Source organism: Homo sapiens, chromosome 11 (genome assembly GCF_000001405.40).
Source record: "Homo sapiens chromosome 11, GRCh38.p14 Primary Assembly".
Lineage (NCBI taxonomy): Eukaryota > Metazoa > Chordata > Mammalia > Primates > Hominidae > Homo > Homo sapiens.
In genome coordinates, this window is record NC_000011.10 from 61,610,378 (window position 1) to 62,149,429 (window position 539,052).

General features: G+C 51.4%; 11 protein-coding genes, 7 long non-coding RNA genes, 3 other non-coding genes and 3 pseudogenes across 93 annotated transcripts in view, besides 122 other annotated features; 11 read left to right on the plus strand and 13 right to left on the minus strand.

Moving 5' to 3' along the window:
- Positions 1-4,658: 4,658 nt before the first annotated feature.
- On the plus strand, positions 4,659-29,072 carry RPLP0P2 (ribosomal protein lateral stalk subunit P0 pseudogene 2; annotated as a pseudogene). Its single transcript, NR_002775.2, has 5 exons — positions 4,659-4,751; positions 14,608-14,750; positions 18,465-18,662; positions 25,752-25,977; positions 26,208-29,072. The product of NR_002775.2 is annotated as a ribosomal protein lateral stalk subunit P0 pseudogene 2 (transcript).
- Positions 15,787-16,349: an enhancer, noted in NCBI's record as "H3K27ac-H3K4me1 hESC enhancer chr11:61393636-61394198 (GRCh37/hg19 assembly coordinates)". NCBI's record gives its function as "activates a minimal SCP1, AML or CMV promoter by ChIP-STARR-seq in naive and primed H9 embryonic stem cells {active_cell/tissue: H9 hESC(naive and primed)}" and the evidence as "EXISTENCE:reporter gene assay evidence [ECO:0000049][PMID:30033119]".
- Positions 16,350-16,910: an enhancer, noted in NCBI's record as "H3K27ac-H3K4me1 hESC enhancer chr11:61394199-61394759 (GRCh37/hg19 assembly coordinates)". NCBI's record gives its function as "activates a minimal SCP1, AML or CMV promoter by ChIP-STARR-seq in naive and primed H9 embryonic stem cells {active_cell/tissue: H9 hESC(naive and primed)}" and the evidence as "EXISTENCE:reporter gene assay evidence [ECO:0000049][PMID:30033119]".
- Positions 17,780-18,074: a silencer, noted in NCBI's record as "tiled region #3465; K562 Repressive non-DNase unmatched - State 12:CtcfO". NCBI's record gives its function as "represses a minimal TATA promoter and a strong SV40 promoter by Sharpr-MPRA in K562 cells {active_cell/tissue: K562}" and the evidence as "EXISTENCE:reporter gene assay evidence [ECO:0000049][PMID:27701403]".
- Positions 18,266-19,247: an enhancer, noted in NCBI's record as "H3K27ac-H3K4me1 hESC enhancer chr11:61396115-61397096 (GRCh37/hg19 assembly coordinates)". NCBI's record gives its function as "activates a minimal SCP1, AML or CMV promoter by ChIP-STARR-seq in primed H9 embryonic stem cells {active_cell/tissue: H9 hESC(primed)}" and the evidence as "EXISTENCE:reporter gene assay evidence [ECO:0000049][PMID:30033119]".
- Positions 28,218-28,718: an enhancer, noted in NCBI's record as "H3K4me1 hESC enhancer chr11:61406067-61406567 (GRCh37/hg19 assembly coordinates)". NCBI's record gives its function as "activates a minimal SCP1, AML or CMV promoter by ChIP-STARR-seq in primed H9 embryonic stem cells {active_cell/tissue: H9 hESC(primed)}" and the evidence as "EXISTENCE:reporter gene assay evidence [ECO:0000049][PMID:30033119]".
- Positions 28,758-29,285: an enhancer, noted in NCBI's record as "H3K27ac hESC enhancer chr11:61406607-61407134 (GRCh37/hg19 assembly coordinates)". NCBI's record gives its function as "activates a minimal SCP1, AML or CMV promoter by ChIP-STARR-seq in primed H9 embryonic stem cells {active_cell/tissue: H9 hESC(primed)}" and the evidence as "EXISTENCE:reporter gene assay evidence [ECO:0000049][PMID:30033119]".
- Positions 30,339-30,864: an enhancer, noted in NCBI's record as "H3K27ac hESC enhancer chr11:61408188-61408713 (GRCh37/hg19 assembly coordinates)". NCBI's record gives its function as "activates a minimal SCP1, AML or CMV promoter by ChIP-STARR-seq in naive H9 embryonic stem cells {active_cell/tissue: H9 hESC(naive)}" and the evidence as "EXISTENCE:reporter gene assay evidence [ECO:0000049][PMID:30033119]".
- Positions 52,712-53,404: an enhancer, noted in NCBI's record as "OCT4-NANOG-H3K27ac hESC enhancer chr11:61430561-61431253 (GRCh37/hg19 assembly coordinates)". NCBI's record gives its function as "activates a minimal SCP1, AML or CMV promoter by ChIP-STARR-seq in naive H9 embryonic stem cells {active_cell/tissue: H9 hESC(naive)}" and the evidence as "EXISTENCE:reporter gene assay evidence [ECO:0000049][PMID:30033119]".
- DAGLA (diacylglycerol lipase alpha) lies at positions 70,014-136,624 on the plus strand. Of its 7 annotated transcripts, none has more exons than NM_006133.3 (20): positions 70,014-70,127; positions 109,735-109,873; positions 110,302-110,513; positions 112,482-112,583; positions 113,057-113,195; positions 115,618-115,705; positions 117,776-117,910; positions 118,554-118,631; positions 120,940-121,064; positions 124,472-124,625; positions 125,184-125,267; positions 125,362-125,439; positions 125,893-125,973; positions 126,805-126,947; positions 127,310-127,378; positions 127,758-127,830; positions 129,088-129,284; positions 130,086-130,215; positions 130,785-130,972; positions 133,155-136,624. In NM_006133.3, exons 2-20 carry the CDS (start codon positions 109,779-109,781, stop codon positions 134,110-134,112), a joined length of 3,129 nt encoding a protein of 1,042 aa, NP_006124.1. In that variant the 5' UTR covers positions 70,014-70,127; positions 109,735-109,778; the 3' UTR covers positions 134,113-136,624. The 7 variants fall into 7 exon arrangements, with proteins under 7 accessions (NP_006124.1, XP_047283500.1, XP_047283499.1 ...); XM_047427543.1 differs by lacking the exon at positions 70,014-70,127 and adding an exon at positions 70,435-70,455; XM_047427541.1 differs by lacking the exon at positions 70,014-70,127 and adding an exon at positions 72,126-72,223.
- Positions 72,211-72,885: an enhancer, noted in NCBI's record as "H3K4me1 hESC enhancer chr11:61450060-61450734 (GRCh37/hg19 assembly coordinates)". NCBI's record gives its function as "activates a minimal SCP1, AML or CMV promoter by ChIP-STARR-seq in naive H9 embryonic stem cells {active_cell/tissue: H9 hESC(naive)}" and the evidence as "EXISTENCE:reporter gene assay evidence [ECO:0000049][PMID:30033119]".
- Positions 72,886-73,559: an enhancer, noted in NCBI's record as "H3K4me1 hESC enhancer chr11:61450735-61451408 (GRCh37/hg19 assembly coordinates)". NCBI's record gives its function as "activates a minimal SCP1, AML or CMV promoter by ChIP-STARR-seq in naive H9 embryonic stem cells {active_cell/tissue: H9 hESC(naive)}" and the evidence as "EXISTENCE:reporter gene assay evidence [ECO:0000049][PMID:30033119]".
- Positions 79,932-80,463: an enhancer, noted in NCBI's record as "H3K27ac-H3K4me1 hESC enhancer chr11:61457781-61458312 (GRCh37/hg19 assembly coordinates)". NCBI's record gives its function as "activates a minimal SCP1, AML or CMV promoter by ChIP-STARR-seq in naive H9 embryonic stem cells {active_cell/tissue: H9 hESC(naive)}" and the evidence as "EXISTENCE:reporter gene assay evidence [ECO:0000049][PMID:30033119]".
- Positions 80,464-80,995: an enhancer, noted in NCBI's record as "H3K4me1 hESC enhancer chr11:61458313-61458844 (GRCh37/hg19 assembly coordinates)". NCBI's record gives its function as "activates a minimal SCP1, AML or CMV promoter by ChIP-STARR-seq in naive H9 embryonic stem cells {active_cell/tissue: H9 hESC(naive)}" and the evidence as "EXISTENCE:reporter gene assay evidence [ECO:0000049][PMID:30033119]".
- Positions 84,401-84,926: an enhancer, noted in NCBI's record as "H3K4me1 hESC enhancer chr11:61462250-61462775 (GRCh37/hg19 assembly coordinates)". NCBI's record gives its function as "activates a minimal SCP1, AML or CMV promoter by ChIP-STARR-seq in primed H9 embryonic stem cells {active_cell/tissue: H9 hESC(primed)}" and the evidence as "EXISTENCE:reporter gene assay evidence [ECO:0000049][PMID:30033119]".
- Positions 84,927-85,453: an enhancer, noted in NCBI's record as "H3K4me1 hESC enhancer chr11:61462776-61463302 (GRCh37/hg19 assembly coordinates)". NCBI's record gives its function as "activates a minimal SCP1, AML or CMV promoter by ChIP-STARR-seq in primed H9 embryonic stem cells {active_cell/tissue: H9 hESC(primed)}" and the evidence as "EXISTENCE:reporter gene assay evidence [ECO:0000049][PMID:30033119]".
- Positions 85,454-85,980: an enhancer, noted in NCBI's record as "H3K4me1 hESC enhancer chr11:61463303-61463829 (GRCh37/hg19 assembly coordinates)". NCBI's record gives its function as "activates a minimal SCP1, AML or CMV promoter by ChIP-STARR-seq in primed H9 embryonic stem cells {active_cell/tissue: H9 hESC(primed)}" and the evidence as "EXISTENCE:reporter gene assay evidence [ECO:0000049][PMID:30033119]".
- Positions 85,620-85,914: an enhancer, noted in NCBI's record as "tiled region #11353; K562 Activating non-DNase unmatched - State 20:ReprD, and HepG2 Activating DNase matched - State 12:CtcfO". NCBI's record gives its function as "activates a minimal TATA promoter and a strong SV40 promoter by Sharpr-MPRA in K562 cells, with weaker activation in HepG2 cells {active_cell/tissue: HepG2 | K562}" and the evidence as "EXISTENCE:reporter gene assay evidence [ECO:0000049][PMID:27701403]".
- Positions 87,562-88,087: an enhancer, noted in NCBI's record as "H3K4me1 hESC enhancer chr11:61465411-61465936 (GRCh37/hg19 assembly coordinates)". NCBI's record gives its function as "activates a minimal SCP1, AML or CMV promoter by ChIP-STARR-seq in primed H9 embryonic stem cells {active_cell/tissue: H9 hESC(primed)}" and the evidence as "EXISTENCE:reporter gene assay evidence [ECO:0000049][PMID:30033119]".
- Positions 88,088-88,614: an enhancer, noted in NCBI's record as "H3K4me1 hESC enhancer chr11:61465937-61466463 (GRCh37/hg19 assembly coordinates)". NCBI's record gives its function as "activates a minimal SCP1, AML or CMV promoter by ChIP-STARR-seq in primed H9 embryonic stem cells {active_cell/tissue: H9 hESC(primed)}" and the evidence as "EXISTENCE:reporter gene assay evidence [ECO:0000049][PMID:30033119]".
- Positions 89,141-89,667: an enhancer, noted in NCBI's record as "H3K4me1 hESC enhancer chr11:61466990-61467516 (GRCh37/hg19 assembly coordinates)". NCBI's record gives its function as "activates a minimal SCP1, AML or CMV promoter by ChIP-STARR-seq in primed H9 embryonic stem cells {active_cell/tissue: H9 hESC(primed)}" and the evidence as "EXISTENCE:reporter gene assay evidence [ECO:0000049][PMID:30033119]".
- Positions 89,668-90,193: an enhancer, noted in NCBI's record as "H3K4me1 hESC enhancer chr11:61467517-61468042 (GRCh37/hg19 assembly coordinates)". NCBI's record gives its function as "activates a minimal SCP1, AML or CMV promoter by ChIP-STARR-seq in primed H9 embryonic stem cells {active_cell/tissue: H9 hESC(primed)}" and the evidence as "EXISTENCE:reporter gene assay evidence [ECO:0000049][PMID:30033119]".
- Positions 90,721-91,246: an enhancer, noted in NCBI's record as "H3K4me1 hESC enhancer chr11:61468570-61469095 (GRCh37/hg19 assembly coordinates)". NCBI's record gives its function as "activates a minimal SCP1, AML or CMV promoter by ChIP-STARR-seq in primed H9 embryonic stem cells {active_cell/tissue: H9 hESC(primed)}" and the evidence as "EXISTENCE:reporter gene assay evidence [ECO:0000049][PMID:30033119]".
- Positions 104,637-105,423: an enhancer, noted in NCBI's record as "H3K27ac-H3K4me1 hESC enhancer chr11:61482486-61483272 (GRCh37/hg19 assembly coordinates)". NCBI's record gives its function as "activates a minimal SCP1, AML or CMV promoter by ChIP-STARR-seq in primed H9 embryonic stem cells {active_cell/tissue: H9 hESC(primed)}" and the evidence as "EXISTENCE:reporter gene assay evidence [ECO:0000049][PMID:30033119]".
- Positions 105,424-106,209: an enhancer, noted in NCBI's record as "H3K27ac-H3K4me1 hESC enhancer chr11:61483273-61484058 (GRCh37/hg19 assembly coordinates)". NCBI's record gives its function as "activates a minimal SCP1, AML or CMV promoter by ChIP-STARR-seq in primed H9 embryonic stem cells {active_cell/tissue: H9 hESC(primed)}" and the evidence as "EXISTENCE:reporter gene assay evidence [ECO:0000049][PMID:30033119]".
- Positions 106,996-107,781: an enhancer, noted in NCBI's record as "H3K27ac-H3K4me1 hESC enhancer chr11:61484845-61485630 (GRCh37/hg19 assembly coordinates)". NCBI's record gives its function as "activates a minimal SCP1, AML or CMV promoter by ChIP-STARR-seq in naive H9 embryonic stem cells {active_cell/tissue: H9 hESC(naive)}" and the evidence as "EXISTENCE:reporter gene assay evidence [ECO:0000049][PMID:30033119]".
- Positions 107,782-108,568: an enhancer, noted in NCBI's record as "H3K27ac-H3K4me1 hESC enhancer chr11:61485631-61486417 (GRCh37/hg19 assembly coordinates)". NCBI's record gives its function as "activates a minimal SCP1, AML or CMV promoter by ChIP-STARR-seq in primed H9 embryonic stem cells {active_cell/tissue: H9 hESC(primed)}" and the evidence as "EXISTENCE:reporter gene assay evidence [ECO:0000049][PMID:30033119]".
- Positions 108,569-109,354: an enhancer, noted in NCBI's record as "H3K27ac-H3K4me1 hESC enhancer chr11:61486418-61487203 (GRCh37/hg19 assembly coordinates)". NCBI's record gives its function as "activates a minimal SCP1, AML or CMV promoter by ChIP-STARR-seq in primed H9 embryonic stem cells {active_cell/tissue: H9 hESC(primed)}" and the evidence as "EXISTENCE:reporter gene assay evidence [ECO:0000049][PMID:30033119]".
- Positions 110,142-110,926: an enhancer, noted in NCBI's record as "H3K4me1 hESC enhancer chr11:61487991-61488775 (GRCh37/hg19 assembly coordinates)". NCBI's record gives its function as "activates a minimal SCP1, AML or CMV promoter by ChIP-STARR-seq in naive and primed H9 embryonic stem cells {active_cell/tissue: H9 hESC(naive and primed)}" and the evidence as "EXISTENCE:reporter gene assay evidence [ECO:0000049][PMID:30033119]".
- Positions 130,058-130,631: an enhancer, noted in NCBI's record as "H3K4me1 hESC enhancer chr11:61507907-61508480 (GRCh37/hg19 assembly coordinates)". NCBI's record gives its function as "activates a minimal SCP1, AML or CMV promoter by ChIP-STARR-seq in primed H9 embryonic stem cells {active_cell/tissue: H9 hESC(primed)}" and the evidence as "EXISTENCE:reporter gene assay evidence [ECO:0000049][PMID:30033119]".
- Positions 136,788-137,649: an enhancer, noted in NCBI's record as "H3K4me1 hESC enhancer chr11:61514637-61515498 (GRCh37/hg19 assembly coordinates)". NCBI's record gives its function as "activates a minimal SCP1, AML or CMV promoter by ChIP-STARR-seq in naive H9 embryonic stem cells {active_cell/tissue: H9 hESC(naive)}" and the evidence as "EXISTENCE:reporter gene assay evidence [ECO:0000049][PMID:30033119]".
- Positions 138,510-139,371: an enhancer, noted in NCBI's record as "H3K27ac-H3K4me1 hESC enhancer chr11:61516359-61517220 (GRCh37/hg19 assembly coordinates)". NCBI's record gives its function as "activates a minimal SCP1, AML or CMV promoter by ChIP-STARR-seq in naive H9 embryonic stem cells {active_cell/tissue: H9 hESC(naive)}" and the evidence as "EXISTENCE:reporter gene assay evidence [ECO:0000049][PMID:30033119]".
- Positions 142,049-142,188: a silencer, noted in NCBI's record as "silent region_3397". NCBI's record gives its function as "represses an Ori minimal core promoter by ATAC-STARR-seq in GM12878 lymphoblastoid cells {active_cell/tissue: GM12878}" and the evidence as "EXISTENCE:reporter gene assay evidence [ECO:0000049][PMID:35858748]".
- Positions 142,259-178,141, plus strand: MYRF (myelin regulatory factor). 24 transcript variants are annotated; one of them, XM_005274222.2, is made up of 27 exons: positions 142,259-142,413; positions 155,248-155,335; positions 155,581-155,844; positions 158,883-158,944; positions 159,869-160,148; positions 161,123-161,373; positions 161,452-161,575; positions 163,590-163,785; positions 165,679-165,755; positions 165,945-166,055; positions 166,410-166,500; positions 166,887-167,087; positions 167,357-167,468; positions 168,003-168,112; positions 168,886-169,046; positions 169,121-169,193; positions 169,465-169,553; positions 169,845-169,913; positions 170,335-170,415; positions 170,580-170,668; positions 170,761-170,952; positions 171,196-171,447; positions 173,121-173,223; positions 173,474-173,548; positions 173,903-174,008; positions 175,423-175,497; positions 175,686-178,141. In XM_005274222.2, the coding sequence occupies exons 1-27, from the start codon at positions 142,368-142,370 to the stop codon at positions 175,764-175,766; spliced, it is 3,459 nt and encodes a 1,152-aa protein (XP_005274279.1). In that variant the 5' UTR covers positions 142,259-142,367; the 3' UTR covers positions 175,767-178,141. The 24 variants fall into 24 exon arrangements, with proteins under 24 accessions (XP_005274279.1, XP_005274280.1, NP_001120864.1 ...); XM_005274223.2 differs by having other exon boundaries at positions 173,136-173,223; NM_001127392.3 differs by having other exon boundaries at positions 170,583-170,668.
- Positions 142,309-142,408: a silencer, noted in NCBI's record as "silent region_3398". NCBI's record gives its function as "represses an Ori minimal core promoter by ATAC-STARR-seq in GM12878 lymphoblastoid cells {active_cell/tissue: GM12878}" and the evidence as "EXISTENCE:reporter gene assay evidence [ECO:0000049][PMID:35858748]".
- MYRF-AS1 (MYRF antisense RNA 1) lies at positions 143,652-147,287 on the minus strand. The gene is made up of 4 exons (NR_026882.1): positions 147,112-147,287; positions 146,706-146,986; positions 145,258-145,319; positions 143,652-144,068 (listed from the first exon to the last, which is right to left on the minus strand). It is a non-coding gene; the product is annotated as an MYRF antisense RNA 1 (long non-coding RNA).
- Positions 145,675-146,874: an enhancer, noted in NCBI's record as "P300/CBP strongly-dependent group 1 enhancer chr11:61523524-61524723 (GRCh37/hg19 assembly coordinates)". NCBI's record gives its function as "activates an origin of replication core promoter dependent on BRD2, BRD4, P300/CBP, MED14 and CDK7 cofactors, with strong dependence on P300/CBP, by STARR-seq in HCT116 cells {active_cell/tissue: HCT116}" and the evidence as "EXISTENCE:reporter gene assay evidence [ECO:0000049][PMID:35650434]".
- Positions 145,675-147,027: a biological region, named in NCBI's record as "P300/CBP strongly-dependent group 1 enhancer GRCh37_chr11:61523524-61524723".
- Positions 145,738-146,383: an enhancer, noted in NCBI's record as "H3K4me1 hESC enhancer chr11:61523587-61524232 (GRCh37/hg19 assembly coordinates)". NCBI's record gives its function as "activates a minimal SCP1, AML or CMV promoter by ChIP-STARR-seq in naive H9 embryonic stem cells {active_cell/tissue: H9 hESC(naive)}" and the evidence as "EXISTENCE:reporter gene assay evidence [ECO:0000049][PMID:30033119]".
- Positions 146,384-147,027: an enhancer, noted in NCBI's record as "H3K4me1 hESC enhancer chr11:61524233-61524876 (GRCh37/hg19 assembly coordinates)". NCBI's record gives its function as "activates a minimal SCP1, AML or CMV promoter by ChIP-STARR-seq in naive H9 embryonic stem cells {active_cell/tissue: H9 hESC(naive)}" and the evidence as "EXISTENCE:reporter gene assay evidence [ECO:0000049][PMID:30033119]".
- Positions 146,468-146,517: an enhancer, noted in NCBI's record as "active region_4799". NCBI's record gives its function as "activates an Ori minimal core promoter by ATAC-STARR-seq in GM12878 lymphoblastoid cells {active_cell/tissue: GM12878}" and the evidence as "EXISTENCE:reporter gene assay evidence [ECO:0000049][PMID:35858748]".
- Positions 147,028-147,671: an enhancer, noted in NCBI's record as "H3K4me1 hESC enhancer chr11:61524877-61525520 (GRCh37/hg19 assembly coordinates)". NCBI's record gives its function as "activates a minimal SCP1, AML or CMV promoter by ChIP-STARR-seq in naive H9 embryonic stem cells {active_cell/tissue: H9 hESC(naive)}" and the evidence as "EXISTENCE:reporter gene assay evidence [ECO:0000049][PMID:30033119]".
- Positions 150,662-151,418: an enhancer, noted in NCBI's record as "H3K4me1 hESC enhancer chr11:61528511-61529267 (GRCh37/hg19 assembly coordinates)". NCBI's record gives its function as "activates a minimal SCP1, AML or CMV promoter by ChIP-STARR-seq in naive H9 embryonic stem cells {active_cell/tissue: H9 hESC(naive)}" and the evidence as "EXISTENCE:reporter gene assay evidence [ECO:0000049][PMID:30033119]".
- Positions 157,725-158,301: an enhancer, noted in NCBI's record as "H3K4me1 hESC enhancer chr11:61535574-61536150 (GRCh37/hg19 assembly coordinates)". NCBI's record gives its function as "activates a minimal SCP1, AML or CMV promoter by ChIP-STARR-seq in naive H9 embryonic stem cells {active_cell/tissue: H9 hESC(naive)}" and the evidence as "EXISTENCE:reporter gene assay evidence [ECO:0000049][PMID:30033119]".
- Positions 158,302-158,877: an enhancer, noted in NCBI's record as "H3K27ac-H3K4me1 hESC enhancer chr11:61536151-61536726 (GRCh37/hg19 assembly coordinates)". NCBI's record gives its function as "activates a minimal SCP1, AML or CMV promoter by ChIP-STARR-seq in naive H9 embryonic stem cells {active_cell/tissue: H9 hESC(naive)}" and the evidence as "EXISTENCE:reporter gene assay evidence [ECO:0000049][PMID:30033119]".
- Positions 162,168-162,287: an enhancer, noted in NCBI's record as "active region_4800". NCBI's record gives its function as "activates an Ori minimal core promoter by ATAC-STARR-seq in GM12878 lymphoblastoid cells {active_cell/tissue: GM12878}" and the evidence as "EXISTENCE:reporter gene assay evidence [ECO:0000049][PMID:35858748]".
- Positions 168,969-169,637: an enhancer, noted in NCBI's record as "H3K4me1 hESC enhancer chr11:61546818-61547486 (GRCh37/hg19 assembly coordinates)". NCBI's record gives its function as "activates a minimal SCP1, AML or CMV promoter by ChIP-STARR-seq in naive H9 embryonic stem cells {active_cell/tissue: H9 hESC(naive)}" and the evidence as "EXISTENCE:reporter gene assay evidence [ECO:0000049][PMID:30033119]".
- Positions 170,308-170,976: an enhancer, noted in NCBI's record as "H3K4me1 hESC enhancer chr11:61548157-61548825 (GRCh37/hg19 assembly coordinates)". NCBI's record gives its function as "activates a minimal SCP1, AML or CMV promoter by ChIP-STARR-seq in primed H9 embryonic stem cells {active_cell/tissue: H9 hESC(primed)}" and the evidence as "EXISTENCE:reporter gene assay evidence [ECO:0000049][PMID:30033119]".
- Positions 174,709-175,453: an enhancer, noted in NCBI's record as "H3K4me1 hESC enhancer chr11:61552558-61553302 (GRCh37/hg19 assembly coordinates)". NCBI's record gives its function as "activates a minimal SCP1, AML or CMV promoter by ChIP-STARR-seq in naive H9 embryonic stem cells {active_cell/tissue: H9 hESC(naive)}" and the evidence as "EXISTENCE:reporter gene assay evidence [ECO:0000049][PMID:30033119]".
- Positions 175,454-176,198: an enhancer, noted in NCBI's record as "H3K4me1 hESC enhancer chr11:61553303-61554047 (GRCh37/hg19 assembly coordinates)". NCBI's record gives its function as "activates a minimal SCP1, AML or CMV promoter by ChIP-STARR-seq in naive H9 embryonic stem cells {active_cell/tissue: H9 hESC(naive)}" and the evidence as "EXISTENCE:reporter gene assay evidence [ECO:0000049][PMID:30033119]".
- TMEM258 (transmembrane protein 258) lies at positions 178,572-182,222 on the minus strand. Its single transcript, NM_014206.4, has 4 exons — positions 182,179-182,222; positions 180,116-180,225; positions 179,408-179,544; positions 178,572-178,858 (listed from the first exon to the last, which is right to left on the minus strand). Exons 1-3 carry the CDS (start codon positions 182,179-182,181, stop codon positions 179,418-179,420), a joined length of 240 nt encoding a protein of 79 aa, NP_055021.1. The 5' UTR covers positions 182,182-182,222; the 3' UTR covers positions 178,572-178,858; positions 179,408-179,417.
- Positions 181,470-182,447: an enhancer, noted in NCBI's record as "NANOG-H3K27ac-H3K4me1 hESC enhancer chr11:61559319-61560296 (GRCh37/hg19 assembly coordinates)". NCBI's record gives its function as "activates a minimal SCP1, AML or CMV promoter by ChIP-STARR-seq in naive and primed H9 embryonic stem cells {active_cell/tissue: H9 hESC(naive and primed)}" and the evidence as "EXISTENCE:reporter gene assay evidence [ECO:0000049][PMID:30033119]".
- Positions 181,470-183,423: a biological region, named in NCBI's record as "NANOG-H3K27ac-H3K4me1 hESC enhancers GRCh37_chr11:61559319-61560296 and GRCh37_chr11:61560297-61561272".
- Positions 182,118-182,184, minus strand: MIR611 (microRNA 611). Its single transcript, NR_030342.1, has one exon. It is a non-coding gene; the product is annotated as a microRNA 611 (primary transcript).
- Positions 182,240-182,534: an enhancer, noted in NCBI's record as "tiled region #5973; HepG2 Activating DNase unmatched - State 1:Tss, and K562 Activating non-DNase unmatched - State 1:Tss". NCBI's record gives its function as "activates a minimal TATA promoter and a strong SV40 promoter by Sharpr-MPRA in HepG2 and K562 cells {active_cell/tissue: HepG2 | K562}" and the evidence as "EXISTENCE:reporter gene assay evidence [ECO:0000049][PMID:27701403]".
- Positions 182,448-183,423: an enhancer, noted in NCBI's record as "NANOG-H3K27ac-H3K4me1 hESC enhancer chr11:61560297-61561272 (GRCh37/hg19 assembly coordinates)". NCBI's record gives its function as "activates a minimal SCP1, AML or CMV promoter by ChIP-STARR-seq in naive and primed H9 embryonic stem cells {active_cell/tissue: H9 hESC(naive and primed)}" and the evidence as "EXISTENCE:reporter gene assay evidence [ECO:0000049][PMID:30033119]".
- Positions 182,534-186,861, plus strand: FEN1 (flap structure-specific endonuclease 1). The gene is made up of 2 exons (NM_004111.6): positions 182,534-182,651; positions 184,964-186,861. Exon 2 carries the CDS (start codon positions 184,985-184,987, stop codon positions 186,125-186,127), a length of 1,143 nt encoding a protein of 380 aa, NP_004102.1. The 5' UTR covers positions 182,534-182,651; positions 184,964-184,984; the 3' UTR covers positions 186,128-186,861.
- Positions 184,969-185,469: an enhancer, noted in NCBI's record as "H3K4me1 hESC enhancer chr11:61562818-61563318 (GRCh37/hg19 assembly coordinates)". NCBI's record gives its function as "activates a minimal SCP1, AML or CMV promoter by ChIP-STARR-seq in primed H9 embryonic stem cells {active_cell/tissue: H9 hESC(primed)}" and the evidence as "EXISTENCE:reporter gene assay evidence [ECO:0000049][PMID:30033119]".
- Positions 186,862-189,249: 2,388 nt separating the features above from the next.
- Positions 189,250-206,626, minus strand: FADS1 (fatty acid desaturase 1). Of its 3 annotated transcripts, none has more exons than NM_013402.7 (12): positions 206,178-206,626; positions 202,866-202,976; positions 202,094-202,291; positions 200,597-200,698; positions 200,374-200,502; positions 196,287-196,347; positions 194,308-194,384; positions 193,293-193,390; positions 192,986-193,082; positions 192,655-192,734; positions 192,424-192,549; positions 189,250-192,085 (listed from the first exon to the last, which is right to left on the minus strand). In NM_013402.7, exons 1-12 carry the CDS (start codon positions 206,550-206,552, stop codon positions 192,034-192,036), a joined length of 1,506 nt encoding a protein of 501 aa, NP_037534.5. In that variant the 5' UTR covers positions 206,553-206,626; the 3' UTR covers positions 189,250-192,033. The 3 variants fall into 3 exon arrangements, with proteins under 3 accessions (NP_037534.5, XP_011543324.1, XP_047282891.1); XM_011545022.3 differs by lacking the exon at positions 206,178-206,626 and adding an exon at positions 204,697-204,873; XM_047426935.1 differs by lacking the exon at positions 206,178-206,626 and adding an exon at positions 204,480-204,774 and having other exon boundaries at positions 202,866-203,191.
- Positions 204,708-204,827: a silencer, noted in NCBI's record as "silent region_3399". NCBI's record gives its function as "represses an Ori minimal core promoter by ATAC-STARR-seq in GM12878 lymphoblastoid cells {active_cell/tissue: GM12878}" and the evidence as "EXISTENCE:reporter gene assay evidence [ECO:0000049][PMID:35858748]".
- MIR1908 (microRNA 1908) lies at positions 204,784-204,863 on the minus strand. Its single transcript, NR_031729.1, has one exon. It is a non-coding gene; the product is annotated as a microRNA 1908 (primary transcript).
- Positions 204,930-205,827: an enhancer, noted in NCBI's record as "NANOG-H3K27ac-H3K4me1 hESC enhancer chr11:61582779-61583676 (GRCh37/hg19 assembly coordinates)". NCBI's record gives its function as "activates a minimal SCP1, AML or CMV promoter by ChIP-STARR-seq in naive H9 embryonic stem cells {active_cell/tissue: H9 hESC(naive)}" and the evidence as "EXISTENCE:reporter gene assay evidence [ECO:0000049][PMID:30033119]".
- On the plus strand, positions 205,826-256,977 carry FADS2 (fatty acid desaturase 2). 4 transcript variants are annotated; one of them, XM_047427889.1, is made up of 13 exons: positions 205,826-206,049; positions 215,655-218,220; positions 227,401-227,511; positions 229,957-230,154; positions 230,247-230,348; positions 237,782-237,907; positions 246,634-246,694; positions 247,077-247,153; positions 252,595-252,692; positions 252,905-253,001; positions 253,330-253,409; positions 254,775-254,900; positions 255,261-256,977. In XM_047427889.1, the coding sequence occupies exons 2-13, from the start codon at positions 218,014-218,016 to the stop codon at positions 255,310-255,312; spliced, it is 1,335 nt and encodes a 444-aa protein (XP_047283845.1). In that variant the 5' UTR covers positions 205,826-206,049; positions 215,655-218,013; the 3' UTR covers positions 255,313-256,977. The 4 variants fall into 4 exon arrangements, with proteins under 4 accessions (XP_047283845.1, NP_001268430.1, NP_001268431.1 ...); NM_001281501.1 differs by lacking the exon at positions 215,655-218,220; NM_001281502.1 differs by lacking the exon at positions 215,655-218,220 and having other exon boundaries at positions 206,027-206,319.
- Positions 206,348-206,547: a silencer, noted in NCBI's record as "silent region_3400". NCBI's record gives its function as "represses an Ori minimal core promoter by ATAC-STARR-seq in GM12878 lymphoblastoid cells {active_cell/tissue: GM12878}" and the evidence as "EXISTENCE:reporter gene assay evidence [ECO:0000049][PMID:35858748]".
- Positions 206,888-206,987: a silencer, noted in NCBI's record as "silent region_3401". NCBI's record gives its function as "represses an Ori minimal core promoter by ATAC-STARR-seq in GM12878 lymphoblastoid cells {active_cell/tissue: GM12878}" and the evidence as "EXISTENCE:reporter gene assay evidence [ECO:0000049][PMID:35858748]".
- Positions 207,643-213,595, plus strand: LOC124902680 (uncharacterized). The gene is made up of 2 exons (XR_007062696.1): positions 207,643-211,091; positions 212,653-213,595. It is a non-coding gene; the product is annotated as an uncharacterized LOC124902680 (long non-coding RNA).
- Positions 216,262-216,939: an enhancer, noted in NCBI's record as "H3K27ac-H3K4me1 hESC enhancer chr11:61594111-61594788 (GRCh37/hg19 assembly coordinates)". NCBI's record gives its function as "activates a minimal SCP1, AML or CMV promoter by ChIP-STARR-seq in primed H9 embryonic stem cells {active_cell/tissue: H9 hESC(primed)}" and the evidence as "EXISTENCE:reporter gene assay evidence [ECO:0000049][PMID:30033119]".
- Positions 216,940-217,617: an enhancer, noted in NCBI's record as "H3K27ac-H3K4me1 hESC enhancer chr11:61594789-61595466 (GRCh37/hg19 assembly coordinates)". NCBI's record gives its function as "activates a minimal SCP1, AML or CMV promoter by ChIP-STARR-seq in naive H9 embryonic stem cells {active_cell/tissue: H9 hESC(naive)}" and the evidence as "EXISTENCE:reporter gene assay evidence [ECO:0000049][PMID:30033119]".
- Positions 216,940-217,648: a biological region, named in NCBI's record as "H3K27ac-H3K4me1 hESC enhancer GRCh37_chr11:61594789-61595466".
- Positions 217,209-217,648: a silencer, noted in NCBI's record as "silent region_3402". NCBI's record gives its function as "represses an Ori minimal core promoter by ATAC-STARR-seq in GM12878 lymphoblastoid cells {active_cell/tissue: GM12878}" and the evidence as "EXISTENCE:reporter gene assay evidence [ECO:0000049][PMID:35858748]".
- Positions 217,769-217,868: a silencer, noted in NCBI's record as "silent region_3403". NCBI's record gives its function as "represses an Ori minimal core promoter by ATAC-STARR-seq in GM12878 lymphoblastoid cells {active_cell/tissue: GM12878}" and the evidence as "EXISTENCE:reporter gene assay evidence [ECO:0000049][PMID:35858748]".
- Positions 217,889-217,988: a silencer, noted in NCBI's record as "silent region_3404". NCBI's record gives its function as "represses an Ori minimal core promoter by ATAC-STARR-seq in GM12878 lymphoblastoid cells {active_cell/tissue: GM12878}" and the evidence as "EXISTENCE:reporter gene assay evidence [ECO:0000049][PMID:35858748]".
- Positions 222,998-223,865: an enhancer, noted in NCBI's record as "H3K27ac-H3K4me1 hESC enhancer chr11:61600847-61601714 (GRCh37/hg19 assembly coordinates)". NCBI's record gives its function as "activates a minimal SCP1, AML or CMV promoter by ChIP-STARR-seq in primed H9 embryonic stem cells {active_cell/tissue: H9 hESC(primed)}" and the evidence as "EXISTENCE:reporter gene assay evidence [ECO:0000049][PMID:30033119]".
- Positions 223,866-224,733: an enhancer, noted in NCBI's record as "H3K27ac-H3K4me1 hESC enhancer chr11:61601715-61602582 (GRCh37/hg19 assembly coordinates)". NCBI's record gives its function as "activates a minimal SCP1, AML or CMV promoter by ChIP-STARR-seq in naive H9 embryonic stem cells {active_cell/tissue: H9 hESC(naive)}" and the evidence as "EXISTENCE:reporter gene assay evidence [ECO:0000049][PMID:30033119]".
- Positions 223,909-223,958: an enhancer, noted in NCBI's record as "active region_4801". NCBI's record gives its function as "activates an Ori minimal core promoter by ATAC-STARR-seq in GM12878 lymphoblastoid cells {active_cell/tissue: GM12878}" and the evidence as "EXISTENCE:reporter gene assay evidence [ECO:0000049][PMID:35858748]".
- Positions 224,069-224,428: an enhancer, noted in NCBI's record as "active region_4802". NCBI's record gives its function as "activates an Ori minimal core promoter by ATAC-STARR-seq in GM12878 lymphoblastoid cells {active_cell/tissue: GM12878}" and the evidence as "EXISTENCE:reporter gene assay evidence [ECO:0000049][PMID:35858748]".
- Positions 224,180-224,474: an enhancer, noted in NCBI's record as "tiled region #6587; HepG2 Activating non-DNase unmatched - State 18:Pol2, and K562 Activating non-DNase unmatched - State 5:Enh". NCBI's record gives its function as "activates a minimal TATA promoter and a strong SV40 promoter by Sharpr-MPRA in HepG2 and K562 cells {active_cell/tissue: HepG2 | K562}" and the evidence as "EXISTENCE:reporter gene assay evidence [ECO:0000049][PMID:27701403]".
- Positions 224,217-224,551: a transcriptional cis regulatory region, noted in NCBI's record as "TAD5.SE2.HS1 sgRNA1-sgRNA3 range targeted for Mosaic-seq CRISPR perturbation". NCBI's record gives its function as "positively regulates FADS1 gene expression in K562 erythroleukemia cells {active_cell/tissue: K562}" and the evidence as "EXISTENCE:mutant phenotype evidence [ECO:0000015][PMID:28416141]".
- Positions 224,609-224,668: a silencer, noted in NCBI's record as "silent region_3405". NCBI's record gives its function as "represses an Ori minimal core promoter by ATAC-STARR-seq in GM12878 lymphoblastoid cells {active_cell/tissue: GM12878}" and the evidence as "EXISTENCE:reporter gene assay evidence [ECO:0000049][PMID:35858748]".
- Positions 224,734-225,601: an enhancer, noted in NCBI's record as "H3K27ac-H3K4me1 hESC enhancer chr11:61602583-61603450 (GRCh37/hg19 assembly coordinates)". NCBI's record gives its function as "activates a minimal SCP1, AML or CMV promoter by ChIP-STARR-seq in primed H9 embryonic stem cells {active_cell/tissue: H9 hESC(primed)}" and the evidence as "EXISTENCE:reporter gene assay evidence [ECO:0000049][PMID:30033119]".
- Positions 228,356-228,913: an enhancer, noted in NCBI's record as "H3K27ac-H3K4me1 hESC enhancer chr11:61606205-61606762 (GRCh37/hg19 assembly coordinates)". NCBI's record gives its function as "activates a minimal SCP1, AML or CMV promoter by ChIP-STARR-seq in primed H9 embryonic stem cells {active_cell/tissue: H9 hESC(primed)}" and the evidence as "EXISTENCE:reporter gene assay evidence [ECO:0000049][PMID:30033119]".
- Positions 231,407-231,691: a transcriptional cis regulatory region, noted in NCBI's record as "TAD5.SE2.HS2 sgRNA1-sgRNA3 range targeted for Mosaic-seq CRISPR perturbation". NCBI's record gives its function as "positively regulates FADS1 gene expression in K562 erythroleukemia cells {active_cell/tissue: K562}" and the evidence as "EXISTENCE:mutant phenotype evidence [ECO:0000015][PMID:28416141]".
- Positions 237,199-237,699: an enhancer, noted in NCBI's record as "H3K27ac hESC enhancer chr11:61615048-61615548 (GRCh37/hg19 assembly coordinates)". NCBI's record gives its function as "activates a minimal SCP1, AML or CMV promoter by ChIP-STARR-seq in primed H9 embryonic stem cells {active_cell/tissue: H9 hESC(primed)}" and the evidence as "EXISTENCE:reporter gene assay evidence [ECO:0000049][PMID:30033119]".
- Positions 237,700-238,200: an enhancer, noted in NCBI's record as "H3K27ac hESC enhancer chr11:61615549-61616049 (GRCh37/hg19 assembly coordinates)". NCBI's record gives its function as "activates a minimal SCP1, AML or CMV promoter by ChIP-STARR-seq in primed H9 embryonic stem cells {active_cell/tissue: H9 hESC(primed)}" and the evidence as "EXISTENCE:reporter gene assay evidence [ECO:0000049][PMID:30033119]".
- Positions 237,914-239,682, plus strand: LOC124902679 (uncharacterized). The gene is made up of 2 exons (XR_007062695.1): positions 237,914-238,484; positions 239,372-239,682. It is a non-coding gene; the product is annotated as an uncharacterized LOC124902679 (long non-coding RNA).
- Positions 246,616-247,117: an enhancer, noted in NCBI's record as "H3K4me1 hESC enhancer chr11:61624465-61624966 (GRCh37/hg19 assembly coordinates)". NCBI's record gives its function as "activates a minimal SCP1, AML or CMV promoter by ChIP-STARR-seq in naive H9 embryonic stem cells {active_cell/tissue: H9 hESC(naive)}" and the evidence as "EXISTENCE:reporter gene assay evidence [ECO:0000049][PMID:30033119]".
- Positions 250,871-251,371: an enhancer, noted in NCBI's record as "H3K27ac hESC enhancer chr11:61628720-61629220 (GRCh37/hg19 assembly coordinates)". NCBI's record gives its function as "activates a minimal SCP1, AML or CMV promoter by ChIP-STARR-seq in naive H9 embryonic stem cells {active_cell/tissue: H9 hESC(naive)}" and the evidence as "EXISTENCE:reporter gene assay evidence [ECO:0000049][PMID:30033119]".
- Positions 251,372-251,872: an enhancer, noted in NCBI's record as "H3K27ac hESC enhancer chr11:61629221-61629721 (GRCh37/hg19 assembly coordinates)". NCBI's record gives its function as "activates a minimal SCP1, AML or CMV promoter by ChIP-STARR-seq in naive H9 embryonic stem cells {active_cell/tissue: H9 hESC(naive)}" and the evidence as "EXISTENCE:reporter gene assay evidence [ECO:0000049][PMID:30033119]".
- Positions 256,978-263,148: 6,171 nt separating the features above from the next.
- On the minus strand, positions 263,149-281,847 carry FADS3 (fatty acid desaturase 3). Of its 5 annotated transcripts, none has more exons than XM_017017724.1 (12): positions 281,482-281,847; positions 269,664-269,774; positions 268,935-269,132; positions 268,369-268,470; positions 268,135-268,257; positions 267,778-267,838; positions 267,134-267,210; positions 266,489-266,586; positions 265,982-266,078; positions 265,734-265,813; positions 265,474-265,599; positions 263,149-263,488 (listed from the first exon to the last, which is right to left on the minus strand). In XM_017017724.1, exons 1-12 carry the CDS (start codon positions 281,830-281,832, stop codon positions 263,437-263,439), a joined length of 1,476 nt encoding a protein of 491 aa, XP_016873213.1. In that variant the 5' UTR covers positions 281,833-281,847; the 3' UTR covers positions 263,149-263,436. The 5 variants fall into 5 exon arrangements, with proteins under 5 accessions (XP_016873213.1, XP_016873212.1, NP_068373.1 ...); XM_017017723.1 differs by having other exon boundaries at positions 265,474-265,626; NM_021727.5 differs by lacking the exon at positions 281,482-281,847 and adding an exon at positions 280,792-281,168.
- Positions 264,300-264,848: an enhancer, noted in NCBI's record as "NANOG-H3K4me1 hESC enhancer chr11:61642149-61642697 (GRCh37/hg19 assembly coordinates)". NCBI's record gives its function as "activates a minimal SCP1, AML or CMV promoter by ChIP-STARR-seq in primed H9 embryonic stem cells {active_cell/tissue: H9 hESC(primed)}" and the evidence as "EXISTENCE:reporter gene assay evidence [ECO:0000049][PMID:30033119]".
- On the minus strand, positions 267,839-267,901 carry MIR6746 (microRNA 6746). The gene has a single exon (NR_106804.1). It is a non-coding gene; the product is annotated as a microRNA 6746 (primary transcript).
- Positions 268,790-269,499: an enhancer, noted in NCBI's record as "H3K27ac-H3K4me1 hESC enhancer chr11:61646639-61647348 (GRCh37/hg19 assembly coordinates)". NCBI's record gives its function as "activates a minimal SCP1, AML or CMV promoter by ChIP-STARR-seq in naive H9 embryonic stem cells {active_cell/tissue: H9 hESC(naive)}" and the evidence as "EXISTENCE:reporter gene assay evidence [ECO:0000049][PMID:30033119]".
- Positions 277,396-277,897: an enhancer, noted in NCBI's record as "H3K4me1 hESC enhancer chr11:61655245-61655746 (GRCh37/hg19 assembly coordinates)". NCBI's record gives its function as "activates a minimal SCP1, AML or CMV promoter by ChIP-STARR-seq in naive H9 embryonic stem cells {active_cell/tissue: H9 hESC(naive)}" and the evidence as "EXISTENCE:reporter gene assay evidence [ECO:0000049][PMID:30033119]".
- Positions 279,499-280,188: an enhancer, noted in NCBI's record as "H3K4me1 hESC enhancer chr11:61657348-61658037 (GRCh37/hg19 assembly coordinates)". NCBI's record gives its function as "activates a minimal SCP1, AML or CMV promoter by ChIP-STARR-seq in primed H9 embryonic stem cells {active_cell/tissue: H9 hESC(primed)}" and the evidence as "EXISTENCE:reporter gene assay evidence [ECO:0000049][PMID:30033119]".
- Positions 280,189-280,877: an enhancer, noted in NCBI's record as "H3K27ac-H3K4me1 hESC enhancer chr11:61658038-61658726 (GRCh37/hg19 assembly coordinates)". NCBI's record gives its function as "activates a minimal SCP1, AML or CMV promoter by ChIP-STARR-seq in primed H9 embryonic stem cells {active_cell/tissue: H9 hESC(primed)}" and the evidence as "EXISTENCE:reporter gene assay evidence [ECO:0000049][PMID:30033119]".
- Positions 280,189-280,966: a biological region, named in NCBI's record as "H3K27ac-H3K4me1 hESC enhancer GRCh37_chr11:61658038-61658726".
- Positions 280,467-280,636: an enhancer, noted in NCBI's record as "active region_4803". NCBI's record gives its function as "activates an Ori minimal core promoter by ATAC-STARR-seq in GM12878 lymphoblastoid cells {active_cell/tissue: GM12878}" and the evidence as "EXISTENCE:reporter gene assay evidence [ECO:0000049][PMID:35858748]".
- Positions 280,837-280,966: a silencer, noted in NCBI's record as "silent region_3406". NCBI's record gives its function as "represses an Ori minimal core promoter by ATAC-STARR-seq in GM12878 lymphoblastoid cells {active_cell/tissue: GM12878}" and the evidence as "EXISTENCE:reporter gene assay evidence [ECO:0000049][PMID:35858748]".
- Positions 281,067-281,876: a silencer, noted in NCBI's record as "silent region_3407". NCBI's record gives its function as "represses an Ori minimal core promoter by ATAC-STARR-seq in GM12878 lymphoblastoid cells {active_cell/tissue: GM12878}" and the evidence as "EXISTENCE:reporter gene assay evidence [ECO:0000049][PMID:35858748]".
- Positions 286,924-335,946, minus strand: RAB3IL1 (RAB3A interacting protein like 1). Of its 11 annotated transcripts, none has more exons than XM_006718647.5 (10): positions 309,664-309,907; positions 297,677-297,929; positions 297,188-297,283; positions 297,016-297,093; positions 296,089-296,307; positions 294,377-294,505; positions 294,169-294,281; positions 292,065-292,164; positions 288,937-289,003; positions 286,924-287,980 (listed from the first exon to the last, which is right to left on the minus strand). In XM_006718647.5, the coding sequence occupies exons 1-10, from the start codon at positions 309,813-309,815 to the stop codon at positions 287,901-287,903; spliced, it is 1,287 nt and encodes a 428-aa protein (XP_006718710.1). In that variant the 5' UTR covers positions 309,816-309,907; the 3' UTR covers positions 286,924-287,900. The 11 variants fall into 11 exon arrangements, with proteins under 11 accessions (XP_006718710.1, XP_005274197.1, XP_047283336.1 ...); XM_005274140.6 differs by having other exon boundaries at positions 286,924-287,983; XM_047427380.1 differs by lacking the exon at positions 309,664-309,907 and adding an exon at positions 306,980-307,189.
- Positions 288,642-288,691: a silencer, noted in NCBI's record as "silent region_3408". NCBI's record gives its function as "represses an Ori minimal core promoter by ATAC-STARR-seq in GM12878 lymphoblastoid cells {active_cell/tissue: GM12878}" and the evidence as "EXISTENCE:reporter gene assay evidence [ECO:0000049][PMID:35858748]".
- Positions 289,042-289,091: an enhancer, noted in NCBI's record as "active region_4804". NCBI's record gives its function as "activates an Ori minimal core promoter by ATAC-STARR-seq in GM12878 lymphoblastoid cells {active_cell/tissue: GM12878}" and the evidence as "EXISTENCE:reporter gene assay evidence [ECO:0000049][PMID:35858748]".
- Positions 289,042-290,030: a biological region, named in NCBI's record as "H3K4me1 hESC enhancer GRCh37_chr11:61666908-61667879".
- Positions 289,059-290,030: an enhancer, noted in NCBI's record as "H3K4me1 hESC enhancer chr11:61666908-61667879 (GRCh37/hg19 assembly coordinates)". NCBI's record gives its function as "activates a minimal SCP1, AML or CMV promoter by ChIP-STARR-seq in naive H9 embryonic stem cells {active_cell/tissue: H9 hESC(naive)}" and the evidence as "EXISTENCE:reporter gene assay evidence [ECO:0000049][PMID:30033119]".
- Positions 289,142-289,211: an enhancer, noted in NCBI's record as "active region_4805". NCBI's record gives its function as "activates an Ori minimal core promoter by ATAC-STARR-seq in GM12878 lymphoblastoid cells {active_cell/tissue: GM12878}" and the evidence as "EXISTENCE:reporter gene assay evidence [ECO:0000049][PMID:35858748]".
- Positions 312,836-313,585: an enhancer, noted in NCBI's record as "H3K27ac-H3K4me1 hESC enhancer chr11:61690685-61691434 (GRCh37/hg19 assembly coordinates)". NCBI's record gives its function as "activates a minimal SCP1, AML or CMV promoter by ChIP-STARR-seq in primed H9 embryonic stem cells {active_cell/tissue: H9 hESC(primed)}" and the evidence as "EXISTENCE:reporter gene assay evidence [ECO:0000049][PMID:30033119]".
- Positions 312,836-313,634: a biological region, named in NCBI's record as "Sharpr-MPRA regulatory region 8487".
- Positions 313,340-313,634: an enhancer, noted in NCBI's record as "tiled region #8487; HepG2 Activating DNase unmatched - State 1:Tss". NCBI's record gives its function as "activates a minimal TATA promoter and a strong SV40 promoter by Sharpr-MPRA in HepG2 cells {active_cell/tissue: HepG2}" and the evidence as "EXISTENCE:reporter gene assay evidence [ECO:0000049][PMID:27701403]".
- Positions 327,517-327,623, plus strand: RNU6-1243P (RNA, U6 small nuclear 1243, pseudogene; annotated as a pseudogene).
- Positions 328,143-328,291: a silencer, noted in NCBI's record as "fragment chr11:61705992-61706140 (GRCh37/hg19 assembly coordinates)". NCBI's record gives its function as "represses an EF-1alpha promoter that drives an FKBP-Casp9 reporter gene in an ReSE screen in HepG2 liver carcinoma cells {active_cell/tissue: HepG2}" and the evidence as "EXISTENCE:reporter gene assay evidence [ECO:0000049][PMID:32094911]".
- Positions 331,476-332,130: an enhancer, noted in NCBI's record as "NANOG-H3K4me1 hESC enhancer chr11:61709325-61709979 (GRCh37/hg19 assembly coordinates)". NCBI's record gives its function as "activates a minimal SCP1, AML or CMV promoter by ChIP-STARR-seq in naive H9 embryonic stem cells {active_cell/tissue: H9 hESC(naive)}" and the evidence as "EXISTENCE:reporter gene assay evidence [ECO:0000049][PMID:30033119]".
- Positions 333,300-333,801: an enhancer, noted in NCBI's record as "H3K27ac hESC enhancer chr11:61711149-61711650 (GRCh37/hg19 assembly coordinates)". NCBI's record gives its function as "activates a minimal SCP1, AML or CMV promoter by ChIP-STARR-seq in primed H9 embryonic stem cells {active_cell/tissue: H9 hESC(primed)}" and the evidence as "EXISTENCE:reporter gene assay evidence [ECO:0000049][PMID:30033119]".
- Positions 335,672-335,835: a silencer, noted in NCBI's record as "fragment chr11:61713521-61713684 (GRCh37/hg19 assembly coordinates)". NCBI's record gives its function as "represses an EF-1alpha promoter that drives an FKBP-Casp9 reporter gene in an ReSE screen in phorbol 12-myristate 13-acetate-treated (for megakaryocytic differentiation) K562 erythroleukemia cells {active_cell/tissue: K562(+PMA)}" and the evidence as "EXISTENCE:reporter gene assay evidence [ECO:0000049][PMID:32094911]".
- Positions 339,444-355,138, plus strand: BEST1 (bestrophin 1). 16 transcript variants are annotated; one of them, NR_134580.2, is made up of 11 exons: positions 339,974-340,050; positions 341,394-341,581; positions 344,730-344,824; positions 345,341-345,574; positions 346,467-346,621; positions 347,010-347,087; positions 347,769-348,124; positions 349,121-349,201; positions 349,515-349,666; positions 351,878-352,516; positions 353,727-354,084. NR_134580.2 is itself a non-coding variant. In NM_004183.4 (11 exons), exons 2-11 carry the CDS (start codon positions 341,430-341,432, stop codon positions 353,743-353,745), a joined length of 1,758 nt encoding a protein of 585 aa, NP_004174.1. In that variant the 5' UTR covers positions 339,974-340,050; positions 341,394-341,429; the 3' UTR covers positions 353,746-354,084. The 16 variants fall into 16 exon arrangements, 15 of the variants coding, with proteins under 15 accessions (XP_005274278.1, NP_004174.1, NP_001350521.1 ...); NM_004183.4 differs by having other exon boundaries at positions 347,769-347,921; NM_001363592.2 differs by having other exon boundaries at positions 351,878-354,084.
- LOC107984334 (uncharacterized) lies at positions 343,542-349,515 on the minus strand. Its single transcript, XR_001748245.2, has 2 exons — positions 349,355-349,515; positions 343,542-348,155 (listed from the first exon to the last, which is right to left on the minus strand). It is a non-coding gene; the product is annotated as an uncharacterized LOC107984334 (long non-coding RNA).
- On the minus strand, positions 353,908-357,257 carry FTH1 (ferritin heavy chain 1). The gene is made up of 4 exons (NM_002032.3): positions 356,935-357,257; positions 354,992-355,138; positions 354,610-354,735; positions 353,908-354,514 (listed from the first exon to the last, which is right to left on the minus strand). Exons 1-4 carry the CDS (start codon positions 357,046-357,048, stop codon positions 354,350-354,352), a joined length of 552 nt encoding a protein of 183 aa, NP_002023.2. The 5' UTR covers positions 357,049-357,257; the 3' UTR covers positions 353,908-354,349.
- Positions 355,263-355,492: an enhancer, noted in NCBI's record as "active region_4806". NCBI's record gives its function as "activates an Ori minimal core promoter by ATAC-STARR-seq in GM12878 lymphoblastoid cells {active_cell/tissue: GM12878}" and the evidence as "EXISTENCE:reporter gene assay evidence [ECO:0000049][PMID:35858748]".
- Positions 356,784-356,983: a silencer, noted in NCBI's record as "silent region_3409". NCBI's record gives its function as "represses an Ori minimal core promoter by ATAC-STARR-seq in GM12878 lymphoblastoid cells {active_cell/tissue: GM12878}" and the evidence as "EXISTENCE:reporter gene assay evidence [ECO:0000049][PMID:35858748]".
- LOC399900 (uncharacterized) lies at positions 356,917-358,502 on the plus strand. The gene has a single exon (NR_187560.1). It is a non-coding gene; the product is annotated as an uncharacterized LOC399900 (long non-coding RNA).
- Positions 357,254-357,603: a silencer, noted in NCBI's record as "silent region_3410". NCBI's record gives its function as "represses an Ori minimal core promoter by ATAC-STARR-seq in GM12878 lymphoblastoid cells {active_cell/tissue: GM12878}" and the evidence as "EXISTENCE:reporter gene assay evidence [ECO:0000049][PMID:35858748]".
- Positions 358,124-358,193: an enhancer, noted in NCBI's record as "active region_4807". NCBI's record gives its function as "activates an Ori minimal core promoter by ATAC-STARR-seq in GM12878 lymphoblastoid cells {active_cell/tissue: GM12878}" and the evidence as "EXISTENCE:reporter gene assay evidence [ECO:0000049][PMID:35858748]".
- Positions 358,314-358,363: an enhancer, noted in NCBI's record as "active region_4808". NCBI's record gives its function as "activates an Ori minimal core promoter by ATAC-STARR-seq in GM12878 lymphoblastoid cells {active_cell/tissue: GM12878}" and the evidence as "EXISTENCE:reporter gene assay evidence [ECO:0000049][PMID:35858748]".
- Positions 361,229-361,988: a transcriptional cis regulatory region, noted in NCBI's record as "candidate enhancer chr11.2761 targeted for multiplex CRISPR interference". NCBI's record gives its function as "positively regulates FTH1 gene expression with high confidence in K562 cells {active_cell/tissue: K562}" and the evidence as "EXISTENCE:mutant phenotype evidence [ECO:0000015][PMID:30612741]".
- Positions 361,234-361,745: a transcriptional cis regulatory region, noted in NCBI's record as "TAD5.SE3.HS4 sgRNA1-sgRNA4 range targeted for Mosaic-seq CRISPR perturbation". NCBI's record gives its function as "positively regulates FTH1 gene expression in K562 erythroleukemia cells {active_cell/tissue: K562}" and the evidence as "EXISTENCE:mutant phenotype evidence [ECO:0000015][PMID:28416141]".
- Positions 361,500-361,794: an enhancer, noted in NCBI's record as "tiled region #1015; HepG2 Activating DNase unmatched - State 1:Tss, and K562 Activating DNase unmatched - State 5:Enh". NCBI's record gives its function as "activates a minimal TATA promoter and a strong SV40 promoter by Sharpr-MPRA in HepG2 and K562 cells {active_cell/tissue: HepG2 | K562}" and the evidence as "EXISTENCE:reporter gene assay evidence [ECO:0000049][PMID:27701403]".
- Positions 361,598-361,742: an enhancer, noted in NCBI's record as "145 bp enhancer 20 fragment used in the MPRA reporter construct; PK_construct_3500". NCBI's record gives its function as "activates an SV40 promoter by MPRA in HepG2 and K562 cells {active_cell/tissue: HepG2 | K562}" and the evidence as "EXISTENCE:reporter gene assay evidence [ECO:0000049][PMID:23512712]".
- Positions 361,665-361,675: a transcriptional cis regulatory region, noted in NCBI's record as "NFE2L2 motif; MPRA enhancer 20 activity is reduced when this motif is scrambled". NCBI's record gives its function as "necessary for full MPRA enhancer 20 activity {active_cell/tissue: HepG2 | K562}" and the evidence as "EXISTENCE:site-directed mutagenesis evidence [ECO:0005528][PMID:23512712]".
- Positions 362,406-362,585: an enhancer, noted in NCBI's record as "active region_4809". NCBI's record gives its function as "activates an Ori minimal core promoter by ATAC-STARR-seq in GM12878 lymphoblastoid cells {active_cell/tissue: GM12878}" and the evidence as "EXISTENCE:reporter gene assay evidence [ECO:0000049][PMID:35858748]".
- Positions 368,004-368,220: a silencer, noted in NCBI's record as "fragment chr11:61745853-61746069 (GRCh37/hg19 assembly coordinates)". NCBI's record gives its function as "represses an EF-1alpha promoter that drives an FKBP-Casp9 reporter gene in an ReSE screen in K562 erythroleukemia cells {active_cell/tissue: K562}" and the evidence as "EXISTENCE:reporter gene assay evidence [ECO:0000049][PMID:32094911]".
- Positions 390,360-391,112: an enhancer, noted in NCBI's record as "H3K27ac-H3K4me1 hESC enhancer chr11:61768209-61768961 (GRCh37/hg19 assembly coordinates)". NCBI's record gives its function as "activates a minimal SCP1, AML or CMV promoter by ChIP-STARR-seq in primed H9 embryonic stem cells {active_cell/tissue: H9 hESC(primed)}" and the evidence as "EXISTENCE:reporter gene assay evidence [ECO:0000049][PMID:30033119]".
- RPS2P37 (ribosomal protein S2 pseudogene 37) lies at positions 401,344-402,271 on the minus strand (annotated as a pseudogene).
- Positions 403,044-403,544: an enhancer, noted in NCBI's record as "H3K4me1 hESC enhancer chr11:61780893-61781393 (GRCh37/hg19 assembly coordinates)". NCBI's record gives its function as "activates a minimal SCP1, AML or CMV promoter by ChIP-STARR-seq in naive H9 embryonic stem cells {active_cell/tissue: H9 hESC(naive)}" and the evidence as "EXISTENCE:reporter gene assay evidence [ECO:0000049][PMID:30033119]".
- Positions 415,211-415,310: an enhancer, noted in NCBI's record as "active region_4810". NCBI's record gives its function as "activates an Ori minimal core promoter by ATAC-STARR-seq in GM12878 lymphoblastoid cells {active_cell/tissue: GM12878}" and the evidence as "EXISTENCE:reporter gene assay evidence [ECO:0000049][PMID:35858748]".
- Positions 420,014-420,557: an enhancer, noted in NCBI's record as "OCT4-NANOG-H3K4me1 hESC enhancer chr11:61797863-61798406 (GRCh37/hg19 assembly coordinates)". NCBI's record gives its function as "activates a minimal SCP1, AML or CMV promoter by ChIP-STARR-seq in naive H9 embryonic stem cells {active_cell/tissue: H9 hESC(naive)}" and the evidence as "EXISTENCE:reporter gene assay evidence [ECO:0000049][PMID:30033119]".
- Positions 420,558-421,101: an enhancer, noted in NCBI's record as "H3K4me1 hESC enhancer chr11:61798407-61798950 (GRCh37/hg19 assembly coordinates)". NCBI's record gives its function as "activates a minimal SCP1, AML or CMV promoter by ChIP-STARR-seq in primed H9 embryonic stem cells {active_cell/tissue: H9 hESC(primed)}" and the evidence as "EXISTENCE:reporter gene assay evidence [ECO:0000049][PMID:30033119]".
- Positions 433,874-435,073: an enhancer, noted in NCBI's record as "P300/CBP strongly-dependent group 1 enhancer chr11:61811723-61812922 (GRCh37/hg19 assembly coordinates)". NCBI's record gives its function as "activates an origin of replication core promoter dependent on BRD2, BRD4, P300/CBP, MED14 and CDK7 cofactors, with strong dependence on P300/CBP, by STARR-seq in HCT116 cells {active_cell/tissue: HCT116}" and the evidence as "EXISTENCE:reporter gene assay evidence [ECO:0000049][PMID:35650434]".
- LINC02733 (long intergenic non-protein coding RNA 2733) lies at positions 439,479-471,945 on the minus strand. 2 transcript variants are annotated; one of them, NR_183616.1, is made up of 3 exons: positions 471,237-471,945; positions 445,375-445,551; positions 439,479-441,891 (listed from the first exon to the last, which is right to left on the minus strand). It is a non-coding gene; the product is annotated as a long intergenic non-protein coding RNA 2733 (long non-coding RNA). The 2 variants fall into 2 exon arrangements; NR_183617.1 differs by lacking the exons at positions 439,479-441,891; positions 445,375-445,551 and adding an exon at positions 466,900-467,116.
- Positions 492,698-493,199: an enhancer, noted in NCBI's record as "NANOG hESC enhancer chr11:61870547-61871048 (GRCh37/hg19 assembly coordinates)". NCBI's record gives its function as "activates a minimal SCP1, AML or CMV promoter by ChIP-STARR-seq in primed H9 embryonic stem cells {active_cell/tissue: H9 hESC(primed)}" and the evidence as "EXISTENCE:reporter gene assay evidence [ECO:0000049][PMID:30033119]".
- LOC124902681 (uncharacterized) lies at positions 506,091-513,334 on the minus strand. The gene is made up of 2 exons (XR_007062697.1): positions 513,280-513,334; positions 506,091-506,366 (listed from the first exon to the last, which is right to left on the minus strand). It is a non-coding gene; the product is annotated as an uncharacterized LOC124902681 (long non-coding RNA).
- Positions 513,245-513,334: an enhancer, noted in NCBI's record as "active region_4811". NCBI's record gives its function as "activates an Ori minimal core promoter by ATAC-STARR-seq in GM12878 lymphoblastoid cells {active_cell/tissue: GM12878}" and the evidence as "EXISTENCE:reporter gene assay evidence [ECO:0000049][PMID:35858748]".
- INCENP (inner centromere protein) overlaps positions 513,634-539,052 on the plus strand; it is a 29,159-nt gene continuing 3,740 nt past the window's right edge. The window contains exons 1-17 of one of the 8 annotated variants that reach the window (XM_011544995.4): positions 513,634-513,786; positions 517,774-517,924; positions 518,393-518,506; positions 519,405-520,213; positions 527,455-527,506; positions 528,336-528,393; positions 528,511-528,628; positions 529,857-529,908; positions 530,327-530,444; positions 530,536-530,667; positions 531,123-531,134; positions 534,605-534,714; positions 534,792-534,912; positions 535,252-535,386; positions 536,281-536,525; positions 538,099-538,177; positions 538,362-538,502. In XM_011544995.4, the coding sequence (XP_011543297.1) occupies positions 517,785-517,924; positions 518,393-518,506; positions 519,405-520,213; positions 527,455-527,506; positions 528,336-528,393; positions 528,511-528,628; positions 529,857-529,908; positions 530,327-530,444; positions 530,536-530,667; positions 531,123-531,134; positions 534,605-534,714; positions 534,792-534,912; positions 535,252-535,386; positions 536,281-536,525; positions 538,099-538,177; positions 538,362-538,502 (2,436 nt within the window). In that variant the 5' untranslated portion in view covers positions 513,634-513,786; positions 517,774-517,784. The remainder of the gene's footprint in view (positions 513,787-517,773; positions 517,925-518,392; positions 518,507-519,404; positions 520,214-527,454; positions 527,507-528,335; positions 528,394-528,510; positions 528,629-529,856; positions 529,909-530,326; positions 530,445-530,535; positions 530,668-531,122; positions 531,135-534,604; positions 534,715-534,791; positions 534,913-535,251; positions 535,387-536,280; positions 536,526-538,098; positions 538,178-538,361; positions 538,503-539,052) is intronic. The other 7 variants (XM_006718533.4, XM_011544996.4, NM_001040694.2 and 4 more) reach the window with 7 other exon arrangements.
- Positions 513,865-513,934: an enhancer, noted in NCBI's record as "active region_4812". NCBI's record gives its function as "activates an Ori minimal core promoter by ATAC-STARR-seq in GM12878 lymphoblastoid cells {active_cell/tissue: GM12878}" and the evidence as "EXISTENCE:reporter gene assay evidence [ECO:0000049][PMID:35858748]".
- Positions 513,924-514,505: an enhancer, noted in NCBI's record as "H3K27ac hESC enhancer chr11:61891773-61892354 (GRCh37/hg19 assembly coordinates)". NCBI's record gives its function as "activates a minimal SCP1, AML or CMV promoter by ChIP-STARR-seq in primed H9 embryonic stem cells {active_cell/tissue: H9 hESC(primed)}" and the evidence as "EXISTENCE:reporter gene assay evidence [ECO:0000049][PMID:30033119]".
- Positions 517,988-518,487: an enhancer, noted in NCBI's record as "H3K4me1 hESC enhancer chr11:61895837-61896336 (GRCh37/hg19 assembly coordinates)". NCBI's record gives its function as "activates a minimal SCP1, AML or CMV promoter by ChIP-STARR-seq in naive H9 embryonic stem cells {active_cell/tissue: H9 hESC(naive)}" and the evidence as "EXISTENCE:reporter gene assay evidence [ECO:0000049][PMID:30033119]".
- Positions 519,514-520,015: an enhancer, noted in NCBI's record as "H3K4me1 hESC enhancer chr11:61897363-61897864 (GRCh37/hg19 assembly coordinates)". NCBI's record gives its function as "activates a minimal SCP1, AML or CMV promoter by ChIP-STARR-seq in naive H9 embryonic stem cells {active_cell/tissue: H9 hESC(naive)}" and the evidence as "EXISTENCE:reporter gene assay evidence [ECO:0000049][PMID:30033119]".
- Positions 535,106-535,267: a silencer, noted in NCBI's record as "fragment chr11:61912955-61913116 (GRCh37/hg19 assembly coordinates)". NCBI's record gives its function as "represses an EF-1alpha promoter that drives an FKBP-Casp9 reporter gene in an ReSE screen in HepG2 liver carcinoma cells {active_cell/tissue: HepG2}" and the evidence as "EXISTENCE:reporter gene assay evidence [ECO:0000049][PMID:32094911]".

Genomic DNA, 539,052 nt, shown 5'->3' on the forward strand with positions numbered 1-539,052 from the left:
ATACACAGACACACACACACAGCAAAGGCGTGTGACTCTCAGTGCCTGGTGTGAGGTTTGGAGGACATCGTTTCAGGTCTGCTAGGCTAAGCAGTTTGCAGAACGGTGGCCAGGAACGGTGGGTACTGAGTAAAGATTAGAGTCAGCTCCTTGAGCCATAGGAAGTGATGGAGACACAGATTTGAGTCCCGGCCCTGCCATTCTTTGGGTGTGTGATCTTGTCGGGAGGCTTTCTTCTCTGAACCTCAGTTTCCTCTCCTGGAATAGCAGGATGATAAGAGCAGGGCTGTTGGGAGGTTTAAAGGAAAGCCCCTGACACAGAGGAGCGCTCCATGGTCCTGCCTCTCCTTCCCCTCATCCCAAGTCCCTGTGACGGTCAGGAAAGTCATTGAATGGAACTGGTCTTGGAAAGAAGCTGGGTGGAGCAGGTTGAATGGGAAAGGGCACGGTTAGTGTCTAGTTGTTCTCCCCACGTCTGGCCCTTTCAGCCATGGAACCAGGAGAGTTGAGGTTGGAGATCCCAGGCAGACAGCCCGCAACCAGTAGGATGGGCTGCGCTCATCCAGCCGGAGCAGACCTGCCCAGTCCCACCGAGGCCCTCCCCCATGCACATCAGGGCTCTTCTGGGGAGGTGCCCAAAGCAGTGGGGAGTCCCAGAGCTGTCCGTTCCAGCCAGGGCCCAGAACATCTGCTGTGTCCTTGCTGCCCAGGCTGCGGCTGGCATAGAAACAGGCGGGAGGCTGGCCAACAGGCACTCCAGGAGTGTAAATTCCACATTTGCATCATGGATGTTCCCAGCCCCAAGGGCTGCTGACCTTTACGGCTGCTGCCTTGGTCCTTCCTCCCCTTCCAGCCTTCTGAGTGCAGCCAGGCTGGCCACCGGATACTGGAGCCTTGAAGGGGAAGAGGGGGCAGGTGGTGGTGGCCAGGGGCTGTTTGGCATGGGGGACGGGAAGGTAGGCCCTGCAGAGCCCAGCTTGCCCTCCCCTCCCCACCCCAGGCAGGAGGAGCCCACTCTTCCCTGATTCAGCATCCGCTGCCCCCTCGCAGCCAGGACCCCTTCTACCCCCACTGCAAGTCAGCCTGATGCACACACACAAGGGCAGCTTGGGCCCCGGATTAGCAGTGTCACTAAGACATCAGTCGCCCCCGGCTGCCTGTGACATCTCCCTAGGGATTGCACCGTCTGTGCTGAGTGGCAGCAGTACTGAGCAGGCTGTCAGTTTTTCTGGGCTCAGCAGTCAGGCCTGCACCTCTGAGGGGTGAAAACCCCTCCCTGGGCCACCCCCACCCCCAGCCAGAGGACTCTCGTCAGGGGTGGCTTGGTCAGCCAGCTGGCTGGGCAGATTCCCTGTGATATATCTAAATGAAAATCCATCTACCTGCCCTCAGGAGAGGAGGCTCTGACCTAAGCCCCAGGACACAGAGATGGGGTGCTGAGCCCTGCCCGTGGGGGCTCACAGTCAGAAGGATCTATTTATTTGTATTTGTTGTTCATCCCGCAGATATCTCTTACACCAGGTGCTGAGGATGCCTTGCGGATAGTTACAGGTTGAATTATATACCCCCAAAGGAAATGTTGAAGTCCTTACTCCCAGCACCACAGAATATGACCTTATTTGGAAATAGGGTCATTGCAGATGTAATCAAATTAAGGCAAGGTTCTGCTGAAGTAGGGTGGCCCTTAATCCAATATGACTGGTGTCCTTCTGAAAAGAAGGAAGACAGCCCTGTGAAGGCACAGACACACCAGGAGAATGCCAAGGGGTGACAGAGGCCGAGATGAGAGTGATGCACCCACAAGCCGAGGAACACCAAGCCAACTTCTAGAATGTAGGGAGAAGCAAAGGAGGGTTCTCCCCTGCAGGTTTTGGTGGAAGCACGGCCCTGCTGATGCCTGATTTCAGATGTGTGACCTCCAGGACTGGGAAACAATCAAGCTTTGTTGTTTCAAGGCACTCAGTTTGTGGTATGTTGTGATGGCAGCCCTGGGACACTGAGCTAGTGAGTGGCACTGCTCTAGACCTGCAGGGGCTTACAAGGGAGCAAGGGGGAGATGGAGACGTGCAAACAGGTTAACAAATGCTTATGGCCGGGCGCGGTGGCTCACACCTGTAATCCTAGCACTTTGGGAGGCTGAGGTGGGCGAATCACCTGAAGTCAGTAGTTCAAGACCAGCCTGACCAACATGGTGAAACCCTGTCTCTACTAAAAATACAAAAATTAGCCAGGTGAGGTGACATGTGCCTATAGTCCCAGCTACTCAGGAAGCTGAGTTTGCAGTGAGCTGAGATCACGCCACTGCACTCCAGCCTGGGTGACAGAGCAAGACTCCATCTCAAAATAATAATAATAATAATAATAATAATAATAATAATAATAATAATACCATCCAGGCACAGGTCCAAACATCCTAAAGTGGCCTAGAGCGATGGAGTCACCCTACAGACAGATTCCTTTGTTTCTTTTTTGAGACCATGTCTCACTCTGTTGCCCAGGCCGGAGTGCAATGGTGCGATCTTGGCTCACTGTAAGCACTATAACCTCCACCGCCTGGGTTCAAGCGATTCTCCTCCCTCAGCCTTCAGAGTAGCTGGGATTACAGGCGTGCATCACCACACCTGGCTAATTTTTGTACTTTAGTAGAGACCAGGTTTCCCCATGTTGGCCAGGCTGGTGGTCTTGAACTCCTGACCTCAAGTGATCCACCTTCCTCGGCCTCCCAAAGTGCTCGGATTACAGGCGTGAGCCACCGCACCCAGCACACCCCACAGACAGATTCTAATCTGTGTCTATGAGGAAGACATTTGGTCCCAAGACAAAGGAAACCCAAAAACTGTGGCTTAAACACTTCAGGGCTTTCTCTTCTCACATTACAAGGACTCTGGAGGTGAGCTGCCCAGAACCAGTGTGCTGACTTCAGGATGCCAGCTTCCTGCTCCCACAGCTTTAGATGTTGACTTTCAACCGTATGGTGCCACAATGGCTACCGTACCTCCAGATTTCACGTTCAGATTCCTGGCAAGAAAAATGGAAGTTAGGACCAAAAGAAACGCTACGAGCCCAGTCTGCCCCTTATTTTTAAAAGTGAAAACTCTCCTGAAACCCCACACAGTCAACTTCTGTTTATACAGATGTGAGGTGGGGGAATGTGGCAACCCTGTACAAAATTGGAATCTGGTCAGCAAGCAGGGAGGGAGGGAAAAGGAATTCGGTGGGCAGCCAACAGGGTCTGCACTGTTACACAATGGAGGGGGCTTGGAGCTGGTCATCCCCTAGCCAGGCCCATTTATATATCAGGGCACCAGAGTATAGAGAGGGGAAATGACTTGCCCAGGGTCACACAGCAACACAGGGGCAGGACTTTAACCCAGGCCTCCTAAGGCTGTAGCCAGAGCTCTTTCTACAGCCCTGCAACGTGATATGGCTGCTTGGTTGACAAGCCCCCTTTAGAGGACTAGGGGGCTGGGCATCTTCAAAGCTCCAGCACCCAGAAGCCTTCAGGAGGCGGGGAGGCATTGGCCATAACGGGAGGTGAAGGAAGCCTTCCCCTGTTGTTTTAACCTCTCGGGGCAGAGCCCGCTCCTCTGGGTGGCTAGCTGGTGGGTGGGTAATTAGCCTTGTCACCCCCTCTTCCGGGAGAGTCAGCTATATAATCTGCCCGTCAGCTGGGGAGAGGGGGCGGCCCCTCTCTACCCACTGCTGAGGCTGACGCTTGGCAGATGGGGGTGGCAGGACAGCCAGTGAGGAAGGGGTTGTTGGGGCCAGCTGGTAGGCAGGTGGATAAGCGAGAGAAGACAGTAGGGTCAGGGGCCCAAAGAGGCAATTCTCATGAGCATTCATCCATTGGGATGTGTGACGCATGGAAGGGCTGTACTTTCCTTCAGTCCCACTGGCAGACCAGGGGAAGAGGCACCCTTGCCCTCAGCTCAGCACTGGCCCCCCTGCAAGGACAGCCCTGAACACCCACTCCTGTGCCTGGCACCATCCAGGTCCCGGGGGACTGCTTCTCCTCTTCTCTTGCTCTAGGTCCTGGATACGAAAGGTGATCTAAGTCTGGAATGTATGAAGGTTTAGGGGTTGTGCAGCTGCTGACCTGAGAGACAGATTCTGCTTCTGAGGACAGGGCAGACTTGAGAGGCAGCAGTGCTTATGTGTGAGAAAAGCCTAAGATGAACTTGTTAAATTTTCACTCTCAGAGAGCACGAATGCAGTAGATTATTGCAAACCGAAGCCTTTTCTCGGCAGGGTCAACTGTCCATTTTCTTGCTTTTCTTCATGTACCAATTCTTGGTTCCAGAGGTTCTTGTGGATTAATGCAATATCCACAATGACGCCTATAGCAGCTGAGGAACTTTTGCAATGTTTAAACTGTTCATTTCCTCTGATATTTATATATATAAATTTAGATATAACATGCATGAAGTGTGATACTGATTATTTACAGTAGGAACTAGATGGGTGTTTGATGTGGTTTGGCTGTGTTCCTACCCAAATCTCATCTTGAATTGTATTCCCATAATTCCCACGTGTTGTGGGAAGAACCCGGTGGGAGAGAATTGAATCATGTGGATGGTTTCTCCCATACTGCTCTCGTGGTAATGAGTAAGTCTCACGAGATCTGATGGTTTCATAAGGGGAAACCCATTTCACTTGCTCTCATTCTCTCTCTCTTGTCTTGTCTACCGCCATGTAAGACGTGTCTTTCACCTTCTGCCATGATTGTGAGGCCTCCCCAGCCACATGGAACTGTAAGTCCAATAAACCTCTTTGTTTTGTAAATTGCCCAATCTTGGGTATGTCTTTATTAGCAGTGTGAAAACAAATCAGTATAGTGTTAAACACTGGAATTGCTAATATGTCATTTTTCTAAAAATGTTTAATAAAATGTTATTACAATTTCAAAAGATTAATAAAAATTCAGATTTAATATATTTTTAAAATTATTATTTTTTTTTAGAGATAAGGTCTCACTCTGTAGCCCAGGCTAGAGTGTAGTGGCACGATCATGGGTCGCTGCAGCCTTGAATTCTTGGGCTTAAGTGATTCTCCCACCTCAGCCTCCTGAGTAGCTGGGATCACAAGTGTGCGACACCATGTCTGCCTAATTTTTAAACTTTTTGTGGAGATAAGGTCTTGCTATGTGGCCCAAGCAGTCTAGAATGCCTGACCTCAAGCAAACCTCCCACCTTGGCCTCCCAAAGCACTGGGATTATAGGTGTGAGCCACCATGCCCAGCCCCAGATTTAATTTAAAATGTTACACTAGGCTGGGTGCAGTGGCTCACACTTGTAATCCCGCACTTTGGGAGGCCAAGGCGGGCAAATAACTTGAGGCCAGGAGTTCAAGACCAGCCTGGCTAACATGGTGAAACCCTGTCTTTGCAAAAACTACAAAAATTATCTGGGCACGGTGGCATGTGCCTGTAATCCTAGCTACTTGGGAGGCTGAGGCGTGAGAATTGCTTGAGCCTGGGAGGTGGAGGTTGCAGTGAGCAAAGATCACACCATTGCACTCCAGCCTCAGTGACAGAGCAAGACTCTCTCTCAAAAAACAGTTACACTCATTATAATTTGTATTTTACCTTTTAATTTCAATAAATAATTTTGGATATTTTAGAAAAAAATACCTTTTTAAAAAGCATTTAAAATTTTACCTTTACTATAATTTTCCTTTTGGACAAAAACTATATTTTATTTCTTTAATCTTTTTGGATGGGTATTGTCACTAAAACACAAATTAGCAATTTTGGTGAAATAAAGGCCTGAACATTTTTATGGATTAAAACGATAAGAATTTGTGAATTATGTATGTCTTTATTTGATCACTTGTCTAAACACAGCCGGCCCTTCAACAGAATACCCAAACACACCAGCTTTCAAGCATATAAAAACCAGAGCTTTACACATGCTTTTCAACTGTGCCACTATGAATGTATATTTGTCAAGGTAAGAGAAGAGAACATATTTTATTTAACAGCTTGTTCGCTTGATTTTGAAATATTTAGGCATATGGTATGTGGGTCTTCATTTGTGTTCTTGCAAATATTAGAGACAAGTCTGGGAGTTTTTTTAATAACAGCTTTATTGATATATATGTATATATAATTCACATGTAATTTATGGGAGCCTTAGCTCCCCCTTCTGAAGTATATGCTTCAGTGGTTTTTAACATATTCACAAAGTCATGCATTCATCACTAGTATCTATTTCAGAACATTTACATCACCCCCAAAAGAAACCCCGCACCCAATAGCAGTCACTCCCCATTCCCTCCCACACCCAAGCCCTGAAAATTACTCATTTCCTTTCTGTTCCTATGAATTTGTTGATTCTGGACATTTCATATCAATGGAATTATATCAAATGTGTCTGGCTTCTTTCACTTAGAATAAGGCTTTTAAGGTTCGTTCATCTTGTAGCATGTATCAGTACTTCATTCCTTTTTATTGCCAAGTAATATTGCACTGTATGGATATATCCATCAGTTGATGGACATTTAACTTGTTTCCATTTTGCCGGGGGCAGTGGTTCATGCCTGTAATCCCAGCACTTTGGGAGGCCAAGGCGGGTGGATCACCTGAGGTCAGGAGTTGGAGACCAGCCTGACCAACATGGTGAAACCCGTGTCTACTAAAAATACAAAAATTAGCCAGGTGTGGTGGCACATGCTTGTAGTCCCAGCTGCTCAGGAGGCTGAAGCAGGAGAATCTCTTGAACCCAGGAGGCAGAGGTTGCAGTGAGCCCAGATCCAGCCTATGAACATTCAGATTCATAGGAGCACTATTTTCTGTGGGCTTATGTTTTCAGATATCTTAGGTATATACCTAAGAGTGGAACTGCTGGATCATATGGTAATTCATGTTTAACTTTTTTTTTTTGAGATGGAGTCTCACTCTGTTGCCCAGGCTGGAGTGCAGTGGCGCTATCTCGGCTTACTGCAAGCTCCGCCTCCCAGGTTCATGCCATTCTCCTGCCTCAGCCTCCCAAGTAGCTGGGACTACAGGTGCCCGCCACCACGCCCGGCTAATTTTTTGTATTTTTAGTACAGACGGGGTTTCACTGTGTTAGCCAGATGGTCTCGATCTCCTGACCTCGTGATCCGCCCGCCTCGGCCTCCCAAAGTGCTGGGATTACAGGCGTGAGCCACCGCACCCAGCCCATGTTTAACTTTTTGAGGAACTGCCAGATTGTTTTCTACTGCACTGCTGTGCGTTCCCAGCACAGTGCACAAGGGTTCCAATTTCTTCGCATCCTTTCCAGCACTTGTTATTGTCTTTCTTTTTTATTGTAGCCCATCCTAGTGGTGGGAAGGGGTATCTCATTGTGATGTTGATTTGCATTTCCCCCATGACTAATGATGCTGAGCATCTCTTGTGTGCTTATGGGCCATTTGTATATCTGCTTTGGATAAATGCCTATTCAAATCCTTTGCCCATTTTTAATGGGGTGATTCAGGTCTGGGTGTTTTCTTTTTTTTTTTTTTTTTGAGACAGGGTATCTGTTGGCTAGGCTGGAATGCAGTGGCACAATCTTGGCTCACTGCAACCTCCACCTCCAGGGTTCAAGCGATTCTCCTACCTCAGCCTCCTGAGTAGCTAGTATCAGAGATGCCTGCCACCATGACCTGATGATTTTTGTTTTTTGTTTGTTTGTTTGTTTTTGGAGACGGAGTCTTGTTCTGTCACCCATGCTGGAGTGCAGTGGTGCCATCTCAACTCACTGCAACCTCCGCCTCTGGAATTCAAACGATTCTCCTGCCTCAGCCTCCCAAGTAGCTGGGACTACAGGTACACACCATCGTGCCCAGATAATTTTTGTATTTTTAGTAGAGATGAGGTTTCACCATGTTGGCCAGGCTGGTTTGGAACTCCTGACCTCGGTGATTCACCCACCTCAGCCTCCGAAAGTGTTGGGATTACAGGCGTGGCCCATGGCGCCTTGCCTTAATTTTTGTATTTTTAGTAGAGATGGGGTTTTACCATGTTGGCTGGTCTCAAACTCCTGACCTGAAGTGATCCACCCGCCCCAGCCTCCCAAAGTGCTGGGATTACAGGCATAAGCCACCATGCTCAGGCTTCAGGTCTCGTTTTGATAGAGGGATAAAGCAACAATTGTGAAGGCTCCAACACAGTAGCCTTGTGCTTGCTTTGACATCAGACTGTGCACTTTGAGGTGGGCAGAATTACCTTTTAGTCTTTACAGAAGCAGTGTCTGCCACCTACAATGACTTCTCTTCTCATCTCTTCAGCACAGCCTTCTTTAAACCTTCTTTATAATCCTTCTCTGATCGCAGAGTGATAGCCGACCATGTTGCAGTGGGCCAGAGTTAGCTGTACCCTGCAGCTAAGCACACGGGCTCCGGAGCCAGCCTGCCTGGTTCAGATCCTGGCTCCCCCAAGTCTCAGCTGTGCAACCTGGGAGGCTAACTCTTCAGTTTCCTCCTTTGTAAAATGGGAATGATAACACCTTCCTTATAGCGTTGTCGCAAGGGCTTGCTGAGAACATACGTGTAAATCCTGTTGCATCTTGTGCCTGATCGATGCTTGCTAGATTTCCTTTTGCGCAGAGCATTTCCAATGGCAGGGGTCACTACTTTCAGGGCAGACTTTCCATTTATGAATGGTGTTAATTGAAGGAAGCCCTTGGGGTGTTTGGCTGAAAATTGTCTCACTGTGATTCAGGCAGCCATCAGGTCTGTGGAGGAGCTGTAGGTTTCCCCCACCTCCGGCTCCAACTGTCCATCATTCCTCCCCTCTCCTCCCCTCTATCACCCACGCCTCCTTGCTCCTTTCCAAATGGCGTGTGACTTCTCAGGGGATGTGAGAGGCGGCTGGAAAGTGACACCACACCCCTTAATTACCCTTGTTCTTTCTATGCCCCAGCACCTAAATTTAGCCAGCAGACCTGGGCACTGGGGACCCAGCTCCTCCCTCCCCAAGGCCCCACCCTCTCAAAGGCAGGAAAAGAGCCCCCAGGCACGACTTCTCACCATCCTGGGGGTGGAGGCCTCAGGGAAGTTGCTGAAAGGCCGGGCGAGGGCACTGGGCTCCAGCAGGGACCCTTCCTGCTGCAGCAGGCAGCTGGGCTGTGAGCTGTGATGGAGCAGAATGTCACCTGCCCACCCCCTGCCCTTTTTAATGATGGTGAAGCCTGAGAGGGAGGGTCGGTCAAAGTGTCCAGAATGTTAGGGGCATGAGCTCGAGAATCTGACAGACACCCTCTCTGACACATGCCAACTGTGTGACCTTGGGGAAGTCACCAGACTTCTCTGGACATGCTTCCTCATCTGAGAAATGGAGACCTCTCAAGTAAGGTGACTGTGACATTTAAATGAGATAATACATGTAAAGCATGCAGCACCAAGCAAGCACCAATCAGCTCAGCCACATCCATTATCAAAGTTGCTTGACCTGTTAGTGCAGTGGGGACCCAAGCCTCTGGACTCAGTGCTCATGCCAGGAAGTCACACTCCTTCATCAATGACTTGATGCCTCTGTTCCAGATGGGGACATTGAGGCAAAGACAGGTTAATTACCAGGACCAAGGTTACCCAGCTAGGTGGCAGCAAGGCTGAGATCTGATCCCAGGTCTGCAGGCATTCGTTGCCTTTCATGAATTGTTTTGGCCAAAAGGCCCCACCTCTTCCAAACCCGTCTCAAGGTCCACCACCTCCAGGAAGCCCTCCTGGCTGTCTCCAGGGCAGATCTCTCCAACCTCCCGGGCTGCAGAATGTCTATTCCAGACCATAACCTCCTCCCCAGCTCCTGGACAAGTTCTAGAAGGGAGGGCTTGCTTTTTACCTCTGTGAGTCTCTGAGGTTCCATGACGGAGTCCATAGGCATGAAAAATCACTCACTGATCTTTTTTTTTTTTTTTGAGATGGAGTCTCGCTCTGTTGCCCAGGCTGGAGTACAGTGGCACGAGCTTGGCTCACTGCAACCTCCACCTCCCAGGTTCAAGCAATCCTCCCACCTCAGCCTCCCCAGAAGCTGGGATTACAGGCATGCCACCATGTCCAGCTAATTTTTGTATTTTCAGTAGAGACAGGGTTTTGCCATGTTGGCCAGGCTGGTCTTGAACTCCTGACCTCAAGTGATCTGCCCGCCTCGGCCTCCCAAAGTGCTGGGATTACAGGGGTGAGCTTTCAGATACATAGAGAAAGGGAGAGCCAGCAAGTGGGAACAGAAAAGTTAGCTGGGATGGAAAATTAGACCTGGAAGGAAGGAAAGTGTGCATGGCTGGCTCTGTACCTGAGATGGGAGACAGTGGCTTCATCCCAGAGTGGGGATGCCAGGGATGTCCTGGTGAGGAATGGGGCCGCTCCAGGATCAGTCAGGCCTGGAATTGATACCGCCATGTCTGGGTCTCTGGGCCTTAGTCCCTCGTCTGCAGAATGGGGCAGTAAATGCCAGCCTCCTGGAGGTAGGTAGAGGGAGGCTTGAATGAGATGACCGAATGGGGACCAGCGTGCCCCACCCTGTGCCCTGCACAGTCAGCAGCCTCCAGCTTGGAGGGAGCTGGACAGAGCCTGAACCTCTCTGGTCACCTGAGGCAGCCACTCGGGCCCCTCTGCTTCGAGGGCTCTTCGGAGAGAGGAGCCTACGAGGAAGTTATGATGTGGCTTTACCACCCTCCCCCTCTTGGTCACACTGGAGTTCCAGGGCACAACCCCTTAGGGACACCAGCGGGGGTGGCCTGTGGCAGCCCCAACCTTCCCGCACCCAGCCCCTAGTCCACAGTGCCACCAATGCCAGGCTGTCATCAGGGCTCACCAGGCACACATGATCTCACTTAAACCTCCCAGGCAGGTGCTTGCGTCTTCCCATGCCACAAGTGAGGAAACAAAGAAACAGAGGGTTAAGGAACCTTCCAACAGTGCAGAGCTCAGATTCAGACTCAGGCAGTCTGGCCCCAAAGTCTGCACTCAAAACCACTACACTCCTCCACCTCCCTAAACAGGATGAGACCCTCTTCCCGGTGGGCTGGAGTGATTAGACAACTTTACAGGGGTGCGGAGTAATACTTCAAGGTGTGTGCTAGAGAGAGCATGTCTGGGGTGGCATTTCAGAAGTTAATTCCTCACTAGTTCTCTTCCCTGAGGGGGCTCACTGAGTTTGAGTTTATCTCTTGAAATACTGTAACAATCCAGGCACAGTGGCTCATGCCTGTAATCCCTGCACTTTGGGAGGCCAAGACAGGCGGATCACCTGAGGTTAGGAGTTCAAGACCAGCCTAGCCAACATGATGAAACCCTATCTCTACTAAAAATACAAAAAAATTAGCCAGATGTGGTGGTGGGCACCTGTAATCCCAGCTACCCGGGAGGCAGAGGCTGTAGTAAGCTGAGATTGTGCCACTGCACTCCAGCCTGGGCGACAGAGCGAGACTCCATCTCAAAAAAAAAAAAAAAAAAGAAATACTTTAACAATAATACTAACACTGATACTAATACTAACAGCTATCTTCTCTGAGCAGGTTTTATGCGCCACTCACCATCCTGAACTTTGACATGTGTTAATTCGTTTAATACTCATAACAGCCCTAGGAGGAAGGTATTATGAATTTTCTTGTTATCCAGATGAGGAAACTGAGGCTCAGAGAGGTCAAGTCACTGGGCAGCTCCCAGAGCTGGTGGTGGAGTCAAGATCAAACCCAGGCGGTTCTGGGTCCAATCATTCATTTGTCCCATGCTCTCTTAACCTCAAACTTGCCGCCTTTTCCTGCCTTGCCCGTGTGAATGTCCCCTCCCCCCAGGGTGTTGGAAAGTGAGTCCCACCAGGTATGGGGCAGGACCAGGAGGGACCTTACCAGCAACCGGGGTAAGGAGGAATGACCAAGGCATTCCAGCCCCAGCATGGGGGGGTAGGGTGTGGGCTTGGCCTTTGCAGTGTCAGGGATCTGGGCGGCCCCTCCTAGCTCACCTGCAGATCTCCCTCCGCAGGCAGGACTCCCATACCCTGGGAACACCACAAGCCGCTCCTGAAGGCAAACAGAAGACTCAGAGACAGAACAGCAGAGCCTGAGCCATAAGGTAGAGGGGAACATTTCCCAGCCACCTCCTGTTTTCAACACTGCTGGCCCTGGATCCAGTAAGTGGCATGACCATGCAGAGTGGTGCTTGGGCCCCTAACAACTGCTCCCTCAGTTCTGCACAGAGAAGGCTGTTCCCAGAAAGGGCTCCATTAAATCCTTAGCCAAGAGCCACATCTCCTCTGTTTCTGTCTCAGCCAAGGGGAGAGGGCACATGTTCAGTCCACTCCTAGGGTGCTGATCTTGTGGGGGCAGATGGTAGTGTCTTCAGTGAATGGCAGCTTCTTGTTCTTGTGTAGTTATCGTGGCCAAGATAAGACCACACAACCATGTGTTTTGGGAAAGGAGACAAAGAAGCGACCCAGGAATGCCAAAGGGGTCAAATAAAGTTTCTGGGGCTTCCGTGAGCCCATGGCTCTTGGGGCCCTGAGTCATGGGGTCCAGAAAACCAGGCCTGTCTGGATGGGGGGCCTGGCATGGGAATCACGTTCTCATAGGATGTTGCTTGTGATCTGCAACAAACACAGTGCATTTTCAAGCATCTTCCCGTATTGGGGCTGAGATAATGATATTCCAAAGTATGGTGCTGTGGCATGCTGAGTACTTTGAGCTAAAGGAGACTGGAAGGTCTCAGAAGCAGCCTCAGAAGCAGTATCTCTCTCTCTCTCTGACCTGTCCCCACTTTTCTCCCCCAAGGCAGCCATAGAAATGAGAATTCCTCTTCCGTAAGGTAGGTCATAGAAAGTAGAAATATTGGGAGCCGGATGTGGTGGCTCATGCCTGTAATCCCGGTACTTTGGGAAGCCGAGGCGGGTGGATGACGTGAGGTCAGGAGTTTGAGACCAGCCTGGCCACAGTGAAATCTGTGTCTACTAAAAATACAAAACTTAGCCAGATGTGGTGGCGTGTGCCTGTAGTCCCAGCTACTCAGGAGGCTGAAGCAGGAGAATCTCTTGAACCCAGGAGGCAGAGGTTGCAGTGAGCTGAGATCCAGCCTGACGTGAGGTCAGGAGTTTGAGACCAGCCTGGCTAACATGGTGAAGCTCCGTCTCTACTAAAAATACAAAAATTAGCCAGGCATGGTGGCGCACGCCTGCAGTCCCAGCTACTTGGGAGGCTGAGGTAGGAGAATCGCTTGAACCCAGGAGGTGAAGTTTGCAGTGAGCTGATATTGTGCCATTTCACTCCAGACTGGGTGACAGAGATTCTGTTTCAAGAAAAAAAAAAAAAGAAGAAGAAAAGAAAATAGAACTATTACTCTTACCTTCCCCTGCTTTTCTGTGTAGCAGCTGGCCATAAGGAAATTCTCTGACTCCACTTGGTCTGATAGTAGGCCGTAAGACCCTCGCTCCAGCGGGGTCCTGCTCCATACCCAGAAATAAGGAATATGGCAGACAGGCCAAGAAGAATGTACACACACAGGCCTCGCTGGGTTCCTTCCCTTGGCCTATTACCTTTAGGTCATACTCTTTTGTTCCAATCACTTTTTTTTTTTTTTTGAGACGGAGTCTCGCTCTGTCACCCAGGCTGGAGTGCAGTGGCGCAATCTCGGCTCACTGCAAGCTCCGCCTCCCGGGTTCACGCCATTCTCCTGCCTCAGCCTCTCCGAGTAGCTGGGACTACAGGTGCTCACCACCGCACCTAGCTAATTTTTTGTATTTTTAGTAGAGGTGGGGTTGCACCGTGGTCTCGATCCCCTGACCTCGTGATCCGTCTGCCTCGGCCTCCCAAAGTGCTGGGATTACAAGTGTGAGCCACCGCGCCCGGCCTCCAATCACTTTTTTCTTTAGATGGAGTTTCACTCTGTTGCCCAGGCTGGAGTGCAGTGGTGAGATCTCGGCTCACTACAACCTCCAACTCCTGGGTTCAAGTGATTTTTGTGCCTCAGCCTCTCAAATAGCTAGGATTACAGGTGCCCACCACCAAGTACAGATAATTTTTATATTTTTAGTAGAGATGGGGTTTGACCATGTTGGCCAGGCTGGTCTCGAACTCCTGATCTCAAGTAATCCACCCACCTTGGCCTCCCAAAGTGCTGGGATTACAGGTGTGAGCCACTGTGCCCAGCTGGTCCAATCACATTCCTATATGACTGTCCATTCTTCATCGAACCTTTGCATAAAAAGGTACTGTACAGTCTGGGTATTCATTTCTTTTCCTTTTTCTTTTTTTTGGTTTGTTTGTTTTGAGACACAGTCTTGCTCTGTTGCCCAGGCTGAATGAAGTGCAGTGGCATGATCTCAGCTCACTGCAACCTCCACCTCCTGAGTTCAAGCAATTCTAATGTCTCAAGCCTCTCGAGTAGCTGGAACTACAGGTGTGCACCACCATGCCCAGGTAATTTTTTGTATTTTTAGTAGAGACAGAGTTTCACCATGTTGGCCAGGCTGATCTTGAACTCCTGACCTCAAGTGATCCACCCACCTCGGCCTCGTAAAGTGTTGGGGTTATAGGCATGAGCCACCACGCCTGGCCTGGGTCTTCATTTCCAAAGGCCCCCATGTCATGTAAAACTTTGATTAAATACATTTGTTATGCTCTTCTCTTGTTAACTTCTCTCTGTCTTTTGGTATAGGAGTGTCAGCCGTGACCCTTATGATGGATGAGAAGAGGTATCATGCCTTTTCCACCCCTACACCTGGAAGGAAGGTTCTGCAGCAAGTTCATGAGAGACGATATGTGGAATGTAATCAGAGCATACCTCTTAATACTTAAAAGGTAAGGCCAGGCGCAGTGGCTCACGCCTGTAATCCGAGCACTTTGGGAGGCCGAGGTGGGCGGATCACGAGGTCAGGAAATTGACACCAGCCTGGCTAACATGGTGAAACCCTGTCTCTACTAAAAATACAAAAAATTAGCCGGGCGTGGTGGTGGGTGCCTGTAGTCCCAGCTGCTCAGGAGGCTGAGGCAGGAGAATCAGTTGAACCCAGGAGGCAGAGGTTGGAGAGAGCTGAGATCGTGCCACTGTACTCCAGCCTGGGCGACAGAGCAAGACTCCATCTCAAAAAAAAAAAAAAAAAAAAAAAGACGTATAAAATTCTGAGGTTCTTCTTTCGAGGCTAATTCCTTTCCTGTATGTGCTTAGGTTATGTTCATCTGAAGGAAAACTTAAGAAACTGTGTGGTAAACTATAATATAGAAGTTTATTTTTCTCTCGAGTAAACAATATTTGGAGGTTCTGGTCCAGGGCTGGTGTGGCAGCTCCACAAACATCAGAAACCCAGATCACTTCCTTCTTGTGGCTTGGTCATCCTTAACATGGGGCTTCTACCTCATGATCCAAGATAGCTGCTCCTGCTCGAGCAATCACATGCATATTCCTTTCCAGCAGAAAGGGAGAAGAGGTAACAGGGTGCAACCTGCTGCCTCTGAGTGGCACTTCTTCTTACAACTTATACACATGGCCATACCTGGCTGTAAGGGAGGCTGGGAAATGTAGCTTGTATTTCAGGGGGTTGTTTGCCCAGCAAAAATCAGGGGTTCCGTGGCAAAGAAGACAGAACAGATGTTGGGGAATAGTTATAGTCTCTGGCACACCATGGTATTCCTCCATTCCACGGGGAAAGATGGCCATGTACTTTCTGGTACTCTGCTCCAGGTGACCTTGTTCTTGTATGTTACATGTTCTTGTGTGTTACTCTTTTTTTTTTTGAGATGGGATCTTGCTCTGTTGCCCAGGCTGGAGTTCAGTGGCACAATCTCAGCTCACTGCAACCTCCGCCTCCCAGGTTCAAGCGATTCTTTTGCCTCAGCCTCCCGAGTAGCTGGGATTAGAGGTGTGCACCACCACGCCCAGCTAATTTTTGTATTTTTAGTAAAGACAGGGTTTCACCATGTTAGCCAGGCTGGTCTCGAACCCCTGACCTCAAGTGACCACCTGCCTCAACCTCCCCAAGTGCTGGGATTATAAGGCGTGAGCCATTGCACCCGGCCTTGTGTGTTACTCTTTTTTTTTTTTATTATACTTTAAGTTTTAGGGTACATGTGCACATTGTGCAGGTTAGTTACATATGTATACATGTGCCATGCTGGTGCGCTGCACCCACTAACTCGTCATCTAGCATTAGGTATATCTCCCGATGCTATCCCTCCCCCCTCCCCCCATTGTGTGTTACTCTTAACTCCTCACCACAAAACCAGAACGGCCCTGAGACCAAGACTCAGGTCTCCAGAACAAAGCCCTTAGCCTGACATTCAGGGCCCTTGGCCACTGGGTCTCAGGAACTGCCGCAGTCCCTTGCAGCCTGTGTCCAGCCTCTCAGAGCCACCTGCCTGCTCCATTCCTTGCTTCCCCAGACTGTTCCTTCTGCCTGAATGGCCCTCCTGGACCTCCAATGCCAGGGGCACTCCTATCCAACCTCGAAGAGATTGCTCTGTCAGTGCAGCCTTGCAGGGCCTCGCTGGGGGAGAATCAGAATTCCTTTCTCCTGCCCTCCCTTGGGCTTCCGGAGCCTTCCGTCATCCTCTATTTATAGTTCAAGTCAGGTGCCCCTGGACATGTTGCTGGGAGGGAAGGGCCTCAGCTGGGAGAGCCGGTTCTGTGACCTGCTGGGGAAGGGCTGGGATTTTCCAGGATGCCTCCTCTAGCCCTATAGTCCCCTTGGCTACCTCTGTCTACGGGGAAATGGAGCCCCCTACCTGGACAGCCTTAATCCGGTGCACCTGGTGGCTGCTTGTCTCCTTGGCTTTGCTGTGAGCCCTGGGGCCTGGGGATGGGCTTCTCTCCAGCCCTGGGCCTGCTCCTGCCTCTGCTGTGGTGAGGTGACCTGAGTAACGGGTTGGGTTAGGTGGTCTCTATGTTGGTAGGGGTCTCAGTAGGGTCAGGCTTGCTCTAGGAGAGAGTCACAGTTGCTAGAGTTGAGTATAGAGGGCAGGAACCAGCTGTAACTTTGCAAAGCTCTGTCCTGGGATGCTCGGCTTCCCTCCTGTTGTCCTCCACCTTCCAGAAAGCCCAGCAGGGAGAGATGAGCACTGTGTCCCCAAACTCAATGTCACTGTCACCTCCCCTCACCCAGCCCAGCCACTCCCCGTCAGCTCCAGACCAACTCGGAATACTCGGGAAGGTTGATCCTTCGACTTCCTCAAGCCATTGCTCAACATCCCCCAATCACAGCCTCCCCAACTCCCATCTCCAAAGGCCTCCTTCCTCCCCAGATCCCCGGCTGTCACCATCCTCATTCTTCTAACAAGCTGACAAACTTGAATTCTGAGCGAGCATGACCTGGGGTCTTGGGCCTGAGCCGCAGCCCTCTGCCTCCACCCCATCCCCCACTTACATGCCCACTTTCAGATACAGACACGGACCCTGATGCCAAGGACATCCACTGGCTGAATGCCTCCTCCTGCCCTTTCACGAGCTCCCATGCCTGGCCCTGACTACCTGCACGCAGCCCTGGACCCTCAAGTGACTGTAGGAACCCCCTCTACGAGACTCAGCCCTTTTGCCACCAGTGGGACTTGCAGGCCCAGCTGACCAGCACCTTCTTGCCTGCTGTGGGCCATGTGACCGACGGAATCCCACCACATCTGCCGTGAGCCTCGCCTGAATCAGGACCAAGTTTAGGTTTTCAGAATCAGACGGACGTGACTATGTGACCTGGGGCAAGTGACTAACCCTCTCTGAGCCTCTGACATTTATAGCTGACTCCAATCTGATACATGGGCTCCCCAGGGGCCTGAGGAGGGAAGGTTTGAAACCTCACTCTTCCCTCCCTTGCCCTTGGAAGGTGAGAGCAGGAGGCTCCTTCATGGAGGTGGCTAGGATGGGGAGGGAGGACCAGGAAGCTTCCTGACCTTGCCCCAGGAGCTGGCAGCCCCCAGTCCCACCTTGTCCAGAGATCACTCAGGGGAAACCACTCTGGCTGAGGGATTCAGGTGCTGGTGCCAACTAGGAGAAGCAGTCTAGGGCGCCTCCCAGTGGACACCAAGGGAACGTCTATTCTGGCTGGCCCTTGGTCCAGCCCTGTGATTTTAGCCCTTGGCATGCAGTCAGGCTCCAGTACTGACCCCAGCACCAGCAGTGGCAAATTGCACCTCATTTGAGGAATCTCAGTTTCCTCTTCCACAAAACGGAAATAATGATAACATCACCACACAAGACCACAGTGAGGCTTCCTTCGGACGACCCAGGCGACCCGCCTTCCACACTAATGTTTTCCAGGTCTAGAGAGGCCAGGGCTTGCCTGGGGACCACAGTGAGATGTGGTGAGGAGCCAGGGGTTCAGGCTCTCAGGCTCCTGGTCCACTGCTCTTTCCACTGCTGGGAGGTGCCTCAATGTAACCTTGGACTCTCCAGGCCTATTAACTCCTCCGTGTAGCTCTGGAAGTTTTCAGATGTTTTAGTGCTATTAACATGCCTGTCCCAGGAACAAGCTTACAAATGCATCCAATTAACCTTCTGCCAACAATTCTGGGACGTGATTTCTTTTCCAGCCTTTGCAGGGAGATCTCTCTTCCCATCTCCTTCCTGGAAGACAGAAGCCTTGTGCGAGCCCCTTGTGTGATGTCACCCCAGCTAGGGCCACCGGACGTTGGTCCTCAGCAGGGAGACTTTGGGTCCTCCACCAGGACCCAGGGCTGACCTGCATGGCCAGGCCCCATGGCCTGGGTAGAACCTTGTTTCTGCTCCAGGTAAGGAATTGCAGGGGTGAGGGTGTGTGGAGGAAAGGGGCCTCCACAGTGGGGAAGGGGGCTACAGAGGGAATCCCAGCCCCAGCCCCAGCCCCAGAGGACCCATTTATTTGCTCTCTAACTGTGGTGAAGGGGCCCTTTCTGAAATGCAAGCAGCTCCCGAGTTCCTCTACGGCAGTGTCGGGCTGGTGCTGGGCATTGAGCGGGGCAGGAGAGGAATTCAGCCACGCCAGGTGCTGTGGCTGTGCCGCGGGCTATTTTCACGTAGGCCGTGTGTTCCTCCGGAGGTGGCTGGCCGTGGGGCTCCTGGAATTGTGGGCTGGAGCCCTCCTGCTCCCTCTGGCTGGGTCTCTATTGCTGTAGCCCCTAGAATCACCTCTTACAGCCTTGAAAGGCCCAGGGGGACTTGACTCTGAGGCTAGGAACCCTCGGGTGGGAGGGACGTGTTCATAAACACATGCACACTGTGCCATACTAGCTTTTAGACAGACAAAGACAGAGACTGGGTGACCACATGACCTTCAGGACTCACACAACAACACACACACACACACACAAGGGTGAGGGCAAAGGAGAAGCGCCCAGGCAGGCCCTGGGGGAGGGGGGCGGAGAGCCAAGGGTATGAACTGTGAACAATTAGTGGGAGCCATAGGGCCCCTGGGGGAGCAGAGAAGGAACATGTCCCCCTTCCCGACCGGATGGCCTTGCCCAAGGCCCCCACCAAGCAGTGGGGGGTGGGGCAGGGGGTGGGGAGTGAGGACAAGGGCCTGAAGCTGGTAACCTGCCCCTGGGCGAGATGGCTCTGGGAGGCGATGGAGACGCTCACCCCCTCCCTGCTTCCCAGCTGAACTGGACTTTCACAGTCTCTCTGCTCTTTCCTCACCGCCTCTTCCCACCCTCACCTTTCCCTCTTCTCCCAGCTCACCTAGCCCCTGCCCGCACTGAGGGGGACATAGCCCCCAACACCTCCTTGGCTTTGCAGATGCTATCCCCCTTGCCTGGAATCCCCCTGCTGCCACCGCCTTTTGCCTTCACCCCACTCTCCTGACAAACACCAGCTCACTTGCAAGGCCCAGCTCAACGCCTCTTTCTCTGAGAAGGCTTCCCACCACCTCTCTCCTCCTGGCAGAATTCATCTGTGTTCCCCAGTGCTCCCGGGGCCCTTGCACAGACCTCTGCGGCTCCAAAGGCTTCCTGCTGTAATACTCTGTGCACACAGCTGAATCCCTGACTCCACTCTGCTGAGAAGGTTGTGCTTTTTTCTATTTTGTACCGAGGGCAACGGGAGGCCATGGAACAGTTTCAAAGGAGCTATGCAACAGGATTAAATTTGTGCTTTGAAAGATCACCGGGGCAGCCGCGTGGCAGACGAAGGCAGGGAGAGGACAGAGGCAGGGAGAGGACGGAGGCAGGGAGAGGGTACAGGAGGCTTCTGTCATTGTCCAGAATGGAGTCTCAGCCGTGGAGACGGAGGTGGAGGTGGGAGAGGTGGAAGGATTCCAGAGATATTTGGAGGAAAGCTTCCCCCTGGCCAGTGGTCCCCAAGCCTGGCTGTGCACCCAAATTCCCCGGGCAGATTTTAAAAAAATAGGTTTCTGGGGTCTACTCAAGATGCCCTTAAACGGGATCTCAGGGGCTAGAGCCAGAATCTGTTTTTTTGTTTTGTTTTGTTTTGTTTTGTTTTGTTTAGATGGAGTCTCACTCTGTCCCCCAGCCTGGAGTGCAGTGACGTGATCTCGGCTCACTGCAACCTCCACCTCCTGGGTTCAAGTGATTCTCCTGCCTCAGCCTCCCGAGTAGCTGGGATTACAGTTATCTGCCACTACGCCCAGCTAACTTTTTGTATTTTTTGTAGAGATGGGATTTTGCCGTGTTGGCCAGGTTTTTCTTGAACTCCTGACCTGGTGATTCACTTGCCTCAGACTCCCAAAGTGCTGGGATCACAGGTGTGAGCCACCGTGCCTGGCCCAGGATCTTTTTTTTTTTTTTTGATTATCATTACGAGGCCGGGCATGGTGGCTCATGCCTGTAATCCAGCACTTTGGGAGACTGAGGCGGGTGGATCACCTGAGGCCCGGAGTTCAAGACCAGCCTGGCTAAAATGGTGAAACCCTGTCTCTACTAAAAATACAAAAATTAGCCGGGTGTGGTGGCACGCGCCTGTAATCCCAGCTACTCGGGAGGCTGAGGCTTGAACCTGGGAGACGGAGGCTGCAGTGAGTTGAGAGCCACTGGGTCACTGGACTCCAGCCTGGGTGACAGAGCAAGACTCTGTCTATCATTATGGTAAAGAAAAAACATATAACATAAAATTTATCATCTTAGCCATCTTTAAGTGGATAGTTCAGTATTGTTAAGTATATTCACGCCATTGTAAAGCAGACATCCAGAACTTTTTCATCTTGGAAATCTGAAACTCTATACCCATTAAACAACAATTTTCCATTCTCCCTCCCAGCCAGCCCCTGGCAACCAGCATTCTACTTCTGTTTCTATGGATTTGACTGCTTTAGATACTTCATATAAGGGAGTCTACAGGATCTGTCTTTTTGTGACTCAGAATCGGTAATTTTAAAAAATTCAGTCATCACAGTGGCTCCTGCCTGTAATCCCAGCACTTTGGGAGGCCGAGGCAGGCGGATCACTTGAGGTTAGGAGTTCAAGACCAGCCTGGCCAACATGGTTAAACCCCGTCTCTACTAAAAATACAAAAATTAGCAGGGCGCAGAGGTTCCAGTGAGCCAAGATTGTGCCACTGCACTCCAGCCTGGGTGACAGACTGAGACTCCATCTCAAAAAACAAACAAACAAACCAAAAAAAAAAAAAACCCAAAAAACGAATCCTCAAGTACTTCTGATGCAGCTGGTGTGTGGTCTGCAGTTTGGGAACCGCCATCCGTGTGGCTCAAGCTGAAAGGTACCCTCTGCCTGTCTCTTTGCTATTAGGAGCAAAATCAGATCCTAGCACCCCCAGAACGTGGGGTGGGGGTTCCTTTTGACCTCTGGGGAGAATTTTCTCCTAGACAGGCTCTCTCTCAAAGTCTGCTAGTCAGATCCGGTAGTAACTCCACACCCCACATTATTATTAATTTTCATGACCTACATTTATATCATGTTTTAGATGCTGCTACTCAAAGCGTGGTCTCGCATTCCTTGGAGCTGATTAGAAATGCAGGGTCTCGGGCCACCCCCACGGTTGAATCTGAATCAGCGCATTAAGAAATTCCTCGGGGAATTCATGTGCGCGGTGCAGTGCAGCGTGGGAGCACAGCTTCAGGGTTTACAGAGTGGCATCTGGCGGGAGTTGGGGGAGGGAAGCCTGACCCCAGAGCCCGGCAGGAGAGGTAGCTGAGAGGCTGGGAGGCAGCCCAGGCTGATGTGAGCCTGGTTTTGTCTCTCTCATCCCACTGCCACAGTTCCCATTAAATGAAGCTGTCCCCATGGACCTGTCAATGGCCTCTTGGTGGCTTAGTCCCTGGACCTCACTCAATAAGCAGCCCTCCCAGGCCTCAGCCACCAATTCCCAGGGCCACCTGGCTATTGTGCTTGGCTTTCTTATTCCATGGCTTGTCCTGACACAGACCCTTCTGGCAGGGCACTTGCTCTCATGACGTCCCAGCAATCCCATCCGTTTGCACTTGTTGTAACGGCTTATTGGGCACTTACTAAGTGCCAGGGACTGAGAAAAGGACTCCACAGGCACCAGGCCATTTGGTCCTCACAAAACCCCATGAGGATGCTGCAGGGATTATCTGCATTTGGCAGACAAGGAAACCAAGGCTCAGAAAAGTGAAATAACTTGTACAAGCTACCATAATTAATAAGTGCTCAAGGTGGGATTTGAACTCTTGTCGGTCTGCCGGGCCTGAGTTCTTAACTAGAATGCCTCCATTTTTGCTGTGTTTTTATGGAGAACACTGAAGTTCAGTTTTGCAACCTGCGCAAGGTCATATGGCTGTTAAGTGCTGGGCCTGGGACTTGAACTCAGGGTGTTGTATTCCCAAACCTCAAATTCTTAACTGCTGGACTGGTTTCTTTATCCCAGGGGTCCCCAGCTCCCAGGTTGCAGACTGGTACTGGTCTGTGGCCTGTAAGGAACTGAGCCACACGGCATGGGGTGAGCGGAGGGCAAGCGAGAGAAGCTTCATCTGTATTTACAGCCTCTCCCCATCACTCTCATTACTGCTTGAGTGCCGCCTCCTGTTAGATCAGCAGCAGCATTAGATTCTCATAGGGGCACGAACCCTACTGTGAACTGCGCATGTAAGGGATCTAGATTATGCACTTTTTTTTTTTTTTTTTTTTTGAGATGGAGTTTCGCTCCTGTTGCCCAGGCTGGAGTGCAATGGTGCGTTCTTGGCTCACCACAACCTCCGTTTCTTGGGTTCAAGTAATTCTCCTGCCTCAGCCTCCCGAGAAGCTGGGATTACAGGCACTCACCACCACGTCTGGCTAATTTTGTGTTTTTTTTAGTAGAGATGGTGTTTCTCTATGTTGGTCAGGCTGGTCTCAAACTCCTGACCTCAGGTGATCCACCCACCTCAGCCTCCCAAAGTGCTGAGATTACAGGCGTGAGCCATCGCTCCTGGCCTTATGCACTCCTTATACAGGTCCCTGATGCCAAAAAGTTTGGGGAACGCTGCTTTACCCCATGTTACAGATTTGGGAGCTGAGACAGAGATGCTGAGCAAGTCAGCCTGGGTGTGTGAGGGTCTCCTAGTGCTATTCTGTCCACTCCAATTCCAGCTGCCTGGGCTCACTCTGGCATCAACCATCTCTGTCTGGGCTACCTCAGCAATAACCAGCATTGGGGGCTGAGTACCCCCACCCTGTGGGAGGCTGAGGCAGGATGATCCTTTGAGTCTAGGAGTTCAAGATCAGTATGGGCAACGTAGCAAGACCTCGTCTCTACAAAAAATACAAAAATTAGCCAGGCGTAGTGATGCGTACCTGTGGTCCCAGCTACTTGGGAGGCTGAGGTGGGAGGACGGCCTGAGTCTGGGTGGTTGAGGCTGCAGTAAGCCGTGATGGTGCTACTGCACTGCGCGACAGAATGAGACCCTGTCTCAATAAATAAATAAATGAAACCAGCTTTGATGAACCAGAGTTCCTGGAGCCACACCTGTAGCATAGAATGCTCAGGAGCAGGCCAGGCACAGTGGCTCACGCCTGTAATCCCAACACTTTGGGAGGCTGAGGCAGGCAGATCATGAGGTTAGGAGTTCGAGACCTGCCTGGCCAATATAGTGAAACCCCATCTCTACTAAAAATACAAAAATTAGCCAGGCATGGTGGCATGTGCCTGTAGTCCCAGCTACTCGGGAGGCTGAGGCAGGAGAATCACTTGAACTCAGGAGGCAGAGGTGGCAGTGAGCCGAAGATTGTGCCACTACACTCCGGCCTGGGTGACAGAGCGAGAATCCACCTCAAAAAAAAAAAAAAAAAAAAAAAAAAAAAAAAAGAATGCTTGGGAGCTCAGCACAGTGGGGAGAAATGGAGACTGACACCTCTTGGCCCCACGGCTCCGTGCCCCATGTAGGAAGCCAATTGCACACCTGGGCACAGGAAGTGGTGAAGTGCAGCAACTGCTGGCAGATCAGGAGGTGGTGGAAATGGGAACTGACAGTGTGGGTGGAGCTTCTCACCCCCCTAGGCACTGCCAGGTGCCCACCACAGCTGGGATGGTGGCTAGGGCAGGATGAGGGCTGCAGAGCCCCTGGGGTGGCCCTTGGCCAGCTGGGCAGGGAGGGGAGGGTCTGTGGGCTCCTCACTAGCTCTGCAACTGCAGGGGAGTTAACCTCCCCAGACTTCATGCCTCATCTATAATGTGCCCCATCTATAATTTTTTTTTTGAGGCAGAGTCTTGCTCTGTTGCCCAGGCTATAGTGCAGTGGTACAATCTCGGCTCACTGCAACCTCCGCCTCCTGGGTTCAAGTGATTCTCCTGCCTCAGCCTCCCGAGTAGCTGGGATTACAGGTACCCGCCACCACGCCCAGCTAATTTTTGTATTTTTAATAGAGACAGGGTTTCCCCATGTTGGCCAGGGCTGGTCTTGAATTCCTGACCTCAGGTGATCCACCTGCCTCAGCCTCCCAAAGTGCTGTGATCACAGGCATGAGCCATGGTGCCTGGCTTACAATGGCTTCTGGTACTGCTGAAAGCCTCCAGAGAGTCACATATCTAAAGTGCCTAGCACCCAGTTCACATTATCACCTGGGCTGGCCAAATCTAAGAGAGGCAATTTACACCGGGCTTCTGTGAGGGACAGGTGAATTATACAGTATATAGGAAAAATATGCAGTGCTGGCTATACAGCAAGCTGTATGTCAGTAACAGGTATTATTATTATTAGGAACAGGGACAGCTACATACTTTGCAGAGCCCAGTGCAAAATGAACATGTGGGGCCCTTGCTCACACATCATGAAGAATTTCAAGGTGTTGACAGCAGAGCATTAAATCAAGCTCTAGCCCTTTGGAGTGTAGGGCCCTCTGCAGCTGCAAAGGCTGCACAACCATGAAGCTGGCTGGGACTGTGACACAGGACACCAGAATCTTTATAATGGGCTCAGCTCTCTGTCCTTGGGAGGGTTGCCTCTCTGTTCAATGCTGGCGATGAGTGAGGCTTTGGGTTCCATACCTCCCCTGGTCTCCAGATTATTCTAGGAGAACCCCTTGTTACCTAGGAACTCCTAATAGCTGCTGCTTGGCCCAGCCCCAGATTCATGTCTGGAATAAGAGAACAGGATCCTTGAGTGTGAGGGCAGAAGACCCTTTGAGATCATCCCCTTCCCACCCCAAAATGGTGAGGACCTGCCAAGGACATGTGGGACCCAGTGATGAGGCAGAACAAAGATCCAGCCTCTGACTCCCAGCCTGGGAGCCCCATCTGGAAGAAGCAGCTTAGGCCTGATGAGGACGCCGGGGCTCCATGGCAGGAGGAGGGTGTGCTGGGGAGGAGGGGTGTGGGGAGGACAGTGCCACACCTGTCAGCCTGGGCTGTCCCTGGAGGAGGGGAGGGAGGAGTTTTTGTTCTCTTGGCTTCTCTGTGCTTTTTTGCAGTGGCACAAATTGCTTTTGTAATAACAGGAAAAAACGATCAACGAACCTTCATTTAAGAAAAAGCACAGCGTTCTCATGGGAACCAAGAAGACAAGCCCTTAATGCAAAGTGTATTCAGAGAGAAGAAAACAAGAAAAGCAGAGACGATTGGATTACAGCAATTGCTCTTATAACTCCTCTCCGCCCACCCCCTCGATGAGAAGCTGGTTTGAAGGACTGAGTATCAAATCCCTACTGAGCTCTGAGGTTCCAGGTGTGGATGGAGTGTGGGGCCCATGTGTGTGTCAGTGTGTGTGGGTGTGATTGTGTGAGCAACTGGGTGTGTGAGGTTCAGGCCCAGTCGGCTTGTCCAGACGCCAGGCCTGAGATGCCCTGGGGGTGCTAAGAGGGGTAGAGAGAAGCCAAAGGAACACAGGCTTTGAAACGAGGCAGAATTGAGTTGGAGTCCCAACCCCACCAACCTCACCTCTCTTCACTCTTCAGGCAGCGTAGAAAACAATGCCTGCCTTTTGCCAGGCATCCTCATGGAAGTGACATCGTCTTTAAACCTGTGTGGCAATCCCTGACGCACCACCGTGATGCCCAGGGAAGACAGGGTGACCTGGAAACCCAACTACTTCCTTAAGATCATCCAGCTATTGGATGATTATCTGAAATGTTTCATCGTGGGAGCAGACAATGTGAACTCCAAGCAGATGCAGCAGATCCGCATGTCCCTCTGCGGCAAGGCCGTGGTGCTGATGGGCAAGAACGCCATGACGCGCAAGGCCATCCGAGGGCACCTGGAAAACAGCCCAGCTCTGGAGAAACTGCTGCCTCGCATCTGGGAGAATGTGGGCTTTGTGTTCACCAAGGAGGACCTCACTGAGATCAGGGACCTGCTGCTGGCCAATAAGGTGCCAGCTGCCACCCGTGCTGGTGCCATTACCCCATGTGAAGTCACTGTGCCAGCCCAGAATACTGGTCTGGACCCCGAGAAGACCTCCTTTTTCCAGGCTTTAGGTATCATCACTAAAATCTCCAGGGGCGCCATTGAAATCCTGAGTGATGCGCAGCTGATCAAGACGGGAGACAAAGTGGGAGCCAGTGAAGCCACGCTGCTGACCATGCTCAACATCTCCCCCTTCTCCTCTGGGCTGGTCATCCAGCAGGTGTTCGACAACGGCAGCATCTACAACCCTGAAGTGCTTGACATCACAGAGGAAACTCTGTATTCTCGCTTCCTGGAGGGTGTCCGCAATGTTGCCGGTGTCTGTCCGCAGATCCACTACCCAACTGTTGCATCAGTGCCCCATTCTATCATCGACGGGTACAAACGAGTCCTGGCCTTGTCTGTGGAGACTGATGACAACTTCCTGCTTGCTGAAAAGGTCAAGGCCTTCTTGGCTGATCCATCTGCCTTTGTGGCTGCAGCCCCTGTGGCTGCTGCCACCACAGCTGCTCCTGCTGCTGCTGCTGCAGCCCCAGCTAAGGATGAAGCCAAGGAAGAGTCGGAGGGAGGAGTCAGACGAGGATATGGGATTGGGTCTCTTTGACTAATCACCAAAAAGCAACCAACTTAGCCAGCTTTATTTGCAAAACAAGGAAATAAAGGCTTACTTCTTTAAAAAAAAAAAAAGAAAAGAAAAAAAGAAGAAAGAAAGAAACAAAGAAAGAAAGAAAGAGAAAGAAAGAAAAGAAAAAAAAAATAAAACAACACTTGCTCCCACGGTTGTGACAGTGGGGTTTAAAGAAAACCAGCAGGCGCCGGGCACGGTGGCTCACGCCTGTAATCCCAGCACTTTGGGAGGCTGAGGCGGGCGGACCACGAGGTCAGGAGATCGAGACCATCCTGGCTAGCACTGTGAAACCCCATCTGTACTAAAAATACAAAAAATTAGCCGGGCGTGGTGGCGGGCATCTGTAGTCCCAGCTGCTCGGGAGGCTCAGGCAGGAGAATGGCATGAACCCAGGAGGCAGAGCTTGTAGTGAGCCGAGATCGCGCCACTGCACTCCAGCCTGGGTGACTGAGCCAGACTCCGTCTCAAAAAAAAAAAAAAAAAAGAAAAAAGAAAAAGAAAAAGAAAAGGAGTAGGCAGAAAGAGCACACAGTAGGTGTTCAACCAGCGTGAAGCTCCCAGCCCCTGACAGTCCACGACAGCCTCAGAGCAGGCAGAAGGAGCACACAGTAGGTGTTCAGCCAGCGTGAAGCCCCCAGCCCCTGACAGGCTACGACAGCCTCAGAGCAGGCAGAAGGAGCACACAGTAGGCATCCAGCCCACATGAAGCAGGCCCCCAGCCCCTGACAGGCCATGACAGCCTGAGGCAGGACCACATGGTGATCTCTAACCTGACCCCAGGGGAGGACAGGAGGGAGGACGGATAGCACCCTGGGAGGCCAGGGCCTGGCGTCCCACCCTGTCACCCTCGTGCCCAGTGTCCAGGGGCTCCGAGTTAGCCATGGCCTGGCGCGTAGCCTTAGGAGAGACCCTCCAGCCATTCGGTGGAGCGTGGAGACCCCTCGTGGCCACACGGAGGACTGCAGCTCTCAGCGTGTGACCTCTCGCCAGCATCGGGGCTGCTCTGCATGTAGCCCTGGGAGAGCTCTGCAAACATTGCTTGAGCTCCTTTTTATTTTATTTTTATTTCTTGAGACAGGATCTCACTCTCACCCAGGCTGGAGTGCAGTGGCACAATCTCAGCTCACCGCAACCTCCGCCTCCAGAGTTCAAGCGATTCTCCTGCCTCAGCCTCCTGAGTAGCTGGGATTACAGATGTGCGCCGCCACGCCCGGCTAACTTTTGTATTTTTAGTAGAGACGGGTTTTTGCCATGTTGGCCAGGCTGGTCTCAAACTCCTGGCCTCAAGTGATCCACTCGCCTCGGCCTCCCAAAGTGCTGGGATTACAGGCGTGAGCCACCGCACCCGGCTGCTTGAGCTCCTTTAAAGGTGCCACGATTTATGCTTGGTGTTATGGACAAAGAAAGGAAGTGATTCCCATCCCAGAGAATCTACCACCGGGAGAGTTACAGAGGCTGGGCCGCCCTATATCTACCTCCCACCCCTGTATACATCCATATAGAAGAGAACTCAGGGTTCAATCAGGGGACCTAGAGCAAGACACCCATTTTCCCATGCCTTGCTCCCCATATTGGCCTTATGGGCGTGGTACCCTGTAAAGTACCTGGAATAGTCCAGAGCTCAAAAATTCTTATGATTATTAAAGGTATAAAAGGACAGGTAAATTGAGGCCAAGTGCAGTGGCTTATACCTGCAATCCCAGCACTTTGGGAGGCCAAGGTAGGAAGATGGATTGATCCCAGGAGTTCAAGACCAGCCTGGGCAACATAGTGAGACCCCCATCTCTATAAAAAATTAAAATTAAAAAATTAGCTGGGTGTGGTGGCACCCACCTATAGGAGGCTGAGGCGGGAGAATTGCCTGAGCCCAGGAGTTCTGAGGCTACAGTGAGCTAGGATCCCGTCACTGAACTCCAGCCTGCATGACAGAGTGAGGCCCTCTCTCAAAAAGGTGGTGGAGGCAGGTAAATTGGGTCAGAGTCATGCTCCCTTGCTCCCCTCCAAGCAGTAGAAATTGCTAATAAAATGCTTAAAACAAGGATCATGATGTGCCAGACACTAGGAGAAGCCCTTTGCATGTAGTACCTCATCTGATCCCTGAGGAGCAGGTACTATTAGCCTGTATGAGGAAGCTGATGCCCAGAGAGGTTTAGGCGATTAGGCTAAAGTGGTAGATTCGGAATTTGAACCCAGGCCCACATGGCTCCAGAGCCCAAGCTTTGGTGCACAAAGCAATGAGTCTGCCTAGCAGCGTCAGAGATGTTTGAACCAGAGCAACTCCATCTTGAATAGAGGCTGGGTAAAATGAGGCTGAGACCCACTGGGCTTCATTCCCAGGAGGTGAGGCATTCTTAGTCACAGGATGAGCTAGGTCGGCACACGGTACAGGTCACAAAGACCTTGCTGATAAAACAAGAGGCAGTACAGAAGCCAGCCAAATCCCACCAAAACCAAGATGGCGACGAAAGTGACCTCTGGTCAGCCTCACTGCTCACTATATGCTAATTATAATGCATTAGCATACTAAAAGACACTCCTACCAGCGCCATCACAATTTACAAATGCCATGGCAACATTAGGAATTTACCCTATATGGTCTAAAAGTGGGAGGAACCCTCAGTTCCAGGAATTGCCCACCCCTTTCTGGGAAAACTCATGAATAACTCACTGCTTGTTTAGCATATAAGCAAGAAATAACCAAAACACTAGCCAACCAGCAGCCCTCTGCCTATGGAGTAACCATTCTTTATTTGTTTACTTTCTTAATAAACTTGCCTTTACTTTACTGTATGGACTCACCCCGAGTCCTTTCTTGCATGAGGCCGAAAAAGCCTCTCTTGAGGTCTGGATCAGGACCCCTTTCCAGTAACAATGGGGCAGCCCATGACTTACTAAGCAAATGCACTCACCTCTCTGGGCCTTGGGGTCCTCCCCATTCAGGTCAGATATTTAGTTTAGTTTTATTTGTTTTATTGTTTTTGTTTTAAGACCATGTGGGGGCTAGTTCCCAGCTCTGGATGCCCATTGGATTCATTAAGTTTCCTTGGTCTGGGTGCATCCTGGACACTGGGATTTTTTTAAGCTTCCCAGGTGATTCTAATGAGCAGCAAGGTTTGCAAAGGGCCTCACAGGCTATGGTACAGAGATTAAACTTTATTCTGCTAGGTGACAAACCAGTGGTGGCTCCTCATGTCCCCCCAGCCCTAGGTCTACTCAGTTGCCTTTTGCTATTTATTAGATAAAATTGACCCCTTGGAAGTAAAAATTCAGTGGGGGATTAGCATATTCACAAGGTCGTACAACCATTACCATCAGATTCCAGAACATTCCATCCCCCCATAAAGCAACCCTGTAGTGGCCGGGCACGGTGGCTCACGCCTGTAATCCCAGCACTTTGGGAGACCGAGGCGGGTGGATCACGAGGTCAGGAGATTGAGACCATCCTGGCTAACATGGAGAAACCCCATCTCTACTAAAAATACAAAACAATTAGCGAGGCCTGGTGGCACGCACCTGTAATCCCAGCTACTCAGGAGGCTGAGGCAGGAGAATCTCTTGAACCCGGGAGGTGGAGGTTGCAGTGAGCCGAGATCGCACCACTGCACTCCAGCCTGGGTGACAGACTGAGATTCCGTCTCAAACAAAAAAAAAGAAGAAGAAGAAAAAAGAAAAATAAAAAAGCAACCCTGTAGTGATGAGCTTCCCATTTCCCCTCCCCCTAGCCCTTGGCAACCCTAACCTACTTTCTATCTCTACGGATTCACCTATTGCGGGCATTTCATATAAATGGAATCATACAATATCTGGCCTTTTTGTGTTTCATTTTTGCTCTTTTGTATTCTTCCCCTTGGCGTAATATTGTCAAACTTCATCCATGTCATAGTATGCATCAGGACTTCATTCCTGTTAACTGCTGAATAATATTCCATTGTATGGCTGGACCACATGTTTAAAATCTATTCATTGGTAGATAGATGGCTTTAAGGCTCTGGCATTCTCTTAGACAAGAGAAGCGACCGAGTTAACACAGGTGGTAGGGCTGAGAGAGGCATCAGAAAGCCCAGACCCTGCCTCTCGAGCCTGCAGGAAGGAAAATCCAGAGGAGAAGGGATGTGGAAACCAACTCCAGGGAGTTCCAAAGGAGCACAACAAGGTAGACCCTGAGCAGCCATGAGGGATGGGCCACACTTGTCCCCTCACCTCCCTCAGCAAAGGTAAACCAGGGATCTGGATAAAGCTATATCCACCAAGCTGCATCATCGAAGTAGTGCCGAAAACACAGAAATAACCTAAATGTCTAACGACAAGGAATTTATCCAAAAAACTATGGCGTGTCCATCCAAGGGACTACCAGGCAGTCAAAAATGATGCAGCATCGACTAACATTTATCGTGTGTGTGTGTGTGTGTGTGCGTGTGTGTGTGTGTGTATATATGGAGTTTTGCTCTTGTTGCCCAGGCTGGAGTGCAATGGCGCGATCTTGGCTCACTGCAACCTCCGCCTCCCGGGTTCAAGCAATTCTCCTGCCTCAGCCTCCAGAGTAGATGAGATTACAGGCGCCCACCACCACACCTGGCGAATTTTTGTATTTTTAGTAGAGATGGGGTTTCACCATGTTGGCCAGGCTGATCTCAAACTCCTGACTGCAGGTGATCCACCCGCCTGGGCCTCCCAAAGTGCTGGGATTATTTATAGTGTTTACTGTGCCAAGCCCTGTTTGCACATTTCACGTATTCTGATGCACTCAACTCTCACAATAATTCTACAGGTAAGTGCTTTTATGATCCTCATTTCACAAAGAGGAAATCGAAGCCGGGAATACTTATATAATTTGCCCAACATTGCACAGACAGACAGCAATAGAGCCGAGATTTGAACCAGGGTCCATTTGCTTAATTAATATCTCTGTTCCGTCCTGTCTCTGAAGGTATAATAAAAAAATATTTACTGACATGAGACAACACTGTTCACAAAATATTGGTGGAGTGAATAAATCGGGTTCTGGAACAGTATGCAGGGTATGAATCAAGACTTGAGGGAAATACGCCAGATTGCAAATCTGGGAGGTCTCCGCACATTCTGATTCTGAGTAATTTTTACTTCCTGCTCTGTGATTGTATTTCCCAGTCCTCCATGAAGACTATGTTTTTGTTTTCAATAAGAAAAGTATTTTATTTGATTCCCTTAAAAAAAATAAACCTTCGTATGTTGCCGGTGGGGATTCAGTGTGTTATATTCCCTATGGAGGGCAATTCTGCAATATTTATCAAAGTTGTAAATGTGTTTGCCCTCTGAGTCAGCAGTCCTGAGTCTACATTTTATTCTTATAGGTAGAGCCTAGCAAGGATGATGTACCAGGTTATTCACGGCAGCATGGCTTCTACTAACAAAAAATTGGAGGCTGGGCACGGTGGCTCACACCTGTAATCCCAGCACTTTGGGAGGTCAAGACGGGTGGATCACCTGAAGTGAGGAGTTCGAGAACAGCCTGGCCAACATGGCAAAACCCCGTCTCTACTAAATATACAAAAATTAGCTGGGCCTGGTGGTGTGCCCCTGTAATCCCAGCTACTCGGGAGGCTGAGGCAGGAGAATCACTTGAACCTGGGAGGCGGAGGTTGCAGTGAGCCGAGATCATGCCACTGCACTGCAGCCTGAGCAACAAGAGTGAAACTCCATCTCAAAAAAAAAAAAAAAGAAAAGAAAAGATTGGAGCCGGGTGCAGGCACTTTGGGAGGCTGAGGCAGAATGATTGCTTGAGCCCAGGAGTTCGAGACCAACCTGGGAAACATAGTGAGACCCCATCTCTATGAAAAACAAAAAGAAATTAGCCAGGCATGGTGGCGCATGCCTGTTGTCCCAGCTACTCGGGAGGCTGAGGTGGGAGGATTGCTTGAGCCTGGGAGGTCGAGGTTGCAACAAGCCATGGTTGTACCACTGCTCTAGACTGCGTGGGTGTCAGAGTGAGAACTTGTCTCAGAAAAAAAAAAGAAAAAAAAAGATTGGAAACAATATAAGTGTGCATTTTATCACGGTCTGATTAAACAAAGTATGGAAGGAATACTATTCAACAACAATAACAAAAAAGAACAAACAAGCTTCTTATACAGAGAGGGAAAGACCCCTGGGATAGTTTAATTAAAAAGGCCAGATACAGAACAGAGTGTTTATAATGTTACTACTTCTGTGTGAGAAAGAAGGGCATTATCTTAGTCAGTTTGAGATGTTATAACAGAATACTATCAACTGGGTGGCTTGGAAACTATAGAAATGTAGTTCTCAAAGTTCTGGAAGCTGGAAGTTCAAGACCAGGTGCCAGCATGGTTGGGTCTGGTGAGGGCCCCTTCTGGGTTGCAGACTGCCAACTTGCCACTGTGTCCTCACATGGCAGGAAGAGGACCAGAGAGCTCTCTGGGGTCCCTTTTATAAGGACACTGATCTCATTCATGAGGGCTACACGCTCATGACCCACTTACCTCCCAGAGTCCCCTCCTCCCAATACCATCACATTGAGGGTGGAGATTACACCATAGGAATTTGGGGGGTAGGAACGTAGGCATGTGGGGGACAGAGGAGACATAAACATCCAGCCCATGGCAGGAGGCAAGGAAAAAATCTATTTTTGCATCTCCTTGTTCTTTGTCTCAGAGACGCGGGAAGGCAGGGTGATAATCAAAATATTTAACAACCAGTGCAGAGCAGACCGCAGCAGCAGCAGCAGCTCTGAGAGAGGGACTTCCAAGGAACGGAAAAAGGGGTCATCTTAGAGACGGGAGACAAGCGAACAGGATGGGATGGAAACAAGACTTCTCAGTCCCTGCTTTTTTAAATTTTTATTTATTTATTTTTTTTGAGACGGAGTCTCACTCTGTCACCAGGCTGGAGCGTACTGGCGCAATCTCGGCCTCAGCTCACTGCAACCTCTGCCTCCTGGGTTCAAGCAATTCCCCTGCCTCAGCCTCCAGAGTAGCTGGGACTACAGGCATGTGCCACAAGGCCTTGCTAATTTTTTTTTTTTTTTGTATTTTAGTAGATACGGGGTTTCACCATGTTAGCCAGGATGGTCTTGATCTTCTGACCACGTGACCCACCCGCCTTGGCCTCCCAAAGTGCTGGGATTACAGGCATGAGACACCACGCCTGGCCCAGCCCCTGCTTTTTTATCCTGTTTTGATGTTTGGACCATGGGACTGTATTGCCTGGTGCAAAAATCATCATTCTTTTAAAAAGCACTGCACGTGGAAGAGTAGCTTTCCTTCCCTGTTCCCCACATCATGGAGGCATGGGGAGGCCTTGGAAGAGGAGAAGGTTTGGTGGACAGCAGTGAGCTCTGTGTGTTCCTGTAACACCTCGGCTACGTCTGTCAGTCTGTCTGTCCGGTGCTCCAGCTCAGGGGTGAAGCCTCGGACCTTCTCTGGGGGAGTTGCCCTCCATTATATTAGCTGAGGTATATAGAAGATGACACAGGGTAAGAGACAGGGTGCTTCTCCCCTCCTCAAAGACTCCTCAAGCTTTCTATTGGGGGCAAAGACCCTGGAGCTTCCTCAGCTGCCTTAGTGCAATGTCCAGCACGTAGTAGGCACTTAGTAAGCCTTCATTTAATTAACTGCTCCCCTGCCTGCCTGGTTGTTTCACCCTTTGGGTGGTAAGCCTCTTACTCACACAAATCTGCCCCTGTGGTTTAAGCCTCAGCTTTGCTGGTACAAGGGACCATATTATTATAATCAGATCATCAGATTACTTCCTCTTTGCATCTGGCAGAGATCAGTGCACTGAGCAAAGGGAAATGAAAGCACAAAGCATCCATCCCATTGGGCAGAAATTTATTAAGTACCCACTAAAAAATAAATGTATCAAGAACCTAAGCCTTGGGTCTAGGTTCTGCAACGCAGCATGCCTTGGACTACCTGTGCCAGGGCACTCCCTTTGCTCTGTGCACTCCCTCTGTGGGGGTGACAAGTGGCAGCTAACACTTACGGAGCACTCACAAGTGCCAGGCCCTGTGCCGAGCACTCCGTACACAATGTCTCACTCAATCCTCACAAGTGCTTTCGTGATTAGACATGTGCAGGAGCAAGCAACAGAAACAAGACCCAAACTGGCTTAAGCAAGAGGAGATTCTATTGGCTCACACAACCGCGGGTTAGTAAGCCTCGGTATGGTGGGATCAAAGCTCTGACTGTTTCTCTGACTTTCTTTTTCACACAAACTTCCCTCATGGCTGCGAGATGGCCACCAGGAGCAGCTGGACAGAATGCTTCCTATTCCTGTCCAGCAGGAGAGACTGAACTTCCCAGGGCTTGCTTTCCAGAATGAGGAAGATGCCTTCCCAAAAGTCCCAAGTAAGCCTCCCTTTACATCTCACCTCGTTAGCCCAAATTGGCTTAGACCTGCCCATCCCATAATCCAATAATTATTTTATTTTAGACGGAGTCTCACTCTGTCACCCAGGCTGGAGTGCAGTTGCGCGCTCTTGGCTCACTGCAACCTTTGCCTCCCGGGTTCAAGCGATTCTCCTGCCTCAGCCTCCCGAGTAGCTGGGACTACAGGCACATGCCACCACCCCTGGGTAATTTTTTGTGTTTTTAGCAGAGATGAGGTTTTACCGTGTTAGCCAGGATGCTCTCGATCTCCTGACCTTGTGATCCGCCTGCCTGGGCCTCCCAAAGTGCTGGGATTACAGGCGTGAGCCACCGCGCCCGGACTCCATTAATTCTTAACCCTGACTGCTCATCAGAATTCACAGGAAGTTTTTGAAAAAATATTGATGCCTAGGCACCACCGTGGCCCTATCAAATCAGAAACTTTGTGGGTGAAGCCCAGGCCTCAGCATTTTTAAAAACTTCCCAGGTATTTCTTTTTTCTTTTTTTTTTTTGCGACAGAATCTTGCTCTATTGCCAGGCTGGAGTGCAGTGGCCTGATCTCAGTCCACTGCAACCTCCACCTCCTTGGTTCAAGCGATTCTTGTGCCTCAGCCTCCCGAGTAGCTGGAATTACAGGCGCCTGCCACCACGCCCGGCTAATTTTTGTATTTTTAGTAGAGATGGGGTTTCACCATGTTAGTAGGGCTGGTCTCAAACTCCTGACCTCAGGTGATCTGCCCGTCTCGGCCCCCCAAAGTGCTGGGATTATGAGCCAAACCACCGCGCCTGGCCCTTCCCAGGTATTTCTAATGCGCAGTGAGTGCCCCAGGGTTAGACCTTGGGCATTGTCTCCAAAGGAGGTCACCTGCTCAGTGACAGGGAACCTGGCCCAACTGATGACAACTGATGACAACATTCATTGGGAAGCTTCACACCTGCGGCCCACTGCCCGAAGTGTACCAGCAATTAATAATTCTAATAAATCCTATAATTTTCTTGTGAATAGCATAATTATATTGCTTGGCAATTTGTGTGTGTGCTAAAAGCATTAATTTGTTAAATGTAAACATCTAAAACATGCCACAATCATCGTAAGCCGTATTAGCATGTCTTGATTTTTTTAAAAAACCAGGAGTGGCCGGGTGCGGTGGCTCACGCCTGTAATCCCAGCACTTTTGGAGGCCGAGGCGGGCGGATCACGACGTCTGGAGATCGAGACCATCCTGGCCAACATGGTGAAACCCCGTCTCTACTAAAAATACAAAAATTAGCCGGGTGTGGTGGTGCACGCCTGTAGTCCCAGCTACTCGGGAAGCTGAGGCAGGAGAATCCCTCGAACCTGGGAGGAGGAGGTTGCGGTGAGCAGAGGTTGCGCCATTGCACTCCAACCTGGGCAACAGAGTGAGACTCCAAAAAAAAACAAACAAACCAACAAAAAAAACAATAAAACCCAGGAGTTTCCAAAACTGGAAGGAGCTCGGGGCCACTCTTGGCTTCTAGAGAGTTCCCACCCTGATATCTGGCCACAGGCTGGGTTGCCCAGCCCTGGGCCCTTCCCTTCTGTGAAAGTTTGAGTTCTTGATCCCAATTCTTCATTACCCTGTAGTGGTGTTTAGCATTTTACCCATCAACCGTGGCCTCCTTGTGGATGGAGTGTACTCTCTTCTTCTAGACTTTCAGCTTGATCATGTGACTTGCCAGGACTTGCTGTTCAGACGTGAACAGAAGCTGAAACTAGCTTTCCTGGTTCCTTATGCTTTTGCTGTAGCCACTGGAAGAATAAATACCTCCCAGATGGCTGCTGCTGCCCCTTCAGTCCAGGCCTGTGATGGTTAATTTTATAGGCTTAACTGGGCTAAGGGTATCCAGATAGCTGGTATTATTTCTGGGCGTGTCTGTGAGAGTGTTTCTGGAAAAGAATAGCATTTTAATCAATGGACTGAGTAAAGAAGGTTGCTCTTAGGCCAGGCGTGGTGGCTCACATCTGTGATCCCAGCACTTTGGGAGGTTGAGGCAGGTGGATCACTTGAGGTCAGGAGTTGGAGACTAGCCTGGCCAATATGGCGAAACCCCATCTCTACTAAAAATACAGAAATTAGCAGGGCATGGTGGTGCATGCCTGTAATCCCAGCTACTCGGGGGGCTGATGCAGGAGAATCTCTTGAACCTGGGAGGCAAAGGTTGCAGTGAGCCAATATCGCGCCACTGCACTCCAGCCTAGGTGACAGAGCGAGACTCCATTTCAGAAAATAAATAAATAAATAAAAGAAGGTTGTTCTCGCCAAAAGGGGTGGGCAGCACCCAGTCCCATTAAGTGCCTGAATACAACAGAAAGGCAGAGGAAGGGAGAAGTCTCTGTCTCTTCTTGAGCTGGGACATCCACGTGCTCCTGGTTCTTGGGCCTTCAGATTCAGTCTGAATTACATATATGACTAGCTTTCCTGGTCCTCAGCTTGCAGACGGCAGATCGTGGGACTTCTTGGCCTCTATCATCACGCGAGCCAATTTTCATAATAAATCTCCTCATCTGTATACACATACACACTATCGGTTCCATTTCTCTGGAGATCCTTGACTATTATCGGGCCCCAGGGTGAGACATGCAGCTGGGCTGAGCTGGACCCACCATCTGCAGCAAAGCCACACAGCCAAGTCCGACCAAGTTGCAGGCCTGTGGGCCTGCGAATAGATGATTGCTGATTTAAGCCACTGAGCTTTGGGGTGACGTACAGCATTATCACAGCATTAGTTACCTAATATACCTTCTCAAACTGTGCTGTGCACAGACATATCAGCCCTTTGACCTCAGAGAACTTAAGGAGCCTAGCACAGTGGAGGAGAGTGAGTGGACAGGGAACATTTCCCTTCTGGAACCCGATGTTAGCATCTAGCCTTTACAAGGGTTATGGCCAGGCCATAGTCTAAGCACAGTGATTACAAGCATTTTTCTTTTTTCTTTTTTTTTTTTTTTGAGATAGAGTCTCACTCTGTCACCCAGGCTGGAGTGCAGTGGCACAATCTTGGCTCACTGCAACCTCCGCCTCCCGGGTTCAAGCGATTCTCCTGCCTCAGCCTCCCAAGTAGCTGGGATTACAGGCGCCTGCCACTACGCCTGGCTAATTTTTGAATTTTTAGTGGAGACAAAGTTTCACCATGTTGGCCAGGCTGGTCTTGAACTCCTGACCTCAGGTGATCCACCTGCCTTGACCTCCCAAAGTGCTAGAATTACAGGCGTGAGCCACCGCACACGGCCCTGGCTAATTTTTGTATTTTTAGTAGAGATGGAGTTTTGCCATGTTGGACAGGCTGGTCTCGAACTCCTGACTTCAAGTAATCCACCTGCCTCGGCCTCCCAAGGTGCTGGGATTACAGGCGTGAGCCTCCGTGCCTGGACGTACAAGCATTGTTCTTTTTTTTAAAAAAAAATTTTTCGAGACAGGGTCTCATCACTCTGTCTCCCAGGCTGGAGGGCAAGGGTGTGATCATAGCTCATTGCAGCCTTGGGCTCCTGGGCTCAAGGGATCCTCCCACCTCAGCCCCCTGATTAGCTGGGATTGCAGGTGTGTGCCACCGAGCCTAGCTAATCTTTAAATTTTTTGTAGAGACAAGGTGTTGCTGTGTTGCCCAGGCTGGTCTCAAATTTCAGCCCTCAAGTGATCCTCCTGCCTCAGCCTCCCAAAGCACTGGGATTACATGCATAAGCCACCATGCCTGGGCCCACAAACATTACTTTCTTTTGAAACCAGACTTCCTGCCGAATTTGAAGCCCAGCTGCACCACTTACATGTTGTGTGAACTTGGACAGGTTGCTTAACTTCTCCGGGTCTCAGGATCCTAATCTGTAAAATGAGAATGAAAATAATAGTACCTACCTCTGTTGTACAGATTGAATAAATCTTTGTGTAATGCATAGAACAGTGCCTGGCACATGGTAAGCATCATATAAGCAAGAGCTTCGGTTATTAAGTACTCTACGTGTATTTACCTCTCTCAACAAACCAACCAGCAAATTTTATCACTATTTTTGGATAATGGAACTGAGATTAAGAGAGGTCAAATGACTTGTCCAAGGTCACAAAATATGTGAGTCACTGAGCCAAGTATGAAAATAATTCTGTCTGATTCTAAATCTTTTTATTTTTTATTTTTTTGAGACAGAGTCTCACTCTGTTGCCCAGGCTGGAGTGCAGTGGCGTGATCTCAACTCACTGCAACCTCCGCCTGCCAGGTGCAGGCAATTCTCCTGCCTCAGACTCCCAAGTAGCTGGGATTACAGGTGCCCGCCACCACGCCCGGCTAATTTTTTGTATGTTTAGTAGAGACGGGGTTTCACCATGTTGGTCAGGTTGGTCTTGAACTCCTGACCTCGTGAATCCGCCCACCTCAGCCTCCCAAAGTCCTGGGATTAGACAGACATGAGCCACTGTGCCCGGCTGTATATCCCCCACATTTAGTGGGAGCTTGGCCCACATTGGGCAGCAATGAATGTCAATGAATGCCTGTGTGAACAGGCCTGGCTAGGTGGAAGGCAGGCTGGGTTGTGATTGGAGTTCACCCGGTGCCCTCTTTACTTCACCTGGCTTCTTTTTTATTTTTATTTTTATTTTTTGAGACCGAGTTTCGCTCTTGTTGCCCAGGCTGGAGTGCAATGGCGCGATCTTGGCTCACCACAACCTCCGCCTCCTGGATTCAAGCTATTCTCCTGCCTCAGCCTCCCGAGTAGCTGAGATTACAGGCTGCGCCACCATGCCCAGCTAATTTTTTTTTTTTTTTTTTGTATTTTTAGTAGAGACAGGGTTTCTCCATGTTGGTCAGGCTGGTCTCGAACTCCTGACCTTAGGTGATCCACCCGCCTCCACCTCCCAAAGCGCTGGGATTACAGGCGTGAGCCACTGCGCCTGGCCCTACTTCACCTGGCTTCTTAATGGGCTGGGGACTGGTTGGCCAGAGGGGACCTCCCCCAGGTTGGTTTGCCGGGCAGGGGCGCAATGGAAGCTGCCCTGGGTTGCGATGTGAAGTCAAGCCATATGGCTTGGGCACAACCAGCTCTGCTATATCTGGCTGTGTGTCCAGGGCCAGTTGCTTTCCAGGCTCTCTGAGACTCAGTTTACTCCTGAGTCAGGAAGCAGAACCAGGGAGCAGCAGGACAGACAAAGCCGGGGGCCACCTTCAGAGCCCCAGAGCCTCCCACTGTGTCCTCTGCTGCCTGCAAAAAGGCCACCTCCCTCTCACAGGGAAACCTGAGACCTGCTGAGTCAGCAGATTTGTGGGCCCAGACAGCTGTGTCCCCTCCCCGCCCCCAGCCCAGAGAGAAGGCCCGTCCCTCTGAAAGGCAAGGACAGGTGCTGGGCTTCCCTGGAGCCAGAGCACGCCCTGATAACCCAAGAGCCAGATACACGAGGCCTCTCCTGCTGCAGAAGGTCAGGCAGAACCCCGGGGCCTGGCACAGAGGAAACGGAGAGCATGTCCCAGCTGTGGTCACTTCACCCTTGGAGTGTCAGTTTCCTTAACACAGAAATCAAAACTCCGCCAGGCGCAGTGGCTCACGCCTATAATCCCAACACTTTAGGAAGCTGAGGTGGGCGGATCACCTGAGGTTGGGTGTTCGAGACCAGCCTGACCAACATGGAGAAAGCCTGTCTCTACTAAAAACACAAAATTAGCCGGGTGTGGTGGTGTATGCTTATAATCCCAGCTACTCGGGAGGCTGAGGCAGGAGAATCGCTTGAACCTGGGAGGCGGAGGTTGCGGTGAGCCGAGATTGTGCCATTGCACTCCAGCCTGGGCAACAAGAGCGAAACTCCATCTCAAAACAAAAAAAAGAAAGGAAAAAAGAAATCAAAACTGAATCTTGGGCCTGTGGAGAAGCCCCTGCAGGTTCAAGAAGACCCTCTATAAACTGCAAAGGCTTGTGCTCCAGGAGGCTGCTCTCAGGTCCTCCGTTTCCATGTCTGTAAAATAAGAGCAAGGAGCTTGCAAGGGCCTTCTAGCCAGGAAGGCCTCCAATCCAGTCCTTCAGGAAACCATCCCCCTAGCTCAGTATCACTCATGATGTGAAGGTGCTTCTGCTGTCATGCTGCGTGGCATACCACCATCACCCATGATGTCTTTTTGCCCAAAATGCCTAACTTGGGTCCAATAATTTCCAGTTTACCAGAAATACAGGAGACTAAGGAAGAAATGAAACAAGAGAAAAACAACACAATAAACCCTGAAGGTGGGGCATTTTGCAAACAACAAGTCCAGTTTTATGACATGTCATTGTCATAAAAAAGGACTTGCCAGACTAAAAGAGACTTAAGGGCATCCAACCACAGGCGTTGCAGGGTCCTTGACTGCACTCCCATTTTCAGGTGCCAGCATAAAGGACATTTTAGGAGCAATGAGAGAATTTGAATGTGGGCTGAGCATTAGATAAGATGGAGATGTATTGACAGGGAGAGGCTGAGATAACTGACAAGGACAGCATGATCTCATTTTGATTTTTAAAATTACATATGCCTAGGCACAGTGGCTCATGCCTGTAATCCCAGCACTCTGGGAGGCTGAGGCAAGTGGATCTCTTGAGGTCAGGAGTTCAAGACCATCCTGGCCAACACAGTAAAACCCCGTCTCTGCTAAAATACAAAAATTAGCCGGGCATGGTGGCAAGGGCCTGTAGTCCCAGCTACTAGGGAGGCTGAGGCAGGAGGATCACTGGAACCTGGGAAGTGGAGGTTTCAGTGAGCCAAGATCGCACCACTGTACTGTAGCCTGGGCAATAGAGCGAGACTCTGTCTCAGAAAAACAAACAAACAAAACACAAAAATATTACATATGCAGGGCTGGGCGCTGAGGCTCATGCCTGTAATCCCAACACTTTGGGAAGCTGAGGCAAGCAGCTCACTTGAGCCCAGGAGTTTGAGACCAGCCTGGGCAACATAGTGAGACCCTGCCTCTAAAAAAATAATAAAAAATTACATAGGCATAAAAAGAGATTCGGGGCCGGGTGCGGTGGCTCATGCCTGTAATCCCTGCACTTTGGGAGGCCGAGGCGGGCGGATCACTTGAGGTCAAGAGTTGGAGACCAGCCTGGCTAACATGGTGAAACCCCGTCTCTATTAAAAAAATACAAAAATTAGCTGGGTGTGGTGGCATGTGCCTGTAATCCCAGCTACTTGGGAGGCTGAGGCAGGAGAATCGCTTGAACCCGGGAGGTGGAGGTTTCAGTGAGCCAGGATCACACCACTGTACTCCAGCTGGGTGACAGAGAAGACTCTGTCTCACAAAAAAAAAAAAAAATTTATATATATATATATATATGGGAGGATAGACAATGAGGATACTCCCTAGATGGTAGGAATAGAGTGGTTTTGTTTTCTTATTTTTGCTCATCTGTAACTTCCAGCTTTCTCTAATGTACGTGCACAGCTGTTGGGGCTCAGAAACGGTACTCCAAAGTATGGCACTATGGCAGGCTGAGTACTTTGAACTAAAGAAACTGGAAGGTCTCAAAAGTCAACTCTCTCTCTGACGTTCTCCCATCCTCCTGTCTCCTGCCCCTCTTTCGCCCCCAGAGGAATCCATAGACACCAGAATTCTTTTTCCCCAGTCATAGAAACTAGAACCCCTCTCCCCTAAAGCAAGCCATAAAACCTAGAAAGGGTCACTCTCTCCCTTCTCCCCTGAAGACCCCTATTCCAGAAAGGGTCCTGCCCGATACCTGCTGGAAGGAGTGCCGTACAGAGAGGCCAAGAAGCATCTCAATAGACAGGACTTGCTGGGTATCCGCGCTCAGTCTATTCCCATGAATCATGCTCTTTTGTCCGATCACTTTCTACACGGCTGTCTGCTTTGCATAGAATCTAAGCATAAAAATAGATAGGTTTCCCTGGATCTTTGGGTCTTCATTCTGAAGGCTCCTGTGTCTTGTAAAACTTTGATTAAATAAATTTGTTTTGCTTTCCTCTTGTTAACCAGTCTTTTATTATAGGAGTGTCAGCCATGACCTTTATGATGAATGAGGAAAGTTAGCACACCTTTCTACCCCTACACAGCTTTGCTGATAATAAAAGTTATTTAATTTCACTATTTTTCGAGATGGAGTCTCGTTCTGTCACCCAGGCTGGAGTTCAGTGGCACAATCTTGGCTCACTGCAACCTCCACCTCCTGGGTTCAAGCCATTCTCCTGCCTCAGCCTCCCGAGTAGCTGGGACTACAGGTGCATGCCATCACGCCCAGCTAATTTTTGCATTTTTAGTAGAGACGGGGTTTCACCATGTCGGTCAGGCTGGTCTCGAACTCCTGACCTTAAGCAACCTACCTGCCTCAGCCTCCCAAAGTGTTGGGGTTACAGACATGAGCTATCACACCCAGCCAAAAGTTATTTTAAAGTAGAGAAGTTCTTGGCATAGTCCCGGGCTCTGACAGCTTCCTGTGGCCTCAGCTTCCTCTTTCAGCTCCTGCCCCATCCAGGACTTGCCAAGAACATTAACCAGGCAATGGCACCTCGGGTCACAGCTTTCCTCCCCTCTGAGCACCGCCCTTCCTTCCTCCCCTCCCTCCCCGACATCATGGTGCTTCCATGGGGAAGTGTCCATTGAATTACAGCAACGCCATGTGTTCACTCCCTCCTTCTCCCCTGCAGAGAAGTGACTTACCTGATGGCCAAGCGTGGGAGGAGCTCCTGGGCATGCCCAGCCCAGCGCACCATCTCTTTTGGAAGCCTTTATTGGTCTGTTGCTGCCTGGCAGTTAGCAGCCTCTGGTATCCCCACTGAGCCAGGGACTGGGCATTTTCAGTGGGTGAATGTCAAGTTCAAGGGTAGGATAGCAGGAAGCCAGCTTGGCCATTGCTCTTAAGTCACAGGAAAATATTTTGATCTCTCTCTGTCTGACTGTTGTGTGTCTCTCTCAGTCGCTTTCAAACTTGGATGGAGAAGAGTAGCATCCTTTACCGGATCCTCTAAAATCCAACATCTGTCTCTTCCCTGCCCCAGTGGCCCCTTCTGTAGGGGTGGGTTGCCCCTCCACACCTGTGGGTGTTTCTCATAAGGTGGAACGAGAGACTTGGAAAAGAAAAAGACACAGAGACAAAGTATAGAGAAAGAAATAAGGGGGCCCGGGGAACCAGCGTCCAGCATATGGAGGATCCCGCCAGCCTCTGAGTTCCCTTAGTATTGATCATTCGTGGGTGTTTCTCCGAGAGGGGGATGTGTCAGGGTCACAAGACAATTGTGGAGAGAGGGTCAGCAGAGAAACATGTGAACAAAGGTCTTTGCATCATAGACAAGGTAAAGGATTAAGTGCTGTGCTTTTAGGTATGCATTCACATAAACATCTCAATGCTTTACAAAGCAGTATTGCTGCCCGCATGTCCCACCTCCAGCCCTAAGGCGGTTTTTCCCTATCTCAGTAGATAGAACGTACAATCGGGTTTTATACCGAGACATTCCATTGCCCAGGGACAGGCAGGAGACAGATGCCTTCCTCTTGTCTCAACTGCAAGAGGTGTTCCTTCCTCTTATACTAATCCTCCTCAGCACAGACCCTTTACGGGTGTCGGGCTGGGGGACGGTCAGGTCTCTCCCTTCCCACGAGGCCATATTTCAGACTATCACATGGGGAGAAACCTTGGACAATACCTGGCTTTCCTAGGCAGAGGTCCCTGCGGCCTTCCGCAGTTTTTGTGTCCCTGGGTACTTGAGATTAGGGAGTGGTGATGACTCTTAAGGAACGTGCTGCCTTCAAGCATCTGTTTAACAAAGCACATCTTGCACCGCCCTTAATCCATTTAACTCTGAGTTGACACAGCACATGTTTCAGAGAGCACGGGGTTGGGGGTAAGGTTATAGATTAACAGAGTCTCAAGGCAGAAGAATTTTTCTTAGTACATAACAAAATGGAGTCTCCTATGTCTACTTCTTTCTACACAGACACAGTAACAATCTGATCTCTCTTGCTTTTCCCCACACCCTTCTCCCCTGCCCAACTCCACGCTCAGGTGGAAGCTGATTTTCTTTTCTTTCTATTTGAGACAGAGTCTCGCTCTGTTGCCTAGGCTGGAGTGCAGTGGCATGATCTTGGTCAGCTCACTGCAACCTCCGCCTCCCAGGTTCAAGCAATTCTTCCACTCAGCCTCCTGAGTAGCTGGGATTACAGGTGCACACTACCACGCCCGGCTAAGTTTTGTATTTTTGTAGAGATGGGGTTTCGCCATGTTGGCCAGGCTGGTCTTGAACTCCTGACTTCAGGTGATCTGCCCGCCTCGGCCTCCCAAAGTGCTGGAATTACAGGTGTGAGCCACTGCGCCTGGTCTAGAAGCTGATTTTCTAGAGGCATCTTCAAGACCCAGGAACTTCAGGACTGAGTTTCTAATGAAGAGAAGAATAGGAAGTCCTTGGGGACAGTCAGAAATGGAGGTGAAGGTACAGGGGGTGTGGGGTGGTGAGGGTGCAGGGGTGCGGGGTGGTGAGAGTGCAGGGGGTGCGGGGAGGTGAGGGTGCAGGGAGTGCGAGGTGGTGAGGGTGCAGGGGCGCGGGGTGGTGAGGGTGCAGGGAGTGAGGGATGGTGAGAATGCAGGGGGGTGCGGGGTGGTGAGGGTGCAGGGGGTGCAGGGTGGTGAGGGTACAGGGGGTGCAGGGAGGAGAGGGTGCAGGGGTGCAGGGTGGTGAGGCAGCATTCCAGACAGAGGGAACAGCATGGGCAAAGGAGAGGAGGCTGGATGCAAAATGAGAGGGGAGGAGTGAGCTGAACTGATGCTGTGCCCTGCACATAGCTCAAGGGACAAACGTAGATCATGGGGAACGTGGGGCCACATGAGTGTTTCAAGCTGAGAAGTATTGATATGCTGGGAGCATCTCCTGGGGCCACTCTGTGGAGGACAGGTCCAGGCCAGAGGCCTGGGAGCAAGAGATTAGCAATGGGGTCGTGAACCCAGAACACTTATAGGGAAGAGGAAAAAGCGATTCCAAAGACTAAAGGGCAGCAGCGGCCTGCACCTCTGGGCACTTCATCTCAGACGCAAATCACTCCAGGTTGCCGAGAGCTCAGAAATGGATTTCTTGAATTATGCAAAGGTAGAGAAGTCAGACCCAACCCCCGCCCCCCATTACAAATATTTTGTAATGTTCCCTTCACCAAGCTGAAATGAAATTCATAAATAAACTAACCTACCCTCACACATGCTTTAAAAAAAAAATCAATGATATCCTAACTATAATATGAAGGAGAAATAAAAGGAGGGTAATTTCTAATAAAATAATATAAATTTCAGGATGAAAATCTGCAGGCAGCCTGGGCGTGGTGGCTCATGCCTGTAATCCTAGCACTATGGAAGTCTGAGGTGGGCGGATCACCTGAGGTCAGGAGTTCGAGACCAGCCTGGCCAACATGGTGAAACCCTGTCTCTCCTAAAACTACAAAAATTAGCCAGGCGCGGTGGTGGGCGCCTGTAATTCCAGCTACCTGGGAAGCTGAGGCAGGAGAATCGCTGGAACCTGGGAGATGGAGGTTGCAGCGAGCCAAGATTGTGCCACTGCACTCCAGCCTGGGCAACAGAGTGAGACGCCATCTCAAAAAAAAAAAAAAAAAAAAGAAAAAAGAAAAAGAAAGAAAATCTGCAGGCTGACTACAGCCAGAGATGAGGTGGCCCCACACTTGCTCCTAGAGGTGGGGCCACGGAGACCATGGCGGCCACAAGGCAGATGGACACAGGTAGTTGTGATGGTGATTCAGACCCCACAGGCGGTGCTGTTGCCAGTGACATGAAATGGGCAACGAGTCTTGGCCAAATTCCAAGCAAAACAAAGGACAATCTTCTCTTGTATACACAATAGTCATGTTCCTAGAAAATTCTGTGTATGTTGAAAGCATGCAAAAGTTATTTATTTTGTGTTTATATAAAAACAGGTCTCTGTCTCCCATTTTGACAAAGAAAAATGCCCTTGCAGATTTCCCAGACTCCTCTGAGGGGCCGTCTTGGCCTCATTGGGTGTCATTGTCTTAGAGCCTTTTCTGTAATTACAGCAGCTGAGACCAGAATGCAGGTGCCCCGTAAAACCAATCTGCATATTCTTCTGGTGGCTGAGAGGCGGGCGGGAGGCTGTGGAACTTAGAGGACAGTTGGGAGAAGGGTCCAGAGAGGTGGGAAGTGAGCAGCCCCCAAGAAATGGCAACAGGCCAAGGCCAGAGGAGATGGCAGGCTGCTGAGACGCTTCCTGGGGTGGGGACAGACAAAAGGTGCTAAACTGTAAATCTGTAATCCCCCCTCTGCTGTTCCCAATTCGTCCATAAAAGTCAGTTACACAGGCTGGGTGCCTTGGCTAATGCCTGTAACCCCACCACTTTGAGAGGCCAACATGGGTGGATCACCTGAGGTCAGGAGTTCGAGACCAGCCTGACCAATATGGTGAAACCCTGTCTCTACTAAAAATACAAAAATTAGCCAAGCATGGTGGTGCACACCTGTAGTCCCAGCACTTGGGAGACTGAGACAGGGGAATTGCTTGAACCTGGGAGACAGAGGTTGCAGTGAGCAGAGATTGCACCACTGCACTACACTGGGTGACAGAGCCAGATTCGGTCTCAAAAAAAAAAAGGTCAGTTACACACTATAGTGCTTGGAGGGGGATCAATAAAAATGATGGCTCATATTCCCTAACTAACTTGCTGATGCTTTACTCACACTAACTCATGTGACCTGCAGCAAGGCCTAAGAGGTAGGGGCCACACTTACCCCCAGTTTATAATGAGAAAACCAAAGCCTAGAGAGATGGAGACCATTGCCCAAGGCCAATCAGCTCATCAGTTGCAGAGCAAGACTTTGAACCCAGGCAGTCTGGCTCCTGTGGCCCCTGTTTGATCACCCCACTAGCAAGGGCCAGACCTGTGCTCTAGTGAAGCATTGCGAAGGGAAATCGCAGCAGTATGGAGGGAGCTGGGGCGGGGTTGAAGAAATCTGGGCTAAGAGGTAACAGGAGATCATAGGCATTCACTGGAGATTCTCAAAAACATTGAGAAGGATGCTAGCCTTCCCTGGTATGAAGGACAGAGACAGCCATTTTCACTGGATCTTACAAGGAAGGGTGACTCCAGGGAGGTGGAAGATCAGAAGCATCCTGTCCCAATGGAAACTCCAAAATGGCCATGTTGGTTTACATCCAGGGCCCATCTGAACTCTGTTTGTTTCTGAACTCTTAAATTTCAACAGCTTCACCTATTTCCATCCCATTTGTTAATAGCTGTATTTTAATGTATTCATTGGCTGAGAAAATACAGCACAAAAGACTACTTTGAATTCAGAAATGCTTTCAGTGAATTTGAATGTTATTAATCACAGTGGCATCCACATTCATTTGAAAAACATTACATCTGTAGAAGCCAAATGCTTTCCAGCGACAGTGCTTGGGGCACTTATGGCCAATGCTGAGTAAAAGGCATAGGTGGAAACTAGGAAGAGGCAAGAAAGAAGTGACTGATGCACCAGCGCCAGAATCCCCCAGGACCCAGCTCAACCCCCTGGGGTGGCTCAGGGTCACTACCACAGTCCTGATCCATGTCACCTACTCCCTGCTGGTATATGTGCTGAGAAAAGGCTTTGATTGGGCCATCCTAGTGCCACTCATTATGGAGCAACTCCATGGGGCAGAGCTTAGGCCAGCCCCCACCAAGAGGCTAGCTGACCTCCTGTCCAGCCCAAATGGAGGCGCTGGACAATTGCAGGTCAGTCCAGGGCAATCACCTGTTCCCAGTGGGGCCGTTGCGAGGGATGGATGAAGTGTCAGAGGCGTTTGAACCAGAGCAACTCCATCTTGAATAGGGGCTGGGTAAAATAAGGCTGAGATCTACTGGGCTGCATTCCCAGATGGTTAGGCATTCTAAGTCATAGGATGAGATAGGTTGACACAAGATACAGGTCATAAAGACCTTGCTGATAACACGGTCTGCAGTAAAGAAGCCGGCTAAAACCCACTAAAACCAAGATGGCAATGAGGCTGACCTCTGGTGGCCCTCACTGGTACACAGTTTACAAATGCCATGGCAATGTCAGGAAGTTACCCTATATGGTCTAAAAAGGGGAGGCATGAATAATCCACCCCTTATTTAGCATATCCTCAAGAAATAACCAGTTGGGCATGGTGGCTCACTCCTCTAATCCCAGCACTTCGGGAGGCTGAGGTGGATGGATCACCTGAGGTCAGAAGTTCGAGACCAGCCTGGCCAACATGGTGAAACCCTGTCTCTCCTAAAAATACAAAAAATTAGCCTTGTGTGGTGGCGGGTGCCTGTTATCCCAGCTACTCGGGAGGCTGAGGCAGGAGAATCTCCTGCACCTGGGAGGCAGAGGTTACAGTGAGTGAGATCACAGCATTGCACTCCAGCCTGGGCAACAAGAGCGGAACTCCATCTCAAAAAAAATAAAGAGGCCGGGCATGGCGGCTCACGCCTGTAATCCCAGCACTTTGGGAGGCTGAGGTGGGAGGATCACGAGCTCAGGAGATAGAGACCATCCTGGCTAACACGGTGAAACCCCATGTCTACTAAAAAAATAAAAAACATCAGCCGGGCATGGTGGCGGGTGCCTGTAGTCCCAGCTACTCGGGAGGCTGAGGCAGGAGAATGGCGTGAACCCAGGAGGCGGAGCTTGCAGTGAACCGAGATCTCGCCACTGCACTCCAGCCTGAGCAACAGAGCAAGACTCTGTCTCAAAAAAAAAGAAAAAAAAAAAGAAAAAGAACCATAAAAATGATTAACCGGCAGCCCTTTTATTCTGTTATTTTTCTAATAAACTTGCCTTCACTTTACTCTATGGATTCGCCTCAAATTTTTTCTTGCACAAAATCCAAGAACCCTGCCTTGGGGTCTGGACCGGGGCCCCTTTCCGGTAACAAAAGGAGCAGGTTGGGGCTACAGTCTTCAAAAGGTGGCTGGAAAATTGGCAAAATTGAAAGGAATGACAATACCAACTGTTGGCAAGGATGTACGCAACTGAAACCCTCACACATGGTTGGGGAGTGTGTTAGGCCGTTATTGCATTGCTGTGAAGAAATACCTGATGCTGCATAGGTGATAAAGAAAAGGGGTTTAATTGGCTCATGGTTCTGCAGACTTTACAGGAAGCATGGTGCTGGCACCTGCTCAGCTTCTCATGAGGCTTCAGGGAGGTTTTCTCATGGTGGAAGGTGAAGTGGGAGCAGGCACATCACATGGCCAGAGGGGGAGCAAGGGGAAAGGAGTTGCCACACATTATGAAAGAACAGAGGCCGAGTGCAATGGCCCATGCCTATAATCCCAGCACTTTGGGAGGCCAAGGCAGGTAAATCACTTGAGGTCAGGAGTTCGAGACCAGCCTGGGCAACATAGTGAAACCCCGTCTCTACTAAAAAAAAAAAATACAAAAATTAGCCAGGCGTGGTGGCAGGTGCCTGTGGTTCCAGCTACTTGGGAGGCTGAGCTAGGAGACTCTCTTGAACCCAGGAGGTGGGGGTTGCAGTGAGCCGAGATCATGCCACTGCACTCCAGCCTGGGCAAGAGAGCAAGACTCTGTCCCCCTAAAAAAAAAAAAAAACAAGAAAACCCCCAAAAAACAGATTTTGGGGGAACTCACTCACTCACTATCAAGAGGACAGAAGCAAGCCATGAGGGATCCACCCAAGCACCTCCCACCAGACCCCACCTCCAACATTGGGGATTACATTCCTTTTTTTTTTTTTTTTTGAGATGGAGTCTGGCTCTGTTGCCCATGCTGGAGTGTAGTGGCCGTGATCTTGGCTCACTGCAACCTCTACCTCCTGGGTTCAAGCGATTCTCCTGCCTCAGTCTCTGGAGTAGCTTGGATTACAGGCATGTGCCACCACACCGGGCTAATTTTTGTATTTTTAGTAGAGATGGGGGTTTCACTATGTTGGCCAGGCTGGTCTCGAACTCATCTCATGACCTTGGGTGATCCACACGCCTTGGCCTCCCAGAGTGCTGGGATTACAGGCGTGAGCCACTCCACCTGGCCGCCTTTTCTCTTATTAATCAGCTTTTTGTCAGTTGATTTTTCAGCAAACCTTCAGTGGGTGAAGGGGAACTTTTCCCATGGCTCCTACAAAAGGCCAAAAGGACAGGATTTCGGACAGTTGAACACCTGGAGTTTCCTGTAGAGTGGCGCCTAGGGGAAAGCGTGGAAGCTCAGAGCCCATACCTCATCCAATGCATCCCTTTATCTGTGTCCTTTGTAATCCTCTATAATAAACTGGTTAACGTAAGTTTCCCTGAGTTCTGCGAGCCGCTGTAGCAAATTAATCGAGGAGGTCGGGGAACCCCAACTTGAAACCAGTCGGTCAGAAGTTCTGGAGGCTTGGACTTGCAGGTGTCTGAAGTGGGGACAGTCTGATGGGACTGAGTTCTAACCCTGTGGGATGTGATGCTATCTCCAGGTAAACAGCACCAGAATTGAACTGAATGAGAGGACACCCAGCCAGTGTCTGCTGCTTGGTGTGTGGGGGAAAAAAACCCACGCATTTGGTCACGGAAGTATTCTGTGGTGTTGATTGTGGTTGTGTTGAGAGGGCAGAAAAACACTTGTGTGTGTGTTTCCTGAGAAATACCTGGTGTGGCCGGGCACGGTGGCTCACGCCTGTAATCCCAGCACTTTTGGGAGGCCGAGGTGGGCAGATCACAAGGTCAGGAGTTTGAGATCAGCCTGGCCAACATGGTGAAACCCCATCTCTACTAAAAATACAAAAATTAGCTGGGCGTGGTGGTGGGCACCTGTAATCCCAGCTACTTGGGAGGCTGAGGCAGAAGAATCGGTTGAACCTGGGAGGCAAAGGTTGCAATGAGCCGAGATTGCACCACTGCACTCCAGTCTGGGTGACAGAGTGAGACTCCGTCTCAAAAAAAAAAAAAGAAAGAAAGGAAAGGAAAGAAAGAAAGAAAGAAAGAAAGAAAGAAAGAAAGAGAAGGAAGGAAGGAAGGAAAGATCTGAATATCTGGGTGTATACATATGTGAAATAAATTCATTGGCCAGGCGCGGTGGCTCACGCCTGTAATCCCAGCACTTTGGGAAGCCAAGGCAGACCAATCACGTGAGGTCAGGAGTTTGAGACCAGCCTGTCCAACATGGTGAAACCCCATCTCTACTAAAAATACAAAGAAAATTAGCTGGGTGTGGTGGCGCTCGCCTCTAGTTCTAGCTACTTGGGAGGCTGAGGCAGAAGAATCACTTGAACCTGGGAGGCGGAGGTTGCAGTGAGTCAAGATCGTGCCACTGCACTCCAGCCTGGGCAACAGAGCAAGACTCCATCTCAAAATAAATAAATAAATAAATAAAATAAAATAAATTAATCAAGCCCTTCACTTAGGATTAGTGTGTAACTTTAATAAAAAAGAAAAAATCTTTCTTAAAAATGGCCAGTAAGTACAAGAAAAGATGTTCAACATCATTAATCATTAGAGAAATGCAAATCAAAACCACAATGAGACACCACTTCATACCCATCAGGATGTCTATTAGAAAACAAAGCAGGCCATCGTGGTAGCTCACGCCTGTAATCCGAGCACTTTGGGTCGCCAAGGCGGGTGGATCGCCTGAGGACAGGAGTTCGAGACCAGCCTAAGCAACATGGTGAAACCCCATCTCTACTAAAACTAAGAAAATTAGCTGGCATGGTGGCGGGTGCCTGTAATCCCAGCTACTCAGGAGGCTGAGGCAGGGGAATCGCTTGAGCCTGGGAGGCAAAGGTTGCAGTGAGCTGAGACTGCACCACTGCACTGCAGCCTGGGTGACAGAGTGAGACTCCGTCTCAAAAAATAAATAAATAAATAAATAAAATTAAGGCCGGGCGCGGTGGCTCACGCCTGTAATCCCAGCACTTTGGGAGACCGAGGCGGGCAGATTGTGAGGTGAGGCGATCGAGACCATCCTGGCTAACACGGTGAAACCCTGTCTCTACTAAAAATACAAAAAAATTAGCTGGGCATGATGGTGGTCGCCTGTAGTCCCAACTACTCGGGAGGCTGAGGCAGGAGAATGGCATGAACCTGGGAGGTGGAGCTTGCACTCAGCCAAGATCGCGCCACTGCACTCCAGCCTGGGAGACAGAACAAGACTCTGTTTCAAATAAATAAATAAATAAATAAATAAATAAAATTAAAAAAAAAACAAAGCAAAGCAAAACAAAACAAAAAACAGGAAATAACAAATGTTGGCAAGGATATGGAGAAATTGGAAACTTTGTGCCCGTCAGTGGGAATATAAAATGACGTAGCCCTTGTGGAAAATGGTAGAGTTGTTCCTTAGAAAACTAAACATAGAATTATCATAAAATCCAGCAATTCCACTTCTGAGTATATGTCCAAAAGAATTGAAAGCAGGGACTTGAACAGGCATTTGTACACGTATGTTTATAGTAGCATTAATCACAATAGCCAAAGGGTGGAAACAACCCAAACGTCCATCAATGAATGAAATGTGGCTTTCAGACATGGATGAAAATACAATACATATGGCCAGGGGCAGTGGCTCACACCTATAATCCCAGCATTTTGGGAGGCCGAGGCAAGCAGATCACCTGAGGTCAGGAGTTCAAGACCAGCCTGGCTAACATGGTGAAACCCCATCTCTACAAAAATACAAAACTTAGCTAGGCATGATGGTGGGTGCTTGTAATCCCAGCTACTCAGGGAGGCGGAGGTGGGAGAATCACTTGAACCCAGAAGGCGGAGTTTATAGTGAGCTGAGATTGCACCATTGCACTCCAGCCTGGAAAACATAGCAAGACTCCATCTCAAAAGAAAAAAGAAAAAAGAAACAAAAAAGAAAATATGATACATACAATGGAATGTTATTCAGACTTAAAAAGGAATGAAATTCTGATACATGCTATTACATGGATGAATCTTGAAGACATTATGCTAAGTGAAATAAACCAACCAGTCACAAAGAACAAATATTATATGATTCCAGGCCAGGCGCGGTGGCTCATGCCTGTAATTCCAGCACTTCGGGAGGCCGAGGCGGGTGGATCACCTGAGGTCAGGAGTTCGAGACCAGCCTGGCCAACATGATGAAAACCCTGTCTCTACCAAAAATACAAAAATTAGCTATGCATGGTGGCGGGTGCCTGTAATCCCAGCTACTTGGGAGGCTGAGGCAGGAGAATTGCTTGAACCCAGGAGGTCGAGGTTGCAGTGAGCCAAGATCGCACCACTGCACTCCAGCCTGGGTGACAGAAAGAAACTCTGTCTCAAAAAAAAAAAAAAAAGAAAAAATATATATATATTTATAATATGATTCCACTTCTATGAAGTATCTAGAATAGTCAAATTCATGGACACAGAAAGTAGAATCCTAGTGACTGAGGCTGGGGGGAGAGAGGAACGGGAGTTACTGTTTAATGGGAACAGAGTTTCAGTTTGTGAAGTCAGAAAGTTCTGGAGTTGTGTGGTGGTAATGATAGCACAATAAAGTGTTTTTGAGACAGGGTCTTGCTCTGTCATTCAGGCTGGAGTGCAGTGGTGTGATCTTGGGTCACTGTAGCCTCAACCTCCTGGGATCAAGCTGTCTTCCCACCTCGGCCTCCCAAGTAGCTGGGACTACAGGTGTGCATCACCATGCCTGGACAATTTTTGTATTTTTTTTTTGTAGATACAGTGTCCCGCCATGTTGCCCAGGCTGGTATCAAACTCTTGGGCTCAAGGGATCCTCCCACCTCAGCTTCCTAAAATACTGGGATTACAGGCATGAACCACTGCACCCAGCCGGAACTCTACACTTAAAAATGTTTAAAAGGGCCAGGTGCGATGGCTCATGCCTGTAATCCCAGCACTTTGGGGGGCCAAGGCAGGAGAATCACTTGAGGCCAGGAGTTTGAGTCCAGCTTGGGGAACATGGTGAGACCATATCTTTACAAAAATAAAAATGTAGCCAAGGTATGGTGGCACACCGTGTAGTCCCAGCTACTCTGAAGGCTGAGGCAGGAGGATCCCTTGAGTCCAGGATTTCAAGGCTGCAGTGAGCTATGATGACATCACTACACTCCAGCCTGGGATACACAGGGATACCCTGTCAATTTTTTTTTAAAAAAAGGTTAAAATGGCAAATTTAATGTTATGTATATTTTAGCATGATCAATTTTTTTTTCTTTTCCTTCTTTTTTTTTTTTTTTTTTTTTTTTTTGAGACGGAGTCTCCTCCTGTTGCCCAGACTGGAGTGCAATGGTGAGATCTCAGCTCACTGCAACCTCTACCTCCTGGGTTCAAGCGATTCTCCTGCCTCAGCCTCATGAGTAGCTGGGATTACAGGCACCTGCCACCACGCCCGGCTAATTTTTTGTATTTTTAGTAGAGACAGGGTTTCACCATGTTGGCCAGGCTGGTCTCGAGCTCCTGACCTCAGGTGATCCACCCGCCTCGGCCTCCCAAAGTGCTGGGATTACAGGTGTGAGCCATCGTGCCCTGCGTCAATTTCTTTTTTAAAGCTACTAAGAAAAAAAAGGTTCTGAGAGCTCAGGCTTCCCTGAGATTTCCTGGATTTCCCCCTCCTCCTCTAGCCGGTCCTGTTCTTTGAGACCCCATCACAAACCTGCCTTCAGCACCCTGGAGTTCAAGGGCTTGCAGATCCTTCTTGACATCAGCTTCCCAAGGCAGAAAAGTATCTGAAAGGAGCTTTGGCTCCTTTGGGGGCCCATTAGGAAGCCATCATCATTCATGAATTTACCAAAAAGGCCACCTTCTGGCTGACACCTCAGCAGAGGATGGGATGACATCAGTTTGCCCAATCAAGGGATCAGCCTTGAGTTTCTGCTAGCTGCTCAAGCTCAGCTTTGAATGTCGCCAGTACCCCAGGGCAAAAGCTCAGGGAAAGCACCTCGACTGAGCACCTACCGTGCACCAAGCACCACACCTAGAATCCTTAACAGCACCCAAAGAGGACATTATTGAACACATTTCCCTGATTAGGAAACTGAGCCTCATAAAGAGTCCCACAACTAGAAAATGAGGGATTCACACTTCAGAGCCAGCTCTAAATCCCAGTTAGGGACCTTCCAGACTCATGGCTGGCCTTGGGGGGTGCAGCAGGCTCTCTGAGCTTAGAGGCAACAGCAGCCCTTTCTCAGAGATAAGAGGCAGGAGAGAGAGGGCAAAGTCCACTCTCAGCCCCCTCTGTGAGGCCTATCAAAATAGAAGCCCTGGCTCCCTGCATATCTGGCAGGGTCTCTTCACCCAGGAATCTTTCAGGTAGAGGAGGCTTCTGGCTAGAGGGACTTCTGTGTCTCCCACAGAATACAGTTCTCCTCCCCTTTTTGCCTACCTCCTTGCCAACAGCCAGGGTCACGCTGATCCTTTACAGACAGGGAAGCCTTGGGAAGAGAGAATGTACGTGTGTTGGGGTGGTGAGCTTATCTTTTTTATCTTTTTTTTTTTTTTAAGGTGAAGTCTCACTCTGTCATCCAGGCTGGAGTGCAGTGGTGTGATCTCAGCTCACTGCAACCTCTGCCTCTCTGGCTCAAGTGGTTCTCCTGCCTCAGCCTCTCTAGTAGCTGGGATTACAGGCGCCTACCATCACACCCGGCTAGTTTTTGTATTTTTAGTGGAGACGGGGTTTCACCATGTTGGCCAGGCTGGTCTCGAACTCCTGACTTCAAGCAATCTGCCGCCTTGACCTCCCAAAGTGCTGGGACTACAGGAGTGATCCACCGCGCCCGACCTCTGGGGAGCTATCTTGATTGGAGAAGTTGATGGCTCAGAACTGGGTGAGAGGGATGGGGAGGGTGGGCATAGGAGTCAGGGCGCTCCTAGTGCTCTTGAGTGGAAAGAGCCCTGGAGTGGGAATCAGAGCCGTGAGTTTTATTCCTAACTCAACCCCCACCATGCTGTGCAACCTGAGGCAGGTCCTGTCCCTTCTCAGTGTCTCTGTTTTCTTATCTGTACAACAGTAGGATTGGAGTTCATGGTTGCTAAGGGTTCATGTACTGGTTACACAAATATTGATTAAGCCCCTACTTCAGCCAGCAGCCAAGCTCTGGGGATACAGTTGGGAGCAAGACTGACCTGTCCCTTGTTCCAGAAGTTGATTCTAGTAGGGAAGACAGATACTGGCAAGTAATCACAAGGACACTGCACTCTGGAGAGCAGTCTAGGGCACTGCAGGGGCCCACAGCTGACAGATCCAACCCAGCCTTAGGCATTGGGCTTAGAACAAAGCAGCAGCTCAGAGAACAACTCAGCTTTTGCCTGGGCTTTGCCTTGGAGCCCCACGTAGCTCTTTGTTCCCCAATGCTCCAGATCCCCACTACCTGGGGTCAGTACATCAGGGGCTCAGATCCTGAGTGGGGTGCTCCCACCCCTGCTTTCCCGATGAGTCTGAAGGTAGACATAAACTGTCATCCTCAGAACTGGAAACTCCTTGAATCAACCAGAAAGGGATGAGAAGGTCAAAGGCAGAAGGGTCCATCCCAGGGAGGTTTGCAAATGGGAGAGCTGGGATAGACTGCGGAGCTTCCTGAGGCTCCTCCAACAGGCAAAGGCGGAGCCCATTCCACATTAACAGCGGAGAAGCAAGTCTTCTGTCAGAGGCGTTCGAACCAGAGCGACTCCATCTTGATTGAGGGCTAGGAAAATGAGGCTGGGATTTGCTGGGCTGCATTCCCAGAAAGTTAGCTATTCCTAGCCTCTAGATGTTACGGTTAAGGAAACAGATTGATAACGTTTACTAAACAGACCCAGACTTAGAGGAGTGTCCTGATATCCTGATGCCATGAGAACAGAAGCATTCTTAATTTTGCTTTGAAGATAATAATATCGATTCTTGCAAAACACAGTAATTAAGAAAAGTAATCCTTTATCACAAACCCTTGTAGCAGAGCACATCTCCCCATGATCTTTTTTAAATCCTATATATAAATGAGTATTGTACCGAGGGTGGACACGTTCCTCTTATTGCTTTCGAGAACTCCCTACTCTGTCAATAGAGTAGCTGTTCTTTCACCACTTTACTTTCTTTCTTTCTTTCTTTCTTTCTTTTTTTTTGAGATGGAGTCTCGCTCTGTAGCCCAGGCTAGAGTGCAGTGGCACGATCTCGGCTCACTGCAACCTCTGCCTCCCGGGTTAAAGCAAATTCTCCTACCTCAGCCTCCCGAATAGCTGGGATTACAGGTGCCCACCACCACGCCTGGCTGATTTTTGGATTTTTAGTAGAGATGGGGTTTCACCAAGTTGGCCAGGCTGGTCTTGAACTCCTGACCTCAGGCGATCCACCCGCCTTGGCCTCCCAAAGTGCTGGGATTACAGGCGTGAGCCACCACACCTGGCCTTTACTTTCTTAATAAAATTGATTCCACTTTTGCACTGTGGACTCGCTCTGAATTCTTTCTTGCATGAGATCCAAGAACCCTCTCTTGGGGTCTGGATTGGGACCACTTTCCGGTAACACTTCCAGCACAGTGGTTTTCAACCTCAGCTGTATGCTGGAATCAGGAGTTTTAAAACTCCTGATGTCTAACCCCCAGAGTTTCTGAGGTAATTGGCCTTGGGTGCAGCCAGGGCAGGGGATTCTAATGTGTTAAGTTGGGAACAGTGGCCTGCTGCCTGAAGGCTGGAGTATCCTCAGAGGCCAACAGGGAAGGAGGCCAAACAGGTCAGAGAGTGTCCAGCTCCGTCCAGGGAACAAACAGGCTGTGTTGTGGGTAGCATGGGCAGGGTCCCTAGAAAGGACTGCTTGGTAGTGTAGCAAGGATTATCCCCACCACCACCCTGAAGCCCTACCCCGACCCCAGATAAAATACAGAATGCCCAGGGAAACTTGAATATCGGATGGACAGGTAAATTTTTAGTATGAGTATGTCTCTTGCAATCTTTAGGGGTAGACTTATACTAAACAATTATTTGTTGTTTATCTGAAATTCAAATTTAATTGTGTGTCCTGTTTTTTGATTTGCTGAATCTGGCAACCCTACCTCACCCCATCCCTGAGCGGGGAGTCAAGAGTTCCAGTTGCGGGTCCCAGCCCTCTGATTCCAACATGTTGGTGACCTTGGGCAACTCACTGCCCCTCTCTGAATCTTGGTCACCTCACCTACTTATGATGTCCCTCCTGCCTGAGGGACAGGGTCAGCTGTTCCGAAGGGCAGTAAGCATGGATCACAAGATCCCTGGAAAGGCATCGAGTTGTCTATAAAGGAATACAGGGCCTTTCTCCCTAAGAAATCAGCATTTTCCTTCTGTGGTTTGATCCCATCTGTCCATCCATCCATCCATCCACCCACCCACTCAAGATTCTTGAATGGTTTTCAAGAATCTTCTTGTCCTGGAGATGCTGACCTGAGACTAAAGCTGAGGGCAGAGGTGATCTCCAGGGTGTAAGTTACTTTTTTTTTTTTTAAGACAATGTCTCGCTCTGTCGCCCAGATTGGAGTGCAGTGGTGCTATCTCGGCTCACTGCAAGCTCCACCTCCCGGGTTCACACCATTCTCCTGCCTCAGCCTCCCGAGTAGCTGGGACTACAGGTGCCCGCCACCACAACAGGCTAATTTTTTGTATTTTTAGTAGAGATGGGGTTTCACCGTGTTAGCCAGGATGGTCTCAATCTCATGACCTCGTGATATGCCCGCCTCGGCCTCCCAAAGTGCTGGGATTACAGGCATGAGCCACCGCACCTGGCCTCCAGGGTGTAAGTTTCTCTCGCTTTCTCCCTTCTCCTCTCTCCTTCCTTCCTTCTCTTCCCTCCTATTCTCATGCTCTCTGACATCCTCATGCATCCAGTTGACAACTCCCCCTCCCTACCAAACAGAAAGAGTTCACCTTACATTGAGCAAGTGGCTGTGGTGGGCCTACTATGTGCCAGGCACACAGCCTACTAAGTGCTGAGGATACCATGGTGGCTCAGTCCCTGCCCACATGAAGCTTCTAGTCTGAGGGTGGAGTGTGAAGGGACAAAGTTAAATAATCACTGAAGTGAAGATGGCATGGCAAACCTTGGCAAGTGCCCTGAAGGAAAAGAACAGAGCACTGAGAGAGTACAAAACAGAGAACCTGGCCTTGATCCCTTGAGGGAATATCCTTTGAACTGATAACTGAAGGGCAGGAAGGGGAAAAGGCACCTCAGCAGATGGCACTCACATGCAAAGGAGACCTTTGAGGAATGGCGAGAAGGCTGGCATGGTGGGAGTGCGGAGGGTGGGGCAGAGAGTGGCACGAGATAGGGTGGACGTGTTGGCAGGGCTGGCTGTGCTGGGTGGTGGAGACCATGCAAAGAATTAGGGTTTTGGCCAGATGCTGTGGCTCACGCCTGTAATCCCAGTACTTTGGGAGGCCGAGGCAGGCAGATCACGAGGTCAGGAGATCGAGACCATCCTGGCCAACATGGTGAAACCCCGTCTCTACTAAAAATACAAAAATTAGCCAGGCGTGGTGGCGCGTGCCTGTAGTCCCTGCTACTCAGGAAGCTGAGGCAAGAGAATTGCTTGAACCCAGGAGGCAGAGGTTGCAATAAGCTGAGATCATGCCATTGTACTCCAGGCTGGGCAACAGAGTGAGACTCCATCTCAAAAAAAAAAAAAAAGGAGTCTTTAGCCCATTCCAGGACCCAGCAATCCTACTCCTAGGCTTCTTCCTGTTTCAGTTTCCTATTGCCGTTGTAACAAATTGCCGCAAACTTGGTGGCTTAAAACAAATCTACTATCCTACGGTTTCAAAGGTCAGAAGTCAGAAACTGGGTGTCACTGGGCTGTCATCATGGTGGCTGCAGGACTGCTCCCTCTGGAGGCTCTAGGGGGAAGACCCGTTTCCTTGCCTCTGCCAGCTCCCTGAGGCTGCCTGTGCTCCCTGGCTTATCCTCAAAGCCAGCAATGGCCAGCTGAGTCTTTCTCACGCTGTCATCTCTCTGGTCCTCTCACTCTGCTGCCCTCTTCCACTTATAGAGATCCTATGATTACATGGGGCCCATCCAGATAATCCAGGATAATACATCATCTCGAGGTCAGCCTATTAGCAGCTTTAATTCCATCTGCAACCTTAATTTCCCTATGCCGACCGGGCGTGGCAGCTCATGCCTGCAATCCCAGCACTTTGGGAGGCTGAGGCAGGCAGATTACCAGAGGTCAAGAGTTTGAGACCAGCCTGGCCAACATGGTGAAACCCTGTCTCTACTAAAAATACAAAAATTAGCCAGGCGTGGTGGTGGGCACCTGTAATCCCAGCTACTCAGGAGGCTGAGTCAGGGAGAATCTTGAACCCGGAAGGTGGAGGTTGCAGTGAGCTGAGATTGTGCCATGGCACTCCGGCCTGGGCAACAGAGCGAGACTCCATCTCAATAACAAAAACAACAAAACAAACAAACACCCCCAAAATTAGCCAGGTGTAGTGGCACGCACCTTTAATGCCAGCTACTTGGGAGGCCGAGGCACGAGAATTGCTTGAAGCTGGGAGACAGAAGTTGCAGTGAGTTGAGATTGTGCCATTGCACTCCAGCCTGGGCAATAGAGTGAGACTCTGTCTAAGAAATTAATTAATTAATTAATTTTAAAAAATTCCCTATGCTATGTAACCTAACACATTCATGGCTTCTGGCAATTAGGACACAGTCATCTTTGGGGAACCATTATTCTGCCTACCACACTAACTCAAGAGAAATAAGCATAGTATCTACCAAAAGACATGTACAAGAATGTCCACAGCAGACTGTCTTAGTCTGTTCCTGCTGCTATAACTAAATACCTTAGACTGGGTAATTCACAAGTAACAGAAATTTATTTCTCACCATGCTGGAGCCTGGGAAGTCCAAGATCAAGGCACTGGTAGGACTGGTGTCTGGGGAAGGCTAGCTTGCTGTTTTCAAGATGGTGTCTCTTGTGTCCTCACATGGCAGAAGGGACAGAAGGGACAGAAGTTCCCTTGTACCCTTTTATAAGGGTACTAATGCCACCTGCCCTTATGGCCCAATTACCTCCCAAGGGCCTCATCTCTTAATACCATCACTTTGGGGGTTAAGTTCCAATGTATGAACTTTGGAGGGACACATACATTCAAACCATAGCAAAGCTTTATTCATAAGAGCCCCAAACTGGAAAAAGCTCCAAAATCCACCAACAGCAGAATAGATTATCAAATTATAGTATATTCATCTCATGAAATATTACACGGCAATAAAAAAGAATGTACTACTGATACATACAATAACATGGATGAATCTCACAGACATAATGTTGAGCTATAGAAGCTAGACACAAAAGACTGCATACTAGATGATGCCATTTATAAGAAGTTCAGGAACAGCAAAGCCAATGCATAGCACAGAAATCCAAATAGTGGTTACTACTTGGGGGTGGAAATTGACTCTGAAGGGCACAAAGGGCTGGAAATGATCTGCATTTTCATCTGGGTGTGGTCACAGGTATGCACATATATAGAAGTTTGTCATGCTGCATGCTTTACTGTCAGTGAGTTATAACTAAGAAAAATTGAAGTCTGTATTTCTTTTTTTAGTAGAGATGGGGTTTCACCATGTTGGCCAGGATAGTCTTGATCTCCTGACCTCATGATCCACCTGCCTCGGCCTCCCAAAGTGCTGGGATTATAGGTGTGAGCCACTGCGCCTGGTTGAAGTCTGTATTTCAAAACAATGGGAGATCACAGCAGGGTTTCAAGCAGTGACGTGACATAATCTGGTGTTCACTTATAAAAGGTCACTCTCTCTGTTGGGTAGAAAACAGATGAGAAGTGAGAGCAGCTGCTGTTGCCCTGAAGACAAAGGTGCCCTTGGCTTAGGAGGTACTGAGGGAAATGGACAGAAGTTGGTGGTTTCAAATATATTTAGGAGGAAGAATCAATAGGACGTGATTTAGGAGATACAGTAGTTGAATAGATGGATGGACGGGTTGAGAGGTGGGTGGATGGATGGATGGATGGATGGATGGATGGATAGGTGAATGGATGGATGGATGGGTGGATGGATGGATGGATGGATGGATGGATAGGTGAATGGATGGATTGAAGGATGGATGGATGGATGGATAGATGGATGGATGGATAGGTGGATGGATGGATGGATGGATGGATGGATGGATAGGTGGATGGATGGATGGATGAATGGATGCATGGATGGATGGATAAATGGATGGATGGATAAATGGATGGATGGATAAATGGATGGATAGATGGATAGGTGAGTGAATGGATGGATAGGCGGATGGATGGATGGATAGGTGGATGGATGGATGGATGGATGGATGAATGGATGGATGGATAAATGGATGGATGGATAGGTGAGTGGATGGATGCATAGGCGAGTGGATGGATGGATGGATGGATGAGTGCATGGATGGATAAGTGGATGGATGGATGGATGGATGGATGGATGGATGGATGGATGGATAGATGAATGAATAGATGGACAGATGGATGGATGGGTGAATGAGTGGATGGGTAGGTGCATGGGTGAATGAACAGACTGAGTGGATGAATAGGTGAGTGGATGGTTGGGTGGGCAGATGGGTAGGTGGGTGTGCAGGTGTGTAGATGGGTAGATGGGTGAAAAGGTAGGGGGAAGAATGAGTGTGTGGGTGAATGGGTGGATGGAACACCTTCAAGAGGACAGACTCTCTCCTCTGGTTGTTGGTGTCCAGAAAGTGCAGATGAATCACACTAGTCAGTAAATACCCGTTTTCCTTTGAGACATCTGTGTTTACTCTCCCATAGCTCCCCAGTGCCCCAAGGAGAAAAACTATTTGCTACCATACCCATCAGCGAGCAAACACAAATAGGCTGCTTAATGAGATGCAAGGATCTCCCAATCCGCTGGGCATTTCAGGGGAAGTGCTGGTGATACCCAAACTAATGGGGATTAGGCAGAGGTGGAAAAAACTCCCAGAGCTTCCCCTAGGAAGCTGTCAGTCCTTGTTCTCCTCCCTCTTGTCATGACCACCAAACTGCCATCACTGTCACCACCTCCAGCATCTCCTCTGTCACCACCCCCATTACAACCACTACCACACAGATTTTTGAGATTCTGACTGAAAATTGTGTTTACCAGGTAAAAGATAGGGGCTTGTAGGCGCCCCTCTGGCAAGAGAGAACAACTCGTCTCTTGGTGGTGGGTAACATTTTAACCCCTGGGTTACCAGCAAAGCCTTGTGGTCCAGCTCCCACTTCTAGCCTGTTTGGTCCTGTGATCCATTCATGTTACCTTATAGCAGGAGGGACAAGGAAGGCAGGGAGAGAAAAGTTCTGGCAGTGCAGGGAAAGTCGCTGTTTTCAGAAGCAAGAAGGTCTGAAATCCTACTAGGAGAAGCCCTGGTGATCCAGAGCTGACTCCAGGTGTCCTGAGGTCCATTTCACATGGATTTGCTAGACCTTGCAACTGGCTAATTTCTCCCTCTGTGACAGTCTGCAGCCTAGCCTCCAGAGCTTTTCTCTGGCCTCCCCAGACAGGCTGAGATTGTGCTATTTGGGTAAACAACATTCCCCGCGGTTGTCAGAGACAGACTTATTTACCTGGTAGCAGCAGTTCCTTCCTACCCACCTCGTCAGATGCATCAGGACTCAGGGTGGGAACCAGCACTCATCACATTCAAGGGTGGAAGACCCAGCATCGGAGGGGTGGGCAACAGACCTCACACATACTACGGGATCCAGGGCTGTGTATTGCAAAGTCACATTCACTGTTTAGCTCGGAGGCCTCTCTGGACTTTCTACGTCTGGGAATAAGCTAGGCTAAAGCTATCATGCCCCAGAGCTGTGATTTCATCCAGTTATCCTATACCCTGCAGCCAAGCTAAAATATAGTCACTATATCTCCCTCGGCCATGAGCAGATACTTTATACTTTAAAACCCTGCATGCTTTGAATTCCCCTGACTGCTTAGCCAAGGTGTCATATTGGCTCCCACTATCTCAGGCAGTGAGGAAAGGTGGTCACTCAATCCCTGCCTCCACAGGGCAATACAGTCAGGGGATGGTGCTCAGCTTAGGAATTCTGCAGTTGTCTTTCTGCAGGCAGCTCTACCCTACTGCAGTTACTGACCAAGCCATCCCATCCTGCAGCTGCTGGGAGCTGAGTTGGGGCAGGGTACAGCTGTGCCAGCTGTCGGAGATAGATTACACTATGAAGCTCGGCTGTGACTCACATTCCAGCACAGGGGAAATGCGCAAAAGTTCTATGCTGTCTTTGGGGTGCTAAAAATCATCCTGGCTTTGTCTTGCAAGATGTTCGGCTTGCGGAGCATGGGGCAGATGGAGGACCCTTCCATCTGGGTCCTCCATGGGGAGGAGGCAGGGGGCAGATCTGTCTCCAGCCAACTGCCTGTCACACAACTGCCACAGCTACTAATAACAACACTCAGCATTTAATCAGCCCCTTTGTGGATGCAGACGCTGTCACACTCATTAATTAGTTAATCTGCACAGCCCCGCAGGAGGAAGAGTCATGTTATTATCCCCACTGGGACTCAGAAGGAAACTGAGGCCAGAGTGGGAACTTGGCACAGAGCGGAGGGAGCACAGCCTGACAGCTGGACTGGGACCAGTCTACGACTTGTCTGTTCTGGTGCCCTCGCTCTTGTCCTCCTCCCCAGCTCCTGTCTGCTCACAGTGCTGGTGACTATCTCCAAAGACACCTGGCCAAATGCTGTCAGAACTGGGCCTGAAGGTGCTCAGAGAGAAGGCCAGGCATGGCTTTGGCGTGGAGAGGATGCACCTCTGGTAGCTGGACCAGGTCAGGTCTGTGGGGAGTGTGTGCTCTGGAACAGCCACCCTTTCTGATATGTTTCTTCCAAAGCGTCTTGGAACTAGAAATAGAAGTGATGAGGGTGCCCCTCTCTCTCATCAAAATGCCTGTTTCCTGTGCAGGCGGCTCTGGGTTTTGATTGTGTGTCTGGTGGTTTTAGAATGGAAGGGAGGAGCAAATCCATCAGGAGGCACCATTGTGGTTCCACTGGAAACTGGGACTGGCCATCTGGGGATCTTTGACACACGCAGACACACACACACACACCATGGGTAGAACCCACACCCCCGTGAAGGACCTCTTACATCATTGTACCCAGTGGTCGATGTTGCTGGAAGCCTGCTGAGATGCCTTACAGCCATGGCTCAGCCCTCAAGAAGAAGGCTTAGGTCAGTCTGTCAGGCAAAGAATCCTGACTGAATAAGAATCGGGCAGGAGACCTGCAGAACACAGAAATAAGGCGTTAGAGGATGGAATTCGCTAGTACCTTCTAGGAGTTTGTGACCAATTGCAAAAATAAAGACTGCAGTCCCTCCCTGTCTTTCCTTGCTTGTTACTAGAGTTGTTGAAGATTAAATAGTTGACCATTTCCCCCTTTAAGAAAATATGAATCACAATTTGAAAATGTTTTTGTTATCTTTCCTTTTCCTTTCACCTAACATTTATGTGTGTATGTATTTTTTTGAGAGGGAGTCTTGCTCTGTCGCTGGAGTGTAGTGGCGTGATCTCGGCTCACTGCAACCTCCGCATTCCAGGTTCAAGCGCTTCTCCTGCCTCAGCCTCCTGAGTAGCTTGGATTATAGGCGCGCGCCACCATACCCAGCTAATTTTTATATTTTTAGTAGAGACGGGGTTTCACCATGTTGGTCAGGCTGGCCTTGAACTCCTGACCTTGTGATCTGCTTGCCTCGGCCTCCCAAAGTGCTGGGATTACAGGCGTGAGCCACCACGCTGGGCCTATTTTTTTTTTTTTTTTTTTGAGACGGAGTCTCACTCTGTTGCCCAGGCTGGAGTGCAGTAGCGGGATCTCGGCTCACTGCAACCTCCACCTCCCGGGTTCAAGCAACTCTCCTGCCTCAGCCTCCCGAATAGCTGGGATTACAGGTGCCCATCACCATGCCCAGCTGATTTTTGTATTTTTAGTAGAGATGGGGTTTCACCATGTTGGTCAGGCTGGTCTTGAACTCCTGACCTCAGGTGATCCACCCGCCTCAGCCTCCCAAAGTGCTGGGATTACAGGTGTGAGCCACCGCACCCGGTCACCTAACATTTATAATAGTGGTGTTTCTCAGCCTTTCATGTGCATTCAAATCACCTGGGAATCTTGTTGCCAACCTGAGATTCTTGGGCCTGAGATTATGCATTCCCGTTAAGCTTCTGGGTGGTGCCAATGTCTCACTCTGAGTAGCAAGAGTTCAAAGGATTTGGTGATGGTAAAAGTAACCCTTTAATTCAGTTAAATGACCAGATGGGATCAATCACCTTGAAGATCTTGAAATAATAGTAGCCTCATGACATCAAGTGTGAAGGTGACTGTTGGTACTTGTCTGGTGAAGACAACTTTGGAGGAATGGGAAGAAGGACTGGCGTGTGTCGGGACACATGTGTGCACATGGACACATGTGAGTTTGTGTACATGGGACAGCTAAGGGATGGATCCGTAGTAGACAGCCTTTTTTTTTTTTTTTTTTTGAGATGGAGTCTGGCTCTCTTGCCCAGGCTAGAGTGCAATGGCACGATCTCGGCTCACTGCAACCTCTGCCTCCCACGTTCAAGTGATTCTTCCGCCTCAGCCTCCCGAGTAGCTGGGATTACAGGCACCTGCCATCATGCCAGGCTAATTTTTGTACTTTGGTAGAGATAGGGTTTCACCATGTTGGCCAGACTGGTCTCGAACTCCTGACCTCAGGTGATCCACCTGCCTCTGCCTCCCAAAGTGCTGGGATTACAGGCATGAGCCACCGCCCCTGGCCGACAGTCTTTGGACTGGCTGTTCAGGTCATGATTCTCCTCCTCTGGGAGTGTCTCTCAACGGGGAAAAGTGGACTGACATGTTTGTATCACAAAGCACTTTCTGCCCTGGCCATAGCTGATTGACCGTGGCCTGATCTGGACTAATAAGATTCTTTTTTTCTGGGAATCGGGAACTTTGAACCAAGAGACATCCAATCTGGCAGTTTTGATTCTGATTAATGGCAATGATCTAGAAAGAAGATCCCTAAACTGATACTGCTACAGTTGTCCCTTAAAGCCTCCCCTGATCTCTGCCCTTCCTGAGCCTTGAGGAATTCAACTCCTCCTTGAATCCCCTGAGGTGCCCCACTGGGTATATGCGCCCACTCCTCATTTTCCTTGTTACCTACGTGAGTTTGCTTTCTAAATAATCACAGGTAACACAGAACTCCTTCCAGAAGTGGCTCCATCTGCTTCAATAAAAGGCAGTCCTGGCCTCACAGTCTCATTTCCAACCCAAATGTCCACGTAATTTTCAGACCGAGGCTTCTGCTCAAGCCGGGCACCCCACTACCCACACCTCCTTGTTCACCTATGGCTCCCACTTCTACTGAACTGCGCGATCACTGTGATTTTGGGGGTGGCAACAGGGCCTAGGAAACATTTTAGAGGCACTTCTCTTGCCTGAAAGAAAACGTTCTTCCCCTTTTTGTCTCTGATGAATCTTTACTGGATCTTTGGGACCCAGCTGAGTCATCCCGACCTGCAGACTGGACTCCCATCCCCAGGCTTAAATTCCTTTCCAAGGGCTCTGTCTGTCCTCTCGGCTTAGCTTCTGTGTTAAAACCCCCTCCATCTGCGTCTCCTCCCCAGCAGAATGAGCTCCTTGAAGTCAGGGCCCGCCTTCTGCTCCTCTCTGTGCTCCACTCCCCCAGTTCAGCACAGTGCTCCCAGGGAGGTGTAAGCGACTTACGGTGAATGAAAGGGCGTGAAGGGGAACAGGAGGGGCGGTTTTCTTCATTTACCAGAAATTCAAAATTGACCAAGTAAACCCCTTTGGAGACCAGGCACGATGCTGGGCACTGGGAACGGGGGTAGGGGTGGGGGGTGGGGGGGTGGTAGGGAGGAGGGGGTACCCAGGGTACCCACGGGCTCTGTCGCCCGTGGGGAAGGATGGGCATTTACCCTTCCCATTCATCAGGATGGGAGGGCCACGGACTCCCCCCACGGCAGTGCCGGGTAGACCCCTGCACCACACCGTGCCAAGGCCCTTTCTCACAGTCACGCCAGGAACTCTAGCCATGCTCTGACTTCTCAAGCAGAGTTCAGTCACCCCGAGGAGGTGGGACCCGTCTCTCTCCTCCCCACAAATGAACCAGTTCTCCAGTGATCCTACTTCCTTTTTTCCCTCTCCCACGCTAAAACTGGTCACGAGGGACCTAAAGGAGGGGCAGGCACCCAGGCGGCTCCCTTCCCCGCACGCATCGCGGCCAGTCCAGCCCCTCCCGGCCGCCCACGGGACCCCAGCCGAGCCTGAGCCAGGCGCCCACCGCCCCCACGCGCAGGGCCGGCGCCCGCGGAAGACTCGGCTCTCCCTGGCCTCGACGCCGCTCCCCTCCCTGGCGCCAGGGGGCGCTGCCTCCCCACGACCGTCGCCATGGTCACCGCTGGCGGCGGAGAGGGGTTTACGTAAAGGACGCAGCGTCCCCCGGGGGGCGGAGGCGGCCTTCGCGCCGGCGCCGGCGCCCTGCGGAAGCGGCGTTAGTGAATCGGGGCCTTGGGGAGCCCAGGATGGAGGTGGCGGTCGCGGCGGCGGGCCGAGCCCTGCGGCGGGCGGGAGGTAAGGGGGGCCTCCGGCGCGGCGGGCCGGTCCTGGGCGCGGGCGCGGTGCGAGCGGCGCGGCGGGCTGGGCAGTGTCCAGGGCGCGCGGTGGCCGGCCCGACGGGTCGGCGGGCGGAGTTGCAGCTGCCACGCGCGCCCGTGGCAGGTGTGAGGTCTGTGGAGCCCCTGGCACCAGCGTGGGGATGGTGACACGCGTGGCACGGGCGTGGGCAACGTGGGTCCGGCACAGGCGGCGTGGTTTTCCTGGAACGGGTCTCAGAAGACTCGCCTCCACCTTGGTGCGGTGGTGGCCACGCAGGTGTGAGGTGGTGCAGCTGTCTGCACAGGTAGGTGATGGGCACGGCCTTCGGACTGGTTATGGGATAGGTGGCCAGCTCGTGCCGGCATGGTGGTGCCGCTAGCATGGGTGTGAGGAAGTGCTGCCATTGCTTGGGTGTTGGGATGGTTCTGGCCTTGGGCTTGACATGATCTGGGGTGATAGCACTGGGGGCTTGAAGAATTGGTGTTCTCAGCATGGCTAGAGTTCCTGGCATGACTGTGAGAAAGGGCCTTGGCACGGTGTGGTGCGGGGGGCTACCCGGCACTGCCGCGGGGGGAGTCCGTGGCCCTCCCATCCTGATGAATGGGAAGGGTAAATGCCCATCCTTCCTCACGGGCGATGAAGGGGACACTGCCTCTGTCATGGGGGTCCAGTTTTAATGCCTGTTGGGTACACTGGACTGAGGAGGGCAGAAGGCTGGGAGAAGGTTGGTGTCCTTTATAATGGGCATAAACAAGAGATGCCAGGAGAAGCTTCTACCACAAGGGCCCTGATGGTAACCCAGATAGAGACCTTCCAGGCACTACCGTTGTCCTGGGCTAAGGTAGAGAGAACCATTCATCTAGCTTTTCATCTAGCTTTGGGAATGAAGGGAGGGGTGGATGATTTTCAGTGGTGATCGGTGTCCCAGAATATGTCCTGAGAAGCAAGCAGGACCAAGAGGTAACCCGGGTCAGCGAGTGAGGGAGTGGTATGGCGCACCATCTATCTGTAGTCACGGGGTCCTGCCTTCTCCCTGGGTTGATGGGTTCACTCCAGGGTATCTGGGAGTTGCCTCTCTTCTTTGATGCTGGGGAGCCTTTGGGTCCAGAGGATTGGATCGATTGGGGTATGCTTGAAAGATGATTCTGCAGCCACTGGGAATCTGCTGGGGCCACCGGGACTCCCACCCCCAGGCTTAAATTCCTTTCCAAGGGCTCTGTCTGTCCTCTCTGCTTAGCTCCTATGTTAAAACCCCTCCATCTGCGCTGAGATTGTGTTTGCTCTCACCAGTCCTTTGGGAAGCTTTGGGTGAAGGTCTCACTCAGCATCACCTAGTGCCTTACTTTACAGAGAAGCAATTTGCAGCTCCTCCTAGAGAAGTCTTACAGTGTAGGGGAAATCTTCAGTTCTTTGTGGATCTCTTGGGGGAGTGGGATCAGTGGTAGAAGAATCACAGGGTTGAGCTTGTGCTGGGGAAGGCACTTATGAGTCCAAAAAGATGATGTTGAGGGTAGGGTGGCAGGTGGTCGCCAAATTGCCAAGGTGGGTGCTTGGAGATGCTGATGAGTTCCCTATAACCGGAGCACTGTCCGATGCCTTTGGAGCCATATCACTTTAATTCCAGTGTTGGCTGTGTGACCTTCAGCAGGTGACTTCACCAATCAAGGCATGTCACATGGTGGTCTGGTAGTAAAGAATGAAAGGAAATGGTGCACGTGGAAACACTTTGCAAACAGCGAAAGACTGTACAAAGGTCAGAGAGTCTCATCAAGTAAAGAGACCAGGGCTGGAGGCAGGAGCCATAGGAAATGGTGGCACGGGATGTGATTGGGAGGAAGGGAGCCGGAAGGTTGAGGGCCTGTCATAGGGAATTAGAGGCCCTGAGCGCACATGCTCCCGGTGGGGGCAAGTGGGATCTGTTGACACTGTGAGTCAGCTGCTGAGCTGGAACCAGGCCCCCGGTCTCCAGAGGACAGTCCTGAGCATGGCCCCGGCAGCTGTGAAGTCCTGCAGGAGTGGCCCAAGCAGGAGGAAGCACTTTGCTTGGGCAGCAGACGTGCCTCATTGCCAGGGTAGGTCTGGGAGGTGTCTGTGGCTGACAGATCTAGGGTACCTGTGTGGGAGGAAGACTTGGGAAGTGTGTGTGTTTTCTCTGGAGAATTTCCTTTGGCTCTGGGTTCTGAGAACGGGGGTGGGGAGCAGTCACATCAGCGTCTTTTGGGCTGTGGCCTGAAGGAAATGAAGTGGGTCAGAGCATCCACAGATCGATGTGGCTCAGGTCTGGATGGTTCTGCGGGAGGTTGAGGCTGGATGGCAGGGGGACGGGGGGGGGAGGTGTGGAGGATGCCCTCAGACACATAGGGGAAAGGAAAGGGGGCTACAGGCACCTCTGAGGGCAGACAGGTGTGGCACCTCTCCCAATGTGGCCCCACTTCTGGCTGAAGTGCCTTCCCAGGTGGGGAGGATGAGGGTGGCTGCACAGTGCTTTGCTCTCTGCCACCAGGAGCCTAATTCCCGACAACAAGCTGCAGAGCCTGAGTTGCAGACCCTGCCCCATGGCGCTGGAAGTCCTGTTTTTCTCTCACCCAGGCCGTTTCTTCAGCATTCCATGCGGGTGTCTGCCTTAGCCAGCAACCTGTTTCACATCCTTGCTCCCCGAGGAAAGTTTTTGCCCTGTGCCCAGGCTGCAGTGTCAAGCCATGTGGGTGGAAGGAGGACACGGCCCTCCCAGACCCAGGGTTGTGAGCTGACTTTTCCATGCTATGGACTCGCCCTGTCCCCGTAGCTGCCACGCAGACACTGTCCAGCATTGCAGGTGCTTCCCTGGTCATTCCCATGTTGGTCTGAGGGGTATCCATGGCCTGTCTCACCCGCTCCCTGCAGTGCTTCATACCTCCCCCGAGGAGTTGCTGGGCACTTCAGCTCATGTCTGGAAAGCTCTCTTAAGTGCAGAGTCCATTAAGGAGGAAGCCTACAGCCTCCCTGTTGTGAATATTCAGTATTCAAGTCTCCTCAGCTCACCCTCCACACCTCCTCCTGTTTGTTCTGATTTGTGGCTCAGCCTTATGGTTTGGGGCTCCAGGAGCCCTTTTCAGCCACCCTTTGCCTTCTGCTTGGGATGCTGGGACTGCCCACCAGAGCTGAGTGGCAGGCAGGGCAGATCTGAAGACACTGAGAGGAGGAGTTGGCCTCTGTTCCCCAAAAGGAGAGCTGAGCTTTCTTCCCAGTCCTGGGGTTTTGGGGTAGCAGGGAGCCCAGCCAGGTTAGCACCCTTGTCATTGTGCACAGATGCTGATTTCGAGTAAGTTCCAGCTGAGGCAGGGGGCCAGTCACTTAGGAGTGGACCTCGAGGGCAAGCAGCTCCCTGGAGCTACAATATTTCAACTCTGGTCCCCAGTCATATTCCCATTTTCCTTGTCCATGTTTCTCTAAAAGTTGCTTTCCTCAGCTCCTGGCAATTCCTCAGCTGCCCCATAAATCACAGTGCCTGGCTGCTGTGCTTTAGGGGTGCCGGGGAGCCAGGCATCTGTGGCCAGAGGATGCTGGACCAGAGCTGACAGCAGCGGGCCAGAAGGCTGCAGCTGAAGGCACAGCTTGTCACTGGAAGCCACTCCTCCCCCAGTCCCTCTCCTCGAGACCAGAGGGGAACCTCAGTGTTTAATCACCTGTTGGCCCATCACTCTGTGATTTCAATTTCTCACCGGAATAGCTTTACATTACACTCCAGTGGACTGGGCAAGTAGCGCTGGGGGAAATATCAATGAGCATGTGGTCAGAGGAAGATAAATCTTTTAGAACCGCGGAGCCCAGGACATTGCAGGATGCGGTTACCTCCCCAGCGGATAGGGCTGAAAATGGTTTATTTTGATTTTCTTTTTTTGTTTCTGATACTGACTTGGGCTGGGCGTGGTCTTTCTGGGTTGGATGGGAAGCGTGAGTGTGGGTGTGGACGTGGGTTGTGTGTGTGGGCAGGAAAGACCCAGGAAACTGCCTTATCTGTGAGGACCTCTTTGCTGCTGAGGAAGGAGTCCAGGGAGATGCCGTGGAGGGGATTGGTGTGACCACGGGTAAGGGTGTTTTCATGGGGTGTTTGGCAGGAACGCCTAAGTCCTCTAGATGGGGATGGGGCTGTTATTACCGCGGGGCTGCCCGGGGAGTGCACGTGTGTAAAGTTGCTTGTGCCCATAAGTGTTTCTGTGGGAAGTGAGGGCGGAGGGGGTGTGGAGCGCCTGGTGGTGTGGGAGCGCGCAGGCTCCCGTGTCTGGCTGGCCTGGTGTTGGTGGGTGTGCGGAGCTGGGGGTTGCCGGGCTCTTCACAGCAGGAGGGAACAGTGGGAGTCGGAGGAGGCTGCCTTCAGGCTGTGGGAGGGCAGAGGGTGGGTTTCATACCTCATGTTATGACTCTTTACATGAGGAGCCGAGTGCTTTCTCAGTATTCCTTAGAAGGAAGCTGGGCTGCAGGCGGGGCTCTCACACACCCTTCTGTGTGCTACCTGGGGGCGTCTCACACGCCTGCTTCCATGCTCCTCCTTGAACCACCTGGAAGTCAGCTGGGGACAGTCCCCTCCCCCCCATGACAGAAGATAGCATTGTAGCCCATGGGTAGTTATGACTTCAGACTCTGGAACCTCACGGACCCAGATTGGATGCTGGCACACCTCAGTTTCCTAATCTGTAAGATGGGGACAGTAAAACCTCCGAGAGCCGAATGGCAAGAATTCTCCCAGGTAATGCCTGGTGCGTAGAGAGATCCTGATGAAAACACGCACTGAAAAAATGTTTTTGCTCTTGCGGCCGGAATCCTTTCCATAGAGAAGTGGTTATGTCGTGATCTGCATATATTAGCAGTAGGGAAGATGTAATGGGTCTCATTACTTGATAAGAAGTTAGCTCCCCACATCCTTGGGATAGACAGAATCTTGCATATCTGTTAGCAGTGTCATCAGCAAGAGTATATCTTAGCCTTGAGGAATGTTTCCACTTGGACATAGTCGATAGTTATTTCTTGAGCGCCTGCTGTGAGTTGGGGGTTAGTGAGGGCATGCAGATGAGGTGGTCATACCAGAGCCTATAAGGTGTAGATTCTGACCTCAAGTTGCTTAAAATCTGTTGAGAAGATATAGTTAATTTCTAGAAATGAGTGATGCCAGAGGTCAAAGGAGGGAGAGTGACTCGAGCCAGGGAGGTTGGGGAGACTCGGGTGGCCACGGCCTTTTTATGTGGGCCATGGGTACCGGTGGGAGTGAACAAAGGAAGGTGCTTGTAGAGGAACTGGCAGCAACGGGGGCGGGTTGGCGGGGTGACTGGTGGCTGGGAGGGGAAACTGCTGCCCGTCTGTTGTGTGCTGTAGGGCGCATACAACAGAAGTGGTGAAAGCTAAGATTGGAAAAATGAGCTGGAGCTGGGTCCCCAGGAGCCATGATGGCAGGGCTGAAGGTTTGGTTTCCAATCTGTGAACGCATGGGCATTCACTGAAGTGTTCTGAGCAAGGGTTTGGAGGCTGGTGCCACCCACCAGGAAGAGTGGTATGGCAGCAGGGTACTGAGGGACAAGAGTAGGGGGTGCCCAGGTACAGAGGGCTTGAACCAGGGCAGTGGCCACTCTGCAGGGGAAAGGGGAGAGACAAAGCCTGGTTGATTATGGAAGGGAGACAGAAATCATGAGATTGGTCAGTGTGGTCACTAGGAGGGGAAGGGGTGGGAAGTGGGGCCAGGAAGCTGAGCTGGGCCTCGGAATCGCTGCCTAGAATGTGTTGCCCACACTTGACTTTCAGCGGGTCTGACTCCCGTCAGTGCTGGGCGGGAGTGTGAACGGCAGGCTTTCAGGGCTGCCCTCGAGGCCGTTCCCATCCCTGAGGACCCACTGAGGGGGTTCCAGTGTTCACAGCACTTATTTCCAGGCATTTGATCATTTTCTCACCAAATTACCCCTTGAAATTTCGCCTGCCTGAGTTCAGCCCAGGAGGTTACTATTCTGGGAAGTTTCATCAAAACCTTTTCAGTGTTTGGGAGTTCTCTGAGCCTGGAGGAGGATGGAGGAGAACAGGGCTTGCCCTCACCTGTGTTTGGGGGCTGCTCCTGCAAACCAGTCCTACACCTGGAGACGGTCCTGGCCAGGGAGCCTGCGGCTCTGGGGTGGAGGTCGGGACGGTGGCCCTCCGCTGTGTAAGGTGAGACAGGATGCTGCCTCGAATTCATCCTGAATGGGCCCCTCGTCATTGTCTCTCCTGGAGCCATTTAATTAATTGATGATTGATGTTCCTGGACTTCCTTGAGGTTAATCTATTATTGATGTCCCTTCGTTTATATAACATATGCTGCACCTCCCAGCCCCTGGCTGCTCCTGATGGGCAGGCCACACCGTGGAGTGGGCTCCCTGGGGCTGCACCTCTGTCTCCTGGGGACAGGGCCCTGCACTTAGCTTTCTCAAAGCCTTTCAGGTTTGGGGTCAGGGAGGGCACCAGGGCGTGTCTTTAGGAGGCTTTGCTCAGCCACAAAATAATACTAGTAACAATAACTTCCATTTTCTGAATGTGGATGAACTGAACCCAGGAGAGTGTATAGAGGATGTCATTTACTCCTTGCAACAGCAACCCCCTGCACGCTCCCATCCCTCCAACCTCCATCTTACGGGCGGCTTAGGGAGCTTGCATCACCTGCTCAGGGACACTCAGAGAGGCAGGGAGCCAGGGTTTGAACCCAGGATGGGTTCTTTTTGGTGTCCCTGTCCATACGCCACCTCTCCCTCAGGTCCCACACAATCCCACCTCCTCCATGAGGCCATTCTCCATGCTCCACTGACTCTAGCACTCTTTTTTTTTTTTGAGACGGAGTCTCGCTCTGTCACTCAGGCTGGAGTGCAGTGGTGTGATCTCAGCTCACTGCAACCTCCGCCTCCTGGTTCAAGTGATTCTCATGCCTCAGCCTCCCTAGTAGCTAGGATTACAGGCACGTGCCACCACGTCCGGCTGATTTTTGTTTTAGTACAGATGGGGTTTCACCATGTTGGCCAGGCTGGTCTTGAACTCCTGACCTCAGGTGATCCACCCGCCTCGCTCGGCCTCCCAAAGTGTTGGGCTTACAGGCATGAGCCACCGCGCCTGGCCAAACAAAGGCATCTTGTAGCACTCTCTTATCTGAATAGCGCTGGCGCCCCTCAGAGAGAGCATGTGTGTTCCCCTCACTGATCTGTGTCCTCACTGAAGCATAACAATCATGGCGAAATAACATTTAGGGAGCACAGGTGCCAGGCACCAAGCTCAGTACTTTTTGTATCTTCTCTCATTTAATCCTCATGACCATAACAAGGAGCATGGGACTGCTGGGCCTGGAGTGTTCCTGGCTCTGCTGGGCAGCTGTGAACAAGTCACTTTTCTTTTGTTAGCCTCAGTTGCCCTGTCTGTATAATAGCAGCAATGATATTTGTCCTGTCTCCCTCACTGTTCAAAGGTGACACTGGATGGGAAAGGCCTTTGGGAAAGACATTGTACTAACAAAGGATTAGGGATGGCTGGGTGCGGTGGCTCACACCTGTAATCCCAGCACTTTGGGAGACCGAGGCGGGCGGGTCACGAGGTCAGGAGATCGAGACCATCCTGGCTAACATGGTGAAACCCCGTCTCACTAAAAATATAAAAAATTAGCCGGGCATGGTGGTGGGTGCCTGTAGTCCCAGCTACTTGGGAGGCTGAGGCAGGAGAATGGCGTGAATCCGGGAGGCGGAGCTTGCAGTGAGCCGAGGTCGTGCCACTGCACTCCAGCCTGGGTGACAGAGCAAAACTCTGTCTCAAAAAAAAAAAAAAAAAAAGGATTAGGATTGCTCGTACATGAGATTCAAGAGCTGGCATGAAGGCTGGGAATACTTAAGGCTGGGCACATAAACCCAAGCCAAGGCATCTGCACCCACCCTCTAAGCCACCCCAGCCCGGCAGATGAATTCTGCAGCTTGCCAGCTGCCAAGAACTTGCTTGAGGAACCTGTGTGGCCAGGAGTGGGGCGGGAGATCCTTAGAGTGGCTGCCAGGCCCTGGTCTGTTGTCCTGGCTGGATGAGCAGTGCCTGGGTCCTTGGAGGCGGTCCCTCCCACTCTGGGCGCCTGGATTTTGTGGAAGTGCAGGGGGCCCGTGGGGGGTTCTGGGCCCTGCTTCCTCTCCCATCTCCCACATGCAGCCTAACTAGGTCAGTTCAGGCTGGGTGTGGGGAGGAAGGAGGATAGCTCGCCAGGCAGCCACCCAGACCTCCCCTCACCCCTCAACACATGCGGAAAGCCTTGTGAGGAGGTGAGCCCTGTGTCTGTTCCGGAAAGCGACGGGGCCACCAGCCTCACAGTGGCAAGGCTCCCGGGGCACTGGCTGGGAATCCTCTGCTTTCTCATCAGCTTTACTCGGAGCGCATTTCAGTGCTGGGCTGGGGCTGGGGAAGATGACACGTGCTGCCAGGGCCTGAAGAAAAGGGCAGAGCCCTTGGACTTGTGGGTGGGGGCAAGGCATGCCTGCCATCGCTCATTGGAAATTGTGGCCAGGCTACTGTTAGGGGATGTTTTGTTTCACTTCCCAAGTTTCCGCCTTCTGCGGGCCGGGATTACATCAGGCTCCCCTGGCACGCCCTTTAGCCAACTCCCACTTCATCCAAGCTCCTCCACTGCCCTGGGACAGCTGCCCCGCTGCAGTTTTGGGGCAGGCTGCAGAATCACTGCGCAGCCCTAGGCCCAGTGGCTAAGGGGACTGTCCTGGCCTTTTCAGCCTCATCTGCAGAGGCTGGGAACTCCCAGTGCCCTGCCTCCCAGTTAGCACCTGCCCACTTCACCCACTCGAGTCTGCCTGGTCTCCAAGATTATCCACTTCTGATTCATTCTCTCTCCCTCTTTAAATTCAGCATAGCACAGGCCTTCAGACATGGGCTTTAGCATAAAGACAGAGCTTTATATGAGACCACTACTACTTGTGCAAGTCACTTGACCTGTTTGAGCCTCAGTTTCCTCATCTTTTTTTTTTTTTTGAGATGGAGTCTTGCTCTGTTGCCCAGGCTGGAGTGCAGTGGTGTGATCTGGGCTCACTGCAAGCTCTACCTCCTGGGTTCACGCCATTCTCCTGCCTCAGACTCCCAAGTAGCTGGGACTACAGGTGCCTGCCACCACGCCCGGCTAATTTTTTGTATTTTTAGTAGAGACAGGGTTTCACCGTGTTAGCCAGGATGGTCTCGATCTCCTGACCTCGTGATCCATCCACCTCGGCCTCCCAAAGTGCTGGGTTTACAGGAGTGAGCCACTGTGCCTGGCCTCTTTTGGTACTGCTTCTATCCACTGCCTTTTCTTTGTCTAACTTTTCCTCTCTGAGGCCTTTAGGGGAAGCCAGTTTCTTCCTCAGATTCTCTGAGTCTCCCCGCACAAAGCCCCTCAGCCCTTTCAGCTGCCCTCCTAAGAGTTGGGGGATCATGACTTGGCCTCACAGAATTCCATGCCATCCTCTCTGGTCTGGGCAGCCTCTCCAGGGCAATGGGAGTGCAGCCCACCGGGTCTGCAGAGCCCCAGCTGAGGCCTGAGCTTCCAGGCACCGCAAACTCTCCTGGGCTGCAGGGCCAGAGTCAGCCCCAGTGCACCCCCAGGGCCAGAACACCAGCCGTATCCAAGTCTCTTTCCCCCTAGGAACTTAAGGAATTTTTCTTAAGGGTTGTTTCAGTTTCATACCTTTGAAAAGAACTTGCTTCTCCTTTGACACCTTCGCTGGGACTGGGGCCAGACCGTGGAGCAGATAATAGTTTTGCCACGTGTAGTCTCCCATCTCCCCATTTATTCAAGGACATTTATTGAGCACCTACTTGCCAAGCCTTGTGCCTGGAGCTGGGAATAATGGTATCACTTCGTCCTGAGGGAGTTCCTGGGTTGGCATAAGCGGACACTACCACTCTACCAGCAGCCACAATGGCAAAAGCTATGTGGTGAGTCCTCTCTGCTACACAGTGCTTTATGTGTAGGGACACATTTAATGCAATGAACAGTGATGGCTTCCATTTTCTAGACACTCACCCCTCTAGGCTCTGTGCTCAGGACAGTCCCATGGCACCCATGGAGGAAGCACTCGTTTCACAGCAGGGGTCCAAGTCTAGGACCTCAGCTTCCTTGGGGAATTGAGGGAATCTGTTAGAGGCTGCGTGTTTGTAGCTGGGACTCAGGTTCCGTCTGTCTGGCCCCTGCTCTCAGGGTGTGCACATTCCCCTCACCTGGCATGGGGTTTGGGGATTCTGTGAGCCACGGGAGGAACAGCCGCCCACAAAAGGAAGGCCCCCTTTGGCTATCCTCTTGCTGCGAAGGCCAGGCCCCGCTCCCAGGAAGCCCTCGCCGCTCCCCACATGTAGACCCATCTGTGGCTTGCACCACCTTGTTACTCCCACTGTTGTCCAACCGACCTTCACCGACCCTGTACCTCGCCGGCCGTGGCAGGCGGCTTTCAGGCTCGCACAGCATGGCTCCTCTCACCCCACACGCCCCTGCCAGTGCCACTCCAGATTGTTCTCTTTGCTGCCTGCTACACCATGCAGTTTAGAACACAGCCTAATGGAGGGCTCGGGGCACCTGAGCAGCTGCCTGCTCCATTTCTTCGCCCCTTTAATCCCTCCCTTCCCCAGGTGAACCCTATTCAGCAGGCTTCCGGCAGCAATAACAAAGCTGGGCACCCAGCCCACCAGCTGCTCAGTGCTTTATAAAAGTTTAACCTTAATGGTGTAATGAACTCCCATCATAAAGCAGCTGGAGCAGTGCATCCTGGGATGTATAAATTATAGGAACCCTCTGAAATTGTAATTGGAAATGGCAACAACAAGAAGGTTGAAAGTGGCTGGCCTCATTGGGCTGAGCACAGCTATTCTCTGTCTCCTTTCAAAAGGCACACAAAACTGAGTCTGGCTGTGAAGAAAGAATATCCTCAGCCCAAATCGAGCTCCTGGTTCTTCCGCCCGAGTTCCCACTTCCTGCCTCCAACTGTGTCTGCAGAGCCTGCAGCCTTTGGAGGTGGGACCCCCCCCAACCCAACCTGGCCCTGTGCTCTGGCTCTGTGCCCGCAGACAGAGTGGGCTGAGAGGGAACAAACACAGCCACAGGGGCAGGCTCCACCATGCTCCAGGGAGCGCTTTGGAGCAGTTGATTTGACCTCCTCGAGTCTCCATAAAGTGGAGTGAACCCACCTTGGAGTGCTGGTGGTGATTGAATGGGAAACCGCAGGGGGTGTTGGGATGTAGGGTTGAGAACTCAGGCCAGACGGTCTGGCTGCCTGTTGCAGCTCCTGCTGGGGGTAGTCTTGAGTCCTTAACCAGGTCCTTTCACCTCTCAGCTGCAGTTTCCACCTGTAAAATCAGGGAATAATTGGCCTCTGAGGAGTGTTAGGAGGTGACATGAGATGATGCTGGCTTGTGACAGACTCAGCATCGTGCTTCTTTGATGGGCACACAGATCACTGGGGAGCTTGCCAACGCAGATTCCAGTTTAGGCTGGCTGGGCCCAGATGTGCATTTCTAACAACTCCCAATAATGCTGCTGCTGCAGGCCCTGGAGCACACCTCACCTTGAGTCTGGAGGGCAGTGTTTGACCCATAGTCAGTGCATTAGAGCCTGCTGTGATCGTACGTCCAGGCAGAACCCAGGGCCTGCACAGGTGCCCACGTGGCCCATGAGCCGGCAGCTTCAGCATCACCTGGGACCAGGTTAGAAATGCAGCATCTCAGCATCCCTTCACCACCACCCTCCTCCACATCAGAATCGCTGGGAGGGGAGCCTGCAGCCAGCTCTGGAAGTTCTGCTTATGCACACTTGAGCAGTCCTGGCCAGGACTCATCCTTCAGAGCAGGATTTCTGAGTGTAGATTGGTTAACTCCAGCCTCAGAGTCTCCTGGGGTTGGCCATGGTAGAACTTGGAACCTAAAAATATAGGTTCCTGAGCCCTGCCTTGGGCTTACTGATTCAGAATTGCTGGGCGGGGCCTGGGAGTCTGCATAAGTTTGAGAGTTACTGGCGACCACTCATTGCCTGAGAGATGGGAAGAAGGGCAGAATCCCCGCTCCCCACTCCCACCCTTTATGCATAAACCTTTGCATCTGCCAGGGGGAGAAGGAACACCAGGCTGGGGTCAGGAGTTCCGGGTTCCTGCAGGATCCTGTCACCAAAGCCCAGGACCCCAGAGCCACTCTGCCTGGGGCCCAGCTGTGGGGTTTTCTCACACCGAGAAGAGGGAAACAACCCAACATCCCCGAGTAGAGAGTTGGTTGAATGAACTTCCGTACATCTTGTATGTGGACTACTCCACAATAATGAGGAAAGATGGCGGTAGGAAAATGTTTAAGGAGAAGTGCTCACCTTTTAGTTCAGTAAAAAAAAAAATGGTAGATGCCGAATGGTCCCACAATTAGATGGAGGAAAAAAAAGACTAGAAGGATGTTAATAGTTGATAGTTTTCCTAGAGGGATCATGGGTGATTTATATTTTCTTCTTTTTGGTTTCTATTTTTTTTTTTTTTGGTGAGATTGAGTCTCACTCTGTTGCCCAGGCTGGAGTGCAGTGGTGCGGTCTGCCTTCTCAGTTCAAGCCATTCTCCTGCCTTAGCCTCGCAAATATCTGGGACTGTAGGTGCCCGCCACCACATCTGGCTAATTTTTGTATTTTTAGTACAGACGGGGTTTCACCATGTTGGCCAGGCTGGTCTCGAACTCCTGGACCTCAGGTGATCCAGCCTCCCAAAGTACTGGGATTACAGATATGAGCCACTGCACCCAGCTAGTTTCTATTTTCTATAGAGAACTTGTATTTTTGTAATAAAAAGATAAGTCTTTTTCTTTTTCTTTCTTTTTTTTTTTTGACATGGAGTCTTACTCTGTTGTCCAGGCCAGAGTGCAGTGGTGCAATCTTGGCTTACTGCAATCTCTGCCTCCTGGGTTTAAGCGATTCTCCTGCCTCAGCCTCCAGAGTAGCTGGGACTACAGGCGCCCACCACCATGCCCAGCTAATTTTTGTATTTTTAGTGGAGACCGGGTTTCACCATATTGGCCAGGCTGGTCTCGATCTCCTGATCTTGTGGTCCGCCTCCCTCGGCCTCCCAAAGTGCTGGGATTACAGGCATGAGCCACCATGCCCGGCCAAAGATAAGTCTTTTTCTTATGCATAAGTCAGCGTGTCTGGTCTGGGGTCCCCGGTCACAGTGCACCTGCCCTGCCTGAGGTGAGGCTCCTGCAGCCAGGGGCAGCCCAGACTCCCCCACTGGGGTGACTTTCACCATCGCCTCCCTCACCTCCAGGGTATGGCTGATGATCCCCAGGGCTTCACACCGCTTCTCCCGCTTTCTTACTTCCTCTCTGCTTTGAGTCTTCCCTGATGATGCCCAGCACTCCTCCCATTTTACATAAGAGGAGAGGGTGGGGAGGGGACAGCTGAGAGGTGGGAAGCCCCCAGCTTGCAAACCTCTGAGGCCAAGTTTAGTTTGGCATCACCTAGGTGACTAAATCTAAATTCCAGAGTCTAGGCACATAGGATATGCTCGGAGAGTAATGGCTGCATGAATGAGGCTGGGAAGGCAGCCAAGGATGGGGCAGAGGCCCAAAGCTGTGTGACCTTGGCACGTCAGCATTCCTCTATGAGCTTAGGGTACTCATCTGTAGGATTCGGGGAATCAGGGAGGCGTGGCATCTGAGTTCCCTGGGCCTCTCCAGCTCTGAACTTCTGGGGACTGTCACATGTCTTCAGTCCTGCTTCCTTGCCTGTTTTTTTCTAAGCAATTTTTGCTGCCCAAGAAGACCTCACCTGTGTGTTCCAGCTACCCAGTGAGTTTGCGCGTAAATGGCTGCTCAGGGCAGGGCTCTCCAGTCAAGGGCTTGAGCAAGGCCACTGCTGTCCCCACAGCCAGGCTTCCATGCTGTGGCAGGAGGAAGGGAGACCAATGCTGGGACATGAGAGCGATCCACCACCCATAGCAGAGGGCCGGGGTGCCTGGGTGTGCTTGGACCTGACATTGGCCTCACGTGCACCCTTTGTGCCTCTGCGCCGGCTGCCTGTCAGTTGTCAGGTGTCTGCCTTTCATCCTTTCCTGGCCAAAGCTGCCTTTATTCAAGTGCCCCCTGCCAGGCTTTGTGTCTGATACCCCATTTCCGGCAGCCCTGAATCTGTGGCCCTTTGAGCTGCTGTTTTCCATCGAGTGGCTCCGTGGGGAGGAAGGGTGGGAGAAATCCATTCAAGTCATTTGTTTTAAAGACATTGAAGTAAACCCATGGGATTCATGCGGTCACATGTTTTCAGTCTTCTTTCAAAGTAATAGTTGGGTTTCTGGATCGCTCGCATTACCCACTTCCCTGCCTGGGAAGAGCGAGAGGCCTGGTCTTCAGGAAGAACCATGGAGAGGGGAAGCCTGGAAGATAAAAGCTGGGGGCCTGGCAAAACCCAAACATGTGCACGTCTCCCCGCCAGTGGAGGGGCTCTGCCTGGGGAGCACCAAGCACCTGTGTTCTGGTGATTCCAGGAAGCAGCCCCACGGGCCCTCTCTGTGTACTCGCAAGCGTGTTTTTCCTAGCCCAGGGAGCCTGCAGAAACTACCTTTGCCAGCAACTGAGAGGCAGGGTTGGGAGCTAAAGTGGTGCCCAGCCTCCCTGCTGGCTGGAATCTGGCCCTGCACAAGGTGCATCTGCCCACAGGCTCTGGGGAACCGGGTGGGAGGAGGGGCAAGAGGAGGGGAGCCAGCTTTGCTTTCCCCGCTCTTTCTGTTCAACCATCAGGCACCTCTAGGAAGCTTTCTCTGTCTGCCTGGGGCTGAGCAGTGGTCCAGGCATCAGTGTCGGAGCTCTGTGCTCACTGACCCGCCCCGGTTTCCTTGTTATTCTGCACTGTGAGCTACTTGAGGATAGGGCTTGGCATCCTCGAGTTCATGTCCCCAGAAGCTCCTGCCTAAGGGCCTGCTGAGTCCAACCCACTCCCACTTCCCAGCGGGGAGGAGCAGTGGGAGCTTCTTGTCTGGGAGCTTTCAGGTCCTAGGTCCACTCTCTGGCCCTGGTCTGAGCCTCCCACCCCGCTCCAGCCAACTGGTCTGGCGAGTTTGTGGGGACCTGGCCACAGGCGCTTCTCCAGGGACAGAATGTCCTGCTGTAAGGAGGCTTTGTGCCTGGCTTTCTGTTCTTCTTGGCTCCTCTTTGCTCCTCCTCTCTCTCTTTCATCCCAGGGAGGGTACTGACTTCTGGCTTAAGTCTGCTCTCTATCTTGCCTTTTTGGGGTCCAGGACAGCATATAGTGGGGGTGCTGGGCTCAGGCAGAGCAGTGGCCTTGCCTGGAAGGAGGGCAGGGGCAGGGCCCTTCAGGAATGAGGTAGGGTGTGCATCCCTGCGTGCCCCGGTGAGACCCTGGAAAGCCAGATACCCAGAGTGTGGATGACAGGCTCCGGGCCAGAGCCCAGGGGCTGTGGTGACCGTTCTCCCACCTCCTTCCCCGCTGATGTTCAAGGGTGAGGGACCAGAGGCCCAAAGACGGCAGCCTGCGGAGGCCTCGCTCCAGGACTCCGCCCCCACTGAGACTCCTCCCTGTCCCCACCACCAGGCTTGCTCTCAGGGAGCAGGAAATGAGAGTGGGGGAGCCTGGGTGTTCCTCTCACCCTCTGCGGGAGGGGCTGGGCACCCCGTTCCGTAGGTGTCAGCGGAACCGTCACCAGCGGTGGGCGCCAGTGCCGGGATTTCCCTGGCTGACTCACCCTCGGCCTGGCTGTGCCTCAGCCTAGGCATGAGTTCTCTGTGAAGGTGTCTGGATAGTGACAGCGATTCCCATGGAGTCCTGGGAGCGGGAGAGTGGGGGTGGAGGTGCCCACTACCCTGGCTGCCTGCCTTCCACTCCCAGTGGACCTGACGCCCAGCCGTCCGTCCGTCAAGGACACCACCCCCACTTCCCAGCGGGGAGGAGCAGTGGGGCCGGGGCGCTCCCTGAAAGATCCCTCCAGGGGCCACATGCCTCCCCTCCCCTTCCCCTGTGGGAGAGGCAGGAGAATAGGGAAGCCATTGATTCCCTCCATCCCTCCCAGAGTAAGAGGCATTTCACAGACTGGGCGACCCGGGGTTGGGGGTGGGGTGGGGTGGGGTGGGGAGCTGTGAGAGGCAGGAAGTGGGGTCAGCACCCGGATCCAAAGACCCCTTGGAGAAAAGGGGAAAACTGTAGTCCCTTCCCCTAGCAAGGTTTGCGTGAAGCACATCTTTGGGCCATCCCAGCCTCCTTGGCAGCGAGCAGGCAGCGGCAGGCACTGTCAGTGGGGTGGAGGTGTTGCAATTACCGTGTGTAGGGGGCTGGGGGAGGACTGAGCAGACAGAAATGTGGAGTGTGCGGCTTGTGAGCTGGCCTGTGGGGGCAGTGGCAGCAGAGCTGCGTGGGGTGGGATGGGAGGTGTGGATCTGGGTGGTTTGCCCCAAGATCCTCACCTTCCTATCGCCAAGGGGAGGGAGGTCACCCATGACCTCCCTGGGATGGCATAGCAGGGGATGGTAGCCTCTGGGGACTGGCCTGCCAGGGCTGAGGGCACAGGGCGACATTCAGGACCCTGGCATGGTTCGGTCTTGGCAGGCAGACTTCTCAGCCCCCTACCTGCTCACCTGGCCAGTGAGAAATGAAGCGGTTTCTGTGCCCCAGTGCCATGGACAGCTCCAGTGACTCTGATGAGGCTGTTGGCTGTGCAAATTCCTTTGTGGGTAGCCCCAGGGTAAGGTGGCCCTGGAAAGGAATGTGGTTGGTAGGCCCAACCCTACCCAGCCTCCTGAGCTTGGCCCGCTGCTGTGGTCAGGAGCATAGAAGCCGGGCCAGGGCGAGGGAAGGCCTGGCCTAAACTGAGATGGGCCCTCCAGGCAAGGCCAGCATTACCTCAGTCCTCGGAAATGCATCGCTCTGCTTGGGGGAATGGCCACACGTGGCTGAGCCCCAGGTGGTGCCAAGGACAGGAGGACAGCAGCCATTCCTGCGCAGGAGCACACCAAGGCCCCAGGAGCCTGGGCTGTGGGGCAGGGTTCCAGGTTCTGCTCCCAGCCTGCTGCTGACCTCGATGTGGCCTGGGGCAGCTGTCTACATCCTTCCTCACCTTCCTCCCTCAAATGAGCATTTGTGACTCAGTGGCTCAGAGGTTCCTTCCCACTCAGATATTCTCCTGTTTTTTTTTATTTTTATTATTTTTTTATTTTTTAGACAGGGTCTTGCTCTGTCACCCAGCCTGGAGTGCCGTGGTACAATCATAGCTCAGTGCACTCACTGCAGCCTCGAATTCCTGGGCTCAAGTGATCCTCCCATCTCAGCCTCCCAAGCAGCTGGGACTACAGGCATGCCCTGCCATGCCCAGCTAATTTCCTCCTGTGATGGCCCTGGGTAGCCAGGTGTCTCTGCAGTGAGGAGCAGTGCCAGGGCCCTTTCTTGGACCCTCCATTTCCTCCTCCCCTGGGAGTCATGGGGCAAAGTGAGATAATGACTGGAAGTTCCCAGTACCAGGTCTTCTGGCAGCTAGTTGGGCTCTCAGTGAGCAATGGCTGGTACTACTGCCCTTATCACCCTTATGTTTACATTATCATCAGCCTTATTGTGGAGTTGCCTTCTCAGAGCCTGTTGGGGGCTCCCTGGAAAAGGCAGTGTGACTCTTGTCCTGGGCTGGCATCCTGGCCCCCAGTCTGCTCAAGAATCAGAAGGTCAGACTGGGCCAGCCAGAGGGTCAGGGCAGGCAGGCAGGGTCCCTGACATCTCTCCTGTGGTGCCTCTGCAGCTTGGCTGAGCTGCAGGCTCCCATCTGCAGAGGGGCGGCCCAGCTCTCTGCAAGTTGGCTGGGAGACCTCAGAATGAGGAGCGCATGTTCTCCAAACATCTTGCTCACAGCAGATGGCAGCCACAACTGCCTTTCTCTCTGCAGTTCCGGTGCACTTCCCTTTCCTTTGCTCACCCCCCTGCTAACTTTGGTTTCTGCTTTTGGAGATGGGGAGGCAGCCTGCAAGCCTCCAGAGCCACTTCTGATAGTGGGTGAAGCTTGGTGCACGTAGCACGGACAGTTTCCAAAGGAAAGGAAACCTCGTACCCCACCTGCTTCCCTGGGGAAGCTCACTCTTACCCTGCTTCCCACATGCCATCTCTGAGTCTCTTTGGCCAAATGTGCCGGCAGCATGATCTGAGAGGAGCAAGGGAGCTGGCCCGGGGGCCTTGTCTGACATTTCTTGAGCAGCTGCTAGGCACCAGGCGTGGTGCTGGGTGCCAAGGACACAGAGATGCAGAGTGTAGCCCTGCCCTCCTGGAGCTCCCAGCCCAGTGGGGAGCCCGGAATGGAGGGGGCACTGATTAGGTCTGCCCTTGGGGGTTGGCGGGCCCTGGCAGCTTCACAGAGGAGGTTGTGTTTAGGCTGAGCTTTGGAACACTGAGGAGTTCCCAGGGGAGCAGGATTGGAAAAGGCCTTTTGGGCAAAGAGAACAGACTGTGCAAGGGCACAGAGGCATGCAGACCGCCTGCAGAGCACGCTCAACTGTGGTGCACAGCAGAGCAGAGAAAGCAGGACATGCTATGCACCCTCAGAAAGACAGGGCCTCCTCTGGCTGCGTATGGGTGGGGGCCAGCCTGAAGCTGAAGCCCTGGATGGGAGCCATTGGGGGAACAGGCCTTTCTCAGTTGGGGGGAATTCTGCCCTGAGTTTGGGGCCAGTAGACGCAGCAGCCCCTGCTGGTAGAATAGAACTGGACCATCCTTCCCTCCTGGCTGGCCCTGCAGCCACAGGCCAGAAGTCTGGTGTTGGCCTTACTGCCCTGGAGCTAAGGCCAGGGGGTCACAGATCAGCCAGGTGAGCATGCCCTGGGAGAGTGTGTGGGCCAGACCTCCATGGCACTGCCTCTCCTACTGCGACCTGCCCTGGCTCCACCCCACACCCACAGGTGGCACTAAGCTGAGCACCCACATATCCAGACCCTCTTCTGTGCCAAATCCTTTCTCAGTGGTCCCACATGGGCCTCATCCCATTTAACCTTCACAAAGGCCATGTGCGGTGGGCATCCCTGGCCCTGAGGTCCTTTGACTTGCTCCAAGTCACCCAGCCAAGGCATGGCCCAGCAGAGACTCCAGGCCTAGGTCCGCCTCACCCTTTGCAGACTCATGCCTTGCCTGTTCTTCCCTGCGCTGCTTCTGTCACCTCACAGTCAGGCCCCTCCGGGGAGTACAGTGGAGGGAAGGCCAAAGCATTCATCCTGGAAGACCCTCCAAATACTGTAGGCAGAGTGCTGGGGACACCAATGGCAGCTGTGGGCAGGGCCACCCGAATGCCACCCCATAGGGCAGCGGGCCCACAGCATGGAGGCCCTCCGTGTTTGCTTTTCCCAGCCCTGCATTAGCTGTGCTGCTCACACCTGGCTGACTGTTTGCCCAAGGATTTCTCCCCTGGAAGGAGGGTGGGGCTGGGGAGGGTGGCAGGCAGGTGGCCGGCTGCCTCTGGGCACTCCGTTTTTCTGCAGACCCACACTGCCTGCGAATGCCACACCACCCTGCATCCCCAAGGCTGCCCCAGCAGTGCCCGGCCTCGCCCGCGCAGAGCATGTGACTTGGCAGTGCCTGGGCCTGGCATGCCTGGCGTGCCAGGGCAGCGGCAGCAGCAGCCGGACTGTCAGTAAGGAGCTGGAGAGGCCCCCAGAGCCCTCCTGTTGGGGCACTGGTCCTGGGTTGTGGGGGTGACGGGATGCATCAGTGAGACTTTTGTATGGCAGGAGGCAGAGGAGCACATAACTGAATCTGGGAGTATTTATGGACACGTCTGCGCCTTCCTTTTCTGCAGCAGCCTGTCTGCAGGCCCTCCTGCAAGGAGAGCCTGTCTTGATTCAACCAGTCCCTGCCCTGACCTTCTCTTCACCCTCTTTCTGATGAGTCAGCCCCAGGAACTTGAACTTGGACTTCTCCAGCCTCTGGGCCAGCCCTGGAGGCGGAAGCCCTGGACCTGCCTCCCCAACACCTGCCCTCCTGAGGGTGTGGCCTGCAAGCGTCCTTTTCTGTCAGATTCAGCTCATGGCCAGTGACTCCTTGAGCCTGTGATCGTGGTCCTCAGGCCAAGGGGAACAGATTAGATAATTAGCTGCTGATGGATCTGGCATCCTAGGGAAGAGGGAGCCCTTTCTCTCCCACAGCTGGGACCCCAAAGAGAGGCTTGCATTAGCCAGGCAAGGAGCCGGGTGCCTCCCTCCCTGCAGTCCTGCACAGCCCCTTCCTTCTCTTGCTGCTGTGGGTATCTGCCTAAGGAGAGCTGGCCCAGCATACCCACCTGGGACACACCCAGAGAGTGCCAGCCTGAACGGCACTGCCAATAGCCCGATCCTCAGGCCTTTCACCCTGCACCTCCCTGCTCCTCCAGCAACGAGACCCCCTGCATGTCACTCACATGTGGCCCCGGGCCAGGCACTTGGCCACCTCACAGTGAGCGATGCTGGGAGGCTGGTGTTCTTGCAATCCCACTGACAGGTGAGGAAATCTGATTTGTGTCATGCTTTCTCCAGCATCGCTCAGATGTTGTTCATCCCCTTTTTCCCGGAACCGGGGCCCAAAGAGGTTGTGACTTGCCCACACCTCTTGAATGGCCAGGCCCCATGTCCAGCCTGGATTCTCTGACACCAAGCCCCATGTGTTTTCCACTGTGCCCTGCAGTAAACAGAAGTGCTAATAAAGAAGCGTGCTAATACATAATTAATCCCACCTCCATCCCTTGGGCCTTTTCTCTCTCAGACGCCCTGAGCACCGCCCAGACGTGATCTCATGTGTCCTACCAAGGCCCCAGAAGAGCAGAGAGGAGGCTGGGCTCTGAGGGGCCATGGGGACTAGGAGCCAGCCTCTCCGCTGCCAGGCCCAGCCCTACTGCATGCCTGCTGCCCGCCTCTCCCTCTGCTCTAGGTAGGGAAGCTGCCGAGGCTCGGGCATGTCTCAGGCACCTGCTGTCTTCCTCTGGTCTCGTGGATTGTACGAACCTGGAGGAGGAAAGCAGCCGGGATTCGATGAGCCCCCATGTGGTGGGGATGTGTGCGCGCAGGGGCCCAAGGCTCTGCTTAAAGGGAAGGAGTATTGCTGAGGCTTGTTCTAGTGCCTTCCTCTAAGGAACCCTCAGTATATCTTGTTTGTTCTCACATTCGAGGGAAGTTGGCAAAGGGCAGTTCTGTGTCACAGGGAAGGGGGTGGATGAGGACCCCGAAAACCTGCCCTTTACCGAGTCTCACCCCCGAGCCTGCTGAGGTCACACAGCGGCAGTCAGTGGGGGGTTAGGTTTTCTTGTTTTGTTTTTAGAGACAGGGTTTTGCTCTGTCACCCAGGCTTCAATGTAGTTTTGCAATCACAGCTCACAGCAGCCTGGAACTCCCCAGCTCAAGTGATCCTCCTGCTTCAGCCTCCTGAGTAGCTAGGACTACAGGCATGTGCCACCATGCCCAGATAAATTTTTTTTTTTTTAATAAAGACAGGTTCCCCGTATGTTGCCCAAACTATTCTCAAACTCCTGGCCTCAAGTAATTCTCCTGCGTCAGCTGCCTGAGTAGCTGGGACTATAAGCATGCACCACCACATCTGGCTAAATTAAAAAAAATTTTTTTTGTAAAAATGGGTTCTTACTAGTTTCGAACTCCTGGCCTCAGTGATCCTCCAGCCTCGGCCTCCCAAAGCATTGGGATTACAGGTGTGAGCCCCCACAGCTAGCCCATGTTAGGTTCTCTCTCTCTTTCTCTCTCTCTCTGTCTTTAACTCTGATAATTACAAGCTGAACATGTTAGGTTTCGAACTTAGTTCTGACAGATTTCAAAAGTGGGGATCATCAAAGCACTGGGCCATGGTGTGCAAATTCCTGGCCTCTCTACCTCCAGGACAATGTTGGGGCCCAGAAGAAAGTGGGTGAGAAAGATGATAGCACCTTAAGGCTCCGAGTCTTCTGTGGGATTATATTCCTGAGCCAGAGGCTGCAGACCCTTATAAACTGAGCATTGGGGGATGGGGGTAAAAGTGGATCCTAGGGAAATTAGAGATCATCTGGTCAACCCCCTCATCCTCCAGATGAAGACACTGAGTCTCTTAGAAGAGAAGTCATTTCCCCAGGTCCTTCCCCTTCTCACTTATAGCCAGGCCATGGCTGAGGTGCCCTCTGGGCCCCCGGTTGGGAGAGGGCTTCAGTCTCCTGGCTGCATCCTGAGAACGTAGCTTTCTGTGCTCTTTCCTGGAGGTGCGCCCTCCCTCCCACAGGATGCTGTACAGAGGTGGACGCAAGTCACACGGCCCCAGATGCATAGGGAGGTAGAGGGAAGCCAGGCTTGTCAATGCTAGGGAGCCCTCCAGTAGCAGGACCACTCACTGCATTACCACAGGCAAATCACCCACAGCCCCTTCCTGCCACAGTTGCCTCATCAGTAAAATGAAGATGCCACATTTCCTCCCTGCCTCGCCCACAGCGTGGTCGTTGGTAGCCAGTGAAGTTGCATATGTGGGCAGTTCAGGATAGGGCTTTGGATCCCAGGCATGGCCAGCAGATGGTGTGGAAAGAGGCCAGGGCTGGGAGTCAGGAGCCCTGGGTTCTGGGTGCAGCTCTGCTGTGGCTCCTACGTTCTCCTGTTTCTGTCCTTCTCAGGCCGTGCTCCGAAATGGTTTCTCTTTCAGGCAGCAGGGACGTGGTGAGCTCCCCCAACCTGCCAAACCTTTACTCAGTGCAGGGAACCTGGCAAGGAAGAAAACAGGCGAGACCCCTCCCCTGAGAAGCCACACCCTGGTGGAGGGAGCCAGATGGTAAACACATTCACCAGAACTTTAGATGGTGAGAAGTGCTGATAGGAAAACTGAGTCCTATGATGGGGGCGCTTGGGGTACCTAAGATTTGGCAGGCAGGTCCCAGGAGGGGATGTTTGAGCTAGGAGCTGAATGACAGGAGGGAGCCAGCCACGCAAAGCTCTGGGGGTGGGGGTGGGGTTGGGGTTCTCTCCAGGCTAGAGGAGGAGTGAGGACAAAGGCGTTCGGCACGCCTGGCCTGTTGCAAGAACAGAGAGAAGGCCAGGGTGCCTGGGAGGCTGGTGAGGGCAGGCAGAGGCCAGGCCACAGGGCTGGCAGGCCAACGTAAGAGGGAGAGGGCTTTCTAAGTGTGATGAACAGTGTAGAATGACTGGAAATGGTGAGTGGGTAGATGGAGGATGGAGGAATGGATGGATGGATGGATGGATGGATGGATGGATGGATGAATGGATTGTAGGTGCAGCTATGGGGTGATCCCTTTTCTCCCCATCATGAGGGTCATAGGCAACACTCCTGTAACAAAAGACAGGTTAACAAGAGGAAAGCATAACAAATGTATTTAATCAAAGTTTTACGTGACATGGGAGCCTTCAGAATGAAGATCCAAAGATCCAGGGAAACTCCATTTTTATGCTTAAGTTTGAGGAGGAATGGGCAACTATGAAGAGCTATGATTGGACACAAAGAGTAAGACCCCATGGGAGCAGACTGAGTGGGGAAACCCAGCAAGGCCTGCTCTCAGATCCTTCTTGGCCTCTCTGTGCTGCATTCCTTCCTTCAGGGTATGGGGCAGGATTCTGAGTGGGGGTCTTATGATCTACTATCAAACAAAGTAGGTCAGAGAATTTCTTTTTTTTTTTTTTTTGAGATGGAGTCTCACTCTGTCACCCAGGCTGGAGTGCAATGGCACGATCTCGGCTCATGGCACCTCTGCCTCCCGGGTTCAACAGATTCTCCTGCCTCAGCCTCCCAAGCAGCTGGGATTACAGGCGCGTGCCACCATGCCCAGCTAATTTTTTATGTTTTTGATAGAGACGGGGTTTCACCATGTTGGCCAGGCTGGTCTCGAACTCCTGACCTCAGGTGATCTGCCTGCCTCAGCCTCCCAAAGTGCTGGGATTACAGGCGTGAGCCACTGTGCCCTGCCCGACCAAAGGATTTCTTTATGGCCAGCTCTTACGCAGAAAGGCAGGAGAAGGCTAATACTTTTAGGTTTTATGGGTGGCTTTAGGGGAAAGGAGTTCTGGTTTCTGTGACCTGCCTTGGGAAAGAGGAATTCTAGTTTCTATGGCTTGCCTCTGGGGAGAGTGAGGGGTGGGGAAGAGAATTCTAGTTTCTGTGGTTTGTGTCGGGAGAGTAAGGGATAGAGACAGGAAGGCAGGAGATGTTCAGAGAAAAGCTTTGCTTCTGAGGCTGTTTGTGAGGCGTTCACTTTGGGGTACCATTTTCTGAGCCCCAACATGTGGTTGGGAGAGTGGATGACTGGCATACAGAGACCCTCTTTCCATTCCCCTCCTGTAGTAGGTTGAATTAACTCTGAGAGCTCCTCTGCGTAGTCCTATTCATGGTCGGGCCCGGATGGCAGGAAGAGTGGGGAGCTGAATGTTCAGGAGAAATGCCTCAAACCCCCTCAAGCACATGATTGGGAACCCTCAGCGGTGGGAGCAGAGCCCACTGACTGCTCCTGAGTGGGACTCCTGGACTGACATCCTGACCTGCCGTGCCCGGGCTCGCCTGAGCTCGGGACTGGGCTGAGCTGAGACTGGGGGGAGGGGGAGGACACAGACTTCACCTGTGTTCACAGAGCCCAGGGCTGACTCCCGGAGCTGTTGCTCTGAGGGTGGGATGGGCAGCCCCAGGCCTCCGTTCTCAAGGCGTTCCTCTGGGATCCAGTGCCCCCTCTGCCCGCCCAATTGCACGGGCCAGACAGCTGGGGTCGTCTTTGACAGCGCCAGTGTTACAGCGAGCAGTAAACATCCTTAATACCTGCCCTGTCTGTCCCCATTTTGTCTGCTGAATTTCCATCTGGGCCACCCACTTCTCTTCACCCTCGCACCCACCTTGGCTTGTCATTCCCAGGCTCAGAGTCCAGGGCCTGGCCCTGCCAGCCTGCCTGCTTTGGCCTCCTCTCTGCTGGCCTGACTCTGGCCTTTTCTCCATCCTCCAGGCCTCCACTGTCCTCACATCCAGGCCCTGCTGCCGAGGGTATCCTCCAGTGCTTGTTCCGCTCTGCTCTCTCCTGTGGTTGCTTCCCTCTGCTAGTCCTTCAGAAACAGCTCCAGCTCCTAGTTCTATAGGCAGCCTCCCCGCCTGAGCACGTGTCAGAGGATTTTTCTTTGTTGTATGTGAAGGTTCACTTGAAGTTTCTTTCCTTCTGGTCTGCAGGCTCCATAAGGGCTGGCACCATGTCGGCTTTTGTCACCATCCACCCAATCCCTGGCACATAGTAGGCACTCTGGTGATTTGTGGATGGATGGAGAATGGCTGCATGCACTAACTTGACTTTAACCAGATTTCACCTGTGTTCACACCACCCAGGGCCCACCCTCAGGGCTGTTTCCAGCCTTTTCTACTCTGAGAGCCTGCCCCTGCCCTAAACCAGGGACTCTGGAACCAAGCCCTGGCCATCTGTGGGTGTTGGTGTCTTCACACCTGCCGAGGCCAGGACCACCTCCTGTCCTTGCTCCTGGGCCAGCCCAGCCTGGGGTTTGAGGCCTGGGCCTGTCTGGGATCTCTGGAGGAGGGAAGGGCTCACTCAGAAGCGTGCTACCAAATGGAAGAATGAAATCGTCAAGGACTCATCTGAGCAACTGCAGAACAGTCTAACAGGGCCCCTTTCGAAGTAGAGTACACCCCAGGGAGGCTTCCAGGGTGGTGACAAGTTTGGAAACCAGGCTGAATCAAGAATCGAGGACAACCGTAGGACTGAGAAGTTGGGGGCGGGGAAGGGACTCAGGATCAAATGGCTTTGGAGCCTTCACCCTTGAGCTGGGCTCCAGAGGGCAGTGGGCATGGAGGAGAATGAATGGCAGCAGGTCTCAGGCTGAGCCAATGGCCCTGGGTGCCATGTCTCTTTCGGGTCTTGGGCTGGCCAGGGCTCTGCTCCCAGGGACCTGGTGTCTGCACCCCACCCATGAACATGTCGAGGTGCAAGTTGGAGGAAGCTCTAGGTTTGGAAGCCATCTCCCTCAGTGTTGGGGTTTTATCTGCTGGCCGAGGGCCCTGCTCGTGGTTGGGGGTGGGCTCTAACCTGTGAGGATTTTCTGGTCGTCAGGCTCTGTCTAAAACAGGCGGGGGGTGCACCCAGGAGGCCTCAGAGCCCATGATTCTAGGTCACCTCCCACAACATCCAGAGACAGGAGTGGTATTTATAGCAGCCGGCGGCCACTGAAGGTGGAGGAGTCAGCATGAGCTGTGACGCAGGCTGACCCCGCCGAGGTCCCCTAGCTCTCGCTGACTCCCTTACCACCACCCCCACCCCAGAGTCTTCCTAGGACTGGGCCTGCTGAGGAAGCAGGCATTATCAGATTGCCTCCCCAAACCCTGGAGGAGACGAGGTGCCACTTTCTGCCTGGCAGGAGCCTTGGCCTCTGCCGGTCTCACCAGGACCTTGTCTGGCTTGACAGCCCCAGCTGGGCATCCCATTAGCACTGCTGGTCTCTCTCAGACGTTGCCGTCAGCTCCTTCACGGAAAGGTTCATCCCCTGGAGTTACAGCAGCTTCACTGACCTCCCCTGGGCCAGCAGGGGTTAGCGGGAGCCTGCCTTTTCCCCACTGCGGATAGTTAGGGGGGCCGAGGGCACCAGCCCCTGGTTGACAGGGATGAAGCCCTGCCAAACTCCCGCCCCCTCCCTGCCGTGTCCTCGTGAAGTGGGAGTGAAGTGCCACTGGGGCCAGAGGGGCTGTGCCGAGCATGTGGCCCCAGCTCCACCTCCCACCACACCCTGAGCAGGTCGGGAAGCAGAGGCCGCAGAAGTGACAGCGTGACAAGGCTGGGCGAGTCTCTTGGGAAGGAAAGTGATGCCAAATTCTGGGGTCAGAGGTCGAGCAGATGGGCACTTACCTACCCAGAACAGAGTGGGTCAGTGGCCTTGCTCAGGCATGGGCAGGCAGAGGCTGGCACTTGTCAGGGGCCTGATGGGGTTCCCCTCATCGTGGAGGCCTGTTCTCCCCTCTCCTTTCCAGTCTCTATGTTGCCCAGAGCCTCCTGGCCTATTCCCCCACAGGCTGGGAGAGAGGCAGATGGAGGCCAGGGTCTTCTTGGGAACTACAGTGTAATGGAGGAGGTGAGGCAGACACACCAGAAGCATGCAGGAAAGTGGGTCACGGGCTTACCTGGTCATTTGTGGGCTGGTTTGCCAGGGCTGGGGCTGAAGGCCAGCTGGGACAGGCACTGAGCAGGCCTCGCAGGCTGTGGAGGCCATGTCGGGGCGGAGTGCCCAAAGCAAGCGGGGCCATCTGGAGAGGAGGAAATGCCTGGGCATGGGGTGCACTCAGTGGCTGAGCAGGTGGAAAGACAGGAGCTGGGAGTGGGCGTGCCCGGCCGGCAGGGACAGAGTCAGACAAGGTGGAGGGTATGGGTGCTGGTGGCAGGGCTGGGCAGGGCGGGGTAGGGGTGTGGTTGGTGGAGAGCTTTATAGCTAATGGTTGGGAGTTTTAATTTTATTTAAAGGGCATTTAGGAGTCATAATAGGCTCTTGAGAAGGGAATTTATTTATGTATTTATTTATTTATTTATTTATTTTATTGTTTTGAGACTGAGTCTTGCTCTATTGCCCAGGCTGGAGTGCAGTGACGCAGTCTCGGCTCATTGCAACCTCTGCCTCCCTGGTTCAAGCGATTCTCCTGCTTTAGCCTCCCAAGTAGCTAGGACTACAGGTGCCCCCCACCATGCCTGGCTAATTTTTGTATTTTTAGTAGAGATGGAGTTTCGCCATGTTGGCCAGGCTGGTCTCGATCTCCTGGCCTCAAGTCATCCGCCCGCTTAGGCCTCCCAAAGTGTTGGGATTACAGGCGTGAGCCACCGCGCCCGACTTGGGGGTTGATTTAATTAAAGCTCTATGTCACCAATCTCCTCCTCTGAGCCAGAGCCTGCTTTCAACACTTTACAACTTTTTTTTTTTTTTGAGATGGAGTCTCACTCTGTCGCCCAGGCTTGAGTGCAGTGGCGTGATTTCGGCGCACTGCAAGCTCTGCCTGCTGGGTTCACACCATTCTCCTGCCTCAGCCTCTCGAGTAGCTGGGACTACAGGCTCCCGCCATCATGCCCAGCTAATTTTTTTTGTATTTTTTAGTAGAGATGGGGTTTCACCGTGTTAGCCAGGATGGTCTCGATCTCCTGACGTCGTGATCCACCCGCCTCGGCCTCCCAAAGTGCTGGGACTACAGGCGTGAGCCACCACGCCCAGCCTCACACTTTACAACTTTTAACTCGCTTTGTCCTCCCAGCCACCCCAAGAGGGAGGCACTGTCATCATCCTCATCCTATTTTATAGACGAGGAGAGGGCTGCGTTGTATATTGAAGGTCACAACTCTGTGGCCGTTTGAGTAAATCAAGGCACTGGGACCAAAGCCGGGTCCAGTCCTGTCCTCCACCCGGCAGCAGGGGCCTTCTGAGCCCCTGCCCCTTCCTGGAGGCCTTGTGCTTGGGTCCAGCTTTGCCCTGCCTGGGGTGATGGGAGGGGATAGGGAGGTCTGAAGGACAGAATAGTCAGCTGTAGGCCCAGGTCTCTAAGCTTCTGGGTCAGTGACTTTTTTCTGTGGCCCCTTTTGCCCTCCTGGCTCAGGCGAGGGGAGGAAATGCTGTGATCATTGTGTGAGCTCAGGCACCTGTATGTAGCCCCCAGGCTCTCTCCTTGGCCATTCTGCAAGTAAAACTCTAAAAGTCCAGACTAGAATGGACCTGAGAGCATATCCTGCTTAGTGGCTTTCAAACTTTGTTTGTTTGTTTGTTTGTTTGTTTTTTGAGACAGAGTCTAGTTCTGTCACCTAGAGCTATTTTGGGAGGCCAAGGCTGGCTGGAGTGCAATGTCGCAATCTTCGCTCACTGCAACCTCCACCTCCCGGTTCAAGCAATTATCCTGCCATAGCCTCCCAAGTAGCTGGGATTACAGGCATGCACCACCACGCCCCGCTAATTTTTTGTAGAGACGGGGTTTCACCATGTTGGCTAGGCTGGTCTCGAACTCCTGACCTCAGGTGATCCAGAGCAGCTGAAAGCTGCTGTGGTTGACATTGCCTGCAAGCCCACTGAAGCCTGCCCACTATGGCCACCTCCCCTCATCTGGGGTCCCTGAGGGCTTCTGGAAACCCACTGAAGAGCACTGAGATCCCCCTCATTGAGCACAGAAGGAGAGGAGGGTGACAGAGGGAGGGGACGGGGCTGCAGCCTGTGTGCCATTGGTGGTGGCAGGTGCCACCTCCCTCTCCAGTCTCTGTGGGGGCAGGGGATGTTGGCCCTTCCTGTCACATACTAGAGCTCTGCAGAACCTCTTCCCCTGGGGAAAGAGCTCCTGTTACGAAGTCACTTGATCCCTGCTTGCTTCCGAGATGCCCGGGGTACAGTCGAAGGGAAACCCAATAGCCCAGTTGGCCAGCCTGTGCCCTAGATGGCCATGCAGCTTAGGGAGGTGGCCCACGAAGCCTCCCCACCTTTGAGCAGCAGGCACCCACACCAGCCAGACCCCGAGGGCCAACCCACAGCCTGAGGAGAGGAGGCAGCAGGACCAGGGCTCAGGGTAGGCTGGGCAAGGGGGCGGGGGCCCCAAGAGGGGAGGCATCAGGCTAGGTGTGCCCACTTAGCATATCATTAACAGCTTCATTAGGGGGCCCCTAATGAAGTGGAAGGTACTAATTCTTCACTGAGGCGTTGCCAGCACCCAGACGGAGTCTCCTCTCAAGGAAGTTCTGAGAAGCCAGAGCGCTGGGATTCGTGCTGGGAGCTGATGAACTGCCTGGCAGGGGGGCCATCTGGGGAGTGAGGTCCCAGCAAGTGGCTCCTAGGAGAGGGGGTGACTCTGGGGGGAGGAGCAGAGGGTGGGGCCAGTGGAAAGCTGGAAGGGCAGATGGGCTTAAAGGGAGGGGGGACCGCTACCTCTCAGGGCATCCTGCGTTTGAGCTGGGAAGGGGCCTGCAATGAGACACCCTGAAACTCAAACATGCAAGCTGATAGATGCGGGGCATCCTGGCAGGATCTCAGGCTTTGGAGTGTTCTAGAGTCTTGTGGCCTTGGGCGAGAACTCTGTGGCTCAAGCTGTCCCAGGGGTGTTGGGTCCCCTCTCCCTGGGTGGTTGTGGATTAAAGGAGGCAGTGCCAGTGCGGCCGTGCTGGGCTCCTAGGAGTTGGAGCTCTCCCTTTCCAAGAAGGCAAGTCAGAGGATTATGCAGGCTGGAAGGGTGAGGGCAGGTGTGGGTCAGCCTGCTCACCTGTCTGTTTGGGAAGATTGACTTAGATCGCGGAGAGTTATTGCCCCTGCCATGCAAGGTGAGGTAAAGGTTCTGCGCACACTGGGGAGACATGGTTACTAAATCACAATGATGGCAGCTCCTGTTTTCTAAGAGCTGAGCACTTTATGTGCGTTATTTCGTTAACTCCTCATGACTCACTCACTATGAAGTGAGTACCTTCATTATTCCATCTTACAGATGAGGAGACTGACGCTCAGTGAAGTGACAGTCATAGACAACTAGAAGTGATGGAACTAAGATTCAAATTCGGGCTGCCCTGCTCTGGGGCCAGAAGGCAGGCCTCGGTCAGCTCATTGGATGGCCACCCCCTCCAAGTCGATGCCTTTGAGAGAGTCGCGTTCCCGGGAGAGTGGGGTAAAGACGTGTTAGGGCATGAGGGGACTGACCAAGAAGACCACCGGGGCAGGTAGAAAGGACGAAAACCACAGACACCCTTCCCCACAGACAGGCAGGAGAAAACAGCCTGGTGCCACCCAGTGTGGGGCGGTGTCGGCCTTTGCGTGAGGGCTTGGAGATCCAGGCTGCCCGGCCGCACCCATCACAGAGGCCAGCAGAACCCGCCTGTCTGGGCCTCTCCAGAGGGGATGTGGACGTGTGGGACAAGGGCTTGTTCTGAGTTTCAGAAAAATGAATAATCTCCAAGGAAGAATCCAGAAGCCAGACCTGGTCTGGCCAGAGCCTGGGGGACTCCTTCCACTGTTGGAAAACATTGTCGGAGCACAGGACTGAGTGGGCTCTGATGTGAATCCCCCTGGGAAGAGAGGTCAGAGGAAGGCTGGGGGCAGGAGGAGGGCCCAGCCTGGTCGCCAGGGAAGGGTGCTGCTGCCCTCCTGGCCCTCACTTCCCGCTCCCCAGCAGCCAGCCATCTTTCCAAAATAACCAGCAGGAAACGAAAGGCCTCAATTGATTCCCAGGGAGTTGGCTGGTGTCAGTAGCAGGGCTGGTGGCAGATGGCAAATTCTGCTCATTGTGGATGAGTAGAAAATAATTAGCGTGAGAACGAGTAGCTGGAGCCTTGGTAATAAATGGAGCCCTGGTGAAGCCTTCTGGGGAGAGGCCTGGAGCACAGGCCCTGCAACCTCAGGCCTGGCTCTGCCGCTGAAGAGCTGAGTGGCCTTGGGCAACTTATTTAGCCTCTCTGGGCCTCCATTTCTTCATCCATAATACAGGGCATAAGAGGTTGTTAAAAGGATTACATTAAAGGAGGTAATTTTTGTGAACTGCTTGTTAAAGTAACCAGCATGTAGTAAATGCTATATAAGAGTTTGTTTTTAAATAAACACGATCGAGTAATTGTTGGAACTATTTCTGGGTCCGGCCCAGGCTGGCATTGCCCCCAAGTCACTGGAGCTTCTCTTTCCGTCCTCCTCCCTGAACTCTGTGCCCAGCTCCCTGACTGCTGTTTTATAGGGGAGGGGTCTCTGGCCAAGAAGCACGAGGAGGGCACAGAGAGAACACAGCAGGTAGACCTGGCTTCAGAGCCTGACTTGGACACTCACTTGCTAGCTTCTTTAAATTCTTGGAGCCTCAGTTTCCCGATCCATGACATGCGAACAGCTAGACCCACCCCTGGGGTTGTAGTGAGGATGGTTATGTGGCTGGCACATGGTGAGGGGTGGAGGAGGTGCCTCCTCTGGTCCTTCCAGGCCATCCTGGGGGAGAGTGGGAAAGGCGTTTGTTAGCCTAAGACCCTGGGCGGCGGGTAGGAGGGGACAAATGTCAGTGGCCTCCCACTCCTGCCCCTGGCTGCACAAGGCACACTGTTTTCATCCCTAGGCCTGGGCGTGTGAGGACCTATCTCATGCTGAAATCTGGCCCCAGTCCTGGGCAGGCTCCGCTCTGCCTTCTGCTCTAGCGCAGCTGATGTGTGAAAAGCGACAGCTTTCAGGCCCCTAACTTGGGTTGCACACACCCAGGTACAGGCTGGTGGCGCACGTGGCCCCCAGCCCACACGTGCTTTCTCTCCGTCGTCTCCCTTGTCACCTCTCCCCTCCTGTGCTTTCAGAGGCCAGCCTCTCGGCCACTGGGAAGAAGGGGAAGGTACTGTAGCCCCGGGAGCCTGGGGTGGGACCTGTGGGTCCTACTGTCTCTGTGTTTGTGACAATAAGGAGTCAGACTGACAGGCAGAGAGGGTATTTTTTTCTTGCAAGTAGTTCAAGGAAGCTACTTGAAATCCCAGCTCTGCGATGTCCTCGTGGAGGGATCTTCGTGCAAACCATTTTGCCTCTCTGAGCCTTGGTTTCTTCATCTGTAAAGTTGGGGTAATACCCTGTGGCCTGATGAGGCTGGAGGTGGATGACACATAGTGTTTCTAGTGCCTTGCTCTCTCCCGACTCCACAGCCTGCTCCGTGGAATTCCCCTGGGCTCAGTTTTCCTCATCTGCAGAATGGGTCCCGTGCTATCCCACATGATTGTGAGTCTGAAGCTAGATGAAGACCCAGAGAGCTCCTCAGTCTGTAAGAAGAGGCTTAGAGCCAGCTTTTGAGTTCAGAAACAGGCATTTAGCTGAATCCTGCTTCTCAGAAACAGCATGCAGAGGTAAAGACCTGGGTTCTGGGCCTAGGCTGTGTGGCTGTGGGCAAGTCACTTCAGCTCATCTGTCAAATAAGGGGAAGGGTAGTACCTACCTCACAGAACTGTTATGAGGACTAGGTGAGTTCATGTTTGTAAAGGGCATAGATGTGCGCCGAGACCTTGTAGGCAATTCATAAATGTTAGGAGAACCGAAGCAGCCCAGTCCCCAACTTATAGGTGGCTGAGATCATTCTGTCCCTGTCACTACCCAGGATCCTGGAGCCTGCAGTTTCACCAGTGCAGAGAGGTTAACTCGCTACCACAGTCCTGCAGCCACAGTGAACAGCTGGAATCTCACCACGACCAAAGCCTGTGCTAAAGAGAGCAGGACCTGTCTGCCAGCCCAGCGAGGCCAGACAGCGACCTGCTGGTGAGCCCACCCTAGCTGGGGTGGAGCCTCTGAACACAACGCCTCTGCTGGGGGGCGGGCCACCAGTGTCCTGCGGGGCACCACTGGGGGGCCCAGCCTCACTGTGCTGAGTCCCGCAGATCAGATGCCCACCCCCAGACCAGATAAGCTCCAGTGCCCAACAAGGCACATTCAAAATCGGATGGACCACGAGAGCATAGCAGGCAGTAGGCATCAGTTCCTCTCCACTATTTTGGACCACCTTCCAATTTCAAAGCCCTTTCACATAGGAATCCCATTCGTCATGGAAATGGGAGTCCTGGGCTCTCCCTTCAGGACACCAAGGGTCAAAAAACCCTGCAGAGCGAAAAAGAGCCCTTACAAACTTGCCAGTTTCCACATTTACTTTGGCAACCAGGAAGTGTGGCGTCCAGTGCTAGTTTTACATATAGCAACCGTGGGGGCCCTTATGTCTCACATGTGTGCAATGGACTCATCCTCCCGGCCCTCAATTTTGATTTACTGGGGCCTAGAGGGGTTGGGACTTTCTGTCCTGGGGACACTGCTCTTCATTCAGCACCAGGCAGCTCTAGGATGTGGCTGGACCTGGTCCCCATCACCAGCCCCCAGAGGCAGGAGTAAAATGGGGGCCCAGGGAAGGTGGCTCTCTGGATCTGTCTGAGAGTCTCCTCTCTGTCACCACAGCTGCTGCAGAGCAACAGGGACTCCACCGCTGGAGGCAGGAGAGCCAGCCGCAGGTGACTGAAGTAGGCACATGGTTGATGCCTCCCTGCAGGTTTATCTCCTGTGAGGGAGCTTCTGTGGATGTTGCTGGCTTCTAGGAGGGTTAGGCATCTTCAAGATCGTGAAAGAGAGGATCTCAGCCCAGGCTCCCTGTGGTGACACGCTACTAATGCTGTTGTCACTGGGGAGTTTGAGTGGGGTATGTAGTGAGGTAGAAGGGAGCAGGCTGGCTTGGGGGCTTGGGTTGTGTGTCCAGCACCTGGCAGTGACGCTGCTGGGATGGATATCACGGGAAGAGCTAGGGCCTCTGTGTTCTTTCTGAACCTCAGTTTCCTCGCCCATGAAAGGGGACAGTGGGACTGTTCTGAGACTCCTTTTAACTCTGACCTTTGTTAGGTGTGGGCTTTGGATGGCAGCAGGAATGACCTGCGCCTCCTGCCTGCCTGGCCTCTTGATCCTCGGATGGTGTCAGGCAGTCTCTGCATCTCAGTCTCATTCTTCAGTAGTAATAGTAATGGCAGTGGCAGCATTTGCTGAGCAGTTACCAGATGACAGGCGCTGTTTGAAGTGTTGACTGATTTAACCCTCCTGATAATTCGGAGGTAGGTACTCTTCTTATCCCTGGTTTAGAAGTGAGGAGACTGAAGCACAGAGAGGTTAAGTACCTTGTCCAAGGTCACACAGCCAGTAAGTGGCAGAGCCAAGACTCAGATGCAGCCTGTTTTAGAGTGCAGGGTCTTAACCACCCCTTGCACACACTGTGGAATGAGAGCGACACTGCGACCCTGTGTTACTGCTGTGAGGACTGAAGCCGGTTAGTCCAGGACTTGGGACACAGAAGGTGCTCAGCTAATGTCAGATGGATCCCTATGGCTGGACCTGGCTGTCATCCCCTCCTTCAGGCACAACCTCTATCCCATCCCCAGGCCAATGACCAAAGCCATCTCTGGCCAGATGGGAAATCTCATGGGCTGGAGGTGGCACTCGTGGGGGTTCCCAAGCTCATTGTCCAGTTCCCTGTGGACACTCCAGAGGGCTGAGCCAGTACCTTCTTCCCCCCCATCCCCCTGGGAGCTCTTGGAGCCCCATCTGCTGGGAGTCTTGCTGCCAAGGGACTCTGCTCCTTAAAATCTGCTCCCAGGGCCAAGCCCACAGGGTACCTTAGGACGAGGGGGCGAGGCCCAGCCTGGGGTGCTTTTACCAGCAGCACCGGAGCACTCATGGTGGGGGCAGGCTCCTCGGTCAGGGCTTCTGTTTGCTCACTCCAGCCCTTTCTGACCAGCTGGGCACCAGCAGCACCTTCCAGACCCCAGCACCCAGTCACAGGTCACATCACAGGAGGTCCCCACAAAGCCCCTCAGGTGTCTGCTAATGCAACAGCAGCCATCAGCAGATCCTTGGGGTGTGCAGGACCTGTGCAGAGTCCTGTAGTGACATCACCCCAGTCTGTTCTGACCACAGCCTTGAGAGGGATGTTGTTAGCCCCATTTTACAAGAGAAGAAACTGAGGTCCCAGAACAGTTCATCTAGCCAGAGGGGGGGGAGAGGGTTCTCCCTGAGCTGTCAGGGAAGACACTGGGGTGGGAACCCAGCCTGACAGTCAGGAAGGGAGGGACGTTTCCCCAGAAGGGAAGGGTGTGAGCTCAGAGGGGGAAGGAGCCACTGTCTCAGCCCTTGTGACTGGGAGGGGAGCTGTGCTGAGGAGGCCATGGGGTGGGACTGAGGTGCTGGAGCCAGGCACTGCAGCTGGCACCCAGAGGTGTGGCGATGGGTACTGTGAGACCCTGGCCCCGGGGACTGTTGAGCTGGGGTGGGGATGGGCAGCAAGGAGTCAGCAGGTTAACCGTAACACAGTGTGACCAGGGCCATGCTGGGGGAAGGGGTCTAGGGTTCCCATAAGGGAGCAGCCTGTTTCCCAGGAGGAGAGTGGGTTGCATGAGGGCTGTCAGGGAGGGCTTCAAAGAGGAGGTGACTTTTAGCTGACCTAGAGAGATGAGTTGGATTTCACCCATCAGAACTGGAGTAAGCAAAGCATGGACCCTTCCAGTGATGTGTTTCTGGGGAGCAGCATGTTTGGGGTGTCGAGAAAGAAGGATGTGGCAGTGTAAGAAGGTGCTGGAGAGCCTCTCCAGCCAGAGGATTTGTCAGCTGAGGGTGGGCTCTGTGCTGGAGTCTGTCTGCACCAGGATCGCTTTCTGCTCAGGTGATAAGGGAATGCGTGGATTCAGAGAGGGCGAGGCATATGCCTGAGGTTGCACCGCCTGTCGCTGCCGCCCGAGGGGCTTGGACTTTGTCCTGCAGGCCATGGGGAGCCAGGAAGGTTTTTAAAGTAGGGGGCAGCATATGCATTTTTAAAAAGAGTTTGCATTTTTAGAAAGAGGAACTCCCAGAATGGTTAGTACTTAGTCCAGGGGCCTGAATCACCAGCAGGAAAATTGGGCTGTGTGGGTGGGGGAAGAAGGAGGCTTCCTTGGGCTGCTTAAGTCATTCCATCCATGTGAGAGGGGTCCTGGCACCCCATTCACACTTGCCTGTGCTGGGGGTCCAACCAGAGGCAGGAGGAGCCCCCAGCAGTGCCCCTGTGGCCCCTGCTGGAAGGTATGCCGTGCCTGCCCTGGAAGCCCCACTGGTGTGGGATAGGAAGGGCAGGCAGCGCCTACCCCCGCCCCACTGTGGCTGTTAGAGGGGAGGACCCTATGCCCCAGGGGAGGAGAGCCAGAAGAGGTGCTTTGTGGCAGCCCCAGACCAGGAAGTAGCCTCTGCCCTCCCCGCTCCTGAGACATTTCCTCCAGATGAAATCACATCCCCAGCAGGGGAACAGGCCCTTATTGTGATGGGCCGGGGTCTCTAGAGAAAGGGCACCATTCAAGGCCCTTAAAAATAGCCCCAAGAGATGTATGAATTGGCCTGGAGAGTGGTGCAGCCCACCCCCAACCCTTATGCAGCACAGGCCCTGCCACCCCCACCCCAGACCTTGACTTGTTGGTGACCAGCCGGAGATTCCACCAGCCCAGGCGGGAGGGGTGGCTGGTCCAGCAAGGGGTTCCTTGCACTCCCTCCGCCTCGCCCGCCCCAGCTAAGACAGCTAGAGCCTCTGCAGACCTCTCATGTGATTCTCACCAGGACTTTAGGAGGTAGGGATAATCGACATTTTACAAATCGACATTTTACAGTTGAGGAAACTGAGGCACGACTAATAAGTCACACAGTGGGTACGTGGTAGAGCCCAGGTTCAAAACCAGCCAGCCTGGCACTTGTGTCCCAGCCTCTGTGCCTCGGATTCTATGGTGGTGGGCCGGCCACTGGTGCAGGCCTGTCACTGGGTACCCAGCAGGGTCGGCCCCCAGGAGCCCCGCCTCATACTCTAGGTAGGTACTGCTGTTGACCATGGCAATTGGCCTCAGGCTGGTCACCCTGAGGTGGGGGCAGTGGTTACCACTGGTCATATCCCTCCAGCGTCTTGACAGTCCTTCAGCCACCTCACCTCTGCAGGGCCCAGGGCCAGGTTCGGCTCACTCCTTCCAGCCTGAGAGCTGAAGCGAGCGGGCATTGTTCGGGCAGAGGAGGGGAGTGCAGAGTGAGTGTGTGTGTTGGGTGGATGGTGTGTGATCTCGAGGAGTGTTAGCTATCCTGGGTTCCATGGGTCCAAGGGTGGGAGTGAGAGGAGGGACCTCCCAGGGTGACTGAGAGGGGCCATCCATGGGGTGGACCTGAGAAGGAGATATTCTTGGCTGCTGGCAGAGGCAGGCCTGGGGGCAGGCTGGGTAGGGCCAGACCCTAGCCCTCCAGCCAGCCCCTCTGGGACAGCACTGCTCCCTCCTCCCCTGGTCTGGCCAGATCAGAGCAGGATGCGGCTCTACAGCACCTGCGGGGGCGTACTGCCCCCCCAGCCTCTAGATTCATTCCATTTCATTCTGTTCCATTCATGTGAGGGGCTCCTGGCAGCCCCGACAGCCCCCTGAGCCCGACCCAGCGCTGCACCTTACCCTCTGTGAGCTACTTGGAGACAGGGAGGGGGCGGCAATACCAGCTGTTGGCAGCTCTGTTCTGCCCCAGCCCAACTGCCACCCACGGTGCCCCAGCCCCCCCTCCTGTCCTATCGTGTCCAACCCTAATCTGAAGCTGGTGCTGTCAGCCACATGTCACAGGCACTGCTGACGCCCCGGACCCCTGCAGTCCACAGACCACCCCCCACCCCCAAAGCCCAGCCACCCCACCACCATGCTCCCTCACTCTCCACCCTTCTCCCTGCCTCCCAGAAGCTGAGCTCCGACTCCTCCTTGGAGAGAGAGTGGGATGATGTCACTTCCTGAGGGTGGGGGGAGGAGTAGGCACGACCCCGGCAGGCTAGCCCGCCAGCCCGCCAGGCCACAGCTCGCCAAGTGGCTGCACCGGGGATAGGGAGGCGGGCCGGGCGGACATGCGGGCTGGCCACCTGGCCCCACGCCCTCTCGCCCACCCTGGGGGCTATGCCCACTGGCCAAGGGAGACTTGGCTGCTTCCTCCCCGAATGATGCCGGGCTCCTCGGACACACATTTTCCCTGGAGCCGCCACTGGGGAGAGGAGGATCTGCCGCCTGCCCCGGACCAGGTGCCATGTAAGCCTCTACTGGCCCCCGGCGGGGGACAGCTGCCCACCAACTTGGTCCCCAGCCCCCTGCAGCAGTTTAGTGCAGAGCTACCCTGGAGCCCTTTATGGGTATCTCTGGGGACCTAGCTCCCTGTGGGGTCACCTCCCACCCATGCTGCTTCCTTTCTCTTTGGGATGCTAAGGAGTGAGGGCCCTGAGTTCCTGGGCACTCTTTCCTGAGCTTGCTTGGGGCTGATTTGAATTCAGCTACTTCAGAGAGTTGAAAATCCAGCTGGAAAAGCTGCATGGCTCAGGGTGGGCTTGGGAGGTATGGTTGCCAGGAGGGGTGTGACCCTGCAGGGCTTACCCCATCCTTCCAGCAGTGTGGGGTGGAAGGTGTCCCAAGCCCTACTCCTGACCCTGCACCTCAACCGTGCTCTTCCCTCCCTGGAGGCATAGCTGTGGTGGGGACTTCTGTCTGATGGGTTCAAAACCAAGTCATAGAGCACGCTCTTGGCTTCCAGCAAAGCAGGAAACTGAAGCCTTCATTCAAGAAATACTTACTGAGCACCTGCTCTATGCCAGGCACTCCTCACCTTCCATGTTTGTCAGTCCCAGCTGCCAACCATACAGGGTCCCTTGCCCCCACCTTCCCAAGGCCTTCAGCCTTCCTCCTGCCCTGCTGGGCTTTGTGCTGTTGGGTGGGCTTGTTCTTGGTCTGGGAAGCCCCTCCCTTGACTCCAAGGACAGTGTGCACTGGGCCAGGTCTAAAGATTATAGGGTTTGAGGGCTGGGCTGAGGGTCCCACTGATCCCATGAAGGAGGAAACGGGGTCTTTAATAGAGCTCAACAGTGACTGCTGGGGTAACCCCAGGTAGAAGCCGATCCCTAGTGGCCAGTACCAGTCTCGGGGGACAGGAGAGACTCCAGGGGGAAGGCTGAAGTCTGTGTCCTGCTGCTAAGGTCCTTTGTGTTGGCTCCTGCCCGGAGGTGGGTCAGCACTTCCAGTGGCCAGCTCCAAAAATGCCTGTGCTTCTGGCCACACCGGGGACTGGTCCCGTGGCCCAAGGAATGCAGTGGCCCTGGGTGCCTTCACCTCCTCAGGCAGCTATAAGGTCCTCTGCTTTCTTTCAGGAGGTGAGCACCAGGCCCACTGAGCCTCTGCAGAGCCACCAGCCATGCCCGGGATCGTGGTGTTCCGGCGGCGCTGGTCTGTGGGCAGTGATGACCTCGTCCTACCGGCCATCTTCCTCTTTCTCCTGCATACCACCTGGTGAGTCCCCAGGCCCGGGGCCACAGGCCTGGGTTTGGAGAGAAAGGTCTGGAAGGACGCTTTCTGGCCATTTGTTCCTCCCTGCTTGGGCCCAAGTCCCAACCCTGTCATGCCCCCAGCTGCCCGGAGGAGGTGCCTGAAACATCTAGCCCCTTAGGGCAATGACACCCCTGCTACCATTGCTGGACCTGACCCCAACACTGGGGGGAGTTGCTGCTACTGTCTCCCCATGGCTGACCCTGAGTCTTTTACTGGCCGCCCATGCCCTTCTAGGCATTCGATGCCAGGTGGACAATGGTCTTATGGAGGAGGTGCCTGCTGCCAGCCCTCCTTCCACTGAATCTGGGCTGGGGAAGGGCCTGCCTGCTAGTAGCATCTCGAGGTACAGGGGCCACCTGGCCTTGCTCACACGGGCGTTCCTGTGACAGGTTTGTGATCCTGTCCGTGGTGCTCTTCGGCCTGGTCTATAACCCGCACGAGGCCTGCTCCCTGAACCTGGTGGACCACGGCCGCGGCTACCTGGGCATCCTGCTGAGCTGCATGATCGCTGAGATGGCCATCATCTGGCTGAGCATGCGCGGGGGCATCCTCTACACGGAGCCCCGTGACTCCATGCAGTACGTGCTCTACGTGCGCCTGGGTAAGGGCCACCCACCCTGGGGTGCTGCCCCAGACAACTCCCACCTCTCCATTCACTCAGCCAGTATTTACTGCGCACATGTTGCGAGCCAGGCCCTGTTTTAGCACTGGGGTACAGCAGTGAACTAAGGCCTTCTGTAGCTTACATTCTAGACTAGGGGCCAGCAAACTGCAGCCTGAGGGCCAAATCCAGCCTGCTGTATGTGTTATTAAATAAGGTTTTAGGCTGGGTGTGGTGGCTCATGCCTGTAATCCCAGCACTTTGGGAGGCCGAGGCAGGTGGATCACAAGGTCAGGAGTTCGAGACCAGCCTGGCGAACATGGGGAAACCCCGTCTCTACTAAAAATACAAAAATTAGCCAGGTGTGGTGGCACACGCCTGTAATCCCAGCTACTTGGGAGGCTGACGCAGGAGAATCACTTGAACCCAGGAGGCAGAGGTTGCAGTGAGCCGAGATTGCGCCACTGCACTCCAGCCTGGGTGACAGAGCAAGTCTCCATCTCAAAAAAAAAGAAAATAAGGTTTTATTGGCACATATCCATTCAGTAAGGTATTGTCTCCAGCTGCTTTGCCCCTACAGCAGCCGAGTTGAGTAGTTACTACAGCGACTGTAGGACTCCCAGAGTCCAAGATATTTGCTCTCTGGCCCTTTACAGGAAAAGGTGCTGACCCCATCCTCAACCATGTGCATCTCTTCAAAGCATATCTTCCTTGTGATCCTTCTCAAAACAGGCCTTCTGCTTCCTGGGAACCCCCTCAGGAGTCTGGGCCAGCTCCCCAGAGGACCAGCCTGTGTCCTCTTCTTGGGCTTAGGTTGCAGCCCCTTCTGGTCATTTGTAGTGAACACTGCTCTTGTGCTTCTGTGCACTGGGCTAGGCCCTTTTTCCTGTGTTAACTCACAGGGAGTGGGTGTTATTGGTCTCCGTTTATAGATGAGGAAACTGGGGCCCAGGCCTAGCTCTCACACAACTAGTAAGCGTGTAAATGTCGGAGCTGGGATTTGAACCCACGCTGTCTGGCTCCAAAGTCTGGTCTCTGAGCTGCCACACTGCTGCCCGTGCAGCTGGGGCTTTCCAGGCTGCCCCCATGAGGCCAGCAGATCTCCTTCTCAGCCACCACTCCATACCCCTCCCCTCCAGTCTCAGCCCCTGAGGGGCCTGAGCTGGATGCAGACCAGCTGCTGGGCCCTTCCTCTCTCCTCCATCAGGTTCCAGAGGCCTCTTGCTGGGAAATAGTTTCCATGAAGTGAACACGCTCTCATCTAATTTTTGCACAGTCCTATGACATAAATGTTGTCACTCCCATTTTACAGATGAGGAAATGGAGGCTCAGAGAGATTAGGAAACTTGCCTAAGATGTGTCTGATTCCACAGTTCAGACATGATTCTGAGATCCTGATAGAATGAGGAAATGGGCCAGGCGCGGTGGCTCATGCCTGTAATCCCAGCACTTTGGGAGGCCGAGGCGGGTGGACCACTTGAGGTCAGGAGTTCAAGACCAGCCTGGCCAACATGACGAAACCCCGTCTCTACTAAAAATACAAAAATTAGCTGGGCCTGGTGGTGGGTGCGTGTAATCCCATCTACCCTAGGGACTGAAGCAGGAGAATCTCTTGAACCCAGGAGGCAGAGGTTGCAGTGAGTCAAGATCACACCATTGCACTCCAGCCTGGACAACAAGAGCAAAACTCCATCAGGGATGCCCCGGGGACTTGAGAGCACAGAAGCTAGGAGAGGTGGTGGGCACATTGCAAGCGGTCATTCAGGGGCCAACAGGACCAAATGGTGACAGGACGGGCTTGGGGCCTGGGAGGCGGGGGGTGGGGGGTCTGCTAATGGCCCGCTGCCTCTGCCTTTGCTACTGAGCTGGCTGAAAGCCCAGCGATAGGAAAGGCCAGGCCGGGGTTCTAGGCCCTTCCCTGGCATGCAAGTGGCAGCCATCCTTCAGCCAGGCCTGCTCTCCTTGCAGCCATCCTGGTGATCGAGTTCATCTACGCCATCGTGGGCATCGTCTGGCTCACTCAGTACTACACCTCCTGCAACGACCTCACTGCCAAGAATGTCACCCTCGGTACGTCTGGGTGAGGCCTGCTGGAGCCTCAGCAGCCCCGGGGGCACAGGGGACGAGATCAGTTTAGAGAGGAAGAAGCTTGGGCATTGCCAGAGGGCAGTGCCTTCTGTGGGGGCACCAGCAGGTTGGCTGGGCGAGACTGCTTCCCTCACCCTTGAGGCCTGCCAGCTACCTGGTCTGGGGTGGGCTGCAGCAGGCACAGAGCTGCTCAGGTCAAGCCGAGGCTCCTCAGCACCTCCTTGGAAACCCACAGAGCTGCCTGCTCTGAGCCAAGAGTGGCCCTTGGGGTTGTGGGTGGGCAATAGGGTGGCCACGTATGTGGCCAGAGACTGGGACCAGGGGCTTTGGAGCCTGGCTTTTGTCCCCAGAAGCATTTGGGGTTAGGGAGGCTCCAATGTCCCTTTCTTCAGAGCGGGTGAGCCAGAGAGGTGTCCCCAGCGCCCCTACCTAATGCCTCCCACTGCTGCCCGCAGGAATGGTTGTCTGCAACTGGGTAGTCATCCTCAGTGTGTGCATCACTGTCCTCTGCGTCTTCGACCCCACGGGCCGCACCTTTGTCAAGCTGAGAGCCACCAAGAGGAGGCAGCGTAACCTGCGGACCTACAACCTGCGGTCAGTCAGCGGGCTGGGTGGGCAGTCCCAGGGTGGGCTTTGCTGTCTGGTGAGCAGAGGTCTCCATTCTTCAGAAGGCTACCCCAGGCCTCCCAGACTGCATGCCAACCTCGTGTGAGCCGTGGGCATTAGTCAAAGGGCTTAACTGCTCCCTGCCTCAGTTTCCTTGTCTATAAAGTGGGAATAATAACAATTCTTGTCTCATGTTGTTGTGAGATTTAACTGAGCTAATACCTGCAGAGTGACTAACACAGTGCTCACACTGGGTAAGTGCTCGGTTAATAGTAGTTGTTGTCATCATTGTCCACTGCTGATAATAACAATGGTAATAACAGTGAAGCCAAGCATTGCGTGTAGTAAGTTACAAGTCCACCACACAGCTGTCAACTTCCCCATAATATGGGTGGAGAAACTGAGGTACAGAGAGATGATGGGACTTGCCTGAGGTTACACAGCTAGAAAATGGTAAGGCTGGGAACTAGCCCAGGCAGTCTGGCCTTAGAGTCCTCGCTTAACTAGCTATTAAATTAGGCTAGGCTGCCTCTAGGATTCAGAGATTGGGAGAGGCAAGTCAAGGAAAGCTTCCTAGAGGGGGTGAGTTTTGCATGATGTTTTAAAGATGGGGGAAAGTGTGCCATGGCAGACAAAATGAGGGAGGGCATCCAGGTAGTGTCACAATAATTTGTTTGTTGAAAGAAAAAGAGAGGGGCTTCCAGGGTGGGTCCCAGTACCTCCTGTTAATGGGGCTTCTACAGTGCATTATGTAAGGAGCTCCCCATGCCAAGCCCTTTACGCAATTCATCCATTTAATCCCTTTGTGAACCCCGGCATGGTTGTGAGATCCATTCTACAGATGAGGAATCCAAGTCCCAGAGAGGGCAGGTCACCTGCCGTGGGTCTTGCTGCTGGGGTGCAGAACTGGCACCACACCTGCAGCCCAGAGCAGCTGGCTCAAGCACCTGGGGAGCAGGCTGTCTGGACCCCCGCTGCCCGGCAGGAATTCTCACCGTCCCACCCTCCTGCACTGCTGTGTTCGGCTCCCCGTGGACCTTCCACGTCAGCTCAGCACTGCAGCCAGAGCCACACCCGTGCCTGCTGTGGCCACGTCCCAGCCCAAAATGTCAGGTCTGGGAGCCAAGGCCCCAAAGCCCATATTCCCTCCCAGCCCAGCTGGCCACCACCACCCATCCCACAGTGCTCTGGGAACCCTGCTTGGCCAGCACACTGTCCCTTCATGCCCCAGAAGGTGGGACATTGGTTTAGGATGTACAGCTGTCCAAGTCCCTAAGAGCCAGCAGGTCCCCAGAGTAGCAATTCCCTGCACCCTTCCCTACCTGCCTCCCGTAGCCCTGGAAGACCCTGTTGCCCTCCTTCTCCTTGTGGCCATTTGCCTTATGAAGCCAGGGTTGGAGAGCGGGAAGCGGTCCTTAGACACACGGAGGAGCCAAGAGGCTCAAAAAGGGCCTGGCCTGTCACTACAGATTGATGTTAAGTGCCTTGAATGCATATGAGGGCCACCCTTGCCTTCCTCTCCTGACCACCCAGCATCAGGCTTTTAAGGGGCCGCACATGGCACAAAAGCAAGCTAGCCCCTTCTTGCTCGGTTTGGAGGTCTGCACTTTTAATGTTGGATCTGTTATCTTTATGCTCAACACACTGACTGCAGACATCCAGCCTAGGAGGAACCTCTGTGAATAACTGGCCCATTGCTCTGCCTTTGGGTACAGACTCCTGGAGACCCTGATTCTCCATCTGAGCAGCCAGACCCACTGGGGATGGGGTTGGGGGGTGAGAATAGACAAGGGCAACCATGTGGGTGAGGGGTAGAGCCCTCTCCCTACCTAGGTATCAGATCCAAGGAATTGGGAAATGCAGAGCCTTACTCAGCCCCATAGATTTCCTGTAAGTAGAGTATGTAAGTATGTAAGTGTCTGAAATCCTTTCTGGGGAAAAGCAGGTCTTTCTGGAAGGTCTGTTCCAGGCCTTAGAATGAGACGACAGGGAGGCCCAACACCCTGCTGACCTCCCAGGGTTTGAGCCTTTGGACACCTGAGCTGCAGGGTAGCCCCCACTTAGGGCTCCCAGCTCTGAAGCCCCAGAGCCTGCCTGTGTTCAGTCTTCCAAAAGCCAAGGAGCCTCTCAACTGCTCCCCACCTCTCTCTTCCACCCACCCACCCTTGGCCAACGGCACACACCATCTTAGGCTAGCAGGAGTCTGTCAGGGAGGGCCCCTGCTGGCCAGCAGCCAGGCCACTGGCCACCAGCTCTGGCAGGGCCTGGGCCCTGTTCTCCCCCAGAACCCACTGCGGGAACCCTTTGGTAGGGTCCTGGGAACAGCCTGCCCTGTTTCCATAACGTCTGGGTCCCAGCTCTTCTGGTCCAGCCCTCTGACCTCACACATACCGCCTCTCCTGCTTTGCAGGCACCGCTTAGAGGAGGGTCAAGCCACCAGCTGGTCGCGCCGGCTCAAAGTGTTCCTCTGCTGCACGCGGACGAAGGACTCCCAGTCAGTAAGTACTGGGAGGTCGCTCCCCTCTGGCTCACATCCTGTGGTCAGGTGATTAAGGGGCTGTTGGCTCCTTTGGCAAAGCAGGATGGGGCAGGGCTGGTGGGAAGGAGCTGGGTTTCCAGCGTGAGCAAGTATGGCCTGCTCACACAGGGCCTGTTATTCACTGAGCCACTCGCTCCAGCACGCAGGACCACGTCCACTTGCTTTGTCAAGGGAACAGAAAGCTGTGAAGACTGCATCAACTCCCTTGGAACTTATACTCTAGTTTAAGGAGAAGAAATATGCAAAGTCAGGGTGACCTGAAGACAAAGAAAAGTAGCGTTTCACCAGCAGCAAATTAATCAAGAAGGCCTGGCAAAGCCGATAGGCGTTTAGCACGGTCCTAGATGGGGACACATAGCCTTCAGCACCTGGGAGCTCAGAGGAGTGACCAGAGGGCCGGACTTAATGCCAGGGCACTGCAGAAGGAAGACAGGGCCAGCTGGGGGCGGCCCCCAAGGGGAGGGAAGGGAGGCAGGCCCCGGGATCATCCAGGGGTGCCCCGCAGCGGGCAGGGACCTTAGAGATCATCTAGTCCCACCCCTCATTTTACAGATCAGGCAGCTGAGGCCCAGAGAGGTGGAGTGACTTGCTCAGCGTCCCACAGCTAGTTAGTAGCAGAGCCAGTGAGGTCAGGAGACCACTCCTCCCTGAGGCAGACAGCAAAGTGCCTTCCACGGAAGCCACCGGGAAGCCTCGAGTGGCTCCTGCCCACCAGCGTCCCCTGGTGAGCCGTAGAGTGAGTAATCAAGTGTAAGAAAGCCCCCGAGGTTCCCTGGTGGGCGGGGAGCACCCCCTTGGGTCTCTCTGGGGCGGTCTGAGGGGTCTGGGCTGCAAGGCAGGCCATGCAGAGGGCAGAGAGCCGGCCCCTGGCGGATGGAGGCTGGGGCTGCTGTGTGGAGGGCACGCCTGCCCCTCTGGGTGCACGGGCAGAGCTGGGGCTGTTGTCAGAGTCTGGGGAAAAGATAGCACATCACAGCAGAGCCCCACGGCAAAGGTCCTGTTAGACACTGATGGCCTCAGGGGGCAGGTCTGGTCCCAAGCATGTTTTGATCAGCGTGTGTTGTGTTGCTTACACATTTTAATTGGATGCCAGCATTTAAAAATCAGGGGTATTTCCATAAACTTCTGTATTTCTGAATCTGGTGAAGTGGGCCCTGGAGGGCCTCCGGTCAGCTGGAGCCGAGCAGTATCTGGCTCCGTTTGGCTCCATTCGGCATTTGAATTTGCAGCCCTTGATTTAGTCACTTACAAGTGCCAAACACTCAGGGGCGAGACCCAGTGAGACAGACTTCATTGCCATGTGGTTGTTCCCACCTCAGCGTCTCCTAACAGGTTAGGGAAGAGGCTCTGGGCTGCAGCCTGGGGCCAGGAAGGGAAGACTAAGAGGGCACCAGCCAGCAGGGCTCGCCTCCTGCCCTGAGGCCCAGACATGCACTGTCTTCAGGCCAAGGGCCTGGAGAGAAGCCATGGGGGACCACTGGGCCAGAGAGTACACCCCCTTCTAGGGCACATTGTGGGGGTCACTGAGCCAGCAGCCTGTGGGTAGCTGGGGGAGGGGCCCTGAGACCTGGCAGGCTCCACAGAGGCCTTACGAGGGACTTCCAAGGTCCCAGCTGGTGGGTCAGAGGCAGCCAGGAGCTTAGTTTGGTTTCTGTGCTGGAGAGAATGGCTAGAGGAGAAATGAGCCAGAGCCACCCGGCCTTGATTCTAGCGTCTGGGAAAGCAAAAAGGAGTGGCTCAAGTTGGCGCCTGCTCTTGGTAGACAGTGGGCACCATGCGAATTCCAAGGAGAGGAGAGGGCTGGGTGGCTACTGCCAGGTCTAGGAGCCCTGGGCAGGGCCCTCAGGGTCACAGGGCCACATGGGGTCAGGCTCAGTGGGCGCTGTGGAGGTGCTGGGGAGAACCTGTCCAGGGGACCCCGAGCAGACACCTGCTTCTGCAGCCTCCCAGCCCTGGGGGATTTACTCCTGGCCTCTCGTCCTCTCTCCTGCTCCCCTGCCACTGCCTCCTGCCTTCCTGGACCTCGTAGGATGCCTACTCAGAAATCGCCTACCTCTTTGCGGAGTTCTTCCGGGACCTTGACATTGTGCCATCCGACATCATTGCTGGCCTGGTGCTGCTCCGGCAGCGGCAGCGGGCCAAGCGCAACGCCGTGCTGGACGAGGTGAGCACCACCAGCCCCTTCTCCAGGTCACCTCTCCACACCACCCTTCTTTCAGGCCCCTTCCCTGTGGCCCCTGCAGCGGAGGGCTCGGCTCCCACGCAGCTCCCCAGTGACCACGCACTCTCTTGGACCCTGGAGGTCACCTTTACCTCTGGCTCCCCCTGCCTTCCTGAGCTTGTCCTTCGGCCAGGCTTTCCGTGACTACTACTCTAGGGACTTTCTGGGTCGTGCATGGCTGCCTCTGGGGCTGGCCCTCAAAGGACTTCTAACCACAGGCTTAGTGGACGTGGTGAGCTCCCGAGTCGGTCTTCTGCGTGGCCGCTCCGCCCACCCCACATCCCCACCAGCACACCAACCCCAGTTAGGGTTTCTCAGTGTCTCATACAAAATACCTTTCGCCTGCTGTGGGCCAGGAATGTCCTCAGGGGCTTGATGTTTTGGGTAGAAGGGGAGCATCTGGAAATATGGGGAAACCTCAGATTTTGGAAAAGTGGCTGAATCTTGGAAGAACTAGAAGCTGCATGCTCGTTTGGGCTTCTCGGCCTTTGGGAAGCAGGCGGACGCCAGGGCCTGGGCCCCCTTTCCCAGCCATGCAGCCGGGCCTGGGCCAGTGATTGTCCTTCTTCACCTGCCGGTCTTACAGGCAAACAATGACATCTTGGCCTTCCTGTCTGGGATGCCGGTGACCAGAAACACCAAGTACCTCGACCTCAAGAATTCAGTGAGTCAGACATCAACTCTCACCCCACCCCGTCCCCATCCCTCCCACTCTGCCACAATGACCTAAGCAAACTCCTCCCAGCTGCCCTTGCAGTGCCAGCCACATTGCCCCTGCCCGGTCTCCCCCCGGCTCTCCAGAGAGCCTCTCTGCTCAGATCATGCCCCTCACGAGAACCACCCACTTCACACCGGTTCGACAGACAAATCCCCTGAATTCCTTTACCAAGTTCAGAAGTGTCTGGTCCTGGCCTCTTGAGATGACAGAGCACTTTACCAGGGTGAGCTGCTAGCATTTTTGCTGCTGCTGCTGCTGTTAATGAAACGCAATGGGCGTAGTACTTGGTTTCCAAGCTTTTTTAGTAGTGGAACCTTTTCTCAATCGCCTTTCGTAGAAATCCAGTGTGTAATAGGGAAAGGTGGTGCCAGTAACATGGTGGGAGAACCCCAGCCCAGGGCCCAGCACACAGCCCAGGGCCCAGTACAGCCCAGGGCCCAGTACAGCCCAGGCTGAAACCACAGCTGGCAGCCGGGAGAAACAGGCCCTGCCTCAGGAAGCAAATGGCTGGAGCGTGCATCTGCTCTGATGCCTGTCGCTGCGACCTCCAGCAGGCCCCTCATCCCCTCTGAGCTGGATCCTGAATCTGTGAAATGACACTAGGCACACCTTCTACCAGAGCTGTGCTGAGAGGACACGAGCCATTCCCATCACAGTGCCAGGAAGCCTCGGTGCCAGCCAGGATGCTGATGGAAAGGATTCCGTCTCTTAGAAATCTCAGTCCTTTAGGCCACGTGTGCTGCCTTGTGCCTGCAATCCCAGCACTTTGGGAGGCCGAGGTGGGAGGATTGCTTGAGGCCAGGAGTTTGAGACCAGCCTGGGCAACATAGTGAGACCCTGTCTCTACAAAAAAAAAAAAAATTAGCCAAGCATGGTGGCACATGCCTGTGACCCCAGCTACTTGGGAGGCTGAGGTAGGAGGATTGCTTGAGCCCAGGAGATCAGGGCTGCAGTGAGCTATGATTGCCACTGCACTCCAGCTGCACTGTCCCTTAAAAAGAAGAAAAAAAAAAAACCAACACTCAGTCCTCTAGAAAAGCCTCAGTCCTCCCTGCCTGTCCCTACTCCCCACTAAAGCAGGCATTTGTATCCTCTCTAAAAATAGCCACATCCATAGTAAGTGCCCCAAACCAGCCCATTTCTGCTTGCCAGGCTCTGCCCTGGCTGTTCTCACCACCTTCTCCCTCCCACTCCTCACAGGGAGCGGGGAGGGCAGGCAGCTGTGACTCCCATCAAGTGACTCCCATCGAGGTGCCAGGGTCACACCTGCCACCTGGCAGAGGCTGCCAGGGCCCACCCCGCCCCCAGGGCTGCAGGGAGCTTCTGACAGGGAGAGGATAATTACCTCTCCACTCTCGTTCCTGAAGAGCAGCTGAGCTGGCCAGGGATGTTTCCACCCCTCCGGGCCCTGATCAAGGTGCCACCTATTTCACTTCACAAGGTGACTAACCACCCTCCTTAACTTTTACAAGGTGACTAATTCCCTCTCCCGGTGCCTGGGGCACTCGGGAAAGACTGGAAGCTGGCAGACACTTTGCTGGGGCACCCCTGCCTCTTCCTCCCTCCACCCCAGCAGCCAATAACCTCCTCAGCATCAACAGTGGCTGCTGGGCCTCAGACACACTGGCTTTCAAACTGGTGCCTTTCTCCCAAGAGATCCCAGTCTCCCACCAACGCAGCCCCTGCCCGGAGCCCTGGGAGCCTGCAGCTGGCTGAGTCAAGTTGAAGGCTCCCAATATTTGCAGTCAAAGAACCCAAGGGCCAGAGATTTGGTGATTGGTCTCCTGGCCTAGCGTGGCTGCCCTGTTGCCCAAGGCCCACACACGCCGCCCAGCTGGAGGGCTGGGGCCTCTCAGGGCTACATTTTCCCAGCATCAAGGGCCCTTCTCAGGGCTGATTGCCGAGGTGGGGGGATTACTACTCACATCCCTCAACTCTTCCCTTCTCTGGAAAACAGGCAAGGAAATGGACCAAGTGATTTTCTGTCCCCAAATCATTAATTCTGAGACTGGAGCAACAGGACAGGTCTCTGAGGATTCGTGTCCTGGTTGCATGGAGATAATTAGGGAAATGCAATTATCACCTGGAGGAGTGTCCTTCCTCCAAGGCCTGGGCCCCACACCTCAACAGGGGACCAGCAACCCCTCCCTGCCAGGGGTTGGGTCCGCAGGCTCCCACCCTGGGGAACTGCTGGGCCCTGAGGCTGTAGGCAGGAAGGGCAGGAGGTGACCGCCCTCTGCCTCCTCTCTTCTAGCAAGAGATGCTCCGCTACAAAGAGGTCTGCTACTACATGCTCTTTGCCCTGGCTGCCTACGGGTGGCCCATGTACCTGATGCGGAAGCCCGCCTGCGGCCTCTGCCAACTGGCTCGGTCCTGCTCGTGAGTACCCCTGTCCCATCCCCCAGCGATTGCACCTCTCCTCCCGGGTGGTGTGTGAGGAAGGGCTACCGGGCTGCGCCTACTGCTTTGCCCTGAATGGCTTCTTTTCTACACCTTCTCTGGGCCTCAACCTTTCTAGTTCTGTGTTATCCCTGAGCAGTGAAGTTGTAGGCTTCGGAGTCACACAGTTATGGGTTCGAATCCAGATGTTGTCACTTGCAGCCTGGGGCAAGTGGGTCCACCTCTCTGAGCCTCAGTTTCTTTATCTGCGAAGTGGAGATGTTGATACATACCTCGTGGAATTTTTTGGAGAGGGCTAGATGAGATATTGCATAACACCCACACTGCTGCCTCCCCTCCCCTTCTGGCGTTCTCTCTCTGCCCCCTCAGCCATTCCCTTCTGCCCACATCTTCCCTTCTCTCGGCTCCCCTCATGTGCTCTGCCTTTCTAGAAGAAAGGACTTTCCTAGTAGAGAGGCCCAATCCATAGAGGTCTTTGAAAAGGCACCAAGAAGGCCTGTTAGTTAAGGCTCCAACCTTCTTCATAGGATCTAGGAAAGGCCTTAGCCCCAGACCTGGCCTGCAGCCTAGCTCTGCGCTCAGCCCACCGCTTGGGGGCTGGGTGGACTCTGCATTCCTAAGTGGGCCAGAGAAGGGCGCCTGCTCCAGGAGGAACCCCTCCCTGTCCTGGGTGTCTCCGCCCTCAGCTCATGCCAGGCAGAAGGAGGACAGTTCCCTGGGCTCCCGTTCTGGAAAGGCTGGCATGCTGGGCAGCAGCTTCTTTCCTTGACACCCCTGCCCTTGGGACCCACAGCAGCCACACCCACTCTGCAGCGCCCTCCCTGTCCTCAGAAAGCTGGGTGGCTCTCGGGGCCTTATTCTCACCATCCCTCCAGCGACTGATCAGAGAGGACTAGAGCACCTCATGCCCCCTTCCCATCTTTGTCAGCTGCATGTGCCTGGCATTCTTGCCTGCATCCCTGGGAGTCCCAGCTGTGGCAGAGAACTCTTCAAAATGAGCACCAGGCTCCATTACTCACTGGTGGTGTGGGGACAGCTCTTAGAGCCTTTGTTTCCTAAACTGTAACAGGTGGTATCTGTCCTGCCTGCCCATAGGGTGTTTCAGAACCCAGGGTATCACTGGCAGGCAGGGCTCTCTGGTGCTCTGCAGACAGGAGGGGTGCTGGCATTTGTATTAGGTGCCTTAGTGTTGCAGAGAGAGCAGAGTCCCTAGACCTCATGAGGGCCCAGCCAGGCCCCTGCCTGGAAGAACCAGGTGCCTGTGGGGCAGAGAGAGGCAGGCCTGCAGCCCAGGGTGTTGGGAGGAGGCCAGAGTCCAGTGCCCCAGCCTGTCCATAACAGCCTGGCCAGAGGGAGAAGGGCTGCCCATCTGCCTCGGGCCCAGGCCTCTCCCCTGGCAGCAGTTCTCAGCCCATGCAGAGCACAGCGAGCCAGGCCTGCTTCTGGCTTGGCCCTAGCCCTGCCCTGGATGAGCCCCAGGGCCCTCCCATCCGGGGTGCTGGCCCTGCTCCCCTGACTGGTCCTCCTGGCCCACACATCACTGACTCAGAGGCAGCCCTGTCACCGGAGAAGCGAGGAGCCACTCGTTATTAAGAACCTATTATAGGCCAGACCATTTCTGCATCTTGGACCCTTGATCTCACACCAGCCTTGTGAAGTAGCTGTCACCACCTGCTCTTACAGAAGAGGAAACTGAGGCTTAGAATGGCTGAGTGACCTCCAGGCCCTTGCGGTCAGGAAGTGATACAGCAAGGGTTCAAACTCAAGCCTCCAGTCTCCAAAGGCCACACTGTTACAGCCTCATGCTCAGCTGAGGTTGGAGAGGGAACAGCTGCCGAGCACAGGAGCTCAGCCCCTAGACCCTGGCCCATCACCACTTGACCTGCAGTGTGGGGGACCATGCTCTCCCATTGTACATCGGCTTTGTCCCCCCAGCAAGCACTGTGGCTTTCTCAGCAAAGTCTCTCCCCATTGGAAAGTGTGTAATAGTCACTCAGGTGATGCTCTGAGTGAAGACAAACCTCCTAGCATCACCAGAATCCAAGCTTCTTAATAAAATCTCAGCTGTCATCCCGTGACAGCTGGCAGGCCCAGTCACGTGGGCTCCAGCGTCTGGTGCCTTAGCAGTTGGATGCTGGCTCCCTCTGGTGGCCTGAGGTGCCGCTGCACCTAGCTGGGTGCCCAGCTCCCAGGCTGCCTCATTCATTTCTGTGGGGAGGCTACTGTGTACCTGGCCCTGTTTGGGTGCTGGGGATACAGCTGTGGACCTCTCTGTGGTGCTCACTGCCCAGCGAGGAGGCGGACAGCGCATAGACAAGGCAAATAGGGCACATGGTGGAGCGGATGGGCACTTTGGACCCACATAAAGCCAGGTGCCTGGGATGGGGAGTGCTGGGGGCCTGGGGAGCCCTGGCTGTTAGATGAGGTGGCAAGAGAGACCTCACTGTGACAGGACGTTTGAACAGAGGCCCAGAGGAGCAAGGGCCAGGCCACGCTGTCTCAGGTGCTGCTGAACACGCTGGCAGCAGGTCAGAGAGACCAGAGCCAGGTGGGGTAGACAGGGCGTTGCTGTAGGGTCTTAAAAAGAAAATGATGTGGCTCAACTTATCTTAAAAGGGCCACTCTGTTGCTGAGCTGAGAGCGTAGGGGCAAGTGCAAGGAGGCCAGTCGAGGCCACCATGACAGTCCCAGGCAGAGCTGCCAGGGCAGGGGTAGGGGAGGTGAGGGAGTGCCTGGAGTCCAGCTCTGAGTCTGAAGGGAAGCCGAGTACGTGTACTGACCGAGTGGCATGGCCGTGGGGGTGAGGGCTGAGGAGCCACAGACAGTTGCAAGCCAGAGGCCAAGCCACCGAGGGGCCTTGGGAAGACCTCAGGAGGGTTGGGGTACACAAGCAGGGAAGGGGTTTGAGAGCTGGCAGGGTGTCAGGTGTCCGAGAGAGGTGCTGGCTAGGCCATTGGATGGAAGCATCTGGGTGTTGGGGCAGGCCTGGGGTGGATTCCTGAGCATGCAGATGGTGTCTAAAACACAAGACTGCATGAGTGCATGGAGGAGCCAGTGCCCCCAGAGGGACCCCAGGGCTTCAGTGTTGGGTGCATCGCTGAGTAGGCCCTGCCCGGAGGGGAGATCCCAGAGAGGAGGGGGCCCCAGCCAGGTGGGGAGAGGGAAGGGCCCACAGGGTCAGGTGCCGCCAAGAGCTCAGTTAAGAGGAAGGCTAAGAGTGGCCAGTGGATTTGGTGACGTGGGGGTCACTAGGACTTAGCAAGGGCAATTTGGTAGAGGCAGTGGGGCTGAATGCCCAACTGGAACTGGTTCCAGGGACAGTGGCAGGAGACATTTGTTCCCTCGGGGACTCCCTGGCCCTGAACTCTCTTGTCACCCCACCCTAGGTGTTGCCTGTGTCCTGCGAGGCCGCGGTTCGCCCCTGGAGTCACCATCGAGGAAGACAACTGCTGTGGCTGTAATGCCATTGCCATCCGGCGCCACTTCCTGGACGAGAACATGACTGCGGTGGACATCGTCTATACCTCCTGCCATGATGCGGTGAGGCCGGGCAGGGCTGGGGCCTGGTGTCAGGAGCAGGCAGCTGAGGGCCTAGGGTGCTGAGGCTATCCTTCCAGGCCGGCAGGAGCCCTTGCTTGGCTGGTGCTGGCTGGCTGCAGCTTCCAGGCATCCCTAGCTGGGCAGACCAGAGGTGGCCCCCTTCTCTTCCCCAGACCCTGGCTTGCCTGTACCACCTCTGGGGCTGGGAAAGCAGACATCAACCCCACACCCAGTGTTTGGGTTGCCGAGCCCTAGCCCTTTAGGGAAAGGAATTGAGGGCAGAAGCAGGGAGGGGCAGCCATCACCTGGACTCAGGGGCAAGTGGTGGCACTCAGGGCTGCCAGAGCCAGCAAGGAGCGGGGAGGGCAGGGCAGGCCTGTGGCTGGGATCGGGAGGAGATCCCCAGTGACCCTGGGAGCCCGTCAGCCTTTCTGGCGGCAGAGGCTCCGTGGCTGGTGGAGCCAGAGTTCCTGGCCAGGAAGGAGACCTGCCTAGGTCACTTTCCCTGAGTGTGGCCCCACCAGGGCCGCTCAGGCTCACGAGCTGCCCGCCTCCTAGGTCTATGAAACGCCCTTCTACGTGGCGGTGGACCATGACAAGAAGAAAGTGGTGATCAGTATCCGGGGGACCCTGTCCCCCAAGGTACGCTGCCCATGGCTCCCAGCCCCCGGGGGTGCCTGCCTCCCTCTTCCTGTCCTCTTTAGCCGCCCCCTCACCTGTCTCCTCTCTCCCCAAGGATGCCCTGACTGACCTGACGGGTGATGCTGAGCGCCTCCCCGTGGAGGGGCACCACGGCACCTGGCTGGGCCACAAGGTAACCCACGTCATGGACCCCAGGGCCCCTGGGCTTCTTTCCTGCCCTGCCAGTGTGCAGAGGCGTGTATGGTTGGGGGTTCCTCCCTGCTCGCTGGGCTCACTGGAAGAGATTGGTCAGAGAGGCATGAATTAGTCTGGAAGGCCCGTTGCGGCCCACTGCTGCGACCCCACTGCCCTGCACAGCCCAGAGCCTGACCATGGAAGAACCTGAGAGGCAGCTGCGGAGAGATCATACCAGCTTCATTAGCCACACTGCCCCTCTGAGCCTCAGTTCCCACCTGTGAAATGGAAGTGACAGGATCAGCGTGTCTGCCAGCCCCCACAGCTGGGTTGTCACGAGGCCCAAAGGGAAAAATGGATGGGGCAGGGTTCCTGAGCTGCAGGTCACTGTGGGTTTGCTGGTCACTGGGAGGCCTCCCACCAACACCTGCTTCTGTTCCTGCCCACCCAGGGTATGGTCCTCTCAGCTGAGTACATCAAGAAGAAACTGGAGCAGGAGATGGTCCTGTCCCAGGCCTTTGGGCGAGACCTGGTGAGGAATTTTCCATGGCACCAAGCCTTTTCACACCTGGGTCCCCCTCCTCCAACGCAGCACAGAGAGGAGAGGATGGATGGGTGATGGAGCCTCACAACTCCCACACAAGCCAGGCTCCTGCAATCCCTTCCAGCCTGGCTCCCAACCCCTCCTCTTTTGTGCCAGGTCCTGTGGGCATCCTGCTCCGCCCCACCTACAGTCATTGGGCACCTGATTCATGCCAGACACTAGAGGCACAAAGATGATTCAGGGCAGACGGCTTTTAAGCCTCATAGCTGCAGAACCGTTTGTCAGAAGGAAACATGGAGAGGCTCAAAATACAGAGCAGAGAGAAGGGGTGCTGCTCTACCTAGGGGGGAACTGAGTCCTGCCCACTGGCCACGGTCTGTGCAGGTAGCTCCTGAGGTGCCACCAGCTGCCCTTTCCAAAGCAAAGCAGGCTCTGGCCTCAGGAGACTTCAGTCTAGTAGTGAGGGTAGAGAGATGGGGTCAGGTAACCACATGTTTATAGTGATAAAAAGCTCCATCCCAGGTACAGATGCAATGACTAGAGGGAGTGAGCCACTCCTGGAAAATCAGAAGGGCTTCCCCAAGGACATAACCTCTGAGCAAGGTTTGGAAGCGTAAATAAGAGTTTATTAGAACAGTCTGCCTAAGCAGTCGCTCTGTGGGGCCCTATCTTGGTTCTCTGTGCCCTAGCATTCACACAGCACAGACAAGATCCCAGGACTCTGGGAAGATGGGAAGACCCTCTGCCTCCCTTGGGTTGGCTAAGACAGTCGCTTGGCGGGCATTGGGGCAGGGCTCTCAGGCTTCTCTCGGTCTCCAGGGCCGCGGAACCAAACACTACGGCCTGATTGTGGTGGGCCACTCCCTGGGCGCGGGCACTGCTGCCATCCTCTCCTTCCTTCTGCGCCCACAGTATCCGACCCTCAAGTGCTTTGCCTACTCCCCGCCAGGGGGCCTGCTGAGGTGAGCCATCTGGGGCTTCAGAGTTGGCTGGGGCAGTTGGGACCAGTGGAGGCTGAGGGTTGGCTGGTGCTAGGGGCTGGACTGGGAGTCTGACTTCTGGTCACATGGAGGTCTGGGAGTGGCCTGGAGGGTGGAGGGTGGGGGCTCTGAAATGCCATGCGCCCCCCAGGATCTACCTAGCAAAGCCTTACCAGTGGGAAAGACAGAGCAGGGAGCAGGCAACCCAGCCTGCCACCAGCCAGCTCCCCGGGAGCCATCCCAGGAGTGCAGGAGCAGGGCTTGCTTGTGGCTGGGCCCCCCGATTCCGGAACACCACCACCCCGCCCCCTTGGCCTTAGCTTCTGCTTCGGCTTCCCTTGCAGTGAGGATGCGATGGAGTATTCCAAGGAGTTCGTGACTGCTGTGGTTCTGGGCAAAGACCTCGTCCCCAGGTGAGTCCTTGGCCCCGCTCCATGGTCCCTTGCCAGGCTGTTCCTCCCTCCTCCAGGCCTCTCCCCACCCCCAGCCCCCGCATCTCTCTCAGTCCGATTCCTGTCTCTCAAGGGACCCCACGCCCCTCCCCACCCTTAGTTGCCCAGTGGTGAGAAGCCCAGGTGAACGCACGTGCTGGCGCCCGCCCTGCCTGTCCTCTCACTCCTCAGCTCTGCTCTGGGGAGCTGCTCTGTGGACACCTCTCCACCCCGTGACCCTGGCTGACGTGTCTTCTTGTTCCAGGGGCTAGGCGTGTGCCTGCCCCTCCGCCCCTGGCCCCATACCTCTCATAGCCGCTGACCAGGCCTGGCTGACGGCCCTGTCTCGTTCCCTCCCCAGGATTGGCCTCTCTCAGCTGGAAGGCTTCCGCAGACAGCTCCTGGATGTCCTGCAGCGAAGCACCAAGCCCAAAGTGAGCCCCCACCTGGGCACCCTGCCTCTGTGCAGCCTCATCTGTCCCTGCCCTTGACCCCCACCGGTTTCTTGGGACAAAGCACAAGAGGCCCTGCCATGGAAGGCCAGGGCAGGGTGTGGCTGGTGTTGTGGGAACTTCAGGAAGTCAGACCCTCAGCATCCCCAAGCTCAACCCATCCATCCCCTGTCATTGTGCAGATGGGGAAACTGAGACCCAGAGTGGGAGGGACTTGCATTTGCTCACATAAAAAGTTAGAACAGAATCAGGACAGGAACCGAGAGGCTCCCATCACACAGAGCTGGGAGCTGCCCACAGTCAGGAGAAAGCGATCTGGAGGCTTTGAGCGGTGAGGAAAGGCCTCTGCCGAAGCCTCTGAGATTCCCTAGGCTCAGGGAGGGCTGGGAATGACCTGTGGAGAGGATTTGGGTACAGTTTGTTCTGATTTTCTGCTGTGACCAAGAGGAGAGGGTCAGCCCTTCCTAATCCGCATCAGGTCTCTGGAGGACACTGGCAGACGGGGTGGCCAGGTGGGGGTGGGGACATGGTGGCCAGGCACACTGAGGCAGGCCAGCGCAGGAGGAGAGGGTCCTCTGTGTGGTCACCCCTCCTCACCCCCTGCCCCCCGCCCCCTGCCCCGGGCGAGCCCTCAGCCCATTCACCATCTCAGCCCCGTCTGGACCGTTCCCAGCTTTGGTGCCCTAGACCCTGTGGCAGGCAGGGCCCTGGGCCAGGTACCAGGTGCCAGGCAGTGAGCAGGGCAGCAAAGCTTTGTGGGACTTTGCCTGCCTGGAGGAGCCTGGTTCTGGGGAGGTGGAACTGCTCCCACCAGATTAGTCCTGGGCTTTTGTCAGGCCAGGCCTGGCAGGTCCAGCTGGACTCAACTCCAGGGTGTGTTTGGCCTCGGACTTGTGGAGTGATCCAGAATAAGTCCCTTCCCCTCACTAGGCCTGTCTCCCCATCTACTAGATGAGGGGTTGGCTGGGCTTCCAGCCCCTTGCCAGCCCTGAAATTCAACAATTCCATGTCATCTGTCCTTGGCACCTTATTGGCCGTCTGGCCACCGTGCACCTCAGCCACTGCCTCTTCAGGTGGGCACCGACCTTTAATGCTCTGGCCACTGCCCTTCCCCTGCCCCTTTGCCATCTTACTGCCCACCTCTCACCTGCTGAGCCCCCCTTCTCGGTCCCCCTGCCCCTGCCCCCCAGCCAGTGCTACTTAGCTCTGTCCCCATCTCTCCCACTCCACCCCGCGCAGTGGCGGATCATCGTGGGGGCCACCAAATGCATCCCCAAGTCGGAGCTGCCTGAGGAGGTAGAGGTGACCACCCTGGCCAGCACGCGGCTCTGGACCCACCCCAGCGACCTAACTATAGCCCTCTCAGCCAGCACTCCACTCTACCCGCCCGGCCGCATCATCCACGTGGTCCACAACCACCCTGCAGAGCAGTGCTGGTAGGTTCTGCCAGGGTCTGCTGCTGCAGGGGGTAGTGGCCAGGGCAGGGGCAGTGGAGAGCAGGGCCGGCCTTGGCTCAATCACCGCTCGGGGCTGGGGGTGGAGGCTGGGAGAAGATGGCCCAGGGCCTCCATGGAGGGGTTTCCCCAGCATCGGGCTCTGGAAATGGAACAAAAGGCCAGCCCTGAGCAGGACTCCAGGCGTCTCTCTCCATAGTCTGGCTTTGCCTCCAGTGTCAGCCCTTCCCTGGTGTGCCCCAGGGCAGCTCTCCCCACTGGTGGTCCATTTAAAAGTAGGTGCCCTGGAGGGCTCACCCCTCAGGCCCTGGCCAGCTCACACCTCAGTTGTCACTTGGTTTCACCAAGGGAATTCCTCGAAGACAGCTGTGAGCAAGGTGGGGGCTGCGCCAGGAGAGAGAATAGGAGCAGGCAAGTGGGTAGACCTTTCCCACTGTGCTCCTTCAGACGGCTGGGCCCTGGCTCCTCCCTCCAGGGTCGGCTTCCTCCCCTGACACAGCTGGTGAGCTGGGCCGTGCAGCAGGTGGAGCAGGTGTGGCCCAGGCCAAAAGCAGGTCGAAGGCTGTGGAGGGACCATGGCTGAGGCTCGAGGTCAGCCTTTCCCAGGCTGAGGGCAGGGCAGGAGCCAGGCCAGGGAACAGAGCCCTGCTGCCAGGCAGGCCAGGGGCCTCCAAACCATGCCAGCTCTGCTGAGCAGGGCAGAGAACAGAGCCAGGAGGCCCTGGCACCGAGGGCCAGGCCACCACCCCACCCTTAACTCCCCTCTGTCCATGTCCCTCTCAGCTGCTGTGAGCAGGAGGAGCCCACATACTTTGCCATCTGGGGCGACAACAAGGCCTTCAATGAGGTGATCATCTCGCCAGCCATGCTGCATGAGCACCTGCCCTATGTGGTCATGGAGGGGCTCAACAAGGTGAGGCAGCTCCCGGCAGGGTACCACCAGGGAATAAGGCACTGTCACCCCATCAGAACCCCGTAAGCACCATCAGATCACTGCCCGATTTTACAGACAAGGGTGCTGGGGCTCAGAGAAGTAGGTAGCTGGGCCAGAAAGCCCCACTCAAATACTTCAACCTCACACCCCTGGCTCTGTCCACATCACCACGTTGCCCCATGGTGGGGAGGAGATAAGGAGACTCCCAGGGGCCTGTCCCTGAGGCAGGCTCAGCTCAGAGGCCCGGAAGGCCACCTGGCCCTTAACAGATGAATGGGCAAGCAGCGACAGCCACAGCCATCCCCTGGCTGCGGAAAGGCTGAAGGCAGGTAGGGCAGGAGCACTCGCCGGGCTGTGGGGCGAGTCGTGACCAGATGGGCAAGTCTCAGGCCTTGGGGAGTGGTGACCTCAGGAGGAGGAGAGTGGGACCCAAGTGACTCCATGAGGCTTTGCTTGGCCTGAGAGGCCTGGGCCCTGGCTCCACATCGGCCCCACGATGGGGCCTGATGTCCCTCCACCACCCCCAGCCTCCTCTGTCCTGTCCTCAGGTGCTGGAGAACTACAACAAGGGGAAGACCGCTCTGCTCTCTGCAGCCAAGGTCATGGTGAGCCCTACCGAGGTGGACCTGACTCCTGAGCTCATCTTCCAGCAGCAGCCACTCCCCACGGGGCCGCCCATGCCCACTGGCCTTGCCCTGGAGCTGCCGACTGCAGACCACCGCAACAGCAGCGTCAGGTGAGCCTTGGCCACTCCCAGCCCCACCCCAGGGTGAGTGTGGTTCAGAGCACATAGACTTGTGTGCACATGCATTTTGTGCATGCACTGGGCTCAGCTCTGCACACGTGCACAGGAGGGGTCAAACTCACCCTCTGTGCTCTAGGGCTCTCTTGCTGTGCTCCAGCTGTCCCACAGCCTGCTGTCCCTGAATCCTACATGAGCCAGGGGAGGCACACAGACCCACAAACCCTGGGCCACAAAAGCACAGATTCACTCTTTTTTTTTTTTTTTTTTTTTGAGACGAAGTCTCGCTCTTTTCCCCCAGGCCGGAGTGCAATGGCGCGACCTTGGCTCACTGCAACCTCCACCTCCCAGGTTCAAGCGATTATCCTGCCTCAGCCTCCCAAGTAGCTGGGATTACAGGCGCCTGCCACCGTGCCCAGCTAATTTTTGTATTTTTAGTAGAGATGGGATTTCACCATGTTGGCCAGGCTGGTCTTGAACTCCTGACCTCAGGTGATCTGCCCGCCTCAGCCTCCCAAAGTGCTGGGATTATAGGGGTGAACCACCATGGCCGGCCTGCACAGATTCACTCTTACACACTTAGACGCAAACAGATGGACACCCATTTACTTACATATTTGTATTGAAGCTTACACACATACATGTGCACACAATTATTAGTTATAAGTACACAGGTCACCCCCTACAGACATGCACATGTACAAGACACACACCAAGACAAAGGTGGAGACACATATACAAGGACACATGTGGACAGGCAGGTGCTCATGGAAATGCATGAATACACCTGTGCACAGACCCAGACACACAAGCCAGCTGACATACACAGACGTCTGGTCTACACACTCATACACATGAACAGAGGCGTGCACACATGCTCACAGGGGCACGCACATGGGGGCCACAGCGCCCTTGCTATTCACACACTCTTTGAGGGGTGCGAGGCTCTTAAGTGGTAGTCCTTCCAGGGGAGGATTGTCCTGCCTTTCTAGGACCTTCCCACACAGGCCCTGTGTGCTTGGTCACAGATCTGGTCAAGAGGCTGCTTCCTGGCCCTTGGTAGGGACAACTGGACGTCTCTCCCTGCCATTTGTGCATTTCCTGTGGCAGCTGCACAACCCGATGAAGAAGCCAGTGTCCATTTCCGGCTGCGGTGACTGCTGCAAGCCACCCACTCCCTGCCCTGTCACTCATTCCCTGCAGGCTGGTCTGCGGAGCCAGGGGCACTAGGCTCCCCACCCAGCAGAGGGCTGCGGCCCATGGGAGACAGGAGGAGACCCGGATGAGGAAGGAAGTGATGAGATCCCTGGGAGTGGCACCCAGGGTTGCTGGCTCTGAGATTGGGGTGGAACCAGTTGGGCAGCTATGTGCAGGGCTCTCTCCCTTCCCTGTCTCCCTGCTGCCCTCTGTCCCTCCCTCCCTCCCTCCCTTCCTCCTTCCCTCCCTCCCTCCTTCCCTCCCTCTGTCTCTCTCATTCCACTGTGGCCTCATGAGTGACCTGGGGCAGGCTCATGAGTGATCTGGGGCAGCCAGTCTATCAGAGCCTCATTCTCACATTGGTACAATGACAGGGGTTCTGGTGCAGAGAACCCCAGCAGCACTCCTGAAGTCCTAGTGCTGCCAGCAGGGCCTTAGCCCCTCAGGGACCCCGCGGCTCAACCCAGCATCAACTCTTTTGTCTTCTATCTTGGGTTCTTGTGAGTTGTTTTTAAAAAATAATCATTCCTGGCTGGGCGCGGTGGCTCACGCCTGTAATCTCAGCACTTTGGGAGGCCGAGGCAGGCGGATCACCAGGTCAGCAGATTGAGACCATCCTGGCTAACATGGTGAAACCCCATCTCTACTAAAAAATACAAAAAATTAGCCAGGCATGGTGGCGGGCACCTGTAGTCCCAGCTACTCGGGAGGCTGAGGCAGGAGAATGGCGTGAACCCAGGGCGGAGCTTGCAGTGAGCCAAGATCGTGCCACTGCACTCCAGCCTGGGCGACAGAGCGAGACTCTGTCTCAAAAAAAAAAAAAAAAAAAGAAAATAAGCATTCCCTGCTGCACATCATCAACAACTGCTAAATGAACTGTACCCTTTATTCCCTGCAAGTTCCTTTTAGCCAGGGAGCTGGGGTTCAGTCCCCTCTCCCTTCTGAGTCTTATACCCCCTGCTCTCCTCTCCCTCTGCAGGAGCAAGTCCCAGTCTGAGATGAGCCTGGAGGGCTTCTCGGAGGGGCGGCTGCTGTCGCCAGTGGTTGCGGCGGCGGCCCGCCAGGACCCGGTGGAGCTGCTGCTGCTGTCTACCCAGGAGCGGCTGGCGGCGGAGCTGCAGGCCCGGCGGGCACCACTGGCCACCATGGAGAGCCTCTCGGACACTGAGTCCCTGTACAGCTTCGACTCGCGCCGCTCCTCAGGCTTCCGCAGCATCCGGGGCTCCCCCAGCCTCCACGCTGTGCTGGAGCGTGATGAAGGCCACCTCTTCTACATTGACCCTGCCATCCCCGAGGAAAACCCATCCCTGAGCTCGCGCACTGAGCTGCTGGCGGCCGACAGCCTGTCCAAGCACTCACAGGACACGCAGCCCCTGGAGGCGGCCCTGGGCAGTGGCGGCGTCACTCCTGAGCGGCCCCCCAGTGCTGCGGCCAATGACGAGGAGGAAGAGGTTGGCGGTGGGGGTGGCGGGCCGGCCTCCCGCGGGGAGCTGGCGCTGCACAATGGGCGCCTGGGGGACTCGCCCAGTCCTCAGGTGCTGGAATTCGCCGAGTTCATCGACAGCCTCTTCAACCTGGACAGCAAGAGCAGCTCCTTCCAAGACCTCTACTGCATGGTGGTGCCCGAGAGCCCCACCAGTGACTACGCTGAGGGCCCCAAGTCCCCCAGCCAGCAAGAGATCCTGCTCCGTGCCCAGTTCGAGCCCAACCTGGTGCCCAAGCCCCCACGGCTCTTTGCCGGCTCAGCCGACCCCTCCTCGGGCATCTCACTCTCGCCCTCCTTCCCGCTCAGCTCCTCGGGTGAGCTCATGGACCTGACGCCCACGGGCCTCAGTAGCCAGGAATGCCTGGCGGCTGACAAGATCCGGACTTCTACCCCCACTGGCCACGGAGCCAGCCCCGCCAAGCAAGATGAGCTGGTCATCTCAGCACGCTAGCACCCCAGTTGCGTGGCCAGCCGGGCCCAGGCAGGAGCAGGTGGCCCTGTGGGCACCTGGTGCCTGCCCCCTGCCGGGCAGCTTTAAGGACAGACCCCCAGGGGCAGTTTAGCCTCAGGCACAGGCATCGCTGCTGAGCTGGGGGTCCGCATCCCTACCTCAGCTTAGGACCCCCAGAGCCAAGGTGGCTGGGATCTGGCCCCACAGATGGGGAAAGATGGGGAAGGGTGTGGAGTGGGGAGGAGCCTGGGCAGCCTGCTGGGTGGGCCACACTCAGCCTGACTGCCCTCCATGGGGGCATTCTGGCACCCCCTGCTCCAGGACAGGCCATGGGCAAGCTGCCTCCCATCACTGCCTGCTGGCTGCTCTCCCAGGGGCCAGGTGGAGAGCAGTGCCCCCCGACACATGTATTCTCATCTGTGGTCCAGGCCGGCATCGTCCTGGCCACCCCCCAGATCTGGTGCCTGCTGGCCGGCCCCCTGGGGTGCCCCTGCCGAGGTGGCCTGCAGTGCTGTACATGTTTACAGAAGCTGCTGGGCTTGGCTCAGGATGTGTTCTGGGCTTGCAAGCCCCCCGCCCAATCATGTGTTCAGTAGCCGTCCTCTGAGCAGGGCCCAAGGCAGCCAGGGGCCTGGAGGGGCCAGAGGAGGGTGGGGTCAGGGCCGCCCCTTCTCTGCCTTGTGCCTCTCATGCTGCCTCCTCTGCCCATGGGTCCTGGGCACCCAGGCCTGCCCTGCCTGCTGGCTACTTCCTGGCTTACCTTCTACCCCCAAGGATCCTCACCACCCAAAGGGTGGTGGGCACTGCTGTGACCACCCCAGCTGCAGAGTCAGTGCCCTGGGTGGAAGGAAGGCACTGAGAGCCCCCTTCCTCTGAGGGCCCCACCTCACCCCTTGGTGTCACCCCCACCACGCCTAGGCAGCTCTGGGCCCTGGGATCTGGAACCAACACACCCCTGTTCCCCTCAGCTTTCCCTCCTCGCTGGCCTGGGCACCCTCCTGGGAGCAGGCCTTCCTCCCTCCCACCCCCAATGTCCTGTTGGTAGGAGGTGGGGCCAAGAGTGGGGTATGGTGGGCCTTGGCTGGAGACCTCTGTCCACTGCCCAGGGAGGGGCCTGGGGCTGGGAGCAGTCCCGGTTTAGCCTGAGGTCCCCATAGGGCTTCCTCCCCTGCTGGGTTTGGGAAGCAGTTAGGGAGATAGCGACCCGGAGTTTCCCCAGAAGCGGGGTGGGAGGGTGTGCATGCTAGTGTTGGCGCGTATGCATGTGCATGAGTGTGCACCGTTCCTAAGGAAGGGGCCTCTGGGGCTGCCCACCCTACCTGCCCTGCCTGCCTGCTGCCCCTCCCAGCCTGCCAAGAAAACGGTAGGGGAGCATGATGGGGCCTTTGAGGCAGGGTCGCAGGGACAAGCTCAGCTTTAGGCACCATCTGTTCCCATCGCGCCTGCTGCTGTGACCCGTTTTGGAAAACTGGTGTGTACCGAGGCGCTGACTGCACGGCTGACCGCCTGCTCGTGCCTTCATTCTGCAGCGGCATGGTCCCTCCCATTCTGGCTCCACCTGCAGCCTCCCTGGGTGGCCTAGGCTCCCCCGACCAAGAGACCTCCCTCTCATGATCACTGGTACCTGGGGGCCTGAATTCTGGCCCCCGGCTCCCCACACAGCTGGGACTGGCCTGGATGGCTGTCCTGGGAGCCCCTGCCCACCCTGACAGAGGGAGCTGGGCCTCCCCTCATCCTCTGTAACTCCCGCCTTCACCAGACTCAAGGACACCCTGGCCCTGCTGAGGCATACAGAGCTTCAGCCCAGCACAGAAGCAAGACAAAATCAGTGGCTCTTAGAGTTTAGAAAACAAGACAGACTCTCAGATGAAAGATCTGACAAGCACCGTGGCCAGTCACAGGGAGAGACTTGATGTCTGGCCTTTTAATTCCTCCTCTGCCAGGGTGGGTCCTGGGACCTCTAATGTGGGCATGTCGTCCACCCCAGGACGAGCCATCAGGGACAGACCCCCCACCCCCAAGGCTGCAGCCACACCATGTTTCAGGCTTGGGGCTGGGGCAGGCTTGGGCTCAATCCTGGGCACCCAGGGGCAGCCCACCCCTAACCTGGCTCCTACCCACCTCGCCCTTGAAGGATGGGCCTGCTGCACGTCTCCCTCCTCCACCCCATACCACACTGGGGGGTCTGAGCCACCCCCCTCAGCCCCGTTCGGCTCAGACCGACCCCCACTCCATCCCCAGACCTGCAGCACAAGTGCGCGGGCCTGTCCTCCCAGGGGCCTGGGCGACTCCATATGCAATCAGTAGCGAGCAGCCGGGCCCCACAGACCCTCATGCACTCTCTTACGTGCCATTCTCCCCAGACTTTTTTTGTACTTAATGTATGAAAGATCCAAACTAATATTGCTGTAAAAAGGAGAGACAAATTAATATAGCTTATTCTATAAATATATCTGTATATAAAGGTTTCTGTATATTGTATAGAGCTGTGTATAAACTGGATGTAGAAGCACGCTGGCTGCCTCGAATGTCTTTGCATCAGGTGGGGACTGGGTAGAAATTTGATGTCGAGGTTGCAGCAGAGCAGGGGGTTGGCATGGGGCCGGGGGCCGGGGGGGCCTCTGCCACTGTTCCCTGGATGGAACAGAAAGCCTAAGGGGGAAACAGATTCCTTGGGACCAGAGCCCGTTTCACCCACAAGACGCAGGGTGTGTTTGGGTGGTTCAGGTCCAGCCCTTTGTCTGTATTGGGTTAGAACTTCGTTTCTCAAAGTTCACGGTGCTCATGACTCACTGGGGCGCTTGCTAAATGCAGGTGCGGGTTTAGTGGTCCGGGGTGGGGCCCAGGTATAGATTTCTTACCTGCTCCTGCTCGGCTAGTGCCCTGGCCCGGGGCCACACTTTGAGTTGCAGGGAGGGAGTAGAAGACCCTTGAAGCCCCCTGTGAATGAGGGCAGCCACTTGCGGAGTCCTGCCTGTGTGAGAGATGTACCAGCGGGTGCACGTTCATACTACAGCCTGGAAAGATACAGCTTGCTGGCCTCCCCTTCCTCCCTGAGGGGTCTGAGAGGATTAGCTGCCCAAGACTGCCAAGCTGGCGACTGGGGGACCAGGCTAGTCTGACCATGCCCACCTCCCTCCCCAACAATGCAGACAGCTAGGGCAGGCAGGGGTGGAAGATCCCAGTGGGACAGCACTGAAATGCAGGGGCCACTAGAAGTCTTTGCTGAGGGCTTTCCTGAGAGGGCGCAAAATACCTGGCCAGACCCAGTGCAGCCCAGGAACCCCAGGCCAGCATAGCTTCCGGGCAGTGAGGCCTAGGGAGTGGCTGGAAGGCCCAGGTGGTGGGGCCTGCCCCCTCTACACAGCAGGTGGCGCTGTTCAGCCAGTCAGTCCCGCCTTGGCCGCAGAGTCTGGCCTCGGCACTGACCCAGCCAAGCTGACCGGACCTTTCCCTTCCCCTGACCCTGCCCCCATCTCGGCCCCCAGTGTCCAGTGGCTCTATTTGGTGAGGGGCTGGGGAGAGTGATAGAAGAATGCCCCCAGCCTTAGAGCCTGTCTTCACCCACAGCCACTGAACAGAAGCAGAAACGGGCCAAACAAGGGTGAAGACCTGCCCAAGGTCGCATGGGAGGTGGGGACAGACTGGGGACCAGAATCAGGGCCTCTCAGCCTAGGACTCTGGCCTCCACCACACCTGATGGCTTTCAGAGGTTCTTTGCCCTCAGTGGTCTCAATGGTCTGCAAATTATCCTGTCCAGTGAGCACAGCACAGGCAGAAGAAACTGAAGGCCAGGGAGGCTCTGTGGCTTGCCCGGGGCTGCAGCCAGGGTGTGGCATTGGGGAGGGTCTTGAGAGGGCAGTGCTGGGAAGGGCTAGAGAGGCACTCTGCCTCACGCTCCACTCAATACCTGCAGCAGCCCCCTCCTGTCCCGGTGCCCCTGCAGTCAGGAAGGGGTCTACCCTGCAGGACCCCACACTCAGGTGTGCCCTTGGGCCCTAGTCCGGGGAAGCTGGACCACCAGCCTCACTGGCTTGCTGGATTGACACTCACCCCACTTTGAGCCCTCCTCTTCCTCTGCGAAATGGCCTGATGCCAGTGCTGTGTGGGTCCACAGGAGGCCAGGAGAGTCCCACGGTGGGGAGGACAGGGCTGTACCTTCTCCTGGGCTGGCCTCTACGCCCATTACCCATTAACCCTCAGGTGCCAGCATCCCTCTCCCCAGTGCTGCCTTCGGTCTACCACCTCCTCCTGGCCCTGCTCCCACTCAAGGGACAGTGATGGGTGCTGAGAGCTGATTGGAACTGGAGAGGGCACCATTTACTGATCACTGACCTGGCACTTTACCTCCACTGTAAGGCAGGGATACTGAGTGTGCTTTATAGATGAGGCCTCTGAGGACAGAGGGCAGGCCTTGGGGACTAGGTGGAGCTGGCTACAGGGGACAGCCATGTCTGCTGGGCTAGGGCTGAAATCTCAGCCCCTCACTCACTGTGGCTCGGTAGAGAAGCCAGGGGCACAGATGAGGACTCATCTCCATTGATGGGCCCCCCTAGGTCCTTGTATGCAAGTCCCCTGGGCTACTTTCACCGGCCCAGCCACCTTCCTGCCCCAGCCTCTGCCCCAGCGCTGCTTGGGACCCAACTTCATTATGGAGTTGGCAGATGGCAGCCTCAACTCTTGGCTGAGCCCTTGAGTCTGGGACATTTCAGCCACCTCTTTCCTCCAGTCCAGAGATGAAAATCCCTGGGGACAGTTGCTCCTTTGCTCAGTGACCTAGTGTAACAGGGGAGATGGCAGGGCCTGAGCTCCCTTAGCCAGGTCAGCTGCTACAGGGTTAACAGGAGGCTCCATTCCACCCCTTCCAACTTCAAGGCTACCCTAGAGATTGAATAATCTATACTCTTAATTGATTATAATGCAATGGAGTTGGGGCGTTAGGGACAAAGTACGAGTCTTCCCTTCTACCTCCAGCCCTTGCTGACCAGGACAGGGACAATGTGTAGCTCAACGGATGGTGGTGAGAACTTAGATGATGGTCAGTTATGCAGTATGTGGGATACGGAGGAAAGATCCGTGGGTATGTGGAGGCTTGTAGAGAAGCTGGTTCTGTGGCTGGTCCCAGGCGACTCGTAATGTAAATCCGTTTCTCAGAATCGCGTGGTGTAGGCGGGTGTCTACTTTGTCCGCAGGCAGGCCTGACCCCGGGTGGAGGAGGGGCAGGGTGGAGAATAACAATTGTCTTAAGGGAGTCTGCGGAGGGAGAAAAACCTCTGGGGTGTATCAGCTGGAAAAGAATAGGAGTCTCAGTGTGGCCCCTCTCCCCCCTCTCAGCCCAGCCCCTGCGGGGGCGGTGAGGGAGCTGCGGTCAGCACACACAGCTGGGGCCTCCAGCAAAATCCCATTCTATATATCTAAGAGCAACAGCTCTGAGAGCGGCCCCCAGAGGGACAAAACCTCATTGTGAGGCACCCGCCGGCCTCAGCACCCCCTCCCCCAACCCCAGAACTGTCGTGGCATTGACCCTTTTCGGCGGGCCACCATGGGCCTGCTGACTGGGCCACATCTGGGGCTCAGGCATTGGCTGCCCCTCCCCCACGGCTGGCCACTGAGAACTGACAGGGAGGCTGGGGTGGGAGCGGCTTCCAGGCCTCTCACCCCATCCCCACGGGGTGGCCTGGCTTGTGCCCCACCCTCCCTGGGGATGCTGCAAGGCAGAGGTGAGAGTCCGAAGCTGGCTACGTTGGCATCTTGATCTGCCAGCAGTCCCCCACACCTCTGGCCTCTGTTTAGTGGCTTGTCAAACAGTGGTTGGGTGGGGTAGGTTTTTCCAGCTTTTACGTGCTGCCTTGAAGGGTCCCGAGAGGCTTCAAGTTGAGCCACTCTGAAGCGGGATGATTCTCTAGGTCTGGGATTCCAGAATTATCCGCTCCCAAGGTTTCAGAGGTCCAGGATTCTGTAGATTTTTGTTTGTTTGTTTGTTTGTGTTTGGAGACAGGGTTTTGCTCTGTCGCCCAGGCTGGAGTGCAGTGGTGCAAACATGGCTCACTGCAGCCTCACTGCAGCCTCAACCTCCTGGGCTCAAGCGATTCTCCTTCCTCAGCCTCCCCAGTAGCTGGGATCACAGGCATGTGCCACCGTGCCTAGTTAATTTTTTAATTTTTTGTAGAGACAGGGTCTTGCCATGTTGCCCAGGCTGGTCTCGAACTCCTGGCCTCAAGCAATCCTCCTGCCTCAACCTCCCAAAGTGCTGGGATTACAGGTGTGAGCCACTGGAGCCTGACTGGATTCGGTAGTTTGAAGATGCCACCATACATTCATTCAACACATTTATTGAGCACCTACTGTGTGCCAGGTCATGTTCTTGGTGTTGAAGCTATAGCAGTGACCGATACAGAAAAATATCTTGCCCTCGTAGGGCTTCCATTCTAGAGCAAGAAGGATAATAACAGAAACTAAATAGGAATCTTTTACATGGTGAGCAAGAAAGGCCTAGGTAGGGAGAACTGCTTTAGGTAGGCTGGTTGGGGACATGACATTTGAGCTGAGACCAACTGCTACAAAGAAGTAGCCATGTGGAGACAAGCATTGTAAACAGATGGAATAGCATGTGCCAAGGCCCTGTGGCAGGTGTAGGCCTTGCATGTTTGAGCAATGGCAAGGAGGTCTTGGTGGCTGTTATTCAGTGAGCAATGGAGAGAGGGGAAGAGCTGAGGCCAGTGGTAGAGGCGGGGCCTGAGAAACCAGAGCAAGACATTCAGATATTGTTTTGAGTGCAAAGGGAAACTTAGTTTTGCAAAGGAATGACATGATCGGATGTATGTTTCAGAAAGGGTGATTTGGGAGAACTGAAGGGGATATCAGTGAGACGAGAGGCTGTGCAAGTTGGGCAGGACAGAGATGTGGAGGCAGTCAGTCATAAGGGTGAAGGCAGGGGCACAAGGACAACCGCTTTATCCTGGACTTATATCGAGTTAGAACCTCCAGGTTTCATTATACCAGACAGGGCCACGGCAAAGGAGAGTTCGGATTCCCGGGGCAGCCAGGATTTGGCTCTGAACTTTAATGACCTTGAAACTCTTAGGCAGGGCGGGGAGCGGTGGCTCATGCCTGTAATCCCAGCAGTTTGGGAGGCCAACGTGGGCTGATCACCTAAGGTCAGGAGTTCGAGACCAGCCTGGCCAACATGAGGAAACCCCGTCTCTACTAAAAATACAAGTTAGCCCAGCGTGGTGGCGCCTGTAATCCCAGTTACTGGGGAGGCTGAGGCAGGAGAATCGCTTGAACCGAGGAGGCAGATGTTGCAGTGAGCTGAGATCGCGCCATTGCACTCCAGCCTGGGCGACAGAGCCGAACTCCATCTCAAAAAAAAAAGGAGCTTTTAGACCTGCATTGTCCAATACCACAGCCACACGTAACTGTTTAATTACAATTAAACAAAATGAAAAAATCAGTTCCTCAGTCTCAATAGGCACATTTCCAGTGCTCACTTGTGGCCAGTGACTACCATACTGAACAACACAGGGAACATTTCCATCATCACAGCCACAGGACAGGGCTTCCTGGCAGTCCTTAATGCATTGAGCCTCAGTTTCCCCATCTGTAAAATGCAGGTAACAACAGCATCTCCTTGATAAGGTGCCTGTGAGGAGTACATGAGATAATGCCTGTGTGGCCTGGCACATAACACACGTTCCCTAAATGCAGGTTGTTATTGTTGCTGAGCGGGGTGTGTGGGTGGCTAACGAGAGGGATGGGGGCTGTCTCTGAGGTTTGGATTCGGAATCGTGACATCTTGTCCCGTGCAAGACGAAGGCGAGGACGGCGAGGGCACACCCTTCCAGTCCCGACCCCACAGAGGCCAAGCGGCCCTTCGCCCCCACCCCGACCCGGGAAGGCCCCGCGCCCCTCAAGCCTGGGACGGTCTCGCGTCCCCCGACCCGGGACGGCCCCGCGCCCCGCAAGCCTAGGACTGCCCAGCGCTGAGCGCCGCCTGCAGGAGTCGGGAGCGTGGTGCCCGCGGCCGGGCTGGGCGCGGCGCGGGCCGGCAGGGGGCGCTGGGCGCGGCGGGCGGGGCGCGTGGGGCGGGCAGGGGCCGGGCCAGGGACGCGCGGGGGGCAAGCGCGGCGGCGGACCGGGCGGGACCGTAGCCGGAGCCCAGCCGGGACTGTCGCGCGGGCCGCGCCGGCGATGCCGCGCCCCCGGGCCGGGCTGTAGCGGGGCCGCGGCTGGAGTGTGCGCCGGGCAGGCGGGACATGGAGGTGGTGGACGAGACGGAGGCGCTGCAGCGCTTCTTCGAAGGTGAGAGACCGCGGGCTGGCGGCGGCGACCCTCTGGCGCTGGGAACCCCCGGCTGATCTCCCCGGGAACTGGGGCTCCTCGCTGTGTTTCCGCCTCCTCTGGCTGGGACCCTCCTTCAGGCTGGCACCAGCCCGCCAAGACAGGCTCCCGGGGCTGGGAGTCCCCCAGCGGTTACCACCCACCGCCGCTGAAGTTGGGCTCCCCCTCCCCGCTCCTCAACTCGCAGCTTCCTTGGGACTGTGTCCCCTTCCAGGTCCGGACTCCTTTGAGCCTTCCAGGACCCGGAACTTTCCCTAAATTGTGACACTCTCGCCCCCAGCAAACTTCCCGAGTCTGGGGACCCTCTACTTTGCTTCCCCAGAACCCCAAGCGGGATACAACCCCATTCAAGGCCCAGACCCCCGGTGTGCCTTCTAGGACCTTCCGTACCTCTTGAGGCTGGACCCCAGCCTGCTTCCCAGAATCTGTGACCCCCGCCTAGAGACCAAGACCCCCTGTGTGCCCTTCTGGTTGGCGCCATCCCCCATGACTTCTAGGAGCTGGGACCTCCCCACTGTGCTTCCATGAGGGTAGGACCACTTTCGAGCCTGGATCCCCTTGGAGACTGCCACCTGCTTTCCACAATGCTGCCTAGTGACTGCTCTCCTGTTTGGGGCTGGGACCCCCCTCCCTAGCATGCTCTCCTGGGGCTGGAACCTTCTTGAAGCTGACATCCCTGCCACCGGTCACCTCTGCTCTCTGAGACCCTTCTAGTGCTGTGAACTGCATCCCACCAGCCCTCTGAGGCTCCTCAGCACTATGTCCCCCCAACCCTGGAGCTGTGCCTCTCTGACCTCGCCCCCTCAAAGAGTGACCTCACCCCCACTTGACCGAAAGGAGCCCTCTGGGGTGGAATTGACATACACCCCATAATATCTTCTTCTGCCCCCACCCCTACATTGGTTTTGGAGGTCTGCTCCTCCATCTAACCAACTCCCTGTCTTTTCCTGGACGACCCCTGCCCCTCCTGCAGGGCCACCACTCCTCCTGGTGCTGGGTTCTGGAGGGATGGGACCGCAGTGGGAGGGGGAGGGGAAGTTCTGGCTGACTGCCTCCCAGCCCACTCCGCTTCTCAGAACCTCCCTGGAACATCTAGCCAGACCCTCTGGCCCCCTTTTGTGCCCCTGTCTACCAATGCAGCGAGCCCAGCCCCTGCCCCGAGCTCCCTCTAGTCCCTAAGGCCACATCCTGCTCCTTGGTGCATTGAGAACCTTCCCTTCATGTGTGAACCTATCAGGGCTACAGGGCAGGGAACCAAGGCCCAAGTTTCAAGCCCCAGATTCCTGTGGAGTCCTGTGGAGGAGAGAAGCAGGTCTTCCGGTGCCTCAGTTTCTCTCCCTCTGTGACTTGGGAGGCAGGAACCCTTGTTCACACCTGCTGGCTGAGCAGCCCAGGCAGGGGCACCCCTAAGCCTCAGTCATCCCACTCCAGGATTCTGGACACCCCACAGACCCAGAACCCAAGAGTTCAGGCTTGGACTAGATTGAATGGTTGACTCTGCATCAGGTGGGCCATCTGAGGGTCTTAGGCAGCCCTGCATCTGTCCCGGGGCTCTGGCTCTCCCCAGACACTGTTGATCCATAGGAGCTCTCGAGGGGCCTGACGCGGTTTGAGACCTTCAGGGAAGAGGGGACCAGACATTCGTGCTTGCTTGGGTTACTGTCTGGAGTGCCTTGAGCCTGCTAGGTACCCAGAGGACCCGCAGGCCAGGCTCCCTTGACCTCCACACTGCCTGCCCCAGGACGCTGGGCCCTGACAGAGAGCAGAGGGGTGGGCCTGGCTGGCCTGGACTCCCTGGCTCCCTCCTGACCATGGGTTGGGGGGTGGGGGCTGACGCCACGGCTTAGCCATGCAGCGGCCTGGCGGGGGGAGGCTGCGCTACTCCCTCCAGAGAGATAAGAGGAGACTCAAGAATGTCTGTGGGGAGCAGGGGAGGGGTGTGAGGCTGCCCGTCTAGGAGGGCTGGGCTGGAAACAGCTCCCAGCCCCTGCGATGGGGGAAGGTGTGGGTGGCCCCTGAGGCCTAGGGTCTCCAGGCCACTTGGGAGGGGAAGGCCCATGTGGGGGACCCACTGTAGGTGTGAGAGAAGGCCTGGGAGTGGCAGGGCCTGGTGTGCTTGTGAGTGTGTGAAGTGCGAGGGAGCGGGAAGTTGTGCTTTTGAGCCGTGGCTGCGTCACTCTTGAGTGCTGTCACACTCGGGGCTGGGGCTGGGGACACCTGAGCTCTCATCCTGGTCCCCACTTGGCCTTGGTCATCCCTCTGGACAGTGGGTAGCAGTCCCTGTGCTCTCGGCTCTGGGCTGGGAGACTGGGAAAGGGTTTTACCGAAGGGGCTGCAGCACAGCGCGCCCCCTCACCTGACGTGGTCCCCCTCCCTGGGCACACACCAAGCATAGGTGCTGGGTCCTGCCCTGTGCCGGTGGTGGGCTGGGGGCTAAGGCGCTTTGGACCTCAGGTGGGAGGCCGGGACAGAGCGGCCCCCTCGAGGCTGGTACAGCCGGGCCCCCGTGACCGCCCGGCTAATCCCCTAGAGAGAGGCAAGGCAGCCCAGATCGGCGGGCACAGGGCCTGCAGAGAGGGGACCCACCGGGCAGGATGCACTGGCTTCCAGCAGGTAACCGGGCCATGGTATAAGGGGGCTTTGGACTCCAGAGCCAGGGCAGGCACGGGACAGGGCAGTGTCTGAGAATCCTGCCAGGACCTCAGAGTTCTGGTGCAGGCTGGACCACTGAGAGTGGGGTGACCGTCTGTGCCTGGCAGGGAACCCCCAAAGAGCTCTTGCCCTCTTTAAGTCCTTTTTCCTCACCTGCAAGACAGGAGGGGGTGGCAGAGAAGAACCTCAGCTCTGAAGAAGCTCACTGCCCAGCCCTGGGAAGGAGAGACATGTTAGAGTATGAATGGCCGAGCCTGGAAGGGGTGCCTGCTGGCCCTAGATTCTAGGGGCACATGAGGCTCGAGTGAGCAACCAGTGTCCCCCAGAAAGCAGGTGGGTGTGCAGGGAGCCTTGGAGGATGGAGGGAAGTCGCCTTCCAGCAGGTGCTGGAAAGACCACTTGGAGTTTAGTGGGCCTCTGCCCGGCCTCTGGAGCCCCACCAGGGCTGGAGGAGGGAGGCCTGGGATTTCGCCCCTTCTGAAGCTGATGGGTGGCTGGACTGGTGACTTCCTTCTCTGGCCTCATTCCCCTCCCAGGGTAAGTAAGTGGGTTGGACCAGAGCAGGGGCTTCCAATGTGATTTTTTAACCATCAAACAAACTCATAGTCTCCTGATAGGACAGATACAGTGGATAATGGGGGCTGGGCTCCTCACAGCCCCTGAAGCACCAGGATACTGGTTTGAAAGCCACCCTTCCCGGCTGTGGGATGGGTAAGGGGAGGGGAATGGCGCTGGCTGAGGCTCAGAGAGAAGGGAGTTGGCCAGAGTTAGCCAGAGTGGACACCTAGCCCCCAGCTCCCTACTCTGCCACCAGTACCTTGGGGTTGAGGGGGCTACCTGTCAGGGACCAACATCTCTGCCTCCAGAGGGCAGGAGGAGGTCCCAGGTAGAGACTACCTGATGATTTGGAAGAGAGGACTCCCACCTGGACAGGAATCCGGGGGCTGAGCTGGGCTTCGTGATGGGGGTGGCACTGTGGCCCGTGTCAGCCTGTCTCTGTCTGTCCCTGGTGCACCCAGGGAGTAAGTAGATGGGAGGGGTGGCCAGGCACAGGGTTTCCTGAGCCCAGGCAGGGGAGGAAATGGTAGTAGGGGGTCTGACTCATCCCCATGTCCCCAGCACCCAGTGCAGGGCAGGGGTGGGGGGTGGGCAGGAAGTGCTCTCCGGGTCAATGGTGACAACAATGGGTATGTGAACAGAGGCGGCGGGGGTGGGGGACGCACCCCAGAAAGCACCTCTCTGGAGGGCCTGGGGTCAGTGCAGGGGTGAGAAACAGGCAGTTACCAACCCTTTGGCCTCAGGGACTCTCCTGAGACTGGAAGGCTGGACAGAGTGCTCCTTGGGGTCTTAAGTAGAGCCAAGGAGGGCATTTGAGGGCAGAATGGCCTTTTCCCTGGGGGCCTGACTCCCCAATTACCAACTCCCAAGGGGTTACAGACTGGAGGGCCCTGGCAGCAGAGGCTGCTGGGTAACAGCCCAGCAGAGCTGCTCATTGGCTGCCACCCTTGGACTTTGCCCTCCCTGATAAGGAACTGGGAGCAGAAATTATTAACTGAATCATTAACTGGGTGGCCCCGCCCTACCCAGGCAGCCTGCCTTACCTTCCCACCTTCCTCTTCACGGACCTAGCACCTTCCTGGGCCTCAGTTTCTCTCATTGCCTTGGGTGCTGGAGTATGTGGGGCCTCCTCTCCTATCTCCAGGCCTTCAGCCCCGGCTGCCACGGGGTGTGGGTACCTCTTGGTTGGGTCTCGGGGTAGGATGATGTAATGGTTCTGTGCATTCGCCAGCGAGGGCAGCTGGGGTCTGTTCCTAGCTCTCCTGCTTACCCACAGTGCTTCTCTTGGCCGTATCAGGGCACCGCTGTGCCTCCGCTTTCTCATCTGTAAAACGGGAGTGCAGTTGTAATGGCAGGGCCTCCGTCCCAGGGTTTCTGGGGTGATTAGGTAAGATTGTGCCTGGCCTGGTGAACACTCCATTGGTCCATGGCAGGTGTTCTGCGCCCTACCTTGAAGATTACTGGTCCCCAGGGTAGGTCAGTGCCCCTAAGCTTAGGGGGCTTGTTGAGCATGTTCTGTGGTTCTGTGTGCAAGGCCTGAACCATGACAGCTCTGGCCCAGCGTGGCCTGGTCCTGGTCCCTGGCACATCCAGTGGGGCCCGCCCCACCTCCCCCTCTGAGATTTGGGTTCTGTTCTTGCTGCCAGCAAGGAGGAGGGGCTTGGCTGTATTGTGACTTCATCTGCTGCACCCAGGCTCTTTGCACGTTGTCTTCCTGGAGTCCTGGGGTGCAGTGGAAGCGTGGGTGACGGCCTCCCATTTCTGAGGGGGACTGTGAGGCAGGACAGGAAGGCGATGATGTGTCAGGCTCCCTCAAGGTGGCCACAACAGAGCTGGGACTGGAGCCTGGGTCCCAGCTCTGTGCCAGCCTGGGATGGGCAGGGAAGGGGCCTCTCCTCCTGACATGCTGAGGGGTGGCTCCAGCACGGGTGGCCACGCCAGGTGATGTCCGTGCAGCCTCCTTGACCTCTCTAGACCTCAGAGCCCTCACTCACATGGTCAAGGTTGGGTGATGTTAGCAGTTAGATCCCACGAGTGCCAAGGCCTGGAGTGAGGGGGGGAGGGGCAAAGCCCCTGGGTGGGGAGTACAGTTGGGTCCGGAGCCCCCTGCCGGCCTAGAGTATGGAGGGGGCTCCCGGACATTCTGTCCTCCCTGTGCCCCAGGTCGCATCAGTGAGGGAAGTTCTCCCTCCAGCTGACCGGGGTCCGTGCAGCCACCGGAGTGCACAACCACAGCCTCTGTCTCTCCTTTGTGGAGTTTGAGGATCCTATCTCCCTCCGGCCTCCCTCACTCCCCTCTCTTCTCCCTCTATGGCTGGGGCAAGGGGATCCCCATCCCCTGCCCTGCTAGCTTGGAGGAGGGAAGTTGTGCCTGTGACACTGAGTTCACTCAGTGGGGCCTGGCTCCAGCCGGAGCTGCTTAGGGAGGGTCTGACAGCAGGCGGGGAGGGGGCTTGGAGGGAAGAAGAGGAGGTGGGAGCTCTTCCTGGGTGGCCACTAACCTAACCCATGCATGTGACGCTGTGCCTGTGGGCCTGGGCCTGTCGTCGGGTCAGTGAGTGTTTGTGTACATGCGTGTCCTGGCATATACACCTGTGAAGTGTGCTGAGGTGTGAACATGCACAGGCATGCTCGTACCTCAGGGCTTTTGCACCGGCTGTCCCCGCCATCTGGAACCTTCTAGAATGCTAGGCATTTTGCTGCTCTCGTCATCTGACTCTGCTCCCTAGAATGTCAGCTCCATGTGGGCAAGGCTTTTGTCCCTTTTGCTCACTGCTGTAGCCCCAAAGCTGGGCACTATGCTTGCCTGGCACATAACAGGTGCTCAGTAAATAACTGCTGAATGAATGAAGGCACACGGATGAACGCTGGTGTGCGCATGTGTGTGGGTATATGTGTGGGGCATGCCACTGTGTGTCAGTACTGTGTATGTGTGAGTAGGGGGCAGGTGGTACGTGATCATGCGCATGTCAGTGGATACCTGACTGCAGGGTGTGCCCTTACATATATGTGTGTGTGTTGGCAGTGTGCCTGCGTGGGGCCACGCCGGTGTGTAGGCACAGATGGGCACAGGTGACCCTGGTGGAGACCTGTGTCCACCCCAAGCTGCAGGGTCTCTACCTGGCACCTGGTGGCCTGCCTGCCCTGGTCCCTGTGGGAGAGAGTAGGAACAGGTCGCAGCTGCTGGCCTCGGTGCTGTTGGACCTGGCTTTGGAGCATCTTGGGGCTGTGAGTTCAGCCTTATGTTGACCTGAGGACAGGGCGGCAGCTTCATGGGGACTTGGAGTGGATGTAGCCATAGCCCAAGGGTGGCTAAAGATTCTGGGTCTCCTAGAAGAGAGGGTTCTCCGGCTGGGCCAGTGGCTCATGCCTGTAATCCCAGCACTTTGGGAGGCCGAGGCAGGTGGATCACCTGAGGTCAGGAGTTCGAGACCAGCCTGGCCAACATAGTGAAATCCCGTCTCTACAAAAAATACAACAATTAGCCAGGCGTGGTGGCAGGCGCCTGTAGTCCCAGCTCCTTGGGAGGCTGAGGTGGGAGAATCACTTGAACTCAGGAGGCGGAAGTTGCAGTGAGCCAAGATTGTGCCACTGCACTCCAGCCTGGGCAACAGAGTGAAACTTTGTCTCAAAAAGAAAGGTAAAAAAAAAAGAGAGGGGTCTCTGTAGGCAGCCTGTGGGGGCTCTTCTGCATTTTTGGTAAGAAGCTGGGAGAGAACAAAGACTACTGTGACTCAGATCGAAGAACCTGATAGAAAAACGGCTCAAGAGCCCCATCTTTGTCAGGTGTGGCTGCTGGGCCCAAGCTAACTGAGATTTGATGCGGAGAGGCAAAGGGTTGCTTGCACAAGCAAACATCTGACCTGAAGGCATTTTGACTAAGACGGCTCTGGTCACAAGTTGAAGCCTGAAGCAGGGCAGCTAGCAGTTATAGATTTTTTTTTTTTGAGACAGAGTCTCACTCTGTCGCCCAGGCTGGAGTGTGGTGGCACGATCTCGGCTCACTGCAACCTCCGCCTCCCGGTTTCAAGTGATTCTCCTGCCTCAGCCTCCTGAGTAGCTGGGATTACAGGCACGTGCCACCATGCCTGGCTAATTTTTGTATTTTTAGGAGAGACAGCGTTTCACCATGTTGATCAAGCTGGTCTCGAACTCCTGACCTTGTGATCTGCCCACCTCGGCCTCCCAAAGTGCTGGGATTACAGGTGTGAGCCACCGCGCCTGGCCATAGATCATATTAATAAAGAGAGAAAGCCCAAACCAAAGGAGGTGAGGCCACTGTGCCTTGCCCCCATGTAAACTGGTTGGGAGATGAGCCACAGCACTGGGGGCCCTCTGTGACTGGGGCGATGGGGAGGGGCTGCCAGGGCAGGCAGGGAGGCAGTCGCAGAAGGCTGACCCACTGGAAGGGATGGCTGGGGCCGAGGCCCGGAGGCTGGACTGTGCTGTGCATGTGTAAGAATAGCAGCAGAGTGCTGACCATGCCTCAGAGGGACTTAGGAGAAGGTGAGGATGTCCCTCGGAGGCTCTGGAGCACGTGTGCAGCAAGGCGGAGGGGCCTGGGGGAGAGGGGACAGCCTGGGCGGAGGTGTGCAGGCAGGAAAGGAGATGGGAGTCCTAAGAGAGATGGAAACAGGGCGGTTCACCCTGACTGCGGAATGGCCTCCTGGGGGTCACCTCGTTTAAGGTTCACTCCATGGCAGGGATTCGTGCTCCATCTGATGGAGAAGGAAGCCAGGGCTCAGGTCACTTGCTGAGGGTCATAGCCATCAAGTGGGAAGTCCACATTAGAAACCAGGCCTCTTTGACTCTGGAGGTCTCTCTGGGCATCGTGGTTATGCCCAGGTGGGCTGTCCCTTGACTGCTACCACCCTGGCCCTCAGCTGCTGCCTGAAGCTAGGGCATCCTTCAGGTTCAGATGCTCTGAGAGGACACTCAGAGCAACTGGGGTTGTCGGAAATAGGCCTGGGCCCTGGTGTCCTCTGCACCCCAGGTTCAGATCCACCAAGCCTGGCCAGCATCCTCGGGCCCCGGCCCACCCTACCCACAGCCACGTGGCTGACGGGATTTCCGCCATGTTTGGGGCATGAATTGACAAGTGCCTCATTGACGGGGCAGGGGAGGGGGTGGGCAGGGCACAAGCCTCCCACTGTGCCGTGTCCCCACCCTCCCCCGTTCCCCGGGACAATGGCCGAGACTCAGCCAACGGCCACAGCTGGTGGGGGGGGGGGCACATAAGCACAAGGAGGGGCGGAAGGGAGGGGTCCTGGGTGGAGGGACCACCTGGGCCCCTGCCTGCTCTCATCCTGCACCTGGCTTGGGTGCCCTCCGTTCCTTTCCTGGCCAGCTGGGGTGGCCTTAAGGAGACGAGGAGAGAAGAGCGGAGCGGAGGGGAGGGGGCTGCCTTCCCATAGTCTGGATCGCAGCCTGCCTGGGAAGGGGCAGTGTCTGGTTCCTGTTCCAGGCAGGTAATAAAGGGCCTAATTAATGAGGAGCAGCTGAGGCACACAGCTCAGCAGGGCAGGGGCAGGACCTGGAGGGGCCCCAGGTAGCCCCGGCCCTGGCCACAGCATGGCCTGGCCGAGGTCCCTCACTGGCCACTTGGCTCATCCACTCCGTGAACATTTCCTGGGTGCCTGCTGTGTGCTGGGATACTATATCCCAGAGAGACAGAACAGGGCAGCGCTCATAGCCCAGTGCCTGCCCCTGTAAGCTATGGGCACATGCCCATCCTTTCTGAGCCTCAGTTTCCTCATCTATAAAATGAAGAAAAAGAAAATCACCTACCTTGTAGGTTGGGATGAGAATTCAATATGAGCCATGTAAAGTGCATGGCACAGGGCTGGGCACAGAGTGGCCACTGGGCGAGTGAGCTGTGGGTGGTGGGCGGGTGGTGGACAGACACTCATCCTGCCCAGCGGGGTGTGTGTAGGCGGGAAGGTAAAGAACTGATGAGGAATTACAACGCCCCTGCCCATCCCTTGCTAAACAGAATGGGAGAGTCAGAGATGGCCTCTTGGGGGAATTTACATTTAAGACAAAACCTAAAGCCTGAATAGGACCTGGCTTTCTCAGGCTTAGGGAACAGCATGGAATGGCATGTGTGAAGGCCTTGATGTGGGATGGAGGATGGAAAGGAGGCAAGGGCTGACCACGGAGAGGAGGGGAGGCAGGGGACCTGGGGAAGGAGAAAAGGCTGTCGGGGGCAGGCAGGGGACCATGTCAGGCCTTGGACTGCCAGAGGGCTCCGGGTGTCTCCCCAGCAGTGGGAAGTTGTTGAAGGGTTTGAGAAGGGAAGGACAGAGATGCTGGTTTGTGAGCTCATGGTGCTGTTTTCGGGTTATTGGGCCCTGGGCAGCCTCGGGCAGCCTCTGGCGGGCCCGGCTTCCCTTCTCTCAGAGAGGTCTTGAGGATCAGAACGAGCCATATGGCCCATGTTCCGCTTCCTGCCTGGCAGGTACCCCTGCTTGGGCTCCAGTGATGTTCTGGGGCTCTTTTGGGAGCAGTGGGGAGGGGCGCTCCCGAGAGTGTGCCCATGGGACCCTGCCCCTGTCCTGGGTTCTTGGGGGCTCTATCCCAGCTTCGGCAAGCCCCCACCCTTGTCTTGTCCACCTGGAAAGTCTGTTAGAAATCTCCAGTGTGGTTCACGGGCGGGCTGGGGGCCGAGCGGCGTGGGAAAGAGACGACGCGGCCTCCAGGGCTTCCAGGAGAAGGTGTGGGGTCAGCGTTCCTCAGGAGGCCCTCCGAGCCCCCAACCCTCAAACTTCTTCCCCACCCACTGGCCTCCCCGCAACGCTGCCCCATCAGTTCCCTCCTCCCGCCTCCTTCCTCCATCCTCCGTCCGCCCGGACCCTGGCACGGGAGGGTCCCTCCTCCCCCAAAGCACATCTGGTTCTCGTTAGGGTCTCCCAGGATGCCTCTGCCTGAGGCCCCCTATCCCGAGGGAGGTGGGCAGGAGGATTAGGGGCGATTAGGAGTGCTCCTGGCCAGGAGAGGAGGGGGCTGGGTCTGTTATAAATAGCAACACCATGACTGCATCAGCCCATCATTCACCGTAGATTCCAAGTTCAGGCTCAAAAACTTGCAGCTTCAGCGGCCAGGGTGGGGGCGACGCTCCAGGTGGGGTGGGGAAGGCACAGCAACCGCCAGTCACACTCTCCCTCGTGGAGTCAGACCCCTGCACCTGGTTGGAATCCTCCTTGCCATGTTGCCTTGGGTAAGAGACTTGACCTCTCTGAACAGGGGATGGTGATTATGTTACCTATCTGAACATCCCCACTGTTTAGAGAGGGAAAATGCATAAAGCACTTAGAATCGTCCCTGGCCTGGTAGGCAGTCAGTGTGAGCTGCAGTCACTGTCACCACCACTGTCTTTGTCATCATCGCCATGATGAGTTGAGAAGCACTGGGAGATACTCACTATGAGCCACTGTCAAGTCACTGTCTCTGTCATGGTCAGCATTCTGGGCTGGGAGGATTGAGTAACACACCGCAGGTGAAGAGCCTGCAGGATGCCTTGCGCATAAGAAACTTCTGTGATTAGGCTGGGCGTGGTGGCTCACGCCTGTAATCCCAGCACTTTGGGAGGCTGAGGCGGGCAGATCACCTGAGGTCAGGAGTTCAAGACCAGCCTGGCCAACATGGTGAAACTCTGTCTCTACTAAAAATACAAAAAATTAGCCGTGTGTGGTGGCGGGCGCCTGTAATCTCAGCTACTCGGGAGGCTGAGGTGGGAGAATCGCTGGAACCTGGGAGGTGGAGGTTGCAGTGAACCAAGATTGCACCACTGCACTCCAGCCTGGGAGACCGAGCAAGACTCAGTCTCAAAAAAAAAAGAAATAAAGTAAAGAAACTCCTGTGATTATTAATGTATTTGATTCACAAAATGCCTGGCACACAGTAGGCACTCAGTAAATGGGACCCGTGGTTACAGCAGGGTGGGGCTTGAGCAGAGGCAGGGTCCTGGAACCCAGGCACACAGACTGGCCACGCCCAGCTCGAGAAGCTGCTCTTGCCCCGGCCACACCGCCCTGGACGGCCATTGGTGGTGCGTGGTGGGTGTCCCTTGTTCCTAGCTGGGCGAGCTGGGGGTGGGGGTCAGCAGGAGGGCCCTGGCCTGTCGCAGGCAGCGCGTGACTCCTAGGAGGGCTTAGCCGCTCATTAATCACCTAAGCGGGGCTCAGCATTCTTGAAATGCCGGCTGAGGCCAGGGAGGGGCCTGGGCGGGGGGCTCCCGGGGACCCCAGGGCTCTGGGGCTGGGAAGTGAGGACGGCTGTTCCGACCGATGAGCACCCACTAAAGTGGCTGGCACTTCACACACCTCATCTCGTTTCATACTCAAAACAGCCCCTTGAAGCCATAGCTGTACATGTCCCCATTGCACGAATGAGGAGACTGAGGCGCAGAGAGTGCATGTGACCTGCCCAAGGTCACTCAGCAGGGAGTGGCTGAGCCAGGATTTGTTCCTGGACCTGTCTGAGCTCAACAGGAGAGGGCAGACCCCAGACTCAGGCTCCAGAGGCCTGTGGGAGGGGCCCTCCTGCCTCAGTGGGGCTGGCCAGCCCGGGTCAGCCGTGTGGGTGGGGCTGTCCTCCATTATCGGGGTTGACGCATCTCCCACGTCAGCCCCCTTATCACCCCGCCCTCTGGCTCCCCCTGCAAGGTGACCCTGGGAGGGGAAAGGCCGGCACCTCCCCCGTCCTCCCTCATGATGCCCAAGAGCCCTGGCTGCCTTTCCTCTAGGGGCCCCTCCCCTTGGTGGGGCCGGGGCCAGCGCAGAGGGCCCAGGAGAGGGCGGCAGGCAGAGGAGTGGAGCTCTGGCGGCCATCATTCCCTGCTGGGAGGCCGGGGCAAGCCCTTCCTTCTCTAGGCTTCTGCCTCCTCTGGAAAAAGGGGGCTAAGTTCCCCCGCCTGTGCCCAACAGGGTGATGGGCATATCCAATGAGGGTGCAGGGAGCTCTCCTGATTCTGATCCCCACTCCCGCCTGCGGCCAGGGCCTGGGTGCAGGAGACTCCCACAGCCCTGTGGGCCCCCAGGATATATGGTCCCACTCAGCCAGGCCTCGTGCTCCTGCGTTCCTGGAGCTGGGCCATCTGGACTGACCCCTGGAGGACACGGCAGGACAGTGCCTGTTGGGTCCGAGCCATCCCATCGAGGGCAGTGGGCACCCACGGGGCTCTCGACTCAGTAAGCACCTCATTTGTGCCTCACAGCACCCCATAAGACAGAGGCACAGTGACCCCATTTGACAGATTAGTGGAAAGGACTTGTTCCCTGTCACACAGCTAGAAAGAGGCATGGCAGGATCGGCCTCTCTGTACCCAGATCCATGCCCTGGGCCCCTCTCCTCCTCTGAGACTCAAGGTGGCCTTGTGGTGGGGCGGGGGGGCATTATCAGTGCTTCCTGGAGGGGTGCCAGGCAGTGGAGGGTGAGAGCCGGCCCCCACATGGATACCTGGGTGGGAAGGAGCAGGGGCATCTGTTTTGGAGGGCCAGCCTGGGCAGGGATGGAGGGCTGGGCCCTGAAGCCCAGGGTCTGCAGGGAGCTGGGCCTCTTCCCTAGCCCATCTCTCCTGCCCTGCAGGCCACGACATCAACGGTGCCCTGGAGCCCTCCAACATAGACACCAGCATCCTGGAGGAGTACATCAGCAAGGAGGATGCCTCCGACCTGTGAGTGGCCCCCTCGCCCGGCCTGCACCCGCCCAGCCCCAGCCCTTCGCCTCCCTTCTGTCACCAGGGAGGTCTGAGGGCCGGACCTGGGGTCTGCTGTGGTCCCACCTCTGAAAGCTGCTCCTCGTCCCTTCCCAGCCACTGACTCCTCCGAAATCTCCATAGTTCCCTGCAGGGAGGGGGCGGCTACTTCCCTGCTGGGGCTGGGGTCCTGGCTGGAGCTGAGCCGCCCCCCTTCCCCGCAGCTGCTTCCCTGACATCTCTGCTCCAGCCAGCTCGGCCTCCTACTCCCACGGGCAGCCTGCGATGCCTGGCTCCAGCGGGGTCCACCACCTGAGCCCCCCTGGGGGTGGACCCTCCCCGGGGCGCCATGGTCCCCTCCCACCCCCGGGCTACGGCACCCCGCTGAACTGCAACAACAACAACGGCATGGGCGCTGCCCCCAAGCCCTTCCCGGGGGGCACCGGGCCCCCCATCAAGGCTGAGCCCAAGGCTCCCTATGCCCCAGGGTGAGTAAGGGCAGGGAGTAGGGGGATACAGCGGCATAGGGGCAGGCAGGGAGCAGGGCTGTGGCCGTGACCTGGGAGGTGCTAGACACTGGCCTGGCATGGGATGGGCTGGGTGACTGGCTGTGCGTGGGCAGGTGAGGGAAGGGAGGATGAGTCCAGGTCAAGGGGGGACTCCTGGGCTTTGTTCTGAGGCAGTGGGCAGCCACAAAGCTTCTAAGCATGGGAGTGATGAGGGCTGACGTAAGTGCTAGAAAAATCTCGATGCTGTGTGGAGAGTGGACAGGAAGCGGCGGGACTGGAGGCTGTGACTGTTTACCTTCATGGGAACACCTGCATACCCGTGCACGCGCGCCAAGCCCACCCACTTACGCATCCAGCTGACGTGTACTGTGGCCACAGGAGCTGGCCCATGGCTCAGATGTGGCACCTCAGTTCCCCCCTACCCAAGCAAGCCTCATGGGGCCCAGAACCCAGGCCCTTCCCCCCATCTTTCTGAGGAGTCCACACCAAGGGCCTGACCCAGGGCTGAACCTTAGGCCTGGCTTTGACCAAAGGTTCCAGGCAGCCACCCGGCCAGCCAGACTCCAGGGCAGCTCCCGGGGCACATGCTCACAGCGGGAGGCTGGGAGCATGGGTCTGCAGGGGAGCTCAGGGCAAATGTAGGGGCCCCTGTCTCTGGGTGGAAGAGCATTAAAACACTAGGTGCATGAACTCTGTGTTCAGACAGCCTGGCTCCAACTTCAGCTTCCCCATTTATCAGCCGTCTGCCTCGGTAACCCATGGCCTCAGTTTCTTCTGTGAAGTGAGCCCTCAAATGCTTACCCCTCAAGATTATCGTGGGAAGCAACAAGGGCACAGAGGATGCCCTGGGTGCATGGTGGCCATGGACACATGGCCGGCCGTGCTTCCTGAGCTCCCTGGCTTTTGGGGAGAAGGGAGTGGAGGCCAGGCTTGGGGTGCCAGGGGTGAACCTTTGCTGCAGAAGGCAAACTGTTTGCTTGAGGCTGTGAGGCTGTTCCTAAACTACAGGCCCCTGGGGGCAGAGGGAGGAGAACTAACATTTGGTAAGCGCCTGCTGGTGCCCACTGCTGTATCATGTGCCTATGATTGCGTGAGCTCATCAGCCTTCCTGGGTATCCAGCTCCTGGGAGACCCCACAAGGAGCCCTGGCCACTGCTACCGTCAGGATTTTAATGGCACACTGAGGCTCAGAGAGGGAAAGGGGCTTGTCCAGAGCCACACAGGGACTCTGTGGGCAGGGCCACTCCAGGAAGGGACCCAGGGCCAGACCTGAGTCTAGGTGATAAACAAGACAGACATGAGGCTGGGTGTGGTGGCACACACCTGTAATCCCAGCACTTTGGAAGGCCAAGGTAGGCATATTGCTTGAGCCCAGGAGTTCAAGACCAGTCTGCAACATGATGAAACCCCATCTCTACAAAAAATACAAAAATTAGCTGGGTGTGGTGGCGTGTGCCTATAGTCCCAGCTACTCGAGAGGCTGAGGTGAGAGAATAGTTTGAGCCAGGGAGGTCGAGGCTACAGTGAGCTGTGATCATGCCACTGCTAGGGACAGAGTAAGACCCTGTCTCAAAAAAAAAAAAAAAAAAAAAAGGCCAGGTGCGGTGGCTCATGCCTGTAATCCCAGCACTTTGGCAGGCTGAAGTGGGCAGATCACTTGAGGCCTGGAGTTTGAGACCGGCCTGGGCAATATGGTGAAACCCTGTCTGTACTAAAAATACAAAAATTAGTTGGGTGTGGTGGCGCATGCCTGTAATCCCAGCTACTTGGGAGGCTGAGGCACAAGAATCGTTTGAACCTGGGAGGTGGAGGTTACAGTGAGTGGTGATTGTGCCACTGGACTCCAGCCTGGGTGACAGAGCGAGACTCTGTCTCAAAAAAAAAAAAAAAAGAAAGAAAAGAAAAAAAACAGACACACGGCTCTGCAGTGGCTCCTGAAGCCTAACTGGGGAGAGGTATTCACCAGTACATCTCCAAGTAGAGGAATAATCAGGTGCCAGAGGAACTTAAGAGGAGAGAACACAAGGTGCTGTGGACTTGGGGCATGGGACTGCAGGGACTGCAGGGTGTGAAAGACCTTAACACATTACAGAAGGCCTGGCCATTGTCAGGGAAGTACAGGACGGAGTGGCAGCCCAGGGGGCCTGAGGCTGTGGCGAGGAGTATGGGTTTGAGTCCCCATACACGTTTTTGTATCATTCACACAAAACCTGCAGGGTCTGTGTTCTTGAATCGTTGTATAGGTTTCTACATGAGGCCCCGAAGGTGGGTGGGTGGCTGGCACAGGGATGCAGGGGGACTCTGGAGCCAGCCCCAGGGCTGTGTCCACAACAGGGCCATGGCCTCTCTGGCAGTTCCCTGGGCATGGGAATGGGGAGTTGCTCCAGATGTGGGGACCAGGGATGGCCAAAGAGCTGGATCCCATATGGCCACAGCCTTCCACTTGCTGGGTGAGCACAGGGTTCACGCAGGACGTGTTGACCTCTTGGGTTGAGTTTGTTCTTTTTCCTGAACACTGATAAAAGTGAAACCTGCAAGAAAAAAATAAACCCAGGCCCGGTGGTGCTGGCTCCCTTCCCAGTCCACACCTGCCTCTGGTGGGGCAGCCCCCCATGACCTGCTGAATGCCCTGAGGCCCAGCCCCCTAGGGCCCTGTGTTTCCAGGAAGCTGTGGGGCTTCAGTGGGTGCAGGAAGAGAGAAGAAGTCCTGGCCTTCGGTCTGGGGCGGGAGTCTTTGAGTCCCTGTGCCATCATCAAGGACACTAGTAACTGCCCCCCAAGTGCCCTGTAGGTCTGAGGGGATCCTGGGCGGTCCCCTACCCACAATTCGGCCCCAGGCCCTGCCAGGCACCCCAATGTGGGTGGTGCGGAGAAATGCCCCTAAGGGTGGATGTGACGAAACCTCAGTGTCGCCAGCTTCTGGGGGGCTGTGGGACCCTACCACGCAGAGAAGCTGCCCAGCTGGAAGGCAGAAGCTCAGCTGCTCACCCCCCGGCCCCTTCCCCTGGCTCTCGCAGCACACTGCCGGACTCTCCCCCAGACTCGGGCTCCGAGGCCTACTCCCCCCAGCAGGTGAATGGTGAGTCCAGCGGGCACCGCCCTCCTGCTCCAGGGTTTGGGCAAGTAGTTGGGGCGGCCTTATCAGGGAGGTAGGGGAGGAGGGAGGGGGCCAGCGGCTGCCCAACGGGCTGAGATTATCGCTGGTCAAATACTCCCTGGCGCTTGGCTATTGTTTCCCCACGGGCGGGTGGGGAGCCTGGCCCTGCCTCTGAGCAAGTATCCCCGCGGTGATGCCACCCGCCTGCCCGCCTGCGCCATCATGGACGCACCCTTCGGCGGTAAGTGGGTGGCTGGGGAAGGCCGTGGGTGCAGCCTGGGTGCAGGCTTCCCAGGCCGGGCCCACCTCACCTTAGAGGGTGCTCAGGGGTGCCCTGGCCCCCAGGTGGCCAAGAGCAGAACCACCGCGGGAGCAGGCTCCCCGCAGTCCGGATTGGGGTCAAGAGTTCTGTTTATCTTACCAAAAACATCCCTGGAATGCCTCCTGGGGAACAAAGGGAGCTGGGGCCTCCCCGCTCAGGCTGGGGGGCTGGCCCCTGAGAGCCCAGAAGAGGGACTGCCTGCCGGAGAGGGGAACACTGGGCAGGCCTGGGCTGGGGGTCTCCGGAGACGCCTTCCTGAGGCCCAGAGGAGGAGCAGGCCTCAGAGGAGATGGGGACGGAGGGGGACCTTTAGATTTGGGTTGGATTCTCCTGGTCCAGCCTGGGGGCAGGAGGTGGCTAGGATGAGGTGAAAGGCTGCCCCTCCTTGGGCAGGTTTGTGCCTCCCTGCCCAGGCCTCTAGTAGGTGGCTGACCAACGGCCCTCCCACCTAGGGTAGGTGGGGGGCAGCCCCCGGGCTTGGCTCAGGACGGGGTGGAAGCAGGAGACTCTGCCTTGGGGAGGACAGTGCCCAGGAGCCTGAGTGAGGTTGGTCTCAGATGCCCGCTCCCCCATCTCTCCTGCAGAGCCCCACCTCCTGCGCACGATAACCCCTGAGACACTGTGCCACGTGGGAGTGCCCTCCCGCCTGGAGCATCCGCCCCCACCTCCAGCCCACTTGCCAGGCCCCCCGCCACCCCCACCACCCCCACCTCACTACCCTGTCCTGCAGCGGGATCTGTACATGAAGGCCGAGCCCCCGATCCCCCACTACGCTGCCATGGGGCAGGGGCTGGTGCCCACTGATCTTCACCACACCCAGCAGTCCCAGATGCTGCACCAGCTCCTGCAGCAGCACGGAGCTGAGTAAGACGTGGGTGGCTGGCTCCATGGGGTGGGAAGGTGGGGTACAGGGACCAGGGTGGGCAGGGCGGCGGGCAGGCCAGAGAGGGAGGTAGGGACCGGGATGCACCCAGGGAGGGCAGAAGGCTCTGCAGGGCAGATGGGGGTAACATATTTATACATGTTTACCCAGCAATACCTTGAGGGGTTTACAGCCATGGCTAATTGCTCACAACTACCTTATCTGGTGGGCACAGGTAGGTAAACTGAGGCTCTGATGGGGGAAATGTCCCGTCCAGATCATGAGCCAGGGGCAGAGCCAGGACTGGGCCCGGGGCTGTGCTCTTACCCAGACCCCAGTGATTTTGCAGCTGTCTCATGGAACCCTCAGGTTTCTGAGGAGTCTTCTTCCTAGACCCAAGCCCCCGACTCTGACTCAACCTGCACGATTGTCTTTTCATCTGTTTTACATGTGGAGATTCCATGAAAGGTTTAGTTCAAAGGAAGGTTCTGCTGTCAAAACATTTTGTAAACCAGAAGGGGAAGGAGTGCCGTGCGGAAGCTCCCCTTCCCTGGTTTTTGTGGCCCAGGCCCTCTGTGGCTTGTTTCTGATCACAGGGCCTGCTCTCCATAGAGCCCCCACTATAAAGGGTGACCTTGAGTGTGACACTGCAGGCAGGGACAAACTCATTCATTCCTCAAGCGATTGCTGTGATTCTGTAAGCCAGCCCTGTTGCTGGGCATGATGGAGACACCAAGTCAGGTGTGGCTCCTGTCCACAGTCTGGGGGAAGCGAAGAGTGACAGAAGCAGAAAATGACAGCACAGAGCAATGGGGAGTAGGAGGAGGCAAAGCCTGAGGGCTTCCTGAAGGAGGTGTCCTCTGGGCGGGGCACATCCTGGCCCAAACAGGCTAGAGAGGGGAGAGAGGTGGATACTACCCAGTGGGAGGGGCTCGGGGAGAGCCAGCCCCCACGGCGCACACTTCTGTTTCCCCAGGCTCCCTACACACCCCTCCAAGAAGAGGAAGCACTCTGAATCCCCCCCCAGCACCCTCAATGCCCAGATGCTGAATGGAATGATCAAACAGGAGCCTGGGACCGTGACAGCCCTGCCTCTGCACCCCACTCGAGCCCCATCGCCACCCTGGCCTCCCCAGGGTCCGCTCTCCCCGGGCCCTGGTTCCTTGCCTCTCAGCATTGCCCGTGTCCAGACACCGCCTTGGCACCCGCCAGGTGCCCCCTCCCCAGGTACATGGCTGGCCAACTCTTCAAGGTGGGGTGTGGGACCCAAGGTGCAGGGCCCACATGGGCGTTCCCTCCCTCCAGGCCTCCTGCAGGACAGTGACAGCCTCAGTGGCTCCTACCTGGACCCCAACTACCAGTCCATCAAGTGGCAGCCTCATCAGCAGAACAAGTGGGCGACCCTGTACGATGCTAACTACAAGGAGCTGTGAGTGCCCTACAACACTCCCCACTCCTCCAGGCCCCCCCACCTTGGGACGCCCCAGCCCAGGACCCCATCAAGGTCCTGGAGCAGGGCCTGGGAGCACTCATTTCACAGAAGAGCAAACAGGCTCAGGGAAGAGCCAGGACTGGCAGTCAGGGCTCCTGACTCCTAGGCCAGCCCCAGGCCTCCCTGAGAAGGTGATGACTGCCAGGGAGGGGCAGCTGGGAACCAAGTCAGGGAGAAGTGGGCAGATGGGTGTTTTTTCCCCCGGTTCCTCCTTCCCCACCTCCTCCCTCTGCATTCCAGGAAGGTAGCCGGAAGCTGAGCCCAAGCTGGGCCCTCCCGGCAGCCCCCTCCCTAGAGGGAGGGAGGAGGGGCTGGGGAGGATCCGGTCAGAGGCTGCCTGAGCATTCCTAGCACCCCCTCAACACCCAGATGGCTCCATCTTTCCAGGCCGCAGGCCGGGAGCCCTGTGGGGACCACTCCCCTGGCTCACCCAGAAGGCCAGTGGGCAGGTGACAGGGTAACTGTGGATATTGCCAGGCCTGGGCCAGTGGATTAGACCAGCTGCATGGAGTTGGGTGCTCCAGGCTTTGGGGGAATTCTTAGCCAGCAGTCCCAGGCCTGGGGGCATCTGGCTGCTGGGGTGGCTGAAGGGTCCCATGAAGTCCTGCCAGGTGGGGGTGCAGTCGTATGGCACTCCAGCCTCTCTGGCATGGGGAGGAAACCCCTTACTCTTACTGCCATACTCTTTGGGCCACCCTTGCCACCCCAGGCCCCAAGGCCAGGAAGCTTGGCAGCTGCAGCCCCGGAAGTGGCCCAGGCACTTCCTGGGTGCTTTGCTAGGTCAGGCAGGTGGGTGGAGCTCCAGGAGGGAAGAGGTGGTGAGCCCAGGCCTTTGGCAACACTGGCCAGGCCCAGAGGCCTCTTCCCACAAGTTTGGAAGCATTCTCCCTGCCCAGCTTCCGCCAGGCCAGCACTGGGCACTCCTGTGACCACTCTTGTGCCTGGGGACCTGAGTGAGGGTGCGCTAAGCCACAGGCCAACAGTTGCTCTTTTTTTTTTTTTTTTTTTGAGACAGGGTCTTGCTCTGTTGCCCAGGCTGGAGTGCAATGGCATGATCTCTGCTCACTGCAACCTCCGCCTCCTGGGTTCAAGCAATTCTCCTGCCTCAGCCTCCCAAGTAGCTGGGACTACAGGCGGCTGATTTTTGTATTTTTAGTAGAGGCGGGGTTTCACCATGTTGGCCAGGCTGGTCTCAAACTCTTGACCTCATGATCTGCCTGCCTTGGCCTCCCAAAGTGCTGGGATTACAGGCGTGAGCCACCGCACCTGGCCCAGTTGCTCTTTTTACTGTCAACTAGAGGTGTCTCAAAGGGGCCAAACATGGGACACTAAACCCAGCAACAGATGGGCAAACTGAGGCTGAGTCTGAGGGAGAGTCCAGGAGTGCCCCTTCCCTCCCCGGGCAGACGGAGGGAGTAGGAATGAGGAGGGAGTGGGAATGAGGGCATCTGGGGGCTTGAGCAAGCCGGTGGGCAGGGGCTGGGTCTGCAGCAGAGCAGGCGCCTGGTTCCACCGTTTCCAGGGCAACTAGCTGTCAGGCGCTGTGAGGCTCTGCAGACACAGTCCCTCTCGGGTGAGTGAGGGGGCTTCAGGCAGCCTTCTGGGAAGGAGCCGAGTGTGGGGAGGGCAGTCAAGCCCTCCCCCACTCAGGAGTTCCCTCCAGTCTGGTGGGCCTCAGGGTCTGGCCCTGCTTCCCCCATCACCAGGGCGGGGCGGTGGCCTAAGGCATGGGGTATAGGAGAGAATGTTGTCTGAGGAGTTTGCAGCCCTGTACTAGAATCCTCTCCGGGACTCAGTTTCCATTTCTCAGGAGTGGGGGCAGCCGCATTGGTGGTTTGAGGATGCAGGGGTGTGGTGTGGGAAATGGTTTTGGAACCCAGCAGGTAGGAGGAACCGATGTTCCAGGCCCGGCTCTGGGGCCTCAGGGGAGTGCCCTCACCCGCCCCCCCAGGCCCATGCTCACCTACCGCGTGGATGCGGACAAGGGCTTCAACTTTTCGGTGGGCGACGACGCCTTTGTGTGCCAGAAGAAGAACCACTTCCAGGTGACAGTGTACATCGGCATGCTGGGCGAGCCCAAGTACGTCAAGACGCCCGAGGGCCTCAAGCCCCTCGACTGCTTCTATCTGAAGCTGCACGGAGTGAAGGCAAGTTTGGGGCTCAGCAAGGAAGGGAGGGCAGGAGGGCCCTTTGGGGGCACTGAAAGACCCCAGAAAAAGCAAGCGTTGGCTGGATGCTGTGGCTCACGCCTGTAATCCCAGCACTTTGGGAGTCAGGCAGATCACTTGAGGTCAGGAGTTCAAGACCAGCCTGGCCAACATGGTGAAACCCTATCTATACTAAAAATACAAAAATTAGCCAGGCGTGGTAGTACGGGCCTGTAATCTCAGCTACTTGGGAAGCTGAGGCAGGCAGGAAAATCCTTTGAACCCGGGAGGCGGAGGTTGTAGGGGGCTGAGATCACGCCACTGCACTCCAGCCTGGCAACAGAGCGGGACTTCATCTCAAAAAAAAAAAAGAAAAAAAAAAAAGCAAGCATCTGTGTGCGTGTGTGTGTGTATGTGTGTGTAAACTCCCCCACTGCTACTGCCACCCCGCCCTCCCGCCTTTTATCCCTGTGCCTGCCCCTCAGCCTGCCTCCCCCTCGCCCTGCGCCTGCCTCCCTCTTGTTGGGCTCATCAACCTGCCTCCCTGCCTCCCTTTCGCCCTGTGCCTGCCCCTTAAACGTTAGACTCCTCAGCCTGCTTCCCTCTCGTTGGGCACCTTACCCTGACTCTGTGCCTCCTTGCCTCCCTGCCTCCCTCTCGCCCCGTTTCCTGCTCCAGCCTGTGATTCCCAAGTCTGCAACCCCAGTCAAGACCCATCTCCTGGGCCCTCTACCAGGTGCCTCAGCTCCAGGTCCCAAACTAAACTCCCTGCACACTTGCCTCCCACCCTGGGCTCCCCTCTCAGGGAATGGGGCGCAGGGCCTTGGTTACCTGAGCCGCAAATCTGGGTCAGGGCCCTCTTTCCCCAACCTCATCATGCATCTGGCCTTGCTATTGCCCTGGAAGATCCCTCTACCTGGTCCGGTCCTCGCCTCTTTCCTGTCCATCCCCTGGTCTGGGTTACCTCCCTTCCTTGTCGGAATGTCCACAGCAGCTGGGACCCCCAACTCCTGCCCCACTTGAGACTCAGGGGGCCACAGCACTCCCTATCCTTCCAAGGCCCCCAGTGTCCTCCCAGCAAAGCCCCGGCTTCCAAGCTGCACCACGGGGGCCTTGGGGGCCCTGCCCTCCGCTCCAGCTCTGCCACTTGTGGTACCATCGCAGCCCCCGCCCTCCACCCTGTGGCTCCCTTTGCCTTGGATGCCCTTCCCAACACCCATCCCTCCTCTCCAGGCAGACTCCATGCTGGTCCCCTCCCCAGGGGCCCCTCCCCTAAGACCCATTGGGAGGCACCACAGCACAACCCCAGTAGTGGCTGATTTTGAGTCTATGAGCTCCCTGTGGGCATGGCTGGGTCTGTCGGCTTCGGTGTGATGAGTGAGCCAGGCATGGTACCTTGGCATGGCTCTGCCAGTGCACGTGGAGGAGTAGAGGAGACGTGGGTATGGAGAGGATCTGGGGAGTGAGTGGGCCTAGGTGCAAGTGGATGGGCTTGGAGGCTGCTGTGAGGTGTGTGGGTATGGACATGAGGGAGGGTGGGGCTGTGAGTGTGTGTGTGTGTCTGTGTGTGAGTGCATACATGCAGAGGTGGGGGGAGCGTGTGGGTGTGGAATGGGGGTGTGGGTGTTTGGGGAGTGACTGCATGCGTAGCTGTGCAGAAGTTGGGGGAGTGGTATGCTGTGAGGGGTGAGGAGGGTGTGGGTGTGAAGTAGGGTGTGGGGGGGTGTGACCATGCAGAAGGCATCTGAGCTTGTGGGAATCGCGGCTGAGGGCTGGGTGCTGCCCTGTTTCCTGGTGAGCTCTAGTTGGGCCAGGCCTGGCTGAGAGGGGGCAGGAGGGCAGGACCAGCCGGGTAGCCCCATCCTGAGGTGCCACTGGCTTCACTCCCCACAGCTGGAGGCCCTGAACCAGTCCATTAACATCGAGCAGTCCCAGTCAGACCGGAGCAAGCGGCCCTTCAACCCGGTCACGTGAGTGTCTGACCCTGTTGGGGGTGGTACCTAGAAGGGTCCACAACTAAAGCTGGCTTGGGAATGGAGGGGCCAGGGAGGTACCCAGGGTGTCCGCCTCATGTACGTTGCTGGCCTGGGTGCCCCTCAGTGGCGTGGCTCTTGCAGCCTCCCTCCCTGCCCCCTGAGCACCCTGCCTCTCCTCTGCAGGGTCAATCTGCCCCCTGAGCAGGTCACGAAGGTGACTGTGGGGCGGCTGCACTTCAGCGAGACCACCGCTAACAACATGCGTAAGAAGGGCAAGCCCAACCCGGACCAGAGGTGAGCAGGTGGGGGCCCTGCCCCGGAGCCCCTCCATTTCTGAGGCAGGAAGACACTGCCCTGGGTGGCACACCAGGCACAGAGTCCTACAGGCTGAGCCATTTCACAGATGAGAGACCTGAGATTTAGAGCCCTTCATTGACTTAAGGATGGGAAGAGCAGAAGCCTGGCTTCTGGGTTGAGAAACAGCCCTGGCTTCTTGCTGTGGGCCCTGGGGAATTTCTGCCCCCTGGTGGAGGCTCGGGTTCCTCCTCTGTAGGAGGGGGTGAGATGAACATGCATCTGGCCAGGGAAAGGGTGGCCCTGGGGGCGGGGGCAGGCCATGAGTACTTCTGAGACCCCTGTGTGTCCCAGGTACTTCATGCTGGTGGTGGCCCTCCAGGCTCATGCACAGAACCAGAACTACACGCTGGCCGCCCAGATCTCAGAGCGCATCATTGTGCGGGTGAGGGCCACCTCCTCCCAGGGCGTAGACAGCCCTCCCCAGGACTGGGAGAAACAGCAAGCAGAAGTACCCGGGTACTGAGAGTCAGGAGTGGGCATGCTCATCCTGCTAGGCACTGGCTGTGTGGCCTTGGGCAAAGCTCCCACCCTCTCTGGGCTGCAGGGTCTCCACAGTAAAGCAGGGAGGTGGACGAAGCCTGGTAGCTTCTGGGATCCCACAAGTGACAAAAAGTTGTCACAGTGGGAGGGACAGTTCAAGTTGGGCTTGGTGCAGTGAGAAACCCTGGCTGGAAGGGGAGGGGCTGCTGTGGAGTTTCCCCCTGCTCCCAGGGCCCTGCAGGTCCCCTCCCTATCCCCCAGGACTGATCCAGCCCCAACTCGCGGTAGGCCTCCAACCCAGGCCAGTTCGAGAGCGACAGCGATGTGTTGTGGCAGCGGGCACAGGTGCCCGACACCGTCTTCCACCACGGCCGCGTGGGCATCAACACAGACCGGCCGGATGAGGCGCTGGTTGTGCACGGGAATGTCAAGGTCATGGGCTCGCTTATGCACCCCTCCGACCTGCGCGCCAAGGAACACGTGCAGGAGGTGGGGACAGGGCTGTGGGGGCCGGGCGGGTCCAGACGCTGGAGCGGGCCGCGGGGGCGGGGCTCCTGGGGAGGGGGCGTGACTACGCGGAAAGGCGGAGCTGCGGGGGAAGGAAGGGAGGGAGGCTGGCCTCGAATCCCGATCTAACCACTCCAGTGGTGGGGTCTCCTCTCCACACTGCAGCCTCCAGGCTGCCGCCCTCCTGGGCTCCGGGGCCTGCTCCGGGACGGCCGCAGGAGGGGTTCATTCCCGGGCCTGGCTCCCCGCAGGTGGACACCACCGAGCAATTGAAGAGGATCTCGCGCATGCGGCTGGTGCACTACAGATACAAGCCCGAGTTCGCCGCCAGCGCGGGCATCGAGGCCACCGCGCCAGAGACAGGTAGGGACCGGGCTGGTGCGGACTGGGGTCCGGAAACCCAGAAACCTCGGGCCTCAGTGACCTTGCCCCCTGTCACCTGGAAATCCTACTCCTCTTGACTCCCGGAACTGCGCCCCTGGGAATCATGCCTTCTAGAAGTCCCGCCCCTCGGACCTTGGAAAATCGCACCTCTCCAGGTCCCCGGAACCTCGCCCCATTGTCAGTGGAAATCTGAGAATCACGGCCCAGGGACCCTCGCCCTTCGCGCTAGATGAATCCTACCTTTAACCTGCCAGAATACTACCCACTTGCCCTGGGATCCTTACCCCCAGGAATCCGCCCCACCCCAGCCCAGGAACCTCACACCTGAGCCCTGGAATTGCAATCCTGTGAACACTGGTTCGTGGGATCTCCCTGCTCCAGGGCTCCTTGGAATCCAAATCTCTGGGTTCCAGAACTTCACCCTCTCCAGTCTTGCTCCCACTGTACATTACAAAGCTGTGAGTAGCCCTTTACCACCCCCCCACCCATCTTTGGCTTGTCCCCTGCCCCCAGGTGTCATCGCTCAGGAGGTGAAGGAGATCTTGCCTGAGGCTGTGAAAGACACCGGAGACATGGTCTTTGCCAATGGGAAAACCATAGAGAACTTCCTGGTGGTGAACAAGGTCTGTGGGTGGGGGAATGGGAGGGAGCCCAGAGGCAAGTGGGGAGCCAGCTGGGGAACACTCATCACCTCCATAGATACTGGGGGCACTGCAAAGCAGAGGCAGGAGCACCCTCGGCTCTCATGCTGCCTCCAGAGCGCCCTCTGCACCCCACAGGGAAGGGGTGAGTGTTCAAGGAGATGAGTGGGTAGGGATTTGGCCCCTGGAGCCTGTGTGATCAAGGGCAAGAGAAACCCTGTGGAGGGCCATGGCCTTCCACCCCCGGTAAAATGAGGGCGGTAATAGAACTGCACAGACATCCTCGTATGGTTACCTCCAGGCTGAAATACGTGGTTTATTGTGAGGACGACGTTTGTCACTTACCTGTCCTGAGTCTGGGCGCCAAGGAGGCATGTAATAGGTCTCCACCCCAGCTGAATAGTGAAGTGCTGACATCTGAGACACCAGTCATCCGAGGGGCAGATCCCGGGGCTGCAGCCTTCAGGCTTAGGAGAGGAGAGCTCTGGCAGGGAGTGGGGAGGGCCATTCAGGCAGGTGGGACAGCCCAGGTGAAGGTGCAGAGGTGGAGGTGTTGCTCGGAGACAGGCACAGGAGCTGTGGGAGCCGAGGCTGGATTGGAGGGGCCCGCCCAGGTAGGGAGACTTTGAGGGCCTCCCAGTGGCCAAGGACAGTGGCCGCCCCTCCTGCCCCCTGATGTCTGGCAGCCTGGGGCTCCCGGGGCTGACTGGGCCCTCTGTGTTGGCCCATGGCCCATGGCCCATGGCCCATGGCAGGAGCGCATCTTCATGGAGAACGTAGGGGCCGTGAAGGAGCTGTGCAAGCTGACAGACAACCTGGAGACGCGCATTGATGAGCTGGAGCGCTGGAGCCACAAGCTGGCCAAGCTGCGGCGGCTCGACAGCCTCAAGTCCACCGGCAGCTCGGGCGCCTTCAGGTAGGGGTGCGGGGTGGGGGAAGGTGAGACCCTTCTTCCCAGGGACACCCCTGATCCTGGCCCTCTTGCTGCAGCCATGCAGGGAGCCAGTTCAGTCGGGCGGGCAGCGTCCCCCACAAGAAGAGGCCCCCCAAGGTGGCCAGCAAGGTAGGGGTGAGCAGGGATGGCAGGCGGGTTGGAAAGGGGGCCTCCCTTGTGGCCTCCCTTTCTGGCTTGCAGTTCTCCAGCCTCACTGCCTCTGGTGCTTCCCTCTCCTTGTGACTCTGTAGCCCTCCCAGCCCCGTTTCTCTTTCTTCTCCCTTTGCCCCCGGGGAAATGGGGCACCCCCTTAACCGCTCCTCCGACCTCCAGCAGAGCCCACTGGGGACAGCCTCAGCCTGGCCCTCTTTGCATTTGCACTTTTCCTCTTGGTCCTCAGTCATCGTCCGTGGTTCCGGACCAGGCCTGCATCAGCCAGCGCTTCCTGCAGGGAACCATCATTGCCCTGGTGGTGGTCATGGCCTTCAGGTGACTTGTCCCCTGGGCTCTCATGGTGGCTGACTAGGGGAGTGGAGCTGCCCAGTGGAGTCAGCTGCCCATGGGCTCAGGCCTGGGGGAAGAGGAGGATGTAGCTTGGGAGATCAGGCAGCTGAGGTCTCGGTGAGGTGGGCCTTTCTGCCTCTTCCCCTCTGGGGTGACCCATTTTGTAGGCATCACCTGGGAGCCCAGCCTCAGGAGCAAGGACCACAGCCTTGTCCTAGAGAGAGGGCACTGGATGGTGGCTCCAGCTCTAACGGTCACCCTTTTCTGTGGCTCCAGCGTGGTGTCCATGTCCACACTGTACGTGCTGAGCCTGCGCACAGAGGAGGACCTGGTAGACACTGATGGGTAGGTTCCTGGAGGCCAAGCCAAGCTGCCAGGCCAGGTGGGGCTTTGGTGGGCAGTCCCAGGTCAGAGAGCCATGAGACTGTCTTCTCTAAAGGAGTTCATCCTTAGCCTCTTAGCCTGCTGGGGTGCTGTGGGGATCCAGGGAGGGCCTCCTTGGAGGGTGGGCAGCCTTTCCCAGTCCCTGCTGACGCTGATGTTTCTGTCTGGCCTGTTTAGTGCCCCTCCAGGTAGCTGGGCCTGCGAGTCAGGGCTGTCTGAGGGGCTGGGGTTGGAACATGGGGTAGGAGGAAGGAGGGCCAGGGCAGGGCCTTGGGCTCTGTGAGCCCACTGTCACCCCCAGCTCCTGGGGCCACCTCTGACTGTGTCTTCTCTTCTCTTCCCCTTTGCCTGTCTCACCCTTTGCCTTTTTGCTGCCCCTTAGCTCTTTTGCCGTGTCCACTTCCTGTCTCCTGGCCCTGCTCCGGCCCCAGCCCCCTGGGGGGAGTGAGGCCTTGTGCCCATGGTACGTGCTGACCAGCGCCCCTCTCCTCTGGCTCCTGCTGCCCCTCTTCCTGCCTCCCTCCCCTCCCTCTCTGCCTCTTCCTGCCCTCCTGCCTCTCCAGGACTGTCAGGCCCTCTCCCCTCAAGCTCTCCCAGCCCCTCTGAGCTCAGCCCATCCTTCCCCAGCAGGTCCAGCCAGAGCTTTGGGACCACGCAGCTCCGACAGTCCCCCTTGACCACGGGGCTACCAGGCATACAGCCCTCTTTGCTGCTGGGTGCGTGTCTGGGCAGGTCTGGGTAGGACAGGGAGGTTGCTATGTTCTGTCTTTGGGGCTTCTCTGGCTCATACAGCCTCTGGCCTCCTCAGTGACCACCAGCCTCACCAGCTCGGCCCCAGGTTCTGCTGTCCGCACCTTGGACATGTGTTCCAGCCACCCCTGCCCTGTCATCTGCTGTTCCTCACCCACTACCAACCCTACCACTGGTCCTAGTCTTGGCCCCAGCTTTAACCCTGGCCATGTTCTCAGCCCAAGTCCCAGCCCCAGCACCAACCGCTCAGGTAAGGCTTTCTGTGGGCTGGGGCTTGGGGCGGGGGCTACCTGCGTAGAGAGAAAGGCCCAAATACTCATTGGTGGGAGGGTCTCCTGGAGCCTAGAACGAGGCTCTGGACAATGACTGGGAAGTTCCCCTGAGAGGACCAAGAGACACATGGGGTTCACTCAGTCTTGTGGGGCCCTAGAGACAGCTGGACAGGAAGCAGCCAGCTTCCAGCTTCTTAGCCTGTGCCTGGTTCTATCCACAGGCCCCAGCCAGATGGCCCTTCTGCCAGTCACCAACATCAGAGCCAAGTCCTGGGGTCTTTCAGTCAATGGCATTGGCCACTCCAAGCATCACAAGAGTCTGGAGCCTCTGGCCAGCCCTGCAGTCCCCTTCCCTGGGGGGCAGGGCAAAGCCAAGAACAGTCCCAGCCTTGGTTTCCATGGCCGGGCCCGCCGAGGGGCCCTCCAGTCCAGCGTGGGCCCTGCTGAGCCCACCTGGGCCCAGGGCCAGTCAGGTACTTGCTGCACCCCTGACACTACCCAGCCCAGCCTGGCAAGGCTCACTGGCCAGGGCCCACCTCAGCCCAGTCATGTGACTGTCTGGGTTCAGACTTGTCAGTCAATAGACGTTTGCTGAGCACAGAATAAGGATCAGGAATCAGGCCTGCAGCCTTACATAGATCATCCCATTTAGTCCTCACAGCACTCCTGCAAGAAAGGAATTGTTGTTCCTATTGTTCAGCTGAAGAAATGGGATGGAGACTAAGGTGAAGTGACCTGCCCAGGGTTATACAGCCCCTCCGAGGCAGGGCTTGTATTTGATCCCGAGCCTGGCTCCTCCTTCGCCATGCCAGCACCAGGAGGGTGCTATACTGGGTCTCCCCTACTATTTCCCAAACCTTGGATCTTTGGTTTTAACAAAGCTACAGAACCTTTTATTGTAGTTTTCAAACTGGGTTCCTCTGAGGTACCCTGGGGGCTGCGCTGGGGGCTGCCCTGGGGGTTGAAGGGGAGGCTGGGAGGCTTCCTGGCTTCAACCAGGCAGCTCTGCTCTCACCAACTTTCATCTGATGGATTTTGTGGCTTCAAGAAAAAGAAAGCCTGGAAAATGTGGCTTACAGAGATGGAAATTCAATGTGATGGGGGAACCCCATGGGGGAGATGTTTGCCAGGCACCTGTTTACTGAGCTGCCTGCCACTCTGTGGCTGGCTCTGTACAGGGGACTGGGGGTGATGAAGATGGACACGCCCCTGTCCCCAAAGACCTCACAGAGATGAAAACACAGCAGTGTGATGAGGCTCTGAGGGGACATGCAGGTAGCTTTGGGACTGGGGAGGACACTTAATCCGGACGAAGGTGGGGAGGATCAGGGAAAACTTCTCTGGAGTTGGTGACATTTGAGCTGACTCTTTAAAGGACCTTTGGAATTTGCCCAGAAGGGATGTGGGAAGGGCACCTTCCATCTCGTCTGTATCTGATACCTGTCCTGACCACACAGGGTGTCCTGGATCCTGTTGGGGTCCTTGGGTCCCTGGGTCATGCCTCAGAGCTGAAAACGTACCAGGTCCAGCAAATGTTCAGCGGCCCCAGCTTCCCCCTTCCTGGGTGGATAGTCAGGCAGCAGCAAGACTGTATGTGAACTAGATGAGCAAGAAGTCCTGTCTCCCCCATCTGACTTGTCACACTTCAGTCCCACCCCTACCCAGCCAGCCAGCCTGCAGTCGGTTTGTTCAGGGAGGCTGCGAGGAGCAGCGTGCTGGTAGCGGTGTAATCATCGGCCTCGGGGCAGAGGGGAGCCTGATTTGTGTGATGCTGTCAACACTGCTGATTTCAAGCTACCAGTGTAACTGATGTTTCTGAACCCAGAACTGGGAGAGATGCCCGCAGTCAGGAACACAGGCCTCGAGCGGGCTCCTGCACACCTGGCAGGGGATGTGAAGACCCATCCCTACTTCTGGGTGTTCCAGTTCTTTTGAGGAGGCAGACGTCAGGCTCATGGGAACTGGGTAGTCCTAGGGCTGCTGAGGAAAGGGTGTAGTGTGATGCTGGCCATTGTGGAGGTCTGGAAAAAAATAACCTGGAACTTATTCATACTAAGGTGTGAGTGACTGCTTCAAGTCTGGCAAGGAAAGACTTGCCAGCTTCTCATTTGTGTCCTGCCTTGTCACCTTACTCCTGCCCCAACAGCCTCTCTCCTTGCAGAGCCAGTGCCCTCCCTGACCTCCATCCAGGTGCTGGAGAATTCGATGTCCATCACCTCCCAGTACTGTGCTCCAGGGGATGCCTGCAGGTGGGCTGGGCTCCCTCCCCTCACCCAGGGAGGTCCTCAGGTGACATGAGCCCAGGTGGTACAGATCACCCGGAACTTGCCCTTTCAGGGAGGAGCCTCCCCCATAAGGAAGGGTAGCCCCTTTCCAGGCTACCCTTGGACACTGTCTCTTCTGGAGGGCTCCAGTACAGATTGGGGGCTGAGGAGTCCCTGGTGGGGGTGGGGGGTGGCAGGGTACCCTCAGGCTAAGGTGCCAGTTTTGCCCCTGCAGGCCTGGGAACTTCACCTACCACATCCCTGTCAGTAGTGGCACCCCACTGCACCTCAGCCTGACTCTGCAGATGAAGTGAGTGCCGGTGTGGGGAAGTGGGAGGCAGGAGGGGAGCCAGGGAGAATCTCCCGCAGAGCCTCAGAACAGCCGAGTCTGAGGACAGCCGGAGAGTCTCTGGTATTTCCTGCATGGTGGGATAAGTGCTGACTTCATTGCCTACTTCGTGGTTAACTGGCTAAATGACCTGGCCTCATGGGCTGAGGACCACATGGGATGGTCGATGGGAAAGGTTTTGTTCGAGGGCCCTGGTTATTATGCGGTGTTTCAGGCTGGGTGGAGATTCAGAGGCGTGTGGCAGGCTGGCTGGGAGGGGGCTGGGGTTGAGGGACTCTAGAACCTCATTTCTCTGCTAACTGGGCCTGTCTACAGCTCCTCCTCCCCCGTGTCTGTGGTGCTGTGCAGCCTGAGGTCAAAGGAGGAACCATGTGAGGAGGGGAGCCTTCCACAGAGTCTCCACACCCACCAGGACACCCAGGTAGGTGGGACTGGGAAGCTGCGGGCCGGCCAGGCCCGAGCTGCTTCTCTCCTGGCACAACTGGGCCCCAAAATGGGCAAGGAGCAGAAGCTGGGAGTTATAGAGTAAAGCCTTCTCCACAAGGGACACTCTGGGGCCTGGGCCTCTGTGTCCCAGGGAGGGGCACGCGTGCCCGTGTTTGTTCATTGCACTCTGCTGAGCATCTCCCAGCCCTGCCGTGCTGGAGACGTGGGGAAGACAGCAGATCACAGGTGCTAATGTGGATGAGTGCAATGATGGAAACAGGCAGGTGTCTGGGAGCCCATGGCGGGGAGGGCTGTGGCTCACTGGAGGTGTCTGCAGAAGCAGGAAGGAGCCGACCTCATGCTCAGGTTGGGGAAGTGGCACAGCTAGATGTACAGCATCAGAGGGCCCCTCAGGTTCCATGTTTGGCCACCTCTTCTGGGAGAACTGGATGGTGAGCTCCTCCCTGGCCAGGTAACCGGAAGTTATGACTGTCCCTGGGGCTGATGGACCCCCAGTTTCTTCTTGAGCCTAAGAGGCCATGGGAGAAGACGCTCAGGACAAATGAAGGGAAGTAGTGATTATTTTTTCTTGCCCATTCATGTGTTTACTCAGAAAATATTGATTGGGGCCCCATCTGTCCCAGGCCCTGTGCTGGGTGGGCCTAGCTGCAGGGGAGAGAGGTGGAGTAGACACAGGTTTTGACTTCCAAGAACGTACTCTATAGTGAGGGAGAAAAGACGTGCAGAAAGCACCTGCAACAGAGGTGGGGGTGCTTCTGAGGGAGGCCCGAGCCCTGTCGCCCTGCAGAAGAGACAGGGTCCAAGACAGAGGGAGAGCCCAGCTAGACACACAGCAGACATGGTGCTCGGGCCTGAAACCACATCACAGACGCACAGCCAAAGCCTCAGGTAGATGGGCAAGCTGCCTGCAGCCAGGCTGCATGCCACCCTGTGAGGGAGACAGCCAGACAGACCTGGGTTTGAATCCCAGCTGTGTGATTTTGCCACACTGTGTGATTTTTAGGAAGTGGCTCAGTTTCCTCATCCAGAAGATGGGGCTAGTAGCAGCACTGTGTCACTGGATTGTACTGAGGATGGGGCTAATGAAATACTTTGATGTGCCCAGAGCATAGTGGGTGAGGGAACCCAGCACAACAGGACTGGGAAGGAGGCAGGGGCCAGGTGGAGGTGGCTGTGGACCTGCCAGTCCCGGGCACGGTCTGCATGGAGTAGCTGCCATTGCTCCTTCTGCCAAAGCAGAACATGCTCCTTCCTATCTCTTCAAAGTTCTCTGCTTTTTTCCTTCATAAAACTCCCCACAGACCCCAGGACTGCGACGGCCGTGGTGAGAGATGCTGGTTGGGATAAGGGCAGCAGTCTGTCCTGACCCCTCTCTCCCTTCTCTCCAGGGCACCTCTCACCGGTGGCCAATAACCATCCTGTCCTTCCGTGAATTCACCTACCACTTCCGGGTGGCACTGCTGGTGAGCAGGGGCATCCCACCTACCCTGGAGGTCTGGGCACCCCTGTCTGCGACGTGGGGCTTGAGGAATGGGGGGTTTGCACAGTATGTGGTAGGGCTGGGGGCACAGTGTCAAGCAATGTCAGCAGGGAGTGCCATCTGCCCCGCACCCCCAGAGCCACCTCACCTTCCCACTGCCCTTCCACCCAGGGTCAGGCCAACTGCAGTTCAGAGGCTCTCGCCCAGCCAGCCACAGACTACCACTTCCACTTCTACCGCCTGTGTGACTGAGCTGCCCTCCTGAGGCAGCACCACACCAGGGACCAGGGGTGCCCAGGCACCCCCCAACACTGGATGCAATGGTGTTACACTGGAGCCCGCTGCAGGCCAGCTCTGCTGTTCACTGGCCCTACCCGAGACTGGTGAAACTGGAAGTCTTCACACTGGAGTTGCTGTTCCAGCTGGTCGCCCCTCACGGCACAGAGGGAACCTGAGAGCCAGAGACTTCTTGGGCCTTCCTGCCTGCCACCCCCTAGGGGCCAGGACAGGACCAGTTTACCTCTTTCCAGATATGGTGGTTGGAGGGCTGGTTCAGGTGCCCTGGAGGGAAGGGGAAGCCTGTGGCCCTGATTTGTTCAGAGCCCATTCTCCCTTGCCTCCCCTTTTGAGACTGGAGCCAACCCTTTTGGAGAGAGGACCTGCCCACCTTTGAGATCAGCAGGGGGCTCGGATCCAGCCCTAAGAGACTTGGGTGGACCCCCATGAGTCAATGGAGGGCAGACGGCTCTCCCCCTTAAAGCTGTTCCCTGGGGGATGGCTTGGTAGTGGACTTTCTGGGGTTTGCCTGTTACGCCAGACTCGGACTTCTAAGCTTTAAGTGTGGCCCAGGAGGTTTCTTCTCCCTGGGAGGGCTTGGCTCCCAAGAAGTCCCAGGGCAGCCGAGGCCAGCCCTGCCTGGGTTGGAGAAACTGACTTTGTGCCTTAAGTCTACTCAGTGCCTGGTGAAGCCACCCTCAGCCCTTCACAGGCCTGAACCAGTAGGGGCCAGTGGGCCAGGTAAGCCCTAGAGCCTTGAACCAGGAATATCCAGGAAGAGGAAATTCCCTTTGAGCCCCCAGATGGTATTGCAGCTTCACTGCCTGCGTTCCTGGGAGCGTCTGGAGCTCACAGTGATCAGTGACCACATCATTCTCTCTGAGCAGAGGAGCAGGAATCCCTCAAGCAGCAGCCTGGTCTTGGCTGGTGGGCAGATGCAAATAGCTTTTGCTGTTATTAATGAAGTAATTACTAAATGCACTTAAACCAGGGCAGGAAGGAATGGAAGGATGGAGCTAGAAAGCTCAGAGTGGGCCAGAGCAGGGGTGTGACACTTGCAAAGACAGGGCTCTGACTCTGATCCCTCCCAGGGAGCCTCCGACACCCATCCCACTCCCAACCACCAAGACCCTGGGTTAGGGAAGAAGTTGTATCTTAAGTGCCACCTTCAAGTTTCTTAGTGGTGCCTGGTGCATTCCGAGGCTACATCCAGGCTCATGGAAGGAGTGTAGTATTCATTTAGCCATGTCTGCCATGGGTCCAGAAATGGGAAAGGGAATTGCTGTCCTTGCCCTGTGGTATGCTGCCACCTCTTTGGGAAGCAGGCCTTGCCCCTGTCCCACCACTCATTCTCAGCTTTGAATGGGAGGCCTTTCTATAGTGGAGGCCTTTCCTTGAAGCCTATGAACTGCAGGCCCCCTTTTGCCATTGATCTCAAAGCACTTGTCCTCAGGATAGGGAAGAGCAGGGGGATGCAGGAATAGCAGGGATAGCTTGCTCCCAGCCCCCTCCCCAATTTGGTTCCGTTGACATAGGAATTTTACGATTCCCAAACCATGCAGGGGCTGAGCCTTCCTTATGATGACTTTGTTCTCCCTCCCACTGGGGGAATCCTCCCTATGCCTTAAAACTGCCGAGCCCCACTCCATGTAATAGGATTCCTGGGCTTCCTCAATGGGGGTTCATGTTCTTGGACTGCGGGCCCTCAGTCCTTAACTGGAAAGTGACCGTCCACTGCCCCATGGAGCCCATCTGGACACAGCACAGCCCCAAAACCGTTAGCAGCTGGCTCTGTTTCCAAGCCTGGGGAGGGGTTCCTCAGTGCAGGAGTTGGGGACAGGCTGGGGATCCAAGCTGCTTGAGGGGGTCAACCTTGGACCAAAGTTGCCTTAAGCCTGTGGTAAAAGGGCTTCAGGGAAGGTAAGTGGGCCACCTGCTGGAAGCTGCCAGCTGCCCGGCTGGCAATGGTGTGAGTGTCTTGGCCCTGTCCCTGCCCTGGGGTCCAGCAGGTCATCCCTCCCTTCTTCTCTCTCCTTTGGCGTTTGTTCCTGTAGTCACTGGGCTAATCTCCCCCTAGCTTCAAGCTGTACATAGGGCCTCCCAGTGCAAATCCTCCTGCCCATACCGTGCACCCTTAGAAGCCTGCGTGTGCATAGAGCGCCCCCTACTTCCCAGTTAACTCCCAGTTCTTCTCCCTGAGCTTGGTATTTGTCATGTGCCAACTCTGACTCTGAGGTGGGCAGTGAGGGAAGCAGCCCCGGGCCTGCTTGCTTCCTGTCCCCGAAATGTTCGTTTCTTCTGAAGTAAATATACATATATAAATAAATGTATAAATACTGCTTTGTATCTGAGCTTGCCTCCTTGTCTCTTCTTGGGATTGGTCTGGTGGGAGAGGAGTCACCTATAAGGCTAGGGCCAATTGGAATTCAAAGTTCTTCCTGAGAAGCCTGGAATCTCTGAGCGCCTGAACCAGAGGGCCAAATGGATGCTTCATACCCCTTATCCTCTTAGCTTCATATTGGGGCTAGGAGTGGACTCATCAGCCTCTCCCATGGCCACACCTTCCCCTCCTGCGCACCCGCTGCTGCCCACCTGCATTAAAAGTAGCCACTGAGGAGAAAAGCCTTCTTAGGGGGAGAAGCTGAGCCTGGTGAGGATGCCCCAGCACAGAGAATGGTGGCTATGTTTATGGCAGGGACTGGCCTAGGGCAGAATGGACCGATGTGGGTTCCCAGAGAAGTTTGTCCTAGAAACAATAGAAAAGGGTAGGCCCAGACCCTATCCACAGGTAAGCCTTAAATTCCAATGACAAAACACCGGTGCTACACAAATCTCATCCCCCTTAAGTAGATCAGCAGCAGGAACTGTGAAAGGCAGATGAGAAATGGGAAAGGGAAGAGATTGGGGAAGCAATGTAGGTCCCAGCACCCACCACCCCTGCAGAATGGGCCCCAGACAGGACTGCTATACATCTGCATTTATTATGAGCAGCAGGTGGGACACTTCCAGCAACAGTAAAAAAAAGTAATTTACAAAAGCAGGTTTCAGTGAAGCCATCTGGTTGTTACCTAAAAGAGGAGAGGGGTATCAAAATAAGACCAATGGCCCTTCTTTCCTCCTTCTCTCCCTGCACCCCTGTGCTCCTGGGGCAAGGGCTATTGAGCACACACCTCTGAGGATGAGCCACCAGAGCTGATTCCTAGTGGCCTGTTTGGTGGATTGTCTGCAGCAAGTTTTAAGCCCTGGATCTTGACCCCCTTTCAGCCAGCTGACTTCCCAGCAGCCTCTCCAAGTCACTGGGGTCTGACTTCTAAGAATGTAAATGTACAGCCATGGGATGCCTGCGTCCACACTTCTAGGTGGTACATCCCAAAGGCAGATCGAGGCCTTGGGCCATGTGAGCTCAGAACTGAGAGTCACATTTGGCTCAAATCCGTATGAGGGGCAGGGAAAGAGGCACAAATGTCTAGTGTCCCTACCCATTCCACTGAGTCTGTCTCCATCAACCAAGGGGTCATGCTGGTAAGAGCTTTAAGGACCCTGCTGACCTGACTCTGGGGAGGCTTCCCTGGGCTGTGCCTTGGAGGCTCACGCATCCATCCCATTGCAGCTCTTACCCTTGGGTGCTCACACGTAGATGCCAACCCAGAGCAGCAGGAAGAGGACTCCAAAGCCCATGAAGAGTGAGGCCACTAAGGAGATGAGGAGCTCTTTATAGATATCACGAGTGTACTTGGTAGAGGTGACCTCGTAACTGGGCACAGCAGTTAAGGCAAAGCGAAGGGGTGGACTGTGGAGTGCAGAGAGCCCAGCCCACGGCAATCTGAGGAGAAAAGCATTGGCTCAATGCCTTCTGGGAGGCCTATCTGGCTCAGAGCAGCCAGGCAGAGGGGCCTAAGAGATGCCTTGGACTCTGGTGCTCCACTGCCATGAAGAAAATGAGACCCAGAGGAGTTAGGTCACTTGCCCCAGGTCACACAGCTCATGAGGGCCGGAGCTGGGACTAGCCCTCAGACCTCCTGACACCTGAGTGCACCCTTCCTTATACCACCTTTCCAACTGTAGCACCCCTATTCCCCACCTCCACTCCAGCCAGGTCCCCTGCTCACTGTCCTGGAAATCCAAAGAACAAACTGAGCTCACCTGAACTTGGGAAATAAGGCTATAACCTGCCCCTGGGCATCACTAGCCCTCCTCTCCTCCTTACCTTCTCTCAGCCCCAATCCAATGTACAAAACCGGCGGGGTCCATGTACCTAGCGTGGTTTCTCCCTGAGCTTCCCACATCACTAATGCTGGTCCTCTGGCTGCTCAGTGAAAGGATACACGAAGAACCAGGCGGTGAAGAACATGCCAATGGCCAAAAGCACCACGGTCAGATGGGGGAAGACAGCTGGGTTCACTGGGCTGGTATATCTGCTCATGGCCTCGAGCTCCTAGAGGAGGGAAAGAGATCAGAGCTATCAAAGAATCCCACGATTTCAGCCTGGAGAGAACATGCGGTTATCAAGGAGCCTGGTGCTGCCGTGAAACAGAGGCTGATTTTAGCCCGGAAATGTAGCTGCAGATCAATGGCCCTTATTAGCATTTTCTGAGGCCAATAATCTGACCACTATGAAAACGTGACTAAAGGTACGAACTCTCTGCCTGAGAAAAACCACATACAAGAAAAAGTTTGCCTACAATTTCCGGAGCTTTGTGGACCAGTGTCTATAGACACCAAGCTGAGAACCCCCGCTATAAGTCACTGACTGGTGGTACCCAGATCTCAATATCTTTTTTTTTTGACGGAGTCTCATTTTTTGGACGGCGTCTCACTCTGTCGCCCGGGCTGGAGGGCAGTGGCACGATCTCGGCTCACTGCAACCTCTGCCTCCCGGGTTCTAGAGATTCTCATACCTCAGCCTCTCGAGTAGCTGGGACTATAGGATTACAGGTGCGCACCACCACATCTAATTTTTGTATTTTTAGTAGAGATGGGGTTTTGCCATGCTGGCCAGGATGGTCTTGAATTCCTGACCTCAGGTGATCTGCCTGCCTCGGCCTCCCAAAGTACTGAGATTACAGGTGTGAGTTGCCGCGCCCAGGCTCAATTTTTTTTTTTTTCCAGACAGTCTTGCTCTATCGCCCAGGCTGGAGTGCCTGGAGTGCAGTGGTGCCAACTCGGCTCACTGCAAGCTCCGCCTTCTGGGTTCAAGTGATTATCCTGCCTCAGCCTCCCGAGCAGCTGGGATTACAGGCGTGAACCACCATGCCCGGCTAATTTTTTGTATTTTTAGGAGAGACAGGGTTTCACCTTGCTGGCCAGGCTGGTCTTGAACTTCTGACCTCCTGATCCGCTCGCCTCAGCCTCCCAAAGTGCTGGGATTACAGGAGTGAACCACCGCGCCTGGCCCTCAATTTCTAATTCAGTATTTTCCTCACTACCTATGCTATTATGGAATCTTGTGAGCTATGGTCAAGACATTCAAGTTCTGGTTCTGAGTAATCTGAGTCTGAGTAAAGCGACTGTAATATCTATTTCACAGAACTGAAAAATAAGAAAGATGATGAATCAAAGCATCTAGTGCCTAGCAGGGAGTATTTTGCTCAACAGGTATTTGCTTCCTTCCTAAGGCTGTAGGGAAGATGATGAGATAATGTCTTTTATGAAAGAGGGCTGTAAACGTAAAGATCTGTACAAATGTTAACTTCATTGTCACCGGTCAGCCAATGCTTCTAAAATCCAGAACATAACAACTCTAGAGAAGTAAACTGCCCCCATTGTTCTGAGACACTGGAATTCAATTCAGTAAACAATCACGGCCCCCTTCCCCCAAAATGATAAAGACAATCACTGCCATTTATTGAGCTTCCAATTACGGGCCCTCTGTTTGGCACTGAGAATACAAAGATGAATAGACATCATCCCAGAGCTAGATGCGCGTCAGACGGTGGTCACTAGGAGGCGTGGCCGAAAACAAAGAAGTCCATGGAACGTGGCCAGAGATCTGTACAGAGGCTGTGGGCGCTCCTAGGAAAGTCTGGCCAAGTGCCTGAGAGTTGGAAGTGCTTCACCAATAAACATTTGCCCAGGGCATTGTAGGATGGGCACGGGTTCGGCAGAAGAACTTTCCAAATAAAGATAACACACCACCGATAACAGAGATATACAAACTGGAAGGTATTCAAAATTCGCCCCACGCCTCTCGCCCTTAGAAATCGCGAGCTGAGAAACCTAAGGAGTTCATGGCAAGGGGCTTCCCCCTTCCCCACCCTTCAGCCCAAGCCGGAGGTTCCAGGAGCGTCTAGCCCTCTGGATCTCCGGCGTCTGAGGAGATAAGCGCGGTGTGGGTCAGACCCCGAGGGGTCCTCGCATCTCCGTCTGGAACTCCCCTCAACGCTCTCACCATTTTGCCCCGCGAAGGCTAATCCGCCGCTCCGCCACCGGAAGAACACGTCGGCAGGAGCAGGCGCCTAGCACAACCGGAAAAGGAAGTGCCTCCGGCGCAAGTGGCATTGAGGGACTTGTAGTCCTGCGATTTCGGGTGTAGAGGGAGCAGGGGCCTGCGGGGACCTGGTGTGGGTGGAGTGGGGACAAGCGGTGGAGAAGGGTACGCCAGGGTCGCTGAGAGACTCTGTTCTCCCTGGAGGGACTGGTTGCCATGAGAGCAGCCGTCTGAGGGGACGCAGCCTGCACTACGCGCCCCAAGAGGCTGTGCGTGGCGAGCAGGTCACGTGACGGGAGCGCGGGCTTTGGAAGGCGGCTGAACGTCAGGCCACCCGCCGCTAAGCTGAGAAGGGAGAGCGAGCTTAGGACCGCCTGCCCGGGGCAACCCCGAACCAAGCTTTAGCCGCCGAGGCCGCGTGTCCCAAAGGCCAGGTGAGACCCCATGGGAAGCGCCTCCGGGAGCGACGGGGTCCGCTTGGCGCTGGGGGCCGTGGGGAGCCGGGGTCTGGAGTGCGCGGGATTCGCAGTCAAGAGGTCCCGCCACTTTTCCCCCTGTGAGCCTTGGGCCAGTCGCGTAAGCTCCGAGCCTCTCTTTCCTCCATTGTAGAAAAGCGGTAATAAGTTCCACCTTATGGGGTCGTGTTGTATTTTTCCTAAGACCTTGGACGAGAAACATTTCTGACACTTGAGTTGTTTAGGCCCCTTTCCTGCCTACCTGTCTGTGGGACGCCGTGAGGGGATCAAGGGCTACATGGTCTGGTCCTCAGTCCACACTCCAGCAGCGCGGCCGGCTTGAGGCAAGAGCCGAAGGGTTGAACAGGCCTGGAGAGGGGACATTAGAGGTTTCTGTCTGTTGTCTCAGTTAACCCTGGCAGCAGCCCTGAGAGACAGGCATGGTAATCGTTCTTCTTCTGTAGACGAGAAAATAAACCTCAGTGGCTTGGTAATGTCACACGGATGGTAAATGCCGCGCCTAGATTCAAGGCCAGAGCTTTTGCCGCTGCAGTTCACAGGGGAATTATTCATATTAATCAAATGAATAATTCATTGTCAATTAATTATTAATTGATTAATAATCCAGGGATGGACCTGGAAGGACGCGTGAGAGGATGGCGAGAGGAGGGCACAGCTAAGGAAAAGTGGGAAAAGGCGGGCCTTATTCCAGCTTTCTGTTGAGATCCCAGAATGTAGGGTTAGGTTGGGAACCAGAACATGAAAGATCGTGATGCCATGCTGAAGTGTTTGGACTGAATTAGAAGGAAGAATTGAACAGTCATTGATGCTCTAGAAAGAACCCTGTGAAGAAAGAGTGGGAACAATGAAAAGGCCTGATGGAGTCTTTCGTTTCTTCTTTCTCTTTTCTTTTGTCTTCTTTTCTTTTCTTGACAGGGTCTTGCTCTGTTGCCCAGGCTGGAGTGTGGTGGCACAATCATAGCTCACTGTAGCCTGGAACTCCTGGGCTCATGTGATCCTCCCACCACGGCCTCCCAAAGTGCTGGGATTACTGCCCAGAGCCTCTGTGCCTGGCCCCAGTAGAATATTTCTTGGAGTATTGGACACATACCAACAGTGGGCACAAGATGAGTTTTTTATTTTTTTGAGACGGAGTCTCACTCTCTTGCTAGGCTGGAGTGCAGCGGCACAATCTCGGCTCACTGCATTCTCTGCCTCCTGGGTTCAAGCGATTCTCCTGCCTCAGCCTCCCGAGTAGCTGGGATTACAGGTGCACACCACCACACCCAGCTAATTTTTTTTTTTTTTGTATTTTTAGTAGAGACAGGGTTTCACCGTGTTGGCCAGGATGGCAAGATGATTTTAAATTGCACCCCCTAAAAATCCTTTTTAATAGTTATACATTTAATACATATTAAAATATAACTAATAGAACACAAATATTATTGCTTATGAGTTTTCCAGTTTAGTTTTTTAAAAAAAATTCTAAGTGAATGAAAGTACGGGTTTTAGTTGGAAGTAGCAAAAATCGTGAGGGTGATTTGGGAAACACTGCTATCTGGGAAACACTGAACTCTGAAGTGCAATACTCTTTTGAGCCCAGTGACTACAGCATGCCAGACCCCTAAATCAGGACCTGGGGAGGAGCCATGGAGTTAACATTTCAGACTGAGTGGTGGCGAGAAAACGCAAAGGGAAAGACTTGAAACTCTAGCAACATTATAATAAAAGTAGAAACTCTTATGTGCTGAGGCGATGATGAAGAGAGTTTAGAGAAGCTTGTGAGAAAGCCACATCACCTCCATTCAGATATGTTTGCAATCCTTTTTCAAGGCTGCCTTATTAGTCAGGGTTCTCCAGAGACTCAAAACAAATCAGATCTGTTTGTTTAGCTGGTGTATTTGCCTGTCTTTCAGGTCTGCCATTATGGTCCCTGGACTCCTCAAGCCAGGCCAAGCATCCTGGCCTTCTGTGGTCCTTGATGGAGACCTATGTTGCAGGTTTTTTTTGTGTAATAAATAATGCTGCTACCTTAGAATATCAACAGTATCTTATTTCTCTAAGCACGTGGTTCAATTTCTGGTACTCGTTGAGCCTTACTATTGAGTAAATTCTCCTGCTAGACTGAGTTTTTTGAGAATGGGGACCTTGTTCATCTTTTTATCTTTAGCAGTGCTGACATGGTGTCCTTTTTGTTGTGTGGAATTTAGTTGAAGGCATGAAGTTGGTGAGATAACACCAGTTATAACCTTTCTCCTTTCCTCCGTCTCTGACTTGCCTTTCTTTTTTAGTCATCCCTCCTCTGTGTTGCCATGGGAATTCAAGGCCTGGCCAAACTAATTGCTGATGTGGCCCCCAGTGCCATCCGGGAGAATGACATCAAGAGCTACTTTGGCCGTAAGGTGGCCATTGATGCCTCTATGAGCATTTATCAGTTCCTGATTGCTGTTCGCCAGGGTGGGGATGTGCTGCAGAATGAGGAGGGTGAGACCACCAGCCACCTGATGGGCATGTTCTACCGCACCATTCGCATGATGGAGAACGGCATCAAGCCCGTGTATGTCTTTGATGGCAAGCCGCCACAGCTCAAGTCAGGCGAGCTGGCCAAACGCAGTGAGCGGCGGGCTGAGGCAGAGAAGCAGCTGCAGCAGGCTCAGGCTGCTGGGGCCGAGCAGGAGGTGGAAAAATTCACTAAGCGGCTGGTGAAGGTCACTAAGCAGCACAATGATGAGTGCAAACATCTGCTGAGCCTCATGGGCATCCCTTATCTTGATGCACCCAGTGAGGCAGAGGCCAGCTGTGCTGCCCTGGTGAAGGCTGGCAAAGTCTATGCTGCGGCTACCGAGGACATGGACTGCCTCACCTTCGGCAGCCCTGTGCTAATGCGACACCTGACTGCCAGTGAAGCCAAAAAGCTGCCAATCCAGGAATTCCACCTGAGCCGGATTCTGCAGGAGCTGGGCCTGAACCAGGAACAGTTTGTGGATCTGTGCATCCTGCTAGGCAGTGACTACTGTGAGAGTATCCGGGGTATTGGGCCCAAGCGGGCTGTGGACCTCATCCAGAAGCACAAGAGCATCGAGGAGATCGTGCGGCGACTTGACCCCAACAAGTACCCTGTGCCAGAAAATTGGCTCCACAAGGAGGCTCACCAGCTCTTCTTGGAACCTGAGGTGCTGGACCCAGAGTCTGTGGAGCTGAAGTGGAGCGAGCCAAATGAAGAAGAGCTGATCAAGTTCATGTGTGGTGAAAAGCAGTTCTCTGAGGAGCGAATCCGCAGTGGGGTCAAGAGGCTGAGTAAGAGCCGCCAAGGCAGCACCCAGGGCCGCCTGGATGATTTCTTCAAGGTGACCGGCTCACTCTCTTCAGCTAAGCGCAAGGAGCCAGAACCCAAGGGATCCACTAAGAAGAAGGCAAAGACTGGGGCAGCAGGGAAGTTTAAAAGGGGAAAATAAATGTGTTTCCCCATTATACCTCCTTCACCCCAGAATATTTGCCGTCTTGTACCCTTAAGAGCTACAGCTAGAGAAACCTTCACGGGGTGGAGAGAGGATTCTAAGGCTTTTCTAGCGTGACCCTTTTCAGTAGTGCTAGTCCCTTTTTTACTTGATCTTAATGGCAAGAAGGCCACAGAGGTACTTTTCCTTTTTTAGCTCAGGAAAATATGTCAGGCTCAAACCACTTCTCAGGCAGTTTAATGGACACTAAGTCCATTGTTACATGAAAGTGATAGATAGCAACAAGTTTTGGAGAAGAGAGAGGGAGATAAAAGGGGGAGACAAAAGATGTACAGAAATGATTTCCTGGCTGGCCAACTGGTGGCCAGTGGGAGGTGATGGTGGACCTAGACTGTGCTTTTCTGTCTTGTTCAGCCTTGACCCACCTTGAGAGAGAGCCACCAGGAAGGCGCATCTTAGCAGATGGGAGGAACTGCTGAGAGAAGATGGGCAGAAAGCTGGAGCCCCTGGAGTTGGCTGTGTCTGTGTTTGTGACTGATTACTGGCTGTGTCTTGGGTGGGCAGAAACTCGAACTTGCTATGTAATTTGTGTCTAGTTATTCAGAGGAGTAAGATGGTGATGTTCACCTGGCAATCAGCTGAGTTGAGACTTTGGAATAAGACACTGGTTTTCATGCGCTGTTTTTGTTTTAAAGTTATGAAGAAAAAAGTCAATAAAATTCTAAAAGTAACCAAAATGTCATGTTCTTTGAGAACATTTGAAAATATCCCAAGTGACCATGGCTCCAAATAGCTTTCCTTTTCACTCTTAACATGCTGTAATTGCACTTGATTAACAATGGGTGGTTTGAGAGTGGCCACAAGATGGCACCATGCTCCATAAAATGGCCATAGCAGCTAGATGGAACTTCAGCCATTAGGAGGAGGATGTTTTGTTTATTTTATTTTGCTGGGAGAGGAGTTTTAATACGTTGAATAGATTTCTAGTCTCTCACTCCATGAGATCAAAGGAGTGCCTTTAAGAAAGCCTCACAATTTAGATCAACTACCTCATAACATCCAAGCATTTACTTTGCCACTACTTGTAAACTGAAAGCTGCCATTCAGAAACCATTTTCTTGTTCCTTTTGTAACATCAAATCCAAGATACTGTTTCCCATAGAGATGGCATGTTTTTGAGCTTTGAAAGTTTTATAATCCTGATAAAGCTTGGCCCATTTGAATGTCTGACGTTTTAGCATTCCTGTCAGGGCCATTTGAAGTTAACAGGGACACTTATGTAACTGTCCGAAATTTAAGCTGGCAATGTCTTGACAGATTAAACAGGTAGGGAGCCTGAAGACCAGTAGTTTTCAAGTCTTTTAATGGAGAAACCTATTCTTCAAGTGTAATCTTATGTGAAACTTTAGGATGTACAGGTTCCTCTGGTTGAAGCTGGAATGGGATAAAGTTTACCCAGCAACGGCCTCATAACTAGGGTACTTTTTGAAAACTGGTGTTGACAAAAAGTTCTATCCCAAGGGCAGGTAACTTTTGAAACTGATTTTCCCAGATTATACCAAGCCACACAACTTATTTGAGCTCTATTTTCTGATTCAGGTAGATTGCTTCTAAATCTGCAGTAATGGTGATAGGAACTAAAGACGGTAAGATTTCTTTTTTTTTTTTTTTTTTGAGACAGAGTCTCTTGCTCTGTCACCCAGGCTGGAGTTCAGTAGTGCGATCTTGGCTCACTGCAGCCTCAGCCTCCTGGGCTCAAGTGATTCTCCCACCTCAGCCTCCCAAGCAGCTGGGATTACAGGCACAGGCCACCATGCCTGGATGATTTTTCAATTTTTTGTAAAGATGGGATCTCACTGTTGCCCAGGCTGGTCTTAAACTCCTGGGCTCAAGCAATCCTCCCGCCTTGGCCTCCTAAAGGCTAGGATTACGTGTGCCATTCTCTCCCAGTGCTGGGATTACAGGATGAGCCACCTTGCCTGGCGAAATGTTAAGATTTCTTAGGAGTTATTGCCTCAGTGCAGTAGCTCTTAATAATTAAGGGCTTATACCCTGTGGTGGTCAAGAATGTAGTGGTTTTCTTTTGTCTTTTGAAGGTAAGTTTGTCTCCTATAGAATTTTGTTAATCTGACTTTCTGTGTGCACACTGCAGGGAAGATTAATGATGCCTACAAATGTTTTTGCTCAGAGCTGTTCTAGTTGGATGGTTAAGAGGCACTGCTCTGCAGTCAAGCTCTGAGGGATCACACTTGCAGAGGAAGATTTAGGCAGATAGGACTTAGGGAGACTATTTGGAAACTAGAAATGAGTTTAAAAGTAAAGAGAGGCCAGGCGCAGTGGCTCACGCCTGTAATCCCAGCACTTTGGGAGGCCAAGGCGGGTGGATCACCTGAGGCCAGGAGTTCAAGACCAGCCTGGCCACCATGGTGAAACCCTGTCTCTACTAAAAATAAAAAATTAGCTGGGCGCGGTGGTGTATGCTTATAATCCTAGCTACCCGGGAGGCTGAAGCAGGAGAATTGCTTGGACCCAGGAGGCGGAGGCTGCAATCAGCTGAGATCACGCCACTACACTCCAGCCTGAGCAGCAAGAGTGAAACTCTGGTCTCAAAAAAAAAAAAAAAAAAAAAAAAAAAAAAAAAAAAATTAGCCTGAGGTGGGAAGATGGCTTGAGGCCGGGAGGCAGAGAATGCAGTGAACTAAGATGGCAGCACCACTGCACTCCAGCCTGGGCCATAGAGCCAGACCTTGTCTCAAAACAAGTAAGTGTAAAAATAAAGAGAAAATAATTCAAAATGGAAAGCTGAAGGACAAAAGGGCAAGGGCATTGCCTCATGAATAGGAGGAAGTGATACGTGTGAAACTTGGTGAGATTATTGACAATCTCACATTTGAACACGGGAGTCATCAGAAGGACTTTGCCTTGCTCTTCCTTGCCATACTTCACCCTTGCCTTGGTGTTTTCTGGAGGGTCCTGATGTTTCTTCCTCTGCCCAATACAAAGGGGAGTCTAGTGATTCAAGAACTTAAGAGCACAGAGAGGTGAACAGTAACTCGTAGCAGAGGCACTCAGGAATCCTGTGCACACACAGATGAACATCATGGGTTACAAATGAAGTCTTTTGGTCAAAATTAACTTTATTTTTCAACTTCATAGGGATGTGATAACAAAATTGGCACACACAAAAAGAATACTGATATTGGGCCTGATTTAAAAAATGCCTCTGGCCAGGTTGTAAAAAAGTGAAAGTAACAAAGATAAACATAGAAGTTGGAGTTGTAAAAAAGTGAGTTGGAATTCATGCTGCCATGATCTACTTGACCAGAGGCAGCTTTTCCTCTCTAAGCCTATTTTATATCTGTCAGTGGATTTGAGATCACTCATTTTACCATTGTAACATTCCGAGCCTTTTGTCACTGTGTGTCCCTTTGTGGCCATGTAAGAGACCACACTGCTGTAGGCTGAGAAGGCCACAGTGGTTCAGGTGCTTTGAGGACTTGGTCTTGGCTCAATAGAGCCTCACTGGTGTTTGCTCAGATTGGGCAGCCTATGCCCAAAGCTACTTGGCTAAACAGGCTGGTGACACCACACCCAAAAGGTGGCAAAGAATAGGAATAGGAAGGATCAGCACCTATTTTGGAGTGAGGAAGCCAATGGAGGTACAACTCCTCAATTCTAAGTTTTTGTTGTTTTTTTTTTTTTTGAGACAGGGTCTTGTTCTATCACCCCAGGCTGGAGTGCAGTGGTGTGATCTCAGCTCGCTGCAGGCTTGACCTCCTGGGCCCAAGTGATCCTCCTGCCTGGACCTCCCAAAAGTGTTGGGATTACAGGCATGAGCCACTGCATCCAGCTTGCTTCTAATTTTCCTACCCAGGCTGTTTTAAACCTAGTTCTCCAGCTAAGTAAAATGTGCCCAAATGGAAAACATCTAAATCTTCTGCAGCCCATTCTTCCTGTGTCTTTGTGTTGACAAACCTCTAATCTTCCATGTCTTTGTGTTGACAAACCTAACCTTCCATGTCTTTTTGTTGACAAACCTCTAACCTTCCATGTCTTTGTGTTGACAAACCTCTCCATGGGTGGTGCATCTGACCCTATCCCAACATGCCTTAGGACGCTCATCTCCTTGACTGTCTGCCATCCCCTCCCAAAACTAAGTGGAGGCTCTGTCTTTTCCTCCTAGTTTGAGGTTCTCTTCTCCCAGTGTCTAAAATGATCAATATGCCTAGAGTAGATGCTGCTGAAGAGGCAAAGTAGTAATCCTGCCACCTGGAAGCAAAGGCTGTGGGTTGGAGGGGGAAGCGGGTGTGAGGGCTGATGATAAGCCCTAGGAGGCTCCTGAGTCATATTCCTATGTTTGCTCTCTGGAGAGATGGGCTAAACTGTTTATCTTTTAAAAACCAGATGATTAAAAAGTTACATTTTAGTATTATACTGATAGGAATATAGGATAATCTCTTCTAAAGCCTATTTGGTTTCCAGAAGAGTTAGATACTTGAACAAGAGTGGACAGAGTAAGATACCTAGCTACAGCAATAGAAATCACAAACTGTTCTGTGGTTTTAATCTTCCTATTTCTGATTTAGAAGTATGAAGTGATCATATTTAATCTTTCTGCTCCTGCTCAAAAATAATTCTATAACATCATTTAGGTTATAGAAAGTTTCTACTTATAGCCCTTACATTCTTTATGACCGAAATCTGTGTCTTTCCTCATGACTGATAATTATCTCCCAATTTGGTCACTTCTGCTAATTGCTATTTTATTAAACTTGAAATTTTAGGTTGGGAAGCAAAGGGAAACCACTGGGCATCCCCTTTGTTTCTAGGGAGAAAAGACTAACTTGTCCCATCTGCTCACTTGCTTATGGAGCTAAAAGACCCCCAGTCCTAGAAGTGTTCTGTTCCTGAGGAGTGGTTAAAGAGGTGAAAAGAAGAGGTGAATTAAAAGATGAAAGAGCTTTTTAAATAGCCAGCAACTCTCTCTACCATCTGTTTTGGTAAGAGCTAGCACCTCTTGTTCTCTTTAGACCCTGGAGGGAATAAACCAAAATCAGTGGTTCCAGGATCCTTCAGAGCCAAAAGACCCCAATACCACAGTCTTGACCTTTGCCCTGCCTGCTTCTGAAACTGGAGAATGGCATCTCCCAGCAGCCTAAGGCAGACATAGGTCATACCTATCCCTGGGCAGCGAGCTGAGCTCCCACAGACTGAGTTGTGCTGGATCTCAGAATTCTAAGCATTAATGTTTCCTTGCTGTTATAATTCTTGCTCATCAGGTTCAACTGCCTTATCCCTCTGAGGTTTGCAAATGAGGATGGAGAAGCCACTGAGAAATGGACCAGTGAGCTGAGCTCACCTTTTATATGAGTGGATTTTTTTTTTTTTTTTGAAATGGAGTCTTGCTCTGTCGCCCAGGCTGGAGTACAATGGCGTGATCTCAGCTCACTGCAACCTCCACCTCCCCGGTTCAAGCGATTCTCCTGCCTCAGCCTCCTGGGTAGCTGGGATTACAGGCGCGTGCCACCACGCCCGGCATGAGTGGAATTTTAGTGTTAAATCTCTTCCTGACTCTGGGTTCAGTAGGTCCCTCCTCTTCTGTTACCCTCCTGGTTCTCTCTGTTCACCAACTACCTGCATGTGCCAAACTAGAAAAAGGAAATAATTTACACCCCTGCCCCAACAGCTCCTTCCCTCCTAGGGACTTCTGTGTCCACCCCCCACTTTGGGTCTTAGAACTGTGGCTAGAAGATAAAAGGGAGGAGTTTGAGTCAGAGGCTTTATGTCCCCAAACCCAACCCCCTCTGAGTATTAAACTATAGTGGCATTGTCCCTCAAGCTCCCCTCTGCCTTGGCTCCAGAGTCTTCCTCCTCTTCTTCCAGACTGGGCAGGGTGGCTGTTGTTATTGGTGAAGATAGGCATCTAGCCAGAGCTGCCCTGACTCCTTTAGTGAGCTGCAGGGACAAAATGGGGGCAGACAGTGAGGGAGACAAGCAGAGTTGAACCCACCGGAGATGGAGCAGTGAGGTTAAGGCCTTCTTCCATCTGGAGGTTTTCCTCCCCTCTACTTTAGAGAAAGCTAGCTTGGGCCATGGTACTGAGGGGAACCCCAATGAGGGCAAAGGCCTGACCTGGCCACAGGTCCAATAAAGAATCCTGCCTTTGCCATGGTGAACTCCATCCCACACGACTGGGAACACCTTCTGTTCACTCCCCACCCTACATGTCATCATTTCCATTGCCCTGCCCTCTTCCCTCCCTACTAGCCATCTTCCTGGTCTCAGATACTCACTGGATGATGTCGGCGAAGGCTGACAGCAGGGGCTTGGACTGGTACTCTATGCCATGCTTGGCACACAAGGACTGCACCAGGGGAGCCACTTTGTGGTAATTGTGTCGAGGCATCGTGGGAAAAAGACTTTAGGGAGAACGGGGGAGTCAGTGGTTCCTGCTTCTCTGCTCCCACCTGTACCCAACACTTACACCCTCCCCAGGACCCTGCTTCCCCAGGCTCCCTACTCACTGGTGCTCAATCTGGAAGTTGAGGTGTCCACTGAACCAGTCATTGAAGGCAGACTTGTGGACATTGCATGTGGCCTGGAGCTGGCGGAAAAGGTCAGGGGAGAGCATGTTGAATATCAGATGGAAAGGCCAGCCCAGCATTCTCCAGGTAAAGCTGGCTGAGGAAGGGACATGAGACTGTCTTGGTCACTCCCTTCACATGGTTGCAGAACAAGAGCCTCAGGCTAATGAGAAAATGCTGTTTGGGGGACTTTTTGTTTTTGCTGTTTTCACCTACGCATCCTTTTCAATAGTTGTGTTATGCTCCAGTCTTCTGAGTGACTGTCCCTTACCTGGGTGGAAACCCAGTCCATGTTCCGGTCATGATCAATGTGCATGGGAATATGGTTCATCTGTGTCACCCACACAAACCAGTTGCTTTCCAGGAACCTGTTAGATGTATTACACAGACAAAAACAGTACACACAGAGCCCAGAATTCTGATTCCCCCCTCAGATAACTGCTCCAGCCTGTCTACTTTCCCAAGCCAACTCCTGAAACACCCACTGTTACCCAAAGCCCCAGCACGGCCCCTAGACCAGACTGGTCACTCCCCAACATTTCCTTCACCAGTCCCTATCCGCCCCCACCGAATACTACCTGACTATGAAGAAAAGGCCCAGGAAGGCTTTCAGCCCCAATAGTGGCACATAAGTGAGGAAGAAGCGGACGTAGAAGGTAATCATCCAGGCCAAGTCCTATAGTGAGAAAAGCAGCGAGCATAACAGTCACGAACAACTCTTCCTCTTCCTCTCAGCAGCTCTTTGTTTGCATGGTGCAGCCATTCTCCTGGTTATCCAGACTCACTCATCTTCAGCTTCTCAGGGGTCCAATCCTGCAGTATCTAGTGCCACTGCTCCTTTCTTCCATTCCCATTGGCACCCCCCAGCCCTTCTTGCATGTCCCCTTCAAAAGTACCAAGGCCTACAAGGTCTCTTTGCCTCTAGCTCTTCCTAGCCAATCTAAATCCTTCAGCATGCCGCCAAATGAATCTGCCAGGACCATGGCTCAGTCCATGCCAGTGCCCTGATCAAATCTCTCATCACTGAACCAAGCACCATACTCTTCCCCTGACACTAGTCCTCCACAATATGTCTGGTGGTCAAACTTACCCCTCATTTCCAGCTTCTCTGCTCAGAGTTCATCCCCCCTGCTCCACCTCTGCCTGTCAGAAACCCTGCCCAGCCTCAAGGCCAGCTAGAAAAGTGACTTCACAAAGCCAGGTGCAGTCAGGCCCCTTTTGGAGTCCCCAGAACCTATTGCCTGTACCTCTTTTCTGATTAATAACCACATTCTGCTTCATCAGAAGTTTCCTTGAAAGTAGGTATTGTCTCTCATTCATCTTCCCCATTCCCAACTCAGCCCCCTGGCATTATGCCCAGTACAAGAACCTCTGGAGACACTGACCGCATGAAATTACACATTGGGAATCAGGCTGCCTGCTAAGCTCAAATCATTTCGTCCCACTTAGAGATAAGGAGGATCTGTGTCTGGTTCTATTATTTTGTTCTAAATTAGGCCTAGAGTCAGTCTCAAGTTTCCCCTGGGGAACCCCTATCCCCCACTCTGGGTGCTGGAGACAAGGATGTGGGCTTCTTGGGCCATGGATACTCACCACCCACTTCTTTCGCTGGATAACAAAATAGAAAATATACCACTGGAAGTAGAGAGGCAGCAAGGCTGGGGGCCCAACTGGGGAGGAAACCGAGACAAAGAGGAGGCATGAGCACAGGAAGGTCATGAAAGGGCCAGTTGATGTTGGGAGAGATGGCCTCTAGCAGGGGGCTGCCTCTTCCAACCATCCCTTCTGTCTCCCCTCCAGGTGCTTGAGTGCTCTGCAATCCACTGGAACCAGCAGGCACTGAAGGTGGGCATAAATCCAAGTCTGGGGAAGGCAAAAACTCCCAAGAGGATGCCAGGGAAGGTGAGGGGTGCGAGTGGCACTCTTCAGTGACAGGTGCTTGGGAACTCAGGCCCCACGCATGGGACTTGCTCTGCTCCCACACCTTTATTATTTTTCATTTTTCTTCTCTTTTCTACATACACACTCCAAGGATCCCACACTTTTAAAAGGGTGCTAATACTCTCTTACTTACCTTGGCCACAGCCCTGTCCCTACAGTCATCTGCCCTTTGTTCCTGGCAGCTCCACCATGCAGGTGAAGGGGCAGGAGCAGGAAAGTGTGTGTGTGTTGGGAGGGACCCTGTGGATCCTTCACAGGCTGTGAAGCTCACTTCCTTAAACTAGGGAGATGGGCTTGTGCCACCCCAATCTGAAGCCCTGGAGGTCAGCTGTGGGACGGAACAGAGGGGCCTCTCTTGAAAGAAAACTGGGAGTTGAAGAAGTGTTGCATTCTACATGCTTCCTCATTTCCTTTTCTGTAGCCCTTCTCTGTGGCACCTGATGCTACCCATAACTCCTAGCATGACAATGCTCACCCATGGCTCCTCCATCTTGATGTGCCATGGATTCTAAAACTATTTCTTCCAGAGGTCTCTGCTCTACCCTTCTGCCCCATCGCCTTTCTCTATTCGTGATAGTTGGTGATAGGCAGTTAGGATGAATTCCTTCAAACTAAAATAAGATCAGTGGACTCCTTCCCTTCCTTCTTTAAAAAATTTGAAAATTTAAAGGCGTTTAAAGCTCATTTTAGGCATTATGGAGCAGAGTTGTTGTTGTTTTAAGAAACAAGATCTCACTCTGTTGCCCAGGCTGGAGTGCAGTGGCACAATCGGAGCTTACTGCAGCCCCAAATTCCTGGGCTCAAAGGATGGTCCCACCTCAGTTTCCTTAGTAGCTGGGACAGACTTTTAAAGCTGGGAATATGTGGCAGTCATCAGAAAGATCTTCTTCGTTCTAACAGCTCTTCCATTCTCTCCTCAGGACCCATCCTTCCAGAACTATCTGTACCTTTGTTCCTCTGGGGGTTGGACTGGGCTCTACCAGGTTACCTTGGCCCATCTTGACAAAGTTTAAGATAAGGTTGAGGGGCCGGGCGCGGTGGCTCACGCCTGTAATCCCAGCACTTTGGGAGGCCGAGGCGGGTGGATCATGAGGTCAGGAGATCGAGACCATCCTGGCTAACAAGGTGAAACCCCGTCTCTACTAAAAATACAAAAAATTAGCCGGGCGCGGTGGCGGGTGCCTGTAATCCCAGCTACTCGGGAGGCTGAGGCAGGAGAATGGCGTGAACCCGGGAAGCGGAGAGCTTGCAGTGAGCCGAGATTGCGCCACTGCAGTCCGCAGTCCGGCCTGGGCGACAGAGCAAGACTCCGTCTCAAAAAAAAAAAAAAAAAGATAAGGTTGAGGATAAAGCAAGAGGCCCCTCTACACCCCAAACACCCAGCTTCCCAGTGGAAACTGGGGTTGGATGGGAAGAACTAGTTTGCCTTCAACCAATCATCAGCCTAACTTCACTTCGCTCAGCTGAGATGGCAAACTGCTGTCATGCAGGGAGTAACTGGGGGTGGGAGTGGGGTACTTCCTCTAGCCCCTTTCCTTAAAATACCATAATCCCTTGGACAGCCACATCCTCCTCATTCCCTCAGCATTCCCTCCTGAGGCAGCTCCCCTGTGTTGGATGGGGACACTCACTTAGGAAGAAGTATTTGTGCTGGTGGTTGTACGGCATATATTTTTTCTTCTGTTTCCCAAGCTGTGAAGAAAAGCAAACACATGAGCATTCGGAGACCAGTGATTCCTCCCTCTGTGACTTGACCTTTCCTTGCTTGGAGGTTTAGGCCTCCTCCAGGGCTGACAGCTTGTTGGTGCTATTGGAAAGCTCCAAGAGGCCCAGCCTTACCTCCAGCACATGGAACATGAAGCCCTAGACTGTAATCTGCAGAGTGTGTCACACCATGGCCTGCAGCTGGATGGCCCATGCTCACATGAGGGATGTGCACAGCACAGAGTCTACAGGACCACAGGCCCTCTTGTGTTCATTCTCTTTGTCATGAGGTTTCCAGGCCCCACTGCCCTCTCCCCTTTCTCCCATCGTACTTTTTTGTTTATTTTTTAGACGGAGTCTCGCTCTTGTTGCCCAGGCTGGAGTGCAATGGCACGATCTTGGCTTACCACAACTTCTGCCTCCCTGGGTTCAAGCGATTCTCCTGCCTCAGCCTCCCAAGTAGCTAGGATTACAGGCATGTGCCTCCACGCCCAGCTAATTTTGTATTTTTAGTAGAGATGGGGTTTCTCCATGTTGTTCAGGCTGGTCTTGAACTCCCAACCTCAGGTGATCCACCCACCTCAGCCTCCCAGAGTGCTGGGATTACAGGTGTGAGGCAGTGCGCCCGGCCGCCATCGTACTTTTTCACACCAGAATCTCCATGGACAACCATATCTGCCCCTATACAGGTTAAGTATTCCCTCTATATCCAGCCCCTAATTCTCCCCATCAAAATCTTTTGGTCTCTTGACTTAAACATGAGCTTTATCAAATCTCCTGAAGGCTAATTCGAGTTTGGCAAATATTTCTGGAAAAGACACCAAGAACAATTTGGCAATCTGAAGGTTCCAGCAGTTTTCCCCAGTAGGTGGTGGTTATTTTTTATAAGCCGAGCTGCTGAAGAGACAGGCTGGGGCCACCATGTCAACCAGCCAGTCTAGAACCCCTGATGTGGGCTCACAAACAAGACAGCAAAGTTCTGCTGTCTCACTCCATGACTATGTCTGCATCGCACTCCAATTAGTTCAGGTAACCAGACAACCACAAGGGCACAAGAGGAGCACTCAACCCCTGAGCAGAGCTCTAGCTCACCCTTCCATGTGTCCACAGTTCATTTATTGAGAGTTTATTCTGTACAAGACACTTCAGCTAGATGAAACATCCTTTCTACATTAACAGATTCAAGTTCTTCAGCACCTACTGTGTGCCGGGCTATGTTCTAGATGCTTAGGATACAGAGGTGAACAATACAGACTTCCCACCCTCATGGAGCTTATAACCTTAGGGGATGAAGCTGGTGATAAATTTGTAAACAGAGACCGGGTGCAGTGGCTCATGCCTGTAATCCCAGCACTTTGGGAGGCTGAGGTAGGCGGACTGCATGAGCCCAGGAGTTTGAGACCAACCTGGGCAACATGGTGAAACCACGTCCCTACTAAAAGCACAAAAATTAGCCAGGCTTGGTGGTACGCACCTGTAGTCCCAGCTACTCAGGAGGCTGAGGCAGGAGAATCTCTTGAACTCGGGAGGCGGAGGTTGTAGTGAGCTGAGACCGCACCATTGCACTTCAGCCTGGGTGACAGAGCGAGACTCTGTCTCAAAAAAAAAAAAAAAGATCTGGGACCCAAAATAGCCTTTCTTCTCCCCGGCCAGCTATGAGGCTGAGGATGGGCTGCCTGTTAGTGAATGCCTGGGCAATAGGCTGCTTGGTTCCATCCCTCTGGGGATGTTGATGCCTGTGCTGACCCCATGACATCCACGTCAGTGCCTCCCAAAATTTTTGGAGGACAAGGAGGGGCAGGGGACACTGCCCTAAATAGAACCCTTCTGACCACCAAGGGTCTAAACATAATGGGACAAGTTATAGGGATCATAAAGGCATTTGCCATTCAAGGAGGAAGCAATGGATGGGGCTCCTTTCCATAACAGTTCCACAATAGGAAGCCCCCAAGCAAGGGCGCCCCTTTTTCAATTTTTTCCTCAGTTAATGTTGCTCGAGATGGGGTGATTCTCACCACCACATCCAGGTCCTCAGCAAGCGTTGCTTACACTGCCTCCAAAACATATCCCAAATCCATTGGCTTCACCTGCTCCTCCGTGGTCTGGTCTGGACTCGCTCCAGCCGCCTCACTGAGGTTATATCTGTGATTATACCTACCCTCTATAATTCATCCTCTCCACCTCCAGCCAGAGCAAGCCTTTTAAAGTGCAAAGCAGATTGCTGTACCCACCAGAAACCCTCCTGTGACTCCCCATTGCTATTGGAATAAAACCCAAACTTCTTACCACACCCTTACCATGGCTTTCTAAGGCCCTACATGATCTGGCCCCTCCCTAGTTTTCTGGTCTTCTCATTCTCTCATTGCTTACTGTCCCTGAACATCCGGGAGCCTCTGTACTTGACTGTTCTCTCTGTTCCAAATGTTCCTTCCCTGAATTTTTGCAGTGTTGGCCCTTTTCATCATTCAGGTCTCAGTTCAGATGTCGGCACCCGAAGGAGGCCATATCTGATCATGACTACCTCTCAGTTTCTGTCATATTTTACTGTTTTTAATCTGTAAGTTACGTTGAACTCTGTTTACAATTTTTTTTTGGTTTTAATCTTTTTAAAAAATTATTATTTTTACACACAGGGTTGCGCTGTTACCCAGGCTGGAGTGCAGTGGCGTGATCATACTCACTGCAGCCTTCACCTCCTGGGCTCAAGCGATGCTCCCACCTCAGCCTCCCAAGTAGCTGGGACCACAGGCACATGCCAACTGCGTCCCTTCATTCTCTGTTTTTGATGTCTGCTGATAGGAATTTCCTGAAAACCCAAGTACCAAGAAGCAATAAAGGTAGTGGTGTGAGACTGTTCCCTTCCACTTAACCTGCCCATGTCTTTTTTTTAAACCCTCTGTAGTGACAGTAGAAATGCACAAGCCCCATGCCACTGCCCAGCAAATAACCACACTGCCCTTGAAGCAGCCATGGGAGTCAGACGGGGGACAGGGCTGCTTCGTCATCTGCATAGTACTGACCATAATGGTATCGGACATGTAACAAACCCAAGTCCATGCTCATGATGGGAAAATAAGAACATTATGGACAGGTGGGGCATGAGCCTCAAGCTATGAGCTCCTCATGCCAGGCCAACCAGTGCTGCCAAAGCCCTTTCAAAGTTCTCATGGCCAGGGGCGAGAGGAACGCCAGGCTACCTTGAACTCATGCCTAGAACTGAAATGTGTTTTAACGACAATTTAATTCCTCGCAAGCTGAAATGTCACAAAGTGGAGGAGGTGGACCTGGAAGAACTCTGCAGCCTACAGCCTTGGGACAAAGGGCTTTAAATGAACTTTTCAAAGAATTCTGCTGGCCTTTTAGAACCTTCCATTGCCTAATGCTCACTAAAAGCTCACCAGATCTCCACCCCCAGGCATTATTCCTTCAGCAGCTACATTATTTCTGCTTACAACTTCAGACGACATCTCAAACCCAACGCTGACCACCCAGGAAATCAGGCTGGGGATCAGCAGGGTGGGAAGAAGTACTCAGTGAATGAATGTTCCAGATATTGGACATGAAAGAAGAGTAAGACAGTCCAGCCCTGGACAGAGAAGACTGTGACAAGAAGGATACCTAAGTGTGGGAGAGAAATACAAAGTGCAAGGGGAATACTTGCCTGGGGCAAGAGTGTCAAAAAAGCACCTCCAGGAGGTGCCATCAGCACCTTCAAGGATAGGCTATCTCATCATTTGGATCCTTCTGGTCATCCGCTGGATCCTTTGCAAAATGAGGTGCCTTTTATGCAGTAACGGTTTGCTGACTGAACTCTCTAGGGAGGATGGTGACTCCCTCCTGGGCAGCCCCCATCTATTGCCTGTTGCCTTCCAGAACTTCCAAAATGGCAAAAGCCCCAGCCAGCCCAGCCCCAGTGTCTTGCCCACACTGACAACATCGTGGGCATCTTCCCCAACTCCCCTATGTTGGCTGCCTCCTATTCCCCAAGACCTTTCCACTGATACCTCCACGCACCTCCACAGAGAGGATCTTCCCCAAGGCAAAGAAGAAGGGATGCATGTTGATGTCTGGGTCTTTGCGGAAGCAGTTGGGCTTGGCATGGTGCTGGAAGTGCATGTGGTTCCACCAACTGGCGGGGGCCCCCTACAGAAAAGCAGGGACACGAGTATGAAAAGCTTCCCCCAAGGCAGCCCTTCATTGCCTGGAGTTTTAGAGAGCTCCTCCCCATCCCACTGACCTTCAGGTGGCCAATCACAAAATGATGTAGCAGATGGTTCCACTTTGAGGTGCTGAAGACCGACAGGTGCCCAAAGTCATGCTGCAGCCAGCCAGCCTGGGCCTAGGTGAGAAGAGTCAACACTGAGAGCAGCCCACCAGCCCCAGTGTCGCCTTCACTGACCTCGATGCCTCCTTCAGCCTCTCCCACTTCCTTCATCTGCCAAGGCCTGTGATGCACCTCAGGAGTCAGGAAACATGGGTCCTAGTTCTGCCTCTGCCACTGACTCACACGTGAGTTGGGGCAAATCACCATCCCTTCTCTGTTCTTCTGTTTCGCCAGCTCCGAAGCTCATGACTTTTTTTTTTTGAGACAGTTTTGTTCTTGTTGCCCAGGCTGGAGTGCAATGGTGCGGTTTCAGATCACTGCAACCTCCGCCTCCTGGGTTCAAGTAATTCTCCTGCCTCAGCCTCCCAAGTAGCTGGGATTACAGGTGCCCGCCACCAAGCCTGGCTGATTTTTTTGTATTTTTAGTAAGAGTCGAGGTTTCACCATGTTAGCCAGGCTGGTCTCGAACTCCTGACCTCAGGTGATCTGCCCACCTTGGCCTCCCAAACTGCTGGGATAACAGGCGTGAGCCACCATACCTGGCCTGTTTTGAGAGTGTCGCTCTGTTGCCCAGGCTGGAGTGCAATGGTGCCAACTCGGCTCACTGCAACCTTCGCTTCCCAGGTTCAAGCAATTCTCCTGCCTCAGCCTCCCATGTAGCTGGGATTACAGGCACCCACCACCACTCCCAGCTAACTGTTGTATTTTAATAGAGACGGGGTTTCACCATGTTGGCCAGGTGGTCTTGAACTCCTCACCTCAAATGATCTGCCCATCTTGGCCTCCCAAGGTACTGGTATTACAGGCGTGAGCCACTGTGCCTGGCCTTTTTGTATTTTTAGTAGAGGTTTCACCACGTTGGCCAGGCTGGTCTTGAACTGAGATCAAGTGATCCGGCCACCTTGGCCTCCCAAAGTGCTAGGATTACAGACATGAGTCACCACACCTGGCCTGAAGCTCATGACTTATGATGGACTGACATCTAGAATACAGAAAGGACTGAAACATGAGCAGAAGGCTTGCCAAATGGGTCCTGACAGTCAAGAATTAGCGCTCAATCATTATTAACATATTGGGCAATGTCAGTGGTGGGGAGGGAGCCAAGCTTTGCTAAGAAACCAGAAACTTGGCTCCTGGCACAGGTGGGCTGTGGCAGAGAACAAACCGCATAGGAAGAAGAGAACCCTTGGAGAAGCAGCTAAAAAGGCAGTGAGAGAAATGAAGATGTCCATGTGGCTAAAGAGCAGACAGGTCAAGACAGCAGAATGCATGTTCCTGCACTCACTCCTGCATACCTTCAGATCTGCCCTGCTTGGAGGGCAGGCACTCTTGGCCTTCCTCAAACACCCAAGGAGCTTTCCCCAGGGATGCTGAGCATTGCTGTGCACTTGACAAGCCAAAGGCTCTCACCTGAACTGCACTGAGCAGCACCGCACAGAGGAGGAAGGGCAAAAAGGACGTCCCAAAGACCCAAAGGGTGAGCCAGGCTGCACCATCCAGCAGCAAGATGTGCAGCAGGTACAGCAGGAAGAAGACATGGTTGGCCTTCATGAGCCCCATCCGCTCCACTGTGGCCCGCAGCTCCCGGAACTCATCTGTCAGCTCTTTCTGCAGAAGAGGAAGAGGAGCTGTTATTCTTCTCATCTGCACCCCAATGCTACTGGAGACAAGGGCCCTCTCAGGCTCAAGGACCTCCCACTGAGGTAGCTGTGGGAAGTCCACAGTCCTAGGCAAAGATACCACGACAATGAGGATGACAGGAGGAGGTGCCATGGGATAGTGCCTAAGAGTTCAGGGGACTAAGTCCTTGCTCTGCCATTTACTAACTGTGTGATCCTTGGCTGTGTTGCTTAACCTCCCTGAGCCTGTTATCTCATCTGTAAATGTGTAAGAGTTATGAGTTTATGCTTGGTGCATAGTAAGTGCTCATATGATAACAATGATGATAACAATGATGGCAGCCATGGTAGTGGCAGCCTTGGGGGAGCCATAGGTTGCAAAGCCATGCTCCCTTGGGCCTGTGACCTCATGACTATGCAAGAGAAGCAGGGACCTCAAGACTCCCCAGAGCTACTACTGACTGTGATTACTATGACTGTGATCCCATCTAGACTCTCCTTCCACCCCCTCTCTGTCCCCCTCAACAACCAATAGTTGCGACATAGCAAACACAGGGTCTTACATTCTTGGTGGGCTCAAAGCTGGGCTGCTCTGGAGACAGTTCTCCAATCAGGAGAGAGTTCATATACTTCTTCACAAGGCCCTTGTTGATGTGGAAGGCCACAAAGGGATCCTGCAAGTGCCGGGAGAAGATGAAAGGTGAGGGAGCCAGCCCCCTGGACTCCGGCAGTGTTCGCACCAAAGGCCATCCTCCTGCCCGCCAGAAGGCTGTACCCAAGTTGAAGTGAGAGGTGAAGCCAGATGGACTTCCTGGGTCGAGTGCAGACTTGGAGAACTTTTCTGTAGCTAGAGGTTTGTAAAATGCACCAATCCGTGCTCTTTAGCTAGCTAGAGGTAAAATGGACCAATCAGCACCCTGTAAAATGGACCAATCAGTGCTCTATAAAATGGACAAATCAGCAGGACATGGGCAGGGACAAATAAGGGAATAAAAGCTGCTCCCGGCCGGGCGCGGTGGCTCACGCCTGTAATCCCAGCACTTTGGGAGGCCAAGGCGGGTGGATCACGAGGTCAGGAGATCGAGACCATCCTGGCTAACACAGTGAAACCCCGTCTCTACTAAAAATACAAAAAATTAGCCGGGCGAGGTAGCGGGCGCCTGTAGTCCCAGCTACTCGGGAGGCTGAGGCAGGAGAATGGCGTGAACCCCGGGGGAGGGCGGAGCCTGCAGTGAGCCGAGATCGCGCCACTGCACTCCAGCCTGGGCGACAGGGAGACTCCGTCTCAAAAAAAAAAAAAAAAAAAAAGGCTGCTCCCCCTCACACCCCCCAACGTCCAGCAGCGGCAACCTGCTCGGGTACCCTTCCACGCTGTGGAAGCTTTGTTCTTTGCTCTTCACAATAAATCTTGCTGCTGCTCACTCTTTGGGTCCACGCCACCTGTAAGAGCTGTAACACTCACCGCGAAGGTTCATGGCTTCATTCTTGACGTCAGCGAGACCACGAGCCCACCTGAAGGAACCAACTCCTGACACAGAAGCACAGGCCATCTCCCTAGGCCCAGCTGCCTTTTGAGGGTGCTCCCAGGTGTCCACAGTTTAAGATCACCGAGTATCTGCTCTAGTTAGAAGGATGCATCAAGGAATGGGAAGCATTGGCTGAGGGGAACCACTAAGAAACACCTGCCTGGGCTGGCCTTTCCCCTGGGTGTGTCCACAGACAGCTTTTGCCCAAGAATTTCAGTATAGGTGAGAAACAGGAGAGATGGGTGGGGCTGTGTCGGGCGTTGGTTCCTTCCGGCGGGTATGGTCTCACTGACTTCAAGAATGGAGCCGTGGACCTTCCCGCTGTTATAGCTCTTAAAGGAATAACACTCTTTGCAGACCCAAAGAATGAGCAGCAGCAAGGTTTAGTGTGACGAGCAAAAGAACAATGCTTCCACAGCCTGTAAGGGAACTGGAGCGGGTTGCAGCAGCTGGCTGGGGTGGCCAGCTTTTATTGTCTTAGTTGTCCCTGCCCACGTCCTGCTGATTGGCTCATTTTACAAACCTCTAGCTAGCTACAGAGCGCCAATTGGTGCGTTTTTACAGAGCACTGATTGGTGCATTTTACAAACCTCTAGATACAGAAAAGTTCTCTAGGTCCCCATTCGACCCATCAACTCCAGCTGGCTTCACCTCTCAGGGCTATGAGACTTCCGTCCCTTCTTGCGGGTCTTTCAATAAGTCCCTTTCCTCTCTTAGCTAGGGTTCTCCAAAAACCACGAAGAGGAAGACTTCCCTACGTCCGAACTGGGGCACTTCTGCGTTTCTTCCCTTTCCCTCCACCGTTGTTCTGGGTAGGGCTCCACATTTCCCTAAGCACTCTGGCCACCCCCTGCCCCAAGGCAGCTACTTTGGGTTGTGCAAGGTAAGGTCCATGGCGATAAGATTCACGTTGGCAGGTCCGGCAGCCCCGGGCCCTGTAAGTGATGCGGCGTGTGGGGCGGGGGCCGGGGCGGAGCCGGCGGCCGGTGGCACCACACATACGGACCAATCGCCGTCCCCGCCGCGGCATTCCCGGCCCCAAATCACACTGCGGGAAGCTCCAGCGTTGGTGCCTGTTTCGTCTGCGCATGCGCCGGGACACGCCTGCGCCCTTGGCCGCAGTCAGGGCTCCCGAGTGGTCACTCTGGTTGACCCGCGCAAGCTCTGGCCTCGCCCACTAGGCTGGTCGCGTCAGAGGGTGGGGCGGGTCTTCGCCCCGCAGCGTCTAAGCTCTGCTGCGACGTTATGGGAACCTGGTGACCCGCGGCACACTCTGGGACGCCAGGGTAGTGGATAGGGACAGTGGAGGGCATCACGCTGCAGGGCACGGGATCAGAGGGGGATGCAAGGGGAGGGGACGCCATTCTGGCCGCCAAGGGGGAAACGCGGTGAAGGGAACGCCCCGACTTTCGAGTCCCTAGGACTGAGTCCCCAGGACTCCAACCCAGCAGAGAGGCGCCGGGGCCTTAGCTCTGAGGGCTGTGGTCTAGAAAGGGAAGCAGCAGGCCTGGGGCTGGGGCGCGCGCCGACCCCGCAGTGAGACCAAGGGAAGAAGGGACAGGACCCCGCGAAGGGCCTACCGCCCCAGAGCGTAAACAGCGGTCCGCTCCGCGGAATAGCTGAAGACCTCGCTGGCCTGCGGCTCAGTGGCCTCCCCGGCGATTCGAGAACAGCTCTGGGGGTCCTCGCTAAGTGTATGCCATTCCCAATCCCTTATGTACGCCAGCGGCCGCTTGCCCTCCCCGGCCAGCGCTGTCCCTTCCGCGTCCTCCAGTCTTCACACGACGCAGGGGTCCCCAAGGCAGCGGTCTCCCCAAGCTTCCCGTTTCAGCCCCATCCTCGAGAATGGGCTCCTTTCCTGCTCCCTCTCCGCTCCTGCTGGCGAGTGGAGACCGGCACCTAGGTCCAGACGCGGCTGCGCTGCCTCTCCTAGCCATCGAGACAGGATGTGACTCCCTCCCCTGGCCACTGACCCCCTCCCTCCCCAGGCGGCCTGCATCCTTGCTCTCCTCCCTCCTAGCCTACCCAGCTCGGGGTTCTGTCCCCGCCCAGAGACCTGAGGCTCGGGGCTGCAGATGGAATGCACGGCAGGGAGGCGGGACCCTTTGTTTGTGTGTGCGTGTTGTTGGCCTCCATCCCCACTCCCCAGACTCCACTTCTCCAGGCCTCTCTCCCGCCTTTTCATCCCGCATCCGCAGGACACCCAATCACCGGGCAACAGGTATGATCAGGCGCCTCCGGGCTTTCCTCCGAATTAGTCGGTGTTTGGCTCGGAGTGCGTAACTCTGTCTCCCCTGCACTCAGCCTCCGGTCCCGCCCTCTCCTGTGCCCCCGCCTGGCTGCGCTCACCGTGGCATCCTGCCCGGCGTAGTGGCTGATGACCCGGGAGCCCCCTGGATGCCGGCGGGTGAACTCGCTGATGTTGTACACCTTACGGTCGATCACTAGCCACCGCTCCTCGCACCCTGAGCGCTGGGCCACCTCGTCCCAGGTGAAGTAGCGCGGGGTAGGTCCCTGAGCCGCGGTCTCGGCGGCCACCGGGTCGGGGGCCATAGCTGGCCTGGCGACGCCGCGCGCCGGGCCAGCAGGGGCTGTCAGGCGCGTGCTCGGGGTCCGCGGGCTCCAGGAGTGGATTTGCTGGCGCGCGCCCAGAGCCAGCCGCCTGCGCGCCGGGTTTTCAGCACCGCAGGGCAGACCGGCGGGCCTCGCAGCGCGCGTTCCCATTGGCCGAGCCTCGTGGCGCGGGGAGCGAGATCCCGTCCCCCGGTGGGTCTTGGGCAACTCACAGCTGGGCTGCCAACACGCGCCCCCTCGCGGGCTCCCTAAAGGCGTCGCCGCCGGATTCGACTTCCTGACGTCAGGCGGGCATCGCGGCGTTGGCTCCCAGGGGGCGCCGCGGTAGGAACAGCGGTTCTAGTGCAGGCCCTGGGTGCGGGGCCGCGCTGCAGGAGTGAATGGACTGAGGGGCCAGGGCTGCGGGGTGGCCGCAGGAAGGGTGGGCGGGGCCGGGGTTGAGGTTTTTCCGTGCACGAGGCTGCCCGGGCGGTCGCGGACATCATCTTTAGGCTGTGGATGCCTTGGCCGGGGTCTCCAGACGCTGACCCTCCAGGGTTGGAAACTACTGCCTGCTTGCCACGTCGTGCCGCCAATTGTGCTGCCCGAAGTAGCAGCCTGAGAGCCCTTGAAAGTTGCAGTTATCTTGTGAACAGCATATTTACGGTCTCTTGGGCTTGGTGGTGGTTGGGGGAGGGCTGTTAATGCTTTAATTTGTTCAATGAAACATTTAAAATGCCCCACAATTTTTATAACCCTGTTTGCCTCTTTTTGTTTTTATTTTTATTGTATTTTGGAAAAATTCACTGGGATCCTTGAGTGATGATCCTAGCGTCTCCTGACCCTTAGGTGTTTCACCTGAAAAGCCTGGGTCTTCAAGCTGAGGCATTTCTGTTCTAGCCTGGAGGCGCCTAGGAGCCCTGGGAGACTTTTTAAGCAGAGAGATTTGGCATTTAGATCTCTGGGTTTTAGAGGAGTGGGAACGCACCTAAAAGTGGGGTTGCCAGTTACAAAGCTGTTGCAGTCCTGAAGAGACCCAGAGTTTAGGTCCAAAATTTTATTTATTCAACAAACACTTTATAAAGCACTTACTGTGTGCCAGGCACTGTTCTTAGCGTTTTGCAAACCTTAACTCATTTAATTCTCCTAACAACCCTATGAGGTTGGAACAATTAACCTAATTTACAGTGAAGAAACTGAGCCCGGGGGAGGTTATTTTGTCACACAGCTTGTAAGTGGAGGGCTGAGATTTGACCCTGGCCTGTGCTCTGAACTCTCAGGCTCTGCCATATTTCTCATTACACTGGTATTTGGGCACTTCAAAGGGAAAGGAAACATAACTGTCCCAAGCACTGAGCTAGATTCTGAGCACGTAGGAGTCAGGAGAGGGTGATACAGAATAGACTAGGTGAAATATGGCTAGATTTCTGGTAGAAAAGGATTAATTCATTCCATCCAAATTCTTCATTTTATAGATAAGAAAATTGAGGTTCGAAATGGGGAAGGGGCTTACCAAGTTCCCATAGGGAAGTTTAGATGTCCTGACTTCCAGGTAAGATGCCAGGCTATTGGACCCTGCTCAGGAATGATGGTCCACACAGCTGCACCTCTGTACAGCCAATATTCCTTTTTTAAAAACCTTGCCCAACAACTTGGCAGTGTCTAATGCGAGCTACAAAACATTTTCTATTCTTTGATCAAGCAGTTTCACTCTTGGTAAAGTAGGGGAGACTGTGCAAAGATGCAGAAATAGCCAATTTAATAGCAAAAACTGGAAATAAACCCGAGTCCTGACAATAAGAAAATCGCCAAGCTTATTGGGATCTGTTAACACAATGAAGAATTAAAGAATGATTTTAAATGGCTAGAATGTGAACTATATTGATAGATATAGAATCCTTCCCCGTGAAATAAGCAGAACCCAAAGTAGTATGGGTTCGCTGATTACAACTATATAAGAAATTCATGGGTATTAAATAACAGAAGAGAGGTCCTTTACATAAACCATTTTTCCTATGTGACTGTGCAGTGGGATAAAAGCTCTCATACTGCTGGTAGAAGTGTAAGTTGATTAAACTGGAAAAAATAGTTTGACAACTTATATAGAAATTTAAGATTTTTTTTTTTTTTGAGATGGAGTCTCGCTCTGTCGCCCAGGCTGGAGTGCAGTGGCCTGATCTCAGCTTGCTGCAAGCTCCACCTCCCAGGTTCATGGCATTCTCCTGCCTTAGCCTCCCAAGTAGCTGGGACTACAGGTGCCCGCCACCACGCCCAGCTAATTTTGTTTTTGTATTTTTAGTAGAGTTGGGGTTTCACCATGTTAGCCAGGATGGCTTTGATCTCCTGACCTCGTGATCTGCCCGCCTCGGCCTCCCAAAGTGCTGGGATTACAGGCGTGAGCCACCGCACCCGGCCAGAATTTAGGAATGTTTTGAATACTGAAGAGATGAAAAAAAATAGAAAAATAAAAATGTTCCCAATAATTCCATGTTTAGGAATATAGCCTAAGGAAATGTTCTTAGAAAAATATTTATAGGTCAGGCGGGGTGCCTCACGCCTATAATCCTAGCACTTTGGGAGGTCGAGGCAGGCGGATTGCCTGAGCTCAGGAGTTCAAGACCAGCCTGAACAAAAGAAATCGGCTGGGCGTGGCGGCGTGCGCCTGTAGTCCCAGCTACTCGGGAGGCTGAGGCAGGAGAATTGCTTGAATCCGGGAGGCAGAGGTTGCAGTGAGCCGAGATTGTGCCACTGCACTCCAGCCTGGGCAACAAAGCAAGATTCTATATCCACACACAAAAAAAGAAAACTATTTATAAACAAAAAATATTCATTAAAGCAGTATCTATGATAGCGGGAAATGGAAACACTCTAAATGCCCATCAGTGAAATATTTTGCAGACATTGAAAATAATGTCATCTTTCCTTTAATACAGAATCAAGGAAAAATGTTTTATGTAAATCTTTTATTTTATTATACTTTAAGTTTTAAGGTACATATGCACAACATGGAGGTTTGTTACATATGTATACATGTGCCATGTTGGTGTGCTGCACCCATTAACTCGTCATTTAGCATTAGGTATATCTCCTAATGCTATCCCTCCCCCCTCCCCCGAATCAAGGAAAATTAAATAATATGATGTAAGTTTGGCTACAGAGATAACTGTTCTATAAAAAGACTAGGTTGGGCGCGGTGGCTCACACCTGTAATCCCAGCACTTTGGGAGGCAGAGGCAGGTGGACCACCTGAGGCCAGGAGCTCGAGACCCACCTGGCCAACATGGTGAAACTCTGTCTCTACTAAAATACAAAAATTAGTGCCTGTAATCCCAGCTACTTGGGAGGCTGAGTCAGGAGAATCACCTGGGCAACATGGTGAGACTGCACCTCAGAAAAAACCAAAAAACCCATACCACTTGTAAGATAATTCCTTGATCAACCCCACCTACCTAGAACCATTCATTAAGTGTTTTATTTAACATTTGTGGGGTGTCTCCTCTTTGTATTCCCAGCACCTACTTTGGTAAGGTGCTGGGAATACAAAGTTCAGTACTATATGGGTCATGCCTAGTCATGTCTACTGGAGGAGAGAGACAAGTGAGTCACGGATTATAGGTCAGTAGGATAGATGCAAATTAAATTCATCTTACTCAGGATTTAAACAGCTTATATGACATGACTTTGCATTCATGTTTCTTTGCTTTTCATGTGTTCTTAGGTCAGTGTCATGTATTTTGCTACCTCCCTAACGAGCTTATAATCCAGGATAGGGCTGTGGATTCTGTTTATACTACCAATACATATTCAGAGCACCTTGGTTTGGAGTTCTAGGTGGAATCCCACATAAATTTGCTGAATTGGCCGGGCGTGGCAGCTCATGCCTGTAATCCCTGCACTTTGGGAGGGTGAGGAGGGCGGATCACCTGAGGTCAGGAGCTCCAGACCCACTTGGCCAACACGGTGAAACCCTGTCTCTACTAAAATACAAAAATTAGCCGGGTGTGGTGGGGGGTGCCTGTAATCCCAGCTACTTTGTGGGGGTGAGGCAGGAGAATCGCTTGAACCCAGGAGGCAAAGGTTGCAGTGAGCCGAGATTGCACCACTGCACTCCAGCCTGGGTGACAGAGCCAGACTCTGTCTCTAAATAAATAAATAAATAAAAAATTTGCTGAATCAACTGATGATTTCAACCTGAAAAAATACAGGTGAGTAAGCCTATAGGCCACTAGGCAAATGTCGTGTTGCCCTCTCATCTCCTTACCCACCTACACAGGTGGTCACACAGACTGCAATAAACCCATATCCAGGTCAACTAAAGGAAACCTTTGCCTTGCAGGCCCTGTTGATCCTAAGGGAACTTGCCTCATCCTGGATATGAATCACATACTTAATTTTAGGTTGCCACTTGTGAATACTAACTGTTCTGGCCAAATTAATCCTCAAGGAACAGAACGAAATGAGCTTAAGACCCTAATGCCAGGCCAGGCACAGTGACTCGTGCCTATAATCCCAGTGCTTTGGGAGGCTGAGGTGGGAGGATTACTTGAGCTCAGGAGTTGGAGACCAGCCTAGACAACATAGTGAGACCCCTTCCTAACTGTCCCACCATTTTCTCTCTAAAGAAAAGAAAAAAAAAGACCTTAATGCCGATTGTAATGAAGCCATAATTGAATAACCTAACTGCCAGTGGCTGTTGGAATAACCTGAATTGTGAGTTCAAATTTTGATCCATTTTAACAAAAGATCCTAAACATAATAGTTGGCCAATAGCCTGGATCCTTTACAAAGTCAACACATATAGGAGAAGCAATACCGGTTGTGCTCAGCCTCTGCTGCAGCCTCCCCTCAGTAGCAGCCCTTCAGGCCATTAAAGACCAAAACCATTTTTGAAAAATCTGGATTTCTGTGAAATTGGATAACTTATGGGGGTGCAGTGACTACAACACAGTAGGCACTAATAAAGTTGACAGAATCAGTCTTTGTTTTAAGAAAAGTCATCTGTAATAATTCTGCAGATTAATGTTAAGTAATATTAAAAATAATTTATGACATATAGTGCTTAAACTAAAGGGAGAATCCCAATCATACCTCTATTAGAGGCAGAGCGAGAGCTAGAAACAGGACTCTCATTTTGCTGCATTCTAAGAGTGTGGGAGATTGGGATGGGGCAGAGGCAGGCTCATGGAGGAATTCACGGGATTTCCTTAATGCAGTCTTTTTTTTTTTTTTGAGACAGAGTCTCGCTCTGTCACCCAGGCTGGAGTGCAGTGGTGCTGTCTTGGCTCACTGCAACCTCCGCCTCCAGGGCTCACGCCATTCTCCTGCCTCAGCCTCCTGAGTAGCTGGGACTACAGGCGTCTGCCACCACGCCTGGCTAATTTTTTGTATTTTCAGTAGAGACAAAGTTTCACCATGTTAGCCAGGATGGTCTCCATCTCCTGACTTGGTGATCCACCCGCCTCAGACTCCCAAAGTGCTGGGATTACAGGCGTGAGCCACCGCGCCCGGCCCAGTCTTCTTATCATTGTATAGAATATAGATGCCTTAGGGACAGATATATTAAACCCACTGTTTTATAGACAAGGTGACAGATCCAAAGAGCTGAAGCCACACATGAAATTTAGTATATTTGGGGCTAGAATTTACCCCAGAACTTATTTATAACTTTTAGTTCCTCTCTACATGAGTTCCTTAGCAGTGAGTTCAATAAATGTTTTGGTATAAGGCCACCCTGGTTCAAAGAGGAGAAGGCTGTTGTCCTTGCTTCTCTGCGGTGCCTTCTTCCTCCCAGGCCCTCAGACCTGCCTCTATTAAGTGGGAGAAGGGAGGCCTGGGTAGGTAGGTCCCAGATCTTCAGATTGCCCGGGGAATGGGTCTGGAGTCCTCTAGGCGTTGTTGTAAGCATTTTGCTGGGCCTTTAATGTAACTTTCCAGTACAAATGATCTCTCTTTAAAATAAAACAAAAAAGCTAAGCTTAAAATTTTATAATGAGAATATTTACTTCACTATAGTAAGTCATCATATATCTATAAACACACATATATATACTCCCAATATACTTAACTTTTTCCCTATTGTTGGACATTTGTGTAGAAGTTTCGCTTGTATAAATGTTGCGATGGATATTTTTGTATATAGATATTGGTTTCTATTTCTGAACATTTTCTTAGGATAAATTCTACATGTGTAATTAGTGGATCAGGTAATAACATTTTTAGTCTCTTGTCATTTGTTGCCAAATTACCAATTTACTGCTGAATTATTTCACAGGTATTCCTCGAGCACTTAGTATGCATTCCTTAGTTTTACTGCACTTCTTATCACCAGAACAGGAAAGGAATGGTGTCCTACAGCTCCTTGACCAAGTACCTCTCCACCAATACTATGAGCACTAAAGATGCAGCAACGAAGCACTAGACTCTGGGATGTGAAGATCTCAAATTCTATTCTCTGTGCACTTCAGAGTTGGAGAAGGATCCATCAAGTTTCAGTAGAATGTACCAAGGAAGGGAGGCAATGTGGTAGAATGGAAAGAATAAGGATTGTAGTTGAGACACCTGCAACCTGGACCTGCTAGTCCACCTACTGCTGTGTAATCTTGGACATTATGTCCACCTCTATGGGTTTCGGATCCCTTATCTGTAAAGTGAAGAGATTGTCCAGATGCTTTCCAGCACTAGCAATCTGTGCTTTAAAGTTTTACCTAACATACCATACCTTTTATCAATGTCCACCTAGAGATAATAACCCAGCTTATTTTATTTGAGTTTTGAGACAGGGTCTTGCTCTGTCTTGCACTCCAGCTGGAGTGCAGTGGCACGATCATGGATCACTGAAGTCTCCACCTCTGCGGTTCAAGCATTCCTCCCACCTCAGCCTCCCGAGTAGCTGGGACTATAGGCATGCACCACCACATCCAACTAATTTTTTATATTTTTGTACAGACAGGGTCTCACTGTGTTGCCCAGGCTGGTCTCAAACTCCTGGGCTCAAGTGATCCTCCCACCTTGGCCTCCCAAAGTGTTGGGATTACAGGTGTGAGCCACCACGCCTGGCCTAACCCAGTTTCTTAGATAGGGTCCCCAGCCTGTCATTTAAGGCATCTAAATTTGATGCACTTACTAAGTTGATGCCATTTTTGTTGTTGAAAATTATTCATTTTTTAAAAATAGTTATGACTTTCACCACATATTAATAAATCATTATCTAGTGAGCTTGGTTAAAGTTTGACCTCACCAATATTGCTAGTTAAGAAAATACATGTATGGCACTTTCACATACCTTGTGTCCTTTGAGCCTCGTTATTAAAATAGATGAGATAGGTTAGAAATCACTATCTCCGCTGGGTGCGGTGGCTTATGCCTGTAATCCCAGCACTTTGGGAGGCCGAGGTGGGCAGATCACCTGAGGTCGGGAGTTCGAGACCAACCTCACCAACATGGAGAAACCCTGTCTCTACTAAAAATACAAAATTAGCTGGGTGTGGTGGCACATGCCATGTAATCCCAGCTACTCGGGAGGCTGAGGCAGGAGAATCGCTTGAACCCGGGAGGCAGAGGTTGCAGTGAGCCAAGATTGCACCACTGCACTCCAGCCTGGGGGATAGAGTGAGACTCCATCTTGGGGGAAAAAAAAAGAGAGAGAGAGAGAGAGAGAGAGAGAGAGAGAGAGAGAGGGAGGGAGGGAGGGAGGGAGGGAGGGAGAGAGAGAGAGAGAGAGAGAGAGAGAGAGAAAGAAAGAAAGGAAAGAAAGAAAGAAAGAAAGAAAGAAAAATCACTGTCTCCTTTTTATCATGAGGAAACTGAAGGTCAGAGACAGAGGTCTAACATCACATGGTAGGTATGGGAAAGGAATACTGTAGCGGTCTGTAATTGCTTTTGGTTTGTGACTTCCCACAAAAAGGAACAGACCCTGTTCCCCAAAGCCCAGGTCTGCTGCTTGGCTTATGACCTACACCTAATAGAGTAACTCAGCCGTCTGATAACAGTGGCCCAATGGTTAGCATCTGATGCAGAGCCCATTAAACTGGAATTAATCCTTGGGAGCAGGGAATGGGGGAGAATTATTTCTGCTAGCGTAGCTTAGCAAATACAGCCATATTTTTTTGTCACATGGAGGAGACCCTTCTGCAGTAAGAGAGAATCAGGTGTTGGCCGGGTGCAGTGGCTCACGCCTGTAATCCCAGCACTTTGGGAGGCTGAGGTGGGCAGATCACGAGGTCAGAAGATCGAGACCATCATGGCCAACATGGTGAAACCCCATCTCTACTAAAAATACAAAAATTATCTGGGCATGGTGCCACCCACCACGGCCTCCTAAAGTGCTGGGATTATAGGCATAAGCCACTGCTCCCAGCCTAGGTGTTTCAAACATAACGTTAAAATAGAATTTTTAATTTTTCACCCCTGTACTAACTCTGTTCCCTCATCTTGGTAAATGGTCCCATTATCTATTCATTTGCTCAACTCAAATGCTAGAATCAGACTTATTTCTCTTATTCCTTCATCTCTACCATCACCCCTGCCCCTGTACCTCCAACTAATGCGGTCTTGATTCTACCTCCAAAGGATATTCTAGGCTGGGCAGGGTGGCTCACGCCTGTAATCCCAGCACTCTGGGAGGCTGAGGTGGGCAGATCACCTGAGGTCAGGAGTTTGAGACCAGCCTGGCCAACATGGTGAAACCCTGTCTCTACTAAAAATATAAAAATTAGCCGGGCATGGTGGCGGGTGCTTGTAATCCCAGCTACTCAGGAGGCTGAGGCAGTAGAACCATTTGAACCCATGAGGTGGAGGTTGCAGTGAGCTGAGATCGCACCACTGCACTCCAGCCTGGGCGACAGAGTGAGACCCTGTCTCAAAAAAAAAAAAAAAAGAAAGAAAAAGCCCTTTGGGAGGCCGAGGCAGGTGGATCACGAGGTCAGGAGATCGAGACCATCCTGGCTAACACGGTGAAACCCCGTCTCTACTAAAAATACAAAAAAATTAGCCGGGTGTGGTGGCAGGCGCCTGTAGTCCCAGCTACTCGGGAGGCTGAGGCAGGAGAATGGCGTGAACCTGGGAGGTGGAGCTTGCAGTGAGTAGAGATCGCACCACTGCACTCTAGCCTGGGCAACAGAGTGAGACTGCATCTCAAAAAAAAATTAGAGGGCAGGGAGGCACATGGCAGTGTCCAGTGTGGGGTCAGCCCCCTAAAGTTCTCTCTTAATTCAGGCCTCCCCTCCCCTCTCCTCGAGCACTGCCCTCATCTTTGAACTCATCACTGTTCCCCAGTTTCTCCCGTACATCCCAGTCCAGCCCCAGCCTCTGGAGTTATCTTTCTACACCATGGATCTGATCACAGTACACCTGCTTTACGGATGTCCAAGCCTCCTCCATGGTAAAGTCCTCCCTTCCTACCCCTTACTGAGGCTGCTGGGGCTTTTCTCAATTTGAGCCCCATCTACCGCCGGCCTCATTGGAGCCATTCTTTGAACTTCATTCATTCATTTGTGTCTTCAACACATGTTTTTATGTTTTTTCAGGACCTACCCTGGCTGGTACTGTGCTGGGAGCCGCTGGGGACCCCAGGCCCTGGCCGGTCCACGCTTCTCAGCCACCCTACACAGGCCACCCATACGTGCTCCCTTTTAGGGCCTGAACCTTCAAAGCCTCTGTGAGATACTCCCTGGTTCTGCCTTTCAGCTATCACTCCCTGCTCCGAGCTCCACACCCTTTACAAATGTTCATTAAAGTTATCTATATGGTATGTTAATCCATTTCTGAGAAAATAATTTTCTTGGTTCCATTTCCGTCAACGTTTGACAGTCCTCAAGGCCACCATACTCTCTGGAGGTCTTGCTTCATCCTCTTATTTTGTACAGAAGGCTTTTGTTTGGGATGTCTGCTCACACTCAAAGACAGAGAGGCCTTACTGTCTTTATGTCTGCAGTCTGTGGAGTGAATGAAGGATGCTCAGGGCTGACACCAGCATGAAATGTGATGGGAGAGGTTGGGGACTGTGTGAATGTGAGGAAAGGGAGCCCATCTGCCCCCCCAAGTACAACCCCACCAGTTGGGCAGAGTGATCCCCCCACCACCCCTGCATTGCTGTGAAATTTAGATTGGGCAGGGCCCGTTTGACCATCTCTCTCAATCTCAGGCTCTCCATTTTCAAGTGAGATGTAATAATATGCGTCCTGTTTACCTCTCAGCCTGTGATGAGAATCTAATGATTAGGGTGTGCTAGCACACAGGCACCTGTAAATCCCATTGAAATCTGAGGGCCCTATAACTCCTCTAGTGATTCCCAAGCCTCGTGCACCCCACCCTCTCTGTTCATCCTTACTTCCCACGTGTCCCGTTAGCCCTCCGGATGCAGTCAGGCCCATTTCCCCCAGGACGCCCGGCACTAAGCCGCCCCATCCAGCTGGGGTCTGAGGGGCCTGTCTCTTGCCCCACGCCTAAAAGACCTAACCCTCCTCCTATCCCTTCGATACGGCAGTCTTTATTTGCTGGAGTCTGCACAACATCACTGCCCAATGATGTGTCTGCTTCCACGATTCCCAAAGAGACTGAGCTTACTGAGACCAGGGCAAGGACCGCGCCAGTTCCTCATCGCCCCCTTCCTCTGCCTTCCCCTCCCTTCCCCCTCACCGCAGCCATGGCGCCCAGACCAAGAAAGCAGAGCAGAGGTTCCGCAATTCTTTTCTAAGATTGTCTGACTAGAGGGTTCAAAGCCCTCTAATCCAAGGCCGGCTTGTGTCTCTAGGGAGGTTGCAGAAAGGCGCCAGAATGTGGATGGCGCGGACAATGTGGGATACTGGAGTCTCGACTGCCGCGCGCCAAGGAAGGGCGTCACCTAGCCAAGCCGGCCCTGGAGTTGAGTGCCCCGCAGCCCGCCGGTCCACCCGCCCGGCCGCTTGCTGGCACCCTGGTGGCCGCGCCGGCTTTGTGTCGGCATCAGGTGCAAACCCCCAGAGCGCCGGGCGTGCGCGCACGCGCCCCGGAGCGCGCGGAGCCCATTCGTTGCCCCCACCGGGATCTCCTCTAGGATCTCCTCCGGCGCCCGGGGCCGGAGAGTGGGGGAGGGAGGAGGTCGGACACGTAGCCTGCCTCGCAGCAGGGCTCGACTCCACGCGGGAGGGCGGGGGAGCCGGGGACCCGCCGCTCCAGCCCGCTGGCCTTCGAAAGATCCTCCTGGGCCAATGGCAGGCGGGGCGACGCGACCGGATTGGTGCAGGCGCTCTGCTGATCGCTGTGGAAACTCGGGCGGCGGGGAACGCGGGAGGATGTGGAACCCGAGGCGGGGGGAGCCGGAGGGGCGGGCAGAGGAGGTGTCGAGGCCCTGAGCTCCCGGGGAGTTTTTACTGGAGGCAAAAGTCCATAGCGGGAGGGCTGAGGGAGGGGCGGAGGAAGGGGACCGCTTGGGGGCACTGGGAAGCCAGGGATCCTCCGCCAGGAAGGCAGGGACACTCCCGAGCGCAGGCGAGAAGGCTGGGGGAGGGGGCGCGGTGGGAGGAGTAGGAGAAGACAAAAGCCGAAAGCGAAGAGGGCCCGGGCTGCACACACCGGCTGGGAGGCAGCCGTCTGTGCAGCGAGCAGCCGGCGCGGGGAGGCCGCAGTGCACGGGGCGTCACAGTCGGCAGGCAGCATGGGGAAGGGAGGGAACCAGGGCGAGGGGGCCGCCGAGCGCGAGGTGTCGGTGCCCACCTTCAGCTGGGAGGAGATTCAGAAGCATAACCTGCGCACCGACAGGTGGCTGGTCATTGACCGCAAGGTTTACAACATCACCAAATGGTCCATCCAGCACCCGGGGGGCCAGCGGGTCATCGGGCACTACGCTGGAGAAGATGCAACGGTAAGGGTCTGGGGGCGCCCCAGCCACCCTTCTCTGCTGCAGGCGGAGTCAGGATCCCTGGCTCCCCGTGGGCCAAACAGACCTCCGGCGCTGAATGGAGCTTGGGACGTCCTGTAGGGAAGGAAAGTGCATCTATTGCACTCGTACCCCCTCCCCAATCCTCCTCCTCCTCTGGGCCGACTGGGGTGGAGACCGGATCTGGGACCCGGGGAGGCGGCGCTGCGGTGAAAGTCCCAGCGGTGGAGAACAGGGCAAGCATCTACCGCGCGCGCCGGGACCCACGCGTCCTCCCCTTCCTCGGGGTTTGTCTGGAGGCAGGGACTCCCCAAGAGGGGCGCTCGGGCCAGACGGCTTTGGCGCCCCCAGCGGGGAAGATGGCCGCCCCTGCGCGCCGCTGAAAGGAGCGGGAGCGCAGGCAGCCAGGTGTGGGACTCCGCGCTTGTCCCGCACTCTCCATCCAGACTGGGTGGCGAGAAGGAAAGCTCGTCCCCGGCCGGAGATCGCTCCTGCTGGGACTCTTGTCTAAGAAGTTCCTCAATGGCCACCTGGGAAAAACCGCCCAGCAGCTCGGGTTCCCACGCTCCAGGGATTATCTAGACTCACCCCAAGCTCGAGCCGGCCTTCTTGGGGACCGGCGTCCGGGATTGGTGGAAGGAGAACGGCCTGGGGTTTGCAAAGCCCAGGTCGAGTGAGGCCTTGAGCCGGTGGATTTAGCAGCACTAGACTGGCTTGGCAACAGGTCCGTCTGCACTCGAGGTTACTCTCGGGCGTTCAACTCAATGGCTCTCTCTTTTTAAATCCTGCCAAGAACACCCTTCCCTCATCTTGCACTCCTAAAGGTTGTGGGCCTCTCTGGAGCCATTGCTGCCCACCTTACCCCCACCAAATGCGTGGCTCAGTGATTACCCCGCACCAGCTACCCGCACCGGGGACCCCAGTCTGAAATCCTGGCATTTATTTAAGGATGCAGCTGGTATCCCATGGATTCGAATGGGCCAGAAGGAAAAGAACAGAGGCAAGGAGGGAAGAAAGGGCGGCTTTTGGTGGTGGTAGTGAATTGGATGCAGAGAAAAAAGGTCTGATGGGATACAGAAATTGGGGAAAGTGAATAGGAGAGAGGCAGAAAGGAGGGATGAACTTGACGTAGATCATTCCACCTGGAGGTCTAGGATGCCCAACTGTTGGTGGGCTTTTGCTCTCTAAGCTGTGTAGGCCCGACCCTTAACTTCCCCACCTCTTGCATCTCATGGAGACAGGCCTAGGGGAAGGCCAGACCAGGCCACCATAACCCAAGCTGGACAATGGACAGGTGGTGTGGGCCAGCAGGGCCAGGGCTTATCTAAGATTGGGAAGGTCAGCGATACTGAAATTCCCTACAGCTTTCAGTCCCATCCTGTTTTACTTGCTTGTGGACATTGCTTAAGCCCAGTGGGTTTGTGATGCTATTTAGAACTTAGGTGGGTATGTTTCACATACCTTCAGTGCTATCTCACCTGGACCTTTACGCGGCCCAGTGAGGAGGTTGGGTTAATGTAACTCCTAAGTAAAGGACCTTCTGGATCCTGGCTGGGATCTTTCCACTATATGTTGCTGGACTTGGGCTGGTCTGTTTCTGATTTCATAGGTAAATTGTAGAAGGTTCCTGTCCTGTCCAGGCCCTCACCAAAAAGTTTCCAGAAGGAAAAGTCAAATACGATGAATTTGGTCTGATTATTCCACATTGTTAAACATATTTTCTTATGTGAACGCTTAGTCTGGCAATTGCCTTGACCTTTCTGGTTTAATTACCATATCAGATTGATTTATTTCTTCCTTGTTCTGGATGTTCTCAGTGCTTACCTGACCTTAACACTGAGTTCCCTCCAAAAATCAGTGCTCACATCTCTCCTAACAGAGGACTAGAATGACCTACTCTTCCCTGACCTTTTCTCTGTCTCATAAAAATGTAATAGTCTCGTCATTTCTGGTCCTGCTCCAGCGCTTTCTGTATAACTTTCATGGACTATAAATCTGGTATCTTGGATGTTGGTTGCTTTGTTACTTTCATAAGCTAGGGTGGGAGCCAACCGGGGCTGCAAACAGATCTAGAATTGAAGAAAGATGTCATTACTGGGCTCATCCACTAAGTGTTGTCACTTGACTGAGCCCCATCTCCTCATCTATAAGGTACACCTGTACCTGTTTCAATGAGACTGATTTGTGGCAAAGCACCCAGCAACTGTAACCACTAGATGAATGCAATGGGGTGTTATCAGGCAAACGGGAATAAGAACAAGTATTATGAAACAGCTAGAATGGAAAGTATGCAAAGAGGAATTTGAAGAAAAAATTTAAATCTATGCTAGCTTTATTTGGTGTAGCAACACGTAAAAGCAATCCCTGTCCCCAGAGCTTCCTGTCTTCTAAAATAAGACTTTTGGGGCATGAAATACACGAACTGGGGATACAGATTTGAATGATGGTGATGATGGAGTGAGCAGCTGGGTTCTCTTTGTTTTGTTTTGTTTTTTTAAACTGTCCAGGACCAGGTTGGAAAAAGGCCTTGAGCAGCGTGGGGTGGGTGGGGCATGTGGAAAGGGGACCTAAAGAGAGAAGCAGGAACAGGCTACTGAAATCCAGAGACCCTTGCCTAGGCTGTTGAGCAAGTGGCTTTGCCCCTTGGGGTGATGGTTTGTCCCCCAGAGCATGGGGAGTGACAATTTATGGACCAGGCACAGTCTGGGGAGGGACTGATCAGAAGACAGTTTGGATTCCCTGCAACATTCCCAGGCAATGTTCTGAGCCCATCACAGTGCAGTCATTCCTAACACAAGGCTGGAAACAGGTCGGAAGTCAAGGTAGCCATTCTTGGGACAATCCTCGAAGTCAGGGAAGCCATTCTCGGGACAATCAGGGGCCTCAATAGGGCATTTTCTTTTTTTTGAAGAGCAAAAGATCCAGGTAGTCAAGATCCATCTCCCTAGAAGGATGGGGCAACTGTTACGTGGTCCTTCCACAGAAGCTAAACCCTGACCTTGCCTATAATAATGCAAGTTGCTTGATTTTTGCAACTTACAAAACACATTCATATGTATCACTTCATTTCATACTCGGATCAGCCCCGTAGGCATCTCTCACTGCTCTGAGGTATCAAACCTGGCTTAAGTGGCAGTGCTCAGACTTAAACTCAGAATCTGACCTCAAGTCCTCCCCTCCCAGCTTCCTTCCCTTCCTGTTGCTACCTCTGATCTCTTCCCTTTGGTACTGCGGTGCTTCTCTCGCCTTTTCCTTGCTGTGGGCAAAAGGAACCCTCACCCGCGCCCTAAGAGCGTGTCTGCTCTTTTCACAGCAGTCCCACCACTGCAGAACTGTTCATCTTCAGCGACAATTCATCAAACATTAATTGAGTGTCTCCATGGCTCTGAGCTGGGCCCAGACACAGAGATGAATTATTCACAGACAGAGACCTGAAGCTGTGGGATGTGCTCCCCCTGCTCTCTCTCAAGCTGGGGCTTGGATCTGGACCCTCTGCCTCTAGACATCAGCCCCCTACCCCTAGCCCTTGTCTCAGCAACTGTTCCTGCCCGGTCTGCATTGGTGACCTCTTAGAATCAAGGGAAGGTGAGAAGAGACCAGAGGTTTGTTCCACCTTTCAACCTGCTCCTATGTTATTCTTGTGAAAACGCAACAGATCGAAAGTGGAACTCTGGCCTCCTTTGCACGGGGCAGGAGGGTTGTAGTATTTAGAGGCAGGAGACCTGGGTTCCAGCCCCAGCTTTATGAATTCCCAGGCCTGGAGGGCAGCTCCATCTCCCCAGCTGAGATCTGGGTGGGAGCTGTCCAATTTCTGTGGCTGTAGCCTCAGCATCCCCAGGAAGCAGTTCTGAGATGAAAGTGGAGAATGGCATCAATTTCTTCATGCCCAGGTTGCCTTTGTAGGGGCCTGTCTCCTGTGCAGCCCTGCCTTTCTGCCCTCAGGGTAGTGCATGGACCCTGTGTTATGGGGGAGGCTCTCACTGCGGGGCTCTTTGGCCACAGAGCACTGCCCCACCAGCCTCCATTGCTTCTTTCCTTGGAGGGGACATGGCATAGGGGCTTCCTGCCCTGCCTGCCTCTCTCTGCTGCAGAAAGGAAGTCAGCATCCCTGTCTTGCTCTTCATTTCCACTGGAGAATGCGAGGATCCCTCCTGTGCATCTCCACACTCTTAGATCACTTGTTCCATAAAGTTCTGGTCCGCAGGGCTGCCACCTACTGCACTGTGTGCCCTGTGCTTGCCCGTGCTGCACTTCCCAAATCCTAGGCAAAGTGCCCAGTTGTGCAGCATTCGATCAGAGATTAGCCTTGCTCCCCAGAGGACATGGGCACGGCCATAAACAAATCCTGGCACCAGGTGCTCAGTGGATGGCGAGCAACTGTGAGTTGTACCCAGAGTGGGGCAGGGGCAGGGAAAATGTCCCTGTGGAGAAGTTGACTGGCATCAGACCTGGGTGATGGCAGAAGCAGGAACTGGCAAAGAGCGAAGTGTGACAAGCGCTTCAGAATCAGGGTGTTCTGACCTCCCCACCTCACACACCTGCCCTGCCGAGGCGGGTGCATCTCTGCTTTCTCCACCTGTTTACCAATCCTTTCTCTTCCCCATGTCCCGGGTCCTCTTCCTGGAAAGTCTCTGGCTTCTCTCCCGTTACACTAGGATAGAGCCTGGTTCCAATTCTTGGTCCAAAGACAAAGTTTGGGTTGGCCCTCCCTTGCCTTGAATCCTGGTCTGCCTTATACCTGCCAGATATTTCTGTAACCCGGCAGGTGCTGGAAACCTTCTGCCAGCGTTTGAGACACATTTATGGCAATGTGAAGGGAGAGACACAAAATATAATCAACTCTCAGGGAGGAGGACACTCATGTTGAGGGAAGCCTTTGTATGAACAGCGGGCAATGCTCAAGGTAGCCACATGTGACTCAAACTCTACTCAGCTCATTCCCGAGTGTGATAGTGGGCAGGTGGCTCTGCCAACCTACGCCTGATTTCTTATCTCTAAAAAAGGACCTGCCTCACGAAGTTTGGTAAAGATGCCTGGCTGATGTATGCAAGCCACTCCCATGGCCCCGTGGCTCGCCTGCGTCACCTCAGCAGGTGGCAGCTGTAGCAACCACCAGCGTGGGGATGCCGGAGAAGGCTTTTGGTGTTCCAGAGGCAGAAGCCAAGTTGTGTGAAACGCGGAAGAGGACAAGTGTCTGGTCATGACTGCACAGTGGGAAAGTATGAGATCAGAGTGTGTGCAGCTGTGGGGTCCTGGGTCCATTTATTCCCTCGTGAGCCATCTTATTAGGCCCCGTTACAGGCACTGTGTTTATTGCAGCGAACAAGACAGGTGCAGGCCTTCCCAACTGGGGTTTATGCTCCAGCGGGGGACGCAGGCCATAAACAAGTGGGTACGTCACGCAGTCTGATGACGAACCTTGATGACTGCTATGAAGATCTAACAGGGCAATGACCCAGGGAAGGCCCAGGGCTGGGAGAGCTCTTTTGGATGTGATGTTGGGAAAAGCCTCTTGGAGGTGATGTTGAGGCTGAGTCCCGAATGGAGGCAGCCCTGGTGTGGAAAGGAGCGTGGTATGTTCAAGGGCGGTCCGCACCAGGCCTGCTCGGAAAGCTGCCACACTGACCATGGGCAAGGAGCTGATCCAACAGACTGCTCGGTTTTCTAAAACGGCAGGAAGCGTGTGGCACGTGAGAAAAGAGTCCTTAGAGGCAGATGGACCTGGATTTGATCCTGGCTCTGCCACCTGGAGCCCAGGACTTTGCTTCCTGAGCTCCTGCATCTTCACCTCAGAAGTTGGGGCTTGAGGCCTAAGGGAGTAACATGAGCAACACTCCTGGCTCCCTGCCTGGCGCATGCCCATTACCCCTGGGCTCAGGGAGGTGAGGCTGCCCGAGAGCCCTCTGGAAATGGCTGAGCAGCAACCAAGGTCAAGGCAGGGCTCGTCATCTGTCTGCTCCCTTGGAGTTGGAACCTCGACTGCAGGGTTCGGGTGTTGGGGAGGCAGCAGGAGTGGAGATGAGTCTATTTGCAAGCCATTGAGTCTTGCCTTTCAATGAGACAAGAGGAATCCATTAGTTATCAGCCACTGCAGCTGCTTCTCAGGAAACTGCCTTACCAGGGACTTCCTGTTCATTTCTCAAAGGCCGTGGTGTGATGTGAGGAGGACCAATGAAGGGGCTTTTTCAGGCCCAGCCCTGGGCCCTGACTTTGGCAGCTCCTCCGGGCCTCTCCCAGGGCCTTGCTCATTTTGCATAGGCGGCTGAGGCTCTGGTGGGGACTGATCACCCCACCCAGAGCCAGCAAAGCTGGTCACCACTGCAACCCTGGGCTCCTCCCTGCCCGCACCCTGGGCCTCCTCCCTGCCTGCCCCCCCACCCCAGCCCTCCTCCCTGCCTGCCCCCAGGGCCTCCTCCCTGCCTCCCCAGGGACTTCTCCCTGCCTCCCCAGGGACTTCTCCCTGCCTCCCCAGGGCCCTGGAATAGCACGTCTCTTTTCCCTGAAAATACTCTTGACCTGATCCTCTGCTACCATCCCTTTTCGGCTCGGCTAGTGGGTCACAGGCATTTTTTAAGAAACCGTGGGCCCAGTTTTCTCCTGCACGAAGTGTTGCTTTGTCAGTCTGTTCTAGACACAAATAGAACAAAGACCAAGCAAAGGACTTGATGCCAGCAATGCAGTAAGGAGATGATGGGAGACTGGCAGTTACCCTTGGGAGATCCTTACGTGTGGGGCTGAAAAGATTTCCAGGAGTGGTTAGCACTTTCTCCACCTTCCCCCGACCCTTTTTTTTTTTTTTTGAGATGGAGTCTCGCTCTGTCGCCAGGCTGGAATGCAGTGGCACGATCTCAGCTCACTGCAACCTTCCACCTCCCTGGCTAAAGCAATTCCCTGCCTCAACCTCCCAAGTAGCTGGGATTACGGGCGTGTGCCACCACACCTGGCTAATTTTTTTTTTTTTTTTTGTATTTTTAGTAGAGACGGGGTTTCACCATGTTGGCCAGTCTGATCTCAAACTTCTGGCCTCAGGCAATCCGCCGCCTCGGCCTCCCAAAGTGCTGGGATTACCGCACCCGGCCCCCTCTTCTTTTTAATTTTGAAATTTTCCCAACATCCTTAAATGTTGAAGGAACAAGCAAACACCTGTGTATCCTCAACCAAGATTCACTAGTCTTAACATTTTGCCACATTTGCGTTTTTCCTCTTTATATGTGTGCAGTTGCCTTTTGAAAATAAGCTGCGTCATTGTGTGATCACATCCCTAAGGTCTTCAACATTTCCGGAGAAAAAAGGAAGAGATGCTCTAACATCATCACAGTACCTTTGTCACATTTAAGAAAATTAATAGTAATTCCTTGATATGATCAAATATCTGGTCCATATTCATTTTTTCTCATTCAACTCCCGAAAAACCTGGTATAACTTCTTTTTTCCTTCAAGTGAGAGCCTGTCACATTAAAGAATTGCAGGATGTTGTTTTGTTTGTTTGTTTGTTTGTTTTTTGAGTCAAAGTCTCACTCTGTCGCCCAGGCTGGAGTGCAGTGGTGCAATCTTGGCTCACTGCAACCTCCACCTCCTGGTTTCAAAGGATTCTCATGCCTCAGCCTCCTGAGCAGCTGGGATTACAGGCGTGCGCCGCTACACCTGGCTAATTTTTGTATTTTCAGTAGAGGTGGGATTTCACCATGTTGCCCAGGCCGATCTCAAACTCCTAACTTCAGGTGATCGCCCTGCCTCGGCTTCCCAAAGTGCTGGGATTACAGGCATGAGCCACTGTGCCCGGCCTGTTTGTTTTTTGAGACAGGGTCTCACTCTCTTGCCCAGGCTGGAGTGCAGTGGCACCATCATTGCTTATTGTATCTTCCTGCCTCAGCCTCCCGAGTAACTGGAGTTATTGGTGCAGGCCACCATGCCTGGCTAATTTTGTTTATTCTTAGTAGAGACAGGGGTCTTGCTATGTTACTCAGGCTGGTCTTGAACTCCTGGCCTCAAGTGATCCTCCTGCCTCTGCCTCCCAAAGTGCTGGGATTACAGGCATGAGCCCCTGCGACCAGTCAAGAGTTGCAGTTTTTATATCATTTTAGTCTCTTTTAATCTAGACCATGCTTCCGTACTTTTGTTTTTTCCACAAACTTGTATGTTTTTCCCCAGCTATATTGATTTTTCTGATTGTTTCTCATGGTGGAGTTTGACTGGTTTGCCAATCCTACCAATGTCTGGAAGCTTGATTTGATGCAGATTACACAGTGTTCACCACTGGGACATTCTATTGCATCCCCTCAGGGGAGCCTGGTGCTGGCTCATCTCTAATAGAAATACTAGATTTTTTATGAGATAATTCATGTAATATGCATAATATGTATAGAAAAAAGCTGGAAGGAAAAATGCTAAAATATTAGCAATAATGACCACTTTCTGGGTGATATTTATTTTCCTCTTTATTCTGCTGTGCCTTTTCTAACTTGGCCAAAACTCAGCACGTTTTTACTTTATAATTGGGAAAAAAAGATTAAAATGTGTATCATTATAGCAGTGTTAGAGTTTGGAAAGTAATGAAAATAAAGCAAGGCATAATCCAGCTACCTTAACATGTGCAATAATAGCCTAGATCCTCCTAGGCTTTTTTTCAGGAACGCTTTTTACATAATTCTGTGTTTATTTTTTTATTTACTTCATCACAGCACATTTCCAGTGCCAAGGTAGTATTCGGTCTTGTCCTTTTCATTGACCACCCTGGACATGTAGGTGAGGAACTAGTAAGAGATGGTGGGTGGTGTGGTTTGTGCACCATGCAAGGCACTCAGCTCACGAGCAGTCGAGGCTCAAGTCCTCCCTGAGCCCCGTGTCTGCCTGGTGCGCCTTCCTGGAGGGTCACCATTTCCCGACCTGCCCAAAGGCAGCCTATGCATCTATTCACAAACCCCTGGGGAGTGTAGCATGCCTGCACCAGCACAGAAGCCCAGGTGGCTGTTGCCATTGGCGTTGGGCACTGAGGGCTCTGTCCTGGAAAAATGCTGGAGACGGCATTTGGGGCCAGATCACAGGAGACCCCGTTTGGTGTCTGGGTGCACACATGGAGCTGTTGCTGGTGAGCACTGTCCTCCTTGGGGCCCAAGAGCAGACAGAGTTCAGGTCTTAGCCTCATCACTGCCCTCTGCTCTCCAGGATGCCTTCCGCGCCTTCCACCCTGACCTGGAATTCGTGGGCAAGTTCTTGAAACCCCTGCTGATTGGTGAACTGGCCCCGGAGGAGCCCAGCCAGGACCACGGCAAGAACGTAAGTCTGGCTTGCAACCTGGGTGGGGGTGGAGACGAGGCTGGGGGTGGCTGGGAGTCTGAGAGAGGCTCCCCTTGCCCCATGACCAGTAACTGGGGCTGAGGCAGGGGTGCTTTTGTCCTGGAGGAGCCACTGTGGTTCACCTGTGTTCAGGGAGGGCCTCAGAGCCTCCCTGGGAGCCGGGGTTTGACAACAACTAGTGGCGTCTCCTCTCTCCTGGCCAGTTTCATTTTCCTTCTCCTCCATCCCTTTCCAGGAAGGTGCCAGATGACAATCTAGGGGAAAGACAGGACAGAAACACCGAAAAATGTCATTTGATGACAAGAGTGGCTTTGGGGTGTGTGGTCCGGGGCACCTCTTTGAGAAAGAATGACCATTCCCTGGTCATCTGTTCATTGTCTGCAGGTCAGACGCCCCCCTGGGTGCTGGGCTTCCAGGACAGCCATGTGTGAAAATAGCAACCCCTGAGGTCTCATGGGCTGTTGTTTTGTTCAACAATGAAGTCTCCATGTAAATGGCGGAGCCGTTTATAGAAGAAAGTTGGGACAGGAGGCAGGGGCAGGGCAGGACGGGGAGGAGAGTTGTTACAAGGAGAGGAGTGGTACCCACAGGCTGTGACCAGGGTGGTCATGGAAGTCCCACCCTGGCCTCAGCAAGCTCTTCCTCCTCTTGTTGCCAGCCTGGGCCAGACCCCTCTGTTTAGCAGAGCCAGGGCAGGACCAGGGTCTCTCCCGGCCTGGACTCTTGGCCAGTCCCCCACCACCCCCATTGCCTCTGGCTTTCCTGATGAGCTGCGGGCCACCCTGCAGGTCCTTCAAAGGCCAATGCCCCTCCTCTCACCTTGCCCTCCATGGCACATGAGATCACCTGCCCTGTACCCATGCCAGCCCATGCTTGTCCCCTCCTGCCTCCTTCGCAAGTGGGTCCATCTCCCACTCTCACCTCCAGCACCTCCTGGCCTGCGGCTTCCCCAGCTCTGCTCGTCCTGCCCTGTAGCTCCCTTGTCCATGGCCTTGCTCCTTGGCTCTCTCCACTGCTCTCCCTTTCTGCTGCAGATCCTGCACCATTTAGCATCCAAGCTCCCACCAGGCACCACCAGAACCACCCTTCATAGCACCTTGGTCATGCCCTGTGGGTACCGCTCCTCTCCTTGTATCCACTCTCCTCCCCGTCCGGCCCTGCCCCTGCCTCTTGTCCCAAGTTCCTTCTTCCTCGCAATGCCATTGTGTTCCCAGGGCCCTCCTTGACTCCGCTTTGCCTCCCTGGCTCCATGTGCCCGGGACTCACAGCCCCCTCCTGCCTGCCTCAGCTCGCCCTCCTGCGCTAGTTTGTGTCGCCCCCAACTCAACCCCTCAAGACCCAACAGTGTGCGCAGAGCAAGTGGTGCTCTGTTTGGTGGTGGAAAATGCAAGTTTTATTTTTCTTTTCTTTTCTTTCTTTCTTTTTTTTTTTGAGATGGAGTTTTGCTCTTGTTACCCAGGCTGGAGTGCAGTGACACCATCTCGGCTCACTGCAACCTCCGCCTCCAGGTTCAAGCAGTTCTCCTGCCTCAGCCTCCCATGTAGCTGGGATTACAGGTGCCCATCATCATGCCTGGCTAATTTTTGTATTTTTAGTAGAGATGGAGTTTCACTATGTTGGCCAGGCTGGTCTCGAACTCCTGACCTCAGGTGATCTGCCTGCCTCGGCCACCCAAAGTGCTGGGATTAAAGTTTTCTTTTTTAAAAAAGTGTGGTCAACCATTTTGGTCATTTGACGTGTACAGTTCAGTGGCATCAAATAAGCACATTTACATTGTTATGTAACCATCACCACCATCCAGTTCTCATCTTCCCCAAATTGAAATTCCACATCCATTAAGCACTCACTCCTCATTCTCCCACCTCTCAGCCCCTGGCAGGCACCATTCTACTTTCTGTCTCTGAATTTGGCCTCTCCAAGGACCTCCTGTATATGGAATCATACAATATTTGTCCTTTGGTGACTGGCCTGTTTCCCTTAGCATGATGTCTTCAAAGTTCACTCACATTGTAGCATGTGTCAGAATTTCCTCCCTTTTCAAGGCTGAGTAATATTCCATTGCATGGATAGACCACGTGTTGCTGATCCATTCATCCATCACGAGATCTTTGTGTTGTTTCTACCTTTTTCCTGATGTGAATAGAGCTATGAACACAGGGTGTATAAAATGCAAGCTTTTGAGTCAAAGCCTTTCTCTGTCACTCTTACCTAGCTGTGACAAATATACAGGCCCCAGGGCTGTGTGGGGCATGTGGTAACAGCAGCTATTGTAGGGACTCCTGGAGGGTCGAGGCTTGTGGCTTGGCCCCCTCTTGCCACAGCTTCTCTGGGTTGTGCATTGGCTGTTGAAATGGCAGCTCGAGACATATGTTCCCTCCAGAGTGGCTGGTGGCTGACTCCTTTCCCTGTGCTCTTGGTCAACAGTCAAAGATCACTGAGGACTTCCGGGCCCTGAGGAAGACGGCTGAGGACATGAACCTGTTCAAGACCAACCACGTGTTCTTCCTCCTCCTCCTGGCCCACATCATCGCCCTGGAGAGCATTGCATGGTTCACTGTCTTTTACTTTGGCAATGGCTGGATTCCTACCCTCATCACGGCCTTTGTCCTTGCTACCTCTCAGGTGAGGCGTGACACCCTCACTTCCCCTAGCTGACAGAGGCCTGGTGCCTGTTTGCTGAGGCTGTGACAGCACGTGTGACCCTCTCTCCCCAGGCCCAAGCTGGATGGCTGCAACATGATTATGGCCACCTGTCTGTCTACAGAAAACCCAAGTGGAACCACCTTGTCCACAAATTCGTCATTGGCCACTTAAAGGTAAGTGTCAGCAGCCCTGGGCATCTGTCCTGTTGGACAGCAGTTGAGACAGAGGGACCAGGATTCCTCTCTGCTCAGTGCTCTGAGGCTACAGGGTGACAAGGCAGGTGTGCCTATGCTGAGGGCCATGGTGACTCTCCATTCTGCTGACTTCCTGAGCCCTGTCTCTGGATCAGGTCCGAACCACAAAGCCATGGTGTACTACTCATTATGAAGACAGGCACACACCTTTCTTGTCTTTTGGCTCAGCGGATTGTATTTTTTGATGTTCCTTAGCTAAGGACTCATCTAACAAATCTGTTTTTGTTTGGGGACAGTAAAGTAGCAGTATTTTTTTTTTTTTTTGAGACAGAGTCCTGCTCTTGTCACCCAAGCTGGAAGCAATGGTGTGATCTTGGGTCACTGCAACCTCCACCTCCGGGTTCAAGCAATTCTCCTGCCTCAGCCTCCCGAGTAGCTGGGATTACAGGCACTCGCCACCATGCCTGACTAATTTTTGTATTTTTAGTAGAGATGGGGTTTTGCTATGTTGGTCAGGCCGGTATCAAACTTCTGACCTTGTGATCTACCTGCCTTGGCCTCCCAAAGTGCTGGGATTACAGGTGTGAGCCACCGCATCCGGCCTGTAGCATCTTTTTTGATGAGTTGGTATGCTTCCTTTCACTGGGGATGTGAGCTCTTTAATACGTTGTGCTGGGTGTGGTGGCATGCACCTGTAATCCCAGCCACCTGGGAGGCTGAGGCAGGAGAATTGCTTGAGCCCAGGAGTTCGAGACCAGCCTGGGCAACATAGTGAGACCCCCCCCCATCTCTCAAAAAAAAAAAAGAAAAAGAAACACATTGTGCTCCTCTCTTCCCCTCAGAAGCCAAGAGGTACAAAGCAGCATTTGAAACAGCAACTATCTTTAGTCTGTGTTTTTGGTGCCCCCATTCTCTCCTTCCTCATCTGGCATTTATGCTTTTATCTTTATTTTAGCCTTCCGTTATATATGAGTCTTTTATCTCAAGCCACTTCAAATACTCTTTGGAAATAAGCGGGGTACAAAAAGTAAAAGTCATCCTATAAGGCCTCAGATAGGGGACACCAAACTACGGAATGATCAGCTGGCCCAAAGGACAAAAGTCATTAGAAGTGCAGGAGTTAAGGAAGTTCCACTCTCACCTCCCCCTAGATAAGGAAGCAGACCACAGAGTCTCAGCATGTTTGTAGAAAGACAAGCTGGAATTGCCAACTGCCTTGTTCTGATCTGACAGGCGTTATCTCCTCAGTTTTGAAAATGAGTCTTTGCCAACTTGCTCTCTGAAATAGACTATCCCCATCCCAGCCTGACCCAACAGTACCTGCTTCCTGAGAAAAGCTGGGTCCTAAAGAATCCATCCCTCCACACCCTGGCAAGGGACGAGCTACATGTGGGGTGTAGCTTATCCCCTCTTCCACCCAGACCGCAACGGGGCCCTTGGCTTGCCGGCTGCAGATCTCACTGGTGGCCAACCACCCCTGAGCTGGTCACCAGTTTCGCAGCGAGCAGCTTGCCTGGCCCTGAGCCTGAAGCGGCCTGAGAACCTGGTCTCTGTCCAGAATCTCAGGGGCAAAGGGAGAGGGTGCACATAGTGGAGTGCTTTGTTTCATTTTATACTCTTCTCTGTTGGATCAAACCCTCCTCAGTATGGCAAAGTAACATTTAACTCCTGACCCATGTTAGCCCCCACACACTTAACAAAGATGGGCTGTGTCCTGCTTCCAGATTCTGGGCAGGGGCCGGGCAGGGGGGATTGTTCCTGTCCAATTGCCCTCAGTCTTTGAGGGGCCCCAGAGCACGGCTGTTGCGTCAGGCGGGAGACGGGGCCAGGACAGAGGACTGGTCTCCATGTAGAACGTGGATGACAGCAAACAGGGTCCTTGGGCTTGGGGATGTGGGCTCCACTCATGGCCCACCAGCCCCCACTGGCTGTGTCCTTGGTGCTGTGTCACAGAGACAGGCCAAGGACATGGACATGTGGCTCACTCAGGGGTGCCCCAGAGCACGGAGGTCAAGCTTGCCTGAAATTGGCTCTAGCACTCGGCAGGTGCACAGCCATGGGGACAAATCTTGTAGGTCTGTGTCTCTTCCCATCACTGGGAAAAAGGGGACTGGCTACAGGGAGGTCCTCAAGGGCCTCGCCAACTCAGATGTCTTAGCACAGGCTGGAAAGACCTGTGAGTAGGTTACCAGGTGCTGTGAGAGGCTGGGACCCCCTTCTTCCTGTTGGCTGCACTGCTAATGGGATTTAATGGGAGTTCTTCACATCCTGACCTGTTTGCCTTCAGCCCGTGTCATGCCCAGTGGACATTTCTTCCAAAGTGTGATCTTTTACAAAGACGATTCTGAGGTTAAAACTCTTTCGTAGTTCAGCACTGTACTTAGGATGAAATGCAAACTTCAGCCAGGCACAGTGGCTCACGCCTATAACCTCAGCGCTTTGGGAGGTCAAGGCAGGAGGATTGCTTGAAGCCAAGAGTTTGAGACCAGCCTGGGCCACATAGCAAGACCCTGTCTCTACTAAAAATAAAAGAATTAGCCGGGGATGGTGGTGCATGCTTGTAGTCCCAGCTACTGGGGAGGCTGAGGCCGGAGGATGGCTTGAGCCTGGGATTTGAAGGCTGCGGTGAGCTGTGATGGTGCCACTACATTCCAGCATGGGTGACAGAGTGAGACACTGTCTCTAAATAAATAAATGCAAGCTGAAAGGCCCAGTGCCATCTGGGCGCTGCATCTGGAAATGGACATCACCAGACTTTCTGCAGCCTCATCTCAGGCCACCAGGGCTGGGATTAGGGTGAAACAAGTAAGGCACTCGCTTAGGGTATAAAATCTAAGGGGACACCAGACAAATTCTAAGGGGACACCAGACAAATTCAGTTATCAAGATAAATGATGTTTTAATGCAATGTGGTTTTGTTTTGTTTTTTGAGATGGAGTTTCACTCTTGTCGCCCAGGCTGGAGTGCAATGGCGTGATCTCAACTCACTGAAACCTCCGTCTCCCGGGTTCAAGCGATTCTCCTGCCTCAGCCTCCCGAGTAGCTGGGATTACAGGTGTGCGCCACTATGCCCAGCTAATTTTTTTGTATTTTTAGTAGAGATGGGGTTTCTCCATGTTGTCCAGGCTGGTCTTGAACTCCTGACCTAAGGTGATCCACCTGCCTTGGCCTCCCAAAGTGCTGAGATTACAGGCATGAGCCACCACGCCCGGCCTGCAATATGTTTTTAAAAAAATCAAAATTAATGCAAAAAAATCCACAATGAACAAAATATCAAAATTTTAAATAAAGATCAGGATGAACTGAGGGAAATGGAAAAACATGCAACCCTCTAAACATGTTCGTGTGTCATTTTTTAATGGTTGATTTTTTTTCCAGAGGATTAAAGTAGTTAAAAAAATATTTAACAATGAAGAAGTTGATGTATTAAAAGTCATAACATTCTAAGTGTAAATGCTTTATTTATACCAAAACAGAACTTATTATACTTTTGCTTCAGTTGAATGTAATTAGAAATTAGTTAAGACCGGGCGAGGTGGCTTGGCCGGGTGTGGTGGCTCATGCCTGTAATCCCAGCACTTTGGGAGGGTGACGCAGGTAGATCACTTAAGGTCAGGAGTTCAAGACCAGCCTGGCCAACATGGTGAAACCCTGTCTCTACTAAAAAAACAAAAATTAGCCAGGCGAGGGTGCTCGGGAGGCTAAGACAGGAGAATCACTTGAACCAGGGAGGTGGAGGTTGCAGTGAGCCGAGATCGTGCCACAGCCCTCCAGCCTGGGTGACAGAGTGAGGCTCCATCTCAAAAATAAAAAATAAACATAAAAATTATTTAAGCTAATCGCTTGGTTGACAGAAACCATCAAACTCAGCAATTCTTTCCATTGAAAATGAAATGAGGCCAGGCGCGGTGGCTCACGCCTGTAATCCCAGCACTTTGGGAGGTTGAGGAGGGCAGATCACAAGGTCAGAAGATCGAGACCATCCTGGCTAACACGGTGAAACCCCATCTCCACTAAAAATACAAAAAATTAGCCGGGCGTGGTGGCACACGCCTGCAGTCCCAGCTGCTCGGGAGGCTGAGACAGGAGAATCACTTGAACCCGGGAGGTAGAGGTTGCAGTGAGCCGAGACTGCATCACTGCCCTCCAGCCTGGGCGACAGAGGAAGACTCCGTCTCAAAAAAAAAAAAGAAAAAAGAAAAAAGAAAGAAAATGAAATGAGGCAAAAAGTAGGCTTTGAAAATGTTATCGATGAGTTTGTTTCCATTAAAGCCAGAAGTGCACTTTTTTTTTTTTTTTTTTTTTTTTTTTTTTTGCCTCAGGCTCTGATATGGCGCCACCCAGCACTGCTGGTCACAGTTATACCGAGGAGCTTTCCTCTGGCTTCTGGAGCACTCTACACTCCCCCTTCCTCTCCCAGGGCCTCCCGTAGGCTCTTGCCTCTGTCAGGAAAGCACCCCTCACTCTGCCTGGCCAACTTCTCCAGCTGCGTGGACACTTAGCTTTCCTGGCCCCAGCTCAGTTTGGGTTTGGTGTGATGAGGCCAGACCCTCCCTCGCAGCTCCGTGAGGACAAGGGCTTTGTCTCTTGGTTCACCTCCCAGGCAGAGCACGGCAGCTGGCTTAGGGTAGGCAACATCTGCACCACATTCTGGGAACACGGAGCTGGCCATTGTTCCTGGGCAAGGCGGGCTTCCCGGTGCCCGGAAGGAGGGGCTCTTGAAGGACAAGCAGGGCTTCACCTGGCAAAGAAGAATGGAAGAGAGGCCCGGTGCGGTGGGTTATGCCTGTAATCCCAGCACTTTGGGAGGCGGAGGTGGGCGGATCACCTGGGTTCAGGAGTTTGAGACCAGCCTGGCCAACATGGTGAAACCCCATCTCTACTGAAAATATAAAAATTAGCCGGGCATGGTGGCGGGCGCCTATAATCTCAGCTACTCGGAAGGCTGAGGTAGGAGAACCTGGGAGGCGGAGGTTGCAGTGAGCTGAGATTGCACCACTGCACTCCAGCCTGGGCGACAAGAGCAAAACTCTGTCTCAAAAAAAAAAAAAAAAAAAATGGAAGAGAATCACAGCAGAGGAAGTAGCATGAACAAAAAATGCTTTCATTACATCTCATCCCGAGTCCAGGGAGAACCGGGACTGCCCACCTCACTGCCTCCTTGTTGTCAGCCCGTCTTGCTTTCCTCCATCTGTTTGTTCAATAAACATCTCTGGGTTGGTATCCTCCAAACATCACGCTTACTTGTTTCATGCCTTGCTCCTCAGTTTCTTTGTGCCAGAGATTTTTCCATTTGATTCTTCCCAGGAATTTTGTTCCTTTTGACAACAAACGCAAATGTGTCATTTGATTCCTCGAGCCTCTAAGCTTTCTTTCTTTCTTTTCTTTTTTTTTTTTTTTTTTGAGACAGACTCTTGCTCTGTTGCTCAGGCTAAAGTGAAGTTGGTATGATCTTGGCCTCCTGGGTTCACAGGATTCTCCTGCCTCAGACTCCTGAGTAGTTGGGATTACAGGTGCCCGCCACCACGCCCAGATAATTTTTGTAGTTTTAGTAGAGACGGGGTTTCTCCGTGTTGGCCAGGCTGGCCTTGAACGCCTGACCTCAAGTGATCCACACGCTTCAGCCTCCCAAAGTGAAGCCTCTGAGCTTTCACTCTCTGACTTTTTTTTTTTTTTTCTCTCTCTCTCTCTCTCTCATGGGTTTTGAGGCCTGCCAGTTTCCAGGGCCCTGAGGTTACTGCAAAGGCCACAGCTGTCCGTTGCTGTTCCCACCCATGGCTATTAGTGTCCATAGACTGTGTGTGCCAAAAGCATCTCCCAAGTAAAATGTTTGTTTAGCAAATAGGCATTTTTTGCAAACCCTTAGCCAAAGCATTGATCCGGCAACAGTTCACCAGGATAGTCGTGATGCCAAAGGGTCAGGAAAGTGTGTTTTCTTTCATCTGTCGCTGGGCAACTGTCGAGGGCCATAACTCTGAGCTGAGGAGACGGACACCTGTGGCCTCAAAAGAAATATCCATGTTATGTGTCTTGTCTCATGGGATCCTATTTGAGTGTTAGAAACAGGAAAGTTCTTCTTGTTCATGTTAGCAGTTGTTTGTTGAGCCCTCCCTCCAGCCTTCCTGGTGTGACACGAATCTCAGGACCCACCCTCAGCATAGCAGCACAACTGCGCTCTCCAAATCGTTTATTGAGATACAGTTCTCACTTTTTTTTTTTTTTAAACAGAGTCTTGCTCTGTCTCCCAGGCTGGAGTGCAGTGGTGTGATCTCTGCCTCCCGGGTTCAAGTGATTTTCCTGCCTCAGCCTCCCGAGTAGCTGGGATTACAGGCGCCCACAACCACGCCCGGCTAATTTTTGTATTTTTAGTAGAGGCGGGGTTTCACCATGTTGCCCAGGCTGGTCTCAAACTCCTGACCTCAAGTGATCCACCCGCTTCTGTCTCCCAAAGTGCTGGAATTACAGGTGTGAGCCACCACGCCCAGCCAGTTTTCCCATTTAAAGTAGACAAATCAATGACTTTTGGTATATTCACAGATTTATGCAACCATCATCATAGTCGATTTTAGAGCATCTTCATGATGCTCAAAAGAAACCCCACGTTTCTTAGCCATCACATCCCAACCCCCTCACTCCCTCCCCTACCCCAATCCTAGCCCTACACAACTGCTCAGCTTTCTGTCTCTATAGATTTCCCTATTCTGGGCGTTTCATGTCGGTGGAATCATGTGATATGTGGTCTTTTGTGGCTCCTTCCTTCCCTTAGCATGTTCTCCAGGCTCATCCGTGTTGTAGCAAGGGTCAGTGATTCGTTCTGTTTTACGGCACAGCCAAATGATATTCCACTGTGTGGATAATCTGCATTTCATTCACCCACTCATCTGTTGATGAACATTTGTGTTGCTTTTGCTCTTCTGGTTCTTTTGAAGAATGCTGCTGTGAACACTGCTCTATGAGTTGGTGTGTGGACATGTTTTCATTTCTCTTGGATATACGCTCAGGAGGGAGATTTCTGGGCCACATAGTAGGGACCACTTCTCACTGTCCCTGAAACCTCGGCTTTACCTTGCACAGCTCTGGTTCCACACCTGGTGACGGAGAGGCAGAGACTGGCTGCCACACCTGCTGGAGCGCTCACCGTGTGGTCCCTCAGCAGCACGCCTCATCTGCCACCATCGTCTTATGATCAGGGAAACTGAAGCCTAGAGAGATAAAGTGACTTCACTCCATCTGGGGCTGGCGCATGCTCTGAGCTCAGTCATGGCAGGGCTGGATTCTGGCCTTGTGGGGGCCTGAAGTGCTATCCCCGAGGGTTGAAGGTTCCGGGAACTGCTCCTAAGAAGGGCCTGTTACAAGCGAGCTCGGTTCCCTGGTGGCTTGCATGGCTCATCCCCACCCCTCTCTCCCCACAGGGTGCCTCTGCCAACTGGTGGAATCATCGCCACTTCCAGCACCACGCCAAGCCTAACATCTTCCACAAGGATCCCGATGTGAACATGCTGCACGTGTTTGTTCTGGGCGAATGGCAGCCCATCGAGGTACGACTAAGAGGATGGTGTTGACCTAGGAAGTGTTTGTCCTGGGCGAATGGCAGACCATCGAGGTACAACTAAGGAGATGGTGTTGACCTAGGAAGTGTTTGGCCTGGGCGAATGGCAGCCATCGAGGTACGACTAAGGGGTTGGTGTTGACCTAGGAAGTGTTTGGCCTGAGCAGGGAGCAGGGAAGGAAGCCTAGAGAGCTGACATTCAGCCAGGCAGGTCCACATCTCCTGCTACACAGATACCTCTCCTAGGTACCCTGAATTGTTCTGGCTGGAATGTATGTGGAATGGCCTCACCTGTAAATACAGACACAGCTCCTCATTAGAATGGTAGATGTCTCCCTCCTACCCTTAGGCCAGGAAGGGCATTTTCTGGCTTGTTTTTTCCCAGGGTAGAGGGAAATCTTGTTCCAGTTCAGCAGGAAGGCAAGATTTCAGGGGCTCAAGCTTGGTCGCCAACCGACTAGCTCATGTTGAGAAAACCTTATTTGGAGAATCATCATCCTGTACACTGGGAGGAGCCTCAACGTGGCTTGGTCCAATCTGCTTCACCAGTGGATAAGAAATTGAAGGTCAGCGAGAGGATGGAACACGTTCAGGGTCACATAATTTATTTAGTTTTTTTTCTGAGACGGAGTCTTGCTCTGTTGCCCAGAGCTGGAGTGCAGTGGCACAATCTTGGCTCACTGCAACCTCCGCCTCCTGGGTTCAAGCAATTCTCCTGCCTCCGCCTCCCACGTAGCTGGGATTACAGGCATGTGCCACCATGCCAACTAATTTTTGTATTTTTAGTAGAGACAGGGTTTCACCATGGCCAGGCTGGTCTCAAACTCCTGACCTCATGATCTGCCTGCCTCGGCTTCCCAAAGTGCTGGTATTACAGGCATGAGCCAACGTGCCCAGCCGAGAGAGTCACGTAATTTAGTGGCCAGTCTAGGGTGAGGCCCCAGACCTTTGGACTGCTAGGCCATTGCCTTCCATTTACTATACCATTTTATTTTCATATTAGTTCATTTTATTACTACAAATATAGAACACACTTGGTATAAACTTCTAAACAGTACAGAAATATCCAGAATTAAAACACGAGTCTCAGCCTGGGCAATATAGCAAGACCCTGTCTCTAAAAAAATACATATTTTTTTAGTTAGCCAGGCATGGTAGCACGTGCCTAGTCTCAGTTATTGGGGAGGCTGAGGTGGGTGGATCCCTTGAGCTGAGCCCAGGAGGTTGAGGCTACAGTGAGCTATGATCACACCACTGCACTCCAGCCTGGGTAACAGAGCAAAGCTATGTCTCAAAAAAGAAAAAAAAAGTGAGTCTCTCAAACCTCCCCTTTGCCCCAAATTTTATGCCCTTGAGGGTAACCACTGTTAACAAGATGCTATACAGTCTTCTAGATATTTTTATATGTGTATAAACATGCATATATCTGTTTCTTTACAAACAAAAATTTTAGGCCAGCTGTGGTGGCTCACACCTGTAATCCCAGCGCTTTGGGAGGCTGAAGTGGGAGAAGTGCTTGAGCCCAGGAGTTCAAGACCAGCCTGGGCTACATAGTGAGACCCCATCTCTGCGAAAAATACAAAAGATTAGCCAGGTGTAGTGGTGTGCGTCTGTGGTCCCAGGTGCAGGGGAGGCTGAGGTGGGGGAATCACTTGAGCCTGGGAGCCTCAAGGCTGCAATGAGCTATGATTGCACCACTGCACTCCAGCGGGGACAGAAGAGGGAGACTCTGTCTCAAAAATAAAAAAATAAAAAACAAAAAAATTCTACCTTGTATCCTGCAACTTGCCACCTCTGCGAATGTGGATGCCCTTCCCCCCCAGTTCATGTAGACAGGTCTCGTCTCCCTCTAGCCATATGGTATTCTGTTGTACTTCTGAACCATAACAGGACCTACATTATTTTATATGGTAGACAAATTGAGTGTCAGTAGTTCATAATTTCTTTCTTTTCTTTTCTTTTCTTTTTTTTTTGAGACAGAGTCTTACTCTCTTGCCCAGTCTAGAGTGCAGTGGCACGATCTTGGCTCACTGCAACCTCCACCTCCCAGGTTCAAGTGATTCTCCTGCCTCAGCCTCCCGAGTAGATGGGATTACAGGTGCACACCACCACGCCTGGCTAATTTTCTCATTTTTAGTAGAGACGGGGTTTCACCATGTTGGCCAGGCTGGTCTTGAACTCCTGACTTCGTGATCCGCCCACCTCGCCCTCCCAAAGTGCTGGGATTACGGGTGTAAGCCACCGCGCCTGGCCCATAATTTCTTTTGAATAAAAGCCCCACCAATGCGTTCCACAAAAAAATGTTCTTATTTAATACATTCTTTTTTTTTATGTAGAGCCTCTATGTCGGGACCTAATTTAGAAGAAAAAAATAAATATATGCGCTGCTTTTTGGAAATACATTAATGATTAAAATGAAAGTTTAGAAGATCCTTGTTGCTTTTATGCAGATCTTAGGAGCCACAAAGCCATGCATAGAGTAGGGTTCAATCAGCATCTGCCAAGTGAGGCCAATTTTCCCTCACTAAGGAGTGGCACCGTGAGTGAAGTAGTATTCCCGACAGCCTTGGCGCCTAAGGCTTGGAACAAGGCGAGGAGACAGCCTGGCTCCCCAGTTCTGGTTTGTACACCCTCTTCTTATTTCATTTCCACCCGTGAGACTATCTGAGCAGGAACGTGGATTTTTCTGTAACATGGCCAATTCGCAGGAAATCAGCCACAGTTCTGTACTTTGGAAGCCTCTCTAAGCTGCCAGGGATTCCATTTTCTGCCAAAGTACAGGCTATTGTTATTCTTCTAGGAAACAGTTTGCCAGCTTTAATTAGAGGTGTCTAGAAAACAGAACTGATGAACTTGAGGCCCTCTGATAAGTGGGGACAAAGGCTTCATTTTCTCGGCGAGGCTTTGTAATGTAGAGCCGTTGGCTGTCCTGACAGATGTTCTCTGTGTCTCCAACAAAGAAAGTCTAGTCCCACCAGCTGCACTGGCAAGAAGGCGTCTTTCTTGTGCGTGGTGGCCAGAGAAGCCTCTCCTTTCCCGACATCTTCTCACCCCCGACACTTCTGGAACGCTGGCTTTGGGGCAGGAGATAGGGGTGGGAGGCTGTGAGGATCTGGTTGTTCAGTTACCAGCGGCGTTTGGAAGTCCCCAGCCAGTGCCGCGGTGTTCTGTGGAAATCCCCGCTCTCACACTCATGGGGAAAGGATTGGTGCTTCCTGGGTTCCTGGTGTTTTGACCTGTGCTCTGGCTCTCGCAGGACCCGGCCGCCCTGGAAGGAACCCTGGTCTCTTGACTGAAGTGACAGTGGGTCTGATGGGACTTGTCACATGCCAGTCCCACACACCACAGCAGGGCCAGGTGGGGCGGCCAGGTCCCAGGGCCTCAAGCCACCATCCCAGTCTCCAGAGCAAGGATGCCGGCCAGGGCTTCTATCTCTGGGGACAGATAAGCAAAGCAGCCCTGCCAAGCGGCTCCCAGCACGTGGAACTGTGAATAGCGCGGGCTCCGCAGTAAAGCCCTTTTCCTCGTTTTCTGCATTTTGGTCTTATTGATGCTGTCCAGGAGGATTCTTTTTGTCATATGTAGCAAAGTATATTCACTTTACCCAGAGATTCATTTCTTGTGTGCTTAGAAAGTTCTTCATACATATTATTTTCAGTTCTTTAAGGTTTTGTGTTTCAATCTTTAACTTCTGCCAAATGGGATATGGGTAGGATGATGTTCGGCCTTCACTTTTCTCCAGAGTCGGCCAGTTTTCCCGGCACCCCCATGAGGTGGCATTGCTTCTTCATATGAGGCAGTGAGTGCTCCTGAGCCCGGGCTTGGCCTGGGCTGGGCTGTCTGTCCTCTCCCAGGCCACCGTCTGGATGACTTGGGGGCCACACTCACACTCATTCATCCTTGGCACTTAACTCATTGGAAGCTCGTAGTGGGGTGCCTTTCCCCTTCTCTTTCTCTCTCTTTTTGTTTTTGTTTTTGTTTTTGAGACAAGGTCATGCTCTGTCACCTTGGCTAGAGCGTAGTGGCGCAATCTCGGTTCACTGCAGCCTCAACCTCCTGGGCTCAAGCCATCGTTCTGCCTCAGCCTCCCGAGTAGCTGGGACTACAGGCACCCGCCACCATGCCCGGCTAATTCTTGTATTTTTAGTAGAGATGGGGTTTCACCATGTTGGCCAGGCTGGTCTCGAACTCCTGACCTCAAGTGATCCGCCTACCTCAGCTTCCCAAAGTGCTGGGATTACAGGCATGAGCCACTGTGCCCGGCCAAGGTCTGTACTTCTTTATATGTCTCATGGATGTTTCTTTTAAAACGCAATCCTTATATGTTTTATATTTTGTCATTATGATTGGAGGTTCTCCAGTACTCGGGAAAGCAGTGGATATTGGGGTAGTTATCTTAATTTTCTTTTTTTTCTAAATTTTTGTTTGCATGGCCTTCCAATGAATGGGATAGTTATCTTTTGTCCCGCTAGTGTCCACTTACGTCTCTTCGTAATTCTAGTTGTGTTTCGGTTGATTCTTTTGAGTTTCCTGGGTAGATGATCATATCCTAGAAAATAATGAAAACGTAGTCTCTCGGCCCAGCGTGGTGGCTCACATCTGTAATCCCAGCACTTTGGGAGGCCGAGGCTGGCGGATCACGAGGTCAGGAGATCGAGACCATCTTGGCTAACACAATGAAACCACCGTCTCTACTAAAAATACAAAAAATTAGCTGGGCATGGTGGCACACGCCTGTAGTCTCGGCTACTCTGGAGGCTGAGGCAAGAGAATCGCTTGAACCTGGGAGGCGGAGGTTGCAGTGAGCTGAGATAGCACCACTGCACTCCAGCCTGGGCGACAGAGTGAGACTCCGTCTCAAAACAACAACAACAACAACAACAACAAAACAAAACAAAACAAACAGAAAAAAAGTGTAGTCACTCTTTCTTTCTTCTCTTTCTTTCTTTCTCTCTCTCTTTCTTTCTCTCCCTCCCTCCCTTCCCTCCCTCCCTCCCTTCCTTCCTTCCTTCCTTCCTTCCTTCCTTCCTTCCTTCCTTTCCTTCTTTCTTTCTAATCTGGATGTTGAAGTAGTCTCTTTCTTTCTAATAGCTCCACTCTGTTTTCTGCTTTGGGTTTTATTGCATTGACGGGAAATTTCAGAGCTGAGTTTAATAGCGGTGATATTGGCAGCAGCCTTGTTTTGTTCTTCTTTTGCCATATCCCCGTTTTCTGAGGGGGCTGGTGAGACCATTATCCCGGTAGCAGTGTAAAGGGGCCTCAGAAGCCGTGCGGTGCCTGAGATCCTCCTCCTCCTCCCATCCGGGAAACCACCTCTGCTGCTCTGACTGTCTGAAGCTAACCTCCTGGGCTTCCTGCTTGAGGCAGACCTTCATGAACAGGCTTAAGCCACCCATCCCGCCTTGGGACACACATGCCGCCCTCTCGGGGACCTTGGACTGGGACCTTGCCATTCTGCTCCTGCTGGGGAGGTCGTGCCGCCTGTTTCTCTCTGTGTGTGAGTTTGCAGGTTCCCAGAGGCAGAGACTGGGCTTTGCGACAGCTCCCCTCCCCCAACCCTCGATGGACAAGGAGGGCCCTTGTCATTCCTCAGACATTTTGTTCCAAAGCTGAAAGGTCCCCTCCACATGGCCCGGCATCCCCCAGGCCCTCATCCAAGCCTGGCCTTGAGGTGCATGGAGAGGCCGAGGACAGGAGAGTCAGCCCCGCCGCCAGGGCTGGCTGCACTCCCTCCCTTGCCCCTGGCCTGCGTCTCTGCCTGTCAACCGCAGCCTGGGAAGGCACTGTTGCTGATCAGGGGGAGGTCCATGTGTGCCACCCACACCCTTGGCCGCAGCCCAGCCAGGTGAAAGTCATGTGTCTTCCTTGCCTCTTGGGCTTTCTCTGTGTGTGTGACGGGGACTCCTCTGGAGGAGGAGATGTGTGGGGTCCTCCACTCCCCACACTTGGGGCTCTGAGCCCCCAGTTGGGAAGAAGCCTGACTCTTGTTGAGTGAGTCTGTGGACCGGGCACTGTGATGGGCAGTGTGCGTGCACAACGTCACTTAATCCTTGCTTAACCCGTGAGGCGGGAGCTGTCATCGACCCATTTCATGGATGGAACAGCTAAGGCCAAGAGACATGAAGTGACTTGTTCAAGGTAACAGCAAGGAAAAGGCAACACCACTGTCCGAACCCAAACCATCTGGCTGCAAACCACAGCTTCGGAGTCCTGGGGGCCCTTGTGAAATATGTTTGTTGGGTAGCCCCAGCTTTCTGATCAATTAAACAGCCAGGCACTCACCCCCCTAGCTTGCTACATTCTAAAATACCTCTCCCTCCCTTCCCTGGTCCCATGACTTAAACGGCAAAGCTCTGGCAAAGAACTGAGCGTGGGAAAGATGAGAGCAGAGAGTTAGCCACAGGGCAGGGCTTCGTATCCCAAACCCACAGTTGTACTTTCTGGTTTGGGAGGGGAGTATTGGCCATCCCCCAGCAGAGCCGCTGCAGCTGAGGCCATCGAGATGGGCACAGATGTGTAGTGGTATGTCACCATACGCATGTACATACACGTGCGTGACTGTGATGAGCATTTTGCTCACCGTCCCACAGAGGCCCACTCTGAGGCCTGCTGCTGCCTGGCAAGCAGGACCCCCTGGCTCCCGAGGGTCATTCTGGGGCATTGAAGGGACGCACACTAAAGCCAGCAGTGCTTACCAGCAGAGGCAGCCCCTGTAACCTGTGTTGTCCACCCACAGGCCACCATCACCCATGAGAACAGGGTGCCTACTGTGCACATGCAGCTCCAAACAGACTCCCCAGGTGCCTCCCAGGCCCCCACAACAGCGTGGCCAGCCCTCAGTCCCTCCATAGGATGCCCTGGCCCCTGCTGACCTGCCTGGGTTGCCCTCTGTGCTCACTTCCGAGTACAGCCGGCCCAGCCCGAGAGGGATGGGATGCTCTGTGGGACAGAGATGCGGTGGGGAGGAGCTCTTGAGCAGAGCTGGAGACACTGCATGCCAAGGCTGGGGCTATGAGCCTGCTCCCTGGCCTCTGGGAGAAGCTTAGAGCAGGACTCAGGGGCCTGTTCTGTGGGCCACTGCAGGCCCCGAGACTGGCCACCTCGAGAGCAACGTCTGCAGTGCTGGCTCCTCCAGCAACTCCGTCCACTGGAGACTCATGAAAGGCTCCTGTGAGGCCTCCCTGGCTCGGACCTCTCCATGGCCGGCCTCAGCCCTGGCCTTAATAATAGTCTTCCTGCAAGTGGCCGTCCTTTCTGGGAATGAGTGAGATCCTTGCCAAGGCTCAGGAGGCCACACAGAACAAAGGGACTGTTTCTGGGGGTTCTTCAGCTGGTTGTGCCGTGACCATGGCCATTGGCGCCAAGATGCAAGCCTTGGGGACAGGGTGGACCTGGTTCCCACCCACAGCCTCTTCCCTCAGGAATCCATGCTCTCCCTGTGATTTGGACAATCATTTTACTCACCTGGATGAGAGGGGCACTGGCCTAGGCATCATCCAAGGTCCCTTCCCTCTGTAACTCACTTTGACCTCCTGACTGCAATAAGTATGACTGGACACTATAGGAGGAGGCATCTCTGGCCTTCGGATCCAGGGGTATAGGGAGGGTGACGGGCAGTGTCCTGGGGTCAGCACTTGGCATTATGCCCATGTTCTCATTGGCTCCTCTTACCAACCACTGATTCAAATGCCAGACAAGGCTCAGCAAGGCTAAGCGACTCACATAGTCTCAGCACTGGTGAGAGGCAGAGTCGGCTCAAGCGCATCTGCTGGCTGCAAGCCCAGCCTCCCCACACTGCAAGGGAGAGGAGCAGGTGTCACTCAGTGAGCGGCATCTTTTGGTCTCAGTCCTGGAAGTGCAGGGTGGGCTGGTCCCTAGGGGCTGGACCATGGAATTAAGGGCTCCAGGGATCCCCTGGGGCCGTGGTTCCTATGCCTGGCATTGGACAATGACGATGCCCAGGACCCAGCCCAGCCCTCCTCCATTAGAGCCTCTGGGCATCAGGCTGCCCAAGGTGCAGGCTCTGATGGGGAAGAAACCGGTGCCGTCATGGGGACCTCAGGTAGCCAGATGTGGCCTGAGGAGTCTGTGCTGTGGCCTCCTCTGTCCTCAAGGTTAGGCTCCAGCTGGGGAGGAGTGATTCACTCTTGTAAATTACAGGGAGGCTCCAGGGAGGCAGATGCTCCCAGCCTGATGACTGGCAGCAATTCTGGGGCCCTTACCTAGGTTCTCCCTGCCACTGCGGGCTCCGGGAGCTCTCCATGGTGACCTAGGAACTCCCCTGGGTGCTTATGCTCCGCCGAGAGTTGCTCTGTTGCACATTCATTCAACAAACATTTGTTTAGTGCCTGTCACATGGGCTCAGAGTCAGCTTTTTGGGTTCTGATCCCAGTCAGGGCCACTTCCTGTGGCCTTGGGCCATGGCTTAACGCTGAGCCTCAGCCTCAGAAGTGCCGGCCTTGTAGAGGATCGATGCCATCGGGCCAGTGCTCGGCTAGGGCTGAGGAAGCGTTGGCCGCTGCTGGCTGTAGCATGGGGAGCCCAGAGGGCTGGAGGGGCCCCAGGCTTGGTGGGCCCAGGGTGCAGATTGACAGGAAAGGGACAGTGGTGTGCCCTGAGCAGATAGAAGGGATGGTGGCTGCAGGATGGGTTGGGGAACATGGGAGGCTGGGAGCTGAGGCTACTGGGTGCTCATGATCTCTCCTCTCTCCTCAGTACGGCAAGAAGAAGCTGAAATACCTGCCCTACAATCACCAGCACGAATACTTCTTCCTGAGTGAGTGCTCGGCGCCCCGAAATCACTCTGGGACCCTCCCCTCCCCCCAGAGTGGCGTGTCTCTCCCTCCTACCTGACATCTTTTTCAGATCCAGAAAGTGACACTAAACTTGTTAGAAGCGGGGGCCACAGCAGCCTTGCTGTGCAGACCCCTCAGCCTGTGTTACAGGCCTGATGGGGACACAGAGGCTCAGAGAGTCCCAGGGGTGACACACGTCCTCAAGGGCTCCCAGCCTTCTCTGCAGGCCCCGGGGTCCCTGGCTGCTTCTGCCCACGTCTGCAGGGCTGGCCCCTGCACTCAGTGCTGGGCCTGGGTTCCCCTGACCTTCCGGCACAGGCAGGGTGGAATGGATGCCTCTAAGCGCCTGTCTCTCTCCTGCAGTTGGGCCGCCGCTGCTCATCCCCATGTATTTCCAGTACCAGATCATCATGACCATGATCGTCCATAAGAACTGGGTGGTGAGTTGGGGACACAGCTGGCTTGGCATGGGGAGGAGGGTGACTGGGACAGGGGGACCCGGGGGTCCTACGCTGCCTCCTCGTGTGCCCCAGTGGAGCCTGTGGGGCCCCAGGCATCTCCTCCCTGGGGTAGCTGCCTCTCAGGAAAGGACTCCCTCTGGGGCCACCAGGACCTAGTCCTAAAGATCTCTACTCTCCCTCAGACATAGGGAGTCCACTGGGGCAGCCCCTGCTTTTGCAGAGCCCCCGAGAAAGTTCTCAAAGGCAGCAGGATGAGAGGCAAGTGTGGCCATCTCCCTTCCCCGCTCCCTGTGGGCCCTGAGTCCCATGAACTGGGTTGCCCCACACCCTGGTTTGAAGTTGGAGCAGCTGGGCGTTGGCTGAGATGACAGGTGTGGTCGTTTGCGAAGACCGTATGACAAAGCACCACGAACTGAGTGGCATAAGCAGCAGCGATGTGTTTTCTCCCGGTTCTGGAGACCGGAAGTCCAAAACTGAGGTGTTAGCAGGGTGGATTCCTTAGGGCTCTGGAAGGCTCTGTTCTGGGCCTCTCATCGGCTGGTTGATGGCTTTCGTCCTCCCTCTCGGTACATCATCTCTCTGCATATTTGTATCTGTATCTGTGTCCAAATATCCCTCTTTAAAAAAATTATTTTGTTTATTTGTTTATTTATTGAGACAGAGTCACATAGGCTGGAGTGCAGTGGTGTGATCTCGACTCAACTGCAACCTCTACCTCCTGGGTGCAAGCAATTCTTGTGACTCAGCCTCCCAAGTACCTGGGATTACAGGCACCGGCCACCATGCCCAGCTAATTTTTGTATTTTTAGTAGAGATGGGGTTTTTCCATGTTGGCGAGGCTGGTCTCGAACTCCTGGCCTCAAGTGATCTGCCCGCCTCAGCCTCACAAAGTGCTGAGATTACAGGCATGAGCCACCACGCCTGGCCTATTTTTTAATTTTCTTTTTTTCTTCACCAAAAGTGGATTCTTGAAAATTTTTCCTTTTTTTTAAAATAGGGACATTGGTCATATTGCATTAGGGCCCATTGTAATTACGTCATCTTTTTTTTTTGAGATGGTGTTTCGCTCTGTCGCCCAGGCTGGAGTGCAGTGGTGCGATCTCGGCTCACTGCAACCTCCGCCTCCTGGGTTCAAGCGATTCTCCTGCCTCAACCTCCTGAGTAGCTGGGAGTACAGGCGCCGGCCACCATGCCTGGCTAATTTTTGTATTTTTAGTAGTGATGGGGTTTCACCATGTTGGCCAGGCTGGTCTCGAACTCTTGACTCGTGATCCACCCGCCTTGGCCTCCCAAAGTGCTGGGATTACAGGCGTGAGCCACTGCACCCGGCAGATAAATTGTTTATCTGAAAATTATCAAAGACTAAATTGTCACTTTCTGAAATGCTTGCTTAAAATCCAGTCTTTCTCAGCAGTCTATTTGTCCCTCATGCTCCAACCAATAGCCATGGGGAAGTTTTTCCTCTCTTAACCAAATGTGGACTTGTTTATTGATTACTGTTTTTTGTTTGTTTGTTTGTTTTTGAGGTGGAGTTTCGCTCTTGTTGCCCAGGCTGGAGTACAATGGCGTGATCTCGGCTCACCGAAACCTCTGCCTCCTGGGTTCGAGTAATTCTCCTGCCTCAGCCTCCGAAGTAGCTGGGATTACAGGCATGCGCCACCATGCCCAGCTAATTTTGTATTTTTAGCAGAGACAGGGTTTCACCATGTTGGTCAGGCTGGTCTCAAACTCCCAACCTGAGGTGATCTGCCCACCTCAGCCTCCCAAAGTGCTGGGATTACAGGCGTGAGCCACCGCGCCCGGCCTGTTGATTACTGTTTTATCGCTTGCTAACTGAAGTTGTCCTTTTCACCCTGACTGTGAATTTAAGAGCAGCCAAGTCAAATTTTATCTCCAAGTCTTGGACCCATATATCCAATCTAACTCCATTTGGAGGTGTCCCAGCCATTGCAAATCCAACATATTCAATGTAAGTCCTCTCCTCTTCTCCCACAACCTAATCCTGATGGTCTCCATGTTAATGAATGGCTCCATCATCCACCCAGTGGCTCAAGTTAGAGACTAGCACCATTATGTTTTTTCCCTCCTTATACATGTTACACCCTCTCCTTGCCTCTAGCATCCAATCCCGTTCTAACTCATAAGTGGCCTATTGCCGGGCGCAGTCACTCATGCTTGTTATCCCAGCACTTTGAGAGGCCGAGGCGGGCAGATCATGAGGTCAGGAGTTCGAGACCAGCCTGGCCAGCATGGTGAAACCCCGTCTCTACTAAAAATACAAAAAATTAGCCTGGCATGGTGGTGTGCACCTGTAGTCCCAGCTACTCAGGAGGCTGAGGCAGGAGAATTGCTTGAACCCGGGAGGCGGAGCTTGCAGTGAGCAACTTCTTTTTTTTGTTTGTTTTTGACTGTGCTTGTTCCCTAAGGAACAAAGTATTAAACAGGAAAAGAAATCACCCTATGTTCCTAAAAGGGGATGGCAGAGTGGGGACAATGTGATGAGCCCATGGGGCTTTCAGAGCCAGGAGCGCACCTATGACCTGGGGCACTGGTTCTCAGGGGAGCTGTTCTGCCCTTTGGCAGTATCCGGAGACACTTTTAATTGTCACAACTTCAGGAGAGGAGGGTGCTACTGGCATCTGGTGGGCGTCTAGCCAGGATGGTGCTTAGCACCCTGCCATGCCCTGGAGAACCGCCCATGACAACAAGCAGCCTGTCCCAGGTGCCAATAGTGTGGAGGTTGGGGGACCCTGGCTTAGAGGAAAGAGGTGACAAACCCTAAGATCTTTGAAGGAGGCTTCCCGGGGAGATTTACATGCTCTGGCAAGGTTCCCTGTTCCCGGGGCCACGTCCTGGATCCTGAGATGCTCCCACGCTTCACCCTCCTGGAATTTTGCTGTATCTGACACCACTGGCCACTCCCTCTTGCAGTTCTTCCTGTTGGCTTCCAGGTCCCCACCTCTGCTGGCTTCTTCCCAACCCCCTCGCTCCGCCTCTTTGGCTGCTTCTGATCTCTTGGGCTCTCTGCCCCTGAAACCAGCGATCTCTGTGTATGTGTTGCTCTCTACACTCAAAAGAAGTCCAGGCCAGGCATGGTGGCTCACGCCTGTGATCTCAGCACTTTGGGAGGCTGAGGTGGGAGGGATCACCTGAAGCCAGGAGTTTTGAGACCAGCCTGAGCAACATGGGCGAAACCCTGTCTCTACAAAAAGCTGGGCGTGGTGATGCGCGCCTGTAATCTACCTACTTTGGAGGCTGAGGTAGGAGGATGGCTTGAGCCCAGGAGTTTGAGGCTGCAGTGAGCTGTGATCACACCACTGCACTCAAGCCTGGGCAACAGAGTGAGACCCTGTCTCTTAAAAATAAAAGTTGGGCCAGGGCAATGGTTCACACCTGTAATCCTAGTACTTTGGGAGGCCAAGGCTGGAGGATCACTTGAGCACAGGCATTCGAGACCAGCCTGGGCAAGTAAGTGAGACCCCCCCATCTCTATAAAAACTTAAAAAAAATTATCCAGGTAAGGCCAGACACAGTGGCTCATGCCTGTAATACCAGCACTTTGGGAGCCTGAGGCAGGCGGATCACAAGGTCAGGAGATCGAGACCATCCTGGCGAACACGGTGAAACCCCATCTCCACTAAAAATACAAAAAATTATCCGGGCGTGGTGGCGGGCACCTGTAGACCCAGCTACTTGGGAGGCTGAGGCAGGAGAATGGTATGAACCCAGGAGGTGGAGCTTGCAGTGAGCCAAGATCACACCACTGCACTCTAGCCTGGGCGACAGAGCGAGACTCCCTCTCAAAAAAAAAAAAAAAAAACAGAAATTAGCTACTCGGGAGGCTGAGGTAGAAGTATGGCTTGAGCCTGGGACAGAGTCATGATCACACCATTGCACTCCAGCCTGGGCAATAAAGCAAGATCCCATCTCCAAAAAAAAATAATCCGTAACCCCATCCTCATTTTGTTTCCATATATGTGTAGATACACTGCACACTATTGCACCACACACACAGAATAGAAGGAATGTGATGGAAAGTGGGAGCAGAACTGGCTACATCTGCCTCCCTCCTCACCTTGAAGGCCACCTTATTGGAACGTGAGGTCCTGCCCTCGGCCAATGTTGGCCCCAAGGCCATCTCCAGCCTCTCCTGAGCGCTCCCTTCCTCCTTTCCTGTTCAGCTGCTGGCACCCGACCCCTGATCACCTAGGACCAGCCTAGATTCCCCACAGCCAAGCAGGCACAAATGCAGCCACCGTTGCCTCTGACAGTTCTGGAATCTGTCACCTCCTTGTCAGTGCCGTGGGTTCTGGTTTAGGCCTCTGTCATTTCATGTCTGAGCCGCTGGAATAACTTCCTAGTCTCCCCCTCTCCAGTGGGTGGGGATCTATTTTAAGACACAAATGTGACCTTGTTCTTCAGTCGTTTGAAGTGAGACAGGGCAGTCCCTTGGCCTCACCTTCCACCTCGGACACCTGTGCTGAGCCTGTGGCATGTCACCATACCTAAACTCATGGCAGGATGAGCGCCCTGGCAGTGGGAACAGGCCATGCAGAGGCCCCGGGGAGGGAGTAAGCTAGGTCAGGGGGCTGAGTAAAGACAGGTTCTTAACCCCATGAGGCTCCGTGGGTGACTGGGTGGGATGGGGGCTTTAGCAGGGGAGAGTTGGGACCTGCTTGGAGCGAAGGCCACTCTGGTTGCCATGGCCACGAGGACAAGCAGGAGACTGTGGGAAGCTGATGCTGTGGTCCAGTTGAGACAAGACTTGGGTGGCAGAGAGACAGTGGACAGGGTGGAGCCGTGAAGTCACCCTCCCAGTACATGAGAGAAGACGTCCAAGCCCAGTCCCTGACACCAGTCCAGCCAGAGGCAGGGAGGAGAGCAGAGTGGAGGGACACAGGATGACAGTGGGGCGTGGGGAGGCCAGCCTCTGCTGTGAGAGCTCTGAGATAGGGACGATGGTACCTCTGACCTTCCCTACCCCTCCAAGCCCTCTGTCCTGCTGGAAGGAGATGCCAGGAGGAGACCCAGGTGCTGAGGAGGAGGGACAGGACTGGGGGACGGTTGGGGACCTGGCCCCGGGTTGGGGGCGCACCTTCAGAATCGCCCTTGCCCCACGAGAGGGCTGCTGACCCCCACCCCTACCCCATGGCTGCCCCTCAGCAGGAGGGTCCGTTTCTCTCCCGAAAAACAGGGCACAGTCACTTCCTGATGCTAAAACACTCAGCATTTCCCTAGAAACAAAGGCAGCCATGCAAACCCCGAGCAAGCAGGTGGCGTGTAGTTGCCCATTGCATTTCAGTGGGCTGCGGTCCAGCTTCTAGAGGCCTGAGTGTGAGGTGTGTGCACATCTGGGGCACGCACTTGGTGCCAGGGCAGAGGAGAGGGCAGGTTGCACCTAACTTCATCTTTCCCCGCAGGACCTGGCCTGGGCCGTCAGCTACTACATCCGGTTCTTCATCACCTACATCCCTTTCTACGGCATCCTGGGAGCCCTCCTTTTCCTCAACTTCATCAGGTGCCTGGGCTTTGCTGATTCATCCCTGGGCCCTCCACTGGCACTGATGATGGCTTTGGCATGAGAAGAGGCTCGGACGGCTCCACTTTGCCTGGGGACCTCCCATCCTGGCCCCTTGGCAGGGGCTGTCCTGGGCTGGTTGGGAGAGTGGATCTGTTCCCACTGTGGCTGGGCCCCCGGAGGCCCCTGCGCTGAGCTGTGTTCTCTTGCAGGTTCCTGGAGAGCCACTGGTTTGTGTGGGTCACACAGATGAATCACATCGTCATGGAGATTGACCAGGAGGCCTACCGTGACTGGTTCAGTAGCCAGGTAGGGAAGTCAGGGCCGGTCACCAGAGCCTGGTCCCAATGTCCATGTCCTGGCCCCAGATGATCTGCACCTGCTAACACAGGGCTGTGCTGGGCCTCCCGGGGCTGCCTGTGTCCTTTTGCTGGGAGCTTCAGGGCTGAGCAAGAAAGGGCAGCAGGAATCCCCCAGAGGGACAGGTGGGGCATCTGGGTGGGCTGAGGCCATCAGGCAGGACGGTATGATGTGGACGGGTGGCCTGGAGACCCTGGGTAAGGCTGGGCCCCCTGGGAATGAGGCCGGGCCCTTGGGCCTTCCTTTGTTCCCTGACACTCATCCCCTCCACTGACAGCTGACAGCCACCTGCAACGTGGAGCAGTCCTTCTTCAACGACTGGTTCAGTGGACACCTTAACTTCCAGATTGAGCACCAGTGAGCGCGGGGCTGCGGGGAGGCGGGGAGACCCACAGCGGGAGGGAAGTGGCCGCTATCCCACTGGGCAGAATGCAGAATGTGGGGGCCACCTCTTTGTCTCTCTGACAAGGTCTCTGCCCAATATAGAGCAAGGCTCCCAGCCAGCCCCGCTGAGGTCAGGAGAGGGGCTCCCCTATTCCATCTCCCTGAGGGTCATCCTGTGCCCCTCATGCTGTGCCACTTGGTCATAGTGGTTACCACCTCCCTCCATGTGGGCCTGGGACTTTGTAGTTATGGAGCCTGCACACGCACCTCATGACCCTGTGAGGCTAGCAGGGCAGGGCTACGTAGCTTGCCTGGAACATCGGCCGAGGGACTGCCCTGCTGCCCCTTGTCCTTGCTTCACCTCTTGTCACTGTTTTTTTTTTTTTTTATTAAAAAATAAAAAATGTAGAGACAGAGTCTCACCCTGTTTCCTGGGCTGGAGTGCAGTGGTGCTTTCTTGGCTCACTGCAGCCTCGAACGCCTGAGCTAAAGTCATCCTCCCACCTCAGCCTCCTGAGTAGCTGGGACTGCAGGTGCGTGCCACCATGCCCAACTAATTTTTTCTTTTTTTTTTTACTTTTATTTATTTATTTATTTTGAGACAGAATCTCACTCTGTTGCCCAGACTGGAGGGCAGTGGCGCAATCTCGGCTCACTGCATCCTCCACCTACCAGGTTCAAGCAATTCTCAGGCCTCAGCCTCCCACGTAGCTGGGATTACAGGCGTGTGCCACCACGCCCAGCTAATTTTTGTATTTTTTAGTGGAGACGGGGTTTCACCATGTTGGCCAGGCTGGTCTCAAACTCCTAGCCTCAAGTGATCCACCTGCGTTGGCCTCCCAAAGTGCTGGGATTACAGGTGTGAGCCACTGCACCTGGCCTAATTTTTTATTTTTATTTTTTGTAGAGAAGAGGTCTTGCCGTGTCGCCCAGGCTGATCTCAAACTTCTGGCCTCAAGTGATCTGCCTGCCTCGGCCTCCCAAAATGCTGGGATTACAGGCGTGAGCCACCGTGCCTCACCTCACTGCCTCTTTTCCTAGCATTCCCCAGCTATTTCATTTCTTTTTTGAAAAACATGACACTTTGTCTCTGGCCACCCAATATCTTCCCAGCTCCATAGAGCACAAACGCCCTCCTGCTCACGGAGGGCTGCACCCTCCCCTCCACACACGTGGCACCCCACTGGGCACACACGAGGAGCCACACTTTGAGACTGGTCCTGGCTGTGGACAGGGTCTCTGAGGGCCCCAGCCAGCCTCTGCCCAGGTGGTGGGAGGAAGCGGGAGCAGCATGGCCCTCTGAGTCCTCACGCTCTGCCCACCCTACACACTCCTCAGCCTCTTCCCCACCATGCCCCGGCACAACTTACACAAGATCGCCCCGCTGGTGAAGTCTCTATGTGCCAAGCATGGCATTGAATACCAGGAGAAGCCGCTACTGAGGGCCCTGCTGGACATCATCAGGTGAGGGGTGGAGGTCCACAGGCGCTGGGCCCTGGGATCACCCGTGGTGCAGACAGTGGGATCACAAGAGGGGCTGGGCCCTCCTGGCACAGTCACCCACCAGGGCACCTGCCTTACTCCCGAGCCTGTGTTAGGAGCTGTTGGGCTTTTCTCCCTGGGCTGCGAGAAGACCATCCCTTTCTGTGTGGGGTTCCTGGTGGGCTCTGAGCTGACAGCCCCACAGGCCCAGTGGCAGTGGTAAGCCCTGGTTAGGGCCAAGGGGACATACATGCCACCTTAATGATGGCCTCCTCAGCCCTTGCACTCCCTGGGGCCACTCCCGTCCTGGTCCCTGACCCTGGTCCATCCCCAACTTTGCAGGTCCCTGAAGAAGTCTGGGAAGCTGTGGCTGGACGCCTACCTTCACAAATGAAGCCACAGCCCCCGGGACACCGTGGGGAAGGGGTGCAGGTGGGGTGATGGCCAGAGGAATGATGGGCTTTTGTTCTGAGGGGTGTCCGAGAGGCTGGTGTATGCACTGCTCACGGACCCCATGTTGGATCTTTCTCCCTTTCTCCTCTCCTTTTTCTCTTCACATCTCCCCCATAGCACCCTGCCCTCATGGGACCTGCCCTCCCTCAGCCGTCAGCCATCAGCCATGGCCCTCCCAGTGCCTCCTAGCCCCTTCTTCCAAGGAGCAGAGAGGTGGCCACCGGGGGTGGCTCTGTCCTACCTCCACTCTCTGCCCCTAAAGATGGGAGGAGACCAGCGGTCCATGGGTCTGGCCTGTGAGTCTCCCCTTGCAGCCTGGTCACTAGGCATCACCCCCGCTTTGGTTCTTCAGATGCTCTTGGGGTTCATAGGGGCAGGTCCTAGTCGGGCAGGGCCCCTGACCCTCCCGGCCTGGCTTCACTCTCCCTGACGGCTGCCATTGGTCCACCCTTTCATAGAGAGGCCTGCTTTGTTACAAAGCTCGGGTCTCCCTCCTGCAGCTCGGTTAAGTACCCGAGGCCTCTCTTAAGATGTCCAGGGCCCCAGGCCCGCGGGCACAGCCAGCCCAAACCTTGGGCCCTGGAAGAGTCCTCCACCCCATCACTAGAGTGCTCTGACCCTGGGCTTTCACGGGCCCCATTCCACCGCCTCCCCAACTTGAGCCTGTGACCTTGGGACCAAAGGGGGAGTCCCTCGTCTCTTGTGACTCAGCAGAGGCAGTGGCCACGTTCAGGGAGGGGCCGGCTGGCCTGGAGGCTCAGCCCACCCTCCAGCTTTTCCTCAGGGTGTCCTGAGGTCCAAGATTCTGGAGCAATCTGACCCTTCTCCAAAGGCTCTGTTATCAGCTGGGCAGTGCCAGCCAATCCCTGGCCATTTGGCCCCAGGGGACGTGGGCCCTGCAGGCTGCAGGAGGGCACTGGAGCTGGGAGGTCTCGTCCCAGCCCTCCCCATCTCGGGGCTGCTGTGTGGACGGCGCTGCCTCAGGCACTCTCCTGTCTGAACCTGCCCTTACTGTGTTTAACCTGTTGCTCCAGGATGCATTCTGATAGGAGGGGGCGGCAGGGCTGGGCCTTGTGACAATCTGCCTTTCACCACATGGCCTTGCCTCGGTGGCCCTGACTGTCAGGGAGGGCCAGGGAGGCAGAGCGGGAGGGAGTCTCAGGAGGAGGCTGCCCTGAGGGGCTGGGGAGGGGGTACCTCATGAGGACCAGGGTGGAGCTGAGAAGAGGAGGAGGTGGGGGCTGGAGGTGCTGGTAGCTGAGGGGACGGGCAAGTGAGAGGGGAGGGAGGGAAGTCCTGGGAGGATCCTGAGCTGCTGTTGCAGTCTAACCCACTAATCAGTTCTTAGATTCAGGGGAAGGGCAGGCACCAACAACTCAGAATGGGGGCTTTCGGGGAGGGCGCCTAGTCCCCCCAGCTCTAAGCAGCCAGGAGGGACCTGCATCTAAGCATCTGGGTTGCCATGGCAATGGCATGCCCCCCAGCTACTGTATGCCCCCGACCCCCGCAGAGGCAGAATGAACCCATAGGGAGCTGATCGTAATGTTTATCATGTTACTTCCCCACCCCTACATTTTTTGAAATAAAATAAGGAATTTTATTCTCACTTCCTGTGTTTCCTGCACGCCAATGCCAGGCCATGGTATTGGGTGATAGATGAGGCCCTTCTAGCTGGGCCTGGGCACCAGGAGGGGTCCCCATGCTTGCATCTCTCTGTATCCCCTCCCTCCCCTGTGGCCATCCCACCCGCCTCTCCCTGCTGCCTCTGAAATTCATTCTGGGGCCCGGAACTTGGTGGAAATGACCCAAAAACATTGGCCCATCTTCCTCCTCTCAGCAGCCGACCCCAGCCCAATTCTAAAACAGGGCTGAGAGCCACCTCTCAGCAGCTGACCCCTACCCAAGGAGGGTGGCATGGAGGGGCTTGCAGAGACTCTTCCTAACATCCTCCCCCCCCAGCTGTCTCCCCAAGTGCAATCTGCCCTCCCATCCCTGGGCCAGCCAGCTTCCACAGAGCGCCAGGCCAAACAGAATTCCTGGCCTCCTTGGAAGGGGCTGGAGAAGGCCGGGAGCGGTGGCTCATGCCTGTAATCCCAGCACTTTGGGAGGCTGAGGCGGGCAGATCACAAAGTCAAGAGATTGAGACCATCCTGGCCAACATGGTGAAACCCCGTCTCTACTAAAAATACAAAAATTAGGCCGGGTGCGGTGGCTCACGCCTGTAATCCCAGCACTTTGGGAGGCCGAGGCGGGCAGATCACGAGGTCAGGAGATCAAGACCATCCTGGCTAACACGGTGAAACCCCGTCTCTACTAAAAATACAAAAATTAGGCCGGGTGCGGTGGCTCACGCCTGTAATCCCAGCACTTTGGGAGGCCGAGGCGGGCAGATCACGAGGTCAGGAGATCAAGACCATCCTGGCTAACACGGTGAAACCCCGTCTCTACTAAAAATACAAAAAATTAGCCGGGCGAGGTGGCGGGTGCCTGTAGTCCCAGCTACGTGGGAGGCTGAGGCAAGAGAATGGCGTGAACCCCGGCGGGGCAGAGCCTGCAGAGAGCTGAGATCACACCACTGTACTCCAGCCTGGGCAACAGCGAGACTCCGTCTCAAAAAAAAAAAAAAAAAAAAAATTAGCTGGGCATGGTGGTGCGTGCCTGCAGTCCCAGCTACTCAGGAGGCTGAGACGGGAGAATCGCTTGAACCTGGGAGGCAGAGGTTGCAGTGAGCCAAGATCGCTCACTCCAGCCTAGCGACAGAGTGAGACTCCGTCTCAAATAAATAAATAAATAAATAAATTAAATTAAATTAAAAGGGGGCTGAAGAAGGCTCTGGAGGCTGATGATTCTTTTTGTGGCTCCCGTGCCCATATATGCAATGGCTCATTCAGAACCCACAGGCTGTGGGGGGGGCTGATATCATCCTAGCCCAGGGTCACCAGTTCATAGGCACAGAGATTGGATCCTAGGTCTGTCTGACCCCAGAGGCTGGGAAGAGTCTAAAGCAACATGCCAGGGGCACTTGTACAGTCGGCCTCCCATGGACCCCCATGCTGCTCCGTCATCATCTCTGGGCTGGCTTTCCTGGCAGGGCTGATCCTGGGAAAGTGCCAAGGAAGGGCCAAGAGGCACTGGCTAGTTAACACCTTGGGGCCTCCCCTTGGCTTTGTAGCTGCTCCCAGCAGGGCTGGGGAGGGCTCCTGAGTAGACCTCAGCCCCCGCCTGCTTCCCCTGACCCCCGCTTTGCCTGGCCGAAATCCAGCCAGGTAGGGACAGCCAGCAGACTGGCTGGGGTACGTATGGCTCCCCAGTGGCCACAGGGTGTCCTGAGTAGGGCCTGGCATTACAGAAGCCCTGAGCGAGGTGGCCGACTCACCCCAGATTCACCAAGTGGCTCTGGGGAGTCCTTTGCCCTCCCTGGCCCTGTGGGCCATAGTCCACAGGGGCAGGCTAGAGGGGCCCCAAGGATGCCATTATCTCAACACCCGCTTACCCTAGGCCTTGCCCTCCTGGTGGACCCGCTGGCAGTGGCCTTCAAGGTTACAAGACCCTGGCAGGCACGGCTCCCACCCTCTGCCCTGTGCCTGTGACCCGCCTCCAGGATGGCGACCAGCCCAGGCCTCCCAACCCTACCAGTTGGAAATCCATGGGTCCATCACCCATAACAACCAGGGGGCTTGGAATTGGGGATACTGGAGGCCAGATGGACGCTGGGGCTATGAGGGCACCAGATAAATCTTGGCCTAGCCTCACCGGGCACTTGGAGCTTCTCTGACTTCCCCAGCCCCACCCAGCCCCGCCTTGCCCTTGAATACTTCCCTGGGTCAAGAAGCTGAGGACATTCATATCTGCTCTCTGCTTAACCGCCCCCTCCTGTCCCTGTACTCAGCTGACCCCCTTGCCAACACACCCAGAATTGTGAGTTTCTAATCCCTATCCCCTGCCAAAGTCATGGTGCCCCAATATTCAAGGCCCTGAGCAATCAAACCCCAACACCACCATCATGGGCGAAGAGGCTGAGCCCAGAGAGAGGACAGGACTGCGCAGGCCACACAGCAGCAGGACCCTGCTCCTAACCCGCAGGCTCCTGGCCACCTCTCCTGCACAGAAAGGGCTGGTTCCCAGACCCTGCCCCCATCACGTCAAATGTCAGACAGCTCCCAGGAGGCCCAGCGGCTGGCTGGAGGAGTGGGGGCAGTGGAGGGCAGTTAGTCTCTGAGGAGGAGATAAGGGCAGTGTAGCTACGCAGATAAAAGGGTATCAGCTTTGTGGGTAGCGGGGACATCTGCAGCGCCCCAAGTCTAAGCTGTGTGTGTGTGGGGCGGGGGAGGGTGCTGTGGCACCACAGGCGGATCCTCGGGGTGTCTGGCTGGACACTCCGAAGCCCTCGTGCCTACTCGGAGGGGAGAGGAAGCCTTTACCAAGCTGGACCAGGGCAGAGCTGGCAGCCACTGGGGCTGGGCTTGGGCTGCCATCAGGAGTGGCTGGCCATTGCTTATGTGACACAGTGCCTTGGGCCCATCGGGACTCCTCAGCGAGCCAGGCTGCACCCTCCCCCGAGAGGTGTGCCCCTCTGGCCAAAGAAGCTGCCTCTCAAAGAGTCCCTGTTCCAACATCTGAGAGGGAAATGGGGCGCCGTGGGGATGGCTTGCCCCAGGCTGAAACGCCACTGCCCTCGGGACTGGTTTTCCTTTTCTCAGCAGACTGGCTTCATGTGGCCAGTGCATACACGGAACAAGCAGCCCCCCAGCGTGCTGAGATTTCAGGATCACGTCCCCATCGTCCTCCACCATCACAAACACTTTGCTTTGGATTTTAAAGGCGTTCAGGTCTTTCTTCTAAATCGTCCCATTCAAGAGCAAGTGTCCAAGAGAAAGAGTGACAGCAGCCAAGAGCTTGGAATAGGCCAAGCTCCCAGTAGTTGTGGTGGCTCATTGCCTGAGGACATAGTGTGGTGGGGGGAGGAACCTTGAGAAACCCATGGCCTGTCCCGTCACAAAAGAGTTTGTTGACGCCCTGCTCCCCTCCAGCTACTCCCAACACACCAGGCAGGGGCTGGCTCTTGGGCATCATCATTTCCAACATCTGCCTGGGCTGGGAGACCCGTAGCAAATGTTGATGATCAAAGGAACAAACCAACACTGCGGTTATGGTTTCCCTCGGGAGCTGTTTTTCCTCCGGGCCCACGCCTCTTGTACAGACAATAAAAAAGGAACACGGTTTCTCAGAGGTTCAGAGGTTCCACCAAAGCCTCTTTCCTTTTACAAACCTGGCCCCTGTGCCCTAAGCCTTTGTTCTGAGACTAGGAGACCTACAGATGGAGAAGGGGGAGCTCAGCTCAGGACTGAGGGTGACCTGTTCCCAGGGGATCTAGCATGGGGGACAGTGGGACAAGAGCAAAGATTCCCCTGCCAGTGATGGGTCCCAGGTGGTCTGGAGAAATCTAGGAGTGGCTGCTGAAGGCGGGGCCTCCCAGGGGTCCGCAAAGCAAGTTACCAGGGACAGTAGGGAGCACGGCCCGCCCCACACTGGCGCAGATGCTCCGGGCGCCCCTGGGTGGCGCTGCAGGCTCAGCTGTCGTGGATCCTCGGTGTTAGCATCTCCCTGGCGAGCGCCTCGGAGCCAGCGCACAGCGATCTCTACCAGGGTGTGGACGGAGGGAATGCCATTCGGAGCCTGCGCTGGCTCAGGGCGCCCGCGTGGCACTAGGAGCCAACAGGATTTAAACAGGCGGTGACAGGAAGGGGGAGTCCCTGCAGAGGGACCAGCCTGTGCAGAGACCCTGAATGCAAGGCACGCCCTGGCCATGAGAAGCGTGTGTCTGAGGCAGGAAGTACCTTTCAAGGAGCATCCAATCTTACCCTCGGCTGAAAACTGAGGCTCAGGGAAGGCAAAAAAGAACTTGCCCTAGGTGACAGAGCAAATGGTCATCCTGGGGAATTGGGTTGTGTGCACAAAATTTGTGAATAAACTGAGCCTGCTGCTGTGCCCTTTGCTAAGAGCCTTTCTTCCATCACCCTAGGTACTGCTGCTCGGGGTCAAGGAACTCCCCCAAGGTCACACAGCCTGCGTCCTGGCAGAAACAGGACTTGCCCCCACCCCACCCCACCCCCAAGTCTGTCTGACTTGAGTGGATCCGGTGGGGCTGGGTGGCACCCGGAGGAGGGCAGGCATCTCACTCACAACCAAGCTGAAGGGGCTGCCACCCTCTGCTTCCCTGGCCCTACCAGGAGGCCTCTGCTGGCACTGCCCTGGGCCGGGAGGCCATAGGGAGCTTTGGGCTGTCTGCTCCTGGGTCTGGGAGATTATGTGAGCCGAACAGGACCTCCCCCAGTGCTCTCCTGCCCCAGAAGTCAGGGTGAGGGAAGCAGGACCCAAACACCCTGTCTGTCATCCTCTCAGAAAACACACCCCAGGGTCTCCCGGGCCAGGCTCTGGGCTGCCACCAGCCTCCAGCAGCAAATGATGTCAGTATTCCAGGTGCCGTCACAGAGACCCTAGTCACAGGCTGGGCAGGGAAGGGGAGGAGCCCTGCGGGTCAGAGAGAACTTTCTAGAAGGGGAGCCCCTGGGAAGAGCCGCAAGAGTCCATGGGAATGTGCAGACGGCCCCTCCTCACAGAGAGGAAGCAGGTGTGAGACTACGGTGATCAGCTTTAGCACTGAGGAGCTTTCTGGCTGTCTCGGAAGAGAAGTTCATGGGCAGCAACACTCAGCGCCACCTTGTATGTGTGTGGAGTAGGGGGCGGGTTGATGGGGCAGTGGGGCTTCCCCTCCAGCTCCGTCCCACGGAGGATGGGCCTTGGAGGGGCTGAACAAAAATTGGCAGAATTTGCGCCTTTTCCACCTCCCAAAGAGAACCCAGTCCAGGCCAATGGAAGCCCAAAAAGTAGGGGGCAACCCCTGCAGCTGGTAGGGCGACCCCAGCTCCCACTCCAGAAAGGCCTCATAGAAATCCTCACTCAGCTTTCTTTTTCAAGCTGCCGACACTTCAGATGAAACCCTCAGCTCAGCTTGGAGCTGTCAGGCTGTGTGGATGCTGGGGACTGATTGGTCCAGCCAGATCTTCTTCCCAATTCTGGGTGCCCCAAGAGGCAACTCAAAGCCCTCCCCAGAACTGTCCGAAACCCACAGGCACAGTCCAGCCCACTGCCAGACAAGGAGCCTAAGACCTGACTCCAGGGACTCAGGGACAGGAATGGCCATGCCTCGGGGGTCCAGCCTATTCACTGCAGTAACTACAGACAAGCACCTGGTCCCAGGTGGGCTTGAGGGAGATCGACGTTGCCTCCTTGGGCCACCGGGCACAGGCTGCACCACCACCACTGGTGTGATGCCAGATGTGGCGCTAAGATCAGCAGGTGGCCCGCTGCGCGGGGCCCTTTCAGGCCCCCCATCATGGAGGGCTGTGGGAGGCCAGTGCAGGTCAAGAGGCACAACCGTCTTTCCCAGTCCATGTCCAGAAGCGTCCGCAGACATGGCCCCCAGCCCTGGGTCCTCATCTGCTGGGCCCGCTCATCCCACCATGCAGAAGCGTCAAGTGACTTGAAGCCCAGCATGAATAGGAAGTGAATAGGCCCTCGGGCAGGTCCGAGTCCAGGCATCCCTGGGCTCCCAGGCCCAGGGCATCTAGAGCTAAAGGGAGCTCCTTAGCGCTCCCCCTCAACCCCGCCGCCGGCCCCAACACACACATTGATGGCCGAGGGCCTGAATGCTGTTGGGGAGTCTGGGCAGACCCCAGCTTCAAAACTCATGCAAATTCACCACTCCACTCCATAATACATCTGAATGTATTTTAATATAAAAATAACAGCTTTCCCCCAATTCTCGCTCTAGGAAAATGTGCTATGCTCACCTTCCCTCTACCCCTGTCCCATCAGGCCCAGAGCCAAGGCCATAGGGCTGCTGAATACACATGTGAGGGGGCCGAGGGGAAGACAACAGTACCAGGAGGGCAGGCAGGGCACCCCCAGGCTGGCCAGTGGAGGGGTGAGGGTATCGATCCCGCCGGGGGCTGGCTTGGTTGCTGGTGCCCTGAGCCCTTCTCTGCCCGCCTGGGTGTTGCCTTCACTGATGGAGGTAGGCGTCCAGCCAGATGTCACCAGACTTCTTCAGGGACCTGGGAGGTGGGGGTGGCAGTGGGGGTGGGTGTTAGGAGCTCAGTTGCAAGATCCTAACACCCCTGTATCCCCCATGGTAAGTGTGAGCGGAGATCCCCATTCCCTGTGGGTTCCCTTCCCTGGGGGCAGGCAGCGATGCGGGCTGGAGGGTGGGTTGGGAGAACAGCTGAATGCTCATTCTCTGGAATGGAATCTAGACCGGGGTGACGGGTGTCGGGTAGGGGAGCTGGAGGGCAGCCAAGGCCAAGTCCAGGCATGAGCCTGGGTGGGCCTGTCCCTCCTGCACCCAGTTCTCCATTGCTGCCTCCTGCTGGGCGCTGCAACCCAAGGACAGAGAGGACGTGGAACCTGCCCACCCGATCTTGGGCCTGATATTGGTCAGTGGAGCCAGAAATGTCAACAATCTGCTAGGAAGCCCTGTGCCAGGCGCTCTAAAGGGCTGTGCCAAATGGCAGGGGCTCAGAGCATCAGGCTGGGAGAGATCATGAAGGAGAAGTGGGCATCTGAACACCAGCACAGGAAGGAAGGGCAACCAAGTAAGGGGAACAGCGTGTACAAAGGCGCAGAGGTATAAGACCTGGAATCTGGCCTCTGTTCTCCACCTCCAAGGTGACCACAAGGGCTGAGCCCCATCACCCCTCGCCTGGATGGCTGCAGTGTCCTCTGCTCTCCTTTTCCACTTCGACTCCTGCCCGCCAGTCATTCCCAGTAGGGGCAGCTTTCCAAGATGCAAGCCGGGCGTGTCCCTTCTCTGAGTGCCTGCATGCCTGCCTCGGCTATCTATGCCATGAGCTTGGCATTCAGGGTCAAGTGCCCTCTGCCTGAACGCTCTTTGCCAGATGTCCCTGTGGCGAGACCTCTCCCCTCCTCCCTGTCCCTGCTCACACGTCAGCCTGTCAATACTGCCCACCCTACCACCTATTTAGAAACTGCCGCCCCTGCCTGGCCGCCCCCCTCCCCTCCCCTGTCCCCACCCTGAGGGGCTTTTCATTGTTCTTTTGCCCATCTTCTGTAATGTACTTATTTGTTATTTTAATTGCTTGCTGTTTCCTTTGCTGGAAGGAACATCAGCTCCAAGAGGGCAGGAAGCTCTCTAGAGCCTGCATTGCTACAAGGGCAATGCCATCTTCAAGCAAAACTGTCTGATGACCGATGCTTGACCCTGAATGCCAAGCTCATGGCATAGATAACCTCCTCTTGTAGACGCTTATCTAACCTCCAGTGGTCACCAGGTTCATAAGAACCACCTGCATGGGGTTCACCCTAAAAGCTTGCTATATAGAGGGTTCTTTCTAGAGGGCGTGTGAGGGGATGTCCCAACTCTTGGCTGCCTGAGACATGGTTTTTTTGTTTGTTTTTGAGAGAGTCTTGCTCTGTTGCCCAGGCTGGACTGCAAAGGCACAATCTCAGCTCACTGCAACCTCCGCCCCTGCGAGTTCAAGTGATTCTCCTCCCTCAGCCTCCCAAGTAGCTGGGATTATGGGCACCTGCCACCACACCCAGCTAATTTTTGTTTTTTTTTTTTTTTTTTTTTTTTTTTTTTTTTAGTAGAGACGGGGTTTCACCATGTTGGCCAGGCTGGTCTCGAACTCCTGACCTCAAGTGATCCGCCCACCTCAGCCTCCCCAAGTGCTGGAATTACAGGCGTGAGCCACCGCACCCGGCCCTGAGACATGGCTTCTGTTTATGAGTCCCTGTTAAGTGTTTCCTTCTGAGAAACTGGATCTGTTAGCTTCTTTCCCTCAGCCTTTGGGGGTAGGTTTGCATAGACCTGCTCACCGCAGGCACTGCTGTTTGTGAGTCTGCAGTAGGTGCTCCAGAAATTCTCACTGTGTGCGTGAAGGCTGGGGAAGGGAGGAAGGGCATGGGACGTGGACAGAAAGGCTCAGGGACCCTGGGGGCTCAGCATGAGGCTGACCTGGACAAGGGTAGGCATAGGCCCTGGGGAAGCCACCAGAACAGAGGGGCCGGGCTGCAGCCTCACCTGACGATGTCCACCAGCGCGGTGAGGAAGGGCTTCACTTCGTAGCTGAGGCCGTGCTTGGCACACAGCGACTTGACCAGCGGGGCCACCCGGCTGTAGTTGTGTCTCGGCATCCTGGGGAAGAGGCTGGGGGTGGGGAGCGTATGCTGGCACCTGAAGTGGGAGATTCCAGAGAGAGGCCCCACCCACGGGTCCCCTCCCAGGATCCCCTCCCAGGACCCCCTCCCCACCTCCCACTGGCCCCCAGCACCCACACTCACTGGTGCTCGATCTGGAAGTTGAGGTGCCCGCTGAACCAGTTGGTGAAAAGTGAGGGCTCCACGTTGCAGGTGGCTGCCAGCTGCCGGAAGCCGGCGGGGCACATGTGAGGAGGCCGTTGCAGATCCCTGACCCCACGGCACCATCCCCCACCTGGCAGCCCCGTCAGGGCCTCATCCCTGCTTTGCCATCTGGCTCCTAGCTGGGACCCCCCACCCCACCCAGGATGGGCCCCACCCCTGCTGCCCACCTGAGAGCTGACCCAGTCCCGGTGCTTCTCGTGGCCGATCTCCTTGGGGATGTGGTTCATCTGTGTGATCCACACGAACCAGTGGCTTTCCAGGACCCTGTGGGGAGGCTCGGGCACTGCCCTAGGTCCAGCTCACCACTTAGGCACCCTGAGTGGAGGCTGGAGAGCAGCTGTCCCCAAGTGGCCTTGACTTCCTTATCTGTACAATAGGATTGTGGCCATCGCCCCCTTGCCAGTGTTTAAAGAATCTGAATGGAGCAGTGTCCACTGTGAGGCTGAGTCCAGAGCAGCTCCGACACCCACCGGGCCACTTACAAGCCAGGCCACGCTCCCTAAACCCACCGACCCTGGGCTCCTGCCACGCTTGTGTTTATGTGATTCCACCAGCAAGCCAGGGAGGCAGTACCACTGGCCCCATTCTGCAGACGGGAAAAGGGAAGCTCTGGTGGGGGGCTGCAGTGGGGGTCACCTGTCGCCTGTGTGTGACCTCGCCACTCCCTGCCATACCTGACAGCAACAAAGAAGAGCAGCACCCCAGGGACGCCGTAGAAGGGGAGGTAGGATAAGAAGAAGCGGGCATAGAAGCTGGCGGCCCAGAGCAAATCCTGCAGAGGAGGGCAGAGGCGATACCGAGAGGTCTCCAGGTGCCCGGAGGTCTGGAGGCCTGGTGGGTGGGAGGAGGACCTCAGGCATCCAACCCTTCTGCCTGATTTGCCTCAGAGCCCAGGACAGGCCACCACCCTCTCTGGTTTTCTCAGCTGAGTAAAGGAACAGGGTCCTTGCCCTGCCAGCTCACGAGGCTGATTTTAGTGACGAAGGTGTCATGCAGGGTGTGTTGGGGAAGACCCTGCCAGGGACACAGATGCCTGGCAGAGTCAGCCCAGCAACTCCTCCTGGGAAGACACCCTCACCGAGAGAGACCCACACCCCCCCTGTTCCTCAACCCCCCCCCACCACACGTACAGTCACGGGCACACTCGCTCTCCTGCTGCGCGCACACATGTGAGCCACACTGTTGCACGCATACATGTGAGCCACACTGTTGCACGCACATGTGCACCCTGTTTGCCTTCATGGGCAGGTACTGTCCCCCGAGGCACCACCTCCTGCCACGGCAGCCGTATGCCCGGGGTCCTGGGCAACCCCACTCACCGCCCACTGCATGCACACCAGCATGTACGCCAGATTTTCCACTTCAAAGTTCACCAGGGTGAGCAGCGGCGGGCCGACTGCAAGAAGGGGCATGAGAGTGTTCAGGAGTGGGGCTGGGCTGCCAAGGTGAGTGGGCGCCAGAGTGAGGGGCTCTGTTACTCCAGGAATGCCCCTGGGACGTTGGTGCTGGTCACATCCAGCTGAATGACCCCATATCACCCCCAATTCTGTGTCCAAGCCTCCCCAGGCTGCCCTTACCCCACCACCTCCCACCACCCTTCACCGCAAGTCAGGGCCAGACTTGAGTCCTCACTCTGTCCGCCCCAACAACTGCCCAAAGACTCTAGGGCTCCGGACCACTCTAGTGAGGGCAAGAAGAAATTCTACGTGGGGCTTGGGGAAGCTCCCAGCAGGGCTGTGATGGCCCGTGGCTGCAAGGTGTCCCAGGCACGGGAGACAGCTGGGGCAAAGGCATGCTGCTGGGAGAGTGTGTACAGACTGCAGAGGCTGGGAGGATGCCATGACCAGGGAGACCTGACAGACGTGCCCCGCCCCAGGAAGTGGCTGGGAGTGGTCCAGGACAGCAGGGAGGACAGTGCAGGCCCAGGCACTCCCCCACCCCAGAAGGACAGATGGACACTCACTCAGGAAGAAGTACAGGTGCTGCTGGTTGTAGGGTAGGTATCTGCGTTTCTTCTTGCCATACTGTGGAGACAGGCGGCGGCTGGAGACAGCAGCTCTCCAGGCCACCTCCTTCTCCCGGGCAAGGTCACGGGGCTGGCTGGGGCCAAGGGTCAAAGGCAACTCTAGATTCTAGCAAGCGGGCTGGTCGTCCCCAGCAGGTTGGGAGGTGGGAAGGAAAGACACGGGGGCAGAGCTTGGCCCAGCCAGAGTGGAGGCCAGATCAGGGGCTAGGTCAGGGGCAGAGTGGGGACCCAGTGCATTAGCTCCCCCTCAGCTGCAGGCCCAGCCAGAGGTTGTCCACGTCCCTCCCCACCCACCTCGACGGATGACTCCCCCAGGAGGAAGACGGGCGCCACCGTCACGTCTGGGTCTTTGTGGAAGATGTTGGGCTTGGCGTGGTGCTGGAAGTGGCGGAAGTTCCACCAGTGGGCGGAGAAGCCCTGTGGAGGAGGAGGGGGCTCTCAGGGCAGGCTGTGCCCCCGACTGTGCCCACACACTTGGGCAGACCCAGCGCCACCCAGCACCTGGCTGACCACCCACCCCACCCTCACCTTTAGCTGCCCCATCACGAACTTCTGGGCCACGTGGTTCCACCAGGACTTCTTGAAGATGGAGGCATGGCCCAGGTCATGCTGCAGACACCAGGACTGAGCCTGGGGAGAGAGGCAGGGTCAGAAGCTGTTGGGAAGGACGGAGCCCGCCAGGGCCTGGGGCCCCAGTGAATCCTTTCAGCTTGCAGGGTACCCCCGTGCTAATGCTCCATTTCAAGACCCTTGTGGGCCAGTGTCCTCTTTTTACAGATGAGAACTGAGTCCCAGGGAGGTGGAGGGGCTCGTAAGTGTCATGAAGCTGCAGGGCAGCAGCCTCTGGCTCAGTGGCCCTGTGCTTGATCGGAATCTGTTCAAGAAGGAACTTCTTGGCTCATCTGGAATGCAGCTTGACCCACAGACATGCCTGATGGGCCTTCAGACTGTTCACTCATTCATCTGTTTATTCATCCATTCATCCTTTCATAGGTCCATTCATTCATTTAGCAAATATGTTCACAATGCCCAGATGCATGGGGGCCCACGTCTGTTGGGCAGTTAAGGTGGCTGCAACACAGAACTGGGGTCACCTGAGAGATGGCCAGGATGAAGGCGGCCAGGGCACTGGGCACCCAGCCAGGACCCAGGAGGTAGATAAGGAGCCAGGCCAGCACCTCCATGGCCAGGATGTGGCCCAGTAGGAAAGCAAAGAAGGTGGGACTGGCATCAAACAGCTTCATGTCCTCGGCTGCCTGGTGCAGGGCTCGGAAGTCCTCGACCAGCTGCGCCTGCCATAGCAGAGGGGCCGATCAGCCAAGGAAGAAATTCCTCCCCACCCCCATTCTCCTGGAGCCCCAGCCGCTCCTCCCATCGCCAGGCCCAAGGGGTGTGGGCAAAGAGGAATGAAGTGACAAGAGTACCCAGCCCGGGGTGTGAGCTGGAGCACTGGCTGGTGGTGAAGCCTCCTCTCCCTCCCAAAAGGTATGGGGTGGGTAAGACGCTACAGCCAGGAGAGAAATCAGTTCATCAAAATCCTCCTTTTGATGGGGACACTGGGCGACAACAGGGAGGGAGCTTGCCTCGGGATCCAAACGGGTGCCTGGCTAAACCAGATCTGGAGCCCTGGACTTCTCAGGGCATCCCTACAGCTTCACTTTCAACTGCCTGCCCCCTGGGAGGGGAGGGCAGGCTCAGCCCTGGCTCTGCATCCCCTTGGGCGAATGCCGAGGGAGCTGCTCCTGGCCATGTGGCAATGTCTCCCAGCCCTCCAGCCATCCCCCTCCCTCAGGGGCTGAGCCTCTCCTAGGGCTCTGGCTCACATTCAGGGGTCCATCCTGGCTGGGTTCTTCCGGAGCCAGCTCTCCAATCAACAGGGGCTGTAGGAACTTGCGCACAAAATTGAGATCTTGATGGAAGGCACGGAAGGCATCCTGAAGGAGAGCAGACAGTCAGGCGGACAGACAGACACAGCTGAGTAGCACAGCGGCAACCAGCAGAGACAGGCGGAAGGACTACGGATGGATGGGCAGAGCAGACGACAGGCGGACAGGAAGTCAGCCGGCTGATGAACAGTCAAAGACATGGGCCCTCCCTGGTCCTCCCAGGGCCCCAGGTTGTCCTGCTTTTCACCCATTGCCTGCTGTGCCCCATCCACTTCACCCAGCACAAGGGCCCCTCTCTGAACACGGTCAAACATCTGCAGCTCTGGATTTACAGAAAGACCTCCCGGGAAGACTTTGATTTCTTGAACCACGAAAAAAGGTTCTGCTTTTCCAAAAAGCTTAAGTCATACAAGTTTCCACTGCATGTAGAATAAGATCTGGGTCACGAACATTTGATTTACCCCGTTTTTATAAACATAAGCAGTGGGTGAAGGGTAGGTGGGAAAACCTGGAACTGAGGACCACTGGGTCACGGGGCGGGGGGATCAGTCAAGGGCGACACACATTGAGTCCTTGGGGGTTTGCAAGGAAGACACTTGAACAGTTAAACTGATTTGACTTACAAAGCAGGAAGCAGGAGCACAAAACATAATTTTTTTTTTTTTTGAGACAGTCTTGCTCTGTTGCCCAGGCTGGCATGCAATGGCATGATCTCAGTTCATTGCAACCTCTACCTCCTGGGTTCAAGCAATTCTCCGGTCTCAGCCTCCGGAGTAGCTGGTCTCAAACTCCTGACCCCAGGTGGCCAAGCTGGTCTTTAACTCCTGACCTCAGTTGATCTGCCCACCTTGGCCTCCCAAAGTGCTGGAATTATAGGTGTGAGCCACCGCGCCCAGCCTAATTTTTTTTTTAAAGTAAATAAAATGGGCCAGGCATGGTGGCTCACATCTGTAATCCCAGCACTGTAAGAGGCCAAGGCACGAGGATTGCTTGAGGCCAGGAGTTCAAGACCAGCCTGGGCCACATAGTGAGACCTTGTCTCTATTTTTACAAAAAAGAAAACATCATAAATAAAATGAATAATCCAACATTCTCGCGATTCTGTGTAATAGCTGGAGTGGGGGTGGAGTACGATGCAGGAGAAGGAAGAAAGAGTAAAGAAAGGGGGTGAGAAGAGAAGACAGACCAGGAGAAAGATAAGGGCCAGGGAAAGAGACCAGCCAGGAAGTGGCCCAGAAGTAAAGTAAGCTTGAACTTCACACCTGGGCTCACTTAGCCTTCCAGGTCTGCCTGTGGTCTTGGTATTGTAATCGGCTCACTAATTGTTCACAGCTCTTGGACTGATTTTTTTCCTTGTACTTTCAGAGGCTTTCTCTGAATGGGCTAGCCAGAGCCATACAGCAGCTTATAGAACCAGTAGCTGGGTGGTGTTGTCCCCATGGGTCTGGAGAAGGGAGGCCTCCCAGTTGCTAAAGGAAACACCTTTGAAGAAAGCTGACTGAGGACAGGGGCCTCCTATTGTCCTCTTGCTAATGAGCCTACCAGCTGGTGAGTCTTAAAACGGAAGTGACAGCGGGCCCTGAAGTCACTGCCAGGACATTCTCCTACCACCCTGGGGGAAGAAAGCACTTCAGGCCCCTCCAGCACCCACTAAGAGGTAACACCTACATGATCTACTAGGGGTCCCCTTGCCTGCTTTTATAGGCCCAGGGCAGCTTGGGGACTGGGGGGCTGGTAGGGTGCCCCTTCTGGAATAACCTGGGCTGACTTGGCTCACTCATTACAGAGGAGGGGGCTGTATAAGTGCAGATCTCACCCCCTCTGGACATGAGTCTTGAAGGAGGGGCAGCAAAACTGGTAGAAAAAAGGGCAGAGGGAAGGCTGGGGGTCCCCAGGAAGCTGTCTGGGCCCCCAGCTACCTGCAGAGCTGGGGCTGGTGTACAGGGGAGCTGGGAGGGAAGAAGACTCTTGGGGTTCTACTGACCCCACTGGGTGTTTTTTTTTTTTTTTTTTTTTTTTTTTTTTGAGATAGGGTCTTGCTGTATCGCCCAGGCTAGAGTGCAGTGGTGCAATCATGGCTCACTGCAGCCTCAACCTCCCGGGCTCAGGTGATCCTCCCACCTTAGCCTCTCTCGTAGCTGTTAGTACAGGTGTGCACCACCATGCCCAGCTAATTTTTTATTTTTATTTTTTGTAGAGATGAGGTTTGCCATGTTGCCCAGCTGGTCTTAAACTCCTGGGCTCAAGCAATCCACCCACCTCAGCCTCCCAAAGTGCTGGAATTACAGGAATGAGCCACCACGCCCAGCCCAGAAAAACACTGAAAAATTTTTTTGAGACAGGGCCTCACTCTGTCACCAGGCTGGAGTGCAGTGATGCAATCACAGCTCACTGCAGCCTTGAAATCCTGGTCGTAAGTGATCCTCCCACCTCAGCCTCCCCAGCAGCTAGGACTACAGGCACATGCCACCATGTCTCATTAACTTTTGAATTTTTTTGTAGAGTCAAGGTCTCACTATGTTGCCTAGGCATGTCTTAAATGCCTGACTTCAAGCGATCCTCCCACCTCAGCCTCCCAAAGTGTTGAGAGTACAGGTGTGAGCCACACCTGGCCTCTAATTTTTTTATTTATCTTTTATTTTTTGAGACAGAGTCTTGCTCTGTCGCCCAGACTGGGTTGCAGTGGCATGATCTCGGCTTACTGCAACCTCCACCTCCCAGGTTCAAGAGATTCTTGTGCCTTAGCCTACTGAGTAGGTGGGATTAGAGGTGCAAGCCACCACACCAGGCTAATTTTTGTATATTTCGTAGAGTCGGGGTTTCACCATATTGCCCAGGCTGGTGTTGAACTCCTGAGCTCAAGCAATCCTCCCGCCTTGGCCTCCCAAAGTGTTGGGATTACAGGCATAAGCCACCACGCCCAGCCAATTTTTTAAAAATTGTAGTAAAATATACATGAAATTTACCATTGTAAGCATTTTTAGGTGTCCAGCTCAGTGGTATTAAGTGCATGCACAGTGTTGTCCAACCATCACCATCATCCAGCTCCAGAACCTTTTCACCTTCCCCAACTGAAACTCTGTCCCCATTAAACACTAATTCTCCATTCTCTCCTCCCCCTGCCCCGGCAACCACCATGCTACCTTCTGTCCATACAGATCTGCCTCCTCCGGAAACCTCATCTGGGAGAAATCACATGTTTGTTCCTTTGCCTCTGGCTTGTTTCACTCAGCACAATGTCCTTAAGGTCCATCCATGTTGCAGCACGTGTCAGGATGTCCTACCTTTTTAAGGCTGAGCCAGCGTGATGGTGAGTCCCTCTTTCTCCTTTGAAACTCCCCAGACACACACGCACATGCAGACACACCCACCAGCCCACACCAGCAGGCATCACTCAGACACTCAGAAACATGCCCACAATCACGGCCCACATGAACACTCAGCCAAACACAGCCTTGCACACATGGTACGCAAAGATGCAGCTGGCACGCACAGACACACCCGGCGCAACGTGCAAGCTGTGGCTGCGGCCCCAGAATCTCCTCCCTCCCAGCCCTTCCCTCTATCACCCCATGTCAGTTCTGGGGCCACCTTATTGAGCTGAGGATCTTGGGTCCAGATTGGTCTCCTCGCCTCCTTTCCCGTTGGTCCTGATTCACCCAGGCCAGCCCTGTCGAGGCACTGACAGGGGAGGACAGAACCAAGCCTGCCCCAGGGCCTTCAAGCCAGATCTACCCCTTGCAATGATAAGGGGAAGTGTGAGCCCCCTCAGGGCTGTGTCAGAGAACCCCAAAGCCATTGACAGGGCTCCAGCTGGGGAAGGGACAGGTGGGGCTGTGACAGTTCCCTGGGAAGCAGGCTGGGCTCTCAGAGCTGGGTGGGCACCCTGGGGCTGTGCTTCTCATGCTATCAGGGAGTGCGAGTAGGGCAGGGGCCTGGACTCAGGCCGAAACCTGGAAGCAAACAGCCTTCTCTGGAACTGGCTGAGGTCATGTGACCTGGTCCTCTGTGGGCCTCTCCTTAAGGATGGGGGTGCCAGGCAGAAGCTAAGACTCAGAGAGGTTAAGCTACTTCTTCAAGGTCACACAGTTCCATTTGACCGAGGTTAGATCAGAGTCCAGGTCTCTTCTCACTCATAAGTGAGAGTTGAACAATGAGAACACATGGACACAGGGAAGGGAACATCACACACCGGGGCTTACTGGGCGGGTGAGGGGCAAGGGGAGGGAGAGCATTAGGACAAATGCCTAATGTATATGGAGCTTAAAACCTAGATGAGGGGTTGACGGGTGCAGCAAACCACCATGGCACATGTATACCTATGTAACAAACCTGCACATTCTGCACGTTTCCCGGAACTTAAAGTGAAGAAAACAAAAACAAAAGCGAAAAACTGTGCTTGTCGCCACTCCTGGAACAGAGGGGAAGCAGCAGTTCTCCTAGGTGGTGTGCGGGGGTCCTTGCCGTGAGGCCAGTCACTATCTCAAGAAGCCAAGGGCCCAGCTGCTGGGAGCCTGGGCTGGGGGGCAGGAAGGCGGTTCTTGGACCTCATCAGTGGAGCCTCAGGGAACTGTGGGAGGTCCCACCCTCACACACCCTAAGTGCACCCAGGAACATCCACCCAGGGGTACGTGCACAAAGCCCTGTCCCCCCAACCCCCACACGCACCCAAGCGAGTGGAAAGCGGCACTCGACGTCTCTCATCGGGTACCGGAGCAGAGCTGGGTGAAAGTGCTGGAATCAAAACGGCACCCCTAAACACAAGCTCCTGGAGGTAGCGACAGGCTCTGTTCACAGTGGCATCCTCAGAGGCCGGCACAGAGCAGCTGCTCAACAGCAGGTATGAACAAGTAGACAAGAGCCAACCCTCCACAGCCCCCAAAGCAGGGGCACGAACCATTTTGCTGGTGAGGAAATGAAGGCTCAGCGGGAAGGGACACCTGCCCAGGTCCCAGTTAGTAGTGGCAGAGCTGGGATTCGAACCCGGGCCCATCTTCTGTGATGTTCATGCTCTCTCAGGATACAGAGACAGCTCAGCCTGGCCTTGGTCCCTGGAAGCCTAGAGTGGCTCAGTTGGCCCCAAGATCCCACGCCCTGCCCAAGCCCCACCGTGAATCCCACACAGCAGCTGGTCGGGGGGGTGTCCCAGAGCCAGCCTGCCCAGGATGGAACCTGAGCTGCTATCCAGGAGCCAGGGAGCCCCAGACAAGACCACACCCATCTCTCATCAGTATTTCTCATCAGTAAACTGGGAACCACAAATCCCCATCTCACAAGGCTGCTGGGAGGATGCAGTCGGTGGCGCTAAAGCACTTAGAAGGGGCCTGGCGGTTGGCAAGAGCTCCACAGCCCAGCTCTTTCTGAGCCCTGCAGCCCTGATGAGCCTCCTCCTGAGAGTCCACTTAGAGGTAAGTGCCTGCAGGAGGGGCCTACAGGTGTCAGGGAAGAGAGTGGAGAAGCTGCTTCTCTGCCTGCCTGTTAAGTCCTGGCCAAGCCTGAGGCTGGGAGAGAGGAGGGGCTGGCAGCCTCCTTCCACCCCAGAGACACAGCAGGGCAGGGAGGGATTTTGGGTCACTCCCTAGGAGAATCAAGAATGTGCCAGATCAGTCAGGAAGGGGGTGAAGCAGGGAGTGTGGCAGGGCTGCTGAGGGCTCAGGTGGTCGGGGTCTGTCCTCGCTGCCTTCTCATGCCTTTGTAGGATGTTGGGGTGACAGGGCTATGCCTCAAAGGACACCCCCAGGACATTCCTGCCTCTCCCCTCTCCCAGGTGGGTGGGTACAGCAGGAGCGTGCCCAGCACACCATGCTCCGTCCCATCCTCTCCCTGGCGCCCGTCAGAGGAGGCCAGTGGGGAAGCACTATCAGTATCCCATTTTACAGATGAGGAAACTGAGGCCCCAAGAGGTCCCAAAGAAACACAGCTCTAAACATGGGACATCCAAATTTGGCCTGTGTAGCGGAGCCCAAGTCGAAGGCAGACACCCCCAAAAAGCTACCCCTGTCCCCCAGCACCCCTCAATGTCCTGGTGAAGGGTGGGCATATATGTGAGGGCTCCTGCAGCCAGGACGCTTGGCCTCACAAGTGTCCCTGACCCCACAGTAGCCCCAAAGCAGCTATACCCTCTGGCTCCTGGTCCTCTCTCCACCACTGACCTCTGGCTCCACTACTGGAGCCTGGCTGTTTCATCAGAAACCCGCAGGAAGAGACCGGGAGGGATGCCCAGGGGCAGTATCCTGCTGACGCCAGACAATCCCAACTCTTCCCACAAGGAAGGAGCAAGGCACTGCAGCCCCTCTGGGGAAGGGGCCTGGGTGGGCGGTGGCCTTGCAGAAAACGCCTGCGGGGAGCCCAGAGCAGTCACACTTCATGGGAGTGGCCATTAGGGGACTTTCAAGGCAGTCAATGTGGTAGGAGGGAGTGGAGTGGCTCTGGAGCCACCCCCCAACCAACTCCTGTGGCCTCAGATCTGCCTAATCCTAGTCCTGTCCCTCCCCAGCTCCCACCCAGACACAAACCCCACCCTCGTGGCCCGAGTACAAAGGCCCTACCCTTCAAGGGTCCTGAGAAGGTTCCATTACACCCCCCAGTTTCAAACTCAGTCTCCTCATCTACAAAATGGGCTAACAATAGGACTTACCTCATAAAGTTGTTAGGCGAATTCAATCAGTTACCACATCTAAACCCCTCAGAACAGTGCCTAGTCAATAACTGTTGGCTGCAATTACTATGAAGCAGCCTCTGCTGCAGCACTGGCCACTCCCTCCTCCAGCTCAGGCCAGGCTCAGAGAACCACCTAGAAGGAGGGTCCTAAGGCAGAGGGCTCAGGGGGTCTGCTGGAACTTGGATTTTCCCACAGTTGTTAGGGCTTCAGCCGAAAGGGCACCAGGGGCTGCTGGGAAACTCCTCATCCGCCCTGAGTTGCTGTGGGCAATGCATTCACCACACCCATGAATAGAGCTTTGTTGCCCATGGTAACCAGGCACCCAGGTGCCCAGCACCACCCTCATAGTGTGCCCAGGACAAAAGCATTCTCATCCTCATCACACTAATGGGGAAACTGAGACCCAGAAGTGAAAGGATGTGTCCAAGATCATAGAGCGAGGCCAGGCTGGCTCCCTCTCTAAAGACAACATGAAGCTAAATCTAATGTGTCTAATGGCTCTCACTGGACCAGTGTGCCTGTGTCCACAGCCTCTCTTGCTCTCTGCCCTGGCCACACTCTACCTCTTCTGAGTGGCCTCCCTTGGGGGAGGGCAGGTCTCCATCCTCCCTTCTCTTACCCTTCTGGAAGGCTCTGCCTTCACTCTCTCCATTAAGGATCCTTTTAAATGTCCATCAGACTCCCCAGGCTTCCCTGCTGTGCTCTCTGGGGCTCCCCATCCTCTTTAAAATAAAGCCAAAGTCCTTCCGAGGACACAAACATCCAGCATGAGCCAGCCCGGCCGCCTCTAGACCTCACTGCCAGGCCCTCTCTCCACTGCTCTCTGCTGCAGCCATACTGTATTCCTGGAACACAGGACGCACGGTCCCACCTCTGAGCCTTTGCTCTAGCTGATCCCTCTGCTGTGAACTCATTCCCTGTAGAAGTTTTGCTCACAGCTACATCTTCAGAGGTGAGAACCATGCATGACACAGAGAAGATGCTCACTGATGGATTTAATGAGTCAAACATTGAAGAATCAATGAGTGCCGGAAATAAACAGGATAGGTGGCAGCATAGCATGCCCTTAAGAACATGGCTGTGGATTCAAATCCCAGACCAATCACTGAATTTCAAGCCACTTTGCCTCTCTGAGCCTCTGTTTTCTCATCTGTCAAGTGGCAATAACAATAAATGGTACGTGCCTCATAGGGGCACCTTGAGGATTAAAAGAGAGGGTTTCAATAAATCAAGTACTGATTTCAAAACCTGGCACATAGTAGGCACTCAGCACATGGCCCTTATATACTTATGGCCAGCAGCGGCTGGGCCTCATCCCTCCCTGGCTGGCTCCACTAGTATCAGGCTGCCTATGACTCTCAGACAAACCTGGCCAAGGGCCCAGAGTACTCTCCCCAGGGCACCCGGCCTTGTGTCCCAAGATGGCCACAGGCTGACTTCATGGCACAGAAACTCTGGGAATTTCCTGGCAGGAAGGCTTCATTGCCTGGACTTGAGAACAGCTGATGGGCAGCCGGGGCTGGTGAGAGGTGACCGCTGGAACACATCCCTGGCAACTGGCTGCCCCACCTCCACCTGAGGCCACCGCCCGGGATGGGATGCCTGGGGCCTGGGCTCAACTACACAGGGCACTGGGCTGGCCCAACCCCTGGTCTACCCTGTGGGTTCATCATGGACAAAGACTGATTGCACCATCCCAGCAACCTCACAGTCCCTTTGGCCTGAATGGACCAAGTATTTCTGGCAACTCTAGTCCAGGCTGTGGGGCCTTGAGGGAGCTAAGAGACAGCCTAAAGTGTCCCTTTCCTACTTCAGATAGGACCGTAACCAAATAAGGTCACCCAGGAAAGGGGTAGCCGTGCAGGGCTGTCCCACCATACGCTGCAGTTTGCAGGGCACGCTCACACTTAGGGGCCAGCAGCATTTACCGAATACAAACTACTACCTGGCAGCCCTGGGCCATGGGCTTGAGGAGACACAGTCCTGCCCTCAGCCAGCTCACTGTCTGCCCCAGCTCTCCCACTTTACAGATGAGTAAACTGGGGCACAGAGGAGTGACATGCCTGCTTCAAGGTCGCTCAGTGCCTCCAATAGCAGAGCTGGCACCCGGCCCCAAGGAGCAGAGAGATGTTTTTTGTTTGTTTGTTTGAGACGGAGTTTTGCTCTTGTTGCCCAGGCTGGAGTGCAATGGCGCGATCTCGGCTCACCGGAACCTCCGTCTCCTGGGTTCAAGCGATTCTCCTGCCTCAGCCTCCCAAAGTGCTGGGATTACAGGCATGCGCCACCACGCCTGGCTAATTTTGTATTTTTTTAGAAGAGACAGGGTTTCTCCATGTTGGTCAGGCTGGTCTCAAACTCCCGACCTCAGGTGATCTGCCCACCTCAGCCTCCCAAAGTGCTGGGATTACAGGTGTGAGCCACAGCGCTCGGCCTGAGATGTTTTTAAAACAGATATTATTGGCTGCGAATCAATGAGAAAACTGTGTGATGGAAGTCTCAGGATCCCAAGCTAAATGTTAAGTCAGTAATTCCACTTGGGAGGAACCCCAGCATGGGCCTGGCACCAGGCAGGAAACAGTGATGAAATAAAAGCTTTCTGTATCCCAGCCGGGCGTGGTGGCTCACGCCTGTAATCCCAGCGCTTTGGGAGGCCGAGGTGGGTGGATCACGAGGTCAGGAGTTCGAGACCAGCTTGGCCAACATGGTGAAACCCCGTCTCTACTAAAAATACAATATGCTGGGCGTGGTGGCGCGTGCCCGTAATCCCAGCTACTCGGGAGGCTGAGGCAGGAGAATCGCTTGAACCTGGGAGGCGGAGGTTGCAGTGAGCCAAGATGGCGCCATTGCACTCCAGTCTGGGTGGCAGAGCAAGACTCTGTCTCCGGCGGTTGGTGGGGAGTAAAGTTTTCTGTATCCATACTGTCCTCTAGGTTACAAAAGACTAGAGCAGGCCGGGAGTGGTGGCTCATGCCTGTAATCCCAGAACTTTCGGAGGCTGAGGCAGGAGGAATGCTTGAACCCAGGACTTTGAGACCAGCCCGAGCAACATAGTGAGACCCTGTCTCTATTTTTAAACAAATAATAATAAATAAAATAGATACTTTTTTAGAAAAAGACCAGAGCAGGCATCCACAAGACTCCTTGAAGGGAGGCCAGGGCTCAGCAAGGCCTTTGGGGAGAAGCCGTGCCCCTCACCTCGCCACGCCCTGGCAGAAAGGCAGGCACACACACCACACTCACCCAGACATGCAAACACCTGCACGCTCAAATACTGCCCCCAGGCTGCTTCATCCCACGGCTGTGCTGTCCCCTCGGGCCAGCGTCTGGCGCCTGAACAGCCACGGACAAGGCGTTCTCTTTTTTTTTTTTTTCTTTTTTTAGAATTTCAGGAGGATTCTTATTCTCACTCCTCAGCTTCATGGGGTGGAAGGGGAAAAGAGGGGCTTTCTTCCTCAAAGAGTCCAGTGAAGATTGTCCAACATGCTGGAGATGGCAATCGGCAGAGAGCAGGTGGCCCTGTCAAGAGGGACGCCGACAGTCCTGGGACTGGACAGAACCTCCGCTGCTGCCCAAAAAGCCAGCATTCAGGATTCATGTCCTCGGGTCTTGAAGACCTTCCTGATACCCAGTGTGGCCAACCTAGAAATTTGGAGGGTCAAGGACAGGGCATCGTGGCCCCAACCCCTATTATGCAGGTGGGTAACTAAGGAAAAGGGGCTGGTCGGGCTGCTCCACCACTGGACTCCAGCCAGACAGTACCCTGGGGCCAGGCTACATCCCTGCCTGTCTAGACAGGGGCTGGGATTGGGAAGTTGGGGTCCCCAGGGGCCAGCCTGTTCCTGGGGTGACTGTGCTTCCAGGAGAGGCCCACCCAGCCTGGCTGGCAAAGCCCTCCCACGTGCAGCTGCTAGCCCGGAGAGGTGAGTCACTGTCCCTGAGCCCTTTACAGAAGCTCTTGGGAAAGCCACAGACCTCAGGCCGGCCCAGCCCCCAGCCTCTAATGGCATGTCCTTACCGGCCCCTGGGGACCCTGCCCTGCCCTACCCCTAGCACTCAGCAAGCACCCAGCATGGGGACCCAGAACTGAAACAGGGACCTGGGAGCAACAGGGCAGCCCCTCACCCAGGGCAGGCTCTGCAGCATGACACACCCACCTCTGAGGCCCCCTCCTCCCCCGCAGACCTGCTCCGTGGACAGCTGCGGGTCCTCCACGCAGGGAACTGCCCTCCCTACCCCACATCTGGCCCTGGCTAGTCCACCCCAACTCTGGGTCCCGGCGTGGAGGTCAAAGGTCAGCGAGGGGAGGGAGGATGCTAAGGCCCCACAGGTGGAGCGGGACATCACGCCCACGACCGAGCTCCAGGCTCCACCCGCCGGTGGGTGGCTTCCTTATGGCTTCCTTACCGTGGCGTCCTCAGCGCCGTGGTGGCCGATGAGGCGGCTGCCCCCTGGGTGCCGCTGTGCCCAGCGGCTGATGTCGTAGACGCGGCGCTCGATGACCAGCCACTTGTCGCCGGGCTGGTCGTGCGCGCGGATCTGCTCCCAGCAGAAGGTGGGCAGCGGCGCCCCCGGCTGCGCGGGTCCCTCCCGCGGTCCCGGCTCCCCGACGCCGCCCATGCTGCACGCACGAGTCCTGGGGATCCCAGGCGGTGGCCGAGGTCCGAGCAAGACCCCGAGGGAAGCGAAGAGCGCTCCCGGGCGCCGCCTCCGCCGCCGCCCGCTGCTCCGGCCCCGCCCTGCCGCCGCGGCCGCCGTACGAGCGAGCGTGCGCCTCCCGGCTCGCGGCGCAGGGAACTCCCCGCCTTATAACCGCGCGGACGGCGCCCGCCTCGCCTCGCCTGCCCCCCCGCCCCCGGCCAGGCCCCGGCCCCCAAGGCTGGCTGACCCCCCGCGTCCGCTCCAATCCAGGCGCGGGGCCTCGGTCTCCATTGGCCGCCAGGGAGGGCGGCGTCGAGGCGGCCCGCCCCTCCCGGGAGGACAGCGGCCGCCACCCAGCCCTGCCCCGGGGCACCGTCCCGCCCCCTTTTCCCGGGCTGCCGGCTTCCAGGTTCTTGACTCCACCCGGAGCGCGGGGCCTGGGGACACAACACGCACCTGTTGGGCGTCCCGCAGCGCCTCGCCACGCCCTCGGGAACCGGAGGCGGAGTCCCGGTCTGTGAGCAGCGGGGCCTGGGGGGCTTCCAGCCGCGCGTCCTGCAACGTCAAATCCAGTGCGCCCAGAGGGGGGACGCTGTCTCGGGGTGCCTGTGAACAGCCTTCAAACCATGGGCCCCAATCTCTGCGGGGCCCCCACCGCCGCTGCAGCTCTCTCGGAGCCCTCTGCTGGGGGCGGGTGGCCTCCCCTCCGCCCTCGGCGCTGCAGGGCTGGGGATGCCCAGGGGTGGCCAAGGGGGAGGTAGGGGAGCAGGAGGGCACTGGCGCGTGGAGGCGGGCGCTGCCATCCATGGGCTGAGGACACCTGTGCTTGTTACTGCTTCCCCGCCCCTCTTTTTTGTTTTGAGACAGGAGTCTCACTCTGTCGCCCAGGCTGCAGTGTAGTGGCATGATGTCGGCTCACTGCAGCCTCAACATCCTAAGCTCAGGAGATACCCCCACCTCAGTCTCGGGAGTCCCCAGCTGGGACTACAGGCGCGCCCCATCATACCCGGCTAATTTTTGGTGTTATTTTATTTTTGTAGAAATGGGTCTTGCCATGTTGCCCAGGCTGGTCTTGAACTCCTGGACTCAAGTGACCCTCCCGCCTCCCAAAATGCTGGGATTACAGGCATGAGCCACTGCACCCGGGCCCCATCCGCTTTTTTTAATTTAAATACATTCAAGTCCTTTTGAAAGTGTAGGTAGCTCCCCTAATTGCTTCGGATTTCTTTGTGATAAATATACCTGTTCCTAAAAGTTAAGCGTTCACAGCAGCAAGGAATTCAAATCAGGCTAAAGTTACTTCCAGAGCGCTGGTCGTCAATCTTCCATCAGAACCACCTGAAAGGCTTCCATCAGAACCACCCAGGAGGGTTATTCGGTGGGTCTGGTGTGGAGGCAGAGACTTACATGGCCAGTTCACAGGTGATGCTGACCGGCTGGTTGGGGAAATGCACTTAGAAAACCCTAAGTATATTTCTCTGATATGCTAATATTTTGTCTTGGTCTAAAGAGGACCAGTATCCCCAGAAGGGCAGAGGGGGCGAGTTCTCCCTGGTACCAGGAGCTCCTGCCTTTGCTTGTCAGGACATCCAGCAAGGCCCATGATGTCATCAGGCACCGGGGCTGCCTGGGCCCTCTCCACTGAGGCACCCACTGACCATATCCTGGAACCCCAACCTGGCACATGTGTGTGGGGGTGCAAGAGCATGGCTGGTGGCCCTGGCCCAAGGGGGCTGCAGGCACCCCTACCCCGTACCATGTTCACACAGCACAGGAATGGAGAAGGCAGATTCTTGAAGGAATGCATCCCCTGCACCAAAATCCACTGAAGGCATGGACCTGGCCCTGGCCCCACCTTCAGCAGCCCTGAGTGGTCAGATGTGGCCATCCTAGGGGCTTCTTCCTTGGAGCCAGCCCTGGCCTGGTCTCAGCCCCTGTGTGTGAGGTGGTTGGGGGTTGTGATAGGTTAGAACCTCCACTTTCCCCAGCTGCCCCCAGAAGAGATGGGGAAGATGAAGGGGGGGCCACAGAATCATGCAAGAGCCGTGAGTGAGGGCAGGGATCACAGCCCTATTGGCCAAGTCCTCCTCGAAGGGATCACTGTGGAGGCCAGGCGGAGCTCCTCAGAATGCTCCTCAGGAAAGAGGGGCTGCACACAAATGGGCAACACACACACGAAAAGGTGCTCAGCATTGCTAATCATCAGAGAGCTGCAAATGAAACCACAATGAAATACTGTCTCACACTTGTTAGGAGGGCTCCTATAAAAAAGAAAAAGGCCTGGAATCCCACCACTTTGGGAGGCCGAGGCAGGAGGATTGCTTGAGCCCTGGAGTTCAAGACCAGCCTCGGCAACATAGCAGGAACCCCGTCTTTAATAAATAAATACATAAATGAAAAAATCATGCCAGGCATGGTGGTTCACGCCTGTAATCCCAGCACTTTGGGAGGATCTCTTGAGCCTAGGGGTTCGAGACCAGCCTGGGCAACATGACAAAACCCTATTTCTACAAAAAAAAAAAAAAAAAAACTAGCAGGGCATGGTGGTGCGTGCGCCTGTAGTCCCAGCTACTTAGGAGGCTGAGGTAGGAGGATCGCTTGAGCCTGGGAAGCAGAGGTTGTAGTGCCCCAAGATCATGCCATTGTACTCCAGCCTGGGCTACAGAGGGAGACCTGGTCTCAAAAAATCAAATCACACGTGTTGGCAATGATGCAGAACCCTTGTGCATTGTGGGTAAGAATGTGAAGTGCTATAGCCAACTATAGAAAAGAGTATGAAAATGGCTTTAAAATGCCTATGATTCAGCAATTCCATTTCTGGGCATATACCCAAAAGAACCGAAAGCAGAGTCTTGAGGAGATATTTGTACATCTATTTTCTTAGCAGCATTATTCACAATGGCCAAGAGGTCATTGTGAGGCAGCACAACTGTCCATCCACAGACACTGGATAAACAAAACGTGGTCAGGCCAGGCGCGGTGGCTCACACCTGTAATCCCAGCACTTTGGGAGGCTGAGGCGGGCGGATCACCTGAGATCAGGAGTTTGAGACCATCATGGCCAACATGGAGAAACCCTGTCTCTACTAAAAATACAAAAATTAGCCAGGCATGGTGGCGCATGCCTGTAATCCCAGCTACTCAGGAGGCTGAGGCAGGAGAAAGGCTTGAACCCAGGAGGTGGAGGTTGCGGTGAGCCGAGATCGCACCATTGCACTCCAGCCTGGAGTAATAATTAATTATAATATAATAAAATTAAAAATAAAAAATAAAACGTGGTCTATGCATACAATGGAATATTATTCAGTCTTAAAAAGGAAGGAAATCCTGTCACATGCTACAACAGATGGACACTGAGGACATGAAGTGAAAGAAGCCAGTAATGAGAGGACAAATACTGCATCATCCACTTAAATGAGGGCCCTCGTGCAGTGAAATTCATAGAAAGTAGAATGGGGGTTGCCTGGGGCTGGGAGGAGGTGGAAATAGAGGGTTGATTAATGGGTACAGAGTCTCAGTTTTGTGAAATGAAAATGTTCTGGAGATGTTTCGGAACACTGTAAATGGACTTAGCACTACTGAACTATACACTTAAAAATGGTTAAGGGAGGGCCAGGCACAGTGGCTCACACCTGTAATCCCAGCACTGTGGGAGGCTGAGGCGGGCGGATCACTTGAGGTCAGGAGTTCAAGACCAGCCTGGCCAACATGGTAAAACCCCGTCTCTACTGAAAAAAAAAAAAAAATTCACACACAAAAAATTAGCTGGGCATAGGGGCTCATGCCTGTAGACCCAGCTACTTGAGAGGCTGGGGCAGGAGAATTGCTTCAACCCGGGAGGCGGAGATTGCAGTAAGCCTAGATTGCGCCACCGCACTCCAGCCTGGGTGACAGAGTGAGACTCCGTCTCAAAACAAAACAAAACAAAAACAACAATTAAAAAAAAAGAGTTAAGGTAGTACAAGTTATGGGTTTTTTACCGTAATAAAATGAAAAAGGCAAGGAGGCTGCGAAAGCCATTTAGTCCTATATTTCCAACTCACAGATGAGGAAACTGAAGCCCAGAGAGGAGCGACTTTGCCCAGGTGCACAGCCCCGGCAGGAGTTCCATCAGGACAGTCTTGGCAGACTGGAAAGCATCCTGCAGGAGTGAAGCACGCCAGTGCGCAGCTGGTCTCGGCTCAGCGCCTCCACCCTCAGAGGCCAGAGTCGTTGCTAGGTTTGAAGAGGGGGCCAAAGAGGGTTAAAATGTTCACATGTGCCAGGGGTACTCAGAGAGGCCCAAGTGGGTTATCTAGAAAATCCATTTAAGAGGAACAACTCCCTCGTGGCTGATGTCGGCTAACCCTCCCCAGCCACCTTTAAGCACATTGCAGGTGTCTAGGAAAGGGAATCCAGGATGCTGGTTCATACTGTGGGCTCCAGGGCTGGCCTCATGATTCCTATCCCGGGGCCATCATTTCCTCTGTGGCACTTCTGTGTGCCTCATTCTACTCATCTGCAAAATGGGAGAATAGTACTCTATAAGGTTGCTGTGAGGATGAAATGAATTAGATCATTTAAAGGGTTTAGAATCATGCCTGGCACAGTCAGTGCTCAGCTATTATCTCTCGTTGGGAGATACTGAGAGTGTATGTCCATCCTCCAGGCATTTCAGTTCTCTGTTTATGACCCCACTTGGGGTCTGACAGCAGGCTATGCCATTGCAGGGGCAGGCAGCGCGGGTCTGGGGTATGGGACCCTCTGCCTGGCCCCTGGAGTGTGGTCTGGTGTCTCCTAGGTCTTCAGTGTTGCTGGGCCAGGAGCACAGAAGCTGGGGGTAGGGTGGACAGCTCCAGGGCCCAGACCTCCAACTTCCTTTGGCCCCCCAGCTGACCCAGGACTGACAGAGAGGAGAGAAAGCGACTGCCACGCAAGAGAGGCTGTGGGGATCACAGCAGTGAACACAGCCTCTTGCGCCCTTTTCTGACATCCTCCTTTGCCTGCCTGCTTTCCTCTCTTCCATCTGATGCCCTGTGCGTGTTCCTGGTATGTTTTTGATTGCCAGTCTTCCCCCTGGACATTCTCAGCTCAAGCACAGGTGTCCCCAGCATGGGTGGAGGGCTTCCTGTGGTCCTGGCCAGTCCACAGCTAGCCTGACCTACCAGCTGAGTGGCACCAAGGCCTCAGGCCAATACGGAAGTCCCCACAAGGTGTCACCAGCCCAGTAGATACTGACCCGACTCAGAAGCTGCTATGCTCTCCACCACCCCAAGAAGGCATCTATTGGCCTGGGCCCACATCCCTACAGGTGGGGAGGGGCTCAGCCACCACAAGACACCTTCCCAGCCCCACTCTGGGTCCTCAGAGGTCCTGGCCACCCCCACCTCTTCCAACTGTGACTGCTGCCCCTTGCTGAGAGCTCGTCTAAGACCTGGGCTTCCATGGTCCCCGCCTGTGCTTCCAGCAGACATCACCAATCAATCCTGCCACTGTCCCACTGAGCAACAGGCAGCCTCGATGCTTTGCCTCTGAGCTGCAGGCTTCTGTGAGACTGGAGGTAACCATTGCTGGATGCAAGGAGACCCAGGGGAGGACCTGGCCAAGGTGCCACAGTGAGGCAGTGGGAGAGCCAGCCTTGGTGCCGTTCTTCCCAACAGCAGGCCACCAGCCACGGGGAGAGGGAGGCCTGGCTCATCCCCCAGTAACCCACAGCCCTCTGAATACTAAGGGAGGACTCAAATAGTCCTCCCCACAGCAAGTAAGTGGTGATGGCGGAGGTGGGGTGGCTTCAGGATTTGGGTTTAATCCCAAGCACGAGGGCGGGCAGGGAAAGGATTTGGTTTCATTCCTTCAGATGCCCAAGCCTTGGCCAGAGCCCCAGGGTGCAGGAGTGAGGGCGCGTGGCCACCCAGCCTGTACCAACAAAGCCTGCCTTTATTAAATAGAGATCGCGTTACATTCCATCCAAAGAAGGAAATCCGGACGTGGTGAGGGATGCGTCCAGGTGGGAGCTCCGAACGCTGGTCCTGAGTGGGCTCTGATGGGTGGGAGGGCCCAGGTCCTGCCTGCCCACCCAGGCCCCACATGCCAGGGCGCGTGTCTGCATGGCCACCCACAGCTGAAAACAGGCGTGGGTGATCTGAAGCCCTGTCTGTGTTCTACTGTGGCAGAAAGTGCCCCAGTCCTTCCAGCGGTTTTGGGAGCAGGGCCTCCAGGAGCACAGGGCTGAGACGGGGTGGGAGGGAAGGTGACAAGGGAGGCCTTTATGAAGGGGGAGGGAGGAAGGGGGAAAGGAAGGGAGGAAGCGGGGGAGGGGTCTTGACTCATCTTAACAAGGCTTTGGGGCAATTCTGTGCTATGGAGGCCCTGCCAGCCCCTCCTAGTAGTCCAATAGGGAGGCCACCGGGAACAAGGCACAGGATGGCCACAAGGGGGTGCTGCTGGCCCAGGGCTTGGCAGCTGGGGTGGAGGGTACCCTGGAGATCCAGCCACCCAGAACAGTCCCTTTCTGAAGACAAGCCAGCAACAAGGCACCTGCAGGCAGTTCTGGGGACTGGGGAGGGGGCGCTGGCTGCCTCAGGTGTCCCCTCCCAAGGGCTGAGGCCCCCCGAGTATGGATCCGAGCTCCCTGGTCTTTGGTGCTTTCTTGAAATCCTCCTGGTGGTGGCAGAACCCAGTGGGGAAGAGAGGGGGGTCTTGCCGTGAAGTCCAGGCCCGTCTGTCCCAGGATGGACGTGTGGTGCTGGCTCAGTGCTGCCTCCATGGCCTGTCTGTCCATCCATTCTGCCTCTGGCTCAGGGCTGGCTCCAGGCCCCCGTCTCCCTGTGTGTCGGCTTGTTCTGGGGTGGGTGTTTGCTCTGTCTCAGAGCTCCCCTTCAGGCCTGGGCCGCGCCCTAAGCCTCCTGGGGGAAGAAGCCGAGCTTGGCCAGTGACATCTCCTTCCGCAACCTCATGATCTCCCAGAACATGGGCTCTGCTGCAGGCAGAGAGAGGGTGAACAGGTCGGGGACAGCTCAGGGTCACCTCGGGCAGATGGCCAGGTCCCCTCCTGTGGCTTTGGACAGAGCAGCTGGCACAGCACCCTAGGGTCCCCGGCCCCCAAAACAGATGACCTCAGTGAGTGGCTGGACCTCTCTGAGGCTCCACTCTTGAGCCTTGGAAACTGCTGAGTGCCGACCACACCCGAGGGATCTGTTTGCACTACACTGACGGCCACCCCCACAGCCCGACGCAGACAAGCAGGTACACGCTGTCACATGCCACAGCGGTGGTCCAGACCTGGGAACTACATTAGACAAGGCACAGATGCCTCCCTGGGGTCTCACAAGGACCCTGCGCAGTGAGGCGGGGACCACAGCGGCCATCCAGGGACCTAGCAGGTGTCAACACCCAGCATGCCTTGGCCTTGGCCTCCAAGAGGACTTGACCCCCAGGATGGAGAGGAGATAGCTCCTTACTCAGAGGGTCGGGCCAGACTGGTTCAGGAGAAGACTCAGCAGCGAGCAAAGGTTGGTGGAGGAGCGGGGAGCCAGGCCTTGCAGAATGGGCTGTGGGGGGAGGGGGTGGAGGGAGGCCCTGTCCAGCATGGAGTGGAGTGGGAGCAAAGGCTGGAGGTGGGTGACCCTGTGTTCAGGTGACCAGGAGGAGGGGCCACCACCTCCAGGGCCAGGGAGAGATTCACAGGGGTGGCCCCCTTGTGCGGGGCCGGGAGAGGTTTGGGGACAGGAGAAAGACCAGCCGGACGGACTCAGGTACAGAGCTCAGCACCCAGGAAGTTTGTGAACGCTTTACTAAACCACAACCCTCCCCGCTCCCCAGCCTCCTAGCTGAGTCTTGCCTCCACTAGGGGCAGGTGGGCCCAGAGGGCACTTCCCCATCCAGCCCCACTCCCGTGTGCGATCCCTGCACCGGCCACCAGGGGGCGCTCACCGTCCTGCCGCACCAGGCCTTGCTGGATGTAGCGGATGTAGGTGAAGAAGTTGCACACTGCGGTGATCTGTGGGCAGAGGTGGGGACGGTGTGACCTGCCAGCCCCACGCTGGGGGTCCCCTGACAGGCGGATCTGAGTCCAGAGCAGGAGGCCCCAGGTCCCTGCAGAGCCAGGCAGTGCTCCCTGACTCAGCTGGGACTGGGCTTTCAAGTAGTAATCAACAACAGCATGACTAGCCCTGCTGTAATAGCAGCAGCAGCAGCAGCAGCCATTTCATCAAGCGCCTGCAGCGAACGGAGCAGACGCGCTTATTATTCCATCTTACATGGGGGAAAGCGGAGCCACCCGGGGAAAGCCGCTGACATCCATCACGGAGATGGCGGAGCTAATGAACCAGCATGCAGCAGAGCTGTGAGATGAACCGGGCAGGCTGTCCCGGAGTCTACACTCGCCCTCTCACAGGCCGGCTTGCTCCAGATGCTGGAGTTTTGGGCCAGCCAGGCCTCAGTCCAGTGCTACTGATAACACTGGGAAAGGAAAGGGGGTCAGAAGCCGCTCACCTGGGCTGCCCGGGGCCCCTGGGGCCTCAGGCCTGCTCCATGCCAGGCCCCGGGGACCCTGTGTTGGCTCAGACACTGCTATGAGGACTCACACCACGGAGAGGGTACTGTTGGTGCCTGGCCCAGGGCCCCTTCCCAGGCCCGGGCCCCATCTCCCAGCTGCTGAGAGTGGGGGCACTAATGGCTCAGAGGTGCCCCCCTCTGTACTCACTCCTCCTGTAGACCTCAGCCGATGACTGACTTGTGTGGAGATAGAAAGGACAGTCCCCTTGCCTCAGGGTGGAATCAACTCTGCTAAGAGCCCGGTGGATGGGGCTGAAGCTGGGCTGTAGCTAAGGCCACATCCTGGCTGGACTCCCCCGTCCCTTCCCTCATTCTCCTGGGAGCTGCACACAATCTCCAGGTGAGGCTCTGCCTCTTCGGAACCCAGCCTAAGACAGGGTGGAAGGTAGCCGGCGGCTGTGCCCGCCCGCAACAGCCCCTACTGAATGTCCAACACTCCTGGGGAGGGACATCAAGTGAGAGGGGCACCCGCAGGCTGGGGAGTGGAGAAGCTTCGGGGAGGGGCGGGACGGTGGTGGCCTGGCAAAGATAGGGAGGTGCGAGAGAGCGGGGCGAGGTCGGGGGACCAGCCCGTCGTGGCAGGGACACCGCTGCACAGGGAGGGTTGAGGAGAGGCTGCGGCAGGAGGGTGGGGCAGGGCAGAGCTCAGGACAGGAGCAGGGACAGTGGATGCCCACAGAGGCTCATGAGCAGGGAGTAGCAGGGAGGGGGCTTTCCCTCTCCAGGGAGTGTGCTAGGGAGAAAACACTTCTCCCTGTGGACCCCACATGTCTTGGTCTTTCAGGGCAGGGACCACATCCTAAAACTTCAGACCCTCCTCACCTCATCTCCCACCCCCAGCTTCATCCAGTGCAGCAGGACACCCAGGCCAGGGACTTAAAGTGCTAGAGGTGACATTGTTGAGCACGGGAACATCTTTTGTGGGGCCTGCTGTTGAGCCATGGTTGGGCCTGGAAAGCGGTGATGGAGATAAGTGGCCACTGAACAAGGCTCAGTGGGCACAAATCCACAGGGTAGGGGCTGCAGTGGACTCAGAGCCAGGATCCCAGGTCTCGGTGTGTGGCCCTGAACACACCCCTTTCCTCTGCCAAGGCTCAGCCTCCCTTTTGGTAAATGGGTGCTCAGCACACCGCTGGGAGGACTCACGCTCGGATGCCTTGTGGAGTTCATCAAGGACAGTATAGTCTGCTGCCAGCAAAGGGACCATTTGTCCCCTTTAGACCTGCTCCCCTGCGAGGAGCCTCTAGCAGGCCTGAGATGGTTCCTCAAGCTGTGTCACTGGAAACGTGTTTCCAAACATGTTCTCTTGTTCCCCTCAATCCTCTTAAGAGTCAACAGAGGGACAGAGGAAGAGGAATCCCTGTCCTCAATCCCCAGCTTGGTGAGAACCCCTGTCCTGGTCTGGGTCACTCGGCAGGGGAGGGTGGGAGCTGGGATTCCTAGAGGCCCCTTGGCACTCACGGCCGACTTAAGGCTGGTGCACCAGACGCACCGCTGAACCTTTTCCAAAGCTTCGGCCAGCACCTGAGTCTGGGCGTCAGGAGCCCCGCACTCTAACTGGAACTCTAGCATCACTCCTGGATTAGGTGACATTGAATGACAGAGGGGGGCGATGTCATCCCATGACATTTCATACATAAGGCTGCATCTCAGCCGACTGGAGAGTGGCCCTCCTGATGGCTCTGAAGTCAGCTGCCCTGTGCAACAAGGCCCTGTGGCAGGGGACTGCGGGTGTCCTCTAGAAGCTGAGGGTGTCCCCTTGCCAGCAGCCAGCAAGAAAATAGGGGCCTCAGTCCTTCAAACACAAGGAACTGAATGCTGCCAACAATGTGAGTTTTGAGGAGGACCCTGACTTCCAGAAAGGAACACAGTCTGCTGACAGCTTACTGCGACCTTGCAAGTCCCTGAGCAGAGAATCCAGTAAGTAAGTAGTGCTTAGACTCCAACATGGGGAACTGCGCTATTTTAAGCTACCAGGTTGATAGTAATTTGTTACACCGTAATAGCAAACCACTGCCCTTGGCTTGGCTGTGTGGCCCGAGTCAGTCTCTGCGCCTCTCTGAGCCTGTACCCTGCTCTGTAAATCAAGATGTAAGGCTGGGCGTGGTGGCTCACACCTATAATCCCAGCACTTTGGGAGGCCGAGGCAGGCAGATCACTTAAGGCCAGGAGTTCGAGTTCAGCCTGGCCAACGTGGTGAAACCCCATCTCTACTAAAAATACAAAATTAGCTGGGCGTGGTGGCACATGCCTGTAATCCCAGCTACTTGGGAAGCTGAGGCAGGAGAATTGCTAATGTCTGCCTGGGAGGCAGACATTGCAGTGAACTGAGATTGTGCCACTGCACTCCAGCCTGGGTGACAAAGACTCTGTCTCAAAAAATAAATAAATAAAATAAGTAAATCAAGGTGTAGTGCTATTCATACTCCCAGGCCCAGGGCCCAGTGTCCCAGCACCCAGGTGGCCCCAAAGGAGTCAAGTAACGCTTGCAAAGGCTGACTCACCCTGGCCCGGGAAGATGGCGAGATGTAGTAATGGCTTTTGGAGTCCCCGAGCCGGATTCGGTGGCGGCAGGTGCGGGTCAGCCCGCTCAGGGCACATGTGCTAGGGGAAAGCAAAATGGGTCACGGGGGCTGGCTGGGGCTTGCCCCTCTCCCTCACCCCTGCATACAGGGAAGATGCAGCAGCTGAGAGGATGCATGGGGAGGGGCAGGCCTCCCTTCCCCCACCCGGCTTCCAAAGGAACCCAGAGCCAGGCAGAGAAGGGAGCTGGCCCCAGCCATCCCTGGGACAGACCTCGAACTAAGCTGAGCTGTACCCCTAGAACCCTTGTTTTGCCCCTACTGGGCAAGAGAGCTTGGTTAATCTCATGCCAGGTGTACAAAGTCCCACCCTCTGCAGGCTCTGCATATGCCTCTCCCTCTACTTCTGGGGACTCAGACCAGGCACTCCTCCCCCAACTAGGCCAGAGTTGAGGTCTGGCTGCCTCCCGCTTCCCAACATCCAGCAGCTCCCCTGCTTCATCCATGCAGGCCTTCTGACCCCACTAACCCCCATGGTTCTCAGCCGCATGCCAACCAACCCCGTCTAAGAGCCTTCTCCCATGCCCTCTTCTCTCCTCCCCCCAGTCCTGCATGACGTCGCTCAGCATCTTCAGCCACCCACATGAAGGGTCTCCACAGGCCCTGAGCAACCCCCATCTGGGCCCCACTCCCCAAACCTGCTCTTCACTGGCCATCATCTGCTCGGCTCTCTCCTCCTCACCCTCTGCTTGGTCACCAAGTCCCCAGGCCAGGGCACAGCAGCAGTACTTTTGGCCTGCATCCCCTTGGCTCCTTCTGGCCAGCTCTCTGCCTCATCGCTCTCTTTCTTCTCCACATCAGAGCCAGGGCTCCTCCAAAAACCCACATCTAACCCATCATCTTTCTCTCTTGCTTTCCTAATTCCCAAGAAATGGGGAGAATCCCAAATAAATGAAGGTTTAAAAAGCTCCTTGGCTGCGGACTTATCAGAGCATTTGTTGCCTCCTGGTTCACTGGGACTCTCTGATGGACCAGAGAGCCTCTTTTCAGGTGGCAGCTATTGATGACTTTTTTTTTTTTTTGAGACAGGGTCTCACTCTGTCACCCAGACTGGAGTGCAGTGGTGCAATCTCAGCTCACCACAACCTCCGTCTCCCAGGCTCAAGCAATTCTCCTGACTCAGCCTCCCGAGCAGCTGAGATTACAGGCGTGTGCCACCACACCCGGCTAACTTTTATATCTTTAGTAGAGATGGGGTTTTCTCCATGTTGGCCAGGTTGGTCTCAAACTCCTGACCTCAAGTGATCCACCCGCCTCAACCTCCCAGAGTGCTGGGATTACAGGTGTGAGCCACTGCACCCGGCCTATTGATGACTTTTGCCGCACTGGCTGGTGGGTTAAAGCCCAAACCTGTGAAGGCTCTTTATACTCTGGCCCCAACAGCCTCTGCAGCCTCCACCCCAATTCCCTGTCCCCCCACTGCTTAGCCAGATGCCCCAGTGGTGCTTCCGTTAATACTCCAGCTTCTCACACCTTTGCACATTCCGTTCCCTCTGCCTGAAATGCCCTTCCCTGCTTGGCAAACTTCTATTCATCCTTCAAAACCTGGCTCAAATGCTCCCTCTCCGTGATGAGCCTCCCACCAGGGCACCAGCCATCCCCAGCCAGGCTCTTGGCTGCCAAGGTGAAATCCTCCCCAATTTCTGCCCCTTGCTCCACCCTGGCTATTTTGTTCTGCTGCTCCCCTGCTCAATGCCAGGTGAGTAGCTGGAGGACAAATGCCAGGGCTACTGCGTCGTTATTTATTGGCAGGGGCACAGCCAGCAACTGATAATCATGGTTCAAGAAAAGAAGGGGAGGGCACAGAGCAGACCAGTCAGGAAGAGGCAGACCCTAGCTCCCGGCCTCTCTGGAAAGCCTGGGGGTCCACAGGAAACCTGCCAAACTGCCTCCTTGCCCTGTGGGGGCAGCAACTGTCCCTGTCCTGTCGGCGCTGCTGCATCCTGACCACCCCTCGGCACAGTAAACACACGGCTTGGCGGGGCTTTCCCACATGGGCAGGAAGGAGCTAAGACCCTCAGCTTACTTGGTGCTGCTACAGTCAACCTCGGCCACCTTCACTGTGGGCAGCGTCTGCGAAGCCACCGGCTCAATGGTGAGCGTGTTGTCCTCCACGGCGGCCCGTACCAGCACCGAGAGCTGTGGCAGACCAGGGAGGCAGGCAGGGTGGTAAGGGGCTGGGCCCTGGCGGAGGGGTGTGTCCCCCAGCTGGCCCCGCCCCTGCCATGCCTCACCTCCTGCATTGTGAAGTCCAGGCAGGGGCCCACGTCCTCTCGGTACACCCTTTCCAGGAAGGGGCAGGTCTTGTCCAGGGTGGGGGATTCCCTCCAGGCCTGGAACTCTGCAAACAGGATTGTGTCCACCTGTGGGGGAGGGCAAGCGAGGGTGGGGGCGGTCAGGGTACTGGGGCCAGCATAGAAGATGCAGGCTGAGCTGAAGGGGAGCGAGGGAGGACGTGGGGCAGGCCCAGCAAGCCAGCAGGTCGATCCCCAGCAGCCGTGCAGGGAAGCCAAGTCCAGCAGCAGCAGAGCTCCCTTCTGCCCTTTGCACCAAAGAATTTAGAACTAAAAGTTTTGTTTCCAGGCCGGTGTTAAATTTCTTGGCGCTACTGGATTTTAGAGTGGGGTGCAGGGCTTTGTCCTGAAGACCCTCAGTGCCTCCTTGAGGAGGAAAAGTCAAAGAGCAACTAGCAGGAGGCCACAGGTACCAGCAGGTACACAAGCACACACAAGCACGTGCACACAGGAGGGGACACACACAGGCTGCCCTGGGCCCACACCTCAGAGGTGACTGCTGGCCTGCTCCAGGCCACATGCAGAATGAGGGAGGCTGGGAGGGGGCAAAGTGGGAGGCCCCTCTTTGGAGCCATTTACCTGTCGGGAAAAGGAGGGAGAGGGAGTGGAGGCAGGGGCTGGGGGCTCCCCAGGTGGGAGCGGCCAGGCCGGCTCGTAGGTGAGGTGAACCGCCTTGCTGGGGACCACGCAGAGGAGCAGGGAGAGCAGCGGGGCCAGCCCGGGCTGGGCCGGATGGACAGACAGACAGACAGACAGACAGGTAGACAGGTGCACAGAGACAGAACAGGAGGAAGGGGAGAAGTTAATGTACATTCAGAAGCTCAGAGCTCAGGAGGTGGATGAGGGCCTGCTCGTCTTCCCTGGAGGCCCTGGAGACAGAGGTGGAAGCCAGGATGGAGTCGAGTGGGCTGGCGCCAGGGACCCAGGAAGCTGAAGGCACCACAGCCCTCTGAGGCACTACCTGGGTGCAGCCTTGAACTCAGCTCTTGATGTCCCTGTCTCTGGTTCCTCCAGCAGCCCCGGGAGGCCCCATTTATCAGGTGAGAAAGCTGAGGTGCTGACAGGTGGCCTCATTTGCCTACAGACCCATGACCATGAGTGTCAGCCCAGCCTGGGCCCAGCAACTGGTGTGGCCAGCTGAGGTGGGACGGAGACACCTCTCCAAAGGCCACGCTTGTCTCAGCCCCACAGTCAGAGGGTGCCAGAAACCCCTTGAGCACAGGGCTGTCACCAGGTGGTCCTGGGGCTCGAGGCTGTGGCCACACGGGGTCCAGGCAGCCTCTCCCCTGAGGCCCAGTGGCTGCTGCTTGGCCTCTTAAGGCCAAGGAAGTGTGTGTCTCAGTGGAGGCCCCAGATCCTCAGGGCCAAAGCCAGCCTCAGGTGCAGAGACCACTACCTACTGCTTGGAGTCAGTGGGGCAGGGAGGGGGCCTCAGGTCCCCAGATGGTATACCCTGGAGGCTGCAGGCCAAGTGCCTCAGATCACAGGAGGTTGGAGAGAAAGGACCTGCCCAGCCCTCACATCCCAGAGAGGCGCAGGACAGGCTCCAGGTCACACAGCATGGGGCAGGCTGGTCCTCACTGGGCTCGGACCCTGCCTACCGCAGGCACTGCCACCCTTCCCCGTGCCCAGAGCCCGCTTCCCACCCTCACCTCCTTGCCCTCTCTGTCTGGGGTGAGGGTGTGTCCCGCAGCGGGACACACGGCGGGGCAGAGGGTGCTGCTGGTGCTCTTGTGGCGAGAGTGGCCCTTTCGGGGCCCGGCCTTGGTGGGGCTCAGCAGCTGGGGGTGAAGCTCGCGGTTGGGAGAGGCTGGTGTGGACGTGATGACCAGCGTCTTCAAGGCTGTCACCTCTGCCTGCAGCATGTCGATCTGCATGGGATGGGATGGCTGTCAACCCTCACCCAGACTGGATGCCATCCTGGCTGCCACCGCCTATCAGCCTAACTCAGGACAATGCACCCCTGCAGTGACAGGCACTTAGTCCCACCCGACGCCCTCAGAACAGCCTTCGAGGCAGAGACCCAGACACTCGTTTTACACATAGGGAAACTGAGGCTCACAGAGGCGACATGGCCTGCCCAAGGTCACTCTGTGAGCAGGATTCTGTTAGGAACAAGTGTCTGGGAGCTGGCTGGGCCTCCCATGAGAGTTCTGGGACCGCCCCCAGGAGCCAGGAAAGGCCCAGGCCTCACATTTTGCAGATGGGCAACCAGGCTTGGAGAGAGGAAGCGACTTGCCCAGGCTCAGACAGCCATACTGAGTGAGGTTTCTGCTTTGTAAAGTGGGGCTGGGAGGAGAGGGAAGAAGGTACAATAATCACAGGGTCCTCCCAGCCCCAGCACTATCCCAGAAAAGGCTCTGCCATGCAGCAGAATCACTGATGGAGCCCCGGGACACTGGGCCCTGTGATCTCAGACCCCCACCCTTCCCTTCCCTCCCTGGGCCTAGGTTCACCCATTCCTGCTGGCCCCACCGGGCCAGGTGAGCGTCCACTCGGGCAGCAAAGCTCAGTGCTCGCTGAGCCGGGAGGCAGGGGGGGTGCCTGGGCTGGCCTGGGCAGGCGGGGATGGGCCTCACCTTGCCCCGAGCCTCCTTCAGCTGCTTTTCTGATGCCGCCTGCTTCATGTTGGCTTCTCGAACCATCTTGTGAGCTTCCTAGGAAGAAGGCAGTCCCTGCGTGAGTGGTGAGGAGCCAACGGACGCCCAGATGACCCATTCCCCAAGTTGTTCCCGCGCCCAGCCGGTGTACCTCAAACAGGCTGGCCGTCAGCTCTTCCAGCTCCTGTTCTAGCTGCTCCCGCACCTTGGACAGCCGCTCACATTCCTCGTCCTTTAGCTTCAGCTCCTGGAGGAAAAGAGGCAGGCACTTGAGCACCTCAGCATCCCCAGGCCTGGCACGGGAGGGACCAGGCCCACCGGACCAGGTTCCATCCCCTCGTCATTTTATGTGGGGCTCAGAGTTTATTTCCTCTGGTGCCTGACAGTTTGTGATGCTTTTTCCGTTTAGCCACAGCATGAAGCTGAAGCCCTGCCTGCCAGTTCATCAGAGCTCAGGGCACGTTTGCAGTCAAGACGGGTGACCATCGGTGCGCCCAGTACAGGCCTGGCCAGCAGCTGGCCTCGGTGAGGGCACATCCCTCTCCCTTGGGCACATCTCTGGGCACCTGATGAGAGCCCACAGCTCTCCCAACCTGACTTCTCCCCACCGAAGACCCCCCAGCCTACTGCAGGCACCCACCTTCTGCGCTCTGTGCAGCTCCTCCTTCAGGAACTCGGAGCCCTTCTCTCGGATCTCCATGGAAGAGCTGCGCAGGCGCAACACGTCCAGCTGGGCGGCTGCGGGGCCCTCCTGGCCTTGGGCCTCCTCCCCTGCAGAGGTCTCCACCAGGGCTCCTGGGGACTCCCTGTGGCCTTGGCAGGGGTCCGTGCTCTTCCAGGGGACCGGGACAGCTGCAAGGGGCGGCGGGAGGCCCTGGTCTGGCTGGGGTGGGCTGGAGACAAACAAGGGTATCAGCAGGTTCAGGGTGGGGTCCTGAGGCCTGGAGAGCTGAGTCCAGAAACCGCCCCGGGGCAATGTGCCTGCCACTTGAGCCTCAGCCTTTCCATCTGAAAACTGGGACCCTACCAGCTATCATCAGTGTTGTTACAAGGGCAAATGTCCAAGCACAAAGTCTCTTGGGGCAAGAGGCTTATTACTCTTTGTCAACCACCCCTTCCAGCCCAGGGCTGAGGGCTGTGTTTGGCACATGCAGTAGGTGCTCAGCACACAGTAGGTGGTCAGCGTCTTTGTCTAACAGGTGACTGTAAATGCATCAGGGTTGAGTCCCACTTGTATTAAGTGAAGCCTATTCCAATGGCCCTACCTCAAAGGTCACTGAATGATCAGAGGAGGTGTGGGTAAAACCTTGACACCTCGGATGCACTCAAGCAGGAGCTGCCTTCACTGATACAGTTAATGCGAATTCTGCCCCTTTCAGGGTGGACCAGAGAGGAAGGATGAGGCCAGGGCAGGCAGGGCTGAGGCAGGAAGATTCTGCAAACAGCTTGGACAAGACAGACCCACTTCCTGTCCCCCTGGACTTGGTGGGGAGCAGTCCCAGCTCTCCCCTGGCCTGCCTTGTGACCTCAGGCAAACACCCCCTTCTCTGGGCCTCAGGACCCTCCCTTCCCTGAAGCTGAAGACCCTGGAGGTGGTGTGAGGCCTCATTCCGCCCCCACCCACACTCTCCACTCCAAAGTGGACCCTGGAGAGGGAAGGGAGGGCGAGGGCCCGGCCAGCGGTGTTTTGTGCCAAGACAGCACCTCTGGACTCGCTCACTCAGCAAAAGCTGGAGGCTCCTGAGCCAGCAGCTTCTGAGCCGCAGCAACCAGGGCTGGGGATGGGGGGCTGGGCGGGCCACTGATATCAGTGAGGGAAGTTGGGGGGAGGGGCTCAGGGAGGCTGCACCAGAGGGGGAAGGCAAGGCCAAGGAGAAAGTGGGACTCAGGACGGCTGAGGCAGAGGGAGGAGTGAGAGGCAAGTCTGTGGACCAGTCTCCCCTCCCTGTCCTCAGGACCTTGGGAAGGTCACCAAGCAGCCCCTGAGCCTCAGTTTCTCCCTTGGTTAACACACAGAAAATGGGCCCCCAGAGACTCCTGCAAGGAGCCCACTTCCAGCAATGAGTCCCTTCACACAGCCCGGTCCAGCTGCCCAGCCCCACCTGCCCTCTGCTCTGGAACCGGCCCAGAGTGTGGCCTCAAGGCTCCTCAAGCTGGGTCCTGCCTGGCAGGGATGTGGGTCTTGAGGATTAAGGTGGGGACACATATCCATCACTCCATCAACAGTGTCTATGCCAGACAGGGCTCTCTCCTAATACTCCTGTTTGGGGAAGTCTTGTTGGCAAGGGTTCCCCGCAGCCTGAGAGCTATGGCGGAGCCCTGGGCTGGGGTCTGTGCCCTGGGGACTCACTCTGCCAGACTCTTCCACAGGTCTCTGACCACGCTGTCTCCTTTAAAATTCTCTCAACAGCAGCTGGGTGCAGTGGCTCACGCCTGTAATCCCAGCACTTTGGGAGGCTGAGGCAGGTGGATCACCTGAGGTCAAGAGTTCGAGACCAGCCTGGTCAACATGGTGAAACCCCATCTCTGCTAAAAATACAAAAATTAGCCGGGCCAAGATTGTGCCACTGCACTCCAGCCTGGGTGACAGAGCGAAACTCTGTCTCAAAACAAACAAACAAACATAAAACTCTCTCAACAGCACTCGTGGTATTGTCCCATTCTACAGATGAGGGGACGGAGGCTCACAGAGTGAAGGGACTTGTCAGGGGTCACGCAGCTGGTCAGTGACAGTGCTGGGACAGGTGGCCAGGTCTTCAAGCCCAGGCCCAAAGCTTCCCCGCTGCAGGGGAAGGGCAGGTGGGTGCGGAGTGTGAGTGTTGGAATCGGCGCATCTGCTTCAAGATAAAGCGCTGCTGGGCCCAGGGAGACTCGGAGGCTCCTCTTTGGCTGCAGTAGGGAAATCTGACCCAATTCTGGCCCGAACTGGCTTCTCAGACTCTGCGCAGGCCCAGAAACCCCCTTTCCAGAAGGCAGGGCCTGGGCAGGGGGAGCTGTGGCAGAGAGAACAGGCCAGATGGGGCAAGCCTGGGGTCCATGTCAGCCTCTGACCTGGGGTACACATGAGCCCCTGAGAATGCTACTGAAATTTTCTGAACCTGCTTCTGCACCTGAGGGATAGGAGCTGAAATCCTGCAGGAGGTGCTCTAAGAATCAAGAGCTCTAAGAGCAGTCCTGACCTGGTGCTGGGTGAATCATGTTCAATCCACAGCCATGTTTGGCTGAGACACTCACGAAGCCTGCCTGGGCTCTGGGTCCCACAGCTTAAACTGGAGGCCTGTGGACCCTTGCCAAGAAGACTTCCCCGAACAAGGGTATTGAGAGCCCTGTCTGGCACAGACACTGTTGATGGAGTGATGGATATGTGTCCCCACCTTAATCATCATGGCCCAAGTCCTCAGGTAGGACAGGATGGCCATAGTCACTCAGGCTGGGCTGGGGGCTGCTCACTGCAGGCCAAGGGCAAGAGGTGACAGCACAGGACAGGACAGAGGACTCTTGCAATTGCCTATGCCCTGACCGAGGAGAACCAGGCTGCCGGCCCTCCCATGGGGGCCGAGCTTCATCCACCAGTGTGGTCTGGGCCTCTGGCCACAGTGAAAGACTAACTCTCTCTCCTGCTGGTCCCAAGCACATAGGCTGGAGGTGTGGCTGGCTGACCTCACCATTTTCCCAACAGGCTCTCATTTTTGCCTTGTGGGGCAGAGTGGGGACAGGGCCCAATTTTGTAGCCAGAGGAAACAGTGGTCCAGGAGGCCTGTGACAGAGTCTGTGACATCCTTCCCATCACCCCCAGTAGAAGAGCCCAAGGCCAAATCCCAATGGCAAGAAGTGTGGGAACATGGGAACAGTGGGACCACCCAGTAGCCACCAACTCCCCAACGCCAAAGGTGGCAGGAGCAGGAGGGAAGAAGGGCCTGACCTGCCCTTGGAGGGTAGCCAGAATCTGCAGACCCTCTTCCTCCTCATTTCCAGGCTGCAAGGCCAACTCCTGAGACTCAGAAATTTCAAAGAAGGGACCCTGGGCTCCTCGGGTCCAGCCCAAGCCAGAATCTCCAATCTCACACACACTTTAGCCTCCCAGACCAGAGGCCTGAAAACCTGGCTGTGAACACCCAAGTCAGTGGTGAACTCAGTCGTGGGGCAAGCAGGGACCACTTAATGTTCTGCTGCCCAGCGTCCCTACCCTCCTCAGTCCGGGTCCACCGCTCTCTGTACAAACCTCCTCAGTCCCCGTTCCCTGCAGAAACAGAGCCCAGCATCTGAGATGAGCCACAGATGCCTCTGGAAAGGAGCCTGTTCAGAGGGTAGGAGTCAAGGTCAGAGGTAGATGGGGCACCCAGCCAACATCCCCCATCCCAAAGCCAGCTCCCACTGCCGAGAGGCCCAGGCAGTTCATACAGGAAAGGCCCCACGGGTCACTTCCCCAGGAAACACACAACCAAAAGAAAATGCAGTAACCACAATCCTCACCCCACCAGGCCCACCCTAGGAGGGCCAGCAGGGCTCTTGCCCCGACCCACAAAATAAGAAGGAGACCTAGACTCCGTGGCCCTCGGTCTCTCAGTGTCCCCAAGCCAGCAGGGCCTGGCCAGTGGCCAGACCAGCCTATTCCTCAACCAGTGCCCAAGATGACCCTGTCCAGTTACCTCCTGGAACTAAAGACCCCTGTTGGTCATGGGCACAATGGATTCATTCAATAAGCAGGGGAGGGGACAGCAAGGGTGGTTCTGAAACTGGACGAAGGAGACGGCTGGGAGGGCACACTGGGACCACTCAGCGGGCTGCCAGGGCCCAGGCCTCTAGGGAGGCTGCAGAAACCCCGACCCAGGGCCTGGCTCCCCGGGGCGGTGCCTTGGCACAGGGGCCTGTTCAGATTCACGCTCAGCCTTTGCGGTGACACTGAGGGGACGGAGGCTCACAGCCATGTGATTAACATCCAGGGACCAAGGGAGTCCCAGGAAAGGGTTGGTGGGCCAGCTCTCAGGCCAGCCTGCAAGCCCAGCAAAGCTTGGCTCCCCTAGAGAGCGGCCAAGTCTTCAGCCCCAAACCCACAAGCATGTCAGGTTCCCAAGCGCTAGGCCACATCCACGCCAGCCCACCACTCCACAGGTGTCATGGCCTGGAAGCTCGGGACAATTGCAGGGAGATGCGCTCCTCCACCTGGTTTCCAGATGAGGCCCCTGAGGTTCAGAGAGGGATGGTGACCTGGCCAGAATGCACAGCAAGGAAGTGGCAGGATGGGAACTGAATGCAGAGTACAGGCATAGCGTATCACGTGGCCTGTCACCCAGAGGAAAGGGGATGAATGGCGGTTTTGGAGAAGTGAGGCAAGAGGCAGATGGGGTTTGAGGAAGTCTGAGACAGCGCCCAAGTACTGGAGGTGCCACCCAAGAATGCTGTACAGCCAGGCAGGACCTGGGCTAAGAGGGGACAGCAGAGGGGACACACAGAAACAAAGATGGGAAGGGGGAATTGTGGGAGGAACAGGGGCTGGATGGGGGGGCAGGAAAAAGCAATAACAATAATTAAGATAATTCAAAACTAAGGAAAAGGTGAAAGCTGAGAACAGCGGTACCCATGCTGGGAGTGAGGAACTGGGAGGGGGTCTTTCAGGGACAGGAAAGTGGGTGGCTGAGGCATCTGGGAAGTGGCACGTCCCGTAGGCAGCTGAGGGGGAATAGGCAGGATGGGGTGACGCTGTCGAGTGGCACTGGTTTCGGGGAGCAGCTGCAGCCTGAGCCTGGATGAGGGGCTGTCAGGGAGGACAAGGGCTTGAGAGCCAGAAAGGACGAGAGTGTTGGACACCAGAGCCGAAGAGTGTCTGGGACCCGGGGATGAAAGAGATCGTCATGAGTCTCACTGAATTGGGCCAGGAACCAATGAGCTCAAGTCAAGGAGGGGACAAAGGGACAGGTGGGAACCAAGGTGGGCCTGGGCCACAGGGGAAGGGGAGCCAGAGTAGGGAGAAGGGCACAACAGCATGTCCTAGTAGAGACCATGGAGGAGGAGTGGGGGAGAAGGTCAGGAACAGCTGGGGATGGGAAGCAGATCAGAACACCTAAAGCAGGTGAGTCAGGCCACGCCTCCGCCGGCCATAGCCCCAGGCCACCAGGCCAGTCCAGCCCACCCCTGGCGGGGGAATCCAGCCCTGTCTCTCCATGGGAGCCAGCACAGGGCCTAGGAGGGGGCGCATCTCACTACTCTTCTACAGGGCTGGGCACGCAGTACATCCTCAAATGCGCCTGTGGCGACCCTGCCCATTCAGTCCAAGAATTGACACCGAAGACCTCCAATAGCTAGTGTGTATACTGAGCACCCATTATGTGCCAGGCACCCCACCAGCCATGATCCATCCAATCTGCACGACCAGGCAGCCCCCTTCTTACCATATCCTATTTTGATTTGCATCTCCCTCCCGCTACCTCATTTCCAAAGACCTATTGGGCATAAATCATGTGCAGAGCTCGGAGGGTCTAGGACAAGCAGGATTCTAATGAGGATGTCTGCCCCCAACACCCATGTCCTGATTAAGGAACAGCAGGAAAGATCTCCACCTGTTGAGGGGTAGAGTAGGCAGTTAGATCACGGAGGGCTTCCAGGGAGCAGCAACAGTGAGGGTTATACAACCCCTTCCCAATGAAGAGGCCTGTGTGCCTGACCTGGAGCCCTCGGGCCATACTTCAGACTCTTGTCTCACGGCCTCTAGTCCCCTGTGACTTGGGCCTTACAGGCAGGAGCCCACAGATCCATGCCCTTAGAATAGCCAAGGCCCAGGGCAGTGAAGTGACTTGCTCAGGATCACACAGCCAGTTGATGGCCCCTACAGCCCTGCCTGCCGCAAAAACATGCTCCCCAACCCCTGGGAGGTTGGAGTGGTCTCATCTCATTCCTGGGCCATCCATCAATGCCTGGCCCTCTCTAGCCATAGGTATGATGAGCCCCGTCTCTGGGGAAACTGAGACCAGGGGGCTGGAACAGTGTCATGCAGAAACTTGAACGCTGGCTTCTGCTGACCAAGTCCCAAGTGTCCAGCACCATGTTAGATACAGAAGTACTCAAGACGCTGTCCTCACCTCGTCACCTTGGAGCAGGCTTGGCACCCAAAACTATGAATGTGTGAAACTGTGGGGAATCGGAAGGGGGACAACCCAGTTTGGAGGGGCACCTAAAGTCAGACTGGAGCTGCCTCTGGGTTTGGAGTTCAGGGCCCATGCTCAGGAGTCCCAAAGAAGAGGACCCACCCAGGCTGTGGCAGAGTCCAGCCACTGCCGCCCACCCCAGAAGAGTAGCCCAGGGCTGGAGCCATGACCAGGACCTGGCCATTAACAAAGCACAGCCACCAAGAGAAAGATCTCAGTTCATTTCACAGGTGAGGAAACGAAGCCCAGAAACATCACTGGCCCCGCTGGGGTCACCAACTCCTAATCCCAGCTCCTCCTGTTCTAGGATCAACAGTCCCAAATATACACCTGCCAGAGCTGTCATCAGACTTGGTCAGAGTAACCTGGCAAGTATGACTCTGAACAGGACACCTCCCAACTGCTGCTGGGGTCTGGGTGAGCTCCTAGGACACCAGGCACCCAGTGGGGGCTAGCAGCTTGGCCCCTGACTCTAAATCCCTGTTTCCTCACCCAAATGGGGGGCCATAAAAATACAGAGCTCAAGGTAACCCCCAAGCTCTGCCTCACCCCTTCCGCCAGCTTCTCACTGCCCCTCATCCTTTCCATCTGCATTTATGAAGCACCCATTATGATATGAGCTCAGCACCCAGCTAGGCCCCTGGGGGTGCAGGGGTGCATGCAGGAAGTGAGCCATACTGAGGATTCTGTGGGGGTCAGCCTGGCAGCTGGCTCATCCAGAGTGTTGCTGGGAATATGGCAGGGGGGCTGGATGGTGGGGAGGGGTCCCTGCCCAGGATATAAGGCTCTCTGACTCTCCTTGAAGCAACCATCCATCTACTGGTGGCTCTCAGCTGTGTCTGGCCTTGGCCTGGGTGCCTCCAGGGAAGGACATTCTCTGACCTGCGATCACTCCCACCCCAGAAACCATTTATTTTACCTAGAGGCCCAGAGAAGGAAGTCCACACTCTCAAGGTCACACAGCAACTAACTCAGGGGCTGTGTTGCCTGAGTCCACCCAGCCGGCACAAGACACAGGCTTCCGGCAGACGAGGCTGCTCCCCAAACACAATTCACCCCGGGCAGGACTGCCCTAACCTCTCCAGGTACCACAAACCCACCTCAAGCACTTTCTCCTAAGCCAGCCTCCTTCCTCCAAGCACAATGCCAACAAATACACTAGTGGCCTTCAACTCTCTCCCTTTAAGAGTCTCAAGCCCAGGCCGGGTGCAGTGGCTCACACCTGTAATCCCAGCACTTTGGGAGGCTGAGGCGGGCGGATCACAAGGTCAGGAGATCGAGACCATCCTTGCTAACATGGTGAAACCCTGTCTCTACTAAAAACACAAAAAAATTAGCTGGGCGTGGTGGCGGGCGCCTGTAGTCCCAGCTACTCGGGAAGCTAAGGCAGGAGACTGGTGTGAACCTGGGAGGTGGAGCTTGCACTGAGCCGCGCCACTGCACTCCAGCCTGGGCGACAGAGTGACACTCTGTCTCAAAAAAAAAAAAAAAAGAGTCTCAAGTCTTAGGGCAGGGCGTGGTGGTAAAAGCCTGTAATCCTAGCACTTTGGGAGGCTGAGGCTGGTGGATCACCTGAGGTCAGGAGTTCGAGACCAGCCTGATCAATATTGTGAAACCCCGTCTCTACTAAAAATACAAAAATTAGCCGGGTGTGGTGGTGTGTGCCTGTAGTCGCAGCTACTCAGGAGGCTGAGTCAGGCGAATTGCTTGTACTCAGGCAGCGGAGGTTGCAGTGAGCTGAGATCTCGCCACTGCACTCCAGCCTGGGTGACAGAGCAAGACTCCGTCTCAAAAAAAAAAAAAGTCCCAAGCCTCTCCACACCTCACCCCTAACAGGAGCCCACTCTCTCCACACCCCCTGCTGGGGATGAAAGGCCATCCCTCCCCTAGCATCGCAGCTCAACCTTTGCTAGGTGCCATGGAGTGAAGTGGATCCTGCCTGCCTTTCCGGGGGGCTTCCCTCACTCCCCAGCTGTAGCTGGGCAGTAGCCCTCTCCTGGGACCACTCATCTGGCCCAGGGGGCACAGGAGTACAACCTGTCCCCCATTCTGGCCACATTTCCTCCACGACCTGGTCTTTCCCGGCCACGGGGAAGAGGAAGTGTTTGCCCAACTCCACAAAAACACCACAACCTTTCTGCACATACAGGGCAGGGGTCCCACATCAGATGGGCCAGGAACTGCAACTGCCCCTGAGAACCAGTGGCCTGAACAGACACAGCCACTGGGGCCACTAATCCAGGACCCAGAGTCTCTGCTACCCCACTCCAGGCTGCGGGGCCGGGGCGGGGGGGGTTCCCACTCCACACCTCTGAGAGCCTCCGTACTTCCAGAGCCCCACAAGGAGGTTCTGCCCTCAACTTGGGAGCCACCCTGGCAAAGACCCAGCCCCTCTTTCCCAGCTACACTGCTTTCCAAGAGTTCATCCAGCGAAGGGGTTGAGGGACAGGTTGGGAGGGTGGGCTGGGGGTCCTTCCTCTAGGTGCATGCCCCAGAGTCGTGCACACTCTTCCCCACACCCCAACTCTTCTCACTTGCGCTCCTGATGAGCTAAGAGGAGTTGACGCTGTCACCCCGGGACGGTCGGCTGCCCACCCTTCGCACCCTGCACCCCGAGAGACACCCCCGACCCCTCCCCCGGAGTCTCCTGGCTGCAAGTCGGCTCGCCTGCAGGCAGGGCGGGGGCGCACAGCACCTCCGGGTGGCGGCGCAGACCCGGCGGGGACCCCCGAAATCCTCCCGTCCCGGGAGGCGACCGCGGCCCAGACCCAGCGCGGGACCGCGAGCGCGCGCGGACCTACCCGCTCCACATCCCGGCGCCTCGGGGCGCCCAGGCGTCCGTTCCCAGCGCCGCCGCGTCCTCCCAGCGCCGCGTCCCCGCCCGCCGCCGACTCCGCCAGGGGCCGAGCCGCCCCACCGCCTGTCAGCCCTGCCCGCGGCCGGTCAGTAGGTCTCAGACGCCTGGGCTCGCGGCCCCCAGCCCAGCCCCGACCCTGCCCTGGGCGGGTCACGTGGCGGAGGGGGGAGCGGCCCGAGGACACGTGCCCGGCCCCGCCCCTCCGCCGGCCCGGCGCTGGGATCCGGCGCGCGCTCCCAAGGCCTGGCCCCACCCGGCCCGCCGCGCCGGGACAGGGAGACCACGGCGCTCGGAGGGAACCCGGCCCCCAACATCCCGCGGGCCGCGCCGCGCTCAGACTCCCCAGCTGACTCCTCCTCTCCAGTCGCCCTCCGCACCACCCACTTTGGGCCACCCCTGCTCAAGAACCTACAATGGCTCCCGAGCTCTCAGCTCTTCGATTCTCACACAGATTGTCACTTAAGGCCAGCAGACACCCTCCCCCCTCCTCACCCGGCCCTCCTTCCCTAGGCTGTCTGCTTAGTGCCTGTCCCTGTGCAACATCCTGCCTGCTGGGAAGGGGAGGGGACAAACCCGAAACAAGTTTTCTGAGTCCTACTCTCTGAGTTTTATCCCGAAGGAGTTTCCACTTCTGGTCCAACTCTCCTCACTCAGCCTCCTGCCACTTAACACGCTCTGCCCATCCCTGCCTTTACTCACCATCTGCCCTCTGGATAGTATTCCCCACCCCACCCCCACCGACACACACACATACACACACCTGTCTGGTCCCACATCCTCCGTGAAACCTTCCCTGAATCCCAGACGACTGGTCTACCTGTCCCTCAGTTCCTCTGTCCCACCCATTCTGAGTCCTGATCATTCGTCTCAACTTCAGCCTGGGACTGGACCAGTAAGAGCAGAACCCGTCTTCTCTCCCGCCAGGTACCATGGCTCCCACCTTCCCTGTCTAGGGGAGGACTGGGAGCGTGGTGGGAGGTACTTCCCCTTCTAGGTGCTACCAGAGGTCCCAGTGCTACCCCTCCAGGCCCACTGACTCAGGCCGCAGGCTCAAGTTAGTCAGATCTTCGTTTGAGGATACATTTTATTCATTCATTCTACTCATTCATACATTCAGCCACTCCATCTGAGCATAGACTATGGGGCATGCAAGGGGCTGGGGACCCAGCAGGAAACTGTACAGACATAGGTTCTGCCCTCCTGGGGCTCCACGTTGGTGGAGGATGGAGGATGGGGGACGTATTCTCTAAGACCTCCACGTCCAGGGCACAAATAGACAATGCTCTTTCCCCGCTGGGCACAGCGCACAGCAAGGTATGGAATCTGGAGAGTGGAGGCGAGGCTGGATTCTATGCCTTGCTTGCTCCCTTGGCCAGCACTTTGTGCAGTGAACAACCTAGGCAGTTCTCCATAGCATCCCTTCCAACTTTCTAGAATCATTCAGCCCAGGCGTCCCATAGCCATCACTCAGCAGGGCAGTTGTTTCCATGGCCACGGCTTCCAGAGGGCAGGGATTCTCTCTTTCTTGGAGCTATGTTCCCCTACCCCACCCCCAGCCCAGCTCAGGGTCTGGCCCACCCAAAGCAGATGTCCACATGTGTTTGCTGGCTTGAATCCCTCATCAGTTGGTCTTGAGCAACTGTTGTCTTCCTGGCCCTTATTTTGTTCACTATTTAGAGAAGGAGGAGAAAATGACACAAAAGGAACCCAGCACAGGGCCCTTGCCCTCCAAGTCTTCACAAGCCCCGGCAGGAGATAAGTCATGGCAACCCAGACCAGTGGGAGATAAAGGGTGGAGGAGGCGTCAGCTCAGGGCTATGTCCCTGGAGGAAGAGTCCTCAGCCTGGGAGGTCTGGTGGACCGGGGAGGCCCTTGAGCGAGGTCTTGAAGGACAAGTCTGTGGTCACCACTCTGGAAGCATCCACACTCAATTTCTAACCAAAAATAGCCTGTCATCCATGCTTCCTGCTACCATGGACTCCTAGGGCTCACTGCCTCCCCCAGTAGGGAGGACCCTCCTGCTCAGCTGAACTTGCTCCTCAGTTGAAAAGGATGGGCTCGGAGAAGTTAAGGAACCTGCCTGATATCACACCAGCCAGGGGCAGTGGGGCTGAGTCCTCTTACACCCGTTTTCCAAAAAGACCACCCAGAAACTAGAGGCTCACTGGCAGCTGCAGCTGTGTGCAGCCAGGCAGCAAGAGGTTCCTGAGCACATGCTAGGTGTCTGGCCAGTGGCAGGGAAGGGATAAATAAAAGTTGTGTCCTCTGCCTACAAGCCACTGCCCTCCTCAGCCTCCCTCCCTCTATCTCCCTCTGCCTGCTCCATCCCAAGCCTGGCAGCCTTGACCACAGACCCTTGGCTGAAGGCAGCTGAGGAGCAGGAGACAGTCAGCCTGGACAACCCAGGCCCTGATTCTGGACTTACAGGTGTGTCCTCAGCTCACTGTGTGACCCAGGATGAGTGTCTTGCCCTCTCTGAGCTTCAGTCTCCACCTCTGTACAGCCACCAAATTGGACAAGACAATCAGAGCCATTGCCTAGGACTCTCTGAGCCCAGCTTCTCACACTGGCTGCCCTGAAGCTTGCCAAGACTCCCCCTCCCCTCCATGCCCCAGGTCCTGAGCTCACCTGTCTGTGCCCCAGGGCTCTTCTCTCAAGTTCCCCTCAAGTACAGGGCACAGGCCTGATGGGGCGTAGCGGACAGTCCCTGCACTCATGGCCAGGAACACGGGACATGTCCCTCGGGCGGGGCACCCAGCGTGCTCCTCAGAAGAGTCCATGCTTGCAAGGCCAGACTGAGGGTCCCTCTGGAGGGTGCCGGGAAGGGAGGTAGCAGGAGCCTTCTTCCCCCCACCAGGCTGAGCCTCACACTAACCTTTGCTATCTCCCCAGAGCAGCAGCCTGGGAGGGAGGCACCACCTCCCAGGACAGCCGCTATCTCCTTCAACCCCGTAATTATTAACTCCTGTGGCTCCTCAGGCAGCAGAAGACACTGGGCCCTCCTTCCTGGGCTCTGGGCCAGGGGAGGTGAGACACCTCTAGGGGAGGCCCCGTGTTTCAGCCAGGCTCCCAGATGGTCCGCTTGTCCCCTCACCACGCAGGCTGGGGTGTTGGAAAGAGCCCGTCCAGCCTTGATCCTGTCATAGCTGTCATAGCTGGCTGTGTAGCCCTAGACAGGCCCTCCTGCCTGTGACCACAAACCTGAATATCCCCTTAAAACTTTGTTATTGGTGGGGCGCGGAGGCTCACGCCTGTAATCCCAGCACTTTGGGAGGCTGAGGCGGGCGGATGACCTGAAGTCAGCAGTTCAAGACCAGCCTGACCAACATGGTGAAACCCTGTCTCTACTAAAAATACAAAATTAGCCGGGCATGGTGGCGCATGCCTGTAATCTCAGCTACTCGGGAGCCTGAGGCAGGAGAATTGCTTGAACCCGGGAGGCGGAGGTTGCGGTGAGCTGAGACTGGGCCATTGCACTCCAGCCTGGGCAACAAGAGCAAAACTCCGTCTCAAAAAACAAAACAAACAAACAAAAAACTGTTATTTTTTATTTTTTTTCTTTATTTTTAAATTCTTTTTCTTAGATTTGAGATTCCCAGTTTTGTTTTTTGTTTGTTTTTAATTTTTCAAGGCAGGGTCTCGCTCCGTCACCCAGGCTGGAGGGCAGCCTCAAACTGCCCAGCTCAAGCCATCCTCCCACCTCAGCCTCCTGAGCAGCTGGGACTCCAGGCATGTGTCACCATGCTTGGCTAATTTTTAAATTTTTTTTATTTTTTGGAGAGATGGGGTCTCACTACCCTTAAAACTTCTCACCACCACCGCCCAGGAACAACTCAGCGGTAGCAGCTGGGAACACAGGCCCGGGGTCAGACGGGCTGGATTCAACCCCACTTTCAGACGGTGTGCCTTTGAGCACGTTAGCCTCTCCGTGCCTCAGTTTCTCCAACTATGAAATGGATTCTCACCCTCCAAAGCACACCAGGCCAGTTGCCATTGCCCAGATGTGCCCATTCCTCTTCTTTCCACATACTATCCCCCCTGACTGCTATCTCCACTGCATCCTGCCTCTGCTAGTAAGTTTCTCTTTTGTTCATACCCCCTCCTCTAGGAAGCCCTCCCCTGTGGGTTACTTTTTTCCTCTGCAGGCACCAGAGCCCTTAGACACATGGTTAGCCCTGCGTCATGACAAACACCCCCTGGAACTGTTGGACACTCCCACAAGAACTGAGTGGCCCTCTGGGCAGAGGCTGGGCCATCCTCGTCACCCTTCTCAGTGTCACCTTGCCTGGTACACAGACTCCATCCACCTGTGGGATGGTGTGAATGTGCCACCCTGTCTTCATTTGGCCCAAATTCTCATCCTAGTTCTGCCACTCGCTGACTGTGTGGCCTTAGGCAAGTCACTTAACCTCTCTGGGACTCAGTTTCCTCATCTATATAAAATGGGAAGTTCTCCCCTGTGAAATAGTGAGTATTAAAGCAGATAACATTTGTGGCCAGGTGCGGTGGCTCATGCCTGTAATCCCAGCACTTTGGGAGGCCGAGGTGGGAGGATCGCTTGAGCCCAGGAGACCACCCTAGGCAACAAACCGAGACCTCATCTCTATTATTTAAAAAAAAACCCGTCTCTACTAAAAATACAAAAAATTAGCCAGGCGTGGTGGCGGGCGCCTGTAGTCCCAGCTACTCGGGAGGCTGAGGCAGGAGAATGGCGTGAATCTGGGAGGCAGAGCTTGCAGTGAGCCGAGATCACGCCACTGCATTCCAGCCTGGGTGGCAAAGCGAGACTCCGTCTCAAAAAAAAAAAAAGTTTAAAAAAAGAAGACAGCTGGGGGCGTTGGCTCACGCCTGTAATCCCAGCACTTTAGGAGGCCGAGGCGAGTGGATCATCTCTGAGGTTGGGAGTTTGAGACCAGCCTGACCAACATGGAGAAACCCCATCTCTACTAAAAATACAAAATTAGCCGGGGGTGGTGGCGCATGCCTGTAATCCCAGCTACTTGGGAGGCTGAGGCAGGAGAATCGCTTGAACCCAGGAGGCAGAGGTTGCGGTGAGCTGAGATCCCACCATTGCACTCCAGCCTGGGCAACAAGAGCCAAACTCCGTCTTGGAAAAAAAAAAAAGAAGAAGAAGATAACATTTGTGAAGTGTCTGCCACAGTGTAGACTGAAAGAAGTGTTTCCTTCCTTCAGTGTTTCCTGCCCCGTCCTCCTGCCTGTACTTCCCTCTTCTTTCTGGTTAGCCTCTGAGTCCCTGCTGGGGAGAAGCTGCCAGTTCCTCACACCCCACCCTGCCCCGCCCCGCCCAGCGGATAACAGTATCTCCCACTTGGGCTTTGGGCTGCGAAGCTCTCTCAGCCTAATGCAAACCAGATGCTGTCCTCCCTTTCCTGGCAATGAATTTTCCATGGCCTGCTCCCACCCGCTTCCTGTTTTTGCTCCTCTCTGATCCCCCTGCTCAATTCTCCTGTGCCCCCACCTTCCTCTGCTGGGCAACCTCTGGGCTTACCTGGAAACAATTAATGGAAAACAGGATATGTGAAGGGTGGGGGTCTCCCCATCACCCCAACATGGCAAGAGGGGAAAGGGCTTGGCCTGGCTGGTGGCATCATATGTGGGAGTTGGTCCCTCCCTGCCAAGACCCCACCAGCCTCTTGGCCGGGGGCGGGAGAGGGGAAACTGAGTCAGAGTTGCTGGAGACTTTATGGAAAAACCTGTTATGTTTCTGGACATTTAGACACAGCTTGGACTGGATGGGAAGCTTTGAGGATCTTGTCTTTGGTTGTAACTTCTTAGAAAAAAGGCAGAGCCAGAAAAGGCCCGATTGTCTCTTCTTGCAGATGAGGAAACTGAGGCTCAGAGACTCATCCAGGGTCACTTGTGAGTCACAGCAAGAAGCAGCCAGGTCTGGGACGTCTTGTCAGTAAAAGCCGCTGCCTGAAGTCGCCTCCCCTTCTTGCTATCTCAGCGTCATTCCTGCCTGCCCTTCCCCTGCCTCTGCATAGAGCTCAGTCACGAGGGGAGGCTCACAAGGCCACCATCCGCCTGCCTGTGGTGCAGACACCTCCCAGCTGGCAGGCTCAAGGCAGCCACGCACACCTGGCTGGGCAGACTTTGAAGCAACTGGATTTTTCCCCTGCAGGGCTGGGCGCTCAGCAGAGGGGCCCTGGGTAAGCCCCAAAAACATGTGTGCAGGTGGGCCCTTCCTTGGTCCACTTGACCCTGTGAACTTCCTCAGGTCAGCCAGTGCTGGTCCTCAGAGTGAGGGCTCCCCCATTTCCATGAAAACAACAGCCCCAGGGTTCCTGAAAGCCAGTTCTGGCTGCCCCTCCCTCCGCCAGCTGTGCAGGGTGTTTGGACAGCGCGGATGGAATGTTTTGCAGCCAAAGTCCTCCCTGGATCTCTGAGCTCAGATTTCAAGCAGGAGGGAAAGAGGACGCTGGTTCTGGCTCCAGGGAGAGGGGAAGCGACTCAGGAGGTCAAACTTGGGCCTGGAGGCTCCCTGCTCTGTCCCCAGGCCTGACCAAGACCAGGCCCAGGCCCCTCAGGGAAGGGCAGGACAGAGCGTGTGGAGGCGGCCGAATGGGGTCACAGCTTTGCTCAGGCCAACCTGGTGAAGCCAGGCCCCGGGGACAGTCTGGGCTCAGGGAGGGGCTCAGCCCAGGACAGCACTTTGAGAACACTAAGATTCACAACAGACCTCCTTCGACCACCATCTCCATTTTTTAGGGAGGGCAGTTGGGGTCCAGAGAGGGCAGGCACTTGTCCCAGGTGGTACAGCATGCTGGGTACAGAGCGGGGCTAGCAGCCAGGCCTCCGGAAGCTAAACTTGCTCTTTTCACTGTCCAGGAAGTTCCCATCCTCACTCTCAGCCCCAGAGATACAGCCCCTGCCAGTAAGTCGTCATCTTTGCTTCTTCCCCAAAAGATGCAGGCAAAAGAATCTACTCAGAAAGTCAGTTCACAAAGCAAGCACAGACACTAAGCTCCAGGCCAGCCTCTGAGAGATTCGAATTAACCTACTCGAGGACAAGGCAGAGGCCCTGAGAGACAGGATTCCTGGCCCATCTCCTGCTCTGGGGCCAGAGCTCCCCCAGTTCTCCACCACAGCTGCCCAGGCCCCTCAGCGCCCCCACGAAATGAATCCCTTCTCTGGCTGCGAAGACCCATAAGTTCTAGACACAAATATATGGAAGCTAGTTTGAGCCTCAGTTTACCCACCTTAAACCTGGGAGGATTATCTTTGTTCCACTTGACTTATCATCATATTGTGGGGTGCTGATGGTGAGGGCCGGGAAGTGCTGGTGAACCCCTTTGGAAATATCAACAGTTCCCGGTAATGAAACTGACCTCAGACGAAGAAGGGAGGAAGGAAGGAGGGGATTCCTTTGGGCCCAGATGGGTGTGGGAGTCTGACCAAGGTGCCTGGGGCCTGAGCTGAATTCCTAGAGATGAAACCTGTTCACCCGCTCTCAACTCCTCAGAAGGAAAGCTCAGCCACCTTGTGGAATTATTAGAGAACAGAGAATCCATCAGAAACCTTCGGGGGGAAAACATGACTAGTGGAGGAGGGTGTGACCCCCAGAGAGCTGATGACTCCCTTCCAAGGTGGCAGAATGTGGGGTGAACTGGAGACTGTGCTAGGATCTTTACGCGCAATCTCAGATTCTGTTCATCCTTGCAGCGGCCCGACAGTCCTTGGTGGTCCTTCATTGCTTTCTGTTCCCATTTTAAAGATGAGGAAACAGATTTGGAAAGGTTAAAGGATTTGGCCAATGGCTAACAAGTAAAGGAACTCAGATTTTAACCCAGGTTTGTCTGACTCCAAAGCTTGTTTTCTTATCTCTCCACCAGTCACTCTCTCAGGAGGAAGGGTAAAGTGAGGCTTTTTAAACAAAGTAGGGATTGAAGAATCAATAGGATTTAAATATCCATATAGAGCCGGGTGCAGTGGTTCACACCTGTAATTCCCAGCACTTTGGGAGGCTGAGGTGGGTGGATCACTTGACGTCAGGAGTTCAAGACCAGCCTGGCCAACATGGTAAAAACCCTGTCTCTACTAAAAATACACGAATTAGCCAGGCATGGTGGCACACACATGTAATCCCAGCTACTTGGGAGGCTGAGGCAGGAAAATTGCTTGAACCCGGGAGGTGGAGGCTGCAGTGAGCCAACATCACACCACTGCACTCTAGCCTAGGCAACAGAGCAAGACTGTGTCTCAAAAAAAAAAAATCCATATAGAAATGAAGGATGGACATTCCCTGCAGAGGGACCAACAGGTAAAAGGCCTGGAGGTGGGAAGGGCAGAACACAGACAGAGAGAGGCAAACCCTTCACTTTGCCAGGAGCTCAGGCTCATTTGGGGGACAGGAAAAAAAAAGTCTGGAAAGGCAGCCTCAGGTTAAATCCTGAAAAGCCTTGGAGGCGAGTTAAAGAATTTGGACTTTATTCTAAAGGCTCCAAGGAGATGGTTAAACATTTTTGAGCAGAGGAGAGAAATGATCAGAGCCCTGCTTTGGGAAGATTAAATGGACAGCTGTGTGCATAAAAAATAGAAGTGAACACTTATTACACATCTAGCAAGGGAAAGACTTTCTAAACTTGGAAACATTTTGAAGAGATCTTAACAGAAAAAGATCAATAGATCTGTCCGCATTCAAATGTAAAGCTGCTTTATGCTCCTTCCTGCCAAAAAAAAAAAAAAAAAAAAAAAGCCAAAATTAAAAGGCAAATAACTTGGCGAAAATATTCCCAGGCAATGGCAATGCGTTAATATAGTTAACACATAAAGAATTTGCGAAAATCAATAAGAAAAAACACTGGGAGCTCAATAGAGGTGTTCACTCATTCATCAGATTTTTAAGAACACACATGCCAAGTGCTGATGGCATATTAGTGAACCAGACAGACAATGTTTCTGCACTCATGAAGTATACAGTTTAGGAGGGGATTATGTGTAGCGGGGGATTCAGACATCTAATTACAGCATGATATGGTTTGGGTATTTGTCCCTCCAAATTTCACATTGAAATATGATCCCCAATGTTGGAGGTGGGCCTTGTGGGAGGTGTTTGGGTCATGGGAGCTTGGTTCCCTCATGAATGGCTTGGTGCCCTCCCTGTGGTAATGAGTTGCTGCAGGATCTGATTCTTTTTTTGAGATGGAGTCTCACTCTGTCGCCCAGGCTGGAGTGTAGTGCCGCCATCTCAGCTCACTGCAACCTCTGCCTCCTGGGTTCAAGTGATTCTCCTGCCTCAGCCTCCAGAGTAGCTGGGATTAAAGGTGCACGCCACCATGCCTGGCTAAATTTTGTATTTTTAGTAGAGATGGGGGTTTCACCATGTTGGCCGGGCTGGTCTCAAACTCCTGACCCTGTGATCTGCCCGCCTCGGCCTCCCAAAGTGCTGGAATTGTAGATGTGAGCCACACCTGGCCGAGATACAGAAAACTTTTATTTCATCACTCTTTCTTGCCTGGTGCCAGGCCCATGCAATGCCACAATCTTGGCTCACTGCAACCTTCAACTCCCAGGTTCAAGCGATTCTCCTGCCTCAGCCTCCTGAGTAGCTGGGACTACAGGCACTATGCCCCGCTAATTTTTGTATTTTTAGTAGAGACGGGGTTTCAGCATGTTGGCGAGGCTGCTCTCAAACTCCTGACCTCAGATGATCCACCCGCCTTGGCCTCCCAAAGTGCTAGGACTATAGGCATGAGCCAACGCACCCAGCCAGATCTGATTCTTAAAAAGAGTCTGGGACCTCCCTCCATCTCTCTCTTTTTCTCTCTCTCACCACTTGACATGCATGCCCCCCCCTTAACCTTCTGCCATGATTGGAAGCTTTCTGAGGCCCTTATCAGAAGGAGATGCTGGTGCCATGCTTCCCGTACAGTTGGCAGAACAGCGAGCCAGAGAAAACTCTTCTATACAAATTGCCCAGACTCAGGTATTCCCTATAGCAATGCAAAACAGACTAACACACAGGACCACAGGTCAGGTACAAGGATAGGGGAAGTGCAAAGTCGTCTGGGAGCACATCCAGGAACTCCCAACCTAGACTTAAGGTTAGGAGTCTGGAAAAATTTCCTGAGGCAGGAGTTTGGGAGTGGAAAGGGAGACCATTGAAAGAGTTGGGGCTGGCAAGAGAGTCAGGGGCTAGATCTTGTGGGGCTTTGTATGTGGTATGGTTTGGCTCTGCATCCCTGCCCAAATCTCATGTTGAATTGTAATTTCCAGTGTTGAAGGAGGGGCCTGGTGGGAGTTGACTGGGTCATGGTAATATATTTCCCCCCTGCTGTTCTTGTGCCAGTTCTCACAAGATCTGGTTGTTTAAGAGTCTGTAGCACCTCCCCCTTTGCTCTCTTCCACTTGCTCTGGCCATGTAAGATGTGCCTGCTTCCCCTTCACCTTCAGCCATGATCGTAAGTTTCCTGAGGCCTCCCCAGCCATGCCTCCTGTACAGCCTGCAGAACAGTGAGCCTATTAAACCTCTTTTCTTTATAAATTACCCAGCGTTGAGTAGTTCTTATAGTAGTGTGAGAATGAACTAATACAGTATGCTAGGTAAGGAGTTCAAACTTTATACTTAAAGACTAAGAGGAGTCATTGAAGGATTTACGCAGGAGTGTGATGTGAACGGATTCACATATCAAAAAGATGGCTACTATGGATAAGTGTGGAATGGCTTGGAGAATTTCTGCTCCTTAGGGATGTGGTGGACTTGAAGCAGAGAGGAGCCTTCCTGCTACAGAAAAAAAAAAAAAAATTCTAGAAAAAGAGGCTATAATTCTTTGAGGATGTGTTGTCTATCAAGCTCTAGGCCTTGTCTGCCAAAGCCACTTCCTTACCCACAAAGGAAAGTGCAGCCAAAGCTGGGAGCTTTGGCCAGGAGGGAGGTTGGGGACATGAATGTGGGCATCTACATGGTGCTAGGACCCTCCAAATACATGGAGCTAGGACCCTCAAAATACATGAAGCTAGGACCCTCAAAATATATGGAGCTAGGACCCTCAAAATACACAGAGCTAGGACCCTCAAAATACACGGAACTAGGACCCTCAGAATACACAGAGCTAGGACCCTCAAAATACATGAAGCTAGGACCCTCAAAATACATGGAGCTAAGACCCTCCAAATACATGGAGCTAGGACCCTCCAACTACATGAAGCGAGGACCCTCAAAATACATGGAGCTAAGACCCTCCAAATACATGGAGCTAGGACCCTCCAACTACATGAAGTGAGAACCCTCAAAATACATGGAGCTAGGACCCTCAAAGAGGGCTGAAGTGTTTCATGTTGGTGACACCCCTGGCTCCAGGCAGAAGCAGATTCAAATCCTCTTTGGAGGAATGTGTCCAAATTTAGATATGAAGGATTCCTATTGCTCAATATCAAGCAGTGAGCTCACAATCAGAGATCACCAGCACATAAAGATGCTAGCCACTATGAGTAAGAATCAACAGAAACAACACACAACAGATTTAGATGCTACAGAACTCCAGGTAGTGGTCTCCTATATATGATATAGAAAGGTTAACACATGAATTTTTAGAATCTGTTTTTAAAGAAAAAGAACACACACAAAATTTACAAAAAACAAAAAAAAATTATTTTTAATTATGGCTACATTATAGTTGTACATATTTGTGGGGTATATGTGACCTTTTGACACAAGCATACAATGTATAATGATCAAATCTGGGTAACTGGGATATTCATCACCTCAAACATTTATCATTTCTTTGTGTTGAGAACATTACAAATCATCTCTTGTAGCTATTTTGACATATATGATAAGTTATTGTTAATATATACATATGGGCAGGCATGGTGGCTTCCCAGCACTTTGGGAGGCTGAGGCAGGTGGATCGCTTGAGCCCAGGAGTTTGAGACCAGCCTGGGCAAAATGGTGAAACCCTGTCTCTGCTACAAACACAAAAATTAGCTGGGTGTGGTGGCATGCGCCTATTGTCCCAGCTACTTGGGAGGCTGAGACACAAGAATCGATTCAACCCAGAAGGCAGAGGTGCAGTGAGCTGCCGAGATCGCACCACTACACTCCAGCCTGGGTGACAGAGTGAGACTTGGTCTCAAAAAGCTTTAAAAAAATTTAAAAAAAAATGTATGATCTGAACATGAATAAACAACAAGAGATTATCAAGGAGAACCAAGCAGATTTTTTTTTTTTTTGAGACAGAGTCTTGCTCTGTCGCCAGGCTGGAGTGCAGTGGTGTGATCTTAGCTCACTGCAAACTCTGCCTCCTGGGTTCAAGCGATTCCCCTGCCTCAGCCTCCTGAGTAGCTGGGACTACAGGTGTGCACCACCACACCCAGCTAATTTTTTGTATTTTAGTAGAGACGGGGTTTCACCACGTTGGCCAAGATGGTCTCGATCTCCTGACCTTAAGTGATCTGTCTGCCTCGGCCTCCCAAAGTGCTGGGACTATGGGCATGAGCCACCGCGCCCGGCTTTTTTTTTTTTTTTTTTTTTTTTTGACAAGGTCTCACTCCGTTGTTGCCCAGGCTGGTGTGCAGTGGTGCAGTCTCGGCTCGCTGCAACCTTTGCCTCCCAGGTTCAAGTGATTCCCCTGCCTCGGCCTCCTAAGTAGCTGGGACTACAGGCGAATGCCACCACCATGCCCGGCTAATCTTTGTGGTTTTAGTAGAGGCAGGGTTTTGCCACGTTGCCCAGGCTGGTCTCAAACTCCTGGGTTAGAGTGATACACCTGCCTCAGCCTCCTGAAGTGCTGGGATTACAGGCATGAGCCACCACTCCCAGCCAAGCATAGACTTATAAGGTCTATGAAATCAAGAATAGAAAATAGAGAATGGAGGGGAGGTGATATTTGTTTAATGGGTATGGAGTTTCATTTGGGAAGATAAAAAATGTTCTAGAGATGGATAATGGTTGCACAACAATGGGAATGTAATTAATGTCACTAAACTATATACTTAAAAATGTTCAAAATATTTTTTAAAAAGGCATATTTGACCACCTAAGCATAAGGATATGGAAAGGGTGAGCTTGAAAAAGTTACACCAAAAGCAAGGTGGTATTTCTGCATTAATAACCAAACTTTAAGACGAATCATGGTGAATTATGCATGTAATCCCAGCACTTTGGGAGGCTGAGAAGGGAGGATCACTTGAGCTCAGGAGTTCAAGACCAGCCTGGGCAACATGGGGAGACCCCATCTCTACAAAAAATCAAAAATTAGCCAGGCGTGGTGGTGCAGGCCTGTAGTCCCAGCTACTTGGGAGGCTGAGGCAGGAGGATCACTTTAGCCTGGGAAGTCAAGGCTGCAGTGAGCTGTGATCATGCCACTGCACTCAGTCTGGGCAACACAGCAAGACCCTGTCTTAAAAAGACCAAATTAATAACAAACTTTAAGACGAAAAACATTATTAGTGTAGAGGTGGTCACTATGCAGTAATAATAAAGTGATGACAATGTTTAAAAAAAATTCACCAGATAGATATAACCATCTAAATTAATATGTGCCTAATAAAATAGCCTAAAATATTTAAAGCAAAAATAATTAAAGCTACAGGGGAAAATAGACACATCTATCATTATGGTGTGAGATGTCAACAAATGTCTCTGAACTACGGCTACATCAAGGCAGCAAAACATCAGGAGCTGGTGGCAGCAGAGACCACTGGCCTTGGTAGTAACTGAAGTATAGAGCACTAGATCAAAGCGAACCGATAAGCAATTTGATCCCTAGGTCCCCTCCTCTACTCCATGCCACTGGCCAACTGCCCCTTTCTTAGTCTAGCATAACACTGGAGATTTATTCTCTGGAGAAGGCAAAACAGAAGGTCTTTGGGCCAGTAGCTGAATAAGAGGGTTAAGTGATTATATACACACTGAAATCCAAGACCTCCAACCCTCTTCTGTCACTTGTCAGCCAAAGTGGCAACTCACTCAGTCACCAGGAGGGTAAAGACAGACTTTTACCCTCCAGACAGCCCCTCTATGGGACTCTGGCCAACCCAAGAAGAGAGATCTAAGACGAATGTTACCCAACAAAATATCCATCCAGCTCAAAGTCAACATGCTTGCCATCAGTTTTTAAGATCTCGCTCTTAATAATGAGCAATCAAGGATTATTAGACAACTAAGGAGAACCTCTACCTTAAGAGAGACCAAACCCAGTAAGCAGAAGAAAAGCAACTTGCAGGAAACAGAGACTCTGTAGAAAAAAGAAGAGGAGGTGAAGAGGAGGAGGAGGAGAAGGAAGGCAAGGAGGAGGAAGAAGGAGAGGCATTAATAACCTCAGGATGAGAAAAGAAGGTATTGCATTCATGAAATAATAACCTGATTCTATGAAAGTAAACATTCACAGAACAACAAAAACTATTGGAAAATAATATATTTTTTAAAAGCATGATGGTAGAAATGAAAACAATGAGTAAGGTTGGAAGACACAGTTGAGGGAATATCCTTCAGAAAGAAAGAAATGGAAAATAGTGAAAAGATTAGAAAAGTAGAGAATCAATTTAGAAGATTCAATATCTGAATAAAGAAGCAACAGAAGAAAATGAATGAACTGGCCAGGCATGGTGGTTCACACCTGTAATCCAAGCACTTTGGGAGGCTGAGGCAGGCAGATCACAAGGTCAGGAGTTTGAGACCATCCTGGCTAACATGGTGAAACCCCGTCTCTACTAAAAATACAAAAAATTAGCTGGGCGTGGTGGCGGGCGCCTGTAGTCCCAGCTACTCGGGAGGCTGAGGCAGGAGAATGGCGTGAACCCGGGAGGTGGAGCTTGCAGTGAGCCGAGATCTCACCACTGCACTCCAGCCTGGGAGACAGAGCGAGACTCTGTCTCAAAAAAAAAAAGAAAAGAAAATGAAGGGGGTAAAGCATCAAATAAATAATTCAAGATTATTTCCCAAAACTGAAGTATATGAGTTTTCAAATTGAAAAAGACCACCTTAGCTGGACATGGTGGCTCACATCTGTAATCCCAGCACTTTGGGATTCTGGTTTATAAAAAAATTAGTGTTATACTGTAAGATTTTTTATTTGCTTATATCAGTCTTCAAAAATATCCATTTTAATAGTTCATTCATTCAGCAGTTATTTGTTTGGTATTTCTTTGCCTGACAGTCACTCTTCCAGGCACAGGGTGTATAGCAATGAGCAAAACAAGGCCCTGCCCTATGAGGTTTACATTCTAAGCTTTATAGGGCTTACAATGTAATAAAAGACATTAAAAAGAAATAAAAGACATAAATAAAAGAGAAATCAAAGACATAAATAGAAAATAGTGATAAAGTCTTCTAGAACTTTTTTTTAACTCAACATTATATCCAAGACTTACCTTATTTTATGTAACTATAGTTCATTTTTTTTTTTTTTTTTTTTGAGACGGAGTCTCACTCTATCGCCCAGGCTGGAGTGCAGTGGCACAATCTCAGCTCACTGCAACCTCTGCCTCCAGGTTCACGCAATTCTCCTGCCTCAGCCTCCTGAGTATCTAGGATTACAGGCTTGCACTACCATGCCCAGCTAATTTTTGTATTTTTAGTTGAGACAGGATTTCACCATGTTGGCCAGGCTGGTCTCAAACTCCTGACCTTGTGATCTGCCTGCCTCAGCCTCCCAAAGTGCTTGGATTACAGGTGTGAACCACCATGCCTGGCCAGTTCATTCATTTTTATTGCTGTATAATATTCCATGATAGGACCATAACTGTGGTAGGATAAAAATGGCCTCTCAAAGATATTGAATCCTAATCTTTGAAAACTGTAAATGTTACCTTATATGAAAACAGAGTCTGTAAAGATGTAATTAAGTTAAGGACCGTGAGATGGGGAGATTATTCCAAATTATTGGAGTAGACCCTAAATGCAATCACATGTATCCTTATAAGAGGGGGGCAGAAAGAGATCTGACACAGACAAAAGAGGAAAAGGCACAAGATGGAGGAGTGTTGTGGCCAAAAGCCAAGGAGTGCTGGCAGCCACCAGGAGCTGAAAGAGACAAGAGAGCCTCCAGAGGGAGCATAGATCTACTGACATCTTGCTTTAGGCCCAGTAATACTGATTTTGGACATCCTGGCCTCCCGAATGGTGAGAAAATAAGTTTCTGTTGTTTAGAGTCACGTAGTTTGTGATAATTTGTTACAATTATCATTAAAAAAAGTAATGCAGATTTTGGAACCAAGAGTGGAGTGCTGCTGTAACCAAAACCTAAAAATGTGGAGGTAGCTTTGGAATTGGGTAATGAGTAGAGACGAAGAATTTTGGGGAGCATGACAGAAAAAGCCTAGGTTTCTTTGAACAGATTGTTAGTAAAAATATGGATATTGGCTGGGTGTGGTGGCTCACGGCAACATGGCGAAACCCTGTCTCTACTAAAAATGCAAAAATTAGCTGGGCATAGTGGTGTGTGCCTGCAGTCCTAGCTACTAGGAAGGCTGAGGCAGGAGAATCACTTGAACCCAAGAGGTGCAGGCGGCAATGAGCCAAGATTGCGCCACTGCACCCCAGCCTGGGTAACAGAGCAAGACCTTGTCTCAGAAAAAAAAAGAAAAGAAAAAGAAAGATGGCTATTAAGGCTCTACCAGTGAGGACTCAGAACAAAATGAAGAAAATGTTACTAGAAACTGAAGGAGACGAGGTCCCTGTTCTATAGAGGTAGAAAGTCTAGCTATACTTTGTCCTACAGTTGCATGGAAAGCAGAATTTGTGAGTGATGCACTTGAATATTTAGCTGAGATGATTTCCAAGCAAAAGAGATGGGATCTTCTTTTGTCATCCAGGTTGGAGTGCAGTGGCACAATCCTAGCTCACTGCATCCTCAAACTCCTGGGCTCAAGTGATCCTCCTACCTCAGCCTCCCAAAATGCTGGAATTACAAGTATGAGCCACTGTGCCTGGCCTGAGTAAATATACACACACACACACACACACACACACACACACATATGTATATATATACACACAATATATATTGTGTGCATATATACATATATTTGTATATATACATATATATGTGTATGTGTGTGTGTGTGTGTGTGTATGTATATATATATATATATATATATATATATATATATATATATATATTCTATGCCTAAAGAAAAGGATCAGATGTCAGTGCAAATGGTATAGTAGAAAACTTCAAAAGTCCCTAAGGGCTTTGAAAAGCTCCTACATAGTCCAGGGAATAGAGGTGCACATGCGTGCCTAGGGCTGGGTGCATGCTCAGAAAAGACCTGAAGGGGTCCTAAATTCCCACCTCTACCTGATCTTCAGGCTCTCTGTAAGCAGAAGACAAAGGTTAAAGCACAGTTGTAAATTGCCTGGCTTAGAGTTGAAGGTATGTGCCGACACACATACAGAGCCATTCTGCAAAGACTGGAAGATTTTTATCACTGTTCTAGGTATTTAAGAAAATCTCTGTCAAGTCATTAGCTGATCACTAAGCTAATGAAACAAAGACTTTAGTGGATATACACAAGAAAAAATACAGACTTTACAAAATTAGTTCAGAAAAGTCACCAAAAAACAAAACAAAACAAAACAAAAAAATCCCAACAAGTACTACAAGCCTCAATAACAAACTCTGGGGTGCTGGGAGATTTCAGATTTGATTTCCAGAGTTGCTACATTTAAATATTAAAAATGTCCAGTTTCAAACAAAAATTATGAGACATTCAAAGAAACAAGAGAGCATAGTTTATGTGTGGGGAAAAAATAAACTAATAGAAACTGTTAGGTCAGGTGTGTTGGCTCACGCCTGTAATCCCAGCATTTTGGGAGGCCATGAATCACGAGGTCTGGGGTTCAAGACCAGCCTGGCCAAGATGTTGAAACCCCATCTCTACTAAAAATACAAAAATTAGCTGGGTGTGGTGGCACGCACCTGTGATCCCAGCTACTTGGGAGGCTGAGGCAGGAGAATCGCTTGAACCCGTGTGGCAGAGGTTGCAGTGAGCTGAGATTGAGCCACTGCACTCCAGCCTGGGTGAGAGAGCAAGACTGTGTCTCAAAAAAAAAAAAAAAAAAAGAAAGAAACTGTTTCTGAGGAAGCACAGACATTAGACTTTATAGATAGACTTTAAATCAACTATTTTATTGTATTAGTTAATTAATTATTTTTTGAGATGGAGTCTTGTTTTGTCACCCAGGCTGGAGTGCAGGGGCACTATCTCAGCTAACTGCAACCCCCACCTCCCAGGTTCAAGTGACTCTACTGCCTCAGCCTCCCGAATAGCTGGGATTATAGGCACCTATCACCATGCCTGGCTAATTTTTGTATTTTTAGTAGAGATGGAGTTTCACTATGTTGGCCAGGCTGGTCTCAAACTCCTGGCCTCAGGTGATCCACCTACCTCGGCCTCCCAAAGTGCTGCGATTACAGGGGTGAGCCACCACACCTGGCCTAAATCAACTATTTTAAATCTACTCAAAGACCTAAAGGAAACCATGAGAACTATATCTCACTAAATATAGAGTATAAATAAAGATAAATTATAAAAAGAAAACAAATAGAAATCCTGGAGTTTTAGGTATATGCCAAGAGGAACATTTAAAAAAAAAAGAAAAAAGAGAAAAATAAATTCTGGAGTTGAAGAGTATAATAACTGAAATAAAAATTCGCTAGAGGAGGTCAATATAGATTAGAGCAGGCAAAAGAAACAATCAGCACACTTGAAGATAAGTCCACTGAGATTAACAATCTGAGAAACAAGAATGGAGAAAAGCAAATGGAGTTTAAGAGACCCATGGAATACCATCGAGCATAACAACATATGCATAATGAAAGTCCCAGATGGAGAGGAGGCAGAGAAAGAAGAAGACAGAATATTTGAAGAAATAATGGCCCAAAACTTCCAATATGTAATGGAAGATTCAATCTTCACATTCAATAAGCCTAATGAATCCCAAGTAGGATAAACACAAAGAGATCAAAACCAAGATACATTAGAATCGAACTATTGAAAGACAAAGATAAAAAGAGAATCTTGATTTTTGTTGTTGTTGTTTTGAGACAGAATCTCACTTTGTTGCCCAGGCTGGAGTGCAGTGGCACGATCTCAGCTCACTGTAACATCTGCCTCCTCCGTGCCTGGCTAATTTTTGTATATTTAGGGGAGACAGGGTTTCGCCATGTTGACCAAGCTGGTCTCAAACTCCTTACCTTAAGTGATCCACCCACCTCGACCTCCCAAAGTGCTGGGATCACAGGCGTAAGCCACCATTCCCCGCCTGAAGAGAGAATCTTGAAAACAACAAGAGAAAAGTGACTCATCACATATAAGCTAATCTCAATAAGATTAACAGTTTATTTCTCATCAGAAACCATGGGGGCCAGATAGTGGGATGATATATTCAGAAAATGCTGAAACCAACAAACAAAAGAGGATTAAGATTTCTATATCTATCTATATATAACTAAGATTTCTATATCTGGCAAAGCTATCCTTCAGAAAAAAAAGGAGAACTCAAGACATCCTCAGATAAACTAAAGTCGAGAGAGTTTGTCGCTAGTAGACCTGCCATATAAGAAATGCTAAAGGGAGCTGTTCAGGTTGCTACTAAAGGACACTAGATAGTAACTCAAAACCACATGAAGAAATAAAGAACATCAGTAAAATAAATACATAGGTAAATATACATAGATAAATATAAAAGTTAGTATTACTGTATTTTTAGTTTAAACTCCTCTTTTTTCCCTTATATAATTTAAAATACATCTACAATAACCATAAATCTATGTTGATGGGCATGTAAGGCATAAAAATGTAATTACTGACAATAAAAACATGAAAGGTAGGGGATGAAGCTATAGAGGTTCAAAGATTTTGCATGCTATTGAAACTAAGTTGGTATTAATTAGAATTAGATTGTTAAATATTATTATTTAAATTTTTTGTTGTAGTTGCAGTTTTTGAGACCAGGTCTTGCTCTGTTGCTTGGGCTGGAGTGCAGTGTTGCGATTATGGCTCACTGCAGCCATGAACTCCTGGACTCAAGTGATCATCCCACCTCAGCCTCTGAGTAGCTGGGACTACAGGTGCACATCACCACATCTGGCTAATTTGGTGGGGGGGTGGCTAGATACGGGGTCTTTCTTTATTACCCAGGCTGGTCTCAAACTTCTGACCTCAAGCAATCCTCCTACCTCAGCCTCCCAAAGTGGTAGGGCTTGAGTCACCATGCCCAGCCAAATTGTTCAATATCCAAGACAACCACTAAGAAAATAACTAAAAGAAAAGAAAAGAAGGGAATCAAAAGAAAAAAAGAGAATCAAAATGGGGCACTAGAAAATATTTAACACAATAGAAGGCAATAATGAAGGAGTTGAGGAACAAAAAAACAAAAATATATAATGCATATAAAAAATAGCAAAATGGGAATAAATCCTTATCAGTAATTACATTAACTGTAAATGGATTGAATTATCCAATTGAAAGGCAGAGATTAGTAGAATTGATTTTTTTTAAAAAAAACATGATCCAGTGCTCACTTCAGCAGCACATATACTAAAATTGGAATGATACAGAGAAGATTAGCGTGGCCCCTGTGCAAGGTTGACATGCAAATTTGTGAAGCTTTCCATTATAAAATTAAAAAATTAAAAAAAAACCCCACATGATCCAACTATATATGCTGTCTACAAGAGCTTCGCTTTAGCTCAAATGACCCAAATTGTTGAAAGTGAAAGGATGGAAGATATTCCAGGCTAGGGGCAGTGACTCACGCCTGTAATTCCAGCCCTTTGGTAGGCTGAAGTGGGAGGATTTCTTGAGGCCAGGAGTTCAAGACCAGCTTGGGCAACGAAGTTATGCTATCTACTAAAACAAACAAACAAACAAAAAAACCTGGTATGGTGGCACACACCTGTAGTCCCAGCTACTCAGGAAGCTAAGGTGGGAGGATGGATCCCTTCGGCCCAGGAGTTTGAGGCTGCAGCCACTGCACTCCAGCTTGAGTGACAAGGGACTCTGTATTTAAATACTACATATATTCCATGAAAACTAACAAAAAGAGGGCTGGAGTGGATATCCTAATATTATAAAAAATAGACCTCAAGGCAAAAATTGTTACAAGGGACAAAGAGAAACATTTTGTAATGATAAAAGGTTCAATTCATCAAGAAGATATAACAATTATATATTTCACCTAACAGGAGAGTCCTCAAAGTATTTGAAGCAAAAATGGACAGAATTCAAAGTAGAAACAGGCCAGCAAGAATAGCTGGAAATATCGGCTGAGCACAGTGGCTCATGCTTCTAATCCCAGCACTTTGGGAGGCCGAGGTGGGCAGATCACCTGAGGTCAGGAATTCAAAACCAGTCTGCCCAACATGGTAAAACCCTGTCTCTACTAAAAATACAAAATTTAGCTGGGCATGGCAGTGTGTGCCTGTAATCCCAGCTATTTGGGAGGCTGAGGCAGGAGGATGGCTTGAACCTGGGAGGTGGAGGTTGCGGTGAGCCAAGATTGTGCTACTGCTCTCCAGCCTGGTAACAGAGCAAGACTCTGTCTCAAAAAATAAAAAAAAGTAATAAATAAATAAATAAATAAATAAAAAGAATAGTTGGAAACGTCAATACTTCACTTTCAATAATGGCTAGAACTACACACTAGATAAGGACATAGAAGACTTGAACAGTGCTAACTCTACCCAACCATAGCAGAATATACATTCTTCTCAAAGTACACATAAAACATTCCCCAGGATAGACCATATGTTAGACCACAAAATAAGTCTTAATAAATTTTAAAGAATTGAAATCATATGAATTATCTTTCCAACCACAAAGGAATGAAATTAGAAATAACAGAATTAAAAGTGAAAAATTCACAAATATGTGGGAATTAAGCAACACACTCTTAACTGCCCCACGGATCAAAGAAAAAATCACAAGAGAAATTAGATGAGATGAATGAAAATGAAAATACAGCATACCAAAACTTATCGAATACAGCAAAAGCAGTACTCAAAGGGAAATTTATAGCTGTAAAAACCTACATCAAAGAGAAGAAAGATCTCCAATTAATAACCTAAACTTCCAATTTAAGGAACTAGAAAAAGTAGAATAAACTAAACCCAAAGCAAGCAAAAGAAAGAATAAAAATTAAGAGTGGAGATAAATGAAATAGAAAAGAGAAAAACAACAGAAAGAATCAATGAAAACAAAAGTTGATTCTTCAAAAAGATCAAGAAAATTGATGAAACTTTAGACTGACCAAAAAAAAAAAAAGAAGACTCAAATTACTAAAGTTAGGAATAAGGCTGGAGTGGCTCACGCCTGTAATCTGAGCACTTTTGGAGGCCAGTGCGGGGGAATTGTTTGAGCTCAGGAGTTCAAGACCGGCTTGGGCAACATAAGGAAACCTTGTCTCTGCTAAAAATAAAATATTAAAAAATTAGCCAGGTGTGGTGGCACATGTCTGTAGTCCCAGTTATTTGAGAGGCTGAGGCAGGAGGATTACTTGAGCCCAGGAGATTGAGGCTGCAGTGAACTATGATCTTGCCACTGCACTCCAGCCTGGGCAACAGGGTGAGACTCTGTCTCAAAAAAAAAAAAAGGAACGAAAGTAGAAAAATTACTACTAGCTGGACATGGTGTCTCGTGCCTGTAGTCCTAGCTACTGGGGAGGTTGAGGCAGGAGGATTGCCTTGAGCCCAGGAGTTCAAAGCTGCAGTGAGCTATGATCGTACCACTTCTCTCCATCCTGGGTGATAGAGCAAGATGCTGTCTCTAAAGTAAATACATAGGCTGGGTGCAGTAGCTCACGCCTGTAATCCCAGCACTTTGGGAGGCCGAGGCTGGCAGATCACCTGAGGTCGGGAGTTCGAGACCAGCCTGACCAACATGGAGAAACCCTGTCTCCACTAAAAATACAAAATTAGCCAGGCATAGTGGCGCATGCCTGTAAACCCAGCTACCCGGGAGGCTGAGGCAGGAGAATCACTTGAACCTGGGAGGTGGAGGTTGCGGTGAGCCGAGATCATGCCATTGCATTCCAGCCTGGGCAACCAAGGGTGAAACTCCGTCTCAAAAAAAAAGAAAAAAAAAAGTAAATACATAAATGAATGAATAAAAATTAAAAATAAAAATGTGGCCAGGCATAGTGGTTATGCCTGTAATCCTGGCATTTTGGGAGGCCAAGGCGAGAGGATTCCTTGAGCCCAAGAGTTCGAGACCAGCCTGGGCAAGATGGTGAGACCCTATCTCTACAAAAAGTTTAAAAGTTAGGCTGGGCGCGGTGGCTCACGCCTGTAATCCCAGCACTTCGGGAAGACGAGGTGGGCGGATCACTTGTCAGGGGTTTGAGACCAGCCTGGGCAACATGGTGAATCCTTGTCTCTACTAAAAATACAAAAATTAGCGGGGCATGGTGGCACTTGCCTATAGTCCCAGCTACTCAGGAGGCTGAGGTGGGAAAATGACTTGAACCCGGGAGGTGGAGGTTGCAGTGAGCCGAGAATGCACCACTGCACTCCAGCCTGGGCAACAGAGCAAGACTCCATCTCAAAAAAAAAAATGTAAAAATTAGCCAGGCACTGTGGCACGTGCTTGTAATCCCAGCTGCTTGGGAGGCTGAGGCAGGAGGCTCCCTTGAGCCTAGGAATTCAAGGTAGCAGTGAGCTATGATCACACAGCTGCACTCCAGCCTGGGTGATAAAGTGAGATTCTGTTTCTATAAATAAATAATAAAATAAATAAAACATTTTAAAAAGAAAAACTACTACCAACCTTACAGATACAGAAAGAATTATAGAACACTATGAAAAATTGTATGACAACAAACTAGATAACCTAGATTAAATGAACAAATGCCTAGAAACCAAAACTTCCTCAAGAAGAAACAGAAAACTTGAATAGACCTCAAACACAAGATTGAATCAGTAATCAAAAAACTTCCAATAGAGAAACGATTAGGAGCAAATAAAGAATAAATGCCAATCCACAAACTGTTCCAAAAAATAGAGAAGAATATACTTCATAACCCATTCTCTTGTGCCAGTATTATCCTAAAACTAAAGCCAGACAATATCTCACAAGGAAAGAAATATAAAGACCAGGCTGGGCGTGGTGGCTCACGCCTGTAATCCCAGCAATTTGGGAGGCTGAGGCAGGTGTATCACGAGGTCAGGAGATCGAGACCATCCTGGCTAATGTGGTGAAACCCCATCTCTACTAAAAATACAAAAAATTAGCCAGGTGTGGTGGCAGGCACCTGTAGTCCCAGCTACTCGGGAAGCTGAGGCAGGAGAATGGCGTGAACCCAGGAGGCGGAGCTTGCAGTGAGCCCAGATCGCACCACTGCACTCCAGCCTGGGCAGCAGAGCAAGACTCTGTCTCAAAAAAAAGAAGGAATATACGGACCAATATCCCTTATGAATATAGATGCAAATATCCTCAACCAAATACTAGCAAATCCAATCCAGCAACATGTTAAAAAGATTATACATCGTGTCCATGTGGGATTTATCATGGGAATGCAAGCAAGGTAGTTGAACATATGAAAATCAGTGTAAAGGCCAGGCATGGTGGCTCATGCCTATAATCTTAGCACGTTGTGAGGCCTAGGCGGGCAGATCACTTGAGGTCAGAAATTTGAGACCAGCCTGGCCAGCATGGTGAAACCCCACCTCTACTAAAAATACAAAAATTAGCCAGACATGGTGGCGTGCTCCTGTAATCCCAACTACTTGGGAGGCTGAGGCAGGAGAATCGCTTGAAACCAGAAGATGGAGGTTGCAGTGAGCCATGATCGCACCACTGCACTCCAGCCTAGGCAACAAGAGCAAAACTCCGTCTCAAAACAAACAAACAAGATGTGCTTTGTTAAACAGATGCTTGAAGGCAGCATGATCGTTAAGAGTCATCACCACTCCCTAATCTCAAGTAATCAGGGACACAAACACTGTGGAAGGCCGCAGGGTCCTCTGCCTAGGAAAACCAGAGACCTTTGTTCACTTGTTTATCTGCTGACCTTCCCTCCACTATTGTCCCATGACCCTGCCAAATCCCCCTCTGTGAGAAACACCCAAGAATTATCAATAAAAAAATAAATTAAAAAACAAACAAACAAACAAACAAAAAACACCTGAGCTCAAACAATTCTCCCTCCTTGGTCTCCCCAAATGCTGGGATGACATGCATGAACCACTGCACCTGGCAAATTATGACATGATCTTATATGTAGTAAACCCTAAAGAATCCACACAAAAACTATTACAGCTAGTAAATAAATTCAGCAAAGTTACAGGATACAAGATTAATATACAAAAATCAGCTGTATTTCCATACATTAGCAATAAACAATCTGAAAATAAAATTAAGAAAATAATGCCATTTACAAAATGGAACTTTATTCTTATTAAAAAGAATAAGAGACTTCGGAATATTTTTAACCAAGAAGATGCAAGACTTGTACACTGAAAACCCTACGACAGTGGTGAATGAAACTAAAGAATACCTAAATAAATGAAAAGACATCCTATGTTCATGGATTGGAAGACTTGATGTTGTAAAGATGACTAAGTGATCTACAGACTCAGTGTAATCCCCATCAAAATTCCAACTGCGTTTTTTGCAGAAATGGGCAAGGCGATCCTAAAATTCACATGGAATTGCAATGGACCCCAAATAGCTAAAACCATCTTGAAAAAGAACAAAGTTGGAGAACTTACACTCCTGGTTTCGAAATTTCTACGTAGCTACATAATTAAAACAATGAAATATTGAAGTGACATATAGCTCAATAGAATTGATAGTCCAGAAATAAACCCATATATGTATTATCAATTGATTTTCAACATGTATGCCAAGACAAGTCAATAGGAAAGAATATGCTTTTCAACAAATATACATGGACACCTGGATAGCTACATGCAAAAGAAGAAAGTTGGACCTTTACCTCAAATGATACATAAAAATTAACTCAAAATAGGTCAAATTCCTAAATGTAAGAACTAAAGCGATAGAAGTTTTAGAAGAAAACGTACGGGTAAATCTTCATGACCTTGGATTTGACAGTGTCAAAATTTATCTAAATTAAAATTTTAATGTTTAAAATTCAAAATGAATTAAAAACTTTCATGCATCAAGGAACCTCCTCAAGAAAGTAAAAAAGATGATCTACAGAATGGGAGAAAATATTTGTAAATCACGTGCTTGATAATGGTCTAGTATCCAGAATATATAAATAATTCTAACAACAACAAGAAGGCAAACAATCCAACTGAAAAAATGGGCAAAAGACTTGGATAGACATTTCTCCAATGAGGATAAACAAACAGCCAATAAGCACATGAGAAGATACTTAACATCGTTTGCCATCTGGGAAATGAGAATCAAAACCACAATGAGATACTACTGCACACCTACTAGGATGGCTTTAGCATCAGTAAATATGTAAACACTACATACATAAGTGGAAAAGGTGAATTTTACAGGACACGGATTGCCCCTCAATATTAAAATTATAAAAAAAAGACTGGAAGGAAATACATCAAAATGATAACCTTGTTTGGGAGTTTGTTTTGTTTTGTTTTAAACTGCTCTGTAGTTTCCTAATTGTTTATAACAAGCATTTAGTCCTTTTGAATTGTAAGCAATAGTCTTAAATCTCTCTTATAGTTGTATAAAGCAGGCATACATGAATCTTCCTCCCCTCCCCTCCCTTCCTCCCTCCTTCAAAATAAATTAAAAACTTTTGTGCATCAAGGAACCTCCTCAACAAAGTAAAAAAGACGACCTACAGAATGGAGTCCTCCCTACCTCCTTCCCTTCCTTCCCTTCCTTCCTTTCCTTCCCTTCCTTCCCTCCTTCCTTCCTTCCTTCCTTCCTTCCTTCCTTCCTTCCTTCCTTCCTTCCCTCCTTTGTTGAGACAGGGTCTTGCTCTGTCACCTAGTCTGGACTGCAGTTCTGAGCTGGTGTGATCATAGCTCACTGCAGCCTCAAACTCCTGGGCTCAAGCAATCATCCGACCTCAGCCTCCCAAAATGTAGGGATTGTATGTGTGAGCCACTGCACCAGGGCAGATTCTGCATTGGTAACAAGCTTCCAAATGATGTAACTGGGCCCCAGACCTCAGTTTGAGAAGCCAGGTTCTAGAAGTCAGCAGCAGGAAGGAATGGACCAATTAAGCAAATCAGCAAAGCAGAGGGACCACAGAAAAAAGGACGATGCTCCCGGGCCCCTCCCCCGGGACATATTTACACTAAAAATTATTCACTTTTCTATCTGAAGTTCTTATTTGCCTGACTGTCCTGTAGTTGTTTTGCCAGGATGTCATCTAATGTTTGTTTTTGTTTTGGACACGGAGTTTCGCTCTTGTCAACCAGGCTGGAGTACAATGGTGCAATCTTGGCTCACTGCAACCTCTGTCTCCCGGGTTCAAGTGATTCTCCTGCCTCAGCCTCCCCGAGTAGCTGGGATTACAGGCATGCGCCACCATGCCTGGCTACTTATCTTTGTATTTTTAGTAGAGACGGGATTTTGCCATGTTGGCCAGGCTGGTCTTGAATTCCTGACCTCCCGTGATTCACCCGCCTCAGCCTCCCAAAGTGCTGGGATTACAGGTAGGAGCCACCACACCTGGCCTGGCCTGTAGTTTTATTGGCTAAGTCTGGTAGCCCTAGCATGGGTGGAGAAGGCTGTAGCTGTGGAAGCCCAGCCAGTCTGCATCTGAGGCAGGGAAAGGCAGCTAAGGCAGCCTGCCGTCAGCCCATTGACCTGACAGATAGGGGCCAATGTGGCTTACTCCTCATCTAGCCTACCCTTGTGCCGTCCTCTCCAACATCCATCCACCTGACAGATGGATGACCCTTCCTCTTCCCCAGGGGTTGTTTTGATGAGTAGATGACATTTCTAAAGAGCGCTTAGTGCACTGCCTGACACCTGGTAAGTGGTCAAGATGGGGAGAACTGATTGTTTCTACTATTCTTTCCCTCTCACAGTGGCCACCGCAGCGCTAAACACGGTCGGTCGGCATTCAGTGCTCGCCGTGGAAGCGAACCGCAGGAGCATCCTGGGGCAGCGGGGAGTTGCTGCACTCACCTAGACAGGCGGCCTACTGTGACTTCAGGCAAGTCATTTTCCTTCTCTGTGCCTCAGTTTCTTTGTCTGCAAAATGAGCAGCTGGACTAGAAACTTACCATTCTTTCACAGCACGTCAAACTCAACATGCCCATTTGAGCTGAAGACACTGAGGCTACTCACTGGGTGTGAACCTTTGACAGCATCCAGGCCCTGCACAGTTGTCTAGGAGAAGCCTGACCCATGATGTCCTTTCCGCTACCCACCTGCCACGAGCCCCAGTTCTGAGCTGGAGGGGTGGGGGTGGGTGGAAGGTGGATAGTGGTCAGTGCCTCACCTGGCCGACTGCAGCCTGGCAGAGTCCATGGGGGACCTCGCAGCACAGTGGATCCTCTTGCCTTGTGTCTCTAGTTGGTCCAGCTCTGGTCTATTCCATGCTATTCCGTTGTCATGGGCAGGACTGGGTTTGATGAAGTTGGACCTAGGTGTATCCCAGCCTCTCCTGGTTTCTGTCGTCTTTCTGTGGTGCCCAGGGCTTATGTTTCTATCTCTTTGAATGTTGAGTTTACTCCGTCCTTCAGGGATCAGGGCTGCCTGAGCTCAGGGTGGAGGTGCTGTTGTCTGTCTGGCTTCCGGGCCCTGGACTGGCAGTGTCCCCCAGCACCCCTGTCCAGCTATGCCAAGCCCCCTCCTTTTCTTTCTTGGCCTCTGCCCTATTTGTTCTGTGACTGGCCCAAGAGAGGGGTGTGGGCTGGCAGGTGTCCCACATAAAGCCTGGAGGCAGCATCCAGGCCTGGCTGACTTACCCCGGGGCCCCCTGCCTACTGCCCCCAGCCAAGCTGGGTCTCCTTCTTCCTGCCCAGCTGAGGCAGGGCCTAGAAGGGCACCGAGGCAGGCCCTCTGTGATGCTCCTGTTGCTATGGTAATTCTAGATGAGAAGGCCATAGCATTCTGTGTCTGGCACCCCCGCGCATCTCCCCAGCTCTGCCCTGCTGCCCCAAGAGATGGCTCTCTGCTGGGGAGCTCGAGAGCTTGGAATCTGCTGCAGTCAAAGTTTCTTCCATGCGGCCAGGCACAGTGGCTCATGCCTGCAATCCTAGCACTTTGGGAGGCCGAGGCGGGTGAATTACTTGAGGTCAGGAGTTCAAGACCAACCTGGCCAACATGGTGAAACCCCATCTCTACTAAAAATACAATACTTAGCCGGAAATCACTTGAACCCAGGAGGCAGATGTTGCAGTGAGCCAAGATCATGCCACTGCACTCCAGCCTGGGTAACAAAGCGAGACTCCGTCTCAAAAAAAAAAAAAAAGTATCTTTCATGCAGGCCCCATCCTTTGGACCTCCCTTCAACCCCAAGAGAGACCACTACCCTAGCAGGTAAGACTCTACCTCTCAGAAACTGACCTTTACTGTAGAGCTGATAGTGGGAAAGGGCTCAGGATCCAAAATCAAAAGACCTAGATCCTAGTCTCAAGCCATTTATAGCTGTGTGACCTTGGACAAGGCAGGCCTTGAGCTTCAGTGTCCTCCTTTGTAAAATGTGGATAAACATGCGATACTGAATCATCCTTCAGGAATAGCTCTATGACTTTCCGTAGGTTGTTCCCCTGATGTGTAATGCTCTTCCATTCTTCTCAGCTCCATGAACTCCTACTCATGCTTCAAGACCCAACCGAAATGCCCCATTGTCTGTAAAAATTTCCCTGACCTCTGTGCACTTGGCACAGATCTTAGGCCTTGCCATTCTGTGTTAGAGTTGTTATTTAAGTGTTTCCAAATTTTTTGACTATGAATACGTACAGGCAGGAATCAGATTAGGCTCAGTTCTGGAAGGAGAAATGGTTTGGCGAATATTTTCTTTGCGGAACGGAAAGCAGAAGAGGGCGACCTTGACTGGGTTGGGTGCCATCTCTGCAGGGGTCAATCCTGGGACTCTTGTTCCAGGCATGGCTTGGGTCAATCAGCACTCATGACTTTGCTGTGTGCCTGAGCCGTGCCTGGCTAACTGGGGACATTTTCATAGCTGAGACCCAGTAGGAGAGACCATGACTTGTGCCAGGGTGTGCCTGTCTCAGCTCTGGGGCAGGGCCAGGAGCAGCTGCTCATGGGATGTCTCTGGGGACATGCTGGGGCCTCTGGGAGGGGAAGGGAGACTGGCCATGCACTGTCTATGGTCCTGGTGGTACTCCTGGGATATTGCCAAGGAGCCTGCGGTTCAGGGAACAGGGAGGAGGGACTCTAGTGTCTCCAACTCCCTCTCATGGCTCTATGGCTGCTGGTCGGGGTCAGGGAGATGAAGCAGTGCCAGCTCCGTGGTCTGCACTGATCCTGACCAGTGAACCAGGCTTCCCCAGCCAGAGCCAGCTAGTCAAGCACGCTCTCTAGTGGCCACCACAGGGAAGGCAAGAACTTGTCTCCACAAAGGCAGGATTTTCATTTATTCCTTCAGAGAGTACAGAATGAGCATCAATGTTCCAGGCATGGTGCCAGGCATGTGTGTTAACTTTAGTTAAAACATACTTATTGGCCGAGTGTGGCGGCTCACTCCTGTAATCCCACCACTTTGGGAGGCCTAGGTGGGAGGACTGCTTGAACTTAGAGCTCAATACCAGCCTGGGTAATGTAGTGAGACCCTATCTCTATAAAAAAAAAAAAAATAGCTGGGTGTGGTGGTGTGCGTCTGTAGTCCCAGCGACTTGGGAGGCTGAGATGGGAGGATTGCTTGAGCCTGGGAAGTGGAGGTTGCAATGAGCCAAAATCACACCCATTGCACTCCAGCCTGGGTGACCTTGTCTCAAAAATATAGTTATATATTTACTTATATATTTATATGTATAAATATATGTGTACATACAAATATATTTGTAATATTATAGACATATTAATACATATTTACATATGTTAATATATAAATATATATAATATATATTTATCATCTTCTAAATGGAAAGCTCTTGAGTTTCAGGATGTGTTGGTTGGGAAGGGAATACAGGATAGGGAAATAATCCATTAAGCAATGACTCAGCACAGGCCATAAAATCAGAATCACCTGGAGAACTTGAACAATCCCAACACCTGGGGTCCATCCAGACCAATCAAATCAGAATTCGTAGGGGTCAGGCACAGGCACCAGTGGTTTGGAGAGTTGACGGACACATGTCCCATCCATCATTCTCATTCGGCTGCCAAGGTAGGCATCGTTGTCCCATTTTGCATATGAGGAGACTGAGGCTGAAGTGAACCTGCTTCTTTCCCCATATCAGTTGAGGACAGCGATGGGGCAGCGGGGAGGCAGTAAATACTCCTACAAGGCTGCCTCTAAAGAGAGTCTTATAATAACAACAGCTTTATTGTTTGCCATGATTAGAAAAGTATTCAAGGTCATTGCGAAATAGTGTTTTTTTTTCTAGGCAGATAATTATATAAAGGCAAAAATGGTGTGTGGGGGTGGGGGACAAGGGGAGGGAGAGCATTAGGACAAATACCTAATGCACGCAAGGCTTAAAACCTAGATGATGGGTTGACAGGTGCAGCAAACCACCATGGCACACGTATACCTATGTAACAAACCTGCACATCATGTATACCTATGTAACAAACCTGTACATTCTGCACACGTATCCCAGAACTTAAAGTGAAAAAAAAAGTGGTGTGTAGAAAAATCACCTGCAATCTCAGCATAGTTAACGCTTAGTACATTTCAGAGAGAGAGGGTGACAGGAAAGGGAGGATGAGAGTGGGTTTAAGACACAAGGTCATATTATAAAATCAGGGCTTCTGGAAGTTTAGTCCCAAAACCACACATCTCATAATCCCCTGCAGTGCTTGATTAAAATGCAACATCCCTAAGGCCACAGACTCAGACTCTGGAGAAAGATCCAGAAAACTGCCCGTTTAATAAACATTTGGGCGATTCTTACGGCCTCTAAAGACCAAGAACCACTGCTGCCTAGAGCTCTGCTCTCTTCATTGAACAATACAAGAGGAGTGTGTAGGTAGACACCCACCACTTCCAACAGCTTAGGAGAGCCCTTGAGTATGGATTGATGTATTAAAATTTATTGAATCACATGCTGAGATTTTCACCAGCTGCCCGTGGGGATCTGGGCATTTATTCCCATATTGCACTGGCTGGCTGGAAGCCAGCAGCATAAACTCCAGGGCTGTTCTGTCAACCCCCACCAGACTCACCCCCCTCCACCAGCCCCGGCAGGCTTCTCCTTCCATCTCTCTGAAGCAACTTACTGATGGGCCCTGCCAGCCAATCACAGCCAGAATAACGTATGATGTCACCAGCAGCCAATCAGAGCTCCTCGTCAGCATATGCAGAATTCTGTCATTTTACTAGGGTGATGAAATTCCCAAGCAACACCATCCTTTTCAGATAAGGGCACTGAGGCTGAGAGAGGAGCTGAAACCTACCCGGGGTCACCACACACAGGTGGCAAGGCTGGGACCAGAAACCAGGACTGTTGACTGCAGCCCGGTATTCATTCTTTCCATAGCCCACAGGGCTGTCAAAGACCCCAGGGCCTAGTCAGAGGCTCCTCCTTCCTGGAGAGTTCCTGGCACAGAAGTTGAAGCTCAGCACAGCCCCCTAACCCCCAACTCTCTCTGCAAGGCCTCAGGGGTCAGAACACTGGTGGAGCAGATCCTTTAGCCTCTGGATTTTAGGGCCATGGTAGAGGGGGTGTTGCCCTAAATTCCAGCCCTGGTCTCAGCCCAACACCCTCCAAGAAGAAATTAGAGGGGCCATGGCCAGGCTGTGCTAGCCGTTGCTTCTGAGCAGATTACAAGAAGGGACTAAGACAAGGACTCCTTTGTGGAGGTCCTGGCTTAGGGAGTCAAGTGACGGCGGCTCAGCACTCACGTGGGCAGTGCCAGCCTCTAAGAGTGGGCAGGGGCACTGGCCACAGAGTCCCAGGGAGTCCCACCAGCCTAGTCGCCAGACCTTCTGTGGGATCATCGGACCCACCTGGAACCCCACCTGTGAGTACAAGGTGCCCCAGGTGGACTGGGCTGGGGCTTTGAGGCCTTCAGGGTTGGATGGCCATCTTGCGTATTTGTGTGGGATATGCACACACAGGCAGCACATGCGCAGGTGTGTGGGCACCTGTGTGTCTGTGCAAATGCCCTGAGGTGGGAATGAGCTTGGTGTGCATCAGGCACAGCCAGCCAGTGTGGCTGCAGCAAAACACACAGGGAAAGAATGGAGGGGGCATCAATCACTGCTTCAGTAAATTTTTATTGAGCGCCTTCTACGAGAACACAAGAGGAGCTTCCATTCTGAGGAGGAAACAGGCAGGAAACAGGCAGATATCCTGTATAATTTCAAGTAGTGATAAGTGCTCTCTAGAAATATCAAGCAAGGTGAGGAGACACAGAGCACCGGTGGCAGTGGGGCTCTATTTCCAGGTTGGATGGTTGGGAACATCCTTTCTAAAGGGAACCTGGAGTGGGAAGGAACCATGCAGGTATCTCAGGAAGAGCTTCCTCCAGGCAGGAAGATCAGCAGGTGGAAAGGCCCTGGAGCCACCATTCAGTAAACATCATTTGAGCATCTCTACCAGCTAGGTTCCATTATGGGAATGGGAATATGGTGGTGGACAGGGCTGCCTGGTCCCTTCCATACTTCTCACACTAGGGTGGTTGAGAGAGCTTGGGAGCTAACGAACAAGATGGGCTGAGAACACTGCCTAGCCCAGAGGACCTGAGCTTAGTGTGTAGACATTGCTGCTGTTACTGCCTTTGTCATTGTATTATTTATTTATTTATTTATTTATTTTTAGACAGAGTTTTGCTCTTCTTACCCAGGCTGGAGTGCAATGGCGTGATCTCAGCTCACTGCAACCTCCACCTCCTGGGTTCAAGCGATTCTCCTGCCTCAGCCTCCTGAGTAGCTGGGATTACAGGCACCCGCACCACGCCTGGATAATTTTTTTGTATTTTTAGTAGAGACAGGGTTTCACCATGTTGGCCAGGCTGGTCTCGAACTCCTGACCTTAGGTGATCCACCTGCCTCGACTTCCCAAAGTGCTGGGATTATAGGCATGAGCCACTGCGCCCAGTGATTATAGAAAGTTAAAGGCACATGGCAATGCACACGCCTATCTACGTCTTCCCTGCCAAAGCAAAGGGCAGCCTCTGGGCTCACTTTCTTGCGTTTCTACTTCCAAAAGGCAGTCAGAACTGGCAGGGCCTTGGAGACCACTTCATCCACCTCCTAGGGTCCCTATGGGAGAGTTGAGGTCCAGAGCAGGGAAGGGTCCTGACAGGCTCTGACCAGGGCCTCTGATCCCTACAAACCCCCAATCGGTGTCCCTCTCTACCAGGACCCAAGCCCACCTGCTGCAGCCCACTGCCTGGCCATGACCATCACTTACACAAGCCAAGTGGCTAATGCCCGCTTAGGCTCCTTCTCCCGCCTGCTGCTGTGCTGGCGGGGCAGCATCTACAAGCTGCTATATGGCGAGTTCTTAATCTTCCTGCTCTGCTACTACATCATCCGCTTTATTTATAGGTAAAGCTGGCAGGGCTGGGCCGGGGGGCCTGGGAAGGATGTGGCTGGGGCTGGGAGCTCCTGGGGGCCTCCCAGCCAGCTCAGGGGCCAGTGTACCAGTTCACTACAAGACTAAGCTGAGCTCCTGACCAGGTCCTGGGCACTGGAGCTGAGGCTGGGGCTGGGGGCTGGGGAGAGAAAAGAAGTCAGACTGAGAGGCTGCTCAAGCCAGGCCAGCAGGGTTTTAGCCACCCTTCCTCCAACCCCAGGAGGACCCCTGGAGCCCAGGCTTTGTCTGGCCCCACTCAACTGGCCTGTTTTACTGAATCCCACACAGACTCATAGGCCCACATAGTACATTAAAAAAGAGAGAGAGAGAGAGAGAGAGAGAGAGAGATGGAGTCTCACTGTGTTGTCCAGGCTGGTCTCGAACTCCTAGGCTCAAGCAATCCCCCTGCCTTAGCCTCCCAAGGGGCTGGGATTACAGGTGTGAGCTACTGCACTTGACCAACCACATGGTACTTTTTTTTTTTTTTTTTTTTTTTTGAGACAGGGTTTCACTCCATCACCCAGGCTGGAGTGCAGTGGGGGCAATCTTGGCTCACTGTAACCTCTGCCTCCCAGGTGCAAGCGATTCTCCTGCCTTAGCCTCCTGAGTAGCTGGAATTATAGGCACACACCACCACGCCTGGCTAATTTTTTTTTTTTTCTGTATTTTTAGTAGAGACAGGGTTTCATCATGTTGGCCAGGCTGGTCTTGAACCCCTGACCTCAAGTGATCCACCCACCTCGGCCTCCCAAAGTGCTGGGATTACAGGTGTCAGCCACCATGCACAGCCCACATGGTACATTTTTTAAAATTATTTTTTAATTAAAATGTTTATCTAAGGCCAGTAGCAGTGACTCGCGTCTGTAATCCCAGCACTTTGAGGGGCCAAGGTGCGGGGATCACTTGAGCCTGGGAGTTCAGCGTGGGCAACATAGTGAGACCCCGTCTCTACCAAAAATTTAAAAAATTAGCTGGGAGTGGTGGCATTTGCCTGTGGTCCCAGCTACTTGGGAAGCTGAGGTGTGGGGATGGCTGAAGCCTGTGAGGTCGAGGCTGCAGTGAGCTATGATCACACCACTGCACTTCAGCCTGAGTGACAGGCTATCTCAAAAGCAAACAAAATAATGTTTATCTAAACAATAAAATATAATCACAGAATATATGATAGCATTTTAAATTGAAAAAGCATTAATGATTACATGGATTGTAAAATATCAAATACATGAAATTCTTGTGTTCTTAATAATGCTAGCAACAAGGCACATTTGGTTTTTACTAGGGCACCAAGGTACTTTAAAAAAAGTTAGGGCCAGCCACAGGGGCTCACACCTGTAATCCCAGCACTTTGGGAGGCCAAGGCAGGAGGATCACTTGAGCCCAGGAGTTTAGGACCTGAGCAACATAGGGAGATCCTGATCCTGTCTCTATAAAAAATTAAAAAATTGGCTAGGCCCTTTGGCTTACACCCGTAATCCCAGCACTTTGGGAGGCCGAGGCGGGTGGATCATGAGGTCAGGAGTTCAAGACCAGCCTGGCCAACATAGTGAACCCAATCTCTACTAAAAATACAAAAATTAGCCGAGTGGGGTGGCACGCACCTGTAGTTCCAGCTACTCAGGAGGATGAGGCCGGAGAATCGCTTGAGCCCGGGAGGCAGAGGTTGCAGTGAGCCGAGACCATGCCATTGCACTCCAGCCTAGGTGACAGAGTGAGACTCCGTCTAAAAATAAAATAAAAATCAAAAAATGATCTGGGCATGGTGGCTTATGCCTGTAGTCCCACCCAGCTCCTCAGGAGGCTGAAGCGGGAGGATTGCTTGAGCCCAGGAGGTTGAGGCTGCAGTGAGTCATGACTGTGCCACTGCCCTTGAGCCTGGGTAACAGAGCAAGACCCTATCTCAAAACAAACAAACAAACAAACAAACAAACAAAAACCAATAAACCAAAAACATTTATCTAAACAATAAAATAAAGGACAGATATAATCACCGAATATATGATAGCATTTTAAATTGAAAAAGCACTAATGACTACAATGGATTATAAAACATCAAATACATAAAATTCTTAAGTTCCTCCTAATACCAAATACAAAGCACATTGGTCTTTGGTTTTTACTTGGGCACTAATGCATGCTGAAAAAGAGTCAGACTTCATTTTTTAGAGTAGTTTTAGGTTCACAGCAAAATTGAGCAGAAGGTAGAGTTCTCATGTGTCTCTTTGCTCCTCCCCCTGCCCCCAGCCTCCCCACTATCAACACCCCCACACTACAGTGGTAGATTTATTACAATCCCTGAACCCACAGTGACACATCACTATCACCCAAAGTTCATAGCGTACAGCAGGGTTCACTCTTGGGCTGTACATTCCATGGGTTTGGATAAATGTGTAATGATGTCTCCACCATCACAGCATCAGGCAGAGTAGTTTCACTGCTCTAACAAAATCCTCTGCCTATTCACCCCTCTCATTAAAGCCAAACACTCTGTTTCTTTTTTTCTTTTTAGAGACAGTGTCTCGCTCTGTCACCCAGGCTGAAGTGCAATGGCAATCACAGCCCATTGCAGCCTCCAACTCCTGGGCTGAAGTGATCCTCCTATCTCAGCCTCCAGTGGCTACGACTGCAGGCATACGGCAACGGCACCCAACTAATTTTTTGTAGAGATAGGGTCTTGCTATGTTGCCCAGGCTGGTCTTGAACTCTTGGTCCTGCCTTAGCCTCCCAGAGCTCTGGGATTACAGGCGTGAACCACCGTGCCCGTCCCAAACACTCTGTTTCGACCTGCTTTTAAACAACTGACCCTTGGCTGCATTCAAAGGATCAGGGTGTCTGAAACTGGCCTCTGCAGCAGGACCTTCCTTCCTACACATCTCCCAGTGGCCAGTGTGAGGATTCTCCCCACAAGAAACCACTGGAGGGGGCCTCCTCCTGTCCGGGTTTGGGGCTGTACAAGGAGCATCATGGACCTGGCTCAGGCCTCAGGAGGGGCCCTGGGCTGGGGAAAATGTGGGATAGCATCGAGGCAGTCCCACTCCTACCCAGGGCCGGGCTAGACCTGGGGACAGTCTCAGCCATCTCCTCGCTGCGTCCACACAATTCCACCCCCACCCCCACCCCCAGGCTGGCCCTCACGGAAGAACAACAGCTGATGTTTGAGAAACTGACTCTGTATTGCGACAGCTACATCCAGCTCATCCCCATTTCCTTCGTGCTGGGTGAGTTCCCCCTTCTGGCTGTTCCGGGTCCCTGTGGCCGCCCAGGCTCCAGACAGGCCAGGGGAGGATCACGAGGAGCTGCGGCAAGGGGCTGGGGAGGGGGCGGGGGAACGCCAGCGGCAGGTCGGCGCCTCTCTGTAGGGAAAGGTGCGGACTGCAGCCAGTGAAACTGAAGTTAGACGTTAGGTAAGACGTCCTGCCGTTAGCAATGAAAACCCCATTTTCTGAGGGAAGCGCTGACATCATGGTCCCTGGAGCCCCTGCGCGGGAGGGGAGGGGGTCTGGCGGATTTCTGGGACCAGCAGGGGGACCCCCGGGTGACAGAACCCTTGGGGCTCTCGCGCCTCCATGCGAGGCTCTGCCTGCCTCTCGCTCCCGAGCGCCTTCCAGGAGGGCTGGGGGCTAGGCCCGCTCGCAGCAGAAAGCTGGAGGAGCCGAGGCATCGCCGGGCGCTGGGCCCTGGGCTCTGGCCGCAGCCTGGCCCCTCGCCCCTCGCCCCCCGCCCCTCCTGCCCAGGCTTCTACGTGACGCTGGTCGTGACCCGCTGGTGGAACCAGTACGAGAACCTGCCGTGGCCCGACCGCCTCATGAGCCTGGTGTCGGGCTTCGTCGAAGGCAAGGACGAGCAAGGCCGGCTGCTGCGGCGCACGCTCATCCGCTACGCCAACCTGGGCAACGTGCTCATCCTGCGCAGCGTCAGCACCGCAGTCTACAAGCGCTTCCCCAGCGCCCAGCACCTGGTGCAAGCAGGTGGGCGGACCGGGAGCAACGGGGAGGCACCGGGCAGAGCCAGGGGCCGAGATGGGCGCGGCAGGAATGGAAGATGGGTGGAGCCAAAGTCCCCCGGACTCGGGGGATTGGGTGGAGCCAGGAGTGGGGTGTAGTCAAGATTTGGGGGTCCAATTGGGCGGGACAGAGTCGGGTGTCTGAAGGTGGGGCGAGGCCAGGAGCCCACCCTCCGAGAGTAGGAGTCTGAGGCAGGGCTAAGGACCCTTGAGGGATAATGGAAAGAAGGGTGACGGCTTGGGAACTGGTGAGGTACTAGGGTCTACTTCCCTCTGCCCTTGCCCCTCTTGATCTCCGGTTTCCACTCTGGAGGTATGGGACATTGGTCTCTGACACCCCCTCAGCCTGGCCTGACCTGGTCCTGGTTAATAAGACAGACCCAGGCTAGGCGTGGTGGCTGTCGCCTGTAATCCCAGTGCTTTAGGAGGCAAAGGTGGGAAGATCGCTTGAGCCCAGCTGTTTGAGACGCCCCTGAGCAACATAGCGAGACCCCCATCTCTACAAAAACATTAAAAATTAGCAGGGCATGGTGGCGTGTGCCTGCAGTCTGAGGCTGAGTATCGGGAGGCTGAGGCAGGAGGATCACTTGAGCCCAGCAGTTCCAGGCTGCAGTGCGCTAAGATCGCACCGCTGCACTCCAACCTCGGTGACAGAGCCAGACCCTTTCTCTGGAAATAAATAAATACCCTGCCCACATGCTCAGCCCAGAACAGCACCTAGTAGGTGCTCAGAAATTTTTTTGTTGTTGAAAGAAAGAGGATGGCAAAGGAGTGCTGAGGTTCCTATAGGTCAGCAGGTGCCGGCCATCCCTTCTGCAGGTTCTCCCACCCACCGCCTTCTTCACTCCACTCTGCAGGCTTTATGACTCCGGCAGAACACAAGCAGTTGGAGAAACTGAGCCTACCACACAACATGTTCTGGGTGCCCTGGGTGTGGTTTGCCAACCTGTCAATGAAGGCGTGGCTTGGAGGTCGAATCCGGGACCCTATCCTGCTCCAGAGCCTGCTGAACGTGAGCCCACTGTACAGACAGGGCTGCCGCAGAGTGGGAAGGGCTGTGGTCCACAGGAAACAAGGTTTCCTACAAAGAGAAGCCTTGGGCCCCTGAGGGTCTTCCGAGAGCCTGAGGTGGGGTTGCAGAATCTTTTCCAACAGCAATCCACAGCCCGAGGTGGTCCCTTCTCAGAGGCCCCTCCCTCTTCTCCAAGTCTGTGAGGTCCTGGTTCCCTTTTGATAGATGAGGAAGCTGAGACACAAAGAGGTTTAGTGAGCTTCCCATGGCCACACAGCCAGGAATGGACCATAGGTACCAGGCCCTGGTACCTGGAGAAGAGGTGGGGGCGAGCCCAGGGTGGGGGCAGGTGGTGTTCAGAACCCCATCCCCCTCTTCTGCCCCCCAGGAGATGAACACCTTGCGTACTCAGTGTGGACACCTGTATGCCTACGACTGGATTAGTATCCCACTGGTGTATACACAGGTGAGGACTAGGCTGGTGAGGCTGCCCTTTTGGGAAACTGAGGCTAGAAGGACCAAGGAAGCAGCTGGGGTGGGAAGGGCTCACCTAGAGGCTAAGTGGCTCCCCTGGGAGTTGGGTCCACACTTTGAAGTTGGGTCTGGACTTTGAAGTGCCAAGTTCTAAGAGTCCAGGCTCCTGCCTGGCCCAGTCCAGTAGAGGCAATGTGATTATCCCCATATTAAAGAGAGGTTGGCCGGGTGCAGTGGCTCATGCCTGTAATCCCAGCACTTTGGGAAGCTGAGGCAGGTGGATCACCTGAGGTCAGGAGTTCGAGACCAGCCTGGCCAACATGGTGAAACCCCATCTCTACTGAAAATACAGAATTAGCTGTGTGGTGGTGCACGCCTGTAATCCCAGCTACTTGGGAGGCTGAGGCAGGAGAATCGCTTGAACCCGGGAGGTGGAGGTTGCAGTGAGCTGAGATCATGCCACTGCACTCCAGCCTGGGCGACACAGCAAGACTCTGTCTCAAACAAACAAACAAACAAACAAACAAAGGGGTTAACAGAGCCCCTAAGTCACATAAGTGTGCAAGTCAGAACAAGGCCTTGGTCTCCTGTCTCAGACTCCCAGCCCCTGGAGCATCCTGATTTCAGGGTTCCCACCTAGCCCTTTGCTACCACATCCTCCTCCTCCTCCCAGGTGGTGACTGTGGCGGTGTACAGCTTCTTCCTGACTTGTCTAGTTGGGCGGCAGTTTCTGAACCCAGCCAAGGCCTACCCTGGCCATGAGCTGGACCTCGTTGTGCCCGTCTTCACGTTCCTGCAGTTCTTCTTCTATGTTGGCTGGCTGAAGGTGGGCCTCTCCAGGGCCCTGCTGGGCTGGAGGCATGGCCAGAGGGGTCATGGCCAGCAGCTGCCTGAGACGAGGATGCAGTGTCAGGAAAGGAAGGTCTCACGGGTAGAAAGCAGCCAGGCGTGGTGGCGCACACCTGTAATCCCAGCTACTCGGGAGGCTGAGGCAGGAGAATCGCTTGAACCCGGGAGGCGGAGGTTGTGGTGAGTTGAGATCGTGCCACTGCACTCCAGCCTGGGCAAAAGAATGAAACTCTATCTCAAAAACAACAACAACAACAAAACAAAGCCCTAAGGTTCAGAAGCCCCTGCCCTTTAGAAGGCAGATCGGCACCACCTCTCCTTATTCAAGATGCCTGTTGGGCTGTCTTGTTCCTCACCTCAAGTGGCTTGTCCAGGTATTCCCTCCCACCACAGCCAATACTCCGAACAGATGTTCTGAATCACACAGTTTTCTCTCCACCTCTTTATCTTTCCTTCCTTCTGTTGCCCACCCACTCTCTCTCCCTTCCTACCTTCCTTTATTTTTTGGTAATGGGGGTGTAAGTCTCTGTCTCTGCCCTTCCTGTCACTGTGACACACACACACACACACACACACACACACACATACACACACACACACACGCATTCCTATTCCTCTAAATTCCCCCTGCCCCCCCAGTTATCTTTGGTTTCTGCAGATCAAAACAAATCACACTTTTATGCTTGAAATTCTCCGGGGTGCCCCAGTGGCCTGCAAGATGTCCCCTGGACCCCTAAGGCAGACGCGTGTCACCTCTTCGGGGCTTTGTTAGGGCATTTTAGAGGTTGCTATCCAGGAATCTGCCCACCTAGACTGCCCTTTAGTTCAGCCCAGCTTCAGTATATATCTCTGTTGCATGAATGAATAAAATTATGCAACTCCAGGTAAGATACATGAGGTGAGATAAAGGCAGTGACTCAGCCGAGTGATACACTCAGGGACAGCTGTGGGTGTTCAGGGAAGGACTGGCTCAGAAGAGTTAGAGGGGCTGTGTCCAGAAGTGTGTGGGTGCCCACAAGTGTGGGGGGCTGGAGCCCTAAACTCTGCCTTTGAAGACAGTGGTCAGGCAGGAAGGGCGTCATGGGGTGTGGAAATAGCAGCAGCTGAGGTTTAAAGGGGGAAGCTGGCTTTGAGGAGTTCTGCCTGAGGGTTTACAGAGCCTCACCTGTCCCCAAGGTGGCAGAGCAGCTCATCAACCCCTTTGGAGAGGATGATGATGATTTTGAGACCAACTGGATTGTCGACAGGAATTTGCAGGTATGGGGAGAGGGAGAGAAACCATACCATGGACCTTCCCCAAAGTGGACCCAAAGAGAGGACCCCACTGTTCTGTAGGGAGGCCTCACAGTGAATGATCAACCCTTCCCCTCCTCCCTCCTGCAGCCAGTCATTCACTCACAGGATTCTCACCTCAATCTTTGAGGCTGCAGGCAGGCACCCATCTCCCCATTTCACAGGCAGGGAAACTGAGGTCCAGAGAGAGGGAGAGATTCCTCCAAGTCATCAGGCACATACAAGGTCCTGCCTGGGATGATCTTTCTGTGGGACTTCTTCTGTCCCTGGTGACCAGGTGTCCCTGTTGGCTGTGGATGAGATGCACCAGGACCTGCCTCGGATGGAGCCGGACATGTACTGGAATAAGCCCGAGCCACAGCCCCCCTACACAGCTGCTTCCGCCCAGTTCCGTCGAGCCTCCTTTATGGGCTCCACCTTCAACATCAGGTGTGGCCAGAGCCAGGGGGCTGGGTGGGAAGCCCCTCCTAGTGCAGGGGTCTGCCTAGGAACTTAGAATAGCACTAGTTAATGCATACAGGTTGCTTCAGTAAGTGTCAGGCACTGTACTATGCTCTTTATAAACATTAACTATTTTTTTCCTCCCAATAATTCTGGTTTGTTATCCCAAGTTTTCAGATAATTAAAGTACAGGTTCAGAGAGAGTAAGTTGTCCAAGGCCACATAGCTACCAAATGGTGCATTTGCTACTCGAAGGACAGCCTGTGATCAGTGATGCAGTGGAACGTTAGGACCTGGCTCTTGTCATCCAGAACTATGTTTTCTTTTCTTTTTGAGACAGTATCTCGCTCTGTCGCCCAGGTTGGAGCGCAGTGGCGTGATCTTGGCTCACTGCAACCTCCGCCTCCTGGGTTCAAGTGATTCTCCTGCTTCAGCCTCCCCAGTAGCTGGGATTACAGGTGCCCACAACCACAACTGGCTAATTTTTGTACTTTTAGTAGAGATGAGGTTTCACCATGTTGGCCAGGCTGGTCTCCAACTCCTGACCAGTAATCTGCCCGCTTTGGCCTCCCAAAATGCTGGAATTATAGGTGTCAAAACTATGTTTTCTGATAAGCTACGATGCTTGGATGGGAAGTGGAAGTGGGGTTCCCTGGGATGGGGGAGGGGCAGCAAAGTCCCAGCAGGCAGCCAGGCCATCACAGGTACCTCCTGAATTGACTTTGTCCTACCGAGTAAAGGGCTCAGGCCACCCACAGCAGCCAGACTTATCCCCACATGGTCCCACTTCCCTGATTCCATCTGAATCCCTCTTGAGCTGCAGTGGGCTGAAGGGCTATCCCAGCTGGTCCTTTCTCCCCAGGACAACAGAGTTGAAAGTGCCTTGGAGAGTGTTGGGCACATGTCAGGGTTCATACTCAAGGGTTTCTTCCACGGTATCCAGTGCTGTTCTCGCTTGTTCTTTTCTTTTTTTTTTTTTAAACGGAGTTTCACTCTTGTTGCCCAGAGCTGGAGTGCAGTGGCATAATCTCGGCTCACTGCAACCTCCGCCTCCCAGATTCAAGCAATTCTCCTGCCTCAGCCTCCTGAGTAGCTGGGATTATAGGTGCCAGCCACCAAGCCCGGCTAATTTTTGTATTTTTAGTAGAGACAGTTTCACCATGTTGGCCAGGCTGGTCTCGAACTCCTGACCTCAGGTGATCCACCCTCCTCAGCCTCCCAAAGTGCTGGGATTACATGTGTGAGCCACTGTGCCTGGCTGCTTGTTCTTTTAAGAACCAAATATCCTACTAGACTGCAATCGAGTTTAACTACAGTCTATAGATAGTGTGAGGAAGGGTTGGGAAGGTGATCAAATGAAGGCTGGAGGCTTGCTTAGGTCAGAAACATTTCTGGAGGATGACTTTGAGCCCTACATGGTCTGTACCCCAGCAGCTGAAGGTTGTTGAGGGGTGGGGAGGGCTGAAAACAGAACGATAAAGCATAGACCTTGTCTCCAAGGAATGCACAATTTATGGAGGGAGCTCAAACCCAAGCCTCAAACTCTGGATACAAGGTACAAAGTACTGGATGTCCAGAAAAGGGACAGAACATGGAACACAGTCATCTTTGTCTGCCTGGGAGGCGGCTTCCAGCTGGGTCTGGAGCTGAGCCATGGAACATGGGAAGAATCTGAACTTGGGCAAGGGCAGGCCATACTCTCTGGTAGATAAGCTTTCCCTTGCAGGGTAAAGGTCTGGGGCTCCCGGGATGCCTGTTGCTAGGAAGTCAAATTTCTCTTTGTGGATGTCACTCCCAGTTGGAACCACAAATTCCTGGCATTGCCCAGAGTCACTCATGGGCCTCATCTGAACCACTCATGCCAGGGCACCAGTGTTTCTGACTGCCTGGAGTGAGGGGTTTTACAGGGGAAGTGAATGATGAGGAGGCCTTTACACGCCAGGCGGGGTGGTTGCGGGGGTTGGATGTTAACTCTGGTCAAGAGGGAATCAACAAACAGTGAGGTGAGCTGGGCCTGGAGGGATCACCGGGAGGTACAGGACAGATCAGGAGAGAGGTGAGAGCTGGGGCATGGTGAGGAAGACGGTGTGGCCTTGGCTTGGGCCAACTGAGAGAGAGGAGCGGGGGTAAGGGAGAAGTAAGGCCAGGTGTTGGTCCTTTGTCCACTGGCTCAGCCCTGCATCTCCTGTTTCTTTCCAGCCTGAACAAAGAGGAGATGGAGTTCCAGCCCAATCAGGAGGACGAGGAGGATGCTCACGCTGGCATCATTGGCCGCTTCCTAGGCCTGCAGTCCCATGATCACCATCCTCCCAGGGCAAACTCAAGGACCAAACTACTGTGGCCCAAGAGGGAATCCCTTCTCCACGAGGGCCTGCCCAAAAACCACAAGGCAGCCAAACAGAACGTTAGGGGCCAGGAAGACAACAAGGCCTGGAAGCTTAAGGCTGTGGACGCCTTCAAGTCTGCCCCACTGTATCAGAGGCCAGGCTACTACAGTGCCCCACAGACGCCCCTCAGCCCCACTCCCATGTTCTTCCCCCTAGAACCATCAGCGCCGTCAAAGCTTCACAGTGTCACAGGCATAGACACCAAAGACAAAAGCTTAAAGACTGTGAGTTCTGGGGCCAAGAAAAGTTTTGAATTGCTCTCAGAGAGCGATGGGGCCTTGATGGAGCACCCAGAAGTATCTCAAGTGAGGAGGAAAACTGTGGAGTTTAACCTGACGGATATGCCAGAGATCCCCGAAAATCACCTCAAAGAACCTTTGGAACAATCACCAACCAACATACACACTACACTCAAAGATCACATGGATCCTTATTGGGCCTTGGAAAACAGGTCTGTCCTCCACCTGAACCAGGGGCACTGCATTGCCCTGTGCCCCACCCCAGCTTCCCTTGCTCTGAGCCTACCCTTCCTCCACAATTTCCTAGGGTTCCATCACTGCCAGAGCACACTGGACCTACGCCCAGCACTGGCTTGGGGTATATACTTGGCCACCTTCACAGGGATCCTAGGGAAGTGTTCGGGACCTTTTCTCACTTCACCCTGGTATCACCCGGAAGACTTCTTGGGACCAGGTGAAGGAAGATGAGGTTGTGCTGACCAGAATGCTGCTGGAGAACTGCCCCAGGGCTGACAGGCCAGGCTTAGCTGAGCAGATGTTATCACTGGCCCCAACTTACTTTGAGCAAGGGTGGCTGACCCAAAACCATGAGGTGGCAGTCAGCTGGATGACAGATGAACACTTCCCCCATAACTATTTAGGGTAGTACCCAAGCACTACAGGAAAGGGTGGCAGGAACTGCCTCACTCCTAGGAACTGGTAGATGGTGAGGTTGAGGGTGTCCAGCGCCCTTAGGTCATTTTCTCACTGCCTGGGAACCTCACCAAAATACTTCTTGCTTCCTTGGGGTCAGCCCAAAGCTGTCACAAAATCAGATATTTCCCTTTATTCCAGATTTCCTGGACACTTTCACCCAATTATAAACACCCCACTTCAGCCCCAATCACGTGGGAGGAAGTGTAACTTCCCTTTTCTGGATTCTCAAGCAGTTACTTTCACGGTCAGAACACGCAGCTATTATGATTGAAAACTTAAAAGGGCAACAATTTCAGTCTTGCTTCTAGGGCTAGACAGGAACTTGGCAAACATCTGTGGCCTGTTCAGCAAAGGATGTTAATATTTAAGAATCTTGTCTTGGGCTGGGTGTGGAGGCAAGTGGATCACAGGAGGTCAGGAGTTTGAGACCAACCTGGCCAACATGATGAAACCCCATCTCTACCAAAAAAAATACAAATCAGCTGGGCGTCGTGGTGTGCCTGTAGTCCCAACGCAGGAGGTTGAGGGGAGAATTGCTTGAACCCAGGAGGTGGTGGTTGCAGTGAGATTGAGCAACTGCAATCCAGCCTGGGCGACGGAGTGAGACTGTCTCAAAAAAAAAAAAAAAAGGATCGTCTCAACCTTTGCCCTCCTACTGCAACATTTTGGTATTTGAAATGAAGGGACCTTCCATACTTATGCTGTTAATACTTTCATTCTCACTAGGGATGAAGCACATTCCTAACCTGCTTCCTAATGGGGATGCTTCGCCAGCCAGGTCCTCACCTGTGTGTACACCAGCAGGACACTGATCCAGTCACAGCCATACAGCTGTCCACACTGAAGAACATGTCCTACAACAGCCTGAATCAAATGGTTAGCTTAATAGATAAAAATCCCAGACTACTTCAGCCTTTAATGCCTTTTATTCATAAAAACTGTGAAAGCTAGACTGAACCATTGGAAACATTTAACTCAGACTCTGGATTCAGAGTCGGGAACCCTTAGTTCTATCTGAATCCAAGACAGCCACACCTTAGTATACTGCCCAAACTAATGAGTTTAATAAATACAAATACTCGTTTCTTTTTGATTAGTGTGATTAGAACTGAACAACGGCACTTAAGGAATCTGGAAGATAGCCTGGATAGATTTCTGATTCATCCCAAGACCTCAAAGACAACACCTGGGTACCAAATTTCTTTATTTGAAGGAATGGTACAAATCAAAGAACTTAAGTGGATGTTTTGGTACAACTTATAGAAAAGGTAAAGGAAACCCCAACATGCATGCACTGCCTTGGTGACCAGGGAAGTCACCCCACGGCTATGGGGAAATTAGCCCGAGGCTTAGCTTTCATTATCACTGTCTCCCAGGGTGTGCTTGTCAAAGAGATATTCCGCCAAGCCAGATTCGGGCGCTCCCATCTTGCGCAAGTTGGTCACGTGGTCACCCAATTCTTTGATGGCTTTCACCTGCTCATTCAGGTAATGTGTCTCAATGAAGTCACACAACTGCAAAACAATGGGGAAGACAGTTAGTGGGCAGCTTTCCCAATCCCTAAGGCAAATGATTTCCTCCATTTATTTCCTGGGGTTCCAATACTCACATGGGGGTCATTTTTGTCAGTGGCCAGTTTGTGCAGTTCCAGTAGTGACTGATTCACATTTTTTTCCAAATGTAATGCACACTCCATTGCATTCAGCCCGCTCTCCCAGTCATCACAGTCTGGTTTCTGAATGAGAATAGGTTAATGCATCTCTACCAACTAACCTAGAAGTCAGCAAGCCCATCATCTCTAACCACCACGTTTTGGCAAAAGGGACATTACTATTTGCCTAATTTAGTTTAGATGGTAAGCCTAAAAAAGCACAAAAGGCAAAAGCCCAGTGTATCATCACTTTATAAGGGCAATTGCTAGTTTAAGTGATTTCTGATACCCGAACACTGCCAGATGATGAAGTATGACACCCCTAGGATCTTTTGTTCACCTTGATATCCTGAAGGAAGATTCGGCCACCTCGTTGGTTCTGCAGCTTCATCAGTTTCTCAGCATGTTCCCTCTCCTCATGAGATTGGTGAAGAAAGTATTTGGCAAAGTTCTTCAAAGCCACATCATCGCGGTCAAAGTAGTAAGACTGAAAGGGGAACACTGAATGTGTTATACTAGGGATCCCCAGAGACAGGTAGCTGTGACGATCTACAGGGAGGCAAGATGGTCTCGTCAGCCTAGGCTTCCTTTCTCAAAGCACAGCATGAAGGAATCAGTGCCTAAGGAGACTGGGGGGCAGATGAGCTACTGGATTGAACCCAAGAGTAATGTTTCTATTCTAAAATAGAAAACTGAAACTTGATCCTTGAAACTTAACTTCAAGGAACCTTTAGGATATTATGGGCATTGCCTGGGGCAATGTCTTAAGGATCTGTATTACTGCACAGAAAACTTACAGCCAGTGTCAGAATTCATTGTCTGATGAGAGGGCGCTGGAGTACTGACCCTGCACTTAGTCCTTTTCTCCTCCCTGCTCCTGTATTAACCATGTTAAAGCATGGTTAAAACTGAGCTCAGGAGTCTGCCAGCTGTACCACATATTTATTTATAAAATTAAAAACCCCTGCTGGGTGCGGTGGCTCAGCCTGTAATCCCAGCACTTTGGGAGGCCGAGGCAGGCGGATCACGAGGTCAGCAGATCGAGACCATCCTGGTCAACATGGTGAAACCCCGTCTCTACTAAAAATAAAAAAAAATAGCTGGGCGTGGTGGCGTGCGCCTGTAATTCCAGCTACTCAGGAGCCTGAGGTAAGAGAATCACTTGAACCCAGGAGGCGGAGGCTGCAGTGAGCCGAGATCGCGCCACTGCACTCCAGCCTGGGCGACAGAGCGAGACTCTGTCTCTCACACACACACACAAATTAAAAACCCCCATGCAAGGTGGCAAATGTGGACAGTATGTTGATGTAAACATACTTTTATAATAGTTATATCACAAAAATTTGATTTTCAGTTTTAGACATTTGATGTAGTCAAGTGTTTGTGAAAGGCAGTGACAGTCACAGAAATACAGGCCTGTTTTCAAATCCATTTGGAACACATTTATTCTTGGGATAGTTTGGACAATCACAAGGCAATTCTAAGGAAGACTCCCACGACACTGCCTAAGACCAAGATTTGGGAAAACTGATTCCACTGATCACTGAAAAATTTCTTGCCCAGTAACTGTCGGTGGACTTTATCCAAGAACTGGGGGTTCAATTAGTAGGCCAAACTCCACACCTCTTACAGTAAGATACATAAAAGATAAATTAGGTCCCCTAGGCGCAAGGTCAGGTGACACTTCGGTGACTGCAGAAGGGGCGATTCCTAGAGATATGCTTCAAAGCAAGTGGGACTTAGAGATAAGCAGAGCCGAGAGGTGGATACGGCTGCTCGAGAGGGATCTACCCACAAGATAAGCCACCTCCCGCCAGCCCCCAAGGTTTGCTATTCGACACCGTTACCCAGCAGCTCCGCCACACACAGGCGGACGGGAGCTGGATACCTAAGCAAAAAACGCTGGCATTTAGGGCCAAATGCCGGAGGCAGAGGAAAAGATGGGAAAGCAAAACTCCACCTTCCTAACCGCAGGATTGATCACACAGGCTGGCAGTCTTGCAACCCCAGGATTTCAGGACACCAAGGTCTCCTTAAAAAAGAAGGGTGTGCAGAGGCGGCCCTGGCCTAGGAGGGAGCATTCTCAGGGTACAGCCGAGAAGAACCAGCTGCCCCGACTTTCTGCGCCAGAGAAGTCCTCGGAAACCTCGAGCAGCCTCCATTTTCCAGAAGGGCGCAGGGAGGCGGGAGAGCCCGCGGGTGGCCACACCCCCGGCCCGCCCCAGCGCGCGCCCCGGGAACCGCGCCCGGCCCCCGCCACCGCTTAGGCCCGCCCGCGCTCACCATGGACAGGTAAACGTAGGAGGCGTAGAGCTCCAGGTTGATCTGGCGGTTGATGGCGGCCTCTGAGTCCTGGTGGTAGTTCTGGCGCACCTGCGAGGTGGACGCGGTCGTCATGGCGGCGACTAAGGAGAGGCGGCGGCGGCGGCGGTGGCTGCGCGGCGCTGGAGCGGCGGCGGGGGCCTTGGGGCAGTCCGAGGGTGCGGTGAAGAGGTGACGGAGGGCTGGCTATGGGCGGCCGGCCGGGGTGGGGAACGAGCGCCGGGTTCCGTCCAAGCACTGTTGAAGCAGGAAACCCCGACGACTCTCGGCGAAGAACGTCTGGCCCTGCGGGTCGCTTGTGGTCTCTTATAGCCGCGTCGGCGTCAGGCCCGCCCCGGCCAATCAGCGCCGCCCGCCCCGAGCCCGCTCCTTCCGGTGGGCGCGGGACCCCGCCCCTGCTGTGGGGGAGGGGCGGCCGCTGGAGGCCCTCGCGCGCTCTGGCGGAGCTCGGGAGCGGGGACCGGTAGCCGACTGCCTCTGGGACAGCGGTGGCGTCTCTGTGCCCGTTTAGTGGAGTTGGAGGGAAGCTGCGAGGAGGCGCAGGAAGTCCACCTCAGAACCCCCCCCCCGGTCTAGGGGCGCCCGGGCGTTGGAACCGGCGGGGGAAGGGTGCGGGGGCGCATGGGGTGATCCTGATTCGGCTCCCATTTTCCCGAACGGGCACCCTGAGGCTCCTGGCCCGGGGCATGGTGTTAGAAATCATAGCTGCGGAGAAGCCCTTGTGACACCTTGCTGCAGATTGGGAAGCTGCAGATGATTGGGAAGGTGGAAGGTGGAGACGCGGTCCTTAGGTGGTCGAGCGCATTTTCTCTTCCTCAGAGTCCAGGAAGGAGCGCGATGGAGAAGTGGGGCGCACGGCGGGTTTCGGGTCCGCCCCTGCCCTTCCGACTCCTCCGACCACGTCTGCCTTTGGCTGAAAGCAAATATGGCTCCGTGTGCGGTTTCTGCAACAAAGGCTGGGCGGGCCGGGTTTCCCTAGGGATGGGGACCGCCTCCCCGGGGAGTCGTGGGGGTGAGCCACCGGGGCCTCCGAGAGAATCGCTGGTGTCGCTTCGCACCCAAGGGACACATCTCGGGTTAGAAAGGAGAAACGACGTGGATCTAAAGGCGAAGCCCATGCTGAGGACTTTTCAAAATGGCCTCTTATCGGCCCCACTCACAGGAGCTTCAGGCTTCGGTGGCCCTGTAGGACAACCCTGGGGTGTCATTGGAGAGAAGCTGACGGGGTTAATGGCGGGTGACAGGTGAAAGAGACCCCGGAGGGGTGGGGCCGGTGTGTGTGGCTAAGCTGAGTCCCAGGCACAGGGTGGATGTGAATTTATGGGTGGCAGAGCTAGAGCTAGGCCCTGCCCTTACCTAGGTCCTGGCTTCGAGGTCCACTGTTCTGTCGCGTCTTTTGACGCATCGGTGGAAGAACTGAATTTCAGGATGCTCACAAACCTGCAGCTGGAAGCTAGACTTCCAAACCTTAGTTTAAAAAAGCAACTCTACTGAAATACTAAAATAAATTGCCGACGGAATTAGGGTGATTTCTTGTTCACGGTTTCATTTAAAAATGCACCTATGTTATTTACAGGAAAAACGTTTTAGTGGTGCTAGAGCTACAAGAATAAGGTAAACAGAAGGATGCTGCTAGACCAGGAGTACCTTACCCAGTCTGGGATAGGAGGAGGTCGGGGAAGCCCTCCCTAAGCAAGACACGTGAGCTGAGTTTGAAGAAAAAGTTAAAAGGAAGGTGAAGTGCGGGAGAGAAACAGGGAAGGGAATTTGGAGCAGAGTGAACAGCATATGCAAAGGTGTGGAAATGTGGAAATGCATGGCCTGTTAAAGCTGCCTTAAGAAAATATGTTGCCTGGGGCTGGGCGCGGTGGCTCATGCCTGTAATCCCAGCATTTTGGGAGGCCGAGGCGGGCGGATCACTTGAGGTCGGAGTTGGAGATCAGCCTGGCTAACTAACATGGCTAAACCCTTCTCTACTGAAAATACAAAAATTAGCCGGGCGTGGTGGCATGCGCCTGTAATCCTAGCTATTCTGGAGGCTGAGGCAGGAGAATCGCTTGAACCTGGGAGGCGGAGGTTGCAGTGAGCCGAGATCGCGCCTTTGCACTCCAGCCTGGAAGACAAAACAAAACTCCGTCTCAAAAAAAAAAAAAAAAAAGAAAGAAAGAAAGAATGTTGGCCTGGAAAGTACAGTTTATGTTGGGGGATGCTGGTTAGGGTGGAGAATAGGGGCAAGATCGGGCAGGGTTGTGTTCCATAAAAAGAGGTTAAACTTGATCCTAGAGACAGCATAGAGACACCTCATTAGCTTTGTTTTTAGAAACCTTACACTGGGAATCTCTTAGGATAAGAGTATAGCAAAGTCACCATATATAGGATCCAAAGCTTTCCTTTATAACAGTAACCACCAGTTAGAAAATATGGGGAAAAAAGAATGGAAAAAAAAATGTTTTTCACTTACATTGACAACAAAAGCTTAAAGTACCTTGGAATAAAGTTAACAAGAAATATATAGAAAAAACTATAAATGCTTACTGCTGGACAAAAAATTCAAAAAGCCTAGCATAAATGAAGAGGTACCATATTCCCAAATGGTCGGTCAATCTTCATTCTGTAAAGATGTCAGTTTCCCCAAATAAGCATAAATTCACTGCAATTTCCATAAGAGGCAGTTTTTTGTTTTTGTTTTTCCTCAGCCATTACTGTCTCTGGGACAGTATTTTTTTTTTTTTTGAAACTTCACAAAATGATTCTAAAGTTCATTTGGAGGAGTCAGTGTGTTGATAGATTTGCATTTGGTGCTATAATAAAGGTACAGTAAAGTGCTATAAGCAGTATGGTACTGGCACAGGAAGAGATGACTAGATTAATGCAACAAAATAGTCCTGCCCCCCTATTATGAGAACTTGGTATATGCTAAACTGTTGTGTCACATTAGGGAAGAAAGAATGGGTTTAACAAATTATGTTGAAACAATTGACAGTCATGTGGAGAAAAGTGACTCACTCAGTATTTAAAAATACATTCCAGATAGATTAAAAATCCAAGCCTTAAAAAAAGTATAAAGTTTTGAGAAGAATATATACAAGATTATTTTTATAATTTTGGGGTAGGGAATGTTCTTCTGAGGCTGTCAGAAGCCGTAAAAGTACAGTTGGCAGGTTTGCCTATTTAAAAATGAAAAGCTGTAAGACAAAAGATGTTGTAAACAAGGTTAAAACAGAGATGACAAATTGGGATGATATTTGTAGCTCATGTAAGTGATGAAGATTAGGAACTATAATATATATTTGTATGTTTAATGAAGTACTATGTATGTGTCACACCTTTTTTTTTGAGATGGAGTTTTGCCCTTGTTGCCCAGGCTGGAGTGCAGTGGCTTGATCTCGGCTCACTGCAACCTCCACCTCCCGGGTTCAAGAGATCCTCCTGCCACAGCCTCCCAAGTAGCTGGGACTACAGGTGCCTACCACCACACCTGGCTGATTTTTGTGTTTTTAATAGAGACGGGGTTTCACCATGTTGGCCAGGCTGGTCTCGAACTCCTGACCTCAAGTGATCCACCTGCCTCGGCCTCCCAAAGTGCTGGGATTACAGGCATGACCCACCGCACCTGGCCTTATGAGACCCTTTTGATTGCCTGCGCTGGTGCTGTAGATGGTAAGCTCCTGGAAGGCAGGCATTGTTTCTGTCTTGTCTCTGCACTCCCAGCTTTTTGCAAATTGCTTGTTACTTGGTGCCCAGTATCTGTTGCATGAACAGATGGATTCATGATTGAATGTGGAGGATGGATGAGAGTGAGGCTAGAGGGCTGGGCACCAGTCAGGAGGCAGCAGCCTTAGTTATTAGTGAGCAGAGAAGATAGAACACAGATTTGACAGATCTGGAGAAGATCAAATGAACAGACTGATTGGCGAAAGTCGGGGGCCAGGGGTGGGCAGTGTGTAAGAGATCTCTCAGCTTTATGATTTGGTAGGCCTGGCTGCTGCTGCCATTCCCTGAGCCAAGGAGCACAGGAGGAAATGAAGGTTTCGGGGAAAGCCCTTGGGGAAGGCCTGCTTGGTTTTGGACTAGATGTGCTGAGTTTCCAGGCTTCCGGGATGTCCAGGGGGACAAAGCCAGCATGAAGCTCTCGGACCCACTGGAGGGAAGTCGGTCTGCTGCAGGGAGTAGGTTTCCTGAATCAGTGTTGGCTCCATGCTTGGCTAAACATGCATGTAGCTGCAGTGAACATCGCAGCAAGACTGAGGGACAGCTTGTGCTGTAGAAGGTCATTGGGAGGAGGCTGGCTGGGAACAATGGAAGGGAAATCTATTGGTGGGGGAGTGTGAGTGTGTGTGTGTGTTTATGATTGTTTATATGATTGCTTGTGTCCGTTCCCTACTTTCTGGTAACTTGAGGTGTCAGAACTGCAATGTCTAAGCCTTTAGATTCTTCCGAAGCTGTGGCCTGGTCTTGGGACCTTTGTTGACCAGGGTTCTACCTCCCCCACCCTCCAGCTCAGCTCCTCGTGACTTGGAGGCAGCAGAGAGTTTGGCTGGTCTCCCAGGACAGCCGCCTCCCAGGGCCAGGAGTGGCGGGAGGGACCTCAGATGAGAGAAGAGCCAAGCCGGTGGTTTCTGGAGGTTCAGCACATCCTGGAGCAGGAGGGGGCGGTGGTGGGGGTTGCGGTGGAGAGTTGCTGTCCCACCGTGACTCAGCACTCTGCTAGGCTGGGCTTGGGCTCAAAAAGTGCTTTGTCATGGAGGAGAAGAGCAGTCATAAGACCTGGAGGGCTGTGGCTTCACTGTGGAGGGAGGGAGGGAGGGAGGGAGGGAGGGAGGGAGAGTGTCCCCCTCCCCCCATTTCCTAATGGGACAAAGTCCAGAGGCCGGACTGGGAACAAAGGGGTCTGAGATCACTCAGGGGGGCCTCTGATGGTGTTTTTGCTGGCAAGCCTAGGTGTCACTTTTCCTACCTATCCCTCGCTCAGTGCCTTCCCGCCGCATGGGGAATTCTCAATAGATGTTGGGTCCCTTTCTCTTCTAGGGATTGTTATTGTGTAGTCACAATTTAGGATCCACAGCTAGGAAATCATAGACCCCCCACAAATTTTAAGGCTTTGGAAAGGACGTTAGAGCTTCCAAATCATCATGTTTTACAGATAAGGTGAGACCCAAAAAAGGTTAGGCTTGCCCAAAGCCGTAGAGTCACTGGCTGAAACACAAGCTGAAAACTAGGACAGGGCACATGATGGAACCCCGCATGGCCATTAAATACAGTAAGTGTGTTTAATAAGTGTGTTGCTGGAATGTGTGTGTGCAGGAATGCTATGTGAAAAGGCCAGACCCCAAACCGTTCCACAGGCTGATTGCAACAAAGAAAAACCTCAGGGCTGGAGACATAGATGAGGATTGGGAGAGAATGGGTTACGTGGTATTTTAACTGAAGAGCTGATGTTTTAAATGTCTGGGATTTCCCCTGAAGTGAAGTGAAGTAAAGCAGGAAATTCGAGTTTTGAAATTCAGACCAAAGGAAAAACAATACTAAATCAGTATTTGGGTACATTTCTGGATGATGCAATCATACTCACAGAGCTTGTCCTGAAATCATTTCTTGAAAACCCTTGAGGCCATGTAAACTCAGAGTCTAGGTACTTGGAATCCCCCGCTTCCAGAAGGTTAACGAGAGCCACAGCCTGCGATGTTTGAGGACAACTGTGAATGGAAGGCAAGGCCCATTTTTGAATGCTAACTCAGGCCTCACTGCACTCCAGACTTCTGCCAGAGACCCTATCACATGCCCTAGCTATGTGTTTACCTCCTGGCTGGACTTTGAAGTTTTAAGCTGTGTCCCCAACCCTGGCACAGCCCGGGGGTCCCTCCAGTTGTAGCAGTTTGCAGCTCTGTACCTCTTCTCTGGAATGGTCATGCCCAGCAGAGCATCGGCTCTCTACCTTTGGACTAGCGGCTCCTGGAGATCAAGGGTCTTGCCTTTAACAGTCCCCAGCTGTATCCTTCCCAGTGAGCCCCTGGGATATGCACACAGTGAAGAGGCCACGTGGCCTCTCTGAACTTTGATTCCTGTATTATTTATGGTATCTGAAGCCAGCCCTCTCCCATGCTACCTTGAGTACCCGCTCTGGGCGCCCTCTTTACCACAGTTCCCGTTGCACCCCGTCAGCTGGGACCCAGCCACATGGCATCCCCACATCACCCCATCCAGGCTCAGCTGTGCTCACCCTGGCCAAATCAGGGGAGGCCCAGCTCAGCGCAGGTGACAGGTGGGAGCCATGGCTAGCAGCCTTGGGAGGAGGATGAAAAAACAGAAAAATGTCTTGCAAGTCTGGGCAGGGACCTCAGCAGCCAGAGGCCTTGGCAGCCAGGGGCTGGGAGTGCCTCCTCATGGAAATGGGAACTATGCCTCAGGAGTTTTCACTGTGTAGACACTCACTATGGTGGAGGGGAACGATGGCTGCACAGCACAGTCCCTTGAGCACCGGGTCGGAGGGAGTAGGGATCAAGAGGATCTGAGAGATCAGCAGCCAGGGACTAACCCAGCTGGGAGGCAGCAGAATGAAGCAGCCGGAAAGAGCGGCTAGGGCTTTCCTGCCCCCAGAGAAGGGGCACAATCCAGGAGAGCTAGTGAGTCTTGCTGGGCCAGCAGATGGGGCCTCGGTCAGCAGAGGGAAATCCTGAGTGTCCTATGAGAGGGTCAGGACCCCAAAGATCTCACCCTCAGCATGGATGAGGCCTCCCTCCAGCCTGTGGCTGTTCCCACTGTCCCAGGCTCCCTATTTCCTGCCTCTACCACCTCCTGCAGTCCCACTCTCTCTAATTTGTCTCTTTTCTGTCTGTCCCAGCATTATGAAATACAAAGATAAGCACTTTGTGATTACAACTCCTTAAAGGAGGCCGGTACAGTGGCTCACACCTGTAATCCCAGTACTTTGGAGGCCGAGGTGGGTTGATTGCTTGAGCCCAGGAGTTTGAGACCAGCCTGGGTGACATAGCAAGTCCCTCTCTCTCCAAAAAAAACACAAAAATTAGCCGGGTATGATGGCACAGGCCTGTAGTCCCAGCTATTCAGGAGGCTGAGGGAGGAGGATTGCTTGAGCCCAGGAGTTTGAGACCAGCCTGGGTGACATAGCAAGTCCCTCTCTCTCCAAAAAAAAAACACAAAAATTAGCCAGGTATGATGGCACAGGCCTGTAGTCCCAGCTATTCAGGAGGCTGAGGGAGGAGGATTGCTTGAGCCCAGGAGTTTGAGACCAGCCTGGGTGACATAGCAAGTCCCTCTCTCTCCAAAAAAAAACACAAAAATTAGCCGGGTATGATGGCACAGGCCTGTAGTCCCAGCTATTCAGGAGGCTGAGGGAAGAGGATTGCTTGAGCCCAGGAGTTTGAGACCAGCCTGGGTGACATAGCAAGTCCCTCTCTCTCCAAAAAAAAAAAAACACAAAAATTAGCCGGGTATGATGGCACAGGCCTGTAGTCCCAGCTATTCAGGAGGCTGAGGGAGGAGGATTGCTTGAGCCCAGGAATTCGAAGCTGCAGTCAGCAATGATTGTGCCACTGCACTCCAGCCTGGGCGACAGAGCCAAACCTTGTCTCTAAAAAAAATAAAAAATAAAATAAAACTCCTTAAGTGCTCTCCACTGCCCTTGGGATATAATTGTAATTCCAGGGTATGGCCCAGCCACTCACCCCCAGGCTTCTCTCTAGCCCTCCAGGGTTCCCCTCACACCTTGGGACTTGGCACAGCTGTTTGATCTGCCCAGACGGCCTGCCCCTCACTCTTCTGCATGAAAAAGTACCCAGCCTTCAACACCGGGCTCAAATATGCTCCCAAAGCTCCCTGCACTGCCCCGCAGAGCTGAGAATTTCCATTCTTTGTGCCCTCCAGCACTCCGAGCGCGTGGTCTCCACTGCCACGCAGTATTACAGTGACCTGCTCCATACCCACCTCCCCCACAGCAAGGGAACCTCTGCCCTGTTTATCTTGGCCATGCCTTTGCCTTTCCCACCTCAGCACCTGGCAAAGTACTCACAGTTTCACAGGCTCCCAGACTACCGACAAATATGGGCTGGATTTAACTTGGACTTAGCTCTTAGCCCAACTCTTATTCATCTTTCCTGTTGCTGAGCGTTAGGCTGCCCCACCACTACCCCGTGCCTCATAGGTTTTTTGTTTTTTTGACAGTCTTGCTGTGTTACCTAGGCTGGAGTGCAGTGGGGCCATCTCAGCTCACTACAACCTCTGCCTCCCGGGTTCAAGTGATTCTCCTACCTCAGCCTCCTGAGTAACTGGGATTACAGGCATGCACCACCATGCCCAGCGAATTGTTGTATTTTTAGTAGAACAGGGTTTTGCCATTTTGCTCATGCTGGTCTCGAAGTGCGGCCTCAAACAATCCGCCCACCTCAGCCTCCCAAAATGCTGGCGTGAGCCACTGGGCCCGGCCAGGTTTGGTTTTTCCATCTTTACTTAATTAAGACTACCAGCTGTTTCTACCTCCCGTATGGAAGATGCTGGGAATTGGTGAGTCTTTCTGGGGTTTCAGGATTATTCCTAGGCAGAGACCTGAAGACACTGTGAGGCAGTCGGGGCTGGGACCAGCGCGGCCATGGGGATGGAGATGTCACAGTCACAGGCTCTGTGGCTCTGAGGACCAATTCCTGTGGCTTGCTTTTGTGGCCACAGAGTGTTTCCTCAACTGGAGGAATCTGTGGGCTGTCACTAGGGACCAATGTGGGAGGAAAGCAAGAAGGGTTGGTATAAAAATCAGCTTGCTACTACAAAACAATGTCCTATCCTTCCTGGCGGTGGGCCAGTGCATTGTTGGAGTTTTCATTCCATAAAATAACAGATTTTTACATAAAGTAAGTTGACACCTTCGGGGCTGACACTGACAGCACCTCTGAGTAGGTAGGGCAGGTAGCCCGTGCTGGCAGCAGAGGTTTCCTTTATCCAGTGAGGAAACTGGAAGTCAGAGAGGTTAAGAGACGGCCTTGCCTAAGATTGCGCAGCTGGTAAGAGACAGGGCTCTGACCAGAATCTGGACTCTGATTGTGGTGCAATTTTCTGAATCTGGTGCCCTGACACAGCCATGACGGCAATTCTTAAACTCAGCACATACATTACCCTTAATCTCGAAGCATGCAGGAAGAAGAGCTCCAAGATTCCACTTGCTGAGGCTTCTGAAATATCCCTGCAGGTGGAGAGCACTTCCTGCAGCCCTGAATCCTGAAGGCGAGCCAGCACCCAACTTCGGTGGGCTTCAAGCCACTGGAGTTGGCCGAGGGTGCTTTCAAAGTAGTTGCTGTGATTCTACCAGCAGCAAAGCTGTCACGGGTGATCTTTGAAATTAATGGGCTGATTTGATTAGTAACTGAAGTCTGTTTGCTTGGTGGGAGTTTTGTGGTTCTTTGGATGGCACTCTTGGGGATCTCGTGGCAGGGCTTAGCGAATTGGACTTGGTCTTGAGTTATCTGGACTTGGTGCTAATGGCTGGCAGGCCCAGGAGATGCCTGGGCAGCCCGTAGACTGGGGCTATCCAGTGGCATTCTGAGCAGGGCAGTGGGTCTCGGCCCACATGGGAGAGCTAAGGGTATTTCTGGAGCATGTAATTCCCAGGGACCATGGCTGGCTCCTCAGACCCCCATTACTCCCACTGTGCTTGGCTGGTCCTCCCAGGGGCTGGGGGCCTCTGCTCAGCCACAAGACACACCATATTAGGGAGTGGTGGGAGATGCTTCCCTGAGGGTCTCATGGTACCTCCTTCGTATGTAGGATCTGAGAACCATATAAACTTGCCTAAAAGAGTCTCGGGGCCTCTGGAGCTGAAGCTGTTCACATGCCGGGAAGCATAGGATGACCCACCTCCAAACTGGGGCAACACCAGCTCCTCCCCTGGGGCCTTAGCCCACCCTTGGTTTTCTGTGCGGAGGGCTCACCCACCTTTCTGACAAAGCTTCTGATGGCTCAGAAGCCAGTTGGCCTGAGTCAGAGCCAGGAGAGCCTTCCCATGGGAAGGGGCTTTACATGCTATTACCTTTCTCATCTGTTTCCAGCTGCACGGATGATATGCTAACCCCCTGTCAAACATCCCTGCCTTTTGTAATTCTTTGAAAGCATTAGTTGGAACCAAGTGGCTCTCGTTTTTCCCCACTATTTACTCACCTATCCAGCTGCCCTTTCAATATCGTGGGTGTGTATGTGGGTGGACAGGGGTGTGTATGTGTAGTGGCAGGAATCCGGATGTTTTGCTTTTTGCTTTTTTCTGGAATTGATTTCTCCAGATCCATACCTACTCCCCAATATCCACCTGTCTTCTGGACACTAGATCCAGATTTTCCTCTGGGGAACTATTTCCCTCCCTCCAACCTCTGTGATGTGCTATAATTGGAACTGCCTCCATCCCTAGATTCAGGGATAGACATGTTTTGTTTTACTTGCAACAGATTTTTCAGTCAACTTACCTTTTATATCAGGGGTCCCCAACCCCTGGTCCATAGACTGGTACCGAAGGTGCATAGACTGTGCACCTCCAGGCTGCATGGCAGGAGGTGAGCAGTGGGTGAATGAACATTACCTCCAAGCTCTGCCTGCTGGTTATCCCAGCTCTGCCTCCTGTCAGATCAGCAGTGGCATTAGCTTCTCATAGGAGTGTGAACCCTACGGTGAACTGCACGTGACAGGGATCTAGGTTGTGCGCTCCTTATGAGAACCTAACTAATGCCTGATGATCTGAGGTGGAACAGTTTCATCCTGAAACCATCTCCCTCCCCCACCCCTTGTCCATGGAAAAAATTGTCTTCCACAAAACCGGTGCCTGGTGTCAAAAAGGCTGGGGACCACTGTTTTACATCATCTAAATGGCAACTGATTCCTGCATGGGTCTCAGAATTTTCAAGACAGGAAGGAGCCTTTGAGACTATCTAATACTTTCAATCACTCAACTAATGTTTTTATTTTGTTATTATTTTTTTAAAAATAGAGACAGGGTCTCAACTCTGTCACCGAGGCTGGAGTGCAGTAGCACGATCGTAGCTCACTGCAGCCACCAACTCCTGGGCTCAAGTAGTCCTCCCACCTCAGCCTCCTGAGTAGCTGGGATTACAGGTGCATGCCACTACACCTGGCTAATTAGAGCAATTTTTGATGGGGTCTCACTATATTGCCCAGGCTGGTCCCAAACTCCTGACCTCCAAAGATCCTCCTGCCTCAGCCTCCCCAAAGCTTGGGATTACAGGCCTGAGCCACTGCACTTGGCTTCAAACATTTTTAAATGCCAGCTCTATGCCAGTCCTTGGGTTAGATGAAGAAAATGATATCTGGGGCTGGGGATTTGGGGTGACCAGATCAGGGTTACAGGGAAAGTCGGTGGCTGAGCCAAGGACCAAAACCTAGGCCTTCTGACTCCCACACCAGCCTTCTTTCCTCATGCTTCTCTGCTTCCTGAGATTAAATTCTTCTGGCAGTGCTCAAGTACGGTTATGTGATTATGAAAAAACACAGGGAACTCTGTGCCAAGCAGCTATCATTGGTTTCCTGGGCAGGGTTGCAGAGAAAGAGGAGAAGGACAAAGGAACTTCTCCCACCCCTGTGTGCCAGCCTCAGCTCTCTGGCGGGGGGCAAAACAGGCTCGTGGGGCTGCCTGAGGGCTTGTCCTCTGGTGTCCCTCCTCTGGGCCCCAACAGTCCTCTGCTTCATCCACACCAGCCCCTGGGGTGCCCCACCGCACCCCTGGTCCCCCGCCTCTGTCCTTTGTTGAAGTCTTTCCTCCCCTAGCTGTTCACTTTTATCTATCAAAGATCCACCCTTTCTCCAAGCTGCAGTCCAGATCCTGCCTCTGCCGAGAAGTCTTCCTGGATTCAGAGCTTGTCTCTTATTCCTGCTAATGTTTATTCCTTCGGCCTTTACTGAGTGACAGGAGGCCCTGTGCCATTGCATCATCATAGGGGAGGCTCGTAGGAAGGCATCATAGGAGGCTTGTAGGAAGCTGGTCTTCATCTCTGCTCCCAGGAATGGGACCAGGCCCTGGCACCTGGCAGGGCCTCAGCTAAGACTCTGGTTGGATGTGATTGAATCATCGTGAGAAAGGGGAATCCTTGCCCTGCTGGGGGGCGAAACGGGGGGTAAAGTTAGGACCCCCTGCCCTGCCCCATCTCACAAGCGTTGTGAAAAGGTCTTGAGCTTTGTCTGACTGGGTCTCGCTTGAGCCAGTACTGCCCCGTGAGAGATGGTTCTTTGCACTTAACTCCAGGTAACGGAGGGCCCATCCTGCAGTTTCCCCTTAAGAGCCTGGAATGGGAGCCTCGGGAGTTGGAACTGGTCTCTGGAGTTTGCCTTAAGCCCAACCAGCTTGGTCAGCTCTTTAGCCCAAAACTCCTGTATTCCAAGGGCAGGGGTCCTCAGGCCCAAGCTCCACCCAGCTGGGTGGGTTAGACTCAGACTCTTTTCTTAAAAATGAATCAAGTAAGAATAAAAACTAATACTTATTAATAAAAGCAGATACTTCTTGACCCCTTACTACATAGGCCAAACATGTCATTCGACAGATGAGGAAACTGAAGCACAGAACTACAAAGTACCTTGCCCAAGGACACACACCTGCTGTTCCAGTCCAGAGCCCACACTCTGAACCGCTCCTTGTCCCCACCCACTGCCCAGATCATTCGGCTCCATCCTGTTATCCACTTGTCATTCCACTGTTTGCCCATGGTGCCTCCCATATGGGGATTTAGTAAATGCTTATCAAATGGGGGTGCTTATTGAATTTGAGATTTCTGTTTGTTTACCAGGTTATCCCTAGCAAGGCATGGAGGGAATAAGGGGGAACAACAAAAATGCTGGATGCTGGGCTGGGCGCGGTGGCTCGCGCCTGTAATCCCAGCACTTTGAGAGGCTGAGGCGGGCGGATCACCTGAGGTCAGGAGTTTGAGACTAGACTGGCGAACATGGTGAAACCCCGTTTCTACTAAAAATACAAAATTAGACGTGGCGGCATGCACCTGTAACCCCAGCTACACGGGAGGCTGAGGCAGGAGAATCGCTTGAACCCACGAGGCGGAGGTTGCGGTGAGTTGAGATCGCACCATTGCACTGCACCCTGGGCAAAAAGAGTGAAACTCCGTCTCAAAAAAATAAATAAATAAAAATGCTGGATGCTGCAGCTCTGTCTTGCTGTGTGATCAGTCCTTGGCACAGATATCCCACCCGAGCCAGGCTTCTTGCATGTCCTTACTCTCTGCCGTTCCCAGGGAAGGAGGATATTTCTGAAAAGGTCCTGAATTTCAGATGGGCTGTCATCACTGTCAGTGTTAGGATGGAAGGGCTGAGTGCAGTTGCCTCCAGACCAACCCCTGTGAAAAATACTCCAGGGAAAATCGCTCTGGAGAGACATGGCTTCTGAGATGGTGCCCTGGGTGGATGGAGGAGAGAGCTGGGAGGTCTCACATCAGTCGGGATGATTTTGCTTTCAAGCAACAAAACCCAACCCACAATAGATTAAGCAACAAGGGGGATTTATTGACTTGTGGAGTTGAAAAGCCCAGACGAGGTGGACTTTAGACGTGGTTCCATCAGGGCTCGGGCCCCGTTTCTCTGTGATTCTCTCAGATCCGCTCCCATCCACCGGGCTTCATCCTCTGGCTGTCTTCCAGCATCCTCCAGAGCTGCAGGCTTCCTTCTTCCAGGGGTAAAGTTAGGACCCCCTGCCCTGCCGCATCTCACAAGCATTGTGAAAAGGTCTTGAGCTTTGTCTGACTGGGTCTTGCTTGAGCCAGTACTGCCTCTTGGAGTGTCTAAATCTTAATGGTTGTTTAAGCAAATTAAGGAAATGGAGTTGATGAGCACTTCTGAATGGCATTGGGCCCCAGGGCTCACTGGAGACAGGAAGAGTTTTTACCAATTGCTCTCTGCTCTCGCTTGCTGGTGTCTGATTTTACCAGAGTACAGTGACCTCAGCTGGGACACTCAGGCCTGCACCATTCAGACTTCAGAGCTGTATGTGGATCTGTGTGAAGACCTCTAGGAGCCCAGCACTCAGATTTGGGAGGCCCCACTGCACATCAGGGCAAACACGTTAAAACATGCCCACATTCCACATGCAGCATTGTAACCAAAACACAGGTTCAGTTGCCTGCCACTTGCAGAGTCCAAATAATAAGAGTGAGGTCTGGTATAAGTAAAGTGACTTTTTATTTCAAAACTAGCTTAGGGGAAGAGGTACAGGCTTCTTACCTTAAGAGTACCACCTTGGGGCTGGGCGAGGTGGCTCAAGCCTGTAATCCCAGCACTTTGGGAGGCCAAGGCGGGTGGATCATCTTGGTCGGGAGTTCAAGACCAGCCTGACCAACATGGAGAAACCCCTTCTCTACTAAAAATACAAAATTAACCAGGCGTAGTGGCGCATGCCTGTAATCCCAGCTACTCGGGAGGCTGAGACAGGAGAGTCACATGAACCCAGGAGGCGGAGGTTGTGGTGAGCTGAGATCACGCCATTGCACTCCAGCCTGGCCCACAAGAGAAAAACTCTGTTTCAAAAACAATCAAAGCAAAACAAAGCAAAAACAAAAAAGGCTACCACTTTGGGCTGGGCGCAGTGGCTCATGCCTGTAATCCCAGCACTTTGGGAGGCACAGGCAGGCAGATCACCTGAGGTCAGGAGTTCGAGACAGCCTGGCCAACATGGTGAAACCCTATCTCTACTAAAAATACAAAAATTAGCCAGGCATGGTGGCAGGTGCCTATAATCCCAGCTACCCAGGAGGCTGAGGCAGGAGAATCACTTGAACCCAGGAGGCAGAGGTTGCTGTGAGCTGAGATCATGCCACTGTACTCAGTCTGGGCAACACAGCAAGACTCCTTCTAAAAAAAAAAAAAAGAGTATCACTTCACTTTTGGCGTGGAAGGTGGGTACTTTTAAAGGGTGCCTGGCACACAGACATGAATGGCACATGGGAGGAAGCAGGCAGGTGGGGGGCTGTGTACTTGCTTTGGTGCCTTATCTACCAGGTGGCCGAGAGTTGGCGTCTTTGAGGACAGAACTGGGTTGTGAAGGTGGCCAAAACTCTCCAGGTGGGAGAGAGTTTCATAGCAGGCATGCTTTGGGTTGTAAATGGACTGTTGTCTCTCAAGGCAGTCCCCTGGTGGGACAGAGTTCCACCCTGGAGCTTCTAAGCACGAAGTTAGATAAACTTGCCCTGTAGGGAGTGTCTGGTGAAGGGAAAGTGAAAGGTTATAACTGCATTTCTAAAGGGACAAGTGGGATGTAGATAATAGGGAAATAGAGGAAAGAGAAGAGAAAAAATAATTAAAAATAACTCCTTCTTGCTTCCTTCCTCTCTCTCTGTCTTTCTTCTTTCTTTGTTTTTTTTTTTTTTTTTTTTTAGATGGAGTCTCGCTCTGTTGCCCAGGCTGGAGTGCAGTGGCACAATCTTGGCTCACTGCAAGCTCCGCCTCCCGGATTCACGCCGTTCTTCTGTCTCAGCCTCCCAAGTAGCTGGGACTACAGGCGCCTGCCACCACGCCCACCTAATTTTTTGTATTTTTAGTAGAGACGGGGTTTCACCATTTTAGCCAGGATGATCTCAATCTCCTGACCTCGTGATCCGCCTGCTTCGGCCTCCCAAAGTGCTGGGATTACAGGCGTGAGCCACCGTGCCTGGCTTTTCTTTCTTTTTTTTTTTCTGACAGAGTTTCACTCTCGTTCCCCAGGCTGGAGTGCAATGGCGTGATCTTGGCTCACTGCAACCTCTGCCTCCTGGGTTAAGTGATTCTCCTGCCTCAGCCTCCCAAGTAGCTGGGATTACAGGCGAATGCCGCCACACCCAGCTAATTTTTGTATTTTAAGTAGAGACGGAGTTTCACCATGTTGGCCAGGCTGGTCTCGAACTGCTGACCTTAGGTGATCCACCCACCTCGGCCTCCCAAAGTGCTGGGATTACAGGTGTGAGCCACTGCACCTGGCTTCCATTCTCTTTTTCATAGAAAAATGGGGGCACTTGGTTATAAGCGAAAAATAAGTAAAGAAGACCTGAGCTCAACTGCAGATGACAGCTTTACAGCTCATAAACATTTACTTTTATTAATTTTGCTGTTTTCTTTTTAAATTTAGGAGCCAGTACATTTTCTTGGACCCTTGTAAAGCTCATAGGCACTAGGCCTGGGCCTGTCTTGCCTAATAGAGAAATCTGCCTGTTTGAGGGCAGTGATGGTGATTTGTGTGTGTGTCCCTGAAGGAACACCAGGCCTGGAGCCAGGACTGTGGAAGCTGGTCCCAGCTCTGCCATTAACTAGCTGGGTGACCTTGGACAAGCTGCCAACTTCTCTGGACCTCTGTGTAGTCACTTGTCAATTGGAGATAATGTCACCTCTATTTCTCCCCTGTGTTCTTTGCTGAAGGGGCATTTCTTCCAGCTGGGGAGACTGGAGGGGCTTAACTGAGTCTTGCCATTGAGCCGAGTAAACCCAATTTCTTTGGGATCCATTTGACACTGGTTGGCTGCCCACTCTAAGCCAAGCTTGCAGCCAAGCTCTGGAGGAGTAGAGATGGCTAAGCCAGAGCTTGTGTTCACAGTAGCCCAGAAAGATAGGCTCAGCAGAGACGTGTGGAAGGGGCACAGTGGGATTCAGATGAGCAGCCTGAGAGCCTGAAAGAGCCATGGAAGAGCCTGCCAATGGAAGTGCCCTTTCCTTGCTAAGGAAGGTAAAATACCCAAACCAAGTCAATTCAGCAATGATCCTGGGGTGCAAGAGTGAAAGGGCCAGGGGCTGTAGCTGCCTCTTAGCCTCAGTGTGGTGACTCCCTTCTGTTATTTTTTTTTTTTTTTTTCCTTTTTTGAGACAGGGTTTAGCTCTGTCACTCAGGCTGGAGTGCAGTGGCACATACATGGCTCACTGCAACCTCGACCTTCTGGGCTCAAGCAATCCTCCCACCTCAGCCTCCTGAGTAGCTGGGACTATAGGTGTGTGCCACCACACCTGGCTAACTATTTTTATTTTTTTATTTTTGAGATGGAGTTTCGCTCTTGTTGTTCAGGCTGGAGCGCAGTGGCGCGATCTTGGCTCACCGCAACCTCTGCCTCCCGGTCAAGTGATTCTCCTCCCTCAGCCTCCCGAGTAGCTGGGATTATAGGCATGTGCCACCACGCCTGGCTAATTTTGTATTTTTAGTAGAGACGGGGTTTCTCCATGTTGGTCAGGTGATCTGCCCATCTCTGCCTCCCAAAGTGCTGGGATTACAGGCATGAGCCACCGCGCCTGGCCTCTTTTTTGATTTTTAGTAGAGAAGAGGTGTTTCCATATTGCCCAGGCTGTTCTTGAACTGCTGGGCTCAAGCAATCCTGCCGCCTTGGCCTCCCAAAGTGTTGGGATTATAGGCGTGAGCCACTGCACCAGCCCTCTCTTAACAACTTTTAAGTGTACGTCACAATATTGCTAACTATATGTACATTGTTGTACGAGAGTTCTCCCAGACTTTTTTCTCTTCCATGGCTGAAACTCCATCCCGTTGAGCAACAACTCCCCATTTCCCCTCCCCTCAGCTCCTGGAAACCACCATTCTGCTTTCTGTCTCTATGAATTTGATTACTTTAGGTACTTCTTATAAGTGGAATCATGCAATATTTCCCCTTTTGTGATTGGCTTATTTCATTTAGCATGATGTCTTCAGGGTTATCGTTGGTATAGTATATGACAGGATTTCTGGTTCTTAAAAAAGACTGAATGACATTTCATTGTATGTATATACTACGTTTTTTAAATCCATTCATCCATCCACAGAAATTTAGGTTGCTTCCACATCGTGGCTATTGTGGATAATGTCATAATGAACATGGGGATGCAGATATCTCTTTGAGATCCTGTTTTTTATTCTTTAGGATATATACTCAGAAGTGGGATTGCAGTATCATATGGTAGTTCTATTTTTAATTTTTTGAGGAGCCTCCATATCATTTTTCATAGCAGTACACCATTTTACAATCCTACCAACAGTTTGCAAGAGTTCCAGTTTTTCCGCATCCTCACTGACACTTGATAATTTTTTTTTTTTTTTTTTTTTTTTTAGACAGAGTGTCGCACTGTTGCCTGGGCTGGAGTGCAGTGGCTCGGTCTCAGCTCACTGCAACCTCCACCTCCCGGGTTCAAGTGATTCTCCTGCCTCAGCCTCCCAAGTAGCTGGGATTACAGCCACCCACCACCACACCCACCTGATTTTTTTTTTTTTTGTAGTTTTAGTAGAGACAGGGTTTCACTATGTTGGCCAGGCTGGTCTCAAACTGCTGACCTCATAATCTGCCGAACTGGTAATCTGCCCGCCTCGGCCTCCCAAAGTGCTGGGATTACAGGCGTGAGCCACTGCACCCAGCCCACTTTTTGTTTTTTTGATAGTAGCTATTCCAATGGGCATAAGGTGATAGCTCATTGTGGTTTTGATTTGCAATTCCCTGGTGATTAGTGAACATCTTTTCATACGCTTGAAAAAAAAGACGGTGAGCATCTTTTCATATGCTTTTTGGCCTGACTGTTAAAAGAAAAACAAACAAACGGAAAGAAAAAACAAAAACAGCATCAACAAAAAAGTCCCCACGCAAACCCCATCCAAAGGTCAGCAGCCTTGAAGCTCGAAGCTAGATAAACTCATGAAGATGAGAAAAAAATCAATGAAAAATTGCTGAAAACTCAAAAGAGCCAGAGTGCTTCTTCTCCTACAAATGATTGCAACACCTCTCCAGCAAGGGCTCAGAACTAGGCTGAGGCTGAGACGGATGAACTGACAGAAGTGGCCTTTAGAAGGTGAGTAAGAACAAACTTCGCTGAGCTGAAGGAGCATGTTCTAACCCAATGCAAAGAAGATAAGAACCATGACAAAACATTACAGGAGCCCTTAACCAGAAAAACCAGTTTAGAGAGGAACATAAATGACCTGATGGAGCTGAAAAATACAACATGAGAACTTCACAGTGCAACCACCAGTATCAATAGCTGAATACACCAAGCGGAGGAAAGAATTTCAGAGCTTAAGACTAACTTGCTAAAGTAAGACAGTCAGAAAAGATGAGAGAAAAAAAGAATGAAAAGGAACAAACAAAACCTCTGAGAACTATGGGATTATGTAAAAAGACTGAACTTACAAATGATTAGGGTACCTGAAAGAGACGGGAGAATGGAACCAAGCTGGAAAACATATTTCAGGATATCTTGCAGGAGAACTTCCCCACCCTAGCAAGGCAGGCCAACATTCAAATTCAGGAAATCCAGATAACCCCAGTAAGATACTCCACGAGAAGATCAACCCCAAGACACATAATCATCAGATTCTCCAAGGTCAAAATAAAGGTTAAGGGCAGCCAGAGAGAAAGGCCAGGTCACCTCAAAGGGAAGCCCATCAGACTAACAGTGGACCTCTCAGTGGAAACCCTACAAGCCAGAAGAGATTGGGGCCAATATTCAACATTTTTAAATAAAAGAATTTTCCAACCCAGAATTTCATATCCTGCCAAACTAAGCTTTATAAGTGAAGGAGAAATAAAATCCTTTTCAGACAAGCAAATGCTGAGGTAATTCATCACCACCAGGCCTGCTTTGCAAGAGCTCCTGAAGGAAGCACTAACATGAAGGAAAAACCCATTACCAACCACTACAAAAACACACTGAAATACAAAGACCAATGAAACTATGAAGCAACTACATCAGCAAGTCTGCAAAATAACCAGCTAGCATCATGATGACAGGATCAAATTCACACAATCTTAAATGTAAATGGGCTAAATGCCCCAATTAAAAGACACAGAACAGCAAGCTGGATAGAGTTAAGACCCATAGGTATGCTGTATTCAAGAGACCCATCTGACGTGCAAAGACACACAGGCTCAAAATAAAGGGATGGAGGAAAATTTACGAAGCAAACAGAAAGCAGAAAAAAGTAAGGGAGGAAAATTTACCAAGCAAACGGAATGCAGAAAAAAAGCAAGGGTTGCAATCCTAGTTTTTGACAAAACAGAGTTTAAACCAACAAAGATAAAAAAAAAAAAAAAAAGACAAGGACATTACATAATGGTAAACGGTTCAATTTAATAAGAATAGCTAACTATCCAGAATACATGTATGCACCCAACACAGGAGCACCCAGATTCATAAAAAAAGTTCATAGCGATCTACGAAGAGACTTAGACTCCCACACAATGATAGTGGGAGACTTTAACGCTTCACTGTTAATATTAGACAGATCATCGAGACAGCAAATTAACAAGGATATTCAGGACTTGAACTCAGCTCTGGATCAAGTGGATCTGTTAGAGATCTACAGAACTCTCTACCCAAAAACAACAGCATATACATTCTCCTCAGCACCACATGGCTCTTACTCTAATTTGATCACAGAATTTGAAGTAAAACACTCCCTGGCAATGGAAAAGAACTGAAATCATAACAAACAGTCTCTCAGACCACAGCGTAATCAAATTAGAGCTTGTGATTAAGAAACTCATTTAAAACCACACAACTACAGGGAAACTGAATAACCTGCTCCTGAATGACTCCTAGGTAAAGAATGAAATTAAGGCAGAAATCAAGAAATCAAGAAGTTCTTTGAAATCAATGAGAACAAAGAGACAATGTACCAGAATCTCTGGGACACAGCTAAAGCAGTATTAAGAGGGAAATTTATAGCACTAAATATCCACATCTAAAAGCTAGAAAAATCTCAAATCTACACCCTAACATCACAACTGAGAGAACTAGAGACCCAAGGCAAACAAACCCCAAAGCAAGCAGAAGAAATGAAATAACCAAGATCAGAGCAGAACTGAAGGAGATACAGACACAAAAAACCCTTCAGCCAGGCGCGGTGGCTCACACCCCTTCAGCCAGGCGCAGTGGCTCATGCCCTTTCAGCCAGGCGCGGTGGCTCATGCCTGTAATCCCAACACTTTGGGAGGCTAAGGTGGGCAGATCATGAGGTCAAGAGATAAAAACCATCCTGGCCAACATGGTGAAACCCTGTCTGTACTAAAAATACAAAAATTAGCTGGGCGCGGTGGCATGCACCTGAAGTCCCAGCTACTCGGGACGCTGAGGCAGGAGAATCGCTTTAACCCAGGAGGCGGAGGTTGCAGTGAGCCGAGATCGTGCCTCTGCACTCCAGCCTGGTGACAGAGCAAGACTCTGTCTCAAAAAAAAAAAAAAAAAAAAAAAAAACCTTCAAAAAAATCAATAAAGCTGGCTTTTTGAAAAAATTAGTAAAATAGATCGCTAGCTAGACTGATAAACACAATAAAAAATGATAAAGGGGATACCACCACTGACCCCACAGAAATACAAACAACCATTAGAGAATACTATAAACCCCTCTATGCAAATAAACTAGAAAATCCAGAAGAAATGGATAAATTCCTGGACACATACCCCCTCAAAGACTGAACCAGGAAGAAGTTGAATCCCTGAACAGACTAATAACAAGTTCTGAAATTGAGGCAGGAATAAATAGTCTACAAAATGGCTTTACAGCTGAATTCTACCAGAGGTACCAAGAGGAGCTGGTACCATTTCTTCTGAAACTATTCCAAACAATTGAAATGGAGGGACTCCTCCCTAACCCATTTTACGAGGTCAGCATCATTCTGATACCAAAACCTGGCAGAGATACAACAAAAAAAGAAAACTTCAGGCCAATATCCCTGATGAACATCCATGTGGAAATCTTCAATAAAATACTGGCAAACTGAATGCAGCAGCACATTAAAAAGCTTATCCACCATGATCAAGTTGGCTTCATCCCTGGGATGCAAGGCTGGTTCAACAGATGCAAGTCAATAAACATAATTCAACAGAACTAAAGGCAAAAAACATATGATTATCTCAATAGATGCAGAAAAGGCCTTCGATAAAATTCAACATCATAAATGGCTCTTATTATTTTGTGGTAAAACTAAGGATTGAAGGAACATACCTAAAGATAATAAGAGTCATTTATGACACTCCCACAACCAATATCATACTGAATGGGCAAAAGCTGGAAGCATTCCCCTTGAAAACTGGCACAAGACAAGGATGTCCTCTCTCACCGCTTTTATTCAACATAGTATTGGAAGTTCTGGCCAGGGCAATTAGGCAAGAGAAAGATATAAAGGGTATTCAAATAGGGGAAAAGAAGAAGTCAAACTGTCTCTGTTTGCAGATGACATGATCCTATATCTAGAAAACCCCATCGTTTCAGCCCAAAAGCATCTTAAGCTGATAAGCAACTTCTGCAAAGTCTCAGGATACAAAATCTATGTGCAAAAATCACAAGCATTCCTATACACCAACAATAGACAGAGAGCCAAATCACGAATGAACTCCCATTCACAATTGCTACAAAGAGTAAAATACCTAGGAATACAGCTAACAAGGGAAGTGAAGGATTTCTTCAAGGAGAGCTACAAACCACTGCTCAAGGAAATCAGAGAGGACACAAACAAATGGAAAATCATTTTATGCTCGTGGATAGGAAGAAGCAATATCATGAAAATGGCCATACTGCCCAAAGTAATTTACAGATTCAATGCTATTCTCATTAAACTACCATTGACATTCTTTGCAGAATTAGAAAAAACTACTTTGAAATTTATATGGAACCAAAAAAGAGCCTGTATAGCCAAGATTATCCTAAGCAAAAAGGACAAAGCTGGAGGAATCATGTTACCTGACTTCAAACTATACTACAAGGCTACAGTAACCAAACAGCATGGTACTGGTACAAGTACAGACACACAGACCAATAGAACAGAATAGAGATCTCAGAAATAAGACTGCACACTTAAAACCATCTGATCTTTGACAAACCTGACAAAAACAAGCAATGGGGAAAGGATTCCCTTTTTAATAAATGGTGCTGGGAGAACTGGCTAGCCATATGTGTAAAACTGAAACAGCACCCCTTCCTTACACCTTATACAAAAATTAACTCAAGATGGATTAAAGACTGAAATGTAAAGCCCAAAACTATAAAAACCCTAGAAGAAAATCTAGGCAATACCATTCAGGACATAGGCACGGGCAAAGATTTCATGATGAAAATGTCAAAAGTAATTGCAACAAAAGCAAAAACTGACAAATGGGATCTAATTAAACTAAAGAGCTTCTGCACAGAAAAAGAAACTATCATCAGAGTGAACAGACAACCTGCAGATTGGGTGAAAATTTTTGCAATCTGTCCGTCTGACAAAGGTCTAATATCCAGAATCTAAACAAATTTACAAGAAAAAAAAAACCCCATTAAAAAGTGGGCAAAGGAATGAACAGACAGACACTTCTCTAAAGAAGATATTTATGTGGCCAACAAATGTATGAAAAAAAGCTCAACTTCACTGATCATTAGAGACATGCAAATCAAAACCACAATGAGATTCCATCTCACACCAGTCAGAATGGCGATTATTAAAAAGTCAAGAAACAACAGATGCTGTTGAGGCTGTGGAGAAAGAGGGAACGCTTTTATACTGTTGATGGGAGTGTAAATTAGTTCAACCATTGTGGAAGACAGTGTGATGATGATTCCTCAAAGACCTAGAACCAGAAATACCATTTCTGGTTATATACCCAAAGGAATATAAATCATTCTATTATAAAAATACATGCATGTGTATGTTCATTGCAGCACTATTCACAACAGCAAAGACATGGAATCAATCCAAATGCCCATCAATGATAGACTGGATAAAGAAAATGTGGTACATATACACCATGGAATACTATGGAGCCATAAAAGGGAACAAGATCTTATCCTTTGCAGGGACATGGATGAAGCTCGAAGCCATTATCCTCAGGGAACTAACGCAGGAACAGAAAACCAAACACTGCACGTTCTCACTTATAAGTGGGAGCTGAACAATGAGAACACATGGACACACGGAGGGGAACAACACACACTGGGGCCTGTGGGGTGCAGGGGAGAGCGAGAGCATCAGGATAAATAGCTAATGCATGTGGGGCTTAATACCTAGGTGATGGGTTGATAGGTGCAGCAAACCACCACGGTACACATTTACCTATGTAACAAACCTGCACGTCCTGCACATGTATCCCGGAACTTAAAATTAAATTAAATTAAATTTAAAGAATAGCTTAAAAAACCAAAAACAAACCAAAAAATGCCTTTTAAAAAATTTAATTTGTTTGAAACAGGATTTAAAAAGTTCTGTGGACATGGTGGCTCACACCTGTAATCCCAGCACTTTGAGAGGCCAAGGCAGGCGGATCACGAGGCGAGGAGTTCGAGACCAGCCTGGCCAACATGGTGAAACCCTGTCTCTACTAAAAATACAAAAATTAGCTGGGCGTGGTGGCGGGCACCTGTAATCCCAGCTGCTCGGGAAGCTGACGCAGGAGAATCATTTGAATCCTGGAGGTGGAGGAGGTTGCAGTGAGCCGAGATCGTGCCATTGCACTGCAGCCTGGGCGACAGGGTTAGAAAAAAAAAAAAGTTATGTGGCTGGTTGATATGTCTCTTTAGACTCTTAACAGACTTCCTGGCCGGGCATGGTGGCTCACACCTGTAATCCCAGCACTTTGGGAGGCCGAGGCGGGCAGATCACGAGGTCAGGAGATCGAGACCATCCTGGCTAACACAGTGAAACCCCGTCTCTACTAAAAATACAAAAAATTAGCTGGGCATGGTGGCGGGCACCTGTAGCCCCAGCTACTTGGGAGGCTGAGGCAGGAGAACGGCGTGAACCTGGGAGGCAGAGCTTGCAGTGAACCGAGATCGTGCCACTGCACTCCAGCCTGGGTGACAGAGTGAGACTCCATCTCAAAAAAACAAAAACAAAAACAAAAAACAAAACAAAACAAAAAAACAGACTTCCTCCCCATCTTCTTTCTCCACCCCCACTCCTTGATCTGGAGCTTGCTATCTTTGTGGCATTTAACATGCTCCTCTGTCCCCTGAATTTCCTGTAAGTTGGTAGTTAAATCTAGAGGCTTGATCAGATATTTGGGGCATATTTTTTTTGGCCCAGTTACCTTACAGGTGGTGTTTTGTTCTTCCATCAGGAGGTACGTGTCTGTCTTTCTGCTTGTTAGCAGTTGTTGCTGTCTTTATTTATTAGGATTTGCAAAATGGTGATATTCAAACCTATCATTCCATCTTCCCTTACTATGTGAAATATTTCTGTAGAGAGAATCTTCCCTTTATGAACTATTTGGCTAGCCTGAAGAATAGTTCTTTTAAAAAGGATGAAGAGGCCAGGCATGGTGGCTTACGCTTGTAATCCCAGCACTTTGGGAGGCCGAGGCGGGCAGATCACCTGAGGTCAGGAGTTTGAGACCAGCCTGGCCAGCATGGCAAAACCCCATCTCCACTAAAAATACAAAAATTAGCCGGGTGTGGTGGTGCACGCCTGTAATCTCAGCTACTTGGTAGGCTGAGGTAGGAGAATGTCTTGGAGGTTGCAGTGAGCTGAGATTGCACCATTGCACTCCAGCTTGGGAGAATGAGCAAGACTCCATCTCAAAAAAACAAAAACAAACAACAACAACAACAACAAAAATGGCTGAAGAAATCCTTGATTTCCCCACTTCTTTCCCCCACATATAAGTTAGTTTTCTAGTATCCAGTAAACTTAAAAAATTATGAACTCCTGGATTTAAAAGTATTTGATTAACTATAATTCAATTAACTATAATTATTGTCTGTATTGATTTTCAAATTATCTCAATTTGGGTCCAGTAGCAGCCTATTCACCTTGACCGTGAGTCCTTTTGACATGGCCTCTATAATAGAGATCTTTGATTAGTTCTTTGCTTTCTGGTATGATGACCTGTTCCAGGCTTAAGCTCACTTTGTACATTTACTTCTACTCCCCAGGCTTGCAATCAGCCATTTCTCCAAGGAGTCCTGGTTCCTTTGGTGGAAATATTAGGTTAGTGTCAAAGTAATTGCAGTTTGCCAAAGTAATTACTTTTGCACCAATCTTAATAGCATTTATAAGTCACCATCTGGGTACCAGAAGCACTCATTGTTTCTGTGTTCAATAATGCTAGACCTTTTCAGAGGACACAGGACCGTTTAAAAAAATTTTTTTAAGAAGAAAAATGAGTTCATTCTGAGACTTTCATTTCGAATTCAGAAGTCTAGGGTTTTTGCTTCATCTTAAAGATTTTTTTTTTTTTTTGGGGGGGGAAGGAGTCTCGCTCTGTCGCCCAGGCTGGAGTGCAGTGGCGTGATCTTGGCTCACTGCAAGCTCCGCCTCCCGGATTCACGCCGTTCTTCTGTCTCAGCCTCCCGAGTAGCTGGGACTACAGGCGCCTGCCACCACGCCCACCTAATTTTTTGTATTTTTAGTAGAGACGGGGTTTCACCATTTTAGCCAGGATGATCTCAATCTCCTGACCTCGTGATCCGCCTGCCTCGGCCTCCCAAAGTGCTGGGATTACAGGAGTGAGCCACCGCACCCGGCCTCATCTTAAAGATTTTACATCCGAATTGTCTTTCTTCTAATGCCCCAAATATCTGTTCTCAAGTACAATTACAGAATTAAGTATAATTACAGAATTATTTATTTATATTTTTCTCCACGACATACACAGCAGTGTTAAAGTAATAATCCCTATACTACCACTAAACAATTATTATTGAAAACAGCTTAATATTTTGATCTTGTAGTTTTCTTCGTATAGTAAATCCCACGAGGAATATACAGTCAAATGAATGTACTTTAAAGCTCCTTTGGAAGAGCTCCTCTCTGTGTTTTTGCTACCAACCCATTCAACCCATTACACAGTTAGGAGCATTTACTTCATTTTGCTTTCAATTTTTAGAATTGCTTTTAAAAGTTTAATTTAGTTTTATAATTATGTAAAATATGTGCATGGTCAAAGTCAAATGTGTAAAATAAGATATATTTAAAAGGATCTAGGCTGGGAATGGTGGCTCATGCCTGTAGTCCCAGCACTTTGGGAGGCTGAAGTGGGGAGGATCACTTGAGCTCAGGAGTTCAAGACCAGCCTGGGCAATGTAGCAAGACCCCATCTGTACAACAATTAAAAATTTTGTATTAAAAAAAGCTAAATGTGGTGGTGCATGCCTGTTGTCCTAGCTACATGGGAGGCTGAGGTGGAAGGACCGCTTAAGCCCAGGATTTTAAGGCTGCAGTGAGCTATTACGATGCTACTGCATGGGTGACAGAGCAAGACCCTGTCTCAAAAATAAATAAATAAATAAATAAATAAGTGGATCTTGTGTCTATTCTCCCCCCACTGTATTCTTTCTTTCTGTTAAACTATCAATGTTTGGTATTTAATTATAAGAAAGTATTTACTTTTATTTTTTTAAGACAGAGTCTCGCTCTGTCGCCAGGCTGGAGTGCGGTGGCGTGATCTCAGCTCACTGCAACCTCTGCCTCCCGGGTTCAAGCGATTTTCCTGCCTCAGCCTCCCGAGGAGCTGGGACTACAGACTGCGTGCCACCACGCCTGGCTAATTTTTTATATTTTTAGTAGAGATGGGTTTCACCGTGTTAGCTAGACTGGTCTCGATCTCCTGACCTCATGATCTCCCTGTCTCAGCCTCCCAAAGTGCAGGGATTACAGGTGTGAGCCACCGTGTCCGGCCCTGTATTTACGTATTTTTGTTTATATCTTTCCTTCTTAGAGAAACAGATCCTAAGATGTCCTTAGGATCACACTATATTAGTTTGTAGAGATCTTCCTTGTTCTTTTTGTGGCTGCAAAGTACCCCATTGTGTAGATGTGCTATTGTTTATTTCTCAAAGTCCTTATTGATGGATTTTTGGCTTTTTCCCATGCTTTGGTTTTTACAAACAGAGCTGCAATAAACAGCATATCTCTGTGTCTTTTTGTATTGTTTGCAGTGTATCGTTAGTATAGATTCCTAGATGTGGGATTGCAGGATCAAAGGGCAAATGCGCTCATAATTTTGCTAGCTATTACCAAATTCTCTTCTACAGTGACCGTACCATTTTGCATTCCCACCAGGAATATGTGAGAATGTTGGTTTTCTCACAGTTTGGAAAAGAGAGTATAGAGTATTAAGCTTTTGGATTTTGGCCAATCTGATCAACAAGAAATAGTTACTTGGGGCAATTTGTGTTTCTTTTACTGTAAGCAAGGTTGAGTGTCTTTCCGTATAGTTTTGAAATATTTGCCTTTCTTTTTCTGTAAACTGTTTGTATTTTTAGGGCATTTTTCTTTCAGGTTGTTGGCCTTTTTAATCTATATTAGGAGCTCTTCATATACTAAGAATATTGGCCCTTTGTCCGTGATGTAGGTTGTAAGGTTGTTGTTTTTTGTTAAACCAGTCTATCATTTGTCTTTTTAATTTCGCATATGTTTAAAATTTTCATTTAATTTTTTTTCCATACAGAACTTTAATTCCTTGAGACTTGTTCATCTTTTCCCCTTATTGTTTCTAGGTGTTGAGTCAGAATTAGGAAATTTTTCCTCACTCCCAAATTATAAGAGAATTGGTCCATGTTTTCTGTTAGACTTGTATGGTTTCATCTTTACATTTAAATCTCCAACCCCGCCGGGCACAGTGGCTCACACCTGTAATCCCAGCACTTTGGGAGGCCAAGGCGGGCAGATCACTTGAGGTCAGGAGTTCAAGACCAGCCTGGCCAACATGGTGAAACCCTGTCTCTACTAAAAATACAAAAATTAGCCGAGTGTGATGGCAGGCACCTGTAATCCCAGCTACTCGGGAGGCTAAGGTAGGAGAATTGCTTGAACCTGGGATGCAGAGGTTGCAGTGAGCCCAGATTGCACCACAGCACTCCAACCTGGGTGACAGAGTGAGACTTCGTCGCTAAATAAATAAATAAATAAATAAATCTCCAACCCCTTTGGAATGCACTGTGGTCCACAGCATGAGGAGTGCTTCCAGCTGGTTCTGAGTCCACAAGGCTCTCCTGCTATCCTGACACCAGCTATGAAGTCACCCATTCTTTCTGTTTTTTTTATTTATTTATTTATTTATTTATTTATTTATTTATTTATTGTTTTGAGTCAGAGTCTCACTCTGTCACTCAGGTTGGAGTGCAATGGCACAATCTCTGGCTCAATACAACCTCTGCCTCCCGGGTTCAAGCAATTCTCCTGCCTCAGCCTCCCGAGTAGCTGGGATTACAGGCGCCTGCCACCATGCCCGGCTATTTTTTGTGTTTTTAGTAGAGACAGGGTTTCACCATATTGGCCAGGCTGGTCTCAAACTCCTGACCTCGTGATCTGCCCACCTCGGCCTCCCAAAATGCTGGGATTACAGGCTTGAGCCACCGCGCCCAGCCCATCTTTCTGTTTTTTTTTGAGACGGAGTCTTGCTCTGTCGCCCAGGCTGGAGTGTAATGGCACAATCTCGGCTCACTGCAACCTCCACCTCTCAGATTCAAGGGATTCTCCTGCCTCAGCCTCCCGAGTAGCTGGGATTACAGGTGCATGCCACCAGGCCCAGCTAATTTTTGTATTTTTAGTAGAGGTGGGGTTTCACCATGTTGGCCAGGCTGGTCTCGAACTCCTGACCTCAGGTGATCCACCCGCCTCAGCCTCCCAAAGTGCTGGGATTACAGGCATAAGCCATTGTGCCCTACCAAAGTCACCCATTCTTTCCCATGACTTGGGATGCTGTCTGTATCAGACATCAGCTTTCCATAGGCCATGGGAGCAATTTCTGGATTTTATGCTGTGTTCTTCAGAAGGATCGCTTCATTTTATTCATCCCTCCCTGCCAATGTCCTCCCAGCTTCTCCAGGATAGTAGGGTGTCAGGCAGAGCATCTGTAGCGGGAGGCGCTGTGGGGCTGGCTCTAGGGCTGCGGAAGGCTTTCACCTGACAACAAAGCCCTTTGTTCCAGGCTCAGAGATCAAGCTTTGGAGGCAAATGGTCTTGAGAGGGAGATCTGCCAATCCCTACTAAGCCACACTTTGCAGATAGAGAGGCATTTCTGGAGAATGACCTTCAGAGAAGAAGAGTGGGCATTGGAGGGGCCTCTGGCAGGAGGAGACCCCTATTCTGTCCCTGGGGAAAGGATGGATAGGACCAAACATTCTACATTTAGAACCAGTGCTGGGGCCTGCAGGGAATCAAATCCTGGCTAATGATGGCCCTTGAGGGATGACTAATCTTCATAAGCAAGACAGAACCATCATCTATGCAGCTACCTACCCATCCACTCGTCTTAATATTAAGATGATATATTAAGATGATATAATATTTATATTAATATAAATATTCACTTAATATTTAATTCACTCCATAGCAAGCACAATGCTCTGTGCTGTGGGGGAGAGAGTCAGCACTCTGTTCCTGCCCCTTGTTTAGGGAGATGAGAGCAGAAGCTCCGTGGGTCTACAAGATAAAAATACCATAAAAAGGCTGGGCACAGTGGCTCACACCTGTAATCCCAGCACTTTGGGAGGCCGAGGTGGGCGGATCACGAGGTCAGGAGATCAAGACCATGCTGGCTAATATGGTGAAACCCCGTCTCTACTAAAAATACAAAAAAATTAACCGGGTATGGTGGTGGGCACCTGTAGTCCCAGCTACTCGGGAGGCTGAGGCAGGAGAATGGTGTGAACCTGGGAGGTGGAGCTTGCTGTGAGCCAAGATCGCGCCACTGCACTCCAGCCTGGGCGACAGAGCGAGACTCCGTCTCAAAAAAAAAAAAAAATCATAAAAAGAGGCATGGCCTTGTTTTCTGAGCAATGTTCAACACATGTGTTCTTTTCTTTTGAGACAGGGACTCACTTTGTCACCCAGGCTGGAGTGCAGTGGCACGATCTTGGCTCACTGCAACCTCTGCTTCCCAGGCTCAAGTGATCCTCCTGTCTCAGCCCCCCAAGTAGCTGGGACTACAGGCACATACCACCGTACCAAGCTAATTTTTGATTTTTTGTCTTTTTTGGTTTTTTTTTTGTTTGTTTGTTTGTTTGTTTTGTAGAGACACGGTTTTGCCATGTTGCCCAGGTTGGTCTCAAACTTCCGGAGCTCAAGCAATCCACCTGCCTCGGCCTTCCAAAGTCCTGGGATTACAGGTGTGAGCCACCATGCCCGGCGATTACATCTGCTTAAGTAAATCATTGGTCCCATGTCTCAACTCTGCTGGCTAGAAATACAAATTCTAGGAGGAGAAGAAGGCCAGGGGAATAGAATGACGAGGAAAAATCTTTAATGACATGCTGAGCTGTCATGTTATAAAGAAACAAAAAAATACTTTCTGGGAGACAGGCTTGAAGTGGAGACAGAGAGACGTCATTTCCAGCCTAGGGGCTCTAGGGTGAATTTGTCAAATTGATTTTTGGTGGGTTGTTTTGGGGCAGATTGCTTTTCAATAAATTGTCTGCCTGCAGCACGGTATGAAAGGTATGAAAGGTGTCCTTTGGAAGGGTCGCGGCTCCCACTTCCCTCCAGCACTTTTAAGACATAGTGGGCCAGGCACAGTGGCTCATGCCTGTAATCCCAGCTATCCAGGAGGCTGAGTCAAGAGAATCACTTGAAACCAGGAGGCAGAGGTTGCAGTGAGCTGAGATGGCACCACTGCACTCCAGCCTGGGTGACAGAGTGAGACCCTGTCTCAGAAAAAAAAAAGAAAAAAAAAAAAGAAAAGAAAAGAAATGAAAAATGGATGTGGAAAGTAAAATTCCTCTTCAAAGTTTCCCTTCTTGTTAAAGAATAAATAATAAATGTTAGAAATAATAGTTTATTTTAAAGACTAACTTCCTCCAAAGCCTTCTTGCTTTTTGCTAATAACTCTTTGTTAAGCCCTATCCTACGTAGCTGTTAGATATAAGGGAATAAGTATATTCTATGTCCTTGTACTTTAACCAAGATATTTGTTCTGGGCATGCTCAGGCATGTCCCAGCTCACAGCCTTTGCCCCTTCCTTATTTGGAAATGTTGTTACTTCTCTAAGTCCTTTCGCAAGCCTCTTTTCCTTTTGTTCTCCATTACCTTTACCTATTTAGGAAAGTCTTAAATTGTTAGCCAGCTGGGTTTAACTTAGACTGTGAGGTCCAGCTCCAACCAATGGAGATAGGACACAGCAGTAAGGACCCAGTGCATAGGGGATAAATATTCCTGTCTTTCTTTGTTCAGTGTGGTCTCGTGGCAAGATTGCTGACAAGCAGCACCTTTTCTGCAGTAAGTAAAATTGCCTTGCTGTGAAAACTTTTTGTCTGAATGCTGATTTCTCCTTGCGGCACCAAGGAACAAGCATTTTGTTTCTAACAATGGATAAATGTTGGAGAAGATGGATATGCTAATTACCCTGATCTGATCACTAGAAATTGTATATATTGAAATATCACTATGTACCCCACTGATATGTACAATTATGTGTCATTTAAAAAATAAAATAAATAGCTGGATGCAGTGGCTCATGTCTGTAAGCCCAACATTTTGGGAAGCCAAGGCGGGAGGATCGCTGGAGCCCAGGAGTTCTGAGACCAGCGTGGGCAACATAGGGAGAGGTCTTGTCTACTAAAACAAACAAACAAAAAAACTAGCTGGGCCCAGTGGTGTGCACCTGTAGTGTCAGCTACTCAGGAGGCTGAAGTGGGAGGATTGCTGGAGCTGGGGAGTTCGAAGTTGCCATAATCATACCACTGCACTCCAGCCTGGGTGACAGAGTAAGACCCTGTCTCTAAAAAAATTAAAAAATAGGCTGGGTGCAGTGGCTCACGTCTGTAATCCCAGCACTTTGGGAGGCCGAGGCAGGTGGATTACAAGGACCAGCCTGGCCCACATGGTGAAACCCCATCTCTATTAAAAATACAAAAATTAGCTGGGCATGGTGGCAGGCACCTGTAATCCCAGCTACTCAGGAAGCTGAGGCAGGAGAATCACTTGAGCCCGGGATGCGGACGTTGCAGTGAGCTGAGATCACACCATTGCACTCCAGTCTGAGCCACAGAGCAAGAGTCCGTCTCAAAAAAAAAAAAAAAATTAGCCAGGCGTGGTGGCAGGCACCTGTGGTCCCCGCTACTTGGGAGGCTGAGGCAGGAGAATGACTTGAACCCGGGAGGCAGAGGTTGCAGTGAGCCGAGATCGCACTACTGCACTCCAGCCTGGGTGATGGGGCAAGACTCTGTCTCAAATAAATAAATAAATAAATAAAATAATAAATAATAAAAATTAAAAAATAGAATAAAATAAAGGCAGACCCTAAAGGCCCAGAGTAGGGTAGGGCCATAGGCAGTGAAGCCCACCTCCTCTCTGGATGTGCATCTGCTTGAGGTCATTCCTGCTCTGCTCACCTCCTGGCGTCCCTGTGAGGATGGACGGATATGAAGACCCTGTAACCTGTTGAGTGTCCCGACAATAACATCATTGATCGTTTGCCTAGATTTTGCAACCCCTGCCCCCACTGCTAAACCACAGTTTATTGCTTAGCAGCTCTGACCTTATACCTCCTTATCTCTCTGAGGTGGCCTTGAAGCCCAAGTGTCACAGAGTCAAACATGGTTAAAGAGTAAAAGTGGCTTTAGAAATCATGATGTCTGGGAATTCTCAGCAGCTGGAGCTGCCCCCACTCTGCCTCTGTTGAGACTTTCATGGGAAGCCGGGGTTTTTAGGGGAGCATGTCCTGACCCTCGGCTGTGTACAGAAGGAAGAATTACCTGGGTGGTTTGACCAAGTCCAGGCTGCCCCCAGCCCAGGACTCCTCTACATGCAGGACCAGGCTGGCGATGTTCACCAGCTCTCCCGGACCGCCCACCTGGGCCAGGAGAACCAGAGGCTCAGTCCAGGTGGGGTTGGGGGACTCACCATGATGTGGCCCCTTCCTCTGCTGGTCCATAGCAGAATGGGACCCTTCTTTCTGCCTGTTCCTTAACCCATTGCTACCTGTCCTGGGGAGTAACATCCACAGCCTCTGAGTGCCCCCGCTATGACGCAGCCTGCTCCCACTCTGCTCATCGTCTTCGGATCCAGTGTCTGCTTCTTGGGCCTTTGTGCCACGTGGCATGCTTCCTACCTCCTCTCCGTCCTGGTCCCCTCCCCAGCCTTGCTCTCCTGCCTGCCGAAGTGGCGCCCGGTGCAGAGAAAAGACAGGCCCCGCCCGAGGTAGACTTGGGCGCGCTTTGTGTTGCTTACGGTGGCTGGTGGCAAAGTGCTGCCCCAGGGCCTTTAGAAAGACCCTAAGGAGAAACCGTCAAGAAGCCCCAGGAAGTGACGAAATCAGGAACACCCTCACCCTGGGATCTGGGAGGGGGTTGAGTGATTTTTCCTCCCCCTGCATGTCATTATCATGATTATTTTCCTAGAGAAAACCACACCTGTCGATTGGATCTCCCAGTCCTGGTGTGGGGGGTTAACTCAGGAGGGTCAGCTGGAGGAAACAATGAGAGGGGTGAATAGAGGGGTGAGGGCTCGAAGTTCCTAAGCTCGTCTTGCCTACCCCTGAGACCCCTCAGCGTCTTTCTGGTCAATTAAGTAAAAGAAGCTGTCCTGAGCTCAGTGGGTGGCCTAGCAGTGTGGGAGCAGGCCTCTTAGTCCGCAGTTCAAGGGCCTGGCTTTGGGGCTGCACGGAGCCTTGGCAGGGAGCCCACTGCAAGGTTAATCTGTACCTTCTCTGGCTCCACATCTGCTGGAAGAAGAGAGCAAAACCTTTGTTCCCTCTGCTGGAAGAGGAGTTTGGAGCCTATCTTGCCAAAAAAGACTGTGTTTGTAAGTATTCAGTAGATTTGTGTGTACGAAGAGAAGTCAGCAGAAGCATTTTCACCCAGAGAAGAAATTTCATCACCCTCATCCTTGGCGCATGGGAGTCAGGCAGTCTGTACAGCGAGTGATGGGAATGTCTGACTCCATGAGGCACTGAAGAGAAAACAGAAGGCTGTGTTCTCTCCTCGTGAAAGCTAAGGGTCCCTGCTGACAGTGTAGCTTGCCATCGACGGCTCTGCTTAGTCAAAATGACGCTCCATGTGTTCATTTATTTTTTGAGACAGGGTCTCGCTCTGTTGCTCAGGCTGGAGTGCAGTGGCACGATCTCAGCTCACTGCAACCTCTGCCTCCTGGGTTCAAGCGATTCTCCTGCTTCAACCTCCCAAGTAGCTGGGAAAATAGGCATGCACCACCACTCCCGGCTAATTTCTGTAGTTTTGGTAGAGACAGGGTTTCACCATATTGGCCAGGCTGGTCTTGAACTCCTGACCTCAAGGGATCCACCCGCCTCAGCCTCCCAAAGTGTTGAGATTACAGGCGTGAGCCACCATGCTTGGCCAACGCTCCATGTAAATGTGTATACACTTTATGCAGACAGGAAAGATTTCCTGCTTCCATGAGCATCCCCGCGAGTAACCAGATGAGAGGGATAACAATCCAAGAGATTTTCCAGAGTGCTCCCTGGACCTCCAGATTCCGGCATTTTCGATGCCCCTCAGGACTTCCATATTCGCTGTTCTCTCTGCCCGGATGCTCTTCCCTTAATCTCTCCTGGGCTGGCCTCTTCTCAGAATGGAGGGCTCAGCTGGAGAGTCAGCTCCTAGCAGCCTTCCCTGACCCCTCCGCAAAGGAGTTCATCTCCCCAAGACTCAGTCCCTCTCTATGCCATTACTGGTTTTGCTTTCTTGTAGTTAACACTATTTCCGTGGAATATACTGACCCTTTCCAGCCTCCACTGACTATAGTGTGAACTTTCTGAGAGTCATTGGGCCTTACTGTCATCATCACTGCCGTATCCCAGTACCTAGAAGGGTGTCTGGCACCTGGGGATGTTCAGTCATTATCTATTGGATGGGTGGATGGTACTTGGGTTTGGATGGAGTGAGGAAGAAGATGACTTGGAGAGACAAGTTGAGCCAAGAGGACGAGTTGGCCTTTTCTTTCTTCAGCTTTCCTCTTCACATATGCCCCTGAGGGGAGATCGCTGGAGAAAGAGGCAGCCCACTGTCCCTGTCCCTGGAAACACCTTCACCAACAATGGGCTGATATTCTCCCTACGCTGGGCCAGGCAGATGGAGTCTCCTTCAGCCGAGATGTTTCTGGGGCAGAAGATGCACCTCTGCCACCATCCTTTACTTAAACCGGAAGACTCCCAGCCCCTGTGAACAAGTCCGTCGGAAGTTCTCTGTCTGCATGGGGCTAGAACCCAGGGAACCCCAGGCTGGAAAAAGTGGGTGGGCCCACATGGCTTGCAGAACTTTAAAAGTAAGTGACACAGGTGGGAACAGGCTGAAGGAGCTAGGTTTCTGTTTTTTTTGTTTTGTTTTGTTTTGTTTGAGATAGTCTCGCTCTTGTCATACAGGCTGGAGTGCAGTGGCGCGATCTTGGCTCACTGCAACCTCTGCTTCCCGGGATCAAGCAATTCTCTTGCCTCAGCCTCCCAAGTAGCTGGGATTACATGTGCCTGCCACCCTACCCAGCTAATTTTTTGTATTTTTAGTAGAGATGGGGTTTCACCATGTTGGCCAGGGTGGTCTCGAACTCCTGACCTCAGGTGATCCACCTGCCTCGGCCTCCCAAAGTGCTGGGATTACAGGCGCGAGCCACTGCGCCTCGCCTTCTTTTTTTTTTTTTTGGATGGAGTCTTGCTCTTGTCGCCCAGGCTGGAGTGCAGTGGAGCAATTTCGGCTCACTGCAACCTCCACCTTCCGGGTTCAAGCTATTCTCCTGCCTCAGCCTCCTGCGTAGCTGTGATTACAGGTGCCTGCCACCACGCCCAGCTAATTTTTGTATTTTTAGTAGAGACGGGGTTTCACCATGTTGGCCAGGCTGGTCTCGAACTCCTGACCTCAGGTGATCCACCCTCCTCAGCCTCCCAAAGTGCTGGGATTACAGGTGTGAGCCACCGTGACCTGCCAGGGTACAAATTTTCTTTTTTTTTTTTTTTTAGACGGAGTCTCGCTCTGTCGCCCAGGCTGGAGTGCAGTGGCACGATCTCGGCTCACTGCAACCTCTGCCCCTCCAGGTTTAAGCAATTCTCTGCCTCAGCCTCTGGAGTAGCTGGGATTACAGGCATGCGCCACCACGCCTGGATAATTTTTTTGTATTTTTAGTAGAGACGGGGTTTCACCATCTTGGCCAGGCTGGTCTTGAACTCCTGACCTCGTGATCCACCCGCCTTGGCCTCCCAAAGTGCTGGGATTACAGGCGTGTGCCACTGCGCCTGGCCATGGATACATATTTTCTAACTCATTCTCCTGGTTTCAGCGTTTTGTGTTTTTGGGTGTTAGGCTTGCTAGAATTGTAACCTTTGCCTTCCTGGAACAGAAAGCTCCAACTTTGTGTGTAATTTTACTGAAGTGGACCCACTCCTCAGAAAACAAAAAGAGAAAAACCCCAGGGGAATTAGGATACACACATATTGCAAAAGCCTCTGTGGTCAAGTGTGCGGGATTTCCAGAGGAAATGAAAGTCAGGACCAGCAAGAATATCAGACCAGCTGGCCAGAGCCCACCTCCATGGCTAGTCTTGCCCTGCAGCCAAGAACAAGCTTACTTCCTCTGAGTCAGCTCATAAGCCCTCCTTGGACCACAACCCTGGGCTGCATGTCAGTGCCACTGCCATGGTGGGTCCCCTGAGAGTCTAGGAGGCCTTAGAAAGATTCCGAGGCCTGGCCATGCATGGATTTTGCTCTTAAAAAATGTCTCTCAGCTGGGCGCAGTGGCTCACACCTGTAATCCCAGCACTTTGGGAGGCCAAGGCAGGCAGATCACAAGGCCAGGAGATCGAGACCAGCCTGGCGAACGTGGTGAAACCCTATCTCTACTAAAAATACAAAAATTAGCTGGGCATGGTGGTAGCATGTGCCTGTAGTCCCAGCCACTCGGGAGGTTGAGGCAGGAGAATCGCTTGAACCTGGGAAGCGGAGGTTACAGTGAGCCGAGATCGTGCCACTGCACTCCAGCCTGGCAACAGAGCGAGACTCCGTCTCAAAACAAACAAACAAAAAAATGTCTCTCTCCTCTCTTTCAAATGAGCAGCTGCCCGAGAACCCACAGGAATGGATGGAAGGATAGAAAAAGGCAGAAAAGACACCCGCGGGACACTTTGGAAGCCAGTGCCATCTCTCTGTTCTCTAACAGTGCTAAGAAAGGATGGGCCTGTGGGTAATCATTCTGATCAAAAGCCAAGGCAGCAGCTGGACTGTGCCTCCAAACTGTTCTGGAGGAAGAAAATATGCAAAGAAAGATGTTATTCAGGGCTGCAAGCAGCCTCCCTCTTCTGCTCAATCTCCCTCTTTCTCTCTGAAATTCTTCCCACCCACGGGTGCCAGCTTTTTCTGTCCCATGATGTCGGGGGTTGGGACGGGGGATGGGAGAACTGACTGCCTGACTCCACCTGACCAGCTGCCTGCAATCTGTAGGTCGTGGAGTATAGGAGATCCAGACTGTTCCCCAGACACCAACTGCCAGCCTTTAAGTGTCCTCCATTTGCTACCACCCAGGGGACCAAGGGTTTTTCTCTCCCACAAACCATATAATTGGACTCACAGCCTTTTTCTTTTAGGAGAGCTTACTGAGGGGTTGATAGGAAGGGCACTGACAAGATGGGGGGCTACCAGCTTCCCCAGGGGAAGTGACTCCTAGGCCAAGACTTTACAGCGTGAATTTGTGTTTCTCTGACTTGGACAGTTGGTTAAGATTAAAAAGGAGAAGCCATTTTTCAGCGTGTGGATGGCCACCTCCCCAGAAGAGTTTCTCTTCTGGGAATAAAATAGGAACCAAGGGGCTTGATGCAGTGGCTCACGCCTGTAATCCCAGCACTTTGGGAGGCTGAGGCAGGTGGATCACCTGAGGTCAGGAGTTCAAGGCAAGCCTGGCCAATATGGTGAAACCCCGTCTCTACTAAAAATACAAAAAATTGGCCGGGCACAGTGGCTCACGCCTGTAATGCCAGCCCTTCGGAAGGCCGAGGCGGGTGGTTCACGAGGTCAGGAGATCGAGACCATCCTGGCTAACATGGTGAAGCCCCGTCTCTATTAAAAACACAAAAAATTAGCTGGGCATGGTGGTGGGCGCCTATAGTCCCAGTTACTTGGGAGGCTGAGGCAGAGGAATGGTGTGAACCCGGGAGGCGGAGCTTGCAGTGAGCAGAGATCTCACCACTGCACTCCAACCTGGGCAACAAAGCAAGACTGGGTCTCAAAAAAAAAAAAAATTAGGCGGCTGTGATGGCACGCACCCATAGTCCCAGCTACTTGGGAGGCTGAGGCAGGAGAACTGCTTGAACCCGGGAGATGGAGGTTGCAGTGAGTCGAGATCGTGCCACTGCTCTCCAGCCTGGGCGACGAGCGAGACTTCGTCTCCAAAGAAAAAGGAACCAAGGTCATACCAATGTTCAAAGTTCAGATAAGGCTGAATGTGGTGCTTATGCCTATACTCCCAGCTGCTTGGGAGGCTGAGGTAAAGGGATCGCTTGATCCCGGGAGACTGAGTCTACAGTGAGCTGCAATCATGCCACTGCCCTCCAGCTTGGGCAACAGAATGAGACCCAGTCTCAAAAAAAAAAAAAATTTAGATAAGATATTTTGACTGAAAATCTATCATGAACCCCAAATATTCTGCCCAGGCCAATGTAGTCCAGGGAGAAGAGTGTTTTGCTTTATTAAATTTGTTTCTCTAAAGAGTTGGACCTGTGTTCATTTGCCTCTTTCTCCAATGCCTTAGAAATTAATGGTGTAGATCAATGAGGTACAACTTAGAGTCTAGAAATAAACCTATACACGTAAGGTCAATTAACTTTCAAAAAGGGTGCCACAGGCCAGGCACGGTGACTCACGCCTGTCATCCCAGCACTTTGGGAGACTGAGAAGGGTGGATCACCTGAGATCAGGAGTTTGAGACCAGCCTGGCCAACATGGTGAAAGCCCATCTCTACTAAAAATACAAAAATTATTCGGTGTGGTGGCAGGTGCCTGTAATTCCAGCTACTTGGGAGGCTGAGCAGGAGAATCATTTGAACCCGAGAGGTGGAGTCTGCAGTGAGCCGAGAATGCGCCACTGCACCCCAGCCTGGGTGACAGAGCGAGATTTCATCTAAAAAAAAAAAAAAAGTTGGAGGGGCCACAGTCATTCAATAAATGGAGCTGGAACAGGCTGGAACAACTGGATATCCATGTTCAAAAGAAAGAAGTTGGACCCTTACCTCATACTATGTACAAAATTTACTCAAAATGGATCAAATATCTAAATGTAAGAGCTAAAAACTACCAAACTCATAGAAGAAAACATAGGGCTAAGTCTTCATGACCTTGGATTTGGCTATGGATTCTTAGATATGACACCAAAAGCACAAGCAAGTAACAAAAGAAAAAGTGGACTTCATTGGTATCTAAAACTTTTGTGCATCAAAGACCACTATCATGAAAGTGAAGCAATAACCCAAAAATGGGAAAAATATTTGCAAGTCATATATCTGATAAGAGTCTAGGATCCAGAATACGTAAAGAACTGTTAGAACTCAACAATTCAAAAAACAAACAAACAAATGAGCAAAGGACTTGATTGTACATTTCTCCGCAAAAGATCTGCAAATGGTCAATAAACATGGTCCTCAACATCATCAGTCATTAGGGAAATGCAAATAAAAATCACAATGAGGGCTGGATGTGGCGGCTCATGCCTGTAATCCCAGCACATTGGGAGGCTGAGGTGGGCAGGTCACAAGGTCAAAAGATCCAGACCATTCTGGCCAACATGGTGAAACCCCGTCTCTACTAAAAATACAAAAATTAGCTGGGCGTTGTGGCACGCACCTGTAGTCTCAGCTACTCGGGAGGCTGAGGCAGGAGAATCACTTGAATCCAGGAGGCAGAGGTTGCAGTGAGCCGAGATCGTGCCACTCCAGACTGACAACAGAGCAAGACCCCGTCTTGAAAAAAAAAAAAAAAAACCACAATGAGATACCACTCCCTACCCACTAGGATGGCTATAACTAAAAACACTGAAAATAACAAGTGTTGGTGAGGATGTGGAGAAATTGGAAACTTCATACATTGCTGGTAAAATGGTACAGCTATTGTAGAAAACTTTTTGGCAGTCTTCGAACACTTAACTGTGGAATTACCATATGACCCAGCAATTTCACTCTTAGGTATATACCCAAAAGAAGTGAAAACAGAAACTGGTACTTGAATGTTCATAGTAGCATTATGTGTAATACCCAAAGGTTTGAAGCAACCCAAATGCCCATCAACTGGTGATTGGGTAAACAAAATATGCTATATTTATTCATTTCATGGAGTTTTCTTCAACCATAAAATAATGAAGTATTGATAGATGCTACCACATGGATGAATCTTGGAAACTATGCAAGATGCCAGACACAACAGCCCACATATCATATGATTCCATTTATATGAAATGTCCAGGCTGGGCGCAGTGGCTCACACCTGTAATCCGAGTGCTTTGGGAGGCCGAAGCGGGTGGATCAGGAGGTCAGAAGATCGAGACCATCCTGGCTAACACGGTGAAACCCCGTCTCTACTAAAAATACAAAAAATTAGCTGGGTGTGGTGGTGGGCACCTGTAGTCCCAGCTACTTGGGAGGCTGAGGCAGGAGAATGGCGTGAACCCGGGAGGCAGAGCTTGCGGTGAGCCGAGATCACACCACTGCACTCCAGCTGGGGTGACAGTGCGAGACTCTGTCTCAAAAAAAAAAGAAAAAAAAAAAAGAAATGTCCAGAATAGGCAAATCCATAGAGACAGCAGAGTAGTGGTTGCTGGGGAACTGGAGAGAAGGGACAATGGCAGTCACTGCTTAATGGGTATGGAGTTTCCTTTTGGGGAGATAAAAATGTTCTGGAATGAGATGGTGGTGATGGTTGCACAACATTTTGAATGTATAAATTTTACACTTTAAAATGAATTCTACACTTTGGTTAAAATGGTAAAAAAATTTTTTTTTTTTTTTTGAGTCGGAGTCTCGCTCTGTCACCCAGGCTGGAGTGCAGTGGTGTGATCTCGGCTCACTGCAAGCTCCACCCCCCAGGTTCACACCATTCTCCTGCCTCAGCCTCCCGAGTAGCTGGGACCACAGGCGCCCACCACCACGCCTGGCTAATGTTTTTGTATTTTTACTAGAGACGGGGTTTCACCATGTTAGCCAGGATGGTCTTGATCTCCTGACCTCGTGATCTGCCCGCCTCGGCCTCCCAAAGTGCTGGGATTACAGGCGTGAACCACTGCGCCCGGCCAAAATGGTAAATTTTATGGGATGTGAATTTTGCCTCAATATAAAAGAAAAAGTTGGTTGGCTGTGGTGGCTCACACTTGTAATCTCAGCACTTTGGGAGGCCAAGGCAAGAGGATTGTGTGAGTCCAGGAATTTGAGACCAGCCTGGGCAACACAGCTAGACATCGTCTCTATAAATAATAAAACATTAGCCGGGCGCGGTGGCTCACGCCTGTAATCCCAGCACTTTGGGGAGGCTGAAGTGGGTGGATCACCTGAGGCCAGGAGTTCAAGACCAGCCTGGCCAACATAGCAAAACCCCATTTCTACTAAAAATACAAAAATTAGCCAGGCATGGTGGCAGGTGCCTGTCATCCCAGCTACTTGGGAGGCTGAGGCAGGAGAATCACTTGAACTCAGGAGTCAGAGGTTGCAGTGAGCCGAGATCATGCCACTGCACTCCAGCCTGGGCAACACAGCAAGACTCCATCTCAAAAAAAAAAAAAAAACGTTTTGGGCCGGGTGCGGTGGCTCATGCCTGTAATCCCAGCACTTTGGGAGGCCTAGGCAGGTGGATCACTAGGTCAGGAGATCAAGACCATCCTGGCTAACATGGTGAAACCCCGTCTCTACTAAATGTACAAAAAATTAGCCGGGCATGATGGCAGGTGCCTGTAGTCTCAGCTACTTGGGAGGCTGAGGCAGGAGAATGGTGTGAACCCGGGAGACGGAGCTTGCAGTGAGCAGAGATCGCGCCACTGCACTCCAGCCTGGGCAACAGAACGAGACTCTGTCTCAAAAAAAAAAAAAAAAAAAAAAATTAGCTGGGTGTGGTGGTGCATGCCTGAAGTCCCAGCTACTCAGGAATCTGAGGTGGGAGGATTGCTTGAGCCCAGGAGGTTGAGACTGCAGTGAGCTATACTGGTGCCACTGCCCTCCAGCCTGGGCAACAGAGTGAGACCCCATCTCTAAAAAAATTAAAAACATGGCCGGGCAAGGTGGCTCACGCCTACCAGCACTTTGGGAGGCTGAAGCAGGCGGATCCCTTGAGGTCAGGAGTTCCAGACCAGCCTGGCCAACATGGCGAAACCCCGTCTCTACTAAAAATACAAAAATTAGCCAGGCGTGGTGGCAGGCACCTGTAATCCCAGCTACTTGGGAGGCTGAGGCAGGAGAATCGCTTGAACCCGGGAGGCAGAGGTTGCAGTGAGCCGAGATCACACCATTGCACTCCAGCCTGGGTGGCAAGAACAAGACTCTGTCTCAAAAAATAAAAATAATAATAATAATCATAATAATAATTAATTTTAAAAAGTAAAAAACAAACAAAACAAACAAAAGACAGAAAAAAAAAAAGAGCCTCAGATCTAACCCCTGCGCTCGTGGCTTATTTGTGGAACAGTAGTGGAATGGATTCTCACAGTGGTTAGGACTCTAGCTTGGAGAGAACACCAGTGAGGATCTACTTGTCTTCTGTTAGAGAGAAACTGTCAGGAAGCTAGGGAGGATTAGCCTTGTGTTACATTTGTTCCCAAGTCTAGTTGCTCAAAACCAGGATTCCTAGAGCTGGTCAGTTGTGGCAAGTACTTTTGTTTGGTTAAACCCAAATCAGTCCCAAAACCTTTCTTCCTGTCCTCCACTCACTGTAAAGGATGGGATGGCCGGATATGTCCTGGCTTTGTCTTTGTCAGGGAGGACTTTAGACTTTATAGCCCCTGTTTGGCCAGTGCTGTGAGGAGAGGTCAGGAGACCTCTTGAGACCTTCTTGAAAACAGTCTTTCTTTGCTGATAAGATCAAAGCTGGGAGGTGAAAATTCTTTGCCTGGTATCACTCCCTGCTTCCTGCATCTGAACATGTTGTGAGGATGTGGTGTATGGGGCTGCTGCAGCCATCATGAAACCATGAGGGGAAACCTAAAAGAACCAGAATGACCATAGCCCAGAGCCCTGTCTTTTCTTCTCCTTTTTTTTTTGAGATGGAGTTTCACTGTGTCACCCAGGCTGCAGTGCAGTAGTACCATCTCAGCTCACCGCAACCTCCACCTCCCGGGTTCAGGCAATTCTCCCGCCTCAGCCTCCCAAGTAGCTGGGATTACAGGCACCTGCCATCAGACCCAGCTAATTTTTGTATTTTTAGTGGAGACAGGGTTTCACCATGTTGGCTAGGCTGGACTTGAACTCCTGACTTCAAGTGATCCACCCACCTCAGCCTCCCAAAGTGCTGGGTTTATAGGCGTGAGCCACCATGCCCGGTCTTTTTTTTGTTTTGTTTTTTTCAAAGGCTTAATTAACTTTTTCTTGTATAAAAACACTATGTTGTAGCCACAGCTGGAGCCTGGGTCCTCTGCACAGAGACTCTGGTCTGGGTCTTGACAAGATGGTGAGTGAATTCCTGGTAAAGAGACTTGGTGAATACAGTATTCTTCTAGAGGTCGGGTCAGGTAGCTGTAGGTCTTGGAGATGACATCAAAGCTGGCCTTGGCAAAGTTGCCCAGGGTGGCAGTGCAGCCCCTGGCCAAGGTGTAGCAGTCATCGATACCAGCTATCATCAGCACCTTCCTGGGCACCGGGCATCACGGGGGAGACGATGCCAGCGCCCTTGGGCACAGGGTTAAGGTGCACTAGCACAGAGCCATGGTGGCCTGTCACCTTGCAAGGGACACTGTGGGGCTTGCCGATATTGTTCCCCCAGTAGCCTCTGTGCCCAGGGACCGTGGAGAGTTGATGGCCCCTTGGATGGCAGTGGCCACCTCTTGAAGTACTTAACACCCAGAATGAGGTGGCCATTGTAGTCGAGTGGCAACAAATGACTTGAACCTGGTGTACTGGCCAGCGCAGGTCGGCTTCTGCACTGGCATGATCTTCAAAACCTCATCCTTGAGAGAAGACCCCAGGGAAAAAGTAAATGATATCAGACTCCTTGAGGGGCAGGGAGAAGAGATAGACCTCCTCCAGGGACTTGATCTTCATGTCCTTGACCAGACGGCCCAGCTTGGTGACGGGCATCCACTCCTTATCCTCAGCCTTGCCTCTGAGAGCTCCATAGCCTTGGAGCTCTCATGCCCCTGGCTCCAACCCTGGCCGTGACCTCAGCCCCAGATGCCAGTGCCGAAGCCTCTGCAGAAGCTGCCACTGTTCCTCATCCCAGGGCCTCTGGGCCTCCCACTGCACTGTGTCATCTGCCATTTGGTGTTTTCTTGGAGAAGAAGCTCTGTCATCTTCTTACATGAGCAAAGTAAACATCTATGTCTCTCCCACATTGTTGGTCATGTTTTCTGTTACTTGCAGCTGAATGCATTCCTGTGCCATCAATCATGTCCACTTTAGAGATAAACAGGGCATCGAAAAAGGGGAGGTCTTCCTTTGGAGCCAGCTTCTTGTTTCTTGGAACTGGAGATTCAGGTGGAGGAGGAGAAAAGTCCCTCTGCCTGGGGGTTGAGCTGGGGATGAGGAGTGGAGTTTCCGGCAGAGAAGTCTTGGGGTAAGGCCAATACTCGCTCTTCCATGACAGAGCCTGAGGATCTTCCCTGGCCCCAGGTCCCAGGCCTTGGCTGCATGAGGAGTCACAAGATGCCTCTCCTGAACCAGGGAGTTCTCCCTAACACTGATGGGCACTGGTGGGCAGGGAAGAAGACAGCAGTAGCCATGGGTGGTGACTCAGATCACAGACCTGGCTCCAGTCCCTGCTCTGCCACGAACTGCCTGTGTGTCCCAGTGCCCCAACCAACTCCCTTAGGGCAAGGACTCTGAGCCCTCATCCGTGAATAGGACTCTCTGTGTTCACAGGGAGCCTCCTGCCCCAGGTCCCCTGGCCTCTGAGCTTCTTCTCAGAAACGTGAGTAAATCCTGGCAGGTGAGGGACCCAGGGGGAGCAATAGAGGGCTTTGTGTCACAGCCAGGAGTCAGCAAGTGCCCAGTCTGCAAGCATCCAATCTAACAGGAGAGTCCTCCAGGCATGTGGCTTCCTGAGGGCTAGGTCCAGTGGGGGTGGGGATGGGGGGGGTAGTAAGATTCTGCTGTGAGCAATGCAGAGTAAGGAAAGGATCCAAGTTCCAAGGACCGTGGCTTTGCTGCCAGCTGACCCCTTCCTCCCCACCTGCCAAATACTCCCCCAAGTCCCCCATCACCCCATTGCTTCCTGCTTTCCGCTGATGGGGCAGTCAGCATGGAGGCCAGGCTTGGCACCGCAGGAGGGATTCCGGAGCGCTGGTAGTCCTGCACGCTGGAAAGGCTTTTCTCAGGAGTCTTCCCTGGCTCCCTGGGAGGCTGAGCTGCAGGGAAATGCCCAGTGTGCACCCCGCCCGCCAGCTTTCCTGGAACCTTCTGTAGAGTGAGCCAAGAAAGAATCTGCCCACAGGGCCCTGGGGCTATAAATTCTCTCTTTTCCCTGCTCCTGGAGATGAACCAGGAAGAAAGCTCATGCCTCTTCCCTGGGTGGATGCTCTCAATAACAATAACAAGGCCCAGTGTGGTGGCCCATGGCTGTAATCCCATCACTTTGGGAGGCTGAGGCAAGCGGATGGCTTGAGCACAGGAGTTTGAGACTAGTCTGGCTCTACAAGAAATACAAAGAAAATTAGCCAGGCGTGGTGGCATGCGCTTGTGGTCCCAGCTACTCAGGAGGCTGAGGAGTTCGAACCAGAGCAACTCCATCTTGAATAGGGGCTGGGTAAAATAAGGCTGAGACCTACTGGGCTGCATTCCCAGGAAGTTAGCCATTCTAAGTCACAGGATGAGATAGGACGTCAGCACAAGATACAGGTCACACAGACCTTGCTGATAAAATGGGTTGTAGTAAAGAAGCCAGCCAAATCCCAACATAACCAAGATGGCAACAAAGTGACCTCTGGTCATCCTCGCAGCTCATTATACGCTAATTATAATCATTAGCAGGCTAAAAGACATCCCACCAACGCCATGACAGTTTACAAATGCCATGGCAATATCAGGAAGTTATACTATACCTACACTGTCTTAAAGTATACCCTATACTGTCTTAAAAGGGGAAGAACCCTCAGTGCTGGAAATTGTCCACCTCTTTCCCGGAAAACTCCCGGAAAAGAAGTAATAGGCCGGGTGTGGTGGCTCAGGCCCGTAATCCCAGCACTTTGGGAGGCCGAGGCAAGCAGATCACGAGGTCAGGAGATCGATACCATCCTGGCTAACACGGTAAAACCCCATCTCTACTAAAAATACAAAAATGAGCCGGGCGTGGTGGCACACGTCTGTAGTCCCAGCTACTCGGGAGGCTGAGGCAGGAGAATCGCTTGAACCCGGGAAGCGGAGGTTACAGTGAGCTGAGATCAAGCCATTGCACTCCAGCCTGGGTGACAGAGTAAAAATAATTAACTATAAGTATTATCAGTCGAGCAGCCCAAGCTGCTTCTCTGTCTATAGAGTAGCCATTCTTTAATCCTTTACTTTCTTAATAAACTTGTTTTCAATATACTCTATGGACTGGCACGGTCCAAGAACCCTTTCTAGGGGTCTGGATTGGGACCCCTTTCCAGTAACACAAACATGTTTTTTCCACTGTACAGCATTTAAAACCAAAGATATTGCTTCCAATAGATACTCTCACAATCCATTTTAGTGAAGGTTCCTCAGGGAGCTGATGACACAAATCTACAGAGTGCGGGTTTGTAGATTTGATGATCTACATAATGGAACAGTGCTTCACACTGTGCTCTCTGGTGTTAGTAGTTAGTTGGTTTTGCCTTCCCTGACATTGGCTACCTTCTTGGTAACCACAGGTCTCAGAGATATATCTGTTGCCCTGGCATAATTTTTCACTGAACTCCACAGGGAGAGGGTCTATGAGGCATGTCTGGCCTTCCTTCCTGTCCTGGTCAGGAATTCAGGTTTTCAGGTTTTTCTGGGGTCACCTTGGCCAAGAGGGTCTATTCAGTTGGTTGGGGGCTTAAGATTTTATTTTTGGTTTATAAATCTAACAAGCACGGCTGGGCGTGGTGGCTCACACCTATAATCCCAGCACTTTGGGAGGCTGAGGAGGGTGGATCACCTGAGGTCGGGAGTTGAAAACCAGTCTGACCAACATGGAGAAACCCCGTCTCTACTAAAAATACAAAATTAGCCAGGCGTGGTGGCGTGTGCCTGTAATGCCAGCTACTGGGGTGGCTGAGGCAGGAGAATCGCTTGAACCCAGGAGGCGGAAGTTGCAGTGAGCCGAGATGGCGCCATTGCACTCCAGCCTGGGCTACAAGAGTGAAACTCCATCTGGAAACAAACAAACAAAAACCCTAATAACCACAATAAACATATAATCCCTTGGTTGTTGCCATCTGTGATAGTTAAAACGAAAGTGAAAGGAAGTGCTGGACCCTGAGGCTGGACCATGCTCAGATGTGGGTCTGCCTGAACTCAGGTCACTAGTCTCAAAATGACTGCTGGCTGCCCTTTCTTATCACTGTGCAATGGACGGCTCTCAGTTAACAATGACTCTAAGCCACTGGCATTTTCAGGGCATCTCCGTAGTCACATGGTGGTCTACAAGCATATAAAAGGTGAACCACACCACTCCACATAAAAGCAACGGACCAGCCGGGCACAGTGGCTCATGTCTGAAATTCCAGCACGTTGAGAGGCCAAGGTGGGATGATCCCTTGAGCCTGGGAGCTCAAGACCAGCCTGGGGAACATAGTGAGATTCCCGTCTCTACAAAAAATTAAAAAAATTAGCACCTGTGGTACAAGTGGTGGATCAGTTGAGCCCAGGAGAGCAAGGCTGCAGTGAGCTATGATGGCGCCATTGCATTCCAGTCCGGGCAACAGAGTGAAACCCTGTCTTAAAAAAAAAAAGAAAAAGAAAGAAAGTGATTGACCACCCTGAGATTTCCTGTGGGTGGCAAGCCACCCAGGCGCTGAGGCAAGAGACCGAGGACACGAGCTGTTCCAGTATAATAAAATATAAAACAAGAATAGTTATACCAGATATAGATCTTAGATATGATTATATATGATTATCATTAATCATTAATTTGTAGCAATTACTCTTTATTCCAATATTATAATAATCCTCGCTCTATAATCATAACCTAGGAAAAACCAGGCCATACAGAGATAGGAGCTGAGGGGACATAGTGAGGTGTGAACAGAAGACAAGAGTGTGAGCCTTCTGTTATGTCCAGACAGGGCCACCAGAAGGGCTCCTTGGTCTAGCGGTGATGCCAGCGTCTGGGAAGACACCCGTTGCCAGGCGGACCGTGGTCTAGCGGTAGCGAAAAGTGTCAAGGAACAACACCCGCTACTTAGCAGACTGGGAAAGGGAGTCTCCTTTTCCCTGGGGGAGTTTAGAGAAGACTCTGCTCCTCCACCTCTTGTGGAGGGCCTGACATCAGTCAGGACTGCCTGCAGTTATCTGGAGGCCTAACCGTCTCCCTGTGATGCTGTGCTTCAGTGGTCACGCTCCTAGTCTGCCTTCATGTTCCATCCTGTACACCTGGCTCTGCCTTCTAGATAACAGTAGAAAATTAGTGAAAGTACTAAAAGTCTCTAATATGCAGAAATAATGGCATAAGCTGTCTTTCTCTTTGTCTCCTCTCTCTCTCTCTGCCTCAGCTGCCAGGCAGGGAAGGGCCCCCTGTCCAGTGGACACGTGACCCACGTGACCTTACCTATCATTGGAGATGACTCACACTCTTTACCCTGCCCCTTTTGCTTTGTATCCAATAAATAACAGCACAGCCAGACATTCAGGGCTACTACCGGTCTCCGTGAATTGGTGGTAGTGGTCCCCGGGGCCCAGCTGTCTTTTCTTTTATCTTTTTGTCTTGTGTCTTTATTTCTATACTCTCTCGTCGCCACACACAGGGAGAAGCCCACCGACCCTGTGGGGCTGGACCCTACAATTTCCCAGACGGATGATTCATTCCCTTCACCCATTTCTTGATCTCTCAGCTCCTGGCCCAGCTGGCTTGCCACATGCTCTGTGGGGGGCAGGCCTTTGCAAACCTATCCCCAGAGTCTAAGGAAGCTGAAAGGCCAAAGAAAGAGGCTGACCAATCTAGTTTCTTAGAAAGAAACGTTTAATAGGAACTTAGAAGCCATGTCTGAGTCTCGGACAGCAGCAAGACAAGATGGTGGACTGCCGCCATTATTCCTTTGCTTTTTTTTCTTTTTTTGAGACAGGCTCTCACTCTGTCACCCAGGCTGGAATGCAGTGGTGCCATCATTGTTGTTCACTGCAGCCTCAATCTCCTGGGCTCAAGTGATCCTCCCACCTCAGCCTCCTAAGCGGTTGGGACTACAGGCATGCATTATGACACTCAGCTAATTATTTTATTTTTTGAAGAAATGGGGTCTCACTTTGTTGCAGTGCCTGGTCTCGAATTCCCGGGCTCAAGTGATCCTCCCACCTCGGCCTCCCAAAGTGCTGGGATTATAGCTGGGATTATAGGCGTGAGCCATATCATGACTGGCTGATATGATTTCTTAAAGCGGGAGCCAGACGTCCAGGGAGGACATCTCTTTGACCCAGGATGGCAGAGCTGGCCTTCCTGAGTCCTGGATCCCCACTCCTATGCTTGTACTAAGTCCAGTCAGCTCTCTCTAACTTCAGCAGGAAGTAAAGATGCAAAAGCCTCGAGGCACCAAGAGCCCTGCCCTGCATGGTATCAGCACCCTATCACCGTGGCCTGGGGTCTAACTGCCTAGGCTTCCTCTTCTGGGACTTGCCAATTAAAAGGCTGATTTTCCAGAAGGTTGACACCCGAGGTTTTTTTTGTTTTTTTGTTTTTTTTTGAGACGGAGTTTCGCTCTTGTTGCTCTTGTTGCCCAGGCTGGAGTGCAATGGCGATCTCGGCTCAGTGCGATCTCGGCTCAGTGCGATCTCGGCTAACCACAACCTCCACCTCCCAGGTTCAAGCAATTCTCCTGCCTTAGCCTCCCAAGTAGCTAGGATTACATGCATGAGCCACCACGCCCGGCTAGACACCCAAGGGTTCTAATCCCTCACCCTATCCCCTCAAGTTCCTTGTTCTGCTGCCTAGAGGTCACAGTGGCTTCTGACCTCCAAGCCAATTCAGCAGCTGTTGGCTGGGCACTTGCTCTGCAATAGTGCTGGGTTCTGGAGGGGACAGACTATGTCCTTTTGGCAATGCCATGCCCTACTCTTCTTAGAAGCTTACAGTTTATTAGGAGAAACTACAGCATGCACCCAGCCAGCCACAGGACAGGCAGCAAGTGATTGTAGCAGGAGGAATCTGAGAAGGCATGTCTAACTGATTCATTCACTTACAGCCCCAAACTTATTTCCCATCTGCCCACGTCGATTCTAAACCCTGAAAATGTAGTCCTTTGTCTTTAAGGAGCAAAGAGTCTTCCTAGAGAGACAGAAACACGAATAAAAAATGTACTAGCGGCCGGGCGCGGTGGCTCACACCTGTAATCCCAGCACTTTGGGAGGCCGAGGCAGGTGGATCACCTGAGGTCAGGAGTTCGAGACCAGCCTGGCCAACATGATGAAACCCCATCTCTACTAAAAACACAAAAATTAGCCAGGCATGGTGGCGCCTGCTTGTAATCCCAACTACTCAGGAACCTGAGGCAGGAGAATCGCTTGAACTTGGGAGGCGGAGGTTGCAGTGAGCTGAGATCTTGCCACTGTAGTGAGATTCTGTCTCAAAAAAAAAAAAAAAAAAAAGTACTAGCCATGTCAGGAGTGTTGGTAAGCAGGAGCTTCCTGGAGGGGGAGGGACATGGGACTAGAAAGGAAGGAGAAGTGATATTGCATAGACCTAGCTCCAGTTCCAATATGGCCTTGGGATTCAAGGTCAGAGAAAAGAGAAGGGGGAAGAAAGGGCAGATTGACACAATGTTATTCAAACCTGAGAAAGAGGTAAGAGAGGAGAAGAGATGAAAGCTAGAGACAAAAGGGAAGTGTGAGGGGAAACATGAGGGTAATGAACAGTAACCAAGATGAGGTCAAAAGAAGATGATCAAGCAGAAAGAAAAGCATCTGAGAATAATGGGGCCTGTGGCCAAGAACAAAGGCCCCAAAGCCAGCACAGTCTCCTGGGAAGCAGTCATGCTTTCAGCCCCCAGGACTGGGTTACCCAAAGGGGACTGAGAACTCCTGCCAAACACAGTGACAAGCACCCTGCCATCTGGCTGGGCCAAGAAATAGGGCTCTATGGCTATCCAAATAGTCACTTAATGAAGACTTTTGACTTAATGAATTAGTGGGCTTTCTTAAACAAGTGACATGTTCAGGGACTTTGACTCCAGCAGGGATGTGCAGTCGCCAGGCCACTGAGACCACTGCAGGTGTTCGCCAAGGCAATTCTGGACTTTGGAGTGTCCTGGTTAAAAATAAAATGGTCAGAGCCTACTTTAGTTGTCTGTATTTCACTGTTTTTTTTTTCTTTCTGAGACAGAGTCTCACCCTGTCACCCAGGCTGGAGTACAGTGGTGCAATCTTGGCTCACTGCAACCTCCGCCTCCTGGATTCAAGTGAGACTCCTGCCTCAGCCTCCCAAGTAGCTGGGATTACAGGCACATGCCACCACGCCTGGCTAATTTTTGTATTTTTAGTAGAGACAGAGTTTTGCCATGTTGGCCAGGCTGGTCTTGAACTCCTGACCTCAAGTCATCCACTTGCCTTAGTCTCCCAAAGTGCTGGGATTACAGACGTGAGCCACTGCACCTGTATTTCACAGTTTCTGAAAGCCATATTTTATCTGGGCCAGAGTGACAAGGGACAGTAGGACACCCTGGTTAAAGTGCAGTCTCTGTGCTTGGGCAGCCTGGGTTTATATCCCTACTCTGTTACTTACTAATGGTGAGAACCTTAGCCTCTATATTATACTCCACGAAATGAGTACAATAATATTACCCACCTCATAGAGTTGTGGATATTAAATGAGTGAAATACATGCTAAGTGCTTAGAATAGTGCCTGGCACATAGAAAGTGCTCTCTCCATGTTAGTAATTGTGACTTATTAGAATTCATAAGCATGGCTGGGTGCGGTGGCTCACACCTGTAATCCCAGCACTTTGGGAGGCTGAGGTGGGAGGATTACCTGAGGCTGGGAGTTCAAGACCAGCCTGGTCAACATGGTGAAACCCTGTCTCTACAAAAAGTACAATAATTAGCTAGGCATGGTGGTAGGTGCCTGTAATCCCAGCTACTCGGGAGGCTGAGGCAGGGGAATCACTTGAACCCAGGAGGCAGAGGTTGCACTGATCTGAGATCATGCCATTGCACTCCAGCTTGGGCAACAAGAGCAAAACACCATCTCAAAAAAAAAAAAAAAAAAGAATTCCTAAGCACAGGAGATTAGGACAAGAAGTAGAGGGAGGCCCTAAGTTGAGGAAGAAGAAGTTATTTTGAGGAGGCTGCATAGTGGAGTGGTCAGAGATGGGAAGGGACTTCCCACTGAAGCCGGGGCTTTGGGCGTGGTCATTCCTGTGGTTCTCGGACATTTCTCATTGAACTGAGTCCAAGAGACAGACTCAAGAGCCTCATCCATTGACTAAGTAATTAATAATGCCTGCTCTGGTGAATCTATATGTGTGCCCTGGGCTTTACAGCTGCCCTCTCTTCCTGAAGACCTATAATATGGCCCAGCTATTCACATTTGAAGAAACAAAATCAGATTTGAGGTCTGCCACTTGCTAACATTTTGACTGTCTTTGCTGTCAGTTTCTGCCTGTGCTGTGGAGAGCTGTTATGAAGGCTCAGTGGGTAAATCAAGCAAAGACAAACAAAACTGGATCCCTGATAAACACAACTTACAGGCAGGATTCCAATAAACTGAAGCCCAACCTGGGAAATATAAGTGATGATATTAACGAGACTCTGTAAGATAATTCCCTTATGGATTAGAGGTAAGGAAGGACTCCTCAAAAAACATCACAAGTTCAATCATGAGACATAAAATGGATTAATTTGATCCCCCCTAACTAAAGGATTTCTGTAAAACAAAGCACACCATGGTCAAAAGTAACAAACAGATGAGAGACTGGGAGAAGCTATTGCAATATCTGCAGCCAAAAGGGGACTAATATCTAGAATATACAAGAAAAAGAGAACCCAGTGGGAAAATGGGCAATGAGTATGAATAGGCAATTTGCAGATTAAGAAACCTAAAGGTGTAATCCCAGCACTTCGGGAGGCTGAGGCGGGCAGATCATGAGGTCAGGAGATCAAGACCATCCTGGCCAAAATGGTGAAACCCTGTCTCTACTAAAAATACAAAAAAATTAGCCAGGCATTGTGGTGGGCACCTGTAGTCCCAGCTACTCAGGAGGCTGAGGCAGGAGAATAGGCATGAACCCAGGAGGTGGAGCTTGCAGTGAGCTGAGATCGCGCCACTGCACTCCAGTCTGGGTGACACAGCAAGACTCCGTCTCAAAAAAAAAAAAAAAGAAACCTAAAGGGCAACATAAATATGTGAAAGATGTTCCCTGGTCATAAAGTAATTGCAAATTAAACCAACAATGAGATATTGTTTTCCACCTATTTGGCAAAAATGATAAAGCTAGAGAATGCCAAGTAGGGTAGGTGTGGTGGGTATAAGTGCCCTACTGTATTGATGGTCATAGGTAGGTGGTGTGGACATTCTGCAGAGTGAGCTGCCCTACTTGCCAGACTGTCTATATGTCTACCACACAACCAAGAATCCACTTCTGGGAACATATATATATATCTATGTATGTATATACATACACACACACACACACACACACGTCGCATAGGGGCCTAAAGACACATGATAAAGATGCTCTTCATCACAGAGACTAGCTTGTGAAGGCAGGTGTGATATTGTGACATAATAAAAATTTGGTCTCTGCCCCCAGTTCCTGGAACAGAACATCCCAAACCCTTAAAATTTCCTGGGTGATAGAAGTTTCTATTGTTCTAATGAAGTGACTCTTGCTGGGCTTCCTGGTCACCAGAAAGACCAAGCCATGGTTAGAAGCTTGGGACTTTCAGCTGCACTGTCCCCGACCCCCCCAAACTCTGGGGTGGGGAGAGGAGCTGAGAGTTGAGCTAATCACCAATGGCCCGTGATTTAATCATGCCTAAGCAATGAGGCCTCTGTAAAAATCCAAAAGGGCTGGGTTTGGAGAGCCTCAGAGTTTCTGAACGTGTGGAGGTGCTGGAGGGTGATGTTCCCAAAAAGGGCATGAAGTTCCATGTCCCTCCCCCTATATGTCATCCTGCGTACTTCTTCATCTGGCTGTTCATCTGTATCCTTTGCAATATACTTTATAATAAACCAGGAGTGTTTCCCTGAGTTCTGTGAGCCATTCTAGCAAATGGTCGAACCCAAGGAGGGGGTTGTGGGAAGCCTGGATTTATAGGCGGTTGGTCAGAAGTAGGAATGGTCCACAGTTGCAACTGGACTTTGAAGTGGGGGCAGTCTCGTGAGACTGAGCTAACCTGTGGAATCTGATGCTAACTCCACGTAACTAGTGTCAGAATTGAACTGAATGATAGGTTACGCAGCTGGTGTCGGAAATTGGTTGGGGTGGGAAAAGCCCACTGATTTTGGTGAGGGGAAGTGTGATGAGTGTTGAGAGTATACCAGGAGAAGACACTTTGATTTTCCTGTTCCACAGCAGGGAACTAAAGGCAATCCAGCGAGTTCTTCACTGGGGGAAATGGACAGGTGAAAGGCGGTGGCTGCACTGGATGGAGCACCACACAGCTGTGAGAAGGGGTTGTAGATGCACACACAGCAACACGGGTGGACCTTACCAACCTAGTGCAGAAGAAGAACGTCTATATATTCTAATTTGCATAAACATACCTGACATAAATATATATTCGAATACATGTATACAAACCTGAACAACAGATGCTGGCAAAGATGCAGAGAAAAAGGAACACTTTTACACTGTTGGTGGGAATGTAAATTAGTTCAACCATTGTGGAAGACAGTGTGGTGATTCCTCAGAGATCTAGAAGCAGAAATACCATTTGATCCAGCAATCCCATTACTGAGTATATACCCAAAGGTATAGAAATCATTCTGTTTTAAATGTACATCCTCACATATGTTCATTGCAGCACTATTCACTATAGCAAAGACATGGAATCAACCTAAATGCTCATCCATGATAGACTGATAAAGAAAATGTGGTATATATACACCGTGGAATACTATGCAGCCATAGAAAGGAATGAGGTCATGTCCTTTGCAGGGACGTGAATGGAGCTGGAAGCCATTATCCTCAGCAAACTAATACAGGAACAGAAAACCAAACGCTGATTGTTCTCACTTATAAGTGGGAGCTGAGTGATGAGAACACATGGACACAAGAGGGGAACAACACACACTGGGGTCTGTAGGAAGGTTAGAGGGGGAAGGAGAACATCAGGAAGAATAGCTAATAGATGCCGGGCTTAATACCTAGGGAATGGGTTGATCTGTGCAGCAAACCACCATGGCACTGCACATGTACCCTGGAACTTAAAAGTTGAGAAAAAAAAAGTGATCTTAGTAAGTGCAAAAGACTGGAATGAGATCTTCCAATCACGTCTGACTCAACCTCTAATTCTTGCTGTGAAAATGTATATGATATATTAAAAAATCAAATAAAAATGGCTTTTAGAATCGTATAAAAAAGAAAATAACCTGAAATTCCAAGAAAACAGGCAAAGATGAACATTAAAAGCATTAGGATGGTTGTTTGTAGGGGAGAAGGGAATAGGAATTGTGATAAAAGAAAATAGCTTAAATAGCTTTTTTTTTAGACAGGGTCTCACTCTGTCGCGAAGGCTGGAGTGCAGTGGTGTGATCTCGGTTCACTGCAACCTCTGCCTCCTGGGTTCAAGTGATTCTCTTGTCTCAGCCTCCTGAGTAGCTGGGATTATGGGCATGTGTCACCACACCTGGCTAATTTTTGTATTTTTATTATTTTTATTTTTATTTTTATTTTTTTTGAGATGGAGTTTCACTCTTGTCACCCAGGCTGGAGTGCAATGGCGCACTCTCGGCTCACACAACAACTGCCTTTCAGGTTCAAGCGATTCTCCTGCCTCAGCCTCCCCAGTAGCTGGGATTATAGGTGCCCATCATCACATCCAGCTAATTTTTTGTAATTTTAATAGAGACGGGATATCACCACGTTGTCCAGGCCGGTCTTGAACTCCTGACCTCAGGTGATCCACCTGCCTCGGCCTCCCAAAGTGCTGGGATTACAGGTGTGAGCCACCAAGCCCGGCCATAATTTTTGTATTTTTAGTAGAGACAGGGTTTTGCCATGTTGGCCAGGCTGGTCTCGAACTCCCGACCTCAGGTGATCCACCCACCTCGGCCTCCCAAAGTGCTGGGATTACAGGCGTGAGCCACCGCGCCTGGCCATAATTTTTGTATTTTTCCATGTTGCCATGGAACATGGCATGTTGTATTTTTAATAGAGACGGGGTATCACCATGTTGGCCAGGCTGGTCTCGAACTCCTGACCTCAGGTGATCCACCCACCTCAGCCTCATAAAGTGCTGGGATTACAGGCGTGAGCCACCATGTCTGGCCAGAAAATAGCTATTTTTAAAAGGAGTGCAAAGTGAGGGTTTCGCACAGAAACTGGTATGTGGTAAGTGCTCCCTAAGTGTCAGCTATTACTAATTAATTAAGAAACAAGTAGTCCAAAGACAGTCAGTGTGTTTCCCCAAGCACACATCTTGGTAAGTTCCATGAAGAGGCATGGTCTGTAACTGTCTTGCCATGATCATTTTTTCAGGAGCCTAGAGCAGTGTTTGGCAGTCGATATGTCTTGAATGATTGAACAAAAGCTAGTTTGTGACAGAGCCACCCAGCGGAATGTTCACCTCGTCCAACTCTTCTACACAATCGAGAGAAACATTCTTTTCTAATTTCCTTCCTTTTTTAGAAAAAATTAATAGACCTTGGTTCTGTCCCCAACGGTCTGAATTAGGGGTTAATTAGGGTTAACCACATTTTGTATTTATATGTCCTTTCCTATGGAGACATCAAAGCCCAGAAATGTCACCTCAATGCCCATACAGCTTTCCCCTCACCTCCAAGAGTGACAGAGTGAAATTTAGAATCCCAGGCCCTTGCAGGTAAGTCTGACAGTTTCAGTGAGCTCTGGACGGGGAGGTGCCCACAGGGTTTGTTGGTCCAGAAAGCAACAGAACTCAGTAGGCTAAAGGGAAGTGAGTCAGTGTCTTAATGCACATGGATTTCAAAACAGTAGGGACTGCAGACTTCATGGTGTGAAGAAACGCATCTGACAGCTTTGTTATTACATCAGGAAAGCTGCAGTCAGCAGACACGTACGGGATGTGGGAGGTTTGTTTTGACCACACCCCTGTCAATAGTTACAAGATAAGCCAAAGCAAGAAGCACAGACACCATGCCTGGCAGAAAAGCGGCCGTTTGCGGAACTATTTTATGTAACACAAAACCACGTTTTCGGTCCGTAAGGCAGGGTCTCCACCTCATTGTGTGTGCACAGATCAAGCAATGACGATGGCTCTTGCCTACAGGAAGCAGCAGAATGTCCATGACCTTCCCCAGTGAGATCATCACTTCTACGGTGCCTGGGACTTCCTTACCTCTTTTTAAAGATCTCCCTCTGTGACAGCCCCCACCTTGCTCACGGAGGACTTAGTCTTCTTATTTGAGTCTTTAGAGCCAGCAGTGGCTAGCATGTTAGACTCACCTGGAGAGCTTTTAAAAAATCCCAGTACTTGGCTGCACTCAGACTGATTAAATTAGAACCTCTGGGCACACACACACAAAAAAATGCTAGACGCGATGTCTCACGCCTGTAATCCCAGCACTTTGGGAGGCCGAGGCAGGTGGATCATTTGAGGTCAGGAGTTCAAGACCAGCCTGGGCAACATGGCAAAAACTCATCTCTACTAAAAATATAAAAATTAATCAGATGTGGTGGTGCATACCTGTAATCCCAACTACTCAGGAGGCTGAGTCAGGAGAATCTCTTGAACCCGGGAGGCAGAATTTGCAGTGAGCCGAGATAGCACCACTGCCTTCTAGCCTGGAAGACAGAGCTAGACTCCATCTCAAAAATAATAATAATAATAAAAAGAACCTCTGAGGGTTGGGCTCAGGCAACAGTATTTTTTAAGCTCCCCAAGGTGGTCCTGACCAGGCCAAGATTGAGTAGCCTTGCTTTTGTGTCTTGCTGATAGGATGCATTCAGTAGATTTATTAAACAAAACCTTATTCCTTCAGTGAAGGCCAGTGACAGAGCCCTTGTTCTGGCCATTTTACTGGGCCAAGTTATAAGTAAGAATCATCTGCCAAGGCACAGGCCTATTGGCCCTCATCTCCTGTGGTTCCCAAAGCAAAACTGTTACTGGATGGAAGGTCTTGACTGTGAGTTGTCCAGGTTCTTGGCATGTTGAGCAAAGAATTGAACAAAATGCACAAAGCAACAAAAGAATGAAACAACGAAAGACAAACAAAGCAACACGAGAACGGAGTAATGAAAGCACAGATTTATCGAAGCAAAAGTACATTCCACAGAGTAGGAGCAGGCTTGAGCAAGTGGCTCAAGAGCCACCCCACCTCTCTCATTTAAGGATTTTTATTAGGCTAAAGGAATTTGGAAACACCGCTAGGTGCCCTTTAGAGGCCTCCAATTTGTTACACCCTATGAAGGATTGGCCTGTGACCAGTCAGAGGCTGAAGTGGAGCCTCAGCCTGCAGTCAATCAGAGGCTGAAGTAAAAACTTCTGTCTTGCCATCACAGGGGTGAGGTGTGGCCTGTGTGCTGCCTAATCTTGCCTAGAACTGGCTGCACCTGCTGTTCTTTTGCTTCTATCTTAACTCTTGGTTTACCCTCCCTGTTCTTCTGCCTCAATATGGCTTTGCTGAGGGCACAATTGGGGCCCAAGGGCCTTCAGACTCAACAGTATGGGGCCTTGGCATTGCTCCTCCCGGATTTGCCATTCACCTGGTGCTAATCTGAGAGGACCCCAAGAGAACCCACTTCTGTAGTTCCCCATGAGGTGTCCAGCTTCTGGGGAAACTGTTGTCCAGTGCAGTAGCTCCAGGGTTAGGATGGCAGGGGCTGGGAGCTGCAGCTGGAATTCCAGCAGAACCGGGAGGGTCCCTCTCCTTGGAGCTGTCATTCCTCGTTCTCCAGCTTTCCTTGACTCCAAAACACCATCAAGGCTGACTGTTCCGTATGACAAAGATAGGATTGGATTTAAAGGAGAAAATATAACTTGCTTCTCAGGTAACCGAGAAGGTGCAAGGGGTAGCCCAGTTGGAGCTGCAAATGCCAGTTACAGGGTAAGTAGCAATTGTCGCATTGTTTGGGTTCTGCTCTCTAGAGAAACCCTTCAGATATTGTAATGACAGGAGCAGCCCAAACTGGGTCTACTCTGTTGATAGCAAAATGTTGAGTTACTTTTTAGGTATAATAGAGCCCAAAACTGTAAGTCATGGAGCCTGGGCATGCACGATAGAAGACTTAACCTCGAACAACACCAATACCCAAACCAATAATTCCTCCCCTCTGAACCAAGAAGACCAGAACAGGATCAGACATGATTGGAATCTAAAAGAGGCAGGAACACTTTTGGAAGCAAGGGGTCCAGGCGAGGCGTGGTGGCTCACACCTGTAATCCCAGCACTTTGGGAGGCTGAGGCGGGTGGGTCACCTGTCAGGAGTTCCAGACCATCCTGGCCAACATGGTGAAACTTGTCTCTACGAAAAATACAAAATTAGCCAGGCGTAGTGGTGCATGCCTGTAGTCCCAGCTAGTCGGGAGGCTGAGGCGGGAGAATCACTTGAACCTGGGAGGCAGAGGTTGCAGTGAGCCGAGATCGCCCCACTGTACTCTAGCCTGGGCAACAGAGCTAGACTCCGTCTCAAGAAAAACAAAAAACAAACAAACAAACAAAAAACAACCTAGGATCAATAGAAAGGAAATGTCTGGGTTTCCTTTGTGGAGAAAAAGGCTGTGGAGACCAAAGTTCTTATTGTGCAGAGGAAGTCTTCAGGTAGCAGGTTTCAGAGAGAATAGATTATAAATGCTTCTTATCAGGTCTGTGTTGATTTTATATGAGGCATGTCGGACCCCCACTTCCCATCATGGCCTGAACCAGTCTCTCAGGTTACATTTTAAGAGCACCCTGGCTGAGAAGGAAGTCCATTCAGATGGTCGGGGGCCTTAGAATTTTATTTTTGGTTTATAGTGTACATCTGGCAGCTTGATAACAATATCTGAGACAAGAGATCACAACAGCTAATACTTTTTTTTTTTTTTTTTGAGACAGAGTCTTGCTCTGTCGCCAGGCTGGAGTGCAGTGGCGCAATCTCAGCTCACTACAGCCTCCGCCTCCCGGGTTCAAGCAATTCTCCTGCCTCAGCCTCCTGAGTAGCTGGGACTACAGGCACCCACCACCATGCCCAGCTAATTTTTGTGTTTTTAGTAGAGATGGGGTTTCACCATGTTGGCCAGGCTGGTCTCGAACTCCTGACCTCAAGTGATCCGCCCACCACGGCCTCCCAAAGGGCTGAGAATACAGGCATGAGCCACCACACCTAGCCCACATAGCTAAAACTTTTTTTTGAGTCATGGTAAAATGTACATAAGATAAAGTGTACCATTTAACTTTTTTTTTTTTTCTGAGATGGAGTTTTGCTCTTGTTGCCCAGGCTGGAGTGCAATGGCGCGATCTCGGCTCACCGCAACCTCCGCCTCCCGGGTTCAAGTGATTCTCCTGCCTCAGCCTCCCAAGTAGCTAGGATTACAGGCATGTGCCACCACGCCCAGATAATTTTGTATTTTTAGTAGAGATGGGGTTTCTCTGTGTTGGTCAGGCTGGTCTCGAACTCCCGACCTCAGGTGATCCGCCCACCTCGGCCTCCCAAAGTGCTGGGAGTACAGGCATGAGCCACCATGCCCTGCAATCACCATCATTTTTTAGATGAGAAAACTGAGGCACAAAAATGTTATTTAGCTTGTTTGGGTACCCAGCTAGCAAGAGATAGAGCCGGGACTCCACCCTTTCTAGTGTGTGGTGGGCTCAGAGTCCAGGACTATTAGCACAGGAAGGGACCAGGGCCACCATGTGTCCAATTTGTTCATTTTACAAATAGGGAAACTGAGGACTTCAAATGTTACATGACTTGTCCCATAGCTATAGTGACCATATTATCCGAACCCCAAAATCAAGATGCATGGTTTGATTTAGGAAAAAAAGACTTCTTGGGGCCGGGCGTGGTGACTCACTCCTGTAATCCCAGCACTTTGGGAGGCCGAGGTGGGCGGATCACCTGAGGTCAGGAGTTGGAGACCAGACTGACCAACAGGGCGAAACTCTGTCTCTACTAAAAATACAAAATTAGCCAGGCCTGGTGGCACATGCTGTGGTCCCAGCTACTTGGGAGGCTGAGGCAGGAGAATCGCTTGAACCCGGGAGGCAGAGGTTGCGGTGAGCCTAGATCGCGCCATTGCACTCCAGCCTGGGCAAAAAGAGTGAAACTTCGTCTCAAAACAAACAAACAAACAAACAAACAAACAAAAACTTCTTGGTTATAAAAAAAAAAAAAAGTCAAGCTGGGACATGTAGTTTGAATGGGCCCCCAAGTAACAGTGATGCTGTATCATCTTGACGGTTACATAGTGGGGTTACATAATGGTTATATAATGGGGTTAATAATGATTATATAATGGGGTCACCGAGACAAACTGTGCTATTGTCATATAACAAGAAACATATATTTGGTGTTCCTCCCAGTTCCTGGCACAGAGCTTCTAAAACCTTTAGAATTTCCTGAGTGATAAGAGGAGAGGAGCAGCTTTTGTTATTCGTAATGAGCCCCTTTTCACCATACTTGAGTTCATGCTAATGAGGTGACTCTTGGAGAATGGGACTGGTAACCAGAAGAACCAATCAAGTGGCCGGCACGATGGCTCATGTATGTAGTCCCAGCAGTACTTTTAGAGGCTGAGGCAGGCGGATCACTTGAGCTCTGGAGCTGGAGACCAGCCTGGGCAACAGAGTAAAACCCCTTCCCTAGAAAAAATACAAAAAGTTAGCAGGACATGGTGGCGTGTGCCTGTAGTCCCAGCTACTTGGGAGGCCAAGGTGGGAGGATAGCTTGAGCCCCAGGAGGCTGAGGCTGCAGTGAGCAGTGATCACAGCACTGCACTCCATGCTGGATGACAGAGCAAGACCCTGTCTCAACAGGCAAACCAACAATAGAGCCAACCGTTGGGCGTAGTGGTTCATGCCTATAATTCCAGCACTCTGGGAGACTGAGGTGGGCAGATCACTTGAGATCAGGAGTTCACCACTGCACGCGGCCTTGGGGAGCAGACTTTTTTTTTTTTTTTTTTTTTGAGATGGGGTTTTGCTCTTGTTGCCCAGGCTGGAGTGCAATGGCATGATCTCGGCTCACCACAACCTCCGCCTCCCGGGTTCAAGCGATTCTCCTGCCTCAGCCTCCCAAGTAGCTAGGATTACAGGCATGTGCCACCATGCCCAGCTAATTTTGTATTTTTAGTGGAGAGGGGTGTTTCTCCATTTTGGTCAGGCTGGTCTTGAACTCCCGACCTCAGGTGATCCGCCCGCCTCAGCCTCCCAAAGTGCTGGGATTACAGGCATGAGCCACCGTGCCCGGCTGGGGAGCAGACTTTTTAAGGTTGTGGGGAGCCAGTGAGCCGGGACTGCTGATTGGTGAGGGATGAAATCACAGGGAGCCAAAGCAGTCTTCCTGCACTGAGTCAGTTGCTGGGTTGGGGCCACAAGATCAGACAAGCCAGTTTATCCACTGGGATGGCACCAGCCAACCCAAGTGCAGGATCTGCAAAATATCTCAAGCACTGATCTTAGGAGCAGTTTAGAGAGGGTCAGAATCTTGTAGCCTCCAGCTGCGTGACTCCTAAACCATAATTTCTAATCCCGTGGCTAATGTTAGTCTAGTTTCCAGGCAAGAAGGAAGTCTGCTTTGGGAAAGGGCTGCTACCATCTTTGTTTAAACTATAAACTACAAAATAGGTTTCTCCCAAAGTTAGTTCAGCCTACACCCAGGAATGAACAAAGACAGCTTGGAGGTTAGAAGCAAGATGGAATCACTTAAGTTGGATCTCTTTCACTGTCTCAGTCATAATTTCGCAAAGGTGGTTTCATTCCTGCTAGCATTCATCTGTGCAAGCTTCCAGCTTGCAGGCTGCTCTTTGTTAGAATATGATTTGGGGCTGCTTTTCGTTAAAAAGAAAAGCCTTGGTCAGGCATGGTGACTCACACCTGTAATCCCAGCACTTTGGGAGGCTGAGGTGGGTGGATCATGAGGTCAGGAGATCAAGACCATCCTGTCCAAAATGGTGAAACCCTGTCTCTACTAAAAATACAAAAATTAGCTGGGTGTGGTTGTGCGCACCTGTCATCCCAGCTACTTGGGAGGCTGAAGCAGGAGAATCGCTTGAACCTGGGAGGCAGAGTTTGCAGTGAGCTGACATTGTGCCACTGCACTCCAGCCTGGCGAAAGAGCGAGACTCTGTCTCAAAAAAAAAAAAAAAGAAAAAGAAAAAAGAAAAGCCTTACCGATGACTCCCATGCCCTTGCTATCTGCCTAAGTAATTTCTTCTTAACTCCTATATTGATAGGTCCGTTGCCCACTGTGCCTGGCGAGTCAGTATGCAGAGACAACAGGTTACAGCAGAGAAAGAGGTTTAATTGTAAGGCACCGAACCAGGAGATAGGAGGAAACCTCAAATTTATTTTCCCAAGAAATTTCGGGCTAGTGTTTTAAGAGCTTTGGAGTGGGCTGAAGTATGGAGATTGCTGGTTTGTCGAAGAGTGCAGGGTGAAGTCACGGGACAGGAAGATAAACTGTATTCTCATGCTGATTCCTTTCTTCTGTGGGAGTCTTCAAACTGGTCAGCGGGCATGCCTGTAATACCAGCACTTTGGGAGGTCGAGGCGGTTGGATCACCTGAGGTCAGGAGTTCGAGACCATCCTGGCCAACATGGTGAAACACTGTCTCTACTAAAAATACAAAAAACTAGTGTGGTGGCGGGCACCTGTAATCCCAGCTACTTGGGAGGCTGAGGCATAAGAATTGCTTCAACCCAGGAGGCAGAGGTTGCAGTGAGCTGAGACTGCGCCATTGCACTCCAGCCTGGGCAACAAGAGCAAAACTCTGTCTCAACAAACAAACAAACAAACAAACAAAAAAGCCATATGATTCTAACATCAGAAATCCTATCAACAGGAACAATGGGGATGCCAGTGATCATTATCTAGTGACTTACGGTTGCCAAGGAAGTCAGTGAAAGTACAGCCTGATTAGTGCTTCATTATAACCATATTTCTGTCCAGGATTCTTGTTAATCCTTTGAGGACAGCTTCAGTAATACTACAGAGTGTTTGAAATCAGCACCAATTTTGAGAACTTTGGCCTATCCAAAGTTAGGCAGGCCTGTGGGTCTTCATTTAGAAATTTACCAAACTGGGCCGGGCGTGGTGGCTCACTCCTGTAATCCCAGCACTTTGAGAAGCCGAGGCAGGTTGATCATGAGGTCGGGAGTTCAAGAACAGCCTAGCTAACATGGTGAAACCCCGTCTCTACTAAAAATACAAAAAAATTAGCCAGGCCTGGTGGCGGGCGCCTGTAATCCCAGCTACTCAGGAGGCTGAGGCAGGAGAATTGCTTGAACCCGGGAGTTGGAGGTTGCAGTGAGCTGAGATGTTGCCATTGCATCCAGCCTGGGTGACAGAGTAAGACTCCGTCTCAAAAAAAAAAAAAAAAGAAAAAAAGAAAAAAGAAAAGAAAAGAAATTGACCAAACTTGGCCGAGAGAGGCTTCAGAGTGACTCCTCATGGCAAAAGTGGGTCACATAAGGAAGACAGGACAGGTGTTTGTTCCTTTAGTAATCCCTCCAGTGTCTGACAACCAAATCGTTTTTCACATTGCTACCGAATATATCCTAAAATGTGAGTTTGATCATGCCTCTCTCCTTCTCAAAAACCCACAGTAGCTCCCTATTGCCGACAGAGTACAAACATGAATCCATTTGGCATGAGATGTCCTCCATTCCAGAGCCCCTAACTTCCTTTCCAGCCTCATCTGCCACCTCCTTCCCCAACACTCTTGCACTCCTGGACATGCCGCGTGCCGCTGCAACTTAGGTCTTCTCCATCTATTCTTTAGCCCCAGCCACGCCCTAAATGCTTCCTCTTTTGTAACCCTGCCCCCACCCTGATCCTTTTGGTCAGAATTAATCTCTTCTTCCTCAATGCTGTCACAGCAAATAGCAGGTAAGCCTTCTCAGGCCTTGTGTTGCCCTGCCTTGGATTACTGTGAGGTGTTTACGAGTCATTTCCACCACAGACAACAAATACCGCAGGGGCATTGGCCGTGAACTCACTTTTGTGTAGGGCAGAAATCCAGACTTCTGTTTACAGGAAATATACCCTGTCTGTGTGCTGTATCCTTCCTGGGCCTCTGCTTCTCTATCCTTTTTATAACAGTGTTTCCTAAAACAGGATTGGAGGAACTGTTAAAGTCACTCCTGTTTCTGATGGCAGTGTGAGTTCTCAATCTACACAGGATGACGTGAAAGAAAAGATCAAGAACTACTGCTTGGCAGCCACACTTCTTGAACAAGGAGCTCCATTTCACCTGCCATTGCCTCAACCCACTGAAAATGGGATTTGGTCCCTACTGAGCTGTCCAAATTCCTTCCTCCAAGGCGATCCCTCAAGAGCAAAGGCCTAGCACATGGCTGAGCACTTGACACCACCAGCAGTGTTTGCTTTGTCAGTTTTCAAACTTTGTCCTTCTCTAGCACTCTCCTCTTGCCCCTCTGGCTGTCCCTGTCTAAATCTCCTGCACTGGAGCATCTCCCTGAGCCCAGCTCACATTGGCAATATTCTTTGCTTCATCCTGGTACACTGTCCCCAGACAACTCAGTCACTTGTGGGGCTTTGGTTGCTGCCTAAATGCAGAAGAACTTGGTCTACATGCTAGGTCTTTCTGTGCTCCAGATCTTTCTGGGCTGCCTGCCTAACTGGATGCCCAAAACACTTCAATTTCTCCCCTAACTGAGGCTTTGGTGAGGAGAAATATTGACTCCAACTCTATCCCAGTGCTTTACTGTGGGCAGAGTATAGACCTAGCCCCTTGATTTGGGGCTTAGCCGTGTGACTTCCTTTGGCCAGTAATGAGGGTAGGGGATGGAAGTAGGAGTGTGCCACAGCTGAACCTCTGGCATGGCAGTGAGAAGAGCTTCCCCTGGCAAGCTGCTGCCTCCCGTATCTGGGCCCAGAATGAGCACACATGGAGCCAAGCCAAGCTGCCCTCACCAACCCACAGACATAAAGCAAGAGGCAGGGCAAGCCCAGTGTGGTGGCTCACGCCTGTAATCCCAGTGCTTTGGAGGACTAAGGTGGATGGATTCCTTGACCCCAGGAGTTCAAGATCAGCGTGGGCAACATAGTGAGACTTCATTGCTACAAAAAATAAAATATATTTGCCAAGCATGATGGTGCACACCTGTAGCCCCAGCTCCCTGGGAGACTGGGGTAGGAGGATTGCTAAAGCCTGGGCTGAGTCAAAGCTGCAGATCCATGCAGAGCCATGATAGTGCTACCGCACTCTGACCTGAGTGACAGAGCGAGAGCTTGTCTCAAAAAAAAAAAAAAAAAAAAAGGAAAAGAAAAGAAAATGAAAAAAGGAAAGAAAGAAAGGAAAAAAAAAAAAAGAAACACTGCAGCTTCCACTCCTGCAGACTGAACAGAGCCACTGGCCCCCCAATCTGTGAGAATAAAGAACTGTGGTTTTAAGCCACTGGATGTCGGGTGGTTTGTTACACAGCATTATTATAGCAAAAACTAAACAATACAATCTTGCATAGAGTTGAATGCATAAAACCTCAATATACAAATTAAGATTAGTTGTGCACATCACCACCAAGGTCAGGAAATTAATCATTGCTGAATGCCCCAGGAGCCTCCATGTGCCCCTCCTGATCACCACCTCCTCCTTCACCCATAGAGGTAATCAAAATTTCCTTCCTTCCTTGCTTCCTTTCTCTCTCCTTCTTTTTTCCTTCCTTCCTCTCTTTCTTTCTCCTTCCTTCCTTCTTCTTTTCTTTCTTCTTTCTTTCTGTCTCTCTCTTTCTCTCTTTCTTTTCATTCCTTCCCTCCCTCCCTCCCTCTTTCCCTCCTTCTTCCCTTCCTCTCTTCCTTCCTTCTTTTCTTTCTTTCAACAGAGTCTTGCTGTGTCATCCAGGCTGGAGCCCTGTGGCACAATCTTGGCTCACTGCAATCTCCGCCTCCCTGGTTCAAACAATTCTCCTACCTCAGCCTCCCAAGTAGCTGGGACCACAGGTGTGCACACAACCATGCCCAGCTAATTTTTTTTTTCTTTTTTGTAGAGACGGGTTTTCACCATGTTGACCAGGCTGCTCTAGAACTCCTGGCCTCAGGTGATCCACCTGCCTCGGCCTCCCAAAGTGCTGGGATTACAGGCATCAGCCACCCGCAACTGGCCTAATTTTTTACTTTTCTTTATAGCATATTGTACATATATGCATCTCTAAATTTGATAGTTTGCTTTTCATTGTTTAATTTCAATTTTTACTTTTTGTGGGTACATAGTAAGTGTATATATTTATGGGGTACAGAATATATTTTGATACAGGCATACAATGCATAATAATCACATCAAGGTAAATGGGGTATCCATCACCTCAAGCATTTATGCTTTCCTGTGTTACAAACAATCCCATTTTAGTTGTTATTAAATGTACAATAAATTATTATTGGCCGGGTGCGGTGGCTCATGCTTGTAATCCCAGCACTTTGGGAGGCGAGGCGGGCAGATCACGAGGTCAGGAGATCGAGACCATCCTAGCTAACACGGTGAAACCCCGTCTCTACTAAAAAAAAAAAAAAGAAAAAGAAGAAAAAATTAGCTGGGCGTGGTGGTGGGCGCCTGTAGTCCCAGCTACTCGGGAGGCTGAGGCAGGAGAATGGTGTGAACCTGGGAGGTGGAGCTTGCAGTGAGCCAAGATCATGCCACTGCACTCCAGCCTGGGCGACAGAGCAAGACTCCATCTCAAAAAAAAAAAAATTATTATTGACTGTAGCTACCCCATTGTGCTATCAAATACTAGATCTTATTCATTCTATCTAATTATTTTTTGTGCCCATTAACCATTTCCCTTCCATCCCCCACTACCCTTTCCAGCCTCTGGCCATGAGCTTGTTTTAATTGTTAGCTCCTACAAATAAGTGAGGACATGGCCAGGGATGGTGGCTCACGCCTGTTGTCCTTTTGGAGGCTGAGGCCAGCAGATCACTTGAGCCCAGGAGTTGGAGACCAGCCTGGGCAACATGGTGAAACCCCATCTCTACAAAAAATACAAAAAAGTTAGCCGGGTGTGGTGGGAAACACCTGTAGTTCCAGCTTCTTGAGGGGCTGAGGCAGGAGGATCACCTGAATACAGGAGGCTGAGGCTGCAGTGAACTGTGATTGCGCCACTGCACTCCACCTGGGTGACAAAGTGAGACCCTGTCTCAAAAAAAAAAAAAAAAAAAAAGTGAGAACATACAAAGTTTGTCTTTCTGTGCCTGGCTTATATCACTTAATGAAATAATGGCCTCCAGCTCCATTCATGTTGTTGCAAATGACAGGATCTCCTTCTTTTTTTATGGCTGAATAGTACTCCCTTGTGTATATGTACTGTATTTTCTTTATTCATTCATCTGCTGATAGCAACTTAAGTAGCTTCCAAATCTTGGCTATTGTAAATCATGCTGTAATAAACATAGAAGTGCAGATATCTCTTCAATGTACTGAGTTCCTTTCTTTTGGGTATATACCCAGCAGTGGGACTGTTGGATTATATGGTAGCTTTATTTTTAATTTCTTGAGGAACCTCCAAACTGTTCTCCATAGTGGTTGTACTAATTTACATTCCCACCAATAGTGTACGAGGCTTCCCTTTTCTCCACATCCTCACCAGCATTTGTTATTGTGTGTCCTTTGGATATTGGCCATTTTAACTGGGGTGAGATGATCTCTTATTGTAGTTTTGATTTGCTTTTCTCTGATGATCAATGATATTGACCATCTTTTCATATACCTGTTTGTCACTTTTATGTCTTCTTTTGAGGAATGTCTATTCACCTCTTTTGCCCATTTTTAGAAGATTTTTTCCTATATCGTTGTTTGAATTCTTTTTTTTTTTTTTTTTTTTTTTTTTTTGCAACGAAGTCTCACTCTGTCACTCAGGCTGGAGTGCAGCAGTGCGATCTCGGCTCACTGCAACCTCTGCTGCCCAGGTTCAAGCCATTCTCCTGCCTCAGCCTCCCAAGTAGCTGGGATTACAGGCACCTGCCACCATGCCTGGCTAATTTTTTTTGTAGTTTTTAGTAGAGACGGGGTTTCCCCATCTTGGCCAGGCTGGACTTGAACTCCTGACCTCATAATCCACCCACCTTGGCTTCCCAAAGTGCTGAGATTATAGGCACGAGCCACCGTGCCTGGCCTTGAACTCTTATACAGTCTGGTTATTAGTCCTTTGTAAGATGTTTGCAAATATTTTCTCCCATTCTGTGGGTTGTCTCTTCACATTATGGATTGTTTCCTTTGCTGTGCAGAAGCGTTTTAACTTGATGTGATCCCATTTGTCCATTTTTGTTTTGGTTGCCTATGCTTATGGGGTGTTGGTCAAGAAATTTTTGCCCATTTCAATGTCCTGAATATTTTCCCTGATGTTTTCTTGCAATGGTTTCATAGTTGGAAGTCTTAGATTTAAGTCTCTCTCTTTTTTTTTTTTTTGAGACAGAGTCTCAGTCTGTTGCCCAGGCTGAAGTACAGTGGCCTGATCTCAGCTCACTGTAACTTCTGCCTCCTGGGTTCAAGCGATTCTCTTGCTTCAGCCTCCTGAGTAGCTGGGATTACAGGCAATCACCACCACGCCCAGCTAATTTTTGTAATTTTAGTAGAAACAGGGTTTCACCATGTTGGCCAGGATGGTCTTGAACTCCTGGCCTCAGGTGATCTGCCTGCCTTGGCCTCCCAAAGTGCTGGGATTACAGGCATGAGCCACCGCACCCAGCCCAGATTTAAGTCTTTAATCCATTTTGATTTCATTTTTGTACATGGTGAGAGATAGTGTCATTCTTCTCCCTATGGATATCCAGTTTCCCCAGCACCATTTATTGGAGAGACTGTCCTTTCCTCAATGTGTGTTCTTGGCATCTTTGTTGAAAATGAGTTCACTGTAGATGCGTGGATTTGTTTCCGGGTTCTCTATTCTGTTCCATTGGCCTATGTGTCTATTTTTATGCCAGTACTATGCTGTTTTGGTTTCTATAGCTCTGTAGTATAATTTGAAGTTAGGTAATGTGATTCCTCCAGTTTTATTCATTTTGCTCAGGATAGCTTTGGCTATTCCAGGTCTTTTATGGTTCCATATACATTTTAGAATAGATTTTTTCTATTTCTATGAAGAATGTCTTGGTATTTTGATAGATTGCCTTGAATCTGTAGATAGCTTTGGGTAGTATGGACATTTTAACAATATTGATTTTTCTAATCCATGAACATGGAATATCTTTCCATTTTTTCATGTCCTCTTCATTTTTTCATCAATGTTTTATAGTTTTCATTGTAGAGATCTTTCACTTCTTTGGTTAAGTTAATTCCTAGGTATTTAATTTTATTTGTAGCTATTGTAAATGGTATTAATTTTTTGATTTCTTTTTCAGATTGTTCACTGTTGGCATATAGAAATGTTACTAATTTTTGTATGTTGATTTTGTATTCTGCAACTTTACTGAATTTATCAGTTGTAACAGTTTTTTGGTGGAGTCTTTAGGTTTTTCCAAATATAAGATCATATCATCTGCAAACAAGGATAATTTGACTTTTTCCTATTCAATTTGAATGCTCTTTATTTCTTTCTCTTATCTGATTGCTCTAGCTAGGACTTCCCTTTTGATTGTTTTTAACTTGTTTGAATGTAATCTTATTGTTTGTATTTTTTTGTGTCCTGTATTTTTTGCTCAGTATTGTTTATGAGACTCATCCAAGTGTTACATGTAGCTACAGTTTGTTCATTGCCTTCACTGCATAATATCCATTAAATGAACTTATTTTTACATTCATTTATTCTACTGATAATGGATATTCAGATGTTTCCAGGTTTTGGTTTTTTTTTTTTTTGAGACGAAGTCTTGCTCTTGTCCCCCAGGCTGGAGTGCATGGCACAATCTCGGTTCACTGCAACCTCTGCTTCCCGGGTTCAAGCAATTCTCCTGCCTCGGCCTCCCAAGTAGCTGGGATTACAGGTGCCTGCCACCATGCCTGGCTAATTTTTGTATCTTTAGTAGAGACGGGGTTTCACCATGTTGGCCAGGCTGGTCTTGAATTCCTGACCTCAGGTGATCCACCTGCCCCGGCCTCCCAAAGTGCTGGGATTACAGGTGTGAGCCACTGTGCCCAGCAGACACAGTGTAAGTATTACAGTCCTGTGTAAGTATTCCTATATATCAGGTCTAGCAAACTTATTCTGTAAAGCACAGATAATAAACATCTTAGGCTTCGTGGGTACAGCTGGTTTCTGTTGCATATACATTCTTCTTCTTTTTTTAAAATAGAGATGAGGTCTCACAATTTACCCAGGCTGGTCTCAAACTCCTGGGCTCAAGTGATCCTCTTACCTCAGCCTCAGATTACAGGCATGAGCCACCACTCCCAGCCTACATTCTTTCTTTCTTTTTTTAAAAAGAAAAATGTGGCCAGGTGTGGTGGCTCACGCCTGTAATCCCAGCACTTTGGGAGGCTGAGGCGGGTGGATCACCTGAGGTCAGAAGTTCAAGACCAGCCTGGTCAACATGGTGAAACCCCGTCTCTACTAAAAATACAAAAATTAGCTGGGCGTGATGGCGGGCGCCTGTAATCCCAGCTACTCAGGAGGCTGAGGCAGGAGAATCGCTCGAACCTGGGAGGCAGACAGAGGTTGCAGTGAGCCGAGATCGTGCCATTGCGCTCCAGCCTGGGCAACAAGAGCGAAATTTCGTTCCAAAAAAATAAAATAAAATAAATAAATAAATAAATAAATGAAAAATGTAAAAACTATTTAAAAATGTAAACATTGTTCTTAGCTTGCAGGCTGTACAAAAACAGGTTGTTGGGGTTGGCTTTGGCCCACGGGCTGCAGTTTGCTGACCTCTGCTTTCTGCTATTCGGTGCATGCGAGAAACATTTCTCCAGGAGTGCAACGGTTTGCACGTCTTTTGCCTCACTGGATGGTGCCCATCTTAAATTCAGCATATGGAAAATGGAAATTTCATCTTCTCAAGCAAATGAATCTGTGGGTACCAGCTTCCTGGGGAAAATGACATTCCGGTGGTTGCTATGGGATCTGAGCCCTCTGCAATGTCTTCCCCCTTCATTCCAGATGGTAGTGAATGGCACTGCTGTCCAGCAGGTGCCCATCAGAGTGGGTCAGGGAGGGTGGTACCAGACAGGTCAGAGGTGGGTCACAATGGGCATTGAGGCTAGGTGGGGAGCTTGGATTTTATTCCACTTGTAATAGAAAACCAGTTTAGGAGGTGGAGCAGGATGGTGACAAATGAGCTATGTTTTAAAAGGATCACTTTGGGCCGGGTGTGGTGGCTCACTCCTGTAATCCCAGCAGTTTGCTAGGCTGAGGTAGGTGGATCATCTGAGGTCAGGAGTTCGAGAATAGGCTGGCCAACATGGCGAAACCCCGTCTCTACTAAAAATACAAATACAAATAATAATAATAATAATAATAATAATAAATAAATAAAATTAGCTGGGCATGGTGGCAGGCACCTGTAATCCCAGCTACTTGGGAGGCTGAGGCAGGAGAATTGCTTGAACCTGGGAGGAGAAGGTTGCAGTGAGCCGAGATTGTGCCATCGCACTCCAGCCTGGGTGACGGAGCGAGACTCTGTCTCAAAAATAATAATAAAATAAAATAAAACAAAAGGATCACTTTGGCTTCTGATAATGGATCTTAGGGGGACAAGAGGGGAGGTAGAAAGGCAGGCAGAAAGCTCCTGAAGGAGTCTCATGATGGGGACATCCACAGCTACAGCCACCCTGCACCTGAGCAAGTCTCTGAGCCATCCCCGCCCTTATCCCCTTGCACATCCTGCAGTCCTATCCCATTTCTGCAGTCCTCTCTCCCCTTACACAGTGAACATAGTTCAAATATCCTGCCCTGGCTGACCCCACTCCTAAGCCCCCAGACACTTTCTCTGTAGACAATTAGGTGACCCTGCTTCACATGTCTTGAGGATAAAATATGACACATGCCTCAAATCTGGGTTTTTTTTAAAAGGGAAATATCTTTTATTTTATTTTAGACAAGTCTTGCTCTGTTGCCCAGGCTGGAGTACAGTGGTGTGATCTTGGCTCACTGCAACCTCTGCCTCCTGGGTTCAAGAAATTCTTGTGCCTCAGCCTCCCAGGTAGCTGAGATTACAGGCACCCACCACCACGCCTGGCTAATTTTTGTATTTTTAGTAGAGACGGGGTTTCCCCATGTTGGCCAGGCTGGTCTCGAGCTCCTGACCTCAGGTGATCCACCCACCTCAGCCTCCCAAAAGTGCTGGGATTACAGGCGTGAGCCACTGTGCCCAGCCATGACTGTTTTCCCACTGAACTTTAGACAACTGTATCTTTGAGTCTTATCTTTGCAGTTCAGCTGACCACAGGCAATTGAGTGGGCCTTGAAGGAAAGAATGTGGAACTGAATCTGTTATCTGGCAGCCACCTGGGAGACTGGCAGGGCAGAGACGGTTCTGACTGTGGTGATTAGGAAACAGGGCCGCGTGGATGCACCTGCAGACTGGGTCACCAGAAAAGATACAGATCACTGGAGTGTGTGAGACCAAACTGGAATCCATGGGGCACGTGACATCCTCGAAAGAGTAAAGGCAGGTGGGGTGAGTTAGAGTGGTTGCAGTAATAGTGGCACACACGCTGTGCCACGGGGAGTGAGCTGGAGGTGCCCAGGGCTGGGGCCGCCCTATAATGCCAGCTGGAACACACCTTGCTGTTGCTTAACTAAGAGTGAGCCTCTCTTATCGCTCCTCCTGCAACGTTAACTACCATAAACTGTTAGCAGTTGTTACAACCGCCTCTGCCCCAAGATACCTTGGCTCCACTCCCACCTGTTCTCTGAGAAGCTGCAATACAAATTAACTCATCAAAAAAGGTCAAGACATCCAGTTAGTTTGGAATAAAGGGAGAAGAAGAGGAGGGAAGTAGAACTGACTGTTGGAGGAGGGGGCAGAGGAGTGGATTGGAAAAGGATAAATACTGTTTTTTACAATTGTAAACAAGTTATTTATAATATTATAATAAAGGATATGTTTTATTAAAAATACAGCAGATTATTTCAAGGTAGGCTAAACTAGTACTACACACACTGTGTCCCTGGGACAGGACCTGGTCCATGAACTGTTGGTTACCAGTCTGAGAAGAAGTAAGTAGAGAAGTTAAGAGAAATTCTTTAGAAAGTTTTGTAGCAATTGGACAGCACAATTTTCTGTCTGTTGTGAAAGGAAAATAAATCTTGGGACTCCAAAATCACCAAGCTAAAGGGAAAAATCAAGCTGGGAACTGCTTAGGCCAAACCTGCTTCCTGTTCTATTCAAAGTTATCCCCCTGAGGCTCACCTAAGACAAATGCATATCTGATTGCTTCCCCTGCCCTATTTATTTATTTATTTATTTATTTATTTATTTATTTATTTATTTTTGCGATGGAGTTTCACTCTTCTTACCCAGGCTGGAGTGCAATGGCCTGGTCTCGGCTCACCGCAACCTCCACCTCCTGGGTTCAAGCGATTCTCCTGCCTCAGCCTCCCGAGTAGCTGGGATTACAGGCATGCACTGCCACGCCTGGCTAATTTTGTATTTTCAGTTGAGACGGGGTTTCTCCATGTTGGTTAGGCTGGTCTCAAACTCCTGACCCCAGGTGATCCACCCGCCTCGGCCTCCCAAAGGGCTGGGATTACAGGTGTGAGCCACCGCGCCTATCTGCCCTACCATTTATGTAAAAATGAAGATTCACTGAGACAGCCTTCAGTGGAAGGCTGATCAAGGACTCAAAAGAATGCAACCTTCTGTCTCTTATCCACTTCTAACCTGGAAGCCCCCACTTCCAGTTGTCCCGCCTTGCTGGACCGAATCAATGTACATCTTACATGTATTGATTGATGTTTCATGTCTCTCTAAAATGTATGAAAGCAAACTGTACCCCTGATGACCTTGGGCACATGCCTCAGGACTTCCTGAGGCTGTGTCACAGGCATGTCCTTAACCTTGGGAAAATAAAGTCTCTAAATTGACTGAGACCTGTCTCAGATATTCGGGGTTCACACTGTTGAATGTAATCATGAGAATGGGACCTGTATTTTGTAAGTCTTTAAAAAAATTTTCAACTTCCCAGTAATTTCTAATGTACTATACGGAAGTATTGGTCTCTGAGCCCTGGCAGTGAAGAAAAATAGCCTGGTTCTTCAGCCCAGGGATTCTGAGAAGCATTGAGTCCAATTTGGGGAGGTGTGGGGGTTGGGGGGAAGAGGCTGAAGCATTGAGACCTGTGTCCCTCTGGGAAAGGCAGTATTTGGACACTGGCCCTCTAAAGAGAGTGCACACGGTGTTGGGCAGAGAAGCAGCCACGTCCAAAGAGGAGAGGCCACTACAAAGAACAAAGAATAAACAACTCACCATGGGCAGTCCCATCGGATTTCCTCGTCCTTGTCCCAAACTCAACACCGAAAGAATAAGCACAGAGCAAGAGAGTGTGAGAAAGTAAACCACCCTCCTTGCTCACCTCCCCATCTCCCTCGCTTAGCTTTCTGGGCAGCCTTGAGGGGAGATTTGAAACAAATGACATTGAAGTGTTTTTTGTTTTTTTTTTGAGACGGAGTCTCTCTCTGTCGCCCAGGCTGGAGGCAGCGGTGCGATCTCGGCTCACTGCAACCTCTGCCTCCTGGGTTCAAGCGATTCTCCTGCCTCAGGCTCCCGAGTAGCTGGGATTACAGGTGCACACCACCACGCCCGGCTAATTTTTGTATTTTTAGTAGAGACGGGGTTTCACAGTGTTGGTCAGGCTGGTCTCGAGCTCCCGACCTCAGATGATCCACCCGCCTCAGTCTCTCAAAGTGCTGGAATGACAGGCATGAGCCACCGCGCCTGGCCCAAACTCTGTAAAATATTTTAAGAGATTTATTCTGAGCCAAACACGAATGACCATGGCCCATGACGCAGCCCCCAGGAGACCCTGAGAACATGTGCCTGTCACGCGCTTCCATGTGAAGAGACCTCCTAACAGGCTTTGCGTGAGCAATAAAACTTTTTATTTCGCTTGGGTGCAAGTGGGCTGAGTCAGAAAAGAGTCAGCAAAGGGAGATGGGGTGGGGCAGTTTTATAGGATTCGGGTAGGTAGGTGGAAAATTACAGTTAAAGGGGGTTGTTCTCTTGCAGGCAGGAGTGGGGGTCACAGGGGGCAGGGTGGGGAGCTCATGAGACTCATTGTCCAGGGGAGGAATGTCACAAGGTTGATTGATTAGTTGGGGTGGGGCAGGAACAAATCACAAGGGTGGAATGGCATCTTTTGTGGTTCTTCAGTTGCTCCAGGCCATCTGGATGTATACGGGCAGGTCACAGGGGTTATGATGGCTTAGCTTGGGCTCAGAGGCCTGACAGTACCCAAGGTGGTCGGGATACAGCTTGGTTTTATACATTTTAGGGAGGCATGAGACATCAATCAAGTACTTTTAAGAAATACATTGGTTTGGTTTAGAAAGGGAGGACAACTCAAAGCGGAGGGCTTCCAGGCTATAGGTAAATTTAAACATTTTCTGGTTGACAATTGGTTGAGTTTGTCTAAAGACGTGAGATCCATAGAAACGAATGTTCAGGTTAATGATAAAGGATTGTAGAGACCAAGTTTTATCGTTCAGAGGAAGCTCTTATAAAGCGGACTTCAGAGAGAGCAGTTTGTAAATTGTTTTTTAGCGGACTTTAAATTTTGGCTTTGTATTTTTTAGTGCCTGGCTCTTAGTTGATTATCTCCTGGATGTGGGAAGAAAGGAAGGAAAACAAAGGGGAAAGGGGATTCTGTATAGAATGTGGATTTTTCCCACAAGAGACTTTGGAGAGCAATTTCAAGGTATGGCAAGGAAATAGATTTTGGGGCAAAACATTTTGATTTTCTTTCTTGTTATGCCAGAGTCAGATTGGAAAGTAAGTCATGATATGCAGGGTCAAACAAAACCCAACTGATGAGAACTTATGGTTTGTAGGGCATGACTCCCCAGACTCCTTAGATAGGAATCTGGGCAAGATAAAAAATCAGAGCTTAGTTCTCAATGCCAATCAACAAGGTGAGCAGTTCTCAAAGCAGCACAGACTCTGGGTAGGAATTGATCAGATTACTGTGAAAACGGGCTTCTTTCATAATCACAGAGGTGGATCTAGAAGGCTGGTAGAAGTTTAATTGACAAGAACAATTTGTTTGGTTTTGTTGGCTAGAAGGCAAAGGAAAGAATACAATAGAATGCCAGAATGCCAAAGGGCTTCTTGGTAATTGAATCACATTAAGTGACTCAGAGTTATTTACACCCAAAGCAGATGAAAACTGGCTCATACCTGTAAAACTGGCTCACGCCTATAAAACTGGCTCACACCTGTAATCCCAGCACTTTGGGAGGCCGAGGCAGGTGGATCATGAGGGCAGGAGATTGAGACCATCCTGGCTGACATGGTGAAACCCCATCTCTACTACACATATAAAAAAATTAGCTAGGCCTGGTGGCATGCACCTGTAGTCCCAGCTACTCAGGAGGCTGAAGCAGGAGAATCGCTTGAACCTGGGAGGCAGAGGTTGCAGTGAGCTGAGATCACGCCACTCAACTCCAGCCTGGGTGACAGGCAAGACTCCATATCAAACAACAACAACAACAAAAAAAACAGGTTCAAAGAGCACCTTTGGTGTTGTCTATAATTGCACTAGATAGCGATAAGGAAGATAAGGAAGAGCTGCTTTGGAATTACTTTTTTTTTTTTTTTTTGGCACGGAGTCTTACTCTTGTCACCCAGGCTGGAGTGCAGGGGTGTGATCCTGGCTCACTGCAACCTTTGCCTCCCAGGTTGAAGCAATTCTCTGCCTCAGCCTCCCGAGTTGCTGAGATTACAGGCGTCTGCCACAATGCCTGGTTAATTTTTTGTGTTTTTAGTAGAGATGGGGTTTCACCATGTTGGCCAGGCTGGTCTTGAATTCCTGACGTCAGGTGATCCACCCGCCTTGGCCTCCCAAAGTGCTGGGGTTACAGGCATGAACCACCGCACCTGGCCTGCTTTGGAATTATTAAGATCAGCCAACCAGGATTGTAACATCCCTGGTTACAAATAGTACAAGAGAAGCAAGAAACTCCCTGTATCCGAGGAGAACAGTAGTGTCACCATGCACCACTAAGACAGGCAGTTCCTTGTCCAGAATGGGCAGAAAAGGCTGGCTCCTCATCCCAGTCCCTCCTTAGCTGGGTCAACATAACCTGCCTCAGAGTCCCCGGCTTGCTGGAACACCTCCCATTTCCTACACTGTGCACCCCGAACATAGTCCTAGAAATGCACAGTGGGGAGATAATGTGGGTGACTGGAAAGTGGTGCTTTACTCCTGTGCCCAGCAAAGGGGTCCCCAGGGCAGAGGCCAGGGAGCACCCCACAAGGCTGACCCGGCACCCTCAATGTTACTTTGCCCAGGTCTCTTTCCAGAACACTCACTTGTATCCTCCTGTACATAAGCTAAATTTCTCATTTTTTGGGAAAAGGGCTAGGTGGTTATTTTTTATTTTCAGAGATCCTCAAAGGGCAAAGCCAACCAAAAGGGGACTTTGGATGAGCAGCCAGCTCCCCTAGCTTAGTCCTCAGGCCTGGCCAGTGCCGCAGGAGGCTCTGAGAACCCTTGGAGGTCCCACTACCCAGAGTTATTTGCTTATTCAATTAGTAAATATCAGTGTAAAGAATGGAAGGGTGGAGGGTGCCAACAGCACAGCTCCCACACTCCAGAGAGCCTCTGCTCACCCAGCTCATCGCCATTCTCCAGACCGGCTGGGCTGCTTCCTTTTTACCGGATCCAAGCCACAGAGCAGGGCCACCTCAGATTATTCTTTCTCTTTCATGCTCCCTTCCCTGTCCTCCTTCCCTGCTCCCCACTATCTCATCCATCACCGAACTTTCTCAATCTCACCTCTTACAACTTCCCAAATACTAAATGTTAATAACTGAAGACAATGGGTGCTTGGGGCATGGAGGTTCATTATACAATTCTCTCTCCTTGTGTATGAGTCTGAATGTTTCCAAAACAGAAAATTACATGTAACAAAAGATAAAGGAATACAATATCTCAAGCTGGTCCCCTCTGCTCTGTTACTTGCAGAATCCAGACTTTCACCATCTCCCTTGCCCACTTTGGCCCCCAGCCTCCAACGAGCCCGACCAGCCACCCTTGGATTAGCAGATGTGTTTCCCTCCATGCTGACGTGGATGGTGGCAGGGTCTCCTGTTTCCAGACAATAGTTTAAACTGCCTTTAAGTGAAGGAGTTTTAAGACATGTGATGCAGTTAGGCATGTAGCCAGACATACTTTACCCCAGGCTGGGGCTCAGGGCCCAGGTTCTAGTCCCAGCAACACCTCCAACAGGGTGTTAGAATGAGCTATTTCTTCCACTTCTGTTTTGAAATACACAAAACACAAAAACACCACTAGCCCTGGGCCCAGGCTTTCACTGTCAAAGGGATTTGAAGAATTTTGTCATCATATATGAATCTCAAAACAGCCCCAGGGGAAGCAGGGCATGTTTTAAGAGGACTTCATCCAATGCTTTCTTGGTATGAACTAAGCACCTTCCCTTCCCTCCCTCTTCCTAGGGGAAGGCTGAGACATGTCTGGCTCCAGTAAATTAACGACCTCATCTCCACTGACTTATTTGTCTGAAACATGTTCAAAAAGCAAAGCAAATAGAAAAGAGGAGAAGTCTTGGAGGAAGAAGGAAAGCAGACACAGGAAATTAGGATAAATGTTTAAAGGCATGTATTTTAGCTTATTAGGATAAATGTTTAAAGGTATGTATTTTAAATTATGCATCAAGAACCAGATTCTTTGGATGACAAAGAAGTTCACAGAGGTGACCTGATCTGGCCAAAGCAATTCTTTTTTTTTTTTTTGTGGGGGTCGGGGGTAATGGAGTCTCACCCTGTTGCCCGGGCTAGAGTGCAATGGCACGATCTTGGCTCACTGCAACCTCTGCCTCCCGGGTTCAAACGATTCTCCTGCATCAGGCTCCCGAGTAGCTGGGGTTACAGGCACCCACCATCATGCCCAGCTAATTTTTGTATTTTTTTTTAGTAAAGGTGGGACTTCACCATCTTGGCCAGGCTGGTCTTGAACTGCTGACCTCCTGACCCGCCCACCTCGGCCTCCCAACATGCTGGGATTACAGGTGTGAGCCACTGCACCAGGCCAAAGTAATTCTTAATAATAATAGTAAGAGTACAAAATACTTACTGTGTATCAGGAGCAGCATAAAGAGCTTTCCTCATGGAAGCCTTACAAGGACCCTATGAGATGAATAGCACCCCCTTTATAGAGATAGGGAAACAGATCCAGAGAGTTACAAGTCCTGGAACCAGGGGTTGATCCCTGCTCTGCTGGACTCCATGGCCCATGCATGGCCCTGACTTTTCTTCCGCATGTCTTCCAGCCCCACCAGATCACTTCCCAGTTAGTGTTGGAACCGGGACAACACCTAGATCTGGCCCAGTGGTCTTTCCTAGTGTTTTCTCAAATGGTATCCAAGGGCTTCCCTGGTTCTAAAACAGAAATAAATAAATGAATGAAGCAAGGAAGGAAGGAGGTATGGAAGGGAGAAAGAGAGAGAGAAATTAAAGAGGTGCCAAAGATTCTCAGACTTTTTCTTTTCTTGCTCTTGTCGCCCAGGCTGGAGTGCAATGTCGTGATCTTGGCTCACTTCCTCCCAGGTTCAAGCAATTCTCCTGCCTCAGCCTCCCAAGTAGCTGAGTTTACAGGCATGCACCACCATGCCTGGCTAATTTTGTATTTTTTAGTGGAGACAGGGTTTCACCATGTTGGTCACGCTGGTCTCAAACTCCTGACCTCGGGTGATCCACCTGCCTCGGCCTCCCAAAGTGCTGGGATTACAGGCATGAGTCACCATGCCTGGCAATTCTCAGACTTTCAAAGCCAGTGATACCAGAGTGCTCAGTCCTTTGACCTCCACCTCCAAGCTCATATCTTCTTCCCCTCTCCCATCCTGTTCACAGCCTCACAGGACAGTGTAGCCTGCCACGATCCCTGTTGGACTGAACAAAGGGGGCTAACATGGGAATAAAAGACAAGGACATAAGAGTATATTTGGAAGAATGGGTCAGGGGGCATCTTGCCTCTAGTGGACAAGGGCCCCAAGCTTTACACAGCCCTCCGTATTTATTGGTAAAAGAGATAACAAGAAGGGGGGATGGTTGTCAGCCGGCAGTTTGATTCACAGCAAGCTTGCAAGACTGCATCCTTTGAACAATAGGTGCTAGATTTACCAGTAGATAACTTTAAGGAGCCCGGTGCCACGGAATGATGACCCTCAGCAAGCCTCCTGGCGGCAGGCGCAGTCGTGAGTTTGCTCACATCCTGCATTCATGATAAACAGTTTGCTGTTTGATCACATAGCCTCCAGTGGAATGCTGAGTTGGTCACAATCCCTTTGGCCTTTTCAGCACCCAACATCTCCCCTTTTCTGTTTATGTATTAATTGAAAGAATGTAAGGCCAGGCTGGGCAGCTCTCATTTTCCAATTGGCGGTCCATCCAATTTTACAGACTATGAACAGAAGACAGAGACAAAACCACATTATTCCAAGAACTGCATATAAGATGGTAATGTGGTGCCTTAGATAGGTCCAAGGGTTGAGGCTCTCCAGGCCTTGCTGGAATTCAGTCCAGTCTTCTAAAGAAGGCTGAAATTCTTGAGTTTGCCTATTTAAATCAAGAATTTTGTTTTGTAATTCACCAATATCAAAGGTGATGTTGGATGTGAACGCTCCCTGCAAATGGGCTTTCGCAAGGTCCCACGGATACTCACTTTGGTTATATTCTAAGTTGTTTACACAAATATGAGTGTTATTAAAATGATAACGCAATTGCTGTTGCAACTGCAAGTTTTGTACTTGTTCTCCTAACCATAGAACCATGGATTTTAACATTGCCACTTAAGCTTATAACTCAGTGTTAATTTTATTCTGAAGTAGCCACACTTGTTTGGCTGTGTGCGTCCAGTTCTCCACGTACTGAGCTGTTTGAATAGAATTATGCAAAGCTACAGAAGACATCACGACAAAAGTTATTAGTGTGACCAAGGAAACGATAGCAAAAATTATCATGCCTAAGGCTCTACAGACACAATGAGTAAGCTGAGTTAGAAGAAGTTTCACAAAATGCCAGGCAGGTGTGGCAGCCCAAGGCTCAGACAGATTAACAGGAATCCATCACCCAGGGATGCAACCTAAAATCATCAAAGTAGAGAGATTATGTGTTTGCCATGTGCTATGATGAATGCAGTTATATAACTGGCAAGATTTACAGGTTAATTCGGTATTGTTTACCTGGAACTGGTCCTTCTTAGCTGCCAAAAAGACATAAGGATTAAACACACAAACTGTAAATTGAGTGGTGATATCTTTACAAATGTAACATTAGACTGCATTGCTTACTATTGCTATTATTGGATAGTATCCTAATCCAGATGCTGCGATTCGTAAATGGGAGTGCTGCCTTCCACATCATCTCTTTAATTGGTCCTTTCCTCCCTAGATAATGCCACTGAGGAAGAGGCGGGCTAAAGCTTGCTCCGTGCCAAGCAATCTGGGTAGCAGACTGGGATTGGATCCCAGTATTGTATAAAGAAGAAGCATTAAAAGCTTGCCACCAATGCCAGCGAAGTTTGTGCCATGATTTCTGATTTTCATCTTTTCCATCTAATTGATCTTTAGGTCCCCAATCCACAATGTCTCCAGTTAACATAGATTGTTTTCTAGCCAGTGGACCAAGACACTGGGTCCATAGATGGGGGTAGGAAATACTGAATGGAACCCATTCCGTATAATCAGCACAATTAGGGTGATTGGGCCAGGAATGGTTGGTTAGCACACCAGTTACGTTAATAGAACCAAGACTTAACAGGTGCATGACTTTTTCATAGTGACTCAACCATGTTTGAGCTTGAATTTAAGACAGCTATGGCTGAGCGATGTCTTTGTGGTGATACACAAAGGAAGTCCTTCCAGTGGAGCAGTATAATTAATGACATTATTCTGAGAGTCTAACTGTTCTATGTCAGGGGGAGTCAGGAGTCCTGGAGCCCACTCTCCCTGATCATGATAAAGCTCAGGAGGAGTGTCACTCCAAAGAATAGGTCATACTACTGGGGGATTGGGAACATATGCCCAATATGTTTTTGCCTCTGCACAGGGAAAACATATCACATTGGACATTATGGCTAACATGGCCAAGAACATGGAATCAGGGGTTCTGGCCTGTCCCTGATGCTACAGTAGTTTCTCAGCTTCCTGCATGGTTTTCTTGAGTTGTCCCCAGCTTATGGGGGTTGATGTCATTGGGCTCTGGTCGGACTTCTCTCTGTCTTTGCACTCAGGCTCAGCTGGCTCACGGCTCGTACCGGAGGGACCGGGCCCATGGTTGGCCACCCTGGGCTCCTCAAGTCTCCCGTTCCATGGTCGCACACACCTTGAGGGCACCCACACGGCTTATCCATCTCCTGTAAAAACACAAGCATACCCTCGTCCCCATATTAGTAAATACACCAGACCTTTCCATTGTCCTTCTTCCGGGGATTTCTATAACACTTTCAGATAAACTTTCCTCTTTTCATCTAACAATTGCCAATGTCTTTCTTCTGGAGTCTTACCATTCATACCAGGAGTCAAAAAATTTAAGGTAAATAAGGCTAAATGTAGTTTTGATTGAGGTGGTAGTTGGCCTCCTATATCCCTTTTTTGTCTTTTCAATATGCATTGTAATGTTTGATGTGCCTGCTCTATAATGCCTTGTCCTTTAGGGTCATAAGGAATTCCTGTTTTATAGGTTATAGCCCAAAGCTGTAAGAAATTTTTAAAAGTGTGACTAGTATTAGCAGGTCCATTGTCAGTTTTTAATTGTTTAGGTATCCCCATATGAGCAAATGATGACAGACAATGTCACTGTACATGACCAGCTGTCTCACCTGTTTGGCATGTAGCATGCAGCATATGAGAATAAGTGTTTATAATTGCATGAACATAGCTAAGCTTACCAAAGGCTGCTATATGTGATTGTGTGTGTGTGTGTGTGTGTGTGTGTGTATATATATATATATATATATATATATAAAAATATATAATTGTTATACGTGACTGGCTACATTTACAACATAAGCTGAATCACAGACAACGTTGATAGGATCTGAAGCTGTGAGCTGTAAAACCTGAATGACTGCAATTAGTTCTGAGCATTGAGCTGAAACCCCAGAGGTCATTATTGTTTCCAGACTTTTTTGGAATAACAAATTCCGGTGAATTCCAGGGGCTAACTGACGTTTCTATATGTCCTGCATTCAATTGCTCTTTTACCAACAGGTGAAGTTGACCTAGCTTCTCCTGTGTTAGGGGCCATTGATCCACCCACACAGGTTTGTCACTAAGCCATTCTAATGATAAGGCAGGGGGCGGAGGAGAAATATCAATGACCCCCATCAGAAATCCTGACGTCCTAATGCTTTTCTATCTGTTTTTCCAGTTACTGATATCAGGTTAGGGTTTCCTTGTAGAAATTTCCCTAAACCTTTTCTACTCTGATATCTCATGACCTTCAACATTTTAAATTCTGGTTATCAAAGTTTTCATTTATAAGCCTCATATCCCATGCTGTAAGTAAGTCTCAACCCCATAAATTGACAGCTATATTTGCAACATAAGGCTGAAAAGTACATGACTGTCCATCTGGACCAAGACAAGGTAAAATCTCAGCATTTGTTGAACACTTTGAGCTGTTCCTACTCCCAATAGGGACATAGAAGTTAATTGCAAGGGCCAGGATGGGGGCCAATTGTCTTTAGATACTACTGACACATCAGCTCCTATATCCATAAGCCCATAAAATTTCTTTCCTTTAACTTGTATTACACAGGTGGGTCTACTAGAGGCTATGGGTTGGGATAGATAGATTTCCCATGCAGTTGTGCTCCCGAACCCTTTGTTTCCTTGCATCTCCTTTTGTGGAGAAGGGTGTAATTTGCAGGGAATAAGCAATAGCTGAGCAATATATTCTCCCAGTTCAAAAACCCAAAGATCTTGCGACATTAAAACTACTTGAATTTATCCTTCATAATCAGAGTCAATCACTCCCGGGACTACAGTGATGCCCTGTAAGTTAAGATGGCTTTTGCCTAAAATTAATCCTGTGTATCCTGTTGGTAAAGGTCGCCAAATACCAGTGGGAACTTTGATAGGTTTGTCTCCACCAACTACTGTTATTCTTTCTCTGGCAGGTAGGTCTAATCCTGCACTTCCTGGTGTTCCTGGGGTGAGGGAATCAATGTGCCTCTGGGAACCCATCCCTGAAATGGGGTTGAGGTCTGGACTGGGAATGCCCTCATTGTTTGAGGGGCCTGGGTCCAGGCCCCTGTCTCGTTTCCCGACGGGGGTGCTATTTTGATGAAATTTTGAGTGGCACTGATTAGCCCAGTGATTTTCTTTGTTACAGCGAGGACAAAGTCCTGGCATTTTTTTCCGCTGAGTGGGGCACTGCATTGTAAGGTCCTTTCTGTCCTGAGATCTGGTGGCATTCCTTTTTAAAATGTCCAGTTTTTCCATAATTATAACATTTTCCCATTTTAGAGTTTGACCCTTGGCTCCTTTTAGATTTGTCAACTGCTGAATTAGCCATTGCTTGCACTAACATTGCAGATGGATGAAGCTCAGTTCCTACATCCTGACAAGCTCAGAGAAAATTTCCCAAGTTTTTTGTACACCTCACTGGTGCCAGTGCACGTTTACAATCCGCGTTTGCATTCTCAAAAGCTAGAGTTAAGGTTAGCATTTCTGCAGCCGCAGTGTGAGGAATATGACACTTCACTGCCTCTTGTAATCTTGCAAGAAATTGCGCATAGGGCTCCTGTGACCCTTGCATGATATGTAAGAAGGATTGTGCTGGGACTCCCTCTTCAGGAATTGTGGCCCAGGTGCATTTAGCAACCTGTGCACACTGCTGATAAGCAGCCTCTGGGAGTGTCATTTGTCGTTCCAGGTCTGAATAAGGGCCATTACATAACAGCATATCCTTTATAAATATCTCCATGTCCAGCAACACGATTCTGTCTAGCCTGCTCTGCACACATTTCTTGCCAATTTAAATTCCATGTCAGATATGCACTAGTGGACAAGCAAGTTCACACCAAGTGTTTCACATCAAAGGGTAAAAGACACATAGCACTGAACACAGATTCTAGCAATCCTAAAGTGAATGGGCTCCATATGCCATTATTTACTACACTCGCTTTTAATTCCTTCAACAACTTAAACTCTAGTGGAGTGTGTTCATGAATAACCTGCTGTGGATTATTTGGATCAGGCCTTATGGAAATAGGAAAAGCATAAGGTCCTAAGGGCTCTCCAGCCATGGCAGCAGAGCATAAAATTCTTTGTATTGGGGTCTCTATTTCTGCCACTGAAGGAGGCAGTACAGACATTTCTGCAACTGGAGGAGGTGGTATAGGCCAATTTTTATCCTCCCTCTCCTGTTTCTTATTTTCAATTGGAGCTGTGGGTGGGACAACAGATTCTTTCAGATTTTTAGATTCAGCCTGCTGTCCTGCAGAATAATAAGGAGATAATGGCAGAAGCATAGTACGAACTAAACTCCAAGTGGAGAAAACAGAAGAATCAACTTTAAGACCTTTTTGATGAGCCCATTTTAATCCTTCTGCTGTTCTGTCCCAGTTTTCCACATCAAGAGTGCCTGCCTGTGAAAACCATAGGTTATGCAAAATAACCTCCTGCAGCAGCTTAGTTAGTGTCTGAGAACTAACCTGAGCCCCAAACTGTCTCAACAGAACTTTGAGAAACTGCAGATAATGTTATTCTTCAATAGGCAAATTCTGCCCCATGTTACCCTGATTGCAAAAACTTCCCGTCCAGGACTTCTTTAAAGCACTGCTTCCAATACCTCTTTAGGACACTGATCAGTACCTCTTTAGGGCACTGACCTTATATCTGCTGCTGGCAGACTCGTTCCGGGGTCCGTGTTTGCCTTGTCAATTTCAGTTCCTCTGCTCCAGCAGACCTTCTTCGCTCACATCCTTGAAGTCCTGTGTTCAGACGCCACTTGTTGTGCGCCTGATTGTGTTGCTGTTTGGGGTGCCACTTGTAGACAGCCATGATCCCTGGTGGATCAAACAAAGGGGGCAAATGCAGGAGTAAAAGATAAAGACAAAAGAGTATATTTGGAAGAATGGGTCAGGGGCACTTTGCCTCTAGTGGACAAGGGGCCCCAGCTTTACACAGCCCTCCATATTTATTGGTAAAAGAGATAACAAGAAGGAGGGGGAGTGGTTGTCCGCCGGCAGTTTGATTCACAGCAGGCTTGCAAGACTGCATCCTTGGAACAATAGGTGCTAGATTTCCCAGCAGATAACTTCAAGGAGCCCAGCGCCAGGGAGTGATGACCCTCAGCAAGCCTCCTGGAGGCAGGCACAGTCGTGAGTTCGCTCACATCCTGCATTCATGATAAACAGTTTGCTGTTTGATCATATAGCCTCCAGTGGAATGCTGAGTTGGTCATGATCCCTTTGGTCTTTTTGGCTCCCAACAGGTCAGGATGGTTGCAGGGGTCCTGTAATCATCTCTCAGTCCTTGCTAATCCATGTATAAGGTGCAGTTCCTCTGGTGTTAATGTCTAGCAAATGGACTTTGTATCTTAATATGAAGGAAAGGGAAGGTGCTATGGTCTAAATGTTTGTGTCTCCCCACCTAACCCCCAAGGTGATGGTATCAGGAGGCAGGGCCATTGGGAAGTGATTAAGTCATGAGAGCAGACTTAATGTGCTCTCATGCATGGGATAAGTGTCCTTCGAGGCCCTAAAGAGACCCCTCACTCTAGAAGATGCCGTCTGTGAACCAGAAAGCAGGCCCTCCCCAGATACCAAATCTGCAGGCACCTTGATCTTGGACTTCCCAGCCTCCAAAACTGTGAAAAAAAGAAAGAAAAAAAAAAAAATATATATATATATATATATGAGATGGGGTCTTATTCTGTCACCCAGGCTTGAGTGCAGTGGTGCGATCATAGCTCACAGCAGCCTCAACCTTTCAGGTTCAAGCAGTCCTTTCACCTCAGCCTCCCAAGTAGGTGGGACTACAATTGTGTGCCACCATGTCTGGTTAATTTTTTTAAAAAAAAATTTTTGTAGAGTCAGGGTCTCCCTGTGTTGCCCAGGCTGGTCTTGAGGCTCAAGGTCCTGGGCTCAAGCCATCCTCCAATCTCGGCCTCTCAAACTGCTGGGATTATAGGTGTGAGCCACCATGCCCTGCCAGAAATAAATTTGTATTGTTTACAAGCCACCCAGTCTATGGTGTTTTGTTATGGTAGTCTGAACAGACTAAGAAGGTCAAGGGAAAATGACCTTCTCATGAATACTCCCTAAGGAAAGAAGCTATTGACCTGCTTACTGAAGTTTTGCTGACATTGACTGCTTGCAGGGTGCTGTCCTTAGTGCTTTATTTAATCCTCACCGTTCCCCTGAGAGTAGGGCCTATCATTTCTAATTTTAGAGATGAAGAAACCAAGGCTCATAGAGGTTGACGGAGGTATTTTATACCATACAACCAGTAATCATGGAGGGGCCATCTGAACCCATGTATTTGATCATTTTATTAAAATACCTCAAAAAAAAACTCTCCTCTTTCTTAAGGAAACAAGCCCATATAAATTTAGTGGAGGGGAAAAATAAATGTAGCAGTAGTGAGAGGTCACTGAACTGTAGCCCTGAGGCTACATTTTGATCTGGGACCTCATATGTAGATCTGAGACCCCATGGAGTGCCCCCTGCTTGTAAGTTTCATGAAGTCAGGGATTGTATCATCCCAAATCCACTGCCCAGAAGGCATGTAGTCATCCTCCAGGAGCCTGGCCCTCTGGAGTGGTACTTCCCAGCTGGCTGCAGAGAAGGCTCAAGCGTGGACACCTGGCAGTGGCCACTGGCTACCAGTCCTGGCTTTGCTTAAATTCCCCATCTGTCTTTGCAGTACATTGTTTTCACTGTTGTTTTTGAGACGGACTCTTACTCTGTCACCCAGGCTGGAGTGCAGTGGTGTGACCTCGGCTCACTGCAACCTCTGCCTCCCAGATTCAAGTGATTCTCGTGTCTCAGCCTCCCAAGTAGCTGTGACTACAGTTACGCACCACCATGTCCAGCTAATTTTTGTATTTTTAGTAGAGACGGGGGTCACCATGTTGTCCAGGCTGGTCCCCAACTCCTGACCTCAAGTGATCCACCCGCCTCGGCCTTCCAAAGTACTGGGATTACAGGTGTGAGCCACTGCACCCGGCCCTGTTTTATTCTTTATCTCAGTGAGGCCATGGTCAAGTTGCTGAAACTCCATATACTTCAGTTTCCTCCTCTGTAAAGTGGGGATAAGAGGAATTTAATAAGGATTATATGAGATAATGCATGTAAAGCATTTGTCTTAGCACGGTGTGGGCGACACGTGCTCCAGAGTCTCGCTGCCATTGCTCCACCTGCACTGGGCCTGCTTCAGTCCCTGAGCCTCTGTCAGGACACATGGGGCCGGCACAGAGAGGTGCATTTCACTATCCCAACTCTGAGATGCAGCCGCTGCTGGGTCTGATCCGGCCTCGAGGCATCTGCTCTCCCACCTCTGCCCTGTCTTTCTCTCATCCCCCCGCCCTGCTGAGCTTGGTCCTTGAGCCCACTCAGAGTGGCTGCTATCACTGTTTGCCTCCCCCACTTGGACCTGGGTCTCATCCAGGCTCTGACCCAGCTGCCAATTGGTGGGAAATCAGAAAGTGAAGCCTGTGTTGAACCGAACCGCGAGGGTGCGACCGGCCAAATCCAGATTGTGGGAAACTGCAGGTCAACAGTTTCTGGAGAATCTGTTATTGGGCTCTGCCCTAGAGAAACTGTAGGGAAGGAACAGATCCTCCAGAAATTAAAGAGGCCAAACAGTCATCTCCAGTTAAACAATGAGCAAGACTACAGAGTTTAGTGATGTACACCTGTGTGGCCAGACTATCAAAAACTCAAGTTTGTGATTCTCATAAAAGTCAGGACAGGGAGCCAGGCGCGGTGGCTCAGGCCTGTAATCCCAGCACTTTGGGAGGCTGAGGCAGGCAGATCACGAGGTCAGGAGTTCGAGACCATCCTGGCCAACATGGTGAAACCCCGTGTCTACTAAAAATACACAAATTAGCTGTGCGTGGTGGCACGTGCCTGTAATCCCAGCTACTCGGGAGGCTGAGGCAGGATAATCACCTGAACCAGGGTGTCAGAGGTTGCAGTGAGCCAAGATCGCACCACTGCACTCGAGCCTTGTGAAAGAGCGAGACTCCGTTTCCAAAAAAAAAAAAAAAAAATGTCAGGACAGGACTGGTGTTGGTGGGGAAGGTTTTTGGTTGGAAATTGGAAAGTTCTATTTTTAGACCTGGGTAGTGGTTACAAAAGTATTCACCTTATAATAATGTATTAAGGCCATATATTTGTTCAGTGTGGGTTTTACCTGTGTGGTTTCTTTTTTTTTTAAGTGTATATTATTTGTGTATGTGTGTAGTACTTGTGGTTTGTTTTCCTGTCTTTGAGACAGAGTCTCTGTCACCCAGGCTGGAGTGCAGTGGCGCTATCTCAGCCTACTGCAACCTCCGCCTCCTGGATTCAAGCGATTTTCGTGCCTCAGCCTCCCAAGTAACTGGGACTACAGGTGTGCACCACTACTCCTAATTTTTTTTTTTTTCGTATTTTTAGTAGAGATGGGGTTTCACCATGTTGGCCAAACTGGTCTTGAACTCCTGACCTCAAGTGATCCGCCCCCCTCAGCCTCCCAAAGTGCTAGAATTACAGGCGTGAGCCACCGTGCCCGACCTGTACTGTGGCTTTTATTTGACAATAAAACAGTTCTTTAAAATGTACCCTGGGGGCAGAGCTGGGCATAGTGGTCCTTGCCTGTAATCCCAGCACTTCGAGAGGCCAAGGTGGGAGGATTGCTTGAGCTCATGAATTTGAGACCAGCCTGGGCAACATGGCAAGACCCCGTCTCTACAAAAAAAATTTAAAAATTAGCCGAGTGTGGTGGTGCGTGCCTGTAGTCCCAGCTACTCGGGATACCGAGTCAGGAGGATTGCTTGAGCCCAGGAGGTTGAGGCTGCAGTGAGCCATGATGGCACCACTGCAATCCAGCCTGGGTGACAGAACAAGACTGTGTCTTTTAAAAAAAGAAAAGAAAGGGCCGGGCGTTGTGGCTCACGCCTGTAATCCCAGCACTTTGGGAGGCCAAGGTGGGTGGATCGCTTGAGGTCAGGAGATCGAGACCAGCCTGGCCAACGTGGTGAAACCCAGTCTCTACTAAAAATACAAAAATTAACCAGGTATGGTGGTGGGTGCCTGCAATCCCAGCTACTCAGGAGGCTGAGGCAGGAGAATTGCTTGAACCTGGGAGGCAGAGGTTGCAGTAAGCCGAGATTGTGCCATTGCACTCTAGCCTGTGCAACAAGAGCGAAACGCCATCTTGAAAAGAAGAGAAAAATATCCCTTGGGTCTAGTCCCAGTGCTGCCACACAAAGGCCACCTCTCTTTCTGCTCTCCCATCCTGCCTTTGTCACAATTCTGACCCGTTTAGAACCTAACCTAAGTCAAGGCCTGGACAGAGTTATTCTAAAGCAAAGTGACTGAGTGTATGTGTGTGTGTGTGTGTGTGTGTGTCTCCAAGTGTACATATTTCCTTTTTACTTCTGAGATTATACCTTCTGGGACAGGTGGAAACCTTTCTTTTTCAAGTCCTTCATCTTCAGTGGCTACTTACCATCCCCATAGCTGGAGTTTAAGGAAATCTATCCCTAAAGAAGGGGTCCAACCTCAGTCTTAACTTTTTTTTTTTTTTGAGACAGAGTTTCACTATTGTTGCCCAGGCTGGAGTGCAATGACACGATCTCCACTCACCACAACCTCCGCCTCCCGTGTTCAAGCAATTCCTCCTGCCTCAGCCTCCCAAGTAGCTGGGATTACAGGTGTGCGCCACCACGCCTGGCTAATTTTGTATTTTTAGTAGAGACGGGGTTTCTCCATGTTGGTCAGCCTGGTCGTAAACTCCCAACCTCAGGTGATCCGCCCACCTCAGCCTCCCAAAGTGCTGAGATTACAGGTGTGAGCCACCGCGCCCAGCCATCTCTCTTTATTTGAGATGGAGTCTCACTGTGTCTCCAAGGCTGGAGTGCAGTGGTGCAATCTTGGCTCACTGCAACCTTCGCCTCCCGGGTTCAAGTGATTCTTGTGCCTCAGTCTCCCAAGTACCTGGGATTACAGGCATGCACCACCACACTCGGCTCCTTTTTTTTTTTTTTTTTTTTTGAGACAGGGTCTCTCTGTTGCTCAGGCTGGAGAGCAGTGGGGCAATCATAGCTCACTGTAACCTTGAACTCCTGGGCTCAAGCGATCCTCCTGCCTTGGCCTCCCAAAGTGCTGGGATTACAGGCATAAGACACCACGCCTGGCTAATTTTTGTATTTTCAGTAGAGAGGGGGGTTTTCGTATGTTTGCCAGGCTGGTCTTGAACTCCTGACCTCAGGTGATCCGCCTGCCTTGACCTCCCAAAGTGCTGGGATTACAGGTGTGAGCCACTGCACCTGGTCTTATTAACTCTCTAGAAGGCCTTAGCAGCCCCAATTTGCTTGCTGAACAGATCTTCCTTGCATGAGTTGGATAAAACTTCTCTCCAAAATTTCATGTATGCACTTTTTACCTGATGAGCAGGTAAGCTTTACATTTTTATCCCACGAGCGCCACCTTCCTATCTCTCTTTGCTATTTTTCTCTCTTTATCTGCACTGCTTGCTTCACATTTACTCCTTTCTGCATTTGGAAAGAGAAGAGGGAAAATGCATTTTAAAAAAAGAGGCGAGAAATGGAAACTAGAGAGGCCTCCCACTGGCCTCCCCCTATGGTGGCGTCCACTTAGCCACTTGGCCTCCGCCGTTCTGCTGCAGAAAAGTCAGTCTGTGTCTACGCTCATCCTGAAAACAGGCAGAGGTAGGAGCAAGGAGGCCTCCCACTGCCTTCTCTGGGGAGGGATCCTAAGTCCCGCGGAACATTTATAGAGTCCCTGCTCTCCAACAAGGCAAGAACCTTGTTGCAAAGGAGCACAAAGATCCCCAGAGAAGCCTGTGCAGGAAAGATAAAATGGAAAAACCCACAGTCAAAAAAGAAAGAAAAACAGCTGTGGCATTCCGAAAAGACAAGCGTCCACTGTTCTCTAATGTGGCTGGTTTTCCTAACTCCTCACATACTGATTCCCTCTTCATTGGATGTCCCCAAGGCCAGAGCACAGTCTGATTTGTCCAGAGCCACTTTGTGAGTGGAAAAAAAAACCAACTGATTTTCCTCTGCTCTCACACTACACAATAAAGACAGAAGACTTCTGTGACCAAATGTGTGGGTTTTTTTCCCCACATGCCAAGCAATCAATCAATTTTGCCATGGACACCAGCTGAGCGTCCTCCAGTTTAATTCTGACACCACCTACCCAGAAATAGCATCAGATCTCCCAGGTTTAGAGCTCAGTGCCTCAGGACTGCCCCCCTCGCTTTAGACACCAGTTGCATCTCAAGATGCGTGATGCAATTAGGCGCATAGCCAGACATACTTTACCCCAGGCTGGGGCTCAGGGCCCAGGTTCTAGTCCCAGCAATGCCTCCAACAGGGTGTGAGAATGAGCTATTTCCTCTACTTCTGTTTGTACCAATGAAATACACAAAAACACCACTAGCCCTGGGCCCAGGCTTTCACTGTCAAAGGGATTTGAAGAATTTTGTCATCATATTTGAACCTCAAAACAGTCCCAGGAGAAGCAGGCCATGTTTTAAGATGATGTCATCCATTGCTTTCTTGGTATGAACTAAGCACCTTGCCCTCCCTCCCTCTTCCTAGGGGAAGGCTTAGACATTTCTGGCTCCAGTCAATTAACAACCTCATCTTGACTGACTTATTGAAAGAATTAAGTAGCTGGGATTACAGGCATGTACCACCATGCCCAGCTAATTTTGTATTTTTTAGAGAAGACTGGGTTTCACCATGTTGGTCATGCTGGTCTTGAACTCCTGACCTCAGGTGATCTACCCGTCTTGGCCTCCCAAAGTGCTGGGATTACAGGCATGAATCACCATGCCCGGCAACCATCACAGGTCATGATGGTTGCAGGGGTCCTGTAATCATCTCTCAGTCCTTGCTGATCCATGTGTAAGGTGCAGTTCCTCTGGTGTTAATGCCTAGCAAATGGACTTTGTATCTTAATATGAAGGAAAGGGAAGGTGCTATGGTCTAAATGTTTGTATCTCCCCAAAATTTATATGCTGAGACCTAACCCCAAGATGATGGTATTAGGAGGCAGGGCCGTTGGGAAGTGATTAAGTCATGACAGCAGAGCTCTCATGCATGGGATGAGTATCCTTCGAGGCCCTAAAGAGACCCCTCACTCTAGAAGATGCCGTCTGTGAACCAGAAAGCAGGCCCTCCCCAGATACCAAATCTGCAGGCACCTTGATCTTGGACTTCCCAGCCTCCAAAACTGTGAAAAAAAGAACTGTTGACTGACCAGCTTCAAGGGTTCCCACGGCCCCCTCTTTAGGCTCAATTAATTTGCTAGAGCAACTTACAGGATTCAGGGAAATACTGATGTTTACCAGTTTATTATAGAAGATATGACGAAGGATACAGATGAAGAGGTGCATAAAAAGAGATATGGGGGTGCTGAGTGTGGTGGCTCACACCTGTAATCCCAGCACCTTGGGAGGTTGAGGTGGGCAGAGCACAAGGTCAGGAGTTTGAGACCAGCCTGGCCAACATGGTGAAACCCCATCTCTACTAAAAAAATTTAAAAATTAGCTGGGCATGGTGGCACACGCCTGGAGTCCCGGCTACTCGGGAGGCTGAGGCAGGAGAATCGCTTGAACCTGGGAGGTGGAGGTTGCAGTGAGCCGAGATGGTGCCACTGTACTCCAGCCTGGGCAACAAAGCAAGACTCCATCTCAAAACAAACAAACAAACAAAAAGGTATGGGGGAGGAGAATGGAGCTTCCACGCCCTCCCCAGGCAAATCACACTCCAAGAACCTTTCTGTGTTCAGCTGTCTGGAAGCTCTTCATACTCCATCCTCCTGGGCTTTTTTTTTTTTTTTTTTTTGAGATGGAGTTTGGCTCTTGTTGCCCAGGCTGGAGTGCAATGGCCCAGCCTCAGCTCACTGAAACCTCCACCTCCCGGGTTCAAGCTATTCTCCTGCCTCAGCCTCCCAAGTAGCTGGGATTACAGATAGCCCACCACCACACCCAGCTAATTTTTGTATTTTTTGTAGAGACGGGGTTTCACCATGTTGGTCAGGCTGGTCTTGAACTCCTGACCTCAGGCAATCTGTTCGCCTTGGCCTCCCAAAGTGTTGGAAGCACAGGTGTGAGCCACCACGCCTGGCCCCTCCTTGGCTTTTTATGGAGACTTCATTGGTTAGACATGATTGAAGCATGGACAGCCATGCAGAAATGTGATTGAACCAAAAGGGATTGATCAAAGGCTAATGGACTGACTCAGGAATGCCAGCAAGGCCTGTCTATCTAGATTCTTCTTGACCTCTCTGTGCAGCTGTCCTTCCTCCAGGGTATGGGGCAGGATCTTGTCTGGAATGGTTGTCTTGTAACCTACAATTAGGCGAGGTAGGTTGGGGAATTTCTTTAGGGCTAGCTCCTAGACAAAAAGGCAGGAAAATGATTACTGCCTTGGGGAGAAAAAGGAGCAGGTAAAAGGAGGGCAGGAGAAGGTCAGGGAGAGAGATTCTGTTTTCTGAGGCTGGGTCAGAGGCCTAAAACACCCCAATATTATCACAAAAGACTATGACAAGGGCTATGGGAGTTATGAGCCAGAAACCATGGGTGAGAACCAATACATATGTATCATAATGTCACACCAACTAACCAGCTCTGAAGTTTTCACTTTTCCCTGGAGCTTTCTATTTCTTCTGCTATCTTTTTTCCTTTTTTTTTTTTTTTTTTTTTTTTTGAGTTTCACTCTTGTTGCCCAGGCTGGAGTGCAATGGCCTGGTCTTGGCTCACCACAACCTCTGCCTTCTGGGTTCAAGTGATTCTCCTCCTCAGCCTCCGGAGTACCTGGGATTACAGGCACCTGCCACCACGCCTGGCTAATTTTGTATTTTTAGTAGAGATGGGGTTTCTCCATGTTGGTCAAGCTGGTCTCAAACTCCCAACCTCAGAAGATCCACCCACCTCGGCCTCCCAAAGTGCTGGGATTACAGGCATGAGCCACAGCGCCCAGCCTATTTCTTCTGCTTTCTTGTGGGCTATTTCTCCCCCTTGATCTTCTCTTCCAATGTTCCTTCCTCCTTTGCCTGGGAAGGCCCTGATGAACACCACCAGACTTGGATACCCACCTACCGATGGAGCAAATGAAGAGAGGATCAAGGACAAAGCCCTTTAACGTCCCTCCATCTTGGTGCCTCCCTCACCAGCACTCAGACCAGAAGTATCAGGCAGAGAAGAAGCCTTAAAAACTCTTTCCACAGTGTCCAGCCTTGGAGGAATTGGAGAACAGCAGCTAAAGCCTGAATTTGAGGGATAAAGATAAAGTATGGAGAAGGCCGAAATTAAACCCAAATCTGTATCAACTCAGGGCTTTCACAGGCAGCAAAGACCCCTAGATCTATCATGAATCTGAGTCATTGCCTTGTAGCCCCTATCTAGCAGTTGATCTGTTGATATTTCCATTCTTCATTCAATTTCAACTTACAAGGGGACTTCTCTCACACCAGCACTCCACAAACTGTTGTGGGTGATGCCAAGACACCAAACGACAACATCCAGCCCTTAGTGAGCTGGTGGTGGGAATGTGAGAAGCACATGGAAGATACATGCTGGTCTCTATGGTTAGTTCAGCATCCAACTGCACACACAGTTGATGCATGCCAGAGGAGTTCAAAGGAAGGTATATTTAGGGACTGTATTAGTGTCCTCTGGGTGCCGTCACAAAGTGCCACAAGCTGGGTGGCTTAAAACAGCAGAGATTTAGGCCGGGCGTGGTGGCTCACACCTGTAATCCCAGCACTTTGGGAGGCCGAGGTGGGTGGATCACCTGAGGTTGGGAGATCGAGACCAGCCTGACCAACACGGAGAAACCCCGTCTCTACTAAAAATACAAAAATTAGCTGGGCATGGTGGCGGGTGCCTGTAATCTGAACTACTCGGGAGGCTGAGGCAGGAGAATTGCTTGAACCTGGGAGGCACAGGTTGTGGTGAGCTGAGATTGCGCCACTGCACTCCAGCCTGGGCAACAAGAGCAAAACTTCATCTCAAAACAAACAAACAAACAAACAAACAAACAAAACAGCACAGATTTATTCTCTCATAGCTTTGAAGGTGAAAAGTCCAAAATTTCCAGGCAAGACTCCTTCCTCAATTAGGAGTCTTCAGCTGTTGGTTGTTGCCAGCTATCCATACCATTCCTTGGCTTTGTAACTGCATCACCCTGATTCTGTCTTCATCTTACATGGCTGTGTTCTTTCTGTGTGTGTCTCTGCCTCTGTGACCAAATTTCTCTCTTCTTACAAAGAAGAAGTTATAGCCCACCTGAATCCAGTATTACCTTATTTTTACTTGGTTACATCTGTAAAGATCCTATTTCTTTTTTTATTTTAACTCAGCTAAAAAAGATCACATTTCCAGGCTGGGCGTGGTGGCTCATGCCTGTAATCCCAACACTACGGGAAGCCAAGGTGGCAGGATCATTTGAGCCCAGGAGTTCGAGACCAGCGTGGGCAACATGGCGAAAGTCTGTCTCTACAAAATAATACAAAAATTAGCCAGGAGTGGTGGTGCGTGCCTATAGTTGCAGCTACTTGGGAAGCTGGAGCAGGAGGATCTCTTGAATCTGGGAGATGGAGAGTGCAGTGAGCCAAGGTTTCGCCACTGCACTCCAGCCTGGGCGACAGAGTGAGTCCCTGTCTCAAAAAAAACTAAAACATAAAAGGAAAGAAAAGATCTTATTTTTTTTAATTTTTATATTTTTTGAGACAGCATCTCGCTCTGTCGCCCAGGCTGGAGTGCAATGGCATGATCTCGGCTCACTGCAACCTCCACCTCCTGGGTTCAAGCGATTCTCCTGCCTCAGCCTCCCGAGTAGCTGGGACTACAGGCACCCGCCACCACGCCCAGCTAATTTTTATACTTTTAATAGAGACGGGGTTTCATCATGTTGGCCAGGATGGTCTCAATCTCTTGACCTTGTGATCCACCCGCCTTGGCCTCCCAAAGTGCTGGGATTACAGGCGTGAGCCACCGCGCCCAGCCAGAAAAGATCTTATTTTTAAATAAAATCATGTTCACAGGGACTGGGGTTAGGACTTGAATATATCTTTTGAGGGGACACAATGCGACCTATACCAGGTAGATAAAACAAAGGCTGGACAAAGTGATTGATTTTTCACTGTAGAGGTCACAGGACTGTACCCCTGGGCTTGGAACCGAGAATCAGGGAAGAATATAATGAAAGATCAAAGATGCTGGGGGCAAGATCTTGCATCCTTGACCCTTGAGTCATGTGTTAGTTTCCTAGGGCTGTGGTAGCAAAGTACCACAAAGGTGGTGGCTTAAAGCAATAGAGATTGTCGAAGCCCAAAATCTGAAATCAAGGTGTGGGTCAAGGCCATGTTCCTGCCTGCAGCTCCAGGGGAAGATCTCTCCTTGCCTTCTTAGATTCTGGTGGCCACAGGCATTCCTTGGCTTGTGGGAGCATTGCTCCAATCGCCGCCCCTGTCTTCACCTTGGCCTTCTCCTTTGTGTCTCTGTGTCTTCTCCTCATCAAGAGGGCCCCCCAGGGTAATCCAGGACAACTTTATTGTATCTGTAGAGACTGTTTTCCCAAATAAGGGCAGATTTACAGATTCTGGGGCATGGACATATCTTGTTGGGGACGACCATTCAACTTACTACATGTGATATTCCTGATGTTTAGGGAATGCACTTTTTAAAATTTTTCTTCATTATATATATATATATTTTTTAGAGACGGGGTCTCACTCTATTGCCCAGGCTGGTCTCGAACTCCTGAGCTCAAGGGATTCTTCTACCTCGGACTCCCAAAGGGCTGGGAGTTCACAGGCGTGAGCCACTGCGCCTGACCGGGAAATGTGCTTTGATTTGTCACCCATTCACTCAATAATACTTGTGCCCATTATGTGCCAGGGACTATTCTAGGTGCTAGAGACACAGCAATGCAGGTTCCTGCTCTTCATGCAGTTTTTTTGTTTTGTTTTGTCTTTTGTTTTTTCGAGACAGAGTCTTGCTCCATCACCCAGGCTGAAGTGCAGTGGTGCGATCTCCGCCTCTTGGGTTCAAGTGATTCTCCTGTCTCAGCCTCCCAAGTAGCTGGAATTACAGGCACATGCCACCACGCCCAGCTAATTTTTTAATATTTTTAGTAGAGATGAGGTTTTGCCATGTTGGCCAGGCTGGTCTCAAGCTCCTGACCTCAGGTGATCCGCCTGCTTCAGCCTCCCAAAGTAGTGGGATGTGAGCCACTGTGCCTGGCTGTTTTATTTGTTTTGTTTTGTTTTGTTTTAAGATGAAGCCTCACTCTATTGCCCAGGCTGGAGTGCAGTGGCGTGATCTTGGCTCATTGCAACCTCCACCTCCCAGGTTCAAGTGATTCTTCTGCTTCAGCCTCCCAAGTAGCTGGGATTACAGGTGCCTGCCACCATGCCAAGCTATTTTTTTTGTATTTTTAGTAGAAATAAGGTTTCACCATGTTGGCCAGGGCTGGTCTTGAACCTCTGACCTCAAGTGATCCTCCTGCCTTGGACTCCCAAAGTGTTGGGATTATAGGCGTGAGCCACTGTGCCTGGCCTTTTGTGCAGTTTTTATTCTAGGGGGAGGAGATGGACAATACGTTATTAGACAAATAGACAAGGAAATATTTAGGATAAGGGCTGCAAGGAAATGCAGCAGGGATGAGTGATGGTGTGACTGGGGGGCTACTGCAACCTAGAGGAAAAGGCCTCTGTGTAGAGGTGACATTTAAGCCGAGGGCTGAGTGCCAACAAGGAGACAGCCATGCGGAGACCTGGGACAAGCATTTCTGGCAGAAGAAACAGTAGGAGCAAAGGCCCCGAGGTAGGAGTGAGCTGAGCACATTCAAAGAACAGAAAGATGGTGCAAATATCTAAAACATGGTGAGTCAGAAAGAGAGGGGCTGGATTTGGGGTTGGAGAGGCTGACTGAGCCAGATCACATGGGGCCTGGAGGCCAGCAAGGAAGCTGGGCTTTTATTCCAGGGGCCAGGGGAATCCATTAGGTTTTTTGTTGTTGTTGTTGTTGTTATTGCTGTTGGGAGTCTTGCTCTGTTGCCAGGCTAGAGTGCAGTGGCACAATCTTGGCTCACTGCAATCTCCACCTCCTGGGTTCAAGCGATTCTCCTGCCTCAGCCTCCTGAGTAGCTGGGATTACAGGTGCGCACTACCACGCCCGGCTAATTTTTGTATTTTTAGTAGAGACAGGGTTTCACCATGTTGGCCAGGCTGGTCTCGAACTCTTGACCTTGTGATCTGCCCACCTCGGCCTCTCAAAGTGCTGGGATTACAGGCTTGAGCCACAGCCCCCGGCCGATCCATTAGGTTTTAAGCAGGGGAACACTATGATCTCAGTCATGTGCTTAAAAGCTCACTCTGGCTGCTGAGGGAAACATGGGCTGCAGAGGGCCAGAGTCGAAGCAGGGAAATGAGTTAGGAGGAGGTCACTGCTGCAGTACCCAGAGGTGGCGATGGTAGCTTGGACCAGGGCATGGCCGCAGAGGTGGAGGGATGGATTCCCGACGAGTTCTGGAGGTGGAGGTGACAAGAGGCCCTGACAGATTGGTCGTGTGGGGTGAGTAAAGAAGAGACTCCAGAATGAGTCTTAGGTTTCAGAAGCCAGCAAATAAGTTTCTGTTGTCACTGCTTTAATTCTGGTAAAATACATGTCACACAAAATTTACCATTTTAACCATTTTAAAGTGTACCGTTCCATGGCATTAAGTGCATTCATAATGTTGTGTAACCATCACCACGATCTATTTCCAGAGATTTTCTGGGTTTATGCACATGTATTGAACAATCTGAGTATTCGTCAGATTCTGTTGAGAGAAGAGTGTGCAAAGTTTCTTGCGAGCCAGTGTTCCTGTCCATAAAGACCACCTCTGATGGGGGCTGCGATTTCCTCCAATTGTTTCCAGTTGGCTCCTGGGGCTGGGGAACATGACATCCTATTTTATTTTCCTTTTGCTTCTGCCTCAGCAGAACCTAGGAGAAATCCTGGCATGGTGCCGGATGATCAATTTCATCTGGACCTTAATGAGGACCGAGGCCCTGACACTCTATGCTTCCTGCCGCCTCCATGCACACACACAAGAGAATTCTGAGTGCAGTAAGGGTTAAAAATCCTTTTGACACTAACCTAAAGCTTTGCTCCCTCTGGTCCACATGGGGAAATCAGTTACGGATAGGAAAGGTCGACTGAAGGATAGACAGAGTGCCTGATGTTTCCAGCTGAAATCCTAGGAGGCCTGACTGCAGAGCTCTGCAGAGAGGTCGGGAGGAGTGCGGAGGTGGTGGGGGTGGGGGTGTGTGTAGGGGTGGCTATGGTGTGCAGAGACCCTGGCTTTTCACTGTTGCCTTTAGAGAGGTCTTTAATGCCTACATTAACCCTAGGGCTACCGAGGGAGAACCTACAGCTTTGCAATACAGACTAAGAATGCTACTCCCTCTCTCTCCCACTGCCTATCCCCAAGATTGGGCTCCACTGAGTGATGTGTGTAGCTGCTAACAATTTCTTCTATAGTTTAATTTAGAATTGAGGCCATGCGGGTGTCTAGCTGGTATTAGGTTGGTGCAAAAGTAATTGCGGTTTTTGCCATTAAAAGTAATTTTGCCTGCCGGGCACGGTGGCTCACACCTGTAATCCCAGCACTTCAGGAGGCTGAAGCGGGTGGATCACCTGAGGTCAGGAATTCAAGACCAGCCTGGCCAATGTGGTGAAACCCTGTCTCTACTAAAAAATACAAAAATTAACCGGACATGGTGGTATGTGCCTGTAGTCCCAGCTACTCAGGAGGCTGAGACAGGAGAATCGCTTGAACCCAGGAGGTGGAGGTTGCAGTGAGCTGAGATCACACCACTGCACTCCTGCCTGGGTGATAGAGTGAGATCTGTCTCAAAAAAAAAAAAAAAAAGTAATTTTGCCATTATTTTTAACAGCAAAAACCTCAATTACTTTTGCACCAATGTAATAAACAGTTTCATTTCATAATCCTCTGGGACGAAACTGCATGGGCCATCCTACAGGTAAGAGGAGGAATCATATTCAGTAGTCCCCCAACTTATCAACAGTGGGTACATTCCAAGACCCTCAGTGGATATGTGACATCGTGGATAGTCCTGAACCCCATATATACTATGCATGCACACCAATAAAAAGTTTAATTTATAAATTAAGCATAATAAGAGATTAGCAACATTAATAATAAAATAGAACTATTGGGCTGGGCGTGGTGGCTCACACCTGTAATCCCAGCACTTTGGGAGGCTGAGGCAGGAGGATTTCTTGAGTCCAGAAGTTCAAGACCAGCCTGGGCAATAAAGCGAGACACCATCTCTAAAATATAAAAATAAAGAACAATGATAACAACAGACTACAATAAACTACTATAATAAAAGTGATGTGAATGTGATCTGTCTCAAAATATCTGTACTGTACTCACCCTCTGATGAGATGATGCAGTGTGGTGAGCTGCACGAGATGAGTGGCATAGCATTGTAATGAGTGTTGGGCTTCTCTTGAGCTTCTGACAAACATCAGGAGGATCATCTGCTTCAGGTGATCCTGCATCACCGGGCCATGATGATGTCAATGGTTGGATGTCAGGAGCAGATGATATCAATGATATCAACTATCAATTGATAGTTGAAGGGTTTTTTTGCTGAAATCTTTTGGAAGAACATTGTAATCTGAAGATATTGTCTCTTTCTTTCTTTTTTTCTTTGAGATGGAGTTTCGCTCTTGTTGCCCAGGCTGGAGTGCAATGGCGTGATCTCGGCCCACTGCAACCTCCACCTCCCAGGTTCAAGCGATTCTCCTGCCTTAGCCTCCTGAGTAGCTGGGATTACAGGCATGCGCCACCATGCCCGGCTGATTTTGTATTTTTGATAGAGATGGGGTTTCTCCATGTTGGTCAGGCTGGTCTCGAACCCCCGACCTCAGGTGATTCACCTACCTCGGCCTCCCAAAGTGCTAGGATTACCGGCATGAGCCACCATGCCCAGCCTTTTCTTCTTTTTCTTTCTTTTTTTTTTTGAGATGGAATTTTGCTCTTGTTGCCCAGGCTGGAGTGCAATGGCACAATCTCGGCTCACCACAACCTCTGCCTCCCGGATCCAAGCAATTCTCCTGCCTCAGCCTCCCAAGTAGCTGAGATTACAGGCGCCCGCCACCACACCCAGCTAATTTTTGTATTTTTAATAGAGATGGGGTTTCACCATGTTGGCCAGGCTGGTCTTGAACTCCTGACCTCAGGTGATCTGCCTGCCTCGGCCTCCCAAAGTGTTGGGATTACAGGCATGAGCCACCGCGCCCAGCCCGTCTCTTTCTTTCTAACTGATCAAAGTGTTGCTGCAGGCGTTGTAATCCTTCAGTGATCATTCAAGTGACCTTGATGCTGCCCTCCATTTGAGGATTGTATTCCATAATTTTGCCCTTTAATGTCTATGCAATTTGAAACACTGGCAAATTTTTATTATTGATTCATTTATTTTTTGGAGGCAGGGTCTCACTCTTGCCCAGGCTGGAGTGCAGTGGTGCAGTCATGGCTCACTCCAGCCTCAATGGCCTGGGCTCAAGCAATCCTCTGGCCTTGGCCCCCCTTTAGCTGGAAGCACAGGCACATACCAGCACATCCTGCTAATTTTTAAATTTTTGGTTGAAATGGGGTCTCACTTTGTCATCCAAGCTGGTCTCAAACACTCGGGCTCAAGCAATCCTCCTGCCTTGGCCTCCCAAAGTGCTGGGGTTACTCATGAGCCACTGTGCAGGCCTTGAACTGTCTTTTTAATCTGTATTTTCTCAGTATGGCACTGTTTGTGGTAGAGTTTGGCCTTCTTTGAATGTTCATGAGCCTCCCAACTATCCTTCTTTCTCTTTTTCTCGTGGTAATCCAAACAACACCCATAGTGTTGACAGGGTAACTCAATATATTCATTTTGTGGCCTGGTAACAACCCCAAAGCCACCTGGTGCAGCCCCCAGGGCCTAGAGAAGCTATGAATTTTGGGGTCTCAAAGACCCACAAGCTGACTCAGTGCAGCTTTCAACAAAGGGTCATCTTCTCAAGGAGAAAGCGTTTAATTGAACTAAACTGGGAGCTTCTCAGGGTTTTACCACAAACCTAGCCCCGAGCGTGTCTACAAAATTACTGACATGAAGGCTTTGTTTGTTGAACTGCTCTTCATCTCATAAGCAGAAGAAAAAGAATAGTAAAAAGAATTCCTGCCATATATTACTCTGGAATAAACTGTTGGAAGTGCCACTCTAAAACATTTTTATGGTGAACACTTCGGTGATATGTTTTCTATTCCTCCTATCCCATTCACTGTTTCTATGCCAAAATAGGGTAGGTCTTATCTCCAGTCTACAGTCAAAGAAACTCATTCAGCTCTAAAAGTAGAAGCAGAATTTATACCATGTTCACAACGGTCACTAATTACAGAAACTCAGATTTAGTATGTTTCCAATCCCCTTTTAAAGTGAGTACTGGCCAGGCACCGTGGCTCATGCCTGTAATCCCAGCATTTTGGGAGGCCAAGGCAGGAGGATTGCTTGAGGCCAGGAGTTTGACATCAGCTTGGGCAACATAGTGAATCTCCATCGCTACTAAAAATGTAAAATAAAAAATCAACTAGTCAAAAATGGTGGCACTCGCCTGTAGCCTTAGCTACTTGGGGGGAATGAGGGAAGACACTCCCTTGAGTCTAGGATTTTGAGGTTGCAGTGAGCTCTGATCGCACCACTGCATGCCACAGTGACACTGCGTCTCTAAAATAATAATAATAATGATGATATTAAGATGAGTACGGCCAGGCCAAAGCTTCATAATTTCTCTCTTAGTACACATGAGAATAGGTCTGAGATTCATCATTCATTGATTCCACAAGTATTTCTTTTTTTTAAAAAAAGACAGAGTCTCACTCTGTTGCCCAGGTTGGTCTCGAACTCCCAGGCTTCAGAGATCTTCTCACCTCAGCCTCCCATAGTGCTGGGATTATAGGTGTACACCACTGCGCCTGGCCCAACAAATATTTCTTTCTCTCTCTCTTTTTTAAAAATTTACCATAAAGTCTTTTATCCCTAACAAATGTTTTTTGAATACCTTCCACATGCATGTTCCCAGGAAAGACTTATACAGGCCAGGTGTGGTGGCTCACGCCCTTGTAATCCCAGCACTGTAGGAGGCCAAGGTGGGGACATTGTTTGAGCCTGGGAGTTCAAGACCAGCCTGGACAACATAATGAGACCTTGTCTTTATAAAATAAAAATAGGGCAGTGCGCGGTGGCTCATGCCTATAATCCCGACACTTTGGGAGGCCAAGGCAGGTGGATCACTTGAGGTCAGGAGTTCGAGACCAGCCTGGCCAACATGGTGAAACCCCATCTCTACCAAAAATACAAAAATTAGCTGGGCGCAGTGGCATGTGCCTGTAATCCCAGCTACTTGGGAGGCTGAGGCAGGAGAATTGCTTGGATCCGGGAGGCAGAGGTTGCAGTAAGCCGAGATCATGTCACTGCACTCCAGCCTGGGCAACAGAGCGAGACTCTGTCTCAAAGTAAATAAATAAATAAAATAAAAATAAAAATAAAATTAGGCCAGATGCAGTGGCTCAAGCCTGTAATCCCAGCATTTTGGGAGGCCGAGGCGGGTGGATCATCTGAGGTCGGGAGTTCAAGACCAGCCTGACCAACATTGAGAAACCCCATCTCTACTAAAAATACAAAATTAGCCAGACGTGGTGCTGCATGCCTGTAATCCCAGCTACTCGGGAGGCTGAGGCAGTAGAATTGCTTGAACCCGGGAGGTGGAGGTTGTGGTGAGCCGAGATCGCGCCATTGCATTCCAGCCTGGGCAACAAGAGTGAAACTCTGTCTCAAAAATAAATAAATAAATAGAAAGACTTACATGAAAAAAGTAGGCCGGGCGCAGTGGCTCACGCCTGTAATCCCAGCACTTTGGGAAGCCGAGGTGGGCGGATCACCTGAGGTTGGCAGTTCGAGACCAGTCTGACCAACATGGAGAAACCCCATCTCTACTAAAAATACAAAAAAATTAGCCAGGCATGGTGGCCCATGCTTGTAATCCCAGCTACTCAGGAGGCTGAGGCAGGAGAATCACTTGAACCCAGGAGGCAGAGGTTGTGGTGAGCCGAGATCGAGCCATTGCACTCCAGCCTGAGCAACAAAAGTGAAACTCTGCCAAAAAAAAAAGTAGAAGATCGTTCTTACTTTGGGAAGCTAGTGCCTATAACAGATTGACCCACAATGATGGTACTATAACCTAAAAAGGTAAACAACAGGACTGTGGTGGCAGGGGAAGAGGAGCATCAGAGATCCTACATGAGTTCAACTAGATGGAGGACTGCGGAGAGAGGAGAGAGAATGGAAAAAGAGGGTGCCAAAAGCCACAGCCTGTAGCCTGTGCAGGGACCAGGGACAGGGGTGGCTCAGAAGGAACTGCTGCTTCCTACAATGCTGGAGTGGCCTGGGGCTTAGGAAAGCCAGAGGGCAGGATTCAGTCATGCAGTGAAGAGAAGGACTAATGAAAGGCCTGGACGGTAACTCCTGATTCCTCTCATTCTGTCCTGTCTTGAAGCCCAGAATCCAGAGAGTCAGGTTTTTCCATGTTTCACCCCATGCCAAAAAGTGGAGCCCTCTTCTTTAGTGAAATGGAAAGCCCTAAAAAGAGATAATCAAAACTGCTGGTTTCCCACACTGTCTCCCTAAAGCGAAGTCTGCTGCTACAATCCCTGACCTTGGATGGAATCGCAGTCCTCTTACTAGTGCTTCATTTAAAAAATATTAACTTGGTTGGACGTGGTGGCTCACGCCTGTAATGCCAGCACTTTGGGAGGCCAAGGAGAGCAGATCACCTGAGGTCAGGAGTTCGAGACCAGCCTGGGCAACATGGTGAAACCCCATCTCTACTATAAATACAAAAGTTAGCCAGGCGTGGTGGCGGGCGCCTGTAGTCCCAGCTACTTGGGAGGCTGAGGCAGGATAATCACTTGAACCTGGGAGGCGAAGGTTGCAGTGAGCCAAGACTGCGCCATTGCACTCCAGCCTGGGTAACAAGAGCGAAACTCGGTCTGAAAACAAAATAATAATAATAAAGTAAATAAAAATAAAAATATTAACTTTATTGAAGTGCAATTTACACACAATAAAATACACTTTTTTTTTTTTGAGACAGAGTTTCACTCTTGTTGCCCAGGCTGGAGTGCAATGGCGCGATCTCAGCTCACCACAACCTCCACCTTCCGAGTTCAAGTGTTCTCCTGCCTCAGTCTCCCAAGTAGCTGGGATTACAGGCATGCGCCACCACACCCGGCTAATTTTGTATTTTTAGTGGAGACGGGGATTTCTCCATGTTGGTCAGGGTGGTCTCTAACTCCCAACCTCAGGTGATCTGCCTGCCTCGGCCTCCCAAAATGCTGGGATTACAGGCGTGAGCCACCACGCCCAGCCTACACTCATATTTACGTGAGCACTTTGATGGGTTGTGACAAACATTTATACCCACGTATCCACCAACACAACAGGACATAGAACATTTCCACCACCCCAGAACTTTCCTCACGTCCCTTTATGATCCATACCACTCCCACCTTGGTCCCAGGACTGGGAAACCACTGACCTGCTTTTTTGTTGTATTAAGTTGTTTGTCCTTTTCTATTTTCCTTTCCCTATTTTATTTTATTTATTTATTTTTTTGAGAGGGAGTCTCGCTCTGTTCCCCAGGCTGGAGTGCAATGGCATGATCTCTGCTCACTGCAACCTCTGCCTCCCGGGTTCTAGGGATTCTCCTGCCTCAGCTTCCTGAGTAGCTGGGATTACAGGTGCCCGCCACCAGGTATGCCTCATTTTTATGTTTTTAGTAGAGATGGGGTTTCACCATGTTGTTCAGGCTGGTCTCGAACTCCTGACCTCAGGTGATCCACCCGCCTCAACCTCCCAAAGTGCTAGGATTACAGGGGCGAGCCACCACGCCCGGCCCTTTCCCTATTTTAGATGAAGGAAATCACTCTATTGTGTCCAGCCTCTTTTGCTTGGTATAATGCGTTGAGATTTACCATGTTGTTACGTCTGTCAGTACTTAATTGCTTTTGATTGGTGAATATTGTCTTAGTATTTTTGGGCTGTTGTAACAAAATACCTTAGACTGGGTAATTTGCAATCTATGTACATTTATTGCTCACAGTTCTGGAAGCTGGGAATTCCAAGAACATGGCATCAGCAGATTCACTGACTGATGAGGGCTTGCTCTCAGTTTCAAGGATGGTGCTTTCTAGCTGTGTCTTCACATGGGAAAAGACATAAACACGTTCTCTCAGGCCTCTTTTTTTTTTTTTTTTGAGACAGGATCTCTGTGCTAGAATGGCAACTGAAAATAAAAAAAGAAAAAATATGCTAGAATGATAATTGAAAATAAAGTTTTTAAAAAAAGATAGGGTTTCCCTGTGTTGGCCACACTGGAGTGTAGTGGCGGGATCACGGCTCACTCAGTCCTCTTTTATAAGGGCCCTGATTCTTTCATGAGGCTTTACCCTCATGAACATATCACTTCCTAAAGGCCCCATCTCTTTTATTTATTTATTTTTTTGAGATGGAATTTCGCTCTTGTTGCTCAGGCTAGAGTGCAATGGCGCCATCTCGGCTCACTGCAACCTCCACCTCCTGGGTTCAAGCGATTCTCCTGCCTCAGCCTCCCAAGTAGCTGGGATTACAGGCATGCACCACCATGCCAGGCCAATTTTGTATTTTTCTTTTTTTTCTTGAGATGGAGTTTTGCTGTTGTTGCCCAGGCTGGAGTGCAATGGCGTGATCTCGGCTCACTGCAATCTTTGCCTCCCAGGTTCAAACGATTCTCCTGCCTGAACCTCCCAAGTAGCTGGGATTACAGGCATCTACCACGCCCAGCTAATTTTGTATTTTTAGTAGAGATGGGGTTTCACCATGTTGGCCAGGCTGGTTTTGAACCCCTGACCTCAGGTGATCCACCTGCCTCGGCTTCCCAAAGTGCTGGGATTACAGGCGTGAGCCACCGCACCCAGCCAGGCCCCACCTCTTAACACAGGCTGAGCACCATCATTCAAAATGTGTTTTTTTTTTTTTAGACGGAGTCTCACTGTCACCCAGGCTGGCACAATCTCAGGTTACTGCAGCCTCTTCCTCCTGGGTTCAAGCGATTCTCCTGCCTCAGCCTCCCCAGTAGCTAGGATTACAGGCAACCACCACCACGCCCGACTAATTTTTGTATTTTTAGTAGAGACAGGGTTTCACCATGTTGGCCAGGCTGATTTTGAACTCCTGACCTCAGGTGATCCGCCTGCCTTGGCCTCCCAAAGTGCTGGGATTACAGGCGTGAGCCACCACGCTGGGCTTTGAAAAGCTTTTTGAGTACCAATGTGACCCTCAAAGGAAATGGTCATTGGAGCATTTCAGATTTCTGCTTTTTGGATTTGGGATGCCAGTAAATATTATGCAAATATTCCAAATCCAAAATGCTTCTGTTTCTAAGCATTCCAGATAAGGGATAGTTAGATTTCAACATATGAGTTTTGCGGGACAGAAACATTTAGATCATAGCAAATGGTATTCCATTCTATGGATATGCCACAATTCCTTTATTCATTCTCCTGTTGATGGATATTTGGGTCCTTTCTAGTTTGGGGGTTATTATAAATAAAGCTGCCAAGAACTTCTTCAGACAAATCTTTATGAGTATACATATTTTCTCTTGGGTAAACACCTACAGGTGAAATTGCTGGATCATGAAGTAAGTATATGTGAACTTTATAAGAAACTGCCAAAATGTTTTCCAAAATAGTTGTGTCATTTTTCATTCCCATCAGCAGCATATGAATGTCCCAGTTGTTCCACATCCTTGGCAACACTTGGCATTATCAGTTCGTTTACTTTTAGCCATTTTGGTGGGTGAAAAGTGGTATGTCACTGTGTTCTTAATTTGCATTTATTTGAATATAAGGTGAGGGCTTCCCCCCACCAAAATAGCATCCTTTGGAAAGAAGGGAGTTATATTTCTGTTCTTTTTTTTTTTTCTTTGAGACAGAGTTTTGCTCTTGTTGCCCAGGCTGGAGTGCAATGGTGTGATCTCGGCTCACTGCAACCACCACCTCCTGGGGTTTAAGTGATTCTCCTGCCTCAGCCTCCCGAGTAGCTGGGATTACAGGCATGTGCCACCATACCCAGCTAATTTTTGTATTATTAGTAGAGATAGAGTTTCACCATGTTTGCCAGGCTGGTCTCAAAGTCCTGACCTCAGGTGATCTGCCTGCCTTGGCCTCCCAAAGTGCTGGGATTACAGGTGTAAGCCACCGTGCCCGGCCTATATTTGTGTTCTTATAAAGTGCCTGAAAAGCTGGAGGACAATGGAGCAATGCCTTGAAAAGATTTATGGGAAAATGATTTCCTACCTGGAATTCAATTCCTAACCAGATCATCAATCAAGCAGAAGCAGAACAAAAGCCACTAAAAGACATGGAAAGTTTTCAAAAATTTTCACTACCGAGCATCCACCTCCAGAAGTCTTGAGGATGCGTTCTATAAAAATGAAGGAGTAAACCAGGAAAGAGAAAGCCATGAGACCCAGGAATCTAGGGCTCAACACAGGAGAGAAGAAAAGGAAATCCTCAGGGTGCTGGTGCAGGGAGATCCCAGGATGACAGCAACCTGGCCATTTGGGAGCCAGTCAGAAGGTGCTGGGAAAAATAGCCCAAGAAGATGATACTGGTAAAGTGCACTTTTCTTTTTTACTTTTTGAGACAGGGTCTCACTTTCTTGCTTTGTCACACAGGCTAGTTTGCAGTGGTGCCAACATGGCTCACTGCAGCCTCTATCCCCAGGCTCAAGCAATCCTTTTGCCTCAGTCTCCTGAGTAATTGGGACTGCAGCTGCACACCACCACAGCCTGTGGCTTATTTATTTATTTATTTATTTATTTATTTATTTATTTGAGATGGAGTCTTGCTCTGTCACCCAGGCTGGAGTGCAATGGTGTGATCTCAGCTCACTGCAACCTCCGCCTCCCGGGTTAAAGTGATTCTCCTGCCTCAGCCTCCTGAATAGCTGGGACTACAGGCCCGTGCCACCATGCCTGGCTAATTTTTGTATTTTTAGTAGAGCGGGGTTTCACCGTGTTAGCCAGGATGGTCTCGATCTCCTAACCTCATGATCCGCCCACCATGGACTCCCAAAGTCTTAGGATTACAGGCGTGAGCCACCGCACCCTGCGGCTAATTTTTTTATGTTTCTTATAGAGACGAGATTTCACCATGTAGCCTAGGCTAGTTTCAAACTCCTGAGCTCAGGCCATTGACCTGGACCTCTCAAAGTGCTAAGATTACAGGCATGAGCCACCACTTGTGGCCATAGTAAAATGCCTAATGTGCTTAAATATACAGAGTGGAGTTTCACACCTTCAGGAAATATTTGGGAAAAAAAACAGAGATAGGTACAGAGAAAGCAAAGCAAACAAATAAAAAATAAGACCAGCATTGAATCTAGGAAAAATAAAAGGTGGGGCTGAGTGATGGGGGTGGGGAGAGGGCTAAACCCCCATTTCCAGAGTCAGAAGTCAGTAGGTGATGTCTGATAGTCACGTGCTGGTAAGTAGAATATGAATACGGTGTTATTTTAAGACATGGAAGTAAATCCCAAAGGAATTGACTAAAATATTTCAAGTTTTGATCTGGGGAGCAGGATAGAAGAGGGACTTGAACTACTGATTCTTAGATTATGTGCATGTACATCTTTGATGAAAAAGAAAGCAAAACCAGACAAAATTATATGCATTGATTCGAGAAAGTAGTCACAATATAATGTTAAGTTAAATAACAGGATATAAAAGGTATATTCAGTATAGTCTCATTTTGTACATTAAATTGGAGGAGCTGATAGAAAAAATAAGAAGAAAATATTTCTAAGTGAAAAGATTAAGCATATATATATATTTTTTTGAGACACAATCGTGCTCTGTTGCCCAGGCTGGAGTGCAGTGGCATAATCATAGCTCATTATAACCTCAAACTCCTGGACTCAAGCGATTCTCCCACCTCAGCCTCCCCAGTAGCTAGGACTGTAGGCACATACCACCACACCTGACTAATTTTTTAATTTTTTGTAGAGGAGGGAGTCTCACTATGTTACCCAGGCTGGTCTGGAACTCCTGGTCTCAATCGGTCCTCCCGCTTTGGCCTCCCTAAGTGCTGGGATTGCAGGCGTGAGCCACTGCGCCTCTTCAGAACTAGGTGTAATTTAATTTTCTTCTTTATATTTTCTTAGATTTTCTAATTTTTATTTTCAAATTAACATTTATTAATTTGTAGCTAGAAAGGAAAACTTCTACAGATTGTAGAGACCAGGTTTTGCCATGTAGCCCAGGCTAGTCTTGCACTTCTGAGCTCAAGCCATCTGCTCACCTGTGCCTGTGGCTGCCAGCTCTGCAAAACCCTTCCTGAGATCAAGAAGGGGAAGCAACTTACCCAGGTTCACTCAGGCAGGTTTTGTGAATCCAAAACCATTGCTCTTTTATAGCTTCCTGTTTCTCCACTTGGGATTTCTTCCAGCTGAAAGCTTACTCATTATATGAAGGCTCAGAGCTCCCAGGTCAATGTCATCTTCTTCATGGAGCTGTGCCTGGAGATGACGCCCCCTTTCTCTGCTCCATTAAACCCGGTGTCTTTCCTGCTGTGTGTGCCAGCGGCTGTGTTGTGGTTGTGGGTGTGCTTGCTTTCGAGTCTTCGTTCTGCTATAAGCCCCTTGGAAGTAAGGACCACACCTTAGGTATTTCCATCTCTCCTTATGCAGCATCCAGGTGCATCACTCACGTGCAGGAGGGATTGGCTGAACACAGAGGCAGGTTAACTCAAGAATAAACTTTATTATTTGCTTTTAGGTGCTGTAGTGTGACGTGAAGCAGGTAGCTCATAATTGTGAAGATAAACTTGTGGAGTAGGTGGGTTTTGAGGTCCAGTAGGAAGATAGGCCCCACACAATGGTAGTTTGATTATTAATCAGCGTGGAGCAGGTGAATCAGCTGTTGCATTCCCCGGGAAGAACGCGGGCTCGGCCGGCCTGTGCTGGACTCTGGCGCCCCCAAATGGTCACGTGGGTTTATTACACATCGGAAGTAAACAGCTTTTACTGATGATGAAGTAGTGACTGTCTTGGTAGCTCTCTAGAAGCTCATTCGCCTTCTCTTTAAAGTTACACTTCACAGAGGCAGGATAATCCATCCGGTCAAGGAGAAAGGAAAATCGGATTAGGGCTTCCAATAAACCTGTAATATTTTAGGTGTACCGCTGAGTCATAAATATCAGCTAAGTCTGTTGTATCATCACCTGTACTTCTTTTTGCGCATCTTAAAATACCATTTAAAATAACGAAAAAAATCTACAACTTAGCTCTAGAGTATCATGCCTCCAAAAGACACTGGGTTTAATTTTTAGATGTTTTCCCTTTTTCGTTGGAGGTAAAAATAAAATTCAGGATTATGTTTTTCAGACCTATGTTTGTTTTCATACTTGTAAAACCTACATATGTATCCATAAACACACAGAGTATTGATTTGTGTTTCAATTTTAAAAAATTGATGTCACACTGTACCATTCTGAAGGTCTTTTTTGTTTGTTTGTTTGTTTTTTGAGATGGAGTCTCGCTCTGTTACCCAGGCTGGCGTGCAGTGGCGTGATCTTGGCTTACCGCAACCTCTGCCTCCCAGGTTCAAGCGATTCTCCTTCCTCAGCCTCCTGAGTAGCTGGGACTACAGGTGCGTGCCACCACATCTGGCGAATTTTTGTATTTTTAGTAGAAATGGGGTTTCACCATGTTGGCCCTGGCTGGTCTTGAACTCCCAACCTCAAGTAATCTGCCCACCTTGGCCTCCCAAAGTTCTGAGATGATAGGCACGAGCCACCACACCTGGCCATATCTTGCTTTTATTGATCAACATTGTGTTTAAGAATTATTCATGTTGGTACATATATTTCTAGTTGATTCACGTTTACCGCTGAAAAATTCCTCGTATAACTATGCACGTATATATATGTGTGTGTGTGTGTGTGTATCTATATATATATATATATATTTTTTTTTTTTTTTGAGACACAGGTTGTACTGTTGCCCAGGCTGGAATGCAATGGCACAATCTCTGCTCACTGCAACCTCCACCTCCCAGGTTCAAGCGATTCTCCTGCCTCAGCCTCCCGAGTAGCTGGGATTACAGGTGCCTGCCACCATGCCTGGCTAATTTTTTGTATTTTTACTAGAGATGGGGTTTCGCCATCTCTCACTTAACTAAGGTGATCTGCCCGTCGAAGTGCTGGGATTACAGGGGTGAGCCACTGCGCCTGGACTTTTTTTTTTAAATTCATTAAAATAATAGAAAAATAGAGACAGGGTCTTTGTGTTGCCCAGGCTGGTCTCAAATAGCTGAGCTCAAGCAGTCCTCCAGCCTTGGCCTCCCAAAGTGCTGGGATTACAGGTGTGAGCCACTGTGCCTGGTCTTTATGATATCTTTTTGTATTCCAAAGTCATAAGATAGTCATTTAATTTTGAAAATTATTTTAAAAATTTGCTTTTTACATTTAGATGCTTAAATCCCCTTGATTTTATTTATGTAGTTGGTGCAAGGTGAATGCTTCTTTATCTGTATGGGTGACTTTCTCTTGGGCAGGGTACACATTTAAAAGCTCCGAGGAAGCTTTTAAAAGACCATTTCTGGGCCTCATCACAGAACAGATGAAATCAAAATTTCTGAGTGTGGACCTGAGACATCAGATTTAAAAAATAAAAACAAAACTCTCCCAGGCGTTTTTTAACATGGAGCCAGGGCTGAGAATCTTTGCTTTAAGGTCAGACCAAGAGTAGAGTTGCTGGGGTGTGTATTATTCGCATTGTCAGCTATACTGGATGTTGCTGGTGCTCTCTAAAGTGATTAAACTAGGCCGGGCGCAGTGGCTCACGCCTGTAATGCCTGCACTTTGGGAGGCCAAGATAAGCAGATCACCTGGGGTCTGGAGTTTGAGACCAGCCTGGCCAACATGGTGAAACCCCGTCTCTACTAAAAATACAAAAATTAGCCAGGCGTGGTGGCAGGCGCCTGTAATCCCAGTTACTTGGGAGGCTGAGGCACGAGAATTGCTTGAACTTGGGAGGCAGAGGTTGCAGTGAGTAGAGATTGCACTGTTGCACTCCAGCCTGGGCAACAAAGCGAGACTCTGTCTAAAATAAATAAATAAATAAATAAATAAAATAAAGTGATTAAACTATTTATGGTCCTCAAGTAGGAGAATTTCAATTGCTTCACACTTTTGAAAATACATGTTGTGATATTTATATAAAACCAAGAACCATGGATGAAAAAACATATATGTGTGTCTCATATATGTATGCATTTCATATACATATGTGTTATAAACATATATATGTCTTTCATATATATATATATAAAATGTTTTCACCCATGATTCTTGGCTTATAACTCCCATAGCTCTTGTTATTACAGTTTCTGTTATAATGTTAGGGCACTTTAGTTCTCACAAGCAGGCTTCAGGAAACAGAATCTCTCTCTCTCTCTCTGACCTTCTCCTGCCCACCTTTTACCTGCTCCTTTTTTCTCCCCACCTTTTACCTGCTTCTTTTCCTATCTTTCTGTCTAGGAGCTGGTCATGAGGAAATTCTCTGGCCTACTTTGATTGTAGGTCACAATACCCTCATTTCAGACAGGTCCTGCCCTATTCCCTGGAAGGAATGCTGCACAGAGAGACCAAGAAGAATCTGATCAGATGGGCCTTGTTGGGTTTCCCCATTCAGCCTGTTAGTGTTAGATCGTACCCAATCATATTTATTTTATTTATTTATTTATTTATTTATTTATTTATTTATTTATTTTTTGAGATGGAGTCTCACTCTGTCACCTAGGCTGGAGTGCAGTGACGTGATCTCGGCTCACTGCAACCTCCGCCTCCCGGGTTCAAGCAATTCTCCTGCCTCAGCCTCCCAGGTAGCTGGGATTACAGGCTCCCACTACCATGCCTGGCTAATTTTTGTATTTTTAGTAGAGACGGGGTTTCACCATATTGGCCAGGCTGATCTCGAACTCCTGACCTCGTGATCCGCCCGCCTTGGCCTCGCAAAGTGTTGGGATTACAGGCGTGAGCCATCATGCCTGGCAATAAATTATTTCTTCAAATATTGTGGGGATACAACTGCAGAGATCTCAGATTTCAACGTGTTTTTGTCCAATGCTTATACCATTCAGGTTATAACCATTTCAGAAAAGGTCTGTATAATTCTGGCAATTCATGTATGGCCTTGTAGTGTTAGGTTTTTAGGTGTATATGTGGGATATGTGTGGTTTAGGAAAAAAGCCTTGCAACTTTACAAAGCACTGGACATACACTAGCTAGCCTTCTCTTCACTCCTGTCATTACTGATCTGTTTTCCCCATTTTAGTAAATGGTCAAGATTTACCCCTAGAGAAAGAGTCAGCTTGTGGCCAAATTCATGTTTGATAGATCTTCTCAGCTCTAAAACTGAAAGGGAGAAACTTCAGACAGCAGAAAGAGAAAACAAACAAGCAGGGTGGGTGAAATAATTTCCTATGGTTGTTGAAACAAATTACCACAAATTTCGTGGTTTAAAACAACACAAGGCTGGGCTCAGTGGTGCATGCCTGTAATCCCAGCACTTTGGGGGGCCGAGGTGAGAAAATTGCTTGAGCTCAGGAGTTTGAGACCAGCCTGGCAACACAGTGAGACCTTGTCTCTAAAAAATAAAGAAAGAAAGAAGAAAAAGAAAAAAATTCCAAAAACCAAAACCACCCCACACATTTATTATCTTATAGTTCTGGGGTCAGAGGTCCAAAATGGGTCTTTATGAGCTAAAAACCAAGGTGTTATCAGGCCTGCATCCCTTCTTTTTATTTTATTTAATTCTTTTTTTTTTTTTTGGTAGGGATGCAGTCTCACTCTAATGCCCAGGCTGGTCTTGAATTCCTGGGCTCAAGCAATTCACCCATCTCGGCCTCCCAAAGTGCTGGGATTGTAGGCATGAGGAACTGTGCCTGGCCTTACTTTTGGGTTTTTGAGGAAAAGTGTGGTTTAGACACTTGGAAATGTCTTTGTCGAAAAAAAATGTTTTTTAAGTGTACAGTAAAAGCATCACATGGTCTAACCTCATAATAATTCTCCCTTTTTGGAGACCCAAGATTCAACGTGGGCTTTCCCAGAGCTCAGAGATCCAGTTAAAAGATAAGTAGGCCCTATCTAAATAAAATTGATCCCCTTATACAATCCTATGATAGATTTCTATAATTTTATGTTCAATTTGGCATCCATCTTTAATCTTCCTCTAGCACCACCAGACTTTTACTCTCTGTACCTTATGATGTAAATTTTTCTATTTGATTTTCAGCTGAGTTCTTTCCTTTAATATGCACATTTAAGGCTATTTAACTGACAACTGCCTAGTGTTGTGAAACAGGTTATCAAGTATCTGAAAGTCTAAGATAGGAAAAAAAAAAAAAGGTGTGTTTATTAAGTCTATAAGATGTAATTCTTTTTTTTTTTTTTTTTTTTTTTTTTGAGATGGAGTCTCGCACTGTCCACTGGCCTGGAGTGCAGTGGCGCAATCATGGCTTACTACAACCTCCGCTCCCAGCTTCAAACGATTCTCCTGCCTCAGCCTCCCAAGTAGCTGGGATTACAGGTGCCCGCCACCACACCCAGATAATTTTTTTTATTTTTAGTAGAGACAGGGTTCCACTATGTTGGCCAGACTGGTCTCAAACTCCTGACCTCGTGATCTGCCCACCTCAGCCTCCCAAAGTGCTGGGATTACAAGCATGAGCCACTGCGCCTGGCCTTTTTTTTTTTTTTTTTTTTTTGAGACAGAGTCTCTCTCTGTTGCCCAGGCTGGAATGCAGTGGCACGATCTTGGCTCACTGCAACCTCCATCCCCCAGGTTCAAACAGTTCTCCTGCCTCAGCCTCCTGAGTAGCTGGGATTACAAGAGCCCACAACCATGCCCGGCTAATTTTTTGTATTTTTAGTAGAGGTGGGGTTTCACCATGTTGGTCAGGCTGGTCTCAAGCTCCTGATCTCAGGTGATCCACCCATGTTAGCCTCCCAAAGTGCTGGGATTATAGGCGTGAGCCACTGCACCCAACCTATAAGATGTATTTCTATTGGCATTCCTAATACATCTATGTATTTATGTGTTGTATACACAATGTTTCACTACCAAAAATATATAAAAGAGGTCTAATTAATTGGCTTAAAGAAAAATAAAAGCATTGAAATAAAATACTTTATCAGAAAAAGGAAAAACTAGTCAAATTATTTTTCAAGTTTACATGACTTAAGTAAAATCTTTAATAAGTAAGCTAGCTTTAAAATTATTGGTAAAATAATATTAGAAATGTCTTAAGAATTTCCAGCATACATTTTATTTGCATTTATTAATCTAGCAATTTCATACTTATCCTAGCCAAATACTATAAGGTGTCAAAATTTGGCACAGGGGTTACAAAACCATAAACCCAGCCCAAAACAGAATGATTCTTGCTTGCCGATCTTTAATAAACAAGACATTGATATTGTTTAACAAAAATAGCTACATCTGGAATTACTTAGTAAAATTACCATAACTTCTAATCTTGTGGCTTTAGGCAGTCTAGTCTACAGGCAGTAAGGAGGTTTGTTTTGGGAAAGGACTGCTATTGTCTTTGTTTCAATGCTAAACTATAAATTAAGTTCCTCCCAAAATTCAGGAATGAACAAGGACAGCTTGGAGGTTAGAAGCAAGATGGAGTCAGTTAGGTCATATCTTTTTCATTGTCTCAGTTAGAATTTTGCAGTGGCAAGTTTCATAGCTTTAAATGATGACTATCACAGTTTTCATAAATAATCTAGGTAAACAAAATAAAATAACTAGGTAAATGTAATGAGATAAATACTTGTAGACAAACTGGTCATAATTTAGAATCTAGAGTTAAATTAAATAGTAGATATTTCATTATTTGGGTATTTTCAAATAAAAATATATATTGTATGAAAAAATTGTTTCTTAAGAAAAGTGTCCTTTTTAAAAAGGTGAACAAATTTTGTCAAATTCAAAGCTTATTTAAAGGTTATGTATAAAACAAGGTAAAAGGAACCAGGAAATAAGAGAGATATAAAGAAAGTTATAGAAATAAAGAGGGTTTTTTTGGGGGGGTAAGAAAGCTTAAAGAGAAATAATTTTATATAAGAAAGAATCTTGTATGGTAAATTTAGACCTAGAATAAAATGACTAGTTGTTTAAGAAAGAGGAATGTTTGGGACAAACCAGAAAGTCCAAGCATGTCATGAATGGTCTGTGTAAGTCACAATAAAAGGATTTATTTTTAAAAAAACTTTTACATGATCAACTTGTCTATAATTAAAGGGAAATTATACTGGTTTTTCTAGAGATTGGGTTTGATGTAAGAAAAACATGTGTACACTAAAGAATTGATTAGAACAACAAAGTTTCCTTACAGGATTTATTTACTCATAATAAATAATAAGATATTTTAATTTTTTTAACCCCAATTTCAACTTTTATTGCATCTTGCCATTTTCGGTTTTCTCTCCCCTTTTAAAAGACATGAAATAATAATGTTCTCCTTCAACTCATTTTCAGCTCATAGAAGTTTTTTTTTTCCCTCAAATTCTGTTTGTTGTGGCCTGATGCTAATAATATTTTCTTAAAGATTGAAAGGAAATGTTTTCTTCCAATATAATATTCTGTACACTGCAGAAGGTCTTTTCTTTTGCCTTTTGGTAACTAGTCTAACAGATTTTACATTTTATCAAAATTATTCCTGTGGCATTATTATTAAGTTTTGGCTTGCTTAGGAAAATCTGTGATTACAAATTTTTTTAATTAAGGTTATTACATCTGTGTATCTTTCTGTATGTGCTTTTAACATACTCGTGACATTGAGTTACAGGGCTTTGACTCCTGGGTCTAAAAAGGACACCAAGTCCTGCTATATCTCAAAGACTGACAACAATTAAAGCCTTGTCTTCAGGCCCCATAGAAGATGCCAGTCAAAATAACTGCATTCCTGAGACACAGGGCCAGAAATTACAGCCATTTAGCTCCTCAAGGTCCAGGGACTGTGGTGGAAGAGGTGGGCGTATTAGAGATTGTAACGGCCAAGTTTAACAGATAAAATAAGTCCAGTTTCTCTACAAATTAACCATTAATGTCAAAGCCACACTGATGCAAGACCAGTATATAGGCCCCTGTGTCAGATTAACAAGATTTTCTTGAAGCATTAACCAACTCCTTAATAAAGGTTATCAAAAACTTATGGAAGTTATATCTTATGATCAAGATTAAAATTTTATAGATTGTTTATGCAATTTTGAAAAACAAATTGGCTTCACGCTGTTTTTATTTGGGCTTATTGTTTGGAAAATTAAGTCTTCTCTCTCAAAGAATGAAGGTTTTTACCTTTTTTTTTATTTTTTGGAAATCCTTGAGTTATCACTTTGGTTAAATGAATGACTTATTTTACAATGACCTGTAATCTTATTTTGTGATGTGTTTTAAACCTTTGATATTTGACAAACTTTCCAAAATCAAATTATAAATCATGTTTTTTCTGATCTAGCTAATCCTTTAAGATATTATTAATAGTTACCCTAAAGTCCAAAAATGACATATTTGGCTTATTGGATATTAAAATTATACCAGAAGCATTGTCAAATATGAAATGGGGTTTGGTTTTCTTTGGGCTATATTTGTATAAAATGTTATTGGTATGTGTTCTAAAATTATGGGAGCCTCCTATAATTCTGATATGACTTAGTGTATATTATCAGTAATAATTATAATTACTATTTTAAATTATTGTGTGCCACAGAGGTAACACATTCCCTTGTCAACTGTGTCTTTGACTATGGCTGCCCTAGAACTTTTTGTCATCCATGAACAATTGTCTTGTTTTGGTCCTCTTTAGAATGTGGTTTTATAATCAGCTATAACACTCTAACACGTCCTCTTGAATGCAGGTTTCTAATAACTTTGGAGATTGTGACATCAGAATAGAGGAAAAACTTTCAGGACTCATGGACTGCTGAAATGTTCATGAATATCAAGCAGAATAGGAATTAACTGTGTGGAATAAACTAATAGAAGTCTGAAGTGATCTTTTTAGCTTTTTGCTTAAAACGTTGCTGATCCTTTGTTTTGTTTTTCAGAGTCAAGAAAACTTTTAAGCTATTTACAGATTTTAACAAGTGAGTAAATTATATTCCTATGAACAAAATCTGGAGCATATTTGTTTCACTCTACCTGATTTTTCAATAATTTGGAAACTATTTGTGAGTATTCTTTTTTCTTTTGAGATGGAGTTTTGCTCTTGTTGCCCAGGCTGGAGTGCAATGACGCCATCTCAGCTCACCACAACCTCCACCTCCTGGGTTCAAGTGATTCTCCTGCTTCAGCCTCCCGAGTAGCTGGGATTATAGGCATGTGCCGCCACGCCTGGCTAATTTTGTTTTGTATTTTTAGTAGAGACAGGGTTTCTCCATGTTGGTCAGGCTGGTCTCGCACTCCTGACCTCAGGTGATCCGCCTCACTCAGCCTCCCAAAGTGCTGGGATTACAGGTGTGAGACACCACGCCCAGCTGTGATTATTCTTAACTTATGACAATAAAGTTATTTGCATAAGTGCAGTAATAATCTGTTTTCATTTGTAACAGGACACAATTGGAGAAACTGGTTATTTTACCAAGACTTTGACTGGAATGGTGTGCTTTCCATTAAGGAATCAAACTTGAATTATGGAGCCAAATAAAGCCCCTTGGAAAAACTGGCCTCATACCCCTTGTCTACTTCGCCCCTGTACAGGGTTCCTGACCTTCGCTAGGTAAAGAATGTCACTTTCTGACAGGCTTAGGAGCCCCAAATTTGTATTGGAACCCCAAGAGAGAGGAACACTCAACTCATAAGATACTTGATGGCACAAATCCATGGCTGGGCTCAGCTTTAAAAAAGTCTTATCCGAGATTCCTCCTATGGAACACAGTTCCATCAAAGTCAATTTAAAAGCCTATGTAAAAAATAATTATTCTTTTTTTTTTTTTTTTGAGTTGGAGTCACACTCTGTTGCCCAGACTGGAGTGCAGTGGCATGATCTTGGCTCACTACAACCTCCACCCCATGGGTTCAAGTGATTCTCATGCCTCAGCCTCCTGAGTAGCTATGATTATAGGTGCCCAGCATGCCTGGCTAATTTTTGTATTTTTAGTAGCGATGGAGTTTCATCATGTTGGCAAGGCTGGTCTCAAACTCCTGACCTCAGGTGATCCACTCACCTCGGCCTCCCAAAGTGCTGGGATTACAGGCATGAGCCACCGCACCTGGCCAAAAAAAAATTTTCAATTTGTTAGTAAATATGTCCTGTTCCACACCAAAATATTCTTCCATTAGAAAGCCTATGTTTCTAAAAATTATAAAATGTGTATTCATAAGTTGTTAGCATGTGACTAACATTTAAAAATTGCTTACTTCTTGCTGGGTGGTGTGGCTCCCATCTATAATCGTAGCACTTTGGGAGGCTAAGGAGGGCGGATCACTTGAGGCTAGGAGTTTGAGACCACCCTCACCCACATGGTGAAACCCTGTCTCTACTAAAAATACAAAAATTAGCCAGGTATAGTGGCGCATGCCTGTAGTCCCAGCTACTCTGGAGGCTGAGGAATGAGAATCAATTGAAGCTGGGAGGTGGAGGTTGCAGTGAGCCAAGATGGCACCACTATAATCCAGCTTGGGCAACAGAGCAGACTATGCCTCAAAAAAAAAAAAAAAAAAATCGCTTGCTTCTTGGGTTTCCAATGTGAATTAAGGTTACTAAAAGTTAAAATTCTGACTAATATATGGTAACTAAAACTAGAGATGAGAAACAATTCTATATAGAGCATATAAAGAAAATAATTTTTTTTGGTGAAAAGGTTATGAAAAAAGTCATAAAGATGTGGTTTTGTTAAAGGAAAAGTAATTTTGTCTGGTTTAGGTTGTATTAAATTGAAGGAATAAAAGAAGGAAAAAATGACGTAGATAAACCAAATGGAAATGGAAAATTGGAGAAGGAAAGAAAATGGGAAAAATTGTAAGAGGTTATCAAAGGTTTGTAGAAATTTATCTTGTGTGGTCAAAGCTGATTGATATTGGATAGAAGTTTATAAAGCTTTATTAAAATTAGCTTTAATATTAATAATACACTAATTTGGTTTTCTCTTTTAAACAAGATTTTCATGAAATATTAATAAAAGACTTTTTGAGTAGGCCGGGCGTGGTGGCTCATGCCTGTAATCTCAACACTTTGGGAGGCTGAGGTAGGAGGATCACTTGAGCCCAGGAGTTGAGGCCAACCTAGGCAACATAAAAAAAATTAGCCGGGTGTGGTGGTGCACATCTGTAGTCCCAGCTATTCCAGAGGCTGAGGTGGGAGGATCACTTGAGAGGGAAGTAGAGGCTGCAGTGAGCCATGGTCCATGCCACCGCACTCCAGCCTGGGTGACAGAATGAGACCCTCTCTCAAAAAAAACAAAACAAAAAAATATAAACCAGTCTGGGCACAGTGGCTCATGCCTATAATCCTAGCACTTTGGGAGGCTGAGGCGGGGGGGTCATGAGGTCAAGAGACGGAGACATCCTGGGCAACATGGTGAAACCCTTCTCTACTGAAAATACAAAAATTAGCTGGGCGTGATGCTGGGCACCTGTAGTCCCAGCTACTTGGGAGGCTGAGGCAGGAGAATCGCTTGAACCTGGGAAGCGGAGGTTGCAGTGAACCATGATCATACCACTGCACTCCCGCCTGGGTGATAAGAGTGAAACTCTTGACTCAAAATATATATATATATATGTAAAATATTTTAATGTTCATGCTGGTCAGCTGGGCCTAAACTCCAAAAGGGAGAAGGTATCATGAAGTGTATCTGACCTCCCTTCCCGTCATGGCTGGGAATTCCATTTTTCAGGTTTCTCTGGGGTCCTCTTGGCCAAGAGGGGATCTATTCAGTTGGATAGAGGGCTTAGAATTTTATTTTTGGTTTACAAGAGAGTTGGAGAATGACTTGGTGTAGGAAATTCACACAGTTGATGTCAGAAGTGTTGTAAGAGTAGAAGGAATGTATTTTTCTTTATATGGATTTCCTACCAGTGCAATGTTTTCTAATTTAGAATTATTCCAATTTGAAAAGATCCCACTAGTATTAAAAATGCTGGGCCAGCTGTGGTGGCTCATGCCTGTAATCCCTGCACTTTGGGAGGCCGGGGCAGGCAGATAACTGGAGGTCAGGAGTTTGAGACCAGCCTCCAACATTGCAAAACCTCCTCTCTACAAAAATACAAAAAAAAAATTAGTCGGGTCTGGTGGTGGGCACCTGTAATCCCAGCTACTCAGGAGGCTGAGACAGGAGGATTGCTTGAAACTGGGAGGTGGAAGTTGCAGTGAGCCGAGATCGCGACACTGCACTCCAGCCTGGGCAACGAGCGAAAACTCCATCTTATTAAAAAAATAAATAAATAAAGTGCTGCCCGGGCATGGTGGCTCACGTTGGTAATCCCACCACTTTGCAGGACAAGATGGGAGTATCACTTGGGAGTTTGAGAGCAGTCTAGGCAACACAGCAAGACCTCATCTCCACAAAATTAATTTTAAAAGTAGCCAGTCATGGTGGCACACACCTGTAATCTCAGCTACTCAGGAGGCTGAGGTGGGAGGCTCTCTTGAGCCCCAGGACTTCGAGGCTACAGTAAGCTATGATCACACTGTTGAACTCCAGCCTGGGTGACAGAATGAAACCTTGTCCTTCAAAAGTAAAATTTTTAAAAAGAAACACTGTGTGAGGACTGCCAAGCTCAAATAATTTAGTAAAGTCTTTGATACTAAATATAAAACACGGTCCTTTTTACATTTTGTCAGGGAGCACACTAGTAAGCCTGTGAAACCCATCATAGCTCAGCTTCTTAGCCACCATTGTAGGTTTTTACACGAATTTTTCAGACCTTCCTAACTGTACTGTCAGAAGGATGCATAAATTGAGCTAGTCAAATTAAATAGTTACGGATTGAATAAAAGCTTGGATTTGATCATACTAGCAGATCGTTCTTCCTTATTCATCAAAAATGACAAGCCCAGAAATAGCCCTGGTTGGAGATCAGTATCATTGTGCTCATAAGTTTGGTTTGAGGATAAATTGAGGCCTTGCATAAATAATCTCTCTTCATTATAGCATTGACCATCTTAGCTATATTTTACAGATTCTTCAGATGGCCACAGTGAATGGTTTGGTCATGAGAGTCTTCTTTGGGAAATAAACATACAGCTGGAGATCCCTATTAGGCTGAGGACATAAATAAATCAATGTTTTCTGGTTTGCACTGTAGCTCCAACACGTTAAAAGAAGAGGAGGAGGTGGAGGAGAAGGAGGGAGGGAAAGAGGGACGGGAGGAAAAAAATACACAGAAGAAAATACTCAAATCATAAAAGAAAGTTTAACCCAAAATATATGTGGATCGGAAAGTATTATGGATAAACCCTAAATATAGTTCTTAAAACTGGAAATTTGGCCTGGCATGGGGGCTCACACCTGTAATCCCAGCACTTTGGGAGGTTGAGGCAGGCGGATCACCTGAGGCCAGGAGTTTGAGACCAGCCTACCAACATGGCAAAACCTCATCTCTATAAAAAACACAAAAATTAGCCGGGCATGGTGGTGCATGCTTGTAGTCTCAGCTACTTGGGCTGCTGGGGTGGGAGAACCGCTTGAGCCTGGGAGGCGTAGGTTGCAGTGAGCTGAGATCGCACCACTGCACTCCAACCTGGGTGATAGAGTGAGACTCCATCTCAAAAAAAAAAAAAAAAAAAGCTGGCAATTAGTAGGGGCATTCAGAGTGCTCCCTAGACACTGTGTGTGCCTGATAAAACCAGGAGCCCGGGGGTATTTCTGCCTCTAAGCAAACAGGAAACAATAACTGCTTGGGATGTAGAGGGCTTCTTGCCATGACGTGTCCCCTGAACTTGAAGTTATGCCCAAAGGTCTCATTACCTCAGAAGAGATGAAAAAAAAATTGTAGGTGGCTGAACGAGGCAGAGAGGGAAGTTGATATAAGAAGAAAAATTGTTTAGGATTGTCAACCTAAAGGAAAAAACAGAGGCACAAAATATAATTTTAAAGAGTTTCCTTGGGCAGAGATAAGGACGGCTGCCCGGAAGACTCAGACCCAAGTAATCTTGATATGAGCTCTCGCTGGTTTTTTTTGTGTGTGTGTTTTTGTTTTGTTTTGTTTTGTTGTGTTGTGTTGTGTTGTGTTTTTTGAGACAGTCTCACTCTGTCACCCAGGTCAGAGTTCAGTGGCACGATCTCAGCTCACTGCAACCTCTGCCTCCCGAGTTCAAGCGATTATTCTGCCTCGGCCCCCTGAGTAGCTGGGACTACAGGCACATGCCACCATGCCCGGCTAATTTTTGTATTTTTAGTAGAGACGGGGTTTCACCATATTGGCCAGGCTGGTCTCGAACTCCTGACCTTGTGATCTGCCCACCTCGGCTTCCCAAAGTGCTGGAATTACAGGCATGAGCCACCAGGCCCGGCCCTCTGGTTGGTTTTTAAAGGCAAAAAGGGGCACAAGGAGTGGGGTTGATAGCAAAGTTGTTTATTAGGATTCTCACTGATTTACAGAAATAACATTGATTGATGATTGGCTATTCATTTTTGAACTACAGGGTATGAGTTATGGTGTCCAGTGTGCAGCATTGTTCGATTAATTTATAGCTACTTGTGGCAGCAGTCAGTCTAGAGTCCACATAACAAGCAGCTTGAAGAAATGGTTACCCAGCTCAAGGCGGGAGTCCCCAGCACTGTGGGAGGCCAAAGGGGGCGGATCACCAGGTCAGGAATTCAAGACCAGCCTGGCCAACATGGTGAAACCCTGTCTCTACTAAAACTACAAAAATTAGCTGGGCATGGTGGCATGTGCTTGTAATCCCAGGTACCCGGGAGACTGAGGTGGGAGAATCGCTTGAACCGAAACCTGGGAGGCAGAGGTCACAGTGAGCCACGATAGCGCTACTGCACTCCAGCCTGGGCAACAGAGACCAGGCTGCACTCCAGCCTGGGCGACAGAGTGAGACCTGACACGATCTTGGCTCGCTGCGACCTCTGCCTCCCCTGTTCAAGTGACTCTCATGCCTCAGCCTCCCAAAATGCTGGGATTACAGGAGTGAGCCACCGCACCCGGCCTCAAGATTTCTAATCATGTGTTCATGGGGGCATGCCCATGACATGTCTCCAATAAGGCTGAAGCATTCTCCCAGTGAAATGCGTGGAGCTATCTTCCTGATGGCCAGGCAGATGAAATAGCAGGTTTCCCCCAGATAAAATCTCCATTTCTCCATGTAAAATAGATTGGTGGTCAAGCCTAGAAAACAGTTTGAAGGAACTTTTCTCAAAAGTTCCAGTGTTAGGTTTCTTCAGAGGTACATACAGATAGAGGGGTGACCAAATATCTTTTTTTTTCTCATTTATTTATTTTTTTAATTTGAGACAGAATCTCAATCTGTTGCCCAGGCTGGAGTGCAGTGACACGATCTTGGCTCACTGCAACCTCTGCCTCCCCTGTTCAAGTGACTCTCGTGTCTCAGTCTCCCAAGTAGGGGATTACAGGCTGTGCCACCACACCGTGCTAACTTTCTGTAGTTTTAGTAGAGATGGGGGTTTCACCATGTTGGCCAGACTGGTCTTGAACTCCTGGCCTCAAGTGATCCACCTGCCTCAGCCTCCCCAAGTGCTGGGATTACAGGCATGAGCCACCACGCCCAGCTGTGACCAAATATCTTAAGAGACACTGCCCTTCAGTTTAGCAGCAGGGGGGGTGGTAAGCAACACCTGATATAGTCCCTCCCAACAGGATCGGAGGGAATCTTCTATTTGATGGTGATTGTAATAAACAAAATCTTCAGGTTGGAGGCCATAATCTTTTATGTCTTCATCTCCAGGGAGCTTACTGCTAAAATAACCTTTAATTAATCTAGAATTTTTAGTGAGAGGCTTTATAAGGCCTTGGCAATAATGAAGAAAATCAGCTGGGCACAATGGCTCATGCCTGTAATCTCAGCACTTTGGGATGCCAAGGCAGGAAGAACACTTGAGCCCAGGACCTCAAGACCAGCCTGGGCAACACAGTGAGACCCCATTTTCTACAAAGAATTTTTTAAAAAGTTAGCCGGGCATGGTGGCACGCACCTGTATTCCCAGCTACTTGGGAGGCTGAGGTGAGAGGATGCCTTGAGCTCAGGAGGTAGAGGCTGCAGTGAGCCCAGATAGTGCCACTCCACTCCAGCCTGGGAGACAGAGCAATACCCTGTGTCAAAAATAAAATAAAATAAAGAAAATCACCCTTAAGGAAAGCTAGTTTGTAGGCTTCTTCACTCAGGCGCATGGGTGAAGTAGAAAATTCCTGTACATTTTGCCAATTGATTTTTATTACCCTCTGTGCATTCCACCAGTTCAGAAGACCTAGGGTGATGTGTGTGTGTGTGTGTGTGTGTGTATATATATATATGTATATGTGTATATGTGTATATATATATGTATATATATATAACCAAAAAAAACTTTTGAGTAAACTGCAAAAGAAAAAAAGAAACAAAAGAAAATGACCAAATTGACCAAATTCCTTCATCATTGGCATCTTTAACCATGGCCATTTTAAGTGTTGTCCTTTTCCTTCTTGGGGAGTTCCTTCTGTGCTTCACAGCAACTGAGGAACCCATTTCACTGGTCAAATAATTTGGTCTATTTTGGTCTATTTGTTCACATGGCTGATTTTCCAGCATTTCCATTGTGCGTACCACCCTAGGTCTTTTCTTTTCTTTCTTTTTTTCTTTTGCAGTTTACTCAAAAGTTTTTTTTGGTTATATATATATACATATATATATATCTATATACACATATACATATATATATATATACACACACACACACACACACACACACATCACCCTAGGTCTTCTGAACTGGTGGAATGCACAGAGGGTAATAAAAATCAATTGGCAAAATGTACAGGAATTTTCTACTTCACCCATGCGCCTGAGTGAAGAAGCCTACAAACTAGCTTTCCTTAAGGGTGATTTTCTTTATTTTATTTTATTTTTGACACAGGGTATTGCTCTGTCTCCCAGGCTGGAGTGGAGTGGCACTATCTGGGCTCACTGCAGCCTCTACCTCCTGAGCTCAAGGCATCCTCTCACCTCAGCCTCCCAAGTAGCTGGGAATACAGGTGCGTGCCACCATGCCCGGCTAACTTTTTAAAAAATTCTTTGTAGAAAATGGGGTCTCACTGTGTTGCCCAGGCTGGTCTTGAGGTCCTGGGCTCAAGTGTTCTTCCTGCCTTGGCATCCCAAAGTGCTGAGATTACAGGCATGAGCCATTGTGCCCAGCTGATTTTCTTCATTATTGCCAAGGCCTTATAAAGCCTCTCACTAAAAATTCTAGATTAATTAAAGGTTATTTTAGCAGTAAGCTCCCTGGAGATGAAGACATAAAAGATTATGGCCTCCAACCTGAAGATTTTGTTTATTACAATCACCATCAAATAGAAGATTCCCTCCGATCCTGTTGGGAGGGACTATATCAGGTGTTGCTTACCACCCCCCCTGCTGCTAAACTGAAGGGCAGTGTCTCTTAAGATATTTGGTCACAGCTGGGCGTGGTGGCTCATGCCTGTAATCCCAGCACTTGGGGAGGCTGAGGCAGGTGGATCACTTGAGGCCAGGAGTTCAAGACCAGTCTGGCCAACATGGTGAAACCCCCATCTCTACTAAAACTACAGAAAGTTAGCACGGTGTGGTGGCACAGCCTGTAATCCCCTACTTGGGAGACTGAGACACGAGAGTCACTTGAACAGGGGAGGCAGAGGTTGCAGTGAGCCAAGATCGTGTCACTGCACTCCAGCCTGGGCAACAGATTGAGATTCTGTCTCAAATTAAAAAAATAAATAAATGAGAAAAAAAAAGATATTTGGTCACCCCTCTATCTGTATGTACCTCTGAAGAAACCTAACACTGGAACTTTTGAGAAAAGTTCCTTCAAACTGTTTTCTAGGCTTGACCACCAATCTATTTTACATGGAGAAATGGAGATTTTATCTGGGGGAAACCTGCTATTTCATCTGCCTGGCCATCAGGAAGATAGCTCCACGCATTTCACTGGGAGAATGCTTCAGCCTTATTGGAGACATGTCATGGGCATGCCCCCATGAACACATGATTAGAAATCTTGAGGCCGGGTGCGGTGGCTCACTCCTGTAATCCCAGCATTTTGGGAGGCTGAGGCAGGAGGAATGCTTGAGCCCAGGATTTTGAGACCAGCCCGGGCAACACAGCGAAACCCTGTCTCTATAAAAAAATACAAAAAATTAGCTGGATGTGGTGGTGCATGCCTGTAGACCCAGCTACTCGGAAGGCTGAGGTGAGAGGAACGCTTGAGCTCAAAGGTCAAGCCTGCAGTGAGCCATGATAGCGCCACTGCACTCCAGCCTGGGTGACAGAGTGAGACTCTGTCTAAAAAAAAAAAAATCAGGTCTCACTCTGTCTGTCACCCAGGCTGGAGTGCAGTAGCGCTATCGTGGCTCACTGTGATCTCTGCCTCCCAGGTTTCGGTTCAAGCGATTCTCCCACCTCAGTCTCCCAGGTACCTGGGATTACAAGCACACGCCACCATGCCCAGCTAATTTTTGTAGTTTTAGTAGAGACAGGGTTTCACCATGTTGGCCAAGCTGGTCTTGAATTCCTGACCTGGTGATCCGCCCCCTTTGGCCTCCCACAGTGCTGGGGACTCCCGCCTTGAGCTGGGTAACCATTTCTTCAAGCTGCTTGTTATGTGGACTCTAGACTGACTGCTGCCACAAGTAGCTATAAATTAATCGAACAATGCTGCACACTGGACACCATAACTCATACACTATAGTTCAAAAATGAATAGCCAATCATCAATCAATGTTATTTCTGTAAATCAGTGAGAATCCTAATAAACAACTTTGCTATCAACCCACTCCTTGTGCCTCTTTTTGCCTTTAAAAACCAACCAGAAGGCCGGGCCTGGTGGCTCATGCCTGTAATTCCAGCACTTTGGGAAGCCGAGGTGGGCAGATCACAAGGTCAGGAGTTCGAGACCAGCCTGGCCAATATGGTGAAACCCCGTCTCTACTAAAAATACAAAAATTAGCCGGGCATGGTGGCATGTGCCTGTAGTCCCAGCTACTCAGGGGGCCGAGGCAGAATAATCGCTTGAACTCGGGAGGCAGAGGTTGCAGTGAGCTGAGATCGTGCCACTGAACTCTGACCTGGGTGACAGAGTGAGACTGTCTCAAAAAACACAACACAACACAACACAACAAAACAAAACAAAAACACACACACACACAAAACCAGCGAGAGCTCATATCAAGATTACTTGGGTTTGAGTCTTCCGGGCAGCCGTCCTTATCTCTGCCCAAGGAAACTCTTTAAAATTATATTTTGTGCCTCTGTTTTTTCCTTTAGGTTGACAATCCTAAACAATTTTTCTTCTTATATCAACTTCCCTCTCTGCCTCGTTCAGCCACCTACAATTTTTTTTTCATCTCTTCTGAGGTAATGAGACCTTTGGGCATAACTTCAAGTTCAGGGGACACGTCATGGCAAGAAGCCCTCTACATCCCAAGCAGTTATTGTTTCCTGTTTGCTTAGAGGCAGAAATACCCCCGGGCTCCTGGTTTTATTAGGCACACACAGTGTCTAGAGAGCACTCTGAATGCCCCTACTAATTGCCAGCTTTTTTTTTTTTTTTTTTTTTTTGAGATGGAGTCTCACTCTATCACCCAGGTTGGAGTGCAGTGGTGCGATCTCAGCTCACTGCAACCTACGCCTCCCAGGCTCAAGCGGTTCTCCCACCCCAGCAGCCCAAGTAGCTGAGACTACAAGCATGCACCACCATGCCCGGCTAATTTTTGTATTTTTTATAGAGATGGGGTTTTGCCATGTTGGTAGGCTGGTCTCAAACTCCTGGCCTCAGGTGATCCGCCTGCCTCAACCTCCCAAAGTGCTGGGATTACAGGTGTGAGCCCCCATGCCAGGCCAAATTTCCAGTTTTAAGAACTATGTTTAGGGTTTATCCATAATACTTTCCAATCCACATATATTTTGGGTTAAACTTTCTTTTATGATTTGAGTATTTTCTTCTGTGTATTTTTTTCCTCCCGTCCCTCTTTCCCTCCCTCCTTCTCCTCCACCTCCTCCTCTTCTTTTAACGTGTTGGAGCTACAGTGCAAACCAGAAAACATTGATTTATTTATGTCCTCAGCCTAATAGGGATCTCCAGCTGTATGTTTATTTCCCAGAGAAGACTCTCATGACCAAACCATTCACTGTGGCCATCTGAAGAATCTGTAAAATATAGCTAAGATGGTCAATGCTATAATGAAGAGAGATTATTTATGCAAGGCCTCAATTTATCCTCAAACCAAACTTATGAGCACAATGATACTGATCTCCAACCAGGGCTATTTCTGGGCTTGTCATTTTTGATAAATAAGGAGAAAGATCTGCTAGTATGATCAAATCCAAGCTTAAAAGCTTAAAATTCAATCCATAAATATTTAATTTAAGTAGCTCAATTTATGCATCCTTCTGACAGTACAATTAAGGAGGTCTGAAAAATTCGTGTAAAAACCTACAATGGTGGCTAAGAAGCTGAGCTATGATGGGTTTCACAGGCTTACCAGTGTGCTCCCTGACAAAATGTAAAAAGGACCGTGTTTTATATTTAGTATCAAAGACTTTACTAAATTATTTGAGCTTGGGAGTCCTCACACGGTGTTTCTTTTTAAAAATGTTAATTTTGTAGGGGCAAGGTTTCATTCTGTCACCCAGGCTGGAGTTCAACAGTGTGATCATAGCTTACTGTAGCCTCGAAGTCCTGGGGCTCAAGAGAGCCTCCCACCTCAGCCTCCTGAGTAGCTGAGACTACAGTTGTGTGCCACCATGACTGGCTAATTTTAAAATTATTTTTGTGGAGATGGGGTCTTTCTATGTTGCCTAGGCTGGTCTCAAACTCCCAAGTGATACTCCCATCTTGTCCTGCAAAGTGGTGGGATTACCAACGTGAGCCACCATGCCCGGCCAGCACTTTTTTTTTTTTTAATGAGATGGAGTTTTCGCTCGTTGCCCAGGCTGGAGTGCAGTGGTGCGATCTCGGCTCACTGCAACTTCCGCCTCCCAGGTTCAAGCAGTTCTCCTGTCTCAGCCTCCTCAGTAGCTGGCATTACAGGCGCCCACGACCAGACCTGGCTAATTCTTTTTTTTGTATTTTTGTAGAGAGGAGGTTTTGCAATGTTGGAGGCTGGTCTCAAATTCCTGACCTCCAGTTATCTGCCTGCCCTGGCCTCCCAAAGTGCAGGGATTACAGGCATGAGCCATCACACCTGGCCCAGCATTTTTAATACTAGTGGGATCTCTTCAAATTGGAATAATTATAAATTAGAAAACATCACTCTGGTAGGAAATCCATATAAAGAAAAATACATTCCTTCTACTTTTACAACACTTCTGACATCAACTATGTGAGTTTCCTACACCAAGTCATTCTCCAACTCTCTTGTAAACCAAAAATAAAATTCTAAGCCTCCTATCCAACTGAATAGATCCCCTCTTGGCCAAGAGGACCCCAGAGAAACCTGAAAAATGGAATTCCCAGCCATGACGGGAAGGGAGGTCAGATACACTTCATGACACCTTCTCCCTTTTGGAGTTTAGGCCCAGTTGACCAGCATGAACATTAAAATAAAGATTATAAGACTGAGTAAACAAACTATGGCAGTGAGATGCCAAATTCCAGGCTGACTGGCATAGCATGACATGACAGATGGCAAACCATGAAGGAAATAAAAATATTTTAGTCCAAAATAGATGTCTTTGAATATTTTGGAATGGCCCTACAAAGCTGTCTTTTGGGGTGGGGGTGGGATTTGCATCTGCAGAGAATTTTCATCAATGCAGCCAGGCCTTCCCTTTCTAGGCTTTTTCTGGACCTAGGAAAGGCTAAATTAGGGTCTTGACACCTTTAAGATCTGAAAAGAGACATTCACCATCTATTCTATCTGAGGGCTGCTACCTAGGAGGCTTCATCTACATAACAAGAATCTTGGCCTCCACAACCCACCTTATCTTATTGCAAGCATTTCTTTCTACTGAGACAAAGCTTAGCTCTTTCAACCAATTGCCAATCAGAAAATCTTTGAACCTACCAATGACCTATAATAGAGGCCCCACTTCAAGACATCCCACCTCTTTAGTCTGTATACACTGATTTATGATTTTACCTAAAATTCCTGTCTCCCTAAAATTTATAAAACCAAACCATAACCCAACAACCTTGGGCACATTCTCAGGACTTTTTGAGACTGTTCCCCAAGCCATGGTCACTCGTATTGGCTCAGAATAAACCTCTTTTAATATTTTAGTGTTTGGTTTTTCTGTTAACACTCTGCATACAACAACTGGGTCTCCCACAATTTAATTCAATTTGACACTACCCAGAGTTAGGGGAGACCCCACAGGTTAGGAGCTTACTTCCCACAAGACTGTTCCCCCTTCAGATGATGACACAAGTAGTGGGTCCCCAGGTGACCCACAGTTCCGTCTGACATGGCTATAAATCAAGGGTTCCCCTAAGCCCCCTTCATGTTCAATAATTTGCTATAACAGCTCAGACAACTCAGGGAAACACTTTACTTATGTTTACCTGTTTATTATAAAGGATACAAATGAACGGTGAGATGAAGAGGTACACAGGGCAGAGGTCTCTGGAAGGGTCCCAAATGCAGGAGTGTTTGTCCCTGTGGAGTTTGGAGTGTGTCAACCTCCTGGTTCGTGGATGCATTCACCAACCTGGAAGCTCTTTGAACCCCATCTCCATCATTTAGGGTTTTTATGGCAGCTTCATTACATAGGCATGATTAAGGAAAACACTGATCGTGAGTGATTCACTACATCTCCAGCCCCTCTCCCTCCCCTGAAAGTCATGGGGTGGAACTGAAAGCTTTAACCCTTTAATCACGTCTTGATCTTCCTAGTGATGGTATGATGTGGCTGTGTCCCCACCCAAATTTCATCTTGAATTGTAGTTTCCACAATCCCCACATGTCATGGGAGGGACCTGGTGGGAGATAATTTAATCCTGGTGGTGGTTACCCTCATGCTGTTCTCGCAATAGTGAGTTCTCACGAGCTCTGATGGTTTTATGAGGGGCTTCCCTCCCACCCCCTCGCTCTCATTCTTCTCCTTCCTGCCGCCATGTGAAGAAGGATGTGTTTGCTTCCCCTTCTGCCGTGACTATAAGTTTCATGAGGCCTCCCCAGCCCTGTGGAACTGTGAGTCGATTAAACCTCTTTCCTTTAGGCCAGGCATGGGGGCCGAGGCAGATGGATCACTTGAGGTCAGGAGTTCAAAACCAGCCTGGCCAACATGGCGAAACTCTGTCTCTACTAAAAATACAAAAAAATTAGCCAGGCATGGTGGCAGGTGCCTGTAATCCAGGCTACCTGGGAGGCTGAGGCAGGAGAATTGCTTGAACCTGGGAGGCAGAGGTTGCAGTGAGCCGAGATCGTACCACTGCACTCCAGCCTGGGTAAGAGAGGGAGACTCCATCTCAAAAACAAACAAACAAAAACCACCAGCAACAACAACAACAAAACACCTCTTTCCTTTATATAAGTTACCCAGTCTCAGGTATTTCTTCATAGCAGTGTGGGAATGAACTAATACAGGTGACTACTCACATGTGGCAAATGCAGACAAGGGCACTCTGTGCTATTGGGATGCTGAGGTGGGGGTGTGATAGGAGTTTGGCAGGACTTGTTTCCCAAGACATAGGTCACAAGGACCCCCCTGATAAAACAGGATGTGGTAAAGGAGCCAGCCAAAACCCCCCAAAACCAAGATGGTGATGAAAGCGACCCTTGGTCCTCTCACCGCTCATTATACACTAATCATAATCCATGATTTGTCCATGGTGAAGGAAACTCCCACCAGAAACACGACAGCTTACATACGCCATGGCAACATCCGGAAGTTACCCTATATGGTCTAAAAAGGGGAGGAACTCTCATTTCTGGGAATTCTCTGACCTTTTCCTGGAAAATTCATGAATAAGCCACCCTTGTTTAGCATGTGAGCAAGAAACAAACATAAAAATAGCAACCTGCAACTCTCACGGCTGCTCTTCCGATGGCATAGCCACTCTTACTCCTTTACTTTTAAAATAAACTTGCTTTCACTTTACTCTGTTAACTCTTGAATTCCTTCCTGTGCAAAGCCAAGAACTCACGTCGCCTCCTGGGCTGAACTCCAATGTGGGGGTTCACCCTGTGACAGGTGGATGGGCTGGAGTCCAGGAGTTCGGGTCCAGCCTAAGCAACATAGTGAGACCCCCCATCTCTATTTTTTTCTCAGACAGTATAAGAGACAGATGAAGCAAAGTGCATAAATGGCTGTGAGGAGCATGTGGTTTGTCAAAGCTGGAACTTTATTTACAAACAAGTTCCAGCATTATCTGAGTGGGTGCTGCTAACAATTATAGCGTGTTCTTTCAAACTGCAGACTGGGATTAGACGGTTTGCCAAAAAGCCACTGAGTACATCAAAGCGAGAATTCTGAATTCTCCATTTATCTTCAGATTTATCACTCCCTCCCTCTGTGCCCTTCTCTGCATCTGCTGTATGTGAGTATGGAGAGTCCACACAATTCAGTCTGTACCAGTGGTCTAGGTTTTCAACTACATCTCATTGGTCAAGCATGTTTGCATTCACAGAAGGAACCCTACCCCCATTTTTGTTTTCCTGTTTTATTTTTAGTACATTTTAGGCCTTAAGAATGTAGGGTTTTTTTGTTTGTTTTTTTTTCCTATGAGACGGGAGTCTTGCTCCATAACCCAGGCTGGAATGCAGTGGCATGATCTCGGCTCACTGCAACCTCCCCGTCCCGGGTTCAAGCGATTCTCCTGCCTCAGCCTCCCATGTAGCTAGGAATACAGGCATGCACCACCATGCCTGGCTAATTTTTTTTTTAATTTTTTTTTTAATTTTTAGTAGAGACGGGGTTTCACCATGTTGGCCAGACTTGTTTTGAACTCCTGACCTCAGGTGATCCGCCCACCTTGGCCTCTCAAAATGCTGGGATTACAGGCATGAACAACCATGCCTCACCAATAGTGTTTTATCATACAGAAATAGAAATTACAAATCTCTCAGGAAGTTCTTTGGAAGTGCAGCTTTAAAGACATACTTTTTGACCCCCACTGTTTTCTTTTGCCCAGCTTGGATATGTGTTCTGCCTTCATTGTCTCTTCAAGGAGGCATTCACAGGCAGCAGAGCTCTTTTGTGGAGGAACTTTTATAACATTGTCAGTTGCTTTAAGCAGACGTTCTCAAGGCTGATCTGTAGGCTGGATCCAGTGGCTGACAAGGATTTTACTGATTTGTACAATACGAGAAAAATAAGAACAATGCAATGAGTTTTTCATAAAGGAATTTTTTTTTTTTTGAGATGGAGTTTCACTCTTGTCGCCCAGGCTGGAGTGCAGTGGTGCAATCTTGGCTCACTGCAAACTCTACCTCCTGGGTTCAAGTGATTCTCCTGCCTCAGCCTCCTGAGTAGCTGGGATTATGGGTGCCCACCACCATGCCTAGCTAATTTTTGTATTTTTAGTATTGATAGGGTTTCACCATGTTGGCCAGGCTGGTCTCTAATTCCTGACGTCAGGTGATCCGCCCGCCTCGGCCTCCCAAAGTGCTGGGATTACAGGTGTGAACCACCGTGCCTGGCCTCATAAAGGAATTTATTTGTGTCACTTTGACGTATTCTGAGATTGCATGCCCTCTTCTTTTTGAGTTTAAATGTCTTTTATAATAGTAGGATAATAAGAGATAGGTGTTAAAAAAAAACCCATACATATTTACTTAATAAAATTAACTCAATGCTTAAACGTATTTGCAAATTTTGCTACTCTGTGAAATCCAAAAGTCCAGAGAACTACCATTTTAATGAATGCAACTTGAGATTTAATGTGATACAATGGATTTAATAAGATTTAATTAAATTCCATTCTGATGAGAAAGTTTTAGATAATCCAGCTCTCCATATTCAGAAAAGTCAACCTACCAGCCCAATTTAATGCTTAGATCCACCACAGGGAAGCAGAAATCAGTCTGGATAATGAAGACCAGAGAGCCAGACTCTTAGACCTAAAGGAACTTCAGAGATCACGTCTCATCATACAGCTGAGAAAATAGACTTGATGGTTTGTATTCCTGGTCCTGCCATTTACTTGCCATTGCCTTGAGCTAGCTACTCACCACAACTGCAAAGGGTCCCTTCAGGTCTGAAATTCTGAAACTTAACAAGTAACATATTAAGAAAAAGAGATGAGGCCGGGCACGGTGGCTCACACCTGTAATCCCAGCACTTTGGGAGGCTGAGGCAGGCGGATCGCTTGAGGTCAGGAGTTCCAGAACAGCCTGGCCAACATGGTGAAACCTCGTCTCTACTAAAAATACAAAAAGTAGTCGGGCGTGGTGGCACATGCCAGTAATTCCAGCTACTTGGGAGGCTGAGGCAGGAGAATCGCTTGAACCTGGGAGGCGACAGTTGCAGTGAGGTGAGATTGCACCACTGCACTCCAGCCTGGGTGACAGAGTGAAACTGTCTGAAAGAAAAAAGAAAAAGAAAAAGAGATCCATCCTCATGGGTAAAGGGTAAAATCCAGGGAAATTCAAGCTGATGCAGAAAACAACAAAATACTCATTTTTTTATTGCCCCAAATGGCCACGATTCATAAGGCTTTATTGTAGCTTGGTATGGAGGGGAAAACCAGATTCCTTATCCCACCCACCTGCCTCTTGCTTTCCTAATAAAGGTGTCATGGTAGTTCAAGGCCTGCGGATCAGTGGATCCAAATGCGAACAGTTACTGCCCCCTAGTGGATTTACAGTATGGTGCTCATTTATAAATTCAGATTAAAGCTTGACTGCCCTGTTGCTGAAAGAATTCATCTTTGGCGGTGGAGGGACCTTAAGAAGCCACCTTCATTTTTATGTTTTAACATGTTTTAATGCCCTCATTCTGCAGATGGGGACACTGGTCCTCTAAGTCACGTAGGTGCCCCAGGGCTTTTTGTTCCAAGTCCGGGGCCCACGCCACTGCACCACAGTTTCATTAGGCTGCACGAGCTCCAGCTATTTCTGGAGTTGCTGGGGAACTACCATGACCCGTCCTTCTGTGGCAGGGAAAGCAAGATACCACCTCATGTTTGGTTTGCCTCCCACTGCGACTTTTGCTGTGGAGGACACCTCTGACACAGCTACGTGACCTAGTAAGGCACACAGGGAGAATGCCGTGTGATCATGAAGGCAGATTTTCAGCAAAACACCAGAGCCAGGCCAGTGTGGTGGCTCACGCCTATAACCCCAGCACTTTGGGAGGCGGAGGCTGGTGGATCACCTGAAGTCAGGAGTTCAAGACTAGCCTGACCAACATGGTGAAACCCCATGTACTAAAAATACAAACATTAGCTGGGTATGGTGGCGGCGCCTGTAATCCCAGCTATTTGGGAGGCTGAGGCAGGAGAATCATTTGAACCCAGGAGGTGGAGGTTGCAGTGAGCTGAAGATCGCACCATTGCACTCCAGCCTGGGCGACAAGAGTGAAACTCCATCTCAAAAAAAAAAAAAAACACAATAACAACAACAAAACACCAGAAGCCACGACAGCTGCACCAAACAGATTCACCCTCATGGCTCTCAGAAGGGGCTGACCCAACCAACACCCTGATCTCAGACTTCTGACTTCCACAATCGTGGGATTACACATTTCTGCGGTCTAAGCTGCTCCGTTTGTGACACTGTTACAGCAGCTCTAGCAAGTGAATACAGATTTTGCAGAGATTTATCCCTCAAACACTTTTCAGTGGTTACTTTGATTTTGCTGAACCAAATTAAGTTGACTTCCCCAAAGCAGCCAACGACTGGAAAACTTCAAATTGTAAGGATATGTGAACTTCGAATCTCCAGTCCAGTGACTCATCCTGAGCAGGAATTCCTTATACAATGTCTTTGTCAGCCAGGGTAAAAAAGGGTGCTGTGCCCTTACAAAGAAAGTATGACAAAGAAACAGAGAAAGCTGGACTGCCCACAGCCAGACAAACTATTCTGTAATAGAAGTTAGGCTTAGAATGCAATGAAGAATTAACGTGCTCGACTACCTTCAATACTTGGAGCTACAGAGAGGTGCTTCTGATGAAGCTGGAAATGAGGAAAACGGAAAACACAGTTGTCACCTGGGAGCTCAACTCTGAGATCACTTATAAGGGATCAGAGCAGAGACACGCAAGGTCACCTGAGCAAAGCAAAAGGAAAGTCAGAGAAGCAAATGTTGGCATTTCCTATCCAAGCGCTGTATAAGGGAGAATGAGTTTCAGTCACCAAACCTGAAGTATCTCCTGTTCTAAAGGACAGGTTCTCCTTTTAGGTGGAGATAGATGCAGGGAGTTATGGCTGGAGGACTTCATGTATTTCTGATTCCATCGGCAAGACTCTCTCTGATATAAATGGAATGCACTAAGCTGTCATAGTTTGATGCCATTAACCATTCCTCGAATTGGCCTTCTTCCTTCATGATCACATGGCGTTCTCCCTGTGTGCCTTACTAGGTCCTTGGCTGTGTCTGAGGCGTCCTCCATAGTTTGATGCCATTAATAATTCCTCTAATTGGTAAATATTCCTCTAAACTATTAGCAACCCCATGCTAACTCCGTGAGTACTGACAACCTTCAGATTATCCGTGGCTTCCATTGTGCCTTAGAGAGAGAACACACTGGATTGCCCCCAGGTTAACTGGCTACTCATGACAATAATTCTTCATACTAAACCCTCAATAAAAGCCTCTGGCCAGGTGCAGTGGTTCACGCCTAAAATCCCAGCACTTTGGTGGGCCAAGGCAGGAGGATTACTTGAGGCCAGTAGTTTGAGACCAGCCTGGGCAACATGGTGAGACCACATCTCTACAAAAAAGTAAAATATTACCTGGGTGTGATAGCATGTGCCTGTAGTTCCAGCTACTTGGGAGGCTGAGGCAGAGGACTGCTTGAGCTCCAGAGGTTGAGGCTGCAGTGAGCTATGATAATGCCACTGCACTCCAGCCTGGGTGCCAGATTGAGATCCTCTCTCTGGAAAAAAAAAAGGGGCTGATTATCATTTTCCTCATGTGCTCTGCTTATGAAAGAGACTGAACAATAATATGCACACAAACATTCTAGTCTGATGAAATTTTATTCTTTACTGCAAGTTGATAAAAGGCACTCTTTTATTCTTTTTTATTTTTATTTTTATTTATTTATTTTTTTTTTGAGACGGAGTCTTGCTCTGTCGCCCAGGCTGGAGTGCAGTGGCACGATCTTGGCTCCCTGCAAGCTCCGCCTCCCAGGTTCACGCCATTCTCCTGCCTCAGCCTCCCGAGTAGCTGGGACTACAGGCGCCCGCCACTATTCCCGGCTAATTTTTTGTATTTTTAGTAGAGACAGAGTTTCACCGCGTTAGCCAGGATGGTCTCGATCTCCTGACCTCGTGATCCACCCGCCTCAGCCTCCCAAAGTGCTGGGATTACAGGCGTGAGCCACCGCGCCCGGCAAAAGGCACTCTTTTATTAACCTTCCGTCTGCACATTTTTTAGTTGGTGTAAATGAGCCTCTCAGCCATCACCATCATCACAGGGCAACAACTAACAAGAGGGAGCCTTTGAGACTTCAACACACAGGCCCTCAAATAAAACACAGCATGGGTGACTTCTGCTATCATCTATGGTGGAGGAACCGGTACAGAATTAGCCTTCCCACCATAAACTACAGAAAAACTAGACAAAAAATATGAGGCAACTCTTCCAGGCACTGGATCACAGGAAGAGAAAGAGTGTAATTCTGGAAAGAATGGGGTTTGAGACCAGCTTGGCCAACGTGGTGAAACCCTGCCTCTACTAAAAGTACAAAAATTAGTCCCGTGTGGTGGCGGGCACCTGCAATCCCAGCTGGGAGGCTGAGGCTGAGGCAGGGAGACTCCTTCTCAGAAAAATAAAAAAAAAGTCCTGTGGAGCTGAGGAGGTGAAAGATGCCAGACGCAAGAGCAGACGGTAGGCTACATTATTATAAGTATCATTATTATTATTATTATTATTATTATTATTTTGAGATGGAGTTTCACTCTGTCGCCCAGGCTGGAGTACAGTGGCGCGATCTCGACTCACTGCAACCTCCGCCTCCCAGGTTCAAGCAATTCTCCTGCCTCGGCCTCCTGAGTAGCTGGGATTACAGGCGCCTGCCACCATGCCCAGCTAATTTTTGTATTTTTAGTAGAGATGGGGTTTCACCATGTTGGCCAAGCTGGTCTTGAACTCGTGACCTCAGGTGATCCGCCCGCCTCGGCCTCCCAAAGTGCTGGGATTACAGGCGTGAGCCACTGCGCCCGGCCTATTATCATCATTATTATTATTATTATTATTATTATTATTATTATTATTATTATTATTATATTTTGAGACGGAGTCTCACTCTGTTCCCCAGGCTGGAGTGCAGTGGTGCAATCTCGGCTCACTGCAACCTCTGCCTCCTAGGTTCAAGTGATTCTCCTGCCTCAGCCTCCCAAGTAACTGGGACTACAGGCGCGCCCGCCACCACGCCCGGCTAATTTTTGTATTTTTAGTGGGGACCGGGTTTCGCTAAGTTGGCCAGGTTGGTCTCCAACTCCTGATCTCAGGTGATCCACCCTCCTAGGCCTCCCAAAGTGCTGGGATTACAGGCGTGAGCCACTGCGCCCGGCCATAAGCATTATTTTAAAAGCAAACTAAACTATAATGCTTAGGGATGCTGCTTGGATGGTAATGCAATAATATGATTACCATATTTTTAATTTAAGGAGGGCGGGTATCGGGAGGGCTCAGGAGGCCTCTGGGAGGCTATGGAGCTTTATTACTTGCCCTGGGAGGTGGTTTTTCAGGAATGTTTTTGATAAAGTAATAAGCTGCTTAACTGTTTTGTGCACTTTTTAAAAGATGTGTTCTATATTTCGCAATACAAATGGATTTTTTTTTTTTTATAAAAAGAAAACTTCATTCGGGATAAGCTGGGGGTGTCCGAGAGGAGCCAGGACCCACTCCCAGGCACATCACCATCTGCAGCCCGACCCCCTCCTCAGGCCGGGTGAGCGGCCTCGCGGGTCACCAGACTCCCAGAACGACGGCTGCAGGCCCCAGAGTCCACGAGGGTGGGTACAAATCCCCTGGGCACAAACAGCCCGGGATGGACACCATCCAGCTCTGCACCCCCTCTTCCCGCACTCCCCTGGCAAACTCAGTAGCCTCGGACCGTCTGCGCCTGCGCGGACGACTGGGCTGCGCATGCGCCCTCTGCCCCGCAGGAGCTGTAACAGTAGCTGAAGTTTAAAGAGAGGCTGACTGTGGGGTTGGGACTTCAGTCCTGTGTCCCTTGGACTGCATTGTAGGTTCCTAAAGGGGCAAATATGTTCAGTTCTAGAAATGTTCCTTTTTTTTCTTTTTTCTTTTCTTTCTTTTTTTTTTTTCCCGAGATGGAGTCTTGCTCTGTCGCCAGGCCGAAATGCAATGGCGCGATCTCGGCTCACTGCAACCTCCGCCTCCCGGGTTCAAGCCATTCTCCTGTCTCAGCCTCCCGAGTATGAGTATCTGGGATTACAGGCGCGCGCCACCACGCCCGGCTAATTTCTGTATTTTTAGTAGAGACGGGGTTTCACCATGTTGGCCAGGATGGTCTCAACCTCTTGACCTCATGATCTGCCCACCTCGGCCTCCCAAAGTGCTGGGATTACAGGCATGAGCCACCATGCCCGTCCCCCTTTTTTTTCTTTAGACGTATTCTCCCACTGTCACCCAGGATGGAGTGCCGTGGTGCAATCTCGGTTCACTGCAGCCTCCCCCTCCTGGGTTCAAGCGATTCTCCTGCCTCAGCCTCCTGACTAGCTGGAATTACAGGTGCGCCAACACACCTGGCTAATTTTTGTATTTTTAGTAGAGACTTTCGCCATGTTGGTCGGGCTGGTCTCGAACTCCTAGCCTCAAGTGATTTGACGGCCTTGGCCTCCCAGAGTGCTGGGATTACAGGCGTGAGCCACTGCACCCTGCCAGTTCTAGAAGTGTTCTAGCGCTGGGGTTAGCAGACCTCTAAAGGGTGAGATAGTAACTATTTTAGATTTTGTAGGCCAAGAGACAAAATCCAGGACATTTAAGAGAGAAAAACAAAATTGCCACAATGTTTTAAATTGATGAAATTAAAAATATTATAATAGAGTACATATATTTTTAGTATAGGCCTACTAATGAGAAGTATGGAATTCTTTTTTGGGAGTGGGATATTGAGGATAATATTTTCCTTAATAGCGGCTCAAAGTTAGTGTTCTCTAGCTCTAAAACACAAATTGATTGTAATGTTCATCTGTTAATACAGATTTACTGTGAGATTTTACCCACTTCATTTTTGAAATGTCCTTTACTGCCAAAAACTGGTATGGGGCCCCCAGCATATGACTTCAATTGATCATATTCATCGCCAGGATAGGAGGGAGGCATTTACAGAATTCTATTTGATTCTTCTCTTGATAGTTGCCTTTTTGCAGGTCATCATATTGCAGATTAATCACTGCCAATAGAAGGTTAGGTGGAAGTGCAGTAGGAAGTGGAACTCCAGAGGTGGGGCTTGGACACCAGACCTAATTGAGGACTAGTTAAAACAGGCGTGGGGCAAAAGCACCACCCCATAAGACACACCCACCAGCAAAGGACATGAACAGACACTTCTCAAAAGAAGACATACCTGTGGCCAAAAATCATGAAAAAAAGCTGAATATCACTGATCATTAGTGAAATGCAAATGAAAACCACGATGAGCCATTCTCACACCAGTCAGAATGGCTATTATTAAAAAGTGAAAAAATAACCGATGCTGGTGAGGTTGTGGAGAAAAAGGAACGTTTTTACACTGTTGGTGGGAGTGTAAATTAGTTCAACCATTGTGGAAGACAGTGTGGGTGTGGCAATTCCTCAAAGACCTAGAGACAGAATTACCATCTGACCCAGCAATCCCATTACTGGATATATACCCAAAGGAATATAAATCATTCTGTTACAAAGACACATGCACATGTATGTTCACTGCAGCACTTTTCACAACAGCAGACATGGAATCAACCTAAATGCTCATCAATAACAGACTAAAGAAAATGCAGTACATATACACCATGGAATACTCTGTAGCCATAAAAAGGAACAAGGTCATGTCCTTTGCAGGGACATGGATGGAGCTGGAGGCCATTATCCTTAGCAAACTAACGCAGGAACAGACAACCAAATACTGCATATTCTCACTTGTAAGTGGGAGCTAAATGATAAGAACACATAGACACATGGAGGGGAACAACTCACACTGGGGCCTACCAGAGGACGGTGGGTGGGAGGAGGGAAAGGATCAGGAAAAATATCTAATAGATATTAGGCTTAATTCCTGGGTAATGAAATAATCTGTACATCTGTATTAGTCTGTTTTCACACTGCTATAAAGAAATACCCAACACTGGGTAATTTATAAAGGAAAGAGTTCCACATGGCTTGGGAGGCCTCAAGAAACTTACAATCATGACAGAAAGTGAAGGGGAATCAAGTAGCTTCTTCACAAGGTGGCAGAAGACAGAAGAGCGAAGGAAGAACTTCCAAACACTTATAAAACCATTAGATCAGGTGAGAACTCACTCACTATCATGAGAACAACATGGGGGAAACCTCCCCCATGATCCAATCACCCCCCTTGCTCGACACAAGGGGATTACAAATCCCTCCCTCAATACAGGGGGATTACAATTCGAGATGAGACTTGGGTGGGGACACAGAGCCAAACTATATTAACAACAAAACCCCATGACACACATTTACCTATGTAACAAACCTGCACATCCTGCACATTTACTCATAAAATTAAAATAAAAAGACATGCCCACCAGTGTGCCATGCCCATTGCCATGGCAACACCCCAAAGTTCCTGCCCTTTTCCCTGGCAGCGAGACAACTGGGAAGTTACCACCTTATTTCTAGAAATTTCTGCATAATCTGCCCCTTAATTTGCATATAAACAAAAGTGGTTGTAAGTATGACCGCAGAACTGCCTCTGAGCTGCTACTCTGGGTGTACTGCTTATGGGGTAGCCCTGCTCTGCACACTGCTGCTTCAATAAAACCTCTGGCTGGCCCTTGATTTGTTTCCTAGGCAAAGCCAAGAACTCTCCCAGGCTAAGCCTGCCCTGCATTAGAAGCTCCTCAGTTGCACAGTTGACTGGAACTGTAGCTTAAATTTGAAAAATTATCTGCTGCGAATTTGTGTGGGAATGCAGATTTTGATTCTTGTTTTGACTTTTGACATCATAAGAAACATGTAAAGCAGTTTGACTTTACTTGTGATTCAAACAGTGTAGCCATCATAAAAATGACTTTACTGCAGTATAAGTTTTGCATATTAGTGCTGTTTTGACTGCTAATTTTAGGTTGAATTCATTAAGAAATATTACCAAGTCTATAGCAAAAGCTAATTTCCAAAGCCACTCAGTGTTCCTTAATAAGGGTTGAGGGCAGTTCCTATTCAGAAAAAATTCAGCTCTGAGCTTAAACAATCACAGTAAATCTTTACTACTGTGAATCCCTTGAACTGCTGCGTAATAGGGCAAGCAAAGAGATTCAGTTTCTATTTTGGACAAAAATTCATGGAGCTGAAGATGGCTATGGCACGAGAGTGAATTAAATTTCCTGTTGAAACTGCAGGTTCAATAACACATGACAGATTCAAATATTTTCAGGAAAGTATCTACTGATATACAATATGATGAATAATCATAGGTTTTTAACACCTTACACTGTCACAAGGTTTGTAAATTTGTCCAATTAACATTTATCTGCTCTATACATTTTTACTACCATCAATTGTAACACATCCTAGCAGATTCCACTACAGGTTATACTGAATTAGTGTTTCCTCAACTTCTATGAAAATATTCCCTCCTATAGTTATTCCATGCAGTCTATTCATAGAGGCTAACTCTGCAGTCATGCCAGCCTCAGCACTGACTCAAGTAAAAAACAACTGAGAAGTATCAGTAACATCTGTCAATTCATGAAGAGCCAAGAAAAACTACCTAAAATCACTTGACTTGTTTTTTTAATTAACAACTGTATTAGTTTCCCAGGGCTGCTATAACAAATTACCACAAACGTAGTGGCTTAAAAAGACATTCTTCTGGAGGCCGGAAGTCTGAATCATGGTGTTAGCAGGGTCACACTCCCTCTGGAGGCTGGGAGGCAGAATTCTTCTTTGCCTCTTTCAGCTTCTGGTGGTTGCTGGTTTCCTTGGCTTGTGGCCACATCACTCCAATCTTTGCCTCCATTTTCATATCATCTTCTCTTCTTGTCTATGTCTCCTACAAGAAAACTTGTCATTGGATTTAGGACTTACTGAGGTTATCCAGGATGATCTCATCTCATGATCCTTAACTTAATTACATCTGCAAGGGTCCTTTTTCCAAATAAGGTCGCATTCACAGTTTCCAGGGATTTGAAGTGGATGAATTTGACATGAATATATATTTTCGAGGGCTTCTCTTTGGCCCACCACAACTATTGATATTGCTCCCAATGTCCTCAACTCTCTGAGCAACTGTTCTCACCGAAAGGCTAATAGTTTTATTTTTTTAGAGGCAAGGTCTTGCTCTGTCACCAAGGCTGGAGTGCAGTGGCATGATGATAGCTGACCACAGCCTCCTGGGCCCAAGTGATCCTCCTGTCTCAGTCTCTCATGTAGCTGGGACTACAGGTGTGTACTACCATGCTCAGCTAATTTTACCATGATCAGTTTTATTTTTTGTAGAGATGGAGGTCTCACTTCGTTGCTCAGGCTGGTCTCAAACTCCTGGCTTCAGGTGATCCTCCCACCTTGGCCTTCCAAAGTGCTGGGATTACAAGTGTGAGCCATCTTGCCTGGCCTAGGCTAAGAGTTTATTTTCTGTGGACACATTACTTGGCTGCTGCAATCAAACACAATTTAATCAAATTACCTGCAGAAAACAGTTTTCCTTGCTTGGTTAACAAATGAGGCACTAGGAAACTTACTTTGGTTGCAGTCAAATTTTCATTTTTTATTTCTGTGAAGAAATTCTACTGTGATGAGATATAATGTTTTATATTTTATAATTTTTTGAACATTGCTTTCCTGTGAGTTGGGAATATTGTAAGTGCTTAGTCTGATAATGCTGCTATATATCATATTCCTTTAGCACAGATTACTATCATTGCCTAATAAACACACTGCTTTGCCATCTAATTAGATAAAATAATCCACACTCCACTGTTCCTTAATAGCACAACATTCTAAATCCATTTTTTTGCTTTGTTTAGGCTGATAGGTTTGCACTGGTAATTTTAAAATACTGTAGTATGGCTGGGTGTGGTGGCTCACGCCTGTAATCCCAGCACTTTGGGAGGCCGAGGTGGATGGATCACGAGGTCAGGAGTTCGAGACCAGCCTGCTCAACATGGTGAAACCCCCTCTCTACTAAAAACACAAAAATTTGCTGGGCGTGGTGGTAAGCGCCTGTAATCCCAGCTGCTTGGAAGGCTGAGGCAAGAGAATTGCTTGAACCTGGGAGGCGGAGGTTGCAGTGAGCCAAGATCGTGTCACTGCACTCCAGCCTAGGTGACAGAGCAAGACTCTGTCTTGGAGAAAAATAAAAATAAAAATAAACAAAAAAACCTCCCATGGTATTGTAATATGTGTGGCACTTGAAATGCTGTTGAATTATAACTATGCCACTGCAATTTGTAGTGCACCAAGCAGCAGTTCTAAATGATGAAACCAGAAATGGTCTTTACTGCACCTACTCAAAAGCAGCCATAGGTAGTACAGCATTGTCTAATGTTGGCTGTGTTCCAGTAAAACTTTATTTATGGATGCTTAAAGTTTTCATCTGTCACAAAATATTCTTGTTTTGATTTTTTTTTCAACCATTGAAAAATGTGAAAACCATTCTCAGCTTATGGGCTATACAAAAACATGGTAAGCCAGATTTGACCTAACTGCTCTAATTTGTTGGCCCCTGGTTTAAGATCTAAACTAGGAAAAGAAATGTGTCAGTGTCTTAGCCTCTTTTCTGTTGCTTATGACAGAATACCTGAAAGAGGGTAATTTATAAAGAAAAGGAATTTATTTCTTGACGTTATAGAGACTGAGAGGTCCAGGGTCAAGGACCTGCATCTGGTGAGGGCCTTCTTGCTGATGGGGACTATCTGCAGAGTCCCAAGGTGGCACAGGGTATCATACGGCAAGGGGGCTTAGCACAATAGCTGAAGTCTCTCTTTCTCTTATAAAACCACCAATCCTACTCCCATGATAACCCATTAATCCATTAACCCATTGATCCATGCATACATGAATGGATTAATCCATTCACAGGGGTAAAGCCCACTCATGACCCAGTCACCTCTTAAATACAGTCTGAGCTCAACTCCACTAACCAAAAGGTGGGAGTGCAATGCTGCTATATATTGTACATAGGGTTTTTTGTTTGTTTTTGTTTTTTTGAGATGGAGTCTCACTCTGTCACCCAGGCTGGAGTGCAGTGACATGATCTTGGCTCACTGGAACCTCTGCCTCCTGGGTTCAAGTGATTTTCCTGCCTCAGCCCCCTGAGTAGCTGGGATCACAGGCACCTACCATCATGCCCAGCTAAATTTTGTATTTTTAGTAGAGATGGGGTTTCACTATGTTGGCCAGGTTGGTCTCGAACTCCTGACCTCAAGTAATCCACCAGCCTCAGCCTCCCAAAGTGCTGGGATCACAGGCAAGAGCCACTGTGCCCAGTTGGGTTTTTAAGTGCTGGAGTAAGCTAATAGAAAAGTTCTGGAGCATATGAGGAGGGAGGTTGATCAATGGGATGTGTGAATTGCATTGAGTTATTCCACACTTTGCAAAGGTTTTTCTCTGTGATTAGGCCATCTGTGTTTGTTAATCAGCACCCATTGAAGTGAGATAGGGGTCCTTCCAGACTCTGGGAGATAGGGGTGCTATCTTTCTTGATGGTTATATTTCAAAGAGATGGTACCCATGTTTTTTTAAAAAAATCTTAACTTTTAGGTTCAGTGGTACATGTGCAGGTTTGTTATATAAGTAAATCGCATGTCATAGGAGTTTGGTGTACAGATTATTTCATCACTCAGGTAATAAGCATAGTACCTGATAGGTAGTTTTTTGATTCTCTCCCTCCTCCCACACTCCAGTCTCAAGTGGGTCCTGGTATCTATTGTTCTCTTCTTTGTGTCCATGTGTTCTCAATGTTTAGTTCTCACTTATAAGTAAGAACATGCGGTATTTGGTTTTCTGCACCTGTGTTAGTTTTCTTAGGATAATGGTCTCCAGCTCCATCTATATTGCTACAAAGGGCACGATTTTGTTCTTTTTTATGGCAGCATAGTATTCCATGGTGTACATGTACCACATTTTCTTTACCCAGTCTACTGTTGATGGGCATTTAGGTTGATTCCAGGTTTTTGCTATTGTGAATAGTGTTGTGATGAACATATGGGTGCATGCGTCTTTACAGTAGAATGATTTATATTCCTTTGGGTATATACCCAGCAATGGCATTGCTGGGTTGACATCTCACACCAGGCACCCATGTTTTTGAGAAAGACATTCCTAGGTTGTAAAACAGACAAAAGGCTTTTAAAATTATTTACATATTGAAGCAGCACAGAAAGAATCTACAGTTCTTTCTTTATAAAAGTTTTTTTTGTTCTTTTTTTAACCCGTGTCTAGTTCTGTCACCCAGGCTGGAGTGCAGTGGCGCAATCTCTGCTCACAGCAACCTTGGCTCACTGCAACCTCTGCCTCTTCAGCTCAAGTGGTTCTCCCACCTCGGCCTCATGAGTAGCTGGTACTACAGACACATGCCACCATGCCTGGCTAATTTTTTGTATTTTTTGTAGAGAGAAGGTTTCACCATGTTGCCCATGCTGGTCTGAAATTGCTGGGCTCAAGTGATCCACCCTCCTCAGCCTACCAAAGTGTTGGGATTACAAGCGTGAGCCATTGTGCCTGACCCATGACTATAATATTGATGGGACATTCTAAGTCCATAGGCTGTGCTGGGGACTCTCTAGCTTAAAGGTGGGGTGGCTCCGTGGCCCACATTCCAAGAGTCTGGTTACACATTACCTACGTATTCTTTCTGGTCCTGGAAGTCTGTATCCTTCAGCCAGGTGCCATAGACAGTTTAACCAAGCCCAGAGGGAGGCGGACACAATTATATCCTGGTCTTCTGGTCTTACTTGGGCTTATGTGCTTGCTCAGGGCTATTCTCGGCTCAGTGGTCAGACAAAAGCTTTGACTGTGGTGAACCTTTGTAGCTTTTACCCCAGAGGCCCTCAATGCAAGGGGAATGTTGCATACAGTCCACTGGTCTGCAAATCAAGAAATACGTCCCCCACTGGGGGTAGAAAGAAGACTTTGGGGAAAATAAAAGGAGAGTTTTAAGGGAGTCAATTTCATATTCTCTTAGGTGTGTCCTGTATGCACTTTTTCTTTTCTTTTTTTTTTTTTTTTTTTGAGATGGAGTTTCACTCTTATCTCCCAGGCTAGAGTGCAATGGCACAATCTCGGCTCACTGCAACCTCCACCTCCTGAGTACAAGCAATTCTCCTGCCTCAGCCTCCCGAGTAGCTGGGATTACAGGCGCACGCCACCACACCCATATTTTTTTTTTTTTTGTATTTTCAGTAGAAATGGGGTTTCATCATGTTGGCCAGGCTAGTCTCGAACTCCTGACCTCGAGTGATCCGCCCACCTCAGCCTCCCAAAGTGCTGGGATTACAGGCATGAGCCACCGCGCCCAGCCTGCACTGTACTTCTTCTTTTATCTGCTTGTGAATGTACCTGCCATTAGCTAGTTTTCCTTTCCCTCAGCCCCCCTCCTTTTTTTCTATTCTTTTTTATTTTTTTGAGATGGAGTTTCACTCTTGTTGCCCAGGCTGGAGTAAACTAGTTTTCCTTTCCCTCAGCCCCCCTCCTTTTTTTCTTTTCTTTTTTATTTTTTTGAGACGGAGTTTCACTCTTGTTGCCCAGGCTGGAGTAAAATGGCACGATATCGGCTCACCGCAACCTCCACCTTTCAGGTTCAAGCGATTCTCCTGCCTCAGCCTCCCAAGTAGCTGGGATCACAGGCATATGCCACCATGCCCGGTTAATTTTGTATTTTTAGTAGAGACAGGGTTTCTCTATGTTGGTCAGGCTGGTCTTGAACTCCTGACCTCAGGTGATCCACCCACCTTGGCCTCCCAAAGTACTGGGATTACAGGCGTGAGCCACCACGCCCGGCCCCCTCAGCCCCTTTTATAGTTGCTCTTCTCTCTCTTGAGAAAGACGGACCTTAATCCCCTTGGAAACTTGCTAAAGTGCACTGCACAGGGTAGAAAACTCTCCGAGGTAACAATCAAATAAACAATTTGAGATACTCATGTCAGAATTAATAAACAGAATGATTAACGATTGGGTAACATATCCTTTTATGATTCAGCTGATTTCCAATTATTTACATTCTTCAAAGAATAACTCAGAAATGTTTAGTTAATTTGCTCACAAATTATTTACTCACATATGATGGAGTCAGTTGGTAAACTGAGTAAAATAACAAAGGCAAAAACAGAATTGATAAAGAGAGGGAAGAAAGGGAGAGGAAAAATACTACAGACGACCTGGGAACAGGGTAAACTATCTGTTGGTAGCTGACCGTGGATGTACAAATCTCTTCAAGATTGAACTGCCTTATTTTACAGGTAACAGCAACCTTGACTCACAGAGTAAAGTGACTTTGTCTAAAGCAGTTTCTCAACAGCAGCAATTCTGGTATCTGGGGCCGGGTAATTCCTTGCTGTGGGGACTGTCTTATGCACTAGATGGCGTTCAGCAGCATCCCTGGCCTTTACCCACCAAATACCACTAACCCCTTCTCCCAAACCCAAATGAATTCACACACTGCCAAATGTGGGGGGCGGAGGTGGGATAAAACCTCCTCTGCATGAGAACCACTTCTCTCAAGAAACGTCCAGTACCAGGGTAGGTGACCAAGGATTCTGTCGCCCAAGAGATGACAGAAGGCTCTAGATAAACGCACACTCCGTTGCCATTCACAAGGCGTTTTGTTTTTACTTCTCAAAAGCGGCAGAGATTTTTTTTTTGAGACGGAGTTTTTTGCTTTTTGTGGCCCAGGCTGGAGTGCAATGGCGCGATCTCGGCCCACTGCAACCTCTGCCTCCCGGGTTCAAGCGATTCTCCTGTCTCAGCCTCCCGAGTCGCTGGGATTACAGGTGCAAGCCACCACGCCCGGCTAATTTTTTTTTGTATTTTAGTAGAGACAGGGTTCCACTGTGTTGCCCAGGCTGGTCTCGAACTCCTGAGCTCAGGCAATCCACCCGCCTCGGCCTCCCAAAGTGCTAGGATTGCAGGCGTGAGCCACCGCGCCCGGCCAGAGATTCTTTTTTTTTTTTTTTTTTTTTTTTGAGACGGAGTCTCGCTCTGTCGCCCAGGCTGGAGTGCAGTGGCGGGATCTCGCCGGCCAGAGATTCTTTATAGGACATATTAGTCCTTGTCTTTCCCCCCCCGCCTCCATATTGGAAAGATGAACTAATTGAAATATGACTTAGTAAAAACATTGTGCCAACTTGAAACCTTGATTTAGTAAAACATCTCAATGTTTAGATCCTTTGTCCAATGGTAGTATTTATCAGATGTATTCAGCTTGCTCAGAAAACCAAAAGGGCATTACAACCACAAAAGCAAAGAAAAATAAGAAAACGTCCCATGTTTGGATCTTGTTCTACTTGTAAAGATTAAATTGAAATGATTAGGCTTTTCGATTCATGAGCCAAATACCGTAACACCCTGGCCTTTGATGGGTTTGGATTTTTAACATTACTCCTGAGATTTCAGGAAGTGGGGTTACAGTTACACTCCTTATAGCTGCTAAGTGTATTAAGTTGAATGTAAGGATGCATAATATTGTTTGAATTGAGCCCCACTACCAATTCTTTAAAAAATGGCATGAATTCCTATACGTAAATGATTTGGTGGAACTATTCCATCATAATTTCTAAATTGTTTATATACCAAGGTAGCCTTAATTTGTATATGTTTCAGTACAATGAAATTTTACTCCCTCTGGGATGCTGTTTGGTTTGTATTTTGAGGAATGTTTTTCTCATGGGAAGAGGAACCTATGACTTCTGTACCTAGATAATTTGTTACATTAAAAAGCTGGTCTTTCAGCAATGTAAGTATATACATACATGTTTTTATGAGGAAAAAAAAGCAGCAGAGATCAGAAGACTGCCACCGTGCTTGGAGAAGAAAGAAAGCCGCGCGTGGCCTTCGCAGTGCTCGCCGGGACTCGTAGTTCCAGGTCTGCGGGCTCCTCCCAGGCGGGGATCTACTTCCTCTCTCGGCCGCGGCCGCAGCACCCGGAAGCTGAGGGGGCTTAAAGTCTTTCGCTTCCTTTCCCCGCCTCTTAGTCCCGCAGATTGCTAGTGGATATGGCCAATAGGAGGGCTGACTGGTACTTCCTGTTATTTGATTGGCTTAAAATTTTGCAACCGCCCGGACAAACTTGCCGAGGATTGGCTGAGCCTTCAGTTTTGAAAATCATAGTTTTCGCCCGCGCTGCGCCGCCTGGTTGCTCCTCCCGTGCGGTGAGTCCCGAAGGCCCGGAGCCAAGTGGGTCTGGGCAAGCGGGGCCTTACCTAGGGATACCACCGGACTTGGATCGGAGCAGCCTTCAGGGGACGTGGCGCAGTCGAGTGAGTGCGCGTGGGCGTGGGGATTGGGGGGTGGTTCGCGATTTTTTCCCCGGTCCTCTGCTCCGTCCCTGTCGACTCCGGACCAGGGTCGTGACTCCCCACCCCAGCCCCTGGCTACCTGGGCATATGAGGGTCACCTCTTCCAAGTGGCGAGGTCGCCTGCCTTGGTTCTCGGGCCCGAGATGCCTCCCACCCTTTCCACCTAGGCCCTCAGCTTCCTAGAGCATAGCCCCGTTCCCTCCGCTCCCGGCTGCTTGGCACCTTGTGCCTGTGAGGATTAGTGTTGACTTGGACGCGCAGGAAGCCCGAAACCAACCCGGTTGTTTGGCGGAATGATGCCAGATGGCATTTCTGTGCAGTTAAACCCCTCTCTCAACGCCCCCGCCCCCAGCTGAGCAGCATTTTAAACTGACCATTTCCGGAGGCTGGGCCGCCCCTTGTCACTCCCCAAGCCTGTTCGCTGTCAGCGGTTCAGTCTCATTCAGCTAACATGGGTTGCTCGCGGGGTTGCCCAGAGCCAAGACTGGGCACCTGCCTTTCAGAAGTTGATATCTAGAAGGCGGTATAGCCAGTGGTTAAGGGCACGGTTTAAAGGCGGTATAGCCCGTGGTTAAGGGCACGGTTCTATTTATGCCCCTGATTTACCGGCTGATTTTGACTTCTCTTTGCCTCAATTTCCTCATCTGCCCATGCGTATCCTCAAGGTTGTGGTGAGAATTAAATGAGATGATGTCTGACTCGGGCATGGAGTATGACTCAGTAAATGGGAGCAGCTGCTATGCGCTTTCTGCACAGAGGTGTGGTAGGCGCCCAACTTACAGCACCCTGAAAAGGACAGGAGTCATAGAGGAGGACGATGGGGCCTTCAGTCTGGTGTATGGTGTGGAAGAAGTGTTGGAGAGGAGGAAGACTGGAGAGTGTCTTCCTCGGTGAGGTGTTGAGTGCTCTTTATCTGTGTGCAGGTGCTTACATGGGTTGAAGAAGAGATTTTTGCTGCTCTTCCAGGAGCCTGATTCTTGGTACACTGATTCCTTCTTTTTCAGGGTCACCTCTGTTTTAACTTACGGTAACCCTTTTTAAATCGTTGCGCTAAGGTCTGCTAGAAGCAAACCTCCCCGTGAAAGAAGTCCAATTGCTTTCATGGACTTTGTGAAAGAAGCTCTCATCCACGTTGCCCATTTGAACAAATACTTTTTAAAAAGTTAGCCAGTTGTTGCTTTTCTCTGCAAACCTTTGGCTTCCTTAAACAGTTTTCTCTTTTCTGGCCTGAGGTCCTGCGCTTTGCCAGGGCTGTGGTCTGGGTGCAGAAGGGTTAGGGGAAGGTGAGGGATGACAGTGAAAAGGGCTTGCCCATGATTGGCTGGCTGCAGAGCCGAGGTTTCAGCCCAAAGCCTGTACGATCCTGCCCATTTGGCCCTGCCCTGATTATTGCTGCCCTTGGCATCTGGGAACAGGGGTTTTGAACATGTGTTGGTCAGTTCTAACCTGTGCAGATTAAGTTTATTTGGTGCCCTTTGTGTGGTGGGATGAGCACCTATAGGATGTTTATTTCTAGGTGTAGAGTTGATGGGTGGATTAATTCATTTAACAAATAGTCCTTGTTGCCAGGCACTGCTGTGCTCTGGGCATTCAACGATGAGCAAGACAGACAGGGGTTTGCCCTCAGAGAGCAATTGTTTAGTGGGCAGGGACAGGCAGTAAGCAACAGGTAAACAAGCACGCAAGTGCTCTGCAGAGAATTACAATCAATGAATGGGATCATGGCTGGGGCTACTTTAGATTGGTTTTCAGGTTTTCCTGAGGATCTGAGATCCAAGCCATGAGGAGTGAGCCATACAAAATGTGAGACAATGTTCCAGACGCAGGGCAGAGCTTGTTGAGGAACAAAGACTACTGTGTCCTTGAATCAAGCCTGAGGAAGTCCCATGAGACTGAAACCTGACCTGGTGCTACGCCCTGTGAGGGATCAAGGGGTCAGCAATTTATCCCTTCCTTACAAGACCTTCCATTGTAGGTGGGAGGCTGAGTTGTGCATGGTTTTTTTTTTTTTGAGATAGAGTCTCCCTCTGTTGCCTGGGCTGGAGTGCAGTGGTGTGATCTTGGCTCATTGCAGCCTCTGCCTCCTAGGTTCAAGCGATTCTCCTGCGTCAGCCTCCTGAGTAGCTGGGATTATAGGCGTGCACCACCACACACAGCTAATTTTTTTGTATCTTTAGTAGAGACTGGGTTTCACCACGTTGGCCAGGCTGGTCTTGAACTCCTGACCTCGTGATCTGCCCACTTCGGCCTTCTAAAGTGCTGGGATTACAGGCGTGAGCCACCGTGCCCGGCCAGTTCTTGGTTTTAAAGAGGTAAGTCAGGATGGTGGATCACTGCCATTGACTTGAGGCATGCAGTTTGTTGTTATGGCTTATGACCACCACCCATTCATTTGTTCTTTCACTCATTCACCTGTTGGGATATTTAATGAGCCCCTGTTGTGATGTAGTAGAATATGGTTGTCTCTTGGAATCCTCAGGGGATTGGTTCCAGGACCTCCTTTGGATACCAAAATCCACAGATGTTCAAGTCCCTGATATAAAATGACATAGTATTTGCATATAACCTACACACATCCTCCTGTATACTTTATATCTCTATATTATTTATAACACCTAATATGATGTAAAAGCTATGCAAGTAGTTGTTATACTGTATTATTAGGGAATAATGACAAGGGAAAAGAGTCTATACATGTTCAGTACAGATGCAGCTCTTTTTCAAATATTTTCCACTGGTGGTTGATTGCATCCATGGATGTGGAACTCACAGATATGGAGGGCTGATTGTACTTCTTCCTTGCTTGAAGTTTTTGTAATGGCTATCAAGTTTTTTGTTTTGTTTTTTTTTTTTTGAGACAGTCTCGCTGCGATGCCCAGGCTGGGGTGCAATGGTGTGATCTTGGCTCACTGCAACCTCCACTTCCTTAGTTCAAGTGATTCTCCAGGCTCAGCCTCCCAAGTAGCTGGGATTACAGGCGCACACCACCATGACCAGCTAATTGTATTTCTAGTAGAGTTGGGGTTTCACCACATTGGCCAGGCTGGTTTTGAACTCCTGACCTCATGTGATCTACCTGCCTCGGCCTCCCAAAGTGCTGGGATTACGGGTGTGAACCACTGCACCCGGCTGGTTATCAAGTTTTAAGGAGGATACCTGAGCTGCTAGTTTTATAAGAAAGTGAGAAAAAACTGTTTTTGTGTTTTCTCTTGCTCAATGCTTGTAGGCAAGTTTTCTTAAAAGCAAGATATTGCTTACTGTTCCCTTCTTGTTCTATTTATGCTCCATTTGGAGGGCATTTCAGCTCAAGGGAGAGGGTTGTGGGAGGCCCCTTGAGGGCATATCTCTGGATCACTACTTTCTCACTCATTCCTTTGGAACACAGAATCTCTTCTGCTCACTGGCCTCTTAAAGAGGCAGTTGGGTTTGATGTTCTTTGGCCTGATGTCTGGAGTCAGCTTGTATGTAGTGCAGGGTGGCTGTGTCTTAGCCCTCACTTAACCATGAGTAGTAAGATGAGGGCCTACTGGAGAGCGAGAGCAGGACTGTGTTTGGGCAGGGAGTGAGGGGCCCTGGGGTGGCCAGGAAGACAGATGGCAGTGCCCTGTCATCTTAAGCCCAGAAAAGGCCATTTATAAGGAGGACTGTCAATGTCAGAATTGGTTGGGAACTGTGGACTTATGGGGACAGTCATGCTGGCGGGGGGGTGGGGACAGGGAGGTATTTGAAGAGTGTGAGTAGAAGGGCTTCTCTTTGTAGAGATGAGGCTAGGGGATGAGTGTTTGGAATTCTGCAGCTCTGGGGAGTGGCTGTGAGCAGAGAGGGGCCCTGGTTCGGGCACTGGGTGTTTGTGGTGGTTGTGGGTCAGGTGGGTATTGCAGCTTGGAGAAAGCCCCAGACCCCTACCCTGGGCCCCTAACTTGTGCCTCTTGTCCCTGCCTTCACCAGACAGAGCCACCATGGGGACGACGGCCCCAGGGCCCATTCACCTGCTGGAGCTATGTGACCAGAAGCTCATGGAGTTTCTCTGCAACATGGATAATAAGGACTTGGTGTGGCTTGAGGAAATCCAAGAGGAGGCCGAGCGCATGTTCACCAGGTGAAGACGGGCACAGTGAGAGGCTGGGAACACCAGGGCCTGTCTGGGCTGCTTTGGTCTTGGGGACACAACAGCCCCTCGTCCCCGCCTACCTGGCAAAACAGACAGCCTGTCAGGGCTCCCTGCTGTATACTGTGTGTGCAGTGTGCTGGGGGCCTGACCTAGTGTCATGGGAAGAGGCAGCAGGAGAGATCCAGTCCCTTGCCTATTCGCCATCGTTGCTGGCTGGGCCTCTCAGGGTATGTGGCAATGGACGTGCGCCTGGGAGCTTGCTTCCCTGCCGTGTCTCCAGGAGGAAGCCCTGAGTGCCCGCAGGTGACTTGCACATGGCCTTGGAGAGCTCACTTGGTGCTGGACACCCCAGCTTGACCTGTCGCTGCCAGGAAATGGGCAGGGGCCAGGCTGGGTGGGAGAGGGGACCAGTGGTTCCCAGGCAGCCTCGAGTGACACCCTCCTTGTGCCAAACAGAGAATTCAGCAAAGAGCCAGAGCTGATGCCCAAAACACCTTCTCAGAAGAACCGACGGAAGAAGAGACGGATTTCTTATGTTCAGGATGAAAACAGAGATCCCATCAGGAGAAGGTAGGAGGGGTTGGGGGAGAGTGAGCTGAGCAGTGGGCTCTGCGGAGGCTTGGTGCCATCTGGGAGTTTGATTCTGAAGGTGTTGATTTGGAAGTAGCAGCCTGTAGGAGGGGTGGTGGGTACCACCGCGGGTACTGCGTGGGCCATGCTGAGAGGGGTTGGGATGCCACAGGGAACTATAGCTTGACCCAAGACCCTGGAGTCCAAATCTGTGGCTGTGTGTTGGGGGTGGGTGTGTTTGATCTGGGCCCTGGAGAATGGGAAAGATTTCCGTAGGTGGGATGAGAAAGAGAAGCCATCCTTCTGTTAGGTGAGTGTGACCAGGGGTGTAGACCACGTGCCTTGTCCCAGCCGTCATATTGTCATGCTTGTTTTAGTCCCCCTCAGGAATGATTGGGGCTGCAGAGTGCTAGGGAAAGAGGCTGGGTCTTGGGGTTAGGCTTGGGTGTGAACCCCAGCTCTGCCCCTTAGCAGAGCAGTACGGCTTTGAATTGAATTTCTGCCTCTCTGAGCCTCCGTTCCTCATCCCTAAAATGGGGATAGTGGTCTCTGCCTCTCAAGGGCGTGCTCTGGATTAAGGCAGAGCGTGTGTAAGGCTTTCAGCAGGGGCTCGGTGTGGTGTAACTTCAGTCAGCCGGAGGTTTGGATGAATATAATCTTCCTAGCCAGTTCTGTGCGGACTGTGGCATGATCCCCAATTTACAGTTAGGAAGACTGCGGCTCAGACAAGAATGGCCTGGGGCCTCATGGCTAGAGGTGGCAGAATCTGGCCTGGAACCCAGATCTTTTGCCTTCACCTTCTCTTATCATACTCTATCCAAGCTGGTGGCTCTTGGAGAGACTGGGTGCCACCCTGTCCTGCTGCCCGTCTCAGCCTCTGCCCTGCTGCCCCTGCCAGGTTATCCCGCAGAAAGTCTCGGAGCAGCCAGCTGAGCTCCCGACGCCTCCGCAGCAAGGACAGTGTAGAGAAGCTGGCTACAGTGGTCGGGGAGAACGGCTCCGTCCTGCGGCGTGTGACCCGTGCTGCGGCTGCAGCTGCCGCGGCTACCATGGCATTGGCTGCACCTTCTTCACCCACCCCTGAGTCTCCCACGATGCTGACTAAGAAGCCCGAGGATAACCACACCCAGTGCCAGCTGGTGCCTGTGGTGGAGATCGGCATCAGTGAGCGCCAGAATGCTGAGCAGCATGTCACCCAGCTCATGTCCACCGAGCCTCTGCCCCGCACTCTGTCCCCGACTCCAGCTTCAGCCACAGCTCCAACCTCCCAGGGCATCCCGACATCAGATGAGGAATCAACACCTAAGAAGTCGAAGGCCAGGATACTGGAGTCCATCACAGTGAGCTCCCTGATGGCTACACCCCAGGACCCCAAGGGTCAAGGGGTCGGGACGGGGCGGTCTGCGTCTAAGCTCAGGATTGCGCAGGTCTCCCCTGGCCCACGGGACTCGCCAGCCTTTCCAGATTCTCCATGGCGGGAGCGGGTGCTGGCTCCCATCCTGCCGGATAACTTCTCCACGCCCACGGGCTCTCGCACGGACTCTCAATCGGTGCGGCACAGCCCGATCGCCCCGTCTTCCCCGAGTCCCCAAGTCTTAGCCCAGAAGTACTCTCTGGTGGCCAAACAGGAAAGTGTTGTCCGCAGGGCGAGCAGAAGGCTTGCCAAGAAGACTGCCGAAGAGCCAGCTGCCTCTGGCCGCATCATCTGTGAGTCTGGGGGCTTGGCAGTGGCGGGTGGTCCTTGGTGCCAGGCTCAGATGGAGGCTTTCTGAGGGATCATCTAGCAAGGAGCTGTCCAGAGAGCTTTCTGCAGTGAGGTAGATGTTACACATCTGTGCTGTCCTGGGATGGTGGCCGCTAGCTGGCCTCATCTGGCGATTGTGTCCTCAAAATGTGGCTAGTGTGATTGAGGAACTGAATTTTAAATTGTATTGCATTCTACTTCTTTTAGATTTAAATAGTTACATGTAGCTAGTGGCTTCCACGTTGGATGGTGCAGGTCTGACCCAACCTACTTGCTTTACAAGTGAGGAAACTGAGCTTCGGGAAGGTCGGCCACTGTGTGGCTGTGGTTACTGGCCATGTTGAGGCTGGAGCCTGGGCCTCTTCCGCAGGGCCAGCTCATTCCTCCCAACCCTATGCTGCAGAGGCCACTTAAATTCACCGGGTTTGCGCGCCGCCTATTGGCGACACTGTGTTTGATCTGGAGGAGGGAATTATGGCAGCAGGCTCCTTCGGGGAGATCAGATGACTGGGCATCTGATGGGAGCCAGGAGGGGGAACCAAGCTGACTCTGGAGCTGGCCGGCCTGGGTCTGAGTGCCAACTCAGCCATTCACCCACCCTGCAGCCTGGGGCAGGTCCTGGAAACTTCACGGGCCTCCACTCCTTGCCTGTCAACTGGGGCTAATCGCGTCACTTCAAAGGGTCGTTGTGAGGTTTTCTTTGGTCACCCCACACAGGGAGTTTAGAAGGGTGCCTGGCATATAGGAAGGACTCGGTAATGTTAGCTGCTCTCTCAGATCTCAGCTTAGGGGGCCATTGCCCACTGGAGCAGGTGTCTGGAGGGGCAGGCTGGCTGCATGAGGAGGTGAATCTGAGCTGGGAGGGTTCTGAAGGATGGCTGCGCTTTTGCTGAGTGGAAAAAAAATGCGGGGATATGTGTTATTGGCAGAGGGAACAGCTTGTACGAAGACCCTGATGCCTAAAGCAACAAGTGATGGGTGTCTGGGGCTCATGCTCACACAAGAGCTTGAACTTGACCCCACTGAAGCAAAAGAAGTGGCTTGATGATGGGAAAGTGAGGGAAACAGGGAGACCAGATAGGAGGCTGCTGTAAGGATGCAGGCAGAGGACGGGCAAAGCAGCGGATTGGTGGCGAGGATAGGCCAGGATTTATCTTTTTTTTTTTTTGATACAGAGTCTCGCTCTGTTGCCCAGGCTGGAGTGCAATGGCACGATCTCGGCTCACTGCAACCTCTGCATGCATCTCAGGTTCAAGCAATTCTCCTGCCTCAGTCTCCCGAGTAGCAGGGATTACAAGCGCCCGCCATCACACCAGGCTAATTTTTGTGTTTTTGTTTTTTAGTAGAGATGGGGTTTCACCATGTTGGCCAGGCTGGTTTCGAACTCCTGACCTCAAGTGATTCACCCGCCTTAGCCTCCCAAAGTGCCGGGATTACAAGTGTGAGCTACTGCGCCCAGCCCAGGTTTTATCTCAACGCATGTTAAATAGTAGCTGGCATCTGCCTGGCACTTTAAGATTTATAAAATGAAAGGTTATTTCATTTGGTCCTTACAGCAGCATTGTTAGCTTGTGAGGAATTTTTCACTTTACAGAGGAGGAAACTGAGGCTTAAGGAGGCCATGGAGTCTGTAAATCGGGAAGCTGGGGCTTGAGCGCTGTGTGTTTCATTCTGTCCAGAAAGTCAGGTGCTTGCAGAAGAGGCTTTGTGCAAGGCCGCAGGGCAGGGCCTGTCAGGCAGGGGAGGGCACCTCACCTTGGCAGCTTTCTCTCTGCCTGAGTCACACTGCCTGGGGACGGGCCTGCTCCAGGGTTTGGGGTGACATACTCTGGGGCGTGTGCAGATGTGCAGTCTGCCACACTGTCTATTTCTGGATTCTCAGAAGGATCTAAATGGTTCTGATCTGTTTTGGAGATTTTCTCAGGCCTGGATCTGATCTTGGGAAGGGGCTTCAAGCGGGGGCAGGTGAGCCTGGGCCTGTAGAGGGAGGGCCAGGCAGGGTTGCAGAGAATCTCTGGAGACCTTTGGAGCAGACATCCAGATCTGCAGCTCTCATGCCCTTCCATCACTCTTCCCTCTCTGTCTACCCTTTCCCTGCCCATGAATGGGCTTCTGATTTGACTGGTGCATGTTACCTGGGTCTGTCTGACTCCCAGCCCAGCATCATCTCTCCTCTTGAGGGGGTGGAGGAGAGAGAGGAGGATACAGGATCTAGGATCTGGAGTCACACAGACCCTGGGTGACCTTGGGCACACCCCTTCTCTCAACCTCAGCTTTTCTGTGAAATGGTGATAACACTTGCTTTGAATGTGAATAGATAACTCATCTTAGTGCTTGAGTGTAGTGGATACTCAGTACATCTTATTTGAGAAAACTCACCAATGGCTGATGCTCAGTTTGGGTGCGACAAGGCCGACCCCTAGTGAGGAGCTGCAAGGGTGTCAGGGAGTGGGGCGGTGACAGGGGAGGAGGCTTCCTGGGGGTCTTCCTGATACCAGGCTCTGGGAGAGGCTCTCGGGCAGCTCCAAGGTGGGGTCTTGGTTTGGGTGTTCCCCACGAGCAGCCCTTGACACAAGGATTTGAGTTCAATTTGTTAATTTTTGGGAAATTAACAAATTTAATTTCCCAAAAATTAAATTCGGGATGGGAAGGAAACACCTGCACCAGAGGAATGGAAAAATGAGATAGGAAAAAAAGCCAGCAGTCAGCGTGGGTGGAGGGGGCTTCTGGAAGCCAGAGTGTGGCCCCGGGGCGTGGAACTGCTGTGTGTCAGCAGGAATCCCCTGCCTCCTGGCCTGGTGCGCACGTGCCTGCGGGGCCCATCGGGCAGCAGTTCTGAAGTGGATAGGAAGGGACAGGCCCACTGCCTCAGGACTCCACCTTGGGGCGTTCGAGCCACCTCTGCATTGGAGAACAGTCCTTCCATCCCTCTGCCAGTGCTTAGGCCACTTCCCTACCACCAGACCAGCTCTGAGGCCTGAATGTCGTGCAGATGGCACTTAGCATTCCAGAGAATGCTTGTGCTGGTGGGAGAGCCATGTAGTCACATGGGCGTCTTCATCAGGGAGCACGTGAGCTGGGATGACACAGCATGGGGAGATGAGGAGGATGTATCTTCTGGGTATAAACCCCTTAAATGGGGGTCATCACCACCCATGACTGTCAGCCCGGCGCTGCAGCTGCTCCCACCACCTCCCCAAACCTGGCTGCTATACCCAGGAAGGGTCCTGGCTTCCCTTCTCTGTGCCTGGCCTGCTGTCTTCCCTCTTTTCCTGAGACCCTGTGCACCCCAACCTCCCGCTGGCCACCTCCCAGCCTGAACTCTGACCAAGCCCCCATGGCTCAGGATGCGCCAGCTCAGCTACCTTCTCTCTGTTCCCCAAAAAAGCCTCTTTTTTTCCTGCCTCATGGCCTTGGCCCTCCTTCTCCCTAGACCAGTGGCACTGGGAACAGGCATGCTCCCAGCTAGGAAGAAGCCGGGGACATAAAGCTAGCAGCTGTGGTGAGGATACCAGGGTGAGTGCTGAGGGTGAGGGACCTGGGCTTCCTGTTTTTAATGATTAAGCCTCAGCCTCAAAAAGCTTTTGACAGCCTGGACAACATGGCCAGACCCTATCTCTACCAAAATGGAAAAAATTAGCCAGGTATGGTGGCATGTGCCTGTAGTCCCAGCTACTCAGGAGGCTGAGGTGGGAGGATTGCTTGAACCCAGGAGGTCGAGGCTGCACTGAGCTGAGATTGTGCCACTGCACTCCAGACAGAGTGAGACTCTGTTAAAAAAAAAAAAAAAAAAGCTTTGATTATGAGGTTATATCTATTGATCGTTACTGTATTAAAAATTAAAACTGAGGAGTTTAAAAGTATTTTAAATATTAATATTTTTATATGAATATTTAGTACTTTAAAGATTTAAAAATATTGTTTAATATTTTAACATTATAAAATGCAAGTACCAAGCCTATCACCTGTTTACATTAAGACTTTTTATGAAAAAATAACTTTTCCAAAACAAAAATGTACTGAAGACACTGGCATTATTCTACATTTTGCAAATCTCTTTATTGTATGACTTTAAATAAGCCACATTCTGCGTTTGATCTGTTGTTGCATTGTGTTGTTTGGGTTAAAGTAACTGAAGAACTGGACGGGCGAGGTGGCTCACACCTGTAATCCCAGCACATTGGGAGGCCGAGGTGGGCAGATCATGAGGTTAAGAGATTGAGACTGTCTTGGCCAACATGGTGAAACCCTGTCTCTACTGAAAATACAAAAAATTATCTGGGCGTGGTGGCACGTGCCTGTAGTCCCAGCTACTCAGGAAGCTGAGGCAGGAGGATTGCTTGAAACCGGGAGGTGGAGGTTACAGTGAGCTGAATTCACGCCACTTCACTCCAGCCTGGGTGATACAGTGAGACTCTGTCTCAAAAAAAAAAAGTAGCTAAAGAACATCTGGCCTCACATAGACGTGTAGTTGGGAAAGGGAGGAGTATCTTCATAGCTTTTTCAGATAATTATGCATATTCTTTGTTATCAGGACCAGCGCAAGAAGTGGTAGTTCTTAAAGGTTTGTTGTGGTGTGGAATCTGAAACCATGTTGCTGATTCCACACGGGTCTACCTTGCACTTTGTTTTGTTTTTTTTTGTTTTGTTTTGTTTTTGAGATGAAATCTCACTCTGTCGCCCAGGCTGGAGTGCAGTGGTGCGATCTCAGCTCACTGCAACCTCTGCCTCCCGGTTCAAGTGATTCTCTTGCCTCAGCCTCCCGAGTAGCTGGGATTACAGGTGCCCACCGACGCCCGGATAATTTTTGTCTTTTCAGTAGAGACGGGGTTTCACCATGTTGCCAGGCTGGTCTCAAACTCCTGACCTCAAATCATCCGTCTGCCTCGGCTTCCCAAAGTGCTGGGATTACAGGCGTGAGCCACCACAACTGGCCACACTTTGAATGGATCTTTTAGATGTGTCTGATTTCATAACCACATACATCGATCATTTCGAAAATATTGTTTCACCAAGTTATGCACGTCTTCCAAGTGTTGACACCCTTCATTATATAATATCCTAAAAAAGCACATTTGTTTTCTGACCTCATCAGAAAAGTCCTTAGATATTAGGATGCTGTGACCCTGCTGGTGGTGGATACGCGCTTTTCAAAATTCTACTCTTGGATTCGTTTTGGCTCAATTTTTTTTTTCTTTTTGAGATGGAGTCTTGCTCTGTTGCCCAGGCTGGAGTGCAGTGGCACAATCTCAGCTCACTGCAAGCTCCGCCTCCCGGGTTCACGCCATTCTCCTGCCTCAGCCTCCCGAGTAGCTGGGACTACAGGCGCCCACCACTACGCCCGGCTAATTTTTTGTATTTCTACTAGAGACGGGGTTTCACCGTGGTCTCGATCTCCTGACCTAGTGATCCGCCCGCCTCGGCCTCCCAAAGTGCTGGGATTACAGGCGTGAGCCACCGCACCCGGCCTTGGCCCAATTTTTAAATTATTGTCAGCACGTGGTGTTTTATTTTTGTGATGGATTCACTTCATTGACTTGTGAAAAAATGTCTTCCAGATACCCAAGACTGAATAACCATTGTCAGTCGTTCTTTTAATTAATAATAGTGGTTCAGGTGAAAAAGTGGCTAGTGCAGCTGGCAGCTTAGAGACGAGCGCTTTTCACAGAGAGTTGGGTTTGCAGCAACAGGCATTGTGCACACTTCCCACCTCAGCACACAGAAGAGTAGAATGGCATGTACTTGAGTTTAGATTTAGTAAAATTAGGACTTTTGCAGGCGCAGTGGCTCACGCCTGTAATCCCAGCACTTTGGGAGGCTGAGGCAGGTGGTTCACTTGAGGACGAGTTCAAGACCAGCCTGGCCAACATAGCGAAACCCTATCTCTACTAAAAATATAAAAAATTAGCTGGGTGTGATGGTACATGCCTGTAATTCCAGCTACTTGGGAGGCTGAGGCACCAGAATCCCTTGAACCCATGAGGTGGAGGTTGCAGTGAGCTGAGATTGCGCCACTGCATTCAGCCTGAGTGACAGAGTGAGAGTCTGTCTCAAAAAAAGAAAAAAAATTAGTACTTTTTACACCTTCATCAAGGACATTCCTCAGTGAAACTGGACATCTCTCCTTCCCGTGAGTGTGTGGTCCGAGGATAGTGTTTGATGCTCTGGCCTTGACTGGGGCTGAGGCTTCAGCAGCTAGTTCCTCATTGCTTTTGTGCCATCAGGGCAAATGTCAACATAGTGAAAGGGAAAGTAACATTTTAGTATCATAATTTTAGTATCATGATTAGTTACGACCTCGTGGATCCCCCATGGGTCTCAAGGACGTCCAAGGGTCAGAGGATGCAAGCTGAGAACCACTGGCCTGGACATCCTCCTCCTTTGTAAACTCCTCCAGGCCAGCTCAGGTCCCCCCATCATAGGCTTTTAAAATTCTCTGCTCTGGACCAGGCGCAGTGGCTCACGCCTGTAATCCCAGCACTTTGGGAGGCCGAGGCGGGTGGATCACTTGAGGTCAGGAGTTCGAGACCAGACTGGCCAACATGGTGAAACCCTGTCTCTATTAAAAATACAAAAATTAGCCGGAAGTCGCTTGAACCCAGGAGGCAGTGGTTGCAGTGAGCTGAGATTGTTCCACTACACACCAGCCTGGGCAACAGAGCAAGACTCCGTCTCAAAAAAAAGAAAAAAAATTTCTCTGCTCTGTTCCACCATTGCCCATGCTGGTGTTGTTGATAGGACTATTTGATGATTGTTATCTAGACCAGATGGTGGTTCTGTTTTGCTCACCATTGGGGTCCTGGGGCCTGGCCCAGGTCCCAGTACACTGTAGACACTTGATGAATATTTGTTGACAGAATAAGCTGCTTTGTGTTGGGCCCCATGCTGGGAGTTTGGGGCCTGGAGCTGCAGCAAACATTGTCCCTCTTCTCGAGATATTCCCAGCCCAGTGAAGGTGCCCAGCCGTGCTCTCAGATGGGCATGGGAAGACCATCTGGGAAGCAGCCGGGGACATGAAGCCAGCAGCTCCGATAAGGACACTAGTATGAGTGCTGAGGGGAGGGTCCTGGGCATGGTGGGGGCTCCACGGCTAGTGATGGGAGCAGTGGCCAGGCCCTTGCTGGAACCCGGTCCCCTGGACCCCTTAGAGTGGGACCTGTGTGGTCTCTGATGAGATCTTTTGTGCCTTTCTTTTCCCCCTCAGGTCACAGTTACCTGGAGAGGCTCCTGAATGTTGAGGTGCCCCAGAAAGTTGGGTGAGTTCAGTTCCAGGGCTTCGGAGGTAGGCAGGGCATACCAGGACAGGGAGCCAAGGTGAGCACCAGGGCTGGAAGCAATTCCTGGGCTGAGTCTTCCCCACTGAGCCTTGACCGCCCAGGAGCTGCCCCGTTTTCCCTGTCTGACCAGGCAGTGAGTGATGTGGGTGTTGGCCACCTGGTCTCCTTGCAGCACCCGTCAGCGTTGCTGGTTGCCTGGCTAGACCTGACCCTGGGGCGTGGGCTCCAGAGGTTGGGGGTGAGGCGGGGCTGCCAGGAAGAGCTACATTCAAACTGGCTGGGGTAGGATAGGAGTGCTCCAGGATTACACCCAGTGCTGCTTCGGGCCAGGACACAGACTCCTTTTCCTGGAGGCCGTGTCCTGCCATCACTAAAACCAGCCCCCTCCCTCCTTGCTGCAGAGCAGAGGGTTTGTTCTTGGGACGGGGAAACAGGGTGACAGGGCAGACCTGCTGGCCTTGCCAGCCCCATGGTGAATAGAGAACAGACCACAAAAGAGATGCAGCTCACCTGGGCCCAAGAGGTGGAGGCGGAGCTGAGGACAGGGCTCACATCCTGAGACAGCTCTGTGGTGGGGTGCCAGGGAGATGAAGCCACATTCTGAAGCTGACATCCCTCGTCTGTCCATGGAGCCATTGCCGGGAGCTGCCATCCTCCTATCCTACAGGGGGCTGTGGGTTCGTGGCCCTGGCCAGGGCACCTTGTGTTGACCTCTTGGGTCCCCATCCCTGGAATGGTAGAGGGACTCCCTAGGGGGAGGGCTTGGACTAGCTGGGCAGTCCCCTCAGAGTCCCTCTTCTGTTTTCAGTTCTGAGCAGAAGGAACCCCCCGAGGAGGCTGAGCCTGTGGCGGCAGCTGAGCCAGAGGTAAGACGGCTGCCTGGGGAAGGGAGGACTCACCTCTGGGGCTCCCGCTCTGCACTACGGCCATCCTGGGCCTTGGGTTCCAGGTCAAGACCCCTAAAGCCTTGGTTCTTTCCACAGGTCCCTGAGAACAATGGAAATAACTCGTGGCCCCACAATGACACGGAGATTGCCAACAGCACACCCAACCCGAAGCCTGCAGCCAGCAGCCCGGAAACACCCTCTGCAGGGCAGCAAGGTGAGGCTTCCTGACCTGCCGTGTGCAGTGCCCGGAGCCACAGCGGGCCTTGGCGGCCTCGGCCTGACCTTCTCTCTGGGGATAAGGAAGCCCCATTTTCTGGGCCAGTAGGCTAAAGAGAAATTAAACCTGGGGGTGCAGAGATCCCTTTTGAGTCTGTAGACTTCACCTCCCACCGTTGGGCTGGAGCTGTCACTGAGTGCAGCATGGGGGGCTGTGGCTGGTTGGGACAGGAAGCAGAGGAAGGGGCTGCATCGGGGTATGGATATGAAGAGGCCAGGTCAAGGCCTTGACCTTGACTCCAGGGGCCAGTGGGAAGAGCTGTGGGCTGGGGATTGAACACCCCACCTGGCCTCCTGCTTTGCCTCCCCCGCCAGCTCCTTTCTGACCTTTGTATGTCCATCCTTGTCTAAAGAGGGCTGGAGAGCAGTGGGTTTGGGAGTGTCCCAGGGTCCTGCTCACATCTCCCTGAGAAGGGTGCCTCTCTCTGGTGGAAAGTGCACTGTAGCTGTGAGATCTTGAACACGGCCTCCTCCTCTTTACGACGTGGTCAGGGACAATGGTCATGCCAGCCCTGCAGCCCCAAGGGCTGCTGTGAGGAACTTTTGGAGTAAGGTGCACCTTCTCCTAGCAGTGAAACAAAACAATACTGACCCTACACCCTCCATGTTGACCCTGCAGCGGGAGCTGCCCCCTCCTGCTGTCAGGGCCACACCAGCTGCATGGCCCAGGAGGGGTGGAATTTAGAAGCTGTGCAAGGGGCTTGGAGCTCCTGCTTCTACAAGGCGTCCACACACTGTTCTTCGTGTCAGAGGTGGGTGGGGCACGTCTGGGGCTGCCGCCTCGACAGGACCGTCCCGCCCTGCCTTGCCTATCATAGAGCCAGGCACTCGCGGGGAGGTGTTCGTGAGCTGGGGGTAGCCAGGCCCTGGCATCTGTAGATTTGTATTTTTAGTAGAGGCCGGGTTTCACTATGTTGGCCAGGCTGGTGCTGAACTCCTGACCTCAAGGATCCGCCCACCTTGGCCTCCCAAAGTGCTTGTAGATTCCTCAAGGCTAGTCAGGGTTAAGGCTGATATGTCTGCGTTTGGCCACCCCGGAGCTGCCAGGAAGGGAGCCTTGCCCACTGCCAAGGCTGCTGCCCAAGGACCCCTTCCCCCTACACCCCCATTCCCACCCTGCCGCCGCCATCGTTTCTGCAGCCTTGCTGAAATTGCTGTCTTCACAGAGGCCAAGACGGACCAAGCAGATGGACCCAGAGAGCCACCGCAGAGTGCCAGGTTTGCATCCGGGAAGGGGTGTGTAGGTAACTCTGAGGGCCCTGGAGGATGTGGCCTTGTGTCCTTGCTCAGGGAAGGTGGATGTGTGCTCAGGGGCTTCAGAGCCTCTCTGCTGGGGTGTGGCCTGGTGTTGTGACTTAACCAAGGAGGCAGCTCCATGCTGTGGATGAGCGCAAACCTGGGAATAGGGCGACCCGATTGTTGACCCCGTCTTAGTGTGGTCTCCTGGCCATGTGACCTTGGACTGTTCACCTCCCTTCCTCTGAGTGGGCAGCAGAGGGTTGCTTAGGCTCTGCAGCCTCTTTCAGTCTAGAGGCCTGTGGCCTGGGCCCGGTATTGTTCACCGGGGTGACTTTTGATGGGGTGTGGCTGGGCTGTGGCGGGCTGCCCTGTGATGCCGCCGCCCGCGCCTTGGCAGGAGGAAGCGCAGCTACAAGCAGGCCGTGAGTGAGCTGGACGAGGAGCAGCACCTGGAGGATGAGGAGCTGCAGCCCCCCAGGAGCAAGACCCCTTCCTCACCCTGCCCAGCCAGCAAGGTGAGCCAGGCACCTGCCCTCTCCTGGAGCCCTGACCCCCTTCAGTACCCTGCCCCGCCTGCCCACTTCTGACCCTGGTCCTCGTCTGCAGGTGGTACGGCCCCTCCGGACCTTTCTGCACACAGTGCAGAGGAACCAGATGCTCATGACCCCGACCTCAGCCCCACGCAGCGTCATGAAGTCCTTTATTAAGCGCAACACTCCCCTGCGCATGGACCCCAAGGTGAGGGGCCTGTGCCCAGGCCGGGCTTTGTGGGAGCTGGGCAGTGTGGCTGAAGGTCCAGTCTGTCCTGTAAGATACTGGGAGTAGTGTGAGCCTGGGCGGAGGCAAGTGTGGCCTGGCACTGTTAGGGGCCGGTTGAAGCCTCTGTGGCCACCGGCTGTCTTGACCTCTGAGGGCACTGTCCTGCACTTGACCTTGTGGGCTCTGGACTACAGCCTGGAGGCTTGGCCGGCTCAATGTGAGCCCTGGGGATCTGTGTAGTTAAGGTGAGAGGTACTTGTGGACACCTCCACCACTGGGGTGAGGGTTGGGTGACAGGAGAGGCGGTGGGGGTGCTGCTGGCAGGAGGGCAGGCCCCACGCAGGCTTGCTGGCACAGCTGGGCATGTGGCCTGCCCGGCAGGATGCTCCCCGGCCTGGCATTAACTCTTGCCTTTTCCCTTGTCTCCTCCACAGTGCAGCTTCGTCGTAAGTAAAGCCTTTTCCTGTCGGTAACCTCGCCCCACCTAGCACTCACCCGCTGTAGCCCCTTCCCTGCGTAGCTGACAGCACCTGTAGATGCACTAACATTGTAAGCGGGAGGGGAGCCTTAGGAAGAGAGTGGGACGGTGAGGGGTGCACTGGCTGGAGGCGCCCAGCAGTTCTGGGCCCCAGCGTCCTTCTCTGCCCTCCCTGCCCTTGACTCTGCTCTTAGGAGGAAGCAAGGGGGTGTGGCTTTTCACCAGGGCTACAGCTTGATGTGTTCTCCACAGCCACCTTCCCTCCCTCCTCCCCTGCACCAGGCCCCGTCAGGGTCTGTGGGTCTTTGAAGAGAACAGACAGGTTGTCTGTGGTCCCCAGAGCTACTGAGATTTATTGGTTCACAGACCTGAGCAGTAGCCTTGAGGCAGTGGGGTGATGGGGGAGCGCAAGTGTGGGTCTGAACTGAGGTGGAAGTGCTGGGTCTTGCTGTGCTGGGTGACAGTAGAACAGTGGGTGGTAGCGTCTAGAAACAAGTCGCAGAAGCTGTTCTCTTCTCAGACACCTCAGAGCTGAGCCGAGCCAGGCAGGCCCTGAGCAAGGACCCTCAGATGGGGACATGCTTAGCCTGCAGCCCCAGCTCCCTGTGCCATTTGCCAAGGCCACAGACACCTCATTCCTTTAGTTCCTGCAAGCCTTCTGAAGGGTCCTCTGCAGCCACACAGGGACACCTGTGACAGCCGGGAGGGCTTCTGCCTCCAGTTGAGGGCCTCGGCAGGTGAGAGGGGCTTCCCAGCAGCTGGCCAGGTGGGCCCTGAGCTGGCTTCTCCGCATGGAGGCCTGTTCCCCTCTTGTTGGAGAGGGTGACTGACAGTATACCTTCCAGTGGCCTTACCACCTGTGCCGATTAGAGCCCTGCAGGTCTCACAGGGTGATAGAGAAGACCAGGAAGTGGTCCCCTTTCCTGCTTTGGGGATCCCAGGTCCCTGCACAAAGCATCTAGTGGGTGGGGACAGTCCATAGTTAGGAGACCAGGGGGCTACGGAGTCATTTTGGACTGCATCCTGAACATTCTGCTATGAGTCTCTGGGTCTTGTTTAAATCTATGGACAATGTTGATATTTTCTCAGCATTGCAATTTAGTAGCAATTGACCTGGTTAGGTTTAGGCTGCAGGTTCCCATCTGCCTTCTGTGGACTCTGGTTCCAATGTTAGTCCCGATTTTGAAGATGGCAGTGCTGTTTGGACTTTTCCCGGGTGTGTGCCAGTCAGCAGTCAGCCTGGGACTTGGCAGGTGGTCTGTTAGTTTAGTTCTCAGCCTTCGGTGTGGTAATTAGGATCAGATCCTAGCATCTGCAGCTTAGAGCTGAGCCTGGGCGTTCGTCAATAACCTGCAGCATCATTTTCCCGATCTCCTCTGGGGCTCCCTTTTCTGTCCTCCAGCCAGGAAGCTGGGGCTTCAGTTACCTTGTTCTGCTTTGTGTGCTTCTACGACTGTGTCCAGGGCCACCTGCCAGGGGGACAGGGAAAGAACAACACATAGGATTTGGCCACACTTTTGGGATCACAGCTCCTCCTCTGAGTTTTGACTTGGCAGCTTTCTCTGTCCAGGGTCGCCTGGCAGGGGGACAGACAGAAGAGCAACACACAGGGTTTGGCCCACACTTTTGGGATCACAGCTCCTCCCTCGAATTTTGACTTGGCAGCTTTTCTTCAACTGCTGCTGCCCCTGGTTGCCATAGGACTGCTTGTGGGCTGGGGCACAAGGCAAAGAAGAAAAGAGAACAAACAAAAATGGGATTTCTGCCTTCTCTGAGCATTAGATACTCCCTTTCTGCTGCTTGAGTCAGGACTAGAGGGCTTGTCCTGGAATTCTTTCTGTCCGTGCCCCAGTGACTCCTTTGGAGTTCCAGGCTGTGTTGAGTTAGGCTGGAGAAAAACAATGGAGAACTCACTGCTGGTTGGCTGGTGCTTCCAAGTCTGGTCTTCTTCCCTATCTGCCTGCTCCTCTTTAGTTTTCAGAGGCCTCAAGTAGCCGCTCCTTGCATTCTGTCCAGGTTTTGTAGCTGCATTCAGTGGGAGAGAGAGGTGGAGTATGTCCACTCCATCTTACCCGTTCCCGGGACCCCTTCTCTCCGTCTTTGGGAGGATGGTATTACCTTGGAGCCAGATTTCTAGGCGAGAGTGCTCCTCCAGTTAGGCTCAGAAGCCAAGGAGAAATCGATAGTAACCAGTACAGGAAGAGGGGGAAGCTATTGGACACTGTGCCTAAAGGTGGGAGTCTACTGGGAGCCAGGTTGGGGTGATGGGTGTGGGGCTTCCCTCTGGGTCCCAGCCTCCACCCAGCCCCAGACTGTTCAAGGGGAAAGCACTAGCCTTGTCCTTGGCCAGGGAGGGCTTAGAGCCCCTGCCCATCCCTGCTGGCTGCCCATTGCTGTGGCTGTGCCCCTGGGACTTTCTGTGTCTGCCCAGGAGGGGGTGCCAGCATCAATCAGCTTTTCAGCCAACTAGTACTTTTTTAAAGTTGCCTTAAAAATGAACATAGCCAGCTGGGTGTGGTAGCTCACACCTGTAATCCTAGCACTTTGGAAGGCCAAGGCAGGCGGATCCCTTGAGGTCAGGAGTTCAGCACCAGCCTGGCCAACATAGTGAAACCCCACCTCTACTAGAAATACAAAAATTAGCTGGGTGTGGTGGCACATGCCTGTAGCTCCAGCTACTCGCGAGGCTGAGGCACGAGAATTGCTTGAACCTGGGAGGTGGAGGGTGCAGTGAGCCGAGATCGCGCCATTGCACTCCAGCCTGGGTGACAGAGCAGACTCTGTCTCCACACAAAAAAAAAAAAAGAAAAAAAAGTGCATAGCCATGTCACAGGAAGTTTGGAAAATAAAAGAAAATTAATACCATCCCTAATCCATCTCACTAGACTGTTAGCATTTGTCAATATTTCCTTTTATTTTTTTCAACTATTATGAAATAGTTGATATACACAATAGAATATATGTATACATATAGTATGGATATTATAAAGCATGACAGTAGTAAGTTAAACCTTGCATCTGCACCACCCCCTTACTAGAACATTCACCATGATTGGGAGAGCTGCCTTTCTGCTCCTCACCCTTCCAAGCTCATCCTTCATTTTCTTTTTCAATGCACAGTTTATGTAGTTGTCATTAGCACATAAATCCTATTTGGAGCCTGACTTTTGTGTTGCCCAAAACTTGGCAGGGCTCAATGGAGGGCACTGTGGCTCAGGCCCTTGCGAGGTAGCTGAGTGCTCCTGGGAGGAAAGGCGGGAGCTGCGGGCCTTGGCTTGGGTGCTGTTGGGGCCACGTTGGGGATACCTCTGCCTAAGAAGCATTCTGATGCTGCCACCCACGTGGCTGCAGGCTGCTGGGGACTGTGGGCAGCTTTTGGGGCTGGGTGGGGGGTCGTCCTTGCTCATGTCCCATCTCCCTCGCTCCCCGCCACCCCAGGAGAAGGAGCGGCAGCGCCTGGAGAATCTGCGGCGGAAGGAGGAGGCCGAGCAGCTGCGCAGGCAGAAGGTGGAGGAGGACAAGCGGCGGCGGCTGGAGGAGGTGAAGCTGTAAGTGGCCTGGCTTCCTGGACTGTGGCCCATCCCAGCCTTGGTGGGGCTCCCCATGACTATCCTATGCCCCGCAGGAAGCGTGAGGAACGCCTCCGCAAGGTGCTGCAGGCCCGCGAGCGGGTGGAGCAGATGAAGGAGGAGAAGAAGAAGCAGATTGAGCAGAAGTTTGCTCAGATCGACGAGAAGACTGAGAAGGTGGGAGCCTGGGCTGTGGAGGCCCAGGCAATTCAGGACTTGGGCCAAGGGTTAGGACTGGACCCCTCAGGAAATTGCAGATTTGTCACTGTACCCCTGTACCCATCTCCTGTCTGCCCCATGGGCCCTGGAGTCCACTCAGCTCTGGGTTTCCCTGGCAGCCCTTTGTGAGTGGGGTCTGACACTCAGGCAGGACCGGCTTCTGGTGTCCTCTCCCTGGGTGGTGGGAACAAGCCAGGTGTGCAGGGGCAGGTGGGGCCTGTCACACACAGTTCTGGGCTCCACTCTGCAGGATTGAATGTGGGTGCTCCAATGGGCATGTGTGGGTGGGCTCTGCAGGCCAAGGAGGAGCGGCTGGCAGAGGAGAAGGCCAAGAAAAAGGCGGCGGCCAAGAAGATGGAGGAGGTGGAAGCACGCAGGAAGCAGGAAGAGGAGGCACGTAGGCTCAGGTGGCTGCAGCAGGTGCGAGCACAGGTGGGCCTCAGGGAGGAGGTGGGCGGGGTGGGCGCTGTCTCAGCACCATGGGGCCCTACTGGGTGCACCCCACCTTGTGGGGTTGACCCAGACCATCTTGTTGCTTCATGCTAAGAAGGAGGTTTCCCAGAAGTCTCCAGGGCGGGGATGGTGACCAGAATCTGCCTCTCCTGTAGCAGCAGTAATTTGAGGGTTAAGTGCTTGTACTTGGAGCCAGACTGCCTATCTCAGCTCTGCCATTTATTAGCTGTGTGACTTTCTACAGGCTGCTTGACCTCTCTGCTTCCATGTCTTCAAGTAGCAGTGAGGGTTAAATGTGTTAATGTCTGTAAAATGCTCAGTAGTGTCTGATGCCTGCTAAGAGTTCTATACAATTGCTGTTATGGTCCACCCCCTGACTGTTCTGCCTATAAGAGTAAGGGCCCACCTCTTCCCAGCCAGTCTTAGGACTCTAGAGAAGGCAAATCCACCATTAGGGGTTATGTGACTAGTCACCAAGGTCAGTTATTTACTGTGTGCTAGGCCCTGCTGTGTGTTGTGCGTATCAACCCAGCAACCCCATGAAGTGTAGGAATAACTGCAGTCTCCATTTTATAGACGAGGAAACAGGCCAGAGGGTTTAAATGCTTGCCCGTTGTTTCATAGCTAGCGAGTTTGGCTCCGAGGTTCCTTTCTGCTAAATCTACAGCAGCAGCAGCTGTCACAAGATGCCTTTTCAGGCTGCTGCTGGTGGTTCTGGCAGAGCCTTGCTCGGGATGTCCCACGGCGCCATTCCTGGGTTGTCCGTGGTGGTGGCTGATATGAGGGGCACCTGGGCTTCGGGGGAGTAGGGCTGCTGTCCTGCCTCTCTGGCCTGGGCCTGGCCGCAGCACCTGACCTTGCTCTCTGTTTCAGGAGGAGGAAGAGCGGCGGCACCAAGAGCTGCTGCAGAAGAAGAAGGAAGAGGAGCAGGAGCGGCTGCGGAAGGCGGCCGAGGCTAAGCGGCTGGCAGAGCAGCGGGAGCAGGAGCGGCGGGAGCAGGAGCGGCGCGAGCAGGAGCGGCGCGAGCAGGAGCGGCGGGAGCAGGAGCGGCGCGAGCAGGAGCGACAGCTGGCAGAGCAGGAGCGTCGGCGGGAGCAGGAGCGGCTCCAGGCCGAGAGGTGAGGGACCTGCTGGCCCGCCTGCCTGCCTTCCATGTGTGTGGAAGAGAGACGGTGTGAACCTTGCCTGGACACAGCCCCACCTGCATGTGACGGTTTGCAGGTGCTTTCCTTGGCACCAAACCCAGAGGCCCACCTGAATACACTGCCCATTGGCTATGGGAGATCCAAGGAGTGATAGGTGGGCTTGCTTAGGGCTTGGCTTGGTTCTGCCTCCAGCTGCATGTGCTGACCTCTTAGGTGTCTTTTTGTAACTGTCAGGAGTGTGGTGCTCAGAGGATGAGCTGATATTTCTCAGCAGGGCCACCATGGGCATTTTGGGCAGGAAAGATCTTTGTGTTACATTGCAGGATGTTTGGCATCCTTGGCCCCTGTCCCCACTAAATGCATCTCCCCTGGTGAGGACGATAACTCAGATTACCCCCTACCGATATTTTCAGACTGTTCCCCTGCCTTGGGAACCGTGGACCCAGGAGCCCTGGGATTTTCCAGCTGTGCAGATGCAGTGGTCTCTGTACAATAGACAAGAGTTCCATGTTTAGTTTTACAGGCATTTGTCCCTGGCCTACCCTGTGCCTGGTTGTTCTGAGAGTCGTGGGGTTGCCAAGGAGGAAAAGCCACACTCACTGTTGGTCAGGAGATACATGGGATCCTGTGTCTGTGTGCACAGAAGTAGAGCACAAGGCCCGTGTGTGTGAGACATGCAGGCCCCGTAGCTGTTCCCTCTCCCGCTCTACCTCCTGGGAAACACCGGGCAGCACGTTTTTTCCGTGTCCATCTTCGTGGGTGGCTTCAGGTTTATCAGATAAGTGAAGAGTCACAGCCAGGGGGCTGCACTGAGTCAGGGCTGCTTGATGGGGACAAAGCTGTCCTTGGTCCTCTGGGCAGAGTCTGGGAAGGCGAGAAGGCGTAGGGTGTAGCTAATGTGCAGGGTGCTGGGCAGAGCAGGGGGCTTTGAGGGTGGCGGTGTGATAGTCATAGTGTCGGCAGCTTTGGTGGGTACCCGAGCTGCATGCTTTACACCTGTTTCCTTGTTTAGTCCTCAGTTGAAGCCCATGGTGGCATGGGAGCCATCAGCTCCACTTCACACAGGGGGAAACAGGTCCAGAGAGGTTAAATGACATGTTCAAAGTCATGAGCCAGTGTGTTGTGGAGGTGACTCCAGAACTCATCCACAGCCTCTTGTTCATGCTTGGAGCCAGTGTCTGCCCTGAAGGTTAGGATAAAAAGGGGTATTGTGGATTATCCCATTTGATTCTCATGTTGACCCTGGAGGAAATGTGTTATGGTCTCCATTGTATAAAAGTGTTATGAGGCTCAGAGACCCAAGTTACAAGGAAAAGTGGGGGCCAAATGTTGGGCTCCAGCTTGTGTTCCCTGCACCCTCAGGTGTGCACACTTCTAGCCCCGGGGCAAAAGCGCAGCTCTTGGCTCTAAGCTGGTTGCCCATTCAGCAATCCCACTTTCTAAGGTGTGTCCTACTGGCTGGGCCTGGTTTCCCCAGCAGGGATGGGAACAGGGCTTGGGCTGGGCCTCCACTTCCTGTCCTAACAGGCTCTTGCTGGGTCCTCAGGGAGCTGCAGGAGCGGGAGAAGGCCCTGCGGCTGCAGAAGGAGCAGCTGCAGAGGGAACTGGAGGAGAAGAAGAAGAAGGTGAGGGGAGCTGGGTTGCGGGCTCCCCTGGGGTCTGCCCTGAGCTGTGGGCGGGTCTGGACTCCTGCAGCAGGGGCTGCCTAGGGAGGGGAGGGAAAGGGAGGAGAATGGAGCGGAGGGAAGGGGAGGGGAGGGAAGGGCACCTGCACAGCTCCCTAACACCCCATTGCCACCTGGGTTCCAGGAAGAGCAGCAGCGTCTGGCTGAGCGGCAGCTGCAGGAGGAGCAAGAGAAGAAAGCCAAGGAGGCAGCAGGGGCCAGCAAGGCCCTGAATGTGACTGTGGACGTGCAGGTGCCACCTGGGCCCCAGTGGAGAGGCTCTCAGGTGGAGGGGCCCACTCTATTCTCTTCCCAGTAGCTAGAGGCACAGGCTGTGTTAGGCCCCTAAGGAAAAGGACAGATACACTTGGCCCAATTGTTTTTACTTCTTTTTATATTCTTTGTTATTCTAAAAGTAGAATTTGTTGAGGTGGGGGATAAAAAGGAACTAAACTTTATAGAAGAGTATACAGTTTTAAAAAAAGGGACCCTCAGGAAAACTCTACTAAGCGCGTTGTATATCCTTCTAGATTTTTACTTATGTAACCCTTTTAACACACACACAGATATCCTCTCTCTCTCTCTCTCTCTTTCACCCATACACATACATATTTAAAATGGGCACATACCATTTGGTGGCTTGATTTCCAGGCCCCCAACCCCCATGGTTTTTTTTCACTTAGTATATTATAGACATCTGTCTATTTCAACACAGGTCAATTTCTTAGTTTTGATGGCTGTGTACCTTAATTGTGCTGGAATTCAGCCGGCTCCTCTTGATGAGCATTTGATCTATTTTCACTTCACTGCTGTTACCAAACAAAACAATGTTTTCA

Coding starts and splice junctions, on each gene's coding strand:
- DAGLA (NM_006133.3), top strand. CDS start 109,779: ATGCCCGGGATCGTGGTGTTCCGGCGGCGCTGGTCTGTGGGCAGTGAT. Junction 117,911..118,553: donor GCAACGCCGTGCTGGACGAG/GTGAGCACCACC, acceptor CCGGTCTTACAG/GCAAACAATGACATCTTGGC. Junction 130,216..130,784: donor TCATGGAGGGGCTCAACAAG/GTGAGGCAGCTC, acceptor TCCTGTCCTCAG/GTGCTGGAGAACTACAACAA.
- MYRF (XM_005274222.2), top strand. CDS start 142,368: ATGGAGGTGGTGGACGAGACGGAGGCGCTGCAGCGCTTCTTCGAAG. Junction 169,047..169,120: donor GGCAGCTCGGGCGCCTTCAG/GTAGGGGTGCGG, acceptor CTCTTGCTGCAG/CCATGCAGGGAGCCAGTTCA. Junction 174,009..175,422: donor ACACCCACCAGGACACCCAG/GTAGGTGGGACT, acceptor CCTTCTCTCCAG/GGCACCTCTCACCGGTGGCC.
- TMEM258 (NM_014206.4), bottom strand. Junction 179,545..180,115: donor TTCACCGCCTGGTTCTTCGT/GTATCCTTTCAC, acceptor TGCTGTGCCCAG/TTACGAGGTCACCTCTACCA.
- FEN1 (NM_004111.6), top strand. CDS start 184,985: ATGGGAATTCAAGGCCTGGCCAAACTAATTGCTGATGTGGCCCCCAGT.
- FADS1 (NM_013402.7), bottom strand. CDS start 206,552: ATGGGAACGCGCGCTGCGAGGCCCGCCGGTCTGCCCTGCGGTGCTGAA. Junction 202,977..206,177: donor ACGCCGGGCAGGATGCCACG/GTGAGCGCAGCC, acceptor CGGCACTTGCAG/GATCCCTTTGTGGCCTTCCA. Junction 193,391..194,307: donor TCCAGCGAAAGAAGTGGGTG/GTGAGTATCCAT, acceptor TTCTCACTATAG/GACTTGGCCTGGATGATTAC.
- FADS2 (XM_047427889.1), top strand. CDS start 218,014: ATGGGGAAGGGAGGGAACCAGGGCGAGGGGGCCGCCGAGCGCGAGGTG. Junction 230,155..230,246: donor TTGTCCTTGCTACCTCTCAG/GTGAGGCGTGAC, acceptor CTCTCTCCCCAG/GCCCAAGCTGGATGGCTGCA. Junction 253,410..254,774: donor AACTTCCAGATTGAGCACCA/GTGAGCGCGGGG, acceptor CACACTCCTCAG/CCTCTTCCCCACCATGCCCC.
- FADS3 (XM_017017723.1), bottom strand. CDS start 281,832: ATGGATGGCAGCGCCCGCCTCCACGCGCCAGTGCCCTCCTGCTCCCCT. Junction 265,627..265,733: donor AACTTCCAGATCGAGCACCA/GTGAGTGTGGGT, acceptor CTCCCACTTCAG/GTGCCAGCATACGCTCCCCA. Junction 263,489..265,473: donor GCGCTGGTGGACATCGTCAG/GTGAGGCTGCAG, acceptor CCCACCTCCCAG/GTCCCTGAAGAAGTCTGGTG.
- RAB3IL1 (XM_011545196.3), bottom strand. CDS start 309,815: ATGGACTCTTCTGAGGAGCACGCTGGGTGCCCCGCCCGAGGGACATGT. Junction 296,308..297,015: donor TGAAGGAGGCTCGGGGCAAG/GTGAGGCCCATC, acceptor CATCCCATGCAG/ATCGACATGCTGCAGGCAGA. Junction 294,282..294,376: donor TGGACTTCACAATGCAGGAG/GTGAGGCATGGC, acceptor GGTCTGCCACAG/CTCTCGGTGCTGGTACGGGC.
- BEST1 (NM_001440571.1), top strand. CDS start 341,430: ATGACCATCACTTACACAAGCCAAGTGGCTAATGCCCGCTTAGGCTCC. Junction 344,825..345,340: donor CCCCATTTCCTTCGTGCTGG/GTGAGTTCCCCC, acceptor CCTCCTGCCCAG/GCTTCTACGTGACGCTGGTC. Junction 349,202..349,514: donor TTGTCGACAGGAATTTGCAG/GTATGGGGAGAG, acceptor CCTGGTGACCAG/GTGTCCCTGTTGGCTGTGGA.
- FTH1 (NM_002032.3), bottom strand. CDS start 357,048: ATGACGACCGCGTCCACCTCGCAGGTGCGCCAGAACTACCACCAGGAC. Junction 355,139..356,934: donor CCTACGTTTACCTGTCCATG/GTGAGCGCGGGC, acceptor TTCCCCTTTCAG/TCTTACTACTTTGACCGCGA. Junction 354,515..354,609: donor CTGACAAAAATGACCCCCAT/GTGAGTATTGGA, acceptor ATTGTTTTGCAG/TTGTGTGACTTCATTGAGAC.